General features: G+C 44.9%; 7 protein-coding genes, 2 long non-coding RNA genes and 2 pseudogenes across 28 annotated transcripts; 5 read left to right on the top strand and 6 right to left on the bottom strand.

Moving 5' to 3' along the window:
- Positions 1–22,001: 22,001 nt before the first annotated feature.
- CCDC69 (coiled-coil domain containing 69) lies at positions 22,002–64,812 on the bottom strand. The gene is made up of 9 exons (XM_003266672.2): positions 64,596–64,812; positions 46,203–46,278; positions 41,861–41,967; positions 39,282–39,369; positions 28,408–28,481; positions 26,968–27,069; positions 26,397–26,516; positions 25,313–25,410; positions 22,002–24,580 (listed from the first exon to the last, which is right to left on the bottom strand). The coding sequence occupies exons 1-9, from the start codon at positions 64,641–64,643 to the stop codon at positions 24,403–24,405; spliced, it is 891 nt and encodes a 296-aa protein (XP_003266720.2). The 5' UTR covers positions 64,644–64,812; the 3' UTR covers positions 22,002–24,402.
- On the top strand, positions 52,884–65,025 carry LOC105739359. The gene is made up of 4 exons (XR_001115276.2): positions 52,884–53,009; positions 53,510–53,640; positions 61,028–61,416; positions 64,153–65,025. It is a non-coding gene; the product is annotated as an uncharacterized LOC105739359 (long non-coding RNA).
- A 28,432-nt stretch (positions 65,026–93,457) lies between these two features.
- On the top strand, positions 93,458–110,688 carry GM2A (GM2 ganglioside activator). Its single transcript, XM_003266673.4, has 4 exons — positions 93,458–93,705; positions 100,095–100,256; positions 107,046–107,228; positions 107,612–110,688. Exons 1-4 carry the CDS (start codon positions 93,625–93,627, stop codon positions 107,765–107,767), a joined length of 582 nt encoding a protein of 193 aa, XP_003266721.2. The 5' UTR covers positions 93,458–93,624; the 3' UTR covers positions 107,768–110,688.
- Positions 110,689–117,465: 6,777 nt separating this feature from the next.
- On the bottom strand, positions 117,466–146,616 carry SLC36A3 (solute carrier family 36 member 3). Of its 2 annotated transcripts, XM_003266676.4 has the most exons (11): positions 146,347–146,616; positions 141,742–141,832; positions 139,306–139,394; positions 136,491–136,586; positions 132,102–132,224; positions 131,538–131,622; positions 130,388–130,606; positions 127,746–127,844; positions 127,179–127,345; positions 124,180–124,349; positions 117,466–118,293 (listed from the first exon to the last, which is right to left on the bottom strand). In XM_003266676.4, exons 1-11 carry the CDS (start codon positions 146,472–146,474, stop codon positions 118,025–118,027), a joined length of 1,536 nt encoding a protein of 511 aa, XP_003266724.1. In that variant the 5' UTR covers positions 146,475–146,616; the 3' UTR covers positions 117,466–118,024. The 2 variants fall into 2 exon arrangements, with proteins under 2 accessions (XP_003266724.1, XP_003266723.1); XM_003266675.4 differs by lacking the exon at positions 132,102–132,224.
- SLC36A1 (solute carrier family 36 member 1) lies at positions 140,502–351,466 on the top strand. Of its 16 annotated transcripts, none has more exons than XM_030826327.1 (12): positions 265,732–266,429; positions 266,556–266,629; positions 271,519–271,666; positions 276,289–276,379; positions 277,254–277,342; positions 277,815–277,910; positions 279,942–280,026; positions 280,449–280,667; positions 292,478–292,576; positions 295,725–295,891; positions 298,448–298,617; positions 307,406–311,799. In XM_030826327.1, exons 3-12 carry the CDS (start codon positions 271,524–271,526, stop codon positions 307,675–307,677), a joined length of 1,431 nt encoding a protein of 476 aa, XP_030682187.1. In that variant the 5' UTR covers positions 265,732–266,429; positions 266,556–266,629; positions 271,519–271,523; the 3' UTR covers positions 307,678–311,799. The 16 variants fall into 16 exon arrangements, with proteins under 16 accessions (XP_030682208.1, XP_030682202.1, XP_030682158.1 ...); XM_030826321.1 differs by having other exon boundaries at positions 266,556–266,704; XM_030826348.1 differs by lacking the exons at positions 265,732–266,429; positions 266,556–266,629 and adding an exon at positions 140,502–140,607.
- SLC36A2 (solute carrier family 36 member 2) lies at positions 156,556–189,081 on the bottom strand. Its single transcript, XM_003266677.2, has 10 exons — positions 188,767–189,081; positions 185,605–185,695; positions 184,938–185,026; positions 184,317–184,412; positions 180,481–180,565; positions 176,702–176,920; positions 174,591–174,689; positions 166,641–166,807; positions 163,418–163,587; positions 156,556–158,670 (listed from the first exon to the last, which is right to left on the bottom strand). The coding sequence occupies exons 1-10, from the start codon at positions 188,928–188,930 to the stop codon at positions 158,399–158,401; spliced, it is 1,452 nt and encodes a 483-aa protein (XP_003266725.2). The 5' UTR covers positions 188,931–189,081; the 3' UTR covers positions 156,556–158,398.
- On the top strand, positions 208,397–210,455 carry LOC100592096 (annotated as a pseudogene).
- FAT2 (FAT atypical cadherin 2) lies at positions 329,779–416,035 on the bottom strand. Of its 3 annotated transcripts, XM_030826257.1 has the most exons (24): positions 415,679–415,992; positions 390,060–393,338; positions 387,740–388,054; positions 382,011–382,069; positions 379,994–380,305; positions 378,781–378,991; positions 377,077–377,216; positions 376,200–376,481; positions 374,884–375,094; positions 367,934–371,986; positions 366,215–366,411; positions 363,504–363,657; positions 360,124–360,357; positions 357,297–357,680; positions 354,897–355,111; positions 353,709–353,846; positions 352,947–353,090; positions 351,473–351,670; positions 346,969–347,776; positions 343,313–343,458; positions 337,834–338,275; positions 335,753–335,906; positions 332,829–333,286; positions 329,779–331,788 (listed from the first exon to the last, which is right to left on the bottom strand). In XM_030826257.1, the coding sequence occupies exons 2-24, from the start codon at positions 393,316–393,318 to the stop codon at positions 331,256–331,258; spliced, it is 13,047 nt and encodes a 4,348-aa protein (XP_030682117.1). In that variant the 5' UTR covers positions 393,319–393,338; positions 415,679–415,992; the 3' UTR covers positions 329,779–331,255. The 3 variants fall into 3 exon arrangements, with proteins under 3 accessions (XP_030682117.1, XP_030682121.1, XP_030682126.1); XM_030826261.1 differs by lacking the exons at positions 329,779–331,788; positions 337,834–338,275 and having other exon boundaries at positions 332,990–333,286; positions 415,679–416,031; XM_030826266.1 differs by lacking the exons at positions 329,779–331,788; positions 332,829–333,286; positions 335,753–335,906; positions 343,313–343,458 and having other exon boundaries at positions 337,964–338,275; positions 415,679–416,035.
- Positions 416,036–489,574: 73,539 nt separating this feature from the next.
- Positions 489,575–515,299, bottom strand: SPARC (secreted protein acidic and cysteine rich). Of its 2 annotated transcripts, XM_003276547.4 has the most exons (11): positions 515,271–515,299; positions 514,959–515,015; positions 504,277–504,346; positions 502,760–502,822; positions 501,296–501,383; positions 499,753–499,874; positions 497,842–497,962; positions 495,598–495,731; positions 494,489–494,637; positions 492,231–492,379; positions 489,575–491,742 (listed from the first exon to the last, which is right to left on the bottom strand). In XM_003276547.4, the coding sequence occupies exons 3-11, from the start codon at positions 504,331–504,333 to the stop codon at positions 491,714–491,716; spliced, it is 912 nt and encodes a 303-aa protein (XP_003276595.1). In that variant the 5' UTR covers positions 504,334–504,346; positions 514,959–515,015; positions 515,271–515,299; the 3' UTR covers positions 489,575–491,713. The 2 variants fall into 2 exon arrangements, with proteins under 2 accessions (XP_003276595.1, XP_030682104.1); XM_030826244.1 differs by lacking the exon at positions 515,271–515,299 and having other exon boundaries at positions 502,760–502,819; positions 514,959–515,115.
- On the top strand, positions 505,093–516,004 carry LOC105739337. Its single transcript, XR_001115248.2, has 5 exons — positions 505,093–505,195; positions 507,378–507,494; positions 507,808–507,907; positions 513,922–514,044; positions 514,476–516,004. It is a non-coding gene; the product is annotated as an uncharacterized LOC105739337 (long non-coding RNA).
- Positions 516,005–525,376: 9,372 nt separating this feature from the next.
- Positions 525,377–525,451, bottom strand: LOC115832063 (annotated as a pseudogene).
- Positions 525,452–540,225: the final 14,774 nt, after the last annotated feature.

The following is a 540,225-nucleotide window of genomic DNA, read 5'->3' as shown; positions in this document are numbered from 1 at the left end:
GTAGTTGGGATTACAGGCATGTGCCACCACACCCAGCTAATTCTGTATTTTTAGTAGAGACGGGGTTTTTCCATGTTGGTCAGGCTGGTCTTGAACTCCCGACCTCAGGTGATCCACCTGCCTCAGCCTCCCAAAGTGCTGGGATTACAGGCATGAGCCACTGCACCTGGCCTCATGTGGCATGTTTTTGAAGTTCATTCACACTGTAGCATGTATCAGCACTCCATTACTTTTTTTTTTTTTTTTGGTTTAGTTTATTTTCAGTTGGAGCTTCGATCTTGTTGCCAAGGCTGGAGTGCAATGGTGTGATCTCAGCTCACTGCAACCTCTGCCTCTCAGATTCAAGGAATTCTCCTGCCTCAGCCTCCCGAGTAGCTGGGATTACAGGCATGTGCCACCACATGTGGCTAATTTATTTTTGTATTTGGTAGAGATGGGGTTTCACCATGTTAGTTAGGCTGGTCTCGAACTCCTGACCTCAGGTGATCCACCTGCCTTTGCCTCCCGAAGTGCTGGGATTACAGGCGTGCGCCACTGTGTCCAGCCCAGCACTCCATTCCTTTTAATGGCTGAATAATTTTCCATTGTATAAGTACACCATAGTTTGTTTATCCATCCATCTGTTGAGGGATAGTGCATTGTTTCCCCCTTTTGCTGATTGTGAATAGTGCTGCTAATGAACATTTGTATACAAATACTTATTTGAGTACCTGTTTTCAATTGTCACTGTGTACTTACCTAGGAATGAAATTGCTGGGTCATACAGTAATTCTACATTTAACTTTTTGAGGAACTGCCAAACATTTTTTCAGAGTGGCTGCAACATTTTATTTTCCCATCAGCCATGTCATGTATGAGGCTTCTAATTTCTCCATGTCCTTGCCAACACTTGTATTTTATTTTTTAAAAATTTGTACCCAGCCAGGCACAGTGGCTCACGCCTGTAATGTCAGTACTTTGGAGGGCCGAGGTGGGTGAACTGCTTGAGCCCACCAGTTTGAGACCAGCCTGGACAGCATGACGAAACCTCATCTCTACAAAAAATTAGCCAGGGGTAGTGGCGCATGCCTGCAATCCCAGCTACTGGAGAGGCTGAGGTGGGAGGATCCCTTGAAGCTGGGAGGTCGAGGCTGCAGTGAGCTGTGATCACACCACTGCACTCCAGCCTGGGAGACAGAGTGAGACCCTGTCTCAAAAAAACAAAAGTACAAAAAACTTGTGCTTTAGTCATTATGAAATGGCATCTATAATTGTGTTTTTGATTTGCATTTCCCTTCTGACTAATGATGTGCAGCATCTTTTTTGTGTGCTCATTGGCCGCTATTTGTATATCTTCTTTGGAAAAATATCTATTCATGCCTTTTGCTCATTTTTAAATTGGATTGTTTGTCTTTTTTGTTGTTAAGTTATATGAGTTCTTTATATATTCTGGATAAAACTTTTGTGTTTGTTTGAGACAGAGGCTCGTTCTGTTGCCCAGGCTGGAGTGCAGTGGTGCCATGTTGGCTCACTGCAACCTTCGCCTCATGGGTTCAAGCAATTCTTTCTGCCTCAGCCTCCCAAATAGCTGGGATTACAGGCACCTGCCACCATGCCCAGTTAATTTTTGTATTTTTGTGACGGGGAGTCACCATGTTGGCCAGGTTGGTCTTGAACTCCTGACCTCAGGTGATCCACCTGCCTTGGCCTTCCAAAGTGCTGGGATTACAGGTGTGAGCCACCACGCCCGGCCAAGACATATTTTTTAAAGGGTCACTGAAGCCTCCTGTGTTGAAAATACTGAATACTGTTAGGGGGAAGAGTAGAAGAAGGGGATCTGCTAGGAGATTTTGCAGTAATCCAGGCTAGAGACAGGCTGGTATAAATGCAGGTGGGGGAAGTGGTTGGAGATGGGATGTATTTGAAGGTTGAACATGATTTCCGAAGGATCAGTTGGGAGATGAGAAAGAGTCAAGAATGGCTTCAGGGATCCTGGCCTGAGCCACTGGAAGGATGGAGTTACTATCAACTGAAATGAGCAAGGCTGCAGGGAAAACAATTTTGGGAATTAGAAGTGGGGAAAAGATCAGGAGTTCAGTTTTTGACCAGTTTGTTGAACATTTGTTGACACCCAACAGGAGATGTCAAGTAGGCAGTTGGCTAGTCAAGTCTGGAGTTCAACAGATGAGATCCTTAAGGGAGAAGAGAACTAAATATGGAGTCCTAATTCGGGAAAAGGAGTCAGGCTGGCGGGACCAAGGGAAAGCAAAAAGAGAAAGCAGATAAGCTATAAGTCTGCCTTTCTTCATGGCCCAGGATGCATAGCCCTCCTGTGCGAATAACTCACAATCTTATCTGAGCCCAGCTATCGCCAGACCCTCGTCTGATAGAAAAATGCACGCAAGCTCCCTGCACCCTTGATATTATCGGTACTGCACAAAGCCCTCTTCAGCACACAGCGCAAGCACCATCCTGTAAAATCCTTAGCCAGACTTTGTTTTCTTGCAGTTAGCTTCTGTTTTGCTAACTTGCCTGTTGCACCCTTGCAACGTATTTTCTTTTCTTTTCTGTTTTTTTTTTTTTTAGATGAAGTCTCACTCTGTCGCCCAGACTGTAGTGTAGTGGCGCGATCTCAACTCACCACAACCTCCGCCTCCCAGTTCAAGCAATTCTTCTGCCTTAGCCTCCTGAGTAGCTGGGATTACAGGTGTGTGCCACCACACCTGGCTAATATCTGTATTTTTAGTAGAGATGGGTTTTCACCATGTTGATCAGGCTGGTCTCGAACTCCTGACCTCGTGATCCACCTCGGCTTCCCAAAGTGCTGGGATTATAGGCATGAGCCGCCACGCCTGGCAGCAACGTATTTTCATACTTTCTCTACTAAATCTGCCTTTCTTTACCTACAGCTGCCTTGGTAAATTCTTCTTACTGCCTGTACCACCAGCCCCAAATAGTTGCTGATCACCCATGACACTAAAGACCAAGTCTGAGACACCCTTATGTTACAATTTGGGGAGAGGCCGGGCCCGGTGGCTCATGCCTGTAATTCCAGCACTTTGGGAGGCTGAGGTGGGTGGATCACTTGAGGCCAGGAGTTCAAGACCAGCCTAACCAACATAGTTAAACCACATCTCTACTAAAAATACAAAAAATTAGCTGGGCGTGGTGGTGCATGCTGTAATCCCAGCTACTTGGGAGGTTGAGGCAGGAGAATCACTCCCAGGAGGTGGAGATTGCAGTGAGCTGAGATTGCACTCCAGCCTGAGAGACAGAGTGAGACTCTCAAAAAATGAAATAAAATAAAATAAGTTAAAAAAAAAAAAAGAGTTGGGGAGAAGAAAAGAATTCAGCAAAGGTGACTGGGAAGGAGATTGTAGTAAGATGGGAGGAAACTACCCCAGGAGAATGTGGCAGCAAAGTGAAAAATAAGGGAGTGGATCAGGTGTGTCAAATGCTGCTTTTAGGTAAAGTAGGACAAGGTCTACAAATCTATCACTGGGTTTAGCAATGTGAAAGCCAACTTATCTCTTGCTGTGAATTGCAGAATGTTGGGGGTAAAGGCCTGATGGGAATGGTGTAAGATAAAAAGCCTAAACTAATTATTCCGGGAGTTTTGCTGCGAAGGCCAGCAAGTGAATGAGGCAGTGTCTGGCAAGGGAATTGGAGTCAAGAGAAGGGCTTTTGTTTGATTTTTTTAAAGATTGAAGACATAACAGCATATTTGTATGCTGGTGGGAGTTATCATATAGAAGGTAAAAAAATTGATGGAGGAGAGAGAAGGGAGAATTCCTGCAGCAATGTTTGGAGACAGAATGGGCTGTAGTGTACAAGTGTCAGGGCTATTTGTATTCTTAATTTGCAATAAAAGTAACTGAAATTTTTGGTCTTTGCCCAAATTCAGCCCACGTGACTGAAGCAGGATTGAAAGCCAGATTCCCTTGACTGCAGAGCCCAGGGCCTTAACTCCTGAGCTACAGCAGCAAGTAGGAGTAAACACTAATATACTGCTCATTCTCTTTGAGCTAATCATCACTTACAGGAATCAATCCTAAGAAAATAATCTAAAATACAGAGGAAGCTGTAGGCCCCACACTGTTTTATGGTTGTTGTTGGAGACAGGGTCGCACTCTGTCACTTAGGCTGGACTGCAGTGGTGTGAACATGGCTCAACTGCAGCCTTGACCTCCCCAGGCTCAGGTGATCCCCTCACCTCAGCCTCCCAAGTAGCTGAGACTACAGGTGTATGCCACCTGCTGGGCTAATTTTTGTATTTTTTATAGAGATGGCGTGTCACCATCTTGCCTAGGCTGGTTTCCTGTGCTCAAGCCATCCTCCTGCCTCAGCCTCCCAAAATGCTGGGATTACACCTGCATTGGTATAATGTGAGCCACCATGCCCAACTTTTTTTTTTTTCTTTTTTTTTGAGACAGGGTCTCGTTCTGTCCCCCAGGCTGGAGCAGTAGCACAATCTCAGCTCACTTCAGCCTCAACCTCCTGGGCTCAAGCTATCCTGACGCTTCAGCCTATGGAGTAGCTGGGACTACAGGTGTGCACCACCACGTCCAGCTAATTTTTTTCATTTTTTGGTAGAGACAAGGTTTCGCTGTCCAACACTGTATTTTTAAAATTGTTTTTTATTTCAGTGGTTTTTGGAGAATAAGTAGTTTTTTGTTACATGGATAAGTTCTTTAGTGGTAATTTCAGAGATTTTAGTGCACCTGTCACCCAAGCAGTGTACACTGTACCTAATGTGTAGTCTTTTATCTCTCCCCACTCACCCCAGAGTCCCCCAAAGTCCATTATATATCATTATTATGTATTTATGTCCTCCTAGCTTAGCTCCCACTTATAAGTGAGAACATATGATATTTGGTTTTCCATTCCTGAGTTGCTTCACTTAGAATAATGGTCTCCAACTCCAATGCAGGTTGTTGTGAATGCCATTATTTCATTCCTTTTTATGGCTGAGTAGTATTCCATGGTGTATATATATCGCATTTTCTTTTATTTTTTTTGAGATGGAGTCTTGCTGTGTCGCCCAGGCTGGAGTGCAGTGGCACAATCTTGGCTCACTGCAACCTCTGCCTCCCAGGTTCAAGTGATTCTCCTGCCTCAGCCTCCGAGTAGCCAGGATTACAGGCACCCGCCACCACTCCCAGCTAATTTTTGTATTTTTTTATTAGAGGCAGGGTTTCACCTGTTGGCCAGGCTGGTCTCGAACTCCTGACCTCAGGTGATCCGCCTGCCTTGGCCTCCCAAAGTGCGGGGATTACAGGTGTGAGCCACCGTTCCTGGCCCACATTTTCTTTATTTACTCATTGATCGATGGACATTTAGGCTGGTTCCATATTTTTGCAATTGCGAATTGTGCTGCTAGAAACGTGTGTGCAAGTGTCTTTTACATATAATGACTTGTTTTCCTCTAAGTAGATACCCATAGTGGGATTGCTGGATCAAATGGTAGTTATATTTTTAGTTCTTTAAGGAATCTCCATACTGTTTTCCATAGTGGTTGTACTAGCTTACCTTCCCCCACCAGCAGCAACACTGTATTTTTTAAGTGCAAAAGGGAAACAAACTACACGTCCAGGAGCTGTGGAATTGCAAGCAAGCCGGGGTCACGCAGCCTTGCTTCCAGGTGGAAACAAAACCTGCAAGGAAGCATACGTGGGTTGGAAACACGTGAAGATGACCTCATCTTTTTGGCGCTTCCCAGGCCCCTTCCTCTGTGGAGTGGCCTGTCTAGAGGTGTCTTTAAAGGAGATGGCATGATGCTGTGATTTGGGCTGGAACAATGGACTGAGATTCCAGATTTTCTCACTTCCCTTGTCAGGGCTGTAGTTTCTCTGATTATAGGAGAAGAAAGTTCAAGATCTCCCAGTTGCTCGCTGAGGAAGCTGGAAATGGTCAAATATTGCCACCTGCTGGCAAGTTCCAGCTCTGCCTGGCTTCCGTCAGAAGAGGGTGTACGTTCCCAGAGACAGGTCTTACTTCAAGCTCACTAGACGAAGGGGCCCCAAGGGATACTGTTCAAATGACTACCTGGAACACCCCCTTCCTCCACAAAAAGTCCCTTTAAGACCTCTCTCGGTGTCTTGAATTCCTCCCTAAGGGTTGAGGATTGTTTGTTTTTATACGAGAGAAAATAAGGAGATTCTAACCACTTAGAATGAAACATTATTTTCTACTATGAGGTCTCAGCAATGGGAGGCCAAGTTGTAGGATGGCAGGGGCCCCTGTGAAAAGGATAGGCCTGAAAACAGCTGAATTAGAAAAAGCAGGGTGGTACAGTGCTTTCCAGTACAGCCTTTACATTTAAAAGAAAATGAACGAAAAAGCCCTGGGCTTCTGCTTCCACCACATTCTAGCTCAGTGACTGTGAACAATTTATTTATTTTTTTGTCTGAGTTTCTGTTAGCTTAGTTATAATAATGAGTATTATAAAAGTATCCACCTTGAAGGATTGTTATGGAATGCACTGATATGACAACAAGTCATTTAGTAGCAACTAGCACATAATAATGAGAATAAATATAAGCATTACTACTACTATTAATTTAATGGATGAAGTCCTGGCCTATTCATCATAAGAGGTGAGAGCTAGTTCTAGCTGGGTTCTATTACCTTGCTCTTGAGTTTTGTTTGTTTCTCTATGTACAGAGAGGGGAATGGGAATGAATTATGTCTTAAGATTCTTTTTGTGTTCATACATGATGATTCTGAGTCTCTAACCATCTAAGAGTCCATTTCCCGGTTGAAGAGTCTGTTTCAAGATTCTATGACTCTGAGATCCTCTTTCTGGAATTCCAGAGTTCTATAACTCACTCAGAATTCTACCGAAAGGTTCCATTTGCACAAGTTATTCCCTCTGCATGGAATGAAAGTTCTTCCAAGCCTGGAAGAGCTTGCCTTACTAGCTCTTACGGCATATTTCACCTTAAACAGCACTTCTCGGAAATTCTTTCCTAATTCATCCTCCAATGTCTTTTATTTTTATTTTATTCTGTTTCATTTTTTATGCGACAGGGTCTCATTCTGATGCCCAGTCTGGAGAGCAGTGGCATGATCAACCTCCATCTCCTGGGCTCAAACAATCCTCCTACCTCAGCCTCCTGAGGAGCTGGGACTATAGGCGTATGCCACCACGCCCAACTAACTTTTGTATTTTTTGTAGAGATGAGGTTTTGCCATGTTGCCCAGGATGGTCTTGACCTCAGGGGCTCAAATAATCTGCCTGCCTCAGCCCCGCAAAGCGCTGGGATTATAGGTGTGAGCCACTGTGCCCAGCCCTCCACTGTCCTTTTTATTTATTTATTTAATTTTTGTTCATTTATTTAATTTTTGTTTATTTATTTATTGGTAGAGATGGGGTTTTGCCATGTTGCCCAGGCTGGTCTTGAACTCCTGAGCTCAAGCGACCTGCCCGCCTCGTCCTCCCAAAGTGTTAGGATTACAGGCTTGAGCCACCGCGCTCAACCTCTTGATGGTCCTTTATGCATCCCTTCCCATCGTCTCTCCCAAAATTCTGTTTTTTTCCATGATCATACAGATCTTAATTGGTAATTATATTTTTATTTATATGATTTTGGTTAATGCTTATCTTCTTTATGTTTCCATTGCTTGGTAAAGTAGATAATAACTATTAGATGAATGAAAATTAAATGAATGAATGAATTCTACAATTCAAAGATTCCATGAGTGTTTATTCCCAAGGTCTTCTATTTCAAACACTCCATACCACCTGCCCCACCTCAAGGTTGACACCTGGGAAGGGAGTGACCTTTCTAATTTCATAACGTTGCCTGGACCGTGTATGCCCTACCGGCTCGGTTTCCCACCCCTCCATTATTGGCCTCTTTGGGATGCCTTGGATTAGAAGAGAAGACTGAGCCACGTCTCTGCTATTGAAACCAGCCTGCAGCAGCTATTCATTCACAGCATATATTTGTCTAGTGCCCACAAAGTGCCAGGTGCTGCGCTAAGTACTGGGGACAAAGCATGAGTAAAGCAGACCTGGTCCCAGCTTTTGGAGAGCTCAGAGCCTAGGAGCCCAGAGACAGACATTCATGACTCAATCACACAAATTCCATAAAATTACAAACCATGATAAGTGCTGGGGGACTGAGAGGAACAGGGAGCTCTGGGAGCGTACAACAGTTCACAGTCTAGACCCAGGACCTTGGGCTCAAGGGCACAACGGGGCCTTGGGCGGGTCCTGCATGAGCGTTATCTGGGACACGTGGATACTCTTTTTGTGGAATCTCTGCGCTGGGAAACCATCAGCTAGAACTTGGGTTCAAGGTGGTGGCCTGCCAAGCTCGCAGCACTTTCCTTGAGATTCGTAAGCCTGTGAGGCTGGAAGCTAAGCAATCACCTCTCAAAGCCCTTCCCCTCCTTTTCAGTGGACTTGGTCACTGAACAGAGAATGGTAAAGCCCTGGAAGGCCAGAACTCTAGGCGTCCGACACCCTCCTTGAACAGGCCAGGAAACTGGGGCCTAATGAGAAGAGGCTGTGCAAGGTCACACAGCAAGGGCAAAGCGATAACGAGAACCCAAGCTCCCCAGCATCCCATTCTCTGCTGCTTTCTACCCTACCTCCCTAGTTCCAAGAATGGTCATTGATTTTATAGAGGGAATACTGTTTCAACCAGAACCTGGGAGGGTTTCCACTGGCTACAAGCAATAGTTAGGACATAGACAAAATTCCGCAGGAGAGCAAGAATCTTACAGCTACATTTGGAGAGGTTTGCCCTGTGGTGGTTACTTAGGACACAAACACACATGAGGGAAAATACATCAGGTGACATGTTTGGATTGAATAGCATTCTTTCATTTTCTTGAAGGAAAATGTAGCTATTTGAGCCTTGAAATGCTAGTTCTTGCATTTTGCAGTGTTGTTTCCAGTAGCAAAAAGCTGAAACAATCTAAATTTCCTTTGGCAAAGGAATGGATAAACTGTGGTAAAGCTCAACCTTAGAGTACAATGCAGCATTTAAAAAATAATGAAGGCTGATACCAGGAGCTTGAGACCAGCCTGGGCAACAGCCTGGGCAACATAGTGAGACTCAGTTGCTACAAAAAAAGAAAAAAAAAATCCAGGCCTGGTGGCGTGCACTTATGGTCCCAATACTCAGGAAGCTGAAGTGGGAGGATTGCTTGAACCCAGGAGATTGAGGCTGCAGTGAGCTGGGATTGCACCACTGTACTCCAGCCTGGGTAGCATGGTGAAACCCTGTTCAAAAAGAAAAAAAAAGGCGGGTGGTAGGGGGGAAAAAAGGTAGGTCTGTATAGGGCACTAAAGAATATTGTTGAGTAAAAAAATGCAAATTTTAAAAAAACGTATATATAGTATAAAGCCATTTACAGAAAAAAGAACTCATGAAAATACTGTATTTTTCTATAGATACACATATAAGTACATAAATGCAGAAAAAGGTCTGAAAGGAAACACACCAAGGTGCTAACCTCTGAGGAAAGGTGGGGATGGCCATGTGTATTGGGAGGGGGCTGATGGGTTGGTCAAATGGAACTTAAACTTTATCTGTATCTTTTTGAGAGTGAATTTTATTTCTGTATTATTTAAGTGAGATTGTTTTCTAGAAATACCATACTTTAGCGCAAGTGCCAACAAACATTTTCTGTGACAATGTAGACAATAAATATTTTAGACTTGGTGGGCCACATAGTCTCTGCCCCAACTCTTCCATTCTGCTGTTGTAGTGCGAAAAGAGCCATAGATAGGACGTGCAGGAATGAGTGTGGCTGCGTTCCAATAAAACTTTATTTACACACATTGAAACCTGAATTTCATACAATTTTCACGTTACCAAATTTTAATTTTTTTTCAACTATTTAAAAATGTTAAAACCATTCTTAGCTCACAGGCTATGCGAAAGCAGACAACCAGCCAGATTCGGCCCACAGCTTTAAGGCCAGTTTAAGCCTCACCACCTTCCTAGCCCCACTCACCTATTTTGTCCTCTCATCTTCCTGTCCTTCAGCACCCCCATGACCTTCCTGTGACCTTCAATGGCCCCTCCAGCTGCCGCCCAGCCCTGTCTGTCTGCCCTTGGGGACCCTCTTCTCCTGGCTGCAGGACTGCTTTTTCCTGAGCAGGTCTTTAAATAGCTCCATTCGCCTTGGCAGGGGGAATCCAGAGAAAGGAATTTTGTTTGGAGTCCTGAAAAGCCAGGACTCAGGACTTTGATTTGCTTTTGAAATTAGGTCCCCTCCCCTCCCATGGACAGGGGTCCCTGGCCACTTCCCTGAGCATGCCCCAACCGTCTCTCTCCTGCATTCCCTGCTACCAACATTTGCATCTTGGCTCCTGGTTGCTCCGCCATGGACCCCAGAGTTCTCTGCTTCTTGGCCTGTTGCCTGCTCATCTAGGTCATTTCAGGTACGGGCATCTTCCATCTCAGCAAATCTTTTTACTCCCCTGCAGTGTCCTGAGGCCCCCGTCTCTTCATTTCCCAGGAGCACTCCAGGCTGGAGTGCAGTGGTGCCATCACGTTTCCCTGCAGCAGCAGAAGGAAGGGTGATGAGCACCGGAACCTGATGTCAGGAGGCTGAGTTCCCAGCTCAGCTCCTTTGCTCACTGTGCTGTTTTGGCCAAATCACCTCTCTGAGCTCAGCTTCTTCATCTATGCAATGACAAGGTTGAACTGTGTGCTCTTCCAGGTCTTTTCCAGACCTAATAGTCCCCACTGATCTGAAAGATCATTTTTAGTCTAGCAATCTGGGACTCATGGCATGGTTTGGAGAGCATGTAACTCTGGAATCTGATGGAACTAATTCTGGCTCTGCCACTAACTGGCAAGGTTTAATGAGACTGAGTCTCTAAGACTCAGTTTACTTACGAATATAATGGGAATAACAATAACCTCAAAATTACAGTGTGGTTTTAAAGTTAAATGGTGTATATAAATGCTTAGCCTACAGCCTAGTACATAAACACTCAATAAATAATAGCAACAATATTTTAATTTTAACTACCCTGAGTCTAGCCAGGCATGGTGGTGTGCACCTGTAGTCCTAGCTACTCAGGAGGTTGAGGCAGGAAGATCACTTGAGCCCAGAGGTTCAAGGCTGCAGTGAGCTATGGTTGTGCTACTGCACTCCAGCTTCGGTGACAGAGAGAGACCCTGTCGCTAAAAAAAAAACAAAAACAAAAAAACAAGCAAACAAGGGAAACAAAAAACAGAAAACACCCTGAGTTCCTCATACTAAGATTACATAATCCTACGATCCTAAGTGTTTACTCCTAGCTTCTTTGAATCTAAGCATCTATAATTTTGTTCACAAAGATCAACAGTATTAGGGCTTTATCGAGGGCAGGACCTGAAGAATTTATAGCCCAGAACTTGATAGCAGATAGATCCCCAGGAGAGGCTGAGGCCCCAGAGAGTTATCACCTCTTTCTCTCAGCTTCCAGACATTCTAGGAAGAGGTTGGGGCCATCATAATCTCTGCAAAAGCGTGGCTGTGCTCAGAACAGGATTTAGAGGGATGTTGTCATCCCAGATTTCCTCTTCCAGATACTGCTTGGCTGTCGGGTGCTCCTCAAGGAGCCTCATATGGAAGGAAAGGGGCAGGCACCTTCATGGTAAGAAAGTAGCAGTTTAGCAAAGGGCTGATGGTTGGGGTTGGTGGGTTTGTTGGAAGGAGAAGGAACTGGAGAATGGGGGCGCTGGGAGTGAGGTGAGCTCAGACAGATAGGTCATGAGCAGTGAGAAGGAGCCCTTAGAGCTCATGTAGTCCGAGGATTTAAAACTATGTTCTGAGGAATTCTGCTGCCCTATTGCCTGCCTTAGAGTAAGGGTGGGTGGTGATTGAGAAGCTGATGGGTGGGTCTCCAGCTCCCACCCTCTCCAATCAGAGTAAGCCTATTATTTCTTTTTTTAACATTGACCTTTCAATATTTCAAGGAATTGTTCTGTAATCTATAATCAACCTATCGATTGGTTCGTTTTTAAACTTGTAAACCTCAGGTTTAGTCTTATCTCTTTATTTTAAAGATGAGGGCTGGGTATGGTGGCTCATGCCTGTAATCCTAGTGCTTTGGGAGGCCAAGGCGGGAGGATCATTTGAGGCCAGGAGTTTGAGACCAGCCTAGACGAAAAAGCAAGACCCTGTCTCTATTTAAAAAAAAAAAAAAAAAAGGCCAGGCACAGTAGCTCACACCTGTAATCCCAACACTTTGGGAGGCCAAGGCAGGCAGATTGTCTGAGGCCAGAAGTTTGAGACCAGCCTGGCCAATGTGGTGAAACCCTGTCTCTATTAAAAATAAAAAACTTAGCTGGGCGAGGTGGCAGGTGCCTGTAATCCCAGCTACTCGGGAGGCTGAGGCAGGAGAAACACTTGAACCAGGGATGGGGAAGTTTCAGTGAGCTGAGATCTCACCATTGGCACTCTAGCCTAGGCGACAAGAGTGAAACTCCGTCTCAAAAAAAAAAAAAAAAAGAAGAACATGTATGTGATACTGTGTATAAGGCAGATTAGAGGCCAGGTGACAAATAGGGGGCTAACTTAATAGTCCAGATGTGATCTGACCAGGGCTTGCACAGATGGTGTTAGCAGTAATGATGGAGAGAAAAGGATGCCTCTGTGAACTATTAGGAAGGACAAGAAAGAGCCTCAGGACTTGGCACAAATTGTGCAACCTTCTCTGTATGCAGAGATGATTTGGGGCTGCGTGGCAGAGAGGCACATGGAACAGTATTGCTTCCTCCTCCATGAGGAAGAAAAATGAGATCAGTGGGTAAAATTTAAGGACAATTTTTCTTCCTCTTCCACAAGGAAGAAAAATGAGATCAGTAGGTTGATATCTAAAAGGGCTTCCTAGCAGTTGGACCCATTCTGCACTAAGGCCACAGGTGGGACTGCCACGGGCTCTGGCGTTAGGCTGGCCTGGGTTTGAGTCTGGGTCTCCTTCTTGGCACAGTACAAGAGAATTTGGAAAAGTTAGTCTCTGTAAGCCTCAGGTCCACAGAATACCTTCTTTGCAGTCATTAAGAGAGTGAAATAAGAAAATGTATTTTAAGGGGCTAGTACTGTTCCAGAAATACCGTAGGCTTTGCCAGTGATAGCTATTGGTACAGTTAAGTGCTGAGTTCCCTATCATTAGGCATATTTAACCTCATGTTGAATGACCTCTTTTGTAGCATATTCTAGAAGGTTTTGAAACCTTGGTACAAGCTTGGAAAAAACAATGTGTAAAATCCCTTCCAGGGCCCACCAGTAGTTCTCCTTCTAAGGAATTCATTCTAAGGAAGTGATCTGTTCAAAGGTGCGTACACAAGATGTTTATTCCAGAATTGTTTATTTCGGTTAAGAATATGAAATAACCAAACACTCAACAATGAAGAAATAAATCAAGATACATCCCTACCATAAAATACCATGCAGGTCATTTAAAATGTTGGTGCAGGGCCAGGCATGGTGGCTCATGCTTGTCATCCCAGCACTTTGGGAGGCTGAGGTGGGCGGATCACCTGAGGTCAGGAGTTTGAGACCAGCCTGACCAACATGGCGAAACCCCGTTTCTACTGAAAATACAAAAATTAGCTGGGTGCGGTAGTGCACACCTATAGTCCCAGCTACTTGGGAGATTGAGGCATGAGAATTGTTTGAACCTGAAAGGCAGGGGTTGCAGTGAGCAGAGATGGTGCCACTGCACTCCAGCCTGGGTGACAGAGCAAAACTCTGTCTCAAAAAAAAAAAAAACGTTGGTGTAGGCAGGGTGAGGTGGCTCACACCTGTAATCCCAGCACTTTGGAAGGCTGAGGTGGGCGGACCACTTGAGGTGAGGAGTTTGAGACCAGCCTGGTGAAATCCCATCTCTACAAAAAATACAAAAATTAGCTGGGTGTGGTGGCATGAGCTTGTAATTCCAGCTACTTGGGAGGCTGAGGCATAAGACTCACTTGAACAGGAGGCGGAGGTTGCAGTGAGCCAAGATCGTGCCACTGCACTCCAGCCTAGGCAACAGAGTGAGACTCTGTCTCAAAAATAAAATAAAATAAAATAAAATAAAATAAAATAAAATAAAATGTTGGTGCACATGTATTTCCTGACATAGAATGATAATCATAACATATTCCTAAGTGTAAATGCAGATTAACAATATGTCTTACATTTTTCCATTTTATTTTTTAACAAAATATTTAAAATATTTGCATTTAAAAGGCTTGGAAAAATATGCTTCAAAATATTAACAGTGGTTATCTCTAGATGGTAAGCTTCAGAGCAAATGTAATCCTTTGTCTTGGTTTGGCTGTATAATTTATTTTTTATTTATTTATTTTTTTTCTGAGATGGAGTCTTTCTCTGTCACTCAGGCTAGATCGTGCAGTAGCATGATCTCAGCTCACTGCAACCTCTGCCTCCTGGGTTCAAGTGATTCTCCTGCCTCAGCCTCCCAAGCAGCTGGGATTACAGGCATGAGCCAACATACCCGGCTAATTTTTGTATTTTTAGTAGAAACGGGGTTTAACCATGTTGGCCAGGCTAGTCTCAAACTCCTGACCTCATGATCCGCCCACCTTGGCCTCCCAAAGTGTTGGGATTACAGGTGTGAGCCACTGCGCCCGGCCGGCTGTATAATTTTTTCTCTGAGTAAGAATTATTTGTGGTAGTAATAAATGTAAAAGATGACAGAACTCTGAGGTTCCACTGAGGTGAGTGAAGGCTGGTGATCCCAGACCCATCCTGTCTTCTCTGCAGGTGAAATCCCGGAGCATGGCAGGACTCCAAAGGCTCAGAAAATGAGGGGCTCCGAAGCAGCTGGCCCCAGTGAGGTGAAGCTTTTAGGAGCCCCCCACCAGAGAAAACCCAAAGCAGACGGGAGCCCAAAGCCCATGCAGATGAAGACCCCCATGGAGGCTATAGCCTCTGCAACCCCAAGCCCCCCACGCCCCTCCATCCTGACCCAGGTGTTAGGGAAGGGCCGATTCCCAAAGATGGGGGACTCTGTGAGCCCCTGGAACAGCACTGCAGGGGGAAGGTGGTCCGCTGGAGGGTGCCTGTGTATCTGGAGGAGGAGGGCGAGGGACGCCTGAGGTATGGGGTGGAAGAACCCTGGTAAAATGTTAATGGGTCCAGGAGTGTGTCAGAGGATGTTGGGCAGCAGTTCACAAGCACAGTGATAACAGTTTACAGGGATTAAGATGGCTCAGGACTCACACTGGGTATCCTGTTATGTACAACCATAGGCACCTAAAAGAAACAGTAAGATGGGTCCATGAGCCCCATCAGATACATAGTGATTGAACAGAGTAGGGGACAAGCAACCTTCCCACAATCCTGGGCTGCTTAAATGGGGGTAGGGGGTGGGCCACAAATAGTGCCTCTAGGGAGAGAGGTGGCAGTAGAGAGGCAAGAGGCTGCCTGTCTGTCTGACCTATCTGTGGTGGATGGCAGGCTGGATACCACTCTTCCGCCAAGGACACCATACCATAATAGGGAGACCAAAAATGAAAGCAAAGTTGACCTCACCAGCATTTCCCTCTGCCAGTCCAGAAGGAAATTAGGCAGAGGCTGGGATAGAAAACTGGGTTCCAAAGATTCGCCTATCCTCTCTCACTTCAGCCTCTTAAGATGGGATCTCCTGGGACTCTGCCTCCTTTGTGGGTGGAGGTGCATGGAAAGCATTTGCAGGCTTGCACCAAGAGACATAAGGAAGGTGCCCAGGAGCACAAAGACGCCTGTGGCATTCATTCCTGAAGTGCAAACTAAAAGGGAAGGAGGGTTAGGCGAGCCAATCAGAAACTAGGGGTGGGGCCAATGCAAATCCTAACAGATCCATTGAGAAAGGGGGAAAGATTGGGTGGGTGGGTGATGAAAGTCGGTGATGGGAGGGAGGACTGTCAGTAGACCAATTGCTGCCCACTAGGAGTCTCGGGCCATCCCCATCGCCTGCCCGTCCTGCCCCTACCATCTGTCTTTCAGAATCAAGCACTTCAGCCAGTGCAGCCAGCTGCTGCTGGTGAACTCCTCTGGCGCGGACACCGGGGAATACAGCTGTTGGGCTCCGCACTGTCAGGACGGCACATGAGCTAAATGCCTGGCCTACCAGAGAAAGACTTTCATCTTCTTCACAGGTGCCCTGGAGTCAGGGTCTCCAAGAACCTGAGTCCAAGAAAGTCCTCCAAACATAACCTTCTTCGGGCTTTCTCTTTAGACTCACTTGTAAAATGAGGGGAATGTACTAGTCCTCCAAGATCCTTCATGGACATTCGAAGATTCTATGGCTAGTTCCATGGAGACCTGAGTAGTCACAGAGTCCAGCTTTGTCCAACAGAGGAAACACAGGACTCTTCATAGTCAGCAATGTCTCTTACTCAAATGCAACCCAAACAGTAATAATTATCCAATCTAGAGGTTATTGCTTTTGTTTTGTTTTTTTGAGACCGGGTCTTATGGTCTTGCCTAGGCTGGAGTGCAGTGGCATGATCACAGCTCACTGCAGCCTTGACCTCTCGGGCACAGGTGATTCTCCCACCTCAGCCTCCCAAGTAACTGGGACTACAGGTATATACCACTATACCTAGTTAATTTTTGTATTTTTTGTAGAGATGGGCTTTCACTATGTTGCCCAGGCTGGTCTCGAACTCCTGGACTCAAGCTATCTTCCTGCCTTGGCCTCCCAAAGTGCTAGGATTATAGGCATGAGCCACTGCGCCCAGCCCTATCTAGAGGTTCATGACCCCTATTACCAAGCATCACCTGGGAGCCTATTGAAAACACAGATTCCTGGGCCTCACTCCCATTAAGACTGTGTGGAGTCTGGGCACCTGCCATGTCAACAAACCCTACAGGTGATTCCAATCTTCAGACAGCTGTGGGAACCCATAATCGCACTTCTCAACTCTGGCTGCACATTAGGGTCACCTGTAGAACTTTAAAAGCACAGACACCAATCCCCTTTTCCCCAAGGTAAGTTCTAATTCACTCGGTCTGGGGGTCAGGAATTGGTCATTTTAAAAGCACCTCAAGTGATTCCAACTTCACCTAATACAGAAGCCACTAAACAGATGTGGCTATTTAAGTTAATTAGAGTTAAAGAAAGTTAGTTATTCAGTTCTCCAGCTGCACTAACTGTATTTCAAGGGCCCAGGAGCCACATATACTGAGTGGTTACATATTGGGCAACATAAATACAGAACATTTTCATCAACACATAAAGTTCCATTGGACAGCACCGCTCTGAAAAGCTGGTCCCCAGACCATTCCTGCTCGTTACATCACAGTGCACCCAAGAATCTGACCTGAGATTGTGGTGTTAGAAAGTACTTTGAAGGCCGGGCATGGTGGCTTATGCCTGTAATCTCAGCACTCTGGGAGGCCGAGGCAGGCGGATCACCCGAGGTCAAGATTTCCAGACCAGGCTGGTCAACATGGTGAAACCCCGTCTCTACTAAAAATACAAAATTAGCTAGGCGTGGTGGCGTACGCCTGTAATCCCAGCTGCTCGGGTGGCTGAGGCATAAGAATTGCTTGAACCTGGGAGGCAGAGTTTGCAGTGAGCCGAGATGGCACCACTGCACTCCAGCCTGGGTGACAGAGCAAGACTCTTTCTCAAAAAAATTAATTAAAAAGTCTCTTGATAGTTTGATGAATGTTTTTGTCCCATGGGCCTCATGCTCATAGCCAATATCTTATTTGCTTCTTATCAGTAATACGAAGTAGGCTGGGGTGGGATTATTCCTCCCAATTGACATTTAAGAACCAAGGTCCTACAGCTAGCAGGTGGTAGGATTGGGAATCAACCTTGACTTCAAGAAGTTCAGTATTTCCTGTAATCTTTTTTTCTTTTTCTTTTTTTTTTCTTTAAGACAGAGTCTCACTCTGTTGCCTAGGCTGGAGTGCAGTGGTGTGATCTCAGCTCGTCACAACCTCCACCTCCTGGGTTCAAGTGATTTTCCTGCTTCAGCCTCCCAAGTAGCTGGGACTACAGGCACGCACCACCACGCCTGGCTAATTTTTGTATCTTTAGTAGAGACCGGGTTTCACTATGTTGTCCAGGCTAGTCTCAAACTCCTGACCTCATGATCCGCCTGCTTTGGCCTCTGAAAACGCTAGGATTACAGGCATGAGCCACTGTGCCCGGCCATCCTATAACCTTTTTTGCATTTTTTACATTGAAGCGCCCTTAAAGATCAAGCAGTCTGAATCCTTGCATTGTGCATGATTGCATGTGCAGAGAGGGAAAGATTTCTTTAATACACACAGCAAGCTAATGACAGAGCTGGAACTAGGAGGCTTGTCTTCAGCATCCTCAGTCCAGGACCCCTTCCTTATGAGACAGGAAGGAGCATAGAGAATGGGGATGGGAAGAGCAAGTGAGGTTTCAGGTCCCCAAGAAAGATCTCATGCTCCTGGGTGGTGGTAGAGCCACCGGGAAGCAATAAATCTTTTTCCCCACATTCCCAGACCCTGAGGATCTCTTTGTCCCTACAGATAACTACTATGAGGTGGTACAGCTGCACACTCATCATCCAGCCTTGCTTCCCTTCCAAGTTACAAACCCCCTGGCCCAGATGACACTACACTGGGAGCTCCCCCTGAGGAGGTCCCAGTGGGAGACAGACATCTCCTTTGATGTGAAGAAGGGCTTCACTATCCACCAGGCCCAGGCTTCCTTGGCTGGCTCCCTCTTCTGCATGGCCAGCCTAGGCAGCATGAGACAAATCTCTACCAAGTATATGCTGGTCTATAGCAATTGCACATGGGTCTAGGGCTCTGGGTGGGCAGGGAAGGGGAGGATATGGGGAGATATACCTTTTTCAGGAACCTCTGGTTTCGGCTCTGTGGATTATGGAGCTCTAAACAACATCAGCTTTCGATGACTCTCCATGTAGTCAGCCATTTTGTCCAGCCAGCCGATCAGCCATGGAACCAGCTGGTACAAGGTCAGCCTTTCTATCCATTGACCTATTCACAATCAAGTCAAACTGTTCCATGCATGAATCCTCCATCAGTCAATCATTCCATCACCTACCCATACTCCATTAATTCATTTTACCCATTCATACATCTACACATCCTCTATTAATTCAGCCACCTCAACCATTCACCCTCTACCCATTTAGCCATTCTGCCCATTCATTCTATTCATCCATCTCTCCATCCCTCTACCATCAATTCAACAATTCTAACAATCAAGTCAACATGTTTGTCTCTAACTTCTCTACCCTCTTAACCATGGCAGACCCATCTTCCTCCCCCAAACCCACCAACCAAGCTTCAGCAACATCAGTATAACTAGGAGAAAACTTTAGTGTGACCTGCATGGTTCTGGGCGAGCCAGAGATTGCTGTGGACTTTAGCTAGGGATATTCAGGGCAGAAGGTAAGCAGCGGGTAATGGAGGCTGTGTGTATGTGTGTACATGGTGGTGGAGCGTTGGGGCAGGGAGGTGGGAGTGAAGGATTAGTTAGGACCAAGAGTAATCATGGTGGGATGGAGCTACTGCCTGACTGGGAATCTGATGAACCTGGATTCTGGTCCCAACTCTGATGCTGCTTCTCTGAGTGACCTGGGGCAAATCACTTCCCTTTTCTGGGCCCCAGTTTTCTCATCTGTCAAATAGTAACTTCTCAGATTACTGTGTAAGAATGCATAATTTGTTCCTTTCTTAATTTAACCAGAAATGAGCACTTGCCACATGCCAGACACTGGACTAGGTACTAAGGTTATGAGGATGAGTCTAAAAGAGATGGGTTCTGCTATCTGCAAGTTTATCATCTAAGCAGGGAGGAGAAGTGAAATATGGACAAAAGTGACGATGTAGACAATGCCAAATGATACGATGAGCATAAAACAGGGCAATGTGATAGGGTCTACCTAAGATATAGTGGTTAGGGAGTCATCTCCGAGGTGACATTCAAGCCGAGACCAGACTGGCCTCAGCCACACAAAGATGGGGCTGGAGCAAATGCTCAGGCTCTGTGGCTGGGTGTGTATGTGTAACAGGAGATGAACGTTAGCAACTGTTTCCTTGGCATCTGTTGTGAGATCAGACCTTCCCAAGCGGTGTTGGAAAGGTAGTGTTTTTTCTTCTCAAAGAACTTACTCCCATGAAGTTCAAACATCTGGAGAACAGCTGTGCTAAAAGTTATGTTACCAACATGGAGGACCTGAGGAATTTGTAAAAGGACATCCTGGAAGAGCTGGAATTTGATAGGAGCCTTGTGGAGGGGGAGGGGGGAAACCCAGACCTGTGGTACCAGGAGAAAGAATAAGGGCGAACATGTCACACTCACATGAGACCCAGAGACTCATCTGTCCCACCACTGCCACCTGTGGAGAATGCAGGGGAGCATGTGGGCCCAGGAACTCAAGTATCATTTTTGAGACTCCCAGGAGCCATCAATGACATCTGAGCAGTGAGCTGATCTTGTGTGGGTCCCAGGGAAAGCGTGGCTCAGAAAGACCCATGAGGGGCTATCACCCAGCTGGAGGCCGTTTAAGAAAAGTATAGGATAGGGAAACAAGGTGCTTTGCAAGCTGTGACTTGGTAAGATTACCACTATCAGTAGCCCTGAAAAGGAGGCGAGTGGAACCCAGTGAGGATGCCCTGTTGCCCCTGAACTTAAAATACTCTGGCTTCACCTCGCTCCAGTCATTTGTGTAGCCTGAGCTAGCACATAGCTACTTCTCGAGTTCATCTCTCCATTCCCTGCAGTGGCTGCAAAGATGTGATAAAGGTGAACTCCACAGAGGCCTTAGCAGTTGAAAGGGGTAAGGGATCATTCTCCAAACTTGTCAGAAGAGGAAACTGAGACCCAAGAAGGGGAAAGGAGCATACAGATGGTCGGGAGACACTGGCTTGGCTTTACCAGGATTTTCCCAACATGTTCTTTAGAAGGGTGGAATACCAGAAAGTTCCCTCCCACCCTACCTCACTTCCTCTTATAACCATTACCTGTCTTGGAGATTCAAAATACACAGGTACACGTAACAGACTCAGTGGTCGGAGTCTACCCAATTTCACTTTGCTTTTCTTAATGTTTCCGAAACACTTTTGGTAGTAAAATTATTCCCCTTCCTTTCCTTTGAGGAGGTAGCATCCCTACAGAAGCAGAGGGCCACAAAACCCACATTGGGAAGTACTTCCCTGGACTGAGTTACCTCTGGACACTCTTTGAGTAGGGGAGGGAACCCCAGCTTCTCTCTGCAGACTTGAGTTTAACGTTTTTCACAAAGAACCTGGCCTTTAAGGTGCTCTGACACCAAGCTGAAGTGTGACCTTGGGCAAGTCACTTCTCCTTTCCCCAAAGGGATAAATGGTGCCTCTTACCTGACCCTGGTGCGTGAGTCAGAGATGCACCTGGGGCAGCTGATGGACAGTCTGTTTTTATCCCCTACCATTGGGCTGACCACTCTACATCAGTGAACGGGCCCATGTGGTACACGGGGAGAGCCAGGTACAGCAGCAGGCAGAGGGCACCCTGTATGTGGAGGAGACCTGGGCCAGGGATGCTGGTGTCTACACCTGCTGGGCCACCAACCTTCAGAGCACTGGTTTGGCCACCACCCATGTCCACGTGACTCGAGGTTGTCGTGTCTCCTCTACCCCTTCCTAGCTCCCTCCCTGGCCACAGGCATCTGGATATGGAGCAATAGGCAGAAGCAGGGGTAGGCACCTGTGGGAACCTCAGTGTTTCTGATGCCAAAGAGGGGTCCTGCAGTGCAGAAGGTACCTTCTCATTCATTCCTCGCACTCTCTCACCCCATCCCTCTGTTTTCACCACTTATTTCAACCTCGGCCTCACTCCAAGCCTTGGTCTATTTTGAAGGCCATCCTTTAATCCAGCCTTCAACCTAGCCCCAGGCCCCACATCCACAATTAGGGCAAAGCAAGGGCCAGCGGGGCTCTGGTACTTGAGGAGGGTGCCCAGAACCATGAGTGGGCTACCGAGGCCCCAGATTTATTCTTCAGAGATCCCCACCACTGGCAGAAGTCCTTGTGAAGACCCACCTCCCCCCTCTCCCAGAAAAACACAGAAGCCACATAAATAAGGTGCCGCATGTTCTTTTTAGAGTTTCCATATATTGTCTGTCCCAGAGTGAGGAGAAGTTGATCTCCTTCCCACAACCACCACAGGCTGCATGAGGGAAGCCTCGCTCCCCACAACTTGCTCCTTCTCCAGCCCTGCCCCTCTCAATTAAAACAATGCTTTCTTTTTTCTTTTTTTTTTTTTGAGACGGAGTCTCACTCTGTCACCCCGGCTGGAGTGCAGTGGTGGGATCTTGGCTCACTGCAAGCTCCGCCTCCCGGGTTCATACCATTCTCCAGCCTCAGCCCCCAGAGTTGCTGGGACTACAGGCGCCCACCACCATACCAAGCTAATTTTTTGTATTTTTTTAGTAGAGACAGGGTTTCACCGTGTTAGCCAGGATGGTCTCAATCTCCCGACCTTGTGATCCACCCGCCTCGGCCTCCCAAAGTGCTGGGATTACAGGTGTGAGCCACCGCGCCCGGACTAAAACAATGCTTTCTAAAGCGCATTCTGCAGCCTGATGTGCCTGTGAGGTGAGAGGTGTGGGAGGGACAGAAGCTTTGCTCAAAAAGGTTTGAGAGAGGCTGGATACTTAGCTCCCTTCTTGTAAGTTTGCCACACACATTGGCATATTAAAGGTTCTGAGAAGTCATTCAGGTTGCTGATCTGTTTAGGTGTCCCCAAATAACCTGGCCACCAATCATGTCTACTCCTGGACATTAGTTCAACAAACTAGTGTATCGCAGCTGTGCTTTGCAAAAAGCTTCATGAAAAAGTCCACGTGTGATTCCCTCCAGGGCTTTCCTCGAGGCTCCCGGATGACCTGTCTGACCATGGCTGGAGAATCAGCACACCACTCCCCTAGCCTCACCTCTTCCCCCATTTGGCCGTGGAAATGAAGAAACACAGTCACCTCTGAACTTCTAAACCTAGAAACAGAAGGAGACTGTACACAGGGGAATACAGAAGGCAGTCTGGGATGATGTCACTATAGAATGACTGATGAAAAATGCAGATTGACTGTTCTGATGCTGGCTTAGGGCCTGGGGCTGAAGCTGGGGACCTTGAGCAAGGCCCTTTGACTCCTGTGATCTGTTTGCCGTGTTGCCAATGAGGAATAGGAACCTGCTTCAAGGATCTTATGAGGACCAGGCGAGGGAGGGGTATGGAAAGCCTTTGATGCAAATGCTGTAAGCAGAACAGGAGTTATAATTATAGTCTCCAGTAGACATGAAGCTTCCTGAGAAGGATCTGAAATCCACAGACTATCAGGACTGGACGGCCTGCTGAGGTTAGTTACTCTAGCCACCCCTTGTCACTGACGGGGAAGCTGAGCACCAGGTTGTAAAAGCCTGGGCCTGGGATCACGGGCAGTGGGAGGAGGAGTTAAGGCAGGGAGCAGGAGTGAAAAAGAAACTAAGTGGGTGAGGGCCAGGGAGAGGAAGATTAAGTCAGGGAGATTAAGTCACAGATCTGCTTTTCCAGAGCCTGAAGAGAAAAACAGAGCAAAGGATAAGACCTGGATGACAGATGAGATCTAGATTTGACTCTTGGGAACTGCTCCATGCCTCAGTTTCCTCATCTGTGCAGGGATGAGGTTCCAGCTCTGACAGATGAATGGACTCAGAACCACCAAGCTTGCCCCTGTGCCCAGGTGGCACCAAGACTGAAGGGCCAGGAAGGCTGAGGGGATGCGCCTTGCCTGGTAAAGGAAGAGGAGCTCTGGCTACTGTCCCTTGGTGGACCTGACTCTGGCCCAGGAATGGTGCTCAGCTGGGGAGGCTGCCTGGCCCTGTCAGCCCCAAGGGCCTTCAGAGACCCCCTCCCCGTCACTCACCTTCCTCACTCTGATTTGCAGGGTTTGTCCACACTGCCCCCAACCCCTACTCTGGCCTTCAGACAATCCTAGAATGGGACACTGCAGTGACATAAGAGTCCTTTTAACAGTCCCACCACCATTTTAATGCAGGGGTAAACTGAGGCTCTGAGCAGGCCAGGGTGGAGTGGGAACACCTAGAGGAAGTTGACAAGTCAGCGAGTTGGCAGCAGAGCTGACAAGCTGAGACCAGGGGCTGTCTCCTTTATGTCAAACGGCCAACATGACACAGGCTGCCCCTGGGAAAGCCTCGGAACTTCTCGGATTGGGACAGAGTTCTGGGGGAGGGAGGAAATGTCTCCTCTTGCTTATTCCCTCGGCCAACTCAAGGGAAGACGCTTCTCGGGGTCTCCAAAACCCTGTGAGTGATTCCATGTAACCCAAGGCCCCAGGGCTCACTGGGCACACACCCAGGCTCCCCATCTCGCTCCCACCCTCGTTCCTTCCTGGAAAAGAACTGAGAGGCTCCTGCTGTCTTCTCCAGAAAAACCCTGGAAGGAGCTGTGACTTCAGGCGTTGTGATGGGCCCAGGCCCTGCACCCTATGTGGCGAGGAAGGAGACCTCAGTGGGAGTGACAGGGGCCAGGGGGAAGGCAGGCGAGGCATTGGCCCCAAGGACCCGGTACAACAGCTCCTCCTTCTCCTGCTGGAGCTGTCGCCGCAGCTGCACCTCCTTCTCCAGGGCCTCACGCGTGAGAAGCAGGTCTTCTGAGAGCTGCCTGTGGATGCACACAGAGCCCAGGGTTGCCTACTGGGAGCAGCTGCCACAGAGACCAACCCATTCCCCCAGGAAGCCTTCCTTAGATGGACCAGCAGCCTGCTGCAGGGTCCCCACTGCCCTCCTTGTTGGCCTGTATACAAGAGGCAATTCAATGTGTTGACCAAGGAGCGGGGGCCTCACAGACAGGCAGGCGGTTCTGAGCTGCTCCAAATCTCTGCTCTACCACTTAGCTATATAATCTTGAATAAGTTATTCATTCTTCTTAAATTTCAATCTCCTCATTTGTAAAACGGGAAGAAGAAGAAGAATAGGACCCAGCTCTTACAGTAATTATGAGGATTAGATGAGAAAATATGTACAGTATTCAATAAATTATGTTTGACACATGATACTAGCTCTTATTTACTAAGCCCTAAGAACTGATTCATTCCACTTAGACCTGGTGCACTATAAATTTCCTGTTTCCTCTTCCCTATATTGGGCTTTCCCACGGAGTACACTCAGCCAGGACAGAGACAAACAGATGCTAATCAAGGCATTGGGACTTTGGTTTCCGAGCAGAGCTGCCCCCTTGGGTTTCTTGACTCCCAGGGAAAGAGGAGCCACATTCCCTAAATAGGCCCTGGGCCCACCTGTCAGTCCATTCTTCAGGCCCATCTAAGACTCTCCCAGCTGGAAATTTTGGCAAAAAGGGTGGGGATGGGAGGAAAGGAGGCAGGAAGGCAGCTACCTTGACAGGACCACGTGGTTGTGGCTTCGGACATGGAGGTCCTCATTCTCCTGTTGCAGGCTCGTGATTTTTTCCTCCAATATCAGATTTTTCTCTTTCTATAACAATGAGAATGAGCTCAGAACGCTGCCAAACTCACGCTGCACGATGTGTGCTGTCACCTTCCTCTTATCTGTGGTCACCGAAAGCACTGATTCATTCTAGACTAGATGTTACATTTCATGGAGCAATAAGGTAACTTAGAAAAAAATAAAACTAGAAAGTTAACAAAGGGCTGCTGGCTTTTTGCCACAGGAGAATGGTAAAAAAAAAAATTACAGGCCCTATCATCTCATATCACCATGAGTTCATGGAAGAAAGAATGTGTTTTGTTCTCCAAAAGTCAGAAGGATATGATCTATGTAAATAAAATTAAGTTTGTCTGTTATGTGTTTCCCCAAAAATGAGCGAACCAAATCTACAGGGAATGTTTGAGATGATCTGATTAAAATAAAGCCGTGTGGGTGATTCCATGTCACATGACTCAAGCCCCCAGGGCTCCCTGGGCACACACCCTGGCTCCCCATCTCCGTCCCATCCTCTTTCCTTCCTGAGAAAAGAACGGATGGTGACATGAGGTGGTAGTGCCTGTAAGACTTTTTTTTTTTAAACATTCTCCTGTGGCAAAATTAAAAGTCAGCAGCTTTTTGTTAACTCCTTAGTTTTATTTTTTTAATTATAAATTGTATGGCACACAGGAGGCCAAGGAGACTTCTTCCACAGCAACATAATCTCTGCTTAGATTCAACCCTAGGGTTTCTGAGGCTTCTGTCCTCCCGTGTTCTCAATGCTACCTGCCCTAGTGTCACCCAAGCTACAGCAACGTCAGTGGCCTCGAAAGGCACAGGACTCGATGATAAGGAGCCACTGCTTGACCCAGCCTGGCCACAGACCATGCTCAGTGGTCAGCACAGGTGGCAGGTCAAAGCTGAGTGAACTAGGCTGGGACCTCCTCAAACCGCCTCCCCTCTGCATGCTTTACAATGGAAACACCAAGAAAGCAGGAGCCTAATGCTGCATCCCCTAGCCACTCCCAGCCACAGACCACTGTTTCCATGAGGATCAGCCGCTTGTCCAGCTCATGAATACGTTCATTCTTCATCTCGATGACAAAGTGTAAGCTCTCCAGCTCCTGCTCCCAGAACTGGCTGGGGCTTCCATAATCCTAGACAGGGACAGAGTGACCTCATTAGGCCAGTAGGCTACCTCCCTCCTCTCCATTCTGCCAGAAACTCATAGTTGGACTTTCACAAGTCACCCGCCTTCCTCTCTCAGCCCATGTTAAGTGCTTAATATGCTTTATCTCCCCGTATCCGAATAACATCTTTTGAGACATGTACTAGCACCACAGATGAGGAGACTGTGGCTCAGATAGGTTGAGTCACTTGTGCTAAGTGGCAGGTTTGCTATGTGCACCTAGTTCTCTCTGAATCCAGAATGTGAGCACTTTACTATTCCAGATGCTGCTCTCTGGGCCTTTTATTTCCAGGCCCTTGTGTAGGTAAGAGTGTCAGGTCTGAGTCTTGTCCTTGAAGAAGGACTGGTCTTTCCTGTTTCCTGGCCCTGACCTCCCTGGAGATTCAAGGAGGAAAAGCCCCCAGGGTGCTGCCACCTACCTGGATATGTTTCTTATAGTTTCGGCTCAGAATGGACTCCTCCACCCTCTTCATTTTGGCCTGGAAAGCCTCCAGCTGTGAGGTCAGTCTGTCTATGTTCTCCTGGAGCAGGGAGTGGGGCGGAGACAATCAAAGCCTGCCTCATAAAGGCTATAGGTGAACTTTGCCACATTCCAGAGGGAGAACAGTTTTGGGTTCTTCAATCTGTCTTTGGGCTACCTACATGACAATGCAAGATCAACATACTTCGATCACTGCTTGAGATCTATCAGCCCTTTCAGTGCAAAATTGCATGCCGGAAAGAGAAAGAAAGAAGAGAAAAGAAAAGAAGAGGGGAGGGGAGGGGGAGGCAGGGGGAGAGGGAGAAGGAATGGGAAAGGGCGAAGGAGGGGGAGGGGAGGGGGAGAGAAAGAGGAGGGGGAGGGAGAGGGAGAGGGAGAGGGAGAGGGAGAGGGAGAAGGAGTGGGAGAAGGAGAAGGAGAGGCAGAAGGAGAAAGAGAGGGAGAAGGAGACGAAGGAGAGGGAGAAGGAGAGGAGAGGAAAGGAACATACCAACCCCACCTCTTGCTTTAATGCCTTTAATGGCTCCCCATACTGTAGGGGACAGTGTCCTGCTATAAAAGATCATTGTTAGCCTGGCATTCAAAACCCATCAAAACTAGGCTCAATGAATTTTTCCAAGCTTGCCTCTCACTGCTCCTTCTATACATCCTCTCCTCCAGCCAAACATCACAATACTCCCCCAGCTGCAGGGTAAATTCTTATCTCCAAACTGTTTTACTGCCAAGAACTTCCTCTACTTGAACCGTGATCATTACCGTTAGGATAGGGCACAACCACTTAAGGTGGCTCACTGGCTCCCACTCTGGCCCTTGCTCACTTTCTTAGCCTTAGTCCCCTCTCCCACTGAAACTCATACCCCAGGCATCCTGGACATCTTTCAGTTCCTCAGGTATTCCATATTTTTCCTTCTTCCTCCATGTCTTTGAACACATTGCTTTTTTTCTGCCTGAGGCACCCTTCCTACCCTTCTTTACCAAAGAATTCCAACCCATCCTTCAGACTCCAGCTTAGATCTCACTCCCTCTAGGAAATCTTTCCTGCACAGCCACATTGAGTCAGATGCTTCCCTGCATCCTTCCACAGGTCCCTGTGCATCCACCCATGAATCTAATCACACTGTGGCACTTGGCCCATGCCTCTCCAAGATCTCCCCAGTAGTCCCTGGAAAAATAGGCCCAACTCAATTTCACACTCAGTCCTCTTGAGCTAATAGCCTGGTTACCACATCCAGGGGCCTGGATACACAGAAGACAATCACCTTAGCCCGTCACTCCTAGGCACATGTAATCAGTTTTGGCTGCCTTGGGGCTCCACGCTGCTTTTCCACTGGTCCTCGCCTACCCTCATCCGAGACCGACACGACCCAGCCCCTCTCACCTGCTGGATAGCACTGGCCTCCTGGAAAGACTGGGTAAGCGCTTCTTTCTCCTGTTCATATGAGGCCCGGAGGACTGTAGGGAAAGGAGAACTCCATAAGCTCAGACACTTCTCCCCAAAGCTTTCTGGCAGGCCCCTTGACGGCCAGGAAGGTTCAGATGATTAACTGGGGCCCATAGAGGCCAGGAGTCTAGGAACGGTCTTATTCATCCTTCTGTCTCCTAGGCTTGCTTGGGGGCTGTGCCAGAAATGTACTAGGTATTTAATAAAACCTCATGGAAATTGAAATAAACTATAGCCTGGGAGGAACACTACCAGATTGCGGGTGCCATCCACACCTCACTAAGGCTAAGATCCAAAGATCTTGCAGCAAGCATGTTCACCTAAGACCACTTCGGGCCATGGAAAATGCATAGGACGATGCTTTGTAAACTGGATTAGCCAAATCACAAAATCATTAAATCCTTAGTCGTCAAACTAAAGCACAAAACTGCAGTAAGTACATTGGATTTGTGGCTAGGAAATCCACCTGGTCCTGGCTCTGCCTTTCCAAAATGGAGAGACCTTGAGAAGATCACATCAGACATCTAAAAGTCCTGTTACCTCAACTGTGAAATGGGATCAATAAACTGGGTCTGATTGTCTCAAAGGGGTCATTTGAGGATCACATGAGAAGGACGTGCAAGGGCTTTACAGACAGGGCGGTGCTGTACACAGCTGAAATTATCGTCATTCCCCAAATCAATACAGTTGTATGTATCATCCCATCTCCTTCATAAAGTTCCTTTTGGAAAATTCCAACCTTGTCTCAGTTGAAAAAAGACAATAGGCAACTGACAATCAATGGGCAGAATGGGAAATAGAACAGAGGAGACAGGAAAGTTTAATACAGCCAAAGAGCCAGGTATCTGGCAGTGATGAAAAAAATAATGTTCAAGGCCGGGTGCAGTGGCTCATGCCTGTTATCCCAGCACTTTGGGAGGCTGAGGTGGAAGGCTTACTTGAGGCCAGGAGTTTGAGACCAGCCTGGCCGACATGGCAAAACTCTGTCTCTACTAAAAATACAAAAATTAGCTCGGCATGGTGGCGCAAGCCTGTAGTCCCAGCTACTCAGGACGCTGAGGCAGGAGAATGGTTTCAACCCGGGAGGCAGAAGTTGCAGTGAGCTGAGATCATGCCACTGCACTCCAGCCTGGGCAACAGAGACTCTCTCTCCAAAAAAAAAAAAAAAAAGAAAAAATAATGTTCAGTAATATAACTGTGATAGAGTAGTAAAAAATTGATAAGAATTTATCAATATATAATATTTCTCAATATATAATATCAATTTATCATATAAAAATTACAGCCTTAACTTTTTAAAATTATTGGCCTAATTTGTTAATTTGCCTATCAAGACGGGTTCTGGTTTCAGGTAAGATGAAGGAAGCACACTCCATCCAGTTTTTCCTACTGAACGTAGCTATAAAACCTGGACAGAATGAATTCTGCAGTTTTTTGCAGTCTGAAAAGTAAATGGTAGCAGCAGACTGAGCAAGAAGACCAGAATTTGAAGTACCACTGACCCAACAGATTTAAACAAACCCAGAATCTCATGTATTTAGATATTTAAAATGTCCAGGATACAACCCCAAATTTCTCAGCATATAATACAAAATTACTCAGCCTAAAAAGAAGCAGAAAAAAAAACTCCCTTGAGAAAAGATATTCAACAGATGCCTAAACTGAGATCCTATAGATGTAGGAATTAGTAACAGAGTTTTTATGGTAATCAGTATAAAAAGACTCCAATAAGTATGGGTATTCTGCCACTGACAGCAAGAAGGAAAAAGAGAAAAGGAAAGTAAGAGTGAATATACTTTTAGGAATAATAGAAAAATAGAAAGTCTTAGCAATAAATAGAGTTAATAAGAAGAACCAAAAGGAAATTTTAGAACTAAAAAGTATAATAAGTGAAATAAAAACTTGCTAGGTGAAATCAATAGCAGAATGGAGATGAGATGATAAGAAAGAGCCAGTGAACTTCAAGATAGATCAATAGAAATTATCTGATCTGGACAATAGAGGAGAAAAAAAGATTAGAAAAAAAAATGAACGGAGCTTCAGAGACCTGTAAGATAATGCCCAAATAGATAACATTTCTATCATCACAGTGAAAGAATTAGAGGAAAAAGGGTGCAGTGCAAAAAAAAAAAAATTTGAAGAAAGAATGACTGAATATTCCACAAACTTGCCAAAACATAAACCTACAGATTAAATAAGATCACTGAACTCCAAAGTAAGCCCAAAGAAATCCGCACCCAGACAACATCATTTCCAAAAGCTAATGACACAGAAAAGGTGTGGAATGGAACCAGATAAAAATGGTACACTACGTATAGGCAACAAGAGCTTGAATAACTGTGTGTTTCTCATCAGAAACCTCAGGGACCAGCAGAAAAAAATTTAAAAACTGCTGGAAAATGTTGACGTTCATAATACTGGGTTGAGGTCTACCATTTTAGGATGTGTTTTCTGTTTGTTCTCGCTGATCTTTATGCTCTGTTTTCCCTTTCCTGCTTTCTTTTGGAGTACAAAACCAAAACAAAAAGCCCAGAATCCCATATGTAGTGAAAATATCCTTCAGGAAAGAAGATTAAATTGAGACATTCTCAGATGAAGGACACTTAGAATTCATCACCAGCAAACGTGCTCTAAAAGAATTACTAAAGGAAATTCTTCAAATGAAACCAGAGGGAAACTTGAAACTTGAAACTTCAAGAATGTAGGAAGAATAACAGAACTGGTAAAGACCTAAGTAAATACAATAGACTGTTCTTCCCTTGAGCTCTTTAAAATATGATTGATGATTAAATGCAAAAATTATAACCTTGTCTGATGGGGCATTAGATGTATGTAGATGTAATACATGAGATAAATGTAACAAAAATGGGGGAGAACAGAGGAACCTACATGATGGTAAGCTTTCTGCATTCCATCAGATGTGGTAAAATAGCAATTCTAGGCTGGGCATGGTGGCTCACACTTGTAATGCCCGCACTTTGGGAGGCCAAGGTGGGTGGATCATCTGAGGTCAGGAGTTCCAGACCAGACTGGCCAACATGGTGAAACCCGGTCTGTACTAAAAATACAAAAATTAGCTGGGCCTGGTGGTGGGTGCCTGTAATTTCAGATACTTGGGAGGCTGAGGTAGGAGAATCGCTTGAACCCAGGAGGCAGAGTTTGCAATGAGTCCAGCACATGCCATTGCACTCCAGCCTGGGTGACAGAGCAAGACTCTGTCTCAAAAAAAAAAAAAAAAAAAGCAACTCTAAGTAGATTGTTAAGTATATTGTAATTCTTAGAGTAACCATTAAAAAAAATACAAAGATACAGTAAGAAAGACAATAAATAAGTTAAAATGGAATACTAAAAAATGTTCAAATACTCCAAAAAAAAGCAGGAAAGGGAAAACAGGATAAAGATCAACGAGAACAAACAGAAAACACATCCTAAAATGGTAGACCTCAACCCAACATTATGAACATCAACATTATCGATAAAAACAGTAAATTAAATGGCTTAAACATACCAAATAAAACACAGAGTATGTCAGAATGGGTTTTTAAAAACCCACCTGATGGGATCATTCATACCCCAAACCTCAGCATCATGTACTATACCTGTGTAACAAACCTGCATGTGTGTCCTGAATCTAAAATTAAAGTTGAAATAAAAAAAAAAACCACCCACCAACTAACTATGTGCTATTTACAAGAAACCCACTTTAAATAGATGTTATAGGTAGGTAATAAGTAAAAGGGTGGAAAAAGAAACACTAATCAAAAGAAAGTCATAGTAGCTATGATTTGCAGATAAAGAACTGAAAGGAGACATAGACGAATATACATTATAATTGGAGACTTCAACACTCCTCAGCATTCCACATAAAACAGCGAGAAAATCAGCAAGAATATAGAACTGAATACTACCATCAACCAAACTTTATCTAATTGATTTATTTCTAAAATACTCAACCCAACGATAGCAGAATACACATTCCTTTCAAGTATACATGAAACAAGATAGACCATACCCTGAGTCATAAAACAAACCTTAACAAACTATAAAAGCAGCAAAATACAAACTATGTTCTCTGACTGTAATGCAATCAAACTGGAAATCAAATAACAGAAAGAGAACCAGAAAATCTCCCAACACTTGGAAATACACTTCCACATATTCAATGCCAGAGAGGAAGTCTCAAGGAAAATAAGACTGAAAATATTTTGAACTCAACAAAATGAAAATAAAACCATCAATTTGTAGGACGCAGGTAAAGAAGAGTTTAGGAGAAAATTTATAGCTTTAAATGTTTATATTAGAAAAGGAGAAATGTCTCAAATCAATATTCTAAGCTGAAGAAATCAGGAAAAGGGATCAGGCCCAGTGACTCACACCTGTAATCCCAGCACTTTGAGAGGCTGAGTCAGGAGGATTGCTGAGACCAGAAATTTGAGACCAGCCTGGGTAACAGAGAGAGACCTGCCTCTAATAAAAATTTAAAAATTAGCTGGCTAGGTGTGGTGGGGTACCTATAGTCTCAGCTACTCAGGAGGCTGTGGTGGGAAGACTGCTTGAGTCCAGGAGTTTGAGGCTGCCCTGAGCTATGATCATGACACTGTACTCCAGCCTAGGAGACAGAGCAAAACCCTGTCTCAGGAAAAAAAAAAGAAGAAGAATGAAAATAAATAAAAATAAAAAAAAAAGAAAAGCTAACCAAATATAAAGCAAGCACACAGAAGGAAGGAAATAAAAATAACAGAAACCAGTGAGATGGAAAATGGTAAAATAAGGGGAGTGGGGTGGGGAAATCAATGAAACCAAATGCTGGTTCTTTGAAATAATTAATAAAATTGATAACCTCAAGCAAGACTGACAAAGAAAAAAGAGAACACACACATGACCAATATCGGGAATGAAATATCACTACAGACACAACAGAAATATGAAATGATATTAAGGAAATATGCTGAACAATCCTATGCATCTAGATTCAGCAACTTACATGAATGTACCAATTCTTCAAAAAAAAAGAATGACCAAAACTCACCCAAGGTGAAGTATATAATCTGAAATTCCTTTAAATATTAAAAAGAAATTGAATTTGTTGTTAAACACTTTGAAAGACATGCCCAAGCACAGATTATTTCATTGAAAAATTCTATTAAACATGTAAAAATGATATAACACCAATTCTATATAATCTCTCCCAGAAAGAGATGAGGGGACATTACTACATGGGGCAAGCTTTATCCTGATACTAAAACCAGATAGTGTAAGAAAACTACAGGCCAATATTCCTCATGAACATAGACACAAGTTAATTTAAATGGGAAAAAGACCTGAACACACATTTGACCAAAGAGGATATGTAGACAGCAAATAAGCACATGAGTCATTATTGAAATGTAAATTAAACCTATGGTGAAGATTACTGCACACCTATTAGAACAGCTAAAATAAAAAACCAGTGACAACAAGTATTGGCATGAAGTAGGAACAGTATAACTCATACATCACAGATGGTAATATAAAATAGTGGTCACTCTGGAAGACAGTTTAGCTGTTTCTCATAAAGCTAAACATACATTTATCATATGACCTAGCCCACTCCTGTGTATTCACCCAAGATAAATGAAAACCTATGTCCACACAAAGCCTGCACACGAATGTTAGAACAGCTCTATTCATAATTGCCTCAAATGTCCTGCAACAGTGAATGAATAAACAATGGAATATAACTCCACAATGAAAATGTATGAATTACTGAGATATGCAACAACTGGAATGAACGTCAAAGGCGTCATGATGCATGAAGGAAGCCAATATAAAAAATCATATTGTATTATTTCATTTATGTAATAGCCTAGAAAAGACAAAGCTACAGAGATGGAGAACAGATCAGTAATTGCCAGGGGTTGGGGGGGAGGAGGATGTGAATACAAGGGTAGTTTGAGACAGCTTTTTGGGGGTGATAAAACTGTTGTGTATCCTGACTGTGGTGATGATTACAAGAATCTATAATGTGGCCGGGCACGGTGGCTCACGCCTGTAATCCCAGTACTTTGGGAGGCCGAGGCGGGTGGATCATGAGGTCAAGAGTTGAAGACCAGCCTGACCAAGATGGTGAAACACTGTCTCTACTAAAAATACAAAAATTAGCTGGGCATAGTGGCACGTGCCTGTAATCCCAGCTACTCGGGAGGCTCAGGCAAAGAATTGCTTGAACCTAGGAGGTGGAGGTTGCAGTGAGCCGAGATTGCGCCACTGCACTCCAGTCTGGGTGACAGAGTGAGCCTCCATCTCAAAACAAAACAAACAAACAAAAAAGAATCTATACATGCATTAGAATTTATGAAAAAGCACACCCCCTCAAAAAGAGTCAGTTTCACTATATGATAATTTAAAAAATAAAAAAAAGACAACAAAGGGTCATCGAATGTGGAAAACCACCACTAGTCTCTCCTGGTTATCTGTGTACCTCTCCCCATACATACAAAATCTCATATATTTCCACCATGCTGTGCTTTCATTCATTCATTATAAACTTATGTAGCACTTAATATGTGCCAAGCAATTTAAAAATAACTATAGAAGAATTCTGACTGATGGGAAGAACTCAAGACAGGCAATCTCTTCTCCCCTGGGTTTTACAGTAGGAAATTCTTCTTAGTAATATATTTGTAACACTAAAAATAATATCAAAGCAATGCTTGGAGAATAAAGTTGTTTTCCCATAAAGTCTTGTGAGGTACAGAAGGTAGATTTTAGAGATAGAGAAACTGAACCGAGATTCAAGGAGGGTGAATGATAGCCCCAGTTCAACAGGGTATGGTCTCATTAAAACACAATTCTTCGGCCGGGCGAGGTGGCTCATGCCTGTAATCCCAGCACTTTAGGAGGCCAAGGCAGGCGGATTATGAGGTCAGGAATTCAGGACCAGCCTGGCCAACATGGTGAAACCCTGTCTCTACTAAAAATACAAAAATTAGCCAGGCTTGGTTGCGGATGCCTGTAATCCCAGCTACTTGGGAGGCTGAGGCAGAAGAATCGCTTGGACCCAGGAGGCGGAGGTTGTTGCAGTGAACCGAGATCATGCCACTGCACTCCAGCCTGGGGGACAGAGCGAGACTCTGTCTCAAAACAAAACAAAACAAAAAAAACAAAACCACGCACACCCACACACCCACACACCCACACCCACAAAACCACAATTCTTCAATTTCCAGGCAAGGACTTTAATTCCATTTCACAATGTTTGCAATAATGTGTGCTAATGTTGCAATATGTTTCAAGATTTTTAAAATCATTCAGACCTCTGTTCTAGTTATTGCATCTGGGTAAATCTAAGGACATAATGTGAAATACGGGCAAAATTATGCAAAAGCTGTTTTGAGATCTAGAGGTCTAGACTCACAAGAAATAAGGAAAGCCATGTACTTTATGGTCTTGCCTTTATAAACATTTTAGTAGCAGCATAATTACTTGGAAACATATTTGATACAATGTTAAATGAAAAGAACAGGATATACACTTCTACATATAAAATAATCACAACCATGTGTTTTGTTGTTTTGTTTTGTTTTGTTTTTTAGATGGAGTCTTGCTCTGTCACCGAGGCTGGAGTACAGTGGTGAGATCTTGGCTCACTGCAACCTCTGCCTCCCGGGTTCAAGCAATTCTCCTGCCTCAGCCTCCTCAGTATCCCGAGTAGCTGGGATTACAGGTGCACACCACCACATCAGGCTAATTTTTTTTTTTTTTTTTTTTAGTAGAGATGGGGTTTCATCATGTTGGCCAGGCTGGTCTAGAACTCCTGACCTTGTGATCCACCCACCTCGGCCTCCCAAAGTGCTGGGATTATAGGCGTGAGCCACCGCACCCAGCCACAGCCATGTTTTAAGAAGATAAATAATTCTGGGGAAAGGTCATGCGAATACTGATAATGAAAGGAAAAATCAGTAAAGCATTTTCAAGGTCAATTTCAGTAACATCAGTAACATACATAACCTTCTCCAAAGAAGACACGCAAGTCACCAAGAAGCACATGAAAAGATGCTCAACAGAATTAGGCATTAGGGAAATGCAAATCACAACCACAATGCGAAACCACTTTACATGCACTAGGATAGCAACAGGTGTTGCAGAAAATAACAAGTGTTGAAAAGGACGTGCCACCATTGGAACTCCTGTGGGTTGCTGATGGGAATATAAAGTGGTACAGCCCCTCTGGAAAACAGTTTGGCAGTTGCTCAAAAAGTTAAGCACAGAATGATCATATGACCTAGCAATTCTCCTGGGTGTACACCCAGGGGGAACTGAAAACAGCTGTTCAAGTAGGTGCTTGTACTAGTGGCACTATTTACAGTGGCTAAATGGTGGAGGCAGCCTAGGTGTCCATCAACTTATGATGAATGGGTAGAGTGTGGTGTGTCTGTGCAATGGCAAATTACCCAGCCATAAAAAGAAACAAAGTGTAGATGCATGCTGCAACACAGATGAGCCCTGGAAACATTCCAAGGTGAAAGAAGTCAGATGTGGGTGATCATATGGGTTATACAATCCCATTTATATGCGTGTCCAGAATGGACAAGGCCATAGAGACAGACAGTGGATTGGTGGTTGCCAGGGGCTAGTGGCAAGATAAGAAGTGACTGCTTAGGCTGGGCACGGTGGCTCATGCCTGTAATCCCAGCACTTTGGGAGGCCGAGGTGGGCAGATCACTTGAGCCCAGGAGTTTGAGACCTGCCTGGGAAACATGGCAAAACCTCATCTCTACAAAAAAATATAAAAATTAGCTGGGCATGGTGGCATGCGCCTGTAGCTACTCAGAAGGCTGAGGAGGGAGAATTGCTTGAGCCCAGGAGGCGGAGGTTGAAGTGAGCCGAGATTGCGCCACTGTACTCCAGCCTGGGCAACAGAGCGAGACCCTGTCTCAAACAAACAAACAAAAAAACAAAAAAACAAAACAAAACAAAACAAACAAACAAAGTGACTGCTCGGTGGGTGGGAGTTTCCTTTTGGAGTGATGGCACTGTGAATGTACTAAATGTCACTAATGGTAAATCTTATGTCTATTTTACCAGAATAAAAAATATATATACATAAACTTTACCACACCAATTCTACTAGGATGTTATTCTAACGCTGAAATCACGAATGTGACAAAGATTTTATAAAACCGGGGTTCATTATGTAAGTATCATTGCTGTTATAAACAATGACAAAAATCTTGAAATTACCTAAATGCCTAACAAAGGGACTCAGTTAAATGAACAAGGGTGCATACTGGAATGCTATGTAGTTACTAAAACTCTTGGTATAGAAGTTTAATGACTTCTACACCAAATTTAATGTTTAATGACATTTATCATTTAATGTTTATGACAGGATGCTAATATAACACAAAGTGAAAAAAATAATTTAATGACAGGATGCTAATGCAACACAAAGTGAAAAAAATAATTTACCTCCCCTCCCCAAAGTGTGTATGTATAGATGTATATTCTATGTATATATACAGAAAAAGAAATGGAAGGAATCTATTTCAAAGGGGTAACAGTGGCTAACTCTGGGTGGAATTATGATTTAAATTTTCTCAATAATAAAATCAGTGCTAAGAATTATTGCTAAGTATCTTGCACTGTTCTAAATTCTATCTCTGTCTATCTATCATTAAATTGTTTAATTCTTACAAACAACCTATTAGGGAGGTAAAGTAACTTCTTCAAGGTTACAGAGCTGGTAAGCAGTGGAGATGAAGTTTAGACCCAGGGACTGGAGCTCTAGAGAATGAGATTGATCTATCTATCTATCTATCTATCTATCTATCTATCTATCTATCTATCATCTATCTTACCAAACTGGAAAGTTTGATTATCTATCTATCTATCTATCTATCTATCCATCCATCCATCTCCCTCCCTCCCTCTTATCTATCTATCATCTATTTATTTTTAATAGTGACAGCATCTTGCTATGTTGCCCAGGTTGGTCTTGAACCCCTGGGCTCATGCAATCTATCTATCTATCTATCTATCTATCTATCTATCTATCTATCTATCTATCATCTATTTATTTATTTTTAATAGTGACAGCATCTTGCTATGTTGCCCAGGTTGGTCTTGAACTCCTGGGCTCAAGCTATCTATCTATCTATCTGTCTGTCTGTCTGTCTGTCTGTCTGTCTATCTATCTATCTATCTATCTATCATCTATTTATTTATTTTTAATAGTGACAGAATCTTGCTATGTTGCCCAGGTTGGTCTTGAACTCCTGGGCTCAAGCAATCTATCCACCTTGGACTCTCAAAGTGCTGGGAATACAGGCGTGAGCCACTATGCCAAGCCAAGAATGAGACATTAACCACTGTGCTGTAAGATCTTTTTGTCTAATCTACAGTTTCCAAATTTTCTATGATGATCACATTTGGTGATATAAGAGGAAAGACAGTTATTTTTCAAAATAATAAATCTAACAATAAATAAGAGCTACCATCATCGTGGGGATGGAATATGTGTATTTAAAAATTCTTCTATTTGTCTGGGTTTTCCAAATTTCCCTTAATAAATATGGATTGCTTTTTAAATGGAAAGAAAAAAATACCTCTCGAATAAGGAAAAAGAAAGCTTGATGCCAGCCTCTTAAATCCATGCCCCAAAGGAAAAGTCCATCACCCCTCTAGGGCCAAGGATCCTGTAGGTTTGAGTCAATTGCTTGTGGATCAGACAGACAGGGAGGGACCAGTGGGAGAGCCCAGGTGAACTCGGCAGGTGGGGCCAGAAGGAAGCACCTCCCACACCTTAGCCAGTGGAACATCTCTACCCTTACCTTGCAGGGCCTCTTCATTCTTTCCTTCCAGGACCCTTTGCTGCTCATCCAGTCTGTCCCGAAGCTCTAGCTCCCTTTCCTTCTCCACCTGGGGGCAGAGAGTCCCGGACAGGACTAAGGTTGAGCAGGATCAGCACAGCATCTCTTATCCCCTCACCTGGGCCTGCGTGGAACTTGGTGACCAGAGTCCTAACCCTTCCTCTGAGGGATGGGAATGCCATGCCCAGAGAGGACACAAGACTTCCAAGACACAGCAAGCGTGGCAGAATTTGCCTTTTTTAGGGTTTAGCAGGGGGTTCCCATATAATTATCTACATGGAAAAGGATGTAGGAGTATTCTAATCCTGATGCTTACTCAAGGCAGGAAGCCTCCCATGGTGTTTCTCTGCTTGTGTAAGGCTTGCTGTTGCAAGCGACCTCCAACTTCTACCATCAGGTCCCAGATCTGCCCTCTGGGGTCACACAGAGCCAGACTGTTCCCTCAACCCAGGCAGCCCCTCAGAGATCTGAGCACAGTGGCCCGTGTTCCCAACATTTCTCTTCTCCAGGCTGAATCCTCCCAGCCCTTCTCATTGTCCCACACTTGAGATGTTTTCCAGTCCCTTTGCCACCTGTAAGGTACAGCTGATGGGGCATATCCTGAGGCAAGGCATGACTTAAAGGGGTTCTAGCCCCAGCATACCACTGAGTTCCTGTCTAATGAGCTCCCTCCGCTGTATAATGAAGGGACTCAACATGACAATACCTGAGGCCCTTACAAGTCTCAAGGTTAAGGAATTCCACAGGTAAGAGTCAGGGCCAAATGACATCACCATGGTAACTCTACCAAAACAAACTAAAGACCGGCAGCTGCATACAGTTAACTTACCTTTCATAAAAGGTGTGTTTCTGAAAAATGCATCTAAGCTAAGACCATTTTAATGTGTGTGGGGGCACTCGTTGCAGGCTTCCACCCAGCGAACACCTGAGGGCAGGGTCTGGACCCGATTTCTCCCTGTACCCCTGGCAGTGCCGAGGCCGTACCCTCCCCACACATAGTAATCTCCCCCAACAAGTCGACTGGGTGAATAAAATCTAGCAGAAAATCTTTTAGTAATAAATAACCATGCAATTTAATAGAGTGATTAGTTTGTAACTACAGAGCCTTTTTTTTTTTTTGAGATGGATTCTTGCTCTGCCACCCAGGGTAGAGTGCAGTGGTGTGATCTCAGCTCACTGCAACCTCTGCCTCCCAGGTTCAAGCGATTCTCCTGCCTCAGCTTCCCAAGTAGCTGGGATTACAGGCATGCGCCACCAGGCTGGGCTAATTTTTGTATTTTTGTGGAGACGGTGGTCTCGCCATGTTGCCCAGGCTGGTCTCAAACTCCTGACATCAGGTGATCTGCCTGCCTTGGCCTCCCAAAGTGCTGGGATTACAGGCGTGCCTGGCCCAGATCCATCTTAAAGAAGTGACTTTAAATTTCAGAATTTTGAATATTTACCCTGAACATATTTCATATTTATAATTTAAACTAAAGAAAATTTAGAGAAAATGTGTGTACACCACCAAATCTTTCTTGCTACTCTACCCACTCCCTCTGGTAAAGGAAGAAATGGAGGCAAAGAGAGGCGAAGGATGAGTGACCAAGTTAGAATGAGGAAAAGGAAATCCTGGGCTGCAGGTTACATTCAGTCATCCCATCATTTTAGTGTCCTTCAATCTAGAATTGTTCCCCAGTCTTTCCTCATGTTTCATGGCCTTGACATTTGACTAATATAGGCTGGAAATTCTGTAGAATGTCCTTCAATGTTCATTTCTGGGTAATTTTAAAGCCTCAGTGTCATCCCTTTCGAGAAGCCTTCTCTGAACCCACAGCCTTGGTTGAGGGTTCTCTTATGTCCTTTCACAGCACTATAAACTTTTCATAGCACTTTTAATTGCAATAAGCATTTCTGTGTAACTGCGTTTAGCATCTGATGTCCCATCTCAGTCAGGATAAGCTAAATTATGCTGCCATAACAAACAATGGCAAAGTCTCAGTGGCTTAAAAGGTTTATTTTGCCCTCACAACCTACCCATTTTGTGTGGCAGGGAGCTCTGCTGCCAGGGATTATCCAGGATTATCCAGGGATAATCATCCAGAGATCAGGCTGATGGAGCGGCCATTACAACAGTCCCGTCACTTAGCTGGACAGAAAGACCTTGAGGGTCTTGAACTGGCAACTAAATGCTTGCCCTAGAAGTGACACTGGTTCTTCTTTCTATAACGCATCAGCCAGAACGAGTTCTGTGGTCCCACCCAACCGTGAGGTGGGCCCAGAAAGGCAATTAATCTAGCAGCATCAACAGCTTTTACTCTTTCCAAATAGACTCTCAGCTTCATGAAAGCAGCTGCCAGCTCTGCTTGTTTTAACCAATGTGCCCAGCACACAGTGCCCTGATAAAAATATGTGTTTAACAGATAAAGGACTCCCTTCTTGGCAAAATGAGTAAGGGACTCTTACAACAGCAACAAAAACCTAAGGTAGGCACTCACTCTGGGATTCACCAAAGTTAGCTGAGCAGGAGAAAGACAGGGGGTGGGGACACCTGGACTTACCTGTTGTGCCCATTTCTTCTTTTCCTCCTCATGTTGCTGGAGAATTCTGGTTATATCCTTCTGGTGCCGCTCAGCCTCCTCTGATGCACAGAGCTGGACAGTTATAGCTAGAGATGAAAAAGCAAAAAAAAAAAAAAAAAAATCTCACAGAGTGGAAGTATAGTCAGAGCTGGCAGAGAGAGTATGGGAAAGGGGGCTAAGGGGTGAGAACGCTGGTCTCTGCCTCAAGAATGATTTCAGGTGGGACCAGTCTCCAGAGACAGCCCCTCGAGTCTCTTTGGATTTGGAGATCCTCTTTCAAGGAATAAGCCAATGGTCTCATTTTGTCCTCTGGTCTCCATGTTCTACCCCATTTTTTAAAAAATTAGTTGCTGGCCAGACACGGTGGCTCACACCTGTAGTCCCAGCACTTTGGGAGGCTGAGGTGGGAGGAGCACTTGAGACCAGGAGTTGGAGACCAGACTAGAAAACACAGTGAGACCCTATCTCTAAAAAAAAAAAAAAAAGAAAAAAAAAGAAAAAAGCTGGGCATGATGGCATGCACCTGCAGTCCCAGCTACTAGGGAGACCAAAGCAGGAGGATGGTTTTGAGCACAGGAGTTCAAGGCTGCAGTAAGCTATGACTGAACCACTGCACTCCAGTCTGGGCAACAGATTTAAAAATTAGTTGTTGATACTTAATAACTGGGAAGCTTTTACTTAATAATTCTGATTTTCAATTTTTCTTGAAGAATCCAAAGAAGAACTGGCAATGTATGCCTTCATGTCAACCAGGGGCTGGAGCCGGAAGCAGCTGCCTCCTCTTTGGCCGGCCAGGATGGGGCTCTGCAGTTGGCTACAGTCTTCACCTCCTGCTATTATTAAAAATGTATACAAAGGGCCACATGTCATTTGCTTCACCTGCTGGGTCCCAAGAGCATCTGAGTTTGTGGCCCCTCACCTTTAGTGTCTCCTCAGCTGGTAGTAGAGGGTGCTACTCGAGAGCAGGAAGGAAACACAACCAGGAAGTCTAGCCCCTGCTTAGGGAAACTCCAAAACAGGCCCTGCCAATGCCATGCTGAGTCTATCAGATGCTAGGTATGACCTAAGGCAGTAGCCATCCTCTCTGTGCCTCAGTTACCTAATACATGGGATCAGGATAATTATGGCACCTACCACATGAGTGAGGCTGAGATGATTAAATCAGGAAACAATGGCAATAAAAATAATAAAAGCAGGATAGGAGGACTGAGAGCTTACCATGCCTGCAACATGTCCAGCACAGTTCCAAGTGCCTCAGAGGGATGACTCACCTGCTCCTCACAGCTACCCAATAGTCGTGAGTAATATTATTACACCCATCCTACAGACGAGGAAGTTGAGGCTCAGAGTTGTTCAACTTGTTCAAGGTCACCCAGTTCAAAATTAAGGGAGCAGGGATATGAACCTACACAATCTGTTTCCATGGCAAATACTCCTAACTACCACCTTATCCTGCTTGCTTGTGCACAAAAGGAAATGTAGGCCAGGCGCGGTGGCTCACACCTGTTACCCCAGCACTATGGGAGGCCAAGGTGAGTGGATCACTTGAGCCCAGGAGTTCGAGACCAGCCTGGACAGCATGGTGAAACCCCGTCTCTACTAAAAATACAAAAAATCCTAGCTACTCGGGAGGCTGAGGCAGGAGAATCGCTTGAACCTGGGAGGTGGAGGTTGAGATGGTACCACTGCATTCCAGCCTGGGCCACAGAGACTCCGTCTCAAAAAACAAAAAAACTTGGTGCAGGCCAATTGCAGAGGCTCACGCCTGTAATCCTAGCACTTTGGGAGGCCAAGGAGGCTGGATTGCTTGAGCCTAGGAGCTTGAGACCAGCCTGGGCAACATGGTGAGACCCCATCTCTATCTAAAAAAAAAAAAGAAAGAAAGAAATACAGTGCCAGGCACTTTGGAAGTGCTCAATAAATATTCCTTATTATTCATGAAATGTTCTCTAAATGTTTGTCAGTGCTCATGACAAGCATTAGAGCCTAATACTAGTGTTGTTGGCATTATTAATGTTAGCATTATTATTAGAAAATTCCATAAGCAAGGTCTGGCAATGGAGATGGAAGAAATGTGAGGATGAGGATGATCCCAATGCTGGTCAGTCCCGTCAGGATAGGAGAAGTGAGCTGGTGCCCGAGTCCCAGAGGCCATAAGCAGATAGACAGACGTCAGGTGATGGCAACAGTTAAGATCAGAGAACCTTGAATTCTCACAATTCATTTGGCTCAAATTTTGGTCCACAAGATTAGTACCAGATTGACCACAACTGGAGAGAAGCTTATTAGAAATCTCTCTCTCTCTCTCTCTGCCCGGTGCGGTGGCTCACGTCTGTAATCTCAGCACTTTGGGATGCCGAGGTGAGTGGATCACTTGAGGTCAGGAGTTCAAGACCAGCCTGGCCATGGTGAAGCCCCGTCTCTACCAAAAATCCAAAAAAATTTAGCTGAGCATGGTGGCAGGCGCCTGTAATCCCAGCTACTCGGGAGGCTGAGGCAGGAGAATCACTTGAACCTGGGAGGCGGAGGTTGCAGTGAGCCGAGATCCTGCCACTGCACTCCAGCCGGGCAACGAGAGTGAAACTCCGTCTTGAAAAAATAAAAATATAAAATAAAAATAAACATATATATTTAGTATATATATATTTATATAATATAAATATATTTATATTTTTCTTCAGAAAATATGGCTCTGTAGCCAACTGCCGAGCCCCATCCTGGCTGGCCAAAGAGGAGGCAGCTGCTTCCGGCTCCAGCCCCTGGTTGACATGAAGGCATACATTGCCAGTTCTTCTTTGGATTCTTCAAGAAAAATTGGAAATCAGAATTAGTAAGTAAAAGCTTCAGCCCAGAGAGTGGGCTGCATAATATGCAGCAGCTTCTTCAGCCCATTCTCTGATATTTTTATTTAGTTGGTCTGTGGTAGGTCCCTAGAATCTGCATCTTTGAAATTCTCCAGGTAATTTTTCTTTTTTTGAGACAGGGTCTTGCTCTGTTGCCCAGGTTGGTGGGCAGTGCTGTGATCACAGCTCACTGCAGCCTCAACCCCCCTGGCTCAGGTGATCCTCCCACCTCAGTTTCCCAAGTAGCTGGGACTACAGGCACACCACCACGCCCCGCTAATTTTGTGTGTGTGTATTTTTGGTAGAGACGGGGTTTCACCATGTTGCCCAGTCTGATCTTGAACTCTTGGGCTCAAGCATTCCATCCACCTTGGCCTCCCAAAGTGCTGGGATTATAGACAAGAACCATCGCACCTGGCCTGGATAATTCTTATATACAATCAGATTGGATTTTGTGGTCCAATTACTTATGCAGTACTTGAACTTCACCTACAATATTCCCAACAGCCTCTAGGCTGTAACTAAATACCTTCAGAGATAGGGAGCTCCTCCTATTACCAGGTAGCTCTGATGGTTTTAAATCAACAACCACACAAAAAATTCTTTGAGATTGAGCTGAATTCTGCCTGCATGTTCCTGCTACCCTGAGATCTTAATACTGACCTCTGTATCACACTAAGCAAGGCTCATCTTTCTGCTCCATTAGGGCACCTCAGACACGTGGAGAAAATTGTTGTTTTATGGCAACCTATTTTTTTTTCTGGATGTAGTAATTTTTATTTTCATACAGTGCAAATTTCAAAGAAAAGAAAACAAAATAAAATAAATATTATTGCACTGTATTTAGCTCTACTCATTTGAAAAAGAAAATTAGATATTCAAGTTAGAAGGTTCCCAGATGATCCATTACAAATTAAAATGGATTTTAACTTATTTTATATATAAATATTTTTTCTTTTTCAACTTTTGTTTAGATTTAGGGGTACACATGCAGATTCGTTACCTGGGTATATTGGGTGATGCTGAGTTTTGGGATACAAACGATCCTGTCACCCAGGTACTAAGCATAGTAGCCAACAGTTTTTCAACCCTTGCTCCCATCCCTCCCTCCCTCCCTATGGCGACACCTTCTTTCCAGATGAACATTCTCTGTCCCTTTAACTGTTCCTTATAGGACATGTTTTCCAGATTCTTCACCAGTCTGATCTTGTTCCGTTGTACTCCCTCCAATTTTTTTCTGGATCCCTCTAAAAATGTACTTTCCAGAAACATATATAGCACTCTAGGTGTGGTATCAACAGCCTAGAATAGGGAAGCACAGGTCAGGACTATTACCTCCCTGATTTTAGACACGATATTCCTATTAAGGTAACCTATCTAAGATCTCATGATATATTTCAGTACCTATATCATCTGTTGATTATAAGGTAGGAACCTCATAGATGGCAGTTGGGGCCTTTGTGGGGCTGGCTACTCACCTGTGTCCTCATTGAGGGGACCTAATTCCTGGGGCTCTGGTCTGGGTGGCTGTTCTGGTTCTGGTTCTTGGCGCTTCTGGAAGAAATGAGACAACAGTGAGGCGTGGGTAGAGGGTGGGAGGTCAATGCGAGGACGGGCTGCAACAGTGGGACTCTTCCAAAGGCAAGGCAGGACCTTCAGTCACACCAGACCCTGCCCCACACCTGCGCATTAGGCTGCTTCGCAGCCCCAGGCAGCAGACCCTCTACCAGGGGAGGGGCCCCAGAACAGGACTTCTCATCCCCATCAGGGAAACCCTCAGGGGAGTTTGACACTGCTTGACCTGTCCCTAGATCCTTGCAGTCTGGCTCCTGCTGCCATCCCTGGGGGCCTCTCAGACCACCTCTTTCTTCTCCCAGGATCTGGCCAGACCTGCTATTACCCTCACTCCAGCTATGCACTTGAGGTGCCCTAAAAACCTCCCGACCCACAATTCAGGGATGACTTTTGTTTGGAGAAAACTCAAACCATTTTTCCTCTGTTCTCACACCACAACAGAAGAAGACTTCCGTGTGTGTGGGAGGGGCTCTCCCCATCAGTGCTGCAGTGGACATCAGCTGGGTGTCCTCTAATTCAATTCTGACACTATCTACCTGGAGATAGTGTCACAAGTCTGGGCCTCCAGAACTTTTGACAGATGGGCTTCAAGTTGAGGTTTCCTTGACCTCTTTGGGTTTGATTAATTTGCTGGAGTGGCTCACAGAACTTGGGAAAACACTTACTTACAATGACTGGTTTATTATAAAGGATAGTACAAAGGATGCAGATGATGAGCTGCATAGGACAAGGTATGGGAGAAAGCAAGGGAGCTTCCATGCCCTCCTTGGGGGCCACCATCCAGGAACCTCCATGTGTTCAGCTATGCGGAAGCTCTCCAAACCCAATCCTCTCGGGTTTTTCATGGAGGCTTCATTATGTAGGCGTGCTTGATTAAACTATTGACAATTGGTGATCAATTCGACATTCTAGTCCCTCTCCCCTCCCCAGAGGTTGTCGGGTGGGGCTGAAAGTCCCAAACCTCTAAGAGGAATAACTAATACAAAAGGGCTTTCTGCATCACAAAGCAGTGTCAGTGGCTCCCAGATTTCATAAATGAGTAATTGGTTAAAAATTTAATTAACTAATCAATGTACTTACTTTGAGACCGAGTCTTGCTCTGTCGCCCAGGCTGGAGTGCAGTGGTGTGATCTCAGCTCACTGCAACCTCCGCCTCTCAGCCTGAGGTACAGTGGCACAACCTCGGTTCACTGTAATCTCCGCCTCCTGGGTTCAAGTGATTCTGCTGCCTCAGCCTCCTGAGTAGCTGGGACTACAGGTGCGTGCCACCATGCCCGGCTAATTTCTTGTATTTTTAGTAGAGATGGGGTTTCACTGTGTTAGCCAGGATGGTCTCGATCTCCTGACCTTGTGATCTACCCGCCTCAGCCTCCCAAAGTGCTGGGATTACAGGTGTGAGCCACCACACTCGACCTTTTTTCTTTTTGAGACAGAGTCTTGCTCTGTTGCCCAGGCTGGAGTGCAGTTACGCGATTCCGGCCACTGCAACCTCCGCCTCCTGGGTTCAAGTGATCCTCAGCCTCCAGAGTGGCTGAGACTACAGGCAGGCACCACCACACCTGGCTAATTTTTGTATTTTTAGTAGAGACGGGGTTTCGCCATGTTGGCCAGGCTGGTCTTGAACTCCTGGCCTCAAGCGATCTGCCCACCTTGGCATCCCAAAGTGCTAGGATTAGAGGCCTGAGCCACTGTACCTGGCCAAATGAGTAATATTTTTTAATGGGAGAGTTGATATGGGCTGATAAGCAAGGATGCTGAAAAAAACTATTTGTATATTATTATTATTATTATTATTATTATTATTATTATTATTTTAGATGGAGTCTTGCTCTGTCACCCAGGCTGGAGTGCAGTGGCGCAATCTCAGCTCACTGCAAGCTCCACCTCCCGGGTTCACGCCATTCTCCTGCCTCAGCTTCCCGAGTAGCTGGGACTACAGGTGCCCACCACCACGTCCAGCTAATTTTTTGTATTTTTAGTAGAGACGGGTTTCACCGTGTTAGCCAGGATGGTCTCAATCTCCTGACCTCATGATCCGCCCACCTTGGCCTCCCAAAGTGCTGGGATTACAGGCGTGAGCCACTGTACCCGGCCTAACTATTTGTAGATTATTACTATCATTGTATAAAATAAAGGACATTTTAATCTTCCAAAATATAGTAAGGAAAAGCTTAAGAACAGTCTTCCAGGAAAGGAGAACTGACATGCTTACTGAACATTACACACTCGCTCACACCACCATTTTCTCATTTCATGCTGGAGAGGTGAAAAGTTGGTTGATGTCTGGCGGTGGTCACCGGACCAGGATTTGGGTAAAAAAAAATTTAAGCCCTTTTGTATGCTTTTCAAGATGCTCTTACAAAGAAGAGAAAGAAAGAGAGAAGGAAGGGAAAGGGCAGAAAGGAAGGAAAAAAGGAAGGAAGGAAGAAGATGTTCTAGATTCAATTTTAAGAAACAGTTTAAAAAACAAGTCAGGCCTGGGTGCAGTGGCTCATACTTATAATCTTGGCACTCTGGGAGGCCGACGTGGGCGGATCATTTGCAGTCAGGAGTTTGAGATCAACCTGACCAACATGGCAAAAACTCCTCTCTAATAAAAATACAAAAATTAGGCAGGTGTGGTGGTGCACACCTGTAATCTCAACTACTCAGGAGGCTGAGGCATGAGAATTGCTTGAACCCAGGAGGTGGAGGTTGCAGTGAGCCAAGATCTCGCCACTGCACTCCAGCCTGGGCAATAGAGGGAGACTCTGTCTCAGAAAAAAAACAAACAAAAACACAAGTCAAACTATGAAGAGGCTATGAAAATGTTTGACAAAAATTATTAAAAATGTCCTAAACTGAAGAACCATTGAAATACTTCTAGAAAGCATGCTTCTCACTGGGGAGGGAAGATGTATCAAGGGAAGTCTTCTAGAATAGTCTGCTTCTCCTCCATGGTGCTGGGCACAGAGCCTGGCACGTGTAAGCCCCTGGAGGACTGAGTGAGGCATGGGGCCTCCCCCACATCCTCGTGCCCCAAATCTGCTGAGTGGCTGGGCAGACCTGACAATTTAGCTCCCCCACTACCGTGGTGAAGACTCAATCCACCCTTTCCAGGGAAGAGGAGGAAGCCTGGTCCAGGCACGACTCAGAGAAACTGTCAACACCGGAATCTGGGGAAGTGACAGCAGCCAGCCTCCCCACCCTGGGCTGGAGGAAGGAGGGAGATAAACATAAATGGTTGTCTCTTCCTTGCCACGACTGATTAGCTGAACTCAGACAATGTTTTTACGGGAGCCAGAAGGCCTAGATTCTAGTCCCAGCTCTGTTACAAACTTGGGCAAATCGCTTCCCGCTCTGGCTTCTGCTTCCTCCTCTGTGAGGTAGGGATGAGGAGGTCTGGTGGTTTAACTGGATGATCCCGTAGTGTTCAAACTCTAAGCTCTCATCTCAGCTCCCCTCAACAGTACTGTGAGGCAAAGGTCACTACAGGCGAGGAAACTGAGGCTCAGGGAGGTTTAAGACACCGTCACACTGTGCCTTAGTGTTCAAATCAGCATTAGAACCAGGTGTCAGAATATTAGAGACTGCAGAGCAGAGTGGTTAAGAACTCTAGAATTGTAGAACCACACAGGTCTGGGTTCAAATACTAAATTCAACACCATGTGACTGACCTCTCCATGCCTCGGATTTCTCATGAGGCTCTTTTAGGATGAGATGAAATAATGCAACTGCAGTGTGTCTGGCACATACTAAGAGCTCAAATATTGCATAAGACGATTGCCATGTTTCAGAAGCATGGCAAGAACAAAGATCCACGTCATCTGCTTTGGCAGACCTCTTGGGCTGCCCCTGGGTCTCAGGTTTTGTCGTCTGAAATAAGGTCAAAAGCTCATGAAATGCTGCCTTCTTTCAGATAACCACCACAACAGCTTTCAGACCATAGGCAGCACGTGGCCTTGTACTTGAGTCCCCAGCTCTTGACAAAACAAGATAACTCCTTCAGAATGGCAGTTAAGGCTATCACCATCTGTCCCCCAGTCTACCTCCACTCCAATTTCTTTCTTTTTTTTCTGGCTTTTTTTTTTTTGAGATTGAGTCTTGCTCTGTTGCCCAGGCTGGAGTGCAGTGGTGTGATCAGGGCTCACTGCAACCTCTGCCTCCCAGGCTCAAGCAATTCTCCTGCCTCAGCCTCCCAAGTAGCTGGGACTACAGGCATATGCTACCAAACCTGGCTAATTTTTGTATTTTTGGTAGAGACGGAATTTTGCCATGCTGCTCAGGATGGTCTCGGACTCCTAGGCTCAAGTGATTTGTCTGCCTTGGCCTTCCAAAGTACTGGGATTACAGGCATGAGCCAAGGCACCCAGCCTCAATTTCTTAATACTTAAATATTTATAAATATCTTCTTCCAGTTACAGCACTAGTAGGCATTTGTTGTAGAAAGTACAGAAAATACATGAAAATATAGAAAGAAAATCTCATGACCCAGAGAGAACCCCATAACCTGGTGGCATATATTGTTCATCTACATATACATATTCAATATTATGTATACTTCCTCATATCTTACTTTTTCAAATATATTATGAGCATTTACTACACAGCATTAAGTATTCTGCAAATGTGTTAATTTTAATGATGAGCAGAACATCCCTATGGATGAATTTAGTCATTCACTGTTGAGTGTTTAAATTGTTTCCACTTTTTAATTTGCAGATTATGCTTTAATAAATATATTGATTTAGGCCAGGTGCAGCGGCTCACGCCTATAATCCTAGCACTTTGGGAGGCAGAGGTGGGTGGATCATTTGAGGTCAGGAGTTCAAGACTAGCCTGGCCAACCTGGTGAAACTCCGTCTCTACTAAAAATACAAAACCAGGCGGTAGTGGCATGCACCTCTAATCCCAGCTACTTGGGAATCTGAGGCAGGAGAATCGCTTGAACCCACGAGGTGGAGGTTGCAGTGAGCCAAGATCGCACCACTGCACTCCAGTCCGGGCGACAGAGTGAAACCCTGTCTCAAAAAATAAAAAATTAAAATTAAAATTAAAAAATAAACATTGATTTGTAAAATTTTATACACATCTAATATTACATGTCTAATATTGAAAGGTTCAACCAATTTACTCACCTTCAAATGGCACACAAGACCAGTTTCAGCTAGGTGTGGTAGCTCACACCTGTAATCCTAGCACTTTAGGAGGCCGAGGTGGGAGGATCACTTGAAGCCATGAGTTTGAGACCAGCCTGGCCAACATGACAAAACCCTATCTCTACTAAAAATACAAAAATTAGCCAGGTGTGGTGGCACGTGCCTGTAATCCCAGCTATTTGGGATGCTGAGGCACAAGAATTGTTTGAACCTGGGAGGCGGAGGTTGCAGTGAACTGAGATTGGGCCACTGCACTCCACCCTGGGCGACAGAGAAAGACTGTCTCAAGAAAAAAAAAAAAAAAAAGGCCAGTTTCACTGCAACCTTGCCAACGTGGAATATTATCACTTTTTAAAAAAATGTTGGCAAATTTGCTAGGTTAAAACCAAACCAAAATAACCTAGTGCTACCTATTACACGCCTGCCCCCCAACACAGGCATCTGTATGTTCGAGACATCTTACGTGCTCAAGACCATCCCACCGTGACACATGGTTAGGTCTAACTAGGGCCCCCAGGCTCAGTGCACACACCATTTCTCTGCTTCTCTCCTGACCTGCCCTGGGGCGGAGTTAGTTCCTGTCTTCTCCATGTTCCAGGCACCCCTGAGAGTATCTACATCTGGTTAGCTGTCTGTCTCTCCTGCTAGCCCAACGGGCTCTTTGAGGACAGGATTTTAAAATCTATATTGGACTTGCCCCAGTATGTTATGATGCCCAGAACAGTATTTCTTAGGAATGTGGTCTATGGACCTCCTGTACTAGAGCCACCTGGAAGGCCTGCTCAACACGAATGTCCAGGCTGCATTCTAGACCTACAGTATGTGTGCTTGGAATTTGCTTTTTTTTTTTTTTTTTTGAGATGGAGTCTGGCTCTGTTGCCCAGGCTGGAGTGCAGTGGCACGATCTCGGCTCAACTGCAACCTCTGCCTTCTGGGCTCAAGCAATTCTCCTGCCTCAGCCTCCAGAGTAGCTGGGATTACAGGCACATACCACCACACCAGGTTAATTTTTGTATTTTTAGTAGAGACGGGGTTTCACCATGTTGGCCAGGCAGGTCTCAAACTCCTGACTTCAAGTGATCCACCCACCTCAGCCTCCCAAAGTGCTGAGATTACAGGCATGAGCCACCACGCCTGGTGAAATCTCCATCTTTAGCAGCCTAGCCAGATGATCCTAGTGCACACAAAAGCCTGAGGACACGTGACCCTGAACTAGGTAGGTCTCAACAAGCAACTACTGGGTGGAAAATCCCCAGGTTGGGGCCCTGACAACTTGCTCCTCAGAGGTCATGGAGCAGAGGGCACCTGCAGTGTGTGTGCGTGGGTGGTGGTGGGGGGGAGTTGGGAGGGGGACATAAGAATTTTCCCTTCCCAAAGAGGGGTGGGGAGCATAGGGCTGGGGTGGGGTATCCGGACTACACTCTGGAAGAGGGATGACAGCTTCCTGAGTCAACGGAAACTTGGTAGCAAGAAAACTGCAGAGGAGGCTGCCGGCAGTACAGGATGCAGGGAGAACCCAGGCCGGGGGTTGAGGCCAGGAGACTCAATTCTAGCTTTACTGTGTGACTTTAGGTAAGTCATGTTCCTTCTCAGTTTCCCCATCTGTGAAGGGTCAGGGCTGGAACAGATGCTCTCTTCAGTCCTCCTGAGCTCCAGGGCAGCCCTTCTCCTAAGAAGGCTGGAAATAGAGCCCCTATATCCAGGTGACACTTACAGCTTTGGGGCCCAGATCCTTGCTGTCAAGCAGACCAGAGCCTTGCAGTAGGTTCAACCTGAAGCAAACCTGAGATAGTAGGACACAGCTGTCAAAAGCAGACACAATCAGGGTAGAATGAGAAGACAGTGTCCAGAGCCATGGAGAGCCACATGAGCTCAGATTGGGGCTGGTGAGATGCTCTAGAGTATGCTTTCATTTTAGAGGGTAAACTGACACACTGGAAGACGTCCCAGAGAAACCGACAGGATGTAGGAGGTGGCTCAAAACCATATTATAGGTGGGGCTGTTAACAGAACAAGAGTTGGTCAGCCTTGAGAACAGGCAGGAAGACCTGACTATTGTCTTCAAATCTCAGCAGGACTGTCATGGGTAGAAGCTGCTGGCGTGTCATCTACAGCCTTGGAGGACAGGATTGTGGCCAAGCATGAGGAGGTTCCAGAAGTTTCAGTTCAGTATGAAGAAAAATTTCAGAACCATCACAAACTGGTAGGCTGCCTCATTGGAGGGTGGGGCAGGGTAGTGGAAGTGAGCACTCCATCATTAGTAGCATGAAAGAAGAGACTGGAGAGTCAAACTTCATGCTGTAGATTGGACTGAGTGATCTTTAGAACCCTGAACTCTAACAGTCTATAATTCTAAAAAGCATCGCTAATATTCGGCAAGTGAAAGCCTCTGGTAAGCATGAAGAATTTATCTACTACAGGTGGCATGTAAAGACCACCAGCATTAATGGAACCTCAGGGAGCTCTGTTGAATGCTATTCAGGGAGCAGCATTTTGGGGTGAATGGCTATAGTCACATACTCAAGCCTTTGGGATAGACTCCTAAACTTCTCTCAAATTATTTTTTATTTTTTATTTTTTGAGACGGAGTCTTGCTCAGTCGCCCAGGCTGGAGTGCAGTGGCGCGATCTCGGCTCACTGCAAGCTCTGCCTCCTGGATTCACGCCATTCTCCTGTCTCAGCCTCCCGAGTAGCTGGGACTACAGGTGCCCACCACCACGCCTGGCTATTTTTTTTTTTTTTGTATTTTTAGTGGAGACGGGGTTTCACCATGTTAGCCAGGGTGGTCTCGATCTCCTGACCTCGTGATCCACCCGCCTCGGCCTCCCAAAGTGCTGGGATTACAGGCATGAGCCACCGCGCCCGGCCAACTACCCTCAAATTCTGAGCCTCGCCAGGCAAGAGTGAATTAGGCAGAAGCAACTTGGATAGAAGCTGCCCAGCTATTCCCTATCTTGGGAATCCTAGTAGGATGGAAGGTAAGAGTAGCCCTGAGGGAGGTTTGGCCTGTCCTGCAGACACTTGAGCTAGCCCTCTTTGGGAACCATCACTCCATTCTGTTTGTCAGCCTTCAAGGCTTGTGTATTTCTGATTAAGTGCTTTGTGTCCTCATTGTTCCTGCTTAACTTAGAGACTTTAGTAATTAAAGAAGACCCCTTAAGAGTTCAGCCAGCTCCTCCGTGTCCCATACATCACAGGCCTGGCTTCCTCTGGGCACGTAGTTCTATCACACCTATCCTGGCTGAGGAAGGCTTGGGACCCAGAACAGGGTTGGAAGGGCCCCAGGAGGCAGCTGACTCTAATCCCCACATCCTTTTTCCAGATAGAAAAGCTGAGGCCCAGAGGTGAGTGGGCAGATAACTTGTCAGAAGCTGCAAAGCAGGGAAGCAGAGCCCTGGGGAGAATCCAGACTCACAGCTGAGGCTGGAGTCCTTTCCATCCCCCTGATGCCAGGGTCAGCTTTATCCGAGTAGCTGAGCCTGTAGAGGAGAGGTGATTCTAAGTCTCAAAGGGCTCAGGTCACACCCTCCTCAATATCAGAGCTGCCTTTCCGGTGTCTGGCCCGGCACCACTAGTTTTGGGATCTAAGTAACCACAGTCAGAGCCTATTGGCGGAGGGTAGAGGCAGGAAGGAGGCGGGGAGGTGGAGGCCCAAGGGGCCCCACTCCAGGGCCTTCAGGGAGGAAGGGCAGGGCCTAAATGTTCAGGGCTGTTGAGAAATGTTAGTGTTTACATCCGAATTACAGAAGCTCAGACGGAAGAACACCATAAATACAGGCCTTAGCCTCCCCATCTCTAAGATGGGCAGGGATATTCTGCCAAAGTAATGCCTAAATTTGATGTCATTGAAAATCAAACACTGCCAGGTACATTAAAGATTTAATTCATCCCCTTCATATCACACAGTGTGTGGTCAACATTTCCTCACTGGCTGGAGGACAGTCCAATGTGACTGTACAACCAACTTAAAGTTAGAAGTGCCAGGCTGCACCACTCAGCTGCACCAGTGACACGGCCTACGCTCTGAACACCTGCAGGACCCCCAGAGCACACAAGTCAGGGGCGGATGTGGTCTCCACTGCTCCTATCTGATCGACTGATGAGGTGTCTCAGGGGAGGAAAGGAACGCTTCCTTCTTAAACACCCCTGCACCTGCTGAGCCAGACCACGGCGGACAAGCGTCAGAAGGGCCTTGAGTGCAAGGCCTCACTTCGCAGACGATGACACTGAGGCCTAGAGAAAGCCTTTCTAATACACCTTATTTATTTTCTTCCTCCCTAGAGCTCCCGTTTTCTTGTCCCATATCAGCTTCCCAGGGTGTCTACTAGTTCTGGTTGCCTCAGGGGGCCTGGAGCTGGCAAAAGCACTAGACATTATTTCTAGCATTTGGGTCAGCCTGGCAGGCAGGACCCTGAAGGAGCTGGACAGAAAATGGTGTCAGTAGCTGGATGGGGGTGGGGAAAGAGACAGGCTGAGGGCCCAGATACCTGTCTCCCAGTCCAATGGCAAACTGGGAGTCCAGAGCCAAGGTCCTAGCTTGCCATCTGCTTGCTGTGTGACCTCCGGTGGGCACCCTTCCTTTTCTGTGCTTCTGTACCCTCCTCTGCATGGCATGGAATTGTGCAATGGGATACGTAAGAGCCCTTCTGGTTTTGACATGCTGTGGATGGGGAAGGGGCAGAGTGAGGTCATCTTGCTATCTCATCTTCTGTCGATCCTGTCCGGCTTGTTTGCTCTGGGCAGGGCAGGGGCAGTTTGACACACTCAGCTGTTAACTCTGGTCATGGAGGGGGCTTCTCTGGAGAGCAGGAAAGGAGGGGCCCATGCTCAGGAGGCCTGGGTGAGAACCTGGAGCCCTCCACACCATCCCCTGTTCTTCAGCAGCCAGCGTAAGGGTGGTTGTAAAAGAGAGGGCAGGATTGCCTGAAAGCAGAGAATGACAGAGCTCAGCCACCTCCCAAGTTGCATGCAGCATGCTCCCAATTCTACAGTGGCACTGTGAGCAGAAATAAGTACCTATTAGTGAGGGCGAGGAGGATGCACAGGATGCTCAGGGCAGGACCGTTTGCAGTAGGGAAACGCTGTAAACTGGGGACTGGCTGGATACACTCAGGGACATAATACTATGTCATTTCATTCACATGTTTAAGAGAGTGAAGTAGACCTTTATGTACAAAGATGGAAAGGGATTTGGTAAAATACCAATATCCAAACTAAACTATTTCTTTTCGGTCACCCAGGCTGGAGTGCAGTGGTGTATTCTTGGCTTACTGCAACCTCCGCCTCTCAGGTTCAAGCAATTCTCCTGCCTCAGCCTCCCCAGTAACTGGGACTACAGGCGTATGCCACCATGCCCAGCTAATTTTTGTATTTTTAGTAGAGACAGGGTTTTACCATGTTAACCAAGCTGGTCTTGAACTCCTGACCTCAGGTGATCTGCCCGCCTTAGCCTCCCAAAGTACTGGGATTACAGGCATGAGCCACCGTGCCCGGCCAACTATTACTAATGATTAAAAAATGCACAGGAAAAAGTACCTAGAAAAGCAGAAACTGATAACAGTTGTCATCTCGAGAATGGACTAAAATTACTGTGGTCAAGGAAGGGTAGCTTCCATTTTACCTAAATTCTTAGGATTTTTTTTTTTTTTTTTTTTTTTTTTGAGACGGAGTCTTGCTCTGTCACCTAGAGTGAGTGGTGTGCAGTGGTGCGATCTCGGCTCACTGCAGCCTCTGCCTCCCACGTTCCAGTGGTTCTCCTGCCTCAGCCTCCTGGGTAGCTGAGATTACAGGCATGTGCCACACGCCCAGCTAATTTTTGTATTTTTAGTAGAGACGGGTTTTCACCATGTTGGTCAGGCTGGTCTCAAACTCCTGACCTCAGGTGATCCGCCCACCTCAGCCTCCCAAAGTGCAGGGATTACAGGTGTGAGCCACCACGCCTGGCCAATTCTTAGGATTTTTAAAGCAACAACGCATTAAAGAATTACTTGTATACAAAGAAATTAACAACAACAAGAAAAAGGTACCTCTCTTGGAACCTGAAAGCCTCCACCAGAGTCACGGTACAGACAGAGAAATCAAGGCTGGGGAAGAGAAGAGTTAGCAGAAGAGGCAGAAGTGGACCCATTGTTAGAATGATAAATACCAGAGGTTGGGAAGGACGTGTGTGTGGGGTGCGGGGAATGAAGAAAGGCTGGTCAAAGGATACAAACAGACAGCCAGATGGAAGGACTACCTTCTAATGTTCCATAGCAACCATGAACTGTATACTTCAAAATAGCTAGAAGAGAGGACTTGAAACGTTCCCAACACATAGAAATGATAAATACTCGTGGTGATGAAACTCCAAATACCCTGACTTGATCATTACACAGTCTATGCACCTAACAAAATATCATATGTACCCGAGAAGTATGTAAAATATTATATATCAATAAAAAATATAAAGAAGTAGGCCCCATTCTTGACTCCCAGTCCAGTGCTCTTTCCTCTACAGATGCAGCTGCTGGTGTCCAAAAGCAATGGGCCCTGTCCAGGCATCTCCTTGTTTACAGTGCGCCTCTTCTGCTGCCAAGCTGGGTTCCAAAGGGAGGCACTGGGTTCTTGCTGTCGTTTTTGATTGCTGGCAAGTTGGGGCTGGGGGTGAGAGGGTGGGTAAGGAGCAATTAACCTTGCGATATGAAAGTTTCCTAAAGCTGTAACAAATTACCACGCACTTGGTGGCTGAAAACAACAGAAATGTATTCTCTCACAGTTCTGGAAGTTAGAAGTGCAAATTCAAGGTGTCAGCCGAGCTGGCACTTCTGGAGGCTCTGAGGGAGGATCTGTTCCCTCCCTCTCTCCCAGATCCTGGTGGGTGCTGGCAATCCTTGGTTCTCTGGCTTGGAAGATGAGTCACTTCGTTCCCTGCTCTTCTCCCTGTGTGTCTGTGTCCAAATTTCCCTCTTCTTGTTGGGACACTAGTCACTGGATTAGGGCCCATCCAGTGTGACCTCATTTTAACTCAATTGCCCCTGCAAAGACCCTATTTCAAATAATGTCGCATTTACAGGTTCTGGGTGAACGTAAATGTAGGAGGGGACATTACTGAATCCAGTAAAGGTAACAGCTTTTCTGATGTCCAGGCCATTTCCTTGAGGAAGTCACAGGGGCAGGGTCACATGGGGCAGTGGAAAATGGCGAGGAAGGCCACAAAGGTCATTGTACATTCAGTGAAAAAAAACTCCATTGCGGAGAGAGGAGGAAATCTGGAAGTAGGTCAGACTGCATATCACTTGTCTTGGGGGGGAATGCATGGATGTGGATGGCTGTTTTAGGTATAGTACAGTGTTTGGCCTAGATGTTCTGGAAGGTTCAGATTTGAAAATAAGGTGACACAAGATAAACTATTTTTAGGGATTAAGATTCACCTGGCAAGACAAACAGGATGGCTTGTCTTCAAGTAATGGATGGGTTTAGATCTGCTAAAGATGGATGGATCTTCTCTTGCTCCTTCTCTCTGCCAAGGTGGGGCAGCAGGAGCTTCCTCCCCGCTGCCAGTCCTGCTGCAGTGGGGCTCCCAGTCTGGCCCTCTCCCCTGGTCACTGGGGACAGCTCACAGTGCTGAGGGTGGAAGATGCAGAGGACCGAGTGCCAGCCGTGCGGACGGAAGCCCAAGTACACCCTGAGGTGTCAGAGACAGAACCAGGGTCATCTGAGAGGCTCTTCCTTTCATTGGGAGGGTACTTACACTCTTCAAGTTTATTTTTTGAATATGAACATTCATGAATTTCATACTGACACCCCTTAGAGCTCCTTTTCCAGGCAGGTCTCAGACTCTTGTTCACTGGCTGATCTATGCACCCTGAGATGGCAGGGGGCAGCCCCTCCTACCCAGAGTTTCACTGTCTTGATTTATACAGCAGCCTGCTTCTGTGCAATTAATTTAAAATTTCATCTTTTCTGCCCTTTTTATGACAAAAAAGAAACACAGTGCTGACATGAAGCACAGGTCCCAAGCCTAACAGCCAACTGAAGCAAAATGGGAGCCCTTAGGTGTCTGGGAACTCATCAGGCTCTCAGGGGACCTATATTAGCCATCTGTGAATTCAATAGAGGAAAAGAATTAAAAACATGTACATGTGCAGAAAATATATCACCAAAGGTTGTATCTCAAAGGCAGAGAGTATTGGGAATTATTCTAGTGTGTTTTAGGTTGCCAAACACAAAAATCTGGTATTTAATCTCACAGGTCTTCCAGAGTGCCTCGTGCATGGAAACCTGTACTGGCTTTAGCTAGGAAGATTGGTGGGCATTAGTTTCTAGGTTGGGCAAAATCACCAGCTCGGAGGCCATGTACATGCCAACATCTCCATGATGGTTGGGGCAGGGGGCTGAGTGCTGCAGAGGCAGCTTTCCTTCATACTCCTCAGCTGTCCCGCCCCTACCAACCGAGCTAGAAGATCAGATTTGCCCACTCCTCCTGACCAGGTGTCAAGGGCTGCTCCCATATTCCTTCTGCCTAGGTTGCCCTCCTGCCTAGGTTGCCCTCCTGAGGAACTCACCTGCCCCATAAGTGCCTAACCCCTGCCCCCCTTCAAAACCCAGCCAAGATGCTGTCTCTCTAAGGGGCCTTCCTTGATCCCTCCTGAGTCCAAAGCCACACTGGCCCCAGGTAGGAGGAAAACACAAGGGATGTTCATCGATTTCCAGGGTAGGAGTGCAGACTGCAAAGAACCACGTGTCCAAACTGGTTAAATAAGCCACGGAACAGCCACAGGACATTAGGTAGCCATTAAAAAGTCCATGTTTCCATGGACTACTTAACATGGGAAAATGTCCCCGGAAGAATATTAAGTAACTGGAATATAACCATATAAAACATATTCTTTAGCTTTATACAGATAGTCATACTCACATCTATAATATACATAGGAAAAAATAGTACAAAGAATGACACTGAAATGTACACAGTGGCTATCTCTTAATTGTGAGATTAAAAGATTTTTTAATTTCTTATACTTTCCCACAATTTGAAATTTTGACTCAAAATAATAATCAGAACAATTCCATTTTTTAATGGAATCATAAATATTTGCTAGTCGTAGGTTTGCATCCCCTCTAATATTCTTACCAAAATGCCACCTGACCCCTGCTTGAACCCTCCAGTGACAGGAACTCACTAGCCTTTGAGGCCTTTTTTTGGCCACTTATTCCTCATGAGTAGAAATCTGCTCGATTTAGCCTCCCCTACTGGCCGCTGTGCTGCCTTCTGGAACAACAGAGAAAAAAGCTGCTTTCCATGCCCCTTGACAAGACTTCAGAGATTTAAAGGAAGAGGCCAGACGCTAGGCTGCATCCTCGCACTGTGCCCGCGTCAGCCTTCCAAGGACACTAGTGTCCTTTACCTCCCACGTCCCGGGGTACTTTCCTTGGGTACAATCTAGGCAGTGATGTCCTTAAAGCATAACATTAAGTCTATGCCTCCTTATCTCTTTCAAAGGCATCCTTCTTGCTAGTCAGGGTATCACAGACTCTGTCACATACAGTCTTTCATCTAATCTTTAGAACAACCCTATGGCACAGGAGCTAATGCCACGCCTATCTTACAGATGAGGAAACTGAGGCATGGAGAAGCCAAGCCACTCTTAAGGTCACTTAATGGATCTTCCATGTAGTCAGGACTGAACCAGCATCCAACCCAGAGCCTGGTGTGGTCGACCCACAAATGTTTGCCAAGCTAGCCATGCCCTTGTTGTCTACTGGTTGATTTCAGAATTACCCAAGCCTGCACCAGCCTCTTCCATATCATTCACTTCTGTCACCTGGCTTGCTACATGGACGTACTCATGAAGGGCTGCTGAATGACTGACCCACCAAGTACCTGTCACCTGAGGCCCAGCTTTGGCAGCTGTGCTGAGCCCCTTCTCAGAGGTCCTGCTTGGAACTATGGAGCTGTAGCCACAGCCTTCGGGAATGGAGAGTTCAGACATCATTCCTGGTACTCTGCAGTGTCACACGAAGGGGGTTGGCCACGAGGTGCCTCCTGCACCACTCCCCATCCCCCCTCCACTTCCTACCCTATTGCCCAAGGGAGGCTGATAACCTGTTGGGGATAGGAAGGCCCCTCCTTACCACCGTGGCCGGCAATCCCCCAGAAGGCTTGTTTCCTTCATCCCTACCCACTCTGCCTGGCCTTCTCCTGAGTCCTCCTGGGGGATGTAACCACATTAGCCATGGTCTTTGCCAAGAAGAAGGGTTTAGGCAGGACCACATGATCCAGATGGTTCCTCAGCACCCACCCCCAGCCTGCCAGGAACCCCATTCATTCATTCCCAGGATTTCAACTTGTTCCAATAAGGCAGTGACCTAGTCCCAGGTCAGGCCTCTCAGGGTGGTCTAGAACATCTAGTCGGCCAAGCCCAACAGGCACCATAGACCACAGAACTCAGCAGACCCCCAGATCCTTGAACCTGGAGGGACAATGAGAAGGCCTCATGGTCAAGCTCCTGTCCCTACCCAGGATAATCCTTGCTAAAAGCACCTGCCTCATTCCTTGCTGCCTGCCACCACCATTCTCCACAAAGAACCCCCTCACGCTGTGCATTCAGTGGCTCAGCCTTTGCTTAGGCCTTGGCCATGAGTGGGTAACTCCTGCCATACCTTTCAAACCACCCTCCCTCAAAAACCCTTCCTGCATCTCTCAAGGCTAGATGTGATGCTCCTACTGCTCCCTGGGCCAACCCCTAGCATGGCCCTTATTTGTCCCTCATTCACTCAAATATCTACTTAAGCACCTGCTCCATGATCTGCATAAAGCAATGACCACCAGATGGGGAGTGCAGAAAGCCAGGCTCAGCTGCACAGCTTTGCCACCAACTGGCTGTGTGACTTTGGACTCATCATTCCTCACTAAGCCTCAGTTTCCTCGGTAAAGTGGAAAAGATTCTGCAGCTCAGCCTAGCTTCCAGGGCTTCTGTGAGACTGGGCAGGATGTGAAAGCATTCTGCAAACATGCAGGGTGAGTCATGATTATCAGAACCTAACCCCTCTGTAGCCTGAGCTCATTTTTGTCCATCCCATCCCTGGAGTCCCCCTCTCTCCCAGGGGCTGATAGCCTGTTGGGGACGAACTTGGGAGCTCATGCCTTCCAAGGGGTTGGCACCTGGGTGAGAAATTGGGCAGGAGCACAGCCTACAGGGATGAGAAGTTTAAATAAAAACAGCCCATAAATCTTGCCATATAGGGGCAGGGGCCTGGCATGGCTGGGACCAAGAAGGCATGCCAGGCTGTTCTCTGAGGCAGCAAGAGTAAAAGATTTTATGCTAAAGTCATCAAGAAGCCACTGGAAGCACAGCGGGAGGAGGTGGAGACAAAGAACACAGGGCTAGGGGACTAGATACCTGGGTTCTACTCTGCGTTGCTCTGTGACCTCAGTCATGCCCCTTCCCTTTTCTAGGCCTTAACCTCCTATCTGTACAGTGGGTGGGTCAGCCCAGGTAGACTCAAAGGCCCTTTCCAAGTCAGACAGGCTGTGCCAGCTTTACTTGCCCTTCAGAGCTTTGGCTGTGCCAGGGACAGGCAGGAACAGCTGGTAAGTCTCTCGGAAGGAGCAGGAGCCAAAGAAGCTGTGCTTACTGTGCTCCTCTTCCAGCTTGTGGAAGGGTCAGGTTCTTCCCCGTTTCCTCCACCTCTGGGTAGATGGAATTCACCCTTGGTCCACTTTGCAAGCTACAAGGTTGGCACAGGTGCAGAGAACACAGGCTCTCAGACGCTTAGGGATCATGCTACTCATCACTCCCCATACAGGGAGAAAGTGAGACCCAGGGAGCCACAAGGGCTTGCTTGGGGTCACCCAGTATGTTTGTGGCACCACCAGGACTTACACCCAGGGCTAATGTCTGCCTACCACTTGCTCAGTTACAAGTCTCAGCCAAGGCTCAGGTCTCTCCAACTTGTCATCCCTGTCAGCCTGCCCCTTCCTTCTACTGATAGAGCCAAGCCTCAGTTTCCCTGTTGGAGTGAGTAAAGACATGAGGGTTTCTAGGTCAGAAGTTGGTGAGAATTTCGATCTGGTAATAAAGGGAGAACAAGGAAAGCCAGGAGGTGTCAGAGCAGGGAGTAGAATCCTCCAGGCTGGGACAGTACTGTTAGGCAGAAGAACCTGTACTCGGGGCACAAGCAAAGCAGGAGCAGGGGGAGGACTAAAGTTCATTGCAAAACTATTAAACATTGTCACAGTTTGGGGCCTCTCAGGGTCGCAAGGGAGAATGATCATGAAGTTTATGGGAACATCTAGTCCCACCTGGCTAGGGGGCAGGCAGTGGTAAGAAAAGGGGCCAGAATTTGAGGGTCCTTCTTCCCCTCTGCCTCACAGTGTCCCTGAGGAGGCTATCTTTCTAGCTCCAGGCTCTGACCTTCTGGGCTCGTCAGACCCCAAAGGGCAGCTGGTCTCACTGCAAGAAACCTAAGAATTGTCCCCTGGGCCCTAACCCAGCTCCAAGGCCCCTTGGGGGAAGGACAGGAAGGGAGGAGAGGGCTGCAGAACGCAGTAGATCTCCTCCCTCTTTGGCCCCTCCCAGCTACCCCAAGGGCAGCCCACACTCACCAGCTCTGGGGCCTGCAAGAGCCTTAAGACCAGCGCCTCAAACTTTAACATCAACTGGGCATATTGTTAAAACGCAGCTTCTGTCTTGGCAAGACTGGGCCTGAGCCTGAGATTCTGCATTTCTAACAGGTCCCCAGTGATGCTGATACTGCGAGTCTGTGGAACACTCTTCGAGCAGCCCTCAGATTATCAGCCTCTAACCCCGGGGGAAGGAAGCCGAAGGCCCAGAGAGGTCAAGTCACTTGTCCATGGCCACACAGCGAACAGCCCCAGACCGAAAGCAGAGGGCACCTGCCACAGACACACGACATCTCCCCACCCGAGGCAGCGGGAATCAGCTGCCGTTCCCTGGCCCGGGTGCCGTGTTTGTAAACTCGGCTGCTTGGTGCGGCTCGGGCCGGCGTAAAGGGCGCCTCCCAGCAGAGCCTCTCTCGTCTCTGAGCCGGCCTCTCCAGGTTCTCCGTCCTGTACCCTGGGCCGACCAGAGAGAGCCCAGGGCGCCGAGTCCCCTGCGGCGGAGCGATTCCGCACTCCTCTTTCTGAAAGCAAACTTCTCCGCCGGCGCCCTTTACCTTTTTCGGGGGTTTGCAGCTGCTCAGCCTGCTGTGTCTACAGCCCATCCTCCTCCGGGGGCTCCCGGACGCCGCTTCCCAACTCCGGGGCCCCCAGAGGAGCCTGCGGTCCGGGCCCCACTGCCCGCTCCGCGCCCGCCGGCTGGAGCTGCCGGCGAGACCCTGAAACTGAACCTGGAAGCGCTGTCTTGAGCATAAGCTGGGGCGGCCGCGCGCCGTAAATACCCAAAGAGCGGGGCCTCAGCGTAGCCCTCAGGGCCAGCGGCGCGGCCGCCACCAGAGGCAGGTGACCAGAATATTTCTAAATAATAGGAAGCTCTGGTCAGGGCAGAAAAAAAAAAACCTTAAGGAGCAACAGATGCTTTTCCGAACCCTCAGCTAAGAAAGGGCCAGGGGAAAAAATAATTAAAACAATTATTTGATAAACTAACAGCTATCATTTATTGAGGGCTGTTTTTGTCCCAGTTGTTTTATACATTTTATTTCTATTTCTCGCCATATCCGAGCAACAAAGGTATTACTTCCTCCATTTTACAGGTGAGGAAAATGGTGTTCAGAGATGCAACATGATTTGCCTAAGGTCACATGGCTAGCAAGTTACCACAGCTCAGATAAAATCCGGTTCCTTTTTTTTTTTTTTTTTTTTGCCCCTATCATAGCTCACTGCAGCCTTAAACTCCTGGGCTCAAGGGAGCCTCCCAGCTCAGCCTCCTGAGTAGCTGGGACTACAGAGGCTCACCACCATACCCAACTAATTTCTTTTCTTTTTTCCAGTCTGATTTTGAACGACTGCCCTCAAGCGATCCTCCCACTCTGCCCTCCCAAAGCGTTGGGATTACAGGCATGAGCCACTGCACAGAATACAGTTCTAACTCCAGAACCTGAGCTTTGACTCAATGGCCTACAAATAAATAATAACACTAAGTTTATTTTATTTATTTATTTATTTATTTTTGAGACACAGTCTCGCTGTATTGCCCAGGCTAGAGTGCAGGTAATCCGCCTGCTTCGGCCTCCCAAAGTCCTGGGATACCACGCCTGGCCAATAATACTAAGTTTAATTTTAATGCCTCCTCACTTCTGGGCTGATAGTTTTTTCCACCTCACAAGCATCTGTAATATTTGACTCTATCCATCTTGGATAGATGTTATTCATCACAGCAACCTCTTGAGGCAGGCCAGGTATGGTGAGACTATGGGACATAAAATGTCAGTGTCTAGGAAAAGGAGCTTTTGTTTATCTTCACTTTGTTATTAGCTGAGGTTTCTGAAATGGCAATGCAGGAAAAAGATAACCAATTTTGAAAATCAGTGTGTATGCCTATTTGCATGTATTTTGGAATATTAGAGTCAGGCCCAAAACTCTTGGAAAGGTGTGCGTGAAAAGGGCTTAGAGTCATGAATGGTGAAAGAATATGAGACCTCAAAAAAATTGCTCCCTCCATAGAGTACAAAACCAATTGCAAAAGTGTGTAAGAAAGGAAACTAAGGAAACGTGATATTAGGTTCTCAAAAGCAAGTATAATAGAGAATGGTGGCTCACAAAGCATGATTCCCAAATCAGCAGTGTCAGCACTACCAGCCGCCTTTGTTGGAAATGCAAATTCTCAGGCCCCACCCCTGGCCTAAACTCTGGGGATGGAGCTTAGGAATCTATAGCTTCATAAGCACTCCAGGCATGTCTGGCCTGGGCTAAAGTTTGAGAACCCCTGCCATAGGAAGTGCTCCACAGGTACTGAAGAAACAGGATATACTTAAATTATACTTAAATTAAGAATGTTTATTGGAACAGTGCTCATGATTAAAAACAAAGAAACCAAAACGACCTAAACAGCCAAGAAAAGAAGGTTGGTTAAATACATTATGCTATATCCGTAAAAATAGAATGCCACATAACCAGCAAAAATACTGATAAAGATAAATTTTTTGTGTTACAAAACATAGCAAATTCATTTTCATCAAAAAAAATATTGAGTGACTACCACTGTATTGGTGAGATTTTGAAATTTTAAAACTGTTTTTTTTTTGTTTTTTTTTTGGTTTTTTGGTTTTTTTTTTTTGAGACAGGATCTTGCAATATCACCCAGGCTGGAGGGCAATGGAGTGATCATGGCTCGCTGCAGCCTCAATCTTCCAGGCTTAAGTGATTCTCCCACCTGAGCTTCCCGAGTAGCTGGGACCACAAGTGCCTGCCACCAAGCCTAGCTAATTTTTTTTTTTTTAAATTTTTGTAGGCCAGACACAGTGGCTCATTCCTGTAATCTCAGCACCTTGGGAGGCTGAGGTGGTTGGATCACCTGAGGTCAGGAGTTCGAGACCAGCCTGACCAATATGGTGAAACCCTGTCTCTACTAAAAATACAAAAATTAGCCAGGTGTGGTGGCGTGTGCCTGTAGTTTCAGCTACTCAGGAGGCTGAGACAGGAGAATTGCTTGAACCCGGGAGGCGGAGGTTGCAATGAGCCTAGATTGTGCTATTGTACTCCAGCCTGGGCAACAGAGTGAGACTCCCTCTTAAAGAAAAAAAAAAAAAAAGTTTTTGTAGGCCAGGCACAGTGGCTCATGCCTGTAATCCCAGCACCTTGGGAGGCCGAGGTGGGTGGATCACCTGAGGTCAGGAGTTCAAGACCAGCCTGGCCAACTTGGTGAAATGCCGTCTCTACTAAAAATACAAAAATTAGCTGAGCATGGTGTTGTATGCCTGTGATCCCAGCTACTAGGGAGGCTGAGGCAGGAGAATCACTTGAACCCGGGAGGCAGAGGTTGCAGTAAGCTGAGATCATGCCACTGTACTCCTGCCTGGGCAACAGAGTGAGATTCCGTCTCAAACAAACAAACAAACAAACAAAATTTATAGAGGGTCTCACTATATTGCCCAGGCTGGTCTCGAACTCCTAGCCTCAAGCAATTCTCCCACCTCAGCCTCCCAAAGTGCTGGGATTACAGGCATGAGCCATTGAGCCTGGCTTCATTTCCTTATATTAAAAAATGAGGGCCAGGCACATTGGCTCATGCCTGTAATCCCAGCACTTTGGGAGGCTGAGGCGGGCAGATCATGAGGTCAGAAGATCGAGACCATCCTGGCTAACACGGTGAAACCCCTTCTCTACTAAAAATACAGAAAGTTTGCCTGGGCGTTGTGTCAGGTGCCTGTAGTCCTAGCTACTTGGGAGGCTGAGGCAGGAAAATGGCATGAACCTGGGAGGCAGAGCTTGCAGTGAGCCAAGATCGCGCCACTGCACTCCACCCTGGGCGACAGAGTGTCTCAAAAAAAAAAAAAAAAGAGTATGCACTTATTACTATTATAATAAAAAATATTATTTTAATATGAAAAAGTTTTCTTTTAATACGTTTTTAAACCCATACAGGAAACTATCATTAGTTTTTCATCATCAAGCCATGGGCAGTTCTGTGAAATCCTAAAGAAATGGCCAATGACTGTGATTAACTAGGTAGAAAAGCAACATAAAGGGCAAAGATGGCTAAACTGTGAGCATGAGATCCAAACCCGTAAAGTGATCCTGAACCAGTCATTTATCCTTTCTGAGAGTTTCTCATCTATATGTTGAAGAGTTGAACTCTCCAAAATTGACCCCAAATTTTAATGTCAACAATTGAAATTAATAACTTGGGGCCAGGCATGGTGGCTCACACTTGTAATCCCAGCATTTTGAGAGGCCTAGACAGGGGGAACATTTGAGGCAAGGAGTTTGAGACCAGCCTGGACAACATAATGAGACCTTGTAAAAAAGAAAAAAAAATTTTTTAATTAGCTGGGTGTGGTAGCATGAGCCTGTTGTCCCAGCTACTCAGGAGGCAGAGGCAGAAGAATTGTTTGAGCCCAGGAGTTTGTCATTACAGTGAGCTATGATCATGCCACTGCACCCCAGCCTGGGTGACAGAGGAAGACACTGTCTCTAAAAATAAATAAAGCAGAAGAAAATAAAATGAATAGCTTGGAGTGGTGGGTGGGAACTAGGAGGCAAGTTCTTTCCCTGGAGCCTCAGCTCTCAAGACGTCTTGCCTCCAGCCTCTTTCAGCCTCCTAGGAGAGCAGGTTCAGATTTCACAGTTTCCCACTGCTGGATTTTTGGTCATGTGTTTTGAAGTTCATGCCTGAGAAACTTGAGCAGCATGAGTTTGACAAAGCTGCCAATGAGATTTTTGATGGTTGGTGTACCAGTCAGGTTAGGTTAGGTTTTGCTGCGATAATAAAAAGCATAAAAATCTCAGTGACTTAACACAAGAGAAGCTAAGTTTTTGTTCACACTACATGTCCAGAATGGGCAGGCAGAAGGCTCTGCTTCACAGAGAAGTTCCACATTGTCGTATAATGCAGCCTTCTCAACATGACAGCTTTAGGATTTGCTGCTCAAAGAGAAGGGAGTGTACAGAGAATAGTGCATAGGGCCTTAACTGCTTCCACTTGGAGGGGACACACATTAGGTCCACTCACATTTCATTGGCCAAAGCAAGTCACACAATCATGCCCAACTAGTGCAATGTGTGTGCAGAAGGAGAGGAGAATCAGAAATACTGGCAAAGAGCATAATGTCTACCACAGTTAGCAATCAACAAGCAGCTACTACTTCTTGGGCAATTAGGGTGACTCATCCTGATTTGCCTAGGATTTTCCCACTCTTAGCCCTGGAGTCCCATGTCTTCAGAGACTCTTCAGTCCCAGGCATGTTGGGATGGTTGGTCACTCTATGGCCGAGGCATAGTCAAGGTGCAAGAGAAGACTCAGTTCTTGTACTTGAATTAGTTATAATCTGGGGTGCTTTTGTTTGACATTTGATCTATACGTAAGAAAAAATGGGAAACAATACAAAATAGGTTTTATAAAGCTAATGCCAAGTCGTGTGCTTCATGCAGGAGGTATTAGTATTAAAGGGAGATAAGATACCAAGGTGGGTGGGGATAGTCAAGGAGGACTTTATGGGGGAATACTACAGCCAAAGTATATTCATACCGAAAGGAATTCTAGAATGTCAGGTTGGGTTGGAATTTGATCCTTGTCTTCTACTGCTTGCAATGAAGAACACTGACTAATATAAATCTCCTGTTACCATTTCCTTTCTAGGTGCTTATGCAGCCTGTGTTTAATACTTTCAGTGATGGGGAAATCACTACCCATTTTTTCATATCTTGGGGGAGGGGAGAAGCAAGGAGGAGTGATTATAAGAGGGAAGAACAGCATGAGTCAAGTCAGGTTAGGGCATGGAAGCTGGCGAGTTAGGCAATGAGGGATTCATGTTGGTAGCTAGGTTGTGTGTAAAAGAACAAAAGTTGATGGTGTGGGCTCTTGGAGGGGGAAATACTGGAAACAACAATATGAGGATTATTCTGAGCACCTTCCTTCCTTCCTTCCTTTTTTGAGACGGAGTTTCGCTCTTGTTGCCCAGGCTGGAGTGCAATGCTGTGATCCCGGTTCGCCGTAACCTCCACCTCCTGGGTTCTAGTGATTCTCCTGCCTCAGCCTCCTGAGTAGCTGGGATTACAGGCTAATTTTTTGTATTTTTAGTAGAGACAGGGTTTCTCCATGTTGGTCAGGCTGGTCTCAAACTCCCAACCTCAGGAGATCCGCCCGCATCGGCCTCCCAAAGTGCTGGGATTACACGCTTGAGCCACCACGTCTGGCTTATTCTGAGCATCTTTCATGAGAAAAATTTAATATACCCATATGTAAAAAGTTTTGGCTAGAATTTCAGGCAGTTCAGGGACCCCACGCAGCCCATGCAGTGGGGTTGTGTGTGGATCCCAGATGAAGAACTTCTCAGCTCAGTGGTCCCTATTACCCTGATTTGATCACTACCCATTGTGTACATGTATGAAATATCACATGTATGCCTCAAATATGTACAACTATTAAAAGTTTGTCTAGCCCTAAATTTTCTGTGTAGGTTCTTCTGATTGGGCCCAAGTATTCCCCAAGCACATGTCCTCTGCCCAGAGTGACTTTCTTCACAATCCACCTCTGTGGCTTATAATTCTATCCATACATCGAGGAGCAGCTCCAATGCCCTCTCCTTCCAAGAGCCTGGCAGCACTTGTTCTGTGGCTGTCTGAGCACACATGGCAGTTTTCCTCTGAGCTGCACTTGTTTGTGTGCTCTGGGTGTCCTCCCTAATGGATGAAGGATTATACAGCTCTGTCTCCTCCCTCCTCACCCCATCCCATCCCACTGAGAGATTGCCAGTCGCCTTACTCAACTTCCATTCTTCTCTCTCCCATAATTACAGAATCCTGATCATTCTTTGGGTTGGCAAAGTACTGGGCTAACAGGCTACTTACGAAGCTTTCTTTGCATCTAGGGGTGGCCAGGGATATGTAAGGGGAAATTATGGGTTAAGGCTTCCAGGAAAACTTTTAATGGGAGGATGACTCAGCTGGGAGCAGGGCTCCCCTGTTTTGTGCTCCCCCTTTTCCTGCCTGGAATACAGACAGGATGGCTGAATTCTGGCAGCCATCTTATTACCTGGCGCCAAAATAAGGAAGGAGTCTTGATCTCTGATTAATTTATAGTGTCCCAAGACCAGCCTTGATCAACTACTTCCAAACCTTTACACATAATAAACAAAATAGTTTAAGCCACTAGGGAAATTATAGTTAACAATAATTAATTGTATTTTTCAAAATACCTGGAAGAGAATTACAATGTTCCCAACACAAAGAAGAGATAGATGTTTGAGGGGATGAATATCCCAATTACCCTGATTTGATCATTACACATTGTGTACATGCATGAAATAGCACATGTATCACATGTATGTCCCGAATATGTACAACTATTATATATCAACTTACAAAATTTTTTAAAAATTTGTTTTAGCCAGTGCTGTTGAGATTTTGTTCCTTGCATCAGAGTGCAATTTCTAACCAATACATAGGTCACTAATTAAGGTTGATTATATTGAATTTAATTAGAATAATTTACTCTTAGGGACACTCTGTAAAGCCCCAGCTTCAGTTCTGGAGATGGGAAATGAGGCTGTGTTGATTAAGGTTCCCTGGGCTTTCTGGACTCTGGATAGAAAGGTTGGTTTTGGCCAGGCACGGTGGGTCATGCTTGTAATCCCAGCCCTTTGGGAGGCTGAGGCAAGTGGATCACTAGAGGTCAGGAGTTCGAGACCAGCCTGGCCAACATGGCAAACCCTGTCTCTACCAAAAATACAAAAATTAGCCAGGCATGGTGGCATGCGCCTGTAATCCCAGCTACTCAGGAGGCTGAGGCATAAGAATCTCTTGAACCCAGGAGGCAGAGGTTGCAGTGAACTAAAATTGCACCACTGCACTCCAGCCTAAAAAGAAAGGTTGGTTTTGACAGGCTCCTCTTGAAGAATGAAAACACCTAAAATTGTTGAGTCCTTAGAGTTCAATTGGAGTATTTCTCAAGATATGGGTGGGCTCATTTGCTTCAGAAGCATCAGGGATTGGTTAAAGTGCAGTTTCTCTGGAGTTCTCTTGCTTTTCCCCATCCACTGCATCAGGACTGAGAGGACTGAGAGGACTGAGGCAGAGGAATCTTCATACTCAAGGTTGAGCTTTACTGCCCCAAAGCTTGTGTGGGTCTCCTTGCCAGGGAACTGAATTGCTACATGGATTGGATTGGATTGTGTTGAATTGAATAAAAGGGTAAGTCCTTGGAAAGGAGAATTGAATCTGAGTAACACTAATTAGCAAGAAGCCATCCCTGCCTATTTTCCCAGGAGAGCTGTGGTTTGGGATTTGGGCTGCCTTCGGAGAGGCATCAAAAGATTCACTTTACCACTTTCTTTACCAAGAGTCAATTCATGTAAATCATGGTCGGCCAGTGCTTTCTCTGTTCAGTGAAGTTCAAATAAAGATCCTTAAGGAGCTTGGATGGTAAGAGTAGGAGGAGCAAAGAACGTCACCTAGAAATACTCTCTCTCTCTCTTCTTTTTTTTTTTTTTTTGAGACAAAGTTTCACCTTGTTGCCCAGGCTGAAGTGCAGTAGTGTAATCATGGCTCACTGCAGCCTCGACCTCCAGGGCTCAGGTGATCCTCCCACCTCAGCCTCCTGAGTAGCTGGGACTACGGGCATGTGCCACCACGCTTGGCTAATTTTTGTATTTTTTTGTAGAGACAGGGTTTTGCCATGTTGCCCAGGATTGTCTCGAATTCCTGGGCTCAAGTGATCCTCCTGTCTTGGCCTCCCAAAGTGCTGGGATTACAGGTGTGAGCCACCGTGTCCAGCTGCCTGGGAATATTCTCTAGGGAAAACTGCACGTGCTCTCCTTAAGTAAGCTGCAGGGTCTGGAGGCCACCAGGGATGAACAATAGTGAACATTTCATTGCATCAGTGGCTCTCAAAATGTGGACCAGGGTTTAACAGCATCAGCATCTCTTGGGAAATTGTTAGAAAAGCATCAGACATCCTGAGTTTGGGTCACAGCAATCTGTGTTTTAACATCTCCTCCCCATAATTGTGATGTGTGCTTATGTTTGAGAACCACTCTTTTAGACCTTCATGTCCTCCTCATGTCTGATAGATATCTGATAGACTTAAAAAAAAATGGACACAGAGATGAGGGACAAAGTAGGGTCCAGGGCTCAGTGAGTCGATGGGTAAGCACTGTTTTCTAGGTTTCAGACATCCTTGGCAACACTGGGTGTCTAGTGTCTAGACCACCCCTAACCACATCCTTCGTGTGAAACATGGTGGACTGTTCCATGGGCTAAAAGAGCCAGGCCCTGAACCGCCCCACAACTAGAGACCATAGGAGAATCCTTCCTTGCTTTGGAGATTCTGAGGCTCCCTTTTGGATACAGTCTTCTGTTGAGCAGCGTGTTGATTTATATGTAATCGAGTGAGCAGGACTCCAGCATTAGCTTGGGTCTTTCCAGGCTCGTAGCAGAGCTGGGTATTCACTTCCCTGGCTGCACGCAGTCAGTAAACTCCCTACCCCTCTACCTTGCCTCCCCCGATATACATCTCATCAGGGGACCGTCTGCACCTTCTGCATATTCCCACTGACATCATGCTCTCAATTCTATCCAACTGCAAACACATTAACTGTACAGCCTTGTTCAGTGGATCCTCATTTCCAGCAGCCCACTTCATTCTTTGATTTGAAAAGTGAATATTTTTCAACCTGTATAACCTGCTATATATTAAGCAACCCTTTTCCAACGGAAGACTATGCCTTGACCCCTCCTTCTGGAAAACCTGGCGTTTCCTGGTCCTGGGTCCTGATGCATCTTCCTTGTTCTACCCTAGTGGGAGGGTCTTACCCACATAAAACAATGGGAATGAGAGTTGGAGGATGGTGAGGTCAGCAACTGGGCTTTCCAAACTGAAAATTGGACCACATGAGTTAGCAAATAAATTTTGTGACTTATGTATATTTTTATTGATCTGATTCTATTCATGCATTACTGTTCACCAAAATATTGGAATTTCTGGGACATTTAGAGGGACAAGGAGGTAGAACAATGTTTGTAAATCAGAGTGGCCCAGAATATATGGGAGATATACCTAGGTCTGCAGGTTAAAACCCAAATGTCTATAGGGCTAGGTAGATACCTAAATTAGAAAAAGTCTAGTATAAGCTGGGGACAGGTGCAAACTGGGGGCCATATACCCAACCAAAAGGAGCACAGGTGGGCTGCACTGCAGTGGATTGGTGTTAGAAGGAAATGGAGGCCCTGACTGGCCTGACCTTCTGATTTTCTAAGTGAAACTGAAAATCTTTTTTCTTTCTTTATAAGAGATAGGGTTTTGATGTGTTGCCCAGGCTAGAGTGCAGTGGCTATTCACAGGCACGATCATGGTGCACTGCAGCCTCAAACTCCAGGGCTCAAGTGATCTTCTGCCTCAGCCTCCCAAGTATCTGGGACTATAGGTGCATACCACCATGCCCGGCTCAATCTTTTTAATTTTTATTTTTGGCAAGGTCTCACTTTGTTGTCCAAGCTGGAGTGTAGCAGCACAGTCATGGCTCACTGCAATCGCAACCTGCTAGGCTCAAGCAATCCTCTCGTCTCAGCTTCCTGAGTAGCCGGAACTATAGGTGCATGCTGCCACACCCAGATAATTTTTGTATTTTTTTGTAGAGATATAGTTTTGCCATGTTGGCCGGGCTGGTCTCGAACCCCTGGGCTCAAACAATCCTCCTGCCTCAGCCTCCCAAAGTGCTGGAATTACACGTGTGAGCCACTGTGTCCAGCAATCCCCCACCTCCGCCTTTTTTAATGTAAAATCTCTCTTTCTCTCTGACACAAACACACACACACAAATCACCATGCAAGCTAAACAAAATATTTGCAGGAGTTTACATTGCCTGTATTCCAGGTAGACAAATAATGCAACAAGGGTTATGGAAAAATACCATGGAAGCAAAAGCAGTGATTCACTCTGTCTGGGAGAGTGAAGGTCGGGGCAGCTTCTCCAAGGATGTGATGTCTGAGCTGAGCTGTGTAGATTAAGCAGGGGTTCTGCTTGTCCACAAAGTGGGAACATTTTATGCCCAGTGGCACTTTGAGGGGGGCCTCGGAGGCTCAGTGCAGCTGGAATGCTGGGGGAATGCAGGGAGTGAGGAAGATACAGATAGGCAGAGGCCTTGAAGGCCTGGCCAAGACATTTTTCCTTTATCCTGTAGGAATGGGAGTGGTATGGTCAGACTGGTGGTATCCAAGGTCACTCTGGGGCTCACATGGAGAATGGAGAGGAAGTGCTGTCCTGAAGCGGTCAAGAATCTACTGGAATAGTTCATGAGAGTGTGGGTAAGGATCCCAAAGGCACTTTGGTGCAAAAGGATTGCAGCCTTGAGGGCCAGCTCGGGCCCCGTCCTCACAGAGCTCCTGGACTGATATAATAAGGTAACTACGGTGCGCAGCAGTGTGGGGTGCCTTGGGTAGGCAGAGAGCAGTTTCCTCTACTCTTAGCCTGGGAGGTGGCAGCCAGCGGCTGGCAGTGTTGTGGTTACCAGGGCCTTGGGTTACAACACATGTTTGTTTTTTAAAAACGTTGCGATACCTTTTAAATCAGGGCCCTGGACAGGATCCAAGGACAGTAGCAAGGACCAGCCCCCATGGTGCTTCTTAAAGAAGCAGCTGCAGAGGAGGGAGGGAATCTTGGGAACCTGGATTTCTGGGGGAGCCCAAGTTCAGGCAGGGCTTCGAAGCTGGGCAAGGCTGGACGCAGCCTCCAGTTCACCCCATTCCTCCTCTTCCTTCCTCAAGGCACTTTTGGATCAGGAGCACTTGGAGAAGATGAACTGTCTTCCAAGCTGTCTTGGAAAGCTACGAGTGGTAGGCAGAGGCACCCAGGAATGTAGAGTCCAGCTCCTCGAAAAAAAGGAAGACCAGGCCGGGCATGGTGGCTCACACCTGTAATCCCAGCACTTGGGGAGGCCGAGGCGGGTGGATCACAAGATCAGGAGCTCAAGACCAGCCTGGCCAAGATGGTGAAACCCCGTCTTCACTGAAACTACAAAAATTAGACAGGTGCAGTGGCAGGCACCTGTAATCCCGACTACTCAGGAGGTTGAGGCAGGAGAATTGCTTGAACCTGGGTGGCAGAGGTTGCAGTGAGCTGAGATCATGCCACTGCACTCTAGCCTGGGCGACAGAGCAAGACTCTGTCTGAAAAAGGAAAGAAGGAAGGAAGGAAGGAAGGAAGGAAGGAAGGAAGGAAGGAAGGAAGGAAGGGAGGGAGGGAAGGCAGGCTGGCCTTCCAACTGGTCAAAGATTCAGGGGTGTGGCTTGACAGGGAGTGAGTGCCCCATTGCGGGAGGTATTCAAGCAGAAGCTAACATTGGTCAAGTGTGTTGGAGAAAGCGTACAAGGGTCTGCTGGAGGAGGGATCTGGAGGGAATGGACTCCCAGATTTGATTGGGACTGGAAGAGATCTTCATTGTAGTCCCTTTTCAGAGGCAAAGTTATTCTTTTCTTTTTCTTTTCTTTTGAGATGGAGTCTTGCTCTGTTGCCAGGCTGGAGTGCAGTGGTGCGATCTCGGCTCACTGCAACCTCTGCCCCCTGGGTTCAAGCGATTCTCCTGCCTCAGCCTCCCGAGTAGCTAGGACTACAGGTGGGCACCACCACACCAGGTTAATTTTCATATTTTTAGTAGAAACAGGGTTTCTGAGACAGGATGGTCTCGATCTCCTGACCTCGTGATCCTCCCACCTCGGCCTCCCAAAGTGCTAGGATTACAGGCATGAGCCACCGTGTCCGACCAAAAGTTATTCTTTAAAGCAGTCAAGATTAGGTAGGATTCAAGAAACTTTTACTCTTGTGCGGTGTTGGTGAGAATGCAAATGGTGCAGCCACCGTGGAAAACAGTATGGAGATTTCTGAAGAAATTAAAAATAGAACCATATGATCCAGCTGTCCCATGAAAAGAGATCTACTCTCCTGTGTTCATTACAGCATTATTCATTATAGCCAAGATATGGAAACAACCTAAATGCCCATCAACAGACGAATGGGTAAAGAGAATGTGGTGTACACATACAACGAAACTGTATTCAGACTGGGCACGGTGGCTCACACCTGTAATTCCAGCACTATGCGAGGCCAAGGCAGGTGGATTACCTGAGGTCAGGAGTTTGAGACCAGCCTGGCCAACATGGTGAAACCTCGTCTCTACTAAAAATACAAAATTAGCCGGGTGTGGTGGCATGGGCCTGTAATCCCAGCTACCTGGGAGGCTGAGGCGGGAGAATTGCTGGAAACTGGGAGGTGGAGGCTGCAGTGAGCCAAGATCACACCACTGCACTCCAGCCTGGGTGACAGAGCGAGACTCTGTCTCAAAAAAAAAAAAAAAAAAAAAAAAAAGAAAAAGATAAAAGAAACAGTATTCAGCCTTAAAAAGAAGGAAATCCTGAAATCCTGCCTTTTGTGACAACATGGATGAACCTGGAGGACACTATGCTAAGTGAAATGAGCCAGTCATGATGCCATTTATAAGAAATATCTAAAATCATCAAACTCATAGAAGCAGAGAATTGGATGGTAGTTGTCAGGAGCTGATGGGGGAGGGTACCGGGGAGTTGTTGCTCAGTGGGTATAAAGTTTCTGTTATGCAAGATGAATGTGCTAGACATCTGCTGTACAACAGAGTGCCTATGGTTAATAATACTTTATTACACACTTAAGAATTTAAGAGGGTAGATCTCATGTTAAGTGTTCTTACCATAAAAAACAAAATGAAAACAAACAAACAAACAAATGAAAACCAAAGGGGCACAGGAAACTTTTGGAAGTGATGGATGTATCTATTACCTTCATTGTGGTGATGTTTCATGGGTGTATGCATATGTCCAAACTCATCAAATTGTTCACATTAACTATGTGCAGTTTTTTTGTGTATCAATTATACCTCAATAAAGCTGTTTATTTATTTTTTTTTGAGACAGAGTCTTGCTTTGTCGCCCAGGCTGGAGTGCAGTGGCGCTACCTTGGCTCACTGCAAGCTCCACCTCCCGGGTTCACACCATTCTCCTGCCTCAGCCTCCAGAGTAGTTGGGACTACAGGTGCCCGCCACCACGCCGGGCCATTTTTTTTGTATTTTTAGTAGAGACGGGGTTTCACTGTGTTAGCCAGGATGGTCTCGATCTCTTGACCTCGTGATCCGTCCGCCTCGGCCTCCCAAAGTGCTGGGATTACAGGCGTGAGCCACTGCGCCCCGACAATGAAGCTGTTTTTTAAAAAATAGAGATTTCCATTCTGATGCTTGGTTTGCTATTGACTTGCACCGTGACTGGATAATTCACATACATTCACATTCCTCACCCCACTCTTTGCTCAATTCCTGTAAGCACTGCCAAGATTTGCTGAACACATGGGTGAATTAATGAATTAGTTCGACTGAGTATGAAGTTTACATTCACAATTGTCCATGTATGAGTAATTTCATTTTTTTTTTTCTGGGTAAAGGTCTATATCTTGAATTGTCATCACCATTATTTATTGAGAATTTACTGTGATATGCTAAGGGCTTCGTATACTTATCACATTTAATCATCAGAACCCAGAAGGGAGACCGGACGGGCTACCACTTCCACTTTATTAATGAGGAAGCTCAGGTTTGGGGAGGGCAAGTCTCTTGCCTAGGGTCCTACTCTGGGATTTGGACCTAGGTCTACCAGACTGCACAACCGGAGCTCTAAAGCCCCATGATAAATTACTTCAGCTTCTCAAAGAGATCTGTGACCCCAGAAGGGTGAAGAGAAAACGCCCTACTGCCCTAGATTCTAATTATCCGAGAGTCTTTGGGGGAACGGGTCGGGTGGTTGCTGGGGCGGGAATGGAGGAGAAAGCAAGTAAGCAAGAGCACAGGAGGGCAGAGCCCAAGCCAGCAAGGGCTGCTATTTACAGTAGCCCCAGAGCCCCCAGAGAGGATGATAAGGGGGCGGACTGGGAAGAGCAGTTGTAAGAGGAGCCAGGGAGCGGGAGGGGGCGATCTCCTCCCCGGGGCCCTGCTGCCTCCGGCTCACCCTGTCGCCTGATGTCTAAATAAGGCGCAGAGGCACACTCCCAGCAGCTAAAAATAAACTTCCGCTCCCCCTCCTGCCCTTGGGTTCTGGCGACCTCCCCAGCCCCATCGGGACTCCCCCTTGGCCCGACCGGCTCCCCCTTGGCCCCGAGGCATGCCCTCGCCCGAGCTATAGAATCGTCTCCACTGAACCCCGACTGCGAGAACATCTGGACAAGGAGGCAGGGGGTGTGGGTCTCACACTTGGCTCTGCCTTGACAAACCTGGGCAAATCTCTTTTCTTTTCCGGACCTCAGTCTCCCCAATCGTAAAATGAAGGTATTAGAATAATGACGTAAAGCTCTAGCATTTTTTGAATGAAGCCAAGATCCCACACTCTGGGGTCACATTTCACCAGAGTTTGCCCACTGCAGTTTTGTAGGTTCGGCAGATCCACGCAGAGTTTTGTTGTTGTTGTTGTTTTAGACGGAGTCTGTCTCTGTCGCCCAGGCTGGAGCGCAGTGGCACGATCTCGGCTCACTGCAACGTCTGCCTCCCAGGTTCAAGCAATTCTTCTGCCTCAGCCTCTCGAGTATCTGGGATTACAGGTGCACGCCACCACGCTCAGCTAATTTTTTATGCTTTTTGGTAGAGACAGGGTTTTGCCATTTTGGCCAGGCTAGTCTCAGACTCCTGACCTAAAGTGATACACGCTCCTCGGCCTCCCAAAGTGCTGGAATTACAGGCGTGAACTACCACACCCAGCTCCACGCAGAGTTTTTTTTTTTTTTTTAATAAATATCGGAATTATCTGCCCTCCATTAAATATTTGGAGAGTTCACATGAAAGTGGATTTCCAGCTTCTCTTGAAAAATCTGGCCACATTTGGCCGGCGTGTGTCCAACAACGAGCCTGAGTTGGGTAGCGGCCGCCCCCTCTTGGCGACAAGGATGTACTACAGGTGGTTGGAAGCATTCTTAACGTTTCTTAGGCCTTTAGAACAGTGGTTCTCAATGTCGGCAGCATATTGGAATCCTCTGGGGGACTTTAAAAAATGTAATACATAGGTCCCACCCTGGTGTGCAACCTGAGCATGGGGAGGGTTTCAAGCTCCCTGGTGACTCCAATGTGTAGTCAGCATTGATCATCACAGCTCTAGAAAAAAGCTCTACTGAGATGAAAATCTTTGGGAATCAAAGCCATATCTACCTACACAGAAGCCTCCCATCCTGGGTCCTCAGACTGAGGCTGGTGAGGATGCTGCTCCCAAGCCTGCCTTCCCTAGCCCTGCCCAGCCTGCTTGACAAATCCAATCCCTGCTCCCCATTGTCCAGCCTCTAAGTGCTCTCAAATTCAGACTGGTGAGGTGAGAAGGGGGTGGTTCTCTTATCAGCTCTGCAATCTTGCCCAGAGGTGTGGCTCTAAGCTGGGAGACTGGAAACCTGAGTACTTACGCTAGCTCTGCTGAGTGGTCTTGGGCAAGGTAATTTCTGTCTCTCACTGAGCTTCAGTTTCTTTTCCACTAAAATAACATCTAGTGTTCCTTGCATTTGTATACACATGTATGTACACAGACTCTCAAAGTTGAATGGGACTTTCTAGTTTGAACTTATCTTCTTACAAATGGGGAAACTGAGGCACAATAAGATTAAAGACTGCCTATAGTCAGAAAAATCATCACCATTTACAGAGAAATTTTGACCAATGAAAAATTGTTCATTGTCTAGAGCACACCCTTCTACATACCTGTGAACCCTGAAAATCTGAGACAGGTCTCGGTTACTTTAGAAAGTTTATTTTGCCAAGGTTGTGGACGAGTGCCCATGATACAGCCTCAGGAAGTCCTGACAACATTTGCCCAAGGTGGTCAGGGCACGGCTTGGTTTTATACATTTTAGGGAGACATGAGACATCAATCAATATATTTAAGAAGTACATTAGTTCCATCCAGAAAGGTGGAGACAACCTGAAGCGGGGAGGGAACTTCCAGGTCACAGGTAGGTGACAGACAAATGGTTGCATTCTTCTGAGTTTCTGATTAGCCTCTCCAAAGGAGGCAGTCAGATATGCATTTACCTCAGTGAGCAGAGGATGACTGAATAGATTGGGAGGCAGGTTGGCCTTAAGCAGTTCCCAGCTTGACTTTTCCCTTGAGCTTAGTGATTCAGGGGCCCCAAGATTTATTTTCCTTTCACATATGCATACAACCTGTTTCTGATTGTATGGGGGCACTGTGCCTTTTATTGCTCCTGAAGTTATAGATAGCTCATAACAATGAAAAATTATCTTTGCCTATACACATGTAAATTTTTGTCCCTTGGAGTTTAAATGGACTTCCTTCTCCCACTATGGAAGAGGCCAGTTTTCCCTCCAATTTGCACATTTATTCCACTACTCCTGATCTATAAATGAATATTGTTTGGATTTTCCTTGAACTGGTTATAATGTCTTTACAGGTTCTCTCCCTCAGTGAGTTAAATACAATCTTTAACGCTTGTTCATTTTATATCTGTATGAGAGTTATGATATCTTCCTTTTGAAAATTGTCTTTTAATAACAAGAATAGTCAAGATTTAAAACCAGATGTCCTGACTACATCTGGGGTCGAACGCTCACAGAGACCAGGTGATACCAAAAATGGGAGCTGCATATGCTGTAGGGGCTTTGGAGGCTGCAGGGCCTGGCCCCACCTGGAGGGTGGTGGCAGTGCAGCTTCAATGAACTGTTGCCCTGGGGGAAAAAAAGCTGGTGTTTCCAAATTGTCTGATTTTTTCAGAAAAAGTTGGAAATCTACAGTTTAATGAGAAATCACTTTTTTTTTTTTTTTTTTTTGAGATGGAGTCTCACTCTGTCGCCCAGACTGGAGTGCAATGGTGCAATCTCAGCTCACTGCAACCTCTGCCTCCCCGGTTCAAATGATTCTTCTCCTGCCTCAGCCTCCCGAGTAGCTGAGATTACAGGTTCCCGCAGACTACAGGTTCCCGCCACCATGCCCAACTAATTTTTGTATTTTTTAGTAGAGACGGGATTTCACCATGTTAGCCAGGCTGGTCTCGAATTCCTGACCTCCTGATCCACCTGCCTCGGCCTCCCAAAGTGCTGGGATTATAGGCGTGAACCACCACACCAGCCGAAATCACCTTTTAAAATTGTACATTAGCAATTAAGTAATATTTTCTAAGAAACACTATGCAGACAAACAAATCATGTTTGAGGCTGGCATCACCTGTCTGTGATCTCTACATCTGACCCACATGACTGCCACACACATATTTGAGGTGTAAGTGTTACTGATTGAGGGTGTCCAGGTTTTTGGCGTTTTGAACAAAGAATCGGACAAAATGCACAAACAAAGCACAGAAAGGCTGAAGCAACAAAAGCAGAGATTTATTGAAAATGAAAGCACACTCCACAGGTGGGAGGGGGCCCAAGCAAGTGGCTCAAGGGCCCGGTTACAGAATTTTCTGGGGTTTAAATACCCTCTAGAGGTTTCCATTGGTTATGTGGTGTATGGCTAGAATGAAGAGGCTAAACTGAAGTTACAAAGTTATTTACTTGGTGTACACTCTATGTAAATGAAGATGATGAAGTAAAGTTACAAAGTCATTTAACATGTAAATAAAGAGGATATTTCTTGTCATAGCTAAAGTGTTTCAGTTTGATCGAGTTCTGGGAAGTATTTAGTTTCCCTGCCTCCGGGCCCTATTCTCCTGCCTCATATGCACTTTTAACACTCAGGGCACACACACACACACCCCAGGCTTTAGATACATGGCTGGTCCCCAACAACACCCATACCCACCACACACAAGCAAGACTGGTAGGTTGTACTGGACCATATTATTTCAAGGCCCAGATCCTTGCCGTTAATAGTAAGCAGGTAATAATTTCCAGTTTTTATTTTACATTTTTTTTTGAGACAGGATCTCGCTCTGTCACTCAGGCTGAAGTGCAGTGGCACGATCACAGCTCACTGCAACCTCCACCTCCTGGGCTATGGCAGTCCTCCCATTTCAGCCTCCTGAGTAGCTTGAACTACAGATGTGCGCCGGATAATACTTGGTATTTTTTGTAGAGATGGGATCTCACCATGTTGCCCAGGCTGGTCTCAAACTCCTGGGCTCAAGTAAGTGAGCACCCACCTCTGCCCCCCAAAGTGCTGGGGTTACAGGCATGAGCCACTGCACCCAGCCTAATTTCCAGTATTCTAACCAATCACTCTTAGAAGGTGAGTTCTTCAAAGACAGAGGCCTTGTTTTAATAATTGTCGCTTCTATGTATGTGTGCACTTATATGTATGTCAGATACTTTACATCACTCTATGTCAACCTTGGCTGCACATTTCAGTCACCTGGGTTTTTTTTTTTTTTTTTTTTTTAAAGTACCAATGGTTAGGTCCCATCTCAAGAGATTTAGATATCTAGAGTGTGGCCTGGGGGTTGGGATTTTTAAAAGCTCACAGAGGACTGCAATGTGAGGCCCCGGCTGGGAAGCATGGCCTGATGGTCTTGACCATGTTTAATTTTTCCATCGGCTCTTTCCCCAAGTGTTTCTCATTTCTCCCAGGGAGAGTCAAAGCCCACCTCCTCAGAGAGTTCTTATCAGACCCCAAAAGGCAACCCACCCCAATTTGTGTTACCTTAACCTGATTTTTTTGTCATCTAGTATTATTACTTGATGCTATCATCTTGTTTATTTCTTTCTTTGCTGATCGCCCTTTACTCTAGTCATGGGGGATGGGGTGTGCCTGTGGGGGTAGGGGCAGGGCCTTTATCTTGTTCAATAGTTGAATCGATGAGTCAATGAGTGAACAGTTTATCACTGAGAGGTAGTTTCATTATTATCATCTTGAATCTTCATTTTACAAATGAGAAAACTGAGGCCAGAGAGGTTAAAGCCCTGCCCAGGTTCTCTCAGCAGGAGGTGGCAGGGCCAGGGTGCAAGCCAGGGTCTACCTGACTGGGAACATGTCCCTTCCCTTCTTCAATCTTGTTTATGGTTTGGTTTCCAGTCACTTTGTCTGTGACCTTCCAAAATTCCATCCAAATTCCTTTATGTGGAGATGCCAGGTACTCTCATCTGAAAGGAATATGCCACTGAGGTGGCTGGGAGAGTTAACCTTTCACTGCCTAAGGGCGTTGACCTCTTGTATGACGGTGGAGTGTGTCTGTAGGAGTCAAAAGGAGGTGGGTAATGGGGTTGAGGGGACTTGGCTGCTAGAAAAACAGACAAGGAATGATGCTGGAAGGGTCTGTGCAGCCCCTTCCTATTTCCCAGTGATGCTGCAGGGAATACCATGCTGGCCTTGTGGTTACCCTGAGCAACCACACAAACCTCCACCAAGGAGCAGAGCCACAGGGGTGTCTGTCACCCACATATACCAAGAAGCAGAGCCACAGGGGTGTCTGTCACCCACATATACCAAGGAGCGGAGCCACAGGGGCATCCATCACCTACACACCCACCAAGGACCAGAGCCACGTGGGCATCTCTCATCTACACATGTACCAAGGTGCAGAGCTACATGAGCATCTCTCACCCACATCCACCAAGGAGCAGAGCCACAGCGGCATCTGTTACCCATATCCACCTGGAGCAGAGCCACATGGCCATCTCTCATATAATCTGTAGGTTCAGCCTTAGGAGAAGTGATGTCTAGTTTCACTTCTTCTGTGTACCACTGGGCAAGTCCTCTTCCTCATGGATCTCATGAAGAGGTTGTGTTACTTGTAGAGGGTCTTGACTGCAAGTTGTTCAGATTCTTGGCATTTTGAACAAAGAAATGAACAAAACTCACAGCAAAGCAAGAAAAGAATGAAGCAATGAAAGAATGCAGCTGGGCACAGTGGCTCCAGCCTGTAATCCCAGCACTTTTGGGAGGCTGAGGCGGGTGGATCACCTGAGGTCAGGAGTTCAAGACCAGCCTGGCCAACTTGGCAAAACCCTGTCTCCACTAAAAATTACGAAAACTTAGCTGGGCGTGGTGGTGAGTGCCTGTAATCCCAGTGATTCAGGAGGCTGAGGCAGGAGAATCACTTGAACCCAGGAGGTGGAGGTTGCAGTGAGCGGAGATGGCGCCACTGCACTCCAGCCTGGGCAACAGAGAGAGACTCTGTCTCAAAAAAAAAAAAAAAAAAAAGAATGAAAGTGGGGATTTATTGAAAATGAAAATACACTCCACAGTGTGGGAGCACCCTGAGCAGCAGCTCAAGGGCCCCTGATACAGAATCTTCTGGGGTCCAGATACCTTCTAGAGGTTTCCTATTGGCTACTTGGTGCTCCCTTCATGTAAATGAAGTGTTGGCCCACAATCAGTCTGATTGGTTGCAGAAAGCAACCAATAGGAGGCTGAAATGTCAAAGGTCACACTCCTGTGCAAACATCTGATTGGCCGCATAAAACAACCAGTCGGCTAGGCACAGTGGCTCAAACACTTTGGGAGGCTGGAGACAGGTGGATCACCTGAGGCCAAGAGTTTGAGACCAGCCTGGCCAACATGGCGAAACCTGTCTCTACTGAAAATAATTTAAAAATTAGCCAGGTGTGGTGGCAGTTGCCTGTAATTCCAGCTACTCAGGAGGCTGAGGCAGGAGAATTGCTTGAAACCGAGAGGCAGAGGCTGCAGTAAGCTGAGATTGTGCCATTGCACTCCAGCCTGGGTAACAGAGCAAGACTCCATCTCAAAAAAAAAAAGCAACCAATCAGAGGTACTTTCAATTTCCCATCTGCTGTACAGACAAGGTGAGGGTTTGCAAAGGCAGTAGCCTCTGGTCCTTTTGTTACTTAGGTGTGGAAAGTTAGGGTTTTCATTTCAGTTTAGTTCTAGGAAGTCATTGTGAAACAACCTTAGGTTCCCTGCCTCCAGATCCTGTTCTCCTGCCTCATCTCATCCCTGAGAGACGTGATCCCCATAAATCTTTATGGGAGGCAGAGGGACTGACGGACTTTCTTCTGTAATTGCTTCATGCTGACTTGGGCATAGTCCCTATCTGTTGAAGATCATAGAACTCTCTTCCTACTCTGTCTAGTGAAGACAGGTTGGCTTCTTGATGGCCAGGGGTGGTGTCTTCACTTGGAACTGGCTGGAAATCTTGTTGCATGATCATCTGAAGCTTGATAGTCTCTATGCGAGAGGAAATGAATTCGGTTAAAATACTTAATGCGAACTTTGGGTGTGGATACCTATGCTGTCAGGAATGTTTCTTATAAAAATGTATTAAAACATTCAGCTTAATTACTACAAAGGAAGTGATTCTATCCATTTGGAAGAAGGCAATTAAACTGCAAAAATAAAATAAATGACTACTATTATCCAGCCTACAGTAATTATGCAACAAAGACACCAAGGAAAATTGGTAGGCATTTACTCATCTTTTGGCTGTCTTTTAAACAGGAACTTCAGGGCTTCCACAGGTTCACAGGTGTAGTGGCTGATGGAAACTTCGGGTTCCTGGTCTGGATCTTCTGGTATTGCTGGCTTGATCCTTGAAAGATGTACCCAACTATGTAATCCTTGTACTTTGATGGCAGAAGGCATAGCCAGTATTACTGAACATGGTCCCTTCCATTTGGGTTGTAATTGTTGAACAGTTGATCCCTCATTGCGTGTTTTAACAAGTACCTTATCTGCTGGCCTGATTTGGGGTTGCTAGTTAGTTCCCAGTATGGGGAGCCTTTGAATTCCACACTTTTGTTAAAGCCTGCTGAAATTGTCCTAGGTTGACTAGGTATTTTTCTGGCTGTTTCTGGATCAGTAATTATTAGTTAAGAATGGCCTTCTGTATAACATTTCGTTATATTCACTTATATTAATTTTTGCTCTGGGGTATTATGGATCCTTAAGAGGGCGATGGGCAGTAAGCTGACCCAAGTTTCTGATGTTTCCTGACATAGCTTAGCTAACAACTGTTTTAGAGTTTGGTTACCTGTTTCTACTTTCCTGGAGGATTGAGACCTCCATGACGAATACAAATGGTATTTGATTCCAAGAGCCTTAGCAACCGCTCAAGTTATTTGGAGATAAAGGACAGGACATTATTACTTTGGAGGCTCTGAGGTAACCCAAACCAGGGGATTATTTCTTTTAAGAGAACCTTTATAATCTTATTAGCCTTCTGTGTTCTGGTAGGATAACCTTCAACCCAACCAGTAAAGGTAGCTACTAGTACTAACAAAAACTTGTATCCTCTGCAAGCTGGCATATAGGTGAAGTCTAATTGCCAGTCTTCCCCTAGAAACTTTCCTCTCCTCTGGACTGGTTCTATTAGAAGAGGTATTTTGTTTCCTGGGTTGTTAAGTGCACAGAGTGAGCAGGCTTGGCAGACCTGCTTAGCTACTGAAGTTAGACCCAGTAAAGAGCTTGTTTACTGTAATCAAGAGTTGCATCCCTCCCAACATGGAAAGAGTCATGCAGGGCTTTTTAAACTTTCCACTGGGCTGTCTAAGGGAGATATATTTTTGACCCCATATACCAAGAGGATCCTTCTTTTTGTCCCCCTTGTTCCTTTATTAACTGTTCTTACTAACCAGTATTCTCCTGAAGGCTTTAGAACAGGTAAGATGGGGGTATTGCAGGGAGAATTACAGGGTTTTAAGAGCCCATGGGTAAGTAATACCTCAACTGTGGGTGCTAGGTCATTTCTTACTTCCTGCTTAATTGGGTATTATTTTCGACCGGGAAAATAGCTGGGGTCTTCAAGCTGTATTTTGACTGGCACTGCTGTTTTAGCCTTCCCCGGTTTTCTAGTATACAATGACAGCAGGTTAACCTGTTTATTAATGTGGTCTTGGACATTGTCTGTATTTTTGACTATTAGCAATTTCACTGGGTGATGCTTAAATTGTAGTAGTGCCCTTATTTTAACCATAATCTCTCTTCCCAGCAGAGGGATTGGGTAGCTTGATACTACTAGGCATTCCTGTTGGAAGATTTGTTTCTCAAATTGACAAATCAAAGGAGGAGTAAAAAATCTGGTTTGTGGCTTCCCTTCCATTCCCATAACACTCATGGACCAGGAGGGAAGTTTCCCTGCATAAGCAGTAAGGACAGTGTAATTTGCCCCTGTATCAAAAAGAAACTGAATTTGGGTGCCCATGACATCCAGAGTTACTCGGGGCTCCCCAGTAGTAATTACAATGTTCCTGGACAGGGGCCGTGAGGAAGACCCCAGGCCCCTTCGGTCTTCATCTGATTCCTCCTTTCGCACTGCTAGAGTTTTGCCTAACCCAGCCCCTCAGTGGGAGCAGGGACAATCAATTCTCCAGTGCCAGGGTTCATGACTGGTGCCTTTGCATTGACAGCAGGGGCCTGAGGGGAGCCGGGGGGTGGGGGCTTAGTACATTCCTTTGCCCAATGCCCACTTTTCTTGCATTTGAAGCAAGACTTGCCTTTGCTGGCATTATTTTTATGGTCCTTTGGGTTTCCCTTAGACTCTCTTTGGGCATTCAGGGCATCACCAATGATGGCTGCCATAATTTTGGCTTGCCGTCTTTACTCTGTTCTCTTTTTCCTTCCTCCAGGTCATGATTGTTATACACCATAAAGGCAGTATCAAGAAGCTGATTTTGATTAGTTTGTGGCCCCATCTGTAGCTTTTGGAGTTTACGTCTAATGTCTGGGGCAGATTGGCTAATGAAACACTGTGCCATTAATATTTTGCCTTCAGGAGAGGAAGGGTCCAGATTAGTATATATTTAAAGGCTTCCTCCAGCCTACCATAAAACATGGCTGGATTTTCCTCCTTGCCTTATGTAACCTCCCTTACTTTATCATAATTTACTGCCTTAGTTAATCCCTTTCTCATTCCTCCAAGGACAGCCTCAAGAAGTTTAGCCCGGTGGTTCATTGCCATGGGGGCGTTATAGTCTCAATTAGGATCAGTAGTGGGAACTGTGTCTGGGCCTCGGTAATTGCCCTGAGGGTTTCAGGTGGATAATTCATCCACTTCCCTGCTGGCAGCCTCAAAGATTTGTTCCTAGGCCGGGCGCGGTGGCTCACGCTTGTAATCCCAGCACTTTGGGAGGCCGAGGCGGGCGGATCACGAGGTCAGGAGATCGAGACCACGGTGAAACCCTGTCTCTACTAAAAATACAAAAAATTAGCCGGGTGTGGTGGCGGGCACCTGTAGTCCCAGCTACTCGGAGAGGCTGAGGCAGGAGAATGGCGTGAACCCGGGAGGCGGAGCTTGCAGTGAGCCGAGATTGCGCCACTGCACTCCAGCCTGGGTGACAGAGCGAGACTCCAGTCTCAAAAAAAAAAAAAAAAAAAAAAAAAAGATTTGTTCCTTTCCTGAGGGAGTGCCAACAGGTTGCTAGAATGAATTGACCATCTGTCCATGAGAGATCAAAGGTTAAGGTCAAAGTTTGGAACCCATGTGCAAATTTCCTAGGATTCTCAGAACAGCTTCCTAGCTTTTCCTTACATTGTTGTATATTAGTTATAGAGAAGGGGGCCTGCACTAGGACTGGCCCCTCAACTCCTGCTACTTCCCTAAGGTGTAGCAGGGCTGGAAGGAGAGCTGCATACAGGATTCTCCTCCGAATGTGAGGGGGACTTAGTAGGGTCTCTGGTGTTTGCTCCTGGGCTTTAGCCTCAGGAGCACTTGCAAGGGGCTATATGGGGGTGGTCACTGTTCACTCTGAGAGACAGGTGGCCCTTGTAAGAGGGGGTCATCTATAATATGTAGTTCTCCCCTAGAACTTTCCTTTGTGGGGTGGGTTCTGGGAGTTTCACAGATTGTTAGGTTTTGGTAAAGGGTCATGGAAGTCTGTATGCACAAGATTTCTGACCATGTGCCCTGTCTCTTGCAAAATAGGTCTAATTGCAGGATGATGTCATAATTAAGGCTACCATTGACGACCCATTTTTTCCAGGCCGGGCAGCTCATAATGGAGCCAGACAGTACTGCAGAAAAAAATTATATGTTTTCTCTTTAGATTGTCAGGGTCAAATTGATTCCAATGGTGGAGGACGTAGCCAAGTGGGGAATCAGGTGGAATAGGTAGAGAGTTGCCCATAGTGGTCTGGAAAAGAGAAGAGGACTTTGAAAAGTGGAGGGCTGACCAGGTGACCCAAATTTTACCTGAGGCATCCTCCTGGAAAAATTCTGGCCCAGACTGGGGTCCCTGGGAGCATCTCCCCATTGGGGCCCTGACTTAGCCTGTTAGATGTCTCTGACCTTAGATAGGTGCAGGCACTGCTTTGGAATGGTTTCCTCCACCACTGAAGACCCCACTGTGAACTTTCCTTAAGGTTTTCCCGTGCCACTTAAAGCAACCCCCTTTTTTTTTTTTTTTGAGACAGAGTCTCGCTCTGTTGCCCAGGCTGGAGTGCAGTGGCATGATCTCGGCTCACTGAAAGCTCCGCCTCCTGGGTTCACGCCATTCTCCTGCCTCAGCCTCCGAGTAGCTGGGACTACAGGCGCCCGCCACCACACCTGGCTAATTTTTTGTATTTTTAGTAGAGACGGGGTTTCACCGTGTTAGCCAGGATGGTCTCGATCTCCTGACCTCGTGATCTGCCCGCCTCGGCCTCCCAAAGTGCTGGGATTACAGGCATGAGCCACCGTGACCGGCAAAGCAACCCTTTAACTCTCTCAATTTAGGCAATAATAGATTCCCTTTCATGAATTCCCCCCAGTCCCCATGCCTCACACAGACCACTTACGACATGCCCAGACCCTCTGACTCATATAACCTTTTTGCACAGCTAGGTGGGTTTTCTGTCCTTAGCCAGTCAAGTGGGGGAAGGGAAGGGAAGAATTTAGCATAAGGTGTAAGTCACCTGAAACATGTGTGAGTTTGCCCTGGATGAGCTGCTGCTGCCAACCCCGACACAGGTAGGGATCAGGGACTATAATCAGAAAGGACAGAAAAGAGTCTTTCACCCTTCTGGGCAGGGCAGCCATCCCTGTTCACTCTTTGGCCTTCAGAGAACACTGGAGAGCGGCCCCAGCCAGTTTCCCTCAATTACCAAGGAGCTACTAGGAAACGACCAGTGAAAGACTGAAAAAGCAAAAAAAAAAAAAAGGAAAAGAACTCAGAAAAAAGAAAGAAAGAAAGAAAAGGAACAGGACTCAGAAAAACGAAAACAAGGAAAAAGACTCCTCAGTGACCAGGCAGTGGCGGTCAAGTGCTTCGACATGGAAGCCTTTCAGTTTCACCAGGGAGTGGCCCTGGCCAGAACCTTGCAATTTCCTCTGTGCTTAGGCACTGTCCACCGAGTTGGGTTCCAAGTTAGAAAGGAAAAGAGAGAGGGAGAGAAAGATTCTCCTGCATTAAAAGGGAAAAGGAGAAAAATAAATCCCAAGCTTTGGGCCTACCTTCTCTCCTGACTGGCTTGCCAAAATATGTTACCCGTAGAGGGTTTTCTGACTGAAAGTTGTCTAGGTTCTTGGCATTTTTGAACAAAGAATTGGAGAAAACACACAGAAAAGCAAGGAAAAAATGGAGCAAGGAAAGAACAAAAACAAGGGTTTATTAAAAATGAAAGTACACTCAACAGTGTGGGAGCAGGCCAAGCAGCAGCTCAAGGGCCCAGATACAGAATCTTCTTGGGTCCAAATATCCCCTAGAGGTTTCCCATTGGCCAAATGGTGCTCACCTCATGTAAATGAAGTGGTGGCCCACAGTCAGTCTGATTGGTTAATCAGAGGCCGAAGTGCAGTTACAAAGGTCACACTCCTGTGCAAACATCTGATTGGTTGTGGAAAGCAACCAATCAGGCTGAAGTGAAGTTACAAAGTTGCACTTCTATGCAATTTTAACATATAAACTGAGATGTAGCATAGAAATTGAAAAGTACTTTCAATTTCCCATCTGCTGCACAGAAAACGCGGGGGGTTGGGTTGTAAAGAGAGTAGCCTCTGGTCCTCTTGTTACTTAGATGTGGAAAGTTAGGGTTTTCCTTTCGATTTAGTTCTAGGAAGTCAGCAGGAAATGGCCTTAGGTTCCCTGCCTGCAGACTCTATTCTCCTACCTCAGTTGGGCTAGATGAAAGGGAAGAGTTTATCAGAATGGGAGGATCATTATGTAAAGTATGGAGCTTAGTGAATAATAGTGTACCAATGTCATGCCCTCAGATTTAAAAAAAAATTTTTAATTTTTTATTCTTTTGCCACCTCCTTGTCACTGGCAGTGCCCCCCAGTTATGCACAAGCACAGCTATGGGTCTGCAGCCTGAACCCCCCGGCCAGGCTACGGGTGTCTTATCAACAATAGAGGAAACGAAAAGAACTTTGTACTATTTTTGCAACTTTTCTGTAAACCAAAATAAAAAGTTTACTTTAAAAAAGATGATCAGGTGAGTTTTAAATTCTACACATGCATTCATGTACTCAGTAGATTGTCTGTTATGCATCAGGCACTAGGTATAAATGAGTGCCTGCATCATGATGCCCACCCCTTGTGTAGTTTACAATCCTGTGGTAAATTGGCGGTACCGGTAACAACATCCCTGTTTTTTCTAAAAGCAAATCTCCAACTAGTGTATTAACCTGACAAAATCTTGGCTGATGGGCTGTCTAAAAAGAAGTCTTGCTCTATTCCTTCCTAGCTGTGCGACCTTGGCAGAGCTAACCTTACCGTGTATCAGTTTCCTCAGTGCTAAAATTGGGGAAGAAAAAAAAAAAAAGCATTCCCTCGTGAGTCCTTAGCATGCTTTCAAGCAGTTACTAAATGTTAGTTTTTATAACGGTTATAATTATTAAAAAGACACGGATTCGTGAAGTCAAGAGATCGAGACCATCCTGGACAACATGGTGAAACTCCGTTTCTACTAAAAACACAAAAAGTAGCTTGGGCATGGTGGTGCGTGCTTGTAGTCCCAGCTAGTCCGGAGGCTGAGGCGGAAGAATCGCTTGAATCTGGGAGGCAGAGGTTGCAGTGAGCCGAGATCGCGCCACTGCACTCCAGCTCGGGCGACAGAGCGAGACTCCGTCTCAAAGGAAAAAAAAAAAAAACAAGACACAGATATGGGGAAGCATAACATGGCAGAGAGCCTGACATTTTTGTCAAGAAGGACTTGGGGATGAAAACACTGAATCCGCGGTTTCCCAAAGGTCCTTCCGAAGGTGATGGCCCCGGCACCAGTTCACAAACTACAGCTCCGCCCCTTCCCCTGCCCGGCCCCGCCCTTCCCAGGAGCTCGGCTCCGCCTCGCCCCCGACTCCGCTTGGCCCCTCCTCGCGCCACGGCCCCGCCCCTCCCGCGCGTGCAGCTCCGCCCCGCCCTCGTGATCCCGCCCCAACCTCGTGCTAAGCTCCCTTCCGTTCCAGCCGCATTCAGCCCCGCCGCGCTGAGCTCCGCGGCACTGAGCTCCGCCCCTTTCTCTTCCAACTCCGCCCACGCGCCGCAGAGGGAAGGCCTCGACACCTACGCTAGAGAGACAGGCTCCAATGAAAAGAGCGAGGGGGCGGAGCCGGGAGGAATCGGTCCAACTCTCGGCCGGGAAGTCTCTGGCCGGGGCGGGGCAGGGCGAACCTGCCAGTGACTGGACTCAGCTTCTTTGCGTAACCAATACTGGAAGGCATTTAAAGGCACCTCTGCCGCCACAGACCTTGCAGTTAACTCCGCCCTGACCCACCCTTCCCGATGCAGTCCCTGATGCTGGCTCCCCTCCTGATCGCCCTGGGCTTGCTTCTCGCGGCCCCTGCGCAAGCCCACCTGAAAAAGGTGAGTGCACCCTCCTTTAAGAGTCTGTTTGCAGCCTCCTGGCCCAGCTACGGGTGTGCGGGTCTGGCTGAGATATGGGGGTGGCCACTCCGTTTTCTAGAGTTGGTTCCCTGTACTAGAGCCTTCCAAAGTAACTAATTATGAGATTCTGGTCTGTACAGTGAGGGTGGCCTCTAAAGACCTGTTCTGCTCCAGGCCCTTTTTGGAGAGATTAATCTCACGTCTGCACTCTCTTGCCCTCCAAGCGCCGGAGTGAAAATGCAGAGAGCCTTAACACTAAGGCATTGCCCCCAGAGATTCAGTCCTGTTAACCCTGCATCTTACTCCTGACCCCCACTCCTTATGTCCCCCATGATAAGGCCTGCTGCCTCATCTCTTCCCTTGCTCTAATGCCCTGAGGTCTTCCTGAGAGATGGGAGGGTTTGAGAGATTTGCCCATCTGGTGACAAATACCCAGGCCTGTGGCCCCGCTGCCCTTGGTTGTGAGCCACTGAGACAACAGTCCCCGTACCCTCCAAGCTTCCTCCTTCACTTCTCATTCACACCGTGCTGCAGATCCCTGGGAAAGGGAAGTTCTGTAATCCCTTGACCTGAAAAAGCCTAGTTCCTGGCTTATTGCAGCTAGCCCAATGTCTTTCAGATTCAATCTATGTTGTTGCAAATGACAAGATGTTCCCCCTTTTAAAGGCTGAATAGTATTCTGTTGTGTATATATGCCACATTTTCTTTATGCATTCAATTTGATGGATAATTTCTTCAAGTGTCTGTTGATGGATAATTTCTTTATCCATCAAGTGTCTGTTGATGGACACTTAGGTTATTTCCGTATCTTAGCTATTGTGAGTAATGCTGCAATGAATATGGGAGTGCACATAGCCCTTTGAAATATTGATTTCAGTTCCTTTGGATATATACCCAGAAGTGGGATAATGGCTCATATGGTAGTTCTGTTTTATTATCTCATTTATATGCGGATTCTAACCAAGCTGAACTTACAGAAGTTGAGAGTAGAGGTGGGGTCTCACTCTGTGACCCAGGCTGGAGTGCAGTGGGGCGATTGTAGCTCACTGCAGCCTTGAACTCCTGGGCTCAAGCAGTCCTCCCACCTCAGTCTCCTGAGTAGCTGGGACTACAGGTGTGGGCCACCGAGTTCTGATAAGGAATAGGCTTTGAGATTTATTGCACACCAGGTGACTATCATCAGTAATGTATTATATACAGAAGCTCCTTAACTTTACATGGGGTTGTGTTCTGATAAACGCATCGTAAGTTGAAAATGCATTTAATACAACTAACCTGAGCATCACAGCTTAGCCTAGCCTACCTTAAACATGCTCAGAACATTTGCATTAGCCTACAGTTGGGCAACATCATCTAACACAAAGCCCATTTCATAATAAAGTGTTGAATGTCTCGTGATTTATTGAAGACTATACTGAAAGTGAAAAACAGTATGGATACTAAAACTACAGTTTCTACTGTACTTAGGCACGATTGTAAAGTTGAAAAATGGTATGTCAAACCATTGTAAGTCAGGAACTGTGTGCATTTCAAAACAACTAAGAGAATACATTTCACATTGCATTGTACCCCATAAATGTATACAGCCATGGTTTGTCAATTAAAAAAACCCCAAGACCAGGTGCGGTGGTGCACACCTGTAATCCCAGCACTTTGGGAGGCTGAGGTGGGCAGATTGCTTGAGCTCAGGAGTTCAAGACCAGCCTGGGCAACATGGCGAAGCCCCATCTCTGCAAAAAATACAAAAATTAGCTGGGCGTGGTGGTGTGTGCCAGTAGTCCCAGCTACTTGGGAGGCTAAAGGTGAGAGGCCCAGCTACGCCTGAGCCTGGGAGGTTGTGGCTGCAGCTGAGATTGCACCACTGCATTCCAGCCTGGGTGACAGAGTGAGACCCTATCTCACAAAAAAAAACGCCAAAACAAAAACCTGATTCCGTTGCCTCTTGGCTGCTAGCTGTGGTTAAGACATCAAACATTTCTGGTAGCAAAGGGATAGGTCCAACCCTGATCCCCTCCCTCCTACCATCTTGGAAGTGTTTGAGAGTGAGGAACAGTGCTGTGTAAGGGAAAGCAGGTGGTACTGAAAGCAGGGAGGCTTGGCTTCTGATCATTCCCCTGTCTCAATCCATGGATTTCTTGAGTCTTGGTCTCCTCATCTGTAAGATGGGTATGATGGTGCCAACCTGCATCTTGGAGAGTTGTCAGTGAAGGGAAATGCATTCATTGATGGAAAATTTCTAAAATCAGAAACAAATAAAGCCATATAAATCTGAGGGCTTGGCCTCACTCTGCCCCCGAGGCAGAAAGTCTGTTTTGCTTGTTGAATGAAGGAATGTGGACCTTTTGACTTCATTTGCCTGGAGAATTTATACCTTGTTCCTGAATGTTGGCTGAGAATGTTTCTCTTGGCTCCAGGGCTGGCCGCTATGAGGTGGAGTCTGGCTAGAGGCTGCTAGCTCACCCTACAAACTTGTTCTCATATATGCTGTGGATATGGATGCCATCTCAGACTAGGTCTTAGATTGGCAGTTTTGAAGAGGCCCTGAGACATTACAAAGGTCACTCAAAATCACACAGCATCTACATCTTCTTGGGGCTCATGTGATTCAGAGCCCTGACCTTGAGTCCCTGGGCCAGATAAAGACTCGGGGGGGCGGGGGGTGACAGTGAGTGAACATCAGGAAACCTGAATTTCAGTTCCTCTTCTAGCATAACTGATCTTGTGACTACAGGCTATGATGAGTGTTAGATAACAGGGGAGGATATCTAGGCCCATGCTAGTCATATAGTAGGTGCTTAATGGACTCTATAGTGCTGTATAGTGGCTGTCATTTGTTGTACACATACTATGTGCTATGTACTGGGCTATGTGCTTTTTTCCTAAAAAAAAAATTTGGAATAATTTTTGGTTTATAGAAAAGTTGCACCAGGGTGTGGTGGTTCACCCCTATAATCCAGCGCTGTGGGAGACTGAGGCAGGCAAATCACTTGAGGCCAGGAGTTGGAGACCAACCTCAACCTGGCCAACATGGTGAAACCCTGTCCCTACGAAAAATACAAAAATTAGCCAGTCATGGTGGCGTACTCCTGTAGTCCCAGCTACTTGGGAGGCTGAGGCAGGAGAATCACTTGAACCCAGGAGGCAGAGGTTGCAGTGAGCTGAGATCACGCTGCTGCACTCCAGCCTGGATGACAGAGTGAGACTCTGTCTCAAGAAAAAAAAAAAAAAAAGAAAGAAAAGTTACAGAGATAATAGAGAGTTTCTATAAACACCTGACTCAATTTCCCCTGTTAGCATCTTATATGTACATATCTCCAAAACTAAGAAACCAACATTAGTACATTACTGTTAACTGAATTCTAGACTTTATTTGGATTTCACCAGTTTTCCCATTAATGCCCTCTTTCTGAGCCAGGATACAATCCAGGGTACTGCATTGCCATTGTTGTCATGACACATATCATTGTAGTCCCCACTCTCCTCTAGCCTATGACAGCTTCTTAGTCTTTCCTTGTTTATTCATGAGCTTGACAGTCTTGAGGAGTTGTGCCCTGTGCTTTCTGTATACAAACATCTTGCCCTCACAATAGCCCTGTGAGAAGATGTCATTATGTCCACATAATAAATGAGGAAATGTTGAACCCCTAGGGGGTTAACTTACCCATGGTCTCAGCTAGTGAGCCTGGCTGAGCTGGGTTTTAACTCATAACTGTAGTACCCATATCTCTGCCTCCAGAGCTGTGCCTTTCCCGTCTTGTGCCACCCCTTCCCACTTGTGCCACCCCTTCCCACTTGTTGCCCTAGGCTGGGATGGCAGATATCTGGTGATCAGCCTGGCCTTGGTGGGCATTGCTAATCCATTCACCTCCCTTCCCTGATGAGCCTGGACTCAGCAGCAGAATTTGTCACTACAGAGACAGCTAGCCGGGCACTACCCTCAGGAAGCCATCTTGTTACGTCTCCCCCAGGGCCTGGGGAAGGAAGAGCTTAGGAGAGGGGAAGGGATTCTTCTCCGGTAGGTACTCTGGATACCCTACCCCCACCCCTAGCCTGGAATCAATCCTCTGTGTGGATCAGGCTGCCTTAGAATCTATGAAAGCAGCCCCACCCAGAAAACTAGTCTTGCTCCTGTGTTACCCTCCAGTCTGACTCTTAATTCCAGGCATTCTTTCCCTTGACCACTTGCAGTCTGTTCACAACCACAAATCACAGTGTAGTACTGTCCTTCAGTGGGGTTCCACTGCACCTATAGTAAATGCAACCTCCCGATTATGGCTTGTGGGATCCTGCATTAAATGACCCTGCCACCCCTCCAACCTTATCTGGGTCCCTCATCCACTACATTTAGCCCATGGCCTTCTCCCAGTGCCTGGAGCAGCCAAGCTTCTTTTGTGCCTCGGGGCCTTTGCCTGAGTTCTCTCAGCCTGCACTCCGCATCCTGCAAGAGTCCAGCTTAAGTATCACTTCCCCACCACCCTATGTAAGTGAGTCCTTTGTTGCTGTCAGCATTACCTTCTGCTCTTTTCCTTTGTGACACACAAATCATAGTGGGTGATATTTATTTACATTAGACGGTAAGCTCCTCAAGGCAGAGCAGGAGCCAGATCTGACTGTTTACCACTCTTGCCACAGCACTTAGCCCAGGGCCTATCATCATTGCTCCATAAATATTTGTGGAATGAATGTTGAAGGAAACATTTAGTGGCAACTATCCTGTCCTGCCTTTCTTAGTCATGATATGACCTTTCATTCCAAGGGGTAGGAACCCATTCCTAAAACCTCAGGTAAAGGGGAAGTTGATTACAGAGCTACAAGACATCTCATGGAGCTGCCGGCAGGAAGCGGAGGCTAGGATGCTAATGGCTCCTTTAGTGAGCCGGCTCGTGCGTTGTGCCTGGCATTGGGTTATGAGCTTTACCTACACACTCTCGCCCTTGCAACATCCTGGAGAGGAAGGTAGAAATGCCTCCAGTTAAAAGATGTGGAAATTTAGACTCCAAAGGGGAAACTGGCCTATAAAATCACATGGTAAGCGTGGCAGAGCTATGATTTCCACCCAGGGCTGTTTGGCTAAAGCTGTCATTCACCCATGTCTCTCCAAAGCCATGCCCTTCACTGCTACTCCATACTGCTTTTACAGATAGGGAAGTGGGACTTGATCTGTTCCCTTTTCCACAGACCAACAGAGCCCTTAGCCCTTAGCCCTAACTTCTTCTTGGTCATGGATCACAGATTTAGAAGGTCTGGCCTCAAACCAAAACTTAGGATCCAGTGACAGCACAAAACCCCCATATCCCCAGCCTTTTATGCCTTAATTCCAAAATTGGGCAGAGAGTATCTGTCAGCCTAGCTGGGGTTAGGTGATCTCTCTTGAAAGAGTCAGTGATGGGAGTGTTGAAGGTGGGCATCAGCTTGGGGGTGTGGGACTGGCAGGTTTTCTCTCTGAGACAGGGTGTGAATGGAGGGCATGCCAACAGTCTCTCATAGGTGGCCTCCAGGGGGCTGGGAGAGGTGAGAGTGGGTGGGCAGAGAGTCTTCACAGTGTGGGAGGTGTTCAAGATCATCAGACAGGGTCCTGTTGGAGTGCGGAGTGGTGGTCACATGCAGTCACATGCAGATGTAGTGGTGGTGGAATCAGGAGACCTGGGGGATGTGGAGGAGGAACAGGAGAAGCAGCTCAGCAGACGGATGGCGAGTGACCCAAGTGGGCGTGTGGCATGAGAAGTGGGATGGGAAGAAGACACTGTTTAGGACTGGGGAAGTCCACTGGGGATTATTCATCAGCAAGTGATCCACTGCGGATCTTTTCATGAGTGTCCTATTCCTTTCTGAGTTAATCGCCTGCCCCTTGAGAGTGGGATTTCAGATGCTGCTAGATTTCCCATTGTGTTTTGTGTTTCCCATTGTTCCTGGCTCTGGGTTGGGCATGGGGTGTGACATGAACAAGGTCCTGGGTGTGGGCTGCAGAGGTGAATCCTCTAGGAGCTTGCCCTCTGCCAGGATTCCAAGGCTGGCTGGAGAGGAGCAGGCAGCAGGGAGGTGGGAAGTCAGAGAAGGCGCCCACCAAAGGCCAATTAGGTCAGTCTCCTGTTTTGAAGTTCCAGGTCTATCATATCCTGCCTTATAGTTTACAATACGTTTATGGGAGATTATGTCTTTTGAGTCTTTTAGTTTAGTCCTGCCTATAAAATGAGTAGGATAAGTGTTATCCCAGGTTCATAAGTATGGAGTCTCATAGATGAGGCTCAGGGACGGGGGTGCCTCACCCAAGGTCACACTTCCAGGAGCTCGTTTTTCCTGTGATCTGTGATAGTTTCTTTTGTCAACCTTTTTCTTCTCCTCCTTCCTTGCTGCCTGATTGTCCCCAGCCATCCCAGCTCAGTAGCTTTTCCTGGGATAACTGTGATGAAGGGAAGGACCCTGCGGTGATCAGAAGCCTGACTCTGGAGCCTGACCCCATCATCGTTCCTGGGAATGTGACCCTCAGTGTCGTGGGCAGCACCAGTGTACCCCTGAGTTCTCCTCTGAAGGTGAGCCTGGGGGTGGGTGGGGAAGGGGAGGTGCCAGGGTCTGGCCAGCAGGGGCACTGGGGCGCATGTATGCTTGGGGAACTGTGAAGAATTTCAGAATCCTGGATTCCCAGAGAATAGTACAGGACATGTAGATTCAGATACTCTTTCACAGGTTCATGGAATCTCAGGATCATAAGATTGAAAGGAATCTCTGATGTCAGTGCCAGCAACTTCCTGGTGAGGGCAGGAGTGACGGATACCTTGCACCTGGCAGAAGCGTCCTGGCCTTCTCTGGGCCTGATGGCCAACTGCTCATTATTGTCTGGCAGCTCTGGTTGGCCAATTTGGTTTTGTTGTTAATTATAAAATCGATATACCAATTAGCCAGTAATATATAGTCACTTTAGAAAACACAAGGGGTCAAAAAATAAATAAAATAGACCAGGTGTGATGGCTCATGACTGTAATACCAACACTTTGGGAGGCTGAGGTGGGTGGATCTTTTGAGGTCAGGAGTTTGAGACCAGCCTGGCCAACATGGTGAAACCCCATCTCTACTAAAAGTACAAAAATTAGCTGGGCGTGGTGGCGTGTGCCTGTAATCCCAGCTACTCAGGAGGCTGAGGTAGGAGAATTGCTTGAACCCAAGAGGCAGAGGTTGCAGTAAGCCAAGATCGCACCACTGCACTCCAGCCTGGGTGACAGAGTGAAACTCTGTCTCAAAATAAATAAATAAAATAAATCACTTGAAATCTCACTACCTAGTGATAAGAGATAAGCACTTTTAATATCTTATAGGATATTCTTTGCAACTTTCCCCTGTACAATTACATACATAACACACATATTTCTTTTTAATGGATATGTATGATAATAGGCAGTGCTCATTGTAAATGTCCTCCAGTAATCTAAATCCTAGAGATAGTCAGTGTTTGCTCTTTATATATCCCATCAGAATTTTTGTGTGTTTGTAAATACATACACACTTATACTCATGGGATTATATGATATGTGCTATTATACTTGCTATATTTTTGCATCATACTATATGTTCCATATCTCTTTCCAAGGATTAGGTGGCTCTACTTAGTCAATTTTTTTTTTACCCAATCATTATTTTATTATTTTAATTTATTGTAATTTTAGAGACAGTGTCTCACTCTGTTGCTCAGGCTGGAGTGCGGTAGTGTGATCATGGCTTACTGCAGCCTTGACCTCCTAGGCTTAAGGGATCCTCCCACCTCAGCCTCCTAGATAGCTGGGACCACAGGCACATGTCACCATGCTTACCTAATTTTTTTATTTTTTATGGAGACGGAGCCTCCCTGTGTTGCCCAGGCTGGTCTCAAACTCCTGAGCTCAAGCAATCCTCCTGCCTCAGACTCTCAAAATGTTGGGATTATAGGCGTGAGCCATCTTGCTCAGCCCACCCAATCATTTTTAATGGCAGAAATATTCTGATGTGGATCTTTCATAATTCATATAACAAGTCTATTGTTGAACATTTAGTTTGTTTTCAGGGTAGTTTTTGTTTGTTTGTTTTGAGACAGGGTCTTACTCTGTCGCCTAGGCTGGAGTGCAGTAGTGCGATCTCGGCTCCCTGCAACCTCCACTTCCCGGGTTCAAGCTATTCTCCTGCCACAGCCTCCCGAAGTGCTGGGATTATAGGCACCTTCCATTGCGCCCCACTAATTTTTGTATTTTTAGTAGAGATGGGGTTTTACCATGTTGGCCAGGCTGGTCTTGAACTCCTGACCTCAGGCAATCTGCCTGCCTTGGCCTCCCAAAAAGTGCTGGGATTACAGACACCTGCCACCACGCCCAGCTAATTTTTGTATTTTTAGTAGAGATGGGGTTTCACCATGTTATCCAGGCTGGTCTTGAACTCCTGACCTCAGGCAATCCACCTGCCTCAGCCTTCCAAAGTGCTGGGATTACAGGCTTGAGCCACTGTACCCGGCCAGAGGGTTTTTTTTTGTTTGTTTGTTTTTTGTTTTGCTGTAATAACCACTTTTGTAGAAATTTTTCTTACAGTACATCTTTTTATAATTTTCTGATTATCTAGATACACACTTTTTAGGTCTTTTGATACATATTGCCGAAGTGCCTCCCAATGTTTGAATCAACCTGCATCATTTCTAGTGAGCGCAGATGTCTATTCATAAGTTTATTTGCCTTTTGTATTTACTTTGGGAATAACCTGTTTGTTTCCATCCATTGACTATTTTAGGGATGCATGTTTTTATATTTTCTTAGAAAACAATAAAGACTTTTCATATATCCATTGCAACACCATTTATTATGGTCCTTTCCTCTCTAGCTAAAATTGCTACCTTTATATGGTGTTCCTCTATGTCCTTCAGTCTGTTCCTGATCCAGATCTATTCTGGTACCAGTTTTGTCTTAATTATTTAGAAGATTCATGATTTGGAATCTGTGTTCCTATCATTACTCTTAGACCTGTCTTAATCACAGCTCCTACCTTACGGGCTTTCCTTGAGCAATACCTGAGTTAGAAAATCATGTAGAAAGTGCTTTGCACAGGGCCTGGCACCCAGGACATGCTCAGTACATTTTATATCTTGTGAACATTTCGATTAGTATCTGTCTTATCTTGCAGCCTCTTGACCCAGACACAAGTCCTGGATATGTGGCAGCTTTCAGCTCCCCTGCACCTCCTACCAAGTCTTTTCCTGGTGGAGTCATTGTGTTTCCATTACTGTTCCTCAAGTGATAGGGGGTCAAGCCCTGTACCCTTGGATCTGGGCCAAGGGATGGAATCATTCCCTATGTATGGACACTGGACTGTTTCTCTGCCAGGGTCACACACATTTATTTGTGTGCTGCCTCTGCTGATGTGGAATGTGGGCTCTCCTGGTAGGCCGTCCGCCATGCTCCCTCTGCTGCCATCACCATGCAACCACTGGCATTTCCAGGGAGGGGGCTATGGAGCTGACTTGGAAACAAGAAGCTGGCAAACCCCCTCTTCTGCCCTCAGCTTGCTTTTCCTGGCTTCTTCACAAACCATTAAGATGGGTTTTACTCCCTATTCTCCTTTTCCATTGCTTTATTACCTGTCATAAATTTGGGCCTACATAATCTCCTCTGTCTTTACTGTCACTTGTGCTTAGGAAAAATTAGCCTCAGATCCCCTCTGCTCCTTCTCTTTCCCCATTTTTTTTTTTTTTTTTTGAGATGGATTTTCACTCTGTTGCTTAGACTGGAGTGTAGTGGCACGATCATGGCTCATTGCAACCTCTGCCTCCCAGGTTCAAGGGATTCTCCTGCGTCAGCCTCCAGAGTAGCTGGGATTATAGGCGTGCACTTTTTTAGTAGAGATGGGGTTTCATCACATTGGCCAGGCTGGTCTCAAACTCCTGACCTCAGGTGATCTGCCCACTTTGGCCCCCCAAAGTGCTGGGATTACAGGCGTGAGCCACCATGCCCAGCTCCCAATATTTCTCATATATGTATATTTGGTTCAGTTCTTTTTTCAGGATATGTGCATATCAACTATTAGATGAAAGCTCTTCTGACCACTTGCTAGGGAGAAGAGACGATGAGGGACAAAGGGTCTCAGGAAAGGTTGCAACTTGACCCAGATCACAAAGCTAGTTGTTAGCATGGACAAGGCTGGTATGTTTATCTTGGGGTTTGGTTCCTGAGCTTTTACTGGCAGGGAGGTAGACTTGGTGCTTGGTGTATTTGCAGGGGAGGGGAGAGGAGTGCTGCAGATTCAGTTCCAGAACTCTCCCCTTGCCCAGCAGACCTGCTTATGAGAGCTGCCCAGAACTAAGCTCTGGATGAGCCTGGAGCACTCTTGGGGTCCATAGGGCTTTGACCTTGTTACCCTGAGGCCCACAGGAGAGTGACTGCCCAAACCCAAGAAAGCAACTGCCATCCTCTCTTCCTCTGATCTTGCTGTAGTGAAATTTCTTTAATCAAAAGTCAAATCTGGGACCTGGCTGGATTTGACTCCAGCTGCAATTTTTAAAAGTTAAATGTCCCAGATTTCATGACCATGGGTAAGACTGGGGCATGCTCAGAAGCTCCCTTTTCTCTTTTGACCTGCTCCATGGGATCTGGCATAGTTAATAACTCCCACTGCCCAGCCCTCCCTCAAGTTCTAGCCTGTGGGACCCTGGTTTTCCCATCCTCGAGAATTGTAAATTGTCACCATATTTGTCATATGTACTTATTCCAGCCTTTCAGGCCTGGTAACTTGGCTCCCCCAGCACCCAAAGTCATATACATGCCTGGGCTCATTACTCCGCCCTGCTTCCTTTTCTGAGTCATAGTAGCAAATAGATTGAGAATAAGAAATGAGCCATCATTTGTAATTTCCGAATGGTAGGTGTGGCTGCTGCCTTAGAACCCTCTGTTGACTTCAGTTCAGTACACTTCTTGTGTCGTGCTGGTCCTGTGCTGGGGGTAGGAGTAGAGGTGAGGGAGCCACTGCCCCTTCTGGTAGATGCAGCCCTACAGGTTCCAGCCTGGTGGGAGGAGCGCCGGTAGGACTTGTCCCCCTACTGGCCTCCTCCACTGCGTGTTCTCGCTCAGGGCATAACTGGCTCAAACATTTTCATTAGGGTATTGGCGACACAAGGAGAGAGTATTGGCTAAGGAAAAAGGCAGGGCAGAAGTCATGGAGGAGGAAGCTTTTGATTTCAGGCACTGTGCGAAGCGCTGGTATTTCCTTCTCAACAGGACCTGTGAGAGAGGTAGGCACTCTAAAATATCCCACTTTTGAAGATGAGGTGAGGCCGGGTGCAGTGGTTCATGCCTGTAATCCCAGCACCTTGGGAGGCTGAGGCGGGTGGATCATGTGAAGTCAGGAGTTTGAGACCAGCCTGACCAACATGGTGAAACCCCATCTCTGCTAAAAATACAAAAACATTAGCCAGGCGTGGTAGCTCATGCCTGTAATCTCAGCTACTCAGGAGGCTAAGACAGGAGAATCGCTTGAACCCAGGAAGCAGAGTTTGCAGTGAGCCAAAATCGCACCACTATACTCCAGCCTGGGTGACAGAGTGAGACTCTGTCCAAAAAAAAAAAAAAAAAAAAGAAGAAGGTGAGGGAATGGCCACTGAGAGAGATTAAGTAACTCACCCAAGGGCACAATAAAACTAGGAAGTGGCAGAACTAGCATTCCAACCTAGGCCCTCTGACTTTTCCTAAGCAGCGGGGTAGAAGCAGGTTTGATGAGAGAGAGGAGGGCTGAGAGGGTGTGGCCAGCGGTGTGGCCAGTGGTGGAGATAATGGGTGTGTCTTAGCAGCAGATGAGGCCAGTGAGAGGAGCAATTTGAATTTGTCCACTCAGAACACAGGATGTGCTGACTTCTTTGTTCTTTCTGGGCCTGGAGGAAGGCAGCTAATATCTTGACATCTGGGGCATCTGGAAGACTTGAGTCCATGGCCTGGGAACCAGCCTGAGCCCAGCAGCCTCTTAGGACATAAGTGCCCATCCAGGATTTATCTCTTAGAAACAGAGCCCCAAATAAAGTGAGCCTAGAGGCTGGGATTCCTAGAATGCTAGAATGTCAGAGCTGAAAGGGATCCTAAAAATGTGATTTCCTGCCATAACACGCACAAGGAATCAGATATTTGAGAAAGCTAATTTCCTGGTGCTCTTTCCTTAGAGTTTTCCCTTGATACCTTTGGTGGGTGATGGACATGGTTCTAAAGGACAACTCATTTGGCACTAGAGGCAACTAATACATGGTGACTGTTCAGCACGTGCCCGGCACAACTGAGATGTCTACCATGAAATTCTAGCCACTTCCTCCTGGTCAGCTTCAGCCTCCAAAACAGGAGCAAAGTCATGACAGCATGGAGGTGTGAAGTATGTTCTAGAGCTTCTCACCCAGCTCTACTCCAGGCACGAGAGTCTTTTGTAGCTTTCCCAGCTGAGTCAGAGAGCCCACTACTTCTTGAGGTAGCTCCATCTGTTGTAACCTAGCTATGATTTTATACCAGTCTCAAGGTGATCTTTCTATACATTCCTATTGTTCTTAATTCTGTCTTCTGTGGCTGTACAGAGAAAATGTGACCCAAGAGCATCTAGTGGGGTTCATTTTGGTAACCAGCTCATCAGTTGGTACTAACTACCTGAAGTCCTATGCAGAAAAGGATTTTGGGGCCAAGACTGGGCTCAGAAGGAAAGCCCAGGAAACAATGCCACAGTTAACCAATTAGCAGTTAGATGACCAGTGCATTTCAGTGCAAGTGTTAGAGCCAATCAATGGGTAGTGACTACCTAAAGAATTCTAAGACTATGGACTGGGCATGATGGCTCACGCCTGTAATCCCAGCACTTTGGGAGGCGGAGGTGGAAGGATTGCTTGAGGCCAGGAGTTCCAGACCAGGCTGGGCAACAAAGTGAGACCCCATCTCTACAAAAAATACAAAATTAGCTGCATGTGGTGGCATGTGCCTGCCTGTGTTTCCCAGCTACATGGGAGGCTGAGGCAGGAGGATCGTCTGAGCCCAGGAGGTTGAGGCTGCAGTGAGCCATGATACAAAAAAAAAAAAAAAAAAAAAAAGCTAAGTCTATGTATATAGTTCAGTATAGGGGGAAAATTCACATTTGATTGTTAATGTCTGCCATGGGCACAATAATACACTATACTCACACATGGGCCACAATGTTGCCATTCCTAGAACAGACTATTTCTAAGATCTCATCCAGTTAAAAATTCTATGATTAAAATATATTGCTGCTTTTTTGAAGAGACAGAAGAGCTGGTATGTTTGCCCTGGAATTTACACTTATAACCTTTTTCAAACCTTTGTTTTTTTTTTTACCAGGTGGATTTAGTTTTGGAGAAGGAAGTGGCTGGCCTCTGGATCAAGATCCCATGCACAGACTACATTGGCAGCTGTACCTTTGAACAATTCTGTGATGTGCTTGACATGTTAATTCCTACTGGGGAACCCTGCCCAGAGCCCCTGCGTACCTATGGGCTTCCTTGCCACTGTCCCTTCAAAGAAGTAAGTACTGAGGGAGGAGAGAGCGTTACCCCTGTGGCTAAAGACATAGGGTTTGGAGAGAAGGGTCTTTGCATTCTCCTCCTGCAGATCTGCATGTCTCTGGATTTGTAAGCCAGTGTGACCTATCAGGAATCACTTATCTTCCGGGAGCCTCAGTTATCCATCTACGAAATGGGAGACTTGAACTTAGATGTGATCTTCAGGGCCCTTTATCCATAATAATCCATGCTCTACAGTGCTGTGGCCGTCTCTAATCTTGTGCAGCCGTTTTGAGAATGGGAAGAGGGGTGGTAGTTCATGGCTACAATCCTAGCAGTGGCTCTAGGAGAAAGACCGCCATCAGTAGGCTCCCACTGACTGGCGGTCCACTGGCTTTCCCGCAGGGAACCTACTCACTGCCCAAGAGTGAATTCGTTGTGCCTGACTTGGAGCTGCCCAGTTGGCTCACCACCGGGAACTACCGCATAGAGAGCGTCCTGAGCAGCGGTGGGAAGCGTCTGGGCTGCATCAAGATCGCTGCCTCTCTAAAGGGCACATAACATGGCATCTGCCACAGCAGAATGGAGCAGTGTGAGGAAGGTCCCTTTTCCTCTGTTTTGTGTTTGCCAAGGCCAAACTCCCACTCTCTGCCCGCCTTTAATCCCCTTTCTACAATGAGTCTGCTACCCTCACTGAAAATCATTTTGTGCCACTTACATTTTGGGCTGGGGCAAGCAGCCCTGACCTAAGGGAGGATGAGTTGGACAGTTCTTGGTAGCCCAGGGCATCTGCTGGGCTGACCACGTTACTCATCCCAGCCTCGTTCATTTCCAAAGCAGTTAAGGAATGGGAACCAGAGTGTTTTAGGACCTGAAGAATCTTTATGACTCTCTCTCTCACTCTTTTTTTTTTTTTTTTTTTGTCACTAAGTTAAAAGCAAAGTGAGAGTATTAACGTTTTTGTTCTCCTCCAGCCCCCTGTTACAATGAAGGGGCGAAAGTATTTGCTCTTAGTCTATTCCTCCCTTAACTTCTGTGACTAATTTTGATTTCCTTTCTAGATTTGCCCAGTTAATACTAGGGTGCAGTGTATCCTGGAGAGGTAGGGTGTGTGGGGGAGGAATCCCTTGGGGGAGATATTAGGAGTGCTCTGTGGTTTACAAACTCAGGTACCCGCAGGGCCTAGCAAGAGACTTAAATGAGTGACAAGAACCATGAGAAACATGTTGCTTCCAGTCTTGATTTCGGTTTTTCCTTTTTTTTTTTGAGACAGAATCTCACTCTGTCACCGGGCTGGAGTGCAGTGGCGCAATCTCGGCTCGCTGCAACCTCCGCCTCCCAGGTTCAAGTGATTCTCCTGCCTCAGCCTCCCAAGTAGCTTGGACTACAGGCCCTGCCACCACGCCCGGCTAATTTGTGTATTTTTAGTAGAGATGGGGTTTCACCATGTTGGCCAGGATGGTCTCGATCTCTTGACCTCATGATCCACCCACCTTGGCCTTGCAAAGTGCTGGATTACAGGCGTGAGCCACTACGCCCAGCCGATTTTTCCTTTTTGATTAAAGATATTATTACAATGTAAATATTTCTTACACAGAAAGTCACAGCACATGTGCCCATTGATACAAGGCCGCTGAGGCCTGGTCTCCAGTTGGAAATATAATTAAGGGTGGCAAGGACTGGAGTAAGTTGGAGGGTGCATAGCCAGTCTGTGAAGACAACTGCCAGATACTGGCAATACTCCAGCCTGGTGACAGAGTGAGACTCTGTCTCAAAAAAAAAGTTTCAATGTTTACTCCTAGAGAAGCCAAAAATCCAGATTTGTATACGAAATCTTACCATTTTAAAAGATTGGCAGCTAATTATTTTTTTAAAAAGCTGTGCGGTGTGATGTGTCCCAAACGGACTGGCTCATGGGTGGCCACTTTGCAACCTCTGATCTCAGACCGTGCATGCCTTGTCCTCTTAAGACAACTCCTGCGGCACCGTTTCTCCCTCCACAGGGCCAAAGCCATAGTGTCCAGTCCCAAGGACAAGGCTCTTCCAGTGCTAGGAGAGGTATGGACAGCCTCTCACCTGTGAGCTGTGGGGATCACGAGGCTGCCTGCCTCAGTCTTGGAGTCCTGTCGGGTGAATAAGGCAGATGGGAAAGAGCCTCACCAGCAGCTGCTTTTGGAGCAGGGTTCCAAGGAAGAGAGGGTGGCCTTGACATCAAACTGCCTGGATTTTTCTACCACCCTATTACACCATAATAACTTCTGAAACACACACCAGCCCTGAGTTCTGGGCTCATCTGAAGCCTGGAATAGCAATAAATCTATTTAACTTGCTGACAGTTTCTCCCTTGCCATGGCTGCAGATTTCACTGATCACATCTCAGGATTTCAAAAGCATTTTTGGGGTGGGGCTCTTTTGGTTGGAAGGGTTTGTTGGAACGGTACAGGTGAGCCAAGGCGATTCCAGGAACGGACCCTTCTGCAGGAGCTTGAGCTTGCTTATTGTCTCTGCTTCATCGCCATCCAGCTCCCTTGTTTGCTATTTTGCTTTCCATCACATCATGACTGCGGAGAGCGAAAATCACCTGGTGACCAATGAACAGACCCCAGAGACAAAATCTTTTTATCTGAGGAATTTAAAAGGGAGCAAAGACCACCTGGTGACTATCAGGCCATGCACAGGCAAAACTCCTTATTTGGGGAAAATTAGAAGTAATTAGACTTTCCTATTATCTAAAGCAGGCATCTGGTTCCAGATTTCTTTTCCCTGAAAAAAACCTTATAAGTAACTAAAATTTCTGTACATCTCTGGAATGCCATGCTGAAACTCACTCTGCAACCCCAAGGTCCCGCTTTAAGGTCCATAAATATCCCTAAGGAAAAATCCACCGTGGTACGTTCAGTCCTCTCGCCGAGGTGCCCCACGGCAGTCTTCTGCAGCATTCTTCTAATACCTTTCTTTTTTCAAACCTATACTGTTGTTGGTGAATTCTTTTTACCAACCCACGAGTTGACCACTTCCCAATGCCAGGGCTCTGACACTGCACCTGGCAATGATCTCCGCAGCCATTTCCCTCTGTTGGATCTTCCAGCCTTATTCTCTACAGTTGCTTTTTAGTTCACATTCTTGACCGAATCTCAGTAGCTCAGTTAATCTTTTTATGTCTGCTCTGCTCTTGGGTCATATGTTCCTTGAGGTGTCTTAGGGGTGGGGGATGAGGAGTTAAAGGTGGCATCTTCAATCGCAGGTCAAAGCAGACTTTTTAATAAATGGTGCTGAGCCAACTGGAAAGCCCCTTGGAGAAAGTTGAAGTTAGACCTGTACTTCACACCGTATGCAAGAATGAACTCCATCTGGATCCAGGATCCAAATGTAAGAAAATGAAGCCATATAAATACAGAAGGAAACGTGGTGGAAATATCCAGTGGCAACAAAATATTGACACATTTGACTACATAAAGAGAAAAAAATGCTTTGTAAAAACACAATAAAATCAAATGACTGGGAGAAAAATTTATCCAGCCTATATCATAGACAAATAGTTAGTATTCTTACCATATAAGGAATTAAAAATTAAGGGACAAAGGACCAAAAACTTGGTAGAAAAACTGGGAAAAGACAGGAACGTACACACTCATGTAAAGATATAAAAATGGCTCTTTGAAATATTCAAACTAACTCATTAGAGAAATGTAAATTGAGATAATACTGAGATACCATTTATCATCTCAGACTGGTGAAAGAAAGAACACCACATTTCTCTTAGGCAAGGCTATAGGGAAACACACTGTCATCACTGTTGGTGGGAATGCAAACTAGTATGACTTCTGGAGGGGAATTTGTCAGTACTTAACAGATTGCAGAAGCATTTACCCTTTGACACAACCATTTCCACTGTGGGAATTTCCCTTGAAGATGTACCTCCAACAGTACAAACATACAGATGCACAAGATTACTCATTGCAGCACTGCGACTGCAAATATTGGAAGCAAAGTTATGTTCATATACATGAGAAAGGCTGAGTAAACCATGGCACCAATGGCATACCCACGTGATGGGATATTATTCAGCTGTAAAAAGAAAATGAAGATCTCTATGAGTTATTTTCAAGATATATTAAATGCAAAAACCAAGGTACGAAAAGTAGAAAGTGGTACTTTTTATGTAAGAAAGAAGGAGATGTAAGAAAGTACGTGTATCTGCTTGTTTATGCAAAGTAAATTAGGAAAGATTGGCCAGAAAGTAATGAGCTCTCTATGGATGGTAGGTGGGTGTAGTGTAGAAAGAAGGGAGAAATCATCACGGTATAAAGGAGGAAGGGATGGAACACTGCCGAGTGTATCTGAGTATATTTTGTATAACTGTGACTCTTAGAACCATAGTAATGTTTCTCATGCCCCCCAAAATAATTAAAGTCAACCAGGATATGAGGAGAGTTCAAAATGAAATACAAACAGTTAACAAATGAACATAACTGTATTTCAAATGCTTAATACAATCACGTTGAAGGAGGTGGGCAAGAAAAATAAGAAGCTATAGCATTTTGATGGGATACTAGAAAGAGAAAAGGCACTGTACACAAATACCAGAGTCTAGTTAGCAAATTTTTCACAGAAGCAAAAGTTAGCAATTCGGGAAGTATTTTATGGCTGTATTAGGATTGGGAAAACAAATATATGGTAGGTAACGAGAACATGGGGGACATATTGAAAGGACACAGGAACCAAATTGAATGTCCCTCAGTGGCCAAATCTTGGGCAATTTGAGCAATAAAATAATGACAATAATCGGTTATAGTCCACTGACTAAAAATACACTATAGAATCCCGTACACAACGGAATCACAAATGTAGAAGGAACGATAGAAATAGAAAAAATGGCTGGGCGTGGTGGCTCACGCCTGTAATCCCAGCACTTTGGGAGGCCAAGGCGGGTGGATCATCTGAGGTCAGGAGTTCAAGAGCAGCTTGGCCAACATGACGAAACCCCGTCTCTACTAAAGATACACAAAATTAGTCGGGCATGGTGGCACGCACCTGTAATCCCAGCTACTCTGGAGGCTGAGGTAGGAGAATCGCTTGAACCCGGGAGGTGGAGGTTGCAGTGAGCCGAGACTGTGCCACTGCCCTCTAGCCTGGGTGACAGAGTGAGACTCCATCTCAAAAACAAACAGAAAAACACCATTAGGCAAACACCATAGGAATAGTTGTTGCAGACAAGAAACACCTATGAATGCCGAATTAGTGAATAGAAGTATGATGGGAAACAGGATTTTGCATGGTTTTAAGATCCCTTCACAAGATACTAATTACAAAGGGAAAAACAGTCACTATAGTGAATAAACCTGACAGAAACCACCTTAACCAAGTGATCAAGTTAACATCACTACTAATAAGACATACTGATACCATGTACCTTCCAATATGATGCACTGAGAAGGGCACAATGTCACTTCTGTGGTGTTGTCAGAAATGTGCAATCTCAGTGCAATCATGAGAAAAGATCAGACAAGCCCAAACTGAGAGACACTCTACAGAATAACTGGCCAGTACGTTTTGCAAGTGTCAAGGCCGTGAACAATAAGGAAAGACTGAGGAACAGTCATGGACTGGAAGAGAATAAAGAAATACGATAACTAACTGCATTGTGAGATACCGATTTGGATGCTGGATTAGAAAAAGGACCAGAAATAAGATTTCACCAATGTCAATTATTTGGTTTTGATAATTATACTGTCGTTATGTAAGATGTTAACATTAGTAAGAGCTGGGTGAAGGGTACATGGAAACTTATTTTTGCCACCCTTTGAAAGTCTAACTTTTTTCAAAATAAAAACGTTTTAAAAATATATTGCTGAAGTTTTCATTTTGAGGAAAAAAGATGTGAACCTTATATTACTCAGGGTTCTGTACAGATCTGTGGAACTAATAGAAATGTATCCAAAGGGGAGTTTATTAAGTATTAACTCACTTCATCACAAGGTCCCACAATAGGCCATCTGCAGGCTGAAGAGCAAGGAGAGCCAGCCCGAGTTCTAAAACTGAAGAACTTGGAGTCCAGTGTTCAAGGGCAGGAAGCGTTCAGTGTGGGAGAAAGATGTAGGCTGGGAGGCTAAGCCAGTCTCTCTTTTCACATTTTTCTGCTTGCTTATATTCTAGCCGTGCTGGCAGCTGATTAGATTGTGCCCACCCAGGTTAAGAGTGGGTCTGCCTTTCCCAGCCCACTGACTCAAATGTTAATCTCCTTTGGCAACACCCTCACAGACACACACAACTTGATTGGATACTTTGTATCCAATCAAGTTCACACTCAGTATTAACCAACACAAACCTGCCATCATGTAACTGCAGTACAGGAGAAGGGGGTGAACATTTACGCAGAATCTGGGTTAGTGGCTGAGGTCAGAAAGGGTTTTCCTGAGGAAGAGACAGCTGAGATCTGGAAAATGAGGAGGAATTAAGCAGGTGAAGAGAGGGGAGAAGAGCGTAGATGGAGGCCCAGCATCAACGGGAAGCATGGTGCATTTGAGGAACTGGACAAAGGCTGGCTGGTGTGGCTGGAAGGAAAAGGTGTAATTGGGGCAAGAAGAAGCTGGAGAGGTGGGGAGAAGCCTTTCTTTCTTTCTTTTTTTTTTGAGACAGAGTCTTGCTCTGTCACCCAGGCTGGAGAGCAGTGGAGCGATCTCGGCTCACTGCAAGCTCCGCCTTCCGGGTTCACGCCGTTCTCCTCTCAGCCTCCCGAGTAGCTGGGACTACAGGTGCCCACCACCATGCCTGGCTAACTTTTTGTGTTTTTAGTAGAGATGGGGTTTCACCGTGTTCTCGATCTGACCTCATGATCCGCCCGCCTTGGCCTCCCGGGAGAAGTCTTTTGGTTCACCTACGTCTCCTTGACCAGGAAGCCAACTTCCTAAGTTTGAGTCCACCTGAGATTTTTACCTTGAGAGAGTCTATCTTGCCAAATAAATTTCACTTGCAATTGGGGTTGGCATGCCAGGGAGATTTTCTGCTCCCCTCCCCCTTTTTCTTCCCTTTTGAACTCAGTCTGGGAATTGCTTAAGGAGCTCCTTTGTGGGTTTGAGACAGGCACAACCTGGACTGGCGGATAACAAGTCTTGTAGATCCTTAGAGAGCTGCCTGTCAGTTCCATTCCCAGGGCACTGTGGCTTATAAACCACTGCACTTGTGCACTGACTTTTATCACTTGGTAGCCAACTCTTAATGCTTCAACTTCACGTGGGTGACTTCCCCAGCCCCGCACACGCAGGGCTTATGTGCTTAGCAATCTCAGTTTGTGTTCCTTAGCAATCTCAACTCTCCCATTTCTTTTTTTTCCAATGGCCTTGTTTTTTGTTTTTTTCGAGATAGAGTCTTGCTCTTGTTGCCTAGGCTGGAGTGCAATGGCATGATCTTGGCTCACTGCACCCTCTGCCTCCTGTGTTCAAGTGATTCTCCTGCCTCAGCCTCCCGAGTAGCTGGGACTACAGGTGCCTGCCACCATACCTGGCTAATTTTTGTATTTTTAGTAGAGACGGGGTTTCACCATGTTTGCCAGGCTGGTCTCAAACTCCTGACCTCAGGTGATCCACCCACCTCAGCCTCCCAAAGTGCTGGGATTACAGGTGTGAGCCACTGTGACCGGCCTCCAATGGCTTTGTTGAAGATTTGAATTCAGCTTCTTCTTAAACTGATTGATTTTACGTATCATTCCCCTTTATGCCCCAACCATTGTCCAGCTCAGTCATGTCAAGATAAATCACATTTGTCCAGTAGAGAAGTATAGTGGCAAATGATTCTGAAGGTCCTGGGGGACCTTCCCACATTCTTTGTATCCTTCTAGATCTCTCTGTTTCAACTCTTAGGTCCCAGTTTTTGCCAAAGAAGCATGTGGCAGCACAGAATTCAGCCTATGTTGCACAACTGGAATGACCAATTTAGGTCCTATCAGTGCTGACTGCCATCAGCAAGTGTTTTCTATACCAGTTACACGGTGACCTCTTATCTGATAGCTTACCTCCCTTATCTGATTTTTGTATATTGCTCTATTCTGCATCCAGACCGTTGTTCCAGGGTTGGCTATCTATCATCTGCAGATCATTTCATGTATGAGAAGCAGAAATCCTTGCATTCCTTTTTTTTTCTAGAGGTTCTTTTGCAACCCAGGGTCCATTCACTTCATGAGGTTTGTGATTGTTTCAGAAACTGCATGCAAAACTTATGCATATATGTGAATTTTATAGAAGGAGGAGCCACAGCTTCTATTAGAATGTCAGTGAGCTGCATGAGTCCCCAAAAGTCATAAACCACTGCCTTACCTCCATTTAATTGCTCCATATTCTGTAGTAAGGTTTCCATATGTTCCTCAAAGCCTTTCCTTCTCCAAATTCATGGTCTGGATCCCAAAAGAGCAGAGACTTTTTATCGGCTGATAGCTTTCTATCTAGTGGTAGGATATTCTTCCCTACCTCTCCTTCATGATAACACAGCTACCTCACATCTCCTCTGAGAGGCTGTTGTTTGGCATCTGACCATTGGTAAATGGACAATATATTACAGAGGGGGAATGCTGCTAACTCCAGCTGAAATGCCTGTTGTTCAGGCCATAATATCAATCATCTAATAGAAGGTGAAGTTGAAAATTGATACTCTCTGCAAATATTAATTATACTGTAGAGTTATACTTTCATTGGTGTTATAGTTTACAATAAAAAGCTTTTTAAAGGTGGCATTTCTTCTAGAGTGAAACAAATCATCATTAATACTTTCCCCCTTAAAATGAATTTTCTTTAGTTATGATATCAATACATTATTTTTTTTAAAAATGCAACAACATAGGCAAGCAAAACAAAAAGTATAAAATTTTGGCTGGGCACGGTGGCTCACGCCTGTAATCCCAGCACTTTGGGAATCCGAGGCAGGTGGATCGCTTGAGCCCAGGGGCTTGAGTTCAGCCTGGGCAGCATAGTGAGACCCCGTCTCTATTTTTAAAAATATATAAATACATAAAAGAAAAGGTGTAAGATTTTACTCATAATTCCACCCACTTGGTGAAAAATTCCTATGACAATGTGCTGAGTATTCAAAATTATTTGACTGTATGTATGTAACTGATTTAAAAAATAAAAATGGAATCATGTTTCATTCTATTTTTAACAGCTTTATTAAGGTATAATTGACATATAATAAATGCCACATATTTGAAGTATCCAATTGATAAGTTTTGACATATGTACCCTCTTGTGAAACCATCTTCACAACCAAGACAGTGAACATGTTATCCATCCCTTCCAAAAATTTCCTCATGCTCCTTTGTAATACCTCCCTCTCACCCATCTCATCTTCCACCAACCACTGAGCTGCTGTCTGTTACTACAGATTAGTTTTCATTTTCCAGGCTTTTATATAAATAGAATCATCCAGTTTGTATTTTTTTTTTTTGGTCTGGATTTTGTCATTCAGCATATTTATTTTAAGATTCATACATTTTATTGTGTATTTCAACAGTTTGTTTCTGTTCCTTGCTGAGGAATATTCCATTGTATGGCTACATCACAATTTGTTTATCCATTCTCTTGTTTATAGGCATGTAGAGTATTTCCAACTTCTTTGCTTTTATAAGTAAAGTTACCATGAATATTTTTGTACAAGTCTTTTTATGGATATATATTTCTTTTTTCTGGAGTGGAATAGTTGGATCATATGGTAGGTATATGTTTAAGTTTTAAAGAAACTACAAGATGTTTATCAAACTGATTGTACTACTTTCTATCCACATAGCAGGGTATGGAGTTTCAGTTACTCCACCTCCTAACACTAGCATGGCCAGTTTTTGTGGTTGGTGGATAAGTTAATTTCTTTTATTCACTTTCAGAATATCAGAGTTGACAGAGTCCTTAATAATCAGTTAGTCCAACCCTTCACTTCATAGACTGAAAGATGGGGAGGAACTTGCCCGAGGGCTAGTAGGAAATCAGTGGCGGAGCCAGTGGTTGGACAAAATCACTGCTGAGTTCTGTTTTTGTTCTGTCTGTGACTCTCCTACTTAGAATATCTAAATAGAAAACTCCCTTTGCCAACATACACTTTTCTAAATCTGATGCTTTAAGGGCAGCTACTGCAGTGTAGAGAAAACAATTACTTTTGTATTTATGCTTGGTCTCTGTTTCAAGGGCTATTGGGGTAAGTGGCATCCGTTTTCCATAAAATGAGGCTGATAATATGAATAGTTGAATCTAATTTTGGTTCAGAGGTACAGAAGCCCATCCAAAAAATATAAAACCAAAAAAGATGTAGCCTGAGAGACATCAATGCTAACTTTTCTCATCTGCATTTCTTTTGGAAAGATAAAGAAGCCACTAATTAATGTAGCCACTAATTAATCAATCAATTAATTAGTTGATTAATAATCAACTAATTAATATAGATAGAAAGTAGTACAATCAGTTTGATAAACATCTTGTAGTTTCTTTAAAACTTAAACATATACCTACCATATGATCCAACTATTCCACTCCAGAAAAAAGAAATATATATCCATAAAAAGACTTGTACAAAAATATTCATGGTAACTTTACTTATAAAAGCAAAGAAGTTGGAAATACTCTACATGCCTATAAACAAGAGAATGGATAAACAAATTGTGATGTAGCCATACAATGGAATATTCCTCAGCAAGGAACAGAAACAAACTGTTGAAATACACAATAAAATGTATGAATCTTAAATTAAATATGTTGGGATTTGATGAAGGTATATAACATCCACATGGAAGTCAAATTGGGGATGGGAGGAAGGGAGAGCTATTAGAATAAAAACAGATAATTATGCATAGACACCTGTGGAGTTGGCCATGGAATGGCTGATGGGTTGGGTCAACTCATAGAGGGCTTGGTATATCCCAAATATACACCCTAAGAGGCCCAGGATGCTAATCATGATGTCCTTGGCAACAGTGACACAGCTCATGTCCTCAGAGTAAAAGATGACGATCTCCAGGAGGGCTGGGATGATGAGGGCCAGGGCGCTGCTGCTCACGGAGCCCACCAGGGAGATGACCAGGTCCAGGCGGGGGATGAGGATGGCTGAGACACCTGCAATGAAAGGAGAAATTTAGACTCACTGAATGTGCCTGCAAAAAGGGAGCTCAGAAACAAGCCATTGCTTTGGAGCCCTAGAATTTCACAGACACCTGAGAGACCGCTTTGGAGAGGTGGGAGGGAGCCTACTGTGGGCTTGGGGAGGTCAGACAACTCCCACCCCTGTCTTAACTGCTAATACAGATGCTCTCCTTTTATATTTTATCTATTGGATTTTTTTTTACATATAATCTTTACTGGAAGGGCTCTTCTACCACTTATCTGTTATAACCTCCCCATTGTAGAGATGGGGAAATCTAGAGCTCTAGAAGGAACAGGACTTGTTCAAGGTCACACAGAGCTGAGATGAGAATCCACTGGGATGCCCCATCTAAGGTCCTTTTCACTCTACTGTGCTGCCTCTCATGTGTAAAAAAGAACTTGGTACAAAGTAGGTGCTCAATAAGTGCTTGACTCTTGCCGAGGCTCAGAACCAACGTTTGTAGTATCTATATCATATAGACTTTGTCTAGAAACAAGGATGGATTAAAAAAATGGGAGATGCTACTGCTGTTGTCCGAATATCAACCACTTATTTTTCTATTCTTAATAGGATCTTAGTAATGAAGCAGGCCATAAAACACGAAGACAGCATTAAGCTATCCAACCCCCATCCTTCTCTTCACACTCCTAAAATTCCATCTCTTTTTTTTTTTTTTTCTGTGATCAAGAGATCTTTATTGGAGGTATCGAGCGGAGAAGGAAGAGAAGAGAAGAGAGGGCTGCTGGTGTGCTGGGTTTTATATACCTTGGGCCTATGTGGACTGGGCTAGGGGCGGGCCCAAGGGAAGGCGGGAGATGCTTCTTTCTGATTGGCCCTCCTTTGGCAGGTTCAGACAGTGCCCGGTCAAGGAGGGGAGAAGAACCCAGAACTGGCCCCATCTTAAGGTACGGCGCCATTTTAAGGTACCCCATGTTACCTAACATTCCTCCCTTTTTGTTTTCTTAAATGGGGGAAAATGGGCGTCGTGGTTCATCTGGCTGCTTCCTGCTGAGTGGGGGCGCTGTGGGGAGGGGGCACAGGGAGAACTGTCAGGGTTGTGCATGGGGTACAGTATGAGTATGAGGCCAAGCAATAGGGCACTATACATGAAGACTTCGTTAGACGTGAAGTCCATGAATGTTCCTTGTCCTCCAGTGCTGTGGGCCAGTTGAGGGGCAGGGATGGGTTGGCGATAAGCCAGCTGTCTGAGCGAAGGGTGTTTAAGAATTAGTAGAATCGGCTTGCTGTAGCCATCTGGGCTACTAGGGGTAGAGTTTGGTCTGCCCGAAGAGAAAAGAAGATGGTAGTTAATTTAGGGTGTGAGGCAGGCCTCCCCGCTTCCCCGCCAATCCTGGGTATTTATTGCCGGTCATTGGCCGTTTAAGAGGTCAGCAGGGTGTGAGACTGTCTCTGGAGTCTGCCATGTCTTCACAAGTCGCTAGGAGCTGGTAGTTTCTGAGGAGAAGCTGGTTAAAGATTTGGTTAGAGATGGATACTCAGTTTTGAGGGAACGGGAAATAGTTATGGTTTGAGTTGGATATGCCCAGGCATTGCTGGGATATATGCCTCCTATAACTGACTGGCCCCAGACCGGGTCGGCGGGATTGTCGATATGTATGGCTCGGGAGGAGGCATTGTTTTTAGTGGTATAATATAGGAAGGGGGTGTGTTTGTTGATGTGGGAGCCAGACGGCAAAGTGGAACATGTGGAAGAGAGGGTCCCAGCCGTTTTCTATCATAGTGAGAATAGGGCTGGGAAGAGGGCCCGCCGGCGGAGGAAAGTGTAAAGATGTGAGAGGCAGAAAGCCAGAGAAGAGGACTTAGGAGATGCATGAGAGCAGGGCGTAAGCAGTTTGGTTCTTCATGTGGTCCGCGTTGGTAGCCGGTTTCAACCGGTTGAGCGGCGACCGGAAGATGAGGTGGAGGGTGGTGGTATGGGGGGGATTTGTCGGCCGGATCAAAGTCGGGAGCAGAAGGAGAGGTTGGTAGCTTGAGAGCAGCGATAAGGTGTTGCGGCTTGCAAGGGAGGCAGAGGCTGGGTTTGTTCCGTAGAAGAAAGAAGCCATGAACATAGGGGATCTCTGCCCATTTTCCTGTTCGCTCACAATAGTTGTAGAGATCCCAGCCGGGCGCGGTGGCTGACGCTTGTAATCCCAGCACCTTGGGAGGCCGAGGCGGGCGGATCACGAGGTCAGGAGATCGAGACCACGGTGAAACCCCGTCTCTACTAAAAATACAAAAAATTAGCCGGGCATGGTGGCGGGCGCCTGTAGTCCCAGCTACTCGGAGAGGCTGAGGCAGGAGAATGGCGTGAACCCGGGAGGCGGAGCTTGCAGTGAGCCGAGATTGTGCCACTGCACTCCAGCCTGGGTGACAGAGTGAGACTCCATCTCAAAAAAAAAAAAAAATAGTTGTAGAGATCCCGGAGAAGATTGGGATCAAAGGACCCATAAGTGGGCCATCTGTTTTGGTTGTCTAGGGGGTAGGTGGGCCAGTTTTGAGTGCACAATTTAATGAGGCGTGTAGGTTTGAGATCAGCAGCCAAACCAAGGGCTGATAAGTTATTTAAAAGGCATTGTAAGGGAAAGTCGGCCGGCAGGGATGCAGAGGCTCCCATTATGAGAAGAAGGGGTTTATGGAAATATATGGCAAAGGGCTGGGCAGGGCGTCCCCTACCAGCCGATGACCATGCTGTGAGTCAGACCCTTCGAGTCGGTTGTCACCAAAACGAAAGGACTGAGGGCCTCTAGGAGGCCGAGGGCTGTGGGCCACCTGGTACCAGGATTTTCGGAGCGAGAAAGGGGAAGGGGCCCAGGCCTGGAGAGTGAGGGGGGAAAAGGAGGGAACCTTGCTCCCTGGAGGCCGAGTCTGAAATAGGATTTACGGCAGCCGTGTGGGCGGCCGAGGCGGGAGCCGGTCAACTGGTGTCGGACACCGGAAGGGGAGACTTACCGAGATGAGGCCATGTTGGGCGTAGAGGTCGGCGAACAGGAAAATGAGCGAAGACCGGCCGGGGTCTGGACTGAGCCCGAAAGGGATCGGCGTCCCACCAAAGGGGGTGGGGAGTCCTGATCCGAGTCACGGCACCAATGAAAGGGGCCGGGCGGAGACCAAACTACACCGGTTGCGGTCAAGAGATCTTTATTGGAGGTATCGAGTGGAGAAGGAAGAGAAGAGAAAAATTCCATCTCTTATACACATGATGAACATATAGTATCACAGATTTTCCAAGGGAGTCCAATTTCAGTAATGTTTGAATGAGTAAATATATAATTTATATGATTTAACTTTATGCAAATTTATTATTTTAAAACAATTATTACATTGATGTATACTATATGTACATAGTTTTGGGGTACATGTGATAATTCAATATATTTATATAATTAGTAAAGATCAAACCAGTGTACTTGGGATATCCGTTACTTAAAATATTCCAATCATATGATTTTCCTATGAACAAAATAGAGAAGGCCTGTTCTGGAAAGCATCCATACAAGCTTGCTGGATCTTTAAAAAAATCTCCTCTTTCTGAAATTGCTCTGACACATCCAGTCCGAGCATGAGAGAGACTCATAGACTCTCATGGCTAGGAGTGCATTACTCCTTCGATGGAGGTCCCTGTCCACAGCTTTCCTTCATCGGATGTTTAACAAGCTGCTTACAGAGAAAACTCAGCATCAGTCTTCCAGGAAAGCTCACAACGAGGGGGCAGTGAAGATACATGCAAAAAAAGCTATAATTCAAGGTGGAATGGAGGAAGGCCTTATGCTCCGTCCTGGTCATGCCAATCCTCTGCTCAGTGCCTTTCCATGGCTCCCCATGGCCCAAACTCCTCAGCACAATGACCCTTAGGACTTGGCCCTGACAAAGCTCTGACCTCATCTCTCAGCACTCTCCACTTCTCCAAAGGGGCCATAAGCAATACTTGCCTCAGGTCTGTGCACAGTCTGTTCCCTTCCCGTGGTACATTCTTCACTCCTCCATCTATTTGCTACTTATTTAGGTCTTCACTGAAGTGTCATTCCACTGGAGAGGACTCCCTGGCTCAGCCAGGCTGAGTTATAGGACCCCCTTATGTGTAGAGTGTCTTCTACTTACGATCTTAACCATCATATAGTGCATCATCATGTCCCATCTTAACAATCATTGCAATGCACTGTAATTATTTCCTTGCATATATTTGCCACTCAACTGTAGGTCCTGTGAAGGCAGAAGCTACATCTTCATTGTTTATCATTGTATCCCTTGTGTCTAGCACAATGCCAGGCATGTAGTAGGTGCTCGACAAATGATTGTTGAATGAATAAAGGGTAATAGAATTGATGGATGAATAATGGAGGAAGAATGGGGTATTCAGCATATATCAAAAGCAGGACATGTCATTATAAGATCAACTGTCTCTAGTCATGCATTCCCTGATACTCAGAGGCTCCTCAGTCTTTGTTGTCAACTTGCACCATTCCTGGTAGGAATGATCGCAAACAATACTATTTACAGCTTCCTGATGTCTCGGCACAGACTGGGAACTCTAACGCCTCAAACCAAGTAGGTTTTTGCTGTTTCTGCTCATAGAACGCCAGCCATTTAAAGCTTATTATCTGATAGTATGTTCTGCTGCACAGCTCCAAGCATTGTATAGTTTCTCCTGACCCCATACGGAGACTTGATTCCTTCAATGACTTTAAATTCTGACTCCTGGAGTCTTGAAGACTAAATTTCTTCCTTCACTTTTACAATAATCCCACAGGTGTTTAAGGATAAATATGGAAATTTCCTGAGACTTTGCTTCTCCAGGCAAAACATCCCTTGTTGTTTTGCTCATTCCTCATGGGTCATCGTTTGTGATCCTCTGTCTAGACATGTTCCAAAGAAAGAATTCCCCAGCCCTATTCATGAGGTTTCCCAAACACTACAACAGTGCTCATGAGTGAGTGAATGAATGAATGGAAAGGAACATGAAGAAAGGAAGGGAGGGAGGAGAGAAGAGTACAGCCAAAAAATGATCTCTGGCTGGGTGCGTGGTTCACATCTGTACTCCCAGCACTTTGGGAGGCTGAGGCAGGCAGATCACTTGAGATCAGGATTTCGAGACCCGCCTGGCAAACATGATGAAACCCCATCTCTACTAAAAATACAAAAATTAGCTGGGCATGGCAGTGCCTGTAATCCCAGCTACTCAAGAGGCTGAGGCAGGAGAATCTCTTGAACCCGAGAGGCAGAGGTTGCAGTGAGCTGAGATAGCACCACTGCACTCCAGCCTGGGCAACAGAGCGAGACTCTGTCTCAAATAAATAAATAAATAAATAAATAAATAATCTCCAAGACTCTGACAAATCAGTCCCACTGGGATTTTTCCCTACAGTTAAATCTCACTTTATGATACGGGACTTGTTCATAATGTATGATAAGAAGAAATATGGCACCATGAAAAACAGATGCTACCCAATCTGTGTTCAAATCCCAGCTTTGTCACTTAGTGTGTATGACTCAGGCGTGTTACTTAATTTATCTGGGCCACAGTTCCCTCTAATGGTAATACATTGTTAGGCTATCATCAGTATTAGATAATGTCAGTACGGTGCCTGACATATAGGATTGAATGAATGATACTTCTACAAACCAGCCAGCATCTATTTTCTATGTGTAGGCAGTAGAGATGACTGTAACATTTATTGTGTGGTAATTCTGTTAAGCCCTTTTTTTTTTTCAGGTGGAAAAATTGAGGTCCAGGGAGGTGAAATATCTCACCCTAGGTCACAAAGAAGGCAAGTGGCAGATCCAATGATGGTGGGGTGGGCGCCAGCGTGGCTCCCTGTCATAGCTTTGGGTAAAGAGTGCCCTTTTATGCTACTCACAGGTTAGACAGACCAAGGCTGAGCGGACAGACAGGTCTACAAATGGTGCCCAGCTCTCTGACACTTGGGAGATGGCAAATGGGATGATGATCTCAGCTGGGACATGGAACTGGAGGGCATAGGTGAAGAAGATGCCGATAGAGTACATCAGCTTGACCGACTGGTACAACCTGCAGACACATGAATAGGATGTGAAATGTGATGTGCCTCCCCGGAAGGGCCATTGAGGACTCACTTACAGCTCAGAAGTTGGTATGGGTTGAGTATCCCTAATCCAAAAATCCAAAATCTGAAATGCTTCAAAATCCAAAACACTTCTGGTCCCAAGCATTTTGGATAAGGGTTACTCAATCTGTACTTGTCACTGAATTATAGAACTGGCTAATGTTAGATGACTCAGGCCAGATTGGACATCAGGGCCATCCAGGAAGCTTATTGAAAGTGCATATTGCTGAAGATTCTGAGTCATTAGGCCTGCAGCTTAGGAATCTATGCCTCTTCTTTTTTAATTTTTTAAAAGACAATAGCCGGGGGTGGTGGCTCACGCCTATAATCCCAGCACTTTGAGAGGCCGAGGCGAGTGGATCACCTGAGGTCAGGAGTTTGAGACCAGCCTGACCAATATGGTGAAACCTCGTCTCTACTAAAAATACAAAAATTAGCTGGGCATGGTGGTGTCCACCTGTAGTCCCAGCTACTCGGGAGGCTGAGACAGGAGAATTGCTTGAACCCAGGAGGTGGAGGTTGCAGTGAGCCGAAATCGCACCACTGCACTCACTCTAGCCTGGGCAACAGAGTGAGACACCATCTCAAACAAACAAACAAAAAAGACAATATATGCATAGAGTAACGTTCATGGTACAAAAGTCATACAGTGAAAAGCATTCCTCCCACCCTTGATTCCTAGCTTCTGGTTTCCCTTTCCATAGGCAACCATTCAGAGTTTTCTTGTGGCCCTTCTAGAAATGATTGGTGTTTGTACATGCTCATACAGAATGTAGGAACATCCATGCACATCCATGCACATGCATGCATACACATATGCATATACACATGTAGACTCCTCTTTTATTTACCCAATATTTCTTTTCTTTTTGTTTTTCTTTTTTTTTTTTGAGACGGAGTTTCGCTTTTATTGCTCAGGCTGGAGTGCAATGGTACGATCTCACTTGATCTTAGCCAAAAGGCCAAGAAGCGATGCAATGGTACGATCTCAGCTCACCACAACCTCCGCCTCCCAGATTCAAGCAATTCTCTTGCCTCAGCCTCCTGAGTAGCTGGGATTACAGGCATGCGCCACCATGCCCAGCTAATTTTATATTTTTAGTAGAGACGGGGTTTCTCTATGTTGGTCTGGCTGGTCGTGAACTCTCAACCTCAGGTGATCCGCCCTCCTCGGCCTCCCAAAGTGCTGGGATTATAGGCGTGAGCCACCACGCCTGGCCGTCTCACCCAGTATGTCTTAAAGATTGTTCCTTGCCAGTACACATAGATCTGGCTCTTCCATTTAATAGCTGGTTGATATGCCAATTGCATGGATATGCAATAATTTTAAAAATCAGTCACCAATTAATGAATATTTAGATTGTGCTTAGACTTTTCCCAAGTAAACAATGCTGCACAGACTATCCTTGTACATATATTAATGCACATATAATATGCAAACTTAGAAGTTAAAATGCTGGGTAAAAGTCTACGTGATTTAAAATTTTGATAGCTGTTGACATATTGCCCATTTGCTGTCCTAGTGTATAAAAAGACCTGCTTTCCCACGTCCTTGCCTAAACAGTGTGTCGATGCATGCCCTTGTATTTATTTTTTTAACTCACATTTCTATTATCTTTCTTTCTTTTTTTTTTTTTTTTGAGACTGAGTCTCGCTTTTGTCACCCAGGCTGGAATGCAATGGCGCCATCTTGGCTCACTGCAACCTCCGCCTCACAAGCTCAAGCAATTCTCCTGCCTCAGCCTCCTGAGTAGCTGGGATTACAGGCTCATGCCACCATGCCCAGCTAATGTTGATATTTTTTAGCAGAGATGGGGTTTTACCATGTTGGCCAGGCTGGTCTTGAACTCCTGACCTCAGGTGATCCACCTGCCTCAGCCTCCCAAAGTGCTGGGATTACAGGCTTGAGCCACTGCCCCTGGCCTTCTATTATCTTTTTGAGCATCTCTTTATCTGGCCATCTGGCCATTTTTTTTTTATTTGCCTGTGAAATACCTGTTCTGCCCTTTGCCCATTTCTCATTGGGTTGTTGGTCTTTTTCTTATTGGGAAGTGATACTTGTTTAAGGCTTTCCTGGAGAACCTGATGACTAGTGAGGTTCACACCAGCAGATGTGAAGTCCTGATGGAGCTCAACGCCCATGTTTTCCAGCTGAGGTCCCAGGAAGGAAAATGCCCTGTCCAAGGTAGCTAGTGACAGCCCAAATTGCCCAGAGCAAGAACAGCATATTAGGATGATATCTTGAGTAGAATAAGGCACAACTTCAAAGAAACTCCACATTTATTATCTCATCTAGTCATTATCATAACACAGTAAGGTGGGTGGGGATGGTTACATTTTTCTCATTCTACAGCTCTGGGTTTGTGGGAAATAAATGCACCATCATCCTACTCACCTTGGAAAAATGAAGGCTGTGGGGATGCATAACAATGATAATAGCTAACACTCATGAATGCTTACCACATGCTAAGCACTTTTCTAAGCATTATCTGTGTATTAATCCCCACCGTCACTGCATCAGGTAGCACAGCAATTATTTGTGCTGTTCACCAAATACTTCCAGGCACATGGCAGAATTGCACTTCCCTGCCCCCTTGGAGTGAGGTGCGGCCATGTGGCTTGCTTTGACTGCTGCAGTGTGAGCAGGAGAGACATATGTCACTTCCAGTGATGCATTACCAGCTTCTTGGCTCAGCTTTGCTGTGCTCTCTGCTATGACAAACAGAACAGATCCCGTGCCTCTCCCTATCTCACCTGAGGTGGGCAGGACATACCAGCAATTGGGCAAGTTGAGGATGATGCTGGCCTGGGTGTCTGACCCAAACTTCATGTAGCCCAGTGTCCCCAGTAAGATATAGAGGATGATGACAATGGACATCCCCAAGTACAGAACAAAAGAAAACTGCTGTGGATGCTTCATCTGGTTTTTGAGAGGCAGAACCTGGAGGAAAAAAAAAAGTTGGGAAAGAAAAGGTAGAAAGAGATGTGGCCCATTGTGAAGGAGAGGGTTCCCGTACAAGCACAGATGTCCTTCCCCAGGTAGGCCCAGAATCAGAAAGGGGCCTCTCCACATGGCCACACTCCTTTCATTTTCTCTCATGCTTTCTGTTGTCAGGAATGCCCTACTTAGTCTTGGTTGATTAGTAAATTCTCAGTCTTCAATGCTTAGCATGGTGTATTAGAGCAGTAGGGACCCTGCATGTGGGTACAGACTTTCCCTTCACCAGGAGAAGATCAGAGTCTGCACTTTTCATAAATACTATTTATTTAGACATCCGCAACTACAGTTGGCCGCTGTAGAGAGCACTAGGGATCATTTGCGTGAACCCCATCAATCTTACCATACCGACGCCTTCAAATGTGAAGACGGCTGTACCAAAGAACAGCAAGAAGGTCTTCCAGTTTGCCATCAGGGGTAGGTTGCTGGGATATGGAATCCCCTAAAAGAAAGTGGGAGAAGGTCATTGGTGTTGTTATGGTGTCGAAGTCATCCCAAATCTTTGCCTGGTAGAAAGCTGGGTCACACCTGACCTCAACAGAGAAAATCAGAAGATACCTAGACCTCAGTCAGCCTTCTAATCTTTTAAATAATATTTATTCATTTTGTGAATGATTATTCATTTATATTGTGCTAAAATACACATAACATTTTACCATTTTGACTATTTTAAGTACACAGTTCAGTAACATGAAGAACATTCACGTTGTTGTGTATCCATCACCCCTACCCATCTCCAGAACATTTTCATCACCCCAAATGGAAACTCTTTATCTATCAAATAATAACGCCCCAATACCCAGCCTCCTGGAAACCCCTGCTCTACTATCTGTCTCTATGAATTGGACTATTCTAGGTACCTCATGTAACTGGAATCCTATCATATGTATTGTTTCTGTGCTTGGCTTATTTCACTTCGCTTTAGTGTCTTCAAGGTTCATCCACATTGTGGTATGTGTCAGTGTCTCCTCACTTTTTAAGGCTGAATAATATTCCACTGTATGTATAGACACCAAATTGTGTTCCTCCTTTCATCACTTACTTGGACACTTGGGTTATCCCACCCTTTGGCTACTGGGAGCCCGCTCATATCTACATGTGGAGAAAGAGGAACTCAGAGGAGAGGGGAATTGCCCAAGGCCACTATGCAAGTTAGTGGCACAGCCCAGATAAGAATTCAGGTCTCCTGTTTCCCAGCCCTCTAATATGTCTCTCCCACACTTCTTTCAGGGCTGTGCAGTCCACTAGTTAGTATAGCAGCTCTCATGAATCTAGGGGGAATGATTATGTTAATAGATTTCTATGGTGGGTAGAATAATGGTTCTCCAAAGATGTTCACATCCTAATCCCCAAAACATGTATATTATGTTACATGGCAAGGGAGAATTAAGTTTTTAGATTGGATTAAGGTTTCCAATCAGCTGACCCTAAAACAAGGAGATGATCCTGGATTATTCGGGTGGGACAAGCGTCCTTAAAAGTGGAAGAGGGAGTCAGAAGAGGAAGACCAGAGGAAAGGCAGCATGAGAAAGACTTGGCTTGAGGCTGCTAGCTTTGAAGATGGAAGGGGGCCCGAGCCAAGGCACACAGGCAGCCTCTACAAAGCTGGAGAAGACAAGAGAACAGATTCTCCCCTGGAATCCAGAAAGGAATGCTGCTCTGCTGCACCTTAAGTTCAACCCAGTGAGACTCAAGCACTGGAAAATAAAATTGTGTTTTTTCAAGCCACTAGATTTGTGGTAATTTGTCACAGCAGCAATATGAAATGAATACAACCCCAGAGACTTTCACTCAAGAAAATGAACGTATAATGGTGGGATTTCATGGTCTGTGATAATGGACCATGGACGTGGGAGGCAGTCTGAAATTCATGAAAAAATTACTTTATCAATTTCCTTGTCTATAAACTGTGGATAAAGATATTATAGTTGTTCCTTGGTCTCCATGGGGCATTAGTTCCAGGACCTCCCGTGGATACCAAAATCTGCAAATGCTCAAGTCCCTGATATAAAATGGTATAGTATTTGCATATAACCCATTCTTTTCTTTTTTGAGACGGTCTTGCTCTGTCACCCAGGCTGGAATGCAGTGGTGTGATCATAGCTTACTGTAGTCTTGACCTCATGGGCTCAGGTGATCCATCCACCTCAGCTTCCCAAGTAGCTAGGACTACAGGTACAAGCCATCATACCCCACTAATTTTTTAATTTTTTGTAGAGACAGGATTTTGCCACGTTGTCCAGCTGGTCTTGAACTCCTGGGCTTAAGCGATCCTCCCACCTTAGCCTCCTAAAGTGCTGGGATTACAGGTGTGAGCCACTGTGCCTGGCCAATAGTTGTTAGACCTAGTTGTTTCTTAATTTGTATGATTTTTTATTGCTGTATATTTTTAGTGTTTTTTTCTCCCAATAGTTTCCATTTGTGATTGTTCAGATCCATGGATGTGGAAATCATGGATACAGAGCGCTGGCTTTACTTCCAAAATAGTATTGTGAAGGTTCAATAAGTTAACGTATGTAAATAATTTGGCACCAAGTAAATAAAATTCCTTTATTGTCTGTATTTCTTTTGTCCATCTACCACTTTTACAATTTTTTTGGTTATTTGATTGATGTTTATCTCTCCAAGTAAATGCAGCTTCCATGAGAGCAGGCACCCTATTTATTTTTGCTTACCACTGAGTCCCTGGCCCCTTGCACAATGCCTGGATTGCAGAAGGTATTCAGTAATTATTTGTTGAATGGCTCATTATTATCCAATGTGACGACGATGATGATGATGAGGATGTTGATGACAATGATGAGGATAATAATTAGCTTTTACAACTTGTGGGACAGAAGTGTTCCTAGATGTCATGTTGGCAGGGGCTGCTCAGAGCAGAGGATCACCTTCCTCAGCTTCACCTGCCCATCATGATAACAAACCCTCCTCCCCAGGTGTTTCAGAGACCCAGGACCCTGATCCTTTCTTCCCTGTGGCACAGACCTGCATGATATACTCAAAGATCAGAGCCATGCTCCCCAGGGTGCTGATGTTGGCCAATGTCGAGAAGACGGACAGCGCCCTGAGGTTCTGGATAAACACCAACGAGATCAGGAAGGGCAGGATTATCAGCATGTAGAAACGAATGTCCAGGATGGGGGTCAGCGTCAGAGTCTCCCTGGGCTGGCAGATGTTGGAGGTCACGTGGGCTTCTTCCATCATCTGACATAAAGCACAATGACAGGCAGTGTGGTTGCTACATAAAACATAGGACACCAATCACATTTGAATTTCAGGTAATTAACATAACTTTTTAGTATAAATATGCCCCCAATATTGCATAAGACATGCTCATAGTAAAAAAAATCACTACTTATCTGAAATTCTATTGTAACTGGGTGTCATATATTATTATTTGCCAAATTGGGCAACCCTAACTGTCGGGCCCATGATTGTGACAACCAGAAACTCTTAGAATCATAAAATCTCAAGGCTTTGAGGTTGTTATCTACTCAAACCTTTTCTTCTCCACAAAATGAGTTTCTTTCATACATCCAGAGAAAGGGAATTCATTACACAAGAATATCCTCTTCAAATTTAGATAGCCCTAAAACCTGAGAAGCTCTGAATATTGGTCAGTATCCATCTGCTTGAATATTCCATCTACAATACTTGTCTCAGTTCTTTCTGAGAAAGAACTGTTTGGGTGCACAAAAACAAGGATGCTCCCTCTAATCCACAAAGCCAAGAAAGAAGGCTGTGGTTGATTTGTAATGTCTAATAGGAATGCAATGAGGGGAAGGTGGCAGCTTGTTGGCCTTGTATAGTTAGACATCTTCTACATGACAACCTTGAGATACTCAAAGTAAACATCACCAGTGTTTTTCAGGCTAACAATTATCATTGATTTCTGATTGGACATGATTGCAGGCCTCTCTTTCTACCCTGGTTACACTCTTCAGAAGTTACTTTAGCTCATCTATCCTTTCAAAATGTGATTCCCAGGACTGAGAGAGCTCCCAAGCGTGGTCTGATCTAGGAGTAGAAATGAAGCTCTCTCCTCCCATGACCCTAACACAATACTTTTGCTAATGTAGCCTCAGCAGCAGGAGGTCTGCTTTTCTCCCACTCTGCCCAGAAGAGGCCTCTTTACCTGTTGTAAATTGTCTGCCATAAACATAAAATAAACACTGCAGAAGCCCAGCTGGGTGATGACTAATAAGAAGCTGACAGTGTACCTGGGAAGGAAAGGAAGAGGCAGACAGAGGGAGGAAACAAAAACTAAAATTATGTCTTAAGAATGTTTATTATTTGAAACAATTATTTTTATTATTATTTTTAAAGTGTTCCCGACTTTCTTTTATTTTGAAAATTTTTTAAGCCAAAAAGTTGAAAGAATAGTATAATTAACATCCATGTACCCTTTAACTAAATATACCAGTTGTTAATTTTTGGCCCCAAATTAGATTACATATATATATATATACACATATGTATATGTATATATGTATTTATTCATCTATACACACACACACCACATGCACACACATACACACGCAATTTTTTTCAGAATCATTTGAAAGTCAATTGCAGGTCACTTTGGAAGGCCAAGGCAGGTGGATCATTGAGGTCAGGAGTTCGAGACCAACCTGACCAACATGGTGAAACCCCGTGTCTACTAAAAATACAAAAATTAGCCAGGTGTGGTGGTAGGCACCTGTAAATCCCAGCTACTCGGGAGGCTTGGGCAGGAGAATTGCTTGAACCCTGAAGGTGGGGGTTGCAGTGAGCTGAAATCTTGCCACTGCACTCCAGCCTGGGCGACAGAGCCGAACTCCATCTCAAAAAAAAAAAAAAAAAAAAAAAAAAAAAGTCTATTGCAGGTATCCTAACACTTAACCCCTAAATTCTTAAGACTGTAATAGCTAGAAAATCAACTTCAATATCTTCATATATATACATATATACAGTTTCCATTTAATACATATATACAGTTTCTATTTTAAATACACTCATTCATTGGTATTCAAGACCCCCTACAAATTCAAAATCTGCAGATGCTCAAGTCTCTTATATAAAAATGACTTAGTATTACCCCAGTTCTCTCTAAAGTATCTTTTGTAGCTATTTTATTTTTTAATTCAGGATCTAATGAAGGTTTGTATATTGCATTTGGCTACATCTCTAGCCAAGTGGGAGGATCACTTGAGCCCAGGAGGTTGAGGCTGCAGCGAGCCATGATCACACCACTACACTCTAGCCTGGGAAACAGAGTGAGAATCTGTCTCAAAAAAAAAAAAAAAAAAAGAAATTGTTGTTAATTTTGTAAGAGATGATGATGGTATGATGATTATACTTTTTAAAGTTATTATCTGTTAGAGCTACTAAAATAAAATACTGAATTATTTTATTTTATTTTTTTTGAGACAGAGTCTCAGTGTGTTTTCATCACATTGGCTTTGTTTGAAGAGTATAGGCCAATTGTCTTATAGAATGCCCCACGTTGCGGGCTTGTATGATTGCTTCCTCGTGATTAAATTCAGGGGGCACTTTTAGCAAGAATACTATAGAGGTGATAGTTTTGCACCTCTATTTTATCATATTGGGAGACACATGATATCCTGTTGTTCTGCTTTGTTGGTGACTGCCAGATCTCCTACTGGAAATGTACATTTTCCCTTTGTAATCTGTGGGGTAAAACTTTGAGATGGCACAATTATCCCGTTCCTCAAACCAATGGTTTTACCATTCACTAATGTTCCTCGCTTGAATCAATTATTTCATTGGTGGTTGCAAGGTGGTGGTTTTCTAAGTCTATCTATCATTTCTTCTAAATTTATTAGCTGGTTTTTAAGAGAGATATATTGTTTTCTCCTCTTTTTTTGGCATCACAACAGACACATGTTAATTATTTCTAAATTTAATATCTTATACTCTGTTATTGTCATTATTCTTTTGTGTTCTTAAATTACTCCAAATTTGGAGATGCATTTTTTTAAAAGAACAAAAATATGTTCCTTTACTTAGATTATAATGTTTAGATAAGGGCTTTTCAAAATTGGCTTGTAGTATCAACCAATTTGTTGGTTGAGGCATATGTTAAAAATACAGACTCCTGGTTCTCATATCATCCTATTGAGTCAGAATCTTGGCAGTGTCAATGCGACTTCAGAATAATATCTTTTTCTGTCTATCGTAGGAAGATTTCTCAAACTTATACAAAAGCAATGAATAATTTAATGAATATAACGAGAATTTAACGAGAATAATTTAATGAATTCACATGTGTTCATCCCCGCTTCAACGATGAACTTTTTGCCACTTGTTCTCTATCTCTTCAGCTGCATCACACACATACTGAATTTGTCGGTGTATTTGTAGCAAACCAGAGATCCCAAGTTATTTCACCTGTAAATAATTCAGTATGGGCCAGGCACAGTAGCTCATGCCTGTAATCCCAGCACTTTGGGAGGCCGAGGCAGGCGGATCACGAGGTCAGGAGATCGAGACCATCCTGGCTAACACGGTGAAACCCCATCTCTACTAAAAATACAAAAAATTAGCTGGGCGTGGTGGCGGGCACCTGTAGTTCCAGCTACTCAGGAGGCTGAGGCAGGAGAATGGCGTGAACCCGGGAGGTGGAGCTTGCAGTGAGCCGAGATCACGCCACTGCACTCCAGACTCTGTCTCAAAAAAAAAAAAAAAGTAATAATTCAGTATGTAGCTCTAATAGATAATAACTTTAAAAAGTATAATCATCATACCATCATCATCTCTTACAAAATTAACAATAATTTCTTTTTTTTTTTTGAGACAGATTCTCTGTTTCCCACGCTAGAGTGTAGTGGTGCGATCATGGCTCACTGCAGCCTCAACCTCCTGGGCTCAAGTGATCCTCCCACCTCAGCCTCCTGAGTAACTGGATCCACAGGCGTGTGCTACCAGGCCTGGCTATTTAAAAAATTTTTTTGTAGAGATGGGGTCCCACCGTGTTGCCTAGGCTGTCTTGACACCTGGTCTCAAGAGATCTTCCCACCTTGACCTCTTAAAGTGTTGGGATTACAGGCATGAGCCATTGTGCTTGGCCAATAATTTCTTTATACCATCTAATATTCAGTCCATATTCAGATTTTTCCAGTTCTCTCAAAGATATCTGTCTTACAGTTGGTTTCCAAACAAGTCTACACATTGTATTTTGTTAAGTCTCTTAAGTTTTTTAAACTGCTATATTCCCCTTGCCTTGTTTATTTTTTCCTTGCAACTTTTAATTTTTTGTTTGCTGCTGAAGATACCAGATCATTTGTCCTGTAGTATATCTTATTTTTTCTGTTTGGTCGGTGACTTCCTCATGATGTTATTTATCTTGTTCCTCTATCCCCTGTGCTTCCTATAAATGGATATTAGATCTAGTGCCTTGAATAAATGGAGGTTTCAAATTTATTTTTGAAATATCTCACAGGTGGTACTACTCCGTACTCCCCTACTGTGGGCTATTATGAGACACACATAGCTAGCTATCATGTATATAAATATGAGAAGCTAAGATGAGTACATGGGGTCAGGTAGCATCAGTGCATTCTCCCTTTATAAAGCTTCCCAGTGACCATTCCTCTAGCAGCTTGAGCATCCATTAATGACCATTGCCTCCATGGAATGGGCAGTGTTTGTTTGTTTGTTTGTTTGTTTGTTTGTTTTGAGATGGAGTCTCACTCTGTCACCCAGGCTGGAGTGCAATGGTGCAATCTCGGCTCACTGCAACCTCTGCCTCCTGGGTTCAAGCGATTCTCCTGCCTCAGTCTCCTGAGTAGCTGAGATTACAGGCACCCACCACCATGCCTGGCTAATTTTCATATTTTTAGTAGAGACAGGGTTTCGCCATGTTGGTCAGGCTGGTCTCGAACTCCTGACCTCAGGTGATCCACCCGCCTTGGCCTCCCAAAGTGCTGGGATTACAGGCGTGAGCCACCACACCAGGCCAAGGAATGTGCAGTTTTTAATCAAGCTCCTCAGGTATCTCTTAGTAAATTAAAGATGACAAATTATTACTTTAAATATTTTTTAAATGTTTCTAACTCTGTCTCATGACCTCATCTAATCATTAGAGTGGCTTCTGATCAGGAGATCAATGACCTACTGAGAATCCCAAGAGAGGAGCTGCAAAGGAATCTTAGCAGCCACAATTTGACTCACTACCTCCTGAGGGACTTTGCTGGGGAAGGCTCCAATGTTAGGTTCTTGGTCAAATCTCTGCTCCACCTATATCAATGTCCATGCCTTTGGATATTTTATTTTATCTTTATAAGCCTCATAGAAAACCATTTTGTACACCATTAACTTTTTATCAAGGCAGGGAACAACCTGAATGTTCACCTTAGGGGAATAAGCAAATGAAACGGATATACATCCACACTAGGGAAAACTGTGAGCCTTAAAAAATAATGAGGTCGGCTGGGTGAGGTGGTTCACACCTATAATCCCAGCACTTTGGGAGGCTGAGGTGGGCGGGTCATCTGAGGTCAGGAGTTCGGGACCAGCCTGGCCAACATGGTGAAACCCTGTCTCTACTAAAAACACAAAAATTAGCCGGGCGTGGTGGTCGGCGCCTGTAATCCCAGCTATTCAGGAGGCTGAGGAAAGAGAATCCCTTGAACCCAGGAGGCAGAGGTTGCAGTGAGCTGAGGTCGCACCATTGCACTCTAGCCTGAGCAACAAGAGTGAAACTCTGTCCCTCCCCCCCAAAAAATGAGGTTCATTTATATGTTCCGACATGAAAAAATAGGGATATATTGTTAGATGAAAAATCAAATTTTCAAAAATTATCCTAAGTAATGTATAAGAAAATAGAAAGCAAAGTGTACTTCCATTCACACACATATATTGATGTACATGTAGAGAAAAAAGTCTAAAGGAATATTTACTAACTAGATTTCAATGATTACCTTATGGGTACAGAGTGAGATGGCAGATGGGGTTATTGAGGTGATTCTCTACATTGTTTGATTGTTTACAATAAAAGCATATTCATTTAAAACCTGTGTAAGTAGAAGTAAAGAAAAGTGATGATGATGATTATTGTTGTTACTACTACGACATCTGTGACTACTACCTTCCCCACACTGCATGGGTCCTCAGCCAGGTGTTTGGGCAGGTTTCAAGGCTGTACATCGTGGCCTCTTCATAGTTCACGAAAGTCTTTTGCAGTCTAGGGGGAAAGAACAAACAATGCATAATTTAAAACATTTTTGTTAAAGGTACAGTTTTCTCCCAAAGTGAGTGATTTTTATATATTTGTGTGTGAGCATGAAGCGTTCTGTCAATTTTCTCACAGTGATCTACTTTATACTTTAACAACTTTCAGGAGTTTGCCTTTTTTTCTTTTTTTGCAATTATCCCTTTAAGCACAAATATTTAACTGACTATCATTGGATTTATTCTTCTTGAGTAAACGGTAGCTGTGCATTGACGTAGATCTGCAAAGCAGGAAAGGGGATATGGAGGGGGAGAGGAGGAGGGAGGGGAAGAGTTGGTGTGGGTGTGGCCAGGCCAGTGATTCCCTCCTTCCCATTGCTGATGGTGTCAGAACATTTGAGATCCTGGCCTGGGCCAGACCCCTCACAAAGGTGATACTCGGGATCCTGCCCAGCCCCCTGTAGGATGTGATGCCCAAGTTCCAGCCTATTCCTCTTCCCATGTCCCTCTTCCTCAACTCTTTTAGGGGTGGAGCAGGCCCTGCTGCAGAAACACCTTTGGCTGGAGCAAGTGGAAACAGCAGCAGGTTGCCCAGCTCCTGGAAGCACGGCGTAAATTGCAGGACTGAGGGGAACGGGTGGGAGAGAGGAAGGGCTTTAGCCTTCTTCAGAAACCAGAGTTTAAATCCCAACATGACCCTCAGGTAGCCAGACATGTAGAGCCAGTCTCTTGAGATCTCTGGGCCTCAGTTTTCTTCACATGCAGTCTGGATTTTGGGGGAAGAGACAGTGAGAGATGGATATGGAGAAGTGCTGGAACATGGCATTTTTATTACTGCCCACTGTGATAGGCATTTTCAATACAAATGAGGTCACTCTGCATAGAACTGGCAAGGATATGAATCTAAGGGTTGCAAATTCAAAAGCTATGGGATCAGAGAGGTACTGGTGATCTGGTGAGTGACAGGGGCTGAGTATAAGAGACAGTAGGGAGCATTGGAGACTGTGGCAAACCAGAATAACGCGTCCCATCATAAAAGGGATTGCTTAGGACTTGCCTCTAGAAGCACATCTAAAAAATGAAGGCTCAGAAGCAGTCAGTTGTCTAACTGATTAAGAAGGCAGAGATTTTTTTTGTTTTGTGAATGTGAAATCTCCAGGGTTTTGTTTTTTTGTTTGTTTGTTTGTTTGTTTTTTTGAGACAGTTTTCACTCTTGTTGCCCAGGCTGGAGGGCAATGGCGAGATCTTGGCTCACCAAAACCTCCGCCTCCCGAATTCAAGCGATTCTCCTGCCTCAGCCTCCCAAGTAGCTGGGATTACAGGCACGCACCACCACGCCTGGCTAATTTTGTATTTTTAGTAGATATGGGGTTTCTGTATGTTGGTCAGGCTGGTCTCGAACTCCTGACCTCAGGTGGTCTGCCTGCCTTGGCCTCCCGAAGTGCTGGGATTATAGGTATGAGCCACTCACTGCACCCGGCCGAAATCTCCAGGGTTTAAACATTGACTAAAAAATAAAACTGTGAAGTCCCCCAAAACATAACTGAAGGCCATAGCCAACTCTTAGGCCATCACTCTGCAACCTCTATATTAGGAAAAATAAAAGACAAGTCATCAGAGAAAAAAAAAAGTCAGAGAAAGGCTTTCAGAAATGGTCTGATGTCAGAAGCTTATCTGGTGATATAATGATCCCAGAAGGCTTGAGGGAAGACAAGATTTGCAAAATGGTTAACAGTGGAGTCACAGTAGGTCTTTGAATACTGGCTCTGCCACTTCCCAGCTATATGACCCTGTGCAAGGCATTTAAACCTCAGTTTACTCATCTGTAAAATGGGAATAAAAATAGTGCCTATCATAGACTTACTGTGAGGAGTAAACAAGGCTTGCAAGGCTCTTGGCATGGTAACCACAGTGTAATTGCACGATACATTTAACTACGGAATGAGTAAATGCTCTTAAAAGCATTTTGTGAGCAGGAAAGTGCTCTGAGAGTTAGGTGTGACTGATATGTACTCCAGGTACACCTATTTGGGTTATAATAATTAGGCTTTATGGAGAGTTTTATTTACTGTCCCTAGTTTGACTTTTGAGGCCTTTCTTCACATTTACCAGGACCTATTTGGTTTTGCATGCCTTGGGAGTAGCCGAGCGCTGTGGATCTCTGCATTCTTTGTTTTTACTGCATTTGTCTTTTCTTTCTGAAATTGTTTTTGCATTAAAGTTTCAAATGCATAAACATTGATCATTATGTGTATGCCTTGATAATGACTGAAATCATTGTGAATGCTTCTTTTCAGTAAGTATGCTTTTTACTTTTACTAACATTGCATGGAACAAATTACCCTGATAAGGTGTCAGTACTGAAGTGGGAGAAGGTTGGGGGTGGAGAGGCTAAAAGGAAGAGAAGAAAGTCTCTGTCTCAAATAAATAGAGTAATTTATATAGTGCTTTTGGATCTTTTATCACTTTCGATGCTTTCAGTTAAGGAGATTTGGGCTCAGGGGGATGCAGGAATTTGACAGTCACCCAGCTTGTTAGCAGCAGCGTTGGATCTGTGCCTAGAGTCTCTAATTGGGACTCTCTGTCACTCTCTCCTTGCCTTCATAGAATCTAGAGTGGTAGGAAGGTGGCCTGGAGCAGTGGCCGAATTAATTGGGTCAGTGGTCAAAAGAAGCACAACACACCCTCAGAGGGGCCCCAGTGCTGGGATGAGAGAGAAGCAGGCCTCTGACCTTTGGCTGAGGTGTTGAGCACAGTTCAACAGGATGACCATGCAGTGCACGGTGAGGACCCCGATGGCCAGAAGGCTGACAGGACCGACCTGGAGGGGAGAGGAGAGAGGGGGAAGTGAGCCAGAAATGATCACTCCCATTCCCTGGCCCTCTCACCGTCTGCGTGCTGGGGCCTGTTGCATAATAAAACTGTCTTTGGGGTGACAGACCCAGCCTGAATGTCCTCATGCTCCCAGATGCTAGAATTTGAATGCTCTTCTTAGCATCCCTGTAGAGTGGCTGCCCAACTTCTGCTAGGATACTTCCAGTGACAGAGAGCTCATTACCTTCCCACGTAGCCCATGCATTTTCTTTTTCCTTGAGTTCTACCAGTTTAGAGTTCCTTGTGGTAAATTTATTTCATTTGACACACCATGGCCCTCATTTCCTCCAAGATAATTGAGGACCAAGGTGTTCTTATGACTCAGTTCTCTTCCTCTGGTACAGAGATTATCAACAGGTGCCCTATTGACATTTCGGGGCAGATAATTATTTATTATCAGGAGCTGTCTTGTGCATTATAGGATGTTTAGCAGCTTTCCTGAGCCTCTACCCACTAGGTGTCAGAGACTCTTCCCCTAGATTGTGGCAACCAAAAATGTCTGTAGAGATTGTAAAGGTCTTTGGCTGGGGTGGCAGGGGCTGGTGCAAAATGATCCCAAGTTGGGAATCACTGCTGTAGTGTGTCTAATTTGTCGAGTTCCTTTTAAAAAGTGGGGCTGATTACTAATCATATCTTCCAGAGGTGATCAGAAGGGCATAAAGAGGGACCCTCTCACATCCTTTATTCTGAACACTTGTGTCTTTATAGATGTGACCTATCACAAAGATACAAATGAGGTATCAAGAGCACCACTAGACTCCACTGGAATGCAGGCTTCATGCAGCAGAGACTCTCGTGTCTTGTTTGCTTCTATATTCCCAGGGGCTACAAATGCACAGGGTAGATAGGTACTCAATAAATATTTCTCAAATGAGTCATGGCCAGAGGTTCTGGTGGGAGATGAAAGGTAAAGAAATCATCTAATGACTCTGAGGAAGCAAACATCAAAGAATAAAATCGTCGTCTTAAAAAGCAAATACCACCCTGGCAAAGATAGTTTGGCTGAGGACCGTGTTTTTTTGCAGAAGCTCTAGAACCCAGAGGATTCCAAAGGGGAGTGTCCCATCTCTGGGTTGGAACCACTAAAGATCAGAAGTCATGACAGAGGAAGCAAGGGTCTCGCCTTCTTTAGACATGGGAGCCACTTACCAGGCCTGGAGGTAAGAAAAGATTCACTGCAACGAAATGGAATTATATATTTGGTATCAATTCCATTCAATAGATGTTAATGGAAACTTGCTGTGTGCCAGTCCCTACAGAGGCTACCGTGGGGAGGTGCAAAGGGAAATCAGACAGTTTTTGCCCACAGAGATTTCAATTAAATGAGGAAGGTGGGTCTATTAAAAAACAAATATGTCGGCTGGGTGAGGTGGCTCACGCCTGTCATCCCAGCACCTTGCGAGGCCGAGATGGGCTGATCACCTGAGGTCAGGAGTTTGAGACCTGCCTGGCCAACATGATGAAAACCTGTCTCTACAAAGAATACAAAAATTAGCTGGGCGTGGTGGCCCACACCTGTAATGGCAGCTACTCGGGAGGCTGAGGCAGGAGAATCGCTTGAACCCAGGAGGCAGAGATTGCAGTGAGCCAAGATTGTGCCACTGCACTCCAGCCTGGGGGACAGAGCAAAACTCTGTCTCAATAAATAAATAAATAAATAAATAAATAAATAATAAATAAATAAATGTCTTATCTTCGTAAGTGCTTTAAGAATCCCAGGTAAGGTAGATATAAATGGTAGAAAAATACAAAGTGAGGATGGCATTAATGATCATAGGAAAGAGTAAAGTTTTAGAGAGGAGGCAATTTAAAAAGACAGGAACAAGGGGGCAGGAACAGCACAGGAAAAGAGAAAGAGGTAGGCTGGCGTGGGGAGAGTGGATTGGTGGGATTGATGGAGGCGTCTATCCTCATGTCCAAGACATTTTCTCATGTGCAATCATGTAGTTTGGAACAGGAGTCACACACTCAAATGCCTGCAGGGATTGGGCTGTTAATGCAAATGATGAAATGAGCTGCATGTGATCCTAGGGAGTGGGGAGGACTGTGGGGAGAACTGTGGCAAAGTAGAGTGAGATGAGCATGGTGAGTCTTTAAGAGTAATGGTGTGCCCCCTCCACGGATGCTCAGGTTGGACCCAGGTTGGCTCCAGAGGATTGATGCCAACAGGCACATTTTCAATTGCAGAGGTTACCCCCAAATTGCCCATTGATAACAGTATGAAAGCCTTCAAGACCTATCACCCCCTTCCGCAAATGAGCAAACCTAGTTCCCATCCCACAGATGCCTCTTACCAATAAGCCGGCATTCTTTATGGCCAGGGGAAGCCCCAGGAGCCCTGTGCCAATGTTGCATTTCAACAAGTGGATCAAAGTTTGCATCATCCTGTGGTGGGAAGAGTAGGGAGACAGAAGGTACTGTTAGTGGAAGGGAAGCATGGCCAGAAGCCCAGCCTCCTTCTGGCATCTCCAGAGCGCCTGATAGGAAGAGGGACAAAACCTGATGAGGTAGACTTGGAGACAACTCTCAGTTCTAGTGGTCTGTCCTGGAACATCTGATCTGGGGATGGTGCTAGTTCAAGTGACTCAACAAATATTTGATACACATTAGGCTCTAAGGGCAATAAAAATTGCTACCATTCTGGATAACACTCTACTACTGGTTGGTTCATTAATTCATCCAGTGATTTCTTTCATGAATTATTCTCTCAAATAACATTTATTGCGACCTAATACATGTCTATCAGTTAGATAGACAATAGAAAAAATTAGTAATAGTTGCCTCAATCTACAGTGAGGCATCAGGTTATTTATTAACTGACTCACTAGAAACAAAAATCTACCATATATAGAATATTTACTGGTTTTAGTTTGCTCCTTCATCCATTTGTTCAACCAATATTTACTGTGAATATGAATTGCTTGTGCTCTCTCTCTCTATATATATATATATGAAATGAGCTGCATGTGATATATATCTATCTATCTCTATATATATGTATCTATGAATTGCTATGTAATATATCCACATTATGCACTGGGTAAAATTTAATAATTTAATAACAATTGTTACTATGCATATAGAGTACTTATGGTGGTCCCAGCAGGGGGCTAGGGCCTAGGGTTCTAAATATTCTTCACACCTGTGCTGGCAGCTCCTGCCCAGGCATCTCCAATCTTGATGTGGATTGGCTAGGAAAGGTGGGAGCAGGATCATGAGAACAGAATCAAAAAGGAACTTAAATAAAAAGTACATGTGTAAGCATTGAACGCAGAGGTAGGAGCACTTAATTCTGAGTTCTAGCTCTGCTGCTAACCTACTGTGTTTGGTTACTACTTTGGGAAGCCCTTAGCTGCTTAGATCCTGTTTCACTGCCAAAAAAGGGAGAACAATTTTAGTCTTGCCTATGTCCCAGGGAAGCTGTAAGACTCAAAAGAGGTAACAACATGATGAATCATGGAATCATGAAGTGCTTCACAGATGTGAGCATCATCATCATCATATCATTGTCTCATCATCATCATGATCATCATCATGATCATCATCATCACTGCCACCTTTGGTTTGGCCTTCATGGTGCTCACTTGTTAGAAAGCGCATCCTTCAAGAGGAAGAAGAATTGGGATGATAGGAAAAAGGCAAGCATGGGCTGGTTTAAGCAAGTAGAAGAAGAATTGGGATGATAGGAAAAAGGCAAGCATGGGCTGGTTTAAGCAAGTAGAAGTGCCCCCTCCACCCAAGAACAAACGGGTACCTTGAAGATGCCATTGGGAGATACAGATGAAGTCTCAGGCTAAGACAGAGAATGCCCTTGTACCACACTTAAGTTGTCTGCAGGTGGCCAGGAGAGCCAAAACCAACTGCCCAAATAAGTCCAGCAGAGACAGTGCTCACATCTCTTTGTCTTATCCATTAGGGAGTCATGGCAAGGGGCTTGGAAGAAGCTGTACCAGGTCTTTGCATTTCAATGCTGACCTGAGAGAGGGTTGGGTTGCGAGAACAGGTGGACTGTTGGGGACTTCTGTGACTTCAGTCTATTGAGTGAAGTCTATTGACCTAACTTCTGTTAGGGCAGTCTATTCACCTAAGGATGGGGGGTGGGGCACCCATTGTCCCTTTACTTCCAAGAGATAACTTTTATTTCTTGATAACTGTAATTTGTCAATTCTTTAGTAGTAATTTCTCCAAAAGATGTGGTCCCATTTCCCACCCCCTGCTCTTTTTTCTTTTGTCTCTCACTTCTTTCCCATGACAGCATCAATGTCTTACCCCTATTTGAATCAGATATTGTGGGAAAGGTGAGACAAGGTTTCGGAGGAACCACTGTGCCTTAGCTGACAGCATTACCCATCTGGACCTTGAAGCATAAATAGATGTTGCAAGCTCCCCTGAGACTTAAAAAATTGGGTTTATATTTTTTCTTGAAAACTATACAATTGCTATTATAAAAGGAAATTCCAAAATCCCACCAATTGAAAATAACCACTCATTATAATTAGCACTCCTCTGGGCATCTTTTTTTGCTCTAAATGCACCAAATTTTACATAAAGAGAACCACTATACATTCTGGATCCTCAACTAATTTTCTGTGTGAATAAATGTGCTACACACTTTCCATGTCCATAGATTTCCTCCATCACTTGTAATGACTGTATCATATTCTACTGTATGTTTGTTCCATGTGTTAACCTTTCTCTTAATGTTTCCAAGTTTTCAATATTATTGAAACTGCCTTTGCAAAATTATAACAGGAAATTATGACAGTGAAAGAAATCAGACCTAACCAACTCCATCTTGGTTCTAGCCTTTAAGATGTCCTTGTTTATTCCTGGACATAGGCTGAACTAACTTTGGGAAGGAATTCACTTCATGGTTTGACTATTGGTATCAACCCTTTCCCAAAAAAGACCCCCTTCTTGCCTGGGGACCATTCTGCCTTTGCAGGACTAACAAATTGGCTATAACATTGGGTATTACAGTTTAGGGGTCATGCGGCCTCTGGCTCCAGGAGTCTAAACCTCCCCAAATTGTTCCTGGGGATAACATCACATTATAAAGCCTAAAATCAGTGTTTGAGTTATTTTGCAGACCCTGCACTCTGATGGACCATCTGAAACCACCCAGACCAGTCATCTGGCTAAACCAGTTCTGCCATCCCACCCAAGAATAGAAAACAGCAAGAAAAACTCACTTTGAGCCCCTGTGATTCCATCTCCAACCTGATCAATCAGCACTCCCCACTTCCCAAGCTCGTACCCACCAAATTATCTTTAAAAACTCTAATTCCAGAATGTTCAGGGAGACCGATTTGAATGATAATAAAACTCTGGTCTTGAGCTTGCAGTGAGCTGAGATCGCGCCACTGCACTCCAGCCTGGGCGACAGAGCGAGACTCCGTCTAAAAAAAAAAAAAAAAAACCTGTGGTCTCTTGCACAGCAGGTTCTGCATGAATTACTCTTTCTCCATTGCAGTTCGCCTGTCTTGATAAATCGTCTCTGTCTAGGCAGTGGGCAAGGTGAACCCACTGAGTGGTTACATTATAACAAATGCTTTGATAAAAATTATGCACTCTTGTGCTATTATTTCATTAGAAAAAATTCCTAGAAGGGGTATTATTAATCAAAGGGTATATTTATTTATATTTCATTATACTTTAAAAAACTAGATTGTAATATTTACAGTACAAAATTCAAAAGATAAAACACAATAATCCAAATCCTTATGAAACAAATATAAATCTCTTTTCTCTCAGCCTCCGAATTCTCTTCCCCAGAGGCAACCACTGCTGTCAGTTTTGTGTGTGTGTGCACGAGCTGTATACTTTCAGACAGGATTTGCCAAATAAATATTTGTATGTTTTATACAAATGACATTTTAGGATTTGACATGCAACATTGCCATCTAGAAAGATACCAATTTAATTCTTCCCAAAAAGATGAGAGAGGGCATTTCCTGATATCCTTATCAACACTGGGGATTGTCATTGATAATCTCTTCGTGCCCACAGTTATTACTGATCTGATGATTACCAGATAGCAGTCTGATTGACAGTAAGTCCTAGAAGAAGAGTTCTGTCGAGATCATGTCCTTTGCAGGGACATTGATGGAGCTGGAAGCCAGTATACTCCGCAAACTAACAAAGGAACAGAAAACCCAACACTGCATGTTCTCACTTGTAAGTGGGAGCTGAACAACGAGAACACATGGACACAGGGAGGAGAACAAGACACACACTGGGGCTGGTTGGGGATGGGGGGCAGGGGAAGGGAGAGCATCAGGATAAATAGCTAAGGTATGTGGGCTTAATACCTAGGTGATGGGTTGATAGGTGCAGCAAACCACTATGACACACGTTTACCTATGTAACAAACCTGCATGTCCTGTACATGTATCCTGGAGCTTAAAATTAAATTAAATTTAATTTAATTTAAAAAAAAGAGAGAAGAGTTCCATGTGTCTGAGTTTGGGGCAGTAAAGGTGGAGACATGGAGTTAGCACCTTTTGTTTTCTGGATGGATGGCATGGGGGGTTGGGGAGAAGAGGCAGAGAGAATAATGGCAGATGTGTGAGGAGAAGAAGGCAGCCAGAGACTGTGGAAGAAAGAAAGGGAGGAAGGAAAGGGCAGACAGCCTGAGATAGGAAACTGTCTCTGGAGACAAGCTGCTCATGTTGAGGGTGGCTGCTCTAGCTGGGTTCTTCGTAAAAACTGGGAAACAGGGCTAGTAGCCAGAGCCACAGGGATTGACCTCCTTAGATTCTGAGGTTTCATCTTTTATCCATGCATATCCTGTTAATGGAATAAGCATGTTAAGGAGATAGATGAAGGAAGACATAGTCCAGAGCTGCAAAAACAGCAGTGCTTGACCTCAGGCCTGGAAGGGCAGTGCGGCCACTTACGATAGTCCAGCTTCTCCAGCAGGATGGACATTCTCTGAAGTAATGCTACTGCTGCTCTCCAAGGGTGACTGAGATCCGTTGTCCAAGGAGTTCAGCTCACTGTTGTAGTCCCTTCCAAGCAATGACATCTTCAACACGGTGGGTAGGTGGCAGAGGCTCAGGGTTAAGGCTCTGAATGAGCCTCTGATGGGTCTTTCTCCAGAGAAACCATGGCTGCTGACCTGAGATGCTGGCTCCTAACCCCAAGGATGCGTGCTGCTGGCTGAAGCCTGAAGTGCATGAATCAAGGAAGCGGTGGTGGCAGGAGAGGCTAATGTTGATGATGCCTCACCTGGTTCTTGGGGGACTTATGAAAGACCCATCTCAGTCAGGATGGTCCTCAGTTTCCCTCACAATTGCTTGCCCAACCAGGACTTGCCTGGGCTTTTGGCCTCTCCTAGTTTAGCCTTGCTGCTGTAGGGCAAAGTGAACAGTGTGACTGGGAGGAAGAAGGCACCATTGGATTGGAGGTCCTGGTGCCTGGATGTGGGGCCAGGCTCAGTGCTTGTCTGTCTTTAGCAAGGAAGAAACCAGAGCTACCTCACAATGGAGGCTGCCCAGCCAATGAGCTGCTGCAGAATCCTGGGATGCAGATGTGGCCCAACAGAGCATAATCCAGCTACCATGTTCCCTGGGTGGGGTGAAAAGTGGCTTGTAAGGCCCAGTTCAAATGCCACCTGCTCAGAATTTCTATACAGGAGGCATGTATGGCCTGCCAGTGATTTGGAAGGGAGTGCAGGTCATGTTTAAAAAAAATCATTTGTTCAGAAAATATTTATTGAGCATCTAATATATGCTAGAAACTGTTCTCCATGCTGGGAATATATTAGGGTAGAAAACTTACTACAATCTCTGTTCTCATGGAATTTACAATCTGGAGGGGCTGGGGGAGACAGACAATAAACAAAACAAATATATCAAGTATCTGTTAGTAAAAAGTGGTATAGAGAAAATCCAGGCAAGGGTAATGGGGAGTGTCAGCTAGGGGGAGGGTCACAATTTTAGATTGGGTGATCAGAGAGGGCCTCACCTAGAAAGTGACGTTTGGGCAAAGGGCTGAACAAAGTGAGGGAGCACAGCTCACATAGGTCTTGGGTAAGAAAATCCCAGCAGAGGGGCAAGAAGGGCAAAGGTCCTGAGGCAGGAGAGTGCCTGGGGTGTTTTAAGAATGGCAGTGAGGTCATATGGCTATCTGGGAGCGCACAAAGGAGAATGGATTCTCCTGGCTTGTGCCTATTGCCCTGGCATAATTACTAATGGTGCCTCCCTTCATTATTAAAAGTATCCTGCAGCTGAGCGAGGTGGTGCACACTTGTAGATCCAACTACTCGGGAGGCTGAAATGGTAAGATTGATTGAGGCCTGGGAAAAGACCCTAAAAATAAAATAAAATAGGCCAGGCTCAGTGGCTCACACCTATAATCCCAGCACTTTGGGAGGCCGAGGTGGGCAGATCACCTGAGGTCAGGAGTTAGAGACCAGCCTGGCCAACATGGTGAAACCCCATCTCTACTAAAAATATAAATATTAGCCAAGCTTGGTGGCATGTACCTATAGTCCCAGCTACTTGGGAGGCTGAGGCAGGAGAATCTCTTGAACCCGGGAGGCAGAGATCGCACCATTGGACTCCAGCCTGGGTGACGAGAACAAAATTCCATCTCAAAAAAAAAAAAAGAAAATAAACAGAGATATCCTGGTTTTGATGACAAATTACATGGTCACACCGGAGATGTGGTTAAAGAGGTAATGAAAGTGGGATGGAGTGGGTGGGCAGGATCTTGTAGGCTATTGTAACAACTTTAGATTTTACTTTAAGAGATGAGAAATCATGGAGGGTTCTGAGCAGAGAAGTGACATGACTTAAATATTTTGACAGGATGTCTCTGGCCATTTTTTTTTTTTTTTTTTGGCCAGCAGATTGAGGGGTGCAAGGGATATCAATTAGGAGGCTATTACAATAATCCAGGAGGGTGTTGCAATGACCCAGGTGTCAGTCTGTAGTGGCTTAAACCAGAGTGGTAGTGAAAGAGATGGTGAAAAGTGATTGAATTCTGGATACTTTTAAAGATAAAGCCAAGAGGATGTGCTGATGAACTTGAGGTGGGGTATAAAAGAGAGAGGAATCAAGGAAGACTCCAGTATTTTTGACATGAGTAACAGAAAGAATGGGACTGGCATTAACAAAATCGCGTCCTGAAGCTGCTTTTGCAGAGCAAGCACCAGCACTGAACTTTGATTGCATGTTTGTTTGGGATGACTGCACAGATTGCTTATGAAGCTCATGGGGGCCAAGGTACTCCCCACACCACCTCTTAGTGCTACTGTAAAATCAGCACTGGGAGCTTCTCTCTTCCTCTGAATATCAAATGAAATTTCTCTCTCCTCTGATGCCCAAAAGACTTTTTCTCAAGTTGAAAATAATTTCCCCTCCCCTGTTGCACTTATTCATTTATTATTTTATTTTATGTTTATTTTTTTGAGACAGAGTTTCACTGTCACCCAGGCTGAAGTGCAGTGGCATAATCACAGTTCACTGCAACCTCCTCCTCCCGGGCTCAAGCGATCCTCCAACCTCAGCCTCCCGAGTAGCTGGGACTATAGGCATACACCACCATGCCCAGCTAATTTTTGTATTTTTTGTAGATATGGGGTTTTGTGGCCGGGTGCAGTGGCTCATGCCTGTAATCCCAGCACTTTGGGAGGCCGAGGTGGGCAGATCACCTGAGGTGAGGAGTTAGAGACCAGCCTGACCAACATGGTGAAACCCCATCTCCACTAAAAATACAAAAAATTAGCCAGGCATTGTGGCATGCACCTGTAATCCCAGCAAATCGGGAGGCTGAGGCAGGAGAATCACTTGAACCCAGGAGGCGGAGGTTGCAGTGAGCCGAGGTCACGCCATTGCACTCCAGCCTGGACGACCGAGTAAGACTCTGTCTCGAGAAAAAATTAAAAAAAAAAAAAAGAGAGATGGGGTTTTGCCAGGTCATTTATTCATTGTTTTAATACTTACCTAACCCATGCCTATTCTATATAAGGTGCTGCAGATTTAACAATGAATAGGATGGACCGTGGTTCCATTTTCAAGGAGTCTGTCTTTCCTTTAGTAGGAAGACAGACAGTAAACAAGTAAACAAGACAGTGATCGATTATAATAAATGTTATGCTTGTTTTAAAACAAGGCAAAGCCAAACTCACAACTACAAAACAGAGACGGTGGAAATCACCATCACCCAGAGCAAGCACACAAAAGGATGTTGGCTTGTAATTTCCTTTTCTTTTTTCTTTTTTTTAATGTATCTTTGTCTGGTTTTGGTATCGGGGTAATACTGAACTTCTATAATAGTCAATGAGTTTGGAAGTAGTCCCTCCTCTTCTGTTTTTTGGAATAGTTTGAGTAGGATTGGTATTAGTTCTTCTTTAAATGTTTAGTAGAACTCAGCAGTTAAGCCATAGGGTCCAAGGCTTTCCTTTACCTGGAGACTTTTTATTATTGCTTTGATCTCATTACTTGTTATTGGTCTCTTCAGGTTTTGGATTTCTTCCTGATTCAATCTTGGTAGATTGTATGTGTCTAGGAATTTGTCCATTTCTTGTAGATTTTCCAATTTATTGGCATATAGTTGCTCATAGCAGCCATTAATGATCCTTTGTATTTCTGCAGTATCAGTTGTAATGTCTCTTTTTTCATTTCTGATTTTATTTACTTGGATCTTCTCTCTATTTTTCTTAGTCTGGCTATTGGTTTGTCAATTTTGTTTAACTTTTCAAAAAAACCAACATTTTGTTTTATCGATCTTTTATATTGTTTTCTTCATTTCAATTTCATTTATTTCTGCTCTGATCTTTATTATTTCTTTTCTTCTACTAATTTTGGGTTTGGTTTACTCTTGCTTTTCTAGTTCTTTAAGATGCATTTTGTTTGTTTTTTGAAATGGAGTCTCGCTCTGTTGCCCTGGCTGGAGTGCAGTGGCACAATCTTGGCTCACTGCAACCTCCACCTCCTGGGTTCAAGTGATCTCGTGCCTCAGCTTCCCAAGTAGCTGGGATTACAGGCACCCACCACCATACCCGACTAATTTTTTTTGTATTTTTAGTAGAGACGGGGTTTCACCATGTTGGCCAGGCTGGTTTTGAACTCCTGACCTCAAGTGATCCACCCACCTTGGCCTCCCAAAGTGCTAGGATTACAGGTGTGAGCCACCGTTCCCAGCTAGATGCATCGTTAGATTGTTTATTTGAAGTTTTCTCTATTTTTGATGTAGGCACTTACAGCTATAAACTTCCCTTTTAGTACTGCTGTTGCTGTATCCCATAGATTGTGGTATGTTATATTACCATATCATTTGTCTCAAGGATTTTTAAATTTTCTTCTTAATTTCTTCACTGACCCACTGATCATTAAGGAGTACACTATTTAATTTCCATGTGTTTGTATAGTTTCCAAACTTCCTCTTGTTGTTGATTTCAAGTTTTATTCCATTGTGGTCAGAGAAGCTGCTTGGTATTATTTCAGTTTTTTGGAATGTTTTAAGACTTGTTTTGTGACCTAACATATGGTCTATCCTTGAAAATGATCCATGTGCTGAGGAAAAGGATGTGTATTCTTAAGCCATTGGATGAAATATTCCATAAATATCTGTTAGATCTACTTGGTCTATAGCACAGATTAAGTCCTGTGTTTCTTTGTTAATTTTCTGTCGGGAAGATCTGTCCAATGCAGAAAGTTGGATGTTGAAGTCTCTAACTATTGGTATCTATTTCTGTCTTTAGCTCTAATAATATTGGCTTTATATATCTGGGTGCTCCAGTGTTTGCTGCACATATAATTACAGTTGTTATATCCTCTTGTTGAATTGACTTTTTGATCATTATATAGTGAACTCCTTTGCCTCTTCTTACAGCTTTTGTCTTAAAATCTATTTTGCCTGATATAAGTATAGCTACTCCTGCTTTTTTTTAATTTCCATTGGCATGGAATATATTTTTTCATCCCTTTATTTTCAGCCTATGTATGCTTTTATAGGTGAAGTCATTTTCTTATAGGCAACAGATCAGTGGGTCTTGTTTTTTTATTCATTCAGCCAGTTTATGTCTTTTGATTGGAGAGTTTTGTCCATTTACATTCAATGTTATTATTGATAAATAAGGATTTACTCTTGCCATTTTGTTACTTGTTTTCTGGTTGTGGTTTTCTCTTCCTTCTTTTTTTTTCTTGTCTTCCTTTAGTGAAAGTGATTTTTATCTTTTGATATGCTTTAGTTTCTTGCTTTTGTGTGTGTGTGTATCCATTGTATGTTTTTTGGTTTGAGGTTACCATGAGGCTTGCAAATACTATCTTATAACCCATTATTTTAACCTGATAACAGATGAACACTGCATAAACAAGCAAACAAACAAAAACAAGGAAAACTAATAAAAACTCTATGCCTTGACTTCATCCCCCTGCTTTTTAATTTTTCATTGTTTCTGTTTATATTTTATTGTAGTAAGTCTTGAAAAGTTGTTATTATTTTTGATTGGTTCATTGTTTAGTTTTTCTATTTAGGATAAAAGTAGGTCACACACCACAGTCACAGAGTTATAATAGTCTGTGTTTTTCTGTGTATTTACTATTACCAGTGAGTTCTGAACCTTCAGATGATTACTTATTGCTCATGAACGTCCTTTTCTTTCTGATTGAAGTACTCCCTTTAGCATTTCTGGTAGGACAGGTCTGGAGTTGATAAAATCCTTCAATTTTTGTTTGTCTGGGAAAGTCTTTATTTCTCGTTCACGTTTGAAGTATATTTTCCCCAGATATACTATTCTAGGGTAAAAGTGTTTTCCTTCAGCACTTAAAATATGTCATGCCACTCTCTCCTTGCCTATAAGGTTTCCACTGAAAAGTCTTGCTGCCAGACATATTGGAGCTCTATGGTGTTTTTTGTTTGTTTGCTCGTTTTTGTTTTTTTCTCTCTTGCTGCTTTTAGGATACTTTATACTTGATCTTCAGGAGTTTGATTATTAAATGCCTTAAGGTAGTCTTGTTTAGGTTAAATCTGCTTGGTGTTCTATAAACTTCTTGTACTTGGATATTGATAACTTTCTCTAGGTTTAGGAAGCTCTCTATTATCCTTTGGAATAAACTTTCTACCCCTCTTTCTCTACTTCCTCTTTAAGGCCAATAACTTAGATTTACCTTTTTGAGGCTGTTTTCTAGATCCTGTAGGTGTGCTTCATTATTTTTTATCCCTTTTTTTGGTCTCCTCTGACTGTATATTTTCAAACAGCCTATCTTTAAGCTAACTAATTCTTTCTTCTGGTGGATCGATTCTATTATTAAAAGACTCTGATGCATTCTTCAGTATGGCAATGGAATTTTTCAGCTCCAGAATTTCTGATTGATTCTTTTTCATGATTTCAATATCTGTGTTAAATTTATCTGATGAATTCCTTCTCTATGTTATCTTGAATTTCTATGAGTTTCCTCAAAACAACTATTTTCAATCCTCTGACTGAAAGTTGACATATCTCTGTATCTCCAGGATTGGTCCCTGGTGCCTTATTTAGTTCATTTGGTGAGGTCATGTTTTCACGGATGGTGTTGATGCTAGTAAATGCTGTTCAGCTTCTGGGCATTGAAGAGTTAGGTATTTTTTGCAGTCTTCACTGTCTGGACTTGTTTGTATCCATCATTCTTGGGAAGGCTTTCCAGATATTTGAAAGGGCTTGGGTGTTGTGATCTAAGTTGTATCTGCTTCAGGGCACAACCCAAGCCCAGCAACACTGTGGTTGTTGCAGACTGACAGAGGTACCATCTTGATCGTCTTGGACAAGATCTGGGAGAATTCTCTCTGGATTACCAGATAGAGACTCTTGTTCTCTTCCCTTACTTTCTCCCAAACAGAGTCTCTCTCTTTGTCTATTCTGAGCCACATGAAGCTGGGGGTGGAGTGATACAAGCACCCTTGTGACCACCATCACTATGACTGCACTGGGTCAGACCTGAAGCCAGCATAGCACTGGGTCTTGCTCGAGGCCTCCTGTAACCACTCCCTGGCTACTGCCTGTGTTCGCTCAAGGTCCTGGGGATCTATAATCAGCAGGTGGCAAGCCATTCAGGTCTGTATTTTTCCTTTTAATGTGGAGAGTTCCCCCAGGCCCTATGCGGGTCCAGAGGTGCCATCTGTCTGACAGCCAGGGACTAGAATCAAAAACCTAAGAAGTTTACCTGGTGTTCTATTGTACTGTGGCTGAGCTGGCACTCGAACCACAAGACACAGTCCTTTTCACTCTTCCCTCCCCTTTCCAAAGGTAGGGGAGCCTCACCCTATGGCCACTGACACCTCAGGCCCACAGGGAGTAATGCCAGACTACTGCCAATGTTCCCTTAAGTCCTGAGGGTTCTTCAGTCAGCTTTTGGTGCATGCTGCCTGGCCTGGGACTCACCCTTCAAGGCAATGGGCTACCCTCTGGCCCAGGACAGGTCCAGAAATGCCATCCAAGAGCCAAGTCCTGGAACTGGGGACCCCAAGAGCCTACTTGGTGCTCCACCCCTGTGGCTGAGCTGGTAACTAAAGTCAGCAGGTCTCAGAGTCTCACCCAAGCCCTTGATGTAGTATTTGGGTATCACTGGTGTTTAATCAGGGCCCAAGGGCTCTTCAGTGAGCAGGTGATGAATGCTGCCAGGACTGGGTCCTTTCCTTCAAGGCAGTGGGCCTTCAAGGCCCAGGGTATGTCTAGAAATGCCCAGGAGCTAAGGCCTGGAAAGGCAGCATCATGACTCTGATCCATGCCCTATTCTTCTGTGGCTGAGTTGGTATCTTAAGATGTAAGACAAAGTCCTCCCCACTATTCCCTCTCCTCACCTCAAGCAAAAGGAAGGGGTCTCTTCTGGAGCCACAAGCTGTGCATCTTGGGGTTAGGAGAGGGGTGATGCCAAGCACTCCCTTAGTCACTCCAACTGGTGTCACAGTATGTCTCCTGCTCCCCCAGTCCACTGTCTCTGGGACCAATTCAGTACTAGGAGTCTCCTAGGAGTTGTAGTCCTTGTGGCCTAGACTGCCTTTCAAGTTTATTTAAAGCCCCAGAGCACTTTAGCCCATGGTGGTAAGGCTTGTGGGAACTAGAGTTCTGACCTCTGGGATCAGTGATTCCCCTCTGGCTCGGGCTGGTTTAAATGCTCCCTCTGTGGTCGGGTGTCAGCTGAGTTTGGTCTGGTTTTCCTTTCTGCTGTAACAAGGGCAGCACCTAGTCAATGCCTCACAATTACTGGGTTCTCCCTTCCCCAGAGCCCAGAGATACTCTGGGCACCATAGGCCCCTGCTGGGGGTGGGGGAGGGGTGGCGTGGTTGATTCAAGACTGTTTTTTCTTTTACCTCTTTAGTGCCTCTTTCAGCCATACGAAGTTAAAACCAGGTACTGTGAGTGCCCACGTTTTTTGGTTCTTATGAAGGTGCTTTTTTGTGTACATAATTGTTAAATTGGTGTCCTTGCAGCGGGGGTTGGGGGACAGGACAGATCAGTGGAGCTTTCTACCATCTTGCTCTACCTCCTCCCTATTTTACTTTTTGATAACCACTATTCAATGGCCTCCCTTGGGCCCTACAATGCAGTGAGGAGCTTTGATGCACAAACGTTTGCATCCTGGATCCATCCTTCACTATACGTTTGATCTTTAACAAGTTATTTAATGTCTCTGAGCCTGTTTCCTTATCTGAAAATGGAGACAATGACAGTGTAAACATCACAGGGTCATTGTAAGGATTAAATGAGATAATCTCATGTAAAATCCTTAGTAAGCACTCAGTGAAGGAAAGGAGGAAGGATTTTCTATGTTCCTTGACTCACTAGCAAGCTCCAGAAGTTAAATAAATAGTAAGTTAAATGGGGGGAAGAAAGTCGTGTGTGTGTGCATATGTGTGTATTAAAAAATCAGTTCCAAACCACTTAAGAAATTTTAATATCACCACCACTCAGACATAAAGCTAACATGTAGTAGTCTTTAATGTTGCCAATAATTACTAACGAGTCTCCCTAGCTTGATTTTGTTGGTTATATCAATGTTGCTAAATTTAGTTTTTCTTTCCAAGATTTAACTTTAGCCAGCTTGGTCTGAGTAATAAAATTAACCCTATCATATTACACAGTAGGGGCTTATCTTTAGAGAATGAGTGTAAACTTTTCTTAATAACAGAGAAGATAACTTTAAACTTCAAGGATGGGTGGGGTGATTGATAGTGGAGCAGAGTGGGAGAGAAATATTTCCAGAGAGGATGATCACATTGCCAACACTCAGAATGGATCATTGGAAGTCCTTTGGGTTTGCTGATGAAACAGAGAGCTCAGGGTGGAAATGACAACCCATCCTCTGGCAAAGTGCACTGTGGACCCCTGCACAGGCTATGAGTGTCCTATTGCCCAACAGGGACTCTGTAGGCTATGGGATCTGGGTGTGGACCACCAGCCTTTCCTCCATCTGAGTGGACTTGTGCTCATGAAGTATCTTCTGGAAATCCAGCAGATAGAAAGTAACATACAGAAAGAGCAGACCAGGACGTGGGAATTGGGGGGCACAGGGAAGATGAAGAATGAAAATAAGCAGGACAGGGCTTTTTCATATGTTCTCTTAACACCGAGGCTGAAACAGGCATAGATCATTCCCATAAACCACAGAGAGTTGGATGAGAAACTCTCCTCTCCCCACCTTTTGGGACTATAGATCTTAAACATCTATTTAGTTATCTACGTGCATCTTCTCAATTTTAACAATTCTGTGGGGAGGGGAGAGAGCAGTCACCACCAGAAAGATGGAGGCGATGTCTTAGGTTGGCTTGCCTCTGGCTGCCAGCCAAGATCAGACACAAGCATAGGTGCTGTAATGTCCAGGCAGCAGGAGAGAGTGGAAGGAGGTTCAGGCTCAGTCGTAGAAGATTCAAGTTCTACTCAAAGTCCAGCTCAAATGATACCACCTGTGGAAAGTCTTCCTTGGCGCTCCAGAGCAGGTAGTGTCCTTTGCCCTTAGATGGACATTTGATGGTATTTTCTTAGTTGATTACCTGTTACTCTTCCCCAATGGACAGTAGACTGGCTGCTTGAGAGCAGGGATTCTTTTCTCATTAATCAGTGTATCCTCTTTAGAATGATTTATCAGTTATCTTTTGCTGCATAAAACTTCCCACTCTTTATGTATTAAAATTACAAACATCTTTATTATTTATCACAGTTCTGTGGATTATCTGTACAATTCTTATGGTCTGTGTCAGCCTGACTGGGGTTGGATATAGTCTAGGATGGCTTTACTCATGTGTCTGGAAGTTGGCAGCTGGTTGATCTGCGGACAGGGCTCAACTGGGATGATTCATTTATGTTCCACATGGTCTCTGATCCTCCGGTAGGCTAGCCCAGGATGCTTTACTTGGTGGTCTCAACTCCATAGAGCAGCAAGTGATGTAAGTCCTGATGCATAGGTTATTACCAAACCTCTGACTGCGTCACATTTACTAATGTCCCATTGGCCAAAGCAAGTTACAAGGCCAAGATCAAGTTTAAAGGGGAGAGGCCGGGAGTGGTGGCTCACACTTGTAATCTCAGCACTTTGGGAGGCCGAGGCAGGCGGATCACCTGAGGTCAGGAGTTTGAGACCAGCCTGGCCAGCATGGTAAAACCCCATCTTTACGAAAAATACAAAAATTAGCAGGGCATAGTGGCAGGCGCCTGTAATCCTAGCTACTTGGGAGGCTAAGGCAGAAGAATCGCTTGAACCTGGGAGGTGGAGGTTGCAGTGAGCTGAGATCGTGCCATTGCAGCCTGGGCAACAGAGCGAGACTCCATCTCAAACAAACAAACAAAAACAAAACAAAACAAAAAAACCCACAAACAAACAAAAAAATTTAAGGGATACAGATATAGACTTCATCTTTTCATAGGAGCAGGTGCAAAGTCACATTATCAAGAGGAATTTATGGTCATTTTTGCAATATTCTACAAAATCTTCTTTGGCACACAGTAGGTAATCAAGAATGCATGTTGCAAGCATTAAGAGGTAAAGTCTATTCAAATAATATTCATGTTCACCCCTCATCCCTCCCCACTGGCATATCTACTTCCATGCCTCCTATTCATTGTTGGGATCTTTGAGTTGGGAGAAAATGTTATCTAATGGTTTGAAATGTTTGTTACCCCTCATTTAATATGCATGGCTCCTTTCTATCCGAGAGTTTCACACTGGTCATCTTGGCCCTACCCATCTCAACACTGGAGCCGTGCACAACTTTCTGGCTTGTGGATTATGTACCCACCCTTAACGTTTGCTTTTTGAACAGACCCAGAAACGGGAAAACCGGTTGTCTGCCAAAACGTGGACAGTCTTAGCTGGCTGCACCTCCTTCAGCCAGTTGCTGCCCCTTGGGGCCCTCTGGTGGCTTCTTCTTGCATAGCTCCACGCTAGGTGTGAAATTCACTGTGCGAATTACCATAAGCTTGGATAGAGTCCAGAGCCTTCCAAGGGAAAGCTCACAATGTAGTGGAATGCCAGAGGTATGAAAAGAAGAAGTAATAAACAAAACAAAATTTAAAAAAATTACCATTTAGAACTTGTAGCTTTCTTGTTTCACCATGACTTGGCCCAGAGAAAAGGCAAAGCAGTGACATAAAGATAATGCATATAAAAGAGATCCGGTCAGGCGAGGTGGCTCACGCCTGTAATCCCAGCATTTTGGGAGGCCGAGGTGGGTGGATCACCTGAGGTCGGGAGTTTGAGACCAGCCTGACCAACATGGAGAAACCCCGTCTCTACTAAAAATACAAAATTGGCAAGGCGTGCTGGCCCATGCCTGTAATCCCAGCTACTCAGGAGGCTGAGGCAGGAGAATTGCTTGAACCCAGGAGGCAGAAGTTGTGGTGAGCTGAGATCGTGTCATTGCACTCCAGCCTGGGCAACAAGACAGAAACTCCGTCTCAAAAAAAAAAAAAAAAAAAGAGATCCATGTCATTAAATGTTGGGTGCTGGTGGGCAAGGAGCAGTGCCAGGCTCACCGAACAAAAGTGGTGGAGTTGGAAAAGGGGTGAGAGTCTCCTGACTTGAGCAGCTCATCCAGGGCCTGGTAGGTCCCCACCACAAAGCCCACGAAGCCCAGGATGCTGATCAGGGCGTCCTTGAAGATGGTGAGGGGGTTCATGCCCTCTGAGTAGAAGGTGGTGACCTCCAGGAGCGGTGGGATGATGAGGGCCAGGGCGGAGCCACTCACAGAGCCCACCAGGGAGATGACCAGGTCCAGGCGGGGGATGAGGATGGCCAGGAGGCCTGCAGGGAGAGGATAGGAGAGAGATGGAGTATTCCAGGCTTAGCCAAGCTTTGAAAGTTTGTTCTTAAAGTCCTCTTCTTGGCCAGGCACAGTGGCTCACACCTGTAATCCCAGCACTTTGGGAGGCCGAGATGGGTGGATCACTGAAGGTTGGGAGTTCAAGACTAGCCTGTCCAACACAGTGAAATCTCATCTGTACTAAAAATACAAAAATTAGCCGGGTGTGGTAGTGGGAGCCTATAATCTCAGCTACTCGGGAGGCTGAGGCAGGAGAATCGCTTGAACCTGGGAGGTGGAGGTTGCAGTGAGCCAAGATCGTGTCACTGCACTCCAGCCTGGGTGACAAAGTGAGGTCCTGTCTCATTAAAAAAAAAAGAAAAAAAAATCCTCTTCTTAAAAAATAAACTAGTTGTTTCTCAGAAATTCAATTACAGAAAGAAAAGTTGAAAGTCCTCCAATATCCCTAATCATATTCCCTAGAAGTTACACATTAAAAATTCAGCCAGGCATAGTGGTACATTCCTATAGCCCCAGCTATTCGGGAGGCTGAGGTGGGAGGATCCGAGAGTTCAAGGACAGCCTGGGTAACACAGTGAGACCCCATCTCAAAACAACACAATAACAAAATTTGGTGAGTCTCTGTCTAATTGTATTCATTCATATTGTTCATTCATATTGTTGGGAGGAAATGTATTCATTCAAAAACTTTTCCCCTGTCAACTTAGGGTCAGTGGTTGGGGGCCTGTGAATTTAACTGACAATAGGTAAGATTAACAAGAGAAAAGACAAAGTGTATGTATAAGCTGCAGAGCCTTGAGATGAATTGGCTTCCAGAACAGCCAAAGATACCCACTTAATAAGGGGAAAAGGAGGGAGGAGAAAGGGCTTTTATGGAAGAACAAATGGAAGATATGACAGTTTCAGATAAAATTTGTTAAACAGTTAGTAATTCCCATGATAATGCTAAGTCTCTTTTCTGGCTCTAAGCTTCCCAGAGAAGGGATTTATGGCAGCTGTATTTTTCAGGAGGTCCTGCTTACATCAGCAAAAGGAGATTAGATAAAGTTTCTTTCTGCAGCTTCTTTTTGTTGAGACGTTTTTAGCTTAAAATAATCTTTATGCTACCGAGGTGCATTTTGGATCCTTACATATCTAACAAAACTTAAGCTCTTACTTAATAAATAACACTAAATAACATTGCTGGGAACCATTCAAGCTGTTTGGAATATATCAATGTACAAACTGTCAATGTTTGTACTATCAAAATTTGTATCAATGTACAAATTTTTTAGAAGTCTTCTCTTTTTTTAAATGCCTAGCATTTTAATAAATAAAAATAATATAAATAAATAAAATAATTGTTAAAATGCCTAGCATTTTAATAAATAATTAACATGAGTATAAGAACCTCTTACTTGCAAACAATTAGAATATGTAATCATTTATAGTACAAAGAGATCTTCAGTTGGAAGAAAATCCACAAGGTGTCTTTAAAGAAGTGTCTTCTCCAGGTTTTATACGCATGTCAGAAAACACCTAACAAAGAAACACGAAAAGCTAAAAATTTTGAAATTATATTTTTTTTAGCAGGTCGTTTTACAGACCTGGGCTTTTACATTTTTTATTATATTTGATGAAAAATGTTCCTGGTCACCAGTAAATCCCAGGAGCCTTGAGCAGGCCTCCTTTGGAGGAGTGTGGTAGAACAGAACAGGTCTGGAAGGCAGAAGTCTGGTTCATTCTTGTATGGCCTTGCCCAAGTCCCACCCCTTCCTCAGCTTGTTTCCTCAGCTGCAAAATGGAGATGAAGGCTACTATCCTTTTAGGTGTTGTGATTCATTCTGCATACAACATAAAAGTCTTCAATGAGATTTTTCATGTAAAGCATTCAGAAAAGTTATCTTGCTATTACTCCAAGTTATTTACTCATACATGCTAATTGACAATGCATGAAGAAGTGTAGTGTAGGCTTAAGGGATTGTTATCTTTATACTGTGGGGCAAATTCCTTGATCTGTCTGGAATATCTAAGATACTGGATGGTTCCTGCCTTTAAGGTCAAATTGAGAACGAATCACTTCAAAAGAAGAAAATCAGTGTCAAATAAATGCTGTGGGCTGGCCTAGAAAAGTGAAAATCAGCAGCCACCTCAGCCAGTCTCAGGGGATCCAGCAGCTGCTGCAGGCCAAGATGCAGCCACTGAGAAGTGTGAGCAAAAACATAGAGGCTGAAGCAGGCCAAGGAAGCAGCTGAGGCTGAAACTGAACAGCACCGCCTGCAGAGGGAGAAAGAGTTCAAGACCAAGGAAGCTGCAGCCCTGGAATCTCACAGTAGCCGTGGCACTGAAGTGGCGCAGGAGGGTCAGAAGAGGACCAGCCTCCAGAACTACTTCCAGCAGAACGGGGGTGAAGGCTTGGCTAGCCTCTTGGCTTTTGTCTGTGACACCTGGACAGAAATCCATGAAAACTGCTGCATAAATGAAGAAGAGTGGGAGAAAGAAGCGCCTGTACCACGGATTGGCATTTTAGATGCCCTCGAGGAATATGAAGCTCGAGTTACATTCTTATGAAAAGGCATTAAATGATTTCTGTATATTATATAGCAGGTCCCTTCACTTCTTAGAGAATATAAAATCTAGCTTCTTTGTATAGACTTAGAACTTATATATAGATTTTCTTTTTACATCTTATTTTGTAGAAATGTAATGGGTATATGTCATGTTTTCCCATGCCTTTTAGCTGAAGTAACATATATATCAATGTATGAATGTTGACTTTTTCTTTCTTTTATCTAGTAAAAAAAAAGTTCTTTGAAGAAAGAAAGAGATTAATATATTTTTTTTCCCTGTAGTGCTTTCTTGAATGTCAGGATTCTAACTATGAAAAAGTAGTAAATAGTTATTTGTAATCTGTGTGAAGCAGCAGCCACCCTTAAATTAGTCCATTCCTGCTAATGGTTAGAATGAATACTAGCATAACTGTTTGGGCTGCTTTTAGTTTCTCTTAATCAAAATTACTAGATGGTAGAATTCAAGAACTTGTTACATGTTATTACTCGGTGTACTGATAATTATCTAAAAGTAACACTTTGTTATGCAAAAAAAAAAGAATTTCCTAAATGTCCATGGACAGATGAATGGATACAGAAAATGTGGTTTGTACATACAGTGGAATACAATTTGGCCTTAAAAAGAAGACACTTTTGCAATTACAATCAAAAGGCATCTTAGGGATAGCTGGGCCACCTCTACTCTATACAGGAATCTCTAGCCATCTCCTTCGGCTTCTGGTGGAATACCTGCAGAAAGAGGTACTCCGGGTCATGGGGGCTGCTGTGAGCCAGGGAGTGGGAATGACCTCAGCCAATAGGCAAGCACAGGACCGTCCAGGGGCCAAGGAGCCCCAGCTGATTGTTGCCGATGGGGAATGTGATCCCAGGCTTGCCCAATCATTTTATAGTAGCCCCACCAAAAAATTTTAAAAATCTGCATTTGTATGGAAGATTGCCCACATTTTAAATGTTGGCCCACTTTATACAACATTGTGAGGTTCAAACAACACCTGTTGCCAAATTAGAGTCCCATTTTTCAATGTCTGCCCTGGAGGTGAAGGGCACTGGCTCTAGACTTACATGACTTGAATTCAAATCCTACCTCTGATACTTTCTGGCCAATTATTAATCACTCACTGCCACAGTTTTCTCTTTCATAAAGTAGGGTTTATCATAGTTCTACCTCATGAGAATTGTTGTGAGGACTGAATAAAATATTATGAAATCTAGACTAGAAAGAGCTGAACACAGTGCCTGGCACGCAGTAAGTGTTCAATGCATGTCAGTTCTTATGATTTATTTATTCATTTATTTATTAATATATTTATTTGAGACAGGGGCTGACTCTGTTGCCCAGGCTGGAGTGCAGTAGTTCAATCTCAGCTCACTGCAGCCTCAGCCTCCTGGGCTCAAGCAATCCTCCCACCCTAGCCTCCCAAGTAGCTGGGACTACAGACATGGGGCACCCATGCCTGGCTATTTTCTTTTCTTTTTTTGTTTGTTTTTATAGAGATGGGGTTTCACCATATTGTCCAGGCTGGTCTCAAAACTCCTGAACTCAAGCAATCTGCCTGCTTTGGCCTCTCAAAGTGCTGGGATCACAGGCATGTGCCAGAGTGCCCAGCAAGTTCTTACAATTATTGTTTGATAAGCTGTGTCAATCCCTTAGGCTGAACACCAACAAATCTGTCTAATTAGGTATATGTAAGAATGGGGTTGTCCCTGAGGCTTAGATGAGCGAATACTTGTAAGCTTTAGAATGGTCCCTGGAATATAGTAAGTGCTCAGTAAATGCTGATTGTCACGACTGCCCTCTACCATCTGGCTGATTCTTTTTTTTTTTTTTTTTGAGATGAATCTTGCTCTGTTGCCCAGGCTGGAGTGCAGTGGCACGATCTCGGCTCACTGCAACCTCTGCCCTACATGTTCAAGTGCTTCTCTTGCCTTGGTCTCTCGAGTAGCTGGGATTACAGGCACGTGCCACCATGCCTGGCTAATTGTTGTATTTTTAGTAGAGACAGGGTTTCACCATTTTGGCCAGGCTTGTCTGGAATTCCCGACCTCAGGTGATCCACCCACCTCGGCCTCCCAAAGTGCCAGAATTACAGGTGTGAGCCAACGCATCCGGCCCATCTGGCTGATTCTTGATAGCCCTCAAAAAGATCAGCAGGAACACTGCACTCTCCTTTCTACTCACATGTCAGGCAGACCATGACGAGGCGAATAGACAGATCCAGAGGCAGCGCCCAGCGTGTTGACACCCGGGAGATGGCAAAGGGGGTGATGATTTCTGCAGGGACGTAGAACTGCAGGGCATAGGTGCACAGGATGCCGGCAATGTAGAGAAGCTTGACAGACTGGTACAGCCTGCAAGACAAACCACAGAGCTGCTCTCCACGGCCGCTGTGTTCTGACACTGGCCTCCTTGGAACATTAACCTCTGACTTTGGGACAATGACTTGGGCTTTTGTTTCCCTTTCTGAGAATGACTGAGAGGGACCTTCTAAGAATCAAGAGGGAGTCACAGCAGAGCATGCAGTGAAAATAGTGGGGTTCTGGATTCAGTGGAGACAATGGAAAGGATCATTTCTAAATGAAATAAAAACCACCTTGAGCTTGGGTATGTATTGCACCTTCGCAAATCGCTACCATCTGATGCTCAATCTTATGTTTTAGAAAAGAGAGGCTCAGGCCAGATACTTTGCCCAGGGAGACACAGATGATAAGTGGCTAAGACCCAAAGCCCTGGATCTAAAAGACTCTAGTCCTTTGTGATCAGTCCTTAGGGATTATCTGGATTCCCCAAAGCTCTAGGCACATAACTGTTGCCTCTAGTTGAGGGAAGTGCAGAATCTCAAATCCTTGGAGGAAGAGATAGTTTATAAATAGGGCTGTGTGGAAGTTAGGGGGAGTCAGGGTGGACTATAAGGAGAAACAGGGTGACTTGCCAGCCTCAAGCTAGGGGCAGAGAGTGTGTGAGGCTTCAAGGGATATTGAGTTCTATCTAAGTTTTTTTCTATTTGATCTATTGAGATGTGACTATTTTCCTTCAGTCCACTAATGTGGTAGATGCATTTCCATGTTTAATAAATGTGTGTGTGACACTGGGTACAGTGGCTCACGCCTGTCAATCCCAGCACTTTGGGAGGCCGAGTGGAGTGGATCACCTGAGGTCAGGAGTTCGAGACCAGTCTGGCCAACATGGTAAAACCCTACCACTACCAAAAATACAAAAATTACCCAGGTGTGGTGGTGTACACCTGTAATCCCAGCTACTCGGGAGGCTGAGGCAGGAGAATCGCTTGAACCCGGGAGGTAGAGGTTGCAGTGAGCCAAGATCGCGCCACTGCATTCTAGCCTGGGCAACAGAGTGAGACCCTGTCTCAAAAATAAATAGATAAATAAATAAATAAATAAATAAGTGTGTGTGTGTTTAGCCCATTAGCCCATTCCTTAAAAAGGCTAACTTCCACATTTCTGTGTTTCTTGCTCACACTAGTCCTGCTGCCTGGGCACCCTCTTTACTCCATTTCCATCTGTTCAAACCCCTCCAAGTTTTTGAAATTCCCCTCTTCTGAGCAGGTACCACAGACAGATGCTTGTAGACCCAGCTCAACTTAATCTTCATGACAACTCCAGTTTATAAATGAGGCAACTGAGGTTCAGAGAGGTGAAGTAAATCATCCACCACCACAAGCTTGTAGACAGTGCAACTGGGACTTGGACTCAGGTGTACCAGAATGGTCCATATTTGGATTGAGTTGACCTGCCAGACAATGAGTTTCCCTGTTGTTTCCTTCTGATGTGCTTTCTTTCCTTGGAGATCCCCAAGGCCTGTTGGCTACTCTGAAGAGCTTCTTTTTCTATGTTATAGTTCGTGTACATACACTATCTGTTCCTCCCCCATTCCCACCGAATCAGGAGTCGGCGAAGATAGTGAACCTCCAAGGTCATAATCTACTCACATCTGTGCTGCTTGGCATCTGCTTATAATTGGCATGCAGTAAATGATTGACGAGTGGCATTATCATGTTGGGAAAGGAGCCACATGTATGCAAATTAGGGCTCCAAGTGAGTGTGACTGTCTGCTTGAGAAGACCGAAATGTCCTGTAATTAATGACATGACCTGGTGTGGGAGAAAATCTTGCACAATGGGATGTGGGTTCATGTGTCTGTTCAATATGGCACTGTTGATGTCTGTGGGGCTGCTAACTATTGCATGAATTGGGTATGCTAGAACATAAGACTTTTACAGATTCCAACGGTCTTCCCAAATTGTTTTGCTTGTTTGTTTGTATTTTTGAGACAGAGTCTCTGCCGCCCAGGCTGGAGTGCTGTGGTGCTATCTTGGCTCACTGCAACCTCCACCTCCCAGGTTCAAGTGATTCTCCTGCCTTAGCCTCCTGAGTAGCTGAGACTATAGGTGTGTGCCACCATGCCTGGCTTATTTATTTATTTATTTGTTTGTTTATTTATTTATTTTGAGATGGAGTTTCTCTCTTGTTGCCCAGGCTGGAGTTCAATGGCACCATCTCGGCTCACTGAAACCTCCGCCTCCCAGGTTTAAGCAATTCTCCTGCCTCAGCCTCCCGAGTAGCTGGGATTACAGGCACCTGCCACCATGCCCGGCTAATTTTGTATTATTAGTAGAGACGAGATTTTGCCATGTTGGCCAGGCTGGTCTTGAACTCCTGACCTCAGGTGATCCACCCACCCTGGCCTCCCAAAGTGCTGGGATTACAGGCATGAGCCATCACGCCTCGCCTGTTTGTTTGTTTTTAAGAGATAGGGTCTCACTGTGTCACTCAGGCTGGAGTGGAGTGCAGTGGTGCGATGACAGCCTTCTGTAACCTCAAACTCCTGGGCTCAAGTGGTCTTCCTACCTCAGCATCCCAAGTAGCTGGGACTACAGGTATGAGACATCATACTCACCTAAGCTATGGAAATTTTTTTGTAGAAGTGGGGTCTTACCATGTTGCCCAGGTCGGCCCAATTGGTTTTTGTTTTCCACTTTTTTATCTGGTTACTCTGACTTGGGGAATGTGAACCATTGGCTGTGGCAAACAAGACTATGGGAAGTGTGGCCACCTCCTGACTCCTCTGTCTGTCTCTTGCCATCTCCCAGTGCCCTTCTCTTCTCTCCTTAGGAGACCAAGGGCTCTCACTTTTGTCCTCTCTTCTTAAGTCATGTCCTCCTTCCCACTAAGATGTCAAGGCTTAACTCCATTTGGGAGGCTTGTTGTTGAAGGAGGAACTCCCAGGACAGAGAATCTGGAGACCATGGTTCCAATGACAACTCTGCTTCTTCTGTGGGAGGCTCTCTAGACCTCAGTTTCCCAGCTGTGGAAGGGAGGAGGAAGTGACCTACACATTTCCACCCATTCCTGAGTCCCCACCACCTGACAGCCCATGAAGATACCAGCAGTTAGGCAGGTTAAGGCTTATGCTGGCCTTGATGTCATCTCCAAACCGCAGGTAGCCCAGAGCCGCCATGCCGATGTACAGGGAAGTGACAATGGACATTCCCAAAGACAGGATGGCTGGGAAGTGGCGGGCATTCTTCATCTTGTTTTCCAGAGGCAGAACCTACAGAAACATCACAATGTAAGAAGGAGAAAGAGTAACATGAACATAAAGAAAAATGGCATCCCACTTCTGGATGTCTACCCCAAAAAACTGAAAGCAGGGCCTCAAAGAGATATTTGTACACTTATGTTCACAGTAGTGTTATTCACATAGCCAAAAGGTGGAAGCTACCCAAAGGTCTAGCAACAGAAAATGGATACACAAAATGTGGGTGTATCCATGCAATGGAATGTTATTTAGTCCTTAAAAAGAAGGAAGTTTTGTCTCATGCTACCCCAAGGATGGATCTTGAGGATATTATGCTGAGTGAAATAAGCCAGTCACAAAAAAACAAGGACTGCTTGATTCTACTTATATGAGGTACCTGGAGTAGGTAGGTCCAAAGAGGTAGAATGCTAGTTGGGAAGGACTGGCATGAGGAGGGTATGAGGAGTTATTGTTTAATGGGTATAGAGTTTCAGTTTTGCAAGCTGAAGAGTTCTGCAGATGAAAGGCAGTGATGGTTGTGCAATATTCTGAATTTACTTAATATATATGTATACTTGAAAATGGTTAAGATGAGTAAATTTTATGTTAGGTGTGTTTCAATTAAAGAAAAAAGGAAATAAAAGAGGAGGAAAAAAGGTAGGAAGATGAGGGTAAGGAGGAGAAAGCAGATAAAAAGAAAGGCCTGGAGTCACCTGATGAGGCCTGGACCCTTAAGAGCTGGAAGGGCCACTGAGGTTTTATCCAGACCAAAGATCTCAACACTCTGGGGCAGCAGATGCGTTTTGTTTTGACAGCACAGTCTTTCGACAATTGAATATGAATGCCTTTAGGCAAAATATTCTTTTCCCATTCACCAGGCCCACCTCCCCTCACCCCCACCTGCCAGTGAATTATACCTGCCTTCCAAAGGCATTTGCATTTGAAACTCCTAATTCCAGTGCAGACTCCCCCTCGCCCAACCCCATCACTGTACAGTGGGGAGGCTGAGACTCCAGTAACACAGGACGCTGGTGGCAGCTGGGACCAGAGAGAGCTTCCTGGTTCTGCCAGCAGTGCATTTCCCCACACCCCAGGTTCTCACTCTTCTGTTCTCAGAATCCTTCTTCCCCTAAATGCATACCTGGTTCTAAGAGAATCCAAGTTGAGGCCAGTCTGCCTCTTGCCGGTTGGACATTTGAAGGTCTCTTCTGTCTTTGAAAGCAATCTTCCTGTCTCTCATCCCATAATTTCCTCCTCAGTCTCTTATTGTCCCAGAGACCACCCCCACCTTCTCCTACTCCTTGTTCAGGCTGTGTGCTAAGCATTCTCTACATGCACTATTTAGCTGACCTGTTTTCTTATCTGAAAACGGGCTCAAATGAATTTTTCTTTTTTTTTTTCTTCTTTTTTTGGAGAGTCTCACTCTGTCATCCAGGCTGGAGTGCAGTAGCACAATCACAGTTCACTGCAACCTCTGCCTCCCGAGCTCAAGAGATCCCTCCCATCTCAGCCTCCTGAGTAGCTGGGACTACAGGCATGTGCTCCCATGCTCGGCTAATTTTTGTATTTTTTTGGAGAAATGGAGTTTTGCCATGTTGCTCACACTGGTCTTGAACTCTTGGGTTCAAGCAATCCTCCCACATCGGCCTCCCAAAGTGCTGGGATTACAGGCGAGAGACATCACATGTGGCCGAATTTTGCAAATTTTGTGGAGAATTACACAAGCACCATAATGGCACAGTCAAGGGCTTAGTAAATGTTGGCAGTTGTTATTTTTTAATACTGTGAAGACCATAACTCTATGAAGTTGGTACCTCCATAATTCTTGTTTTACAGTTGAGGAAAACAAGGCTCTGAAAATGAGATAATTTATCCCAAGTTGCAGAACCAGAAATTGTCAGATTCAGGTTGTAGACCAGGGCTGTTATCCAAAGTCCAAGTACCTGCTTCTACTCCTATAGCAATGGGTATATTTGTTACTAAGGAATTTAGCATCTTTTCCCTTATACTGTTGAATTCTTTTCTGTCATACTTGCAAACTTCCAGCCCTGAAACTCCCTAATCCTCTCTCTATTCCAGGCATTTGGAAGATGCTTGAGGGCAGTGTCATGTTGGGTCATCCCCATGCCTTTCCACTTTCTTCTGGATTAGGTCTAGTTGCAGCAGGTGTTCAGGAGGATGTTTGACGCTTATACAACAATTGTATGGAGAGCAGGCAATCCAACCTGAGCTCTTGCACCCTGTAACACAATTTTGCTGCATATATTCTCAAGGCCAAAAATGATCTTTTCACAAGGCCTGCTCAGACTGGGTAGCTGGCTTCCTTTCTCTCTCTCTCTCTCTCTCTCCACAATCAATCAGTCAAAGAGATAAATGGTTGTTGACATACAGTGGGAAGGTCCCTGGACTGAGAGTCAGACGTACTAGGTTTTATTCACATCCGCACGGTTCCCAGCTGGTGATCTAACTGAGAGAGGAGTCCCCTTCTCTCTCTGGGGCTCTCCCTCTTCTGTAAAATTGGAGACTGGGCTAGCAGAATTCTTCTTAAGATAATTTCAACTAATACTAAGAATCACCAGCACATAGTAGGCATTCAAGAAATACTTACTGAACAAATATTGTCATCATTTTAGAGTTGGAGAATTAGAGTTCAGAGAGTAGCCCCGGCCAAAGCAAGATTCCAGCACATTCTGCCCCCAAAGTCACCTGCTCAACTGCTGCACTCTGCTTTTGTCCATGACTATTCCAAATTCTAAAAACAAAGTGCTTCCAATTCCATCTAGATGAAGCAAGCACACTTCACAATATCTCTTTCACTGATTACAACTAAAAATCGTGGACAAAATACACAAAGCAATTGTGCACAGGTTCTGAAGAGTAAATAGTAGCAGGCAGAATGGGGAAGGAAATCAAAATGAAAAAACGACTGTCATGGTGGTGAGTTTCCTGATTTTTTTCTTCCCATACATCCCAGTTTAACCTCAAGGGACACCCAAATCTTAGAACTATGAGGTGCATACAGACAGAAAATAACACCAAGAGAAACTTCTTTTTGGACAGATGACTTAGAATAGGGTCCCCTGTGGGATGAAGAGCATGGAGAGAATCTCTATTTTTCTGTTTCTTTGTTTTATCTCCAGGCCACGACCTCAAGGCAAGTCCTACTCACTAAGCAGCATTCTGGTGTATCAGTGGCTGTAGTGGTCACACAGGCACCTAAAAATCTGAGATAGAAATCCTTCTTTCCACACAGAAGTACTAGGAAAATGGGCTTTAGGAGTCTGAAGAGTGTGGGAAATCAGGACTGGCTACCTAATTTATGGGCCCCAGTACAAAATGAAAATGCAGGGTTCCTTGGTGAAAGATGGTTCCAGCAGAGTGTTAAACTAAATGTGAGATCCTTCTGAAGGTTGGACCCTATGTGGCTGCATGATTCGCCTGCTCATGAAACTGGCCCAGGAAAGAGTCACTATTATGCTTTTTCTTTCTCTTTTCACTCATTGCTCAACCCCAGAGGCAGACCTGGTCACAGGAAGTACATGACAGTGTAGGAGGCTAAAAGCCTGGCTTTCTAGCCAGAGGATGGGAAAAAGAAGACACTGAGAGCTGGCGAGTGTGGGGGAAAACACAGAGAAGAGGAAACTGGAAAAAGCAATCTCCTAAAATCTGTGAATAATATCCTGGGCCCAGCCCTGAGCTGTACATATGTGGAACTGATGGGAAGCATCAAAGCAAAGGCTTTGAGAACTGAACTACTGTGTAGAGTCCTGTCTGCTGAATGGCACTGTGTAGCACATGAGCAGGGTAGAGCCAAATATCACTTCATGAGCTTTGAAAACTAATTGGATATTGGAACCATGGCCCACAGAAGGTGAGCAAGGACTTATGAGCTGAATCTAACTAGGCAGATGGTTTGCTAAAATCAAAAATCAACATTCTGAAGAGTCTCCTAAAATAATATTCCAAATGCATAGGATACAGTTTAAAATTATTCAACCTACAAAGAGCCAGAAAAATCTAATCAACTTTCAAGGGAAAAGACAACAGATGCCAACCTTAAGATGACTCAAATGTTGGCAATATTAGGCAAAGACTTTAAAGCAGGTAATATAACCGTACTTCAAAAAGTAAGGGAGAACGCTATTAAAATAAATGGACAGATACAAGTTCTTAGCAAAGTAGACACAATGTAAAAGAAACAAATGGAAATATTATAACTGGAAAATAAAACAAGAAAAATTTAAATACCTGACTGTAGGGGCCTGATAGCGGAATGTAGATAACAGAAAACAAAGTCAGTAAATTTGAGGATAAACAGGAATGACAAAATCTGAACAACAAAGAGCAAAAAGATTTTTTAAAAAAATGAATAGAGCCTCAGAAACCTGTGGGATATACAGTTGACTCTTGAACAACATGGGTTTGAACCGTGCAGACCCTCAAATAGGTGGATATTTTCAACCAAATGCACATCAAAACTGCAGTATTCGTGGGCTACAAAACCTGTATGTATGGAGGGCTGACTTTTCATATACTCAGGTTCTGCAGGGCCACCTGCAGGACTTGAGTAGGTGCAGATTGGTTATACACTGGGTGTGTGTGTTTGTGGGGGTGGGGGAGTGGGGTCCTGGAACCAATCTCCTATATATGCTAAGGGATGACTATATATCAAAAAGTCTAACATTCAGGTTGTTGGGATCTCTGATGGAGAAGAAAAAGAGATTGGTGAAGAAAAAAACTTTGAAAAAAATAATGGCTGAAATTAGGTAAATTAGGTAAAAGACAAACTTTTACAGATTCAAGAAATTCTGTACAGGGCAAACTCAAAGAAACTATATTAAATATAATACAGTATAACTGCTGATTAAAAAAGATTTTAAAAAATTATGAAAGCAACCAGAGAAAAACACATAGGAGAACAATGATTCAAACAATTGCAGATTTCTCATCAGAAACCACTGAGGTCAAAAAGAAAGGAAATCATATTTTCAAAATGATGGAAAAAAATTGTCCACCTAGAATTCCATATTGTGCAAAAATATCCTCTAGGAATAAAGGCAAAATAAAGACAATCTCAGATCAAGAAAATGAAGATAATTTGTCACTAGCAGACCTGCTTTAAAAGAAATGTTAATGAAAGTTCTTCATGCTGAAGGGAAATGATGCCAGAAGGAAATGGGATTTCAAGAATAAAGAAAGAGCGACAGAAATGGTAAATATCTGAGTAGATATAATAGCCTATTTTTTTCCCTAGTAAGTTTATTACAAGGACTATGTATGACTATTGAAAGCAAAAATGATAACACTGTTGGTGTTTCAGTGTGTTTAGATACATATGGCAATACAACATAAAGGCGGAAGGGCCCTATATAATTGTAAAATTTTGACAGTTTACTATCAATGATAAAATATTATCTCAAAGTAAATTGTGAAAATGTATATTATAGTACCCAGATAAACTATTAAAAGTACTATAGAAAAAGATATAGTCAAAATGTCAACAGGCCAATTAAAGTGGAATACTATAGAAATATAGTAATCAAAACTGTGTGGTTCTGGCATGATAGTAGACTTATGATCTTATAGACCAATGGAATAGAATTGAGAGTACAGAAATAAACCTGTACATCGATGGTCAATTGATTTTTGACAAGGGTGTCAAAACTATACAATATGGAAAGAATAGCCTTTTCAACAAATTATGCTGGGACAACTGGATAACCACATATGAAAACATGAAGTTTGACCCTTACCTCATACCACATACAAAAATTAACTGAAAATGGATAAAAGACCTACATGTAAGAGCTAAAACCATAAAACTCTTAGAAGAAAACTCTGAGGTAAATCTCTATGACCTATGATTTCTTTCTTTCTTTTTTTTTTCTGTTTTTTGTTTGTTTGTTTGTTTTGTTTTGTTTTAAGACAGGGTCTTGCTCTGTCACCCAGGCTGGAGTGCTGTGGTACAATCAAAGCTTACTGCAGCCTTGAACTCCTGGGCTCAAGTCATTCTCCCGCTTGGTTTCCTGAGTAGCTGGGACTACAAATGTGTGCCACTACACCCAGCTAATTTTTAAATTTTTTTTTTTGCAGAGACAGGGTCTCTGTATGTTGCCCAGGCTGGTCTCAAACTCCTGCCCTCAAGTGATGCTTCTGCATCAGCCTCCTAAAGTGCTGGATTAAAGGTGTGAGCCACCACATCTAGCCATGACCCTAGATTTTGCAATAGATTCTTAGACATAACACAAAAAGCACAACCAGAAAGATAGAGGATAAATTGGAATTTATCAAAATTAAAAACTTTTGTGCATCACAGTTCACTATCAAGAAAGTGACAAGCCAGGTGTGATGGACTATGGTCATGCAACTATAATCCCTACTACCTGGGAGGCTGAGGCAGGTGGATCACTTGAGCCCAGGGATTAAAACCCACCTTGGGCAACATAGCAATATCTCATCTCTCTTTTTTTTTTTATGGGACAGAGTCTTGCTCTGCCACCCAGGCTGGAGTGCAGTGGCACCATCTTAGCTCACTGCAACTTCTGCTTCCTGGGTTCAAGTGATTCTCCTGCCTCAACCTTCTGAGCAGCTGGGATTACAGGTACATGCTGCCACTCCCAGTTAATTTTTGCATTTTTAGTAGAGATGGGGTTTCACTATGTTAGCCAGACTGGTCTTGAACTCCTGACCTCAAGTGATATGCCCGCCTCGGCCTCCCAAAGTGCTGAGATTACAGACGTGAACCACCGTGCCTGGCTCCTTCTCGTTTTTAAGAGGAAAAAATTTAAAAGGAAAAAAGAAGGGGAGAAGACAAGAATAAGAAAAAATATTTGCAAATCATTTTTCTGATAAGGATTTAGTATCTGGAATATATAAAGAACTCTTAAACTCAACAACAAAAAGACAAACAACCTAATTAAAAATAAGCAAAGGACTTGAGGTTTCTCCAAAGAAGATGTACAAATTGCCAACAAGCAAATGAAAAGATGTTCAATGTCAAAAACCTGTACACAAATGCTTACGGCAGTATCATTCATGATTGTCAAAAACTAGAAACAACCCAAATGTTCTTTGACAGGTGCGTTGATAAGCTGTGGTACTGCCCAGACAGTGGACGCTCTGCAATAGAAAGCAAGGTGTTATTGATGTGTGCAACAGCATGGATGAATTTAAAATGCATTAGGCTAAGTGAAAGAAGCCAGTCTCAATCTCATAAATACTGTATGATCCCATATATGTGACATTTTGGAAAAGAGAAGACAGTGCAGGCAGAGAACAGAAGGAGAATTGTTCTGCATCCTGACTTTGGTGCATTTATTCCTCTACATGCTTCTCGAAACTTACAGGAATGTACATCAAAAAAGTGAATGTTACTGTATGTACACTAAAAGTAACTTTTAAAAATATATAAACAACACTACCCTTCCACAATTGTGGAAGTAGAGACTATAGACTGTAAATACAGAACTTTCCAGGTTAAAACTCCTTTATGTTTAATCAAATCCTTTAAATTGGACACCATGGTTTGTCTTGATTTTAAAAGATTGGAAACTCATGTCGATAGGAGGATAGATGTTTAATAGGCATGTGGGGACAAAAATAAAACTGTCTCCTGACTGCCTCTCTGTTGTAATAAACTTTTCTCATGCGGGTGACAACTGTCCCAAGTGAGGCCAGAGGTTACTTTCTCCCATGGGCATTTTCTAGTAGGCCCGAAACAACGGCCAGCGGGACACAGAAACCCAGAGCTCACAGGTCCTTTCCAGAAGGTCACTCACAAGCACTAGGGATAAAGCCACCTCAATTCAAACCTTACCACACCAATGCTTTCAAAAGAAAAAATGGCTGTTCCGAAGAAGAGAGGGTAGGTCTTCCAGCTTGCTACCAGTGGCAACCGGCTGGGGTCTGGGATTTCCTAAAGAAGAAAGAAATGCTATGAGACAGTCACTCTTAAAGCACATTTGAGCTCCTTTAAGAGAAGGGTACTCTGAAATGAGACCTGAATTTTTTTAAATTGAATATCAAGAAGTTTAGAAAACTTCAAAGGGATGTAGGCCACGATCAAAGTTGATTTCAACACTGCACAATACCAAAGAGCCAGAAGATGGTATTGTCAAAGTACTGAAGGAATAGTATCTCATGGAGGGAGTTTGGTTTATGAAAAACCTCCAAAAGGGCCCGGTGCAGTGGCTCACGCCTGTAATCCCAGCACTTTGGGAGGCCAAGGTAGGCAGATCACGAGGTCAGGAGTTCAAGACCAGCCTGGCCAACATGATGAAACCCCGTCTCTACTAAAAATACAAAAATTAGCCGGGTGTGGTGGCGGGTGCCTACAGTCCCAGCTACTCTGGAGGCTGAGGCAGGAGAATGGTGTGAACCGGAGATTGCACCACTGCACTCCAGCTTGGGTGAAAGAGCGAAACTCCATCTCAAAAACAAAACAAAACAATCCTCCAAAAGAAAACCTTATACACCACAGATTAGCACCAACCCAACAAGCCCACGAAACCTTTGAATGGACAGTGGTCATCGGTGTTGGAAATTCCTGTGACTGCAGTCATAGTAATAATCTAAGGAGCCCAAAGTGTGAGTTAAATATGAAAGATCCATTTTCTTCTTTAATGAGCTGTAAACTGAAGGGGAGAAGACTGTGTAGAATAAATATTCTATACACCTTGTGACCCAGAATGTGAAAATGATGACAGAGCCATTTTTCTAACTGGGCAACCTTTGGAATTGTCCAAAAATGTATTAAAGGTAGCTATCTCTTTAGGAAATTCAATTTTATAGAATTCATCAGTATCTTCTAAGGAACATAAGGCTGATCTGCAGTTATTCTGAAATGTTTCACTATTATTTTTACTAAATTTCACGGACAATATAACTTTTTTTCTCTTGTGGCTTCTTAAAGGGAAGAACATCTGGAATTTATTAAATATGCCAAGGGGCTTCTGAGACTTAACTTTCTGTGTAGTGTTGTCTATTATAAAAGAAGAATTAGGCTGGGTGTGGTGGCTCATGCCTGTAATCTCAGCACTTTGTGGGGCCAAGGCAGGGAGATCACTTGAGGTCAGGAGTTTGAGACGAGCCTGGCCAACATCGTGAAACTCCGTCTCTACTAAAAATACAAAAATTAGCAGGGTGTGGTGGCTGGTGCCTGTAATCCCAGCTACTCGGGAGGCTGAGGCAGGAGAATCGCTTGAACCCGGGAAGCAGAGGCTGCAGTGAGCTGAGATTGTACCACTGCACTCCTGGGTGAAAGATCGAGATTCCATCTCAAATAAATAAATAAGTAAGTAAATAAATAAATAAAAGAAAAATTAGAAAGGATAGCAAATTAGGAAACTGAGAGAAAACCAATGTCCATAATTCAACATCAAAGACATTATAACTAACATTATAATAGATTTGCTTATAGTTGTTTTAATTAGTAACAAGACACTTACTGAAAGCTTATGGTTTTTGAGACTGTCTATGTATACCTCTGTGACTAAATATTAGATTTTTTTTCTCTTGCCTTCCTTAGGGGTAATATTGGGTACCTGAAATTGTACCCTATGGGTAACTCAATAACTTTTAGCTGTAGTACAAGAATCTGTTTTCACCTACCTTTTGCTGCCAGCCAACCATTATAGGAATGGTCTACAGTTCACCAACCAAGATGTTTTCCTTGCAAGAACATTTTTTTAAAAAAGCCAGAATTTGACAAAAAAATAGATATTTGGAGAAAGAACGTGAATAAGGAGACAATCAGAAGAATGGGATTGCATGGAGACATCCTTGTAGAAGAAATGCTACAGTGAGGTGCATGTCTCTCATAACACTCTTACCCACCTACAGGGTTGGCTCCAGGTATCTAAAGCTCAGTCTATTCTTGATACAAAAACCCTGCCCAGTGGAGTGGGCAGGTGCATGGTGTGCACTCACCTGGGTAATGTACTGTATGATGATGACCAAGCTGACCAGCATGCTGATGTTGGCCAGCATGGAGAAGATGGTCAAGATCCTGAGGTTCCGGATGAGGACCAGCAGCACCAGGAAGGGCAGGAAGGAGAGCATGTAGAGTCGCGAGTCCATGGTGGGGGTCAGAATCACCGTCTCATTGGAATAGCAGTTGTTAGTTGTGCTATTAACAGCTTCCACTACCTGAGGAAGGAATGGGAGAAGCAAAAGGGGGAGATGATGACTCTTCTAATCTCATGGTTGACTCAGTGCCTTGCTCCTAATCAAATTCCCTCACAATGAATGGGAGTGTCCCACAGTGCCAAATCTCACGGTGAGTTAGGTTGAAAGTAGAACTTATTCTAAACCCTCTACACCATACTACCTCAGAAGAGGCTGTACAGGCTGGTTGCAGTGGCTCATGCCTGTAATCCCAGCACTTTGGGAGGCCGAGGCAGGTAGATCTTTTGAGGTCAGAAGTTCAAGACAGGCCTGGCCAACATGGTGAAACCCCATCTCTACTGAAATACAAAAATTAGCCAGGTGTGGTGGCACATGCCTGTAATCCCAGCTACTCGGGAGGCTGAGGCACAAGAATCGCTTGAACCTGGGAGGCAGAGGTTGCAGTGAGCCAACATCTTGCCACCACACTCCAGCCTGGGCAACAGAGTAAGGCCCTGTATCCACAAAAAAAAAAAAAAAAAAAAAAAAAAGGTTGTAAAAATACCTAAAAAATAAGTGTAATACAAAATAAATAACTGGATTCGCAGTGGCTATTTCTTAGCTTTTAGCAACTAGTATCCATTTCTCCTGATACCAATTTGATTTTGGTGAGTTCTCTCTTGTCATTGAATGCAGCCTTGGAGGACTGTAAATCACAGTCATGTGGCAGAGCTAGGGGATTAGCCTTTGACTCAAGCTGGGGCATTCAGACCCTCTTCCAGGAATCTGAATGTAAACCTAAAGCATAGGGACCTAAGGACGGACTAGAAAAGGGTAAAGATTAATTCTGATACTGGAGGCTGCTCACTAGTTCTTCCATCTACATCCTCCTTGCTACCCTGGCTCCTGTTCTTCCCTCAGATCTGCTTTTTAATTTAGTGGAAGGTAATATTCTTCCATGGAACTTATTTTCTGCTTAAATTCCCTCAGAATCTTTTTTTTTTTTTTTTTTTGCGTATAATAAAAAAACTCCATCACTTACTGTTTCCTAATTAACACATATGCTTACTGATTCCTAATTGACACAATACTGGCATTTTAAATAAGAAAACTCTTCCTTGTGTGGATTGGACCATTCATTGCAGAACATTTAGTAGCCCTGGACCCCACCCAATGAAAGCCATCAGCATGCCCAATCATTGTGATAAACAAGAAACCATCCCCCACTCTCTCACACATTATAAACACCCCCTTGTAAAGTCAGGGGTAGGTGGATGCTACCACCCTCCACTTAAAGTCAGCATGACCTAACTGATACAGTCTTATTGGACAAGCAATACAAATCACTGCAGAACAATTAGGAACTAGAGTTTAGCAGGAGGAAAACGCAAATGCATTGATAATCTCAGTATCAAGATGCTAACATCTTGGAAGATACTCATCTATATATTTTCTATACAATATCACAAATTACATATATTATACACATTCTTTTTATTTTACAAGACTTCAATCATAGCATTCACTCTTTTCTTTTGAAATGTCCCTTGCACTTAACAATACACTGTGGATACATAAATGAATCATTTAAGTATTGATTTTTTTCTGATTCCTCACTACAATTGGAAAAATAACTGGAACATTAGCTAGGTACTCAAGGCCCTCCATAAGTGGACCCTATCAAACCTTCAAGGTTTCTTCCTCTCCCATGACCTACTCTTCCTCCTTGAACCAATTGTATTGCTTCTCCTGGGCAATCCCATACGTTCCTGCCTCCCGGTTTTCACTGCGTCCTTCTCCCACCTTGGCTGCCACCACTTTTTTTCTCCAACCTGTCAATACCCAGCTCAGATGCACCACCCCCATGGAGGAAGCTTTCCCTGCTCCAGTGATCTCTGCAATGTAGTTTGCACCCTGACCTCACGTTGTTGTTAGTGGCGTCCTAGCCTGGCACCAAAATATCATATTGATATTTAACTTATTAGGTTTTAGAACACACTCTACTTGGCCTGTGAACTCCTTGATACAGTGTTTGCCTTGATAATAAATGCAGATGATAAATAAATGCAGATAATAATAAATGCAGATGATAAGTATAGGTCTGTACATGTCAGATTGCTTTCTAAAGAGCAATCTGGCAATGTTTTAAGAGCCTTCAAAACAATCAAACTCTTTGACTCAGTAATTTTACTTTAAGAAACATTAAGGAAATAAAGAAGCGCACAAAGACCTTTGTGCCAACGGATTATAGTAGAGAAACAAAGGGAAATAAGGGAAATGTACAGCAATAGAAGATCGATTAGGTTATGATCATCTGTGTGATGGAATATTATGAAACTATAAAAATTACATGACTAAATATAAGGATATTGCAAAATGCTGACCAATTAAGGTTACATTAAATTATAACCATGAATAGTTGGATTAAGAATTATTTTATTTTATTTTGTTTTCTTTGCAGAAATACAGCATAGGTTTAAGAACTTGAGCACTGGTGTCAGAAGGCCTGGGTTTTTAACTCTGGCTCTGTGACCTTACATACATTATAGAGTTTATAATCTCAGTTTTCTCATCTGCAAAATGGGAATAACCACAGTACGTGCTCTAATAAGGTCATGGAGATAATTCCATGAAGGAAAGCATGTAAAATGCTCAGCACTGTACCTGATATAATAGAAGCTAACTCTGAAAGCTTACTATATTTTTCTTCTAGCTAGTTTACATTTTTGAATTTCTGCTATAAGCAGAAAAAGAGCCCTAAAGAATAGTTTTCTTTTTAAACTTACTGATTAAGGATGGCCTCTGCTATTACCCATATTATTTTGCTCAAATTGCTGTAAGATAATTTATAGGTTAGATCAGAAAGAATTCCTAGGGACAATAACTATTAAGCCATAGATTAAGTAGCTAAAGGTAGATATAGATGGCCCAAGGCTGGATGTGGTGGCTCACGCCTATAATCCCAGCACTTTGGGAGACGGTGAGAGGCTCACTTGAGCCCTGGAGTTTGAGGCCAGCCTGGGCAACATTGCAAGGCCTTGGCTCTACAAATAATAAAAAAAAATTAGCCAGACATGGTAGCACACACTTGTGGTCCCATCTACTTGGGAGGCTGAGGTGGGAGAATCAGTTGAGCCTGGGAGTTTGAGGCTGCAGTGAGCTGTGATCTCACCACTGCACACCAGCCTGGGTGACAGAGCAATATCCTGTCTCAAAAAAAAAAAAAAGAAAGAAAGAAAGAAAGAAAGATGACCTAAAGAAGATTAGGAATCATCAAAAGAAGACCCATATCAGTTTTAGAAGCGTTAAGTATAATTAAGCTTCAAGGCAGGAGGATTAACAAAATCCAAGGGTCTTTCCAGTTCAGTAGAGATCAACTTTGAGGACAGGTCTAAGATACTGGACAAAGGGTATTGTGGCAAAAGTAACCACACAGAAATCTGCAGATATGTGAACTAGGGGAGGCAAGTTTGACAACATCTAGTTTAACTTCCTTTGTTATATTGATGAGGACCCAGAGAGAAGAAGCAGTTTGTCAAACAACTAGCAGTGGCGTGTCCTTGTCCATCTTTTCCCCTCCCGTTTTCTCTAGAAGCCTCTACCTGTTTTAAATTATCAGCCAAAAACACAATGTACACACAGCAGAAGCCAAGTTGGGTGACAATAAGGAAGAAGCTCACGATATGCCTAGAAGGGAGAAGAGAGGGAAAAAGAAAACTTGTTATAAAATAAGTCAACTTGTCAGTTCCATTTTTTGCCATTCTGCCCTCTGTTCTTAGGGGTTGGTGGCCCTGTACCAGCACACTTGGTCCTTCCACCACAATCAACAATGGGTCAAAGAAGTGAGGCAACAATTTTTTTTTTTTTTTTTTTTAGACAGAGTTTTTCTCTTGTTGCCCAGGCTGGAGTGCAATGGTGCGATCTCGGCTCACCGCAACCTCCGCCTCCCAGGTTCAAACGATTGGCCTCAGCCTCCCTAGTAGCTGGGATTACAGGCATGTGCCACCACGCCTGGCTAATTTTATATTTTTTGTAGAGACAAGGTTTCTCCATATTGGTCAGGCTGGTCTCGAACTCCTGACCTCAGGTGATCTGCCTGCCTTGGCCTCCCAAAGTGCTGGGATTACAGGCATGAGGCACCGTGCCCGGCCAACAATAGTTCTTTTTAAAAGATGATTTTTAACCACCCTCACACTCTCAGCTCAGCAAGTGGTAAAATTCTTCCTGGTCATGAGCCTCTCCTGATACCTGGCTTGGTGGCATTCCACAACATTGATACTAATTAATGTGGGACAGCAGGCACAATGTTTTTATTAGCTACCATTCACATTTGAAATTTTTTCTGCCATGTGCCAGAACTATGTTGGGCACTGAGAATACACAGACAAAGAACATACAGTCCCTTCCTCTTGTGGTTTATAGACTAATGGGTTAGGTGGAAAAAAATTCTTATGATATAGCATTAAGGGCCATGGTGAAAAGGGCATTTTATCCAAATTATGGGCAGACAGAAAGCCTTGTTAGAAAACCCAATACCTAAGAGACAGCCCCTTGGGAAAGGGAAGAAAGAGAGTTGGGGGGAGGAAGAGAGAGGGACAAAGAGAGAGAGAGAAAAAGAAGAAAGAGGAGAAGGAGAGAAAGAAGAGGAGGAGAAGGAGAAGGAAGAAGAGGAGGAGGAGGAAGAAGAAGATGGAGGAGGAGGAGAGGAAGAAGAGGGGGAGGAGGAGGAGGAGAGGAGGAGGAAGGGGAGGAGGAGAAGAGGAAGAGGGGAGGAAGAAGAAGAGGAGGAGGAAGAAGAACTAAGAAAAGAGGGAGAGGAAGAGGAGGAGGAGGAAGAAGAAGACAACAAGGAGGAGGAGGAGGAGGAGGACAGTTTTAGGAGAAGGGGAAGAAATGACACATTCAGAATCTGAATCTTTGAGCTTGAGGTTTCTATAGGAGACATTCGGGACACAACTGGGTATTAGGGTCTGGAACTGTTGAGTTGTAGTAGTGGATAAAGCCTTGCAAAGGCAGAGCAATGTTAGAAAGCGTGCAGAATGAGGAGAGTAGAAGGCAGTGTTCAACCCTGGAGAATATCAACATTTAATAGAAACAAAAAAGCTTACAACAAATGCAAAGGAGTGGCTAGAAAGGTAGGAGGGAAACTAGGGGGAAAGAGGTTTAATAGTAGCCAAGTGAGGAGAGAATGTTGAAAGAAGAGAATGGTCAATTATACACATTACTGCTGAAAGGTTCTCTAGGGCAAGGAAGATGCAACAAGAAGGTCTTTTAGGACATTGCTTGAAAGAATTTCAGAAGAATTATAAGAACAGCAAAGCCAGGTGGCCTGTGAAAGAGGTGTGGATGGGATGTAAGGCTATAAAGTCAGAGGGTGGTCCAGTGTTGATGGCACCCATTTGCTCATTACTGTAGACCCATTGTCTAAAGCACTTTATGACACATTGTAGGTATTCAGTAGACATTTGTTGAATAATATATATTGAATGTAAGATAAGATGTTGGCTACAATGGTAAGGTCTGGGAAGTTTTATTTACTTGCTTTATTATTATTATTATAATATCTTAAGTTCTGGGGTACATATGCAGAAAGTGCACTTTTGTTACGTAGGTATACATGTGCCATGGTGGTTTGCTGGAGATATAGGAACACATTAAATGCTGAGAGGAAGGACTCATACTAAAGGAATTCCAGTTATAGGAGAGGCAGTAATTAATGAAAGAAGATCCCTAAATGGAGCAGGGAAATCTTCTTTATATGCCCAACAACAAGTAGAAGGATTTGACGGTCTGTGACAGGCAAGTCTCCTCCTGGGTCACACAACTGGGAAAATTCTGGTTATTATCCAGTAGTCTTCCTTGTCTGTTCACAGACTGAATTTGTGGATTACTCTTGTAAGTATGGGCTTTGAGCAAAGGGTGGTGCCAGGCCCATGATACCATACAGACTACCTGCCATGGGCAGGAGCACACTGTGAGTACTGCAGCAGTTTAGGGAAGCACAGTTCAAAAGAGACTTTGACAGTCTAGATGGTGCTCAACAAGAGGAGACAGACAGGTGGGGACAGGTCTGAAACAAGGAGAAAGGAGTAGATTTAGTCCCAAGTACCAGAGGACAAAGGGTGTTAACCTGTTCTGTGTCACCCCTGAGAGCTAAAAGGTGGGATTTTTCAGGGAGGGAGACTTCATTCAGCTCAACAAAGGGTTTTGAAAGTCTTGGTCTTTTCCTCTCTTTTCTTCTCACTATATAACCTCTCCTTAAGAGACCTCTCTGTCCCTGGCTTCATGGCTGATGACTTCAGTTCTGGATTGGTGCGTGAAGATAGGCTTAAATCCATATATCCCCACTAGACATCTCCACTTAAATGTTTCTCAGGCACCCCAAACTCAACTTGTCCAAAATAGAAGTCATCATAAATCTGAGTCAACCTCGACTCTTCTTTGTCTCCCAATCCCAGGATCCAGTTCATGATCAAGTCATCTTTTCTTCATCCCACTGCCACCAGCTTGGTCCCGGCCACCATTGTGACCTGGCTGGATACTGTCAATAGTCCCCTCATGGATCTGACTAAATCTGCTCTTGCTCCCTTACAATCTATTCTCTTCAGAGAAGCCAGACAGATCTTTAAACAATACAAATATGATGACTTCCCTGATTAAAACCCTCCAATGGCTTCCTGGTTGGTTTTAAGAAAAGAACAAATAGAGTCTTTGTTTCAGAGGGTCTAAAATGTACCACTTGATTGTGCACCTGGCTCCTTCTTCAGTTCCACCTCCCTGACTCTCTGCCCTCAAGCTACCTGGTCTTGTTGTACCTTGAATCTGTCACCTATACCTTCTTGCTTCAGGGGCCTTCACACCCTCTCTTCCTTCTTCCAGCCCCACCCTCCAGGCCCCCTGTCCACCTTCTTTGAGGTGATTCCTCATTCTTCAGGACTCCTTCCTGCAGAACTCGTCTCACCTGTTCCATCCTAGAAAGCCCTCCTCTCCCCCAAGCCAAGACACATCTCCTAACCTGCCTGGCAGCAACCAGCCCTTCTTTCCTTCATCATACATATCCAAGCGGCTATTAAATAACTCTATTCTAGGCTGTTTAATGTCTGCCTTTCTCACTGGACTATGGGTTCTGTGAGGGCAAAGTCTTGTTCTTCTTGGTCTCCATGACATTTCCAGGGCCATAGGAGTAACTGGATAAATGTGGTTTAATAAAAGAGTAAATAACATTAAAGCTGCATAGCAAAGGAATGAGCACCCTGTCACTGGAGATATACAAGAAGTGGGGGTTGATCAGGGATGTTGCCAATGAACCCCTTCCATGTACAACATCTAACACAGAAGTGCCAAACAAACCACCTTTCCAGGGAAGAAGTCATCCCTGATAGCAGCATTTTCTCCTCCTGTGTCCTACCCCGCTGCAGGCAAAGCAAGAACAGGTTACCTTCCCCAGTGAGCATGATTCTGGAGCCAGACGTTGGGGTTGGCTTCTAGTCCATGCATCACCGTGTCCCCATAGTCCATAAAGGGCTTGTTAAGCCTGCAGGAGAGAGTGCATAAACAGTTTTCAAGAGATAGTTTAGCCTAAAGTCACATGGTCAAAAGTCAGGAGACACAGAACAAGGTAGGACACAGCTAAAGAGCAGAAAGAACACGGGGCAGAGACCTCAGGCTTTGACACTCAGCAGTAATTCCTCAGTGGCTTGTTTTCCTTACCTGTTAAATGAGGCGGAGACTACACAGCAAGAGTCTAATGCACACCTTGCATGGGGACGGTAGTTTTCATATCCATGATCCCATTGGATCCTCATGACCATTCTCTGCATAGTTTATGCCCAATTTCCAGAGGAGCCAACCAGATAAGCACAATAGCCTGACTGAGATCTCCTAAGGAGCCATACAGAAGAGCCTCACCTGAGCTCCCTGCCCTTGAATGCTCTTCACTCTTTCTTGGCCTTATTGGAGAAAACTAGGACGTAAACTTCTATTATGCATATGATGTTTCTGGGCTGTCCCTGAGAACCATGTACCAAAGGAATTGACACAAGGAGGCTGTTTTCCTCACCTCTTACAGAAGCGCTGGGCACACTTGACCAGGATGTGCATACAGTGGCAGGCGATGAAGCCCATCACCAGCAGACTGAGTGGGCCCATCTGGAGGAAGGGGAGGCAAGGGGTGGGGGAGGAGAGAAGAAAATGCATTTATGAAGAATACTGCAAGGTGGGCTTGGTAGTGCTGATATCATGCAGAACTCAAAGAACTCTCTAGCAAACTGGGTTTAAAACCCTTTTGTAGCAGCAACAGCTATTCTTTCAAATATGACCTCAAGTAATATTCCAATAAATCGCATAAAGCAATTACAATGGGGTATACTGATGGGAGTAGGGGAACACAGAATCCTGACCATGTGTGCCCTTTGTGGCCCCTGAAACATCCCCAAGGGGACCTGGTGCTCTATAGAGCATACTTGGAAAACTGGGCATAGTCCAATCCTTGCATTCTACAGGGGAGGAAACTAAGGCCCATAGAGCAGGCAAATGACTTACCAAGGGTACTAAAGTCTGTGGCAGAGCCACAGCTCAAACCCAGGCTAGATGTCTAGACCCTAACCCCGCACCAAGCTGCCTCCCAGAAAGACTGCTCACCACAGGTTGCTAAACCACTAGAGCCTCTCCCCTTACTTCCCTTCCGCAACTGACCATAAAGCCCCCACATGTGGCACCTCTCTTACCAGGATGCCAGCGTTCTTCACAGCGAGAGGTAGTCCCAGGATCCCTGTGCCCATGTTGCCTTTCACCAGGTGAATCAAGGTCTGGAACACTCTAAAGGAGAGGAAGGAGATGTGAAGTATGGGTGTGTGGAGGTGAGAAGATCCAGCAGTCATTCCCTTGCAGCATGTCAGCACCTGATAGGCAGGCTCCTAGCCATCTCTCAGTCCGTAAGTCCTTGCCTGGCACATCTGGGTCTCCTGTAGGGTTACCAACCATCCCAGTTTGCCCAGAACTGTCCTGGTTTTAGCAGGTAACACTCAATGTATGCTGCAACACTTACTATATGAGACACTGTGCTAGGTGCTTTAAATGAGTATTATATGAGACTATATGAGACACTGTGCTAGGTGCTTTAAATGAGTATTATCTCATTTAATTTTCTTGTCAAGGCTCTGACAAAGATACGATTATCATCTTGCAGATGAAGAAACTGAGGCACAGAGATTTGTTAATGACTTATCCAGGATATATTGGGGAGCCAAGATTTAACACAGGGCTGCTTCAGAGTCCCTGTTCTTCACCCCTACTTCTGCTGAGCTGCCTCCCAGAGACACTCAGACAGCATAAGTAAAGAAACAACCCCATTTCATAACTGAGGAAATGGAGGCTCAGAAGGGGGCAGAAACTAGCTCAGTGTCATAAAACTAGTAGTAGAGACAGGCTTGAACTCAGAGAAAAGGGGAAAGGGCAGGCAGAAACAAGAAATCATTGTGACTTCTGAATAAACAGGTCGGATGACTGGGTCCCCAGATGAGGTCTGGTGGGGCATAATCATTCTGGGATTGGGCTCCAGAGGGATTCTTTTCTCAGCTCAGGGCATCAGGGCTGGAGAATGCACTCCTCCCCTCCCCTAAACAAAAACTCAGACCCTTCCTTTAAGACAGGTGTGAAGGTTTGCCCGGAGGACAAGGTCTAAACCATCAGGAGAAAAAATGTTCCAGGGAGGTACTCTCTCTATTAGTGGAATTACAAAGCAACCTATTTCTACACGTTTTTGTACCTGGACCAGGTTAAGTCAAGGTGAGCATGGGGTTTACACGTGCAACTTTAGAAACCTTGGAAATTCCCCATGAGAGCCTTCTGGTTCGGAGACTTTTTCTTTGTAAAACAGCAGAGGTACTCTGGAAGGAGCCCGGTCTCTGGGATTTGACAAACCAGGGATTAAACCTCAAGGCCACGACTTAACTAGCTGTGTCATCTTAGGCAACGTGTTCAACTTTGTTGACCCTCTGTAAATGTCAGGAGTGATGCTATTTTTAAAAGATGCTATTTTAAAAGAATCTATGGGCAGAGGCTCAGGAAGCTTCATATTGAAGCTCCAAACCCTCTAGCTTCCTGAGCCTCTGTACATAGATTCATCAAGGGTTAAAGAGAACAATCGAGGGAGAAAAGGGGGTGGAGAGTCCCTGCATGCCTTTCTCCGTGTGGGTGTCCACATCGCTGACTGAGCACTACACCCTACTCGCCAGGCCAGCAATGGGCTTGTTTTGAAACTAGGAAAGGGTCAGCGGGTTACTTTGGAAATTTCTAACTAAAGTACTTAGGAAATCAGAATTTAACTTTGGGCCACTCAACCAACTTGAAAACATAGTGTGGTAAGTCATGCAAAGCGCCAAACTGGGAGTTGGGAGACATGGGTTCCAACTCTAACTCCTTTCTTTTTGGTCACCTTGGATTGTCATCTTATTCACAGCAGCCAACACTTATGGACACTGTGTCTGGGGTATTTATGCTCAAATCTCCCAGGAGGAGAGAACTGTCATTGACAGAGGAGAAACTGGACACAAAGAAGTTCCAGCATTTGCTCTAGTTGGGAAGCAGCTAAGTGGGAATTCGAGCCTGGGTGAGCCAACCCCATCGTTGCCACGCTTACTTAGCCCGTTATCTCATGTCTCCCTTTAGCTCTCACTTGCTTTATTCCTTTGATCCTTAAGTTGCTGAAGTTGCCATCAGACCTTGTATCAGTTCAGGACACAAGAGATAGGTGGTTCCCTGAAGGCCTCTGACTGAGAAATGCCTCTACTTAGCAGTGGCTGGCCCCAACTTATAGACAGCTCACTCTCAGGGTCACTAATACTTAGCAACTTCCAGGACTAGCCCTGGGGTGACAGCAGCAGGACCAGTCGTTGTGTCCATCCCTAAATTGTCCTGCTGGATGGCTGTGGGGAAGGGCTTTGCCTGCCCCTTACAGTCCCTCCCTGCAGTGCACCCCCAAAAAACACATCCTCCGATTTTGTTTCCATGCACCCTCCTTTAGTTCACACCACCACCTGTTTTGCATATCAGAAAACTGGGACTTAGAGAAGGAGTAGAGCCACCACTTGAACTCAGGTCTTCTGATTCTCTGTCCAGTGCTCTTTCTACTATGCTAGTGGTGCAAAAACTTTCTTCTTAAAGCAGCAGAACCTCTTCACTACCACACCCCACATCTTTTTTTCCTAAGTAAACTAGCAAGTCTGGTTGGGTGGTGGGGTCAGGTGTGGGGAAGGGAGCTGCAGCCCTGTAGCTTGGCTTCCCTCTTTTTTTATGTTTTGGAAGCCTTGTGAATAACCCCTACTCCCCACTCCCTGGAAAGTGGAAAAAACTAGAACTTTCCACAAAGTGTGTTTTTTAGTGTCATCTATGCTTCTCAGTTGAAATAGAGGCCAGGCTTACTGCAGGAAGGAGGCAGGGAGGAGGAAATACTTAGTGGTCAGTGAGGCCACTGTGGTTTTAAGCTCAGGACTCACCTTCTCCTCCAAGAAGTTAGGGGTTCTACCTCTATCCCCAACATTAACATCGCTGGCCAGGAACAAAAATGTGGTTTTAGGGCCAGCACTGAATTCTAGCCCCTATCCTGCCAATGACTCAGTATGTGGTCCAGGGTAATTGGGCCTCAGTTTCCCCACCTGTTCCTGTTGGGGGCTGGATCACTATGTCCCTAAGGGCTTTTCTGACAGCCTTTACTTCTGCCCCTTTAATCTCTCAGCTTGACTCAGCCCATGACTGCACCTTTTTGCAACCTTGGTTTCTCATCTGCACAATAGGTTGAGGGTCAGACACACCCACCTCAGGGTTTTTGCCAATGCAAGCAAGCTTCAGGCTAGAAAGCAGAAATAGGGATGGCAGAAAACAGCACTCACGTTATGCCCTTGGTCTTCCTCAAGCCTGCTGACTCTGAAGGACTTTCATCCAAGAATGTAGAGTCCTTGTTCTCCAACTTCTTGGCACTTTCAGGAGGCGACATAAGGTCCAATTTGATGGCAACAGCTCCCTGGGGACCCTCGGTACTTTTTGTCTCAGACATGACTGCTTAAGAAACGAGGAGCTCAGGGTGACAAAGAGGTCTGCTCTGGAAGGAGGGAAGCAAGAAGATGTCTAGTGTAGATGTACACCCCAGCACAGTGGTGTGTGCCCGGGCTGGCTCCTGCCAAGCTGGAACGAGGCCCCGCCTACCTCCCTGGAGGGCACCTCTTCCTGCCTGGAGAAGCCAGTGGAAGAGGACTCCTGGGAGGAGGAGGAGAGGAAGGACGGATTTGGAAAGTGCATCACCCATTCTTACTGATATTACTTAATAATAATCATAACGATAACAACTATTATACTGATAACTTTAATAACGAATATCTATTAAGCCCTTTACTAAGGGATAGGCAATCCTCTAAGTGTTTTATCTACATTTTCTCATTTAACCCTATCAATTAAATAAGGAGAAAACTGAGGTTTCTTGAAGTAAAGGAATCTGCCCGAGGTCAGATAGCTAGAAAGTGACAGAGTTGGAACCTAGCCCAATTTGTCAAGGTTTTCAACCAGTAACCTATTTCTGCCTCCGAGAAAATACCTACAAATCCCTCTCCTTTTATTCATCTCAGGGTAGAGGTTTCCATATCTCACTGGCTCCACAATTCGCTCTAAGACATCCCTTCTGGGAGCACCCCATTCTTAAACTGGAACAAAAAAGGGACAGTCATTCACTCATCTCTAATTAATTCTTAGCTTTTGTGAGGCTCCATGGAGTGAGTAAAGAGTGTTCTTCTGGAAACGGGGAAGAGGCTGAGATTGTATGACTCCCAGCCACATTTTGCTGGGCAAGATACTGGCGCCAGGAGGTGGTGAGATTTGTCTAAGGTCACACATGAAATCCAGGATAGAATTCTGCAGCTAAAGACAGTCTTGGGCGTTTCTCTAGTATTCCACTCTGTCATTATCTCTGTTTCAGTGCAGATGAACAGGCCAAAATTTCCTCCTCCCTCAAAATTACAGCCTTTGACTCAAGCCATACCACTCTCTCCTCCATCATCTCATCCCCAAAACTAACATTTCTTAAGGGCTTATTACATGCCACAAGCTTTGCTTAGCTAATGTCACTGCTAACTGGTAGCATCCAAGACAGATTTGTCAGGCCCCTCCCTTACATGGGGCTCTTTCCAAGGTCCTGTGTGCAATTTTGAATGGACAATTTTGTGTTGCTTTTTTCCCAAAGAGGTCCTCCTTACCACTACTTTCCCCTTCTCCATGGGATAAGCTTCAAGCTCCACAAAGCCTGGCTACTTTTGTGGGGTAGCTTTGTTAGTTTGTTTTTACAGATGTGGAAATTGAGGCTCAGAGAGGTAAAGCTGGAGGTCACAGCTGGAACTTGTTAAATCCGAACTCCCCGCTAGCCAGGTTTTTTTTTGTTGTTGTTGTTGTTTGTTTTTTGTTTTGTTTTGTTTGTTTGTTTTTTTGTCTGAAGCCTGCAGCTTTGACCACAGCACTGTCTCCTTTGTTTTAATGCTGGCCCCACCCTGCAAGTTTCTTGTCCTGAATCAACTGAAACACTTGCTGTGATTTGAGAAGTGTTATTCCCTTGTCTGGCACCATTACATGGCAGTATTGCTGGTCTGTGAAGTAGCAGGCTGCATCCTGTGACCTGCTCGTTTACAGCCTGAGATTCCACAATTTAAATTTGTAATCTCAGATTTGATGTCGCAGGTGGAGCTCTGTGTTCCTGCTCGAGCAAGGTCAGTAAATAAGATTGTTGAGGAGCTTGCTATGTTTAGATATGAGCTAGTTCTTGCCTTCCTCTCCAGATTGTGAGAAGAACTCTGAATTATCTTCAGGCCTTTTGGAAAGGGGTGGCTGGAGTATCAGTGTTTGGCCAGAGCTCTTCCCAGGCATCGTCAGTGAAAAAAAAAGCTTGTAGGGTAGGGCTCCAGACCCCAACTCATTGCACCACATGTTAGCAGGCAGGAGGTCTTCTCCCAGGGTGGGGATGTCCAAAATAAGCCCTTCTAACACGAGTGGCCCAGGCATCCGAAGCCCTGGGTTCCACTATGGCTCTAACTATGAAGCTGTGGCAACCCTTGGAAAGATATTATTCCCCTTCAAACTCCAGTTTCCCCTTTGCAAGATGGATACTAGATTGTAGATGACTTCCAAAGGCACGAGAACCCCAAGGGCTTGGATGGGGTGTTCGGTAACGCTGAGATGCAGGCCAGCTTTTCTTGGGTGGGGCAGGCAACTGGTGAAAAGACAGCCTGCCCACTAGACATCTCCAAAAAGGGTGGCGCAAATGGGATGTAAATAATGATAATAATCTCCTATGATCCTTTAAACACAGAGCCTTGTTCCTTTCATGGCTTATGGCACTTTTGAAACATGGTGTGTATCAAAGCATCTGAAGAGATAATAAAGAACAGAGACTCAGACTTGTTGAAGTAGGATAGAATCTGTGCCATGATATTTTTGCCAAGTTCATCAGGTGATTCTGATACTAGCTGAAGTTTGAGTCCACTGTTCTATGGAATGGGAATAATTGCTTCCTTTTAAATAGATTAGAGAACCAAGGCAGAGAGCTGGGAAATATTTGCCTGAGGTCGTATAATCTGGTAGAAATGATCACTAGTACTCCTTTGGGCTAGAAGTCAGAGACTTTGGAGACAAAATGAAACCCCTACCCGGATGAAAATTCATCACCCTATCCTCGCCCCCGCCGGGTACCTCCTCATAGTCTGTGGCTGATGACTGTGACTCCTCCTACCCCCATCTAAATAATAATGATAATAGTGACTCACATTTATTGAGTCTATTCTATGTACCAAGCTCTAGATGAGGTGTGTTACATGAGGTAGGCACTATAATTACCCCCATTTTACAGATGAGGAAACTGAGGCTCAGAGGGGCTACCTCCCTTGCCTAAGGTGACCCAGTTAGTACTAGAGGCAGAGCCTTGATTGGATTCCAGGCCTCTTGGCATGTGCCTCTGAAGCTGCAGTTGAGTTATCTCTGTGTTCCTCTGCTATGACTAGGGTGTAGTAGGAATTCTGAAATAGTTGAAAACCCTTTCCTGCGCATACTTTATGCCATTCAAGACTGGGACTTCATGCATCAATCAAATTTCTAAATAAATGTTAAGGACTGATATAGATAGGCAAATTCTCATTTCCATTAAAAACCTTTAAAATATCACCATTAAAAAAAAGAGAATATTTCAACCCCCTAAAGCTGGAAAAACATAATATCAGGATAAAAGATAATGGGTTGTTTTTTTTTGTGGTTTTTTTGAAACAGAGTCTCACTCCATTGCCCAGGCTGGAGTGCAATGGTGTGATCTTGGCTCACTGCAACCTCCACCTCCCAAGCTCAAGTGATCCTCCCACCTCAGCCTCCCAAGTAGCCAGGACTACAGGTGCATGACAACATGCCTAATTTTTTGTTTTTTGTAGTGATGGGGTTTTGCCATGTTGCCCAGGCTGGTCTTGAATTCCTGAGCCCGCCTTGGCCTCCCAAAGTGCTAGGATTAAATGACAAGTTTTTAATGCTAACAATACTGCTCCCTTTCTGATGGCCAGCACTCTGTGCTTTGGTGTTTCTCAACTGTAAAATATTAATGAGGGTGTCTTTAGGCAGGCGTGAGGATTACATGAGAAAATAAACAAGTACAGTGCCTGAGTCACAGTCAGTGCCCAGAGAAGAGAGCCATTTTTATTATATCATTTTATTGTTGGAGGGAACTTGAAAGGTCATTTTGTTGACTCATACCGTCTCACCGATTGGGAAACTGAGGCCCAGATAGGAGAAGGAATACAGTGAGTGAACAGGGATTCAGTGGTGAGATAGGGACTTTAACCCAGCCCAGGTCTTTTGATTTCCAAGCTCTGTTGCAGTGAGCCGAGATCGCACCACTGTGCTCTAGCCTGGGCAAAAAGAGTGAAACTCCATCTCAAGAAAAAAAAAAAAAGCTATTCCTCAGAACCTCTAAGTGGCCTAATCACATATTCATGTGTGTAGGTATAGGCTCTGACACATTTCTAGGTTTCTGAACTTGCTGGGGAGAGTGAATTGGGGATGAGGAGCGGTCAGTGGCATCAGCAAGTGGCTTCTTCTGGTGAACGGGAATGGGGTCTCTCACTTGTTGCAGGTGTCAACTCTGCTCTTATGACCCAACTGAGTTTCATTTATGTTTCTTTTTTCAGCAAAAGCTAATAATGATAATGACAGTTATCATCATCATCATACCATAATGACAGCTACCATTTATTAAGCATTTTGTGTTATACAATATTCACAGCAATCCTTCATCCTCACCACCTCCATTCTCATCCAAGCCAGCATCATCCCTCACTTGGAAAACTAGCTTCCTAACTAGTTTCCTGGCCTCTCCACTTCCCTGTTTAAAATCTATTTCCTCACAATAGCAAATGATGATGCAACTCCCATTCCTAAAACCTCCTCCTGCTCCAAATTGACCTGAGAACATATCAGGATTCCTCACCACAACCCACAAGGTCCTGCATGATCGAGCTGCTGCCTCTCTTCCAACTCACCTTGTTCATGTCTCTCCCTAGAACACTATGCTCCAGTCACAAGGACCTTTTTTCCTGCAATAAACTTTGTCCTTTCCCTCCTTGGATACTGCATTTGCTGCTCTCCATGCCTGCACTTTTTATCCTCTGCTTTTTGTTATGCTGGTCTTAGGTCAAGATTTTTCTGCTCCAATGACCTCCCTTGACCACCCTATCTAAAAGAGGCCCCTCTGCTTGACTAGTTACTCCCAGTCATACCCCTGCTTTTTTTCATGTTGCTTCTCACAATTTGCAATTATCTTGATTATGTGTGTGTATCCCCATTGTTGTTTATCTCCTCCCCGTAGAATTTAAGCTCCATGAAAGTGGGAAGTACTTGGTCACCTTCGCAGTTCTTAGGCCTGGCTCATGGTAGGCTCTCAAAAAAATATTCAGTGAATGAATGTGTTATTGCTCCCATTTGACAGATGTGGAGTAAGCCTGAGAGGTCCTTTCCTTTGCCTGTATTGGTTTCCTATGGCTGCTCTAACAAATTGCCACAATCTTAGTGCCATAAAACAACACACAAATTTGTTCTCATAGTTCTGAAGGCCAGAATCCCTAAATCAGTTTCAATGAGCCAAAGTAAACATGCCAGCAGGGCTATGCTTCCTCCAAAGGCTATGAAGGAGAATCTGTTTTCTTTGTTGTTGTTGTCCTTCTTCCTAGCTTCTAGAGCATTCTGTATATCCCTTGGTTCGTGGCTCCTTCCCTGATATTCCCATAGTGTCTTCTCTCTCTGACTCTGCTTCTATCCCATGGTCTTCTTATCTCTTGTCTGTAGTCAAATCTCCCTTTGTTTTCCTCCTATAAAGATACTCGAGATTAAACATAAGGATAATCCAGGATAAACCTCCCATCTCAAGATCCCTAACTCAATCACATCTGCAAAGTTCCATATAAGGTAATATTTTCAGTTTCTGGGGATTAAGATGTGGATGTATTTGGGAATCATTATTCATCTTTCACAGTCTTCTCTCTGACCCCCGGTGATTCACATCCATCCTACATGTGAAATACATTGACCTCATGCTATAATAACATTTCCAAAAGTCTCAATCCATTACATCATCAATTCAAGTCCCAAATCTTATCTAAATACTATCAGCTAAAAAGTTCCAGATCACATCATCTAAATTACCTAAATTAGGTATGGATGAAACCAGAAATACAATTCATTTGAGAAAAAATTCTACTTCATCTGTTGATCTGTAAACTAGAAAACAAGTTACCTGTCTCTAAAATACAACAGCGGCACAGGGATAGGATAATAGTTACAAATGTTCTCATTCCAAAAGGGAGAAAATAGAAGAAAGGATTCATCAGCCTCAAGCAATTTAAAAACCCAACCAGGCAACCTCATTAGGTTTCCAGGCCTGGGAATAATCCTCTGTGTCTTGGGGCTTCCTCTGGGCTCAAGGTTCTATTTTTGGATTCATCTTCCTTTTTCCTTGAAGGATAGCATATATTTGAGCTGAGTAGCTTTATCCACCTGTTTGTGTTTGTAGAATTTTGGGGAATCCAATAACCTTCATTCATTTTGTCCTCTCTCCGTCATTTTCAGTCCAAACTGAAAGTGTTTCTGCTGGTAAAACATTTCTCAAAACCTTGTGGGCCTCTCATGTATAGCACATGGATTCACTTCATTAGATAAGAGGGTCCCACACAGATGCTTCCTGGAAAATTCCATCTCTGTTTCTGGAATCTGCTGAGATGGTTGAGGGGATCCATGACTCACATACTGGATCTCTTCAAAGAGCCCTCTGTTTGAGTGAATAGTTTGGTCTTTTGCTCCTTCCAAAACACTAGCAAAAGATAATTAAGCTACAACCTTGGCTTTCTCTCCAGAGCACACTTTCCTGACAATGAATATGATTTTAGTGTATTTGGCAATATGGATAGGCTGAGAATTTCCCAAATCATCAAGCCCTGGTTTCTTTTTAAGAGGTCTCTCAGTTTATCTCCTTCCTCTCACATTTTATTATAGGCAACAAGAAGAAACCAGGCTCCAACTTTAACATTTTGCTTAGAAACATCTCATCTAAATATCCAAGCTCATCACTTACAAGTTCTGCTTTCTACAGAACTATAGGACGCAATTTAGCTAAGCTTTTTGTCATTATGTAAGAATCCCTGTCTTAGTCAGCTTGGACTGGTCATAAGAAAGTACCATAGACTGGGTGGCTTAAACAACATATATTTACTAACTCACAGTTATAGAGGCTGGGAAATCCAAGATTTGAACGTTGGCTGATTTGGTTCCTGGTCAGAGCTCTCTTCCTGGCTTGCAGACAGCTGCCTCCTTGCTGTGTCTTCACATGGTCTTTTCCCTGTTGTGTGCATGTGGAAAAAGAAAGAGAGCTCTCTCTCTTCCCCTTCTCTCATAAGGCCACCAATCCTGCCAGATGAGGATCCCACCCTTATGACCTCCTTTAACCTTAATTACCTCCCTAAAACCCTATCTTCAAATGTAGTCTCATTGGGATTTAAAGTAAACATATGAATTTTGGGAATACACACTTCGGTCCATAGTGATCCCCTTTCCACCTGTTCCTAAAAACATATTCATTATTTCTTTCTTAGCTGTCACTAGCAGCACCTTTAGTGTTCATATGTCTACCAACAGTCTGTTATGACAATATAGAATTCTCTAAGCTAATATAGGCTTTTTCTATCATTCTCTTCACTTCTCCTGAGTCCTCACTGCCTGAGTTTTTAACACCCATAATTCTACCAACCATCTATTCAAAAAACTCTAGGCTTTTCATATCATATGCCTCAAAGTTCTTGCAGTCTCTGCCCATCAGCCAATTCCAAAGCCACTTCCACATTTTTAGATATTTCTTACAGCAACACTACACTTCCAGTGCAAAAATCTGTATTAGTTTCCTATGGTTGCTGTAACAGATTGCTACAAACTCAGTGCCTTAAAACAACACAAATTTATTCTGTTATGGTTCTTGAGTCCAGAAATCTGAAATTAGTTTTAATGGGTTAAAGTCAAGGTTTTGGCAGGGCCGTGCTCCTTCTAGAGACTCTAAGGAAGGACCTATTTTCTTCTCTTTTCCAGCTTCTCGAACTACATTAATTGCACTCCTTGGCTCTTGAACCCTTCCTTGATCTTCACATAGCATCTTCTCTCTTTGACCCTGTTTCTATCACATGGTCTTCTTCTCTTTTGTTGGCAGTCAAATCTCCTTCCACCTCTCTCTTATAAGGATACTTGGGATTACATTTAGGGTCCACTTGGATAATCCTCTCATTTCAAGATCCTTAATTTGCCCATATCTGCAAAATCCCATATGAGGTAATATTTGTAGCTTCTGAGCATTAAAACATGGATATCTTTGGGGGCTGTTACTCAGCCTATCACAGTTATACAGCCAATATTCAAACCCAGACCTGTTTGACTTCAGAAGCAAACCATTGACCATTAGGCTGTAGTATTTGCATGCATGTATTTTCCTGGTTGGGTTAGAGCACCTTCCATAAGTCTGTACACACAATAAGTGCCCACTTAGTACTCATCACATAAATGTAACATTCTCTTTTGGGGCATTGAGCTTTTCTCATTCAATCTGAACTGAAGACCAAGATGTGGCTCCTGGGCCAACCCATTTCCTTCTCCCAAAGAGCATACTGTTCTGTCCCAAACAGGACACCATTGATGGCTTTGGCTCAATCTGACTTCTTCTCTAATTCCCTTAGCTACCACTTAATGGTTTTGTGATTTTCTTTTCCTTCCTTCCTTCCTTCCTTCCTTCCTTCCTTCCTTCCTTCCTGGAAAAAACACAAACCTAAACTAGGTTTTTTTCTCTTCTCTCACTCAACAACAACAATCAACACTTCTGTGACAAAATGTGTGGGCTTCTCCCCACACATCAAGAAACAATGAATTCTGCAGTGGACACCAGCTGGCTGTCCTCCAATTCAACTTAATTCTGACTCTGTCTACCTGGAGATGGCCTTAGAAACCACAAGTTGAGGGTTCAGTCCCACAAGACCACCCCCTCCTTTCCACCAGTTGCAAGTTCAGGCCTCCACGAGCTTCAAGTTGGAGTTCCCACAACACCCTCTTCGGGTTTGATTAATTTGCTAGAGTAGCGCACAGAGCTCAGGAAAACACTTATGCTTACTGGTTTATTACAAAGACTATTTTAAAGGATACAAATAATCAGCCAGATGAAGGGATACATAGGGTGAGGTCTGGAAAGGTCCTGAGCACAAGAGCTTCTGTTCCTGGGGAGCTGGGATGTGCCATCCTCTTGGTACATAGATCAATTTTTGTTCACCTTCCTGTCAGCCTCCATGTGTTCAGTTATCCAGTAGCCCCTCAAACCTCATCCCTTTAGGTTTTTTATGGAGACTTCATTTGATAGGCATGATTGAAGCATGGACAGTCATGTTGGAATATGATTGGACAAAAAGGGTATGATTTAAACCCAGCAAGGGCTGTCCAGATTCTTCTTGGCCTCTCTATGCAGCATTCCTTACTCCAGGGTATGGGGCTAGACCCCCTCTGGAATAAGGGTCTTATGACCCACAATCAAATTAGAGTCCTGCCTTGGGCAGGTGAAAGGAGGGCAGGAGAAAGCTAGAGATAGAGATTCTCTTTACTCTTACAAGGGCTATGGGAATTATGAGCCAAGAACCATGGATGAAAACATATGTGTTGAAAACCATGAATGAAAACATATATATATGTACATGTGTGTGTGCATATGTGTATATATATATATATATAATAGATATAGATATAGATATCATAGACTCATAGTACTTAGTTAGAGGCATAATAGTCCCTTCGTTCTACAAATTGTGAAACTGAGGCCCAGAGAGGAGAAGTGAGCACACACAAAGACACTATGTTTAGGACAGAACCAGGCATAGCATCTAAAATATGGTTCCCAGTTTAGAGATTGTCTACAAAAACCTAATGTTATCTTTAAAAATAAATGATAGACTATTCTTTTAGAGCAGTCTTAGGTTCACAGCAAAATTGAGCCGAAGGAGCAGGGAGTTCCCATATACCCCTGGCCCCATGCATTCCCAGCATCCCCTACTATTGACATCCAGCAACGGAGTGAGACATTTGTTACATCAGTGAACCTACACTGATATACCATTATCACCCAGAGTTTACTTTGGGGTTCATTCTTGGTGGGGTGCATTCTGTGGGTTTGGACAGATGTCTAATGGTGTGTATCTACCATGAGTATCATGGAGTCATTTCACTGCCCTAACCTAAAAATCTTCTGTGCTCCACCTGTTCATCTCTCCCTCTTTTCCAACTCCTGGCAACTACTGATATTTTCACTGTCTCCATAGTTTTGCCTTTTCCAGAATGTCATACAGCTAGAAACATACAGACCGTAGCCTTACAGATTGTCTTCTTTCACTTAGTAATATGCATTTAAGTTTTCTCCGTGTTTTTTTATGTCTTGGTAGCTCATTTCCTTTTAATGCTGAATAATATTCCATTCTCTGAATGTACCACAGTTTATTTATCCATTCACCTACTGAAAGACATCTTGGTTGCTCCTAAGTTTTTGCAATTATAAATAAGGCTACTATCTGCTGGGTGCAGTGGCTCAGGCCTATAATCCCAGCACTTTGGAAGGCTGAGGAGGGTGGATTGCTTGAGGTCAGGAGTTTGAGACCAGCCTGGCCAACATGGTGAAACCCCATCTCTACTAAAAATAAAAAATTAGCCGGGTGTGATGGCAGGTGCCTGTAATCCCAGCTACTCGGGAGGCTGAGGCAGGAGAGTCACTTGAACCCGGGAGACGGTGGTTGCAGTGAGCCAAGATCGCAGTACTACACTCCAGATTGGGCATCAGAGGCTCTGTCTCAAAATAATAATAATAATAAAATAAATTGCTTCTAAGTGGAGTTATCATTCTGTACATTGTAGAACGTTTAGCAGCATCCCTGGCCTGTACTTACTAGATGTCAGTAGCACACCTCCCTTATGTAACAATCAAAAAGTGTCTCCAGACATTGAAAAATGTCCTCCAGGGGTGGAAGAGGGACATTGAGAACCACTGGTATAAATACAAGGGGAAGATAAATAAATAAATTCAGTTAGAGACGTTGCCTGGACCACTGACAATCATTTCTTGTATTTGTATAGAACTTTGGAGTTCTTATGTACTTTAATTTTCTATAAACTATATTCATTGTAAAAAATGAGAAACTGTACATAAGCAAATGGAAAACAAACATATACATAATTCTACCAGCCAGAGATTAACTATTATCCCCCAGCCCTAGACACACACATATTCACTTTTACAAACAACCTTGCACTATAATATTGTCCTACTACCTACCTTCTCACTTAATGATATATCATTAGCTTTTTTTGATGTCACATTATAATATGTTAAAGCTTAATAGGGAAACAGAACAGAAATTTATTCTACTTTAGAGATGAGGTCATTGAGGCTTAGTGAAGTTAAAAGAATTTCTAATATTCTGTCTTGTTATCAACTCCCACTATCAACAGAAATTTGGAAAAGCAAATTTTAGAAAAAGGATGTGCAACAAGTCTAGTGAATAGGATTTTTTTTTAAAAAATCTCTTCTTATAGTTTTTAGTTTTTTAAAAAAATATTTTCCTTTTTAGTTTTGGAAGAAACTAAAATTTTCTACCTAATAGCATTACAAACATGTTAAAGAGGATAAATGTGTACTGATCTTGCTTGGTTTTCTTCTTCAGGTTTGGGGCTATCTCACTCTGGTGTATATGGGAGCCGGAGACAGGGAAAGGGGAGGGAGATTCTGCTTTTGTTGTGACTGTTACACTCTGGATGGGAACTGGCCGCCTTTTAATAGCACATTATTCTACCCGAAGGAAGACAGCTTCCCTTTGGCCTTAGCTGCCTTGTGAGTTTGGTGAACTCCCATCTCTGGCAATGTTCAACCTCTAAAATTCAACTCTAAAATCTTATGAAATATTTTTTGGAACCCTAGTTTCCGTGATTCCAAAACTACAAGCTTCTAGAATTCTGAGATTCTGGGACTCTAGCAGAGTCTCTCAGTTGTCCTGGTCTTTCTCTACAAAAGGCTATACTCTCAAGACACAATCAACCCCAGTAAGGCTTCCCACCTTCCCACCTTCCCAGCATGCTGGGAATTGAGGGACACGACTATTTTTGATACTTCATGGCATTTCTAAAATTAATTTGGACAACATGTGTGAACAAATGGAAAATTCATCACAGAGATGGAAATCATACAAAAGAGTGAAATGGAAATGTGAGTAATAAAAAAATAGTAACAGAGATAAATAATTCATTAAAAATTCTTTTTTTTTTAGAATCAGGGTCTCACTTTGTTCCCTAGGCTAGAGTACAGTGGCACAATTATAACGCACTGCATCCTGGAACTCCTGGGCTCAACTGATCCTCCTGCCTTAGCCTCCTAAGTAGCTAGGACTTCAGGTACATGTCACCACGCCCATCTATTTTCATATATATATATTTTTAGAGACGGGTTCCTGCTGTGTTGCCCAGGCTTATCTTGAACTCCTGGCCCCAAGCAATCCTTCTACCTTTGCCTCCCAAAGTGCTGGGATTACAGGCATGAGCCACCACTAAGAATTCTTTTGATAAAGTTATCAGTGGACTCAGTAAAGACAAGGAAATAATCTGTGAACTTGATGATAGGTCAATAAAAATTATCCAAACCAAAATATAAACGGAAAAAAAAAATGACAAAACTAGAACATCCAAGAGCTGTGGGACAATGTCAAACTGTTTAACATATGAGTAACTGGAATCCCAGATGAAGAAGACAGAATGTGGCAAAAGAAATATTTGACTTTGAGAAGATGAGGTAAGAGGATCACTTGAGTTCAGAAGTTCAAGACCAGCCTGGGTGACATAGTGAGACCCCGCCCATCTCTATTAAGAAATATAAAATAAATATTTGTAGAAATAAAGAAATAATGGCCAAAAATTTTCCAAAAATAATAAAAGACATAAAACTATAGATCAAAAAGTTCAGAGCCGAGTGCAGTGGTGTATGCCTGTAGTCCCAGCTACTTTGGAGGCTAAGGCAAGAGGATGGTTTGAGTTCAGGAGTTTCAGGCCAGCACAGGCAACATCATGAGACCTCATCTAAAAAAAAAAGTGCAGAGAAAAATACCAAAATAAAAAGGATAAAGACCAACACAACACACACACACACCTGCCTAGACACATCATATTCAAACTGATGTAAATAAAAAATAAAGAGAAAACCTTGAAGGCAGCTAAGGGAAAAAGACATTTAGATACAGAGAAACAGATATAAGAATTAAAGTTATCAGAAATTATGCAAATCAGAAGATATTGATGTGATAGCTTGTCAGTGTTTACACAAAAGCATTGTCAACCCAGAGAAAATATCTTGCAAAAATGAAGGAGAAATAAAGCCTTTTTTTAAAAACAAATGAAAACTAAGATAATTAATTACCGGCAGATCTGTTCTATGAAAGTTAAATTCTTCAGGAAGAAGAAATATTATTCCAGACAGAAACTTAGATCTATAAAAAGAAATGACAATCTTTGGAGACGATTAAAGTATAAAAGATAGCTTTTCCTTATTTTTAATTTTTTAAAAAATTGTTTTAGAGACAGGGTCTTGCTCTGTTGCTCAGGCTGGAGTGTAGTGGCACAGTCATAGCTCACTGCAACCTCAAACTCCTGGGTTTAAGCAATCCTCCTCCCTGGGCCTCTCAAAGCACTGGGATTACAGGTGTGAGCCACTGTGCTCAGCCTGTTCTTCTTTATTTTAAATTGCTCTAAAAGAGATTTGATTAAAGCAGTTACAAGCAAACTATGGCCTATGGGGTGGTGTGTATGTATGCGTGAAAGGTTCTCCCCAGGGCCTGAAAGCTTGAAGGGATGAGTAACTCCTTCTTTCTCAGGTCTAGTTCAAGGTGCAAGGCCACTTGCGCCAGCAGCATGCGTCAGCAAGATAGCAGAAGCAGGAAGAGAGCCGGCTGGAGGACACCTACCCTGGCCAGAAGACACCTACCCTGGCTAGAAGACACGTACCCCTGAAGATCGAGAAAGAGGCCGTCCGGGTACTATGTACCAGTCACGTCAGACTGGGACACTTCGTGTTTACAGAGGACTATGAAACCCCTGTCCTGTCCTCACTTGGGGCTGACGCCATTTTAGGCCTCAGCCCGCCTGCACCCAGGAGCTCATTAAAACAGCATGTTGCTCCACACCACCTCGTGTTGTCTGTTGGTGCGCTCTTGGGGTTCGAACAGATACAAGAACCTTTCAATGTGTATGTGTATGTGTGTGTGTGTGTATATATATATATACCACATTTTGTTTATCCATTAATCCATTGACAGACACTTAGGTTGATTCCGTATATTTGCTATTGTGAATGGCACTGCAGTAAACATACTAGTGCAGGTATATTTTTCATAAAATAATTTCTTTTCTTCTGGGTAGATAGCCAGTAGTGGATGGATCAAATGATTGTTCTATTTTCAGGTTTTTTGAGAAATCTCCATACTTTTTCATAGAGGCTGTACTAATTTACATTCTCTAATGCAAATACAGCAATGTATTGGCATTCCTTTTATTCTGCTCCTTGCCAACATCTGTTATATTTTGATTTCTTAATAATAGCCATTCTGACTGGTGTAACATGATATTTCATTGTGGTTTTAATTTGCATTTCTCTGATGATTAGTGATGTTGAACATTTTTTCATATTAAAAAATGTCTACATATGTCATTTGGCAACTTTCTAATGGAGTTATTAATGTTGGGTTTTTTTTTTTTGAGTTGTTTGAATTCCTTGTAAATTCTGGATATCAGTCCCCTGTTGGATGCACAGTTTGCAAATATTTTCTCCTATTTTGCAGATTGTCTGTTCACTTTGTTAATTATTATTTTGCTGTGCAGCAGCTTTTTAGCTTAATTAAGTCCCATTTGTCTATTTTTGTTTTTGTTGCCTGTACTTTTGAGGTCTTAGTCATGAATTCTTCGCCTAGTCTAATGTCCAGGAGTGTTTTCTCTGGGTTTTCTTCTAGCATTTTGATAGTTTCAGGTCTTATGTTTAAGTCTCTAATCCAACTTGAGTTGATTTTTGTATATGGTGAGAGATAGGGGGTCCAGTTTTATTCTTCTGAATATGGTAATCCAATTTTATCAGCATCATTTATTGAAAAGGGTATCCTTTTTCCAGTGTATGTTTTTGTCAACTTTGTCAAAAATCATTTGGCTTAGACATGTGGCTTTATTTCTGGGTTCTTTATTCTGTTCCATTGGTCTTTCTGTTTATTTCTATACCAGTGTCATGCTGTTTTGGTTACTATAGCTTTGTGGTATAATTTGAGGTCAGGTAACGTGGTGCCTTCAGCTCTATTCTTTTTGCTTTGGATTGCTTTGGCTATTTGGGCTTTTGGGGGAGGGGTTCCATATAAATTTTAAGGTTTTTTTTCTGATTCTGTGAAGAATGAGCATGGAATTTTAATAGGGATTGCATTGAATCTGTAGATCACTTTGGGCAGTGTAGTCATTTTAACGATATTAATTCTTTTGATCCATGAACATGGAGTGTTTTTCCATTCGTTCGTGTCATTCCTTTCATCAGTGTTTTCTAGTTTTCCTCGTAGAGATCTTTCACCTCCTTGGTTAAATATATTCCTAGGTATTTTATTTTTTGTAGCTACTGTAAATGGGATTGCCTTCTTGATTTGGTTCTCAGCTTGATTGTTATTGGTGTATAGAAATGCTACTGATTTTTGTATATTGATTTTGTATCCTAAAACTTTGCTGAATTCATTAATCAAACCTAAGAGTTTTTTGTTTTTGGAGGAATTTTTAGGTTTTTCTAGACGTAAGATCATATTATCATCAAACAGAGGTACTTTAACTTCCCTTTTCTTTTTCTTGCCTGATTGCTCCGGCAAGGACTTCCAGTACCATGTTGAATATGAATGGTGAGAGTGGGCATTCTTGTCTTACTCCAGTTCTTAGGGAGATTGCTTTAAACTTTTCCCTGTTCAGTATGGTATTGGCCATGGGTTTGTTGTATATGGCCCTTGTTGTTTTGAGGTATGTTCCTTCTTTGCCTATTCTGTTGAGGGTTTTTATCATGACGGAATGCTGGATTTTATAAAATTATTTTTCTTCATCTATTAAGATAATCATATTGTTTTTGTCCTTAATTCTGTTTATGTGATAAATCACAGTTATTGATTAGATAAACCAATAAATAGTCTAGCTAGAAATTTGTCAATTTTGCTTATCTTTTCAAAGAATCAACTTTTAGTTTTGTTGATCCTTTTTATCATTTTTTTTGTCTTCAATTTCATTTAGTTCCACTCTAATCTTTATTATTTATTTTCATTTGCTAGCTTTGGGTTGGGTTTGTTCTTGTTTTTCTAGTTCCTGGAGGTGTGATAGTAAGTTGTTAATTGGTGATCTTTCTATTTTGTTTTGTCGTAGGCATTTAACTCTATAAACATCCCTCTTAGCAGTACTTTTTTTATATATCCCAGGATTATGTTGTATATCCATTTTCATTCATTTCAAAAAATTTTTTTTGAGATGGAGTTTTGCTCTTGTTGCCCAGGCTGGAGTGCAATGGCTTGATCTTGGCTCACTGCAACCTCTGCCTCCTAGGTTCATGTGATTCTCCTGTCTCAGCCTCCTGAGTAGCTGGGATTACAGGCACATGCCACCACACCCGGCTAATTTTTGTATTTTTAGTAAAGATGGGGTTTCTTCATATTGGTCAGGCTGGTCTTGAACTCCTGACCTCAGGTAATCCACCCGCCTCGGCTTCCCAAAGTTCTGGGATTACAGGCATAAGCCACCGCACCCAGCCAAAAAATTTTAAATTTCCATCTTAATTTCATCATGGATCCAAAGATCGTTAAGCGACATATTGTTTAATTTTCATGTATTTGGATAGTTTTGAAAGTTCCTCATGGTATTGATTTCTAGTTTTGTTTCCCTGTGGTCTGAGAAGACACTTGATAGGGTTTCAGTTTTTAAAAATTTATTGAGACTGATTTGTGGACTAACATACAATATGTCTTGGAGAATATTCCATGTGCTGATAAGAAGAATGTATACTCTGCAATTGTTGGGTAGAATGTTCTGTAAATATTATTTGGTCCATTTGGCCTAGAGTCCAATTTGAGTCTAGTGTTTGTTTGTTGATTTTCTGTCTCAGTGATCTGTCTAATGCTATGAGTGGAGTATTGAAGACCCCCACTATTATTGTATTGCTGTCTCTTTCTTTAGGTCTAGTAATACTTGTTTTATAAATCTGGGTGCTCCAGTGTTGGATGCATATATATTTAGAATTGCGATATACTCTTCTTGAATTGATCTCTTTACCATTATATAATTATTTTCTTCTTTTTAAACTATTTTTGATTTAGTATCTATTTTATCTGATACAAGTATAGCTACTCCTGCTCACTTTCAGTTTCTGTTCATGTAGAATATCTTTTTCCATCTTTTAATCTTCAGTCTCTAAGTGTCTTTACCAATAAAGTGAGTTTTTTATAAGTGGCATATAGTTGGTTCATTTTAAAGCTCAATCCCATAATCTCTATCTTTGAAGTGGGGTTTTTATTTAGTCCAAATTGGCTTAAGATAGCTTGAAATGGGCTATTAAGCTATTGAGCAAGGGTGATGTGATCTTCACTAAGAAAGTATACAGGTTGATGTTGGCAAATTTCCACATTGGTACAAACATTGATGTCTCCATGCAAGAAAAAGGTGAAAGAGCAGGACAATCATTCACTTTTATTTATAGGTTTTTAATCTTTTTCATGAGACTATACAAACCACTTGCCAATATGTACAAAGTTCTGGTTCATTAAACACCATCCCAACAGACTGTGAACTGCTTTGAAAAGCAGAGTATGGCATTCAGAGTAAAGTCTTTTCTCCCACACTCCATCTTCCTCGTCTGTTAAATCCTGGTAAATAAGGTCAGCAAAATTGGGGTCTTTGCCCCACCAAAATATTGACAATTCTCTTCTTCTAGGTGTTTGGTCTTGCTGCCAAACACCAACTATATCTGTCTTGAGGCAGCGATTAAAGCTCTTCAAATTAGGGTCACCTTGAGTCGTGGGAAACACAATAGGGGCAGAAGTTGGGCCTTGCCATACATATCTTTTCCATTTAATCCTTGTCAAGTCAGCCAGGCAGAAGAGGTCATGGTGACCATCTTCCAGGCTGGCCTGGTTCATCATGAAGGAGGAATTCATCATCTCTCATAGTAGCTGCCACCAGCACCATAGCCACCATCTGCCATTACTGCCGCCGCCAACCACAGATAGAAACACTTGACACCGGGGATGGTGAGAGGTGGGTGGTGGCTGGAGAAGTTGAGGAAAAGGAGGTTGCTGGGCCACCTGCCACCTCTACCCACCCCCTGCCAGTGCCATGAGCAGCCACTGCCACTTGGCTGGCACACAGCCACCTGGGCCTGAGGGCCGGAGTGGGAGGGCCATGCTGCACTCACCCAGCAGGCTGGACTGTGGAGCCAATGGACGGACACCCGTATCTCTCGGAAGGAGAGAGGAGATGTGTGGCCTTTTCACAGGAACAATAATAAATTACACAATAAATAATCAAAATTGGGTCAGAGTTGGCAAAGCCCAAGCCCTGGAGGGTTCACCCAGGTGGGGAGGTGCTTGCACAGGGGCAGGAAAGCTGAGAATGGGGAGAGAAGCCCAGGCCCCCAGCCTGGCAGTGGTAATGTCCTTAAGCCTATAGTCTCCTCAATGGTGGCAGAATTTGCAGACTCAGACCATTCTCTGGCTCCATCTTTGTGTTGTCTCTTGCTGAGCCAGCCTAACGTTGGCCCTTCTGCTGCCTCACTGCCTGGATACCATTTTATGAGCCCAGCAGGCAATGTTTTTTTCCTACTTTAATTGAAATTTATAGGTTTTCTTATTTATTGATTTATTTATTTGAGACAGAGTTTTGCTCTTGTTGCCCAGGCTGGAGGGCAATGGCACGATCTTGGCTCACTGCAACCTCCGCCTCCCGGGTTCAAGCGATTCTCCTACCTGAGCCTCCCGAGTAGCTGGGATTACAGGCATGCGCCACCACACTCAGCTAATTTTGTATTTTTAGTAGAGATGGTATTTTGCCATGTTGGTCAGTCTGGTCTCGAACTCCTGACCTTGGTGATCTGCCTGCCTCGGCCTCCCTAAGTGCTGGGATTACAGGCATGAGCCACCGTGCCCAGCTCTCTTCACTTTAATTGTGGCCACAGGGACCAGCTTGCCCTCTCTGGGGTAAATTTTAACATTATATTTAACTTAACACAATATACGCCAAATATTACTCTTTCAATGTGTAACAATGTAAAAACTATTAAAAAATTTTACATTTTTTTGTATTACAGTTTTAAAATCTAGTATTTATTTTATACTTATGGCACATCTCAATTCAGATTGGCCACATTTCAAGCGCTCAATGTGGCTAGCAACTACTATATTAATGCAGGCATACAAGAAATATTACAGCATTAAGTGCTTATATTAGAAAAGAAAATAGGTCTCTAATCGATAATCTAAACTCTGATGTCAAGCAACTAGAAAAAAAATTAGCTCAAAGCAAGGTGAAGGGGAGAAAAAGAAGAAAAAATGCACAAAATTGAAAGCAGTATAAAAGCAATAGAGGAAAATTAATAAACCAGAAAATTATTTGTTTGAAAACATCAATAAAATCTACCAGACTCTTCAAGAAAGAAAAGACAGAAGACACAGATTACCAATATCAGAAATGAAAAATAGGACATCACTCTGGATCCTATTGGCATTAAAAGGATAATGAGGAAAGGTTAAAAAGAACCCTAGGTGGGAGGCTGAGGCGGGCGGATCGCCTGAGGTCCGGAGTTCGAGACCAGCTTGGCCAACGTGGTGAAACCCTCTCTACCAAAAATAAACAAATTAGCTGCCAGGAGACTGGCCACAGTTATGGGGCGAGGACCAGAGTGAGCAGGAAAAACAAGAGCGTCTGGAAACCCAAAGGAAGAAGCAGAAAGAACGGATGCTGCAGCTCAAGACCCAGCTAGATGACTTGGAAACATTTGCCTATCCAAGAGCAGTTACGATGCCCTGCCGCAGTTAGTGTGTTGGAAAGGCAGTGGGTGATCCTAGATGAGTTAATAAAGAAAATGAACATGCATCTGAATGAGGACATCAGTTCCCTGTCCACTGAAGAGCTTCGTCAGTGTGTAGATGCAGTAGTGGCTCACATCGTCAACTCAGCCCTAGTCAAAGATCAGTTGGTTGAGCAACTGAAAACTCAGATTGGAGACCTCTAGATGTTCATTGACTTCATCCAAGATGAAGTGGGAAGCCCCTTGCAGAGAGGTGGTGGACACTGTGAGCACAAGGCCTCTGGGAAGACAGGAAATGGCTCCACCAGAACTGGCAGCAGCAGACCCACTGCCTCCAGGACACAGCAAAACAAAGGCAGGGGACGGGAAGAAAGTCCAAGGGACAGGGCTGCACCTGATGCCGCAAGTGCTGGCAATGCTCCAGATTTCACTGTTAGCTAATTTGGTTGTGCCACAGGCCAGATCCCTCCAACCCTGTAACAGAGGGTCCAGGTGACAGACTACGCTCCCTTGTTGAAGAGGCTGGAGGTGTCAGAGGACAGAGTGAAGCAGCTAGCCTTGAGGCACCAGCCACACAACCGTGTCACCACCCCTGCCATCCTCCAGGACCTCTCTCTGGCAGGCAAGGATGAGCTGGCCATGGCTGTGTGGAAGGAGCTGATGGTGGCTGTGAGGGACCTGCTAGCCCATGGACTATATGCCTCCTCCTCAGGAATGAGCCTCATCATGGCTCTTATTGCTCGTTTGCTGCCAGCCTTCTCCTCAGCCCCTGAGCCCATGCACCCCTGGGAGTTCTTTGTAAAGTACTGAAACCGCCTTTGCAAAATTATGACTGAGACAGTGAAAGAGATCTAACTTAACCGACTCCATCTTGCTTCTAACCCCCAAACTGTCTTTGTTCATTCCTGGGCACAAGCTGAACTAACTATGGGAGAAACTTAGTTTGTAGTTTATAGTTTAAACAAAGATGGTAACAGCCCTTTCCCAAAGCAGATCTCCTTCTTACCTGGGGACTAGACTAGCCACAGGATTAGAAATTATGGTTTAGGAGTCATGTACCTGGAGGCTACAAGATTGTGACCCTACGTAAACTGCTCTTAAGATCAGTGCTTGCGATATTTTGCAGGCCCCGCACTTGATGGATCAGCTGGCACCACCCAGATTGATAAACTGGCTCGTTTGATCTTGTGGCCCCCACCCAGGAACTGACTCAGTGCAAGAAGACAGCTTTGACTCCCTGTGATTTCAACCCTGACCAATCAGCACTCCTGGCTCACTGGCCCTGCCCCCCCACCCACCGTGTTATCCTTAAAAACTCTGCCCCCAAATGCCTGGGGAGACTGATTTGAGTAATAATAAAACTCTGGTCTCCCGCAAAGCCAGCTTTGTGTGAATTACTCTTTCCCTGTTGCAATTCCCCTGTCTTGATGAATCTGCTCTGTCTAGGCAGCCAGCAAGGTGGACCCCTTGGGGGGTTACAGTACTACCATGCTAAAAATGGCGGTGCTTATGCCCAGCCCAGGAGCTCTCCCAGTCTTCGCCCTTCCTGTTACAGGAGGCACTGATGTGACCCCCAAAGAGAGCCTACTGACAGTCATCCACATGGTGCTGACAGAGCACGACCCTTTTAAACACAGTGCAGACTCTGAATTGAAGGCTTTGGTGTGCATGGCACTGAATGAGCAGCGTCTGATGTCATGAGTGAACCTCATCTGCAAGTCCGGGTCACTTATCAAGCCTCACTACCAGCCTGGGAGCTACGTAGCACACACAGGCTTTGAGAGTGCCCTCAACCTGCACAGTCGCCTCAGCAGCCTCAAGTTCAGCCTCCCTGTAGATCTGGCCATGCCTTTTGATGAGAATGCCCTGACCCCAGGCAAGCTCCTTGCGCAGTAGGGATAGATGTGTTAGTCTTCTAGCATAGAAGCAAGGAATCAAAGATGGGGTTAAAGGCATTTTTCCCAGACCCTGCTTAGGTCATCAGCTAAATGAGTGCAAAGTGTGTTTTCCCCACCAACTTAGCATCTTGGAAAGATGTGCTGGAGACTCTCTTGTTAAGAAGGTTCTGCCCTGGTGTGTAACCATAGTGTACATACATGTGGGCACATGTGCTTGAGCCTGTGTTAAAGAAATTAATTGTGGCACATAGTACCCCAACTCATTGGGCCAAATCTGATTCTCAGAAAACCTGGGTTGCTTTAACCATTCTCTTTATGGCCATGAGTGCCAACATGAGTGAGTCATTGGTCACAGAATAATTTTGCCTGGAGGAACCTGCCAGTTGAGCCATCTTCTTTCACTTGAAGCATGTTTGAGAGGCCAAGGCCAGAATTTAAATTCCTTTTATGAATAGATTTCCCTTTCTTCCTGACCCCAAAGCCAGAGGAGACGATATATTCCATGGCTACTTCTAAAACTAGGAATGGGGATATCTGAAAACAGCATTTAAGCCAGGATGGTCTCAATCTCCTGACCTCGTGATCTGCCCATCTCGGCCTCCCAAAGTGCTGGGATTACAGGTGTGAGCCACTGCACCCGGCCCACAGTCTTTTTAGAAGTAAATATATTCAAGTTAAATGAGAAAATCCTTGCCACCCAAGTCAAGTAGGTATAGGAATACAAATCGGTTAACCTGCAGCTGTTCCTCTTTGGGTTGTGACTCACTGGGCACCACTTGTCCTGGAGGCTGGCTGGCTGGAGGACACCTGATCTGGTAATAAGTACTGCAGCAGGGATAGGTGCCATAGCAGGATAGCAACTGCAGCAGATCACTGTTTCCAGGCCAGGGGGTGGAGTATTTCATTGTGAAACTGACTCTAGAATAGTTCTATTTGGTCTTCAGTATTTTAGCCTCATTAGTTCACATTTGTCATACAGCTTATGATGTTCACATTTGTCATACAGCTTGTGATGAGTACTCCTCTAGGAATGGCCAAAGATGGGCAAAATACATCACTCCAAACACTACTGATTCAGCATTGTTATCATGTCTTAAATTGCCAGCTGCACTTTTTTTCTGCACTACATAACGTAGTGCATTTTAACTTAATTTTTTTTTTTGAGACAGAGTCTCGCTCTGTTGCCCAGACTGCAGTGCAGCGGCACCATCTCAGCTCACTGCAACCTCCGCCTCCCAGGTTCAAGCAATTCTCCTGCCTCAGCCTTCCAAGTAGCTGGAATTACAGGCGCCTGGCATCACGCCCAGCTAATTTTTGTATTATTAGTAGAGACAGGGTTTCACCATGTTGGCTAGGCTGGTCTCAAACTCCTGACCACAGGTGATATGCCTGCCTCGGCCTCCCAAGGTGCTGAGATTACAGGCGTGAGCCACCGCACCCGGCCTTTAACTTAAATTTTTTTCAGCAACATGTTACTTGTTTAAGGTACGTTATTGGTATTTCATTAGAATTAGTTCACCTTCCTTGTGAAACAAGTCCATTGTAAAAGGTAGTGGAAAATGATACATATGTGGTTGCTAATAAAATCACAGTGTTTTGTGACAAAAAAAAAGAACCCTATCCCATGAAGGTAAATGTCTTCATTTCTGAAATTCTTCAAATTTTTCTCTCTAAAATGTTTTTATCTTCCAAAAAAAGTCTCCTAGTGTGAGCTGCATAACATGTTGCACCCTAGATTGGGAATCAGGAGACCTGTGTTCTAGTCCTTGCTCTGAAACTAACTCTCTGGGAGACCCAACACGTATCCTCTCCTTTCAGGGTGTTGGCTCTAGAGGCACTTTCAGTTCCCTTATCTGTGCTCCATGAATTATTAGCTACTTGCCCGAGAGGTCTGACTCAGGGTGCCTCCAAAACAGTTCTTACATATTAGGTGTGAGCCAGGAAGAAACAATGCAGGAAGAGAAATCTATGGGTTGTATATTTAAAACAAATGAGAGCTAGCAGTTTACACGTCTAGAGTGAATATTTTCAAGGCAAACATATATGTTTCATGCCTTCTATAATCTGCAGTTTACAATGCATCAGACAATAGCTCAAAAGCATCATCCTTCAGATTCAGTAATTTAATCACTCATTTTTGATTTTCACTTATAAGGAAAACCAAGGAAGAGAATCTCAGACTTGGAAGGAGCTTCTCATAGGTTATATAGCAAAACTATTCCTCTCTTGAAAAGTGGTTGTCCTGCCTCTGCTTAAATACCTTCAGAGATCGGGCACTCACTATCCTCTGCTCACCCAGTATAAGAAAGCTCTTTGTTATGTTGAGCTTAAAATATGCAACCCTCAAACCTCTCACTCATCAGTGCTTATTCCAACCTCACAGTATAAGCCATTCCACGCTCACCATTTACAGACATGAAGCCATTTTGCTGAACAGCCAGTAGGGGACCCTAAAGATCTTCCAGTAACAAAATATAAAGTCAAAAAGATACAGAAAGAAACTTGTTTTATTAGGCAATCTTATTTTCTTTAAGTGAGGTGTGTATGTGTGTGTGTGTGTGTGAGAGAGAGAGAGACTGTGTGTGTGTGTGTGTGTGTGTGTGTGTGTGTGTGTGTGTGTGTGTGTGTGTGAAAGACAGAGAGAAAGAGGGGCGGGAGGCTGCTTAAAGGCCTTCATAAATACCTTGGGAATAAAATCTAGGTCCTTGTTGCAAATTGGCCACCTGAGTACCACACTTTTTGAATTAGCTGCCACCATTTAAAAACTGGAAAAGTTGCACAGACATACACAAAACCAGAATTCCTGGCTTCTTTGAGACTTGGAAATGACCCAGCATGGACCCTCTCCAGCTGGAGATGGGTAACTTTAGACTAAGCCATGTGCTGTTTCCTGGGCATGGCCCCTGCTCAGTCACTCACTTACTCTTTCCACCTGGCCATGGCAGGCAGGGAGAGAAAGTCGCATTTTTAAACCTGGTTCTCTGAGCAGACTGTGGAGATCCTGGGAATTTCCAAGGGGAAAAAACCCAGAATCTCCATCCAAACTGGAAATGCCTTAGAGGGCTTCCTACAAATTCTCATTTTCCAAATTGAGAAATGATTTACATTTTCATCCTTGTCTCTGGTAGTAATAGTGGCCAGGATGGGGCCAGGTAGCTCTGAGGAAGCAGATTCTGACTGAGACCATCTGAGAGGGCAGCCTCTTTGTTGGCAGAGGTTCAAAACCTTTCACAGCCCCTTTTGCCAAATTGGGGAGAACTAGGGAATCTTAGGGCAAAACCCCAACAAAACAATAAAAAAAAAAGAGACAAAAACGAAACCAAACAAACAGCAACAACTACCTTTACATATCATTTTTGCACACAATTCTAGGAAGTTTATGGGTCATTGTTCAGGTTCTAAGATGAAACCTCTTAAGAATAGAGGTTTCCTTCTGTATCTTTTTTTTTTTTTTTTTTTTTTTTTTCTGAGACAGAGTCTTACACTGTCTCCCAGGCTGGAGTGCAATGGCGCGATCTCAGCCCTCTGCAACCTCCGCCTTCCAGGTTCAAGTGATTCTCTTGCCTCACCCTCCCGAGTAGCTGTGATTATAGGCGCCTGCCACCATGCCTCGCTAATTTTTTTTTTTTTGGTATTTTTAGTAGAGACAGGGTTTCACTATGTTGGCCAGGCTGGTCTCAAACTCCTGACCTCATGATCCACCCGCCTCAGCCTCCCAAAGTGCTGGTATTACAGGCATGAGCCACCACACCCGGCCGCTTCTGTATATTTTTGGCTTTATATTTTGTTGTCAGATCTTCAGGGTCCCCTACTGGCTGTTCACCAAGCTGGCTTCATGTCTATAAATAGCAAGTGTGGAATGGCTTATACTCTGAGGTTGGAATAAGCACTACTGAGTGAGAGGTTTGAGAGATGCATACTTTAATTTGAACTTAGTTTCCTCCTGATTCAGAGCTTTAACTACTTTTAGTATTTGAAGATAATAACTCTGACCATTTCTCTAACTTGGTTAATGTCATATCTGTCCTGTTTTTCACAGTTACCCTTACCTGGTGACTTCTGTCATGTGATGTCCACTTGTGTGGACATCTGTTGCTTTTAACACTCCTCAATTCCCCGTTCTTGGTGTAGAACCCATTTTTGCTTTGAGGTACCATCCCTCTCACTGCATGGGTGTCTTGGTGGCACTGTCAATCAAAAAGCCCTGACTTTCCTTGCCCAACAGATGGGCTTGTGCAATTGGTCACTCTCTTCATAGAATTTGCATCTTGAGCATTGCACTCAAGAACAGAAAACAATTGGTGGAAATTTATCCCAGAGGCAAAGTCCCACTGACTTCAGTCTCAGGCTCTGCCCGGTCCCTGTCTTTCTCAATGTCTGCTTCTTTAGCTTTCCCTTGACTCTGTGAGGCATCTTCAAATCCATTTGTTTTAATTTAAGTTGTCCAAGTTATATTCTGTTGTTTGCCTCCAAAGAACCTAACCGAGGTGCTTCTCTTAGGTTCAGGCTAATTCCACAAACATTTACTAAGCCTGGAATTTTGCACTTGCTCTAGGGAGTTCCTGGCGGCCCAACTCCTGTAAACTCCTGGGGCCTGGTGGAGGGACAGAAAAGAAGCAAGTCTTTCTGCCTTTTACTCACATGTCTTACAGAGCATGGCAGAGCCAATGCCCAGGTCTACCATGAGGGTTCAGCACTTGCACTCCCAGGAAACAGTGACAGGCACAATGATCTTGGCAGAGACCTAGAACTGCAGGGGGTAGGTAAGGCAGATGCCACCCAAGTAGAGGAGCTCAACAGACTGGTAAAACCTTTACAAGGCAGAGGGGTGCACCAACACGGCTGGTTAATTTTTGTATTTTTAATAGAGATGAGGTCTCACCATGTTGCCCAGGCTGGTCTCAAACTCCTGACCTCAAGGGACCTGCCTACTGTGGCCTCCCAAAGTGCTGGGATTACAGGTGTGAGCCACTGCACCTAGACTTAATCTTCCTCCTTCTTCTTCTTACTATTATTATTATTATCATACATATATATATTTTTTGGCACAATCTTGGCTCACTGCAACCTTTACCTCCTGGGTTCAAGTGATTCTTCTGCCTCAGCCTCCTGAGTAGCTGGGACTGCATGTGTGCACCACCACGCCCAACTAATTTAGTAGAGATGGGGTTTCACCATATTGGCGGTTATAAACCACTCAGAAAGTGAAATCCAAGTTACCCCATTATATTTTTCTAAGACTTTATTCTTTATAAATTAGATCAAGAATATAGATTTCCGTTCTTTAGGGCCATTGTCTTACAGTAGCCAAAAATTAATTAGGGGTCACACACAAGAAAAAAGAAGTATGTTGGTTTAGATTTTTTATTTAAAGAAAGAGGAATGACATGAATGGGATTGCATTTCCAAGGGGAAGTTAGTAACTTAGTGAGTCACTTCTATGTGACAGGCACTGTGCTAAGCTCTTTACTTGGATTTATATTGTTTGACTACAACCCTATGAAATAGGCACTGTTATCCCATTTTACAGGTAAGGAAGCTGAGCCTTTGATAGGTTAAGCAATATTCCCAAGTTCTTGAAGCTAGCAAGTGAGGAACATGAACTTGGACCCAAGTCTCACTGACTTCAGAAGTCACACTCTTAAGCATTCTGTAAGGGCTCAGCTAGGCCACCTCTCCTTTCATCTGAGTTCCCTGTGACCCATCATCCCTGTTAGTGATGCGAATTGTGTGCCATAAGCACTCTGGACAGAGCAGCGTCAGTCCACATGGACCTCTCTGTGGGCCTGGTAAAATTAATAGCAATTAACACCCAATCTCATTTGTGGAGTTTATAAAACATTTTAATTCCCAATACTGCACATGATCGTTATACCAGCTCCTGGCTCCATGTAGACAGCTCTCAGCTGAAGCTCACACTTAAAACTTCCCATCTCTGCCTTTAAGGTCCAAACACTCTCTGTTGTATTCACCCCATGCATACACACGGAGCCCATTCCCAGTGAGGATGTTAACATAAGAGCACAAAGTGGGGAGCAGAACAAAAAGGGTTTATGTGCCTGAGAACCTGAGTGCTTTTGGAAAGTCAAGATGGTGAGCAAAAGGCAGAAGAAACTGCTAGTCACTCTGTAGTGATATCCCACTCACCACCATTTTCAAATATTCCCACATCTTGCCTGACTTACTGAGAAGTGGTAAGAATGTCAAGTGGGCAGGGCACAGTGGCTCATGCCTGTAATCCCAGCACTTTGGGAGGCCAAGGTGGGTGTTCGAAACCAGGGCCAACGTGGTGAAACCCTGTCTCTACTAAAAATACAAAATTAGCCACCCATGGTGGTGCATGCCTGTAGTCCCAGCTACCGGGGAGGCTGAGGCAGGAGAATCACCTGAACCCGGGAGGCAGAAGTTGCAGTGAGCCGAGATCATGCCATTGCACTCCAGCCTGGGCAACAAGAGCAAAACTCCAACTCAAAAAAAAAAAAAAAAGTCAAATGATCTGTGGCCTCCAGATTTAACTAAAATTATTAAACGTGGCCGGGCACAGTGGCTCATGTCTATAATCTCAGTGCTTTGGGAGGCCGAGGCGGGAGGATTGCTTGAGTCCAGGAGTTTGAGAACAGCCTGGGCAACGTAGTGAAACCCCATCCCTACAAAATATTACAGGAATTAGCCAGGCATGGTGGCATGTGCCTGTAGTCCCAGCTACTCAGGAGGCTGAGGTGGGAGGATCGCCTGAGCCCAGGAGGTTGAGGCTATAGTAAGCCAAAGTCACACCACTGCACTTCAGCCTGGGAGACAGAGTGAGACCCTGTCTCAAAAGAAAAAATTATATATGGACAGTCATTGGATTAACTGACCCAGCAACCATTGCCCCCTGAGTTAACAGGAATCACCCTCTACCTCTGCTTCCGAGTAGCTTTGTGTCCCATTGGTAAGGACTATCATCATTATTGTAATTTTTGTCATGGAAAACAGCAATTAGAATGTACAAGCTGGTGTCTTTGCAGAGTTCTGTTTCTATGCTTAGCCCACCAGGAAGAGCACCATCCCAATTTTGGGTGTAAGGTCACCCGCAGTAATGCAGGTGTATGGGCTGAAATATAATTTTGGATTCCTTTTGCTTGGGGTGCTAAGAAGAAAGTATCATATATATCAGAATATATAGCAGCTCCTGACCAAAGGATGGAAAAGGAGTAGATATTGTACAGGAACCAGGACTAAAGAAACCTGTTTCCTTATTTGTGGTTTGAGATGGTTATCTAGAAAAAGCTCCAATTGCTCATCCTTTATTCCAGCCCCAGCTGTTCATGATCTGTGATTCTGTGTTCCAACGTGGTAATGTGGGAACATCAGCGACCAATAACTCAGTCTTGTCAAAAGAGAACTAAAAGGAAAACTGTTTAAAAAGAGCAACAGGGGAAAACCAGAGAAGAATTTGAGTGGGAAATGAATTAGTCTGGGAGCTGGTGGGTGCGGGTGTAAGCCCTGGCTTTGGAATTTAACATATGCTCTTGGACAATCATGTCACTTCTAGCCCTTGGCTTCGTTATCTGTGCACGGATGTGGGCACCACTTCAAATTGAGGATAAAATTATGATCACTTTATTTTGAAATATTTCAGACTTACAGAAATGTTGGAAGAATAGTATGAAGAATTTCCATATACTTTTTGCCAGTTCCCCAAAGATTAGCACATTTGCTTTATCATATTCTCCTTCTCGCTCTGCATGTGTGTATTTTAATGTGTGTGTGTATATATATGAATGTGTGTGTGTGTAAATATGTGTATATATATATATATATATTTTTTTTTTTTTTTGAGACAGAGTCTTACTCTGTCACCCGAGCTGAAGTGCAGTGGTGCGATTTCGGCTCACTGCAACCTCCGTCTCCCAGGTTCAAGCGATTCTCCTGCCTCAGCCTCCTAAGTAGATGGGATTACAGATGTGTACCACCACACCCGGCTAATTTTTGTATTTTTGGTAGAGACGGGGTTTCACCATGTTGTCCGGGCTGGTCTTGAACTCCTGACCTCAGGTGATCTGCCCACCTCCGCCTCTCGAAGTGCTGGGATTACAGGCGTGAGGCACCGTAATGTACATATATATTTATATCCCCATACATTTATGTTTGAGGGATGTGTGTATTTTTTCTGAGCTATGTAAGAATAACCCTGATTTATTTTAAATACTTTGTTGTTTTTGTGATTTCATTCGAAAGGATCAGAGGATAAGAAATATTTGTAAACCACTGCTAAACTCCTTTTAGTGCTGACTTTTAGTAATTTTTCTCATGCTGGATTAAAATAGCTGTAGCTCCCAAATATGCTGATGAGGCCATACCCAATTAAATAGTAATTTAAAATATGAGCATCATAGTGTGTAAATAGGGTGACTTGTTGGCAGGGATTATCATACAGAGATTTTCAGTTCTCTCATTTTACAGATGAATAAAATGAGACCCACTGAAAAGAGAAGATTTGCCTAACATTCCACAGCTTTCTATCCGATATTTTCTCTAGCACATTAGTGTATTTTGCATACACATAGTAAGGGATCATGAAGCAAAACAATAATAATCATTGTTTACTTCGTGCCTGGCAATGTGCTAATCATTTTGCCTTCCTTGTTTCTTTGAGTTGTTACAACATCCATGCTTCGTAGGTATTATAATCCCCATTTTACAGATGAGAATGAGTCTAAAAGAGGTTTTTATTTATTTATTTAATTTCCAACTTTTAAATTTAGGGGGTACACGTGCAGGTTTGTTACATGGGTATATTATTATGATGCTGAGGTTTAGGGTATGAACGATCCTATAACCCAGGTAACGATCTTAGTACCCAATAGGTGGTTTTTCAACCCTTGCTCCCCTTCCTCCCCCGTCTAGTAGTTCCCAGTGTCTACTGTTCCCATCTTTATGTCCACGAGTACCCAATGTTTAGCTCCCACTTATCAATGAGAATATGTGGTATTTGGTTTTCAGTTTTTGAGTTAATTTGCTTAGGATAATAGCATCCAGCTGCATCCATGTTGCTGCAAAGGATATGATTTCATTCTTTTTATGGCTGCATAGTATTCCATGGGGTATATGTACCACTTTTTAAAAATCCATTTCACAACTGATGGACATCTAGTTTGATTTCATGTCTTTGCTATTGTGAACAGTGCTGTGTTGAACATATGCATGCATGTGTCTTTTTGGTAGAATGATTTATTTTCCTCTGGTATATACCCAGTAGTGGGATACCTGACTTGAATGGTAGTTCTATTTTTAATTTTTTGAGAAATCTGCAAACCGCTTTCCACAGTGACTGAACTAATTTACATTTCCACCAACAGTGTATAAGTATCCCCTTTTCTCTACAGCCTTGCCAATATCTGTTTTTTGTTTTGTTTTTTTACTTTTTTATAAAAAAGTAAACGGCTACCAGTCAGTAGCCATTCTGACTGGTGTGAGATGGTAGCTCTTTGTGGTATTGATTCGCATTTCTCTGATTAGTGATGTTGAGCATTTTTTCATGTTTGGTGGCCACTTGTATGTCTTCTTTTGAGAAGTGTCTGTTCATGTCTTTTGCCTACTTTTTAATAGGGTTATTTAGTTCTTTTGCTTGTTGAATTATTCAAGTTCCTTATACATTCTGGATATTAGATCTTTGTTGGATGCATCGTTTGTCAATATTTTCTCCCATTCTGTAGGTTGTTTGTTTATCCTGTTGACAGTTAATTTTGCTGTGCAGAAGGTCTTTAGTTTAATTAGGTCTCACTTGTCAGTTTTTGTTTTTGTTGTAATTGCTTTTGAGGGCTTAGTCATAAATTCTTTGTCAAGGCCAATGCCTAGAATGGTATTTCCTAGGGTTTCTTCTATGATTTTTATAGTTTCAGGTCCTACATTTAAAGCTTTAATCTATCTGGAGTTAATTTTTGTATATAGTGATAGGTATGGAGTCCAGTTTTATTCTTCTGCATATGGCTAGCCAGTTATCCCAGCACCATTTATTTATTGAATAGGGAGTCCTTTGCCCATTCCTTAATTTTGTCAACTTTGTCAAAGATCTGTTGGTTGTAGGTGTGTGGCTTTATTTCTGTGTTCTCTGTTCTGTTCCATTGGTCTGTGTGTCTGTTTTTATACCAATACCATGCTGTTTTTGTTACTGTAACCTTGTAGTGTAGTTCAAAGTCAGGTAATGTGATACCTCCACCTTTTTTCTTTTTGCTCGGGATTGCTTTGGCTACTTGGGCTCTTTTTTGGTTCCAGATGAATTTTAGAATAGTTTTATCTAATTCTGTGAAAAATAACATTTGTAGTTTATGGGAATAGCATTGAATCTGTATATTGCTTTTGGCAGGATAGCCATCTTGATTCTTTAAATCTGTGAGCATGGAATGTTTTTCCATTTGTTTGTGTCATTTATGATTTCTTTCAGCAGTTTTGTAGTTCTCCTTGTAGAAACCATTCACCTCCTTGGTTAGATCTATTCCTAGGTATTTTATTCTTTTTGTGGCTATTGTAAATGAAATTGTGTTCTTGATTTGGGTGTCAGCTTAAACATTATCAATGTATAGAAATGCAACTGATTTTTGTACATTGATTTTGCATTTTAAAATCTTCTAAGAGCCTTTTGGCAGTCTTTAGGGTTTTCTATGTGTGGAATCATATCGTTGGCAAAGAGAGATAATTTGACTTATTTTCCTATTTGGATGCCTTTTATTTCTTTCTCTTGTCTGATTGCTTTGGCTAGGACTTCAATACTATGTTAAATAGGAGTGGTGAGAATGGGCATACTAGTCTCGTTCCAGTTCTTAAGGAGAATGCTTTCAGCTTTTGCCCATTCAGGACGATGTTGGCTGTGGGTTTATCATAGATGGCTTTATTATTTTGAGACATATTCCTTCGATGCCTAGTTCATTGAAGGTTTTAAATTATGAAACAATGTTGGATTTTATCAAAAGCTTTTTCTGCATCAATCGAGATGATCCTATGGTTTTTATGTTTAATTCTATTCTATTTATTTGGTGAATGACATTTATTGGTTGGTGTGTGTTGAACCAACCTTGCATCCCAGGAATAAAGTCTACTTGATCCTGGTGAGTTAATCTTTCATGTGTGCTGTATTTGATTTGCTAGTATTTTGTTGAGGATTTTTTTGTCTATGTTCATTAGGGATATTGGCCTGTAATTTTATTTTATCATTGTGTCTTTGCCAGGTTTTAGTATCAGGATGATACTGGCTATATAGAATGAGTTAGGGAGGAGTCTCTCATCAATTTTTTGGAATAGTTTCAGTAGGATTGGTACCAACTATTCTTTGTACATCTAATAGAATTTGGCTGTAAATCTATCTGGTCTAGGGTAAAACAAAACCAACCATTTCATTGGTTGGTAGGTTTTTCTAAATGTTGATTCATTTTTGAAACTCATTACTGGTTTGTTCAGAGTCTCGATTTCCTTCTGAATAAATCTTGGATGGTGTTTCGTTTCTAGGAATTTATCAGTTTCCTCTAGATTTTCTAGTTTGTGTTTATAGAGGTGTTCATAATAGTCTCGAGGATCATATGTATTTCTGTGGGATTGGTTGTAATTTCACCTTTATCATTTCTGATTGTGCTTATTTGGGTTTTCTCTCTTTTTCATTATTAATCTTGCTAGTGGTCTATCAATCTTGTTTATCCTTTCAAAAAATCAACTTTTGGCTTCATTGATCCTTTGGGTTCTCAATATCATTTAGTTCTGCTCTGATTTTAGTTACTTCTTTTCTTCTGCTAGCTTTGGGGTTAGTTTGTTTCTGTTTCTCTAGTTCCTCTAGGTGCAATGTTAGAGTGTTAATTTGAGATCTTTCTAGCTTCTTGGTGTAGGCATTTAGTGCTAAAAACCTTCCTCTTAACACTGCTTTTGCTGCACCCCAGAGATGTTGCTATGTTGTGTCACTGTTTTCATCTATTTCAAAGATCTTTCGATTTGTGCCTTAATTTCGTTGTTTACCTGATATGGTTTGGATTTGTGTCCCCACTTAAATCTCATGTTCAATTGTCATCCCCCAGTGTTGAATGTGGGGCCAGGTGGGGGTGATTAAATCATGAGAGTGAATTTCTCATGAATGGTTTAGTGCCATCCCCTTGGTACTATTCTTGCAATTGTAAGTTCTCACAAGATCTGGTCATTTAAAAGTGTGTGGCACCTCCCCCTGCTCCCAGCACCAAGCTCGTGCTCTTTCCATGTCTCCTGCCTGCTTCAGCTTTGTCTTCTGCCATGAGTAAAAGTTCCCTGAGGCCTCCCCAGAAGCAACGTACAGCCTGAAGAACCATAAGCCAATAAAACCTTTTTTCTTAAAAATTACCCAGTCTCAGGAGTTTCTTTATAGCAATGCAAGAATGGGCTAACACATTACCCAAAAGTCATTTAGGAGCAAATTGCTTAGTTTCCATGTAATTGTGTGATTTTGAGATATCTTCTTGGTATTGATTTCTATTTTTATTCCACTGTGGCCCAAGAGTATGCTTGGTATAATTTCTGTCTTTTAAAATGTACTGAGACTTGCTTTATGGTCAAGCATGTGGTTGATCTCACAGTATGTGCCATGTGCAGATGAGAAGACTGTATATTCTGTGGTGGTTTGGTGGATTATTCTATAGATGTCTATAAGGTCCAATTGGTCAGGGGTCAAATTTAAGTCCAGAATTTGTTAGTCTTCTCCCTTGATGATCTGTCTTACACTGTGAGTGGGGTATTAAAGTCTCCCACTATTACTGTGTGGCTAAGTGTTTTCATAGGTCTGGAAGTACTTGTTTTGTGGATCTACGTGCTCCAATATTGGGTGTGAATGTATTTAGGGTAGTAAGCCTTCTTTCTGAATTGAACCCATTATCTTCTTTGTCCTTTTTTTAATGCTGTTGGTTTTTTTTTTTTTTTTTTTTTTTGAGATGGAGTCTCGCTCTATCACCCAGGCTGGAGTGCAGTGGCACAATCTCGGCTCACTGCAAGCTCCGCCTCCCAGGTTCATGCCATTGTCCTGCCTCAGCCTCTCCGAATAGCTGGGACTACAGGCGCCCACCACCACGCCCGGCTAATTTTTTTTTGTATTTTTAGTAGAGACGGGGTTTCACTGTGGTCTCGATCTCCTGACCTCGTGATCCGCCCGCTTTGGCCTCCCAAAGTGCTGGGATTACAAGTGTGAGCCACCATACCCGGCCTAATGCTGTTGGTTTTAAGTCTGTTGTATCTGATATTAGAATAGTGATCCTTGCTCTTTTATGTTTTCTGTTTGTGTGATAGACCTTTCTCCATCTCTTTATTTGAGCCTATGGGTGTCCTTACATGTGAAATGGGTCTCTTGAAAACAGTAGATGTTTAAGTCTTAATTTTTTATACAACTTCCCACTTTGTGCCTTTTAAGTGAGGTGTTTAGACTATTCACATTCAAGGTTAATATTGATAGGTGAGATTTTTGATCCTGTCATGATGTTGTGAGCTGGTTACTTTGTAGCCTTGATTGTGTAGTTGCTTTATAGGGTCTGTGGGTGATGTAATTAAGTGTGTTTTTGTGGTAGCTAGTATCATTTTCTCATTTCCATTTTAGAACTCCCTTAAGGATTTCTTGCGAGGCTGGTCTAGTGGTAACAAATTCCCTTAGTGCTTGCTTTTCTGGAAAATATTTTATTTCTCCTTTGCTTATGAAACTTAGTTTGGCAGAATATGAAATTCTTGGTTGGAATTTCATTTCTTTAAAAAGGCTGAAAATAGGCCCCCAATCACGTCTGGCTTGTAAGGTTTCTGCTGAGAAGACTACTGTTTAGCCTAATGGGGTTTCCCCTTTGTAAGTGATCTGATTCTTCTCTAGCTGCCTTTAAGATTTTTTCTTTCTCATTGACCTTGGAAAGTCTGATGACTGTGTGTCTTGTATAGTATCTTGCAGGGGTTCTCTGAATTTCTTGCATTTGCACATAGGCTTCTCTAGTGAGATTGAGGAAATTTTCATCGACTATGTCCTCAAATACGTTTTCCAAGTTGTATACTCTCTCTCCTTCTCTCTCAAGAATGCCAACGAATTGTAGGTTTTGTCTCTTTACATAAGCCCATATTTCCAGAAGGCTTTGTCGGTTTTTAAATTCTTTTATTTTTGTGGGATTGAGTTGATTTGAAGGACTGGTCTTTAAGCTCTGAAATTATTTTTTCAGCTTGGTCTAGTTTGTTATTAAGGCTTCCAACTGTATTTTGAAATTCCTGTAGTAAATTTTTCAATTCCAGAATAATTTAGTTCCTTCTTAAAATGGCTATGTTGTCTTTCAACTCTTGAATTGCTTTACTGACTTCCTTGGGTTGAATTGCTACTTTCTCTTAAGTCTCTCTCTCTCTCTTTTTTTTTTTTTTTTGAGATAGGGTGTTGCTCTGTCACCCAGGCTGGAATACAATGGCATGATCATGGTTCAACCTCCCTGGCTGAACAATCTGCCTGCCTTGGCCTCCCAAAGTTCTGGGATTACAGATGTGAGACACTGCACCCAACACCTCTTGAATCTCATTCAGCTTTCTTGCCATTCTATATCCATCATCTCAGACATTTTAATCTAGTTAGCATCCTTTGCTGGGGAGCTAGTGTGAACCTTTAGAGATAAGAAAACCTTTAGAGATAAGAAAATGCTCTGGCTTTTCTCATGCTGATTCCTTCTCATCTTAGGGGGCTGGTGTTTCTTTATCTTTTTGAATTTCCTGTTATTTGGATGGGGCTTTTTCCTTCTGTGTTCTTTTTTACTCCTGGGGGTTTGACTGTAGTATACATTGTGTATAGTTAATTGGCTTCATTTATGGGTGCTTTTAGAGGGCCAAGGCTCTGTTTGGCTTCCTTAGTTTTGGTTATTTACCTGCATTGGGTTTTAAAGGTGTTGCTTGGTGACAAAATTTATCTTTGGTAGTACAATTCAGGCTGCAATCCAGTAGATAGTGCTTAACAATGAGGGCTGACTGATAGGCTGTTACTCAACTGCATGCCTCTTTTGTGTTTAGTGCCTTTGCAGCAGCACTCTAGGAAAGGGGGATGAGAGGGTAAAAGATGATCCCTTCAACAAGTCTCCTCCTGGGCATTAGGAGTGCCCCCTCCAATCACTGGTGCTGCACATGCATTTCCTTAGCCCCAGGAAGGGCCCTGGCAGTTTGCACACCTTCCTCTCTTGGGGTGGCTTGAACTGAAGGTTAGGTCACCAGGAAACCTGCAGGTCCCTAGAAACCTGCAGGTCCTCTGAGCTTGGCAGAGTCAGAGCAAGCTGTGAAGTATGTCTGTGGATTCAGAGAGATTTTAAAACAGCTGTCCAAGATCCAATAGCTTGAAAGGATGAAAAAAACCGTATTCAAATCCATGCCTATCAGGCTCCAGAGCCAGTGCTCTTTATCTACCCCATGCAACTTCTTCAGTCTGCATAGGGGATGGGGGCACTCATTTTATCTCAAACCTTACCACTTCAATACTTTCAAAGGCAAAGACAGTTATCCCAAAGAACAGGGACTAGTTCTTCCAGTTTGCCACTAGGGGCAGACTGCTGGAGTCTGGGATTTCTTAAAAGAGAAACACAGGAAAAATGGTAACGGTTACCATAAAACTGGACTTGAGAAAACCCAGTGGAAATAAAGCAAAAAGTCAAACAGCCAGCTAGCAGAGCTCCACAATGGGCTCAACTTTCTGCTGACCTTCGTCCTTTGGTGGGCGGACTTCGTCTCTTTAAGAAGACAGCAGCAGCAGGAAACCCTCAGGCTCAGAGGGTAATCGAGAGTGAGAGAGGCCCAGTTCTAGTGTGTCCGGAATTGATTCCTTCCGGTGGATTCTTGGTCTCGCTGACTTCAAGAATGAAGCTGCGGACCCTCGCCGTGTTACAGTTCTTAAAGATGGTGTGTCAGGAGTTTGTTCCTTCAGATGTTCAGATGTGTCCGGAGTTTCTTCCTTCTGGTGGGTTGGTGGTCTTGCTGACTTCAGGAGTGAAGCTGCAGACCTTCGCAGTGAGTATTACAGCTCTTAAAGGTGGCACGACCGGAATTGTTTTTTCCTCCCAGTGGGTTCATGGTCTCGCTGACTTCAGGAGTGAAGCTTCAGACCTTTGCAGTGAATATTACAGCTCATAAAGGTAGTGAGGCCCCAAAGAGTGAGCAGCAGCAAGATTTATTGTGAAGAGCAAAAGAACAAAGCTTCCACGGTGTGGAAGGGGACCGGAACAGGTTGCTGCTGCTGGCGCTGGTGGCCAGCTTTTATTCCCTATTTGGCCCCACCCACATCCTGCCGATTGGTCCATTTTACAGAATGCTGATTGGTCCATTTTTACTGAGTGCTGATTGGTGTGTTTACAAACATTTAGCTAAACACAGAGTGCTGATTGGTGCATTTTTACAGAGTGCTGATTAGTGCATTTACAAACCTTTAGCTAGACACAGAGCACTGATTGGTGCATTTACAATCATTTAGCTAGACAGAAAAGTTCTCCAAGTTCCCACCCAACCCGGAAGCCCAGCTGGCTTCACTTCTCACTAGGGCTGAAATAACCACACAAGCATCTAAACCTCAGTTTCTCCATGTATATAATACAGTGGGGTGTTGGATCTGGGGATGGAAGTTGGCCTTCTGCCCTCTGCCATTCTCTGGAGCCAATTTTTGGGGTCAATGAGAGAATGAGAATGCTGGATGACCAGAGATGCTTAGGAAAGGAGAAGGAAAGTCCTTAGAAATCCTCTGGTCTGATGCTTCATTTTACACCTGGGACCCTGAAGCCTAGGAAGGCTAACAGTGATTATCATAATAAAGTTCCTCCTCTAATAAGATAAGCAGTGAATATTTCTTAGGTTCTTGTGATGGGCCAGGCACTGTGTTAGTGCTTTAAATGCACTGTTTAATTCTCACCACAACCCTACAAAGCAGAGATTATTATCTTCATTTTAAGGATAAGGAAATCGAGGCTCACGGTCACTCTAGCTTTAGGTTCTCCTTCCATAAAGTAAGAAAGTTGAACTAAAACAGCATATCTTCAGTCATTTATTGTATTTTTCTCATCAAGTCAGTGTTTTTTTTGTTTTTGTTTGCTGTTGTTGTTTTTGGAGATGGAGTCTCACTCTGTCACCTAGGCTGGAGTGCAGTGGTGCAATCTCAGCTCATTGCAACTTCTGCCTCCCAGGTTCAAGTGATTCTCCTGCCTCAGCCTCCCAAGTAGCTGGGACTACAGGCACACACCACCATGCCTGGCTAATTTTTGTATTTTTAATAGTGACAGGGTTTCACCGTATTAGCCAGGCTGGTCTTGAACTCCCGACCTTGTGATCTGCCTGCCTCGGCCTCCTAAAATGCTGGGATTACAGGCATGAACCACCGTGCCCGGCCAAGTCAGTGTTTTAACATTAGATTAATTTTACAAAGAAGTATTATAATGCAATTCTCTCATTTCCATTAATAGAAGAGAACATACATACATACATAATACAAATACGTAATTAAGAAAACAAACATTGTATGTCCCCTCCCCAAATTTATTACACATACCACCAGAAGCATGGAAATGCACCTTGAAAAACCACTGAATTAAATGATTTGTAAGTCCAGCCCTATCTCTGCTTCTGTAAGAATGCAGAATTCTGGAGTCTGATAAGACCTGACAGCTGGAGAACAATGCTTTTAAAGAGATATCAGCCATGAAAAGAAGCACCAATAAAAATCCACTTGCAAACAGGATGACCTCCAGGATATTTATAGCAACTGGTTTCCAGGAAGGATTTGTTTGTTTGTTTGTTTATTCTGAGAACTGTTAGAAAGTTTTCCAACCAGGGGAGTAGTAAGTGAATGACTTCTTGGAGTGAAACGTGGTGAGGGTGGATTTTTTTTCTTTTCTTTTGTTTTCTTTCCTTTTTTTTTTTTTTTTTTTTTTTGAGACAATGTCTCACTGTGTTGCTCAGGCTGGAGTGCAGTGGTGTGATCATGGCTCATTGCAGCGTCAACCTCCCAGGCTCAGGGTGATCCTCCCACCTCAGCCTCTGAAGTAGCTGGGACTACAGGTGCATGCCACTATGCCTAGCCAATTTTTTGTGTTTTTGGTAGAGACAGGGTTTTGCCATGTTTTCCACTCTGGTCTTGAACTCCTGGGCTCAAATGATCCACCAGCCTCAGCCTCCCAAAGTGCTAGGATTACAGGCATGCATGAGCTGCTGCATCTGGTTGGGGTGGGAGGGGGATAAATTTTCACTGTTGCTCAGGCAGGAGGGCCTTCAGGAGGCAAAGACTATCTGAGGAGTTTGCATCAAGCCTCCTTTTACTTACATTGCTTTTGACTATCAAAAAGAAGAAACAGTGGCAGCTATTTGATCTCATTTCTTGATCTCCAAAACACTGATAACCAAGTGTTCAACAGGCATTTTGGTCCCCTCACATTATTGAGGGCATGGAAACCACAACATACACGTACAAAGTGCTTTGAAGATTTTGACTCAAAATGTGGGCTATGAACCAGCAGCATCAGCATCACCTAGAGGCTTGTCAGGAATGCAGAATCTCAGGCCCCACCCTGGACCTCCTGACCCAGAAACTGCATTGTAACAAGGCCCCCAGGAAATTTGTGTGCACATCAGACTTTGAGTAGTTCGATTGTGTTGGTCCAAAGGCCACACTCTGCAAAGCAAGGTTTCAGAGCAGCCATCTCTATACTTGGCTGATCATCCAAATCAGCTGGGGAAATGTATTTCTACAGGAAGTTTCCTGGGTTCTGAATTCCAAAGATTCAGATCCAAGACAACCAGAGCAGAGCCTGGGAATCTGTTATTAAGCAAAATCTCAAGGTGATTCTGATGCTTATCCAGGTTTTGGGGAAATAACAGCTTGCATTTGTTTAGGGAGCACTCACTATATACTAGGAAGAATCACTAAGCTCTTTACGTGGATAAATCCATTTGATCTTAACAATAGGTTTCAGAGATAGGTATTAGCATTGTCTTCTTTTCCACTTGGGAAAACTGAGGCAAAGAGATAACTTGCCAAAGTTTGAATGGTGGAGCTGTAATCAGAATTCAGGTAACCTGGCCAGATACTTCTTGGTTGGGAGGGGCTGTCCTGTGCATTGCAGGCTGTTTTACAGCATCTCTTGCTTCTATCCACTCCACCCAATTATGACAACCAAAAATGTCTCCAGCAATTGCCAAATGTCCACTGGAGAGCAAAGTCATTTCCAATTAAGAACCACTGGTCTAAAGTCTATACTTGTACCCACTCTGCTGACTCTAACTATTGTGTTCTCACTTGTAGTTTTACACCAAAACAGCCTATCAAGAGAGAAGTTATTAGCCTTATTTTAAAAATGTGACTTATCCAGGGTCACAGAGCTCATAAGTAGCAAAGCTAGGACTCATATCCACATTTCAAACCTATCCGTTGATTCTCACCAATGGTGGGTGTCAGGAGGAAGATTTGTGCCTCATAAATGAGCAAAGCCGAAGGAGAAGTATTTACTCCTGATTCATCTTATTTCTTCAAGACTTTGTCATGGATACCTATAGGATGATCTGCTCAGCAGCTGTCCCCCACATTCTTTATGTGACCTGAACTCCCTCTGTATCAGGTATAGTTTCTATTGGTGTTGCCCCCAGCTATAGGAGATTGATCCAGGGGTTGCACCTGACCTGAGCTGAACCAATGAATTCCTTTCCTGAAATTTTGAGACCTGAGAGAACATCAGATTAGTTTCCTTCTAGTGGCTAAATTGTAAAATGTAAAACTCAGAAGCTGTGAACACAGCCAGCTCACATCAAGAGAGAGGAATAAAGCCAATACACAGAGCCAAACTGAGCAAAGGCGTTGGGAGCCCTAATGTGGGTCCACCCCTGGGTTGACATGACCTGCAAAGCCTGACTGCCTCAGGATCCTTTCAGGGCTTGACTGTTCCTTGACACCTCCCAGAATCTTTCTAATAGTCTCTTTTTCCCCCAGTTACTTCAACTTGAGTTGAACAAGGGTCCTTAGTACAGTTTTTCCCATGGATAAGAAAATACCTGCTTGTTGAAACAAAACAAAACCAAACCTCCTTCATAGCATTAATCTGCTCTAAAAATCTGATGATCTGGGCAAAAACATTGATAACCAAGTTCCTACTATTTTAAATAGGAGAAATTGTGAGATGAACATCCACCCCAAATACTCAACCAATTCTTAAGACGTAACTAAAACAAGTAAAATGCCTGTATGTAAGCAACAAACTATGACATTAGTCTATGAATGCTTAAAACTTGATACTAAACACAAATGAATATGGTTGTCAGAAGAAATTGCTTTGTCTCTGGTCACATCCTCCACATCCTCTTTGTGGATGCTTGTTCTCTTTCCAAACTCTCTGTGTGGGTCCTAACATTTAACTAAATCTGGAAGGTAAGACAATGTAAGGAATGTCTCAAGACATTTCCCACAGGTTGTTTTGTTAAATATGTTATATTGCATTTGGGGACAGAAATGTAAATATTTCCTACATAAACATGGGGAAAAATTGTAGTGAGAGAGATATATTTATTCCCTGGAGTTTGGGCATTACACAGAAATTTTCTGTGTGATAATTCCATATATATGTCAAACAATACAGACACATATAAGAAAATATACAACACCTGAACTTTCCCTCTCTAGAGGAAACCATTGACAGTCTGGAGGATGTGTTTCCAGGCTTTGTTCTACACACACACACACACACACACACACCCTTATCAAGGTGATGGCATGGGGTGGGGAATCTACCTGGAGGAGATGCTGGAGGATGAGGACGAGGCTTCCCAGCATGAAGGCTGTTCAGCACCGAGAAAGTAGGCAGGGCACAGAGGCTCTGGAGGAACACCAGCAGCAACAGCAAGGGAAATGTGAACACTGTGTAGATGTGGCATCCACGGTGGGTGTGGGAATCGCCACCCCTCTGCCCTGGCAGTCAGCTATGATCTCATCAGTTGTTTTGATAACCTATGGATAAAAAAGGATGATGTGAACCTTAGCTGCAACCTGCCTGTTCCAACCCCTGTGTCCTCCAGCCATTCCTGTCAATCTTCAGCCCTTAAAAGCACCAGTCTCTGGAGATTTTCTCACTGCCGAAAACCTTCTCTCCCAAAATTCCCTTCTTAGTGACTGCTAGCCTTCAGAGACAATGTTCCCTCCAAACTCCATCAGGCCCCTACTCTTATAGTACCAGTCCATTGCCTCAATAGGGCTTATCATGCTTTGTAATTTTACACTAGCATGATTATTGCTAAATGTTTATCTTTCCCACTAGAATGTAAGTGTCTGAGGGCAGGAACTTTATCTGGTTTGTTCACGGCTGTATTACCAGCACAGTGGCCAGCTCAAGGATAGATAATTCAACCAATATGTATTGGTTGAATGAATTAATTCATTCATTGAAAGAGAGTAGTGAAATTCTGAACAGGGACAGAGAGATGACCTAGGCATCTTTTTTTTTTTCCAAATATGGATTTTGTTTTATGATGGTGAAAATATAAAGAAGCAAATATAAAATATAAAGAGAGAAAAATTATCTTTGGAGACTCTTTACAGAGTTTTTTGTATTGTTTATGATATCAATAACATAAAATAAAATGGAAATAACCAAAATGTCTGTCCTTAAGGATTTGGTGAATAAATTATATACAGTGAGTCCATGATATATCATTAAGCATGGAAAAAAGCAAATAGCATATCAATATCATAGTCTGAAAAATTATTATATATGCATGTTTGAATATTTATGAAAAAAACTGAAAAACTATTCACATAACTTTTGCTTTTTTATTTTTTATTCCCTCATTTTACAGATGGTCACATAACTTTTAATGTGTGTTTTTGCAGGAGGAGAAATTTATGGGGACCTTTTATATTTTATGGTCTCATGCTATTGTTTGCTTTTGTTTAAGAAAGAGGTGTGTTGATTTTATGTTCTGAGGGGAAAAAACCAACCATGAAGATTTTATATCACTCAAGAGACATCATAAAAAATAAACAAGAGTTTAAAATGAAGATAAAAGATGCACCTGTAGATTCATTTCAGAAAGGTATATTATATATTGGCAGTAGATATTATATTTATTTATACACATGTATATATATGTATATATATATACATATGCAAACATAATATATTTATAAACATAAGATCTAAGTGAACACAGTGCTTTGTGGCCTGCCCTAAGTGGCTATACCACTTGAAATTCTTCAAGCACTAGAATGTATAGACCTGTTTGCTCAAAATACACATATAACAAATACTTGCTGAGTACTTACTTTGTTTTAAGAGCTCCAAGGGAACTTGTCTACCCTCTATGAGCTCACAGGCTAGCTATAAAGAAGACATAACTGTATTCAAGGAAAACTATAAATATATTTAAACAGTAGGATTAAATTAAGAAGAGAAAAATAAGGTAGTGATTCTGCTGTGTGACTCAGGGAATGATACCCAGAGGAGGTGAGCATTTAGGATGGGTGTGATTTGGATACGTGGAGATGAGAGAGGAGAAGGGAGCATGTTACCTATAGGAAAAACAGCATAAGTAAGGGCTCAGTGTTGGGAAAACACACAATCTATTTGAGAATGGTAGATAGCCCAGATGTATTGAAGCATATAGAGAGAAGTAAAAGATCAGGCTGGAGGGCAGGTAGGGACCAGAGCACCTAGGATCTTGTGAGCCAGATTAAGGTATTTAGAATATATCTTGTCCAATAAGGAGATATTGACAATTTTCAAGTTGAAAAAATATCCTATGTCATCTGTTTTTGCTCAGAGACAAGGACCTGGAGTGTCCTAAGCAAAGGCTGAATTTCACAGGCTTTCACAAACTTGGTTGATTTGGATGGAGTTGCTTAAAACTCAAGCTGGGCTATCTCGTGTCATCTTGTATTTCTGATTGAGTTCTCTGCCCTACTTATTTGAGGTTATCTGCCAGAAACATCAGGAACACACAGCAGAAGCCCAGCTGGTCCACAGTCAGGAAGAACACAATGTCCCCGGGCATTGGGAGAAGATTGTTATAAAAAGACGGAAGGGAAAGTGAATATGTGGCCATCTGATGTGCTGGTGTTTTCAGCTCCAGCCTTACCTCTCTTATCTGATGCCCTCACTTCTCACAGCCACAGGTAGAAGCCTCGCTTGTAGCCTCAGACCTCCTCCAGCTCCAGAAGGGGCAGGAATACCCTGGCAGGCTCATTACATTTATGTCCAGGTATGTTTCCAGGCAGAGCCTTTGCGTCCAGGTATGGAGTCAAGAGGGCCTGCCTTGATCTCCCTTCCTATCATCCACCACCCAACCTTATCTTCTTGGAGAGGGAGGGGCTCTGTTCTAAATTCTGACTGATTTGACTTTGACACCGAATCTCTGCTTGGTCTTGGCTGTCCCTTCCCCCATGCAAAAATCAGCTTCCACTCTTGCCCCTCAATCTATGTCCCACAGCAGCTAGACTGCTAGACGGATCTTTTGAAGACTATTGATTATATTATGTCCTTCCTATGCTTGGAAGCCTTCTGGGGCTTCTGTCTACTCTAAGAACAGCATTCTGATATATTAACTTGCCTACAAGTCACTGAGTGGTTCGACTCCTGCTGACATTTCCATTCTTCCCTTCTACTTCTCCTCCTTGCTCTGCCAGTTCCTGCAGTCCTCTGAGCTCTTTCCACCTCACAGTCTTTTGCCGATAGGAAGTTCTTCCTACCCCTCTTCAAAGGGCTGGCTCTCACTTACCCTTCAACGCTTAGCTTAAACTTTACCTCCTCAGAGAAGTTTTCCCCACCTCTTTGCACCTTTTATCCTAATTCATAATTATACATTTGTATCTTTTCTTATTTATTTTCTGTCCTTACTACAAGGTCATAAAACTCCATTGAGGTAGAGATTGTGTCTATTTTGTTTGTCTCTATTTTCCTAGCACCCAGCATGATGCTCAGCCCATACTGGCTACCCGGTTGATGTTTGTCCAATCAGTAGATGAATGAATTAAGGAGTGAATGAGTTCCTGTTTCTCTATGAATAGACTGATCTTCTAGAAAGTACACAGAGTCAGGCTGGGCACAGTGGCTCACGCCTGTAATCCCAGCACTTTGGGAGGCTGAGGTGGGTGGATCACCTGAGGTCAGGAGTTCGAGACCAGCCTGGCCAACATGGTGAAACCCTGTCTCTACTAAAAATACAAAAATTAGCCAGATATGGTGGTGGGTGCCTGTAATCCCAGCTACTGGGGAGGCTGAGGCAGGAGAATCACTTGAGCCCAGGAGGCAGAGGTTGCAGTGAGCTGAGATCGTGCCACTGCACTCCAGCCTGGGTGACAGAGTGAAATTCCATCTCAAAAAACAACAACAAAAAAGAAAGTACACAGAGTCTATCTGACTTTGAGTCCCAACATGCTGCCTGGCATCCCCTAATGCCCAGGTTCAGGAACCATCTCAGGCATCCCAGGAGCCTCCTTATCCTGTCCTCTTCATGCTTACATGCACCTCTTAGCTTCTCTGCCCTGCTTACTGCAGCCACTAGAGCTGGATGATCTCCACTGCCCAAGTCCTGGGGCCTAGCTTGCCTTGGACTTGGACTCTTTCTGCTTTGATCACAAGTAACAGAGCCAATAGAAGTGAGGAAGGACAGTTACAACACAATGTGGTGTCAAAATGTATTTCTTGTGCACGATTGCTGGTAAATGCTTTATCAAAACTGGACCTTTGCTAAATTGACAATGATTTATTTTGCACTATGAGAGCAGTATCAAAGAAATAACCTCATTGTTCAATCTGTTACCACCTAATAACTAAAGACTAAAGAAAAAGAAGAGCTGTTGAAGAAAACAAAACAGCTCTGTTGTCAGGGTGTCAGGGTGTCCCCTGGCTGCTGAGATAGGTGACTACAAACTTCAGCTACCAGAATCTCTCCATCCACACTCAGGATAATCCAGGATCATCAGGTGATATGGTTAGATTTTGTGTCTCCACCCAAATCTCATCTTGAATTGTAAACGCCAAAATCTCCATAATCCCCACATGTCAAAAGAGAGACCAGGTGGAGGTAATTGAATCATGGGGGACATTTCCCCCATGCTGTCCTCATGATAGTGAGTGAGTTCTCATGAGATCCTATGGTTTTATAAGGGGCTCTTCCCCCCTTCACTTAGCACTTCTCCTGCCTGGTGCCTTGTGGAGAAGGTGCCTTGCTTCCTCTTTGCCTTCTGCCATGATTGTATGCTTCCTGAGGCCTCCCCAACTATGCTGAACTGTGAATCAATTAAACCTCTTTCCTTTATAAATTATCCAGTCTTGGGCAGTTCTTCATAGCAGTATGAAAACAAACTAATACAGTAAATTGGTACTGAGGTAGTGGGGCACTGCTATAAAGATACTTGAAAATGTGGAAATGACTTTGGAACTGGATAATGGGCAGAAGTTGGAACAGTTTGGAGGGCTCAGAAGAAGACAGGAAGATGTAGGAAAGTTTGGAACTTCCTAGAGGCTTGTTGAATCGCTTTGACCAAAATACTGACAGTGATGTGGACGATGAAGTCCAGGCTGAGGTGGTCTCAGATGGTGATGAGAAACTTGTTGGGAATTGGGACACACGGCATTAAGTCCTGAGACTGCACAAAGCACCAAGGCCTTAGGCCCTACCCACCAAATCATTTTTTCCTCCTAGGCCTAGGTTACTCTTGCTATGCTTTAGCAAAGAGACTGGCAGCATTTTGCCCCTGCCCTAGAGATCTGTGGAACTTTAAACTTGAGAGAGATGATTTAGGGTATCTGGTAGAAGAAATTTCTAACAGCAAAGCACTTAAGAGGTAACTAGAGTGCTCTTAAAAGCATTCAGTTTTATGCATTCATAAAGAGATGGCTTGGAATTGAAACTTATGTTTAAAAGGGAAGCAGAGCATAAAAGTTCAGAAAATTTGCAACATGACGATGCAATAGAAAAGAATAACCAATTTTGGTGGGGGGAATTCAAGCTGGCTGCAGAAATTTGCATAAGCAATAAGGAGCCAATTGTTAGTCACCAAATCATTGGGGAAAACATCTCCAGGGCATGTCAGACGTGTTCACGGCAGCCCCTCTCATCACAGGCCTGGAGACCTAGGAGGGTAAAATGGTTTTGTGGGCCACACCCAGGGACTTACTGCTTTGTGAAGTCTCAAGACTTGGTGGCCTGCACCCTAGCTATGGCTAAAAGTGCCAACATAGACCTCAGGTCATTGCTTAGGAGGGTGCAAGCCCCAAGCATGGACAGCTTAAATGTGGTGTTTGGCCTACAGGTGCACAGAAATCAAGAATTCAGGTTTGGGAACCTCTGCTTAGATTTCAGAGGATGTATGGAAATGCCTGGATGTCCAGGAAGAAGTTTGCTGCAGAGGAGGGGCCCTCATGGAGAATCTCCGCTAGGGCAGTGAGGAAGGGAAATGTGGGGTTGGAGCCCCCACACAGAGTTCCCACTGGGGCACTATCTAGTGGAGCTGTGAGAAGAGGGCCACCATTCTCCAGACCCCAGAATGGTAGATTAATTGACAGCTTGCACTGTGCACCTGGAAAAGCCACAGACACTCAACGCTAGCCCATGAAAGCAGCCAGGAGGGGGGCTGTACCCTGTGAAGCCACAAGGGTGGAGCTGCCCAAGACCATAGGAACCTACCACTTGCATCAATGTGACCTGGATATGAGAAATGGAGTCAAAGACGATCATTTCAGAGCTTTAAGGTTTGACTGCCCAGATGGATTTTGGGCTAGCATGGGGCCTGTAGCCCTTTTGTTTGGACAATTTCTCCCATTTGGAATCAGTGTATTTACCCAATGTCTGTACCACCATTGTGTCTAGGAAGTAACTAACTTGCTTTTGATTTTACAGGCTCTCATAGATGGAAAGGACTTGCTTTGTCTTAGATGAGACTTTGGACTTATGCTTTTGGGTTACTGATGGAATAAATTAAGACTTTGGGGGACTATAGGGTAGGGAAGGCATGATTGGTTTTGAAATGTGAAAGGGACATGAAATTTGGGAAGGGCCAGGGTAGAATGATATGGTTAGGTTTTGTGTCCCCACCCAAATCTCATCATGAGTTGTAAACCCTATAATCCCCACAATCACCACATGTCAAGGGAGAGACCAGGTAGAGGTAATTGAATAATGGGGACCATTTCCCCCATGCTGTTCTTGTGATAGTGAGTGGGTTCTCATGAGATCTGATGGTTTTATAAGGGGCTCTTTACTCCTTCACTTGGCACTTCTCCTGCCTGCCTCTACATGAAGAAAGTGCCTTGTTTCTTCTTCACCTTCTGCTATGATTGTACATTTCCTGAGGCTTCCCAAACCATGCTGAACTGTGAGTCAATTAAATCTCTTTCCTTTATAAATTATCCAGTCTTGGGCAGTTCTTTATAGCAGTGTGAAAATGGACTAATACACCAGGAGTTGACCACATTTTGATAACACCTTTGCTCGGATCGTGATTTTCAGCCCTGTCATGATTTGCTGTGTACCCCTGGGAAGGTTGTTTTCTGTCTTTAGGGCCTGATTTCTCCATCTGTACTTTTAGTAGGTTGGATTCCAGCAGCATCTTGCTGTGTCCCTGTAGGAATCCATCTGGACCCGTGTACACATCTTGAGTCTTGGTTATTGTCCCATGGCTGTCTTGATTTTAGGACTAAAGAAAATTCTCAAGCTAAGCACAGGAAATAGCAATTTCTGATATATTAGTTTGCCCCCAGAAGCTTCTTTTTTTGTCAACAATGTAAAGTAGTTTCTTTAGGGCAGTGGTTCTCAAACTTTTGGGTGAATTAGAATCATCTGGATATCTTGTTAAAATACAGATTTCTGGGTCCCATCCTCAGAGTTTCTGATCAGTATGTCTGGGTGGGGCTGAAGTATTTGCATTTCTAATAAGTTCCCAGGTGGTACTGATGCAGCTGGACTGGGGACCAACTTTGAGAACAACTCTTTAGGATATCTGAAAGTATTAAAATTAATTATAACTGTATTTCCAGAGGGACAGATATCAACATTTGACTACAGGATTTGTGGGACTTTGACGGGATCCGCCATCCTTCCCCATCCCAGGCAAGGAAGGACAAGGTACCTCCCCCAGTGGGCATGGTCAGGGAGCCGGGCATGGTCAGGGAGCCAGGCATGGGGGCTGGCCTCTAGCACTGCATTACAGTATCTCCATAGTCCATCAAGGGCTTATTGAGTGTGGGAGAGAGCAGGATACTTTGTTAGGTTCAGAAGTATAACACAGGGAGAGAGAAAGGTAGATCTTTTCCTAGTACAAGGCTGAATGGAAAGATGTATAGTAGGAAATTTCGCAGAAGTGGTAGGTGCCAATACCCACTGGTGCCCACTGAGCCTCGCTCATTTCCCTGAAGGGCTCCAAAAATCATGTACCAACTCGTTGAACAAGTATTGAATGGCTACTGAGTGCTGGAGTTGTACAAGGCCCTAGGGTCCATGTCAGTGAATAAAATAGGCAGGGCTCCATCCTTCTGGAGCTTTCAGTCAAATGAATTAATGAGTCCCATGCATTCACTGAATGCCTTGGGTCACTTTGGCCTATGGCAGGCGGGGCACTTTTCCAAAGCCACATAGTGAGCTGAGGATGGAGTCGGGACCTGACCCTAGGCCTCCTGCCTCCCATAACAGTGATTTTCCTATGACACGCTGCTGCTTCCCAGAGACCATGCACACTGCTGGTCCTCCTGCTAATGATGGGGATGATCGTGCATGCCGCCACTTGGAGTAATGATTTTTACCAGGAGCGCAGGAGCTCGTAATCCTAAGAGTGCATCAGAATTTCAGGAAATGAGAGGGAATGTGCTTATTTTCCCAACTTCATTTAAAAATATAGCAGTAATAGTACCTATTATAAAAAGTCAAATGGTACAGAAGTCTATAAAGTAAGAAAGGAATGTCCCTATACATATCCTCCCCTGCCTCATCCCAATGTAGTTCTCCTCACCACTTCTTTTTATTGTGTTTAGTGATTAAGTCCAGACCTTTTAAAATATATTTATAAATAATAAATGTAAAAGGGATTATTTTTTAAGAAATCTTGTAGTTCGTTCTTTCTTTCTTTCTCTCTCTCTCTCTCTCTCTCTCTCTCTTCCTCCTTCCTTCCTTCCTTCCTTCCTTCCTTCCTTCCTTCCTTTCTTCTTTCTTTTTTTTGACAGAGTCTCACTCTGTCACCCCAGGCTGGAGTGCAGTGGCGCAATCTCCGTGCATTGCAAGCTCCACCTCCCAGGTTCACGCCATTTTCCTGCCTCAGCCTCCTGAGTAGCTGGGACTACAGGCACCCGCCACCACACTCAGCTAATTTTTTTTTTGTATTTTTAGTAGAGACGGGGTTTCACCATGTTACCCAGGATGGTCTCGATCTCCTGACCTCGTGATCCGCCCACCTCGGCCTCCCAAAGTGCTGGGATTATAGGCGTGAGCAACCACGCCCTTTCTTTCCTTCCTTCCTTCCTTTCTTCCTTCCTCCCTTTCTTTCCTTCTTTTTCTTTCGCTTTCTTCTTTTTTTTTTTTTTTCAAGGTCTGGCTCTGTTGCCCAGGCTGGAGTGTGGTGGCATGATCTTGGCTCACTGCAACCTCTACCTCCTGAGCTTAAGAAATCCCCTCACCTCAGCCTCCCAAGTAGCTGGAAATACAGGCATGAGCCACCACACTCAGCTAGTTTTTGTTTTTTTTTGTAGAGATGGGGTTTCAGCATGGTGCCTAGGTTAGTCTCCAACTCCTGTGCTCAAGTGATCCACCCACCTCAGCCTCCCAAATTGCTGGGAATACAGATATGAGCCACCATGCCAGGCAAATCTTGTAGAGTGTTTTCTTTTTCTTTCTTTTTCTTTTCTTTTCTTTCTTTTTTTTTTTTTTTGTTGTTGTTTTAGATAGAGTCTCACTCTGTCACCCAGGCTCTGGAGTGCAGTGGTGTGACCTTGGCTCACTGCAACCTCTGCCTCCTGGGTTCAAGGGATTCTCCTGCCTCAGCTTGCCGAGTAGCTGGGACTACAGGCATGTGCCACCATGCCTGGCTAATTTTTTGTATTTTTAGTAGAGACAGGGTTTCACCGTGTTAGCCAGGATGGTCTCAATCTCTTGACCTTGTGATCCACCCGCCTCAGCCTCCCAAAGTGCTGAGATTACAGGCGTGAGCCACCACGCCCAGCCGTCTTGTAGAGTTTTTAAAAGCATGTTTAATGTTATTTTTTAAACTGCGTGGAAAGTGGAAAAAAGGACACCACTTTTGTGATGGAAACTGCAGAATAAAAAACTAAGCCAGCTCGTGGCTGGTGAGGTGTGATCAAGAGGCCTTATTCTGGCAGGTGCATGAACACAGATAGCAGGAGAGTGGGAAAAACATGCTGGGGGAGGTAAAGCAAAGAAAGTTGTGTTTGCAAAGAGACTTAGAGGCTCTTACCTGTGGTGAAAGTGCAGGCACATTTCACCAGGACACCCACACAGTGCGTGGCCAGGAGGCATGTTACCAACAGGCTGACAGGAACCAGCTGGAGACGGGATGTGGGCAGAAGGAAGAGAGTTGAAGAGGTATGTTAGAATGAAAAACATGGGACAAAAATAGATTTGTTAAGAGAATAAGAAGACAAGCCATAAGCTGGGAAAAAGTATTTGTAAAAGACATGTGGGATGAAGGGCTGTTATTCCTCTTCAAACTCAATGATAAGAAAAGAAACAATCAGATTAAAAAATGGACAAAAGAGCTGGGAGCAGTGGCTCATGCCTGCAATCACAGCACTTTGGGAAGTGGAGGCAGGAACCTCTGAAATGGCAGAGTATTTAGTCTTCCTTCAAGACCAGCCTGGGCAACATAGAAAGACCCTGTCTCTTAAAAATATTTTAAAAATTACCTGGGCATGGTGGTGTGTGCCTGTAGTCCCAGCTACTTGGGAGGCTGAGGCGGGAGGATTGCTTGAGTCCAGGAGTTTGAGGCTGCAATGAGTTATGATCATGCCACTACACTTGAGTCTGGGTGACAGAAAGAGGCTCCATCTAAAAATAATAATAATAATAATAATAATAATAATAGCCTGGCCAACATAGTGAAGCCCCATCTCTACTAAAAATACAAAAAGTAGCTGGGCAGTAGTGGCACGTGTCTGTAATCCCAGCTACTTGGAAGGTTAAGGCAGGAGAATTGCTTGAACAAGGGAGGCAGAGGTTGCAGTGAGTTGAGATGGCACCACTGCACTACAGTCTGGGCAACAGAGTGAGACCCTGTCCCCCACTCCACTCCCCCAACACACAAAAAATAGACAAAAGACCTGAACAGACACCTCACCAAAGAAGATGGCAAATAAGCATATGAAAAGATGCTCCACATCATATGTCATCAGATAACTGCATATCCATACTACAATGAGCCACCACTACAAACCTATTAGAACAATCAAAATCAAAAATACTGATAATACCAAATGCTGGTGAGAATGTAAAGCAACAGGAACTTTCATTTGTTGCTGGTTCGGGGATGCAAAATGGTACAGCCACTTTGGAAGATAGTTTGGCAGTTTCTTACAAAATGAAACATACTCTTACCATATGATCTAGCAATTGCATTCCTTGGTGTTTACCCAAATGAGCTGAAAACTTACATCCACAAAAAACCTTGCATGTGAATGTTAATAGCAGCTTTATTCATAATTGCCAAAACTTGGAAGCAACCAAAATGTCCTTTAGTAGGTGAATGGATAGATAAACAATGACACACAGGAACAATGGAGTATTATTTAGCACTAAGAAGAAATGAGCTATCAAGTCATAAAAAGACATGGAGGAGCCTTAAATGCATATTGCTAAGTGAAAGAAACCGATCTGAAAGGTTGCATATTATATATTTCAACTGTATGACACTCTGGAAAAGTCAAAGCTATGGAGACAGTAAACAAAATCAGTGGTGGCCAGGGGTTGTGGGAGAGAGAGAGATGAACAGATGAAGCACAGAGGATTTTTAGGGCAGTGAAACTACTTTGTATGATACTATACAAATAATGGTGGACACATGCTATTGTATATTTATCCAAAAAACATAGAATGTACAACACCAAAAGTGAGCCCTAATGTAAACTAAGGACTTTGGGTGATAATGATGTGTCCAGGTAGCTTCCCTGATGCAACAAATGTACTACTCTGGTAGTGGATGTTGATAATGGGAGAGGCAGTGAGTGTGTGTGGGGAGAGGGTATATGGGAAATCTCTGTACCTTCCTCTTAATTTTGCTGTGAACCTAAAACTACTAGAAAAAATACAGTCTATTAAAAAACAAACAAACAAAACAAAAATCCTTGAATATTTAAGAAACGTACACGGGAAGACTAAAAATTCTGCCATTTGATAATATTGGTACAAATTTTTTTGAGACACAGTTTCGCTCTTGTTGCCCGGGCTGGAGTGCAATGGCGCCATCTCTGCTCACTGCAACCTCTGTCTCCCGGGTTCGAGCAAGTCTCCTGCCTCAGCCTCCTGAGTAGCTGGGATGACAGGCATGCACCATCACACCCAGCTAATTTTTGTATTTTTAGTAGAGACGGGGTTTCACCATGTTGGCCAGGCTGGTCTCGAACTCCTGACCTCAGGTGATCCGCCCACCTCAGCCTCCCAAAGTCCTGGGATTATAGGCGTGAGCTGCTGCGCCTGGCCGTCCCTCAGCTGCATTTTGAGGTCTTGAGGAGAAAGCTCCTTGCGAAATGGGTAAAGCTGTCACATCTCTGGAATAGGCAGAAAATCCACAGGATGCCTGAACCAGTTTGAGATACTGCTTTGCACAGGATTGTAGGGAGAAATCCCAGGTATAAGTGCTACTTGCACGATGCTTATCCCCATGGCCTCATTTCACTCTCTCAACAACTCTAAGCAATGGATATTCTTCTCAGCATTTTACCTATGATTTTATTTTTTTATTTTTATTTTTTAAATTTTATTATTATTATACTTTAAGTTTTAGGGTACATGTGCAAAACGTGCAGGTTTGTTACATATGTATACATGTGCCATGTTGGTGTGCTGCATCCATTAACTCGTCATTTAGCATTAGGTATATCTCCTAATGCTATCCCTCCCGCCTCCCTCTCCCCTACAACAGTCCCCAGTGTGTGATGTTCCCCTTCCCGTGTCCATGTGTTCTCATCGTTCAGTTCCCACCTATGGGTGAGAACATGCGGTGTTTGGTTTTTTGTCCTTGGGATAGTTTGCTGAGAATAATGGTTTCCAGTTTCATCCATGTCCCTACAAAGGACATGAACTTATCATTTTTTATGGCTGCATAGTATTCCATGGTGTATATGTGCCACATTTTCTTAATCCAGTCTATTGTTGTTACCTATGATTTTAAAAGGTTTGGGCTCAGGAATGGGGAGAGCCTGCTCAAGGTCACACAGCTAATATAGGAATAGCAAAGCTGGGACTGGAATCTGAGTGTTTCTCTGTGACTTAGCCACATGTTATTCTGCATCCTTAGAAGCCATTTAGCTCAACATTCTCTTCCTCTCATAAAATGCTTGACTTTTTCCTACTACAGCCAGTGCTTGAACACATGTAGAAACAGACCTCAAGCAGGCTGGCCTCTTAGACCTTCAAGGATAGATGACCATTTTATCTTCTTAAAAGACCTTTGGCAATAACATAGACTTCTTCAGAAACCCATTCCAAGATTCAACGATACTCATTCTCAAAAAAGATCTTCCCTCCTGTGTAATTTAAGAGGTTGATATAGAAGATCCCTTTTTTGTTCATGCATTCATTTTACAAATCTTTACTGAGCTCCTTGTGCTCAGGCTCTGTGTTAGGAGAATATAGAGATAAATAAGGCCTGGTCATTGCCTTTGGGTTTCTCACCATCTGGGCAGCTAGTCTGAGTCAGGCTAGAATTAGCTAAACTTTTTTTTTTTTTTTTCTGAGACGGAGTCTTGCTCTGTCACCCAGGCTAGAGTCAGTGACACGATCTTGGCTTAGTGCAACCTCCATCTCCTGGGTTCAAACAATTCTCCTGCCTCAGCCTCCCGAGTGGCTGGGATTACAGGTGCGTGCCACCACACCTGGCTAATTTTTTTTTTTTTTGAGACTGAGCCTCACTCAGTCACCCAGGCTGCAGTAGCATGACCTCGGCTGACTGCAAACTCCACCTCCTGGGTTCAAGCAATTCTCTGCCTCAGCCTCCTGAGTAGCTACGATTACAGGTGCCCACCACCATGCCTGGCTAAATTTTTTTGTATTTTTAGTAGAGACAGGGTTTCACCATGTTGGTCAGGCTGGTCTTGAACTCCTGACCTCATGATCCACCTGCCTTGGCCTCCCAAAGTGCTGGGATTACAGGCATGAGCCACCGTGCCCATCCGTAGAATTAGCTAACGCTTCACTGAACAGTTACTGTGTGCCAGGTACTGTGTTGTTTGTTGCATGGATTTTTTCAGTTGATGCTTATTGTCTGAAATCAATACCATTGTTATTATTCGGCTGCATAAAGCTTGATCTATCTTCTTCAGTGGAGGTAGATAATGCTTTTTGGGTATCCTCACTGGCAACATCATTTCCCCAAGGACTAGATCAGTCTTGGCTCCTCTAACACAAAGCCTTGCCCATTTTCACTATCTGGAAATAACACCTTCCTTTTCTGAATCCTTGTAGAACACTGAGTTCACTCCCTGGAATTTCACTTCTATGTGTACATATCTTCCTCCCTAGGCTGTGAGATCCTTAGCTGCAGGGACCCAAATGGTATGTTGTGTTCATTGCTTTAGTTCAACAGTTCCCAGGTGTTGCATGTTGAATGAATGGACCTCTAAAGAGTTATGCTTAGGATTCAAAGCATCACTTCATGGAGCATTATTTTTGCTACTAACACAACTTCTCTACACCTCTTTGCTTGTCTGTCAAGAACTACAGGAGAGCACAGATTTAGCTCTTTGGATTACTAGAAAGAAGAAAAAAAAATTCCACAAAAGTTTTCAGGTGCAAGGTCTTAGGCCCAGAAGATTCTGTGGAGCAAAGGACACTTACGAGGTCCTGCTGGCCCTGTCCTGGCAGCAGGAGCCCCGGGTGGAGGAGTTGCTGAGCCCTCCCTTGGGGCTGGCAGGGTATTCCTTGGGCTGCATCACCCAGGGACTGGCAGCTGGTGGAGGCACCCTCAGGCCCAGGCAAGTGGATACCTCGCTGTTTAGCTCCACATATTGGGCAGGTGAGGGGTGTGGAGCAGCTATGGTGATATGGTTTTGTTGTGCCCCCACCCAAATCTCATCTTGAATTATAACTCCCACAATTCTCATGTGTTGTGGGAGGGACCCGGTGAGAGGTAATTGAATCATGGGGGTGGGTCTTTCCTGTGCTATTCATGTATTAGTGAATAAGTCTCATGAGATTGGATGGTTTTAAAAAAGGGAGTCTCCCTGCAACAAGCCCTCTGCTCTGCCACCATGTGCAACTGCCTTTCACCTTCCGCCATGACTGTGGGGCCTTCCCAGCCACGTGGAACTGTAAGTCCATTAAGCCCTTTTTCCTGTATAAATTACCCAGTCTCAAGTATATCTTTATCAGCAGCATGAAAAATGAACTAATACACGTGGCTTTGGCAGAGGCTTGTGAGCAAGAATAGCTTTGGCATGTAGGAGCTGCAAAATATGATCTCAGCTCTTGGGCCTTAGTAAGTTCAGGAGCTTAAATACAGCTTCACCTTCCTTGCCCAGAGTGACACAGACTCTGCAGCTTAGGAAGAATGAATGGCCAAAAGCATGAATGGATGGATAAATGGGTTTCTTCACTGCTCACACAGAGGCTCACAGTTGCTCGGACAATCTGTTCTTTTCTTTCTTTTTTTCCTGCCAAATGACTGAGTATCACAGGCCAGGCACTTTGATGGGTGCCGGGAACGAAACAGTTCAAGGTACTGCAGTCCCTGGAGGTGATGAACTTGGAAATTATAAATATTAATCATAGTTTCTCATAAATAAGTTTTTAAAAATTCAACAGTGATAAAGCACTTTGAAGGAAAATGAAAAGAGGCATGAGTGTATAACAAAAGCAGTTGCTCTTGCAAAGGCGGTCAGCAAAGCTTTCCCCAAGAACGAGGAAAATCCCTTGCATTGCAGTGTCTTCCCCACCTTCTTGCTCCCACTCAAAGGTGGCTCCCCGTAAGGTCACTGCTGCCTTTGCAGGCCCCTGAGAGAAGTGTCTTTTTTCCTCACCCCCCTCATATTCATATCACAGGGCCAGGAGGGGGTAGGCATCCTTGCTCCCCCTTGCTTTCAGATCCCCAAAACTCTTATCCCCTGGTTATTCAGTTAAACGCTAATCTAGGTACTGCTGTGAAGGGGATTTGCAGATGTCATTAAAGTCTGAAGTCAGTTGACCTTAAGATGTGGAAGCTAGGAAGCTATCCAGGTGGGCTTGACCCAATCAGATGAACTCTTTAAATGCAGAATTTTCTCTGGCTGGGCAGAAAGGGAGGCCAGAGAGACCGGAAGCATGAGAAGCGTTTGATGTATCATTGTTGGCTTGAAGATGGAGGTGGCCACATTTCAAGGAATACAAGGAATAGAAGCAAAAAGCAGCCAGACAGCAAGAAGCCTGAGCCCTTAGTTCTATTACTGCCAAGAACTTGAATGAGCTTCGAAGAAAATGCTTCCCCAGTCACTTCTACAGATAGAATACAGCCTGGAAACACTGTAATTGCAGGCTTATGAAATCCTAAGCAGAGGACCCAGTGAAAGCCATACCTGGACTTCTGACCTAAGGAAATGGTGAGATAATAAATGTGTGTTGTGTTAAGCTACTGAGTTTGTGGCAGTTTGTTACATGGAGGTAGAAAATGAATACACTCAATAAAGCATTGTGATTTTGGGATTCCAGTTTATAATTTTTGAAATAAAATACTCATTATAATTATTACCATGGTAATATGACAGTCTAGGTAACCAGGTTGGCCTTGCTGCTGAAAATAACTAAAACTTCCGAATAATATATATATATATATATATATATATATATATATATTTTTTTTTTTTTTTTTTTTTTTTTTTTTTTTTTGAGGTGGAGTTTCACTCTTTTTGCCCAGGCTGGAATGCAATGGCAGGCCATTGGCTCACTGCAACCTTTGCCTCCCTGGTTCAAGAGATCCTCCTGCCTCAGCCTCCCGAGTAGCTAGGATTACAGGCACCCACCACCACATCCAGCTGTTTCTTTGTGTGTGTTTTTGGTAGAGACGGGGTTTCACCATGTTGTCCAGGCTGGTCTCGAACTCCTGACCTCAGGTGATCCGCCCGCCTTGGCCTCACAAAGTGCTGGGATTACAGGCCTGAGCCACTGCACCCAGCCTGAATAACATGTTTTTAAAAAATTCTTAATAGTATTGAGGGGAGATCAAGAGAGCAAGGAATTTCTAGGTGAGTACTCACTCAGCCAGGTGAAGACAGGAACTCCAAGACCTGAGTGGAATGCAGCTACAGCTTCACTCCCACGGGTATTTGCTCAACCCAGTGAAGTTGAGCTTTAATATCATGGCCTTATGGGGCATGAGACAAATTCCGGAGCTGAGGACCTCTTCCTCAGAGTAAGAGTGAACTAGAAATAAACCAATATCCCACCCCCACCCTATTCCTTTCCTACCTCCCAATCAAGGGACTTGGAAAAAAAGTGACTGTCCTGAACCTAGTGCCCAGAGGATGGAGTAAAATTGTGGCTAAAATGTGGAATGAGAATTCAAGCTTCACTCAGTTCCACAGTCCACTTCATCTACCATGGTGGTCCAAAATACCTCCAGTCGAGAAGGTAGTTCACAAGAACCTAGACTGATAGTTGCCAGCTGCTGGCAGAAGCAAATACAAAGTCTTTCAGGAGGAACTCACCTTCATTTCAGATCTCAAAGAATTTCTGTAAGTAAAATTCCAAGGAACAGCAAAACAAGAGAAAATTTAAATACAGCACAAGAACTTTGCAAAAGAGAAATGTATGATACAAACGAAAAGCGGCTCTTTTTAACATATTTAGTAACAGAAAAAAATGTACTGGAAAATATGTACAAGGAGAAAGATACTCTGAAGAGTAATCAGGTGAAATGGAAAGTTAATTAAATAAAACTTCTAGAAAATAGAATTATAATGGTTGAAATGTTAAACTGAATATTAATTGAATTTTAAAAATTTAGTTGAGCTAATTTTGGTTGAAATGAATGGGCTTGATAGGAGATTATACACAGTGAAGACAGAATTAGTGAATCAGAACTAGATCTGGGAAAGGTATTCATAATATAGTCCACAGAGACCAAGGGATGAAAAATCTGAAAGAAAAGTGAGGGAAAATAGAGAATAGAATGAAAGACCTAAATATATCCTACATCTGTTATGGACTGTGTATTGAAATCCTAACCCTCAGTGTGATGGTATTAAGAAGGGGGATCTCTGGGAGGTAATTAGGTCATGAGGTAGAGCCCTCATGATTAGAATTAGTGCTCTGAAATAAGAGACATGAGAGAGTTTGTGTCCTCTCTGCCTTTTGCCATGTGAGCATACAATGAGAAGACAGCCACATGGAAGCCAGGAAGTGAGCTCTCACCAGACACAGGATCGGCTGGCAACTTGATCTTGGACTTTTCAGTCTCCAGAACTGTGAGAAATAAACGTTTGTTGTTTAAGCCACCCAGCCTATGGTAATATGTTATAGCAGCCCAAACTGACTAAGACAACATCAAATCAGACTCGCAGAAGAAAAGTTTAGAGGGAATGTGGTAGAATAAATATTTGAAAAGATAATGGCTGAGAATTGTCCAGAAATGATGAAAGACACCAACCCACAGATTCAAGAGACCCAGTGAATTCCAAGCAGGATAAATAAAGGACACACATATCTGGACACTTTATAGTGAAACTTCAGAACATTAAAGGGATCTAAAGTCAGCCAGATTGGTGAAAACTATTACATTCAAAAGGGTTGCAGTGTAAAAGAAATTTCAAAAGGAAAAGAAAAGATTTGCAGTCAGGCTGTCAGCTGTTTTCTTAACAACAGCAGCGGAAGCCACAAGATACTGGAATGATCACCTCAATATGCTGAGAGGATATAAACTATCTGTTAAGTGCAAAATAAAGACATTTTCAAACAAAAGAAATTGGAGAGAACTTCACTAAAGGAAAATTTAAAGTCCATATTCAGAAGAAGATCTGAGATGCAAAAGGAAATAAAGAACCCAAGAGAGGTGAATGTATGTATGGGTAAATCTTGATTCTAATAATAAAGTATTATGGAGCATAAGAAAAAGCAACTTAAAATATGTGACATTATTATTATAAAAAATGGAATGCAGTGAATAGAGATTTTTTTAAGTGCCTATATTTTCTGCAGTGACTAAAGATATTGCTTAACTTTTTGTTAATACTTTATTAATTTATACATGTTAAAATTACTAGGGTATGGCTAGAGAATACAAATAAAGTCTTTAAGTTCCAAATTGTTAGAGAATAAAACAAAATAAAATAAGGGAAAACTAATCCAAAAGAAACTCAATAAAGGAGAAAAAAACATAATAGGTGGAAGCTATAGAATAACAAGGTAAATATGACTGTAAATATATCTGTAATTATTAATACAATAAATAGAAATAGAATAATTTTAAAAATATCAAAATAATATTTATAAAAACATATCTAAAATATAAGAATGCAGAAAGTTTAAAAGTAAAAGGGATAGGAAAGATTTAGCAGGCAAATTTTACCAAAAGAAAGCCAATATATTAATATTAATATCAATAATTATTACTACTGCCCCTGCTACTACTGTTTATTGAGCACCTACTATGTAATAGGCAATATATGACTTAATCTTAACAACATCCCTCTAAGGTAGTTACTTGAAATTTTTAAAGTATAGTTTATATACAATAAAATGCACAGATCTTAAGTGTACAGTTGAATGAGTTTTAACAAATGAATACACTGGTGCAACTTACCCAGAAAGTTTCTTTTTGCTTGTTTGCAGTCAAACATCACCTCCCTCACATACCCAATAACGACTGTCTAGATTTTTATCACCATAAATTAGTTTTGCTGCTCTCGAACTTTATATTAATGAGATAATACAGTATGTATTCTACTCTTTCCAGCCTCTACAGTACTGAAAGGCAGATTGAAGGGAGGTTGGAATGGATGTTGAGGGCCACCCCACCATATCCACCATTCTGCACCTTCCTACGGCAAATTATGATCAAGGACTCCAAGGGTCTAAGTGAGGGGTCACAGGTTCTCACACAACCATATGGCAAATTGTGACCAAGGAATCTTAGGGTCTATGTGAGCGGTGACAGGAGAACCCACAGATTCTCATGCTCCTTATAAAGTGTGACCTTGAACAAATGCCTCTGTCTCTCTGAGGCTCGGTTTCCAATGAGTAAAATGAATGAATTGCCATAGACCATCTCAAAGAAATTCTAAACTCTAAAGCCACAGTATCATATGTAATGATACATTATATATGTCCTAGGACCTATCCAGTCACGTTTGGTAGGAGAAATGTAGCTGAAGCTGGGAAAAGGAGGACTCTCAGAGTTGCAAGATCTGAGAGCTGAACTTCTCCTATTCATTTCATTGGTGAGAAACAGAAACCCAAACTGAAGGGGACCTGATAGTAAGTGGCAGGGCTGGTCTCAGACTTTTTTTTTTTTTTTTGGCTCCTACGTCATCACTTTTTCAGTGGCAATGGGTGGTGCTCCTCTCATCTGAGCACTCCCAGGCCCTTTGTTCCCATTGTGAGGTAACCCTGAGGTCTGCCCACCCTACAGATGGGGCTTTGGGGGTTTGCTCCAGAGCTCTTCATCCGCCTGGGTCCAACCCTGGAACTATTCCTCATTCAATGGTGTCTTTTCCTGCCTTGTTTCAGAAGGATCTACTAGTTGGCCCTATCTTGTGCCAAGACTGACAGCAAGGAAGCTTTTGGCTGAGTAAGAGTTTAGGGGAGGCTCTGAGTTGGGTGGAAGCTGTGAACACATTTTAGGTAGAAAGGGGCTACAGCTTTGGAGAACCTGAGCCCAATAAGCCCTTGAAGTTGTCCCCTAACACAATCTTATTTTAACAATTAATATTCACATTTTTAAAAATGCTCATGATTAAACTATGATTTATTTTAACCAAAGGATTTATAATGAAAAGCTATAGTCTCCTTATCTGACTTATTCTATCTAAAGCTGTTCTTTTTAGGACTATCTTTCTGTTTTTTAATCAGTGGTTTGATCGCTTCTTAGTCTTTTGGCTAAGATCAAGTGTAGTAAAACCAGTGGTTTGTTTTAGTTCTTTAGTTCTTCATTTCTCTATACAATATATCTATAATGATATTTCTCAATTGATCAACATTATATTAGAAGAAAATCTGTACCTCTTAAAGTCCCCTACTTTACTTCTCAATGTAATTATTTTACTGTTTTCGTTCTTTATTGCTTACCTTTGTAACTTTAATAATGATATAAACATAAAGCTAAATTTCTTTTAGATTATAAATAATACTCATTTCGTGTTGCTGCTATAACAAATTACCACAAATTTAGTAGATTAGAACAATGCAAATGTATTCTCTCATAGTTCTAGAAGTCAGAGGTCCTAAAATCAAGGTGCAACAGGGCTGTGTTCTTCTGGAGGCTCTAGGGGAGAATCTGTTTCCTTGTTTTTTCCGGCTTCTAGAGGCCTCCTGCATTTCCTTGGCTCACGGCGTCTTCCTCCATCTTTAAAGCCAGTAGAATAGAAACTTCTCTTCTCTCTGACCCTCTTGCCTCCCTCCTATTAAAAAACCTTGTGATTAGGACCACCTAGATAATCCAGGATAATCATCTCACCTCGAGATCCTTAACTTCATCACATCAGCAAAGTCCCTTTTGCCATCTAAGGTAACAAGTTCCCAAGATTAATTAATGTCTTTGGGAGCCGTTATTCTGCCTACCACACCATACATTCCACTTTACCTGGGACAATTTCACTGTGTGCCCGTTGTTCTGGTGAAATGTTAACACAGCCCCTTTTATTCTTAAAAGAGTCTCCACTTGAACAAATAAGTTATATGAACACCCTACTTATCCAGTGCTTCCCAATCTTTTTCACATCGTAACATGAAAGAAATAACATTTTGTAGGTCCTTGAGATCAAAGAACAGGCTGTTCTTAACTACAGATTTAAAAAAAAAAAAACACCTCAGGTGCTCTAGCTACCTTAGGACCCACCTGGCACCCAGCACCCCCTATAATTCATTTATGGTACCCCATTGGCCACTGCACATGAGTGGGAAAGTATTCCTTATGTTAAAGCAATATAATGTGTTTAAAGCCTGTTCTTTTGATGAGCTCCTGTGTGAGCAGCATTTTGTTCCAAGAAGAGTGTACCTGGGTCTCATACATGTGCTCTGACACTCCTGTCATTGTGATCCTGCCTGCAGGTTGTCAGGCAGAGGTGCTCTCTGGCATCCTTTGACATATGCTCTGCAGGTCTCTGTCCCTGCAAAATTCACCATCTCTCATGCACTCTCCCAGGCACCAGAGTCCTGGCATTGGTGGCAAAGCAGTCCTGTTTAATCACAGGACAGGATCTTGAATTACTTGCAACATTTTTTTTCTGAGTCCTCAGAGTGCATGCATCTATTACCTTTGTCACATTTTTTTTCTTTAAACATATTTCATTTACCACAAAAATACTATTGATACAATGTTTTATTGGGTATTAGTTCTCACACTGTATTAGTTTGTTCTCACACTGCTGTACTACCTGAGGCTGGGTTATTTATAAAGAAAGGAGGTTTAATTGATTCACAGTTTCACATGGCTGGGAGGCCTCAGGAGACTTACAGTCATGGCAGAAGGTGAAGGGGAAGCAGGCATGTCTCACATGGCAGCAGGAGAGCAAGAGAGAGAGTGCAGGGGAAACTGCCACTTTTAAACCATCAGATCTGAGAACTCCCTCAGTATCACTAGAACAGCATGGGGGAAACTACTAATGATCCAATCACTTGCCACCCAGGCCCCTCCCTTGACACATGGGGATTACAATTTGAGATGAGATTTGGGTGGGGACACAAAGCCAAAGCATATTATATCATAATTACCTCCTTTCAAATCATCAAAAAATCGCAATAAGAAATGTGTAAAACAGGCTGGACACAGTGGCTCACTCCTGTAATCCCAGCGCTTTGGGAAGCCGAGGTAGGCAGATCATGAGGTCAGGAGATCAAGACCATCCTGGCCAACATGGTGAAATCCCATCTCTACTAAAAATACAAAAATTAGCCAGGCGTGGTGGTGTGTGCCTGTAGGTCCAGCTACTGGGGAGGCTGAGGCAGGAGAATTGCTTGAACTTGGAAGGTGGAGGTGGCAGTGAGCTGAGATCATGCCACTGCACTCCGGCCTGGGCAACAGAGTGAGACTCCATCTCAAAAAAAAAAAAAAAAGAAAAGAAAAGAAAGGAAAAAGAAATGTTAAAAACAATAGCATGGTCTGAGACACATTCCGGTTGTGTTGATATGGCCCCAGCACTTTTCCTATGTACTTGAGCTGATGTTTTCTTGCTTCAGTGGCTGTTTTTCATCTGTTCCACTCCAGTGCTAATTTACTTTATAGGAGACACCCTCCTAAGGCACCAGCATGTCATATCTGATGGTGTTTGGTGTTCTTTATAGCAATTTTATTTTTTCTAATTTCCATTCCAAAGTTAAGGAATTTTCAAATTCATTTTTCAGCATTTGTGCCACTTAATAAGTTCTTGAATTTTGTTGTGATTGGGTTGCCAAATATTGAAATCATAATGCTGATGAATGCTTATATTACAGCGAAGAATTACCCAGACCACCCAAAGGAGTTTCATGAGTGTGAATAACGGCATTGCTCTCTGTATAGTGACAAAAGTAGGTGGGCCTTTTGTATCCCAGCTGAAGTGTCCACTGTGTGGCAATAAGAGTGTAGCATGCTTTACAGTGTAGCAGGCAACACTCACCGCAGCCAGGGATGGGGCTGCAGCTCTGGTAAAGGAGATACAGGAAGGGCACCTACAGCATCTCCTATATGCCTCATAGGGCTGCCATGAAGATTGACTCAATTAATCAACAAGAAACTAGTTCCCGGCACATTGTAAGCATTTATTTATTTATTTATTTTTAAGATACAAAACCTGAGAATTTTAGAGCTAGAAGCAACTGTAGGGAGCAGTGGTCTTAACAGAGAGAGGCTTGACAGTAGGGCGATCAGTGACAGAATGTTCAGGAGGATGGATCAGGGACCCAAGGAGTCTCAAAAAGAGAGAAGGAGAGGGAAAGGGGAAACTGGGTAGGGTTGCTATGACATCTCTGGGGCTGGTACCCTTGATGGCTTGGGATAGGTAGAGTGGTAAAAAAAAAAAAAAAAAAAAAAAAAGGAAGTTACATTCCTCAAGATTATTGAATGCAAAAGGATTAATTTCCCTAATATCTCTCAGCAGCATAACCCCTCATGTTATACATAGAACCTTTAAGCGCCTGATCTCATCTGCTTTTCCAGCAATCCAGGGAGGGAGGCAGAACCAACGAGGGTTTTCAATCTCACTTTCCTGATGATGAAACCAAATGGAGATCAAAAGTCTTGCCCAGGTCACCCAGCTGGGAAGTAAGGGGAAAAAAACCTTCAAATTACTTTCTACCACTGAGCAGAAATAAGTCACTACCAGGGGCTGGCCACACAACATGTTAGCACATGGCTGAGGCAAGTCCCTCCAGAAGCTTGTCCTTTAGGGCAGTGATTCTACAGCATGAGAGAGCATCAGACTCTCCTAGAGGGCTTGTCAAAATGCAGATTGCTGTCCCCCCCACAACCCAGGGTTTCTGATGCAGTAGGTGTAGAGTAGGACACAGAATTTGCATTTCTGCAAGTTCCCAAGTGATGCTGGCACTGCTGGTCTAGGGACCACACTTTGAGAAGCACTGGCACAATGGTTAAAACAGAATGCATGCTAGCGATGTACAGTGGCATGCACCTGTAGTCCCAACTACTCAGGAGGCTGAGATGGGAGATCACTTGAGCCCAGGAGTTTGAGGCTGTAGTGTGCTATGATCACTCCAATCTGGGCAACATAGCAAGACCTCATTTCTAAAAAAATGAAACAAAAGACAAAGAAATGGAGTGCCTACTCTAAGGCAAAGTTTTTAATAGTATGTGCTATAAACAAGAGGTTGTATTTAATGTATGTTAATATACATCAGAGCTTCTAAGAAGACCTATGAAAAAACAGTTCTGCACATATTGAAAGTGGAGGAGACAAGTGGGGTTAGAAGGGGGAGAAATGAGAAAATTGTGAAGAGTAAAAGTCTTAAGCAAAACAATAAGTACCGGTATTTATGATTTTAAATTTAAACACCATAAACCTGTACATTTCTATACATAGATATATATTTCTGTAATTGTATAATATAGGGTTTGGAGAACAATACACACATGCTGGCACCTGTAAACCTTTGGAGAGGGGAGTGAATTTGGGGAAAGGGGATTTTCAATTTATATATTTCCATATTGTCTAACTTTTAAGAATATATTAACCTATTACTTATATAATTTTTTACTGAATATCTTAATGGCTTTATTGAAGTATAATTTACATACAATAAACTGCACGTATTTAAAGCATGTAACTTGATAAGTTTCAACATATATATTCACCTGTGAAATCATCACAATCAAGATGGTGAACAAATTTGTCCCCTCAAAAATTTCCTCATGCCCCTTTATAATCACCCTCTCTCCTGTCTCTCCTCCTCATTCCCAGGCAATGGCTGATGTGTGTTTTCTGTTACTTTATATTATTTTGTATTTTCTAGAATATTATATAAATGAAATATTTTCCTAATGTCTTTTGCTTAGCATAATTATTTTATGATTATCCATGTATAATTATTTTGACATTTATCCATTTTGTAGCTGTATTAATAGTTTTTTGGTTCAGAACATAATTTTTGTTTTAAAATTATTTTTCAAATAAATGTTTTTGTGTATATTTAGCATTTACAACATGATGTTATGCAATACATATAGATAGTAAAATCGTAACTATAGTGAAGTGAATTGTCATCTCCATCATTTCACATAGCTACCCATTATTTGGGGTTTCTTTTTTTGTGGCAAGAGCAGCTAAAATTTACTCATTTCACAGGAATTTTAAATACACTGTGATTTTTTTATTTTTAAAAATTTATTTTTAATTGACATAACTATACATATTTATGAGGCACACAGTGGTGTATACAATGTACAGCGATTACATCAGGGTAATTAACATATCCATCGTCTCACTTATTTATTTGTGTTCAGAACATTCAAAACCCCTCTTCTAGCTATGTGAAAATACATCCTATATTATTGTTACCTATGCTAATCTTACAGAGCTATAGAACTGATTCCTATCTAGCTGTAATTTTGTATCCTTTAACAAATCTCTCCCTATCCTTTCCTTCCACCCTGCTCAGCTACTAGTAACCTCTGTTTTACTGTTTGTACAGTACAATCGTATAACCTATAGTCCTTATGTTGTCCCTTTGATCTCTAGACTTATGGATCCTAAATATCTGCTACTCTGTATCCTCTCACCTGCATTCCTCCACACTCCTGGGCCTCCAACACTCCTGGGCCCTGGTCACCACTGTTTGATTCTCTATCTCTGTGTATTTGACTTGAAAAAAAAGATTCCACATATAAATGAGAGCATGCAATATTTTTTCTTTCTGTGTCTGGCTTATTTTACTTAGCATGATGTCCTCCAGTTTCATCCATGTTGTGGCAAATGGCAGGACTCCCTTCTTTTTTTAGAAAAATGTTTGTATATATACCACAGTTTCTTTATTCATTCTGCTGTCAATAGACACTTGGATTGTTTCTATATCTTGGCTATTGTGACTAGAGCTACAATGAATATGGGCATGCAGATATCTTTATGGGGTGGTGATTTCATTTCCTTCGAGTGTATGTCCAGAAAGGGGATTGCTGGGTCATATGGTAGTTCTATTTTTAATTTCTTTAGAAACCTTTATACTGTTTTCAAAAAAAAAAAAAAAAAAGAAAGAAACCTTTACACTGTTTTCTATAATGGCCGCACCAATCTACAGTCCTACCAACAGTGTACTAGAATTCCCTTTTCTCAACATCGTCACCAATATTTGTTGTCTTTTGACTTTTTGATAATAGTCAACCTAACATGTATGAAGTGATATCTAATAATGGTTTTGATTTGCATCTCCCTGATGATTAATGATGTTGAACACTTTTTCATATGCTCGCTGAGCATTTTTATTTCTTCTTTAGAGAAATGTTTATTCAGGTCCTTTGCCCATTTTTAAATTGGGTTGTTTTTCTATTGCTGAGTTATATGAGTTTTGATAAATTTTGGATATTAAGCCCTTATTAGACATAGGGTTTGCATATGTTTTCCAATTCATAAGCTGCCGTTACACTTTGTTGATTGCTTCCTTTGCTGTGCAGAAGCTTCTTAGTTTGATGCAGTCCTATTTATTTATTTTTGCTTTTGTAATCTGAGCTTTTGGTCTGATATCCAAAAAAATCATTGCCAAGGCCAATGTCCAGGAACATTTCCCCTATGTTCTCTTCTAGGAGTTTTGTAGTTTCAGATCTTACATTTAGCTGTTTTACCCACTTTGAGTTGATTTTTATGTACAGTGTAAGATAAACATCCAATTTCATTCTTTCTCACATAAAAACTAGTTTTCTCAGCACCATTTATTGAGGACACTGTATTTTCCCCATTGTGTTCTCTTGATAACCTTCTTTAAAATTAGTTGACCATATATGTTTGAATTTATTTCTGGGCTGTCTATTGTGTTTCATTGGTCTATCGTATCTGTTTTTGTGCCAGTACTATACTGTTTGGATTACTATATCTTTGTAATATAATTTTGAATCGGGAAGTGTGATGCATCCAGTTTGTTTTTCTTTTTCAGAATTGTCTTGACTCTTCAGGGTCTTTTGTGGTCTCATGCAAATTTTAGGATTGTTTCTTATATCTCAGTAAAGAATGCCACTGGGATTTTGATAGGGATTGCATTGAATCTGTGTATTGCTTTGGATAGTATGGACATTTCCACAATGTTAATTATTCTGGTCCATGTGCATGGGATATCTTTTCATTTATTTGTGTCTTCTTCAATTTATTTAATCATTGTTTTATAGTTTTCAGTGTACACCCTATTCATGTCCTGGGTTAAATTGATTATTGAGTATTTTTTAATGCTATCACAAATAAAATCATTCTCTTTATTTCTTTTTTAGGTAGGTAATTATTTGTGTATAAAAATATTATTGATTTTATAATTTTTTTTGAGATGGAGTCTCACTCTGTCACCCAGGCTGAAGTGGTGCCATCTCAGCTCACTGCAACCTCTGCCTCCCAGGTTCAAACAATTCTCCTGCCTCACCCTCTCAAATAGCTTGGACTACAGGCATGCACCACCATGCTGGGCTAACTTTTGTATTTTTAGTAGAGACAGGGTTTCACCATGTTGGCCAGGCTAGTCTTGAACTCCTGACCTCAGGTGACCCACTGCCCTGGCCTCCCAAAGTGCTGGGATCACAGGCATGAGCCACTGTGCCCAGTCATGTATGTTGATTTTTATGTCCTGAAAATTTACTAAATTCATTAATTATAACAATATTTTTTTTTTTTTTTTTTTTTTTTTTTTTTTTTGAGACAGAGTCTCGCTCTCTCGCCCAGGCTGGAGTGCAGTGGCGCAATCTCGGCTCACTGCAAGCTCCGCCTCCCGGGTTCACGCCATTCTCCTGCCTCAGCCTCCCGAGTAACTGGGACTACAGGCGCCCGCCACCACGCCCGGCTAATTTTTTGTATTTTTAGTAGAGACGGGGTTTCACCGTGGTCTCGATCTCCTGACCTCGAGGCCCGCCTCGGCCTCCCAAAGTGCTGGGATTACAAGCGTGAGCCACCGCGCCTGGCCATAACAATATTTTTTTAATCTTTGGGGTTTTCTACATATAGGATCATGTCATCTGCAGATAAAGATAATTTTACTTCTTTCTTTCTGATTTGGATGCCTTTCTTTCTTTTGCTTTTTTGGCTGATTGCTTTTGCTAGTACTTCCAGTACTGTGTTGAATAGAAGTGGCGAGGGTGGGTATCCTTGACTGCTACTGGATCTTGGTGGAAAAGCTTTCAGTTTTTCCACATTAATTAAAATGTTAACTGTGTGTTTTTCATAAACGACCTTATTATGTTGAGGAATGTTCTTTCTATACCTAAACTATTGAGAGTTATTTTTATCAAGAAGATATGTTGGGTTGGGGGTTAGGGAAGGAAAGGATGTTGGACTTTGTCAAATGCTTTTTCCAGGTCAATTGAGATAACCATGTGTTTTTCATTTTTCATCCTGTTAATATGATGTATTATATTGCTTGATTAGTGTATGTTAAACCAGCCTTGCATGCCAGGGATAAATCCCACTTGGTCATGATATATAATTTTTTTGATTGTTGTTGAATTCTGTTTGCAAATATTTTATTGAGGATTTTTGTATCAATGTGCGTTAGTGAAACAGCCTGTAATTTTCTTTTCTTGTGGTGTCTTTCTCTGGCTTAGGTATCAAGGTGATGCTGGCCTCATAAAATGTGTTTGGAAGTATTCCCTCTAGCTCCATTTTTTGGAACAGTTTAGTAACAAACCTTCTACTTTGAATGTTTGGTAGAAGTCAGCTGTGAAGCCATCTGGTCTTTTTGGGAAGTTTAAACAGAAAACCAGAAAGTCAAATAGTCCCTGTCTCATCTTCAATCTCTTTATTTGTTATTAGTCTATTCAGGCTTTCCATTTCTTCCTGATTTCAATCTTGGTAGGTTGTATTTTTCTAGGGATTTCTCCATTTCATCTGGGTTATCCAATTTGTTGGCAAATAATTGTTCACAATAGCCCCATATGATTCTTTTTATTTCTGAAGCATCTGTTGTAGTGTCTTCACGTTCATTTTTTTATTTTATTAGTCTTCTTTTTTTTTCTTAGACTAGCTAAGGGTACGTCAATTTTATTTTTTCCAAAAAATCAACTCTAGTTTTATTGATTTTGTCTGGTTTTTTTTCTGTTGTTTATTTGATTTACTTCTGTCCTGCTCTTTCTTTTCTTCTTTTAACTTTGGGTTTTGTGAGCTCTTCTTTTTCCAGTTCCTGAGGTATAATGTTAAACTATTTAATTGGTCTCTTCTTTTTAATGTAGGCATTTATTGCTATAAACTTCTCTCTTAGAACTACTTTTTACTGCATTCCATAAGCTTTGGTATGTTATGTTTCCATTGTCAATTGTCTGAAAATATTTTTAAAATTTCCCGTTTGATTTCATCTTTGACCCATTGGTTGTTTTGAAGCATGGGACTGGGTACGGTGGCTCACGCCTATAATCCCAGCACTTTGGGAGGCTGAGGTGGGCAGATCACCTGAGGTCTGAGACCAGCCTGACCAACATGGTGAACCTCGTCTCTACTAAAAATACAAAATTAGTCGGGCGTGGTGGCACATGCCTGTAATCCCAGCTACTTGGGAGGCTAAGACAGGAGAATCTCTTGAATCCAGGAGGCAGAGGTTGCAGTGAGCCAAGATTGCACGACTGCACTCCAGATGGGGCAATAAGAGTGCAACTTTGTCTCAAAGAAAAAAAAAAAAGCGTGTTGTTTAATTTCCACATATTTGTGAATTTTCCAAGATTCCTCCTGTCATTGATTTCTAGCTTCATATTATTATGGTCTGAAAGAATATTAATATGATTTCAATCTTCTTAAATTTAAGGCTTGTTTTTTGGACTAGCATATGGTCTATTCTAGAGAATGTTTCAAGTGTGTTCGAGAAAAAATGTGTATTCTGTTTCTGTTGAATGGAAAGTTCTGTATATATCTGTTAGGTTCATTTGGTTTAAAGTGCAATTCAAGTTCATTATTTCCTTATTTTCTCTCTAGTTGTTCTATCCATTGTTGAAAGTGGGATATTGACCCTCCTACTATTGCGTTGCTATCTATTTCTCCCTTCATGGCCATTAATACTAGTTGTATGTATTTAGGTGCTCCAATTTTGCAGGCATATATATTTACAGTTGTGTCTTCTTGATGAATTGACCCCTTTATCATTAAACAATGATCTTCTCTGTCTCTTGTGACAGTTTTTGGCTTGAAGCCTATTTGTTACATAATTGTTAAAGGAAAAATCTGTAACAAGGAGGTGAAAGGAGAAGCCTAGATAATACAATACTGAAATGTTGCCATCCATTTAAAAATGTTACTTTAAAAATTTAAATGTATTAAAAGATAATGTTGACCTACCCCACAGTTCCATTTCCAGTAGCAACCACAGATGATAGTTTGTGTATGCTTCTGAAAAATTGACTAGAAGTTTTTAAAATATGCATATTTCTTATTATAAAAGCAACACGAACTCATCGAGATGTGTAAAACAAAATACAGCCAGTGTAAAAATTAGCAATATTTCACAAACTCACAACTCAAGGGACAGTGCTCTTCTACTGGACTCTGCCCCATGCCCAAGATCAATGCCCCGTTCAGTTCCTATAGCAGTCCCCAGCGCCCAGAAACATAGTCCTCCCAGCAGTGGCAGTAATAGGTCGCCAGGTGGTGCTGTGGAGCAGAGCTCCGGAGCTCAATGAGAAAAAAGGCGCGGCAGCTCAAGGGAGCACGTGACCTCGGCTTCTGGCGTGGGCGGTGGGATCACGTGACGAGGCCCGGAAGCGGCTGCCGGGCAGCAAAGGAGGATGGCGAGGGGCTGATACTGAAGCCGGGAAGGGTGGGCTGTGCTGAAGCCAGAGCCGGAGCCTGAGCTGGGGCCAGGACCTGAGCAGTGAGTTTCTCCACTGACGAGTTCCGGCTGGCGGCCCTCGCCGCCTTGGGCAGGACCCACCTTGCCTTCCTCCCGGCGTGGCAGATGCTCCAGGTCAGGCACTGGACCCGCCCGGGCTGTGGGTCCGCGACTCCTCGGCGTCCCCGGGCCGCAGCTGCGGTACGACGCTGGCACCCCTCTGTGAATTGGGCGAAGCGTGGAGATCCCTTGTCCCTCGCACTATCTCCCTTGACCTCGTGGGGTTGGGATCTCACCGTCCTATTTGACTGACAGGTGGGGGAAACTGGGGTAGATGGTGAAGATAACCCAAAGAACCATCTAGGGCGTCTTTCACGCTTCGCACAGGGCTCCAGCTGTTTCCAGCAAATGTCTTGCCCGCTGCGGGAGCGCTGCTTGAGACAGGCTAATAATGGGTCTTTGGGTCAGAACTGCAAGGACGCTGGGAAGTCGTCTGGTGCAGCTCCCTCCTAGGAGAGTTGGAGAAGCTGAGCCCTTACTCCAGGAAGGGGTAAGGGCTTGCCTAAGGTCATCCAGTGAGTTAATCAGAGACCCGCGACTAGAATGCAAATGTTCCTAAGCTTCAGCAGCTGTTTGCTTTTCACCACACTGCCTCCTGCGGGAAACTTGACATGTGAAAAGGCACTCCTTTCTGTCCGCTTCTCTTTTAGTCCTCTCTCTTTTTAGCTGTCTGCATTTTCCACCGCTGGGGTTGGATTGGCTCTGGGTGTGGTTCCGTGTTTGTTCATTATTTTTCTGCAAACTCATCCTTCTGTAGGTTTGGTTTCTAACCGTCCTGCATTCTATGTAAGTCACACCAAAATATGAAATACGAATCGGAATGTGCTCCTGGGAAGATAGGTGGCTGAGCCGAGGTTGTGGAGAGCCCTGGCATTAACTTGAAGAATGTGAAGACCTTTGCTTTATTTTTTCTGTAACTTGTCAGATTTGGGATTGCTTATTTGGATGGACGTTTTGCAGTTATTTGAATTTTGCTGAAGATAGCATCATGGTGCAATGGACAGAACAGAGATTGGGGAATCAGGACATTTTGTCCTAGCTCTGCCGCTTACCTGGCAGCCTTAAGTGACTCGTGTTTGGGTTTCTCACTCTAGACAGTGATGGAATTGAATTCTTAAGGGCCCCTTCTGCTGTGATCTGGATGTTGTGCATCTTTCTAGTTTTGTTTTTTTTTGTTGTTTGTTTTTTAATAGAGATGAGGTCTCACTATGCTGCCCAGGATGATCTCAAACTCCTGGGCTCAAGTGATCCTCCCACCTTGGCCTCCCAAAGTATTGGGATTACAGGGGTGTGAGCCAGTGCCCCTGACCAGGGTCTGTTTGTTTTTTTATTCAGAGAGATTTTACCCCCTGTGTACACTGAGTATCAGCCTTGCAACAAGACTTAATCTAATTGTCTAGGAAGCAGTTTCCTCTGCTTATTCCTCTGTTGCCATAAAATCCTCCTCCTCTGTCTTCCTATCTCTGTGTTATGGCTAAGCTAAATACTAACAGCTGAAAATGATTTTTAACTGTCTGTTGTTATTTTAAACATGATCAGGGCCCTCTTCTGACTCTTGTCTAGAGCCTCGTTTACAGTAATTAACTTACTTGTACATTTAGAACATGTTTTCTTTAAAGATGTTCTTGAAGTCAAGTGGAAAGGGACAAACTTTGTGTTTGTCTGGGGATGGAGGCTACGTGCAGCAGAGGCTGTGCTGATAACAGCATTAAGCCTCTCCCTTTGTTTTCTGATTGTATCATTTATATTCGCCTGCTCTGGAGTCCTTGTTTTTTTTTTTTTCTTTTTTTCTATTAATTTTTTTCTTTTTTTGCACACAAAACAATAAACATTTTCTAAAAATACATACAAACAAAAGGATGCATGTCAAACATAGTCCTTGTTTTCCCTTTAAGGCGTGTAGCTGTTTATTCAGCCTCCTCTTGTGGCAATTCGAAGTGCTCAAGAGTTGTCTCTGTTCCAAAGGCGGTGTAAGAAAAAAGGGATTCCATTTATTTTGTAATATTCTGGAGACTACAACTGGGACCAATAGATGAAAGTGCCGTAAGGGAAGGGTGTTTGGTAAGTGTTAAAAACTTTCAAAGAATTAGTGGTCTTCTGTATTAGAACACTGAGCACGGAGCTCCCTGTCACTGGAGGTAATCGTCTCTGGGCAATTACTTCGGGGATGTTGTAGATGAAATTAGGTTGTTGGGTAGAGGGTTGGACTAGACAGTTTTAAGTTTTCTTTCAACTCAAGAGTCTGTGACATTCTAGGGCTGGACTTACTAGCATGTAGAGTGGATGGAGCAGATGACCACTTACTAGCAAGTGGGATGGATGGAACAGATGTCCACTTACTAGCATGTGGGATGGAGGGAGCTGATGTCCACTTACTAGCACGTAGAGTGGATGGAGCAGATGTCCACTTACTAGCATGTGGGATGGATGGAGCAGATGTCCACTTACTAGCATGTGGGATGGACGAGCAGATGTCCACTTACTGGCATGTAGAGTGGATGGAGTAGATGTCCACTTACTAGCATGTAGAGTGGATGGAGCAGATGTCCACTTACTGGCATGCAGAGTGGACGGAGCAGATGTCCACTTACTAGTATGTGGGATGAATGGAGCTGATGTCCACTTACTAGCATGTGGGATGGATAGAGTAGATGTCCACTTACTGGCATGTAGAGTGGATGGAGCTGATGTCCAGTTTTGTGATTACTTTGTTTCTATTTATAACCTTGTCTCAGGTAACTATTCTCATGTTAAGTACTCCTGCTTTTTCTTTCTTTTTATCACCACCACCTCCCCTCCAGTGAGTATCTCAGTTCTTTAAATGCTTGATATCTCTTCAAAGGTCAGAAGAGTGAATAGTCTTCTGTTTCTGCTTTTCCTGGCCTGGTGCTGATAACCCCTTCCAAAGTGCATGACTGATTAACATTACTCACACCTAGGCCAGCTTTTCTCTTTTTCCCATAGAGGAACTCACATGGAATCTGTTTATTTCCATCCAGGACTTCTCTTGTTTCCCATAGAAGAAGCTCTCACTGAGTCTGTTTACTTCCACCAGGGCTTGGAAGAATCCTGTACCTCTCTCCTTTGGCCAGGCCTTACTGTGATGAGCACATAAAGGTAGCCTCTACTTAATGGGCATGGGGGCCAATGGATGGGGCGTTGTAAATAGGCTGAAATAGGAACCACACAATGCTGCATTTGGGGTTGTCTCTTCTTTTATCCCCCAAAACATTTCTCTTGGAAGCCTTGACACCCAGGGCCAGTTCTTTTTGTACTTATTATTATTATTTATTTTATTTTATTATTATTATTTTTTTGGAGATGAGGTCTCACTATTTTGTCCAGGCTGGTCTTGAACTCCTGAGCTCAAGCAGTCCTCCCACCTTGGCCTCCCAAAGTGCTGGGATTACAAGCGTGAGCCACCGCGCCCGGCCAATCCAGAGTTTTAAATGGAGCCCATACTGCAGACTTTGTTTAGTGAACTTTCTCACTTCCTGTCCTTGAACTTCTCTGTAGTAATAATCACAATTGCTATCATTAATGAGGGTTTATTATGTTGCAGACAACATATCTAACATTTATTTATTTTTTCCTCCTATCTTCATAACAATATTGTGATGTAGATGTTATTAATGACATCTTTCAGATGAGGAGACTGCGGCAAAGGGAGATGAATTAACTTGCTCAGAGTCACACTACCGGACTACAAACTCAGGTGCTTTTTATTATGCAGAATACCCCTGCAGACCTAATCCTGCCCCAGGCTCTGAGGCCAGCTTTGTCCTCAGGGAGATTTTAAGGAGGGTATATAATTTAAGGTGTGGTAGAAAAAACACTGGACTGGGATGCTGGTTTGCTAGATTCTCATCTCAAATCTTTGATTACCTGGGGCCTGGATGAGTCAGCCTTTGTGTGTGGACCCTGGTTTTCTGACCCCTAAGAAGGAACCTGGAGCTTGATCTTCTCTAAAGCTATATACCTGGTGCTAACATTTAGTGATCTTCATGGTTGTGAGTAAAAGTGTGCATGTTTGCCTGTTCAGCAGCTGCTTTGTGCAGAACCTGCTGAGGTCAGCAGCTGCCCTGTACCTGTTTTAGCGTCAGACTCCTACAGGAAAAAGTCTCAATTTATGGAATGTTCTGCTCTGGTAAGTTGGCTGGAATTCTATCCAATGCTGTTTTAAAAACAAATTATATAGAAGTCAAACCATTTTACTTCCCTCCCTGTAGACCACACATAGCAACACAGTCTGTGTCCTTGTTCATGTTTTTAGAATTCCATTGACAGACAGGAGAAAATACATCTGGGGAATTTGCTGCTGCTCTGAGTTCCAAAGTCCAAACCAGTGTAATTGTTTCAGAATAATGGATGACACTTTTAGCTTGCAAACAAGTGGCACCAATGGATGAATTCTGGTAGGAGGTGAGGCCTAGGGTGTACCTATCATAATAAGATCATATATTTTTTGTAGTGCTTTCTATAAATATACCCATAATCAAGATTACCTAGGAAGCTAGTTAAAAATAAAATGCCTGGTGCCTGTAATCCCATCACTTTGAGAGGCTGAGACGGGTGGATCCCTTGACGTGAAGAGTTTGAGACCAGCCTGGCCAACATGGAGAAACTCCATCTCTACTAAAAACACAAAAAATTATCTGGGCATGGTGGTAAGCACCTGTAATCCCAGCTACTCGGGAGGCTGAGGCAGGAGAATCGCTTGAACCCAGGAGGCAGAGGTTGCAGTGAGCCGAGATCACACCATTGCACTCCAGCCTGGACAACAGAGGGAGACACCATCTCAAAAAAAAAAAAAAAAAAAGACAAAAAGACAAAAACAACAACAAGAAACATAGGCTGGGCATGGTGACTCATGCCTGTAATCCCAGCACTTTGGGAGGCCAAGGTGGGTGGACCACCTGAGGTCAGGAGCTTGACACCAGCCTGGCCAACATGATGCAACCCCATCTCTACTAAAAATACAAAAAAATTAGTCAGGTGTGGTGGCACACGCCCGTAATCCCAGCTACTCGGGAGGCTAAGGCAGGAGAATTGCTTGAACCTGGGAGGCAGAGTTTGCAGCGAGCTGAGATTGCACCACTGCACTCCAGCCTGGGCAACAAGAGTGAAACTCCGTCTCAAATAAATAAATAAAAATAAAATAAAATAAAATGCTAAGGTGGAATCAGGTTGGGCCCAGAAATCTATTTGTTTTTTTTTTTCATTGAAGTATGTTTCATTTAACCCAATACATCCCAGATATTATCATTGCAATATATAATCCGTATAAAGATTATTAATTCATGGGATATTTCACAATTTTTTTGGTACCAGTTCATTGAAATCTAGTGTGTGCACATTTCAGTTTTACCCAAGTGTATTTCAAGTGTAAGATAGCTATTTATGGCTAGTGGTTACTGTACTAGATGGTACAACTTTAGAATATGTTACCATCTATTGATCTTAATCTTCCTTTATTTTGAACAAACCCAGTCACTAAAAAGTTGAAATTGGAATCCTGAAACTTTAGAAGTGAAAGTGTACTTAGAAATCATCTAATGCAGTCTTCTCAATTCTGTATCAAAATAAGAAAACAACTCTGGGACTAGAATGACAGCCAGGTTACGTTCTCCTGAGTCCTGAATCCCATGCTGTTAAAATGGGAACATTAGCATTTGAATTTATTAGAAAAATTTCTGGCCTTGCCTTAAAAAAAAAATGGCTATAGAATTCCCCTTAAAATTGCCCACTTCTGGAAAATTTAACACATACAAATTTTTATTTTTAAAAACAGAATAAATTTTATTCTGTTTTTAAAAATAAAAATTCAATTTGCACATACATTTTCCATATTGCATCCGTTGCACAAAGTGATTCCACCTGCTCATTTTTAGTGCCAAGCTAAAAATGGCATATTTTGTAGATTGAAGAGCAATGCTTGTCTATTTATACAGCTAAAACAATAGTTACATAAGGAAAAAGAAGGAAATGTTTTAAGGTTTGTACACTTAAATTTTTTTTTTTTTTTTTTTTTTTTGGCCATCAAACTTGCAGACTTTTCTTACTCAGTTGCTCACTCTTCTGAGTTTAAATATCTAATGGAGATTTTGGCTTTGTGTTCTGTTCACTGTCCTCAATAATCTGAAGGACAAGCTTCCCTTCAACTCTCACATAGTACAACCCTCATTTGGACAGTTAACAGGTACTATTAAAATCTCCCATAAGGCGGGAACTGGCAATTGCAGCAATAGACTTGGCTATCAGATTTCATCAAAGGGAGCCCAAGGGCAGCGTGGCCATGGATGCCAGCACTCAAGGGGGCAGACAGCAGACTCAAGAGCCATAGAAAGAACTCCAGGGAGTGGCTCTTCCCACTGTCTGATGCTTGAATCCTTACATAACTGCTCTGAGAAAGGGCTTTTGCTTTGGATTTTTTCAGGGATAAGGGAACAGGCTTTCTCTCAGAGTGATCTGTTCTATTTGGAACAGATTTGTCTTTGACAGAAAGTTCTTCCTTATGCCTAGCAAAAAATCAGCCCTCTTGACTCTCCACTTACTGATCCTAGCTCTGCCTGACCTTTGAGGCCCCAAATAACAAGTCTAATCCATGTGACAGCTTTTAAAGACAGTTTTTGTACCCCTCAAGTTGCTAGGTGGAACCTTGTCAGTGCTTTCAACCATTCCTCATTTAGTTGGTTTCCTACCCCTCTTGATCCTAGTTCTGACCCCTGGATATACCACAGTTTGTCATTATCCCCTTTATAGCATGTTGCCTGGAAGAGAACACATTATCTGGCAATTCTGAGTTGTGTAACATGTACCCACCCATGTGTAACATCTAGCATGCAGAGTGGATGGAGCAGATGTCCACTTACTAGCATGTGGGATGGATGGAGCTGATGTCTACCCATGATTCTCTCATGTCCTAATGCAACCTAGAATTGTGTTGTTTTATTTGGCATCTTGGATTGTATTATTGCCTTCTGTTGAGCTTATCATCAACCAGAACTCCCAAGCAGAATTTTTTTTTCTGTTTTCAGTATGCATGCAGTTGCTTAGCCACATCTTCCATATCCCACAGGCTTCTCGGACCTTAGATCTATAGATTTCAGCTTCTTGTTGAGAAGTTTTCTTAGCAATATTCTGCTGTGGGTAACTTCGGTTTTTATACACAACATAAAGAAGCCTCTTTACAGTGTTTGAGATAAATTGAACATCTGTACCAAGTAGACAACAGAGTGGTTTCTTGGTTGCTAGGGAAGGATTGGGCAATTAATGAGTCCCTGTATTCCATCCTTTCACCTTCAGTAATATATAGGTGTCAACCTAAAGGAAGAAGCTGAGACACGAAATGCAATTTTTAACAGTGTACTTGAACTGTTTACTTGAACAAAGTGAGGACAGCTGCCCGGGACACACTTCCAAGTTGCCTCGGGGAGTGCTTCCTTCGGCCTTTGTTACCACAGGTTCTTAAAGGCAAAAGCGAACAAGGAGAGGACTGATACAAAGTGATTTGACAGGAATTCTCATCAGTTTACAGAAATAGCATGGATTAGTGATGCGCTGTACATTGTTGGACTATAGGGTATGAGTTATGATGTCCAGTGTTAGCATTTTATGACTTAGTGGTGTCAGTTAGTCTAGAACCCACATAGCAAGTGGCTTCAAGAGGTAATTATTTAACTCAAGGGGGGAGTGACACGTGACTGCTGTCACATTTTAGTGCCTCTCTGGACCCGTAATTTAAAGGGATTCCTCAGATAAAAGGTTTCTTTTCTTTCTCACAAGATTCACTTGGAAGGTTCTGTCTTCAGATGTTTTTGGTATGTTGGAAGGGACTAGAAATTAGCAGCTTTTTCTTTTTTTCGGTATGGTGCCCAGGCTGGTCTTGAACTCCTGGGCCCAAGTGATCCTCCCACCTCGGCCTCTCCAAATGCTGGGATTACAGGTGTGAGACACTGCACTCAGCTGCTGTTTGCATAAATAATTATGTTCATTGATGCCTAGAATATTAGTGCTAGAGGGAGCTGAGAGATAGTTTATGCCCCATGCTTTTTGCACATTTGAAAATGGTTCAGAGGTACTAAGCAAAGTGTTGACAGAGGCAGGCTTGGCTCCTGGGCCTCCTGACATACCTATAAACTGATTTACAAGCTTATGCCTGTATAGCAAGAGGTTTCAATGCTGGTATTAAGATACTTCAGAGATTTTTTTTTTTTCTCCCGGCCCTCTAGTGAGTTTAATTGCCCCAGAGCTGGCTGGTGTCCTTGAATTCCTCTAGCTCATGAGTAAATGAAGCTCTCATAGATTTTTAGCCAAGTGGCTCTGGCAGTGAAGCTAGGCAGGATCCTCTCTGGGATTTCCAGGTCCTTTGCTGGCATTTTGCCAGGTACTTCCCTTGTGAGACAGTTTGGAGGTCCTTCTTGCATTGCAGTTGGTGAGAGAAAATGCGATCTCCGGCCGCATTTTCTTGAAACCTCCGCTTCCCGGTTTCAAGCGATTCTCCTGCCTCAGCCTCCCGAGTAGCTGGGATTACAGGCATGCACCACCACGCCCGGCTAATTTTGTGTTTTTAGTAGAGACGGGGTTTCTCCATGTTAGTCAGGCTGGTCTCGAACTCCAGACATCAGGTGATCCGCCCGCCTCGGCCTCCCAAAGTGCTGGGGTTACAGGCATGAGCCACCGCGCCTGGCCCAGAGAGGATTTCTTGAGTGAAACGTGTTCTCTATTGAAGGCAGAGGAAAAAGAGTATACAATGAGAAATACCCAGATTTCCATCCCCCCAAGAGCTTGTGCATATATATATATATATACAATTGAACTATTGTACAAGGTCCAAGACATTAGCTCAGAGAAAGGAGTAGACAATCCTGACCTAAGGAATGGGGAATGTGGAATTCCAGGAAGCACTTCTCTTTCATTTTCCCCCACTCCTCCCAAGCAGTGCCTCACTTCTGCCTTGTCTAGCTGTACTCTGGAAAATTAAGAAATTTATGAGTGTAGCACCAAGTATACCAGTGGGAAGGATGGGAGTCAGAAGTCAAGTGAACTCAGCCCGCCTCTGTGTACTTTGCACTTTTCCATTTCCCTTGGTACCAGACACTTTCATACTTAATCCATAGTGCAGCTGTCACAGTGAGCAACTCTGACAATGACAGCTTCTACCCTAGAGGCCACCCCAAACATGGAGCTAAAGGCTCCAGCTGCGGGAGGTCTTAATGCTGGCCCTGTCCCCCCAGCTGCCATGTCCACGCAGAGACTTCGGAATGAAGACTACCACGACTACAGCTCCACGGACGTGAGCCCCGAGGAGAGCCCATCGGAAGGCCTCAACAACCTCTCCTCCCCGGGCTCCTACCAGCGCTTTGGTCAAAGCAACAGCACAACGTGAGTAGCTCTTACCTTCTCCTCTCCTGGGTGGGATTCGTGTTCCTAAGTCTCCCTTGGACTTATTTTTCCTCCCCGGTTTCATCAGTCCTCCACTTTACAGAGGCAGGTCAGCAGTGAAGAGATTGGGCAAGTGACTGCTCTGAGATTTGCCTTCCTGGGCCGCCACTCTCTAGGCAGTTTCTTATTCTTTGTTCCTTTCAGCTGTGTTGGCCCCACAAGGCTGGTGCCAAGTGAGAGCTTGGACTTCAGAAAAGCTTCTACAGAGGACATTCTTTTAATTTAAAACTGTGTCTTCTGTGCTAGAACCCCAAATAATCTCCAAGCATAATCGGAAGCTTCCTTTGCAAAGTCTCCCCCCGACTTCTGCCCCATCACCAAATCAGTATTCATTTGACTGAAGAAGTGGGAAGAGAGAAGAATTAACTTCTGCACTTAAAAAATTCAGGGTTGGTAGGAAAGGAAGATAGACTTTGCATTCTCCAAAGAGGGCTTATGTCTTGTCTTCAGAAACTGGAACCCCAGACTCATTTGGGCTGAGTTTGACCCTCTTCAGGTCTCACTTTCCCCAAATGTAAGGAAAAATTGAGGACTCCACCGTGAAGCTATCCTGGCTGTGTGGGCTCACCACTTGAATTAGAAAATTCAGAGGAAGTTTTGCTACTCCATTGAGTTTCCCAGCTACTCCTGATCTCAGCAGACCTCTGACTTTTCTCTGTGTTCCAGCATCTCAGCTTTTGCAGACCTTCTGTTTATTCCTCAAGCTTAGCTATTACCTTTTCTGTGTTTCCTTGTGGACTGAGTGTGACTTACTGAGAGATCCTTCATGTTCTAGACTTATGCCATTCCTGATGACTGCCCACGCGGACCATGGAAGCTTCTCCTGGGGCTCATCTGGAGAAGCTCCCTCTGCCTGTACTGTCTGCTGGTACAGGGCATTTTCTCTTGTGAACTGGGGTGGAACTAGAAGATGTGGTCTGTCCACATTCCCGGCCCATCACCACCACTAACTGATTTCTATGCCTCAGGCTGGAAGTTCTCAACCAGTCCTCTAAGATTCTGTTTCTGTAGCTTATTTCTCAGGGGTATGCTTTTGTAGATTCCCCATTAGCCTGCAGTGGGAGTTAGCTGGTGGTAGATTGCTTAGAGCACAGCTGGCAGCAGTGTGGATCACCCTGCCCCTCTTTCCTCCAACCTTATCAGCATTGACAGCCCCCATGCAGAAGCATCTCCACACACAGCCAATGGCATGTGATGGCTTCCCTTCAGAGGTCATGCTCGTTATCGTAAGATACTTCTAATCTTCCCTCTCTGTAGTTTCCTTTGCAGTTTTTGCTCCTTTTTGATCTCAGATATCGACTTGTCTAAGCAATATTTAGCAGATGAGGTCTGGATTTTTATGTCTATAGAGACATCTCTGAAGCTGAAAACCTACCAACTAGCAACTGTAGGATAGTAGCTCATAGGTTTTGGACAAAATTATGTCCTTGTTTCTTGGAAATCGAACAAATCAGAAGATACCTTCCTCGGGCTTGTATTGTGACATTTTCCAGGGTATACTTTGTTCCGAGGTTCCCTTCCTGCCTTGATGTTGTGATACAGTGTAGGTGACCAGGAAAGCCCATCTGTAGTTGATGGCAGGTATTACAGTCCCATCATAGGTGGTACAAGATAAAGTAATTTGCTGGGGCTTAGAGGACTGGTTGAGTACTTCCAACCTGGGGCATAGGATCCACGCAAGGATTTATGTAGAAAACATGCCAGGTATGATTAAGGTAGAGGTTGATTTTGAGGACCTTCTTAACCTAAATTAATCTTTTAATATGTCGGAAGTGTTAGGGACAGGTTTTTGAGCTGGGTTCCTTTTATATTTCTGCTTTGCCCTACCCTTTTATCTAGTTTGCCAAGGAACAAAATACGTGGAAGTACTTCTGCACCTACTGCACATATGCATGCACACACCTGGCTCTTCTAGAAGTCAAGGGCTCAGCAAAAACCCCTAGTTAGGGGGTGCAAATAGGAATGCCAAACACTTCCATGAGTTTCATGAGTTATTTCCTTTTATTTTTTTGAGACAGGGTCTTGCTCTGTTGTCCAGGCTGGAGTGCAGTGGCACAATCATGGCTCACTGCAACCTCCATCTCCTGGGCTCAAGTGATCCTCCCACCTTAGTTTCCTAAGTAGCTGGGACTACAGGCATGCACCTGGCTACTTTTTTTTTTTTTTGTGGAGATAGGGTTTTGCTATGTTGCCCACTTAGTCTTAAACGCCTGGGCTCAAGTGATTCGCCTGCCTCGGCCTCCCAAAGTGCTTGGATTATAGGCGTGAGCACCATGCCCGACCTGTGAGTTATTTCTTAGTGTGTTCAGTGAGGTTATTTACTAACACTTGATGTTATCAAGCTATTGACTGCTTCGAAGACAGCCTCATTTTATGCTGTTGGGCAAATTTTTCTTCTTGTTGCCCCTCTGAGTTCCATTATATATATCAAGCCTCCGTGCTTCTTCCCCATGCAAACTGAAACCAGCAGACTGAAACTGGCTCTCTAAAGGTGAGCTGGAGTAGTCATTTTCAAAATGTGGTCTGCACACTTTGTGGGCTTCCCAAGACCATTTCAAGAAGTCTATGAGGCTAAAACTCTCTTCATAATAATACTAAGATGTTATCTGCTTTTTCACTTGTGGATATTTGCACTTATAATGTAGAAGCAATGGTGGGTAAAATTGCACTGTAGAATGAATCAAGGCAGTGGCACCAAATTACACTAGTAGTCATTGTATTTTTCACTGCCACACATGCACAAAGAAAAAAGCCCTTTGCACTTAAGAATGTCTTCGATGAAACAGTAGGATTACTAATATTTTAAAAATTGAGACCCTTCAGTATAGGTCTTTAATATTCTGTGTGGCAAAATGGGAAGTATGCATGAAGTACTTCTATGAGTACCAAAATATGTTACTTGTCTTAAGGCAAAGACCTCGAGTGATTATATGAGTTGTCAACCAAACTTGCTGCTTTTTTTTTTTTTCATAGAACTGGAAAGAACAACTAACAAACTGTAGGTCATTCAGACCCAAGTATTTGTAAGACATTTTCTTGAAAATGAAAGAAATCAGCCCATCACCTCAAGGAAAACAATAGATAATACATATCTGTTGCCCAGAATAAAATTCAAGCTTTCAAGCAAAATTAGGAAAAAAACCCAACTTGTATCCAGTGCCATGAGCTTGATAGCCCCTCTACTTGAAGACTTTTCTGATGAGATTAGTGGTGATATTAACAAATGTGACTTTTTGATATTATTAATATACAATGAAGATGTTAGCATTTGGAAGATCTGTATAAACTCAACCAAAGTATGATGTTAGGAATTCTGCATGGGTAAAAGATCCATTGAAAGAGCAAGATCACCAATGGATTTTTTTTTTTTTTTTTTTTTGAGACAGGCTTGCTCTGTTATTCAGGCTGGAGTGCAGTGGCACAATCTTGGCTCACTGCAACCTCTGCCTCCCGGGTTCAAGCAATTCTTCTGCCTCAGCCTCCCAAGTAGCTGGGATTACAGGTGCCTGCCACCACGCCCAGCTAATTTTTGTATTTTTAGTAGAGATGGGGTTTCACCATGTTGGCCAGGATGGTCTCAATCTCTTGACCTTGTGATCAAGACCTCCCAAAGTGCTGGGATTACAGGCATGAGCCACCGCACCTGGCTTGAGTTTTTTTTGTTTTTTTTTTTTTTTTTTTTTTTTAAATACTAAGTGTATCAGGGACTTCTGGCCTCTTATGGTATGGTGTGACTTTTATGCTGTTCACTTTGTCTCTTTCTGTTACTGGGTTTGGGGCTTCTGTGTTTTTTTTTTTTTTTTTTTTGAATTTCCTCTGTTCTCTTACCAGTGTTTGTCCGTCATTGTTTGGTTTGTCATCCTCTGTTGCAGTTTTGGAATCTGAGTCTTTTGTTTTTTTTGAGATGGAGTCTCCCTCTATTGCCTAGGCTGGAGTACAGTGGCGCGATCTTAACTCACTGCAACCTCTGCCTCCCGGGTCCAAGCGATTCTCCTACCTTAACCTCCTGAGAAGCTGAGATTACAGGTGCATGCCGCTATGCCTGGCTAATTTCTGTATTTTTAGTAGAGACGGGGTTTCGCCTTGTTGGCCAGGCTGGTCTCGAACTCCTGACCTCAGGTGATCCACTGCTTCGGCCTCCCAAAGTAGTGGGATTATAGGCATGAGCCACTGTGCCCGGCCAGGTCTGAGCCTTTATAGTGGTCAGTTCAGTGGTTAGAACCAGACCCAAATACACTTGGAAAGGATAGAGTGTCTGAAGACAGTTGGAGCACCCCTCTGGTCTAATCTCTGAGAGAAGGGATTCTCAGAAATGTCACAGAGAGTGGAGACTTACAGCACAGTGGATAAGAGGGGGAGCTCTGGAGTCAGACTGCCCAGATTTGAATCCTGCCCCAGCCCTTTACTAGGTATGTGACCTTGAGCAAACTGCTTCATCATCTATAAGATAAAATCTTACAGGGTTGTTGTGGAAATAAAATAAGATAATGCATATAAGCACTGAGATCCTAATAAAAGTTAACTGTCATGGTTATCATTTCCTTGGCTGTCTTCCACTTCAGATGGTTCCAGACCTTGATCCACCTGTTAAAAGGCAACATTGGCACAGGACTCCTGGGACTCCCTCTGGCGGTGAAAAATGCAGGCATCGTGGTAAGGGTCTCCATCAGTGGAGGGGAGTGGTGACAAATTTTAGGAGGTAGCTTTTTGTTGTTGTCAAAATGTACTTGCTTTAAAACATTTTAAATAGAGAAGCAATTTTTAAAAATCAGTTGGCAAAAAGCGGAATTCAGACATTCATTCACTTAAAAAGATATTTATTGAGAGTGTTCTGTGTGTTAGGCACTGTTCTAAGCTCTTAGAATACATCAGTGAATTAAATATTCCTGCCCTCATGGAGCTTACTTCATGGTGGAAAGGATGTACTGAGATGGCTCAAGCAGTTTCTGTCAATAATATGAACTAATGAGTTAGTTACAGATGTCTGCCCATTTTCTACACGGTCCCCCATGCCCTGTTCCTAAATGGCCAACTGCAAGAATCTTATGTCTTCTTTTTGTGATTTACCTCCAGTTGACTGCCTGCCCAAAGCCATTCCGGTTTCTTTTGGAGTCGAAGAGAGGCTCAGAGATGTGGGTTGCCCTTAGCTAAGTGCAGTCTTTTCTTGATCTGGCATTGCTGTAAAGATAACTTACCTGTCTCACCTCCCATCCCTTAGCCCAGCTCTTCCCATAGTCACAGGAGCCTTCTATTCTGCTGACATGCACCGTTCTCGGAACAGACTTATCTCATGTCCTTCTTCTCCACATGACTAAATCTCTCGAAAATGTGCTAAAGTTCAGTAGCGCCCATCTCACAGAGCTAATCTCCATGATCACATTTCTCTCTCTAATGCTGGGCCCAAAGTTTTGTTACTGAAAAGTGCCTTAGTAGCTTTTTAATCCTTTGCAAACTGAGTATCCATTGGGTTCACTCCTAATTCTACCTACTTTTCTGTCTCTCTTTTGCCTGCAATATCTGTCCCCAGATGGGTCCCATCAGCCTGCTGATCATAGGCATCGTGGCCGTGCACTGCATGGGTATCCTGGTGAAATGTGCTCACCACTTCTGCCGCAGGTGAGAGCCCTCTGAGCCACCTCTCAAGTGACACATTATCCTTTTGGGTTCTGTTATCAACCCTGAAAATGAGCACTGATGCAGACCACTCTCAATTCTTTACACTGGCTGGAGGTAGCGGCTTATGATTGCGGCTGTTTTCTTTTCCCTGGTTAGTTTTGTGTTCTTTTCTGGCTCATTATCATCTGTTAAATTTACTTATGCCCAGTGGATACTACGTTCTAATTTCATGGGCGTCGTAATGTTTACCCCATCGAAATGATTCTACCAGATGGTTGTTAATTATAATAAAAGTAACCACCCTGTCGACTGAATACTTCTGGTCTTTGGAAGCATGAGATACAGGACTCAGAGTGGTACCTCCAGGGTGAGAGATGGGAACCGGCCCAGGTCTCAGTGGCTCCATTTGTTCTGTCATTGTCATTGTCTAATCCACGTGCTCTGCCCTTCCTCTTCCCTCCTCCTCTTCCAGGCTGAATAAATCCTTTGTGGATTATGGTGATACTGTGATGTATGGACTAGAATCCAGCCCCTGTTCCTGGCTCCGGAACCACGCACACTGGGGAAGGTAACTGATTTCCTCCTTCCTTTCAACTGTGGCCTCCCGGTGTGAGGCCTTCAGATGGGGAGGTGCAACGTGGGAGACAGTGTAAAGCGTGGAAAGAGTGCTGTTTGGGTCAGTTGCCTAGGGCTGTGGCTCAGCTCCGCTGGTAGTAAGCTCTGTGACCTGGGGCTGGGTAACCCCTTTTTCCCTTGGGTTTCAGTTTTCTCATCAGGAAAGCATGGGGCCTGGCCTAAATGGTCTCTAGAGCCATTCCAGCTTTGGTGGTCTATGACCAGTGATTGTTTTTTGATTCACTCATTTGTTCAACAAATGTATTTAAGCACTATCTTATAAATGGAACCAAACAGTTCTAGGTAAGAAGGGAAGATTTCCTGAAGTAAATTATGTGGTTCCTACCCTCCAGAGGCTTGTAGTCTGTGTAAGGAAAAAGATAATGTGGGAAGAGAAGCCGGGGAACCAGATAAGAGACCAGTAGTGGGAGACACCTGTAAGAAGAAAGTGTCGTGAGCTAGGAGTACATCCTCAGTGCTCAGAGAGGGAGGAACTTTAAAGATTCCCTTGTTGGCTGTGCCAGGTGAGAAATGCACATGAGAGCTGGGAGAGAAGGCTTCAGGAGAAGGTGAGGTAAACTAGAGCAGGGTGTGGAGATGAGTTGGAGGTGGGAAGTATTTGCAAATTTCTCCTTATGGTAACTCTTAGATGTTTGGAGGGAAATATTATGTTTGTTTTCTATATTTAAATGTAGGAAATTGATACTATCAAGGGCTAAAAATTCTTTAAAAAAAAACGAACCACATTAAAACTATGTTCTCTAGAAAAGTTCCTTTTTGTGGTCATAGAGGAAACTTACTTTCATTCATAGTCACCTTTATCCTGTGATGCAGATTATATAGTTCTTTTGGCCAAATTATTTTCTGTAACTGGGAGAAGCTAGATTGCCAAGTGACCACCATGAGTTGGGTGGTTGTTAATTCTTCCTTTCATTCTTTCTTACAACTTCCTTTCTTCCTCCCTCCTTCCCTCCTTTCCTTCCTTCCTTTTAATAAAATGTGTGTTATTTTAATGTGTGCTCATAGTAAAAACTTTGTTTTGATCAAGATAGGAGATAAAGTAAAAAGCGAAAGAAAATTTTGTCAGTTGCATGGGTAGCCTTTTGGAATTCGTTGTATAAGTAGAAACATACGTGTGTTCTTAAAGTTTTTTGCACAGATTGACCATACTGTGTATACTGTTTGGAAACTTGCTTTTTCCCCTTAAACGTCTGAGACGTTTTTCTCTATCAGCACATAGAGATTTAACACATTCTTTTTAACTGCAATGTAATGTTCCATTTAAGAATGGTCTATAATTTAATCACTCTCCTTTTGATGATCCTTTAGGTTGTTACCAGCTACTATTGTTCAACCAGCAGTCTGTTTTTGGTACATCAGTTTCTGTTTCTGTGTCCTTAATGTGGGACTTGGTTGGTTCTTGTATCCAAGTTAGAGACAGTGAAGGGGACTACTTCCTGGTGTTTTATGTCAAGGGCTCCCTGTAACTTTAACAAAAAAAGTGTGAGATGGGATAGGTGGGCAGATGTGTAGAGAGGAGGCTAAGAGGCTGGGCAGTGGTCATGGTGTCTGTGTATGTTTCTGACCTCATGCATCATTCCAGACGAGAAGCCAGGAAGGGGATGTCGGAAACCACGCAGATAGCACCTCCCTCACCTTCTTCCCAAAGCCCCAGACCAGTGGCACCTAGCATGGTTTCTTCTCCTGCCAGGGCATGCTCATTCTTGTCACTGCCAGGAAGGGTCTGTGATGGCTTGGGGAAAAGCACTGTTAAAAAAAACACTTAATGGGTACAACGTACACTGTTTGGGTGATGGTTACACTAAACGCCCAGACGCTACCACTATGCACTATATCCATTTAACAAAACAGCACTTGTACTCCCTAAATCTATTGAAAAACAAAAGCGAAAAACACCTCCCCTTCTGGGAGCATTGCATTTGTATTGTAACAGTCTTTGTATTCCTTCCTTCCCCATCTCCAGACGTGTTGTGGACTTCTTCTTGATTGTCACCCAGCTGGGATTCTGCTGTGTTTATTTTGTGTTTCTGGCTGACAACTTTAAACAGGTAAGCACCTGGTTAAAAAAGAAAAAAAAAAAAAAAAAACGGAGAGAGAATGGCAAAAGATTATTGAAATTTTTGTTTAGGATTTTTTCCAAACCAGCTTTTGTCAACAAAAGAGTTACAGTTTTCATATTTTACATAGAACTACGTCTTCTATTTGATTCCCATGGAAAGAGCTCGGGCATAGAGAAACCACCACGTCTTTATCCATCCTCCTGTCCTAGGTACATATGATCAAACCTAGCTCAGACAATTGGGTTGCTGATGATAGTCGTGAAGATCTCTAAAGGTGGCTCACTGGCCACAGATTCTAAAAAGCCTTGTTCACACACCTGAGCCTTTCCTCAGGAACCTCTTCAGCAGAGGATCCACCGGCCTCTGTTGTTTGAGAGGTGTTTCCGTTTTCTTCCTTCCCCTCATTCTAGGTGATAGAAGCAGCCAATGGGACCACCAATAACTGCCACAACAATGAGACGGTGATTCTGACACCTACCATGGACTCACGACTCTACATGCTCTCCTTCCTGCCCTTCCTGGTGCTGCTGGTTTTCATCAGGAACCTCCGAGCTCTGTCCGTCTTCTCCCTGTTGGCCAACATCACCATGTTTGTCAGCTTGGTCATGATCTACCAGTTCATTGTTCAGGTACATGCCTAGGCCCTCCCCTATCATCTTGATTCAATATTTTAAAAAAGCCAGGCGTGGTGGCTCACACCTGTAATCCCAGCACTTTGGGAGGTCGGGGTGGGTCAGGAGTTTGAGACCAGCCTGGCCAACATGGAGAAACCTGTCTCTACTACTAAAAATACAAAAATTAGGTGTGGTGGTGTGGGCCTAATCTCAGCTACTTAGGAGGCTGAGGCAGGAGAATCGCTTGAACCTGGGAGGCGGAGGTTGCAGTGAGCTGAGATCATGCTACTGCACTCTGGCCTGGGCAACAGAGCAAGACTCTGTCTCAAAAAAAAAAAAAAAAGTATATATATATATATATTTACATATATATGTGTATATATTATTATATTTTACATATATATTTACATGTATATTTTACATATATATGTAATATATTAATATTATATGTAAGTAGAATGTAAATAGTTATATGTTACTACTGGTATATCTAGATTAGAGGTTCTGTTCTTGGGCCCTGTTGACATTTTGGGATGGATAATTCTTTGCTATGGGGCTGTCCTGTGCATTGTGGGGTGTTTAGCAGCATCTCTGGTCACTACTCATTAGGTACCGGTAGCAATCCCTCCATGAGTTACGACAACCAAAAATGTCTCCAGACATTGCCAAACCTTCCTGGGGGGCAAAATCGCCCCCCGACCCAGGGAGTACTGGTTTAGACTTTTTTCAATTAGATGGTTAATTCATGATCATTGTATACAATTGGAAAATAGAGGAACATATTAAGATTAAAATAAAAAATAATTTTTCTAACCTGTATTTAGATAAGTAATTCCTAATCAACTCCAGTTAATTTTTATTTGTCAAAATTATAAATTCACTTGTTCCCTGCCCTCACTTAGCCCATGCAGGCAAGTCTGTGAGGTGGCATGAGAGAGAACATCTGTATATAGATGGGTAGAAAATCAGGCGGAAAAAAATGTGCCCTTAAACACTGTGGCTGTTTGTGAAAATGACAGTGCATTTTCTAAGGCTTGAGAAAGAGAAAAAAAAGTAAAAGTGGGTAAATAAAAGCATAACTTAAAAAAAATACTTAAATTCAATTCTCCAAATAATTCACCAGTACGTATTCATTAAAATGCAGACAATACAAATACCTCTTGAATACCACGTCCCCACCCCGAGTCTCCTCTCAGGGACCCGCTGTATGTGATTGGTCTGTCTCATTCTAGATCCTGTGAATGGATTTACAGCCCATGTAAGTATATTGAGAAATACATTGAAATATATTTTGTTTTCGTTTTTGAAACATAGTTTTTTAAAGTTACATGTTCATCTACCTTGCTTTTTTCTGCCTTAAGAATGCCTTGGCGAGCCTGGCAGGTTAGTATTCCTGGCTCTACCTTGTTGTTGTTAGTTGCCACATTGTATCACAGCAAAGAGATTTGCTGCCACTTATTTAACCAGTCCCCACTCAGTGGCTATCAGGTCATGGATAATTTTTAGTATTATTTCAGTATTAAGACAGTGAGATGTTCTTATACATTCCTTTTTGTGGACTTGTATAAATACTTCTTTAAGATATTTGTCTAGATGTGTAATTGCTGAAGAGTGTGCACTTTTGATTTTTTTATGTTACCAAGTTGTTTTTTCCAAAAGCTATTTCCTAATTTCATAGAGACTCCCTTCCACAGTATTTAAGTGCCCATTTTTCCACCCTTACTAATACTGGATGTATTAATATTATTTATATTAGTATTCTTTATCTATATATATGGTATATTAGTATTTATATATAGTATAATTATATTAGTATTATTTTGGTCAATCTGACAGGTGAATATTATCTCATTTTCTTTTTTTTTTTTTTTTTATTATACTTTAGGTTTTAGGGTACATGTGCACAATGTGCAGGTTTGTTACATATGTATCCATGTGTCATGTTGATTTCCTGCACCCATTAACTCATCATTTAGCATTAGGTATATCTCCTAATGCTGTCCCTCCCCCCTCCCCCCACCCCACAACAGTCCCCGGAGTGTGATGTTCCCCTTCCTGTGTCCATGAGTTCTCATTGTTCAATTCCCACCTATGAGTGAGAACATGCAGTGTTTGATTTTTTGTCCTTGCGATAGTTTACTGAGAATGATGTTTTCCAGTTTCATCCATGTCCCTACAAAGGACACGAACTCATCATTTTTTATGGCTGCATAGTATTCCATGGTGTATATGTGCCACATTTTCTTAATCCAGTCTATCGTTGTTGGACATTTGGGTTGGTTCCAACTCTTTGCTATTGTGAATAGTGCTGCAATAAACATACGTGTGCATGTGTCTTTATAGCAGCATGATTTATAGTCCTTTGGGTATATACCCAGTAATGGGATGGCTGGGTCAAATGGTATTTCTAGTTCGAGATCCCTGAGGAATCGCCACACTGACTTCCACAATGGTTGAACTAGTTTACAGTCCCACCAACAGTGTAAAAGTGTTCCTATTTCTCCACATCCTCTCCAGCACCTGTTTTCCTGATTTTTTAATGATGGCCATTCTAACTGGTGTGAGATGGTATCTCACTGTGGTTTTGATTTGCATTTCTCTGATGGCCAGTGATGATGAGCATTTCTTCATGTGTTTTTTGGCTGCATATCTGTCTTCTTTTGAGAAGTGTCTGTTCATGTCCTTTGCCCACTTTTTGATGGGGTTGTTTGTTTTTTTCTTGTAAATTTGTTTGAGTTCATTGTAGATTCTGGATATTAGCCCTTTGTCAGATGAGTAGGTTGCAAAAATTTTCTCCCATTCTGTAGGTTGCCTGTTCACTCTGATGGTAGTTTCTTTTGCTGTGCAGAAGCTCTTTAGTTTAATTAGATCCCATTTGTCAATTTTGGCTTTTGTTGCCATTACTTTTGGTGTTTTAGACATGAAGTCCTTGCCCACGCCTATGTCCTGAATGGTATTGCCTAGGTTTTCTTGTAGGATTTTAATGGTTTTAGGTCTAACATTTAAGTCTTTAATCCATCTTGAATTAATTTTTGTATAAGGTGTAAGGAAGGGGTCCAGTTTCAGCTTTCTCCATATGGCTAGCCAGTTTTCCCAGCACCATTTATTAAATAGGGAATCCTTTCCCCATTTCTTGTTTTTGTCGGGTTTGTCAAAGATCAGATAGTTGCAGATATGCGGCATCATTTCTGAGGGCTCTGTTCTGTTCCATTGATCTATATCTCTGTTGTGGTACCAGTACCATGCTGTTTTGGTTACTGTAGCCTTGTAGTATAGTTTGAAGTCAGGTAGCGTGATGCCTCCAGCTTTGTTCTTTTGGCTTAGGATTGACTTGGCGATGCGGGCTCTTTTTTGGTTCCATATGAACTTTAAAGTAGTTTTTTCCAATTCTGTGAAGAAAGTCATTGGTAGCTTGATGGGGATGGCATTGAATCTATAAATTACTTTGGGCAGTATGGCCATTTTCACGATATTGATTCTTCCAACCCATGAGCATGGAATGTTCTTCCATTTGTTTGTATCCTCTTTTATTTCATTGAGCAGTGGTTTGTAGTTCTCCTTGAAGAGGTCCTTCACATCCCTTGTAAGATGGATTCCTAGGTATTTTATTCTCTTTGAAGCAATTGTGAATGGGAGTTCACTCATGATTTGGCTCTCTGTTTGTCTGTGATTGGTGTACAAGAATGCTTGTGATTTTTGTACATTGATTTTGTATCCTGAGACTTTGCTGAAGTTGCTAATCAGCTTAAGGAGATTTTGGGCTGAGACAGTGGGATTTTCTAGATATACAATCATGTCATCTGCAAACAGGGACAGTTTGACTTCCTCTTTTCCTAATTGAATACCTTTTATTTCCTTCTCCTGCCTGATTGCTCTGGCCAGAACTTCCAGCACTATGTTGAATAGGAGTGGTGAGAGAGGGCATCCCTGTCTTGTGCCAGTTTTCAGAGGGAATGCTTCCAGTTTTTGCCCATTCAGTATGATATTGGCTGTGGGTTTGTCGTATATAGCTCTTATTATTTTGAAATACGTCCCATCAATGCCTAATTTATTGAGAGTTTTTAGCATGAAGGGTTGTTGAATTTTGTCAAAGGCCTTTTCTGCATCTATTGAGATAATCATGTGGTTTTTGTCTTTGGTTCTGTTTATATGCTGGATTACATTTATTGATTTGCGTATGTTGAACCAGCCTTGCATCCCAGGGATGAAGCCCACTTGATCATGGTGTATAAGCTTTTTGATGTGCTGCTGGATTAGGTTTGCTAGTATTTTATTGAGGATTTTTGCATCAATGTTCATCAAGGATATTGGTCTGAAATTCTCTTTTTTGGTTGTGTCTCTGCCTGGCTTTGGTGTCAGCACGATGCTGGCTTCATAAAATGTGTTAGGGAGGATTCCCTCTTTTTCTATCGATTGGAATAGTTTCAGAAGGAATGGTAGCAGTTCTTCCTTGTACCTCTGGTAGAATTCAGCTGTGAATCCATCAGGTCCTGGACTCTTTTTGGTTGGTAAGCTATTGATTATTGCTACAATTTCAGAACCTGTTATTGGTCTATTCAGAGATTCGACTTCTTCCTGATTTAGTCTTGGGAGGTTGTATTTGTCGAGGAATTTATCCATTTCTTCTAGATTTTCTAGTTTATTTGCATAGAGGTGTTTGTAGTATTCTCTGATGATAGATTGTATTTCCGTGAGATCAGTGGTAATATCCCCTTTTTCATTTTTTATTGCATCTATTTGATTCTTCTCTCTTTTCTTCTTTATTAGTCTTGCTAGCGGTCTATCAATTTTGTTGATCTTCTCAAAAAACCAGCTCCTGGATTCATTAAGTTTTTGAAGGGTTTTTTGTGTCTCTATTTCCTTCAGTTCTGCTCTGATTTTAGTTATTTCTAGCCTTCTGCTAGCTTTTGAATGTGTTTGCTCTTGCTTTTCTAGTTCTTTTAATTGTGATGTTAGGGTGTCAATTTTGGATCTTTCCTGCTTTCTCTTGTGGGCATTTAGTGCTATAAATTTCCCTCTACACACTGCTTTGAATGTGTCCCAGAGATTCTGGTATGTTGTGTCTTTGTTCTCGTTGGTTTCAAAGAACATCTTTATTTCTGCCTTCATTTCATTATGTACCCAATAGTCATTCAGGAGCAGGTTGTTCAGTTTCCATGTAGTTGAGCGGTTTTGAGTGAGTTTCTTAATCCTGAGTTCTAGTTTGATTGCACTGTGGTCTGAGAGACAGTTTGTTATAATTTCTGTTCTTTTACATTTGCTGAGGAGAGCTTTACTTCCAACTATGTGGTCAGTTTTGGAATAGGTGTGGTGTGGTGCTGAAAAAAATGTATATTCTGTTGATTTGGGGTGGAGAGTTCTGTAGATGTCTATTAGGTCCACTTTGTTTAGAGCTGAATTCAATTCCTGGATATCCTTGTTAACTTTCTGTCTCGATGATCTGTCTAATGTTGACAGTGGGGTGTTAAAATCTCCCATTATTATTGTGTGGGAGTTTAAGTCCCTTTGTAGGTCACTGAGGACTTGCTTTATGAATCTGGGTGCTCCTGTGTTGGGTGCATATATATTTAGGATAGTTAGCTCTTCTTGTTGAATTGATCCCTTTACCATTATGTAATGGCCTTCTTTGTCTGTTTTGATCTTTGTTGGTTTAAAGTCTATTTTATCAGAGACTAGGATTGCAACCCCTGCCTTTTTTTGTTTTCCATTTGCTTGATAGATCTTCCTCCATCCCTTTATTTTGAGTCTATGTGTGTCTCTGCATGTGAGATGGGTTTCCTGAATACAGCACACTGATGGGTCCTGACTCCTTATCCAGTTTGCCAGTCTGTGTCTTTTAATTGGAGCATTTAGCCCATTTACATTTAACGTTAATATTGTTATGTGTGAATCTGATCCTGTCATTATGATGTTAGTTGGTTATTTTGCTCATTAGTTGATGCAGTTTCTTCCTAGCCTCGATGGTCTTTACACTTTGGCATGTTTTTGCGGTGGCTGGTACCGGTTGTTCCTTTCCATGTTTAGAGCTTCCTTCAGGAGCTCTTTTAGGGCAGGCCTGGTGGTGACAAAATCACTCAGCGTTTGCTTGTCTGTAAAGTATTTTATTTCTCCTTCACTTATGAAGCTTAGTTTGGCTGGATAGGAAATTCTGGGTTGAAAATTCTTTCTTTAAGAATGTTGAATATTGGCCCCCACTCTCTTCTGGCTTGTAGAGTTTCTGCCGAGAGATTGGCTGTTAGTCTGATGGGCTTCCCTTTGTGGGTAACCCGACCTTTCTCTCTGGCTGCCCTTAACATTTTTTCCTTCATTTCAACTTTGGTGAATCTGACAATTATGTGTCTTGGAGTTGCTCTTCTCGAGGAGTATCTTTGTGGCGTTCTCTGTATTTCCTGAATCTGAATGTTGGCCTGCCTTGCTAGATTGGGGAAGTTCTCCTGGATAATATCTTGCAGAGTGTTTTCCAACTTGGTTCCATTCTCCCCGTCATTTTCAGGTACACCAATCAGACGTAGGTTTGGTCGTTTCACGTAGTCCCAAATTTCTTGGAGGCTTTGTTCATTTCTTTTTATTCTTTTTTCTCTAGACTTCCCTTCTCGCTTCATTTCATTCTTTTCATCTTCCATCAGTGATACCCTTTCTTCCAGTTGATCGCATCTGCTACTGAGGCTTCTGCAATCTTCACATAGTTCTCGGAACTTGGCTTTCAGCCCCATCATCTCCTTTAAGCCCTTCTCTCCATTGGTTATTCTAGTTATCCATTCTTCTAATTTTTTTTCAAAGTTTTTAACTTCTTTGCTATTGTTTTGAATTTCCTCCCGTAGCTCAGAGTAGTTTGATTGTCTGAAGCCTTCTTCTCTCAACTCGTCAAAGTCATCCTCCATCCAGCTTTGTTCCGTTGCTGGTGAGGAACTGCGTTCCTTTGGAGGAGGAGAGGTGCTCTGCTTTTTAGAGTTTCCAGTTTTTCTGCTCTGTTTTTTCCCCATCTTTGTGGTTTTATCTACTTTTGGTCTTTGATGATGGTGATGTACAGATGGGTTTTTGGTGTGGATGTCCTTTCTGTTTGTTAGTTTTCCTTCTACCAGACAGGACCCTCAGCTGCAGGTCTGTTGGAGTTTACTAGAGGTCCACTCCAGACCCTGTTTGGCTGGGTGACAGCAGCGGTGGCTGCAGAACAGTGGATTTTCGTGAGACCACAAATTTAGCTGTCTGATAGTTCCTCTGGAAGTTTTGTCTCAGAGGAGTACCCGGCGGAGTGAGGTGTCAGTCTGTCCCTACTGGGGGGGGTGCCTCCCAGTTAGGCTGCTCAGGGGTGAGGGACCCACTTTAGGGGGCAGTCTGTCTGTTCTCAGATCTCCAGCTGTGTGCTGGGAGAACCACTACTCTCTTCAAAGCTGTCAGTCAGACAGGGACAGCCTCTGGAGGTTCTTGCTGACCTTTTGTTTGTCTGTGCCCTGCCCCCAGAGGTGGAGCCTACAGAGGCAGACAGGCCTCCTTGAGCTGTGGTGGGCTCCACCCAGTTCGAGCTTCCTGGCTGCTTTGTTTACCTAAGCAAGCCTGGGCAATGGCGGGCGCCCCTCCCCCAGCCTCGCTGCCGCCTTGCAGCTTGATCTCAGACTGCTGTGCTAGCAATCAGGAGACTCCGTGGGCTTAGGACCCTCCGAGCCAGGTGCGGGACACAATCTCCTAGTGTGCCGTTTTCCAGGCCCGTTGGGAAAGCGCAGTATGAGGGTGGGACTGACCCGATTTTCCAGGTGCCGTCTGTTACCCCTTTCTTTGTCAAGGAAAGGGAACTCCCTGACCCCTTGCGCTTCCCGAGTGAGGCAGTGCCTCGCCCTGCTTTGGCTTGCGCACAGTGCGCTTCACCGACTGTCCTGCACCCACTGTTTGGCACTCCCTAGTGAGATGAAACCGGTACCTCAAGCAGAAATGCAGAAATCGCCAGTCTTCTGTGTCGCTCGGGCTGGGAGCTGGAGACCGGAGCTGTTCCTATTCGGCCATCTTCTTATTATCTCATTTTCATACAGTCTGCTTAACAGTGACCCAGTCACCCACTGATACAGTTTCCAGGAAGACAGTGGCTCATAAAAAGCAGGACTTCTTGTGCTAAGCAAATGACATTAATAATTTAGATTAACATTGTGCTCTGTGAGTATTGACTGTTTTTTCATCATGGTAAGTCAGATGAGTGGCAGATATTGACTATTTTTCTGCAGAACTATTTTTTTAAACATAAACAGTTCTTCACGTCCCTTTTTTATGAGACTGGAAGGAGGGCCTGTGAATGCACTATAGACCATTTCCATTACCAAACAAGGAAGGGTAAATATTTACCCATGATTTCATGTTGTAATTAGAACTCTCAAGAGCACCTAGGATATACTCCAGTGTACACTAAAGATGAATTGAGTGAGGCCACCCACCATAGACAGACACACCTGCTGCATTTACTTTTAAATCGTTGCAGGTAGTCGGGCTGTGGTGGTTGCTATGATCAGAGGGCTGGGATAAGAATTTGTGTTCTTGTAGCATCTCAGCCCCAACCAACTGGTAGTATCCATTCAGAGTGATGTCTATGCATAGTACAACCAGGACACAGAGCAATGTCTGCATAAGGGCAGCCCTGCTGATTTCTTGAGAGCAATTCCGAGTCTTCCTCTGAGCTTAGCCAGAAGTTGTGCTGTGATCAAATAGTGCCGTCTGCCCGGAGTACAGCATGGGGGAAGAGGTTTGGCTGTGTTTTGATGTAGTCACTGCCCATAGTGTTGTAATTGCTTCATTTTGATGTGTCATACAGCTAAAGATGCTCCCTCTAGGTCATTTTTGTTGCTGTTGCCTCTGCAGCTTGTTACTACTATTCTGTTTTGGCATGTTGCTCCACTTACCATGAGGATTCCCCTACTGTTCAATGTTTCTGAATTTTTTCCCTAATCCTAAGCATGTACATGACCGTTCCTCTTGCCTCTCATGCATGTGCCACTGTAGGTAGCAGACCAAGGTCTTCCACAGAGAGCAGGTTCCTCTCTGTCTTGAACATTGGAGTCTCAAATGGAACACTTCTGGGCAGAGTGCTTTGCACAGAGGGGGCTCCCAATAAATGTTTTATCACTGCATATCGTTGCTTCTGAGATGTATTTTTTCATAGTTATAACAGTTTCAGGATTGCAAGAGTACATCTCACAATCCATGTGTACCTTTAACAGCATTTTCTGAAAATACTGTTATTATTATAATTGATAATATGGGAAGACCTCACTTAATATCATTGATACGTTCTTAGAAACTGCAATACATTAAATGTATGTATAGCGAAATCAGTTTTTTTCTCATCAATGTTACAACAAAACAGCGTTGAAGGAAGTGACCGTACGTCATTTCACTTAAAGTCTCAGTTTCCAAGAACCTGTTGACGACAAGGGAGGACTTACTGTGTTGTAGAATTGAGGAGATATGTTGATAATGAGCTGATTTTAACATGTATGTTTCTTTATAAATTAAACTTTTCTCATTTAGTTGGTTGGGTCAGTAGCAATCAGTAAGTATGTAGAATAATACACTTCTGCTGGCCTCACTCCCACAATATCCCCACATATGGATTGTGAAATTCCCAGTCTGATACTTGAATCTGATCTGATGTATGAATAAGAGCAGGAGTCATTCGCTAACCAACAGATAGCACCTGTTTCCAATAACTTAGGTTACATTTGTGACTCAGGAATAATTACAGGGCTCTCTTGCTCTCAAATCCCATTGTAGAGGAAAAATACCTATTACCCTGTCTTCATTCCAGGTATTGAAATGCTTCTTACAAAGAGATCTAACAGATTTCTTAGCAGGGGCCCAGGGAAACGTATTTATTTAATTGTTTTTATTTTTTCAAAAGCAATATCACTGCTTTGAAATCTTTCAAAGAGAAGACTGTTATAGAGATTAATAATGGATCTCCTTTTACTAGCCTGAAATTATTCCGAAGCCTGTTGAGAGCATGCCCCGTATTATCCAAATATCCATACAGTTAAATCAATTTTAAAACATTGTAAAAGGCTGTTTTAACATCAATTTTTATTTTAATCGAAGCAACGTATACATGTGGTTTAGAAAACCAAATTGTAAAAAGACAGCAGCTTTGAATCCCTCCTCCCCACCCTGCCCCTTCCACACAGTCTGTTACTGGAGACTGTTGTTCGGTGGAGGATTTTGTGACTATACCTCTGTCTTAGGGTTCTCTAGAGGGACAGAACTAATAGGATTGATGTACATATATAGGTGAGTTTATTAAGGAATATTAACTCACGTGATCACAAGTTTCCACAATAGGCCGTCTGCAGGCTGAGGAGCAAGGAAGCCAGTCCAAATCCCAAAGCTGAAGAACTCGGGGTCTGATGTTCAAGAGCAGGAAGTATCCAGCACAGGAGAAAGATGTAGCCTGGGAGGCTAAGCCAGTCTAGCCTTTTCACGTTCTTCTGCCTGCTTTTTAATCTGGCCACTGGCCGAGCTGGCAGCTGATTAGATTGTGCCCATCCAGATTAAGGGTAGGTCTGCCTTTCCCAGTCCACTGACTCAAATGTGGCAACACCCTCACAAACACACCCAGGAACAATACTTTGCCTGCTTCAGTGCAATCAAGTTGACACTCAGTATTAACCATCACAACCTCCTTCCTTATACAACCTTAACATTGTACCTGCAGTTAACAGTTGCCCTTTTTTTGGCCTATTTTTTTAAACATTCTTTTTGCTCCTTCTCCCCACATGTTCCAACACTCCTGTTGTGTGCTTCTTGGTAATACTTTCAAACGGCTCAAGTTCATTGATGAGAATTTTAAAAAGGAGAAGAAAAGAAGAGGAAAAAGGAAGAGAACCAGTCTAAAAATGTACCACTTTGTGTTCCCTTCCAGCTTTATCTTTGGTGTTTATGTAGTTGTATCAGAGTGAATATATAAATTAAAATTTTCTTCTCACTAATATTTCATAAGTAGTTTTTCATGTTCTACTCAGTTACGTCAATTTTTACTTTTTAATAGTGCATACTGGCCAGACGCAGTGGCCAACGCCTGTAATCCCAGCACCTTGGGAGGCCGAGGCAGGCAGATCACCTGAGATCAAGAGTTCACAAACAGCTTGGCCAACATGGTGAAATCCTGTCCCTACCAAAAATATACAAAAAATAGCCGAGTGTGGTGGCATGCACCTGTAGTCCTAGCCACTCAGGAGGCTGAGGCACGAAGAATTGTTTGAACCCAGGAGGCAGAGGGAGGTTGCAGTGAGCCGAGATCTCGCCACTGCACTCCAGCCTGGGTGACAGAAGGAGACTGTCTCTAAATAAATAAATAAGGCGACTCTGTCTCTAGATAGATAGATAGATAGATAGATAGATAGATAGATAGATAGAGTATATATTCTGTGGTTTAGCTGGTATGTTGTTAATTACTTAACGGATCCCTTGTTTGGGAGCGTTTACGTTATTTTCAGTTACTTTATTAAATAGCTTTGCTCAGTGTTTTTCATCTTTTGATTTTTTTTTCTACTTGAATTCAGTTTCTGGGGATGGGATTACCTAGTGAAAGCATGTGACTCTTTTCATGCAAGCCCCAACATTTGAGTTTTTAATAGTATCTTGGGCTTGTCTTTCCCCCAAACAAGTGGGTTTTTCTTAGCCTGAAGAGAAAAACATACAAAGGTTAAATGTCCCTAAATCATCTGTCAGGTATTAGACTTTCTTCCTTTAGAGAATCTTGGATTTGTTAAAAGGTATGACCTCTCTGATTCAGAGTTCAAATCTTGAATTTCTGTATAGCCTTTTGCTTTGTTTTGCTTTCTCTCTTTCAGAGGATCCCAGACCCCAGCCACCTCCCCTTGGTGGCCCCCTGGAAGACCTACCCTCTCTTCTTTGGCACAGCGATTTTTTCATTTGAAGGCATTGGAATGGTAAGAGCTGCACTGTGATTTGGGCTAGTGTTCTCTAGTGCCCTTGATGTCCTCCAGGTCTGTTTCAAGGAATGCTGAGGAAACATTGTTAGAAATTATCTTCTGGCTGGGTGCGGTGGCTCACGCCTGTAATCCCAGCACTTTGGGAGGCCGAGGCGGGTGGATCACCTGAGGTCAGGAGTTCGAGACCAGCCTGACCAACATGGTGAAACCCCATCTCTACTAAAAATACGAAAAAATTAGCTGGGCGTTGTGGCGCGTGCCTGTAATCCCAGCTACTTGGGAGGCCGAGGCAGGAGAATCGCTTGAATCTGGGAGACAGAGGTTGCAGTGAGCCAAGATCATGCCACTGCACTCCAGCCTGGGCAACAAGACCGAAACTCTGTCTCAAAAAAAAAAAAAAAGAAAAAAAGAAATTATCTTCTGAGGCCAGGCACGGTGGCTCACGCCTGTAATCTCAGCACTTTGGGAGGCTGAGGCCAGTGGATCACTTGAGGTCAGGAGTTTGAAACCAGCCTGGGCAACATGGTGAAACCCCATCTCTACTAAATATACAAAAATCAGCTAGGCATGGTGGCACACGCCTATAATCCCAGCCACTCGAGAGGCTGAGGTAGGAGAATTGCTTGAACCGGGGAGGCGGAGGTTGCAGTGAGCCAAGATCACGCCACTGCACTCCAGCCTGGGTGACAGAGTGAGACTCTGTCTCAAAAAAAAAAAAAAAAAAAAAAAGAAATTATCTTCTGTAACTCACTGGTCAGTTAGTGAATAGTGTTTCGGGGATTCCATTGAGATTTCCCAGCTTCAACTTTTCAAGACAAATTATATGTAATTTTAAAATGTTTACATTCAAGGCCCCTTCACTGCACACTCATCTCCTATGTGTGCAGTAAGGAATAGCATATGGCAATCAGGAAGGCAGGGTCCAGAGTCAGACTGACATGGTGGTAAGTCCTGGCTCTGCCATAGAGTAGCTGTGTCACCTTGAGCAAGGGCTTCATCTCTTTGAGCCTTCATTATTTGTTCCTGTAAAGTGAGCTTAATGATTCGTAGTTATTAGGATTAAATGAGATATGTGCAAAGTGCTTTGCACAGACCCTGACACATGGTAAATGTTTAATAGGTTTTTATTTTATTAATAATATTATTTTATTATTGAATCAATAAATGTATGAATATATTATTTCTCTGCCCTACAACATTGGTTTGGTGTATTTTCTGCATTCAAAAGAGCAGCCTTCACTCCTGGCTCAGCATTCTGTGATTTCACCAAACACTTTTCCTAAAAAGGAATCTACCCCTCACTTTTACCTAATTTGAATTTTATTTGTATTTTTCATAATAATGGTACAAAACTCTTCTCTGAAGAAAGTTATTCCTGGCCAAGGGCACCACAAATGGGAAGAGCCTCCTCCCTGCATGGCACTTCTTTCTCTTTTTTGATTTCCGAGACACCTTATTTGCTTTTAAGAAAACCTAGAAGCTGTACACATTTTTTGTCAAAATCGTGAGAAATCACCCAGGTGGTGTTGATGGAACACGTTGAAGCTCTGACATCATGGGGGAGGCTTTGGGAGTGATCACGTGTAAATCACTGGTCTCCTTGAGGTTTTATACCTTGCCCTGTGCTCTATCTTAGGGCTTTTCATTGCCCATGAAGAGTGTCTCACTGTAATTCAGAAACACAAATGGTTTCCTGCTGCTGGGGCAGAGGCCCGAGTGGGCCCATATTTCAGCAGTGAGAAAGAGATCCCAACAACTCAGGACTGGAAAGAAGAGGCTGAGAAAGTGTGGAAAGATGCCCAGAGACCTCAGGTTCCTGGGCATCGTAAGGGACTTTGTGCTAAATTTTTAGTAGCTTTCCCTAACAGCACAGTGCAGAAATTGTTTGCTTGGTTTCATTACTCAAGACTTGTACACAAAGTTATTCTGCAAACATTATTTGTTTTCAAGATTTCTTTGTATTTCTATTTTTTTACAATAGAGAGAGAACACTGCTAGACTGACTCTTAGTTTTGGATCTAGGGCTTGTTCATTGCATCAGGGTAAAGTGCCAGGCTGCACACTGTGTATTCACCATGTGCTGTGTGTTCATGCAGCTGTCACAGGCCAGATATGGGCTCCCTGCCCTCTGGCTCTTTGTATTCTTGGTATGAAGGGAACTGACAGATACATTTAGAAGCTGTTTCTAATGGATGTGGATTAACTGAAGCTGGAGCAGGTGGTGGGGGACACTGGGGGCCCCTGGGAGCACCAGGCCTGCAGCAGGATTGTGTTGGTGTGTGCAGCACAGACCTATTGTGCCTCATGGCTGCAGGCGCTGCAGGAAAATAAGTGTAATAACAAGATCAAAGTTTGTGGCACAGCTAGACATTGCCCAGTGTTGCTCTTCCTTATTAGCCGTGCCAGACCCAGTTGATGGCAGACTGTGAAGATCCTCACAGTCACACCTGCCGTTTTCCCAATTCCTAAATGAACTCATTTTCATAGGGGCCTTTCCTTTGCTTTTACCAAAGTTAAAGAATGTCCTCTGTTATGAAAGGAGGCAGCAAAGGTCAGTGGTTTGTAACAGGAGTCTGGAAACTGGGCGTTGTTAAGCACCCATGTCTCGAGATCCTATGTGAAGCCATGCTGCCATTTGCACTGCGGTTTCTCTCACTTGGAGGTTTAACTTGTCACTGCTCATGCTTGCCCCTGTTGAGCTAGAGTGGCAGTTTTCCCTGACCTATATTTTGCATTCTTTAGACAGGTTAGCAGGAAGCTGTGATCTCAGGTTAGATGCCAGGTGGGCATGACGTGAGAGGGCCTTCTGGTTGCCATGTGGCCTCACTCACAGGGCAAGGGACATTCCCAGCCTGCAGGGATCCTGCAGCAGGAGGACAGAGCACTGGCCTGAGCCAGGAGTCCTGGGCTCGTGTCCTGCCCACCCTTACTTGTAGGACTTCCTAGCTAGGCAGTGGGCTGCAGAGTCCCTTCTAGTCCCAAGAGCATAACATCTGATGAAATAACTTTATTTAAAGAGCAGATGTGCTTCTGGAGAATTCTGGGGCTAAAAGAGTTACTTTTTTTCTGAGGATTTTTTTTTTTTCTTGGCCATTAACTTTGCTTTTTTCTGCACTTTCTCTCCTCTCTCACTACTCTCTCACAGGTTCTGCCCCTGGAAAACAAAATGAAGGATCCTCGGAAGTTCCCACTCATCCTATACCTGGGCATGGTCATCGTCACCATCCTCTACATCAGCCTGGGGTGTCTAGGGTACCTGCAATTTGGAGCTAATATCCAAGGCAGCATAACCCTCAACCTGCCCAACTGCTGGTACGTGGAGGGAGGATGGAAACCTAGGAACACTGGATATTTTTAAAAACTAATGGGTCACAGTGTGGATTCTTCCTCTTACTTATCTCTTAAACCAGCCCACTTCACTCTAGCCCACCATCCCCTGCCACTGCCAGCCCTCACTGGCTGCCCTGGACTGCATTCTGTTTGGGGAATTCATGTAGAGCCTTCTGCTGAAGCCATTGGTGCTGATCAGCCAATGGATAAGCCATTTCTCCTTGGAATTCCTAAGCTCAGAAGGACCGAGTATCTAGTCCATTCATGGTAAACCATTCCAAATAGACAGGGAGGTGGGAGGGCAAACCTGCATTTGATTCCCAGCATCGATCGTTCCTCTCCCTTGGTAGTAACAGGCTTGATGTGCAGGTGGGAGCATCTCACTGTGAGCTGGGGATTGTTGGGAGTCCTTTCATACCTCTCTTGCATTGGTGAATGTATTATAGGGAAATAGTGAGCCATATTGAAATGCTTCCTGAAAAGGTAGATGTCCCAGGGCATGTGCAGAGCAACCATCCTGTTTTGAAGATGAATCATCTCATGGTGGAGAGCACCTGTTAGCAGACACTGAGAAGCTTGTTGAGTGCTCTGCGGATCAGAATCAGCTTTCAGTCTAGGCTGGCTGATCTGCCTGGGTGTGCTTTTTATTTTGTTTTGTATTGTTTTATTTTATTACGTTTTTTAAGCCAACACCACTCAGTATTTCCGGTGGCTTTCCCATTCAAGTACGAACCAGGCTTGACCCTGCTTAGCTTCCAAGATCAGATGAGATTGAGCACATTCAGAATGGTATGGCTATAGACCTGGATTCGCTTTTTATTTTTTTAAGTTCTTTTTCAGTTGATTTTAACTCGTCAGGCATACTAATTATATATATGGATGCAGTATGTGTGACATTTGGATACATATGTACAATGTGCAATTATCAAATCAGGGTAATTGGCATATCTGTCTGGTGCCTACTTTTAAATTTCCAAATGTTTCTGCCCTTCCAAGAAGGAAGAGGCAGGTGGTAGTTTGGTGTAACTGTGTCACCTTTCCCTGGAAGATAAATGGATTGGGAGCAACAGAAGCAGCCCACATGATCTGAAGCCATAGAGGAGCATCTGTCTTCTTTCCTAACACCCCAAACCCAGCTGCTGTAACTCTTCTGCCTCCATTTGGGTGTAATTTATTTGGCTATCCCTGCAGGTGTCACTCTCCTGAGTCCAGACTTCACAGCTCTCCAGAGGCTTTGGGGCTGCTTTGAGTTTAATGATAGAGCCACTGGATGATTTTTCCAAAGAGTTTTTATTGTCTATTCGTGGAGCAAGTATTACCTTTTGCCATACTCAGTCTTTACAAGGTTGTTCTCCTGCTTATAGCATAAGAACATCTTCTAGATTTTAAATTCAACCAGAGAAACTCAAGGCACATATACGCAGTCTGTATTAGCACATTTAAATAGATTTCCAACAAGGGAGGACAAATGTTTCTTGCTGCTTAACATATGAGGGTCTAGTTTAAAGTGGAGCTTTGCTTAGGGACAGAGACCTTTCCTTTTAATGACCAAGTCAGATCTGTAAGTTGATCACAGGCTTTTTTCCTACTCTGTGCAGTCAAGGCACTGGAGTGATAAAATATGGACATCCTGTGGTGAGTTACCTCTTTTTTGGAAGCTACACTTGAAGCAGTAGTAGGAAGAGAGCCATAGTGGTATGGAAAGATGGAATTCTGCTCTGGCCTCTTGGTCCTGCAGTGTCTTCATCTAATTCTAGGGACACTGACTTGGACGGGACAGGTATAAATAGGCTTGAGACATTTTAATTGCATTTTTGTTTTTATTTTTGAAGGCATATACACCGATATGCCCATGGTAAAGATTCATATTTTCAAAAGTTATATAGACAGCATTAAGCTTCCACCCCTCGCCCTCCACTCTAGTTCCCAATTTTACAATTTCTCATTTCAGAGGCAACCATATTCCCAGTTTCTTTTTTTGTCTGTTTGTTTTTTTTGAGATGTTTAGTGTATGTAAGATTGTCATGTGGGGCGAGGGTGTGTTTTTTCCTCCTTTTTCTTTTTTAGGACAGATTGTAGCATTCTGTAGATACTGTATTGCTTCATGCTTTTTTCACTTAAAAAAGTGATATAAAACTGTCCCCATGATAGTGATATACTATGTCATGTGATAGAGTGATATATCATGGGGATAGTTTCATATCACACTATCACACCTAGAGTTCTGCCTCATACTTTGTTGAAAGCTATACGGGGGCACCACGATTTATCTAACCAGTTCCCACTGGTTAACATTTAAATTGTTTTCAGTCTTTCCTTCTTAAATAATGCTGCAGTGAGTTATTTTGAATATAAGCTTTTGTGTACCTGTGCGAGGATATCTGTGGGATAAATTTCTAGGCATGAAATTGCTGGGTCCGAAGGACATGTGGGTTTGTATCCTTCATAAGTGTCAACAAATCGCAATGGGACCATTTTCCACTCTTGCTGATGATGTGTGCTGAGCAGGCTTGGAATGTCTCCTGTCTGTCTCGGCAGGTTGTACCAGTCAGTTAAGCTGCTGTACTCCATCGGGATCTTTTTCACCTACGCGCTCCAGTTCTACGTCCCGGCTGAGATCATCATCCCCTTCTTTGTGTCCCGAGCGCCCGAGCACTGTGAGTTAGTGGTGGACCTGTTTGTGCGCACAGTGCTGGTCTGCCTGACATGTGAGTAGAAGATGATAATTGCCTTGTTTGTTTTTCCCTAAAGGGCACCCAGTCTGCAGGCTTTCATGAGAAAAGACGGTATGTGTTGTAGTGAAGCTGGCTATGTTTGTGACAGAGAACCTGACCCATGGCCTCACTTTCAGAGTTGAGGCACCTCCAGATGGGGAAGTGAATTAATTACATATGTACTGTGAAGAACATGGGAATGAGGACAGTGGTTTATGTATAGATAGGGTATGAAATGCTGTGGAGACGGTTATCATTCAGAGTAAAGACATGCAATTACTATCCCATATTAAATAAGGTAAAGGTCTGAAAGCCATTTAACCCATGTCTGTAATGAGTATAAGTTACTTTGATGAAGGGTACTTATTTGCTTTTTCAAATAGTTGTTTTTCCACTGTGACAAGTTGCTCCTTAGATTTCCTTTAGATGCTATATGATAATATTCTAGACATTTTTTAATGTCAATCTTACTAAATATGTTTCAGAAAATTTCTATTGATTAACCTAGGTATTTGATTGCTCACTTGTGTTTTCTTCTTCTTCTCTCAACCCCATTCCCAGGAGTGTAAGTTAAAAGACAGGATATCCTTCTGTTTACTGTGGTTGAAAACTAGTGACATTTAGAAAATAAAAGTAAATTTTTTTTTGTAGCTTCTGTGAGTTGGTAGAGAACCCCTGAGCAAATTGGTCTATAACAGCTACTTTAAGTTTCTAAGAGATTTGCAATTGTTTTCCAAATTCAAATGCTTAAAAGCATAGATTCCTCTTTTTGGCTCTATTTGGCTTTTTTTTTTTTTCTTTTTAGGTTTTATTCTTTCGGAACAAGAACCTCTTTGCTTATTATACTGAGACTTCCCTGAGAATTTTCTTAAATTATTCAGTCTGAGCCTCTGTCTTTGGGATAAAGATAGATCCATATGACTTTTTAAATTCTAATTAGGGTTGAATGTTTTAAGGATGAAAGATGGGAATGTTGTCTAGCATTTGCTCTTAGTCACTCCTTCAGGCCCTCTCCTAGACCAGCCTATAGAAACAGCCCACGCAGCAGCTAATCCAGGGCCCAGGGCCGTTGAAAGCCAGCTGCTGTTCCCACAGCGACTGAAAAAGAAGGAACATGATGTATCCTGCTTTTCTAGTAGATTGCCTTAATGTGTGCTGCTAAGATGGGATGCTTGGACTGTAAATTTTAATCCTATCTTGTGCAAGTAACTCTCCATGCTTTGATTCCAAAGTGTGTGTTTCCACCATGGATGAAGTAGCTCTAAGTGCTGAGGAGACAGCTTTCACATGTACGGTATTTATAATGTAAACTCTGAGGGCCCAGTTCTTAAATCTAAAGGGCACTGGAAGAAAGAGTATGGTTAGTTCAAATAATTTGCTTTTCTCCAAAGTGTTCCCTCCAGAAAAAGTAGGTCTTTGTAGGTAAAATGTGCCTTCCTGACTAAACAGCTCCTCCTCCCTGCCTATTGAGCTGGGGCAGTGACAGGAGCCTGACTCCTCTCCCTGCCCAATTTTCCCCTCCAGCCTGGCTCAGCCTCCCTGTAGCATATGTCACACTTCCTGCCAGGTTTATTTCTGCAGCACCCCACAGGAGACAGCAGTCTCTGATTCACAGACCTCATGTTATCCTTAGATGCCTCTTGGATTTTGCTTCACTTTTCCTGGCCCTGTCTGTGAGTCTTGTCCCCCTTCAACAGGACGATGCTCAGAAGACACGGCTGCTTTTGGTCTTCAAGTGTGCGCCGTTGTTTTTCCCTTCTGTGATCTGTTGTGACTTAGCATTGCATTGTCATCCTGTTCAAAAAGGCAGCCCCCTTTATCTCTGAGAGCACTCGCCTCTCTCACCCTCCTTGGAGACTTTGAAGTAATTGTGGGACTCAGTAGAGGCCTTTCATGGCAGCAGCAACTTAAATGTATTTATGCAAGTTCATTTTGGTCTTGCTTCTCTGTTCTTTCGGATCTTTCAGCACCGTTGATTAGTATGTGATTTTAGATCTTTAATTGATTTTTTTCATTTATATTGATAAATTTTAACAGCAGCTTCTTTTATTGCTATTTCTGGTGTTTTCCTATTTTTTCCCCAACGTTTCCTCCTCCTCTTCACCCTCCAAGGGGAACAGGAGGAATTTGGTGTAGTTTCCTTTTTTTTTCCCTCTTGGAATTCAACTTTCTCCCCACTCTCCCCCATCCTCCAAAGATTACTATGGCTGATATGGACTTTGTGATGCTTAATTTCAAACTGTTGGAGAAGAGGGGGAGGGAAAACAAGTATTTCATAGGATAGTGCTCGTTTTGTTATGATTTCATATCGGACAGTATCTACTTCCAGCCCATATTTTTGGAAATGCAGACTTAGCAGGTCACCTTATGTCCAGACCTTGTATGGAAGAGGCTGGCCCTACCTGTGGAGTCTGGAGTTGTAGGATCAACGGTTTTTTAGATTTCTTTGAAGCAATAACCCATCCATCCTTCAGTGATTCATACCGATTCTCTGTGGCATTTGCCATGTGAAACATTTTACTTCAGTTTCCTATGAAAATTTCAGAAACCTATTTCTGAAGATACAATTACATAAAATCGCATCATCCAAGAAGCCTGTTCAGACGGGAATGCAGAGCTGCAAAACATTCGAAGCAGTCAGATTTTTAGAGGATGAAGCTTCCAGGTCCAAACAGAGTAGCTTCTTAGTACCTTTAGTCCTTTCACACTTTTTAGTCTTGCAGCTACAGTGAAGAAGAGCAGCATCATTAATTAGCTGTGTAACCCTGCCATCCCCCCCCCCTGCATTCCCCGCCCAGGAACCCTCACAAGGCCCCAGGGTCCTCAACTGTAAGATAGGAAGGGTGTCTGACCTCTAAGCTTTCTCTCAACTCCAAAATTCTGTGGTTCTGTATAGGTGCTTTGCGCTTGATTTTCAGTTTTTACACAAATATTACTCTAAAAAAAAGAAAGTCAATGTAAAAACATTTGGGAATAAAAGAAGAAATTCCAATATTCCACCAATTTAACAAAGTAATTTTTTTTTTTGCATTGTATCTTCTGTGTCTTAATCCTCATGGGTGCATTGTAAAAATAGTTGCAATTGTAGTTTACACATTACTGTCTTTCACATTTTATTTAATTTTATATCACGAATATTCATATCTTTCACTAATCTTTTCATGACCTCATGGTATTCCACTGTATTGGTAGATCATATTAACTAAGGCACTCCTTTAATGTTGGACATGGAGGTTGTTTCCCTTGTTTTCGTTTTTTTTTTTGAGACGGAGTCTCACTCTGTCGCCCAGGCTGGAGTGCAGTGGCTCAATCTCGGCTCACTGCAAGCTCCGCCTCCCAGGTTCACGCCATTCTCCTGCCTCAGCCTCCCGAGTAGCTGGGACTACAGGCACCTGCCACCACGCCCGGCTAATTTTGTTTTTGTATTTTTAGTAGAGACGGGGTTTCACCATGTTACTTTTAAATATCTATAAATATGCCTTTAAAATTCACAATAGTCTTGGACAGAATACAAAATTTGACTTAGTGGGGGTATAAATTTAAAAAATACGAGAACAGGCCAGGCGCGGTGGCTCACGCTTGTAATCCCAGCACTTTGGGAGGCCGAGGCGGGCGGATCACGAGGTCAGGAGATCGAGACCACGGTGAAACCCCGTCTCTACTAAAAAAATACAAAAAATTAGCCGGGCGTGGTGGCGGGCGCCTGTAGTCCCAGCTACTCGGGAGGCTGAGGCAGGAGAATGGCGTGAACCTGGGAGGCGGAGCTTGCAGTGAGCCGAGATCGTGCCACTGCACTCCAGCCTGGGTGACAGAGCGAGACTCCGTCTCAAAAAAAAATTAAATAAATAAATAAGTAAAATTAAAAGTAATATGGTAAGTTTTAACAGCTTTGATCATAATAAAATAGCAGCAAGAGCTCCCAGCACAGGAGCTGTAAATGGCCAGCGTATTTCGTGTGTGTTTGTTCTTTTCAGTGCTTGGCCCTTGTCTTGTGCATAAGTCAGCTCTTTCTGATGCTGGTTCAAAACCACAGGCTCCAGAATCCAGTTCCTTCTGTGAACATGACTGTTGGCCTTATGTTGTTTCATCAGTTTAAAAGGTCATATTCTTCGTGTCTCTTCACCCGAAGGGAAGATGTTTTGTAATACTGTTGGAGCCCTCTTGACGAATCATGTGGTTGAGCTGAGGTTGTCCTCTGTCCCCCCCTTTGTATGCCACAGCTGAGCTGCTGCTGAGAAGTGTATAATTGCATTTGTTATATGAATGTCGTCCTTTTTGTCTGGGCTGGGGTCTTTTTGTGTGTGGGGGGCAGGGGCGGGGATTAGGGGAGAGTGGGGAGAGGGGTATTCCTGGCTGGCTGCTTCCGCAGATCTCTCTACCTTGTTGAGTTTCTCTCTGTAGGCACTTTAACTCACAGAAGAGGGTTAGTGCCAGAAGGGGTTTTATTTGCTCCACATGTCTGCATAGTCGATTGCTGCTTCTGCAGTTAGTTAAAGTCATTTTCCATGGTGGCAAAATAGATACCCGTGCTGTTGAACCCTGGGGGCTGCTGATGCTGATTTGATTTGGACATCCTTCTCTTCTTCCCACTTCGTGTTAGTGGGAGGCTCGCTCTTCTTGCCCTCTGTGGTGTCACACTTCATGTAGGGTTCAGTGGTGGTATGTGGTTCAGCTAGGACAGGAAGAAGGACTTCCCTTTGCAGCCCTGTGGTCCTGGCTTTAAGATGAGAGAAATGTTCTTAAAATCTCTATTAAGGATATTTTTATTAGGCATGTTTATCTTATATAGTGGTGAAAACAAGAACAAGTTTTTAGATTAATTATAAAATATCATGATGAAGCGGAAGATCTTTGTCCAATCAGAAGAAAAATTCTGATCCCAATCTCCTGTTTCTGTTTCCACTTAACTCTCACCACAGAGTGGAACATCTCTCTGACTCCACTTAACTGTCATGAAGTGCCCATATGTCCTGCTAGGTCAGTATGGGAGAGGGTGGGGAGATGACAGACTCTCAGGGCTGGGAGAGGCTCTGATTTGTCTCCTGCCAGGGACTCATTTTCTCTGATAATAAAGGCCTCCTGTCTCTTGAGCAGACTTCAGCATTTGTGGAGATGCTCTTGTGGCTGGGACTGAAGGAATAACTCACACTTCCTTTATCCATACAAAACCGAGTGAGTTAGAAGCTCCCTTTTGGGTAAGCCATGTGTTCCAGGAAAGGAGCCCCATCGCTTTGCTGTGCCACCCTCAGGCAGGACATGGTGCTTCCCAGCTGTCAGTGAGGTGAGGAACATATCCCAGAACACAGTCTTAAGTGACTAACACTGAAGTGTATAGTTCCTTAGAATTTCAGAGTTGGGCAAGACTTCAGACATCACCTAGTTACCACATTTCACAGGTAAACGAATGAACTGAGGCTCAGAATAGTAAGCTGATTTGCCCTGCACCACTCAGCTTGTTATGGAGCAGGGACTGGTGATAATATTGAAGCATTTATTGTTGGTTTTTAGAACGCTGAGTTCTTTACATGAGTGATATCGTTTGACCATCCTGTTTAGTAGTTGGGGAAATGAGTCTCAAAGAGTTTAGGTAACTAGCCACTGAGTGGTAGAGCTGAGGTTAGAGCCTGGGCATTCCAAATCCAGAGCCTACACCCATTCCTATACCACTCTCTCCCTGGGGCTCAGTTCTCCCGATTGTTGCCTCAGTGCAGTTTCCACCCCACAGTAACACCTGGCGCCATCACTGCGAGGATGACATTAGCAGGGAGACCCAGACCCCAGAGAGGGCAAGTGTCTTGGTGTCGGTACCACAGCAGACCAGCTCTTTTGTTGAGCGTTAGATGACCTATGATGAGAATGGTGTTTTGTCATCAGCCTACAATTTTACCTCCAATTTTCTCCATATTCAACCCTCAAGGTTTGGGGGATGTCACCAACTCTATTTAGAAGCAGCTAAGGGCTGAAAACAGTATTTTTGAGTTGCAGGGAAATTAAAAGCCTAAACTTTTTGCACACTTCTCAAAGCCTTGAGATCAGTGAAGATGTTAATGAGAATTGCCATTATGGTTGATTAATAGAAGGAGAGATGAAGAACTGCCCCATAGTATATAACGCTGTGGCAGAGATGGATCTGAGACTCGATATCCTTGTACCCCTTTGCTGTCAGGCTTTGGATCCCTTGTCCAATTCCACTTGACAAAGCAGAAAGAGGTCAGGGCTGATCGTGTGCTGGGTTCTCCACCACACACCATGGTGCGTCCCTGGGAAAGCTAGCCTGGGTATCTACCTCCCATTTCCTCACAGGCAGGATCCTTCCACTGATCTGCCAGACTCCCTGTCTCCCCTCCCTCTGCATTTCCTTGCCCATCAGGTCTGTGAAGTTATGGGCCAGGGGCTTGAGGTCCTGGATCCTGGTCCCAGCTCTGTTGCTTCCTGTCGTTTACACCCTCTGGGCCTCTCTTTCCATAGGACCGTAGTAATATTGTGGAGTTACATACCTGTGAAACAGAGGCAGATTCACCTCCACTAGTGAGTGCTTAGCAGTGCTCTCTGCTGGGTACCACTAGACGTTCTGCAGTAATGGAAATGAATGGAAATGTCCCATGTGTGTGCTGTCTATTGCAGCAGCCACTAGGCACCAGTGGTTGTTGAGCCTTTGAAATGTGGCTAGTGCGAATGAAGAACAGGATTTAATTTCATTTTAATTCATTTCAATGTAAATAGCCATCCGTGGCTATGTTGGACAGCACAGCTGCAGGGTAAGTGTGAGGCAGGAGGCATGAATCCACTCTTTCCCTGATGTGTGAGTCCATTTGCGCTGTTGTAAAGAAGCACCTGAGACTGGGTAATTTATAAAGAAAAGAGGTTTATTTTGGCTCATGGCTCTGCAGGCTGTACAGGAAGTGTGATGCCAGCATCTGCTTCTGGTGAGGGCCTCAGGAAGCTTCTAATCATGGCAGAAGGCAAAGGGGGAGCAGGCCTCACATGGCAAGACAGGGAGCAAGGAGAAGGGAGGTACCAGGCTCTTTTAAACAACAGCTCTCTCGGGGAGGGCACCAAGTCATTCATGAGGGATTTGCCCCCATGACTCAAACACTTCCCACCAGGCCCCACCTCCAACATTGGGGATCACATTTCAACATGAAATTTGGAGGGGACAAATATCCAAACCATATTACCTGGTAAGTCCTTGTTTCCACATGTCTCTCGTCTTACTGCAGGGAGTGCTATTCTCTTTTGTTTGTTTTTATGGCTCCTCAAAAATCAACTTTAGACATTTCAGTTTAAAGTGTTTCTTACAAAATCTGGTCTCTAAATGCAATCCAGTCCTTTCTTCTGGTGCTCAGCCAAAGAAGCAGTGATCGATATAGACACTGGCTGCCTTGGACTGAGATGTTCTGGCAGTCTCACCAGTGTGGTGCCTTCCTTAGAGTGACTCGACTACATTTTTGCTTTACAAAATGAACTTAGAAGCAAACCTCTCGTATAAAATGTAACCCTCTCGTAGGAATCAATGAGGTAGTAGATAAGCTCTGGATGTCTGCATCAAGGCTGGGAGCATCCAGCTGTAGCCCAGCAGTAGGAAAGACAATCTGTCAAACTACATTTGATTGCTAACAGGTTAGTAACTAACAGGAAGTCATGCACTGTAGCAGGATGTACTTTTCATGGCCAAAAAGATGAATACTAATAATGATAACATTAACATGTAAGACATCCCTACTGTACACCAGGCCTTTTGTGAAGCACCTGCATAACCTCATTTGACCATCATCACATCTCTATGATACAGGAGCAGTTAATATCCCCATTTTGCCAACAAGAAAACTGGGGAATAGAAAGGTACCATACCTTCCCCAATGTCACTCAGCTAATTAGCAGCAGAGCCAGGATCTGAACACAAGAACCTAGTTCCAGAGCCCACAGTCCTCAATAAACCTGTGAAACACTGGCCTTTGCCCACCTGGTGGAAAGATCGGTGAGATGGGAAGCATGGGGTCAGTGGGCACTAGGATGGGTGTATTCAGTGAAGCCTCCTCCTGCTTACAGCACTGTCTGGCAGTGTTGACAATGGCTGGTATGGCACGGAAGCCGATGGCACCTCCTGCAGCAGTGCAGCATTGGTCTTTGTCAGTTCCTCCTTCCTCGCTCACCCGTGGCTGAGTTTCAGATGTGAGAGCCAGTGGGTGTCCTGACACAGAGATACGGTCATTGTGTGGGGCTTCTCCAGGGGTCAGCCTGCAGATAGAACTGCTTTTTTTCACCTGTATCAAAATGCTGTGTGAAATGCGGTTTTATCACGGTGTCTTTCCAGAAGGCGGGGTTTCTTTTCCTATTTGGTTTCTTGTCAGTCAAGTAGAGATGTTTGTGTTGGAGGCTCCCTGAGTGGTAAGAAAATGAGCAGCTGCTCAGAAATGTCCACCTCCTTTTCTTCTCCCTACTCTCCCTCCTTGGGTAGAAACCAGATTGACCTGAAATGTAATTTGGTTCCTTTTGCGCAGAAAGATGGAAGTCATGTGCTGTAGCAGGAAAAGCTGAAAGCCTGGGGACCGGAGCCAGAAGATCCGGGTTCCATTCCCAGTTCTGCTGACCTTGCAGTGGGACACCGGTTATTCCACGTTTCTGGGCATCTATTTCACAGAGATTGAACTGGACAATCTCTAAGTTTTCTTAGAGCTCTCAATCCTCTAAGATGGACAGATGCTGAATTCACTCAACAGTAGGGAAACAGACCTCTCCCAGCTCTGGGCATCTTAAACAGGCGTGTCCTCTCTCCCTGCAGGCATCTTGGCCATCCTCATCCCCCGCCTGGACCTGGTCATCTCCCTGGTGGGCTCCGTGAGCAGCAGCGCCCTGGCCCTCATCATCCCACCGCTCCTGGAGGTCACCACCTTCTACTCAGAGGGCATGAGCCCCCTCACCATCTTCAAGGATGCCCTGATCAGCATCCTGGGCTTCGTGGGCTTTGTGGTGGGGACCTATGAGGCTCTCTGTGAGCTGATCCAGCCAAGCAATGCTCCCATCTTCATCAATTCCACCCGTGCCTTCATATAGGGATCTGGGTTTGTCTCTGCAGCTGCCTACCCCTGCCCCGTGTGTCCCCCGTTACGTGTCCTCAGAGCCTCAGGTATGGTCCAGGCTCTGAGGAAAGTCAGGGTTGCTGTGTGGGAACCCCTCTGCCTGGCACCTGGATACCCTGGGCCAGGTACCCTGAGGGCAGGGGAGAGGTAGGGTGGCAGACACACAGAAGTGCCACTAGTGACAGGGCTGCCATCGCTCACTTGTACCTATTTACACCCAGAACTTTCCAGCTCCCCCTCATCATGCCTCCTCCTTCCTACCTGCCTGCCTCCTGCTAGTGCACCTCGCCCAACTCATTCTTACTGCACAGTTCACTTTATTTAACATTTTTAGTGTCCCCCACCTCATGTTTTCACCTTTTCTGGGCCAGGCATAGATTAACTGGGAACGCCCCCTCTTTATAAAGCTGGGCTTCTTTCTCATCTCTCTCCCAAATGTTGTATCTTGGTATTCTTCCTATTCGAGTGTCCAGGGGGTGGCTGGACCTACCTGGTCATTTGAAACAGGCCCCCCAAGCTGGAGTTTTTAATCTCGACTCTCTGGCTTGCTGTGACCCCTAAGGCAATGCTTCTCTTCCCTGGATTCCTTAATGTGGGTCACAGTACTGTATTCTTAGTTGCTTCAGCTCTTAAAACATATGAAGTGTTGCCTAAACTGAAAATATTTATCTTTTATTTAAAATCAGATTTTTGTTTTTAGACTGTCTTAGATCTGGGGCTATTACGAATCACTTCTTCTTCAGTAAATTTTGACTCAACTTCTGCTGAAAAGAAGCTCGCTCCAGGAGATGTCTGCATGGGTCCTCTGCACTCTTGGCTGAGGACTCAAAGGTTTTAATCAGGATCATCTAAAAATGTACCTCGGTGAGGAGGCACAGATTTTGCCTCCTGTTGACCAGCCTGGTTTCATACCGAAAAGACATTGAAGGACTGCAGAAATGTATGGGTGCACTGGGCCGAGGGAAGGGTGGCTGAGTGAGAGGCGTATAAAATGGGGCTGTGTGTGTGCAGGCCCATGTTTCAGCCTCAGCCCATGCCAGGTGAAAGGATCAGCAGTGCTCAGTTGCCATCGTGCTGGGACGACACCCGCTCTATTGCCACCGATGAGTAGCTGAGGTCAGTGTGCACAGAGTTTGAAATTAAGTTAATAGACTTTACAGCAGCTGGTCTGACACTACGTGCAGTGCTTGGTTGTTTACAATCAGTGGGGAATAGGGCAGAACCAAGTGCCCGGACCCACACTGCCTCTGTGGCCTGGACTTTGAAAGGAACCACTGAACACTAATTATGAGCCCTGTCTTTCCCCCAGAATGCCTCCCTGGGTTTGGCAAACAGCCTTGAGGTTGGCCCTCCTCAAGGTCAGCCTTCAGATTTGGGAACAAACTTCAGAGAAGGCAGAGGAAGCTATATTGCCTTGCTGTGGGCTGCCTCTTCTTTCCTCTTGGTGTGCGAAGTATTTCAGAAGGCCATTGGTGAATTCCCCCTCCTTAGCTGTGTATGTGTGCACATGTGTGTGTGTACGTGCGTGTGTGTGTGTGTTCCTGTGTAAGTAACAGACCAGACTCCTTTTCTCTTCTGTCCTGTCACCAGGCTCTTGTTTCACTGCAGATACAGTTCGCTCTGAAAGTTGGTTGAAGGAGAGCAGCAAAAATGTATCAGGGGTTTTGCTTCTGTATTTCACCAAAGCTCATAAGGGCTGTGACCCACCCACATGGCCCCAGTTTTTTCTGTCTCTTCTGTTCCAAAGCCAGGAGAGCTGACTTCCAGGTGCAGGGATGGGAAAGGTGGACTCTCATTGTAGTGACTCCCAACCTACCTAATAATTTGTTAACTTAGGAACATGCCATCATTGTTGACCTGTTCTTCTGTAGAAGGACGCTTTTCACCCACCCTTTCTGTTCTATGGTGGACTCTTAACAGGTGCTATGTGACCAAGAATCTAGCTGGGAGTAGCAGAGGCCCTGTCTTCTGAAGTCTCAGGCTTAGAAGTTACCAAAGTGGGCTCAGAAACTGTCATCTCCTGGTTCCAAGTTCAGGCTCTGGCAGCCCAGCCACTATCTTAGCTGTCTTCCCCAGCGGTGCTAAGAGTGGTCTCAGTGAGAAGGTAGATGCCAACTGGAAGGCCAGACCTGTGTCCTGCCCATGTCCTCCTTGGTGGACGTTTCTGTTTACTCAGAGCTGCTAGAGGCCATCCTGCCCAGCCGAGTTCTGAGATTAGGACTGTGATGTTGGGACCTGAGGACTGGATGGTAGAATACTGGGGTCCCCCAGCTCTTAGCAAGATGCAGGCTATTGCTTCCACACCTCTGGCCGTGAGAACATGGTATGTAGGAGAGTTGGCTGTAGCTTTAGGATTTCTGGAAGCCAATTTGGCATGGCCTGTTTGATCTCTGGCTTGTGCTCCTGCTACACTGACAGACTGATTGCATGGCTCTTTCAGAAGACCCAGGAAGGGCAGCTCCAGCCAGAGGACCTTCCTGGCTATGCAGGTGCACGGCTTTTAGGCATCAAGCAAAGGGTCAGCCAGTCAGTAGTAGTGGGAGGAAGCCCTTCCTCCTCTTATGCAAGCAGCTCGCAGCCAGCCCAGAATCTCTTATGCAGCCCAAAGGGCTTCTTGAGGCAGAGAACCCTCCCCGGTGTCTTCCCAGGATAAGTAGAAATATGATCACAGAGCAACGGAGCAAAGGCTTTCACGAGTGTGAGGCTGCATCTGCTGGAGCAAAGGGAAACCATGGGCTTTTCCGGCCAGGTACTCTTGAGCTCCGTGACCCTGCTCCTGTCACCCCAATTTCCCCAAGCCAGAGGTAGCTTTCTCAGAACCCCTTGGTGGTTCTCTCCTCCAAATGCTGCTGTTGGGAGCAGGCTTCCAGCTCTCAGTGGGCAGTGCACCTCCTCCTAAATGCAGACACTTGCTAGGAAGAGTGTGAGCTGGCATCTTCTGTTCACTCTGCCTAGCAGTTGTCACCATTCACAAGTGGCATTATTTATGTTGTGCTGCTGTCCAGCTGCTAAGATCCCTTCATCTGCACAAGCCCTGGCTAGATATGTGTGAATGTGTGGCATCATTTCACTTCAGCCGCCCTCTTCCATCTCTCCTCTGCAGCCAGATTCACTGGCTGATGCTCACCGTTCACTGTCTATCCCCACGAAATTTAGTTTTTTCAGTAGTCTTAAAGTGTTGATCCCAAACAAGTACATTAGAAAAATCGTGTTTCTTCTCTCTCATCTTACTTTTCACTTCTCAGATTTCTCCCTTCCTAGAACATTATCTCTGTTTAGCACTAATGTTCACCTCATATTTTTTGGAAGTGCAAAAATCTCAATTTATGTCTGTTTACAGCTCTCTGTCCTCACTGCTCACAGCAAGGGGTTCTGTATCAGTGGATTTTATTTTGTAGCTGCTGAGATGTTAAGGCAAGCCTCAGCATCTGCCCACGTTGGGTCCACAATGCTGCTTCCTCGAAGAGAAGACCCAGAGTCCAAGTGGCAGGACTTGAGGTTGGCTTCCACTCTGCCTTAGAAGTTAATTTTCCAAAGTACATTACAAATCTCTGAGGCCATTAGGGGAAAAGGAAGGGGTGTGGTTTGTATTTGAAATTACGGTGAATACTTGTAGACAGTAAGTCCAGCTGGTTGCAGGGCTATTTGCCCCGACAGCATCAGCCTGTAACATTTCTTCTCTTTCCTTTGTGCCACTGAGTCGTTCCCTGGCCAGAGGACATAAATGGTGCTGATAGGAGGTTATCAGAGTAAGGAAGGTAGGAGATATAGGTGCAGGGTGCCTGTCATTCACTGTGTTATTTGGTTTAAATCAAAGTGATTCTGGGGAAGCTATGTTCTTTCAGTGGATAACAAAATTGGTAACTCTATTGTAAAGCATGTCAATGGTATGTGAAGAAAAATCACCCAATCAGTAGGTGTTAATAACTAGACAGTACTGTGTATGTTATGTGCCTGTGTGGATGTGCACGTCCAGCATGGTATGTGTAGCGATGTGGATCATGCCGGAGTTCATAGATCCTGTTTTGGGGTTTGCACATGGATCATATGTTAAGCTTTTTCTTTTCAATAAATGAATTTTATTTTTTATTTTTGAGAGGTTGCTGTCTGTATCTTTGTTTTTTTTTTCTTTTTATACCACTCAGATCCCTTTACTAGATACTGGGTTAAATGTTTCCGGCTTATGCCACAGAGTTCATTTGGGAAAGTGGCACAAGCAGTAGACCCATCCATGGAATTAAGAGTTGCCCAAGAAGAAACGGACCAGGAATGGTTTTTTATTTTTTTTCTGTTAGACAATCCTCCCCTCCCTAAACCTCCTCCTGCTTCTCTGGAAAACTTGAGTAAGAATTTTCAGTCCTCTCCTTGCATAGCAGATGGGCCCACATGACAGCCAGTTTTATATGTGTCAACTTATAATTCAGTCAAACACTAATCCAGGTGTTGCTGTGAAGGTATTTTGTAAATGTGGTTAACATCTCTAATCAGTTGCCTTTAAGTAAAATAGGTTTTCTCAATATTGTGGGTGGGCCACATCCAATCAGTATAGAGCAAAGCTGAGGTTTCCTTGGAGAAGAAATTCTGCCTCAAGACTGCAGCATCAGCCCCTACCTACAGGCCTGCCCTATGACTCGCAGACTTGCCGGCTCACATGGTCATGGGAGCCAGTTCTTGATCTCGCTCCCTCTCAGTCTCTCTATGTGTATCTATATTCACATATGTGTGTGTGTGTGTGTGTGTGTGTATATATATGTGTGTATATATATATATATATATATATCCTACTGGCTTTGTTTCTCTGAAGAAACCTGACACAACAGGTAACAATTTTCTTGAAATGTGGAGATTAATTTCAGGACAGGACAATGGAAGAGATGACACCCCTTCCCTTCCCTTTTTGTCACTGAGTGGGAAAACACATTTAAGGCTTAAAATGTTTATTCTGTCACTCAATACATTTACCCACCCCCCAAAATACTTGAGAATTTGTTCCCACAGCAAGCATACAATCAGTTCTGTGGCAAACACTAGCCAGGTGTGCTCCAATTCAATTCTGACACCACCTGCCCGAAGATGGCATCAGATCCCACAGGATGAGGGCTCAGTCCCCAAGAGTGACACCCCCCACCACCACCACTTCCAGTGCCAATTGCAAGTACCAGGTTGTTTACCTGTGCTTCTGACTGGCTAAAAATTTTAAATCAGGGTTCCCATGACTCTGTTTTGGGGTTCGATTAATTTGCTAGAGTAGCTCATAGAACTCAGGAAAATACATTTACCAGTATCAGTTTAAAAACAGAGCCTTCAAAGAACACTCTTAAAGTATAACATTTTACCAAGAGAGGAAGGTGGGCATGCAGTCTGACTATTTTCATTGTCATTATCATTTCTGGAACAGGAAGGTCAAAGAGATTTAGCAGCTATGCCAAGCCGCCAACTAGTAGGTAGCAGCATTGGGATACACACAAAGTCTTCTGGTTCTGGAACCTGAGTGCTTCCCAAGGCGCTGGCTGCCTGTCTGTTGCAGCCTCAAGAGGGAGGTTTGCCTTGGGAATTGTCGCGAGGGTTAGAGAGAATGTTGTAAAGTGCCATATGTCATAATCACAAAGGGCTTATTAAACATTTTCTGAAATATTAGCTGACTTGTAGAAAACCGGGACTCCAAAGTACTTCTGCTTGTTGTTCTGGCTGTCCATCCATGCACTGATGTCTTGCTCACTTCCTCTGTGGAGGGCACTCCCCTCTTTTAGGTTGTCTACCTCGTGAATTTTTTATTTCTGCTCACATTTATACCTAATGGCTGTAACCCCTTCTTCCAGAAAGCCAGGGCCCTCAGGTAAGCCCATTGCATTACTACTGGAGGCATAAACCTGAGTGACAATGGACTGAATTTGGACCCTAAGCCTGGGGCTCTTTGCTGTGTAGGTTGCCTTCCTCATACTTAGCCCATTGCAGTTGTGCTGAGGAACTATGTGTGTCTTTAATGGGTATGCTTTACTAGACCCTTGGCCATTGGTCTCCTTTTTAAAAAAATGGAGTATAATTTACATGTAATTAAATTTAAATTCACCTTTTTCAAATGTGCAGTTCAATGTGTTTTGCATACAGTCATGTGACCACCATCTCAATCAAGATATAAAATGTTTCCTTTGCCCCCAGAAGGTCCCTTGTGCCCCTTTGCAATCAATCCCATCCTCACACCACTCAGCCCTTGGCAACTGCTAATCTGTTTTATCTGTCTCCAGTTTTGTCTTTTCTAGAATGTCATATAAAACCATTACATATGTAGCCCTTTGTGTCTGGTTTCTTTCACTTAACATAATCATCCTTTTTATATTCCTCCGTGTTGTTACATGTATCCGTAATTGGTTCTTTTTATTGCTGAGTAGTATCTATTGCGTGGATGAACCACAATTTGTTTATCCATTCATTAGTTGATAGTCTTTGAGGTTGTTTCAAATATTTAGCTATTATGGCTTATGTTATTTTAATGTAAATTTCTGGTAAACAGTTTAGAAACTGCCTCTTCCTTCTTCCTTTAAAACTCACTTCTAACTGCTGCTTATCAGAGTATGTTATGAGGGCAGCTTGAATCTGTGCTCCCCAGTAGCCATTCTCAAGTTTTGGACTCAAATATACTCTATATTTAATTATTAAAAAATTACTATTATGAATAAAGCTGCTATAAATACTCATGTACAGGTCTTTGTGTAGACCTATGTTTTTATTTCCCTTGGGTAAATACCTAGAGGTGAAATGATGGGGTTGTATGGGAAATGTGTGCTAACTTTTGGCAAATTATTTTCCAAAGTGGCCATTCCCTGTTGGATTCCTAATATATAACAGTTACAGTTGCTCCATATCTTCACCAATACTTAATATTGTGGTCTTTTAAATTTTAGCCCTTCTAATAGGTGTGAAGTGGCATCTCATTGCAGTTTTAATTTGCATTTCCCCAATGACTAGTGATGTTTTGCACCTCTTTACGTGCTTATTGGCCTATCTTCTTTAAGGAAGTATTTGTTCAAATATTTTGCCTCTTAAAATTCAGTCATCCACTTCTTTTGATATAGGTTTTTTATTGGGAAATAATTGTAGATTACAGGAAGATTCAAAGGCATGGGAGGGAGGTCCAGGTCCAGAGCACTCTTCAGCTGGGCTTCCCAGTGTTAACATCTTGCATAACTGTAGTACATTATTAAAACCAGGAAATTGACATTAGCACAATCCATAGAGCTGATTCAGATTTCGTTAGTTATACTCATTTGTGTGTGTGTGTTTGTGTATAGCTGTATGCAATTTTATTGTGAGTAGCTTTGTATACACCACCACCACAATCTAGATGCCTAACTGTACCGTCACCTCAAGACTCCTTTATGCTACCCCTTTATAGATACCCACTCCCTTCAGTCCCCCAAGATCCCTAACCTTCCCCAGAAGCCATGAATCTGTTCTTCATCTCTATAAGTTTATTCATGAAATTAATAATAATAATTCGATAAATTGAATTATGCCATATGTATCTTTTTGGGATTGGCTTCTTTCACTCAGTATAGTTTCCTTGATGTTCATCTAAGTTGTTGCATTTATCAATAGTTTGTTTCTTTTTATTGCTGAGTAGGGTTCCATGGTACTGATGTTTAACCATTCACTCACTGAAAGAAATGTGCAGTTTCCAGATTTGGTTATTACAAATAAAGTACTATAAATATTTGTGCAATTGTTCCTGCATGAAAATAAGTTTTAATTTCTCTGGGATATATGCCCAGAAGCACAACTGCTGAATTGTATGGTGATATGGTTTGGCTCAAATCTCATCTTGAATTTCCACATGTTGTGGGAGGAACCCGGTGGGAGGTGACTGATTTGTGGGGGCAGGTCTTTCCTGCGCTGTTCTTGTGATAGTGAATAAGTTCACGAGATCTGATGGTTTTAAAAAGGGGAGTCTCCCTGCACAAACTCTTTCTCTGTTTGCCTGCCACCATCCGCTTAAGATGTGACCTGCTCCTCCTTGCCTTCTGCCATGATTGTGAGGCCTCCTCAGCTATGTGGAACTGTAAATCCAATTAAACCTCTTTCTTTTGTAAATTGCCCAGTCTCTGGTATGTCTGGTATGTCTTTATCAGCAGCGTGAAAACGGACTAATACATATGGTAAGCCCATTATTCGTTTTAAAAGGGACTTCTAAACCATTTCCAGAGTGACTACCATTTTACTACTCCAGCAACAATGTATAAGTGATCTATTTCCTCTGCAACTTTGCCAGCCTTTGGTGTTATCGCTATTTGTGGTGTGTGTTTGTTTTTTGAGACAGAGTCTCACTCTGTCACCCAGGCTGGAGTGCAGTGGCACCATCTCAGCTCACTGCAACCCCTGCCTCCTGGGTTCAAGTGATTCTCCTGTCTCAGCCTCTCGAGTAGCTGGGACTACAGATGCGTGCCACCATGCCCAGCTGATTTTTGTACGTTTAGTAGAGAGGGGGCTTTGCCATGTTGTTCAGGCTGGTCTTGAACTCCTGACCTCAGGTGATCCTTCCCAACACTATTTGTTACTTTAACCATTTATCAGATCCTGTGTTTTGTTAGATTTATACTGAAGTATTTAATTTTCTTTGGAGCAATTATAAATGGTATTTTTTTATTCCAGTTTCTGTGTGTCCATTGGTAGTATATAGAAATATAACTGATTTGTGTATTTTAATCTTGTATCCTGTGACCTTTCTGTACTCAATAATTCTGTGAGTTTTTGGTTAGATTTCTTGAGATTTTCTATTTAGACAACCATGTTGTCTGCAAATAGAGATAGATGTATTTCTTCTTTTCCAGTGTGTGTATCTCTTTTCTTTCTTTCTTTTTTTTTTTTGTCATATTGCAATGGTTCAAATTTCCAGTTTAAAACAAGTGGTGAGAGTGAACATCCTAGTCCTGTCCCTGATCTTGTAGGGAAAGCATTCAGTCTTTCACTTTAAGTATGATGTAAGTAGTATAATTTTTATAGAAGTTCCCCTCTATTCCTATACCGAGATATTTAAAAATCATGAATGAGTACTGAATTTTGTCAAATGCTTTTTCTGTATCTGATATGATCATGTAGTTTTTCTTTTTTCACCTTTTGATATGGTGGATTCCATTGATTGATTTTTGAATATTGAACTGGCCTTGCTTACTTGGAATAAATCCTACTTGATCATTGTATACTATTCTTTATATTGTTAGATTGCCTTTCATTTTTCACTCACCCTGATATTTACTCTGACAGATGTAGAATCCAGAATAGTGCCTTTTTAGAAATGAGCAAAGCCATATGCATAACTTCTATTTTTGGAATAAGTGTACTTTTGCCCCAGGCTGGATTTCCAGCTGCTCTGGTGCTACAGAAAGGCTGCATGGGTTTCTTTAGGACAGAGTTTCTTAACCTCACTATTATTGCCATTTGGGGCTGCAGAATTCTTTGTTGAGGGGCTTTTCTGTGCATTGTAGGATGTTTAGCAGCATCCTGGGCCTCTGCCCACTAGATGTAAGTTGTACCCTGCAAGTTGTGAAAACTAAAAATGTCTCCAGAATTGCCAAATATCCCTTTGGCTGGAGTGGGGGATGGGGTGGAAATTTCCCACCTCAGCTGCCAGGAACCAATGCCTGAGAACATTTAGCTCCCACCTACCTTTAGCTGGAGGGATGTCCTTTTTTTTTTTTTTTTTTTTTTCTTTTTTTGAGACGCAGTCTTGCTGTAATCCCCCAGGCTGGAGTACAATGGCGCAATCTCGGCTCACTGCAACCTCCACCTCCCGGGTTCAAGTGATTCTCTGCCTCAGCCTCCCAAGTAGCTGGGATTACAGGCGCCTGCCACCACGCCTGGCTAATTTTTTTTTTTTTTTTTTTTTTTTGAGACGGAGTCTCGCTCTGTCGCCCAGGCTGGAGTGCAGTGGCGCAATCTCGGCTCACTGCAAGCTCTGCCTCCCGGGTTCACGCCATTCTCCTGTCTCAGCCTCTCCGAGTAGCTGGGACTACAGGCGCCCACCACCACGCCCGGCTAATTTTTTGTATTTTTAGTAGAGACGGGGTTTCACCGTGGTTTCGATCTGACCTCGTGATCCGCCCGCCTCAGCCTCCCAAAGTGCTGGGATTACAAGCGTGAGCCACCGCGCCCGGCCACCTGGCTAATTTTTGTATTTTTAGTAGAGACGGGGTTTCACCATGTTGGCCAGGCTGGTCTCGAACTCCTGACCTCAGGTGGTCCACCCACCTCGGCCTCCCAAAGTGCTGGGATTACAGGCATGAGCCACTGCGCCCAGCCGGGGGGTGGGAATGTCCTTTTATTATGGCCATGGAACAAAGGAAAGTGTGTCAATATGGATACTACACAAAGAGCTGCTTTTTCAGTAGTAATGGTAAAATATCTCTAACATCTCCTGAATATTCACTGTACCAACTACGCTAAGCGCTTTATGTATATTGTCTCCTTTAATACTCAAATCCAGTGAAGGAAAGTGCTGGTAATATCCCCACTTTGCAAACTAGGCATAAAAGCTTAAATGACTTGCCCAAGATCACGTTTCCAAAGTGGTGAAGCTAGGTCTGTCTGACATCAAACCTCATGTCCTTGCTGCTGGAATCTTCTCCCCTGCCAATTGATTCCTTCATTCCTTACCTCACCTCCTTCAGTGAGCACAGCACATTTCCAAGCCTGTCTTTTGACTCCAGCCTGCTTTGCACCCTGCCCTCCATAAGTCACTCCCGGCCGTCAGAACTACCCACCATTGCCCAAATATTTAAAACCTCTAGGCCTTCCCTTTGGGATTTTCCCTTAGCCTAGCTGACCCTCCTTTCTGTGCTAAATTGGAAGCTCTGCTTTAAGACCCAGCTCAGATGGCTGGGCCCCTGTGGACCTTCCCTGGCCAGTTCAGTTAGAACTTAAAACTCCCTCAGCAATGCTGTCACCTCCCTCCTCTGGTTATCCTCATACCTGCCTGTGCTGGAGACATGTGACTGCTCGGCCACTTTCACCAGATTGTGAGCTGCCTGAGGGCACTGATCAATCAGATGAAATCTACTCCCACTCTGCCCTTGGGGGCTAATTATGTATCTGAAATCTTTGATTACTAAATTCAGTGTAGTCTCCTTCTGTAGCGAATAGTGCCCTGGCCTGGTAAGGAGGTGGCATCACTATATTGTCAGCTTTGTGTCAATCTAACCAGGTACTTTTCTTGGTTGGACCCTTTGGATTCATTGAGGAATTTTCAGAAAAGTTTTAAAATTGTCTTTTTGCAGCTGGATGCCTGAGAAAGTTCCTGCTTTACATTCAGTGAAACAGCCAGTGCCCCTCTTCTAGAAGCAGTCAGAGGCTGCCCGAGGGTTTCCAAAGCCTGTCCTTAGACACCGCACCACAGGTGATGGATCAGCACCTGGGTCTGGCGCCCTAGCAGGCTGGCATTGCACCAGTGTTTCAAGTCGTGCAAAGAGGTTGAGTTGACTGTTCTATACTGGACCAGCTGCGGGCCCTGGGCACGTCACTCCATGCCTTAAAACTCTGCCTGCTGGGTCTTTTTTGCCCTCTAGCTCTTTTAGAATCTTCGTACATAATCTTCAGTCCAATAGAGGTCGTTTTCCCCACAAGGCCTTTGGCTCTGCCCTTCCTTATCCCCAGATACTCACTTTTTGAGGGTTCTAGCCCAGACCTCATGCCTGCCTCGGAGATCCCATTTGCCTCCCTCTAGAGCACTGCCCTGATGCCTGGAAAATATATGTGCCCTTCCTGTAAAGGCTTGAAAACCACCCCTGTGACAACAACTGTGCAAGCCCTCCCTCATCCGCCAGCCCCTGAAGGAAGTTTCCCAATTCTCCTGTTTCCCAATTCTTACACCGTTTCTCCTGGCCAGTCCCAGCTGTGTTTCCTTCTCCAATAGCAAGGCCTCGTCTGGCTCCTGAAACCACGCCTCACAGCAGGGCAGCAAGTCCCCACCCTGCCCCTCCCTTCTGGCCTGCTCCTCTAGTGATGCTCAAGGTTGCTGCGCCACTCTTAAGGTCCAGCCCCAAAAGTGGATGTAGGGCTTCGGGAGAGGCCTGGGGTTGAGCCCTAAGGTGAGCAGACCCCCACCTCCCCAAATCTGGGCACGGTTGCTCTGTGCCACCTAGAAATTAGCATGGCCTTCTCTTGGCTTGTTCTGAACTCAGCCTGCTCTGTTGCACTTGCTGCTGCTCATTAGTCCCCTGTATTTGTAATTTATTTCGCGAACCCAAATGTAAGGTGCGCCTCCCAAGTCAGGCTGACCTGGATTGGAATCCTGGCCCTGTCACTCATGAACTCTGTGACTTACCTTATTTAAGTTACTAACATAAATTACGGGTCCCTCAGTTTATCTGTGCCTCGGTTTCTCCATTTTTAAAGGATGGTAGTACCTATCTCATTAGGGTGTTTTTGTTGTTGTTGTTGTTGTTTTTGTTGTTTTGAGACAAAGTCTTGCTCTGTCACCCGGGCTGGACTGCAGTGGCATGATCTCAGCTCACTGCAACCTCCATCTCCTGGGTTCAAGTGATTCTCTTGCCTCAGCCTCCTGAGTAGCTGGGATTACAGGCACACGCCACCATGCCCAGCTAGTTTTTGTATTTTTAGTAGAGACGGGGTTTCACCATGTTGGCCAGGCTGGTCTCAAACTCCTGACCTCAGGTGATCCAACCACCTCGGCCTCCCAAAGTGCTGGGATTACAGGTGGGAGCCACTGCGCCTGGCCCCTCATTAGGTTTTTGTGAGAATTAAGTGAGATAAGACGCTGAGTGCTTGCACAGCACCTGGCATAGCAAATGCTCAGTAAAAGGAGGCAGTAGAGGTGGTGGCTGATTGTAGTGATGGTCATGATGGTGAACTGCAAATCTGCCTGAGCCCCAGTGGTTTAGGATGCCGGGATTTACCTGAAAACCTTTAGGCCTCCCCGCAGGCCCAGTAAACTGGTCCTTTATCCCAGAGAGCCCTCTGGTGGCTAATCTGTGAAGGCGCAGGCTGCGGAAGAAAAGGAGAAGGCGGGGCCTGGTGGGGAGAGGATGGAGGTGGGCTGGTTAAGAAGGCGTTCCCCATCCAGGAGAATGGGAGGCAGGGAGGTGCTGTGTGGACATCCCCAGACCGGGTGTCGGACCTGCGTTGGGGTCTTGCCCCTGGAATTCCGGCTGTGAGACCTCAGACAAACCCTTTCTCTATGGGCCTTAGCATGTGAAACATCAGGAATGAGAAGGACCAGGTCATTGTTTCCCAAAGATGAACGGGGGGCCCCTGACAGTCGTTTTTTAATCTGAATAGTTACATGTTTTCATGGTATCAGGAAGAAATACTCTCAAATCCTTTAATGTAGAGATATTATTGTTTAGAGATGAATAGAGAATATTTTGTAAACATTGAGATATATATTTTAAGTATTAAATAATAGTACAAGTTGTATTCTATCAGGGCAAAAATTGTGAAAGTGATAAGCAAAACAACAGAAATTTGGGCAACACTGGACAATTTGTGATCTCCTGCAGAGTCCTGATAAATCAATCCTATCTGTATCCTATCTGTCCTTTTTTGTTTTTTGAGACAGCGTCTTGCTCTGTCGCCCAGGCTGGAGTGCAGTGGCACAATCCTGGCTTACTGCAGCCTCCGCCTCCTGGGTTCAAGGGATTCTCCTGCCTCAGCCTCCTGAGTAGCTGGGACTACAGCCGCCCACCACCACACCCGGCTCATTTGTGTACTTTTAGTAGAGATGTGGTTTCCCCATGTTGGCCAGGCTGGTTTTGAACTCCTGACCTCAGGTGATCTGCCCACCTTGGCCTCCCAAAGTGCTGGGATTACAGGTGTGAGCCACACACCCGGCCTAGTATTATTTCCTATCATACTGGCCACCATTTATTGTTTATGCTTTAATAAACTTTCTATTTACATGTATTTCTCATGACAATATGAGATAGCTATTATTCCCATATTATTTACTATCTTCATTTTACTGAGGAATGAGAGGCCTAACTGAACTTTGACAAAAGAGCAAAGGCACCACGATGGAGCAAACAGCCTTTTCAGCAAATGGTGCTGGACAGCTGGACAGCCACATGCAAACAAAATGAATCTAGACACAGTTCTTACATCCTTCACAAAAAGTAACTTAAAGTGGACCATAGACCTAAATGTAAAATGCAAAACTATAAAACTCCTAGATGATAACATAGGAGAAAACCTAGAGACCTTCAGTTTAGCAATGACTTTTTAAATAAAACACCGAAGGCATTCTGTATAAAAGAAATAATTGATAAACTGGACTTCCTTAAAATTAAAAACCAGTAGGGTGGGTGCGGTGGCTCATGCCTGTAATCTCAGCACTTTGGGAGGCAGAGGCAGGTGGATCACCTGAGGTCAGGAGTTCAAGACCAGCCTGGCCAACATGGTGAAACCCTGCCTCTACCAAAAATATAAGAATTAGCTGGGTGTGGTGGTGGGCACCTGTAATCCCAGCTACTCAGGAGGCTGAGGCGGGAGAATTGCTTGAACCCAGGAGGCAGAGGTTGCAGTAAGTCGAGATTGCGCCACTGCATTTCAGCCTGGGCAACAGAATGTGACTCTGTCTCAAAAAAAAAAAAAAAAAAATTAAAAACCTATGCTTTGTAAAAGACAGTGTCAAGAAGACAAGGCACAGACTGAGAAAATATTTTCAAAGGCATATCTGATAAAATACTGTTTTCTAAAATATATAAAGAACTCTTAATACTCAACATTGAGAAAACAAACCAATTTAAAAATGAGCCAAACATCTTAACAGCCACGTCACTAAAGCAGATCTATAGATTTAAAAAAAAAAAGCATATGAAAAGATGCTCCACATCATGTCATCAGGGGAATGCAAAATTAAGACAACAGTGAGATACCGCACCACACACCGATTAGAAAGGTTGAAATCCAGAACACAGACACCACCAAATGCTGGTGAGAATGTGGAGCAAAAGGAGCTCTCATTCACTGCTGGTGGGGCCGTGGAATGGTTCAGCCACTCTGGAAGACTGTTTGCCAGTATTTACCCAGAGGTGTCGGAAACCTATATCCACATAAAACCTGCACACAGATGTTTAGAGCAGTTGTATTCATAGTTGCCAAAACTTGGAAGCAACCAAGATGTCCTTGAGAAGGTGAATGGGTAAATAAACTGTAGTACATCCAGACAGTGGAGTAGTATTTGGCACTAAAAAGAAATGAACTATCAAGTCCTGAAAAGATATGGAGGAATCTTAAATGCACATTACTAAGTAAAAGAAGCAAGTTTGAAAAAGCTATATATCATATGATTCCAACCATATGACATGCTGGAAAACTATGGAGACAGCAATAAGTTTCGTGGTTGCCAGGGGTTGGGGGCAGGAGGGAAGAGTAGGCAGAGCACAGAGGATTTTTAGGGCAGTGAAACTATCTTCAAGAGCCTGTAATACTGGATACATGTTATACATTTGTCCAAACCCACAGAATGTGCAACAACAAGAGGGAACCCTCATGTAAACTGTGGACTGTAGGTGATAATGACCCATCAATGGAGAGTTGTCAGTTGCAACAACTATACCATTCTGGTGGGGGATGTTAATAACGAGGGAGGCTGTGCATGGGAGAGAAGGCCTATCGCTGTGCCTTCCATTCAATTTTGCTATGAGCTGTAAAACTGCTCTAAAAATTATCTTTGAAAAATGAGAGGCCAAGTCATATCTGCTTAAGGCCACATAATTAGTGTGTGACAGAGCTGGGCTTGGAACCAAGCCTGTCCAACCTCAGAGCCACCGCCTGCGTGGTGTCTCCCATGGGTGTGCCTTCTTTGCCCAGCTGGATTGGGAACTTGAAGGCAGGGACTGGGCTTTCCTGACTCAGCGTCGTCATGGTTGCCTGGTGAAGTCACATTTAGCTGGCGACTAAGGGTGCGCTGTAGAGTGAAAGGGGCCGGGCGGAGACCAAACTACACCGGTCGTGGTCAAGAGATCTTTATTGGAGGTATCGAGCGGCACCACGCAAGGAGAAGGAAGAGAAGAGAGAAAGGGCTGCTGGTGTGCTGGGTTTTATATCCCTTGGGCCTATGTGGATTGGGCTAGGGGCGGGCCCAAGGGAAGGCGGGAGATGCTTCTTTCTGATTGGCCCTCCTTTGGCAGTTTCAGACAGTGCCCGGTCAAGGAGGGGAGAAGAACCCGGAACCGGCCCCATCTTAAGGTACGGCGCCATTTTAAGGTACCCCATGTTACCTAACATTCCTCCCTTTTTGTTTTCTTAAATGGGGGAAATGGGCGTCGTGGTTCATCTGGCTGCGTCCTGCTGAGTGGGGGCGCTGTGGGGAGGGGGCACAGGGAGAACTGTCAGGGTTGTGCATGGGGTAATGTTCCTCGTAGGTATAGATCCTCCAGTGCCGTGAGCCAGTTGAGGGGCAGGGATGGGTTGGCGATGAGCCAGCTGTCGGCACGGAGATCATTGAGAAATTTGTGGAATCGGTTGGCGGTTGTCATGACTGGCTTGGGTTAGCAGGTTGTGAGCCCGTCTGTGGAATCTGTCCCGTCCTCTCTGGTGGCTAAAAGTTGGTAGTTTCTGAGGAGAAGCTGGTTAAGTGTTTGGTTAGATATGGAAGAGAAACTTAATGAGGCAGGGGAGTAGTGCGCAGAAAGCTAGGATACCCATTGGGGGCCTAAAAAGGGAAGGAGCCAAGCTAAGAGGGGGGTTTTGAGGGTTTCCCAAAGGGAGGGAGTAGTGCTAGCATTCATTAGTTTACGTTTTATCTGATGTAGGTTTTAATGCTAGGTTCGATCACTTGAGACTCATTAATGTAATAACAACAGTTCTCCTGTAAGAAGATGCAAATACTGCCTTTTTCGGCTGTGAGTAGGTCGATGGCGCAGCGGTTTTGAAGGGTGACACCAGCTAGATATGTGATTTGTTGTTGGAGGGCGGCTAGAGACTGAGCCGTTTCCTTAATGGCTGTCTGCATCTCGGTTTGGAAATCTGAAAATTGGGATACACTGTATCCTAAAGAGGTGGCTCCTAGTCCTGTACCTATGAGAGAGATTGTTAGAGAGATTCCAAGCATGATAGGTAGGAAGATTGCTCTTTTTTTCCGACGGTCCTCAGGAGAGTTGGGTTTAGGGTGATTAAACTGATAGGCTTGAAGGCCTTCAGAGAAGGAAAGCAATGCGAGTTGAGGGACTAGTGTGGTGGGTATGCAGGGGCCAGGGATAGAGGAATTAATGGCCGTTACACCAAAAAAAAAAAAAGGCTGTCTGGAGCTGGAAAGTTGGGGGGGGGGGGGTGACAGTTTGTTTGCATGTTACATTGTGGGGCAATGGGGGGTGGTAGCTGGTGTTGTAACAGGTAGGAATAGGGACGCTGAGGTTGGCAAGGAGGGGGACATGGGAGATTACAAAGCCGGTGGTCGGTGGGGAGGAGTTGCTTGTGTTTATGGAGCTAGATAGTGGAACCGCAGCAAGAGGGGGTTTGTTGATGTTTGCGTGTAAGAAACAATCAGAAATAGGGACCTGAGAGGTGTTGTGTTAATTTTGGCTAGAACCTGTTGGGAGTCAGTTTTTAGGGTACGGGTGATGGTTATAGTTTGTGCTGGATAAGACCAGGCGTTGCTTGGGTATATTCCCCCTGTGGCTGCCTGGCCCCAGATTGCGTTGGCTGGGTCGGTGATGTGAATTGCTCGAGATGAGGCATTGTTTTGATGACATAATATATGAATGGGGTCTGTCTGTCTGGTTTTTTTTGGTGATTTAATTCATAACACAGCTGGTCCAGGGACACCCATAGTTTTGGGGCCATTCAGTTTTACAGGCGCTGCAGGATTGTTGGTGTGGGACTGTTGGCGGAGGAGGGTCCGTAGAAGAAGATGTAAGAGGCGGAGAGCCAGAAGAGCAGGCTCGGAGCAGGCATGAGGGCGGCAGCTTACGCCTTAGGAATAGTAGGAAGGGAGGGTGTTTTAGAAATGTGAACTTTGAGAGGGTTGTGGGGTACGGGCATGCCTGGCTTTAGAGGGGTTTGTGGGTTCGTGTTTAAGGAGAGACAGGCAGGAGGGTGGCGGGATTGAGGGGTGCACATGTTTGGAAAGTTACAGCGGAATCGTGCAGGAAGGAAACTAGGAGAGACAGTACGTGGCAAGGGGGAAGGGTTTGTAGACTTTTGTAGGTCAGGAGTTCCTTGAGTTGATGGGGGGAGGTAATGACAACAGCTGCCCTAAACATTAATTTCTTTGACTCTTGAAGTAGTAGGTAGGCTGCAGCCAGGGCCCGAAGGCAGGGGGCCCACCCTCACACGGTGGGGTCTAGTCGCCGGCAGGGGTGCAGAGCCTCCCATGGTGAGAGAGGAAGGGGTATATGTATATGGCGGCTGGCTGAACAGGGCGTCCCCTATTAGCCGATGGCCGAGTTGTGAGTCAGAACCTTTGGGCCGGTCGTCACCGAAACGAAAGAACTGATGGGCCTCTGTAAGGCCGAGGGCCGTGGGTTACCTGGTACCAGGATTTTTTGAGCGAGAGAAGGGAGGAAACCCAGGCCGGATGAGTGAGGAGGGAAAGGAGAAAACTCAGTTCCCTGCAGGCCGAGTTCGCTCTCAGAATTGTTTGGATAGGTGTGCAACTGCCACAAAGGTGGGTCTGTGCATCTGACCCAGGACTCCAAGAGCCAAGCCATTGTGCTCATGTACATATAGAATGAAAGGTTGTTGTAAGTCTGGAAGATGTAGGGCTGGGGCTTTGAGTAGTGCCTGTTGGAGTGGCAGGAAGGGCTGCTTGACTGTGGCCTCTACAGGCTCGGATGGGGTACCTTGGGAGAGATCATATAGGGGCTTTGCTAATAAAGAGTAGTTGGGGATCCAAGTTCTAAAGTAGCCTGCTAGTCCTAAGAAGGAAAGTATCTCTTGTTTGGTTTTTGGGATGGGAAGACTTCTAATGAAGCACTTTCGGTCTAGGGTGATGGCCTTTGAGTCATGGGCAAGGAGGACTCCTAGATAGGTTACTTGAGTGAGGGAGAGCTGGACCTTTTGGGGGGATACTCGGTAGCCTCAGTCAGCAAGGAAGTTGAGAAGAGAGGTGGTGTCAGTTTGTGAGACAGTTAGAGAGGGACTGCATAGGAGGAGGTCATTAACGTATTGTAGGAGGGTGGACTGGGGAAAGTGTAATTTTTGTAGGTCTGAGGCAAGAGTTTGACCAAAGATGTGGGGGCTATCTCTGAACCCTTGGGGAAGCACTATCCACGTGAGCTGTTGTGCCAAGTGAAGGCGAACAGGTCTTGTGACTGAGGGGAGAGGGGAATGGTGAAAAAGGCATCTTTAAGATCTATGACTGAGAAATGTGTGGCACTAGGAGGAATAGAGGATAAGAGCTGAGGTCTTGGATGAGGCAGAACGTACCATTGGGTTTTTTTAGGGGTGTTAAATGGAGAATGGGTTGGCCTGAGGAACCCTTTTCTTAAGAGGTCTAAAATAATTGGTTGTAATCCTTTCAGGCTGGAGACGGGGAGAGGATATTGGGGTTGGCTGGGGAAGTGATGTGGGTTTTTAAGGATGCTGGCTGGGAGCGAATCTGTGGAACTCGCCACCAAGGCAATGAGTGAGGTGGATTGCGGGAGGGTGATTGGGTTGAAGGTGATGGAGGTAAAGGTGATGGGACATCCATCCACTGTTAAAGAGACCCTGGGCTCCTGTGTGGTGATGATTAGTGTCGGGAAGGAAGTCCTAAGGCCCCGTCAGTCTTGAATGGCCAATCCTAGAAGATCGGGAGTTGGGATGGTGGTCGGCCTGGCCCCCCTTCGGGAGCCGGGGCAGTCTACGCCCCAATGGCCAGATTGGTGGCATTTAGGACATGGCCAGTTGGGGGGCCTGGGATTTGGGCACTCTCAGATCCAGTGCCCTTCCTTTCTGCATTTGAAACAGGGCCCTGGGGGCTGACGTTGGGATGGATGGGCAGACGACAACTTATGGCTGTTTGATCGAGGGGAGGCTTGAAGGGCTTGTGCCAGTAACTGGTACTTTTGCCTCTTTGCCTTCTCATCTCGATTGTGATACACCTTAAATGCCGTCGCTAAGATCTTGGTTTGAGGGGTGAGGGGGTCTTTGTCCAGTTTTTTTTAGTTTACCTTTGATATCAGGAAAACTCTGAGCAAAAAAATGGGACATGAGGAGTTGCCTACTGTCTGGGGTTTCAGGATCTATGTTGGTGTATTGTTGGAGTGCCTGTGTAAGGCCGTCTAGAAAAGCGGACGGGTTTTCATTTTTATCTTGTATGACTTCATGAAGTTTTTCAAAGTTAACTGCCTTTTGAGCTGCCCTCCGTAGACCGGCTATGATTCAAGTAGCGAAATGGTCTTGGGCTGCCCAGTTGGGCTCATGCTCAGGTACTGCCTGCGCTCCTAGCGGTAGGGCTGGGGTTGTTTGATGAACCTCATCTGCATAAATTTGAGCTTGTTCCTAGACTCGCCTACGCTTCTCGGGGAGGAGGGTGTTAGAGAGAATCATATAGATGTCATGGAAGGTAAGGCTATAGGCTTGGATGAGGTATTGGAATTCTTTGATATATAAAGCAGAATTGGAAGTGTAGGAGCCTAGGCGTTTTTCTATTTGTGATAAGTGAGCCATAGAAAAGGGGACATGGACTCGGACAATACCTTCAGCTCCTGCCACCTCTCTAAGGGGGCAAGGCGGGGGGTGTGACTTTGAGCGACTGGTGGGGGGGCTGAAGGCCGGGGCTGACAGGATAGGCAGTTGAGGGCGTGGGGGGGGGGGCAGCGGGAGGCTGGGCAACTTCCGGTTGGGTGGCGGCCAGAGGGTGCGGCGGAGGGTGGTGGTATGGGGGCGGTTCGTCGGCTGGGTCGAAGTCAGGGGCAGAGGGAGAGGTTGGCGGTTTAAGAGCGGCAAGGAGCTGCTGCGGTTTGCAAGGGAGACAAAGGTTAGGTCTATCCCGTAGGAGAAAGAAGCCGTGGATATATGGGATCTCTACTCATCTTCCTGTTCGCTCACAGTAATTGTAGAGATCCTGGAGAAAGTTAGGATCGAGAGACCCATAAGTGGGCCATTTGCTTTGGTTGTCTAGGGGATATGTGGGCCAGTTTTGCTATTTGGGGTCTACCGTGGCCTTAGGGGCTTGAGGCAAGGCGCTTTGTGGGGTCTCTTGCCTGCCTAGAGAGGTAGACCCCGGAGGGGAAGACTTACCGAGACGAGGCCGGTGTTGGGCGAACAGCTTGGCGAACAGGAGAATGAGCAAAGACCGGCCGGGGTCTAGACTGAGCCCGAAAGGGATCGGGGTCCCACCGAGGGGGGTAGGGAGTCCCGATCCGAGTCACGGCACCAATGAAAGGGGCCAGGCGGAGACCAAACTACACCGGTCGCGGTCAAGAGATCTTTATTGGAGGTATCAAGCGGCACCACGCAAGGAGAAGGAAGAGAAGAGAGAGAGGGCTGCTGGTGTGCTGGGTTTTATATCCCTTGGGCCTACGTGGATTGGGCTGGGGGCGGGCCCAAGGGAAGGTGGGAGATGCTTCTTTCTGATTGGCCCTCCTTTGGCGGGTTCAGACAGTGCCCGGTCAAGGAGGGGAGAAGAACCCGGAACCGGCCCCATCTTAAGGTACGGCGCCATTTTAAGGTACCCCATGTTACCTAACATTGAATAGCAGCCACAGGCTGACTCTGGGTCCCAGGAGGGCTAGCTTCCCAAGACTTGTGATAGTTAAGTCCCTTCTCCGTAAGTAATGCCATGCAGTGCAAAGGGTGCTGGCAAGGGCAGGAGGCCCCAGGTCTTGTCCCGGGCTTTAGCTAGCCTGCTGGTTAGTGGACTCATCACTCAGAGCCTCAGAGCCCCATCTAAATGGAGGAGCTTGAACCACTGCAGACAGTTGTATCAGAGGCAGAGGGTTTTTTCCAAATAGTTTCCTGGGCGCCATCCCCAGAAGTTCTGGTTTTGTGTCTGGGGTAGGTAATGTTGCCAGGCTGGGAATCTCTGTTGCTTAACAATCTCTAGGATCCCTTCCAACTCCCAAAATCCATGAATATTGGAAGGGCCTGTGGACCCTTGCATCGTTCCCCTGACCCCAAACAGGCTAAATGACACAGAAAATAACAGTAAAAAAGATACTTTATTGTTAAAAAAAAAAATGACCAATGAAACTATGTATCTGTCATTCACACTCACAGTCACACACACAGCTGCAAACCACCCACACAAATTGGCTCTCGCCCACACAGCTCCCTCTCGCGTGAAGCAGCAGCCCTGTGGGCAAGGCTCCATTGCTCTTCCTTTTGACTTCTGTCTCCAGAAACAACACATATGAAAAGGCAGTGGACCAGAGGGAGGGACTGGGTGGGAGGGAGTGGTGAGGTCACCAAAGGCCACAGAGGCTTCTGGTCCCCACCACTCCTGGCTACATACACTCTACACATGTGTACACACGTACTATCCATGGGCACCCACATGTGTAGATATGTGCCCACATTGACCCTCCATGCATAGGGTTGAGTCACTGCAGGTAACACTTGATGGGCAGGCGTTTGCAATGGAGAGGAGGCAAAGGCCAGTGTCCAGCCTGGACACTGCGGTCCAGCTCCCTGCTTCCAACCTGCCCTAAATAGGAGTTCAGAGTTCCTTGTGTCTAGGGAAGAAAAATCCCATTGAGGAAACTCATCCAGACAGCAAGGTCAAAAAGTGCCTAAGAATTTTTAAAATGAAGAATTAGTTCCTTCCTTCCTTTGGCCAAAAGTGCCTGGGAAACTTGGGATGAAGAACCCAGAGTTCCATGAGGTCTGAATTCTTTAACAAAGAAGGTTCAAAGCTGCGTAGACTCCTGGCAGGCCCTGACTGGTGGATAGTGGTGTGACTCTGAGGTGGGCCCGTTCCTCTGTGTGTAGGCTGAGGAGCGGGACCTCTGGGGCCCAAGGCCTGGTGATGCTCCTCAGAGTCCTTGTCGCCCTCCATCACCATTTTCTCCTTGGTGCAAAGCAGTGCCTGACGCGGAGCAGACACTTCACAAAGACACAGTGAGTGCTCGACTGAGGCAGGGGCACAGGGGACTGTGCCTGCTCCCCTGCTGCTCACCTCTCAGCCCCTAGGAGGACGCCACGCAGTCCTCTAGAGCTCCTCTGTATGGCCCACGTAGTGGTTGCCTGTCAGGCATCAACCTGCCTGCCTCCAAAATGGAGCTGTGGGCAGGTATGAGAATGCATCTTGGTGAAGCTGAGCCAGCACAGTCAATCAGGCTCTGCCCCGGGGACTGAGAGATAGCAGATCAGGGAGACTGCCTATCTCTCGCCCACCCTGGGAGTCAATTGTTCCTGGTCTTCCAGGGTCAGTGCTCTAGGCATGCCCCTCTCCTGGGACCCTAGTGCTGTTTCTGGAGCTCTATCCTCAGCTTCCCTCCACACTCAGGGACTAACTGGGGGATTGGAAGAGCACATTTCAAGGGACAGCAGCCTGGGCTGGGGGTGGGGGCTTCCCTCCCACTCTCCCAGCCACACTCAACTCACCCCCTACGAGACAGGAAGAAATAAGCCAAGTCCAGTCTTTGTCTTCCTGCCTCCCTTGCTCTGGGAATGGGAAGCTAGAACATGACCTCCTCACAGCTGCCGTAATCACTCTCCACCATGTCAGAGCCCTCATAGTTGGGGGGCGCCCGGGGCTGGCCCTGGCCTGCAAGAGGTGCCCCCTCTGCCTCACAGATAGCATAAGAGGGCCCAGCTCGGCTGAGGCGCATACTCACCCCCTTGTAGCCCCCCTCTGCCAGGCAGGGCCCTCCCCCTCCCTGCCGGAACTGCGAGTGGTAGTAGCTGATGGCCGTGTACTCATTGAGACAGGGGGCAACCAGGCGCTCCCGGGGACTAGGGGGCCGAGAGGGCATCAGATCTTCCAGGTTCTGGTTGCTGTAACGGGGTGGGAGAGGTGCCCGCTTGTTTTCCATCTCCAGGGGGAAGGGGAAGCCCCCATAGAGGCCACTGGGCTCTGGCATCACGACTGGGGTTGAGTGGCGGTGAGCCGAGGGCGGCAGAGGGCCCTGAGTCATTTCAGAGTGGGGGTATTCCCAGCGTTCGTTCCTGGAGTAAGTAGGGGGCCAGACCATAGCTCCGCCAGGGTACACTGAAAGGGAACAGCGAGATAGGGTGAGCTCATTTTCCCTAGGGAAGGTTTCAGCTGGCTCTATAGCAACTATATATAACCTAGCGTGGTGGAGATGGGAATGGGTGGGTATAGTGCAGGTTGTCTCTGGTGGCTTAGGTTGATATATAGAATCCAATGGGACAAGCTCAAGGCTAGAGGTTTGACCCAAGGCCAGCCCATCTTGCAAATCCCTGCCACTAATCTGAGGGTCAGTGAACAAGGGAAGGATTTGGATGTCTCCATGCAACCCACCCCCACAGCTGGATACAGTAACTCCATCCCAAGTCCTACTGGTAAGTTTCATCCCCTTAACTGAAGGAAACACACACACAGTTTGGACTCACAGGTGTGATGGAGTCTATCATGGAGAGTGATGAAATGAGATGTGGCTCAGAAATCAGGAGACCAGGAGCCGTTGGTCCTAGCCCTGCCTCTGCTACTGACTAGTTGGGTTAGTTAGAACAAGTCACTGCATTTTGATGGGCCTCGGTTTCCCTATTTGACACATAGTGAAAATACCTATTGTAACTGCTGATGATTATGCCAAAACATGAAGTGCTTTACTAATACACCTCCTTTTGAGCCAAAGACGAGCGGAAGGTGATATTCCCCCTCTAGGTCAGCCAGGTCTGGCCCAAGGCTGCTGCACTTTCACACTGGGCAACCAGAAGCTTAGACCACTTCTCCTTTCCCTTCCCAGAAAAGCACAAATGTGCAGAAGCCCCCTTCTTACTCCAAGGGTTCTACCCAACCCTATCCAGGGTCTACACATTTCTGTGATGAACCTCAATCCCATGGAGTGACTTGGAATTTAGAGGAGTGCAATAGAATGAGCCCCAGAAACCTGGTATCTGCTCCAGCATCTGTGCCCTGTAACCTTGAACACATCTCATCATGTCCCATCCCAAAGGGTTGGATGCGTGGTAGCTAAAAATGCCTGTGCCTCAGATAACGGAGTGTTTAGGACCACCACCCACTTCCATCAATCCCGGAGGCTAAGCATCTCTGGCTATACTGACCCATCTCCTCGCCAGACCAGGTTCTCTTAATGACAGGCTCATCGTCAGAGTGGGAAGGGACCGCAGCTGGCGGGAGTCTGGGGGGCACACTGCAGACCACTGGCCGTTGCTTAGAATTGGGTCCAAATGTGACGAGTTCATTTGGAACTGAGGCCTTGCTGGGTTCCAGTTGGTTGAGGTTATTGCAGGAGCTGGCACTCAATGGGTTGAGCTCGATGGCAGGCATGGCTTGGGTGTCAACACCAACACTCCTGGCCAGGAGGTCTGGGTCCTCCATGGCCACAGGCTTGTGAGACTTGCAACGGCGGCAGTAGAAGAGAAGCCCGACAGTGCTTATGATAATGAACGCTACGGCCACTGTGATGATCAGTAACTCCTGCTGCCCCCAGTCCCCCCTTTTGATCTCGGGAGTGACTAGGCAGTGTCCTTCTGAACAACCCCTCGCCTCCATTTCACACCTGCAGAGACAGAGAAGTAGTCAGGGGGCCGAGTCATGAAATTGCCCTTTCCATGTCCCCTCTTACAGAGATCTATGGGATAGAGACTGCTCCCCCCAGAACCTACCGTCTCCTGTTTTTCACCCCCCAAAAAAGTAATTATCAAGCATATCAACATCAAAACTTTCCACCTTCCACCAGTAAAGTATGGGTCTCAGCTACATCCTCATTTGTGACCATTAGGATCTGGGAATGTCTATTATTTTTCCAGCAATGAGATCTAGGCAGTGGATACACTCTCTATCATGAGGTCGGATTTCCTCCCATATCACTGCAGTAGAGACATCGACATACCAGCTGCCCTCTAGCAATGATGTCAGGGTTCCAGATACAAGTCAGCATTGCCCAGTTATAGCAGCCAGGCACCCATGTTCCCTGCTGTGCTTCACCAGGAGGTCACAGGAGCCAACGTGGTACTGCACAGATCAGCCACCTTACAATGGGCAGCTTGCTCAGAGAAAGCATGCGATCTCTCAGGGTACCTCTAGCTTGGCATTCCATGGTGTGAAGCTCCAGGGAAACTTCCGTGGCCAGCTTTATCCACTTTTGAGGGCTATTGGGAAAGTTTGCCCCATCCCATTTGAGTCCAAAACATTTCTCAGTGCCTGAAATTTCACTACCAGTTGTTATTCTGGGTTAAATGTTGTCTTCCCCAAGGTCCTCTTTTAAAATGCAGACAACACTTTCAGCTGTGAAATGTCCTCCCAACACATCTCATGAACGAATAGCATTCCCTACTGCAAAGCAGGGCAGGAAGCAGGGCAGGAAGCAGGGCAGGACACACCAGTTGCTGAGAAAAAGGACTGAGGTCGACCGGGCGCAGTGGCTCATGCCTGTAATCCCAGCACTTTGGGCAGCCGAGTCAGCTGGATCACTTGAGGTCAGGAATTCAAGACCAGCCTGGCCAGTATGGTGAAACCCCATATCTACTAAAAATACAAAAATCAGCCAGGTGTGATGGTGCGTGCCTGTAATCCCAGCTACGTGGCAGGCTGAGGCAGGGGGATGGCTTGAACCTAGGAGTCGAGGTTGCAATGAGCCGAGATTGTGCCATTGCACTCCAGCCTGGGAGACAGAGTGAAACTCTTTCTCAAACAAAACAAAACAAAAAAAAAAAAAAAAAAAAAAAGGACTGGGGTCATCAACATACCCAGAGTAATCATGGGAAAGCCCTTTCCGTGCCTGGGCATCAGTTTCTGCAGCTGTAAAATGAGTGGGTGAACTACATCACTCCATCACTGACTCTTATACACAGGCTAATAGCAAAGGAATCCACTGGGAGCTTGTTAAAAATAGAAGCTAGGCCCATTCTTGGAGATTCTGATTCAGTTGGTCTAGGCTGGATCTTGGAATCTATATTTTTCATGTCTCTTTCATGATTCCTTAAAGGCTCCCAAGTTTGGGAGCCCTAAAACCAGGTAATTGTCAAAGTCTCTTTCCCTCTAGGATTCTAGGAATGATAGTTTCCCTTGCAACTGCCGCAGCCCCACACAGTATGAGGCACAGACAGCTGGCAGTGGGGTTCCAGGCACAGCAGCACCTGCCCAAGTGGAACCGTTTTCCCCAGGTCACTGGGAAATTCGGGTCCAGAGTGAGAGCCATTTTCAGACTGCAGCAAGGACCAGAACTACCTGAGGAGCTGGTTAAATGTACAGATTCCTAAGCCCCAGCTTGTGAATACTGAGGCAGTAGGTTCAGAACAGGGCTGGGGAAATCTCTGATAAGCAGCTTCCTCCTCCAGAAGTGTTGTAATGCAGGTGATTAGAGAGAGACGCCCTAACACAGTGGTCCCCAACCCCTGGGTCAGGGACCCATACTGGTCAGTGGCCTGTTAAGAACCGAGCTGCACAGCAGGAAATAGGCAATGGGTGAGCAAGCATTACCACCTGAGCCCCGCCTTCTGTCAGATCACTGGGGGCATTAGATTCTCACTGGAGCACAAATCCTGTTGTGAACTGTGCATGTGAGGGATCTAGCTTGCATGCTTGTTATAAGGAGCATATATCTAATGCCTGATGATCTGTCACTGTCTCCCATCACCTCCAGATGGGACTGTCTAGTTGCAGGAAAACAAGCTCAGGGCTCCCAACTGATTCTACATTATGGTGAGTTGTATAATTACTTCATTATATATTACAATGTAATAATAAGAGAAATAAAGTGTGCAATAAATGTCATGTGCTTGAATCATCCTGAAACCATCTCCCGTTTCTCCTGCCTGGTCCGTGGAAAAAGTGTCTTCCATGAAACCGGTCCCTGGTGCCAAAAAGGTTGGGGACCACTGCCCTAACCTAGAAGCCAGGTCCCTGCAGCACTCTCCCCTGGCCTCCCATTGGACTTTCTAGAGGTCAGAGTACAGAGCGCTTTCCCTAACGGTGCAAAACCCAAGGTAAGGAGCCCATGGCAGGTGGCCTCTCCTGGGATTACCTGTCTCCTGTGTAAGGATGAGGGCAGTTACAGGAAGCTCCTTTGGGGGAGAGGATGCAAGTTCCACCTTCCAGGCAGGATGCGAAAGTACAGTTCTCCCTTCCTTGTTCACAGTGCTTCCCAGAGAACTGTGGGGGACATTTGCAGACATAGCCTGGGAGAAAAAGAAGAGAGGTGAGAGACCGCACTGGCCTAGCAGTTAAAGGAGACCTGGCATTGGCAGACTCATGTGTTCGTGCAGCCATTCAGTTACCATTTATTTATTTGGTTGCTCCCCTCTGTGCCCAATACCATGCTGGGCATTGGTGCCCTGCTGAACAAGAGCACTTTGGTCCCTGCCCTCAAACAACTTACAGCCCACCAGAGACAACAGTCACCTAAAGAACAGTAATCAACAGGATAATAACCATAGATACTAACTTAGTGCTAGTCACTGTTCCAAGGATCTTCCTGTGTTTGCTCATTTGATCCTCACGACCACCCTGAGGTTTGTGACTGTCACCATCCTCATCAGGGGACAGGCACAAAGGGATGGCGGATGAGGAAAGGAGGCACAGAGAATGGACAGAATTTGCTCAAGGTCACACAGCCAGTAAATGGCAAAGCTGGGGTTCAAACCTAGACAGCTAGCTATAATATCAGTATCTCAGTAATTATAATAAAATTAGTTTTATCAAAGGGAAATGCTGGGAGGGGTGGGGGATGAGGCTAGCTTACTCTAGGGACCTGAGAGCTATTTCATTTGAGATCTGAAGGATGAGTAGAAATTAGCTAGGCAAGAAGATAGAAGGCAAAGAGAAAGGTGTGTCAGGAGGAAGAGAAGAGTGTGTGCAAAGGCTAGGGAAGGGTGTGGCATGGTCAAGGAACTCAAACCACACCAGGGTGGGCCAGTCTGGTGAGGGACAGGGAGAGTTTGAACTATGGCCTGGGAGGTACAGGAGCCACATGCAGGGATTGGGACTCTATCCTAACAGCACGGTGGCCACTGAGCAGTTCTCAGCAGAAGGGTGCCATGCACAGGTCTGCGCTGGATAAAGATCACCCCGGCTCCTGCTGGAAGGTGGAAGGCAGGGATAGAAGCCGGAGAACAGGGAGGAGGCTGGTGCCAGGGTGAGAGGTGATGGGGGCTTGGGACAGAGGGACAGCAGTGGGGAAGGAGAGAAGTGATGGATTCCTTGGATATTTTGCAGGTAGAAATGACACGATTGGCCAGACAAAAATCAGAAAATGGGGTAATGCGAAGTGTTGACAGGCATATGGGTACATAGGAACCTCTCATGTTGCGTGTGATATATAGATAGATGGCTGCAGCCATGCTGAGAGCAACGTAGCCCTATTTAGTCAAAATAATTATTTGCATACTGTGAGCCTGTGACTTCCACCCCTGGGTGTCGGGTGTGTGTGTGTGAAGGAAACTCTCACACAGCTTCACAAGGAGACATATAGGAGAATGCTCCCTGCAGCATTGATGATGGAAATGGGTGTTTGGAGTGCAAGGATGGAGAGGGAAAATGTGAGTGCGTGTACATCATGGAGTACTGAGCCACAATTAGAAGCAATTAATGAGAATTGCTCATGGCAGCATTGACGGATCTTAAAAATATGGTGCTGAGCGAAAGTGTAAACAACATATACCACTTATATAAATTGGAAATTCAAGCATATGAAAAACAACATGTATTTTGCAAGAACTCATTCAAAAACTGTAAATGTTTGCCTCTAGTGTTAGGGAAGGGGAAGGGAGTGGAATATAAGTTAAAGGGGAATGAGAAGGAGACTGTGCATAGACCAATTATGACACTAAGGTATGTGATTAATTCAACCCTCTGTCCCTGAGGTCCCCATTCATATCCTCCCTCATCCCCCCAGAAGTAGAAAGATAGTTTTTGTTGAGAGGGAAGGAAGACTCCTGGCTTCCCCTAGTCTAGATATTGCAGATTCCAACCTGTTACTCACAAGATGGGGGAAGAGAGAGAAATTTGGAACCAGGAGGCTCTGAGATCCCCACCCTGACATGCCTTTCCCACCTGAAGAGCCTTCTGGGATAAACCTTGGGTTCAGCCTGGCACCCCAGCCCTCACCTGCCCCGTGGGTCCATGAGCACTTCCCACCATTGAGGCATGGGTTCTGGCTGCAGTAGTCACTGTGGAGGCAGCACTGGGTGAGGGCTTGTGTCTCCAGCAAGCCTGCCACCGTCTTGCCAGGGGCCAGCAGATCTAGAGCCTCTTCGTTGACCACGACAGCATCCAGGCAGCCTTCAAAGCCCTGGGAGACATTCGAGGAAGAATGCAACAGGACGAGGCCGCCCAGCAAGAGGTGTCTTTCGGGCCTCAGACCACGGCAGTTCTCCGGGACCACAAGGGAGGTGTTGCCCATGCTGTCAACCATCAGGCGAATGGAAGCGTCCATCTCCTCCACCAGGATGGAATGCCACTCGTGGTCATTCACATGGCGCTGGGAGGAAAGGTTTCCGTAGAAACCACCCAGACAGTGGTATTCCAGCTGGGGCACTCCACTGGCCAGCTGCAAAGGAAACCCAAACAGCCATCAGCAAAGCCAAGGAGTCCTTGTAAACCTGCTAACAGGCTGCCAGTTCAAAGAATGTTGTTTGTATTTTTATGGGTAGGAGGGGGGTGTCTGGTGATTTTCAAGGCTGTTTTAGACATGGCATTTGCAGAGCATAAAAGCCCTCAAAGTGCTTTTGTATTGATGGTCTCCTTGCTCTCACCACACCCTATGGGATGGTCTGGGTAGGGGGTGACATCTCCATTCACAGATGAGGAAACTGAGGCCCAGAGATGCTTTGCTGATCAAGACTCTGTATTTTGGATGCTTCTTCACAGGCCTGTCCAGAGTTCCACACTTGTGAATATTGGCCTTCAGGGATTTGAAAAACCTCTCTCCCACTCCCACTTCCTTATTCAACAGCTTAGCAGTTCTCAAAGTAGGTCCCCAAGACCTTTTCAGGGAAGCCACAAGGGCAAAGTATTTTTATAGTAATCCTAAGAGTTGATTTGCCTTTGTTTTCTCACAAGTATACAACAGAGTTTTGCAGAAACATGTTGTCACAACTGATGGATACAGAAGTAAATATGAGAAGCCAGCTATCTTCTATTAAGCCAGACAAAAGAGAGGCTTGCAAAAATGTAAAACAATGCCACTCTTTTTCTTTTGGAAAGTAATTATATTTCATAAAAATGTATAATTAAAGACATACACTCATATGTTGATTGCAGCACTTTTCACAATAGCAAAGACATGGAATCAACCTAGATGCTCAACAACAGTGGGCTGGATAAAGAAAATATGGTACAGATACACCATGGACAACTATACGGCCATAAAAAAGAATGAGATTATGTCCTTTGCAGCAACAGGGATGGAGTTGGCGGCCATTATCCTAAGCAAACTAACACAGGAAGAGGAAATCAAATACCACATGTTCTCACTTGTAAGTGGGAACTAAACACTGAGTACACAGGGACACAAAGAAGGGAACAATAGACACCAGGGCCTACTTGAGGGCAGAGGGTGGGAGAAGGGTAAGGACTAAAAAACTACCTATCAGGTACTGTGCTTATTCCTTGGGTGATGAAATAATATGTACACCAATCCCCCATGACACATCGGTTACCCATATAACAAACCTGCATATGTAACCCCGAACCTAAACTAAAAATTGGAAGAAAAAAAAATTAAGGTATTTATGTTGACATATAGTTTCTTATTATTTCTAAATAAATTAATACATATTTTTAAATAGCTCAGTTTTAATTTCTGATACTGAAAATGTTAATAGTTATAATCCACATAACCAAAACTTCCCTGGAATCCTCAATAATTTTCAAGGGTGTAAAAAGTCCTGAAGTCAAAAAGTCTGAGAACCACTGGGTTAAAACATTTTAATTCACTTCGTTCCCAAGAGGTAGGACTGCCTGTGACCAGATACTTTTCTGGTCACTTTGGGCTAGGTAGAGTTTTCTCTGTAGAAATTTAAAGATCTAACCCAGTGTTTCTTATACATTGGCCATCTGTAGACCACCTCTCAGATTTTTGCCCTGGTTGAGTACTACCTATACCTTTATTTACTTAAAAAGGAGACACTATTATTAGGGTAAATAGAAAACCAACACACTTGCCATTAAGAAAGGGGGATAACAAAAATGAATGCAACTCAAGTAAAACATTGCAATGAAATCATTTATTTTTATCTGTCTGGGACCACAAATCTGTTGATCCCACCGTCTTTTCATTGTCTCCCACCTCTGTAATGTCCTCGTTCCTCTCCTTATCTAGTTTAAGTTCCATAGTCAATCATCCTAACTACTCCCTTCACATACTCTTGACCTATCTCTTTCTTACTTTGTAGAACTCTCTTGGTAAACCCACAACTATGGAAGAAGCTAACTCTCCACCTGCTCTATACAGACATGGAGCAGAACATGGCTGGAGAAAAACATGCAGCTTTGCTCACCAGCCTCTCTTTAATTTCACGACCATGGCTCTCAAATGAGCCTTTAATGCTGCCCAGCAATCACACTCCTTTCCTGAGTCCATCCATTCTTCCAGATGACTGTTTTCACTACGTCTCTCTCCTGAGATCCCTAATGCCTCCCTCCTCATTCCCACTGTCAGCTGATCATCTCACATCCTACTGAAGTCATCAGATGGGGGAACCTGCAGGCACTTTCACCACCACATCTATCCACCTTAGCTAAAGCCAATCTCTCCATTTATGCACTAGATTCTACCTCCTCACCTCCTCAAGGCTCTACTGATTCTCCTTCCTCTTTCCTACATCTTTGTTCATTCATCACTGAATCATTGCACAGCATACAAACATGCTGTTATTGCTGTAATCTTTATTTTCAAAAATATACTTTCTTTACAGATGATAATCTTTATTTTTTAAAAAAGGATTGTCTTCACCTCAGTTTTCCAGCCAGATATTTTCCTTCTTTCCTGTCCCTTTTCAGCAAAATTTCACCCCAACCCACCATACACAGAAACCACTGGTGTCAGGGGATTCAATGATCTCTGTGTTGCCAAATCACTTTCCATCTTACTGGCCTCTCAGCAGCAGATCACCCAACAGATCACTCCTTCCTTCTTGATACATGTTCTTCACTTGGCTTCCTGCATACAATACTCCCTGGGTTTTCCTCCAGCATCACCGGTTACTCATGTTCAGTCTCCTTTGTTGAATCCCCTCTTCCCCCAGACCTGCTAATATTGGAGGGTCTCAAGGAGTAATCCTTGGCCTACTCTCTTTTCAATCTACATTGCTTGGTGATCTCCTCCCATCTCATGGCTTTCAGTACCATGTATGTGCTGAAGACTCCCAGATCTCCATCTCCAGGATACACCCCTCACAACATTAGGCTTGTCTTTCCAGATCCACTTGGAGGTCTAATGGGCATCTGAAACTTACACATCCAAAACTGCACCCTGATCTCCCCTCCCCAAACTTTGTATCCACCCATACACTTCCCCAGGCCTGCTGGCACAAACTCCATTCTTCAGTTGCCCAGGCCAAAATCTCACTACTTGCCTTCTCTCCCACCCTTCATTCAATTCACTGGGAAATCCTGTTGGCTTTGCCTTCAAAATCTTTGTAGAATCTATCTTCTTTCCAGTTCCTTTGTCATCACCCTGGTCTAAACCACCATTCTCTCTTATCCAAATTATTGCAGTGGCCTCCTGACTGGGTCTCTCTGCTCCTATCTTTGTTTCTCTAAAGTTGATTCTCAACAAAGAAGCCATGATGACCCTTTTAAAATAGATCATTGCAATTATCTGCTCAAAACCTTCTAATGCCTCCATTTTGCTCAGAATAAAAGCCAAAGTCTTTACAATGTCCTACAAGACCTTTATAGATATGCCCCATCCCATTACGTCTCTGACCAACTCCTCCTCCTGCTGTTCCCTTTACTCACTTCACTGGAGCCAGGTAGAACTCCAACCCATTGCTTAAAGATGCTAAGCATTCTCCTGCCAAAAGGCTTTTGCATTGCTATTCCCTCTACCTAGAATGTTGTTCCTTCCAGATGTCCATAGACCTAACTTTCTCACCCTCTCCAAATTATTGCTCAATTATTATCTCAATGAAAGCTTCCCTGGCCACCTTATTTAAAATTATAAAATTGTGACTTTGGCTGGGCGTGGTGTTTCATGCCTGTAATCCCAGCACTTTGGGAGGCCAGGGTGGGTGGATCACTTGAGGCCAGGAGTTTGAGACCAGCCTGGCCAACGTGGTGAAACCTCGTCTCTGCTAAAGATGCAAAAGAAAAAAATTAGTGAGCGTGGTTGTGCACACTTGTAATCCCAGCTACTCTGGAGACTGAGACACAAGAATCACCTGAACCCGGGAGGCAGAGGTTGCAGTGAGCCGAGATCATGCCACTGCCTTCCAGCCTGGGTGACAGAGTGAGACTCTGTCTCAATAAATAAATAAATCAATAAATAAAAATTGCACCTCTCCTCACCCCTGATGCCCCTCCATTTTTTCCTTTTTGCTCATAATACTTATCAAATTTGAAAAAATTCTATAATTTTCTGAGCTATTATGTTTATGTTTATTGTCAGTCTCTCCCCCATAGAACAAAAGCTTTAAAAGGGATTTCTGTCTTTTTCACTGATAAGACCCAAGCACCTAGAACAGTGCCTGTCACATAGTAGATGCTCAATAAATCTGTGTTGAATGAATTAAAATCTAGTGGCCAAAGTTGGCTTTCTCTTTGTTGAAATGGTAGGTTGGGGCTGAGGGCAGTGGTTCATGCCTGTAATCCTAGCACTTTGGGATGCCAAGGCAGGCGGATCACCTGAGGTCAGGAGTTCGAGACCAGCCTGGCCAACATGGCGAAACCCCATCTCTACTAAAAAAATACAAAAAATAGCCAGGCATGGTGGCGTGTGCCTGTAATCCCAACTACTCGGGAAGCTGAGGCAGGAGAATCACTTGAACCTGGGAGGCGGAGGTTGCAGTGATCTGAAATCACACCACTGCACTCCAGCCTGGGCGACAGAGAGAGACTCCATCTCAAAAAAAAAAAAAAAAAAAAGGAAAGAAATGGTAGATTGGCATATGTGATAGAGGTGTTAAAATCAGACAGGCAGACTGTGACCTTCCACATGACATAATCCAAATAACTGAATGATTATTACAAAGGAAATTTATTTTTCTTCCATGTGATTCCATGGGGTTTGAGCACCCCCAGTGGTAAGCAATGCCCCCGCTCCCTGGGAAACCCTGGCCTATTACTCAGCAAAAATGATAACGGCACCAGGGCTAGTTGACCTCATCCATCTCCATTTCTATCTTACCCCACAGAGTAAGCAGCCTCACTTGTGACTGTCCTTGGACGTATATCTCCAGGTTGGGTGGCTGTGGCCATCCAGGACAGGATAATCATGTGGCCCAACAGTCACACCCAGAATCCCTGAAAACTGTGCAGGGATTTCTTTGGCAGAAATGGGCTTCCTGACATTCCTCATGCCTCACCCCCTACCTCCCTAGCCTGGGACACCCACGTGAAATCTCTCAGGCTGGCAGTGCCTTACCTTCAGGGAGATGGACGCTGTTTCATTGGTGAATAGGAGAATGGCCTGTGGCTGGAGTGTTTTCAGATAGAAATGGATGTGCCAGTTCCGAGCCGCTGGGGCCCTGTACCGCACATAGCTCTGACCACTGAACCTTGTAGCAGTACCTGAGAAAGCAACCAAAGCTGTCACCTCTACTTGAAGTGGTCCCCACTGAGCCCTTGGACTGACTTTGTCTTATTTAATCCTTGGGTGGCAGACAGAATCATTGCTCATATTTTATACATGAAGAAACTAGGCTGGGTGTGGGGTGTGCCATACCTTTCTAGTCTCACACATAGAGCCAGAAAGGAGCCTTCACCCTACCTTTTGTTGGCTGCAGGGACCCCTGCCTTAGGTCCCAGCCTGGGTCAAGAAATATGAATTTAAACCATTAAGAAAGCAAAAGTTGTCCAGGTGTGGTGGCTAATGCCTATAATCCCAGCACTTTGGGAGGCTGCGGTGGGAGGATCACCTGAACCCAGAAGTTCGAGACCAGCCTGGGCAACAGAGCAAGACCTCATCTCTAAAACATAAAATAAAAATAAAAATAGCCAGGCATGGTGCCTCATGCCTCTAACTCCAGTTACTTGGAATTACATCCTCTTGACTGAGGCTGCAGTCAAGGCTGCAGTGAGCCATGATCTTGCCATTGTATTCCAGCCTGGGTGACAGAGAGAGACCATGTCTCTAATAATAATAATAATAATAATAATAATAATAATAATAATTTTTAAAAGAAAGTAAAAATCAGGCCAGAAATGTAATGAATCAAGTGTGTGAAAATCAAAATTTTTATTCTACATACTTTCCATGTTATTTCTGGCATTGGGAATCTACACTGGGAATGTAGATTTTGCGTGTGTGTGTGATTTTAGACCCACAAGGGTTTTTGCCTCAGGATAGTTCCTTGTATCAGCAGGAGTTAATCATTTAGGTAAACAATAAAATGCGGCTGAGAGGTCAAGAGCCACTCTATGATAAAGAGAGAAGGGCAGTGATAGACTGTATGGCCAAAACTTTTGTAAAGTCTGGCATCCTCCATCCCGCCTTAGCAATGGCTAATGCACAGTTGCGTAGTATGGAGTAAACTTGAGTTTCTTAAGCTTCTTTGACTGTGGGACACTCTTATGTGGACCACTCTTGGGAATAGCATTCTGTTGAACCCCCTTTGGGAAGCACTGCCCTCCCCAGATTTAAAAAAAATCCACCCTCCCCAGAAGTGAGTCCAGCTATGAAATCCCCAAAACCCCAGTGTAAATAAGCTTGTCAGTTGTCAGGGGAGAGGATGAGCGGTCCAGCCTCTAGATACCTAGCAAAGAGGAATTGTTGAAGGGAGAGAACAAAAGCCAAAAGGAGGAGAAGAAAGAACCAGAAAAGATGAGGCACAAGGGATTATAACATCCACAGATTCCAGCTGGACGCAGTGGCTCACACCTGTAATCCCAGAGCTTTGGAAGGCCGAGACGGGCAGATCACCTGAGGTCAGGAGTTCGAGACCAGCCTGGTCAACATGGTGAAACCCCGTCTCTACTAAAAATACAAAAATTACCTGGGCATGGTGGCACTCGCCTGTAATTCCAGCTACTCACGAGGCTGAGGCAGGAGACTTGCTTGAACCTGGGAGGTGGAAGTTGCAGTGACCCGAGATCGCACCACTGCACTCCAGCCTGAGTGACAGAGCGAGACTTTATCTCAAAAACAAAAACAAAAATCCAAAGAAATCCAAAATTCCCTGACACTGGCAATTCCATTGTAGTAGGTACTTATTGGATGGGATATTGAAGACGATCTAGATCAGAAATTCCCACCCCTGGCTGGATATCAGGATCAGCTGGAGAATCTTTATGACACAGAATCCTAAGTTCTCTCAGAGAGTCTGATTCGGTAGTTCTGGGTGGCACGTGGAAATATGTATTTTAAAAATCTTATCATCATGGGTGTAACAACTGGAAGGGGGGCCCAAGGGAGGCTTCTGAGATGGTGGTCATATTCTTTCCTTGATCTGGGTGTTGGCTACACAGATATATTTGCTTTATAAAAATTATTTGAGGTGTGTACTTATGATACATGAATTGGTTTCCTGTATGTTTTATATTTCACTAAAATGTTAAAAAATAAAAAACCTCTTTTCAACTGATTCTGGTGATCCATGAATTTATCTAGTATTTCTTCAATGCAAGCCCTTGCACCTGCTGCTTCAGAATTAAATGCCAATTCTAGGACTCACTCAGAACCTTCTAAATAAAAACCTCTGGAGGTGACAACCAGAAGCATGTCTCTTTAAAATCACGCTCTCCAGAAGACTTTGCAAAATCTTGAATTTTAGAACCTCTGCTGTCTGATGCCAGGTGGCTGAGAGAGACTCTTCAGCTTTCTTGGCTTTCCCTGCAGCAGGCCCTGGGGCAAGAAACACAGAGAAGGAAATCCTGTCCCCGACAGAGAGAAGCCCACCCAGCCTAAATCGAGTGGTCCCTGGACAAAGTCCACAAATCTTCTGAGAAATGATACCCCAAATGCCAGGCAGCTGGACCCATAAAGGGCAGGTCAGGCCAGGCCAGTCCAGGCAGGAGCGCTGGTGAGCTGAAGGTCATGTCACTTTCCTTTAGCCAAGGCTCCTGAGCTGCTCCCTTGGTCTTAATGCCAGGGGTGCTAGGTGAGTCTTGGAGTGCCTGAAGAGCTTAGTGAAGAGTTCAGGCTTTAGAGTGGGACACACAGATATTTGAATAATGAGGTCTTCATTGGAAGCTGTACAGTTTCAGGCAAACTAAATCTCATATCTCAGTTTCAACTGCAGAGGGGGCTAACGACCCTGCTTGGTAGGGCTGGGGTGCCGATTAGTGTAGGTGACATCTACAAGGAGCGTGGCATACAGCAGGCTCCTTATAGCAACAACTGCTACCACGGGAATGACAGTCACCGTTGATCTGGGGCTTATTGTGGGCCAGCCATGGGCTAAATGCTTTTATAACTCTTATGTAATTTCCCCCCTGAACCCAACTCCAGGAGGCAGATGTATTTATTTTCACTATTTTATAGATGGGAAACTAAAAAGCTCAGAGGGTTTTAACAACACACCCAAGATCACACAGCTAGTGACTGATGGAGCTAGGGTTTGAACCTGAGCTGTCTGAGTCTAAGCCTTGAGCTTATAACCACCAGACTACGGTAATAATAGTAGCAGTATTAGTAACTCACATGTATTGAGCACTTTCTATATGTCAGGCACTGTTCTAAGCAAGCACTTGATACATAGTACTGATGTAATTCCTATAGCAGCCCAGCTCCAAGGCACAGAGAGGTTAATTTTGCTAAAGTCACCTGGTTAGTAAGCGGTAGAGCTGGGATTTTAACCCATGAGGACTGAAGCCACAGCTTATGTTCTTAGCCATGATGTTAAACCGCATATTGTAGTCTTACTGTTATTTTCTAAATCTCGAAAGGGAGCTGAGAATTGGGTATTATTCCATAACTAGATTTCGTGAGGCCACTAGCTGTCTTATGGTGATCGGTGGCCTTTGGGCTTATTAAAACTTCCCTGAACTCTGCCACAGAGCCTCAGTGGCCTCTCCATGCTTAGAGTCAGGCGGGCTGAGCCCAGCAGTGCTGCTCGTCTCTAGGGAAGATGTGGTACTTACCATTGCAGGAGCAGCTCCTCTGCAGGTGGTGCCGCGGGGTTAGGATGCTGAGCCTGGCGGTGCTGTATGTGGGCCCAACCTTGGGGTCCAGATGCACTGTGTTACGGCAGATTTGACCCTGGCAGGTTGGCCCCTGGCAGGGCACCATGGGCATAGCTGACCGCATCTGAACCCCCACTGAATGCTCCATCTCCTTGGCTGAGTGAGTGATGATGGATGCTAGCTCCTGGAACTCATAGAAGGTTCCAGAATGCCCCTCAAAGACCAGGAGCACGTCCACACCAGCCACGGCCTCTGCAGGCTGGAGGCTGGCCAAGTGAATGTTAGCCCGTTTGATGTCCAGCTTATGGCTGAGGAACCTCTGCAGGTTCCGCCAGTGGTCACTCACCAGCTCCTCGGGGGTGAGCTGGTAGAAGCCCATCCACATGGCCTGCTGCAGAGCCTCCTGCCCCACATGCCACACGTACACATGGACCCCAGCAGTCGTGGTGAAGGTCCCATCACTGACCGTGACGTTGAACGAGTAGTGGCCACGAGGCAGGCCCTGGGCGGCGATAATCTTGCCATCAGGCGCACCCACTGAGAAGTGCCTGCCCAGGGTCTCTTCTGCCAGGCTATAGGTCAGCGTGTCCTGGGGGTCTCGGTCTGTGGCATGGATCTTACCCACCATGCCACCCTGGAACTCCTCCTCCCCAACAGTGATGAAGATCTCCAGTGGAAGAGCAGAAGGTGCATAGTGGCTCTGCTCTGTGACATGGACACGTACAGACGTCGAAGACGAGAGGGGAGGGATGCCACTGTCTGACGCCTGTGGGCAAAACAAACACTGTTGTCACCCAACAGAACTGCAGTGCTCTTGGGCCCGACTGAGGCAGGGCCTCCTTGTGGAGCTATGTTTCTCTGTCCCACACCCAATTTGAGGGCTGGCTCAGTGCATTGTCACATTTAGAAAAAAAAATCTAACTCCAAAAGCACTGACATATAAGAAAGATTTTCTGAAGGTTTTGTAGAGATTGAAGGAGGGAGTTACATCCTATACCATGCAGTAAAACAATGCAGTTTCCTCATGTGACAGCTCTCTGAGCCTCTTCCTAAATCTCTCCAGCCATAGACTTGGGCTAACTTCCTCATGAACTTTCTCATTCTGTCCCTGTTCTCAAGTGCGCCCCCAGATGTCTCAGCGATTCTGATGCACCATGCACCCTGCTCAGCCTAAGAAAATTCTCCTTGGATTCCCTTTTGCTATGCGATTGGAGTGGGAGTCGGGATTTGTCCTTCTAGTCAGTCAACGAAGTCTTCTGTTGTGGCCAGGAGAAAAGAGACAATAAATAAGTTACCAAATAACTTGGATAAAATGCTGGGAAGGAAATAAACAGAGACCTAACTTTGATCAGGTAGAAGGGAAGGCGTCTCTGTGGAGTGACATTTGAGTCCTGAGGGATGAGAAGAAGAGGTGACAGAGGGAACAGCAAGTGTAAGGTCCTGGGGTAGGAATGAAGGCGGTGTGTTCAACAGCACAGACGGGGCCACTGGTGCTGGAGCAAGTGGGCAGGGAAGCAGGCCTGACCTCACTGCTGGGCTGGCACGCGCAGGGTTGCAGTTTATGTCAGAACTGTGAAAAGCCGTGAGGATGACAGGACCTCACTTAAGTAGGGAAAAGAATGTAAATCATAAACACATTTTCCTTTCATGTTTCACCACACATCCCTGCAACTTCCTGCCTGACTTAGAAAGGACAAGCTTGCCTTCCTCTCCTCAGTGATATTATCACTCCCTCAGCTGTCAACAAGGGTCTCCACAATATTCCCTGTAGTAATATCTTGTTCACCTGCACTCCAACACTTTTAATGTACAAGAAAGTTGTTAAGATTACACCTACTGCTGGAAGTCATGCATAACACTGAAGAGATATTAATAGCAACAACAATAATTAACACTACTATTAATTATAATGTATAGCTAACATTAGTTACAACAATACTACTACTACTGATTATATATAATACATAGCTAACATTGAGTACAAACCATGTGCTGGTCATTAACATAGATAAACTATGATAATGCTGTAAATGCATTATCCTAGTTTATCCTTCTTATGAGATAGGTACTATCAAGTCACCCATCCTACAAAAAATATAACTGAGGCTCAAAGAGGTGAAGTAACTTGCCCAAGGTCATACAGCAGGTAAGGCCTGAGCAGAATCTGAATGCCTATCTGTGTCTATAGCCTGTGTTTTTCTTTGCTGGCTTATGGTGCCTCCCAGTGCATGGAAGTGGAAATACGGGACAAATGCAATTGATGGTGATGATGCCAGTCATTACTAAGCTTCTGTTTAGGCAGGGCGTGTGCCTGGGTCTGAGAATACAGAGGTCAGGAAGCCGTTCTCTCTCATCTTTCCCTAGGCAATCACATCCATGCTCTTGGCTTTGAGGGCCATCTACCAATCCTCTGAGCTGCCAACTCCAATTCCCAGCTACCCATTGGACACCTCCGCTTGGATGTCTCACAAACAAGTGGGAAATAATGTGCAAAACAGAGCTTCGGTTTAGCCCATAAACCTGTCCTGCCTTCCTGTCTGGGCCTTTCCAGTCTCATAAATGCACTACCACCCAAGTCTTCACGGGAGCCAACAATTTAGAAATCATCCCTGAATCGTCTCTGTTCTTTCTGACTGCACATCCACTCCACCAACTCCTATCAATTTACATACAAAATATGTCCCAAATCTGTCCACTTCCTGCATCTTCTCCATCACTCCATGGTCTCAGCCCCACTATCTCCAGCTTGGATGACTTCTCACTGGTCTCCCTCACCCACTCTATAGAGCTTGAAAAATGAGCTTCCTGAGACACAAAGAGGATCCCTTTTCCATCTGAAAACCCTCCAACCACCTCTCATTGTACTTAGATTAGAATCTAAAAGTGTTACCAAGGTTTATACTTAGAAGATTGGATGCCCTGGTTTGTCAAGGACAGTTTTGATTTTTACCTGTTGTAAATCAGCTACTACCAAGTATTATTTTTAGTGCCTGTTTTGGACTCTATGTTTGTGTCCCCTCAAAATTCATATGTTAAAGTCTAATCCCCAGTGTAACAGTATTTGGAGGTGGAGCCCTTGTGAATGGGATTAGGGCCCTTATGAGAAGGGCCATATGAGCATACAATGAGAAGCTGACAGTCTGCCATTCAGAAGAGGGCGCTCACCAGAACCTGGTCATGCTGGCACCCCGATCTGGGACTTCCAGCCTCCAGAACTGTGGGAAATACATTTCTGTCCTTTAAGCCATCCAGCCTATGGTATTCTGTTGCAGCAGCCCAAATGGACTAAGTCAGTGCTTCTCTCACTCTCAAAAGATCCCAGTTTGGACCTCAGATAATACAGTCATCCAAGCCACGAGGCCCACACGATCTACCCAGCCTATCTCCTCAGTCTCATTCCCACCCCTGCTCATGATGTTCTGAGTATCTCAGCCATACCTCAAGGCACTTCAGGCTCTTTCCCAACTCATGTTGCTCTTCCTGCCCACTTTTCACATGGTTGGCAGGAGAAGACTCTCCTGCCCACTTTTCACATGGTTGGCAGCTCGGCTCTCTGCTCAAATGTCACCTCCTGGGGGCAGCCTCCCTCTGAATGTGTGTCCCCCTGTCTTATGAGTCTCTCATCACTTTACTTCCTTATCATCATTTGTAAGGATGTTATTTCTTTATCTGTTTATTGTTTATCTCCGTGATTACAATGGAAAGCCCCTGGAGACAGGAATCATTCCCTCCTTACCCTCTGCTATGTTCCTAGCAGCTTGCAAAGAGCCTCGCATGTAGTAGATGCTCAATAAATACTTGTTGAGAGATGCACTGACTGACTGAAAGAATGAATACATCATTCCCAGCCCATAAATTTACAGAATAGTAGGGTCCACTGGACTTGAGATTCAGGAAAGGGATTTGGGGAAATAAAGTGAGGGCGAGATATCGGACCACCATCTTGGCCACTGTTCTTTAGCAATTCCTATGCAACCCATAACATCACCACCAGAATCCCCTACACACATGTGCATACAATATCTCACTTGAGCCCCAAGCCAGTTCTCTGAGGTAGGTTGTTTTAGCTCCTGAGGTTCAGAGAGCTGTTCTGGCTCAGCTCTAGGAGCTACAGCCAGAGGATGTTTTGCCCAGGCACAGAGCAGGGATTAAGTATTTGGACTCTGGGGTCAGAGTGCTCGGGTTAGAAGCAACCCACCTTTGCCACTTATTACCAGTATTACTTTAAGCCAGTCACTTAAATCCCCTGTGTTCCTCAGTTTCCTCATCTGTAAAGTGGGGTGGTAATTATACCTGCCCTGAGTGTTATGAGGCTTTAGTCCTGAGAAGCACCTAGCCCAGTGCCTGATGCATCCTAAGTGCTTTGTACATTTTTTCCCTAATGATAGAAGCACTGGTGGGGCTTTTGCCAGCATCTTTACTGTCCCCATGGTCACCACCAGAAGCCTAGCACAGCTCTCACCTGGATCTGAAGCTGATACCATTCCTGGGCCCTCCTGTTTAGGCCCTCAGCAGTCACCAGCCATCCATCCGGGGTCACTCGGAAGGCAGAGCCATTGTTCCCCTTGGTGATTCGAAATGAGTAGGGGGGGCCATTTTCTGGAGAGTCTGGGTCACTCAGGATCAGCTGCAGGACTTTGCTGCCAATGGGGGAATTCTCCTGAGACCGAGAGTGACAGGAAGGCAAAGAGCAGAATGAGTCCTGGTCCTTCCTTTCGTACCTGTCTGGGTATGTCATCTGGAATGAGTCCTCAGCACTCTGCTTGTAGATGGTGCCTGGACATCAAGCTGCTGCTCATTCATTCTGCCTGCCTTTGAGGTAGTTGTTGACTTTCCTGTCTAGACCAGGAGCTCCCCAAGGGCAGTGTTGGGTCTTAGAAACACAGCCCACTGGGGCAGGAAGGATCCTTAGAGAACAAAGGTTAAACCCTTTATTCTGTAGAGAGATGACTTGCTCAGGATCACACACTGCTGAATCATGTATTTAAATTAATTATTACCTGGGTTACATAAGGGAATGTTGTGATTTGCAAAGCCAATTGAACACTTATAAATGATTTCTTCCTTAGAGGACCTGCATGGAATATGCATCTGATAAGCACACTTAAAGATGACTAGGAATTTAATTAAGAAAAACCAGATTCCCTGAGTATCATTTTAGCCTTTATTGTATAACATGAGCATTTGGTATACTATAACACAATGGTTGCTAACATTTTAGCATCACAATATTATCTACAAACAGAATCTAATGGGCAGAAACTGATTGTTGCCTATCCAACAGACATTCTCTGTTCCGTTCTTATAAAATCCTGCTTTTATTCAGATGTGGACTGGCGATATTCTCAGAAAAGATCTTTTTAGTCGGGTAACTTATTATTTGCAACCAAAGCATCCTAACCCATGCCCATAATATATAAAACAGGTAAAAGTGGAACAGCCCTAGGTAATGCATAGTGGGACCCAGAACTCTGCCTTTTTATTCACTCCCTCACCTCCCTTCACCACTTACAGCCCTGAAAATTACTCATAGAATCCCAAGGCCCTCTCCAAATCCTATTGGCAAACCATTAGTAGGGAATAGCTTGGGTTCTGGAAACAAACAAAAAAATCCCTAGGGTTAAATCCCAAGTTTGCCACATTCTAGGTACAGCATGTTTTCATACCTCAATCTTCTAAATCTGTAAAATGGGTACTACCTACTTCATATGGCTGTTATGAGTCTCAAATGAGGTAATGGATATGAAAGTGCCTAACACAGTGCCTGATTCCTTTCAATTCTATAATGCCCTCCAGCAGTCTGTGTTGCCTTTGGGGACATCAGTGGCAAGGTCACAGTCATTGTTCATGTGGACTAATACCCCTGAGGGGCATCTTCTGCTAGGAGGGAAATGAAGGGAGGAAGGGCTCAGGGTGCCTTAGAGGCTCAAGCTTACCTGGACAGTGGTGCTGTAGTTGAGTTGGAAAAATCTCGGTGGGTTATCATTGACATCAGCCACTTGGATAGCGATGTCTGTGTCCTCATGCAGTGGAGGCTGCCCGCTGTCTGTGGCTCGGAGCTTCAGGGAATAACTAGAGGCCTATTGCAAAATGTCCAGTGGAGGTTAGCAATGAGGTAGTTGTCCCTCACTTCTGCCCCCTGAGTCATCACTAATATTTTCAAAAAAATAAGATGGAGACACTTTCCTATGCCCACCCCCACTGCCCACCCATAGCATTTTAGGGCTTAGGTTCTGGAGTCAGACAGAAATAGGTAGTGATTCCCTACTCAATCATTTGCTAGCAATGAGACCTCGGGAAAGTGAATGAATTTATGTGAGGATAATTTCAGGATGCACTTCCTTAAATTATTTTGAGGATCAAATGGCATAAATCCTTATAAAACATTTAGGAAATTGTCTGGCACACAGTAGGTTCTCAAAAAATATGGCTATTTTATAATGATCTAATGATCCCTGCTCAATTGTGAGAAGCCACCTGAGGTCCTCTAGGGAAGGTTACGGGGTCACTCAGTCCCTCTCCTGCCTCTGGCCTCACAGTCCACAGAGGCCCCACAGAGAAAACAAGTGAGAGACATTCTGGGCAGGTCTGAGGAAGTTTCAGGATGGGGTCTTGAATGCGATTCATCTTCTGGACCTGCAGTGGGACTGTGTCTGTGCTCTAATGAGCTCAGGGTGCGCCCCTCCCACATGACTCACCTGTTCCCGGTCCAGGGCCTTGGCCACCTGTAGCTCCCCCTTTTTGGGGTGAATGGTGAAGTGCCCAAGCTGGTTCCCTCCTACGAGGCTATAGGTAATGTCACTATTTAGGGGTCCATCTTCATCAGTCGCTGATACCTGCAGTGGGGTAGGGGGATTGTAAATGGAGGGACAGGAATCTTGACCCCTGGGAGTGTAGGGAGAAACAGATATGTCCCTGCCCCAGTGACTGCCTTTGGGCTAGCAGTGCCTGAATCACATTTATCCCTGCCAAAGTAATCTCTTCACTTACATCCTTGTGTGGACTTCAGCATGCCATGGTTTATTCATTCACTCACCATTCACTCTTGCTAATAGCATGCTAGGCCCTGTCCTAGAATGTGAGGAATGTGCTAAAATGAATATGCCTGCAGGAAGTTTAATGTCTAATTTTATGGGTAATTCTAATTTGGGGTAAAGTATGATCAGCCTTATAAGAGCACAGAGCACACAGTGATACATTACACTGGGGAGATTAGAAAAAGATTCATGAAGCCCTGAAGGATCAGGAGGGCTTTGGGGGCTGGAACAGGCATTCCAGGCAGAGGAAATACTGTGAGCCCAGAGTGTGGAAGTGCACACGATGTTTTGGGGAAAGGTAGATATTCCTGTGTGCTTGGAGCGTAGGGTGCACCATAGCAGGGAGTGGAGGGAGAGACTGGAAGGTGGGATGAAGAGTGTGGGAGTATGGGTGGACAGAATTGGGTTTCACTCCATTGAATGAGGGAGCTATTGCATATTTAAATGCAAAGAGGTATTATTTGATGTCCCCTCAGTCCCTGCCCCACAACTGTCATTCCATGTCATCCGCTATGACCAGGCCCTTCCCAGGCTTGGGAGCCTCTGACAGTCCTCCGGGGTCTGTCTCTTTTCTCTCTTCTCCTAATAAACCTCACCTATCCCATGCCCCATTCCATCGTCTCTGATCTTATCATATGGCTCTGAGACATTCTCTCAGGAGAGATAGTTTGGCCGAGCATAGTTTGGCTATACTCAAATCTCACATAAACCTCTGACAAGCCAGAGTCAAGTCCACAGTGTATTAACTTAATAAACTAATCCATGCTCATAGATGGCTGGGTGTGGGGGTGAGATAAGAACCCACCCCAGAGTTCTTGCCCCACAAAGAGCAAGGTGGCAGATCCTTACCGTGAGGATGACGTCACCCACAAGGGCATTCTCTAAGACCCTTGTGCTATATGGATCTTGGGGAAATTGGGGCCGGTGTTCATTGACATCAGTGATGTTGACCATGACTGTGGTCACGTCACTGAGGGAAGAGGAGCTCTTCCGGCTGCATTCAATGGACAGGAAGTACTTGGGGCTTGTCTCAAAGTCCAGGCTTGCGTTGACATACAGGATCCCTGAAGAAGCAAGAGGTGACAGCAGCAATGAGGCAGTTGGGCCCTCAAAGGCGCAGGACTGAGGGTCTGAGCCCAGCCCTAGGAGAGGCAGCTCAACAGGGCCAGGCAAGGTGAGTGTCCTCTGTCATCTCCCCGTCCATCTCCCTTTGCTATCCCCTTGACCCCCTTCCCCGTCATCTCCCTTATTTTCCTTATTATTATTCACAACAGCTATATTTCCCTCACTTACTTCTGTAATATTTGATTTAAATCTCATTTAAATGTGTGATACTAAATTTATCTCATTGAGATCTGTGAAAACCCTGTGGAGCAGGAACAATGATGATTCCCATTTTCTAGGTCAGTCCATTGACCTGGACGCTCTAATAGGCAAATGACTTGTCCAACCTCACCCAGCTAGTAAATGACAGACCTTAGGTCATAAAATGAGATTCATTAATACTCAAAGTTGCCAACAAATTGCTAGGGCATAGGTTATTATTCTGAAAACTGGAAAAAAGAAATAAAAGAACAAGGATTTATCCTGCCTTTCCTGGCTAACCAAATGGTTAATGGTGGACACTCTGCTTTTTATTTTATTTTTCTTTCAACAGCATCACATGCCAATGAACATCTTTTTGTAATTCAGTCAGAAAATAATGAGGAATAATAGGATTAGAAAATCACCATTTTACAGCCCTTACTGAAAAGGTGTATCTATCTAGGAAATGGTCAGCAAAGCCTGCTAAAACCATTAGAAGAAAGGCTGATGAAGAAGTCTATAATGGCCTTATATACCCAAATTATAACTATATATTTATATATAATGGATCAGGTTGACAACACCTGAACTTACCATCTATCTTAACACCAGAAAAAGAAAAAAGCCAGTTAGCTCTTATGTGCCTCCAGACATGATGCAAACAGCATAGCATCATCTATGAAGCACTGTGTTGACCAAGCACTGTCAACTAAACCTGATCAAGGCCTTTGATCCAAATGTCATTCCTAGGAAATACAAGGACCCGAGGGATATGCTATATGACACTATAAAGAGCCAACAAATCCAAACGATGGAAAATTCTATCAGACACATGACTCAACTGTTTCATTAAATAAATGGCAGGGGGAAATAAAGAGGAAGAAGAAAATGTTAGAGATTTAAGGACACTTAAAATCTTGCATATCAACCAAATTCAATATGTAGACGTTTTGGGGATACTAACAAACCAACTTCGAAAAGACATTTATGAGAATCTGAAAAATGGCCTGGTGATATTAAGAAATTGTTATCTTTTAGGTGTGATAAGGTATTGTGGTTTTGTTTAGAAAAAGAGTTCTTATTATACAGAGATACACACTGAAGTCCTTACAAATGAAATGACACAGTGTCTGCGATTGGATGGATGTGGGGGCCAAAGGGTAAAGAGGAAACCAGGCTGGCCTCTGCTGATGATTACTGAAGCTGGGTGGTGGGAACATGGGGCCCATTGTACTATTCTATTTTTTAATGTGTTCAAAATCTCCATGGTAAATTTTAAAAAATATTGCTCAATGATAAGGCAGCTGTTTGGGGAGGTAGAGAGCACCATTCTAGGGGAGCTACGGGGAGGAATCTGCGTGAGTGAGACACAGGCTGACCTGGGTGGCCTCTGAGGACCTTCGGTGAGTTTCCGTGAGCCTGACTTTGACTCTTCTGTGGCTAGTAGGAAAGAAGAGAGACGGTTTCCTAGTTCTTTCTCTCTTCACGAGAATAAGGGAAAATTAAGGGGTGCCAGGATGTTTGGAGCAGATGTGGGGACTCCAGGAGGGAAGCAGGCAGCCTTGTCCAGGGTTGCTTAAGCCCCAGATTCCAGCAAGGGCTCCCTGCCTCTGCAGCCAAGCCGTTTCTGCTTCCTGCGCTGGGCCTGAGCTGAGACCATGAAGTCGCTCACTGTGTGGGAGAAGAGTGGATCACTGAGGATCCTGGACACAGAGACCTGGCTGGGGACGTGGGAGGGTTCCCTTTAAGGGAGGCTCCCACATAAGCTGGCCCCAGGGCGGAAGGAGGGACCTGGTACTCAGAGAGAAGCAGAAGAGAATGGAGAAACGACCAGAGGTCTGCTCTGGGAGGCGCTGCACAGGGTAGATACCCACACGGGAGGAACGCAGCGCTCCCAGAAACCCTGTACGCGATGCTTCGGGGCTTGGTGGATCAGGCTCTCACCTGTGCGAGCATCCAGGCGGAACCTGCCTTGCTCGTTCCCGCTGACCACGCGGTAGCCGGTCTTTTCTGCGCCCGGGCGAGTGAGAGTGGCCAGCTGCAGCACCTCCGTGCCAGGCGGGGCGTCCTCGGGCACCTGCACGCTGTGCTCGGTGTTCAGGAACACGGGCAGGTAGTCTTCTAGGCCCACCACCGAGACCGTGACGGTGCCCAGCGTGGACAGCGGTATTGGGGTGCCCAGGTCGGAGGCACGGACCGTGAGCTCCAGTGGTGCTTGGGGCCTGACCTGCAGCGGCTTTTCCAGGCGGATCACCCCCGTGGTGGCGTCGATGGAAAAGTGGCCTTCGGCTGAATCCGGCAGAGAGTAAACCACCTGGGCATTGGCGCCTGGCGGGGAGACCAACGGTGTGATCCACACTGAGGGCGCCTCCTCTGGACCTGCCTGCAGCAAACCCTGCAGCCACAGGAGGGGCTGGGGAGGGGGCTCCCATGAAGGCCGACAAGCTGGCTTGGGTATATGAAGAGTGAGGGTCTCTCCAGCAGGGGGTCTTGACTGGGGCAGGGAGACCCAAGGCCTCACTAAGAGGTTTTTGGGGGAACCTAATCTGCAAATCTATCAAACTATCCGAAAATATTATGTGGGGATTAAGGTCTAATATCAGTTTATTAATGAAAAACATGCAGATAAAACCACCCATAGAGAGTTCCTTGACTGAGATGGAACAGCTCTGTATCGTGATTGTGGTGTTGGTTACAAGAATCTAAACATGGAATAATATTGCATAGAACTAAGTGTGCATGTACAAACACACACACACACACACACACAAATGAGTACATATAGAAACTGGTGAAATCTGAGTAGCAAGGCTGTAGTCTAGTTACCAACAATGGACCAATGTCAGTTTTCCAGTTTTGATATTATCCTACTGCTATGTAAGATGCTCCCATTAGGGAAGCTGCATGAAGAGGGCACACAGTCCCCACCAGTCCTATTTTTGCAGCTTCCTATGGAGTCTATAATTACGTCAACATAAAAAGTTAAGAAAACACCCATGGAAGTTCTTAGTAAATCAAAACACACAGTGTTTCTCCAGCTTTGTCTCCAATTCTGTTATTTTCTTTGGTTAAGTACCAGATGAAGCAGTTGGCCATAGTGTATGAAAAACACCAACATTTAAGGCTCAGCTGTGAGGTCCTCCCCTAGTGAGATGAACACAGGCCCTGAGCCTAAGGGTCTCACATCTCGCACACACGTGGAACACACACTCCTCTGGTGGAACGGTGACAGGAGTAGCCTCTGAGAAGAGTTGAATTTATATCTGTTAAATGCACATGCCATGCAACTTCCCCCTATAGGCACTTATATGAAGAAACCATAATTTTTCTAGAGACAGAGAGATGCTGGTCAAACCACACCTGGATTATTTAGTTGAAATATTTGGGTTGGAATAACCATTTTGGAAAGATTAATGGTAAATTGATATAAGGCCACTCTAGGAGCTGTCTAGGAGATCTGTGTGATTGTAGAGGGCAGGACCAGGACTGGCAGATGTCCCACTTGATAATGGCCTGAGGAACCATAGAAGGAAGGGGCTGCTTAGGAAATAGGGAGTATCCTGTCCCTGGAGGTGTGTAAGCAGTGGCTAATGGAGCACTTACGGAGCCTTGCAGCCATGAGATGGGAAGGTAAATAAGGTGGCTTATGGGTCACTCCAGCTCTGATGTATTCCAGATCTCTCCTATCAAACCCATTTCTGTATCTCAAGCAATTCTATTCCACTTGCACTTGTTACCTCCAACACACACACACACACACACACACACACACACACACACACACGCGCTTTCCAGGTCCAGCTACCCTGCCTTTGTGTTGACTGTTTGCCCTCCCTAGAACCCCTACATCCCTCGAATATCTCACCTCCTTCAATGCCAAGCTAAAACTCACTTTCTCTAGGAAATCTTAATTTTACCCTGCTGGTGTCAAACAGAGCACGGCATTTTGATCCCACTTTTATCATCATCATTTTCCTGTGTTGACCTGGCTATTCTGATGCTGAGAGCATTTTTTTTTACCCTATCTGAATTATAAAATTTGACTCAGGAAAATTGGACAGGTTTTATATATATGTGTGTGTGTGTGTGTGTGTGTATGTGTGTGTGAGATATATATGTGATATATATATATATCACCTTAATGAGTTATATATATATGTATGTATACACGCACGTATATATATACAATCAGAATAGAACACTTTGTTGTAGCAGAAGCTATAATTGGTACAATATGGAACAAATATGTTTGAATGAATGCAATTTACCTTATAAATTTTAAAAGAAAAAGAATTAACTCCAATGAAAATATGGAGTTAAAATGTAAAATATTGAAAATGGTTCAGCTTCACTCTTCAGAAAATTGATCAAGGAATTTAATGGGCTTACTGGGGTTGGTGCCCAAAATTCCTTTCTTGAGGCAAATCAATCAGAATTGAAGAAGTCTGATTGGTATATTTCTGATTAAATGTTTGTACTTAAAAATGCCTTTGTGGTTAAATGGCAGTATTGAAAAGTCCCAGGTCTAAGTGGAAGGGGAGAAACAAGGCTGAAATACCTTTTTCCTGCTTCAAAACATTGCTAAAATCATTTGTCATATAGCACTTAGGTGTGCAGTTTGAGGATAAATACTTTTTACTTTTAAGTGTCCACAGACTCAACAAGGAGGCACCGCCCTTACCAGTCCTAGAGAGACACAAAGGGGACCAAACCCTTGCCCAAGGTGACCCAGGAGATCATTGGAAATGGCCTCAATCTTTCTCAGACTCACCTTGGTCGGGATCCCGGGCAAATACTACAGCCACAGGGGTCTTCACTGTGGTGTTGTCGAAGACAGCCACAGCACAGTGGCTGGGGAAGAACCGTGGGGCATTGTCATTCACGTCCTCCACATAGAGAGTGACGTCTGCCTGGCACGATCGGCCACCTCCATCCGTCGCCTTGGCAACAAGGTTGAACACATCCTTCCTTTCTCGGTCTAGGGCTGTGAGTGTGGTCAGCTCTCCTGGCCAGAGAAATGACAAAAGTTGAGCTTTCTCTGGGGAAATATTACCCAAGCATGTGCCCTCTAGATATCTACAGGAGACAAACCCAGCCACACAGAGTTTTGTTCACAGCAAGGAGGGATCAATACAGTCAGGAAAGCAGCTAAGCCTGTATCCCCCCCACACCCATTCACCTCCCTGATTCTCCAAAACACACTTCATCACATTGCTAGTTTAAGATCATCATCAACAAGCTAAAAATAGGTATATTCTTAATGGCCAATTAGGGAATTTCTAACAATATATAAAATGCATTTATCCTTTGGTTCATAATTCCACTTCTTGGAATATATATATATATTCTGTAGAATAATCAACCCAAAGATAAAAATCTACATATAAGGATATTCTCTGCAGCACTGTTTATAACAGCAGCTATTGAAATCATCCTACATGACTTTCAAAAGGGGACTGGTTAAGTATATTATGATTCAGCCACACAGTAAAATACCATGTGTGGTGTTACATGTATCTTGGTTTTCGTGCATGGCTCCTGCCCGTAACTCTCACAGCCCTTGTTACACAGTCTTTTGTTATAATGTTGGGTGTGTTATGTTAGGCCTCAGGAAGCACAATCTCTGTGACCTTCTCCTGCTCTCCTTTCACCTGCCCCAAGGCAAGATTCCCATCTTTCCCCCCTTTTCTGATTGTGGGTTTTAAGACCCTCCCCAGAAAGGCTCCTGCCTTTTATACCCCGGGGAAGATAATGCTGACATCACAAGGTTCCCATAACAACCCAAGACGACTGGGTTCCGAGAGCTTCCACATAGCTGAACACATGGCGGTTCCTGGAGGGTGGCGCGCCCAGGGAGGACATGGGAGCCCCTTTCCTCATGCCTCGCCCTCCACCTCTCTTCGCCTGTATCCTTTGCAGTATCCCTTGTAATAAACCAGTAAACACACGTGTTTTTCTGAGTTCTGTGAGCTGTCCCAACAAATTAATCGAACCCAAAGAAGGAGTCGTGGGAGCCCCAACTTGAAGCTGGTTGGTCAGACATTCTGAAGGCCTGGACTTGCAACTGGTGTCTGGGTAAGGGGGTACAGTCTTGTGGACAGGGCCCTAAACCCGTGGGATCTGACACTATCTCCAGGTAGATAGTGTTGGAATTGAATTAGAGGACACCTGAGGGGTCTCCACTGCTTGTTGTATGGGGAAAACCCACACACATTTGGTCACAGAAGTCTTCTTTGCTGATGATTGGTGTGGTGTGAGGGCAGAGGAAAAACCTCATTTGACAGAGGTTTTTCCGAAACACCATATAACCAAAAATGAATTATGATAGAGCTTTGAGATACTGCTGAGTGAAGAAAAGCAAGTTACAAATAGTATTCTACTTTCATGAAGTAATTATATAGAGATTTTGGAGATGCGTGGAAAACCAGTCAGATAGAATATATACCAAGAGTCCTTATCTGTGGAGGAAGGAGTTATCATGCAGATGTTCCAGTTTCTGCATAATACTTGCCTACATTGCTTGAATTTTATACCATGAACATGTATTATTTCCATATTCAGAAAAAAACGCCATTTTTTTTAAGTCCTTACTGCTCATCCTGAAGCTGAACAAAGAGCAGCAGAGAGAGGTTAAATAACCTGCCTGGGTCACTCTGCCTGTCCCTGCTGGGGTTAGGAAGGACAACATTGTCCCCTATCTACCCAGACAGCTTCCTGCGACACCCCTCTCCCCTGCCACCCCCTGCTCAGGTATCTCCAAGTCATCCTGTGAGCTATTGGACCCAAGCCAAATGTCAGCAGCTGGCTCTTGTGACCTGGGCCTTCTGTGCTGCCCATCCCCACACCCTCCCTTGCAGCAGCAGGGCAGCAATCCCTCCTAGGTCGGCTGCTCTTTCAAAGGAAGTCCACTCCACCAGACTCTCACAGCCCAGCCTCTCCTGGCTACTCCTGGCCTACCCTGCAGGAATCTCTGCTTCCCACTCTGCTCTGTCTCTTGGCTAGTAACAATGATAATGGCAACCCATCCACTGAGCCAGACCTGGGCTAGGCTTCCATATGCTTTCTCACTTGTGTTATAACAATTCTATCCCTGGTTTGCGGCATAGATACCTGGAGATCATGTTCTTGGCCATGACACTCACCTGCCTAAATCCTCCAGTGGCTCTAAAGGTGGGATTTGGCTCTGCCCACCCTGGGGCTGCATTCTTTGTCCTCTCTCCTCCCTCTCTGGGCACCAGTTTCTGGCCTTCTGTCAGGTCCTCCGTGTGTGTACTATTTCCCCAAAGAAGGTCTTTGTATAAATTCTCCTGCCTTGAGTGCCCTTTCCCCCACTCTCTTACCCCTGGCTAACACTTCTGTGTCCGCAAGTCTCACATAAAGTGGCATTTCCTCAGTGACTTTTACTTAACCCCCTCCGTAGCCCAAGTCAAGTTCTGCTGTCAAATATTCCGACAGCTAGCAAAAAGACAGAAAGAAAGAAAAAGAGGGAGAGAAATAAAGAAAGAAGAGGGAGAGAGAAAGAAGAAGAAGAAGAGGAAGAAGAAGAGGAGGAGGAGGAGGAGAAAGAAGAAGAAAAAGAATAATAAGAAGACGGCAGTGGTGGTGGAGGAGGAGGAGGAGGGAGGGAGAGAGGGAAAGAGAAAGAGAGAAAGAGAAAGAAAAAGAAAGAAGAAAGAAAAGAAAGAAAGAAAAAAAAAGAAAAAGAAAAAAGAAGGAAGGAAGGAAGGAAAGAAAGAACGCAAAAACAAGGAAAGGAAAGGGAGAAAGGAAAAGGAAAAAAGGAAAGGAAAGGAGAGGAAAGGAGAGGGGAGGGGAGGGAAGGAAAGGAGAAACCAAGGTGTCAGCTGTGCTAAAATAAATTTTAAAAGAATAAAATAAATCCCCTTAGCATTCTGCACTTTTTCTTAATTTAGCACATTTAAAATCACTGATTCAATGACCCCCTTTCCCACTAGATTATAAAGACCCAAATCTTGTCTTATCAGTCTATTTATTATGTCCCCAGTACAATGCTTGGCACACAGGGCCAATATATGTTTGCTGATGGATGAGTGAATTCCTGTTTCTTCTCCAAGGAGAATACCATGGCACTGGGCACTTGGTATTCAGTAAAGAAGTCCTTATTTTGATCCTGCAGCTCAGGAAACCCACCTGTATGAGGATCCAGCTTGAATTCATGCGCCCCAGGGCCATGCAGAGAATATGTGATCTGAGCATTGGTATCAGTGTCCAAGTCTGTGGCGGAAACCTTCAAAATGAAGTGTCCTGGAAATACATCTTCATGAACCTTGCCAGTATAGAGAAGCTAGAGATGGAAAGACAAAGAAGAGGGAGATTGTGGGAACTGCATTCAGATCCAGAGAGAAGCAGAGTGACTGACTGAGGGAGACAGAAGCAGAAAGAGAGACACTGAGATGGCAGAGATGAACAGAGACAGAAAAAAGGACAGAGACAGAGAGAGAGAAAGAGAAGCAGAGAGAGGGAGGGAGGGGAACAGAAGGGGGCAGAATAAGATGAAACATGCAAGGAAAATTGAGGTTTAAAACAGGAAGAGGATGACAAGAGAACGAGTCAGAAAAGAGAGAATGGAGAAGTTCCGTCATCCAAAAGCCCCAGGCAGGGCTAGAAGGGACTGCTACAACTTCTTCCACCCAGTCCTTTGAGGCTTTTGGAGAAGGAAGGCAAGATGGGCCTGATATAGGCATTCTGGAAGGTGTCAGGTCAACCTCCCCTGCCTCTGTGGTGAGGCCATGCTATTAAGCTCATCTCCCTGACCGTATCCCCAGGACAGACCCTTGACTTTTGAGTTGGGTCTGGACTCCAGTGACCCCATCGCTTGGCCCACCCTCCCTTTGCTGCAGGTACCATCATGGCATCTGAGGGAGTGGCAGAGGGGAAAGGCTGGAGCTCCCTGAGAATTCAATTTTTCTTCAGTGGCTGGCTGTGAGCCAGCCTCCAAGCATTATGGTTTCCATCACTGTGGAGTGTGGGCAAGCATGGACCCCTACATGCCCTGGATGGAAGCCTTATTCATTTTCTTGTTTTCTCTTTTTTGAGACAGAGTCTCACTATGTTGCCCAGGCTTGAGTGCAGTGGCACGATCTTGGCTCACTGCAACCTTCTCCTCCCAAGTTCAAGCAATCTCCTGCCTCAGCCTCCTAGGTAGCTGGGAGTACAGGTGCGTGCCACCACACCTGGCTAATTTTTTTTTTTTTTTTGTATTTTTAGTAGAGACGGGGTTTCACCATGTTGGCCAGGCTGGTCTCGAACCCCTGACATCAGGTGATCCACCTGCCTCGGCCACCCAAAGTGCTCGTATTACAGATGTGGATGGAAGTTTTATGTGTGGAGATGGTTCCCCAGGCCTCTTTTTTCTGGTTCTAGTGATGCTGTGAACCATCTCTGGGAGGGCCAGGGTGAGCCTGATCTCAGCCTCTCCAAGAATGGGGGAGGACAGAGGTTGGTTGTAATGATGGCTGAGGGAAAAGAGAAGGAAGGTGACCACCATTCTCCCCAAAAAAGCCTCCCTTCTGAGACCACCCCAAATATGGTCATCTTGGATCCCGAAAAGACATTTTGCATGCATACCAATAACCAGACTCTCTTTTTCTACTGTGCTTTTATGTGACTGGCATGTAGAAGAGTGGAGGAAGAAAAGGTGAGGAGATATATGTATTTATGTGTGTTGCAAGGTATGTGTCTATACATTTATATGTGTGTGCAAGCAAGTCGAAGTTTGTATATATGCAAATGCATATGTAAGTATGTTCATGTGAATTTGTTATGTATAGTTGCATGTGTGGGTGAGCATATGGTTGATTGTGCTAGGTATATAGGTATATGCTTATATGTTTATGTGTATATATGTATAGGTATTTGCCTGTGTGTATAGGGTTGTAGATGATCCTTTGTGTATATGTGTGGGTATGTATAACTGTGCATTTTTATATATATACTGAATGGCTGGATTATGATAATTTGAGATGTTATAAAATTAAAATGTTAGTAGTTTAACTTTATCGGTAAACTTTGAAAGAATGTAAATCCTCCCAAAGTTAAAAACTACTTACTGCGTTTTAAAAAATATGTTTAAAAGCAAAGCTCCATGACAGCAATTGTTGGTTTATGCCTCTAGGAACACAGCTCCTCTCCTGACAAACACACACACACACCCCACTCAACATTTGTTCCTGCTGGAAATTTAGAGTTGAATTACATGAGATCCTTAGGAAAGTATCCCTCACCAAATGAAATTGCCCTGTCTCGTGTTTGTGTCTCTGTATAAGTGAAGGAGGGCATCTCAGTGGTCTAAATTACCCCAGGAGATGTGGGGAGGTGCATATATGGGCATGGGGTGAGGGGTTTGTCTGGGGTCAGGTCTCTGTTAGTGTATTTGATAATAGTGAGCCATGTCAACAAGTTGAGCAGTGCCAGGGTTTTGCCCATTGGGCATGGCTGGCTGTGTTTGGAGAATGCATATGTTACTTTCCTTCTGGATATGTTCTGCAGAGAAATAGACCTTTGTTGGCAATGTAGGGGGAGAGATGTGGGCCATGAGTCTTGAACAGCTTGGTATATCCCTGTGGGGGCCAAGGAATTACCTAGAATGGTCTCTGCCCCTGGGAACTAGTCTGAGGCTTGCTGGGGAGAAGCAAGGGAGGTGAGGTCAGTAATGGCCAGCCTCAGAGATGGGTCCCTCGGTCCTCCTTTCTCCTGCCCCTCACTCTCTGTTCTCCTGCCCCTCAATCTCCCTTCTCCTGCCCCTCAATCTCCCTTCTCCTGCTCCTCACTCTCTGTTCTCCCGCCCCTCACTCTATCTTCCTTGCCTTCACTACCCACTCCGCCCCTCGCCAGGCTCTCACCTGTGAGCACTGTGGGCTGTTATCATTGACGTCCAGGACAAAGATCTCCACAGTGACCGAAGCCTGGAACTTGCCATCAGATGCTGTGACTCTGAGCAAGTACTTGGCTGTGTGCTCGCGGTCCAGGGTCTTCCTTGAGGAAATCCTCCACTCATCTCCAACTTGGCTGATGCCAAACTGGCCCAGGGGGTCTCCCTCTAAACAGATGGGGCAGAGCTTTCAGAAGCCAAGCAATAGGAATGAACTAGGCTTTGTGTCACAGGTGGTTGCCCATTGGACACATTTTTTAGAATTGCTGGGAAAGCAAACATTTCCTTCCTTAACCAGGAACCCACGATTCTACACTGAGTCCACTTTTTGGAGTTATGAAGCTACTTCTACTTCACATGCCTCCTGTTAAATGAAATTGTCAATGCAAGAAGCATCACTTCAAAATATGTGGCTGAAGGCAGGGTTTTTTGTTTTTGTGGCCCAGAAGGCATGGGAGGAAGTTGAAGGGAAACAAATTTCAATTCTATATAAATGTCTAAGATGCATAGCTGTACAACAGTGGAGAGATAGGGAGCAATCAAAAACACTAAACACTCCAAGGTTTTATTTTATAACTAAGGACCCACCCTAAGTGGAGGTTCTGTAGGAGCACTAGGGTTTGCTTGTAAGTCATCTTTCTTTCCTTGACACTAATCACTGACAAGAATGTGGGAATATGGATTTCTCACTCTGAGATCCTAAGATTCCAGAGTTCTAAGATCCAACTACTCCAAGAATTGATAACATGTTGACATTTATTACTCTATTATCCTGAGATTTTAAGACTTCTGTGTTTTTAGGAGTCTGATATTTTAAGATGATAAGATTCTGTTTTTCTACAACTCTGTATTTCAAACAGCTTTGATCCTATGTCTTCAGGAGTCTGTGGTTCTTGGTTGGAATTTCAGGCTCGTGGGCTTTTCACTGGACAGCTGTGATAGCAGAAGGAGCCATGTTCATGGGAATGGGGGGACATGGCACCTGGGGATGAGAAAAAAAGGACACAGGAGTGAAGAAACTCTCTTATGGCCACTGGTAAGTTGGCTTAGCCACTGGATTGGGGATAGGGTAATTTAGTTTTACAGTAGGTATCCACTAATGAAAGCAGCTTATAGGGTAGGGTTTTAATCCCAGCCCTGGAGCAAGCACAAGAGTGTGACCTTGGTTGAACTTCTCCATCTGGGCCTTGGTTTCCATATATGTGAAATGAGGGAATTATATCTAAGGAATTGCTGTCATTCCTACACTTAGGACCTGTGATTGACTAAGAAGTGTTTTCTATCATTCACAACTTTACCTGGCTAGGACACTCTCCATAAAGACAGTCACTAGACAGAATTTTCATGGATCATGCAACTTTCTTGGTGCCTCCTCCATCTTTCAAAAGACAACTGACAGCAGTTAGAGTATGACTCACATAAAATAATGAGACATACTTTTTGCAAAGCACTTTCTAATATATAGGTGCTTTCTATAAATTACAGATCTTACCAGCATGCCTGTGAGGTGAATGAGAACATGCATGCCAAGTCTATAGGTGGAGAAACTGAGGTCCTAGGGGGTTAAGTCTGCCCAAGGTCACACTGCTAATAAGTGGCAAATCCAGGACATGAACCTATTTTAGAGCACTTCTTCCTAGATGTTTTTCAATACATTTCAGAACCTGCAGTCTATGACAGGTGTTCTTACCTGTGATGTAGCAGGTGACCTGCCTGTTCTGCTCAGAAATGTCAGCATCCAGGGTCTTTAGAGTCGCCACCAGTTCGCCAGGCTCACTGTTCTCAACCACAGATCCTCTGTACTCTTCAGAAGCAAATCGGGGAGCATTGTCATTCTCATCTGTAATGGAGACCTGAACCAGGGCCTGAGAGGATAGCTGGATGGTCTGTCCGTGGTCATAGGCCACCACATGAAAATGATAAGTCTGGCAGGTCTCACAGTCAAGTTCCTGGAGTGTGGTGATCCAACCACTCTCACTGTCAATGGCAAAGAGCTCATGGACATTGCTACCAGGGTCTGCAGACAGCCTGTAGCTCACCTGGCCATCTCTCCCAGTGTCCTTGTCAATGGCAGTCACTTGAATGACTGAGGTCCCCACTGGCATATTCTCAGTGAGGACAGCCTTATATGGATCAGCCTCAAATACAGGCCTATTGTCATTGACGTCTCCCACTTGGATGTTGACAGAGACCAAGGACACCACGTCAGTGTTCTGAAGGCAATGTGCCATCACATCAATCTGGTACAATTTGGTGGATTCATGGTCCATGGGCTTCCTCACCTTTATGACCCCTGTGTCTGGGTCTAGGGAGAAGACACCATCCTTGTTGCTCTCAGGTGTGGTGCCCCGCACTAGACTGTAGATGACTGGATCTTGAGCTGCCACTGCTTTAACAATCCCAATGTCAGACCCCTCTGGAAGGTCTTCAGGTACAGAGAAAGTATACAAAGGTTCAGAAAATTTCGGTAAGGATACTTTTTTAGGAACCACCTGAAGTCGTACTGGCACCAGAGAGTTCCAGTGAGGAGGGCCTCCATCTTGGGCTTTGATGAAGAAGTCAAGGGTCTGATTTTCCAATGCCACCAGGCTGTCTTTCACCTTGACCACACCAGTGACTGGGTTAATTTCAATGACATCTTTAACTAGGTCCTCTGGGTTCACTGAGTAGGTGACATCTGCATTCTGACCTTCATCTGCATCATAGGCCAACACCTGGATAACTGGAGAGTCTTTACTGACATTGGATTGAATGGATACTGTGTACTCAGATGCTTTGAACTGTGGGGGGTTGTCATTTTCATCTGTGAGGATGATCTTCACCGTGCAGAAGGCTACTCTTCCTCCTCCATCCCGAGCCATGACCTTAATAGCAATGACTCTCTCTGTTGAATTTTCCCGATCCAGTTTCTGCAGAGTGGCAATCTGGCCATTAGGGTTTATGGAGAACTTCTCACTTGCTAGTTTATTGATGATAGTATAATCTACAGTGCCATAGGGACCACTATCTTTGTCTATGGCTAGCAAATCAATCACCTTGGTTCCAACCATTGCATTCTCTGCTAATTCTGCCTCATAAAGGTGCTGCTGGAACTCTGGGCTGTATTTGTTGGCATTTGTAGTGTTGATGTACACAGGCACAGTTGCTCGGAAGACTCCATCAGAAGCACCTACCCTCAAACTGTAAGAAGAGTCCAGGTGCTTTTTGCAAAGGTTGAACATAGAAATTATTCCCGATGAGCTGTTAATGGAGAAGTGCCTGTCCTGATTGCCAGAAAGAATCAGGTACTCCAGGCGGGAGGTGTCTCTGCTGTCAGGGTCAATAGCCTGGACTTTAAGAACCAGGTGTCCACAGGTTGCCAGTTCACTGACATTGGCTTCATATTGAGGTTGTCTGAACTCTGGGGGGTTGTCATTGATATCAGACACATTGACAACCACAAGGGTTTCACCAGTGAGTGGAGGATCTCCTTTATCCATGGCCCTGACTTTCACATGAAAGTGTTGTTGGGCTTCATAATCCAGTTCTTGAACTGTGGACATCTCCCCTGTGCTCCCATCGATCTGGAAGAACTTAGAAACATCTGAGCCATCCTCCACAATCTGATAAGAGACGTCACGGTTCCGCCCTGAGTCCTGGTCAGAAGCCAACAGTTGGATCACAGGGGTCTGAGCAGGCAAGCCTTCTGAGATGGAAGTGGTATAGACCAATTGGGAAAAAGTGGGAGGGTTATCATTGACATCCTCCACTAGGACTTCCACTGTGGCTTCAGAAAATGACCCCAGAGCTGTATCCGTGGCTCTGACTGTGAACACATGTTTGGTCTTGGACTCATAGTCCAAAGGCCCTGTTACTGTTAGGACACCAGTCTTGAAGTCAGTGGTGAACAGCATCAAGGGTTCTTCCTCCACAATGTTGTAGATGAGCCGGAGTCCCTCTGGACTCCGGGCCTGGGTGTGGAGAATTGGGGTATAGAGGGTGATATTTTCAGGTACTCTGACTTTGTAGTAAGGACTCTGAAACAGTGGGTTGGATTTATTTCTCACAGTGACAAGTACCTCTTCCTCACTCTGGAGGGATGGCATTCCTCCATCCCGAGCAATGACTTTGAGGTGATACTTATTTAAAGCTTGATAATCAAAGGGTTTCTTGAGTGATATGTCCCCAAGATAGGGGTCAATTCGGAAATATGTGTAATCTTCTGCAAATTCATATGTAACAGCCCCATTTGTCCCCAAGTCCTCATCAGTGGCAGATACCTGAAAGAGGACATCCCCTGGCTCTGTGCCATCTTGGATGATTGTGTAATAGGGCAGATGCTTAAATTTGGGGGGATTGTCATTGACATCCTCAATAGAGACTCTGACCAAAGCCTGAGCCACCCGCTGAGGTGTCCGATTGTCCCTCACTTCCACTGCCAGCTCGTGAGTGTCCTGCTGCTCCCGGTCAAACGCCACACCTCTTGTCTGCAACACGCCTGCTGACTGGACCATATGAAACATATCTGTGCCATTCAAGAGGAAGTAGGAAAGGGTGTCATTCAAATGATTGCCCTGGGCACCAAGAATCACCAGTGCCTTTCTGTCCTGCAAGTTCTCCTTCACAGCTGCCCTATAGACATCCTGATCAAACTGCAAGCTTTTGTCAAGCACTTGGGTCACAGAAATTTTTACCAGCGCAGTGTCTTGATACAAGCCATCAGAAGCCCTGATGGTGAGCTTCCGAGAGAGTCCCAGGAAAGCAGGATTCAGTACAGATATGCTACCAGTGACAGGATGGATGGTAACAGCTTCATCAGCATTGCCAGTTTTGATGCTATAATTGACTTCTGAGTCTTCATCGCTGGCCCGCACCATGAGAAGCTCCATGCCCGGATGGATAGGCCCCACTATTGCTACCTCATATATCTGTTCTGAGAACCTGGGAGGAGAATCATTCACATCTCTGACATGAATGATGACTTGGGCAGGTCTGGGTGAAAATAATATGGGGCTTCCTTGGTCATGGACATAAACACAGAATTGGAAAGAGGGCATGCTCTCATAATCCATCTCTGATACAATGGTTAGGGTTCCCATGCTGGGATCAATTTTGAAAAACTTCAAGGCCTCCGGCTCCAAAATTTTATAGACCAACAAGGAATTAGCTTCTTTGTCACTGTCAGAGGCATGAATCACAAAGGGGTTGTTGTTTTTATCCATGATCATGCTATACAGTGGAGCTGCTTCACTAATTTGGCCCACAAAAGTTGACTTTAAGAACATAGGAGCATTGTCATTTTCATCAATTATGTCAACCACCACCATGACATCAGTAAATGCACCTGCCATATTGCTGCCTCGGATTTTCAGCTGGTAAGACGAGATTTTCTCATGGTCCAAGTTCTTCTGGGTGGAAATAAGGCCAGAATATGAGTTCATAGAGAAGACTCCATCCTTATTCCCCTCTCTTAACTCATAGGTAACTTCAGAGGAGCTCATAGCAGAGACAAGGAGGATTGGGGAACCAACAGGGATTGATTCAGGGATCTCTACAAAGTACTCAGATTTTGAAAAGAGGGGGGCACTCCTATCTGAGGGATAGACGTGAATGATCACTGTAGCCAGGTCATGCCATTGTGGGGAGCCTTGATCTTCTGCCTTCACTGTCAGAGTATGTGGGGCATGATTTGCCCGATCAAACTTTTGAGCTAGAGTAATGATGCCTAGCAGGGCATTGATGTTGAAGAAACCTTCGCTGTTCCCTGAAACAGAAGACAAGACAAACAAGTTTGCCACACCCTCGACAGGTATCACCTAGGCTTTCTAGATCAGTAAAGGGGCTATCACACAAAACCTGGACAGAGCAAAATCTGCATATAGTGTATATCCACCCTGGATATAGTGTATAGAGTAGATACTTTATAAAATCTCTAATATGGTGCGCATAGTAGGTGCTTCATGTCACTATCAATTATTGCTAAGTTTCTGGGACACAACTTAAGCTACAAACCAAAGCTATAGTAGGTCTTTGAAACCAAAAAAGGAGACTCCATAGGAAAAGCACACTCCACCCTGAATTTCTGTGATGCCTTTGGTAGGAAAAGCTTCAGTTTGCATTATACAGAATTTTTAACCATCTTTTGTATAACTTTTTTTTTTTTAGTCAGGGTCTTTCCTGTCACCCAGGCTGGAGTGTAGTGATGTGAGCATGGCTCACTGCAGCCTCAAACTCCTGGGCTCAAGTGGTCCTCCAGCCTCAGCCTCTGGTGGGATTGCAGGTGTGAGCCACCGTGCCTGGCTACATTTTTTGTATAATTTTTAATAGCTTTGGTTATATAGAACACCCATATCTCGAGGCTCCTGAGCAAATATCTTTGCCCCATGCCTGTATTTCCTAAACTCTAGGCATTCTCACATCATCTTTATAATTTTTTCAATATCCATGCATTGCCTATGTTATGTTACACTATTATTTAATTGATGTTTTCGTTTAAATTAATTCACTCAAAATTTGATAAAGATTTTTAAAGGTAACATTATGTTGCTTCTCTAAATAAAAGCACCATATTGCTTACCATAAATCAGAAGTTACCATAAAAAGAAGTCAAAGAGAAAATACTGCATTAAAACTGAGATAAAATCTACTGCTTGCCAAAATGTCTGAGCCTGTGAGCTATCCTCTTTCTTTGGTAAACAAAGAGTGGCAGGTGTTAGAGAAGACTAAAAGACATTTTAGAACCCAACGGAGGCTTTGTTCTTCATTCTATCAGGGAGCTTGAATAATTTAAAGAGGAGTGCTTTCTCCATGCCCAATAATCTTTTAATGCCATTAAATGAGTAATACTTGAATTGTTTTGCTCACCACCACAGGTACAGGCCTTACACTTGAGAAAATATTGCACTTTACATGACTTATTCCCTCTATCACATAAGTGCATATTTTATTATTTCAATGGCAAAGCAAATGGCTAAGTTTTGTCATAAAACTTTCAATATGATTCTTCCACCTTTGAAGCCTTTCTCCAGCTGACTGGTTAGGTGATTTGTCATATAACTGCTAAATTCAGTCAAAGAACATGGTTTTAATGAGTAAGCAGCCGTTTTAAAGTGATTCCATTAAAAGCAGCTAAGTCAACAACCTAGATGTAATTCCCATTATAATTTATTATATAATATCACACTGCTGAAATAAATAAATCAGGGCAGAAAATTGTATATTCATTATGATCTCAATATTACAAAAATATGCATAGGGGAAGATGAGAGGGAAAGACAGAAAGTCATTCTTTTGGGGTGATAAAAATGATGGTTATGTGTTGTGTTCTTTATATATTCCTGCATTTTTCATGTTTTCAAAAATGAGCATGTGTTACTTCTATAATCAGAAGAATATTTTAAAACTAATCTTTTCTGGAAAATAAAGTCATTATCTTCATCAGTGAGGTTGTCAATGAGATAAAAGGTATGATTTCATTTCATAAATCACAAAAAGCAAGCAATGCATTATAATCCATATTCTTCTTCAGGGGTGAATAGACTTCTGTTATATGGCAACTATTTCTTCCAAAAAGAAAAGGTAAAGCTACTGGCTTTATACAGTACCAGTAGCTACTGTATAAGCTACTGGCATGCAATAAATGAACATTAGGTCTTGCGAGGGCAGACAGCAAATTATGTTCTTCTTGGTTTCTCGTAGCAACTAGCTCTATGAAGTATTATTATTAAATATAATTATTACTATTAAATATTAATTATGTATTACAATTATTACAAATTATTAATAATTAGTTGGATACTGGATATTATCGCTTTTGTTATAGTAATTGCTTATAATTAACACTTATCAATGATAGTAATAGCCCTGGCATTTGTATAATATTTCAATTTACAACATGTATTAACATACATTGTCTTTTTTGAGGAGTCTTGCTCTGTCGCCCAGGCTGGAGTGCAATGGTGCAATCTCAGCTCACTGGAACCTCTGCCTCCCAGGTTCAAGCGATTCTCCTGCCTCAGCCTCCCGAGTAGCTGGGATTACAGGTGCATGCCTCCATGCCCGGCTAATTTTTGTATTTTTAGTAGAGACGGAGTTTCACCATGTTGGCCAGGCGGGTCTCAAACTCCCGACCTCAGGCGATCCGCCCACCTTGGCCTCCCAAAGTGCTGGGATTACAGGCGTGAGCCACTGTGCCTGGCCAACATACATTTTCTCTTTTAATCTTTGCAGTGACTTTCTGGCACAGGTAAGATTATTCCCGTTTTTGAGATGAAGAAACCCATATAATAGATACTAAATCACTGTAGAGCCTTATCAGAAAATAAAAATTACTTCTAAAACTATGCCATACACTTCATAAAATGTTCTAACATACATGCATGAAGTTATTACATTTTTAAATGTTGCATGGTGGGTTTATATAATATATATGCAAATTCTCCCACAGCATGAATGGTCCTTACTCATATTGTAGTAATCATGTTATTACTACCTTTGGAAGTGCATTAATTTAGGTAGTCCCAGGGAGTGCTCTAGAATTATTGTTTGCCAAGGCTTAATGAGCTTGGTACTTGATTAATTTGCGAATTCATGCCTCTAGAGCTTTCTTTTATTTCTAAGGCATCTTGACCCATCCTCTGAGCTCATGGCCAGGCCTCTCACCTTTCAGGAGGGAGTAGTGGACCTCAGCATTGACTCCCCGGTCGGCATCCATGGCTCGGACCTGCAGCAGCTCTGTGCCGGGGGCTATGGTGTCAGGAACACTTGCCTCATAATGGAGCTGGGTGAAGCGGGGTGGGTGGAGGTTTCCATCCTCCACACGAATGGTCACCCACACGAAGTTCCTCTTGATAGGTATTTCCTGGTCTCGGACCTATGGGCCCAAAGGGGTAATTGGGTGAGCAGCAAATGGAATAGGAGGAGGCAGGGTTTAGGGTAAGGTCAATGAACTAGAATGCCAATTTAAAATATGCCCAGTTGAAACTAACTCTCCGTATTCTTTTAAATGTTGTTCTAATCTATATGCTCTTTTTCTTCATCTATGTAAATGGATCAGTCAATGATTCCTAGGCTCAGCTGTTTTAATGGATAATTCTATTTTAGGAGAAAGGCAGAAATAGGCAGAGAAGCAGTGTTTTCCAAATTACATCTCAGAGAATACTCATTCTTCAAGATGTTAACATGTTATGCAGGAAAAAAATTATATGGTCACATAAATTTGGGGAGCACTGAATTAAATGCAGTCAAACAGTTTTCTTTGTTGCAGGACTTCTCAGAGCCTTGAATACATATTATATGCACAGAGGATGATAAATTAGCACATAAGAACCCTGATCTTTAAGATAGGAGGCCAGGCTCCGATTCTGGTTCCATCATAAATAACTGTATGACAGTGAGGAAGTCTGTCTTTCTCTGTGGGCCTCAGGTGTAAGATGAAACAAATGGGCAGGGTCAGGGATAGAACTAGGGGGAAACAAGTGAGGCAAGCAGGGTGCAAAATTTAAAGAGGCCCTGACTCTTGGGGTGATAAAAATGCAGGCACATGGCCCAGAGAGTGAGCCCTCCTTACATTTTGTGTCCTGCATGCCTTGCTGGCCTGACCCTAGTCCTTGCTCTCAGTGGGAGAGGCTCCGTGTCCCTTCCATCTCTGACACTATATGAATCCACATTGTGTCATGAAGTCACTGAGCAGGGAGAGAGCTCTTGGGGAATATCTGGGGTGAGTCCAGAGAAAGCTGAGGTTGACAGGAGTTTCCCTGGCAGCCGTCCCATCTCTACCTTCACTTCCAGGCATCCCTTATGGAAGGTGCCCTTAGCCAGCTGTGAAATGTCACAACTCTGTCTCGTGCATGGTTCTTATGAGCATTGGTACGCCTGGCTCACCAGGGGAAGGGGGACCTTCAGCATGTCTCCAAGCATGTCCACCCCTACACATCTACATGCAAACGTATTCTCACCAGATTTTTCCATTTACTCACCATGACTGTCAGTGTGTGCTGGGAGGGCCCCGAGCCGAGGTCCAATTTTCCCACCGTTACCAGGACACCACTGCTTGGGTCCAACTGGAAGAGGCTGGCACTTCCTGGGTCTTGGCTGCCATGTATGGTATAGATGAGGCTTTTGCCCTTGTCTTGATCTATGGCCTGGACTCGCAAGAGCTCCACCCCTGGCACAGTGTCCTGGGGAACTCTGACCTCATAGTGAGTTTCCAGAAACTGGGGCCGATGGTGGTTAATGTTGGCAATCATGAAGATGTGGACCTAGGGAGGGAGGTGAGGGAGAAGGTGCACTGCGAGCCTCAGGGGAAGAGGGACTGGGTCTGTCTGGACCTCCCTGTACCACCCAGGCCTAGCACAGTGCCTGGCACTCAGCCATCACTTGATAAATATTTGTTGAATGAAGGACAGTATTTCAAAATCAAAAGACCTTCAGATGCTGCACAGTCTAGTGTTTTTCAAAAACAAAAATTTTCCTGAAGGGCCTTTCCATCAAGTGAAATGTTGTGCGAAATCCAAATGTAAGAAACAGATAAAACTCTGGCTGAAGCCAGAATAGAAATTCAGAGCCCCACTTACCCAACCATCATCCCCCTATACCCATGGTAGCCCCATTGTACTCTATCTTTAATTAAAACTGCTCATTTAAACAAGCTCCCAATTATAGACAGATCCAGAGTGGGAGCAAGAATTCTCCCAGGATCACAGCAGTAGAGAGTGTATTAGACAAGAACTTTGATTCTAAATTCAGTGTTCCTTGAGGAACACCACATCCACAGAAAACCTCTGTAGCCTCATCCCAACCGAGAAGGCCTTCCATCTCCTCTCAATACAGGGGTCCCCAGCTGAGGCCTCTAACCTGGGTGGCAATGGTGTGGGACCCATCTGTCACCTCGACAGTCAAGTTATAGCTCAACCTCCTCCTGGTATCAAGAGGCCTGGCAATGACGATGCTGCCTGTGGTCTTCTCAATGTCAAAGTCCATGTCCTTATCCCCACCTAGAGTGGGAGTGGGGAGAAAGCACACACAACCTCAGTGATTTAGGCAGCATAGCATAAGATAGGCTTTGGTTGTCAGGCTCAGAGGACATGGTGGTAAATTCCACAGTACAAGATCTGAGTGACAGGTTGTAGTTTATTCCACCAAGGAGTCCTAAAACTGTAATTTATTCTGTCAAGTTGTCAAGTTATTATTTGAATTTTATTAATAAATCAAATTGATTAATAAACTATAAGAATCTAAATATAAAATAACATGTTTTTAAAATGTCTAGTATATAGAAATATGTTTAGTGACATGGAAATATGTTCATGATATATTACATTTAAAAATATTATAAAACAATATTTTAATATAACCCTAAGGGTGTGTGTGTGTGTGTGTGTGTGTGTGTGTGTGTGTAAAGGAAAAATGACAAGAAGGAAACACATCAACATTATAACAGTGGATTATCTTCTGATTGGTGGAACTTTAGGTGATTTTTATTTTCTTCTCTGCATTCATTTGTGTGTGCTTATTTACTTATTTATAGACAGGCTCTCACTCTGTCACCCAGGCTGGAGTGTATGGTGCAATCATAGTTCACTGTAACCTTGGACTCGGCCTCAAGTGATCCTCCTACTTCAGCCTCTTAAGTAGCTGGGATTACAGGTGCGAGCCACTGTGCCCAGCCCATTTGTGTTTTTGAAATGTTTTAGACGGTACATGCATTAATTTGGTATTAAAGAAAAAAGTTAAACAAAAGAGCAGTAAACTAGAACTGGAAGTAAGTCCAGGAGGTTCAAAGAGCTTGGGTCAAGGGCATATATCCTATCCTACTCTTAGCCAGGACGGAAAACTGTACCAGGACTCCATGTTCATGTGGGTGCTGAAACTCTTAGAGATTTTTAACCTGGAATCCCTGGATGGGTTTCAAAGGACCTATAAATCCTCTAAATTGTATGCAGATTTACATTTGTGTGTGTTTGTGCACACAACTTTCCGGGAAGAGGACCTAAGCATTCGTCAGATTCCTGAAGGGTTCTGTGACCCCCAGATGTTGAAGCAAAACCTTGATTTAGAGACAGAGAGGAATTTCAGGGAAGGCCATCAGAGCCCGGATCCAAGTGCCTCCTAGAATGAGAATGGGCACTTTCCCCTGATCTCAAGGGCGAAACCTGGAGCCAAAACACTGAGCATGGCTCCAGGGTATAGCTTATGGCAGGCTCACAGTCAACTATGATTTTCACATTGAGGCAGGAAAGGAAACACAAAGCATTTCTGCTCTGGGTCTTCCTGAACCATCTTAGGTCTCCTAGGCTCTTGGGGCAACTGAGGCACTGCCAACTCTGGCTGGGATTAGAGATCATGCCTGGAGTGAAAGGAAAGCTTGGCAGACATGGCGTTCTTACTGCCTGTGCTCCCAGAGAACCAGGGAAGAGGCAGTCCCCACTCAGGGCTGAAAGAGGGGCTGCCAAGGAGCCTGACCTTGAGAAGAGTCAGAAGGACTGTAGCAGGAAAACTAGAGCTGGTGTATAAGGATGAGAGGGATTGGTCCTTGTTGGGCCCTAGGCCTTGCCTCACCTGAGATGTTGAACCAGAAGAGTCCAGGTCTGCCCTCTACGCTGATGACCCCCACCATGTGGTTCACAGGGTCCGTCTCCATGACCGTAAAGCTGTAGTAGGTCTCATCAAAGGCCAGAGGGATGGAGGATGGCCGAGGCCGAGGGATCCACTCAATGTGTAGCCGGACACTGGCTGAGAGTGGTGGCTGCCCACTGTCTGTTGCCTTGATCTGAAAGGAGGCCAACACCAAAACTGAGGATTGGGGCCAAGAGACAAGAAGACCCAAGCAGCCAGGACAAGAACACCCAAGCAGCCAGGACAAGAACCAGAGCGTCCTGTGATTCTGACCAAGCAGGCCTCTCATCCAGTCATTCATTCATCTGATGCACACTTGAGGGCTTGCTGTAAACAGGCACCCTACCAGTTGCTGCAGGCACGGTGGTGAACAAAACATATAACCTGTGCTCAAGAACCTCGTGGCTAGTATAAAAATAATAAATGCCACTGTTAACTGAAGACTTACTGTGTGCTACTTCCTAAATTGAACTTTACATACATATGCCCTTTGCTTTTCCCAACTACCATAAACCTAACAAGCTAGAATTTATTGAGCACTCACTATTATCAGGCGTTGTTCTAAGAGCTTTGTGAGCAATATCTGATTTAATCCTCACAATAACCTTGGAAGAGGTCCTGTTATCATCTGTCTTTTACAAGGAGAAACTAGGGCTCAGTGTGGTCGATTCACCTGCCAGATGAAATGCTTGGCTAGCAATGAGACTGGGGTTGAATTCAGGCTGACTGATGTAAGCACCCATGCACTAGCTACCTGACCTATTGGCTTCTCACAAGAAAGACGTTCTTATCTCCATTTTACAAATGATAAAACAAAGGTTAAATGACTTGTCCAAGGTCACACAGGTGTAAAATGGCAGTACTAGGGTTGGAACCCAGGCTTATTGATTCCAAAGCCCCTGTTACTCTCACTAAATCCTTCTCTCTAAGAATAGAGGGGATTTCCCAGGCAAAGACCTTATTGTCCTCAAAGAGAAGGACCCAGAATTTGATTCTTTGGCTGAAGCTGGGACTCCCAGTTTCTCTGGGAGAAGGCCAGGAAGGAGAGTACCATTTCCCTTATGCTGGCGGGCTGTGTCCCTCCTCCTGAATTCTCAAAGAAGGCCACTAACCAGCATGCCACTCCTGCCTCCGTGGCTTCCTTCTGTCTGCTCACCGTTAGGATGTTGTACTCTCCAGCTGTAAAAGTGCTGCTGGATGACACCACACCTGTGACCGGGTCGATACTGAAGGCCTCCTCATCGCTGTCCTCGATACTGTAGGTGACTCTGCCATTAAGACCCTCATCCAGGTCTGAAGCCACCAGCCTGTACACAGGCCCAGGGGACACAGGGCTCAGCCTCTCTGGAAGGCGGACATTGAAGAGCTTGTGGGAGAATACAGGTGGATTGTCATTGACGTCCAAGATGCCTACCACCACCCTGGAGGTGGACTTCAGTGAGGGTTCCCCATTGTCCAGCACAGTCACCTGGGAGCAGAATTGAGCATAAGCACCTGAGCTGACAATTGCAAATTAGTGACTATGCTTTGCCACCCACCACAGCCCTACCGCCACTTTTAACAACCTGGAAATAGTAGTCAGTTTATTCTTTGGTATAAGCTTGTACTTTTTATTATCATAACTTCACCTACTTGGAACTCAGCTCTCTGGCAACTTTGCCCCTGGGAAAGCCAGTGAGAACAGAGAAAGGAAGCAGAAAGAACTGGAAGAAGACAGAGTCAGAGTCTCTACACAAAAGCTGGTGCTGTTTATGTGGGACAACCCCTGGGCCATTTCTCAGAGGCTACCTACTTTTCACTTGCTTGTGTTCCTCATAATCTTAGCTGTCTGGTTTCCTTAAGCTGCTCAAGATCAGAGAAAACAAATGAGAAAATGTTTATGAGGGAATGAGTGGTACTTTCTGAGTCAGACACGTGGCCTGATGCATGCAATGAAATCCAGAGTGAGAAAACGCCCCCAAACCATTTCAGAACCGGTAGCTATTTAACGCAGGGGCAAATAATCACATGCATCAATAGCCCCAAGGGCATCACATCAGACAGAACACTTCCACCTGGAATGGTTTCGAATTTTAAAAAACACTTTGGTGTTTAAAGGTAAATATCTGTTACTGAACTGTGGAGAATGCTTTCAGTCCCTAGGAATTCTAGAAGGCCATTTAGCTACTTCTTACTAATAATATGTTTCTTTTTTTTTTTTTTGAAACTGAGTCTCGCTCTGTTGCCCAGGCTGGAGTGCAGTGGCACGATCTCAGCTCACTACAACCTCCACCTCCCAGGTTCAAGTGCTTCTCCTGCCTCAGCCTCCCCAGTAGCTGGGATTACAAGCACCTGCCACCACACCTGGCTAATTTTTGTATTTTTAGTAGAGATGGGGTTTCATCATGTTGGCCAGGCTGGTCTTGAATTCCTAACCCCAAGTGATCTGCCCGCCTCAGCCTCCCAAAGTGCTGGGATTACAGGCATGAGCCACGGCACCTGGCCAATAATACCTGTTTCTTACCAAAGGAAAAAGAATATGCAGAGCCTGGAAGTATCAAAGGCAAAATTTGTTTCCTGCTGAGGAATATGTATTCCCCCCTCCTGATACTTTTAAAGTATCATCAGTGAAAGACAGCTCAGTAGGGGAAATAGTTAATTTCCACCTGATCTCCTTCTCTTCTGATTTCATTCCCTCTAGGTCACTAACCAAAGCCTATCATTGGAATAGGCACCAGGAATGCCTATGTGATTTTAGAGGCATCCTAGAAAGAGCACAGATCTAGAAGGCAAATGTCTGGTTTTCATCCTGGCTCTGCTACTGACCTAGTGTTTGACCGAGAATGATTCTGTCTCCCTGAGCCAGGAGGGATGGACTGGACTCGATAAGTACATACCACACATGTAGTGCTCCCCTCTCCTTCACTCCCTGCAGCCATCACTAATCAATCAATGGTGCCTACCCAGCCTGGGCACAGTTTCAGACTCCTTCCCTTCTCTGTGCTGAGGAGCTAGCAAAGATCCAAGGATCATCCAGCAAGGTTCAGCTCACATATATCTTCCTCCCTGAACCCAGACCGTCCTCAGCCACAGTGCTAGACATGCACGTGGCTCCAAGGCCTCATGTGGCTCCATAAATCACCTTCTGTAGGAGGCATTCAAACCCAGTGGATGGATTCACCACCATTACTTACCTCCAGGATGTGTTCATCCTTGTTCTCTCTGTCCAGCTGCTGGGCTGTAGACAGGAGACCTGGGAGAGAGATGATAGGGGAGAGACATGAGCAAAAGGCTTTCAGGGCCACTTTACTGAGGCAACTTCAAGAATTACATTCAAATCTCAGATAAGAATTCTTCTGATCTTTGAAGAACACATAAAGATCATCCCAGACTTAGGATAGTTCAACTTAAATTTCCTACTTTATCATGGTGTGGAAGTGATACACATTCAGTACAAACCATACTTCAAGTACCCATACATTCTGTTTTTTACTTTCACTTCAGTATTCAAATACTGAAGCATTGAGTACAAATACTGAAATGTCGAAATATTTAATACTTTATTATAAAATAGGCTTTATGTGAGATGATTTTGCCCCCTGTAGGCTAATGCAAGTGTTCTGAGCGCATACGAGGTAGGCAAGGCTAAGCTACGATGTTCTGTAGGTTCGGTGTTTAAACACAGTTTAGTCTTACAGCATTTTCAACTTATGATGGGTCTATTGGAATATGACCTCACTGTAGGCTGAGGAGCATCAGAACAGTAAGGGGAAATGAAACTCGGGGGAAAGGAAGGGGGAAGTGAGGAGCTGGGAGAGAACAGCAGAGATAATGTGTCAGGTGAAGTTCCCAGCTACTTCCTGCTTTCTCTATTAGGCAGGGGTGATACATCAAAACTTTAGCAATCGGCCCACCACGAGCAGCCTCCCCAGTCAGGATGGTTGCCAGCTGGAAGCAACCAGTAGGGTTACTGGTGCACAAGGGTCAATGTCAGCACTGCTGTGATGCAGTTTTGGTTCCTTGTCACTAAAATCTATGGAACATGTCTGCATCTGGATGTCTTCTGCTCATCATTCATTCCCTCTTCTTTTAATAAACAAACCCCAGTTCTCCTGAGGGGAAACCAGGAGAATTAGGTTCTAATTAGGAATTAGAACCGTTCCTAGTTTTAGTCCTTCATTATCTGGGGTGAGGCTGACCCACCTGGGGAGAAGTTTATAGCCCAAGGATAGCCAGTCAGCACAGACTATCCCCCTGGCCCTTGCAACTGGCTCTGCAACAGACAAGGGACCAGTCTGTCTGATGAGAATCCATTCTGGGACTTTTGCAAGAGCTCTAGAAAGAGACTTTTTCTGCTGCTGTGCTGAGAGAACAGGAGGAAGCCTGACAGCAACAAGACGAGGGACTCCTGAGGCTAGACCCACTCAGAGAAAATGAGGCCAAGAGATAAGCAGAGGCAGCACCTTCATTACATTATTCCAATGCTGGCTACAGCTGTGCCTGCAGCCATATTATGTCTGGAATTTTCTGTAAAGTAAGAAAACAAATGTCTTTTATTGCCTCAGCCAATCTGCATTGGGTTTCTATCTTTACATCTGAAAAAGTCCTGACAACCAATTCAATTCTGAGAATTCATATGTTGGGATAGGAATGGCTTAGGGGTCATGGTGAGGCTGGGAAAGCATTCAGGGTCTTTGGGATTGGGAGGCCTCCAGGAAGGACGCTACCTCCTGCCTCAGCCTATCCTTTCCCCTCCTATGGCCCTGCCAACCCCCAACTCCAGCCTCAGGTTCCTTACAGGGGACCCACTAATCCCCTCTGTGCCTCGCCTTGACTCCAGGAAGCTCCTGCTTATTTCTCCCAACCTTATTTCAACCCCAGCCTCCTCTGCAAAAGGAGTTGAATTGGCTGACCTTTAACATCTTTCTGGCTTAAGTTCTGAACTTCTCATCCCACTTTAAGGAATGTATTCTAAGGAAATCAGTGCATACATCTGGGAAGATGAGTTCACACGGTGTTCACCTGAGTCACATTTTAAAAAGCCAATAATTGGACACAATCCATATAAGGGAAGAGTTGTATACAGTTTACATAAAAAGAAATCTTAAGCAACTATTCAAAATACATTCTGTAGATGGGGAAATGCTGCACACAATATATTGTTGAGTAAAAAAGGCAGCTTGTCGCCTGGGCATGGTGGCTCACACCTGTAATCCCAGCACTTTGGGAGGCCAAAGCAGGTGGATCACCTGAGGTAAGGAGTTCAAGACCAGCCTGACCAATGTGGTGAAACTTTGTCTCTACGAAAAATACAAAAAAATTAGCTGGATGTTGTGGCGTGTGCCTGTAGTCCCAGCTACTAGGGAGGCTAAGACAGGAGAATTGCTTGAACCCAGGAGGCAGAGGTTGCAGTGAGCCAAGATAGAAGGCTTACCTGCCCCTATTCTCATCCTCATCCTCCTCTCTGAAGTCAGTATCAGGGTTCCCAGGAAGTGCCTGAATAGAATGGGGACATAGCAGAACCACCTCCATAGGGCTGTGTGCATGTTCACTAAGGTGCATAGAAAACCCCTCTCACCCTTCCTGGATAAGGTGGCGCTCAGTGGACTTCACTCTTACCATTTTTCTCCTCCAAACAAATGTTTCCCCAACACCCTATCTCAGACCCCTATATGACCCTTCATCTTCCCACATCCAACAGTTTTCTGACTGTTGTTGATTCCACCTCTGATAGATTCCTGATCTTTAACTCCTCTTATCCTGAGTCACCACAATCTAAGTCTTGCCCCAGCTGCCTTTCCATCTTCATCTTCCTCTTCTTCCCTCCTGCAGCATCAAAGAACCAATCCTTTTGGAACTCTCACATGCACAGGCATTCAGCTAAGCTCTTTCTATAGCTCTGTATATTAACTCATTTAAGCCTCACAACAGCCCAGGTGGTCTCTGTTATAATCTCCATTTCACTGGTGAGAAAACTCAAGCATAGAGCAGGTAACTCACTTTCCCAAGATCTCATTATTTATAAGTGGTGGAACTGAGATAAACCTTGAGAAAGTCCATCTACTTGCATGTCTTCAACAAGATCAGGGTCTTCCTCCCTCTCAGATAGCACCTGTGTCATCATCCTCGCCCATTTGCTCTCCCAGACTGCTGCCTCTCAAAATCCTCCCACCCTCCAGCTCAGCATAACCACCCCTGTTCCGTGAAGCCCTTGCAGATCCACCACCCAGAGCAGCTTCCTCCTTCTTCTGAGTGGGCAGGGCACTGTATCTACACATATTTTACAATGTTATGCCCTTTCAAACTGGTTCTATCGTGTTTATATCCAAATCTTCATGCTCCTAATGGACTGAATTTCTCAAGACCTGAAACTGTGTTTTATTTATCTTCATATAACTCCACGGCACATTGTTTAGAAGCCTAGTAAGGTCAGACACCTTTAAACATTTGCTGAGTATGTGAATGAATCTTGGGCTTAACAAAACATTGTGGATGCTGGCAGAGACTCATTCATCCATTTAGCAATTATTTGGTGAGCTCCTACTGTGTGACAGGTACTGAAGAAATTATGGTGGCACCAACAGTTCGGGTCCCTTTTCTCAGGGAACTTTGAAGTCTACTGAGGGACACAGATGATTAATGGGATAATCACACAAGTGAATATAACGTCCTGTAGGATAAACGTCGCAAAAAGGAGTAGGTGGTGCTGGAAAGTGTGTTAGGGTATCAGGAAAAACTTCTCTAAGGAAAGAACAGCTAGGTTGGAATCTGAAAGAAGAGCGGGAATTAACCAGACAAAAGGATTGAAGAGTCGCCTGTTAGAGAGAATGGTACATGCGAAGTCCTGCGTGGAGGGGCCCGGACTGAGGCAGGCCATGTGACTGGAACATGGGGAGGGGCAGCAGGAGAGGGGCAAGATGAGGCCAGAGAGGTCAGAAAGGACAGACCAGGCATGACTTTGTAGGACACAGCAGAATCTTTTTTTTTTTTTTTTTTTTTTCTGAGACAGGCTCTTGTTCTGTCACCCAGTCTGGAGACCAGTGATGTGATCATGGCTCACTGCAGCCTCAACCTCCCAGGCTCTGCAGCCTCAACCTCCCAGGCTCAAGCCATCTTGCTACCTCAGCCTCCTGAGTAGCTGGGACTTCAGGTGCACACCATCACACCAGGCTAATTTTTGTATGTTTTGTACAGATGGGATTTCGCCATGTTGCCCAGGCAGCTCTTAAACTCCTGGGCTCAAGCGATCCTCCTGCCTCGGCCTCCCCAAGTGCTGGGATCACAGGTGTGAGCCACTGTGTCTGGCTTACTGACTTTATCTTAAGGGCACAGGGAAGCCATACAAGGCATCCAAGTAGGGAAGTGGGACAGAGTAATGGTGGTGATGAGAAAGGTGGGCTGGGGGCACATTGGTGATTTGTTCTACTTTTGAAAATGTTCATGCTTATAAAGATTTCTTCCTTTCAACTGCAGGAAGGCTAAGAACATCTCTGCCCTCTAGGGCATTTTGCCAGACCTGCTGTCAGGGAACTGTTGATAGTAAACAGAACAATGATTTGGAAGAAGCTGAGAAGTTAATGCCTTAGGTGAGAGATCTCTTCCCACTCCTGAAGAGGGCGGGACAGGGTAGGCCCAGGTAGAGAGCCAGCTTCAGCCTGTTTTCCAGGAAAAAAGCATCCTCCTCCTAGAACTACTCCACACCCTGAGGTCAAAGGTTAACAGGAAAGGTTGGCAATAAATGTTACCAGGCAAATAGGCACTTATATCTCACCCACCCCTCTGTCTGCTCCAGGACTCCCAGTGTCATCCTCCTCCTGGTTACCTTTTGTCTTAAGAATAAAGGGACTGCATTCTTCCTTTCCTCCAATCTCACCAGGTTCCATCCTTCTCCGACAAGAGTAAATTGTTGGAGACGGAAAACAGGATGTTGGGTTCAGTGGGGAATATGTCAGCCTTCTTTACAATCGGATTGTTGTTCATCCCCCAAGAGGAAGATGAGGCTTTAAGAAGTGTCTGCAGCAACCGGACCCAGCTCTCACACTGCAGCACCAAGGAAAGCCAGGCAGGTGGTGTCAATGAGGGACGCAGGCTGGGAATAACACAACAGGGGATGGCAGGACCTGCAGGGACCAGAGCATCTGTGCCAGGTCTACAAATGGAGCGGCTGTTGGCTCTGGGCCACTGTGGCCCAGAGGGACTGTGAAGACAGGGTGCCCCGACCCTTCCATTTTTAAAGAACAACCAGAAATCTGGCACGTTTTGTGGAATTTTCTAATTTTATGTGTTGGCTGCAACTTAAAAATAATTGTTTAAAGCTTAAGCAAATCAAACAAAACACCTCTATGGGCAATGTCTGACTCACTGTTGCCAGCTTCCAACGTCTGGATTTCTCCCAGCCATCCACCATCCTTGTCCCAGAAGGCTTTGGGCAGGTGCTCCTGAGATGGTTGACAACATAAGTGGATTCACATTGCCAACACTCTGGGCGGGGTTGAGATCAGTCTGGAACTAGGGTTAAGGGATTCAACCTGTGGCTCATGACTCAGGAGAGAGTCAGATTGGGACCACTTGGAGGTCTGAACTAGTCTCAGGTTGACCAATGGGCAACCTGCTTGGTTTCCTTGGGCCCCGAGGAAAGAAACGTGAAGACAGATCCTTTTCATTTTCACACAGAGATGGACTTTGTAGAACAGCATTGTCAAATGTTAGTACACATTTGAAACACATCAGAATCCCCTGCATATCTTGTGAAAACACGGATTGCTGGGCCTCACCCTCGAAATTTTGATTCAGTGGGTTTAGGGTGGGGCTGGAGAATTTGAATTTCCAAGTTCACAGTAATGCTGATGGTGCTGATTTGGGCCCACAATTTGAGAACCACCATTGTAGAGATCCCTGTTCACCCAGCTTTTTGGATCCTTACCTGTAACAGGGTGAATCATAAAGAATCCCATGTGGTTCCCACTGGTGATGTTGAAGGTCAGCTTCCCTTTGGAGCTGGAGTCTGGGTCCCAGGCATCCAGTTGAAGCACAGAGGTGCCCACGGGAGCATCCTCCTGGATGGAGGGGTAGAACACAGCTTGGGACATCTGGGGTGGGTTGTCATTGGCATCCGTAACCTCAATGTAGACTTCAGTTACAGAAGAGAGGGGCACAGAACCTCTGTCCACTGCTAATACCGTCAACCAGTAGTAAGATGCAAATTCTCGGTCCAGGGGTGCCAGAGTCTGAATCATTCCTGGGGACAGTAAGTCAGCAAACCCAAAATGCTTTAGAGCTCAAAGTGGCTTTAGAAATCACCCTTACCCACCATTCCCCAAACCGCACTGTGGAAAGGATATTAATAAGTAGATTTTCTATGAAAAGAAGGAACTGCTTCTACCAATATAATGTGGGAGGTGCTGAGTTGAACACAGGGGAATTAATATCCTTATTCTAGAACCTCTCAGAGCCTTCCTCTGCTAAAATGGACCCATGCCTTTAGCAGGTGAGCATATTTAGGGTTTTCAGAAGACAGTGGTAGTTTATCTACTTTCTCTTGACTACTTAAACCCAAGTTCCATTGATCTATTTCACATTCTGTAAGTGAGGTTTTCTTATATTTGTCCTTAAACTGTTTCCTTCACACTTTATGTCCTGGTAGATAATCAATTTCAGGGTTAGGAATTTGATGAATAAATTGCCATTCCCTTCTCCATCATTTTCATGATTTTAAGGGGCTGAGCTTCATTTTTTAGTTCATTCCCTCCACAAATTGCTTACGATGGGCTAGCACTGTTCTAGAAGTTGAGGGTCCAAGAACGAGTAAAAGAAGCTTACACCTCAAGCTCTCTTGGATCGTGCTGTACTGACAGGGCCTGTGTGAGAGGGCGTGGCCCATGCTCACAGCCATAGCATGACAGAGACGACTGCTGGGGAAACTGAGGCTCAGAGAGGGAGCACGACTTGACCAAGATCATGTAGCAAGTATGTGGAGGAACTGGGTCTGGGATTGACTCTCAATCTAATGCTCTTTCTAATTAAACAGCTTAATTAGATTAAGCTGTTTTCTTTCAGTGGCTGGCGTTAAGAGACAAAAGTTGCTGAAAGCCAACATTGACAACAAGTTATTACAACTTGGTTTTGGTGGAAATAAATCCCCTACCAAATTGCAAACTCCTTGAAGGCAGTGATCTGCCTTTATTCACCTTGGATCTCTCCCAGGTACCTATCTTAGGGCCTTACCAGTAGTGGGCACTCAAACAGTGCTGACTTACACTTACTTTCCTTGAAACTTAAAAAAAGGAATGTGGTTATGTCACCTTTTTGGAGAGCAATTTGGAAATACTTATTAGCACAGAAAATGCACATTATCCTATGACCTAGAAACTTCATTTTTAAGAATTTTTTGGCCGGGCATGGTGGCTCATGCCTGCAGTCCTAGCACTTTGGGAGGCCAAGACGGGTGGATCACCTGAGGTCAGGAGGTTGAGACCAGCCTGGCTGGCCAACATGGCGAAAATCGTCTCTACTAAAAATACAAAAGTTAGCCGGGCATGGTGGTGGGTGCCTGTAATTCCAGCTACTTTCGGGAGCCTAAGGCAGGAGAAATCGCTTGAACTCGGGGGACGGAGGTTGCAATGAGCCGAGATCGAACCACTTCACTCCAGCCTGGGTGACAGAGCAAGACTCCATCTCAAAAAAAGAAAAGAATTTTTTTCTGTAGAGACTCAGGCATGTAAGTAAAAGTATATAAATAAGAATATTACACCTATATGGTAGAATAATATGTGGCAAATTAAAACAAATGAACTGACAAAATGTCTTGATGTTATATGACATGAAAAAAGTAAATTTTAGAATAGTGTCTATTATACTGTATTTTCATAATAATAAAATGAACAATATATGATATATAAGATACAAAGAAAGAAACTTTAGAAGATTATAGACCAAATTGTTAATAAAGATTATATCTGGGGTGATGGAACATGGAGGAGCATTCATTTTTAAATTTTATATAAAAAATTTATAATCAGATGTATTACTTTTATAAACAGAATATGTAATATATGTGCATATATGTGTATGTGTATATGCACATATATAGACATATATTCCCAGTAAAAACAAATTAAAAATAAAATACACAGGAAAAAGAATCCCTATTTATTGCCTTTCATTTCAGCCTGCAGGCTGACTTCTTTTTCCTTCAGCCCATCTACCCCAGGCCCTGGCACCCCATCCTACCCCACCCCCAGTACCTGTGTCTTGGTTGATGCTGAAGGCTGCGAGTCCAGTGCCAGCACGCAGGAAGTACTGGAGCTCCCCATCCAAGCCACTGTCATCGTCCCGGGCAGCCACTACCATCACCTGAGTTCCCGAAGGGCTGTTCTCCTGCACCTGGCCCTGGTGCACGAAGGAGGCAAAGTGGGGAGGGTGGAGATTCTCATTCACATCCAGGACAATCACTTCCACATGGCAGAGAGTCCTGCGGGCTAGGGGCCTCCCACTATCACTGGCCCACAGGCTCAGATTGTACCCAGCTCGCCTCTCAAAGTCCAGCTCTCTCTCCAGAATGAGCGCCCCTGTCATCAGGTCCACCCGGAAGGTCCCATGGGCGCCATCCGTCAGAACAAAGCGCACTTCACCTGCAGGGCCCAGGTCGGGATCAGAGGCATCCAGAAACGTCAAGACAGTCCCAGGGGGCAGGTCCTCTGGGACCTTCAGCCTGTTGCGTTCTGTGATGCACTGGGGAGAGTTGTCGTTGACATCCTCCAATGTGATTATCAGGTCAGTGACAGAGAAGAGCTGGTGGCCCTTGCTGGGCTGATCCCTGGCCTCCACCTTGAGTATGTACCGAGGCTCTGATTCGCGGTCCAGGTGTCCTGTAACAACCAGTTCCCCAGTGAGAGGGTGGAGGGAGAACTTCTCTGTGGGGCTTAGCAGGGTGTAGCGAACCCTGCCATTGTCTTCTGAGTCAGCATCTTTGGTTGTCAGCTCTGCAACTGTGGTTCCAACTTCTGTGTCCTCCGAGATGGTTAACTGGTACCCACCAGGAGGAAATCTGGGTGCGTTGTCATTCCAGTCTTTCACATTCACTGTCAGCAGCTTCCAGGAGGACTTCTGGGGTGTGCCCAGGTCATATACTGTTACGTTGAGGATGTAGAAATTGGTGGCTTCATAGTCCAAGGGAGCAGCTACAGTGAGCAGCCCTGTCTCCAGCTCTATGTCAAAGCAGCCCTCCTCATTGCCATCTGCAATCACATAGACCAGTTTGCCATTAAAACCAGCATCAGGGTCGGTGGCTGCTAGGCGGGCCAAGGGGGTGTTGATAGGGACACTCTCAAGGACATCAATGGATTGGGGGAAGTGGTCCTCAAACTGCGGGGTGTAATGATTAATCTGATATGTGCTTAAAGAAGTGAATTCCTCATCACTGGACTCCTGGTTCTGAAGCCCAATAGAGTGGAGGATAGTCTTTGTGAATTGTGTCAATACCCCTGTTTTATCACATGTTACAGGAACTTCAAAATGAGGGTACTTCACCACAGTAATATTCAAAGTTGTGGGTGAGGCATAGTTTTTGCCATCTGAGGCTGTAATTTTCAGGGAATAACTGGTGGGTTGACCAGCAGTAAGATTGATAAAAGGGCGTTTGAGGGATATCACTCCGGAGAAATGATTTAGATCAAAATACCCTAGTTCATTGCCTGATACGATCTCGTATTTTAGGTTCTGAAGCTCATCCACATCTATGGCTGACATAGTCATTATCGATTTCCCTACTGGCCAGTCTTGGTGGATAGACCCTGTACAGTTGACTTCTTCAAACATAGGCTGGTTGTCATTCAAGTTCCTGAGCTGAAGAAAAATGGACACTTCCTTCTCCCGGCGAAAAGGGGATCCCCAGTCTGATGCTCTTACCCGGAAGGTATAAATTCTTTTCATGAGTTCATAGTCCATGGGTTTGGAGGTGGAGATAATCCCCAGGTAAGGGTCAATAGAAAATGGCAAAGCTTTTGGTCCAGCAATGGAATAGGTGACATATCCATTTTCCCCATGATCCCGGTCAGTGGCAGTCACAGCCAAAACACTGGTGCCTGGAGGGATGTTCTCATCCAAGGTGCCATCATAGGAAGACCTGTTGAAGAGGGGGGCATGGTTGTTGCAGTCCACAATATCAATGACCACCGTGGTGGAGGCCTGGCCCGGTGAGGTTCTGATGTGTAGCTGATAGTGGGCTCTGTCGTGGAAGTCCATGAGCTTTGTGGTGGTGATCAACCCAGTTCGAGCATTAAGTTTAAATCCTACATTCTCTGAAGATGGCTTTAGAACATACTGCAGGTTGGGGAAGGCTGGGGTGACTCTCACCATCACCACGCGGCTGCCAGGAGGGGAAAACTCACTAAGATGCACTCTGTAAACAGCCTTCTCAAACTTGAGGGAAGACAATTTGGAAGGTGGTAGGTGAAACCCCCTGATCTGGGAATAAAAATAAGGGCCGCTCCCACTCCTGGCCTGGAGGCTGAGGTTGAACCCATGAAGGTACTCCATCCAGTTGATGTCTTTGACAGACACCAAACTGAACTCATTGCTCCGGGCGTAAGACTTGATGGCTTTGAAGTGCTTTCCAGGGTCACCACCAACAACTTCCACTGACTCCACTTCAGCTCCTGAGCTATTTGCATCGACCAGTACAGTGGCATAGGTGGTACCATCATTGCCGTCTGGTGGAGTCACCACCACCGAAGCAATGGCTGGGGGCTTCCTGAGGGCAGGCTCCACATGAACCACAAGTGCAGCCAGGCTGCCAAACCCATTGCCCTCAGAGATTTTCCGCATGCGGTCCACAGCTAGCACCTGGAGCTCATGCTTCCCTCGCCAGGTGACGTTAAGCTTCCCAGCCACAGTGACCACGCCGCTGGTGGGATGGATGGCAAACATCTCTGACCTTGTGTTAAAGGCATAATAGAACTCAGCATTCTGGCCTAGATCAGCATCTGTGGCAGTCACCTTGCAGATGGGGCTCTTCAGGGGCATGTCCTCAGAGATGGTGACTCTGTACGAAGGTGGAGAGAAGAGAGGCTTCAGGTCATTCTGGTCCAGGATGTAGACCACCACGCGGGTCAAAGCTTCCAACTCCAAGGTCTTCTCTGTGGCTTGGATGATGAGGGTGTAGCTGTCTCGCACCTCTCTGTTCAGAAGAGCTGTGTTGCTGCTCTTTGTCCTTATTCTTAGGAAGCAGAAGTTGCCCACCACATACTCCTCAGTTTTAAATACATTGGCCACATCCCCAGAGATGATCCGGTACCTCACTGCCCACTGTGGCTCCATGAGGTAGATGCCCATTTTCTCGAAGCTCTCCACATAGGTCTTGGGAGAAGAATTTTCATAGATGGTGGCATTGTAATGGGAGTGTGTGAAGTGCCAAGCAGAGGAGGAGAGAATCCCTTCTAGAGGCTTCTCACAGGTCGCACAATGGAGCAAGAATATGGCAAAACCCAGCAGGGCAATAGTCATGGTGGAAAACTCCCGAAACCCTGGGCAGAAAATAAAAGACAGGGCACAAGTTAGGAAAAAAAAAATGGTTTCTACTGCTGTGGTTCTTAACTGGAGGTGATTTTGACCCTCAAGGGACACTTGGCAATGTCTGAAGATACTTTTGGCTGTCTCAGCTTGGGGGTGGTGGTGCTAATGGCATCTGGCAGGTAGAGGCTGGGGATACTGCTAAACAACCTACAATGCATAGGACAGTGCCTTTGTATGAGTCAGTTCTCACACTGAGAATAAAGACATACCTGAGACTGGGTAATTTATAAAGGAATGAGGTTTAATGGACTCACCGTTCCACATGACTGGGGAGGCCCCACAATCATGGCAGAAGGCAAAGGAAAAGCAAAGGCATATCTTACTTAGCAGCAGGCAAGAGAGCGTGGGCAGGGGAACCCCCCTTTATAAAACCATCAGATCTCATAAGACTTATTCACTATCACGAGAACAGCACAGGAAAAACACACCCCCATAATTCAATTACCTCCCACTGGATACCTCCCATGATACTGGGGAATTATGGGAGCTACAATTCAAGATGAGATTTGGGTGGGAACACAGCCAAACCGTATCAGCCCTGCAACAGAATTATCCAGCCCCAATGTCAATAGTGCCATGGTTGAGAAACCCCGTGGCTGAAGAATAGCAGACTAGTTCAAAATGCTCTCTCGAAGGCACTTGGCAGCTAGAACACAGTCCTCAACTCTTACTCTTTTTTCCCAAAAACTTTCTGTGACTCCTTGGGTGATGGTGAGATAGTACCAACTCTTAGCCAGGAACCAAGTTTAGCAATCTGGTTCTAAACTACTATTCTCTCTCTCCTTCCTACAAGGCCTTTCCACTAGGGCTGAGCTCTAGCCAAACTGAGCTGTTTCCACACATGCAGAGGCTGCAGGAAAGCAAAGTGACCAAGATCCCAGGCCTGGCATCAGGCTGCCTGGCTCTCAGCCCTGCCTCCGTCATTTGCTAGATAGGTGACTTTTAGAGCAAGTTATTTAACCTCGATGAGCCTTCATTTGACCTTCTGTAGAATAAGGATAAGAAAATCATCAATCTCATAGGATTGTTGTGAAAATTCAGTGAAATAATAAAGGTAAATGACTTATCAGAGTGCCTAGTTTATTGTCAGTTCTAATTTAATATCAGCCATTATTGATAATAGGAAACTAAGGTTCATAAAAGGAAGGGAGCTGCCCAGGGCCTTATAGCTAGTGGGAGCTCCTTGCACAGACCAGGGTTGCCTCCCTGCCCCAGTCCTATTTATACCTGTTTCACCACATGTCCCTTATAGACAGGGCATGACTGACTCATCTTGTAACCTGGAACATGAAAACTCCCAGGCTTCTGGAATGTCTGAGTTGAAATGGACATTAGAGATGATGGGGTTCTGTCCCTGCTTTTCATCATAGGTGAGTATAGATGGGGAAATAGAGCCCCAAAGTCGAGATCAGTCAAGCTCCAAGTCACACAGTGTGTGGCCGGGTAAGAACTAGTCCCTGGGAGTTAGTTCTTGTTGAACTAATAATAAATAAATGCTTTGCCTCTCTTAGACCCTTGCTGTTTCCCACAGAGCCCATCCCTGAACTCCAGCCTGGGTGAAAATGGGAGACTCACTAGGGCCAAGGATGGGGCAAGGGGCAGGAGAAGCGGGGCAGGGTTTGGAAGGGCCATGTGTAGGGCTGGTGCACCAGGCTGATGCCTGGCTTGCCCCTGGGAGCCTTGATTCCTAGGAGCTTCGTGGCTGCCAGCCAGATGTGCTGGAGCATTCTTGGATGAAACTGGCCAGACCTGATTTTCCAGTTGCCTTGCTCTTCAAAGCCAAGGAAGAGTTAAACTTCCAAGGCAAAGGGGGAAGGAGAGGCTTGGAGCCGTGTCTTGCCAGAGTCCTGTGTGAACTGGGCACAGGGTTCCCCAAGATCGTGCTGACAGCATCCTGAGATAAGAGGCAAGAATAGAAAAGTCTGCCTAAATTGGGGTCTGAAGGCCTGTGACAGAAAATAATTTCAATATGTCCCACCCTTCAAGCTTCCCTACCACCTGCCTCCCGACTTGAGGTTCTGTTGGTGGTGCCCTAAGCTCAGGCACCTCAGAAAAGAGAGGGCAGGAAGGAGGCAGATTCTTCATTCGAGGTCTGAAAGCTAGTGGCACAAAGAGCTGCTGTACATTTCCCACCCTGCCTGCCCCCTGCTGTATCTCCATGCTTAGGGCTAAAGCCCATAGTGGGGCCAGCCCCAGGCAAAAGCCACACTCACCCTACCCCTGACCCAGCCCCCATAAACAGAAGGGGACCCTGAGTCATTAGGCCCCCAACCCCTGCAGGATGGCATTGCTTTTGAAGTTGAAACCCCAAGGGAAAATGAGTCCTCACCCCAGTCCCAGGTCCACTGGCTCCACAGCTCTATGAGCCCAGGGTGCAGGCAGCCTCCCAGCCCTGCCTGCCCTGCTGTGTGGAGAGCTTCCTGTTCACCAGGTCAGCACCCGTATTGGGCAGGCCCCAGCAAGATACTCTGCTCCATGGCTGCACCGGCACCTTGCAGCGCAGGCGCCGTTAAGATGAGCTGTAGGGAAGGGGAAGGGGAGGGGTCTCCCTGGAGGAGGATAAAATGCAGAAAGAATGCACCCTTGGATGGTGGCTTGGTGCCCATGGCCTGCCCAGGCTGTAGGACCTGCACACCTGGGGAGTAGTTTGCTGAGGGAGGAAACAGTGTCTGCACAGCTGTTTCCTGGCCCCAGGTTTAGATGAGTGAACAAGCTTGCAGGGCGCAGAGGCACATTGGGCTCCTTGTACTACCTTCCTAGTTCACGACACCCAGGGACCACCATTTTAAAACATCTTGTGTAAACATACATCAATTCATATGACTTACCTGCTTAACATTTTCCAGTGGCTTCCCATAGCACTTAGATTAAAATAGAAACTCCTTGCCCTGGCCTAGAAGGCTCCGTACCACCTGGGCCCATGCTACTTCTCCAGTTCACAAGCTGCAGCCATGCAAAACCCGGACCTGCCTCGGGGCCTTTGCACTTACTGCCTCCCTTAAGATTCTCACATGAATAGTTCCTTCTTGTCATTCAGTTTTCAGCTTAAATGTCACCTCCTGAGCCCCTGTTTGGAGTAGGCTTCCTGTCAATTCCCCTCTTTATCACTTTGCCCTATTTTCTTCATGACATATATCACTACCCAATATTTTCTTGTTTATTTGTTTAATGACTGTCTTCATGGACTCCACGAAGAGAGGAGCATCTTATTCACAGATGAATTCCCTAGTGCCTAGAACAGTGCCTGGTATAGAACCAGGCTCAATCAATACTAGTTGAAAAATGGAAGAATCTAGACTTAGGAAACACAGTGACAGAATGAACGCTGGAAGAGCCTTTCATGATCATTCCTTCCTTTTGGAAGCTGGAAAATAAAGTCCCAAAGAAAGAAAGAGACTTGCCCAAAGTCACAGGGTGAGAATTAGAGCCAGGTTCTTTCCTCCTGACTGTGCTTCTGGAAAGAGCTGTGGTCATTTATGAATCTGACTGTTTGATTTGAAATCACAGCTCTACCACTTGCTACCTGTTCAACCTTAGAAAGTTACTCAATATCCCTGAACCTCAGCTTTTTCATCTGTGAGAGAGGGCTATTAAGAGTACTGCATTCATATTCATAGGGTTTTATGGAGACTACATAAGATCATGCACATTAATGTACTCAGCACAGTGCCTGGTATGTAGACAAAACTCAAGACATATTCGTTATTAGATTTTAATGCCAAGGCAGAATCAAAGCCTGGGCTGGGTTGAGGGTGGGGTCCGCTGAAGCCTCTGGAGAAGGTCCAGCCTGTGCCCCAACACAGCAGGAAGCCACTGGTCTCTGGTCGAGTCTAAGCTTGCTGGCCTAGCCACAGACTGTTCCGGGAAGCTGCGAGCAGGCGCTTGTCTGGGGTGGGGCCTCATGCTCCTTGGCTCCTCAGGCCCAGAAAGAGACCTGCATCTGAGTGAATGTGCACATTTACAAGAGGGCACACATGCATACTCAGTAGTCCATTTTTTGAATAATTGTGTGGGTACATTAGTTCTGTGTCTACCTGGCCATGAATGGACCCTTTTAGGATATATGTGTGAACCAACTCTGCCTCCATGTAACTCCTAGCCCCATTTCAAAGATGTGGAAGGCAGGAGAAGGTGGCTAACAACACACAGGCTCTGGCCGTGTGACCTTGGGCAAATGGCTTGCCTTCTCTGATCCTTAGTTTACCTACTTCCTCAGATCATTTCAAGAATGAAAGTTAGTTAATGCACATAAGTGCTGAGCACAATACGTGATACAGTTTTCAACAAATATTACCCAGTAATACTACTTTTTAGCACCTGGCTTATACTATTAACTGTTGAGTTTGTGGATAATAAAAACTTTCAGGCCAGGTGCAGTGGCTCATGCCTGTGATGTCAGGACTTTGGGAGGCCAAGCAGGGTGGATCACAAGGTCGGGAGATGAAGACCATCCTGGCCAACATGGTGAAACTCTGTCTCTACTAAAATTACAAAAATTAGCCAGGCGCAGTGGCATGTGCCTATAATCCTAGCTACTTGGGAGGCTGAGGCAGGAGAATCGCTTGAACCAGGGAGTTGGAGGTTGCAGTGAGCCGAGATCGCGCCACTGCACTCCAGCCTGGCAACAGAGCAGGACTCCATCACAAAACAAAACAAAACAAAACACACTTTCAGACAAATTATTCCATCATCCCTGATCTCTGCTTGTGCAGGCTGATTTTCTGCAGCTTAGTGCTGTAGGGCTTTAAAGAGGCTGTGATTCAGTTCACCCTGTGTTTCAGCTCTCTACTCCAGCTTCTCAGGATCTTGATTCTGACATTCAGAAACCCGATAGTTGTAATACTCATGTCTTTATCCAACTCACTGATAAAAGTTTGAACGTGGAGGGCTCCTCATCACTGGGGGAATCCAAGCAGAATCGGGGTGGCCACCTGAGGAGCATATTCTACTGTAGGAGGATATTTGTCCTTGGGGGAGATAAGAAGCATTCTGAAGTCCCTTCCAACTCATACGGGCATAGTTCTTTGGCCTGTGCATGCCTATGGTCTCTATCAGACCCTAAACGAGCCCCCCAAAGGCAGCGAAGGGATTTCCTCTCTGTGGATCAGGGTTATACACCTGCCAATGCTTGTTTGAGAGTCAGTGTAATAAGCTGATCCCTGACCTGGGTTCTGGGAGGCTGAGACCTAAAGTCACTCATTCTCTGTCTGTTCTTGGTCAAGTAAGTCACCTAAGCCCCGTGGACCCTTTTTCTCGTCTGTAAATAATGTGTATGCATATAGAGGGAAGGGCTGTAATGGATGGGTGATTCCAAACCCCTCTAATTGTCCTACCCCTCTGCCCCAGGTGTTCAGTGCTAAGACTGGCTCTTGTGGCTCTCAAGAAAGAATCCTTAACATATTCTGTTTATGAAAAACCTTAAAAAGGTGAGATAAATAAATTAAGAGGGACTGTGCTTTGAACCTGAATAAAAACTGTAAATGAAAGAATGGTGACATTCTAGGTACCTGCTAGTCAAGTCTTAGCCACTGAAATAATTTCTCTTCTTAGTAGTAGGGAGTCATTGATGGTTTTTTGAGAAGCAGAACCAGGACAGGGCTACACCACTGGGATGAGTAATCTGACATTAGACCAAGAAAGGGATTTTCGCATTCAAGTCTCCCACTCTGGTGTGGATAGGGCTTGAACACCAGCTCTATTGGTTTAAGACAACTGGAATTCACTGAGGGGAGAGAGACTTAATTTACTTCCAAGAAACTTGGATGAACATGTGAGTCATTTGTTATTTTGTAGGCAGCCACTGTCAGACTCTCATATAACAAAACAAATAACTGGATGTGGCCAGGAGAGGAGCCAGTGGCTTGAGCCATTGATGGGTCCTGTGACTTGAGAATGCCACAGAATCTCTCCTGGGCCTCAATTTGCCTGTCTGTAAAATGGAGATAATAATAGCTACTCCTACCTACTTCCCAGGACTGCAGGGAAAACCAATAATTTGACAGTGAAAGCACAGGGAGGAAAGATGCAGAGTAACACCTCATTAGAACCAATAATGGCGCAGTAAACGGCAGTCTGAAGTATCAGCTGGCAGAGAGACCATCTTAGGGGGGTTGACTGTAAAAGTCAGGCCTGTCCTAGTCTGGAATTAGAAATGACTACAAAGGAAATCCTTATCTAGGACGTGGATGAAAGAGAGCTGGGACATGAGGTCCCATCATTTATTAGTATTTTTTTATTATTGATGACAAAAATTATTCTGTCTTACATCTGTATGATAATCTATACATTTTCAAGTAAGCATTTGCATGTGTTATCTCACTTGGTCTTCAGGTAGAGTATGCAGGACTCGACAGAATTAAAAGTTAAGAAAGCGGGCTCTGGAATCAGACAGACCTGGTTTCAAATCCCAGCTCTCAGTTTGTCAACTGTGTGGCCCTGGGTAGTTATTTAACCTTGCTGATTTCAGCCAAAGGGAGAAGATAATGGTGCTTACCTCATGGAGTTGTTGAGAAGGCTGAATGAGTTAAAGTACGGCAAATATACTAGCACTGGAGCACACTCAGTACCAGTTAGTGATGTACCATCATCATCTGTACTATGACATTCATTACTCTGAATCTGTAACTGTGAAACTGAGGCTTGGATAATTTGAAGACTGTGCCCAGGTTCACTCATCTAGTAGGTGATGGATGCAAGCACCAGCACAGAATAAGAATCCACATTCTAAGAGGAGAGACATCCCAGAGGCCTGGAGTCGCTGGAGCTCACTCTAGAGCTGCACTTCCCAGCAGAACTTTCTGCAGTGATGAAGTGTTCTGTCTCTGTGCTGTCCAGGGTGGCAGCCACAAGCCATGCATGGCTGGCTACTGAGCACTTGAAATGCAGCTAGTACAATTGAGGAGTTGAGTTTTTCATTTTATCCTATTTTAATTAACTTAAATTTTAAAAGACACATGTGACCTGTGTCTACCACATTGGACAGCCCAGCTCTAAAGAGCACGGCATAGGAACCACAGGATTCATGAGATTCAGAGAAGAATGCTGGGTCCACTCATCTATAAGGCAGAGCGGGCATACCCAGGACCCAGGACTACACATACTATTAAAGCAGAATGAAAAGGGAGAATCTCTTAAGAAAAATTGAGATCTTAATATGTGGGCTAGAAAGATATGGAAGGGAAAAAGCTAAAATTCATGTATATTTAGCAGTATGGTGTAGGAACAAGGGGGTATTTTTAAAATGGTTGGCTTTTGGAATGAATATGTCCTCAAATTATGTCTTAGAGGAGTATGAGAATGATCTGAGGGAGCAAACTGGGATATATTATCCGGAACAGTGGCCTCAACTATTAATGCATATTAGAATTACCAGGAGAACATTTAAAAACAGCTTTTCACTCACCCCTAGTTTAAATCAATTAAGTTATACTATAGGTTTTTGGGTTTTTAAACATCTTTTCAGCAATGAGGACTACTGTAGAAAGTTACTATAGTCAATAAATTATTGAGAATTGCCTTTTAAATTTGAAAATTGAATCAATAATAAATGTTTTAGTTTATTTTAAATACAAAAGAAAGAAAAACTTTTAGGTTGAAGAGTTTGGATATATAATAACACAGATATGTCTCACTTAACGATGGTAATACATTCTGAGAAATATGTCATTATTTGAACCAGAATAAAACCTGTAAGTGAAAGAATGGTGACATTCTAGGTACCTGCTAGTCAAGTCTTAGCCACTGAAATAATTTCTCTCCTTAGTAGTAGGGAGAGAAATGGAACACACTCAGTACCAGTTAGTGATGTACCATCATCATCTGTACTATGACATTCACTACTCTGAATCTGGAACTGTGAAATTGAGGCTTGGATAATTTGAAGACCGTGACCATTCATGGTTTTTGAGAAGTTTGCGCAAGTTTGTTATGGTGCAAACATGGAGTGCACTTACACAAACCTAGATGGTGAAGCTTACTACACACCTAGGCTATGTGGTACAGCCTATTGCTCCTAGGATACAAACCTGTACAGTATCCTACTCTACTGAATACTGTAGGTGATTGTAACACAATGGTAACTATTTGTGTATCTAAACATAGAAAAGGTACAGTAAAAGTATTGTATTATAATTTTATGAGCCCACTCTCATATATGCAGTCCCACACTGACCAAAATGTCATGATGTGGTACATGACTATATATGCATCTTTATACCAATGCTGTCATAGAACATAATTTTTAATGTATGACTTCATAATTATCATTTATAATTGTTTCACGGAAGAAGGGGCCCACAAAGACTAAGATGTTTAGAGCTCTCAAAATCATAGTATGACCCTGGAGAAATGAATATTTGAAGGGAGAAAAGGGCTTCCAGTGGCCTGGGCTTTGGGGAAGAAAAGGAACAAAGTGGGGGATGTGAAGAAAGTGTTTTATTATTGAGCTTCCTCTACCAAAGCCATTCATTCATTCATTCATTTAATACTGACTGAGGGCCTGCCCTGTGCCAGGCATCTAGAGCAGAGAACAAGAGAGATGAGGTTTCTGCTCTTGTGGGTATTGTATTCTAGTAGCAGAGAGAGACAATAAACAAGAAAATATTGACTGTGTCAGGTGATGAAAAGCGATATAAAGAAATGTCATGTGGGGCAAGGGGTAGAGCACGGAGGGGAGATGCTATTTTTTAAAGGGGAGTCAGGAAGTCCTATATGACAAGGTGACATTTGGGCAGGGAGTGAACAGAGTGAGGAAGAGAGCCGGAGAGCTATCTTCAGGAAGAGAGTTCCAGACAGAACAGGCAACGCAAAGACCCTGAGATGTCAGCAAGGAAACGCTGCTGTGGGTCTTCGAGTTTGCAGATCCTGATACTCAATGAGGCCCAGAGAGAGGAAGAGGCGTGTCTGGGGTCTCTTCCTCTTAGGGCTGTCTATATGGATCTATGAGTTTTGCATTTGCAGCTGAAAAATCCCTAAGCCAGAGGGGACCTTAGAACTGGAGGGCCTGGGGTGGCAGGGAGGGAAGGGAGGAATCCTGAGGGGTCAACGACTCTAGCCCCACTTCTTCTGGGGCTCTCCGGCAGGAGGAGTTTGTTAGATGAAAAACATTAAAATCCATGAAAAGGGAAAGGTGAAAAAAAAAAAAAGATCAAAGCCAACTCCAGCTTAGCAGAACACTGCCTGGTATTTATTCATTAGAAGCTCTAAACACAGAACAGGGGAACGGGGGATCCTCCCCTAGGTTCTAGGTGAGGAAGGTTGTGCCCTGATAGACTCTCCAGGAGGACTAAAAAGCTTCTTTCAGATGCAGAAGAGAACAAAATGCAAAGGCCAGAATGTCCCTGCTGAATGGGCCTCGTTTTGTGGGGTGCTTACTCTCCTGTGGTTCTTGCCACTTCAATCCAACGGAATCCTTTGCAAAAGGATGAGTTTTCAAACACAGACCTCAAGTCCCAACTGGGGTAACCTTGAATAACTTGATCTCTGAGCCTATGTTTTTCTTCACCTTTGAAAGAGAGATGCTTAAAGCCACAATTAGATTATGTTGGGATGACTATTATCAAAAAGACAAGAGATAACAGCTGTTGAAGAGGATGTGGAGAAAAGGGAACCATCAGACACTGTCGGTGGAAATGCAAATTAGTACAGCCATTACGGAAAACAGTATGGAGGTTCCCCAAAAAATCAAAAATAGAACTACCACATGCTCCAGCAATCCCACCACTGGGTATATTATCCAAAGGAAATGAAATCAGTATGTCAAAGAGATACCTGCACGCCCGTGTTTACTGCATTATTCACAATAGCCAAGATATGGAATTACCCTAAATGTCCATCAGCAGATGAATGAATAAGGAAAATATGGACTATATACACAAGAGAATGTCATTCAGCCTTAAAAGGTGGGTAAATTTTGTCAATTGTGACAGCACGTATGAACCTGGAGGACATTATGTTAAGGGAAATAAGCCAAGTACATAAGGGCAAATACTGCAAATACTTTTTTAGAAACCTCATATACTCACTTCTGTGTGAACTCTAAAAAGGTTAAACTCATAGAAACAGTGAATAGAATGATGGTTACCAGTGGCTGGGGTGAGGGTGGGGATTGGGGAGATGGTCAAAGAATACAAAACTTCCATTTGGAGTTGAAAAATTCCTAAGCCAGAGGGAAGACCAGGAACACAGGGCTTGGGGTAGGAGGGAGGGAAAGTAGGAATTCTGAGGGACCAACAAATCCAGCCCCACTTCTGGGGCTCTCTGGTTGGAAGGGAAGTAAGTTCAAGAGATCTATTGTACAACATGGTAACTATAATTAATAAATACATTGTATATTGTACTTGAAAATTGCTAAGAGAATACATTTGAAATGTTGTCATCACAAAAAAATAAGCATGTAGGGGCCAGGCATGGTGGCTCATGCCTGTAATACCAGAGCTTTGGGAGGCCAAGGCAGGAGGATTGCTTGAAGCCAGAAGTTTGAGACCAGCTTAGCCAACATATCAAGATCCCGTCTCTACAAAACATTTAAAAATTAGCCAGGTGTGGTGGTTTGCATCTGTAATCCCAGCTACTCAGGAGGCTGAGGTGGGAGGATGGCTTGAGCCCAGGAGTTTGAGGCTGCAGTGAACAATGATCACACCACTACACTCCAGCCTGGGTGACAGAGCAAGACCCTCTCTCTAAAAATAAATAAATAAATAAATAATTTAAAAAAGGCATCTGAGTTAATGGATGTGTTCAATGGCTTGATTTAGCCATTCGGCTATGCATACATTATCAATATATCATGTTGCACACCATAAATATATACAAATTTTGTCAATTTAAAATATAAATAAGCAAATACATTTTTAAAAAAAGAGAGAAAGATACTAACTGAACCCACCTCAGATAGTGTTCTGAAGGTAGAACTAGATGGTGCTTGTTAAACATTCAGCACATGCATGGCACCTAGTAGTTGCTAAATAAATGCTAGCTGTTGTTATTTTATAACTATCACTCTTATGTTAAGTAGACTGAAATAGACCTGCTATGATAGATGCGAGAGGAGCCCCAGAGCCCCATCCCCTATGCATTGTCCCTTTGTCAGTGAAATCCCCGGCCTCCCTAGGCCACAGTTTGAAGACTACTGTGAGCCCAAGCTCTGTTTAATAAAGATGAGAAAACTATTCCCAGAGAAGGGAAGGGGTCACTTTAATTTGCATAGCATGTTGGTGGCAGAATTGGAACCAGAACCCTGGCTCCCCATCCTGGCATTTTGGCGCTGGCCATGCTGTTCCCCCAACCCCAGCAGCTCCACTGTCAACCTAGGGGCTCCTCAGGAACCCACAAGGCCAAGGTCTTCTGCATTAGTCAAGAGGAGAGTGCAGGGAGAAAGAACTGGTTTCAGAGTGAGACCTGCCCTCAGTACTGCCTCCGCTTGCATTGAGGGGCAAAGCTGAGCTTATCTAAGCCTCAGTTTCCCCATTTGTGAAATGGGGCTAGTAACACTTAACCTTCCTGGAGGATTTAATGAACACATGCATGGATGGCATTTGGCACAGCGCCAGTCATGCAGAAGGTCGCTAATGGGTGGTTGTTATTACCATTACAGTAGGTGCTCAAAAAATACGTGTAGAATGTAGGAATTATTTTCTGTAAGTGTGCGGACCCTGACTCGGACCCTTGTGGGAGGGTCCCTTAACACACATGCGTGCGCACACACACACATGTGGTTCTTTGTGACATTCCTTCTCTCTTTGCAGTGATTTGCAGCAAAGCTCAAGCAGCAAGTTGAGCAGAATTAAAATAATAACAGATGTGACCTCCTTCAGAGTTGAAGATGGGGCAGAGGGTGGGTGTGAAGTGGTCAGAAGAGTATTGACAGTGAAAACACCAGGTAGAAAATGTCCTGCACATTCTATAAAAACATACATCTCCTGATCTTTTGTGTTCTGCCACTGACATGTTGGGGTGACCACTCTGGGCCCCCTTCCTGTCTCTATCCAAGACACAATAAATGGCCTTCCCATGATCCAGCAGGCCCTGTGGCCAACAGCAAAAGGAATACTGTTCCTCTTAACTGCTGAAACAGAAGCTTCTCCTTGTTCCCTTCCGTGAGCCCATCAGTCTCACGTGGCCACTCCCAACCAGGTTCTGCCTCTAACTCAGGCACCTGCAGGAGGTGGGGTGCCTACAGTCAGGCCACACACTCAGGCTCTGGAGAGGGGCTGCCTGTGTTGGAGTCCTGCCCCGGCCCACTGCTGGTTGTGCATGATTTTGAGCAAATCATGGGACCTGACAGAGGCTTGGTCTCTTCAGACATAAACGAGGGAACATAATCATCAGGGTGTTATGAGGATCAGAACTAAGATGAAGGGCACAAAGCAGGGGGCACAGTGCCTTGCATGTGAGCCCCCCGAGGTAGCTGCTATGATGAAGATGACAATCCAGGGACCTCAGCCCCTACTCCTTTGGTATTATATCGGAGGGCCAAGCAGGGGGCCCAGTGAGAGAGCCCCGAGCAAATCCCCTCATTTCATGGAGACTCCACCCATCCATCTGGGAATGGAGACTAGTCCCTGCTTTCCTACCTCCCTGGGCTAACCCTCTATCACCAGATGCCCTGAAGATGGTGAGGTTTGGAACTATGGAGTGCTTGCAGAGGCGCATGCAGCTGCTCACAGCTGACATTTATTGAACATTTATTGGGTGCCAGGCCCTGTGGTGAGCACTTGGCAGGCATTATCTCTTTTAAGCTAGCTTACAGCAACCTTATAATTATCCTCATTTTGTAGATGAGATAACTGAGACTCAGAGAGGTTATTTAACTCCTGAGATCACACAGCTAGCATGGACCAAGCCAGGATAAAACTCAGATCACCTGTGTGTCCAACAGTCCCCCTGGCCCGCTCCCCATGCCCATGGGTTAGAAAGAGCATTTGTGAAGGGGGAGGATGATATGATCCCTCCCCCATATCAGGGATCACATAACCTCGGATGCACTCCTGCCAGCAAACACAGATTCTCGGCATAGGTTTCATTTCCAATCTTCTCTCTCATTCCCATTTCCTCCAGCCTGGCCCAGCCCAGCCCAGCCCAGCCATCTGTCTGTCCTCTCCCCTCTGAGTAGAACAGCTTAGGACAAAGCCAGGCAGGCAGGCGGGTTGCTGCAGGTGGAAGCTGCGCTCTGGCAGTGGGGCAAGACAGGCTTTCTGCTGTCTGAGGCACCCAGTCCTGCTGCTGAGCTGGCTGAACCTGACTGCAGAGCCAAGGCACGAGAGAGGTCAGAGATGATTTGGGAGCACCCTGAGTAACCCAAGGTGCATACTAATGAGATGCAAATGAGCCTCTGCTGGTGGGCTGCAGGCCAAGTCCCTGTGTTCAACATTCAAGCCTCCCTGGGTTCTGTCCACACACACCGATTTTTCTTAGCTGAGGTAACGACTCCACCCAGCCATCAGCAGACACAAAACTCAACAGAACAGCTGGGCCCGTCTGTGTTCTCATCTACAAAGCTGGCCGGTGAATTGAACTGGTGATTCCCACCATTAGGAATTCCCTGAGGGGATGGGGGTGAAGGTTAAAAATATATATATTCCCAGCCCCACCCCAGATCTACTGAATCAAAATCCTTAGGGGTGGGGCTCAGAAATAGATGTTTAACAAGTTCCCTGGGTGATTTTGGTGTGACTGGTGTTTGAGATCTGCTGAACAAGGGAACCATCTCTTTCTTTAGGATCTTACGCTCTACCATGCCTACTTTCAAACTTGATATCCCAAATGTGGCCTGATCCTATGCCCTGGCGGAGAGGGGATGGAGGACATCAGGAAAAGACTGCAGTCTTTAGAAAGTGCTCAGGCTAGAGAAGTGATTCCCAAACATCACTGTGTTAAAAATCACAATCTCTTCCTCAAAAAGCCTGTTTCAGGAGGGCTGCTGTGGGACTCAAAGTGGGACTCATATTTCCTCTGTAGGTGGTCTGCTGACTGTTGGTGGGGGGAACACTGGCCCTCAAGCAAAGTGGACATAACATTACTGCTAAAGTCAAACAGAAGAGCAGACGGGAGAGAGAAAGCAACAGATCTGAGTTTCATGCCTAACTTTATCACCTGGAAGTCTCTGAGCCTACACGTATCACTGTCTGCACACGCCTCTGTTCATCAGCATCTCCAACCCTAGAGGCAGCTGTTCATCTTCCTGAGGTCTTTCTATCTCCTAGATAGAGACTGAACTCTGGGGAGCCATGTTCTACTTGTAATAAATAGAACTTAACCTGAAAATAAGAGAGTTCCATTCATATATGCACACCTCATGACCCAGCAGTTCCACTCCTAGATCAACAGAAGTGTGAACACATGTTCACCAAAAGATTCATCACAAGACTATTCAAAGCAGCACTAGTTATAGCAGCCCCAAATTGGAAACAAACCAAATGGCTATCAAGAGCAGAATGGACAAGTATATTTCAGTATGGTCATATAATGGAATACCATACAGCAAAGCAAATGAACTGTTGTCCTAGGTGACAATAGAGATGAATCCCATTCACATAATATGGGGCAAAAGAAGTCATGTATTAAAAAGTACATACTGTGGTAGTCCATGTTTATAAAGTTTAAAAACAGGCAAAACAAATCTATAGATTAGATTAAGATAATGTCACTCTTACATGGGACGGAAGTGGTGAGTGACTGAAAAGGGTACAAAGAGGGCTTCTGGAATAGTAGTAATATTCTATTTATTAATCTGGGAGCTGGTTAGTTTCTGGAAAATTCATTGAGCTGTACACTTATGATTTGTGCACTTTTCTGTATGCATATTATACTTCATTAAAAAGTTTTTTTTTTAGGGACCAGGTATGGTGGCTTGCACCACTAATCCCAGCACTTTGGGAAGCCAAGGTGGGTGGATCATTTGAGGTCAGGAGTTCAAGACCAGCCTGGCCAACATGGTGAAACCCCATCTCTAGTAAAAATAAAAAAATTAGCTGGGTGTGATGACACACACATGTAATCCCAGCTACTTGGGAGACTGAGGCACAAGAATCACTTGAGCCTGGGAGGCAGAGGTTGCAGTGAGCTGAGATTGCACCACTGCACTCCAGCCTGGGTGACAGAGCGAGGCTCTGTCTCAAAAAAAAAGTGTTTTTAAACACTAGTAAAGGACTTCAAAGAAGACTTTAATTAAAAAAGAAGAAGACATTAAAATAATAAAAGCATTTGGACTACCTGCAAATTGCATAGGATTTCACAGCTATGGGATCTTGGACCCTTTCTGCCCTACGAACCAGGAAGGAGACAGTTCTCAGAAACCAAGAAGCTCAGGAACCATGCCAGGGCATACCAGGGCTGTGGAAAACCGACACCTCAATGATTCCCTTTACCCTCCCCTGCCCGGCCTGCCCACACAGAACCGCGAGGACAATGGCAAGCCCACTTTCCACAGGGTTCCCAGGCTTAGCTGGGTTCCAGCTCATTGGGGCTTACTTCCTGCAGCATTTTTCTGCTCTTGGAGCAATATTCTGGTCCGTTTTCTTATTTAATTCCTTCAAAGACCCCATGAAGGAAGCAAGGAGTATTTCCATTTTATAGATGGAGAAGTCAAGGCCAGGAGATGGGGGCTCAAAAGACTTGTCCAAGGTCATACCGCTAGCAAGCGGCCCGGTCAAGACTCAAACACAAAACTTCAGATGCCAGATTCAGTACTCCCTTGGCTGCACCACATACGGTCTCTGCCCAGTATAATAGTAACGTTGATTATAGCACCTAGAACTTAGTGAGCACTTGTGCTGTGGATGTCTCAGTGCCTTTCAGCAACCGACAAAGGCAGGTACTATCCTTTCATCTATCTCTATTTTACAAATGAAAAAACTGAGGGTCAGAAAGGCCATGTGCCTTGTCCAAGGTCAATGGCCAGTCAGTGTGGAGCACGGATTGGAACAAATGATCTATCTGACTTGAGTCCACACTCTGAACAGCTAGTCCAATGGCTACCAAGCGCAGTTAGACCTCACCTTGAGCCCCCTTGGAGCTTAAAAAATATATAGATTCCTGTCCTTCACCCTCACACTCCTCCATCTCATTTTGTAGACTTAGGATGGGGCTAAGTAATTTGTATTTTTTAAAAAACAGCCCCAGACATTTGGGAAACTTGCCTCTAAATTAGGCTGCCCCTGAAATATGACAGTAAAAATGAAATAATTTAAGGTAAAGTTTAATTTAGCAATTTCCAAATTAACTCACTGGACCTCTCTAATAATTGGAGTTCTCCTAACAAGAGTAAATAGCCCCTAAAGAAGGAGTGACGTGGCCATCCTCAGAGGCATTGAGAATAGCCGGGCCATCTGAATAAGAGTCACTCAACAGGGGCCAGTGACTGGCAAGGGGCACCAGGGGGGTCTCAGGGGGCTAGGAATGTCTGCTTTTTGTGCCAGTTACTGGTTAGCCACCATTCGAGTTCACTTTATAAAAATTTATCAGCTGTGGCCAGGCTCATGCCTGTAATCTCAGCACTTTGGGAGGCCAAGGCAGGTTGGATCACTTGAGGTCAGGAGTTCGAGACCAGCCTGACCAACATGGTGAAACCCCATCTCTGCTAAAAATACAAAATTAGCTGGGCATGGTGGCACATGCCTGTAATCCCAGCTACTCAGGAGGCTGAGTCAGGAGAATCACTTGAATCCGAGAAGTGGAGGTTGCAATGAGCTGAGATTGCATCATTGCACTCCAGCCTGGGCAACAGAGCAAGACTCAGTCTCAAGGAAAAAAAAAAATTATCAGCTGTAACTTACAATTTATGCACTCTGTTTTTGAATTTGTCAGACACTACCAGGACAGAGTAGAGAGTGTACCAGGGATCCAACAGGGTTCTCTAATATACGCTTCCAAGAGTTTGAGCTTCTAGGAATTTTTCAAGATGCTATAATTCTCTGAGTCAATTCCCAAGACTTCAGGAGCCCCCAAATCTATAATAGTAACTAACATTTAGAGAGCTCTTAGCTTGTGCCGACTATGCTAAACACTCTACACACATCAACTCTCAGCAGCTCTGTGCGATAGGTAGCATTATACAACTCTCAGAAAGGTGGAATCATGTGTTAAGGTAACAGAGATGGAAAGTGTTAAGGCCAGGACTGGAACTCAAGCACCCCGACTCCAGAGCTCACGTGCCATACTGATAGCGATCACTACCGCTTCCTCAGGCTAAGCTTCCAAGGGTCCAAAATGATACGTTTGGCACCATTGAGCCTTGCATTTGATGGGAAGACCCTGAGGGGAGAGGATGCTGCAGGGACAGGCAGCAGCTCTGACACTGGACACGTGAGCACATGCAGGCCAACACGTGCACACATGCTGACGTTACCGTACCACTGGCGTGTTTCATCCTGCTTGGCTTGTGCCCAGGCCAACTGCTGCGGGCACTGGAGCCAAATGGGAACCAGAGAATTCTCCTCTGTGAGCTCCCTGCCCCCAGCCAGCGGAAGGATAGATGGCATTTTCCTGTTGCCTCAGGTGGTCTTGCAGGGGCCGCCCAGGAACGGAAAAAGGGGCAAGGCAGGATTTCTGTCTTTTGCAGACCCACACTGGAAAATGCTTATGACATTGCCCCTTTCAGGAAGAGATGGATTTCAGAAGATAATTTGTTAATCAATGGGTAGTGGTGGAGTGTCAGGCACTGTGATCAGCCAAGGGGGACAAAACAGGATATCTTAGCCTTCTAATCTGACTCCTTTCCTTAAATTGGTGTTCTACCTCACGGGCAGGTAGGTCTACCTAGCCAAAGCACTCTAACTTATACTCCTAACAGTTAGAGTGCTCCAATGTTTATAAAATAAAAGCCATGCTCCTGAAAATACTTTCTGAATTCTTTCTGTTTTAAAGAGATATATGGAAATATTTTCAGGTGCAATCATATATCTGGGATTTTTGCTTCAAGATAATCTGATAGGGGAAGAGTTGGTGGAGGTATAGAGGAAACAAAATTGTTGACCAGGCACAGTGGCTCAGGCTGGGTGCAGTGGCCCACGCTTGTAATCCCAGCACTTTGGGAGGTCGAGGCAGGCAGATCACTTGAGGTCAGGAGTTCAAGACCAGCCTGGGGCAACATGGTGAAACCCTGTCTCTACTAAAATACAAAAATTAGCTGGGTATGATGTCACACGCCTGTAGTCCCAGCTACATAGGAGGCTGAGGCATGAGAATCACTTGAGCCCAGGAGGTGGAGGTTGCAGTAAGCCAAGATCAATCATGTCACTGCTCTCCAACCTGGGCAACAGAATGAGGCTCCATCTCAAAAAAAAAAAACAACAAAAACCATAATTGTTGAAGCTGAGTGATAGGGCTTCTTTGCACCATTCTGTTTACTTCTGTGTATGTCTATAATTTTCCTTCAATAGTACATTATATATATGTGACATTTTTTTGAAAATGCCATGCTCCTTGGCCTGACACATACAAAAAAGAGGTAGGTTGGGGCCTTCAATGATCTGGCCCCAACCTATCTCTCAGACCATGTCTCCAGATGTTCCCCACCCAGTTTATAGGTTCCTGCACACATCTGCTGTTTTCTTTAACTGCTGCGCCTTTGCATATGTTATTTTCCCTCTGTTAAATGCCTTTCCCACTTTTCTTTCCTTATTTAACTCTCATTCAGCCTTTAAAACTGATGTTCAGTGCCAACTCCTCCAAGAGCTTCATTGAATCTATAACCCAGCTACTGTCTGTCACTCCTCTGGGTCCCCATGCCAGCCTGAGTTTGCCTGTGTTTTACCACTTACCTCGAGATATTAAACCACCCATTATGGGCCTGCCTCTATCAACTGTGAGTCTTTGGGGGTCTGACACATTGTAACTGCTCATTAAGTGTCTATTAAGATAACAGAACCGTGTGACTTACAGGGATTAGCTTAACCTTTCTGAGTCTCTATTCATGGTCTCCACACTGAAAACAATGACAACAACAAGAAGCAGTAGAGGGTGATGTGGGCAGTTGTGCAGAGTAGAAGAGAAGAAGTTTGTAAAAGGGCCTAACCTGGTGACCTGCACATAGAGGGTCTAAGTCATTGAGAATTCTCACAAATAGCTCACTGTGGAGTGCATGCCGACCCAGGCAAACTGGCTATGTGACTCTAGGCAACTAGTTTAAAAGCTATGGTTCCATCTGTAAAATGGGAGCAATGATTCTTCAAGGGAGACTTCAGAGAATTCCCAAGGGTTCTTCAAGTTGTACAGTTACAGCTATCTGTTAACTCACTGGCAATAGTGATGGAGTTGTGTGTGTGTATGTGTGTGCGTGTGTATGTGTGTGTTGGTGCATGTTGAGAGAGAGGAGTTTGATTGATGATGTTTTTGTTCCCTGGAGGGCAGCTTACAATCTAGAGATCGACCTCGTTGCTGATCCCACATTGCCTCTGGAGGATGTGGGAGCCAGCTGGCCTTCAAGACTGATCTGCCACTTACATGAAAAACAGGAACATCTCCTGAACTGGGCTAGGCAAGTGAAACAGAGGCAAGTCCAAGTTCTGCGTAGTGGTCTGGTTTTCCCCACTGCTGTGTGACCTTAGTCAAGTTACCAGACTTCCCTGGTGAGGCCTCACCGTTACCAACTGTCTGACTCAGTGATCTCTAAGGGCCCTTCCACTGGACTCTATCTATGAATGGGTTGGGGCTAATACTTAGTCCTCCAGTAAGCAGCAGTTCTCATCTATGAATTCAAAATGAAGATTCATTCATTCATTCAGCAGGTAGGCAATGAGCTTTTTTTCTGTGCCAGGCACTGTGCTGGACCCAGGCCCTAGGGCAGTGAGCAAGATAGACCCGATGGCTTATCTTAGTAGGAGAGCCAATATAAAATAAGTTACACAAATAATTAATAATTATAATTGTGACCAGTCTTAGGTCACACTTACCCACTCCAGGAGGAAGAGAGAAGAATCAATTATTTGATGACTGTGAACATAATAAATAAGGCCTTACACATTTCTTGCATTACCTTCCATGCACCCCCTCATTTCTCACATCAATCCTCTGAAGAAAGAACTATGATGATCCCCATCTTTCAAATGAGGAGCCTGAGGTTTTTAGAGAAGTTGAGGCCCAGGTCACATGGCTAATAATATCCGGGAGTTGGACCCACACTTTACTTTGTAAACCTGTCTATAAACCTCCATCATAAATGTGAGTGTTAGTACTATTAGTCCTAGAAATACTAGTATTGAGGCTCTGAGCTAGCTCAGTTTGCATTCTAGGGGCCCAGGGATCATAGGAGGCTTTTAGAGGTCACGTTCTTCCCCACTCAACATGAATCCAAAAGACAGGGTTTATCCAGGGGGTGCAGGCATGTCCCCAACCGTACCAACTCCATCTCCCCCCAGACATACACAGGCTGTCTCTAAAACTTAATGCCTGCCTGACAGCCTCTCCCACCTGGCCTTAACTGGCCAGCACCAGGCCAATGCCACAGCCTGTCATAAAGCATCTGGAAGGAGAACTTACAGGCCAAGGTGAGTTCAGTTAGCGTATGCAGGAAGCTGAGCATCAGGCTAGCTGACATCATGGATTCAGCATCTTCCTGCCAGAAGTCTAACATGTACTCTATGGAGAGCCCTGGGGGAAGACCCTAGTTTGCCTCTTACAGGGACATGGAACATTGAGCCTCTCAAGGTTCTTCATCAGCAAGATGGAGACAATCACTCCTGCTCTGTCTACCCAACAGAATGGATTCAGAAGGGATCTTGGCCGGGTGTGGTGGCTCACGCCTGTAACCCCAGCACTTTAGGGGGCCAAGGTGGAAGAATTGCTTGAGCCCAAGAGTTCAAGACCAACCTTGGCAACATAGTGAGACCCCCATCTCTACAAAAAAAATTTGTTTTTAAATTAGCCAGGTGTGGTGGTGTTTGTCTGTGGTCCTAGCTACCCAGGAGGCTGATGTGGGAGGATTGCTTGGGCCCAGGAGGTGGAAGCTGCAGTAAGCCATGAAAATGCCACTGCACTCCAGCCTGGGTGACAGAAACCCTGTCTCAAAATAAATAAATATTTAATAAATAAATAAAGGGAGGAGAGGATCTTAACAAACATCCAACTGCCTTTATTTTATACGTTCAGACATAGGCCCAGAGAGGTAAGAAACTGTCCTAGGCCACACAGCCTGTGAGTCACAGAGACATGATTAATGAAATTCCCTTCCCACTCTGCCACGCTGCCTGGATTTGAAAACTCAAAAATTTCAAAAGACCTTGCATGCTCAGCATATTCCCCAGAGCACAGGAAGCATTCAACGAGCATAAGCTGTGATAACTCTTAGTAGGGTCCTGCAAGCAAGGCATCTTCACCTGTCCAGTCTCTGCTCCCACCTGTAAAGCAGGGCTGAAGGACTAGAAGCACCTACTTCCCAGCCTGCTTTTCCACCTCCTCCTCTCCCCAGAGTCCAGGCACCAGCTCCAGATTGAGGCTGGGCACAGAGGCAGCATTTCTGAGCCCTTGGCAAACTTCTGCTCTGCCTCACTGCTCCCCATGCTGGGGCAAATGGCACTGCACCCGCTCTGAGAACTGAACTCTAGCCCAGTGGCTCTGCTCGGCGTTCCACTCTGGCTCTCCTGCCTCCAGAGATATGCATCAGATTTCTGCTTTCCCCAAGACAGGGGAACAGGGCTGTTCCCACCCCAACAACTCCAGAGCTGTCTTGGTGCCACTCAGACTCACGGTCTTTCACAGCCCTTAGAGACTATGCATGCCCCCATTCTACAGTCAGGGAAGCTGAGGTCCTAGTCTCAGCAGCCACAGGAGAACCAGGGCTGACCAGACTATCTGACTCTCCCTTAGCTGCCAGGTAGCTTTGTCTGTGATAAGGTTCCTGTGCCCACCTGGACACACACAAGAAGCCAGCAACTCTCAATTCCTGGCCCTGGCACTTCCCCCTAAAACTACAGAGGAAATCTCCTCCATGTCCTCTTAAAGGCTCATCTCCAGAAAGCTCAAGTGGGGGATTTGATTCTTGCAGGAAAAGAATCCAACTTTCCACGTGTGCAAATGTGACCTTCCTCCTCCACAAGATCACAGTCTCAGCCTTGCCCATTGCTGGGCCCCGATCCCCAGCCGCGGACTGGCTACCTCACTGGCTTCTTTCAGTGTACCTAGATGATCCAGGCCCAGATGTCCCTGTCTTCCCTCTCTGTGCCTGTTCCAGCCATCTCCTGGTTCCTTCTCTACCTTCCAGGAGCCCCCAACTCCAGCCTGCTTTGGAACCAGACTCAAGAATGGATTAACTTTGCTGCCCCCCTCCCGCATCTTCCCCTCCTCCAGCAATTCTTACCTGTGCCCTTCAGGTAGGGGAGGGTGCCCCAGAGCGGGCTGCTGGGCTGGCGCCCCTCTCACGAGGGCCAGGCTGACAGGCTCCGGAGGGAGGTGCAGAGACTCGAGCAGGAAGGCGCGCAGCCCGCAGCCGCAGCAGCCAGAGAGGCTGCTGAGAAAGTTGGAGTAGGTGTGTCCCAGCCCAGGAGAAGGAGGAGGAAAAAGGAGGTGGGAGAATTGAGGCGGATCATCCCCTCCTGCCAGCTCTCTGTCTCACGGAGAGGGAGAGAGGAAGCCAACTGGTTTGTGGCCCAGAACTCACGGTGGGGAATCGAGTCATGGAAAATGAAAGGAGCTGAGAAATCAGGCCCATCTCCACCTCCCTTCTTGGTTTCACTGAGGGATAAACTGAGGCCCTGGACAGGTAGTGTTGCCCCAGGTCACACATTCACACAGAGACCACGAGGGAACTAGAAAAGGTCACTTGGCTCTCAGAACAGTGTTCTCTCCACTCCTCCATGCTTCGGATCTGAGATTGACAACCACAGCACCCCCTTCCCCAAGGCTTTGGAGCCGGACAGATCTGGTTCGAAACCCTGGCACTGCCACCTACTAGTTCAGTAAGCTTGGGTGAGTTACTTAGTCTGAGCCTCAGTTTCCTTTTTTGAAAAGATGGGGATAATAATAGCTCCTACCTCATAAGGTTGTTATGAGAATTAAATGAGATAAAGGTTGCTAAGAAACCAGTAAGGACTTAGCTGAGAAAGTCCCCCATAAAAGGTAATTCTTATTCTTATTGTTTTCAGCTGTGACTTCCCCATACCTGACTTAACCTCTCTAAGTTTGGGCTCCCCCATCTATAAAATGGGGGTAACAAGAATACCTGCTTCATAAGGTTGTACAGATTCATGAGACCGATTATGTGTGCATCACAAAGCACGGTGAGTAATGGCTCACTGGGGTGCAGGACGCCTCGGCTTTGATGCATTTTATGAGGTGCCTCTCTGTTCCGGCTCCCCATATGATTCCACTATGCGCCCTGTGTTGAGAACCAGTGTTTTAAGGGAAAGGGAGAAGAGTTAGACAAGAATTAGCACTCCTCTCCCCTGCTACCACGTTTTTAGTTATAGAACACATTTGTTTGCTTGTTTTGCGTGTTGACGCACAGGTGAGGCCCATGTCTACCTTTTCCCAGACACCATACTAGGCCCTGGGGCCACAGAGGTAAACGAAGTAGCTCCTGCCCCACAAAGCTGAAAGCAACTCTGCAATCATTCTGTCCAATCCCCTCCCTCCCCCCAGGTCTTGAAGCCCCTCTGCAACATTCCTGGCAAATAAGTGAGTCTTTGCTTGCATACCTCTAATTACAAGGAGCTTATCACCTCTCCCAGCAATCAGTTTGAACTCTTAGCAATTCTAGTTGATGTTCAGCTGAGCAGCAACTCTTCCACCTGGTTAATAAATAAGAATTATTCATATCATTGTTAATGCTTTTATTATTATTAGCTATGTGTCCCAGGGCGAATGACTTAAATTTGCTAAGTTGTCTGTCTCCGCATTTGTTAAATGGGGTCACAGCTGTGCTGGGACCACTCAGAACAGATCTGTTTCCCCTGCCATGTGACAAAACTGAGGCCTGGTTCTGTGGCTAGGACTTAAGTGTCTAGAAGTTTAGGCTGGACCCTATGGATTAGTGAAAGCATGAAGGTTCTGGTCTTGTTGCTTATACAGGAGCAATGAGGCTTTTTGCTGTTTCCTGGCTCTCAGTGAGATGTTTATGCAGCTGCTGCCACTGTGAGTTGTGCCTTCAGGGACCTGTCACCAGCATCCAGGATGACCACAGGCATCAAGCAGGCTGCTATGGTGTGTTGCTCAAGATGTCCAGAGGGATTCCCCACCAGTAGGATTCTCTGAGGCTTCCCTCCTACAAGCTGCCTCCACCCCAGATGAGAGGCCCAGGGAGTTGCAGTGTGAGGGGAGCTACTATGATCGACTCCCAGGGAGCCTGTGATCAAGGCTAACCTGAGCAATTATCCACTTGGCTGATTGCCACCCAAGCCTCCAAGTTTGGTCCAATTAGGCATTAACCAGAGGAATTGTGGTGGGGCAGCCCCACGGGCCCTTTGATTAGTCATGTGCAGAGTGGCAGGCGACTGTCTTCCCTCGGGGGCCCTCACTGGGGCCAAGGCTGGGCTCCAGTGAGACTGGTGGGTCTTCAAGCCTCCAGTCTCCTGTACAACAGGGAAATTGACTCCTAGTGCCCTCCAAGCATGCTCAGAAACTTCTCATTCCCTGATATCTAAAATTCTCTCTCTTCCTGCTGAAATTGTACCTCTCTGTCTTGGTATAGCTCATATTCGACTCCCCTTTGTGAGCACATCCTGACCAAGCCGCTGACCTGACCAAGAAGTAATAATAATAATAATCATAGGCTGGGCGCAGTGGCTCACACCTGTAATCCCAGCACTTTGAGAGGCTGAGGCGGGTGGATCATGAGGTCAGGAGATCGAGACCATCTTGGCCAACATGGTGAACTCCTGTCTCTACTAAAAATACAGAAAATTAGCTGGGTGTGGTGCCGTGTGCCTGTAATCCCAGCTACTCAGGAGGCTAAGCAGGAGAATCCCTTGAACCCAGAGTGTGGAGGTTACAGTGAGCCAAGATCACGCCACTGCACTCTAGCCTGGTGACAGAGCAAGACTCCGTCTCAAATAATAATAATAATAATAATAACAACAACAACAACAGCTCATCGTTTTGTCAGCACTCTGCAGGAATTATCTAATTTCTCTGAATACCACCACAATGGATTAGGTGCTATTATCATTCTGTGTTTCAGATGAAGAAACTGAAGCTCAGAAAAGCTTTAATTACTTGGCCAAGGTCATTGGTCTAGACTAAGCTAAGATCCAAGCCCCGGTCTGTCTGAATCCCTTAACCCAGCATTTTGTGCACTGCCTGGGTCTCCCCTCTCCTCACAACCCCTGTGTGACCCTGGCGTTGCATGTGCCTCTCTTCACTTTAACTCCCTCCCTACTCTATTGGAAGTTCCTCAGGGATGGGTCTATGTCTAACTCAGTGGTTAATCAAGGCTGCACATTGGCATCACCTGGGAAGCCCAGGCCCCAGACCCAAACCAATTACATCAGACTCCCTGTGGGTGGGACCCAGGTATCAGTATTCATAACTGATTCTGAAGCCCCTTCCTGGACCTCAGCGTCCCTCTTTCAATAAAGGAGGTATTGAACTCTGATCTTTAACATCCACCTCTAACATTCTAGAGTTCTAAAGTTTTTACAGGGGTGTTGTAGGCTTCTAAAGAAAGAACTAGACGAGTCATGTCCATTTCCCCTATTTGCCTGGGGAAAGCTGTCTTCTTCCCTATGAACTGGGTGAGCTCTTTCTCCCTCCCTCCTGGGCTTTTCTTTCTAGAGCAATACGGCCACACTCACCTAATGAGCAATGATGTAAATGAGGGGACAGAGCAGAGGGCACTCTGACCAGGTAGCAGATTTCAGGGTGCCCATAAAGTCTGGAAGCATAGACCGTATTATTTTAATTTTTAAGACTGAACCCCCTTGACTCCTTCTGGGGCAGGCTAAATGCTCAGATTTGTTCAGTGCAAACCAAACACAAATCATCAGAGGAGGCATGTCACGGATGCATGTACAGGGTTGGCTGACCAACTGTCCCAGTTGGCCTGGGACTGAGGGGTTTCCCAGGATGCAGAACTTTCAATAACTGTGACAGTCCCAAGAAAACCAGAATGGCTGGTCACCCTAGTTGAGGGAACTGCTGCATGACTGCACCGCATGAGTAGCATACACAAGGCAGGTGCCAAGTGAGTGTCGTCCACCTTAGAAGACCAGTCTCGAGAGAGGATTCAGCCCACTGGGGACAGTTGGCTGATGGACTGGTTACATTGCGACACGTTCAGTGACTATGAAGTGCAAACTGTTCTTCCAGGTTGAGGCCCCTTCCTTTACACTGCATTCTCCTTGGGGAAGGTCATAGAGCAGGATGAGAATGGAGCTGGGAGACAGGAACAAAGCAGAGACCCTGAAGCCTGGTCTTTGGGCAGAAAAGCCTCTAGAGGCCTGACTGTCAAAGGGACATGATGCCTTTAAGGAGGATGAAATCATCGGGGGATGAGGCCACCTGGCTCTGCAGCCAGGGCTGCTGCCGAAAAGGAGAAGCAGAAGGTGGAAGGTAGGTGGGCCGTGGGGGCCGGGCTTGGGATGGCAGCTCTGTGGCTGACAGACGGAACTCAGCAGGATTGGGAACGGCCAGCCCTGGCATTGCCTGGGGTGCCCGGGAATGTAATCAAACACTCAGCAGACCTGCTGGCCATAGGCATCTGGGCACCACCGGGCTCTCCAGCTCATCCTGACCCCCAGCCGGCAGTTCTGACAGGCTCCTACCAGTAGAAGCGTCCGGCCTTGTTGGCCAGGTCTGTGGGCATGAGCTCATCTGCTGCCAGCCCAGTCCTCAGTCGGCCTGGCCCAGGCTGCTGCTGGTGGGTGGGGCTCCAGGGTGAGTGCACTGGAGCTGGGCTGGCTGGTTCAATGGCCTTGGTTAGGTCTCCCCAGTGGGACGCCACTCTGAAGACTTGAAACAGAACCTCTGATGTTATCCCCACCCTTACCTGCCCTGAGACTTGCAGCTCTGATGTGGCCATGGCCCAGGGAACCAGTACCCCCTCCTTGTCCCTTTCTTCATAACCATGAACTGTATTTCCAGCATCATCTCCCATTTTTCACGATTGCATAGTAATAATAACAATAACAATATTTGCAGTAATAATGACAATATTTGTTCTAATTTATTATGTACTAAGCTGAGCATCATCTCATTTAATCCTGAAATTGATCTTCCCTATGAGGCCTTAGATTGGTGCAAAAGTAATTGCGGTTTTTGCCATTGAAAATAATAATACTATTATTATCATTCTCATTTTGCAGAGGATGGAACTCAGAGTCCGAGAGATTTAAGTGACTTGTCTAAGTTTATCATACCTTTAAATGGTAGAGCTAGGATTTGAACTAAGTCTATCTGGCTTCAAGATATATGTTCTTAGCCACCACTGTTAGGCTACAGTCCAACCAAATCACAGGATTTGGATTCATGGACATGCCACTTGCACTTGTAGATAGACCCACACTTGATTCCTACTCTGCTGTCTCTGTCTTGCAAATCTCAATCACTTTTGAATAAGGTTCCCCATATTTTCATTCTGCATTGAGCCCTTCAAATTATGTAGCTAGTTCTGCAAATCAGCTAGCCTGTGGGTCCCCAGCTACAGCCTATCACCCTCTAATGCCTATGCTGTCTCTCTGCCTAGACTGTCTTTCACTCACACCTACCAGGTTCATCATAAGATCGTCTGCTCAGGACCATCTCTATGAATTACTAGAGGTTTCCTGCCATCGTGGAGCACAGATTGCTCTGTTCAGGCCTCACAGTGAAATCAGGACAAGATGTTCCTGTGTAGTCCTCATTCCCTTGCTGCGCTTGTCAGGGAAGCGGAGCAAAGGGTAAAGTTTGAACTTGAAGTTGGGCAGATCTGGATTCAAACCCAGCTCTGCAGCTGTGTGGCCTTGGATAAGCAATTAAAACTCTCTGAGGAGTTTCCTCATCTGCCAAATAGAGATGATAACAGTTCTTATCTTGCATAGGTTATCATGAGGATTACATAAGGTGATGAATTGGTGGTACTACACTAAGCACCATGCCTAGGGCCAAAAAGTGGAAGCTTCCTGGATCCATTTGGTGTCTAATTTATCTGTAGATTTCCCATAGCTCTTTGCACAGTGCTGATGATATGTGATGGGGCAGAGGATTTATAGATGCAAAATTGCTTTGGAGGTGCCAAAATACCACCTGTGTAGAGGAGTAGGACATGATTTTATGTGAAGAAACTGAGGCCTAACAAGACATCCCAGCCTGTTCAGAGCCCTACAGCCCTCCCTTGGTGGGGGCTTGGCTTCCGCAGGTCACCTCAAGGCCAGTAGAGCAGGGGCCCTCATGGGCAAGAGTCTGCTCTCTGCTGCCTGAATTCCTGAGGCAGCTCTGACAGCTGGACTGGCCGTGTCTCCCTGGGCAGCCACATTCCAGACATTCTGCCCAGGCTAGGAAGAGGCTGGCCCTGAGGGGAGAGACCGTGGGGAGCCCCAACCTAGACAGAGACAGCCAGAAGAGAGGCAGGGGTCTCCTGGGGAGTGGGGATTACTGGGCCACTCCAAACTCTCCTCACAGGCCAGGCCTCAGTCCCACCCAAGGCCCACAGTGCAGGGAGGATTGCTCAGGGAAAAGAGACTCAGTAGCCCAGTGGTTCTCTAACTTCAGAGTTTGTAGGAATCATCCGTGGAGGTGGGAGACTTGGAGATGTTGAAAAATGCACATTCCAGGCCCCATGCGCATTATGAAGGGGCCCAGGATTCTGAGTTTTATTACTTTTTTGATTGACAAAAAGTATACATTTATGGTGTACAACATGTCATTTTGAAATATGTTGTATTTTTAATTGAGCCTCCAAGAGGATGCTGAACCAGGTTTGGGAGACTGATTCAATCCACTGTATGGATGAGGAAGCTGAGGTTAGGAGAGGGAAGGAGATTGCCCCAGGTCACCCAGCAACGAGGCTGTCAGGGTAGAGTCTGTGTGGTTCTCTCTGAGCCACTGCCCCTGCTGGAAACAGGAAGGAGCCTCAGGAGGAGGTCTGGGAACAGAGCAGCTCAAAGAAAAGTTGAGAAGATGAGCAGTGTTTGCCTTCCCCTTCTTCTCCCTTCCTGCCCCATCATTATCCCTGTTCCCCCAGCCAGAAACTGCTAACTGGACTAACTCAGCAGTGCACAGAGCCCTAGACCCCTCACACTCTGGTTGTGGACATCCACCACCCACCTCTCCTAGTGAGCTTCCTTTCTTGTCATTGCATGCAAGAGAATACACCATCTTGGAGTAAAATATCCTAGGATCAAACTCCGTCTTATTCACCACACTATGCTGTGTGGTCTTGGGCAAGTTCCTTACCCTCTCTGACCCTCAAATTGCTCTTTTTTACGATAAGAGGTTGGACTAGACCAGCTTTTCTTAAAGTGATCATCTCCACAGAAGCACTCCAAAGAAGCACCCAGAAACTTTGCTATGATGCAGATTCTTGGACCTCCAGCCAGACAAAATAGATGAAAATTTTTGAAGAAATCTGAACTTTAAAAAAATGTATTTACACAAATAATACATGATACCTTTTCCTAATCAAAATAATGAAACATTACATTTAAGGCTAAAGCCCTCTCTGCCATCACTACCAATACCCTTTCTAAAGACAGCCAATATAATCATTTTGGTATGTAATCTTTCTAAATATTTACATTCATATATAAATATACCAGGGGGAAATATACGGAAATGGGTTGGTTGTGGCAAGGGGGGGTTGCTGAATAACATCTTATGCGTCATTTTGCAACTTTTTATTGTACTCTACAGTGTGTCTTAAGGTCTCTATCATGGAGTACACAGAGATCTACCCATGCTTTGAGCTTCCCAGGTTATTCTGGGGCTCATTCAAGTTTAAGAACCGCTGTGCTTGATAAACTGACATCTTTGGAGTCTCTGCTTTTAACAAACAGAGGGCAAAATCAGCAAGCTATTTCCCAAGAGCGAGGGAAAGCCTGGCTTGATTGGAGTATCCTCGGCACTTGCACATGGACTTCATGGCTCAGATATCCCCTGTCAAAGGTATGGTTCCCCAAGATCCAGCTGGGGCACCTCCACTTACCTTCTTTTAGCACTCTCAGGGCCACTCCTTCCATCCCTTGCCAGCCCCTGGTCATCCTGATGTGATCCATGCAGGTGAGAGCTGACTCAGGCTCTCTCTGCCACCCGGAAACTGGCTTTCTGTGGCTCTTGATGGGGCCTGACTGGTTTGACTTGGTGCGGCAGCTGTGGTTTCCCAATACCTCCTCTCTGGGGATCTTCAGGCACACACCATCTGGCTCTGTGAGGGCTTAGGAACTATCTGGGTGCAGAGAGGTGGTATTCTCCTCACTGTCATCAGGCTGTCCTTTTCTGGGTTTCCCACCCTCCTCTGTAAAATGTTGTTTTCACTAATCTCTGTGCCTAGCAAGAGCATCTAGCAAACATATGTATGCAAGATTTGTTGAAAGAATAAAAGTTGTAAAGTTCCTTCCACCTCCTAAGGACTGTGAATTTAAGCCCTCTATTGTGAGCAAAATGCTTGCCATTGTGTGTAGCCCTAGACTGGAAACTGAGGAAGGAATGAAACTCTTGAAAACATATTGTCCTTGCCCTTGAGTTGCAAACAGTCTAGTTGGGGGTCCAGTCATCCACCCAGTGAGTATTTCCCTGGAGTCTGACATAGGGCAGGAATGGAGCCAGATCATGGCAGTCAAGGAAGGACAAAAGGTCCACTCACAATCAATCAAAGAAAAACGCGGCCCAGGAGACAGCAGAGACCTTAGTCACATAGACTAAGGGTCCTGCAAAAAGGCCAGAGGAGAAAGCATTCAGTGGGGGCTGGAGTAGTCAGGAAAGATGAGCTAGATGGAGCGTGGGGCCAGGAGGTACAAGTAGAGAGAGTGCATGGCACATGGCAGGCTCTGGGTAAATGTTTGCCAAATTGAATAGGCAGATTTTTATAGAGACCAAGTCATAATAAATGAATACACAGAAATAGATGAATGTATTAAATAGATGACAGATATAAGCAGATGTGCAGATTAATGGACACAAGGATGGATGGACTGATGGATGGATGGATGGATGGATGGATGGATGGATGATGAACAAATTGCTGGGCAAACAAAGAGACAGATAATCTTGGTCCAGGTTTATCTGGTTTTGGCCCAGACATCCACGTCTGAATTTGGCCCTTCTGCTTACTGACTCTTACTGGCCATGTGATAATATGGATTTTGTGCTGAAAAACAGAGATAACCAGTCCAGCCTGCCACCCCAGGAAATTATGAGAATCACCTGAAATAGCAGATGGTAGGGAGTTCTGCACAGAGCTGTATGCCATTGTCAGAGGACAGTGGTTATAAACACATTTAAACAACATCTCAGTCCTAGATACACACCAACAGGACAATGCAAGGGATTCAGAGCTGGTAATATGAAGTGTGACTTTTAGAGGAATAGGATGTAGGAGCTGGAATTTATATTATACAACAGTAGGTCCTACTCCATCAAATAACAGTTGAGAAAGCTGAGGGCCTAATATTTTGGGGCTGCTTGAAGTCAGCATCTGGCTTACTCACTTTATCTTGCCATTCAAACCATGCCGTTCCTCCCTGATACCACACCTTCTGCTATGATGCTCAACGCTGGCTTCCTTCTTTAGAATCACCTTGATAAACCAGCTTCAGGGTTCAGATCTAGAGCCCACCTATATTGGAATCACTTGGATGCTGCTATCATTTAAATGTTTGTGTCCTCTCCGAAATTCTTGTTGAAACTTAATCCTCCATGCAACTATACTAAGAGATGGGCCCTTTAGGAGTTGATTAGGCCAAGAAGATTCCACCCTCATGAATGGGATTAGTGCCCTTGTGAAAGGGCTGTAGGGAAATAGCTAGGCCCTTTTTCCCTTCCATCTCTTCTGCTATGTGGGGACACAGCATTCATCCTCTCCAGAGGATGCAACAACAAGTTGTCATCTCAGAAGCAGACACCTTGCCAGACCCTGAACTTGCCTGGCACCTTCATCTTAGACTTCCCAGTCTCCAGAACTGTGAGAAATAATTTCTGTTCTTTATAAATTACCCAGTCTCAGGTATTTTGTCATAGGAGCAGGAAAAGACTAAGACAGATGCCTACTGACAAAGGCAAATTCTGGGGTTCTACCTCAGTCCCCTAAATCAGAGTACTTTGATGTGCCCAGATTGAGGCTGTCTGGCTTGGTGCTTTGCACACAGTGATTGTTCCATAAACATCTGTTTGTTTTGCAGCTGATGTTGCTTGCCCACATTTACTGGTTGGCATCTGACAAGGTTGAGATTTGAACCCAGCTCTCCATCTCACTATTGCAAGGCCCCTGTCAGTGCCTCTTGGCCAGGGGCAAGAAAATAACTTCAATGACCTCTCCATAGCCCTTGGCCCTAAGATTTCAGACTCCTCAGCAGCTCCCAGACACAAGCCACTCAAATTGCCTGAGAATTTTGAGCTAAGCCCTCCAGCTTTCACCAGGCTTCTGTGGGGATCCTCGCAGAACCTGGGGATAAAGGAGGCCTAATGGAGATAAGTGGTTCCTGTTCTCCTCCCATCTGGCTGCTGCCCAGATGGGGCCACTTAATGCCTATGCTGAAGTCCCAGGCACGAAGGTGTGGGCTATGTCGGTGAAGTCGAGCTGCTAATTACCCACAGAAATCCCCCGGTAGTTCAGAGCAGTTGTTCTCATCCCTTGGTGCTCATTGGAATCATCTGTGGAGCTTTAGAAATTACTGATACCTGGGCCCACCCCCAGAGATTCTGAATTAATTGGGATAAGATACAAGCCTGGGCATCAGATTGTTAAAACTCCCCAGTTGATGCCATTGTGGAGCGGAGGATCCTTGCCTAGGGGCTTGCTGTGTTTTCCAGCTGAAGTCCCAAGCATAGAATCCCCATTTCCCAGATGGAAACAATGCACCCAGCCCCCAGGCACCCAAGCCCACTTCATACATATGTAAAGCCATAAGCCATACAGCTAACAAGTCCACTCTTGAGGATATACCCAAGGGAAGAGTGCTTAGCAACATGACAACATGCTCCAAAGCACATATTCTGTTAGGTTCTCTAAAAGCCACCGAAACCAACCCCACCTAACTTAAGCAAAAGGGAGATTTAATGAACAGCCATGGGTGACATGGAGAATAAAAGACAGCATAGGGCTCATAGTTAGGAAAGAACCAGGAACAACACATGTGCAATCTGCTCAGGTGATCACCCATTACCACCAGAAAGATGCACCGGAGTTGGTCCTCTCAAGATCCAGATTTGTGAAAGAGGGGTTAGGCTGCCTAAGCTTGGGTCCCATGCAGGGCTGTGAGGAGAGTGAGGCTGACCAGGCATTTGCTGACCCTGAAAATGAGTGCCCTCTTATATTTTGCTCCACAGGTGCTTTGGACACCATACTTGCCCCACCGTAGTGCTGGTCCTGATCCAACTTAGAAGGCACCTGAAGTGACAGCCCACTGAGACTGCATCAGGTGGCAGCTGGTGCCTCCCCAAAGGATGACTGGCGACTGTTAGCAGAAGGAGCAGAATGGATGCCAGACAGGTGAAAATACAGGTGCCCAATCCCTGAGGCTTTAGTGTAGAGTAGTTAATAACATGACTCTGGAGTTGGATGAATCTGGACTAAATCCAGGGTCTCTTCTCAATAGCTACTTGATTGGGACAAAGCAGCTTCCTTCTCTGAACCTCAGTGTGTTTATCTACAAAACAGTACTAACAACGGTAGCATATGTTGAGCTCTGTCTTCTGGATCTTCATTCCTTACCCTTGTCCTTACATCAGTGTGCCCCAAACTTCCCACCAAGGGCACTTAATTGCAAAAGAGAGTGGACTTGGTTTTCTGGGGGGCTGGGAGCAGAGCCTGAAACCACAGACAGCAGCCACAGCATTTCCTTTGACATGCACATAAGCCATACAGCCAGCAAGTCCACTCTTGAGGAGATACCCAAGGGAAAAGTGCCTATGTCCACAAAAAGACATGCATAGGAATGTTTATAGCATTGCTATTCATAAAATCCAACAACTGGACACAACCCAAATGTCCTTTAATGGTAGAGTAGGTAAATTTAGCAATACTACAGAACCATGAAAAATAGCAAGCTACTGCTATACATGATGATATGGAGGAATCTCAGATAAAATCTTGAGAAAAGGAAGCCAGACTCAAAATGGCATATGCTGTATAATTCCATGAATGTGAAGTTCAAGAACAGATAAAACTGATTCAGGTGACAGCAGAAAGAATAGTGTTTACCTTGAAAGGTAGAGATGTATATCAATTGGAAGGGGACATGAATGCAAATGTATGTCAAAATTCATTCAACTGTGCTATTAAGATTAGGGAGCTTGGCCGGGTGCAGTGTCATGCCTGTAATCCCAGCAATTTGGGAGGTCGAGGTGGGCAGATCACTTGAGCTCAGGAGTTTGAGACCAGCCTGGGCAACATAGTAAGACCCTGTCTCTACTAAAAATACAAAAAATTAGCTGGGCATGGTGGTGTATGCCTGTGGTCCCAGATATTCAAGAGGCCGAGGAGGGAGCATCGCTTGAGCCTGGAGGATGGAGGTTTGCAGTGAGCCAAGATCGCGCCACTGCACTCCATCCTGGGTGACAGAGTGAGACCCTATCTCAAAAAAAAAAAAAAATAGTGTGCTCTACTGTATATCATACCAAAATTTTTTAAAAAGAGGAAATTATTGTTAAGACAAGCACAACCGTGTTTGAATGAATTTTACAGTTCATTCAAACACGATTGTGCTTGTCTTAACAATAATTTCCTCTTAAATGTTCAAGTAAAATGGATTCTCCTGGACTACAAGTCTTGCTTCTCCAGTGAATTTCAGTCCCCATATCCCTTCTCCTCAATCCTCACCTCCCTGGGCAGGCACACTTCCTAGTTTGAGAAGCTTTCCTGTCACTTAAATTTGAACCATCTCCACAAACACCTAAAGCTGAGAGTCACAAACTAATGCTCCATGAACCATAATTGACCTCCTCCTATTCTATTTGACTCACTCTATTTTTTTAATTGAAAAAAAAATTATTCATTGCCAACATTTTAAATTTGAGAGTTTTCACACAAAAATCTGGGCTTCTTTTGAAATGTTGGATAATCCATAAAATGGGCATCTTAGCAGCAAAGGGCTGGACTCAGATGCTGCTGACTTTAGATGGAACCCAAGCATTCAGCTCCCCACCCAGCCTGCCTCACTCACCCCCTTGACCTGCCTGGCCCCTGTTGGTGATTGAGTGTGTGAGCCCACTAGCTCACATCTGACTCAAACCTTCCCTGCTCCCCTAGCCAGATTCCTCCCTGATCTCTGTCCCTCCTCCAGAAAGCCTCCCAGGTAGGCCCCCCTCAACACTATTCTTTCCCTTCCACCTCAGAGGTCAGCAAACTGTGCCCCTATGGCCAAATCCAGCCAGCCACCCGTTTTGTACAGAACCATGAGCTAAGAAAAAATTTACATTTCTCCATGGTTGAAAAAAAGTCAAAACAAGTATAATATTTTGGGATACATGAAAATGATATGAAATTTACATTTCGGTGTCCATAAATGAGGCTCTATTGGCACACATTTGGATATGGATTTATTTATTGTCTATGGCCACAGAGGAGTCCCAACTGAGACAGTCAGGCCTGAAATATTTGCCATCTGGCTTATTAAAGAAAAGGTGTGCTGACCTCTGCTCTAGTTCCCCCCATCCCTTATTCCACAGGATTGTTGTTATGTTACCTTTCTGCACTTTACTGTTTGGATAATACAATAATTTGCCCTATCTTTTGCTCTTTAATGACATTGTGTCACAGGCCACCTGTGCACCACTGCCTCCATGGTGTCACCTGTGGTGTGGCAGAGTGTTCTCTGCCTTGGAGATTGGGAGTGGGAGGCAGGGGTGGCAAGAACAGCCTGAACTCTGGAAATGGGTATGGAAGTCAGATGAAAGATTCTGATTTAGTGTCCACGTGTAAATGCCAAAGGAGGCAAACACTTGAACACCTGCTTCCTCTTTTAATGTCCCTGCTTTCAGGAACCTTAGGACCCTAAATCACCAGACTTGGAAGAAACTCCAGAGAGTCTTTGATTCATCCATTCACTCAGTCGTCCAATATACCCTTAGCTTCCCTGTGTGTCCAGCACTGTGCTAGGCTAGGCTGGGGTTTAGGACATAGTCTCTACCCCCAAGGAACATATAGCTTAATGGGTAAGACAAATATCTAAAAGAGAGAATTATATTTCAATGTGAAAATCATCTTAAGGAGCTCTGAGCGCATAGCTGAAAGAGATAACTAATTCTAACGAGATCTGAGCACACAGCTGAAAGAGATGCTAACTCTAATGAGATCTGTGCACACAGCTGAAAGAGATGCTAACTCTAAGCCTTTAATCTTGTAATTGAAGAAAAGAAAATGAGGTTAACCAGAGAGGGTGAGAATCTTGCCCAAGGTCATACTGCAAGTTAGTGACAGATCTGGAACTAGATTCCTTTCCCAATTCCCATTTCTTTGCAGTTTACCTTCCCATTCCTTCCATCACTCACTCATTCAACAGATATTACCTAGCCCCTACCCGATGCCAAGCACTGCTCTGGTGCTGGCCATTGAGTCATGAGCAAGACAGACATGCTTCTCACTACCAGAACTTCTGCGGGGGAGGGGGCCAAGGGGAAGATGAAAAACAAACACATCAGCAAATACGTCAATCAGATGATTTTAGAGAGCTATATGCTCTAAAGAAATTAATGCAGAGAAAGGGCTAGAGAGGCTTGGAGACTGCTCTAGTGTGGTGGTCAGGGAAGGCCACTCCAAACAGGTGACCCTGGAGGGGGCCTGGAGGGATAAGGAGCCAGCCTTGAAGATCAGCAAGGTAACATTCCAGACAGGAGAACCTTGTTCTGTGCTACCTCCAAGACCCAACCTCTTACTCCAACCTGGGCAAAGAGATTTGCAAACTGGTAGATAGCTTGACAATATTTATCTTTTTGGGTTTTGCCTTGGTTTTTGCTTGTTTTGTGTCCATCTGCTATACTAATGGATGCTCTGGAGAGGAGGCAAAAAGAGAAAGTTCATGTTCACACTTTATCCCCTTTGCCTGGTAGGGACTGCTAACTTGAAGGGCAGAGTGGTGGGAGGAAATTCTGGTGAAGATTTGGAAAGTAAGAGGCTTTATCCCTAAGTACACAACTGACAGTAAATGAGACTCTGCAAGATACCAGTTGGTTACCACAAAGTACCAAAGCCTCCCCATAACCCCCCATAATTGCTCCACTTAATTCATTAAAGGATTATCCCTGAGACTGGGAGAAGGGAGGGAGCAGAATCTGGGAGTTCTGGCAGCAGCACAATCTCCTGCGAGGCAGCAGGGAGACCTGGAGACCCCAACTGTGGCAGAAACAACCGAGTCAGGACTCAGGGAGCCAGAGTTCTAGTCCTGTCTCTGCCTCTGACTTACTGTGTGACCTTAAGCAGTATATTTCCCTCTCTTCAATCAATGAGGGAGAATGGGCTAAGAACAGTGAATTCAAACTATGTTTCAAGAAGCCATAGGGTCCCAAAGAAGGGTGTTCATTTGTTTGTTTGTTTGTTTGTTTGTTTTTGATGGTGCCTTGAAGGAAGGGGCAGCACAAGATAGACAGGACAGGTAGAACTGGGGCCCCAACTCTTTTCAACCAGAAGGACACTACTTGAATCTGTTTCATGCTCTGGGCTTCCTCACAAGGAGGTAATACATAGAGTGATAATGAAAATAAACACTGAGCCCTCACACGTTGTTGGGTGAATTACATGCAATAACACAGCTTAGTGCAATAATTCTACATAGTATTTGTATCTCCACTTTATTTTTCATTTTTTGAGATGGGATCTTGCTAAGTTTCCCAGGCTGGTCTTGAACTCCTGGGCTCAAGCAATCCTCCCACCTCGGCCTCCCACAGCGCTGGGATTACAGGTGTGAGCAACTGCACCCAGCCTGTATCTCCACTTTTAAAATGAGGAAACCAAGGCTCTAAGAGGTTAAATAACTTGTCTAGAGTCAGAACTAGGGCGCAAACGCTTGCAGTCAAGCTCCAAATCTTCACTTTTAACCATTCTTTGATTAAGAGTACTGATGTTTTATATGACACTGACAGTCTCTTGAGGGCCTGCTGCTTACTAACACTGTGGCCTTGAGTGCCTTGAGAGTTACTGAAGGACACAATGCACATGAGATGCTGAGCATAGTACTTGGCTCACGGTAAAGGCTCAACAATCATAAGCTATTATTATGATATGATTATTACTATTTTAATTTCATGTGAAGACCGATTCTACATAGTCCTAAAATGTGTTGGTGAAAGACTGGAGTAGATGATCCCTAAAGATCTTCCAGCCCCAGCTGAACATGGCCAGCTGGACATGGTGGCTGAGGCAGGAGGATTTCTTGAGCCCAGGAGTTTGAGGCCAGACAGGGCAACATAGCGAGACCCTTTCTCAAGAACAAAACAAACAAAAAAAAACGGAGCATATATTCGGTGCAACTTGAATCTGTCTCTCAGGCAAAGAAGAAGAGAAAAAAAGTGGCAGGGCTGGGACTTATTGAAGACCTTGGGACACCAGAGCCCTGCATTCTTAACCAATCTACTGGGTTAGTTGGTTAGGGCCTAGGTTAGTCCTAGGGCCCACTTTTATGTTTAACAGATTTATTGAGATATAATTCACACACCATAAAATCTATCCATTTAAAGTATGCTAGTCAATGGTTTTTACTTTACCTACAGAGTCATGCAACCATCTCTGTAATCTAATTTTAGGACATTTTCCCACCCCAGAAAGAAACCTCATACCCATTATCAGCCACTCCCCAGTCCCCATTCCTCACTTCCAGCCCTAGGCAACTACTAATCTACTTTCTATCTCTATAGATTTGCCTATTCTGGACACTTCATATAAATGGAATCATATTACATCTGTTCTTTTGTGACTGGCTTCTTTCACTGAGCTCAATGTTTGTGAGATTCATCTCTGTTGTCATATGTATCAGTACTTCATTCCTTTTTTTTTTTTTCAGTTTCGCTCTTGTTGCCCAGGCTGGAGCACAATGGCACAATCTTGGCTCACTACAACCTTTGCCTCCTGGGTTCAAGCAATTCTCCTGCCTCAGCCTCCCAAGTACTGGGACTACAGGCGTATGCCACCATGCCTGGATAATTTTGTATTTTTAGTAGAGACGAGGTTTTACCATGTTGCCCAAGCAGGTCTTGAACTCCTGACCTCAGGTGATCCACCAACCTCAGCCTCCCAAAGTGCTGGGATTACAGGCCTGAGGCACCATGCCCAGCCTCTTCATTCCTTTTTTAATGGCTAAATAAAATGTCATGGTGCGGGTATATCCCATTTTGTTTATGCATTCATCAGATGATGGACATTTGGGTTTTTGCTACTTTTTAGCTATTAGGAATAACGTGGTTAATAATATTTGTGTGTCAGTTTTTCTTTTTTTGTGGATCTATGTTTTTATTTGTCTTGGGTAGATATGCAGGAGTAGAATGGCTGGGTCATATCGTAACTCTATCTTTAAACTTTTGAAGAACTGACAAACTGTTTCCCAAAGTGGCTGTACCGTTTTATGTTCCCACCAGCAGTGTATGAGAGTTCCAGTTTCTCTCTGTCCTTGTCAACACTTGTTATTATCTGTCCTTTTTATCATAGCCATTCTTGTGGGTGTGAGGTGTTGTCTCCCTTTGTATTCCTCTAATGACTAAGGATGTTGAGTATTTTTTCATGTATTTATTAGTCATTTGTAATATTTGCAGAAATACATGTTTAAATCATTTGCCTATTTTCTTAAGTGTGTTGTCTGTATATTGTTGAGTTTTAAGAGTCCTTTATATACTCTGGATACAAGTCCCTTATCAGTTATACAATTTGCAGATATTTTCTCCCATTCTGCAGGTTGTTCCTTTCACTTGCTTGATGGTGTCATTTGAAACACAAAAGCTTTTCATTTTGGTGATGCCCAATTTGTCCATTTCTTTTAGTCCTTATGCTTTAGATATCATATGTTAAGAAATCACTGACCAGGCACAGTGGCTCACGCCTGTAATCCCAGCACTTTGGGAGGCCGAGGTGGGCGGATCGCTTAAGGTCAGCAGTTTGAGAGGAGCCTGGCCAACATGGTGAAACCCCATCTCTACCAAAAATACAAAATTAGCCAGGGGTTGTAGCACACTCCTGTTATCTCAGCTACTCTGGAGGCTGAGGTGGGAGAATCCCTTGAACCTGGGAGGCAGAGGTTGCAGTGAACCAAGATTGCACCAGTGCAGTCCAGCCTAGGCGAGATAGCAAGAGTATTGCCTAGCTCAAGGTTGCAAAGATTTACCCCTATATTTTCTTATAAAAGTTTATAACTAATTTAGGTCTATGACCTATTTTTTAGCTAATTTTTGTGAATGGAGTGATATAGGGGTCCAAATTCATTCCTTCAGAGCTGCATATACAATTGTCCCAGCTCTGTTTATTAAGAAGACTATTTTCCCCCATTGAATTGTCTTGGCATCCTTGTCAAAATCAATTGACCATAAATATAAGGGTTTATTTCTGAACTCTCAATTGTATCCCAGTGACCCATATGCCTATCCTTATGTCAGTATCACACTGTCAAGATTACTGTAGCTTTGCAGTAAGTTTTAAAGTGGGGAAGTACATGTTCTCCAACTTTGTCCTGCTCTTTCAAGATTGTTTTGGCTTTTCTGAGTCCTTTGTATTTTCATATAAATTTTTAATTAGTTTGTCAAATTCTGCAAAAAAAAAAGTGTCCATTTTTAAAAGTGTTTCTTCTCATAAAATAAAGTGATAGAAGATGATAATGAGATTTTTTTTTAAAAGACCTTGCTTGGCAAAGAAAAAAGAAGCAAAAGCAATGCTGTATTGCCTCCTCCCCATCGTGGGGAATAGTATGAATCTGTGAAATCCAAAAGTGAATTAGAACATCCTGGTGAATGGGTCAGATTTTGAGGTGGGGCAGAAAGGTGCACTGCTGAGGAGGAGGAAGGTGGAAGGCAGAGATGGTTTCAAGTGGGGCTTTGAGGGGCCCACCTGGGCCCACACTGTAATAGACACACGTCAGAGTGTCTAAAGGACGGTGTGATGGGGTGAGAAAGACCCAGGAGACTCCTAGGAAAGAAGTCACCCTCGGCAATGGGAACTAGAGCTCAGCTCCGAGACAGGGAAAGGAGTAATTTGGGGTACAGTCCAGTGTCTGATGCTTAGCTGTATCTAATATTGACAAAGTACTTGCCCTGAACTAAGCATTTTACTGGCAGTATCTCATTTAATGCTCACCATAATTTTATGAGTTTACATTGTAATTGCTTGTTTAATTGCCTAACACAGCACTGTCCAATAGAAAAAGCATGTGAGCTGCATACATGAGTTTACATTTCCAGGAGCCACATTTAAAAAGCAAAAAGAAAGAGGTGAAATTTCATTTTGGTAATATATTTCTATTTAACCACTATGTTCACCATGTTATCATTTCAACATGTAATCAATATTTAAACATTTTTGTAAGATACTTTTCATTCATTTTTTTCTTACAATGTCTTTAAGGTCCACTATGTTTTCAGATACTTCTAGCACACCTTGCCTCAAATGCTAAATTTTTGTTGGTGATATTTGACTTGTATTTAGATTTCATGCAATTTATAGTTGAAAAAGTAGCTTCACCTTCCCAAGTTATGTCAAGCAAACTTAAAAGTGAACCGAGTTTTAAAATTTAAATTTAGATTAGTTAAAATTAAGTGAAATTCAAAATTCAGTTCCTTAGTCATACTAGCCAGATTTCAAATGCTCAATGGCCACGGGTGGTCAGTGGCTATGGTGTTGGACATGCAAGCCAACAATCCCATTACACTGTGTCACGAGAGCTGTGGCCATGTCAGCTTGACCACTGAATCCTTCGCATTGTGTGTGCACATAGTAGGTATTCTATAAACACTTCTTTAAGAATGTATATGTGGATGAATGGATGGCCAAATTCAGCTAATAAACAAATGCATAGTTAACATCATCCCAATTTGTAGAGAAGCTGAGATTCAGAAAAGTAAAATAACTAGGCCAAATGCCCACAGCTTGTAAATGGTAAGGAGGGAATTCCAAGCCAGGTCTGACTCATTCCAAAATCTACTGGCCGCAAGAAACATATGTGGGCATAGGAAAGGAAGGCTGAAGCCGGACCATTGAGCCAAGTGTCATCAGGGTGTCCACAGTGCCCTGCCAGGTCCCCACAGCCCCCTTCACTCACCTCCACACCTTGACCTTCTGTGACAGCTTCCCCCTGACCAAGCTCCGGGGATGCTCCAGTAGCCCAGAAGATGAAAGGCTAGTAGGAGCAGGTGACACCATAGACACGGTGACAGCCGGATGCGCCAACCACATAAGCAAAGCCCTGGGCATGGGAACCGGCACCGGCGGCAAAGACAGAGCCCTCTTTTGTCTTGAAATCAGCAAGACTGACCTTATATCTGGTCACAAGTCCTGGATATGACCCAAAACCAGAGTGAGAAGCTAAGGGGAAACTAGTTTTAGTCACAGGACTTCAGAGCTGGAAAGATTAGTGGGATCGCCTCATTCAGAACATTTATTTTGTAGATGAGGAGGTCCAGGAAAGGCAAGATCCTGCATAAGGTTAACAGTGAGTTTCTTTAATAGGAAAGGCCACATCTCAGTTTTGCTATTGCTGATGATACCATGACTTCCGTTCTCTAAAATGAGGCCAGGTCAAGAATCCCTTCCAGTCCCCACCAATCCTTCTGCTACCTCCATAACACTGGATCCTATAGCGTTCTTAGGGGAAGTAGCCACAGTACTCAGAATTTCCACTGGTTACCCTTGGAGCTGTTGCCAACGTTCCTGTCTGCCTGAAATGCCTTTCTTCCTTGCTCCTTTCTGTGCCACCCCTGCAGTCTCAGTCTGGCTAAACTGTAACCCAATTTACAAGGCCAAGCTCAAATGCCGCTGTCTCGACGAAGCTTCCTCCTATCCTACTGAACCTCTGGCCCTTATTTCTTTATTCCAAGGGTTCTCCAGAGTGGCTGTTGGACAATGGAGAAAAAGGGGTGGCTTCAGGAATCCATGGGAGTTATGATATCCACGGTTGAGGGGAAGTTGTGGAAATTAAGTTTGGAAAGAAAGGTGGAGGCCAGATGGGAGAATGGGGCAGGTGGTAAAGAGCTGAAGAGTGAGGAGACAGAGGCCCTGCTCTACTGCCCGAGTGGAAGCCAGGAGATCTGCTCCTATAACAGGGACATTTCTCCCAGGGCCTCACTTTACCCCATTTTTGCGAGGAGATGGAAAACAACATTGCTTAAGACATGAGCCCTGGCGTCCCAGGGCTTCACCTCTAATAAAGGAGAGTCACTTATTCACACATTCATTTCACAATGCTAATTGAGAATTTTACCTCTTGCCAGACACCATTCTAGGCACTGAGGACAAACATAGGTTTGTGAGAGTCTATGTGTGTATGTGGTGTGTGTGTGTGTATGTGTGTGTTTGGTGCATGTGTGGTGTATGTCTGTGGTGTGTGTGTGTGTGTGTGGTGTGTGTGTGAGTAGTGTGTGTGGTGTGTATGGTGTATGTGTGGTATGTGTGGTGTGTGTGTGGGTAGTGTGTGTGTTGTGTGTGTGGTGTGTGGTGTGGTGTGTGTGTGGTATATGTGTGTGGTGTGGTGTGTGTGGTGAGGTGTGTGTGTGGTATGGTATGTGTGTGGTATGGTATGTGTCTGTGTAGTGTGTGTATGGTGTGTGTTGTATATGTGTGGTGAGGGGTGTGTGTGTGTGTGGTGTATGTGTGGTATGTGTGGTTGTGTGTGAGTAGTGTGTGTGTTGTGTGTGTGGTGTGGTGTGTGTGGTGTATGTGTGGTATGTGCGGTGTGTGTGGGTAGTGTGTGTGTTGTGTGTGTGTGGTGTGTGGTGTTGTGGTGTGTGTGTGGTGTATGTGTGTGGTGTGTGTGGTGAGGTGTGTGTGTTGTGTGTGTGTGGTGTGTGGTGTTGTGGTGTGTGTGTGGTGTATGTGTGTGGTGTGGTGTGTGTGATGAGGTGTGTGGTGTGTGTGTGTGGTGTGTGTGTGTGGTGTATGTGGTGAGGTGTGTGTGTGGTATGGTATGTGTCTGTGTAGTGTGTGTATGGTGTGTGTTGTATATGTGTGGTGAGGGGTGTGTGTGTGGTGTGTGTGTGGTGTGTGTGGTGTGTGTGGTGTGCTGTGTGTCTGGTGTGTGTGTGGTATGGTGTGTGTGGTGTGGTGTGTGTGGTGTGGTGTGTGTGGTATGGTATGTGTCTGTGTGGTGTCTGTGTGGTGTGTGTGGTGCGTGTGTGTGGTGAGTGTGTGTGGTGTGTGTAGTGGGTGGTGCGTGTGTGTGGTATGGTGTGTGTGTGGGGTGTAGTGTGTGTGTGGTATGGTGTGTGTGTGGGGTGTAGTGTGTGTGTGGTATGGTGTGTGGGGTGTGGTGTATGTGTGTGGCGTGTGTGTTGTGTGGTGTGTGTGGTATGGTATGTGTCTGTGTGGTGTATATGTGTGGTGTGTGTGTGTGGTGTGTGTGTTGTGTGTGTGTGGTGTAGGGGGTGGTGTGTGTGGTGTGTGTGTGGTGTGTGGTGTGTGGTGTGTGAGTGGTGTGGGGGTGTGTGGTGTATGGGGGTGGTGTGTGTGTTGTGTGTGTTGTGTGTGTTGTGTGTGGTGTGTTTTCATAGGGGAAATCGTGTGTGTGTTTGGTGTGTGTGTGGTGTGGTGTGTGGTGTGTGTGTGGTGTGGTGTGTGTGGTGTGTTGTGTGTGCTGTATGTGTTGTGTTGTGTGTGATGTGTTGTGTGTTGTGTGTGGTGTGGTATGCGTGTATGTTGTGTGTGTGGTGTGCTGTGTGTGTGTGGTGTGTGTGTTTGGTGTGTGTATGGTGTGTTGTGTTTGTGATGTGCGTGGTGTGGTGTGTGTGGTGTGTGTAGTGTGTGTGGTGTATGGGGGGATGTGTGTGGTGTGTTGTGTGTGGTGTGTGTAGTGTGTGTGTGTGGTGTGTGTGGTGTGTGTGTATGGTGCGTGTGTTGTGGTGTGTGTGTGGTGTGTGTGGTGCGTGTGTTGTGGTGTGTGTGTGGTGTGTGTGGTGCGTGTGGTGTGGTGTGTGTGTGGTGTGTGTGGTGCGTGTGGTGTGGTGTGTGTGCTGTGTGTGTGGTGCGTGTGTTGTGGTGTGTGTGTGGTGTGTGTGGTGCGTGTGGTGTGTGTGTGGTGTGTGTGGTGCGTGTGGTGTGGTGTGTGTGTGGTGCGTGTGGTGTGTGTGTGGTGCGTGTGGTGTGTGTGTGGTGCGTGTGGTGCGTGTGGTGTGTGTGTGGTGTGTGTGGTGCGTGTGGTGTGGTGTGTGTGTGGTGCGTGTGGTGTGTGTGTGGTGCGTGTGGTGTGGTGTGTGTGTGGTGCGTGTGGTGTGTGTGTGGTGCGTGTGGTGCGTGTGGTGTGGTGTGTGGTGTGTGTGGTGTGTGTGGTGCGTGTGGTGCGTGTGGTGTGGTGTGGTGGTGTGGTGCGTGTGGTGGTGTGGTGTGTGTGGTGTGTGTGGTGTGGTGTGTGTGGTGTGTGTGGTGGTGTGTGTGGTGGTGTGGTGGTGTGGTGCGTGTGGTGCGTGTGGTGTGGTGTGGTGTGTGTGGTGTGTGTGGTGTGTGTGTGGTGTGTGTGGTGCGTGTGGTGTGGTGGTGTGTGTGGTGGTGTGGTGTGGTGTGTGGTGTGGTGTGTGTGGTGGTGTGGTGTGTGTGTGGTGGTGTGGTGCGTGTGGTGCGTGTGGTGTGTGTGTGGTGTGTGTGGTGTGTGTGTGGTGTGTGTGGTGCGTGTGGTGTGTGTGTGGTGTGTGTGGTGCGTGTGGTGTGGTGTGTGTGTGGTGTGTGTGGTGCGTGTGGTGTGTGTGTGGTGTGTGTGGTGCGTGTGGTGTGGTGTGTGTGTGGTGTGTGTGGTGCGTGTGGTGTGGTGTGTGTGGTGCGTGTGGTGTGGTGTGTGTGTGGTGTATGGGGGGATGTGTGTGGTGTCTGTGTGTGGTGTGTGTGGTGTGTGTGTGTGGTGCGTGTGGTGTGGTGTGTGTGTGATGTGTGTGGTGTGGCGTGTGTGGTGTGTGTGGTGTGTGTGTGGTGCGTGTGTTGTGGTGTGTGTGGTGTGTGTGGTGCGTGTGGTGTGGTGTGTGTGTGGTGTGTGTGGTGCGTGTGGTGTGGTGTGTGTGGTGTGTGTGGTGTGGTGTGGTGTGTGTGTGTGGTGTGTGGGGGAGTGTGTGGTGTGGTGTATGTGTGTGTGGTGGGAGGGGTGTGGTTTGTTTTCATAGCGGAAAGGGTAGACGAGTAGTTAATAATTCTTTCAATCCTAGAGACAGAACTGTGGTTAAGGCAAGTAAGTTCCTGCCTTAGAAGTTTCTTTTCTGGTGAGAGACTCGTACTGAGCACACCCTGACCCGGGTGACAGGTGCAGTGCACTTCATGACAGGCGAGTAGGGAGCACTCTGGGAACATGCAACGGAGGAAGCTATTTGATCTGGGGCCTCCAGGATGCGTGACATCTCGGCTGCTTTTGCTGATGATTCTTTGCCTGAGCTTTTGCTGATGATTTTCTCTGCCTGAAATGCCTCTCCTGCCTTCACCCGCTCTTCTCTAATCCACTCACACAGTCTCAGCCTGGCTAAATCACACCCAGACAGGCTTCAAGGCCAGACTCAGATGCTACTGCGTCAAGGAAGCCTCCCTCTATTCCCCTGAACTGCCACATTTCCTCTTGCACTTGCTCCATGGGGTTCTCCGCGGAGGCTGCTGGACAATGGAGAAAAAGGCGGTGGCTATTGGAACCATGGGAGTTGGTTGAAGGTATCACTCTCATTGACACTGTCAGCTGTCAATTATTCCAGGGGCCCTTCTCTCTCTGTCTTCTTTAAAACAGTGAATCTGTTAGATAACTACCTGTCTGCATTAGGTACAAAATGAATGTATCTGTAATCCCAGCTACTCGGGAAGCTGAGGCAGGCGAATTGCTTGAACCCGGGAGGCGGAAGTTTCAGCAAGCCGAGATCGCACCACTGTACTGCAGCTTGGGCATCAAGCAAGACTCCGTCTCCAAAAAAAAAGGAATATATCATCTCTGGGCAACACATGCTCCTTATGAGTAAAATACATGGTAGAACCCATTGCAGCTACTCAGAAGCCTTTTTGTGTTCAGTATGCGTTGGCTGTATGACCCTGAGCGAAGTTGAGTTGGAGCTGACCAGAGTTTTAAAGCATGTGAAATGCACAATGCAGGGTTCGTTGGGAGCACCTCAGAAGGGCACTAAACCTGGATGGAGCTGAAAGAAAGACCTCTTGGAGGAGTGTCATCAAATACTCCCCCACCTTGATGTGTGGTGTAGATGGGAATGGATACAGAGAAAAAGAACCTGTAACAGAAACTCTGAGCTTTCCTGAGGAAGTGAGGTTTCAGATCTGAAACATAAGTGGCAGCTCACTGCTAAGAAGTGGGAGACAACGGGTGTTCCCCGCAAAGGGACCAGCATATGCAAAGGCCCTGGAGCCTTATAACCCCCAGGCATTATTACAATACTCTGAGAACTGTTTTCCTCTCCAAACCCTTTGATGAGGATTTCCAGGTCCAGACTCTCTGCAAAGCCAGAGTCCCGATGCTGGGAGAATGCTCAGCTCGTGTGCTGCGCTCTGCCCAGGGGGCTTTCTGGGCACCGTGATGCTTCTCCCTCAGACCTAATCCCAGACGGAGAGTGTCTGAAGAAATGTTAAAAACCACTGAATTTACCCGGAAGGCGGAGCTTGCAGTGAGCCAAGATTGCGCCACTGCACTACAGCCTGGGCGACAGAGAGAGACTCCGTCTCAAAAAAAAAAAAAAAAAACCACTGAATGTAGTATCATCCCCTCCTTTTCTGAAGGGGGGTTGAGACTCAAGAGACAGCAGCTGGTGTCACATAGAATCACTCTAATTAAGCACTTACTAGGTACCAACCACTGTGCTAAGCATTTTTCCATCCAACGTGAGGGAGAGACAATTATTGATCTCATGTTTCACATGAAAAAAGTGAGGCTCACCGAGGTGATCGTGCCTGAGGTCACACAGCTAGGACGTCCCAGAGCTTTGAAACCCGGGTAGTTGACCCCAGGGCCGACGTTCCTATCCAGTGGGACTATCTGTCAGAACTTGGCCAGAATCCAGTTTCTCTTGCATGCAGTCTCATGCGTTTATCATTGCAATAAAAATTCAGCTTGGCCAACAAACACCTTTCGGGAGGCCTCTACATCTCTGCACTTGGACTGACTGACTTCAGGCAGGTCTATCCTTAATACTACAGGGCACGAAGCAAGAGTACAAATGAAGGGCCCTGTGGCTCCAGCCCACCTGCCTTCTCTTGACTCCTCTTCCTACAAGGGAAATGGTTATACACAGGTGCTTAGACATCTCACCCCATGTGACCACGCTCCATCCTCACCACCCTAATGCCTTCCCAGCAAACAACAACTTGGCCATCCCTCAGGCCACCCTTAGAGATGTACAGCCTGCCCTTGAAGGAAAGACCCCTGGCAGAGGCCTAGAAAGTAAGCTGGGGGCTACTGAGGTGGAAACCGACAGCTTGGGTGCTCAGAAGGTGATCTGGAAGTGGTGAGGGAGTGGGTCACAGGCTTAGGGTAAGCCTTCCCCTTGGCTCCACAGACTCCTCACCCCATAGCGACAATGTAACTGCAGGAAGAGCAGGGCAGGACCTAGTAGCTCCAGTGTGAGGGAGTTCTAAATGCAGACAGTGCCAGGGTTCCAGCTGGGTCCCCTCTCTGCCTCATGAGCCGGCTTTCCAGCGGGGCTGACTAGTACACATTCCTTGTGCCCCTGCACAGCCACACAGCCACACAGCCACACCCTAACCTTTTCCAGAGCCCTTGCCTGATTACCTGATAGTGACCTCCCTGCTCCCACCACCACCATCACCCCATCCCCACCTTGGGTCATGCCCTGACTTGTGCAAACCACAGGTCTAAGTGCTGTGCTGAAGCAGAATGAGTCAGGGGCAGAACTCAAGGTGTTGAGCCTGGGAGGCTGCTCCAAGCAGGGAAGAGGAAACTCTGTGGCCCCAGAGAGGAATGAATCAGGCAGGAGTGGCTCAGATCCTGGGTTCTGGCTTCTCCTCACCAAATGCGTAGAGCAGCGGGGGATGTAGAGGGAGAGACTCAGGCACCCCTGGTCATGAATCAGGCAGCATTTAGGAAGTCTGTTTTTCCAGAATATGTAGATGTCATTTCTAGCATTGCTGAGACTGCAATTTGCTTATGGGGGGAGAATATATGAAGGTTCCGTGTGTGTGCACATATGCATGTGTATATACACACGTTGTGTACATATATATGCCTGTGTCTGTGTGTGATATGTATATGTGTATCTGATGTGGACACATTTATACATGTGTCTATGTGCTTGTGCCTGTGTGTACAGTACCTGCGTCACTGTGTGTGAACATGCACATCGTTCTGCCTGTGGGTCTCTATGGATGTCCTTGCCTGTGTAGCTCAGGGTGTCGCCATGCTTGGCCCCGGGCCAAATGATTCCAGCACCTATAATCTTTTGTTGTTGTTGTTGTTGAGACGGAGTCTTGCTCTGTTGCCCAGGCTGGAGTGCAGTGTTGTAATATTGGCTCACTGCAACTTCCCCCTCCTGGTTTCAAGTGATTCTCCTACCTCAGCCTCGTAAGTAGCTGGGATTACAGGTGCCTGCCACTACCCCTGGTTTACTGTCACTGCAACTTCTGCCTCCCAGGTTCAAGTGATTCTCCTGTCTCAGCCTCCCGAGTAGCTGGGAATACAGGCATGCACCACCATGCTCAGCTAATTTTTTTTGTATTTTTAGTAGAGACGGGATTTCGCCACATTGGCCAGGCTGGTCTCGAACTCCTGACGTCAAGTGATCCGCTTGCCTCAGCCTCCCAAAGTGCTGGGATTACAGGTGTGAGTCACCACACCCGGCCCAGTGCCTATAATCTTAACCACTACATTTGACTGTTGACCCTGTGGGGAACAGTCACCACTTCTTACTTTCTCACTATGGTGATAACATAGCAGACATTCAATATATATTTATGGAATGAATATATCAGAAAGGCCCCCACCTGAACCAGCTCCCTGGAAGCTCCAGGAGTCCCAAAGGAAAGGCCCAGCAGAGAGAAGAGCTTCATTCAAGTTGATTCCTTCCTAGCTCCAGGACACAAGTCTGAATTGATCTTCCTGACCCTCAGGGGCTTTTGCTCAATGTCCCCCTCTGCCCTGGTCAGAAGTCAAGACACAAAAGCTCTGGGCTCTGCCATAACCTGGCTCTATGATCTTGGGTAAGTCCTTTCCCTCTCTGGGCCTCAGTTTCCCTATCTGACAAAAGAGCAGATTGGACTTCTGGATATCAAAGGCACACTCAGACTCAGCATGGTGTGGTTTTTACCTTCGAGTTCTTTATTCAGTGGCCCCTGCCCATCTAGACATTGGATCAATGTAATCGTCCCTCTCAGCTCCTTCTCCACCTACTTATGATCCCAGCCAGGCAGCAAGCGGAGGTCTCAACCAGGCCTTGTTCATTAGGGCTTCATGCTATTGCTGTGAGTGCCTGTTGGTAACCCCCAGGCATCATAATTCAGATCACCTTTGCTAAAAACAGGCTGGAGGACATTTACAGTCTTGGGAAGGGAACATCTTGGGGAAATGGTGATGAAAAATGCAGTCTTCTAACACCCTGGCCTTCTGGGCCTGTGGAGGAAGGAAGGATTCTGTAAGCTTCTTTTTCCAGAGAGCTGGGTTGCGGAGGGGGTCAGAGAAGAGGCAGTGTTGGTCAATGCATTAAACTTTTCTTTCGTTGTAACCATTTCAGGTGGGAACCTTCTCTAGCTCTACTAGGTGCTTCCCTGCCTTTTCAAACAAGAAGCGAAGCATAATTTCATCTTTCCTTGATGACTCAGGACCATCACAAAAACATTAACGTTTGAATTAAGTTTTAAAGCAGAGGTGTCCTCAAGAGCTGCAAAGATATTTTAGGCTATTTGCCTCTCACTGAAAGGCAAGGCTTTTCTTTTTTGTGTTTAGTCTTCTCTCATTGACACTGTCAGCTGTCAATTATTCCAGGGGCCCTTCTCTCTCTTTCTTCTTTATGACAGTGAATCTTTTAGATAACTACATGTCTGCATTGGGTATAAAATGGATGTGTAATATCTGAGCAAGGGACTCTCCTATGAGTCAAGTACATAGTAGAAACCATTGCGGCTAGTCAGAAGCCTTTCTCTCTTCAGCACTTATTAGCTGTATGACCCTGAGCAAGATATTTCTATGACTGAGTTTTCCAATCTATAAAATGGGACTAATAGTAATATCTGCCTCATAAGGTCATTGCAGCTCAATGTAAAGTTACATGCAACTAAAGCACTTAGCACACTGGATTGTAATCTTAGCTACTCAGTAAATATTTGTTTTATTCTTAGCTATTTTTTTTGTCTGAGTTTTGGATCAATGACATTGCAAGATAAGTACTTGACTCATTTTCAAAGAATGTTTTGAGCTGCCTGCAAGTAATAGAAAATCCACTAACAGTGGCTTAAACAAATAAGTTTTTGTTTCTATTATATTGCAAGAAACACACAGGCAGACAGCTGTTGGCATTTGTTCAGTGGCTCAGTGATATTAGGGCTGGTGTCACTGCAGTTCTTTTGGCTTCTGCCTCATAAACACAATATTGCTGCTGAAGCTCCAGACATTACACTCACTTTCAAGGCAAGGAAAAGGAGATGGGGTGATGCTGGCTATGTCTACATTCCCAGAAGCCCCTTATGTTTTCTTTCCCAGCTGATTGCCCCTATGTTTCACAGTCTAGAACTGTGGCCATACTTGTCCACACCACCAGCTGCAAAGAATCATGAAGAACAAGAAACAGGGATGTCATGATTAACTTACACCAGCATTCCATCTCTCCTGGGACTTAACACATTGTCTCTCCCTGCTCTCATTTCCCATCCGGGGTTTTTTTAGTGAGAAGGAGAAATGGATATTGGGTCAGTCACTAACATTGTTTGCCCAGTAATTATTATTTTTCTTTTTTTTTGTCTTAATAAGGAATTTGATTGCAAATGACAGAAACCCAAATCAGACTTGCTTAAGCAAAAATAAAGAAATGGATAGAAAGAAAAAGGGACCAAAGAAGAAAAGGAGACAATAAAAGAAATGAATTGACTCATATCCAGGGAGGGTTTGTCGTTTAGGTCTAAGTATGAGGCCAAATGAGCAAACAGCGTTGTCAAGAGATTGCCTTTCTCTGCTTTTTGGCTATTTTCCTTTGCATTTACTTAATTATCAGGTAGTTTCTCCTCACCTGGTGGTCCCTGGGAACTCTAAGTTCACATTCTCAGAGGCTATTGTTCAGCTGAGAAAAGAGTGAGTCATTTCTCTCTGTCACTACAAGCAAAAGTCCCAGGATGAATATTGATTGTCTGTGATTGGGACACAAGCCCAACCCTGAGCCAATCACAGTGACCACAGGGAACTCATGCTCTGATTGGCAAAGCCAAGTCTCATACCCAACTCTGGAGCATAGGTTGGGTCCGTTGCCCCCAACCACTGGTTAAGCTTGAAGACTGGAGTAGACTGAACTCCTCCTGAAAATCAGGGGCAGAACCAGAGGGAGGGGGAATGGATGCAGAGCACATGTAGAGCTTTGCAGTCTTCAAAGTACATTATTCCACACAGACACCTGTGAATTAGGGAAAGCAGGGATTCTGGCCCCATTTTGCAGTGGCAAAACTGTCTCAGAGAGGTGAAATGATGTGCCCAGAGTCATTCAGCTCACAGGTAGTCAGAAAGAGTCCCCACGCCTCCAGGATCCTGGTGTTTCCCCGACACCACATCCTGAGATGACTGACAACTGGTCAACCCATGTATTGTCCAGGAGCCATGGAGCCATGTGACAAAGTAGCCTGAGGGACCCCCAAGAGACCACTGGTTCCACACTTTACCTCCATTGTCGTGTTAGAGCTTTATACCCTGTGAGGAGAGCAGGCCCAGAAATTGAGAAAACCTGCATTTGAGTCCATCTAACTAGCTGTGACCCCAACAAATGTTTCTTTTCTGGGCCTCAGTTTCCCCATCTGCAAAAGGAGTTAGTTGGGCTCAGTGATACCTAAAGACACTTCTAGCTCCAGCTTGGCCACTGTCTCAGGTTCCAAGATTTCCCCACCCCTTGTGGTAGCTTCAGATTTCTTGCCTGGGGGAAGAGCCAGGGCAAGTTGCTGCAGTTCTGTTCTCTCCACACAGCAGAGTGGCGGCTCCCAGCCCAGAGTGGAGGCTTACCTAACCCCAGCAAGCTGAGCAAATCCCTGAGAACAAAAGGGGGGAGAGGAACTGACAAGGGAGGGGAAGGAGTGAGTCTATTCCTTCCTTGCTCAGCAACTTTAACCCCTTCCATGCCTCCCCAGCAGCAGGAGGGCAGGCAGGGTTTCCAGACAGGGGGTAACGAATGCATCTCAGGCATGCACGGGCTTCCAGGAACTGCTGTGCCACCAAAGCCATCTTTCCATAGGGGAGCCCTCCCTGGGAGCAGCCACAGCTGGAGATGCCATTTGTCCTTCATAGACCCAGACTCATGGCATCAAAGCCCCCTCACCCCACCCCCAACAAAAGCCAGAAGGGAGCTACATTCCATCCTTCTGCCAGTCAGGAAGCTGAAGCCTAGAGATGGGGAGGAACTTGCCCAAGGTAACATAGCTTTTGACTCACAGGAAGTGGCCTCGACTAGGACAGTGCCAGACACAGAGATGAATAAAGTGTGTTCAATGACCGGAATCAAGGCCTCCCCACCTTGCGCTCCTTCCTCTGTGCATACTATATTGCCTTTTGGGATTCTTAAATCAAAGTTTCCATCCCCGAATTAGAAGCAGATTGTTGAGGCCTGTCCATAAATTCCTCACTTGAACCTGTAGTGACTAATTCTCTCGGGAGTGTGGGATCAAACCCACCATGGCTATTAAAAATTTAATATGAAGTCCCAGTGCCTGGGGCCGTGCTTTCTCATCAGCCCTGAAACAGGGTGAAGCCTGCATGTCAGGCAGGGCCAAGAATGCAAAGGCTGGAGTCCCTTCCCTGAGAAGCTTCCTGGGACAGCAACCTTCCCTCTGGGGAAATTCTAGGGAGACCTTCTGAACAAGAAGTGTCTTTTTTCCTGCACCAGTCCTAATCATAGACAAAGTGGGAAGCCCCTTGGCAGAGAGAAGTCTGGATAAACACCACCTCCTGGCAATGCACCCTTGCCCCTAACATTTCCCACATACAACTGACACTCCACCCTTCACGTGCAACAGGCTTCCGGTCTCCAAAGGTCTTTGTGAACGCAGCGTGACCCACAGAGAAAGAAGCAGAGGTGGGGGGCGGTGGAGGAGGTTGGGGGAACAGATCCAGTCTATAGGTGAATTTTAAGCAATGAACATATTTTTGACCTGAGAAAGTGGTCAGAGTGCATCAAATTGGGAGCCCGGGCTCCTGCAGCCAGTGAGGGGGCAGAGGCCCAGGAAGAGGGCTCTGGGTGACCCGGGACAGCAGTGGGTGATGGGGCAAAGCTGTCTCACCTACTGGGCTTGGTTACTCATGGGACTGATGGGACTATCAGAGAGCATGTGGCTTGTGAACCCAGGGATGCCTTCTTGAAACAGCCTCCCATCCTTCCTGTGAGGTCCCTGAGAGAGACGCAAGCTTCAGGGACAATTTAGTGACTGAGTGCCACTCTGCCTGGGATTGTGTTAGGCACTTAAAGTGACAAAATCCACACGGTTCCTCCCCTCAAGGGCAGTGACAGGTGATAAATACAGAGATCATCCTATTATTTCAGATGTGCTTGAATCCCAAAGTTGAGCTCTTTGGCAAACCAGAGCCCCACAGGATCCCCGGGCCATGTTTATAATTTACTAGACATGTACCAACTGCATCCCATATGTCTCTCCGTCCCTCACAAGTGCATCTCACCCATCAGTGAGTGCTCACAGCTCTACCTCTGAAACACATGCCCTGAATTTCACCACTTCTTTCAGCCCGTCGCTCTACACCCAGTCACCACTTTTTCTTTCCTGGATGACTGTTCTTATAGTCTCTTCTCCAAGGAGCAGCCAGAGTGATTTGCTCTAAGATAGTAAGTCACTCTCCTGCTAAAACTCTCCATGGACTTCCCATGGCCCTTAGTGGGAAACGCACACTCCCTACCATGGCCCCTGGACAAGACTTTCACCATCTGTCTGCTGCCCACAGGACGTCCTTCCTCTCCACATTGCCCCTTATGCACATGCCTTCTTTCCACTCCAAGAAGATGGTGCACTTGTTCGTTTCCCTGGGCCTCTGCAATTGTTGCTCCTCCTTGGAATGTTTGCCCCCAGCTTCCCATCCTTCAGATCTCAGCTCAAAGTCACTTCCTCGAAGAGGTCCTCCTTGACCACACTAACCAAACCCCTGCATCACTCATTGCCCATCATATTCCCTTATTTTTATGTTCAGAGCACTTATCAATAACAGAAATCATCTTATTTCTTTGTGTGTATGTTTACTGCCTGTCAGTCTCCTCCTGCCATGCCCCTTAAGGGTCGTGTTTCTCTTTTATTTCCTTACCACTTTCTACTTTAGCACCCAGAGCTCAGTGCATAGTAGAGTCTCCAAACATCTTTGTGGCCTCATTCATTGACTAGCACAATGCTCAGACATAAAATACCCATGTGAAAAGAGCATGGAGATTGAATCCATCTACTCACTTGTCAGAGGGGTAAATGGAGATTTCAAGAGGGACTGGGACTTGCCCACAGCCATACAATTCCTTCGTGTATTCATATAAGCTGATACATGCAGGATAAGAAGGAGGTATCCGTGTGAAGATATGGGGGGAAGAGCTAGTGCAAAGGGCCTGAGGCACGACCTTTACGGGAAAGCAGGCAGGAGGTGAGTGTACCAGAGCAATCCGAGGAGGAGGGGTGTGAGGGGAGGTGGCCAGGCAGGCAGAAGCCAGGCCATGTATTCGCAACTTGGATTTAGTTCCCTCTAAACCAGGGGTGTGAGTTTCTCTGCCCACTTGTGTAAGATGTTCAGACAGCATGGGACCTGGGAGACTAGTTGGGAACCCATAAGAAGCCAAGAGTGAAGATCCTGGGGTTGAGCAGGTCCCATGGGTGTGTTTGCCAGGACATCAAAGGTGCTGCAGGCAGCGGCAGCCACCTGTCTGAGCTCCATTACCGTGTGAGAACTGCACAGGACCTGCCCAGTTAGTATGAGTGCAGTACTTGCTGTGCAATTACGGCTGCCGCTGCTGGCTGACCACGTGCCAAATCGCTGCACAGTTAGTTACTCATGCCACAGGCTTTGGACCAATTAAGTGAGCAAAGAGGGTGGTTAACGAGGAGTAAACAATCCAAATGCCCATAATTACACTGAGGCTTTGCTCTAATGCATCTAAGCCAGGAGATGAGGATGGGCAGCAGGGAACATGGGGTCTCCTGTCCTTTGTTTTGTATGGTTGGCCCACTGAAATCTCTTTCACCCAGCCCACCCTGTCCCATACTCTGCTATCGCTGTCTGCTGATTATTTTTTTCTTGTCTCCTCCCTTTTTTTTGGTGGAGGGGCGTGTGTGTGCCAAGTTCTAAGCACTGAGATTACAGCAAAACAAAGCAGCTCTTATGGAACTGACATTTTAAAGTCAAACAATCAGGTAAATCAATATGATGCATCAGGTGGTAATACATGCTATCAAGAACACTGATGCTGGGTAAGAGGGATAGAGAGCTCCCAGGGCATGGGTGCTAATTCATATAGTGAGTCTAGAGAAGGCCTTTTTGGGTGAGTGCAGTGGCTCCTGCCTGTAATCTCAGCATTTGGGGAAGCTGAAGCAAGAGGGTCACTTGAGCCCAGGAGTTTGAGACCTCCTGGGCAATACAGCACAACCTCATCTGTACAAAAAATATATGCTTTTTAAGGCTGGGTACGGTGGCTCCCACCTGTAATCCTAGCACTTTGGGAGCCCGAGGCGGGCAGGTTACTTGAGGTCAGAAGCTCAAGACCAGCCTGGCCAACATGGTGAAACCACATCTCTACTAAAAATACAAAAAAAAAAAAAAAAAATTAGCCATGCGTGGTGGCAGATACCTATAGTCCCAGCTACTCAGGGGGCTGAGGCAGGAGAATCACTTGAACCTGGGACACAGAGGCTGCAGTGAGCTGAGATCTTGCCACTGCACTCCAGCATAGGTAACAGAGTGAGACTCCGTCTAAAATATGTATATATATTATATATATATGTTAGCTGGGCATGGTGGTGCATACCTATCTCCTAGCTATGTGGGAGGCTGAGGCAGGAGGATTGCTTGAGCCCAGGAGGGTCAAGGCTGCAGTGAGCTATGATCACACCATTGCACTCCAGCCTGGGCAACAGAGTGAGGCCCTGTCTAAAAATAAAACCTTTTTTTAAAATAAAGGTTTTTTGATAAAGTGACACTTGAACAGAGACCTCTCTGAAGGAAGTCAGGGAGCCAGCCATGCAGTCGCTGGGGAAGGGCATCTCATGCAAAGGGAATGGCTAGTACAAAGGCCCTGAGATTTCTGTTTGCAGGGGTAGACCAGTGTGACTGGAGCAGAGTTAGCAGTATCATAGGATGATTTGGGATTATACAGCTATAGGGAAGGATGAGGGCAGGTTCCAAGTAGGGAGAACAGCATGCTCTAAAGCCTCCAGCGATGACAAGTGCTTTCTGTTTTTCAAAGTATTTTACCTCATTTGATCCTCAGAACAATACTGTAAGGGTAAGAAGGATAGATTTCTTTTTCTATTGACTGCTGAGGACCGAAGCTCTAGAATGTCTAACAGTTCAGCCAGGATCACATAGGAATATTCCGATTCAGAGGCAGAAATCTGTGGCCTGCACTATCCTTTCAGGTCAGATCAGAGGCTCATTCCTTTTGACATCATGCCATTGTGAGCTTCCAAAACAAGATCCGCTCTCAGGCAAGCCTCTGAATGGGTTACAAAGTTCAAAATGGAGCCAAGCACAAGAAGAGTTGCCAAGCGTGATACAGAACGCTCTGTGGGGAGCTGGTGTGGAAAATCAGCACACCCAGCACCTGTAGTAATTTAACCAATACAGCAGAAAAACGTAGCTTGTGTGTCTTTCGAAGAAACCTTTACAGAAACACTGAAAAGCTAGAATCCTCCCTGTGTCTGATCATAATTTAATATTTCTGGAATAAAATCCTTCTAGAATATATGTCCTTTAGAATTCCTCCAAGAAGCTTCCTGTGGAGCTCCAGATAAAGAGGACAATCTAAAAGTTAATATGAAAGATTAAATTTAAAATGCCATCCGGAAAACAAGATTCCCCTGCAAGGGACACATATAACAGATTTTGCAAATGTGTGGTATATCTGACTCCTGCCATCAGCACCTACTGAATTCCCGATGCTATTGTTATCATCATTTTCACTACTTAGTTTCTAGTGGCCACAACATCAACTGAGAGTGACTTGATGGGCTGTCACCAAATTTGGAAGGAATGTTTGCAAACATTTTGTATAAAGTATACACTATGTAGGAAACAAAATCTACTTTGCAGGGCTCAGGTGGGAGTGCATCTCAAATTGCGAGGGAATCATCTTAGACACTGGAGGGGCTGCTGACCAAGAGAGGCCTGCCATAGCTCTCAGGAAGCTGTAGAAAGGGAAGCACAGAGATGGATTCAAAATTTAAGTCCCATATTGCAAGTCACAAAGACAGATGCTCTGAATCACCAGCACTGATTTTCGAGGGAGCTGGTTCTGACACGGGCAGCTCTGTGCAGCACAATCCAGAAATCTATGACTTCATCATGTTAATGAGACTGGCAGGCAATGCTGGGACCACACCTCAAGTGGGCCTCCCCTGGAGCATTAGCTCCCATGTGCCAAAGAGTGGGGAGTGTTTCCCTTTAGGCTTATGTGGCAGTTCTCAAGCCACTCGATCTCAGGACCCCTTTACACTCTGTCTTTATCAGGAATTGAAACTGAGAAGATGGCCGGGTGCGGTGGTTCACACCTGTAATCCCAGCACTTTGGGAGGCGGGGGCGGGGGGGCAGATCACCTGAGGTCAGGAGTTCGAGACCAACCTGGCCAACATGGCGAAACCCCATCTTTACTAAAAATACAAAATTGGCTGAGCATGGTGGTGCATGCCTGTAGTCCCAGCTACTTGGGAGGCTGAGGCAGGAGAATCGCCTGAACCTGGGAGGTAGAGGGTGCAGTGAGCCGAGATCGCGCCATTGCACTCCAGCCTGGGCAACAAGGGCGAAAATCCATCTCGAAAGAAAAAAAAAAAAACTGAGAAGACTGTTTTAAATATTTACATGGTAGTTTACATACTGGGTACAATTGTACACTGCTTGGGTGACGGTGCACTAAAGTCTCACACACCATCACTATACAGTTCATCCATGTAACCAAAAACCCTTGTTACCCCAAAGTTATTGAAATAAAAATAAATAATAAACAATAAATAATAAATATTTATGTGGTGATTTATTTAAAAATAACAATAAGCCCACTACATGTTTCACATAATCATAATATTTTCTTTTTCTTTTTGGAGACAGAGTCTGACTCTGTCACCCAGGCTGGAGTGTGGTGGCACAATCATAGCTCACTGCAGCCTTGACCTCCTGGGCCTGAGCCATCCTCCCACCTCAGCCTCTCGAGTGGATGGGGCTACAGGTGCACACCACCATGTCCTGAACAATACTTTTGAAGTAAAAAAAATCGTAAGTGTGGCGTTGTTTTACATGTTTGCAAATGTCTTAAACAGACACCTGGATTCTCCTAGCTGCTTGTTATGATATCATAAGGATGCAGCCTCTGGAAAATGCCACTGAGCACTCGGGAGAGCATGAGAGCAATAAGGTAAATGTGTTCTTGGTAACTATCATGAAAAATATTTTGACCTCATGGACCACGTACAAGGGTTATGAGACCATCCCGACAGGGGTCCCCAGACCACTCCGTGAAAACCTTAGTATAATGGTGGAAGCCAAATTGTTGGGGACTTTGGGCATATTGTTAAACCTCTTCATGCCTCAATTTTCTTGCCTATAAAATATAGATAGTAATAACTGTTCTCATAAGGCTCTTGTGACAATAAAATGACTTAATATGGGTAAAGTGCCTGACACATAGTAACAGCTCGATACATGCTGGCTGGTATTATGAACCGCTCAAGAGCCAAGTCCATGGGTTCATTGTTCCCCCAAAGCAGAGAACGGGGAAGGCATGCAGGAATCTTTCAGGAATAAGTGCAGGCACATGTGAACAACTCTCTCAGCGAGAGGGCTTTCCAGCCTTTCCTAGGACAGGGAAAAGGCGTTTTTTTTTTTTTGCCCCTATTAAATAAGCTAAACAGATCGGAGAGGCCATGTGACTCATCAAAGTCACTCAACAGGGCCTGTGTGTAGCTGCTGTAGCTGAGAATGGCCCTCTGCACCTCCCCACCCCACCCTACCTTCTGCATCCAAACTCATCTGAGCACACTAGGGATAGAGGTCCTGGAGCATTTATTTTGTCCTGTTGTGAAACGTACCTCATGTGCAGTCTCAGGGGCCAAATGAGGTCTACAGAAGACTGTAGCTTAAGACATCCAAGCTCTCTCCTCCCTCTGTCATGCCATCTAGAACACACTTCTAAGTTGTAATTACATACTAACTTATGGGATCACTCACTGCCTTCCCCTCCTTAGTCCTGGGACCCTCTCAGTCTTTTTGGTTTCAATGGCTGTCATGTCAGGGATGTGGTAGAAACTCTATCAATATTTAGATGTCTGTTTTAGGAAAGAAGGAAGAAATAAAACCATGTGTTTTCACTGATGAAAAGAAAGCAAACAACAGACAGCTGAATGTTTTCTGTAGATAATTAGGTGTTTGAGATAGTGCAGAAAGGAGGAGAGAATGGTAAAATGTTAAAACAGAAAATCAACCAAGAGTTAGGGTGTTTGTCTACCCAGAGTGCTGGTTCTGCTTAGTTTTAGAAATAATAACAACAATGATAAGGACAAGAATGGCTCATGGTTACTGACAGCTTACCGTGGGCCTGGCGTGGTGCTAAGCATTCTGCATATGTCGTCTCACTGAACGCTCATTATCTGCTGTCATGTCATTTCCATTTTACACAGTGCTTGAATGACTCCTGAAGTCCCACAGCCAGCGAGTAACACAGTGCAGCATGGAGGCGGGTCATCCTTGGAAGGCCTGGGGCGTGGAAGACGAGCTGGAGAAAGTGGAAGGAGGCTGGGATGAAATGGTGGCAGGTTCAGGTGCCAGGCAGAAGAGTAGGCCTGAGTGCAGGTGCTAGAAGTTCAGCATCTCTGGGGCTGGGCACAGGTGAGCAAGAGAAAATGCCTGCAGTCCCAGCTACGTGGGAGGCTGAGGCAGGAGAATGGCGTGAACCCCGGGGGGCGGAGCCTGCAGTAAGCTGGGATCGCGCCACTGTACTCCAGCCTGGGCGACAGCGAGACTCCGTCTCAAAAAAAAAAAAAAAGAAAAGAAAATGCTGCTGATTTCTTAATTGTGGCACCAGACACCGACTGGGGCACCAGGCACAGAGCTGGAGCACACCGTATTTTACAAAAAGAAATGCTGAAGCTCAGAGGGAGAAAAGGCCTTGCCCAAGGTCACCCAACAAGTTCGAGCCCAGCCCAGTCTTGCTTCCAGCCCAGGGATTTTGGCACTGCAGCAAGTGTCCCTCTTCTAACAGACTCACAGATGGACAAACTGCCCCTCTTCTAACAGACTCACACGCTTCCGCCATGGCAGGCTCCCCTGGTCCCTGGCTCCCTGCAGAGAGGATGGCGTGGGAAGGGAGCAAAGCAGCAGGCTTCACTCCAGGATTCCCCTCCCAGGGCAGGAAGGAGAGGGCTGTGGGGGCATGATCAGGCCTGCTGTGGCTGACTAGGGGTTCTCCACCAGCCCCTCAACCCCAGAACAAAGCAAGGTTAATGAGAGCAAATTACAAAGGCTGCGAAAATGGAAGGGACCCTTTGAAGGCCGCAGGGGTGAGAGCTGGGGTGGGACCAGCCTGCTGTCTCTGTCCTCTTGTGCAATGTGCTTCCCCCAGGAACAAGCTGGCACAGGACGGTGCTCACAGAAGCATCCATCCCTGTGGTCATTGCTGGAACTCTGGTTGGGCTTCTACTCTGAATTTTTCTACATTCCAATTGCCAGAAAAATGAAGATTTCTGATTGCAGACAGCTCGGCAGAGTTCCCCAGCCATTCCAAGACTTGGGGCTTAAAGGAGATTTGTGGGGAGGAGCTCCACCACACCCAGAACCTCTGGAGAACAGATTAAGGCTCTGAGCATCGCTGTTCATCATCTCTGCATTGGTTCACTTTTCTCTTTGTGGTGAGGGGTGGATATAGTAATATGCACTGACATGTGTGATTAAGTTCTTAGTCTGATACTAGCACAGTGCTAAGGGGCTATACACCTTAACCCCGACAATAAGCCTATGAGATGGGAATCATCAAATTACCCCTTTGGGTGGCTTAGAGCAGTGGTTATCAAAGTGCATTCTTGGACTAGCAACATGAGCATCACTTGGAAATGTGTTAGAAATGCAAATTCCCAGGTGCTATTGCCTTAGAGAGCATAAGAATCTCCCCCAAGTTGCATAGCAGCAGGTGGCAGCCCAGGACTGCCCCAGGACCCACACTTCTGCCCACTAGTCACTGCTGCCTGTGTCTGTGGGCCCTGTCTCCCTTCCACAGGGGTCAGCGAGTGAGCATGGGCTGAGAGAGGCTGAAAGGAATGCAAAAGAACAGCACGTTCACTACCATACTCTTTGTAATTAGAAAAGATTGGGGCCCAGCGCAATGGTTCATGTCTATAATCCCAGCACTTTGGGAGGCCAAGGCAGGAGGATCACTTGAGCCCAGGAGTTCAAGACCAACCCAGGCAACACAGCCAGACCCTATCTCAATAAAAATTAGAAAAGAAAAGATTGGAAACAGCCTAAACCAGCCCTAGGCTGGTTAAATAAACCATGGGGTGTTCATGTAATGCAACAACTTTTTATAGAAAAAGAGTAGGAAAGCTTTTTATATATACTATGAAATGGTCTCTACAATGGAGTATTAAGTAGCAGAAAGCAAAGTGTAAAACACTAAATATAGGAAACTACCATTTGTATAAAAAAAGAGAAAATATGTAAACAAATTTGTTTATATGCAAACACACACACACTGAAAGACAATTCAAAGAATTGGCAACACAGAGACTTCCTAGAGTTGACTGTGCAAACGGATGTGAGGAGGGCCTCTCGTATGTGCTTTGGTACCTTTTGCATGAATTACCTACTCAAATGATAAATAGAGTACAATTCAAAAGAAGAAGAAAGAAGAAGGGAGAGGAGGACCAGCCTGAGGGCTTATAAAATGCTAGACATTGGGCTGAATTCTTACATGCATCATCTCCTTTAATCTCCTCAACAACCCCTAGAGTTGATTACTATTATTAGTCCCATTTTGTTGACATGGAAACAGAGGCACAGAGAGGCTAAGTGACTTTCCTTGAGTACAGAGCTAGTGAGTGGAAGAGCTGGGATTTGAACCAACATATGTGTGACTCCAGAGCCCAAGCTGTAAATCACTATATTACTTTATATGTGTGAGTTCATTTCATCCTACCAACTCTCTTTGAAAGAAGTGATGGTTTTCCCCTTTATAAATAAGAAAATAGAGGCCCAAAGGGGTTATGTGGCTTGGCCAAGGTCGCATTGCTGAAGCATGACCAACCAGGAAGAGAATCCCTAGAAAGGATTTACAATTGCTGGGGTCTGTAGCTGCAAGTTCTCACTAGAAGAGAACCCTTCTCAATAGGATAGAGGGGAAAGGCTGTTGTCCTGTGTGTGTGTAAAGGCAGGGACCATCATGTCAGCTGATAGCCCAGTTTCTGGCATAGCATCTGGTACATGCTGAGCACCTGAAAACTTAGGAAGGAAGAGAGGGAAGGAGGAAGGGCAATGCTGACCAGTGGCCACCCCTGGAAGGAACTCTGTAAGTCAGCTAGGCCAGATGGACAAATTGCAGCCTAGGGATGGGGAGGGGCTAACTTAAACTGCTTGAGTAAGGAAGTTTGTTTGTTTTTTTGTTTGTTTTGTTTTGTTTTTGGTTTTTGTTTTTTGTTTTTTTGAGATGGACTCTCACTCTGTCACCCAGGGTGGAATGCAGTGGCATGATCTTGGCTCACTGCAACCTCCACCTCCCGGATCCAAGTGATTCTCATGCCTCAGCCTCCTGAGTAGCTGGGACTACAGGCACGCACCACCACACAGGGCTCCTTTTTTTGTATTTTAAGTAGAGATGGCATTTCAGCATGTTGGCCAGGCTGGTCTCGAATTCCTGACCTCAGGGGATCTGCCCATCTTGGCCTCCCAAAGTACTGGGATTACAGGCGTGAGCCACTGCACCAGGCCCCATAAGGAATTCTGAAGAGAATGGACACAAGGGCAGATAATATTTTTTAATGACCTACTTACAGGCTGGGAGCAGTGGCACATGCCTGTAATCCTAGCTACTCAGGAGGCTGAGGCAGAAGAATTGTTTGAACCCAGAAAGCAGAGGTTGTGGTGAACAGAGATTGCACCATTGCACTGCAGCCTGGGCAACAAGAGCGAAACTTCGTCTCAAAAAAAAAAAAAAGACCTACTTACCTTGGGAAATTTTTGTGATTTCCTTCTGTCTCCCTAGCAGGGATGGAATGGGACAGGAACTGGCCAATTTTGATTGGAATGAGAAGAAATATCCATCCCAAAGTTAAATTCAGTGGGGAGGAGGTTCTTTCAGCAGCTGTTGAGGTAACAGGGAAGCAGTGGATATAAGAAGGCAACTGAGATATAAAGGAGAGGCCAGTGGATTCGAAATCAGGGGATCTGGGTTCTAGTCTCAGCTCTGCTTTGTACTAGCTGGGTTATGTGAGCAAGTCACTTCCCCTCCCTGACCCTTAGTGTCTTCATCTATAAATAGCAGAGTTATCATGGGACACAAATGAGAACACAGAAAGCATGCATAAAGTATGCCGGGCCCTGTGGCTCATGCCTGTAATCTCAGCACTTTGGGAGGCCGAAGCTGGCGGATCACATATGGTCAGAAGTTCGAGACCAGCCTGACCAATATGGCAAAACCCCATCTCTACTAAAAATACAAAAATTAGCTGGGCATGGTGGTGCGCACCTGTAATCCCAGCTACTTAGGAGGCTGAGGCAGGAGAATCACTTGAACCCGGGAGGTGAAGGTTGCCGTGAGCCGGGATCATACCACTGCACTCCAGCCTGGGCGACAAAGCGAGACTGTCTCAAAAACCAAACCAAAACAAACAAAAAAAGAAAGCATGCATAAAGTAAATGTTAATATGGGGAGTTATTAAGGACACACAACAACAGTACTGGTGACAAACTGCGCTGGACCACTTGCCTGTCAGCACCAGCTATTCTCTTGATTCCAAATGTAGTGCGGAGCTGAGTCCGTGCAGGTCTCCTTCACTTGTTGAAGGGGAATTAACTGTCTGGGCTCCCTATGAGGCTTTTGCTGACCTCCCTTCCCTCAGGGCAGCACTTACCGTGTTCCTTGCTTAGGTGTCTGCCTCTCTCACTGACAGCCAATTGAGGACAGAGACCATGCAGTGTTCCTCACTTAATTCTTAAACCAAGGACACAGTGGGAGAGATGGAGGGAAGGAAGGAGACATGGATGCATGGACGGATGATGGACAGTTGAATATTTTCAGCATCCAGAGGAAAGATAATTCTGATTCTGGTAAGTTAACACTTCTTAGAGAAAATCTATTTGGACCGAGACTTAAAGAGTGGGTAAGGTTTCAGTAGGGTGAGATCAAGAGGTTAGAGAGGAGGAAGGTGGTTGGGTAAGTGAGAACGGCCTGAGCTCAGGCACAGGGCAGGAAAGCTCAAGGCATCAGGCAGTCACGGGCAATGGTCTGGGGTCGACGGAGCGGTAAGAGAGCTGTGGCCCGCTGCCGCTGGAAAGGCAGGTTTGAGCCAGGTTGTGGCAGGCCTTGAAAATTGAGCAAAGTGTCTGGACTCCTCCATCCTGCAGGCAACGGGGCACCACAGAAGGTTTTGTAAGAAAGGAGTGACCTGTTCTGCCCTGTGCTCGCTGGCGGGGTGTGGAAGGGCGGGCACCGGGCCAGGGCCGGCTCGGGGAGGAGGTCTCACCACTTGCTCTCTGCCGGGCTCTCCTGAAGAGCTGCTCAGGATCAGGGTGAGATGTGGGAGGCTGTGGATTCTCCTGCAGGGAAGGCTTCCCCCTCAGAAATGGCTGGATTGGACAGCAAGCCTTCCAGACCCGCCTGCTGGGCATAGACCCATGAGGCCAGACTTACCACCACCCCCCCGCGTTCCCCAGAGCACCCTCAGCAGCACTGCCCCAGTTGCCAGGAAGTGCCTTAGCTTTGGGTTAAAGTCCCGGCTCTTCCACGGACCCTGGGATTTGGACTAGTCCCTGCGCGTCTCTCTCAGCCCCTGAGTTTCACAACTTCAGGAAGTCCCATTCACACGGGAGACAAACAATGTGCCCAGGCTTGTGCAACCCAGCGACCCTGCTTCTAATCGCAATTTCCTTGGCTGTGCCGAAAGGAGGACGAAGGTTGGTGTGGATCACCTCTGCAGGCCACTCCAAGTGTCAATTTATAGCAGTCTGAGCAAAACGAGGGGCTTTGGTAGGAGGTAGGGGGCCAGGGCCTTTGTCCAGTGCCAAAGACGGTGGTAGAGAAGGTCTAGGGGCTGGAGGATGGCCAAACCCCTAAAGCAACCGTGATTCCGTCCTCCCAGGGTGAGACCTGGATTTGTGTCTCTGACCCATCCCTACTCCGTTTTGCAGCCATGTAGAATCTCACCCCTCTAGCCAGGCTTTCCATGAATGAACCAGGGAAAATAAAAAATATCCCTCCTAGGGCAATAGTGAGCATTAAAAGAGCTTATGCATGTCAGGCAGTTAGCAGGGTGCCTACGCCAAAACTGCAGCTCAGGAAACTTTAGATCCACGAGGATTTTTGTTTTGTTTTGTAAAACAACTTAAATGTATCTGCTTCTGGGCATTCTTACCTTGACCTACCTCAAGATCACAATAAACCCATCCAGGGATGGCCCCAGAGCAGAATTCACTATTTGCCAAAAGCTCTAAAGGGGTTCTGGGGTGTGCGAAAAAGGAGAGCAGGACACCTCTCTTCCCACAAACAGAATGACCCCAAACTTCTGATGAACCCATTCTTCTAGAGGTGGACATGGCAACCCGAGGAATCTGGCCAAAGTTTCAGTTATTGGAATGAAGCTGTGATTATTAAATTTCAGGTAGGATAATACATGTATGGTTTATCTTCCTGGCCCCTGGAGTCAGGCTCTGTGGGTGGCATATACGGCACCTGGTTGTTGCACTAGCCCCAGCCCAATTTTCCACGGAAGGATGAGAAGAAGCCAGCAGGGAAGACTACTCAGGGCCCGAGTGTTTCCAGCTGTCACCCGGAAGCATCTTGCAGAGGAATGGAGTTAACCTCTGCCCCGCCCTGCCCTGCCCAGGCTGCTGGGGTGGAAGGAAGGGCCAGGTGTGTACCCCAGAGAGAGAGGAGAGCCCCATCTGAACTCCGGAGATTGTTAGAGTGTGGAAACCAGCAAGCAAAATCCACTAGATATGGCTCCTCAGAGTTTTATGTATTTTCAAATTTTATGTGTTTTTTACATAACAAGAAAAAATAACATAATATATTAAAAAACAGCTGGGCGAGGTGGCTCATGCCTGTAATCCCAGCACTTTGGGAGGCCAAGGTGGGCAGATCACAAGGTCAGGAGTTCAAGACCAGCCTGGCCAACATGGTGAAACCCCATCTCTACTAAAAATACAAAAATTAGCCAGGTGTGGTGGCGCACGCCTGTAGACCCTGCTACTCGGGAGGCTGAGGCAGGAGAATTGCTTGAACCTGGGAGGCAGAGGTTGCAGTGAGCCAAAACTGTGTCACTGCACTCCAGCCTGGGCAACACAGTGAGACTCCATCTCAAAATAAAGTAAAATAAAATAAAATAAAAACCAATATTAGGTTAGTCTGAAACTCAAAACACATAATCTCTAGTCCTGACTCTGCCACCAACTTTCTGTGTGGTGTTGAACAAGTTACTCACTCTCTCTGGGCCTCAATTTCCCCAGCTGTACAGTAAGTATGGATTCGTTCTTGTTCTAACAAACTGTACCTGTCAAATGGATGCCATCATTAGGGTGGTGAGATTATAGATGCCTTTGCCATTTGCTTTTTATTTTCTATTTTCCACACTTCTTAAAAATGTCCTAGTTCTTTTTAAAGTACAGTGTAATGGTAATTTGGCCACAACTTTTATTGTTATGAAGGAAAGAAGGAAGAGAAGGAAGGAGGGAAGAAAGAAGAATTTTTTTTATTTGTTAGAAAGGCAGCCACTGAAAAATCGTCTCTCCTCCCCAGCAAGAAGCAAACCCCATACTCCAGGTAATTTGATAAATATGGGAACATAGAGGGACCCTACACTTCAGTCACCCAATGGGTCACTTGTGTAATTCTGTCATTCCAAAAGCCCAGAGCCTTAGAATTCCAGAAAGTCAGAGCTGATCAGTCTTATAAAGATCACGTGGTGTCCACTTGCCTGCCCTACATAGTAAAGTCTTAGTGAGAGGTGAAGCCAGCTGGACTTCCTGGGTCCAGTGGGGACTTGGAGAACTTTTCTGTCTTACAAGAGTTTTGTAAAATGCACCAATCTGTGCTCTGTAAAAACATACCAATCGGTGCTCTGAAGCTAACTAGAGGTTTGTAAAATGCACCAATCAGTGCTCTATAGGAACGCACCAATCAGTGCTCTGTAGCTAGCTTGAGGTTTGTAAAATGGACCAATCAGCACTCTGTAAAATGGACCAATCAGCAGGACATGGGCAGGGACAAATAAGGGAATAAAAGCTGGCCACCGCCTCAGCCAGCAGTGGCAACCCGCTAGGGGTCCCCTTCCACGCTGTAGAAGCTTTGTTCTTTTACTCTTTACAATAAATCTTGCTGCTGCTCACTTTTTGGGTCCATGCCACCTTTAAGAGCTGTAACACTCACCCCAAAGGTCCGTGGCTTCATTCTTGAAGTCAGTGAGACCACGAACCCACCAGAAGGAACCAACTCTAGACGCATTAGGACCAAAGAGAAAAGCAGCTGCCTAAGATCATGCAGCTCACCAGAAATAGAGTGGACACATCCAAAACCCAGGAGGGTCTCACATGCCATTGTAGTCTGTGACTTTATATCTTACCATAACTTCAAATTTATTTTTAAAAATAAAAAAGTACAGAAAACTCCCACAAATCCTTGACCCGGATTCACCATTTGTTTATATTTTGCCCTATTTTATTTACCATTCTCTTTCCTACAGACAAACACACACAAACACACACACACGCACACATGCACAGGCATGAACTATTTGGAAGTAAGTAAAAGATAGCATCTCTCAAAGCTTCAGGGTGTGTTTCCCAAAGCAAGAACATTCCCTTACACAATCACAGTACAACGATCAAAATCAGGAAATTTAACTTTGATACAATCTACCATTTAATCCACAGTCCATATTCAAATTTCCTCCATTGTCCCAATAATTGACTATCTCCCACCCCACCTCAGAACTGGCGATTTTTTGCACTCATGACTCCTGTGCCCAGGAACCTGCTTGCCTCTGGGGGAAACATGAACAAGGCCTTTAATCCTTCTTCTACCCTCCCATCCTCTGAGTGCTCCTGTCCACTGCCCTCCCCACTCCAGCGTACCTAGGCAAGACAGAATGGGGGGTGCCGCTGTGAGGAGCACTTGAGCCTGACCTGAGAGCGCAGGAGTACCCCTGAGACTATGCCAGGTGGATAGGTGAATGAAAAGTACAGAGGGCACACTCACCAGCCCTCAGTAACGCCCACCAGCCTTCCCTGGCCTCTAGGATCAAGAGGGGTGCAGGACACTGACTAGGTCAAGGATCTCACATTCTGTCTAGTTCCAGAGACAAAACCCACTCCCATGAAAAATCCACACACCCCCAAATATGTTTCAACTGTGAGGGATTCATGTCTGGGGAGGGGCAAGAAGGTACTTTCTGGAGTGCTAGAAATATGCTGTATCCGAGAGGTGGTACATGGAGGCATACACATGCAAACATTTAACCTCTGTGCCTGAAAAATGTCTTCCCTTCAATCTCTATATATCTCAGTAAACAATGAAAGCTATATGTGTGTGTAGTCAACAATCCCAAGGTGGAACATGGTGCAGTGGAGAAAGGCTGTGAGCTCCAGAGGAAGGGACGGGACAGCTTCTAGTTTTTTCCACCTGTCTGCAGTAGTTCCTGCCTGCCACTTGGTAGACACCAAATAAATACTGTTGAATAATTAAATAAATTAATTTGATGCTGTGACTATATTTCTTAACATGGAAACATGTCAATGATGTCTTGCTAAGTGCAATAAACAGGCTGTAGAAGAGCGTGTGAGAATTATCTCATTTTTGTAAATATTTATGTTCATAGTTTTTGTATATCTAGTCTGGATGAACACACCAAAATCCTAATGAAAGTTATCTTGGGTGAAAAGATAAAGACAATATATTTTTATTCTTTTTTTCTTCTTTGTACTTAAATTCTTTTCTAGCAAGTTAAACTGGGTGAAAAAGCAAATATATATATATATATATATAATCTCAGTAAATATCACTATATATCTCAGTAAATCACTCCAGGGCAACAAAGTAGGGTCCAGAGCACATCAGAGCCGATTTGTGAATCTCTAAAAGGGGGTTATAGTGTGTAATGTGTCTCAAGCTTACCTGACCAGAGACCCTTTGGGGAACTGCTGCTCTAAAGAGAACTGCATAAAAGGAGTTGGGTCTCCGATAATTGCATGAAATCATCACAGCAAATCACAACTACTTACATCCAAACTTCTCTTATACACGAGAAAAGCAAACCTTCTGTGTAAGTTAGGGTGATTTGGCTCTTCTGCCATGCAGTTGAACTGAATTCTAGCTGGTACCAGAGCTTCGCACAATGCCGCACATTTAGAAAGTGGTCAAGAAATGCTAACTGCTGTTGTTTGCAGCAATCTAACGGGATGCCAGGACCTGGCGAGGCTGTTTTCCCAAGCCTTTCTCTGAGATGGGATTCCTGAGGTGGTTACTGAGCACAAGCCAACTCCTCCTCTGCTCTCTAAGCTCTGGTAGAACAAGTTAGGGACAGAGTCATGCTCTGGGGCTGGCAGCTTAAAACCTGGAAGATATCCCAGGCAGGGCATGTCAGAACCCAAATGCATGTGGACTTGATAGAGCCTGGAGAGTGACTGAAATCACAGCTGCTCAACTTACATGCGGAAGTCTCCTACCGAGGGAAGAAAACCACAGATTCTCAGAGCCAGAAGGAAACTGCAAAGGTAATCACTCCAATCTCCAATTTAATGTCTGTTCTTTCCATGGCTTCCCCTCTAAGTGGCCCTCCACCTCTACTGAGAACCTCCAGGGTTGGGTGCTCACCACTCCCCCAGGCAGCCTGTTCTGTCTTCAAATAGCTCTAGAGAAAGCTTTTTCTTTATGTTGAACTATGACTTCCACCCTTTGACCTTGGCTCTGCCTTCCGGGAGCACACAAAGCAAATCACACCCTCAAAAATCTTTTATGAGATTTTTCTCCTTAATCAAAATAATCATAATGATAGCTACCATTAATGTGGTCTTTACTGTGTGTTCTAGACACCATGCTAGACACTTTACATGCCTGATCTCATTTAATTTTCACAACGGTCCCATGACATAGTGTTTTCAATTGGCCCCATTTTACAGATGAGTCTGAGTCTTAGGTGAGATGAAGTACCTTACCCAAGATTGCTCAGCTAGGAAGTGGCAGAACTGAAATACAGAAGCCAGATTTTTCATGTTCTAAACTCCTGATGAGCCAGGCATGACGGTGTGCACCTGTAGTCCCAGTTACTCAGAATGCTAAGGCGAGAGGATCCCTTGACCCCAGGAGTTCAAGACTATAGTGAGCTATGACTACCTGTGAAAAGCCACTGCATTCCAGCTTGGGCAACAGAGCAAGACTCTGTCTCTAAAAATAAAAATATAATTCCTGAGCTTCACCACTGCACTCTGCTACCTCCTGTGCACACCCACCCACACATGGACACACACGCACACCCCATCAAGTGTTCTCCAGCAGTATGCACACTGACAGCTTTGCAATGTCGCAATAGAAATTCTTACATGGTTCTGAAGGACCTAAAACTTTCCGGCGATTCTGCCAACTTCTCCTCTGGTTTGCACACCTCTCTCCTGCCATCAGCACCTCCTAATGCAGCCCTTAGTTTCAACTCCTTACATTGCTCTTGGAATATTGCTGCTGCCGGGCATATGGGCTGTTTCCATTTGTCCAGCAGGCCTTCTCCTCCTAATTTCAAGTGATTCTGAGGGGCCCATCAATCGCATTGTCTCCACCCAAACCGCCACTGCAGGCATGTAACCTGGGCTGGACTGGCTCTCTTCCTCCCATTTTGGCACCAGTGATCTGTACCACAAGAGACAGTTCCTTGAGCCGGCTGTGGCCAAAGAGAATCTTTCTTTGGAAATCCTGTGGGGACTTAGAGAGAAAGAAACATCCTCTACCCCCATGGACTACTAGATTAGTAAATGAGAAGATGTAAACCTGGAGTGGTAAGGTCCTTAAATTAGTTTCCTATTGCTGCAGTATTGAGTTACCACAAATTCAGTGGATTTAAACAACATAAATATATTGCCTTATCGTTCTGGAGATAGAAGTCCAAAAAAAAAAAAAGGTGTTGGCAGGGTTATGTTCCTTCTGGAAGCTCTAGGGGAGAATCTATTTTCTTGATTTTTTTTTTCAGCTTCTAGGCTCTCTACAATCTTCAGTTCATGGCTTCTGTCTCCACTCCATCTCTCTCCCTCTCTCTTTCTCACCTCTGCTTCTTTTTTTTTTTTTTTTTTTTTTGAGATGGCATTTTGCTCTTGTTGCCCAGACTGGAGTGTGCAGTGGCACAATCTTGGCTCACTGCAACCTCCACCTCCTGGGTTCAAGTGATTCTTCTGCCTCAGCCTCCCTAGTAACTAGGATTTCAGGCACCTGCCACCATGCCTGGCTAATTTTTCATATTTTTAGTAGAGAAAGGGCTTTGCCATGTTGGCCAGGCTGGTCTCAAACTCCTGATCTCAGGTGATCCGCCCGCCTCGGCCTCCCAAAGTGCTGGGATTACAAGTGTGAGCCACTGTGCCCAGCCCTCACATCTGCTTCTATCATCACATCTCCTTCTACTCTGACCCTCTGCCCCCATCTTATAAGGACCCTGGTGATTACATTGGGCCCACCCATAGATAATTTTATCATCTCATTTCATACTTAACTTGGTCACATATGCAGAATCACTTTTGCCTCATAAGGTAACATATTCACAGGTTGGGGATTAGGACATGGACATCTTTGGGGGCCATTATTCAGCTCGTCACACTCATCCATGTGGAGGAGCTCAGAAGCAGCAGGAGACAAGCAAACATGTAGAGAGAACACAGCTAAGAGATGGAAATGATAGGACCCTTGATCCAGCCATGCCTGGAGCTGCAAGTTGTTGATTACATGAGCCAATGAATTCCCTTTGTGCTTAAGTTAATTTGATTTCAGTTTCTGTCACTTGCAACCCAGAAAATTCTGACTACTGCACATGCTTACTAGTCGTGATTGTCTTAGCCAGACTTAGCTCCTCAAGGGCAGATTCTCTAAGTTATTGCCACAATGAGCCCATTTCAAAAACTCCAAATTGACACCTATAGCACAACAAACACATGGCTATGTTTGAGGAACAACAGGTGTAAGTAGAAAACTTGGGATTAACCTGGAACTCAAGTAGTCTAGGGGAGGATGGTACAAAGAGCACAGCACTGGGGGAAAGGACACTTGGGTTTAATCTGAGCTCTTGTGGGAGAGGTCCCAGGAAATTCCATAGCTGCCTTGGTTTTCTCCATCTTCATCCACACAAAGGATTGCTTGGTTGAACACTAAGGTCGCATCCCCCTCTAACCTTCTGAGAATGCACTTGTTGCTCTGTGTTTCTATCACACACAAAGGCACCACACTGAAAGTTAACAAGAAGGCTGGGCTCTTGTGGTACCTAACCAGGGGCAATCACCCTACCCCTTTCCTGTTTCCTTTTTCTGCAGCCTTTGGCAGCAAAACAGTGACTATGAGAGAAAGCCAAGGATGAGAATAGGAAATGAAGCAGCTCTGTCTTCCAGCTGTTTCAAAAAAAAAAAATACACACACACTCCTACACACATACACACAGGTAAAGCCCATCTACCATGTAGCCACTTGTGCCCTTATCTAAGTCAAATCCAGGCAAAGGAATACTCTACATTTACTTACTATGTTTCCCTATTTTTAGCATTTTTTTTTGCAATAACAAACTACTAATTTAGGGAATTTTAAGAATAATGTTTTATGGGGTTTTTTCTTTTTCTATTTTTTTTTTTAAACCGTAAGATGATCAGATCTTTAAGGGCCCTTCTAGCACAATCATGTGAGGCTTCTCAGGAGTGTGTGCTCAAGAGCAAGGTCCATACAGAACCTTGGGAATGGCCAGGATGTAGGAACCGTCCCAGCAAGTGGCAGGGCTAGCTCATACCTTGACTTCAAGTGCCTTTCAGAAGGATATGTTCTGTGGGGGAGTCATTGCACTTCCAGGTCTGCTTCTAAAGTAGCAGTAGGGCCTTGAACTTTGTCCTCTTGGGACAGTTATTTTCCCCATTGGGCCTTAGTTTTCTCCATTGCAAAATGAAAATATTGGACCAGAAATTAATTAGTAAGAGCCCTTCCAGGAGACCTGAGAGGAGTTCTGGAAAGCTGGTTATGTTGTATTTCTTAAACTGGGTGTGTGTTACACTGATGTGCTCAGTTTGTGAAAATTCATTGAGTTGTACACTTATGATTTGTGCATTTTTCTGTATGTATATTTTTCTTCAATTAAAAAGTTTACATTAACTATTTTTTAAAAAAAAAGATAGGAGGTCTACTTGTGTTTCTGAATTAGAAGAATAAAAAAGATTGGAGGGGGATGAGCAGAGGTGAAACAAAATTTGATGTGAATTGATCATTGCTGAAGCTAGGAGCTGGGCATGTGGACTCCTTATGCCATCTTGTCTACCTTCGCATATGTTTGAAATTTCCCAGAGTGAAAGTTTGAAAAAAGAGCTCTTCTAGCTCTAAAATACTGTCATTTGAGGAGCTCCCACTATTATGCAAGAATGCAGAATAAAGGACAAAGGAAAATCACAGCACCCCTCACCCCAGATTTGAGTGTCTTGTAAAAGAGAAGGAAATGGACCCAATGTAGTCAAAACCGAGTTATTATAACAGAAATAAGAAGTATTGTGACTGGGTGTAGTGGCTTATGCCTGTAATCCCAGCACTTTGGGCGGGCAGATCACTTGAGGTCAGGAGTTCAAGACCAGTCTGGCCAACACGGTGAAACCCCATCTCTATTAAAAATACAAAAAATTAGCCGGATGTGGTGGTACACACCTGTAATCCCAGCTACTCAGGAGGCTGAGACAGGAGAATTGCTTGAACCTGGGAGGCGGAGTTTGCAGTAAGCAGAGATCAGGCCACTGCACTCTAGCCTGGCCAACAGAGTGAGACTCTGTCTCAGAAAAAAAAAAAAAAAATTGTGCCTCTTGAACATAGTTTTTTGTTTGTTTGTTTGTTTGTTAGTTTTTGTCTTAATTTCAGATCTCATTTGATGTATTTGTGTCTGACAGAGCAAATTAACTGTATTAGTCCATTTTCACACTGCTATAAAGACATACCTGAGACTGGGTAATTTATAAAGAAAAAAAATTTAATTGGCTCACAGTTCTGTGAGTTGTACAGGCTTCTGCTTCTGGGGAGGCCTCAGGAAACTTACAATCATGGCAGAAGGCAAAAGAGAAGCAGACACATATTCACATGGCCAGCAGGAGAGAGAGGGGGTAAAGGGGTAGGTGCTGCATACTTTCAAACAACCAGATCTCTATCACAAGAACAGCAAGGGGGAAGGCTGCCCCCATGATTCAATCACTTCCCACCAGGCCCCTCTTTCAACACTGGGGATTAAAATTTGACATGAGATTTGGGTGGGGACACAGAGCCAAATTATATCATTAACTAAGAGTGTTTTACGACATGGCTATTTGTTTGTTATCTGTAAGAATGCCGGTGAGGTCTGGTGTTGATTGGTTCTCAGTTGTCACAGCCTATGCACTGTTGGCTCCTCTGCCCTGGCATGAGCTGGGGCACTTCAGCTGGTGGCAGGAAGTAGGGGAACAGGCAAATCCCATAAGGTCCCTCTGGGGTTTGGCTTGACCTTCAAACAGTGGGTACGATGTCACCCTCACACAAGAGTTGTGAAACATCATTGCAAAGTGGCCAGGATTCACTTACTACTTAAATGTAATGAGCACCTACTCCATTGCCAGGCACCAGTCTAGGGGCTGGAAATACAGCAGTGCACAAACAGACAAAACTCCTTGACCTCATGGAGGTTCCGTAATTTGATAATTCACATAATAGCTTTAAAGGCTTTTCCAAGCCAGACAAAAGGGTGCATGCCTGTAGTTCCAGCTACTTGGGAGGCTGAGGCAGGAGGATTGCTTGAGCCCAGGAGTTCAAGAATGTAGTATGTTATGATCATGCCTGCGAATAGCCACTGGACTCTAGCCTGGGCAACATAGCAAGACTTCATCTCTTAAAAAAAAGACTTAAACATTTTTTTAAATTGTGGTAAAATATACATAGCAGTTTTTGTATATTTTACCACAATTAAAAGTTTTTTCAGTTCAATAGTTGTTGCAAAACAGAAGTCTAGAACTTTGTCACTTTGTGGAACTGAAACTCTATACCCATTAAGCAACTCTCTTTTGCCCCCTCTTCCTAGCCCCTGGTAACCACCATTCTTCTTTCTATATCCATGAATTCAACTTCTCTAGGCACCTCATAGAAGTGGAGTCACACAGTATTTGTCTTTTTGTGACTGACTTCTTCACTTAGCCTAATGTCTTCAAGGTCCATCCATATAGTAGCATGTGTCAGAATTTTCTTCCTTTTTAAGGCAGAATAATATTACATTGTATATGTGTAACACATTTCATTTATCCATTCACCTGCCAGTAGAGACAGCTGCTTCCACATTCCACATTTTGGCTATTGTAAATAGTGATCCTATGAACATGAGTGTACAAATATCTCTTTCAGATGTGTATGTATCCAGAAGTGGAATTGCAGGATCATATGGTAATTCCATGTTAAATTTTTTGAGGAACTGCCATGCTGTTTTTCATAGTGGCTGCATCATTTTACATTCCTATTAACAATGCACAAAGGGTCCAATGTTTTCACATCCTTGTTAATACTTGTTACTTTCTTTCCTGACACCCAATAATAGCTATCCTAATGGGTATAAAGACTATTTTATAAAAAACTACTTGTACTAGCTTAATTATAGAACAACTGGGCTAAATTAAGTTAGCTGGAAAGCTGGGAAGAATGCACAGCTCACACTCACCATTTTACAAATGAGTAAATAAAATCTTCTGAATAAAGACCCCATCTAGGCATGCATGGATGTGAATAAAATTAAAATTAAAAAATGAATAGACTTATTCAAGATCAGTCCACGAGGGACTAATGGAGGTGGCACAGCATTCTAAACCAGGGGTCAGCAAACTTTTCCCTAAAATATTAGATATTTACTCTCTGTTCCTACAGGATTTGCCCACCATAGTCTCTGTCGTAGCTTCTCAACTCTGCCATTGTAGTGTGAAAGCAACCAAATGGGTGTAGCAGTATTCCAATAAAACTTTTGCAAAAATTTGTAAAAATAGGTAATAGGCTGCAATTTTCTAATCCCTGTTCTAAACCAATAAAGTGTGGGACCAGCAGGTGTGTATTGTTCCCCACCTTCCCCCCACTCTGGTAATAGCACCTTGATTTCCCTTTGATGAACTGCCTGTCTTCCCAGTGCCTGTGATCTTGGTAGAATTGTCAGTCAAGGTACGTTGCCAGTTCTGGTCAAGAGGTGGGTCCATGACGCAAGCTGGGCCTTTCTATCTAAGGGCTTTGAACCTTACAAAGGTACAAAGGGAGAAGATGACTGAAGTTGATCCCACCTGTGTCTTTGTTGACCCTATTGAGGGCTTTCTCTACCTGGATCTCCAGAGTTGCCCAGCTCCTAGCCATTTCCAAGCCTGGTGTCTCAATTCTTCCTTCCGTTTTGCAAGCAACCCCACATCCTTTCAGTAATTATTTTTTTCTGCTAAATGACTTGAAGTCAATTTCTGATGCTCACAACCAGAGAATCCTGACAGATCATTCACTTTTAAGAAAAGATGTGCTATATAATTACTTTAACCACAATACCCCCAACAGCTAAAACAAGATTTTATTTATTTATTTATTTATTTTTTGAGATGGAGTTTCACTCTTGTCACCCAGGCTGGAGTGCAATGGTGCCATTCGGCTCACTGCAACCTCTGCCTCCCGGGTTCAAGCGATTCTCCTGCCTCAGCCTTCTGAGTAGCTGGGATTACAGGCATGTGCCACCAAGCCTGGCTAATTTTGTATTTTTAGTAGAGAAGGGGTTTCTCCATGTTGGTCAGGCTGGTCTCGAACTCCCGAACTCAGGTGATCCACTCGCCTCAACCTCCCCAAAGTGTTGGGATTACAGGCATGAGCCACCGCACCTAGCCAGCTGATTTCTTAAAAAGCAACTTATCTGAAAGTTTAAGGACATATCAGACTCATCAATTGAAATTCCTGTGTCCATGCCTGCCAGTGTGGACATACCACGCTGGAATGCCATTATCCTTCAACCTTTGTTCAGCAAGTACCTCCAGCCCTGCTGAGCTCTCCCTTGTGCAAGCCCCTGGTGCTCTCTGGGTCTTGGATTCTTCATCTATAACAAGAAGGGAGTGAACAATTACAGTGACTTAGTTTCCATCCAGCTCCAGACTTGGATCAGGGCCTCCTACTGTGTGCTCTGCACTGTGCCAGGCCATAAAAGAAGGCACCATGATCCCCTCGACTTCAAGGAGCTTGAGGATGAGTTGGGGAGACATGTCATAATCAGTGGTGACATAGGGTGGCCTATGTAACACGCAGGTGAAGAAAACAACCACCGGAGCTCAGAGGGGAGAAATTTGCTGTGGACCGGAAAGGACTTTAGCTGAGCCTTTACAAGCAGACAGGCTTTGAATAAGGAGAGAGGAAGGCAAAATTACATGCACTTTGGAGGCCTATTCAGCACCCTTCAAACTAAGCTCCGGCAACAGTTCTTGGGCTTCATTTCCATCCCTGAAGCAGCAGAGGATGAATGGAACAAACCTTGCCAACAGAACCAGGGACTATCTGGTCCCGTTCTACTGGTGCCATTATTTGTTGCATTGGGTTTCTTGTAGGTATTTTCAGTTGTTGACCGCAGGGAGCAGGGTGTGGACAGCTCTGAGTGTGTTAGCTAGAATATCAGAGTCTTGCTGAACTTGCTCATTTTCTGCCCATCCCAGCTGTCCAAGCACCAGAGGCAGCCCCCTGGGTCCACCCCACCCCCACTTCAGGCAGGCAAGATGAAAGGATGGTGGCTCACATTGTGTGGTCTAACCCTCAGGAGGTGCCTCTGATGCCAAGTATTCCTGTGGCTAATGAGCCCTGGATGCAGGAGTGGTGGGCAGGGTGGCACAGGGAGGTAGGGGGTGGCCCTGTCTCTCCTCCTCAGCTTCCTAAAAGCTATCTGTTCCAAAACCCAAGCATTGCTTCCTTCTACACCCAAACCACCGCTACACCCAAACCCGTGGGACTGGTTATCCCCAGCACACACAGCTCTCTGTTGCTGCTTGTGTTTGTTAGTTGGCATTTGAACAGTTCTCTGTGGTTCAAGTTTGAGGGCAGCCTGGAGCAAAATGAGATTGGCAGAGGTTGGCATGGATGCTGCACCTCCCTCCCACTCTCCTACCCACGAGCCCAGACCCCTAAACTTCCCCCTTTATAACAAACACCACCATCGCCGGGAACTCCCTTCCCCTTCAGGACCCCATTCTTTACTTTTTCAGAAGGCTTCTTGGAGAAACAACCTCTTCTAAGGGATGAGATATTGCTAAAGTTCTTCTTCATAGGGGTCCTCTGTGGACAGCACACCCAGGACTCATGAAAGGATAATGGCTGGAAATTACAGGCATGTGGCAGCTTCTGAGGGACAGATGGAAGTAGGTTATCTCCTCTGCTCTTACGGTAAATCTTATGTTTTTCTGTACATTGTCACCCAAGGTATGTAAGATTTTCTTTTCTTTTTCTTTCTTTTTTTTTGAGTCAGGATTTCCCTCTGTCACTTAGGCTGGAGTGCAGTGGCACCATCACAGCTCACTGCAACCTCTGTCTCCCTGGCTCAAGCAATCCTCCCACCTCTGCCTCCAGAGTAGCTGGGACAATAGGTGTGTGCCACCAAGCTTGGCTATTTTTTTTTTTTTTTGGAGACAGGGTCTCACTAGTTGCCCAGGCAGTCTCAAACTCCTAGGCTCAAGCAATCTGCCCGCCCTGGATTCTTAAAGTGCTGGGATTACAGGCGTTAAGTGCCTGGCCCTCTATTCATTTTCTATTCAGCAGACACTGGGGTGCACTGGCCTAGCAGGGGTGAGAACTGACTTCTTAATCAACTCCACGACTCATGTGCTGTGTCATCTTCCCTTTTGGGAGAACCTCAGTTTTCTTGTGTGACCGGGTTTCATTGAGTTATTGCCACCGGGCTCACAATTTATGAGGCAGTTCTCTATTCTTTAAGAACTACCCATGAAGCTAGGAGGCATGAGGTTCCTCCTGACTCACACTCTGTTTCTCTGCTATTTGGGGTGGCTTTCATGGAGGTAGGGCACTTTACAGTTTGCAGGGTGTCCAGACTGCCCTGACTTGATTCAGTGTTCAACAAATATTTTTGAGCATCTCTGAAGTGCTAGGCATGGTGCTGGTTCTGTGGATACAAGCATGAGGGAAGTAAGTGGTTTGGAAATAATGTGCTAGGGAAACGAACAATGTATTCAAAAGATGCACAATGGCCTGGGGCGGTGACTCAGGCCTGTAATCCCAGCACTTTGGGAGGCCAAGGCGGGCGGATCCCTTGAGGTCAGGAGTTTGAGACCAGCTTGGCCAACATGTTGAAATCCCGTCTCTACTAAAATTATCTAAAAATTAGCTGGGGGTGGTGGGGGTGGGGGGTCGCCTGTAATCCCAGCTACTCGAAAAGCTGAGGTAGGAGAATGAGTTAAACCTGGGAGGCAGTGGTTGCCGTGAGCCAAGATGGCGCCACTGCACTCCAGCCTGGACCACAACATGAAGGAGACTCCGTCTCAAAAAAAAAAAAAAAAAAGGAGAGAAAAGGGGGTTGCACAAGTTCCTTGCAGATAGAACTTAAACTGTAAGGTGGGAATGAATAGAAAGAGCCCAGGGAGAAAGGTAAGATGAGGATTACCACTTCCATTTTACAGAGAAACCTTGGAGACACCGACCGACCATTCTAGACTGACTGGTTAGAGGCTCCCTCCCTGAGAAAGTGGTGTTTTAGGAGAACACTTCCTAACAAGAAGAAGCCAGCCTTGGGAAGAGCTAAAGGCAGCTTGCGCAAAGGCCCTGAGGCGGGAACCAGCTAGGCCACTGGGTACATTTGAAGACCAGAAATAAGGTCAATGTGTCTGGAACTTAGCTACTGCAGGATATGAGATTTGAGAGAAAAACAGGGTTGAATCATGAAGAGCTTTAGGGATTTTGTTTTGAGTGTAACAAAAAGTCATTGGTGGTTTTTGTTTTGTTTTTGTTAATTGAACATTTTTAAATGATCATGCTAGCTGCTGTAATATTGTCACCAGCACCACTTTGTACCTCTTTTTTTTTTTTTTTGAGACGGAGTTTTTGTCTTTCACCCAGGCTGGTGGGAAGTGGTGCGATCTCAGCTCACTGCAACCTCCACCCCCCAGGTTCAAGCAATTCTCCTGCCTCAGGCTCCCTAGTAGCTGGGATTACAAGCCTGCGCCACCACACCCAGCTAATTTTTGTATTTTTAGTAGAGACAGGGTTTCCCCATGTTGGCTGGTCTCAAACTCCTGACGTCAGGTGATCCGCCCGCCTCAGCCTCCCAAAGTGCTGAGATTACAGGCGTGAGCCACCAGACCTGGCCCACTTTGTGCCTCATCCCACTTTGTGCCTCTTTGGTGCACCATTCACTTTGTAATCAATGTAAATGAAGCCCTCCAGAGCTGTGCAAGGTGGAGCAGTCCCTATAGTTCTTCCCAAGCCCTATGTGCTTTCAGGATCTGAGAATCCGGTGTTAAGAGACTTTGGGGTGGAAAGAGTCTTCCCTAGGGGCTTTGATAATGTCAATCCTAAATCTTCTTGGAGAAGCCCAGTGGGAGTGCTGGCCCCTCCAGGGTGTCTCTACTGATCTCTGTAAACACTCCCTTCTCCCAAGCTCTTTCATCCGAGAGGCCAAGCCAAGCGGAGGCAGACGCTCACCCACTCTCTCCTCCCTTCAAGCTGACACTCTGTAAGCCTTTAAGCAGCTTGTAACTCCATCATCTCAGCGCCCCTTGGAAGCGAGCAGCGTCAGATTAAGCGAATCTGGGATCCAGGCGCTGAGGAATTTGGGGCCTCTCAGGTTTCTTGGCAGGAGTAACAAGTACCTGCAGAGACTCTTCTTCAGAACAAGTGAAATTAATTCCTTCCAGGGGCAGAAAAAGGCATGCTTTTGGCAAAAGACTTCATAAGATGTTATCTCAACATCTTATGAAGTTGGAGCCCTAGGAGGGAAGGCAGTTGCTAAACCAGGTGGGAAAACAGGGTGGGAGGGAAGGACTTAGGTAGGTTCCCACATTGGTTCGGATCCAGGGCTGCCTCTAGAACCAGGTTTCCTGGCCTGAGGAGGGTGGCCGCATGCCTTTTCCACTCTCCTAGGACTAGACAGGGAGAAAGAAGAATGTGGAAGGGAAGGAAGGGGAGAAGAGAAGAAATGAACTACTTAAGTTCATGGCCCCATTCTACTCCTCAAGCTGGACAACTTAGTGGAAAGAGTTGCAGATGTAAAGTTACAGATGTAAGGAAGCTTCAGTATCATCCAATCTAACCCTCTTATTTCTTATTTATTTATTTATTTGAGACAGGGTCTCACTCTGTTGCCCAAGCTGGACTGCGGTGGCACAATCTTGGCTCACTGCAGCCTCCTCCTGCGAGGCACAAGCAATCCTCCCAGCTCAGCCTCCCACGCATGTGGGACTTCAGGTGCACGCCACCATGCTCAGTTAATTTTTTTTAATTTTTTGTAGAGACAGTGTCTCAGTATATTGCCCAGGTTGGTCTCAAACTCCTGGGCTCAAGCAATCCTCCCACCTCAGCCTCCCAAATTTCTGGAATAACAGACCTGAGCCACTGCGCCCAGCGAAGCCTCTTATTTCATGGATGAAAAGACCAAGGTCCCCAAGATGAGTACTTCCCAATGCCGACCAGGAGACGAGATGGCCTTCTTCTGTGCCAGAAGAAGTTTAAAGTGATGCATTTTGAAGGAAATTTTGGCAATATTTGTCAATGTTTTAGACACACATACATTCTTTGGCCCAGCAATTCCGCTTCTGGAACTTCATCCCACAGAAATCCTTGTACATATGTACAGAGATGTATGTACCAGGTTGTCCTCTGTAGTGTGCTTTGTCAGTGCAAGACACCTCAAGAGACAGTACAGGGTGTGCTTATCAGTAAGTGCAGCATTAAACTGCTACATTGGTATTACAAAATACCATGCAGCCACCAGAAGGAAGGAGGCAAATATATCTCATTATTATGGAAAAATTATGAGTGATATTGATTGATTGATTGATTGAGATGGAATCTCGCTCTATCGCCCAGGCTGGAGTGCAGTGGCGTGATCTTGGCTCACTGCAACCTCCGCCTCCCAGGTTCAAGCGATTCTCCTGCCTCAGCCTCCCAAGTGGTTGGGATTACAGGTGCCTGCCACCATGCCCATCTAATTTTTGTATATTTTTTTTTTGAGATGGAGTTTTGCTCTTGTTGCCCAGGCTGGAGTGCAATGGCACGATCTCAGCTCACTGCAACCTCCCCTTCCCTGGTTCAAGTGATACTTCTGCCTCAGCCTCCCGAGTAGCTGAGATTATAGGCACCTGCCATCACGCTCAGCTAATTTTTTGTATTTTTAATAGAGACGGGGTTTCACCATGTTGGCCAAGCTGATCTCCAACTCCTGAACTCAGGTGATCCACCCCCACTTGGCCTCCCAAAGTGCTAGGATTACAGGTGTGAGCCGCCATGCCCAGCCTAATTTTTGTATTTTTAGTGGAGACAGGGGTTTCACCATATTGGCCAGGCTAGTCTTCAACTCCTGACCTCAAGTGATCCACCCACCTTGGCCTCCCAACATGCTGGGATTACATGCGTGAGCCACCGTTCCTGGCCTATGAGTGATATTTAAAATTAAAAACAAAGTGTGGCTGGGCAAGGTAGCTCACTCCTGTAATCCCAGCGTTTTGTGGGGCCAAGGAGGGTGGATTCCTTGAGCCTAGGAGTTCAAGACCAGAGTAGGCAACATAGTGAGATCCCATCTCTACAAAAAAAAATTAGTTGAGTGTGGTGGCACACACCTGTAGTCTCAGCTACTCAGGAGGCTGAGCCAGGAGGATCACTTGAGCCCAGGAGGTCAAGGATTCAGTGAGCCCGGGTTTGCACCACTGCACTCCAGCCTGCGTGAAAGAGTGAGACCATCTCTCAAAAAAAAACAGAAAAATAAATAAATACATATAAAATGTATTGTGTTATCCCACTGATGCAACAAAAAGTATGTGCATATGCTTATATATTATTTTTACAGTTTAATACATATATTTCCAGAAAGATATGCAAGAAATATTCATAGTTAATTTACTTCATTTTACACCCTTATGCACAATTTGAAGTTTTTGTTTGGTAGATTTTTATCACATGTATATTACTTTCATTGCAAAAAGAAAATTGAGATGGAAGTTGCTTGGCTGGGATCATGTAGTCATCCAGTTATTTTTGGGACTGGAACCAGACCAGCTCTCCTGACTTGTCTCTTTTGACTTTTGCACACTGCCTTCTCTTCTAAGCTCAACAGCTACACTTAGGGCAGAGAGGGCTCTGCCACCTGTCCATCTGTCCAATGGCTGAGAGCTGGGGGTATGAAACTGTCAGTGCTCAGGGATGATGACATTCTAGGTTTTTGGGCTTCTGCCGATTGGATTCCTTTTCTGGCTGTGCCACTAAAAGTAGATATTGAGCAAATGACAAATTCCTCCTCTTTTTTGAGACTCAGTTTCCCCACCTGCATAGTGGTGGCGTGGGCGTGGGTGGTGAAGTGAAGCTCACTCCTTCTATGCTTTTAGCTGAGGCTGCTGCTCCTCCAGGCTGGAGAGCACGCTGCTTAGGAGTTTTCATTCCTTGAGCCAGGGTTCCCCCTGCTGGTCTCTGCCGGTAGCGCTCGGTAAACTTCCAATAAAGTGTTCTAACTGGCCGTTGTTGGGGCAGGGGCTGGAGAAGCTCGACATCCTGCAGTGGATGAGACAGTTGTGCACAGTGAAGAATTGTCTCACCTCCTGCACGGCTTTCCAATAAACAGATGATGTGAGCTTGGAACTAACTCCCCTTTACAAACATCAACAAAGTGGTTTGCGTTTGTGCTGTTTTGTGTTGTTTTGCTGTGTTTAGAGATGGTCTCTGTTGCCCAGGCTGGAGTGCAGTGGCATGATAATAGCTCACAACAGCCTCCAACTCCAAGAGATCCACACACCTCAGCCTCCCATGCACCTGGGACTACAGGCCGGCGCCACCACACTTGGCTTGTTTTTGTTGTTGTTGTTGTTTTGCATTTAAGATATGTTGAATTGCAAAGACCCTGTAAATCAAGGGATGCTTGAACTTAGCTTGGTCCAGAGCAAGAGTTGTTCACCATCTCACAAAATCATGTCACCTGTGCCACTTGTGTGGGAATCACCTTTTCAATCCACTTGTGTCCATCTGCATTTGTAGCCATAACTCTGCAAATATGTAATGAAGGAGATCTGAGACTTCTTTTAACAGATGGAGAACTAAATATTAATAAATTAGCACAAAGATATATGAAATACAGACATTTTATTTCATTTATAAAGGCTGTTTAAAATATATATTATTGCCATGTTTTATGTTTTAAAATTTTTGGTAGCACAATAATAAGAAAGCTATATTGTAAAAAAATAATGTTCTTATTTATGTATCTTTTGGTTGCCTGGTTTTTTTTCAGCCTGACTGATACTGTCCCCAGATATCCACCACATAAATTCTTTATGCCCCTTATAGCGTAATTTTTCTTTTTTTTTTTTCCTCAATCATCTCGTGGTCCCCATCACCTCCTAAAGGATATGGTCTCCAAGTCTTTTGAAGAATCAGAGGCCAAATATATTTTGGACATGTGGGGAGTTGCTACGGGCCTCCACCATAGTATGAGTAGCTGCACGTCCTCAAGTGTCACTAAAGCTCAAGATTTTGACCCTACACTTATACACAAGGCCCAACTCATTTGCAAGACTCACATCTCTCATCTTCCCTTCTTCCACACTTTGTAATTTCTTTTGGTATGCCATTCCCTTCTCAGTTAACCTTGTTATCCTTCCTCTGTTAGTATACATGAATAAGTCATGTCTGTTCTTTACCTTAATCCATACCTCTGTTCTTTTTTTGTCTGTACTTCCTAGATGGGTATGACTTCTGCTCCATCTATAATCTTAAATCTAAGCTTTATTCTTCTAAGTAGGCATACACATCTGACAATTTCATTATATCTTCTAAAGAAGTCATGCCTCAGCATTTACGTACTGAAAAGTTTTGTTTTATTTTTATTTTTATTTTTAGATGAAGTCTTGCTCTGTCGCCCAGGCTGGAGTGCAGTGGCACGATCTTGGCTCACTGCAACCTCTGCCTCCTGGTTTCAAGCGATTCTCCTGCCTTAGCGTCCCGAGTAGCTGGGATTACAGGCCCCTGCCATTACACCCAGTTAATTTTTTGTATTTTTAGTAGAGATGGGGTTTCACCGTGTTGGCCAGGATTGTCTCAAACCCCTGACCTCGGGTGATCCACCCGCTTCAGCCTCCCAAAGTGGTGGGATCACAACTGTGAGCCACCACGCCTGGCCAAAGTTATGTTTTATGATAACTACTTGCATTTCTCCTTTCATTTTACAGTTAAGGTATCATACTGATGTGTTAAATTTAATTTATCTTGTCTATGAATTTTATTGCAGAGTAGTATGAAATATTTGTATTCACTTAAAGTGGAAAGACAATCTGCATACCTGGAGGAGATATTTGCAACATTTACAACTGGCAAAGGTTTATTACTAAGAATATATAAAGAAGTCTTACAAATCAACAAGAAAGAAGAAAAAAAAAAACAGAAAGTAATAGACAAAAGAAAAGGCATTCTATAAAAGAAGAAATGTTCATGGCCAGCAAACATATGGAGATGTTCAACCTCATGTGAAATGTAAATCAAGACCCAATAAGGTAAGTTTTTATGTCCACTAAAATGGCAAAATTTTAATAGCTAGACAATCCAAGTATTGGAGAACATACGGATCCATGGGATCTCTTACATATCGCTTATGAGGGTATGCATTAGGACATAGGACACTCACTTAGAAAAAGTGTGGCATTATCTTGTAAAATCAAACACTCACATAGGCTGCTGTGCAGGTCCTGGGTCTGTTTGCCCTCAGATCCACTCTTTGCTATACCCTTATGTGCTCAGTTTTCCAGCAGGCTCTCGGCAGCCATGTCATCATGTCTCCAACTGGGCTCAGTCCATAAAAGGGAGAGAATGGAAGGTGGAAAGAAGGGAGAAGCCAAGGTGTTTCTCAACCAGCACCCTCCCCTACTCCTCTCAGGTAGCATCCCCTGTGGTGGCCACAGCTCTCCCATGGGTCCAGTTCCCACAAGAAAGCCAGCCATGATTCTAACTTCTACCAGGTGACCCTGGCCCTGGGCTCTGGTGACACTAACCCTTTGTTTCTCTAGTCCTAGGGAGGGGTAGTAACAGCATCCTGCTATTATTAATTTATGGGTTGCCTCATTGCCTCCTGTGAGGCTTCTCAGCTATTGATTACCATACTACTCAGCAATAAAAAGGAAAAAAACTATTGATACGTGCAACAACTTTCTTGGACCACAAGAGAATTTTACCAACTAAAAAAGCCAGTCTCACATTGTTACATACTATATGATTCCACTTACATAACCTTCTAGAAATGACAAAACTATTGAGGTGAAGAGCAGATTAGTGGTTGCCAAGGGTTAAAGACAGGGTTGGTGTTGGAGAAAGAAATCAGTGTACCTAAAAAGGGGCAGCCAGAGGGATCTTTGTGGTGATGGGACAGTTCTGTATCTTGATTGTGGTGGTGGTTATACAAATCTACATGTAATAAAGTCTTATGTGTGCATAGAACTATGTACGTACTCAAACAAATGCATGTAACCCTGGTGAAATCTGAATAAGGTCTGTGGATTGTGCCAGTACCAATGACCTGGTTTCGATACTGTATTATAGCTATCTAACATGTTATTATCGGGAGAAATTGGGGGAAATGTACATATACTTTTCTGTACTATTTTTACAACTTCTTGTGAATCTGTTACTATTTCAAAATTAAAAGTATCTGAAAATCCAGAGTGGTTTCTCTTTCTTCTGATTAGACCCTGACTGACACTCCTACAACCCCACAATTCCTTCCACTCTTAGGTATATATTTACTTAGGAGATAGGCCCCAGAGAAACTCGTAATGCATGTGTAGCAGTTATTCATGATAGAAGAAAACCCAACCACTCATAAATAGGAGAATAAATAAATTGTGGTACAAACACAGAACAAAATCTTATACAGCAGTGCAGATGAATGCAATGTGCTATATACAGCAATATGGCTAAGCCTGAACTCATAATGCAACGTTAAGTGAAAAGGGCAGGGCTCAGGACATTATTTATAATTGTTTTATCAATGTAAAAAGAAAGCATTTGTTATAAATTTTAAAATTATCTAAAATGATACATCATATTGCTTAGATATATATGGGTGTATGTGTGGGTGTGTTTTTGCTTATGTTGCTGTGATATTTATTATTTTTTCCTAATCACCAGACAATGTAGGAATGATATTAATTTTTAAACATAAGGGAAGGATAGGCTGGGCGCAGTGGTTCATGCCTGTAATCCCAGCACTTTGGGAGGCCGAGGCAGGTGGATCACCTGAGGTCAGGAGTTCGAGACCAGCCTGACCAACACGAAGAAACCCCATCTCTACTAAAAATACTAAATTAGCTGGGCATGGTGGCACGTGCCTGTAATCCCAGCTACTTGAGAGGCTGAGGCGAGAGAATCGCTTGAACCCAGGAGGTGGAGGTTGTGGTGAGCCAAGATTGTGCCATTGCACTCCAGCCTGGGCAACAAGAGCAAAACTCCATCAAAAAAACAAACAAACCGCAAGGGAAGGATAAACACAAAATTCAGGAGAGTGATCAGTTCACGTGGTAGACACAGAGAGGACAGGATAGAGAACGAACATAGGTGTCGCCACAGTTCCAGTTCTCAGGTGGGGAGGCAGGCTCATGGGCGTTCAATATATTATTTGAAAGATGATAGATAGATAGATAGATAGATAGATAGATAGATAGATAGACAGACAGATAGATGATAGATGGATAATGGCTAGATGATAGATATATAGATGATAAATATAGATAATTGATAGATGATAGATATAGATGATTGATAGGTAAATAGACGATTGATAGATAAATAGTAGGTAGACTGATTGATCGACTGATAGATAAAAGCAAAAGAGAGTCATGCAGAGACCAACCAATGACAGTGAGTCATGAATCAAGGATCACAACGAATGGCTCTACGACTTGAGGTCTATTGCATTATCTATGTCTCCATTTATTATTAAAAGGAGATATGGAGTCTAATAACTCTGGGACCTCTGATCTAATGAGAACAGAAATTCATGTGCTCTCGGATTCAGAAAACTGATGCCCATTCTTGTGCCCCATCAGGGTTCTTCTGAAAGCTTTTCGGTTTCTCAGACTCCAGTGTCCATCTGTCCTGTCCCTAGGTTCCAGGGCTCTTTCTACTCTGGCCTTGCCAACCTGTCATTAGTTAATTCATTTTCTTAACACATCTTGCTGAGTATTTAGTATGTATCAAGTGCTCAGACCTAGAGACACAGCACTGAGCAGAAGACACCAGGTCTCTGTCCTCATGGAACTTACATTTTGTAGTTTGGTGGGGCAGACTGGGAGGGGGTGAAAGGTGGTCGGGAACGAAAGCAAATAAACAAGATAATAATTACAGCTTGTGGTCACTGATATGAAGGAGAGATGGGAGTGAGAGGGGGCAGGCAGCAAAGCCTTTCTGAGAAGGAGGCATCTGAACTGAGAAGCTGAGGGTGCAGAAAAGGCAAGACTAAAGCTGGGGAAACAGTGCAGTTCCAGAGGGGACAGCGAGTGCAAAGGCCTGGAGGCAGGACAGACTTTGGCCTGTTTCAGGAACAGAAGGGAGGCCAGTATGCCTGCAGTGTACTGACTGAGGGTGTAGTGATAGCAGACTCCAAAGGTCATTTACAGGGAGGGCACCAGCTGTGACCAAGATACAACCTGAGTCTCCTGGCACTTATTTTCCTGTTTGCACAGATTGCTTGCTTCCTGGTGGTCATAATTTCCTCTACTTCTCTGAATCTCACCCACTCTTCAAGACTAGGTCCTGCCCATCTCCTCCCAGAAACTTCCTCAACTCTCCCAGCTCTTGGGTATGGGGGGCACCTAATATGCGTTTGGCAGTGGGTGACTCTCTTCACTCTCTTACCTCCAAGCCAGTATTTCTTAAGTTATGGCTTTCTGACCATCTGAATTACAATCCCCTAAACTCTACCTAAGTTTTAAAAGTGTTTTTAGTGAAATATTTGAATTATAGTGAATAGAATACTGATCATTCATGTACTTAATTTCTGCTTCTAAGACCCTTACCGTTTGTCCATATTTGCTTCTGTTTTATTTTCATTTTTTAAGAAACAAAACACATTACAAATACATATGTGTGCTTATCAAAAGGTCCCAATCTGGACCTACTCAATCAGAATTCCTGGAAGTAGAACTGGGAATATGCATTTTTGCAGATTTTACATTCCTTCCTCACTCCCCTTCCCTTACCCACAAAGTTTTTTTTGTTTTTTTTTTTGAGACAGAGTTTTGTTCTTATTGCCCAGGCTGGAGTTAGTGGCGTGATCTCGGCTCACTACAACCTCCACCTCCTGGGTTCAAAAGATTCTCCTGCCTCAGCCTCCTGAGTAGCTGGGATTACAGACACGTGCCACCACACTCAGCTAATGTTTTGTATTTTTAGTAGAGATGGGGTTACACCATGTTGGCCAGGTTGGTCTCAAACTCCTGACCTCAGGTGATCCACCTGCCTCAGCCTCCCAAAGTTCAGGGATTACAGGCATAAGCCACTGCACCTGGCCAGTGGTTTTTATACATAGTGAATATTGACAATTACTGATAGTGCCATTTTCAATCTTCTCATCCAAATAGTTCTTCCTTATAGCTAATTCAGGGGGTCTTTGCTATGCATGAGAATCCCCTGGGGAATTTTTTTTAAATACAGATGTCCAGGACCCTCCCTAACCTAGTAAACCAGACTGGGCAGGGATGTTAGGAATCTCTATCATTAAAACCTTGCTGGTGGATTTTTAATGGTAGCAGAGTTTGGGGCAGAGGAAGACCCACCTCCTGTATGAAACACTCCTGGTGATCATCAAAGTGAGGATTCAGATGTCCTTCCACTTGCTGTCTCCCAGTAGGATGTCAACAAGCCTTTCCTATGCCCCTGCTGAGTACTGGGCAGGGCTGCAACCGAAAGATACTGGTCAGGCATGATGGAGAAGCCCTGACCTATGTCCAGGATGCAGTCTGACCTCAGACGTTAACTCAGTGAGTGGACTTGGAGGTACGGTTGGCAGATCTAGCAAAGAAATAGGATGCCTGCTTAAATTCAAATTTCAGATTTCCAACAAGTATTTTTTTAGTAGAAGTATGTCCTAAGTGTTGCATGGGACATATGTGTACTAAAAAATGATTTGCTGTTTATTTGAAATTCAAATTTAACTAGGAGTCTTTTATTTTATCTGACAATCCTTCTTGAGGGAGTATCTTCCGCGTCTCCGAACCTCTGAACCTGTTTCCCCATCTGGGAAATGGGAGGGCGGGACTAGATGGCCTCTGTGGGTCATGATAGTTTGGATATTAAGATGCATTGCACAGGTCTAGGAGCTTTTCTTCTCAGCCCCAGCAGGGGGAGCCCTAACCCTCCTCAGCCGCCTCACCTGCTAATGGCTCAGCCAGGAGGCAGCCGGGTCCCGCTGGCTCTGGGGGGCCATCTGGAAACCAGGTTGTAAAAACTGGGAGAGTCCAGGTTTGCCCATCCCTAGTGTGTGCGGAATCAGTGGGTTCTTGGTCTCACTGACTTCAAGAATGAAGCCGCGAACCCTTGCAGTGAGTGTTACAGCTCTTAAGGTGGCCCGTCCGGAGTTGTTCGTTCCTTCTGACGTTCGGATGTGTTCGGAGTTTCTTCCTCCTGGTGGGTTCGTGGTCTCGCTGGCTCAGGAGTGAAGCTGCAGACCTTTGCAGTGAGTGTTATAGCTCTTAAGGCATCACGTCTGGAGTTGTTCTTTCCTGCCGGTGGGCTCGTGGTCTCGTTGGCTTCAGGAGTGAAGCTGCAGACCTTTGCGGTGAGTGTTACAGCTCATAAAAGCAGCATGAGTCCAAACAGTGAACAGTAGCAAGATGTATTGCAAAGAGCGAAAGAATAAAGCTTCCACAGTGTGGAAAGGGACCCGAGCAGGTTGCCACTGCTGGCTCGGGCAGCCTGCTTTTATTCTCTTATCTGGCCCCACCCACGTCCTGCTGATTGGTAGAGCCGAGTGGTCTGTTTTGACAGGGCGCTGATTGGTGCATTTACAATCCTTGAGCTAGACATAAAGGTTCTCCAAGGCCCCACCAGAGCAGCTAGATACAGAGTGTCGATTGGTGCATTCACAGAACCTGAGCTAGACACAGGGTGCTGATTGGTGTATTTACAATCCCTGAGCTAGACGTAAAGGTTCTCCACATCTCCACCAGACTCAGGAGCCCAGCTGGCTTCACCCAGTAGATCCTGCACCGGGGCTGCAGGTGGAGCTGCCTGCCGGTTGCGCTCGCACTCCTCAGCCCTTGGGTGGTCGATGGGACTGGGCGCCGTGGAGCAGGGGGTGGCGCTCGTCGGAGAGGCTCGGGCCGCACAGGAGCCCATGGAGGGGGTGGGAGGCTCAGGCATGGCGGGCTGCAGGTCCGAGGCCTGCCCCGTGGGAAGGCAGCTAAGGCCTGGCGAGAAATCGAGCGCAGCGCCGGTGGGCTGGTACTGCTGGGGGACCCAGTACCCCCTCCGCAGCCGCTGGCCCGGATGCTAAATCCCTCATTGCCCGGAGGCCGGCAGGGCCGGCCGGCTGCTCTGAGTGCGGTCCCCCAAGGCCACGCCCACCCGGAACTCCAGCTGGCCCGCAAGCGCCGAGCGCAGCCCGGGTTCCCGCTCGCGCCTCTCCCTCCACACCTCCCTGCAAGCTGAGGGAGCCGGCTCCCGCCTTGGCCAGCCCAGAAAGGGGCTCCCACAGTGCAGCAGTGGGCCGATGGGCTCCTCAAGTGCCGCCAAAGTGGGAGCCCAGGCAGAGGAGGCACCGAGAGCAAGCGAGGGCTGTGAGGACTGCCAGCATGCTGTCACCTCTCACTAGGACAGCCTATTCAGGAGAGAAGGGGAGATCAGAGTCTCTGAAGATAGGACCCTCTCAGCCAGCACCCCGTCTGCCAATATTTAGAAGAGAAGACTGAACCCCTAGAGGGATAGGCACTTTTCCAGGTTCACACATCTGTCCTGGAAATTAGATTCCTATCACCCTGTCCAGGACTCCTTTGCATCTTTAGAGTAACTTTATTTTTCTGTTTCCAGCTGGAAGTGCTTAACCATTGCAGTCCTGTAGCCAAAACCAATGCAGACCCCAGCCAGCCCAGCAGAGCCTAACAGGAGTGAGACAGCCCTGTGTCACTTCACCGAGGGAGTGTGGTCTGGAAGAAGGAAACATTATGACTCATGGATAAAGGACCAGTCTAGGCAGTGAGGAAAGAGCAGACCCCTCACATTTAAGTTGGGAGTGGTAGTTGATGATGATGATGATCATTATTACGGTGACTATAATGATTATTTATTGGCTTTCTCTATGCTAGGACACAACAACCTATGAGGCAAGGATCATTATCATCAGGATTTTTACTGATGAGGAAACAAGTTCAGAGTGTTGGGTCATTGGACTAATGAGACTCCATCCAGTTCTGCAGCAGGAGTGGGAGGGAGGACTGCTTCCATTCTCTGGCCCGTTTGACCTGGGTGCTTCCAATTTCATCAAGAGCCTGGCCAACTCCTCCTCAGTGAATGGTACAGGGGGCCAGGATTATCTCCAAAGGACCCACACCTTCCCATGAAGAGTCAGTGCCTAAAGGAAGGGATGCTCACCACTTCAGTTTAGGAGATGATTTTAGGAGAGTTACGAATTTGGCATTAACATTGAGTTAACTACAGTTCAATTATCCTTTGGTCTTTCTGTCAAGGAGAACATCTCTAAGATTTCTTCTTGAAACAAGAAACAGAGCATTCTTTAAGAAGCATGAGGCAAGGCCAGGCGCAGTGGCTCACGCCTCTAATCCCAGCATTTTGAGAGGCCGAGGCGGGTAGATCATGAGGTTAAGAGATCAAGACAATCCTGGCCAACAATGTGAAACCCCGTCTCTACTAAAAATACAAAACTTAGCTGGGCCTGGTGGTGTACACCTGAGGCAGGAGAATCGCTTGAACCCAGGAGGCGGAGGTTGCAGTGAGCCAAGATCACGCCACTGCACTCCAGCCTGGTGACAGAGTGAGACTCCGTCTAAGAAAAAAGAAGCATAAGGCACATTTATAACTGCATAACATTGTTTTTTCATTGTATGTGTATTTTTACCATATTTATCTTTAAGGTTTATCTCTATGGTAGATGATACTAATTTTTCATCTAAGGTAATGATACAATTTATTTTAAATGTTAACATTTTTGTTTTTTAAAAAAATTTGATTTGAAGTGGGGAGAAGGACAGATAGGAGGATATAGAAGCTCTGCCCTTAAGGGTTCTGGATTCTGAGGGTCCTTGTTAACTCAGCTGATTAATTTTGCTGAAGCCAGTAGGGCATGCAGCCCTACCCTGTCCTCCCGGGGCCCTGAGCTGATTCATACATCATGGCTCTTTGATGCTGACTTGTTTTTGAAAACTGTGGAGCTCCCTATAGGGAAACATCCAGATATGAGGGAGGAAGGTCCAGGTTCCAGTTTTCCCCTTTTTTCAGTGCCTCATCACATGACCAAATCACCCAAGCTCCCTGAACGTCAGTAAGTTGGTGGCAGAGCTACTGTGATAGTAACATGTATTCCATGTATGATCTGCCCTAAGATGACCAAGGGACAGACTGCATCATTCAGTCCACAGGGCAAATGTTACATCTCCCACCTACCTGAAGGAGCACCCAGTCCAAGTCATTTTCCATGATAGTTCTCTGCTTTATTTCCTTTGCAGCACATGTTTTTATCAGAAACACTATCGCAAATTTATGTATGGTCTGCCTGCTAGAATGTTAGAAAGCTCCAGGGGAGCAAAGATCACGCACGCTACCTACTCCTAAGATTCCCTAACACATTGCAGGTACCTGATGAATGTCGCCGAATGACTGAATGAGCCAATGCTGAAATTTACTTCAATTCCTCTCTCTACAGATTCCTAGAGATTATGAGACTAGTGCTGGGCTTGCATTCCTCAAATGGCCAGCACCAAATGGGCCAATCTCTCCTACTGCTCTCCCTCCCATTGTGTAGAAGAGAACACCAGAATACAGTTTGATTTTTTTAGGAGCTTTTATTATTTTAGTAATCTTAACATAACTTAAAATAAGAGAGGGGAAATGACATCTGGAGATCTAGGTATGTGGCCCATTGCAATTGAGCACATTTCTTGGGTCTGTTTCTCTATCTCTAAGGGGAGTCTCAAAACACCAGCTCATAATATGACACTAACATGATGAACATGCATGAGCTTTGAAAAGTGCTCTGTAGTCTTATGATGATCTAGAAGAGCACTGTCCAATAGAACTTTCTGTGATGATGAAAATATTCTACTTCTGACCTATTCAATAGGGTAACCACTAATCACGCATGGCTCTCAAGCACTTGAAATGTTGCTAGTGTGATTGGGGAGCTACATTTTGAATGTTAATTAATTTAAATTTAAATCTTAAAAAGTTACATGTGGGTAGTGGCTGCCGTACGGAACAGTACAGCACTAGAATAATGCTGTGTCCTCCTGTTACACATACTCATGGTCTCTCCTACTCTCCCTTCATTGCACCTGTGACATCTTGCAATTTATATTTGGTTGTGTCATTATTTAATGTATTCCTCCTGGACTCTAAGCTCCAAATGAACAAATGCTTTGTCTACTTTGCCATAATTGTGTTCCCAGTGCTTGGCATGGGACCTGCTACACAGTAAATACATCATAAATATTTTGTGAATGAATGAACGAACGACCATGATTAATAAAAGGACATAGCTGCTCAGGCTGGTGCTGATAATGGTGGTAGTGATCAAAAGGGTTAAACCACAGGTCATTAAATGAAAACAGCTAACTTAGTGCTTATAGGAACCATACACTCCCTGTGTATAAACATGCCGGTGTGTGTGTACAGGTGTGTGTGTGCAAAAGCATAATAATGTGTTTGCAAAGGTTTGCATTTTTGTAGTCATGTGTAGACATGTATGCTCATGTGTTTGTGTGTCAGGATAATAAGGTGACTAAGACTAAGACACATGCAAATCACCCAGGAAGGCAGTTTCTAAGTCATTACTTTTTATTTTGAAAGATTTGTGAAACTCTTCACATCATGGTGAGAGTCTGTATGATTAATAAGAAGCAGCTTTTTCATGAAATGCTTGGAGGTGAACGAGTTCTCAGCCTGTGAGATCCGACCATCCCATTAACTTTGAAGTTTCTCTTGATTAATAGAAGAAAAAAAGGGAGGGTGAAGAAAAAAAGGGAGGGTGAAGAAAAGGAGGAACATGCTAAAAACCTTATGACAGTCATCCAAATGTGAGGAAAGAACAACCGATTCACCAACTCCACTTTTTCTATTTTACAACTTTCTACATCTCACTCTTGATTTTGGCCTTCCTGGCTGAAACAGCCTGGCAGTCCCCAGAACCCCTGAGAAGAGCCCTGATGCTCCAAAAGACAGAGGGGGAGAAGCCCTGCAGGATGTGCTGACCACTTCCCAGAGAACTGACAGTCCGTGATCCCAAAAGTTTGAACCAACAGCCTAATGTGAAAAGAAACTGCACTGAAAGGTAAAGGAGGAAATGGTGATGAACTGGGCTTATGTGAGAATGTCTATATTTTCATAACACAGCCCCAGAATCTTTCTCTCAGTTACAGCCTCAGGCAAACCACATTCTGGTTGGTGGGTTCTGCAGGGATCTCTCCCACCCCTGAGCCTCTAGTCCCAAGACCATCCTTGACAACATCGTGTATCTGTTACTTCCCTTTGCCCACCTCCAGGCCACCTGGGGAAGCCCACAGGCAGCCAAGACCCTGAAATGAAATGAACACAAAGTCTGACTCGGTGAGTATTAGTTTCAAACAGAACACTAAAGAGAAAAGTTGAAGCTGCAATGTGTGTTTAAGGCAGAGCCCAGCAGATCTGTGTCCACCCATGTGCCAATAAGACAATGGGCAAAGCTACAAATGGCAAGAGAAAAATGGGACTATTAACGCATGTGGAAAAGGCCTTAATAGTTAAGTTACAGCTAAGAATGTCATGTCTTAGGTTAGAATTTTCATTTTTAGCACCGTTAATGTATTCACTTAAATCTATGTTAGCACCTTGTCCCCAGGCAGAACAACAAACCATCCAAACATTTTAAACATTGGGGGAAACACGAAGGGGAGGGTTAAAGAGAGAGAATCCGGTACTGCGGAAGGAGTGGATTTAGATCACAAGATCCTTGTCGATATCCTCTGCAAAGCAAGAAAACAGCAGGGTTAAAAATAAGGCTGTGTCGATGACGATGCACTTCCCAAGGAGTCAGTGGACTCCCACCCATCCCCAGGGGCAGGGGTCTAGGTGGCCGTCCAAGGTCACCCAGGAAGTCAGTGCCGGAGGAACCTCGCTCTCCCTGTCTCTGGCCTGTCCCTGTCTCTTACACACACTGCCAAGTTACACTTCCTGTTTCCTCTCTTTGTGCCTGCCAGTTCCCAAAATAGTGTTTAGCACAGGGTGAGTGCTAACGCTTGAGGAAGGGAAAGACAGAGGGACAGTCGGATGGACAGAGAAGGATCAGGAAGACGCCCAAGAGACAGGAGTCAAATAGGCAGAGAGAGCAGAGACAGGCAGAGAGGACAGACAACAGACAGACCAAGAGGGTGGAGAGTGGGGGGATGACAACCCAGCACCCTGGGAGCAGTGCTTCTGCCCATGCCCCTTGATTCTTTGTTCAGACACTCACTCTGCTTGATGCCGAAGCAGCCGGCCCACTCATCCAGGGCGATGTACTTGTCATTGTCCAGGTCACAGGTCTCGAAAAAGCGTGTGGTGCAATGCTCCATGGGGATGAGGGGAGCACGCAGTGGGGCCAGCTCGGTGTGGGAGAGGTACCTGCAGGGAAGGAGGCAGGGAGGGCCTGAGGCGTGGAAAAGCTCCACACCCAGCCTTGGGAGGCAACCGGGGAGTTAGCCTGACCCAGAGCATGGAGGAAAGGATATTCAAAGCAGGACAAAAAGCCAGAATCCCAGGTCTACCCCTAGCTCTGCCACGGACTGCTCTGAGACTCAGAGAACAGCAGTGCCTCATTTGGAACCTCAGTTCACCTTCCGGCAAAGAGGAGGAGTTGGCCATAATTACTAATGGCCCTTCCAGCTCTAAGGTTTCAGGGGCTCAAAAACAAAGGTCTGTTTGATGTATTTGATTGTTTCCTAATTGGCTGAGAACTGGGACACAGAAACTTAAAATCAAACTTCAGCACTTCTGCTATGGGTAGATAAAAATCTAGCATGACACAACACTGTATATTGTCTATGGACACACATTTATACATCTATAAATGCCTAGTAAAGGGTCTAAAAATGACACACCAATCTGGTGACAGTGCTGCCTTCTGGGGAAGAATGTAGAAAGGGACTGGGATTGGCAGTGAGGGTCAACAGGAGCTCTAACTATTTTCATAGAGCTTTGCTTGTGTATTCGGTAATGTCTGAGAGGGAGGCCCTTTGGATGTCTCTCCGACTGTCCTCCCTCCCTATTCTCCCTGCTGGCCTTAGACTCCAGAGCATGTGTATAATTTTTTTCTTTGTTCCCCAGAGCCCCCAACTACTTGTCCCTAAAACACTCTCCCCACCAAGGATCTCCAGGGAACAATGTGACTCCAGTTGTCTTCTTAACCTCTAGACCTCCCAGCCCCACCCAGCTCTCCAAAGAAATCACACAATGTTTGAACTGATAGGAACATTCTCCTCCCCTTCATTGTACTGGTGGAAAACAGGTCCAGGGAGGGGCAGGGATGCAGGCAAGGTCACCTACAGCCCTGGGATGGGAGAAGGAGGAAGCGGATCCCCTTGCCCAGGCTGGACCCCTTTCCCAGATGTGCCGTCCTTGCACCCCATCTGGAAGCCTCCCTCCAGGCCCTCTGTTGCAGTGGGATCCAGTTGCTTTGCCTGAGCTCCAGATGTTCCCGTTTGACTTTTCCCCTCCCTGCCATAATGAGTGACTCAGCTGGATCCCAGCCATGGCAAGAGCCTGGGAGAGAAGTGGCTGGGAGATTCCCAGAACTCAGGAGACCCCAGCCCTCAGGATCACTGGCAGGGTTGGCAGACTCCAGGCACACAGGCTGGACAAAGAGCGAGGGGTGAACATCCTAGAGAGGAGGTTCCCTGGCAGCCCTTCCTTTCCCCTCTGTGTGATGCTCTGCTTCCACAACCCAAGGACAAAGAAGAAACCACTCTGGGAAGGTGCAGGTGTGGCTTGCTCCATCTGAGGCTGAGCAGGGGCTCTCACTTCGTCACCACAAGAGAAGGTCAGAAGGTAGTGACAGGGTTATGAACAATGTGAGTCCATGAGGGCAAGGACCATGCCAGCTCTGACTGCTGTTCAATCCCCTGCCTAGAATAGTGCAGGGCACAAAATACACACGCAATAAGCATTTGCTAACTGGCCAGCTGCCTGCCTGTTCGGCAGTGCAGTTGCACAGGGCCTCATAACTCATTTGGACAAGGGACAAGAGCCCTCAAACTGGGGGCTTGCAAAATAGACAGGCTTTTTTGGATAACTTCCAGGATCAGTTGGGCCCTGTTGGGGCTGGGCCTTAGGAGGGGGCATAGACAGTGCCAGGTGGCTGCTCTGCCCCTGGATGTTCTGCTGAAGGACAGGGAGCGTGTGGCTGACCCCACCTTGTCCCCTGCCACCCCTTGGAGCCTGGTACTCCTTCTTAACTCACACTACTTCATTATGCAGATATCCATGCCTAGTACTTGCAGGATTATGGAGCTATTTTGAGCTCCTACTGACTTTCATCTCAGCATGAGAGTGTCTTATTGGTTTCTTTCTCCCAGATCCACATCTTTTCTCCAGATGCCTCATCCTTCTGCTCCAATCCCCAGGCAAACTGTGAATGCTGCTGAGAGGCTGTGTAGGCTGCTGAGAGGCTTTGTGGCCATAGCTAGTGCACCTGCCAGCCTCGAGCTCTGTTCACTCTAGGGTCTGGGGTCTTACCCATCAATGGGGTGCTGGTCCAGCTGGCCGAACTGCCAGTGCACAGGAAAGATGTACATGTTGTAGTTCTTCTCGAAGTCCCGGGCCAGCAGCTCCACGGGGTGGTCTCCTGCCTCCAGGCGCTTCTCATTCTCATGGATCTTCTTCACCTGAGGGAGTAGAGACTGTGTGTGACAAGAGGTCCATGGAGATTGTCTGGACCAGTCGGGCCCTCCCACCCCTGCCAGAAGGCCAGAGCAGGCAGAGACTAGCCAGACCAAAGCTCACAGCGAGGGGAAGGAGGTGTCGTAGATGGGTATCAGCATCTCATTCACAAAAACAGAAGCCTGGGATGACCTCAAAGAATTCTCCATACAGCTACTCACATCAAAATCACCTGCAGAAGGCCGGGCACACTCTCATGCCTGTAATCCCAGCACTTTGGGAGGCTAAGGCAGGCAGATCACCTGAGGCCAGGAGTTTTGAGACCAGCCTGGCCAACATAGTGAAACTCCGTCTCTACTAAAAATACAAAAATTAGCCAGGCGTGGTGGCATGCCTGTAGTCCCAGCTACTCAGGAGGCTGAGGCAGGGGAATCACTTGAACCCGGGAGGTGGAGGTTGCAGTGAACTGAGATCGTACCACTGCACTCCAGTCTGGCAACAGAGTGAGACTTTGCCTCAAAAAAAATAAAATAAACATAAATCACCTGGGGAGTATTTAGAATGCAGCTTCCTGGGCCTTGCTTTCTAGAGACACTGTTTCAGTGGCCTGAGGTGGGGCCAAGGAATCTGCATTTTATCAGCTTCTTGGGGTAGGTAATATGCTCATTAAAGTTTAAGATCCACAGACTCCAAAGGAAAAAGGAAAAAGAGCTGTTTGTGTCTCTTTTGTTTAACATTAGGTTAAACAAAGGGAGCAGGTCTCTGCTGCAGGACTTCTCAGAGCCTCTAAGATGTTAATGTGCACCACCAGCCTCCAAAGGCGGGAAGAGGAGTATGTGCCCTGGCGCTCAGGGCTAAATGCACGCTCCAGAGCAGGATGCCGCCCTGCAGCTGGGGGCCCAGTTCTAGGAATGGGACTGGATCTTCGCCAGCACGGGGCCAGCAGGGCCAGAGAGACCACTTACCCGCAGCTTCTGCTTCTCAGTCAGAAGATTGTTGTCCTCATCCCTCTCATACAGGGTGACCAGGACGTTCTTGAGCCAGTCCCGCATGCGCAGGGGGAATTCGGTTAGCTCAGAGTCCAGGCAAGGGGGGATGTCTAGGTTCCAAACACAAGGGTGGTCAGCACAGACCCTGAATCTCCCTGCCGAGAGCCAACGAACTGCCTGGGCCGTGCTGCCCACCCCAGGGCCCCCCAACACACACTCTCTGCATTGGTGGCCTTGGCACAGTGGCTCAACCTCTCTAGGCCACAGTTTCTTCACAGGACAATGAGCAGAGGAGATTATGTGTGGGAAGAATGCTCTAGAAATGCATTGTGCAAAGGCATAGCTGCTGCTTTCCTCAGCCTGATCTGCTCTGCTCAGGGAAATGGATGGCTCCTGATGGCTCCTGCACCTTACTGGGTGCTGGGCTTTGGGTGTGATCCTAGCTGAGACTGAGCCCATGTTGTTCACGTCAACCATTGGCAGGTGTTTGAAGCTGGGAGGCTGAGGGATCACATCTATCCACAGGCCCAGCTTGGCAGGGAGTGCGGAGTAGAGGACTCAGGAATGTGTAACCACCAGAACCTTGATGGAAATGATTCCAACCTGGTCTTTGGAACTTAGAATCCCAAATGTCGGACCTGCAGATTTCATCCAAGTCCACACTTTTCTTTTTGTTTTATTTTCTTTTTTCTTTCTTTTTTTCTTCTTCTTTTTTTTTTTTTTTTTTTTAAACAGGGTCTCACTCTGTTGCCTAGGCTGGAGTGCAGTGGCACAATCACGGCTAACTGCAGCCTCAGCCTCCTGGGCTCAACCAATCCTCCCTCCTCAGCCTCCTGAGTAGCTGGGACTACAGGCACGTGCCACCATACCCAGCTAATTTTTGTATGTTTTCCAGAGACAAGGTTTTGCCGCATTGCCCAGACTGGTCTCGAACTCCTGAGCTCAAGTGATCCTCCCTACTTGGCCTCCCAAAGTGCTGGGATTACAGGCGTGAGCCACCGCGCCTGACCCAAGTTCACACTTTGTACTGGACTTATTAGAGGTCAGCATGGAGAGAAGGGACTTGCTCAAGGCCACATTGTCAGAGCCTCATCCAGCATCCAGGACAGTGTGGTCACCTGGGGGCTCAGGGGTCTGTTCTTCCCTCATCATTGAACCAGGGAAAGTCCCCCCTGTGAGCCTACCTTCATCATCAGCTGGGGACTGGGAGAGAACATCTGGTGATAAAAACCTTAGGAGTTGGAGTGAGTGGACAACATGCCCCAGGGAAAGCAAAGCCACTTCGTAAAGGCTCCTTAAGACAGGCACTCTAGTCTCGCTGCCCAGGGACTTCCTACCCACGCTTCTTCCCCCAACCCTCCTTTTGTACTCTGTACCTTCTCAATTTCATACCTGGGGTCCCACGAGGAGAACTTTGTTTCCCGCCCCTACATACTTTTCTGCACCCTGTACACCTGAGGCAGGTGAGTGGCTCTCCTCATTGCCATCGGGTGCCAGAATACACAAGACCCACAGTGTGGATGTTGCCTTGGAGGGGGAGCAGGTATGGTCTTGGGGGTCTCCCATGAGAGGGAGGATACTGAACAAGGCACTTGGCCCCACTGAGTTTGCAGCTGGGGTCACTAACCAAAGATCAGGCCACACCCTGGCATCTCTCCCCAGACAACTGACCCCCAGGTTTCCGGAAGAGGGTGCTTATCCCCTCTTTTCGGAGGGCAGATAGGAATGTAATAGAGTAAAAGGGTGAAGATATGACAGTACCAAGTAACAGGGCCCAAAGCAAACCAACAGGCATGCCCTTATTTTAAAGCATTCAAATTCAGATATTTTCAAAATATTTTGTAGGCCCAGGTCAAACATCATTTTTGCTTTACAGTGTTGAAGCAAGAAAGATTCAACTTAGCCTGAGAGAAGAACTTCTTCCTCATTAGAGAAATGAAATGCGGTTGTCTCAGATGCTAGTGAGAGACTCCAGAAATCTTCCCTGATGTTGACCTTCCATAGTCGCTCAGTCCTTCCCCAGAAAGTGCCCTGAACTCAGAGTTGAGAGGAGCCAACTCATAGACAATTACCTCATTTTATAAATGGGGATGCTGAGACTCAGAAAGGGAAAGAGATTTGCCCAAGATCACCCAGCATGGGGGTGGCAGAGCCAGCTTCAGTGCCAGCTCAGAGCTCTCTCCCCAAGACGGGAGTCTGGAAGGGCCTAAGGACACTCACATTTGCAAGGCCCGATGTAGTCCAGGTGGAGCTTGTGGCCCTTCTTGGTGCCCTCCAGGGTGCACTTTGTGGCAAAGAAGTGGCAAGAAGAGTCGAAGGTCTTGTTGTCATTGCTGCACACCTGTTGGCAAAGCACAGAGTAACCCCTCCTTCATTCCCAAAGCCCTTGGCTGATACCGCTATCCTTGTCCATTTCAGAGATGGGGACACTGAGAGTTAAGCAATGAATGTCATTAGCCCAAGGTCATACAGTGAGTTAGTGGTAGGGCTGGGACACAAATCCACTCTTTGGGTCCCCAGGTCAATGCTCAGCCCAGGCTGAGAGCCAACCATGGTCTCTGAGCAGAGGCATGACTGAGTCAGATCTGAGATACAGGAAAAAAAAATCCTGGAAGATATTTGAAGAGAAAGTTAAAGACGGGAATGGGAGAGAAACAAGAGTGTTCAAAGAAGAGTTAACATAGCAGGCCTGGAATTGTTATCCTTAGAAAGGCCTGCTTGTAAGGTCAGCGTGTGGCTGGTGTCTGGGAACTTAGCTGGGAAACAGTTCCCTGCACTGTTGTAAATCTTTCCCTAACTGATAAGAGTGGATCACTATGCCTGGACTGTTTGTACAAACCATCTGGTTTATGCTGAACATCTGCTTTCCTTCTGGAAGTGTGAAATTCTGGTGCATGCTAGGCAAAGGGTACCTATGTGACCAGCCTCCAATTAAAACTTTGGGTGCTGAGTCTCTAATGAGCTTCCCTGGACAGAAACATCAGTCACATGTGGCTGCATCTTTGTAGCTGGGGTAAGAATGCACTCTGATGACCCCTCATGGGAGTAAGTCAGTCTCCACCCAGATTCCTCCAGACTCTGCTAGTGTCTTTTTCCCTTACGATCCAGCTGTATATCCTGAATATGTCGCTGTACTAAACCTTAGCTGTGAGTACAACTGTATGCTGAGCCAATGGAGTCCTAGTCAATCTCTGAACATAGGGGTGGCCAAGCAGAGATGTTGAGGGCTGGACAAGGGCAGTGGCCTAAGTAGCTGTGTTAGGAGGAGGGGAGCCTGTGTTGAATATCCTGTCTGTACTTACTTAGTATAGCTTATATGTCACTGCAGAGGGAGAACTGATGGGCACTGGTGACTGGGCATTGGGAGTGGGGAGGGGTGAGGAGGAGGAAAATGTTAACAATGATATTAAAATACGGAGCCCAGAGGCTGTGTAGTCTCTGGAGAAACTGAAGATGGAGAAGCCAGATGGGAGGCTGTAGGAACAATGCTGGCCCCAGATTTGCTGCCATGAGCTAGACTGCCACTAGCATGACGGTGGGCAGGAGCAGGCACTCAAAAAATATTTACTTGGACGGATGGATGGATCCTATTAGAGAGAAGGGACATATTTGAGAGATAATTCAAAATTAAGTAGCATTTATTGGATACTTGTTATGTACCAAACATTTTCTGACACATCTCCACAATAGTTCTATGAGTTAAGGACTATTTTTATCCTCTCTTTTGACGTGAGAAAACTGAGACCTGAAAAGGTTCGGCAACTTAGCTGAAATCTCACAGCTAACAAGTGATGGAGATGAGGTTTGAAGTCAACCTTCAGTTTGGTCCCAGAACCCATATTTTTGGACCTGATTCTTTGCTGATGCTCTTATACTCTTAGCTCTAAGAGTCTGGCACAGGGCTTGGAACCTGATGGTGCTGTTTAAAGTCTTGGTGGTTGCTGAAAAGATCCAGTGCCAGGCAGAGCACTCTAACTCATCCCCTCTTTCCTGCTGGGACTAGGTCTAGCAAGGGGACTTCTGAGACTGGCACTGCCCCATAGAACCACCAAGCCAACAGTTTCCTGAGCAGACATCCTGTATTCTGAAGTGCCCGATCCCTACCCCTTGCCCCTGTCTCTCAGCCCTCACCTTCTCAAACTCGCCAATGGGGGCCGGGCAGCTGGTGGGGTCCTGGCACACGCACATGGGGGTGTTGTTCTCATCCAGCTCGCACACCTTGCCGTGTTTGCAGTGGTGATTCTGGCAGGGGTCTGTAGGGCGGAAAGACAAGGGAGTTCGCATCACCTGGACTAGCACATCCACCCCCATCCTACCTGGACAGATCTCAGGGCTGACAGGCCTTGGCTGTGGCCCCCACTCTGGGCTTTGGACAGCCCTGAGTCCTGCCTGCTCTTGCACTGAGCCTCGCAGTCAACATTTAGGGCAGCAGCTGGTTCAGCCTGGGGATTAGAGGTTTAGCTCGAGATAGAGGTCAGGCACTTTTGGGGGGCTGGAGGCTCAGTCTGGGACCCAGAAACACTAGATACCATATGGCTTTCCCAAAGATTGAAGCAACCACTGTGTTCCTGGGTCTCCGTTGAACAAGCACAGTGAGGCATTTCTGGATTCCAGGATAAGCTTTCTAGAATGGCTTAGAAAGTCAGCTGTTGACACTGAGCCAGGGAGCTATGAGGCCCAACAAAACAGACTTAAGTGGCTGTAAAGGAAAAGAGAGAAGAGCCTCAAGGTCCATGCTGGACAATAGAGCCTGGTAAACACCGGATGAGGTGGGCGTGGAGGCGGGAAGGAACATGACTCAGTAGACGTCCCTCTGTTCAACAAAAACCCTGTGCCCAGCTAGATCAAATACCATTAGCTGTCCCCTCAGGATGAGAGCTTAATGTGGCCTTTTCCTCGCAATGCTTTATTTTTGGTGTTTTAATAATCCTTTAGCGGATGCCTACTCAGCTTGTCTGAAAACTTCCCGGCAGCCCTGGGACGAGGGTCTGCCATCTTCATCAGCCCCATAGGAAAGATGAAAAGCTGAGGCTCCGAGATGCTAAGCAAGCTGGCGTGGAGAAGCCTAGGTTCAAAGCTTGGTTGGACTGCTTCCAAAGTCCTTGCTCTTAACCCCTTGGGTACAAATGCCTTGCACCTAGGGCTGGAGCCAGAGCCCCTAGGTCATTTCTCTCCCACGGCACTAATGCATGGATAGCATGGTACGGATTATGTCAGGTTGCATTTCCTCAGGGCTGTGTGAAATACAATGAGCTTATGAGCGTACAAGTTCCTGATCTCTTCTCTCAGATCTACTCCTCTGTGGGGCACGGGCTGATACAGAAGCAATGGGGGATTTCGGCGACCAGATGTGATCAGCAACCTCTGTGGGACTGGGAAACTCAGCTTTGGACTCAGGGCAAAGAGCTATGAGGGGAGAAGCCCATTTCCAGCTGGAGAACTCTCCTTCCTACCACACACATGGATGGCCGGGAAACCGATCTTGCCCGGATCCCAGGGGACTGAGTGCCACAGTTTCCCAGTTGTTAAGTCAAAGCCGTGTTTCCTCCATAGCCCACTGAGGACCCCACCCTGCATTTCTGCTGGAAGGAGCCTCATGTAGGCTGTCCTCATGCCCCAGGCCCAGGCAGCCAAGGGCAGCTTGGATGTGCCAAGTCACAGGGAAGGGACGTACTTTCCGCCACCACCTCCTCTTCGGTTTCCTCTGCACCGTCATCAAATTCTCCTACTTCCACCTGGACAGGATTAGCTCCCACAGATACCTGGAATTGAGGGAGAAGAATGGGTGAAATGGTCCCCACTCCCATCCCAGACCCATAAGGGTAGCTGAAGAGTTCCAGGTCACAGAAAGCACAAATGCAGGGTTGGGAATCCAGATTTAATCTATAGGCCTGCTGTGTTTTGCAGTATGCCTGGGATTCTGTTGAGCTGCCTTAGAGGTCACCAGGGGTGTTAGGGAAAGAGAGTGTGAAAGGAAAATATATCTTGGACCCCAAAATCACTAAGCTAAGGGGAAAAGTCAAGCTGGGAACTCCATAGGACAAACTCGCCTCCTATTCTATGCAGTCATCCCTCTGAGGCTCACCTGAGACAAATGCTTATCTGATTGCTTCCTCTCCCCTATTGTTTATGTAAAAATGCAGATTCACTGAGCCAGATTAAATTGTGTATTCAGGGGAAGGCTGATCAAAGACTCAAAGGAATGCAACCATTTGTCTCTTATCTACTTCTAACCTGGAAGCCCCCACTTCTCAATTTGTCTTGCCTTAGCGAACTCAACCAATGTACAATTTAGACATGTTGATTGATGTCTCATGTCTCCCTAAAATGTCTAAAAGCAAACTGTACTCCCGCCCACCTTGGATACATGTCTCAGAACTTCCTGAGGCTGTGTCACAGGCACATCCTTAACCTTGGCAAAATAAACTTTCTAAATTGACTGAGATCTATGTTCACAAGAGGATGTCAAGCCTCCACCTCTGCCAGCCACACCCAAGCATCTCCCCTTTCCTCTGTGTGTGTGTGTGTGTTTTGTTTGTTTGTTTGTTTGTTTTTTGAGATGGAGTCTCATGCTGTCGCCCAGGGTAGAGTACAGTGGTGAGATCTTGGCTAACTGCAACCTCCGCCTCCCGGGTTCAAGCGATTCTCCTACCTCAGCCTCCCGAGTAGCTGGGATTACAGGCGCCTGCCACCACGCCCAGCTAATTTTTTGTATTTTTAGTAGAGACAGTGTTTCACCATGTTGGCCACACTGGTCTCGAACTCCTGACCTCGTGATTCACCTGCCTCGGCCTCCCAAAGTGCTGGGATTACAGGTGTGAGCCACCGCACCCGGCCTCCTCTATTTTATGTTTGCAAAAACTGTGGGTAATCATGGAAGAACAATTGTTGCACAGCTTTAAAAACAAAAATTTTAAGGTCCTGGGTCCCCAAACATAGGGTTCCGTTGAAGGTTTGGGAAGCATTCAGGAGTGTGTCAGGATGTGGGAGATACTCAGGGTTTGCATCTATGCTGTGTGTGTACACGGAGACGAATGCCCCACTCTAGCATTGAGACCCACAGCATCCGCCCTAATTTCTCAGGGCACAGATATGGGTAGAGAGGGGGGCTAAGGGGCTGTGGTCACTGCCCACATACCTCAGTCACCTCTGCCACAGTTTCTTCCACCACCTCTGTCTCATCAGGCAGGGCTTCTTGCTGCTGTTGGAAAGAGAAAGTAGCACTCAGAGGGGTCAGGAATAAGGCCAGCTTCACCTCCAAAGTGCCTGTGGCCTGGGATACAGGCTAGGGGAGCTTGGAGAGCAGCTTACTGGAGATCTCCAAAGTTGTGCTTCACAGACTGCCATGGTGAGGGACAGAACAAAGAAGAAGCCAGTCATCTGAGCACCGTGGAACACTCAAGCAGCTCCCATTTTATATATTTTATATCCTAGGTGTCTACCTAAGATTTAGTTTGGAAAAGTATTTCTGCTGCTTTGAATTCTTATAAAGTCTGAAAATCACTGATCCAGACCAATTCCCTCACTTTACAGATAGGAAAATTGACATCCAGAGGGGATGACACTGTGAATTTTAACAGATGTCATCATCTTCCTCACAGTCATAATAATGTGATATTATTATTATTATTATTATTATTAGGCAATTTTTCTTGCCATTTCAACTTGGAGTAAGAGGAAGCAAGAAAGCACACAACTTTGAGGCCCTTAGCTGGCTGGGGCTGCTTCAAAACTTAATGCCAACTTTGAGAAACTTTTACCTCCATCTACCAGCCTGAACAAGATTGCCAGGGTCTGCCATCACTCCCACTTCTTAGTGAAAAGAGGATGAAGGGATCACAGGTTGAAAGAAATTGCACTTTTTGCCTGCCCTGTTTCTTCCTCCTCTCCTGGTGAAGGCTTCCAGATGAGCTGTGGATAACTACTCCTGTCCTCTGCATGCAGTGCTTGGAGGAACTGTCTGTCAATCAAGGAGCCCCATTCTCCCCTGGCCAAGAAGCTGGCTCAGGACCCAGGCTCAGCTTGGCACATTCTCTCAAGATGTGAAAATTGCTGGAGTTGATTCATTCAGACAGCAACATCTCAGAGACTGTCCATTAGTTCTTAACTCCCAAAGCCTAGAGCTGCCCTTTTCCAGTCCTCCCCAAGGCCTTTAACATTATAATCTACCTCTGTGTCTTCCCCTCCTCCCCCAATTTAGTCAGATTGAACTGTTGCTTACAACCAAACAACCCCCACTGTTTCAGAAGCCAACACATTCCTCTCTCTATAGCTTGAATCTCTTCTAATACCACCCCTACCAGCAATCCCCCACATCCTGTCTCCTGCCTGCTTGAATTCCTCATATGACAAAGAGGTCATTTCCTTCTAAAGCAATCCTAGTTCATTGCTGGGAGGCTATGACTACTAAGAAGTTTATCTAACATTACATGGAACTCTCTTTTCTCTGAAACCTCCACCCAGTGGTCCTCATCCCAGTTTTTCTCCCGAGCTTATTAACCTAAGAAAAAAAAAATCTTTAAAAAAAAAAAAAAGACATCTAACTTGAAATAGGGAAGTCCCTGTTCCCTTTCAGCATCCAGGGCTGGCAGGCTCAGAACCCCTGGAGTTAGTGATAGGAATGAAAACAAGAGGATATGATATTTAGATACTTACAGGGGCTGCCAAGGCCCTCCCGGCCAGGCAAAGGAGAAAGAAGATCCAGGCCCTCATGGTGCTGGGAACCCTATGGGGAGGAGAGATTGAGAGTTCAGTGAGGGTAAGACTTCCTTATGGAGATTTCCTTCTGAATTCCTGATACGTGCAAGATAATGTTAGATGGTACAAGTTAAATGATAGTGAAAAACATGAGAGGAGGTTGGTTCCATTTAATATTCTTTCAATTCTGCTTATATGAGAAGAAAGTCTGAGTTTGGTGCTAAGATGTCTTGAACACCTCCTTTATACTCATCTATCTCCTTTTTTAACAAAGAGAGAACAAGCCTCCAGCTCAGAGCTCCCACAGGAAATTATATCCAGCTGGAACTGAATAAAGTTGTTTTGTTTTTTTTGTGTGTTTGTTTTTACAATTTCCTTCTATTTATGACAAAGGTACACAGAGTTTTCCATTTATGGTAATGATATAAATCTGCTTTTGTAATATATTTATTAAAGTTTTTGCAAAGTGATTCAACTAAGGTGATGGGCTAATTAGTTAAGTTTAGGCAATGCCAAACCAGATCATCTTCAAGGTCCCTTCAATCCCTGATATTCTAAAATTATTTTTTTCCCTAAACCCAATCTCTGTCGCCTCCTCCTCCTCTGTCGTCTCCTCCCCCTCCTTCCTACTCCCTCTGCAATGGGAGAAGTTAATAGGCAACAATTTCTTGCCAATTTGAGACAATGAGATCCACATTATAAAACAAAGAACAATAGTCTTGGAATGTAACCCATGGAAACTTGAGGGTGGCCACATTTTTCTCCATTCTACCCAGAAGGGACGGCACTTCTTTAGGTCCTGTAAGGAAACCATCCAGACACTGCCATGTGTTGCAGAGGGGATATTAGCTGAGATCTAGAAAATACCTCCATTCTGGTAACTGTTAAGGCCTCATTCTCTAAATGCCAAGCTCTGGACTCTAATACTCTCATGACTATAAGGGATGTTGGAGCAATATCTCCTCTGAGGGTTCAAAACCAAAATGTTATTCCTAACAGAGGCTCTGTGGTGGAGACATTTCATTTCTTGCACTAACTAAATGGCTTTTCATTCTCAAGTGACTTTAGAAAGTTCTTTCTTTTACTGATCTTAATGTGCCTCCCTCAAACTTTCTGATCTGTCTACCCCATCTCCCCTGCAGCCACAAAGAACAAACCTGCTCTCTCTACCCACAAATAACCTTCCATCAGGAGCAACAGTGGCCATGTCTTCCCTCTTTTTTCTCCCAAAATGTCTCTGTCAGGCTCATCATCCCTTATTTCTTCCAAGACTTCTCAACTGACCAAATGGTGGTGGGAGGTAACCTGGCATCATGGAGAAAAACACTCAGCTTGAAATTAAATGCCGGGGGGGTCTTGTTCTACCACAGTAGTATCAAGTCTTTTGGTCTCTCTAGACCTTGGCTCCCCCATCTATCAATTGAAAGGGGTAGACTAGGTGAACTTTGAGATGGCAGCCTCGGTCCTTAAAATGCTCTTAAGACACCCCAAGCACATTCTGGTCTTGACACATATAGTCTCCTCTGGGATCATTTGTCTTCACTTGTACTATAGCATTTGGGAAGCAGAAACAGGCAGAGGAAGAGCCGACTTCATAATGGTCCTTTCTTGGGCTTAAAGAGACACAAAACCTCACCCCCCATTGCATAGAGTGAATGAAATAAAACTAACAGAAATGTAAAGGACCTGGGGGTTTGGTATTGCTTCACAATGACCCCAACTTCCACAGGAGTCTAGTCTTCCCTTTTGAGGCAGCTTGAGGAATGTTCCTCCCCTCACACAGTTGTTCACTTGTTCCCCAGGCTTAAGTGGAAAAATCTCCCTTCCTGCTTCCCCTTTTGGAAGACGCAAGATAAATAACTCCTGCGTGTGGCTTGGGACAAATGGAACAGAAAAGAAAACATCAAGGAAGGACTTGTCTAAGATAGTTTGAGGTTGAAGGATCAAAGTGAAATGGCAGCTGAAACAAAACAAAACAAAACAAAAAGTCACCCTGTCTGAGCTACAATGACAGGGAAGTCATGTTATTGAAGAAATAGCCCAGCTAGGACTGGAAATGTAGTAAGCTTCAGATTAGAAAGACAAGAAGACAGACATTTCCCTGAGTCTGTGTCCTTCATATGAGCAGAGTAACCACGCTTCCCTCTGTGACCAGGGGAAGGTTTCGCTGGGCGGCTCTTCCGTCTGTCGTGCCTCCCCATCTTCCTGAATTCCTTTTCCAGCTGCACACTCACCCTCCCTGCCACCCCTATCCCTGCTGTTGCAGCCAGAAGAGAAAAATAACTCTAAGTCTTATAGTGCTGCTTCATAGTTTCTAAAGCACTGTCACATAACACTGTCTCCTAGAGCCTTCTGACAATGCTGGGAAGTAGGCAGAGAGGCGTGGAAGGGTTCTTAGTCCCACTGTCCTAATGGGGAGTCTGAGGTTGAGAGGGAGAAAGCACTTGTCCAAAGTCATGCAACAATTCAGGCCCTCTCCAAATAGGCAAGCGTTCTCACTCATGGAGTTGGGGTGAGCCTAATAGGAATTATGCTCAGACAGGTGGGAGTGGGGGAGAAACGCAGAGAGACTGTTAAGAACAGAATGCAAAATCTTGGAATACACCTTCAAAGTTTTGGAAGAAAACTGTAAAAACAAACACAAAATCTGGGTCCTGCCCAGTACCTGGTGCTAACCACCAGTCCAAGAGCGCTTTTCCCCCAGATGATGAGATGGGAGGGAAGGGAAGCAGCTGAACTATTCCAGATGCACAGCCATACTCCCTGCTTCCCCACGAGATGCCTCTCTGAGGCTCTCTAAACTACCACTGACCAAACAGCCCTGCGTCCATCCTGCAAAGCTAATGGAGTAAAACAGTCACCCCAGCAAGGTCAGAACACAGTGTCAAACCCCAGCATTCAGAACTCACAGCTGTGATCCTTCGCCAATCAAACCTAGGTGTAGCATGCTTGGTGAAAATTTAAATTCCCTTCATATAAATGACCAATATTAAATGAAAACTCCCTCCTTTGTATTTCTTTAGTCTGTGATGATGCATACATACATTTATCATTTTCAGGGTGTTTTCATAATCCAGCACCCCACTGGGGGCTCAAGTCACATCTTTCTGCCCAATAGTACGGATGAGAAGACCAAGGCCTAGAGGAAAGGAGAAACCTGCCAACAGCTAATAGCAGTGAGTGAGTGAGTGGCAGGGCTGGGGTGAGAACCTGTGCAACCCTACCCCACTACTGGTACGTCTACCTCTGCACACTATTTCCCTTGGCAGCTACCCGCTCCCGGGTGGTCACCTGAATGGGGCTCAGTTGGGCCTTGAGCTGGCCTGAGTTCCTGGGAAAGAAAATGCCCAGGGCCAGGGGAGGAAGAAAAGGCATATTTCCCTTGGCATGGTGGCCATCGAATGCAGACAGTCTTAGCCCCCTCCCAGCCACCACTGCCTCCTGTTCCGTACATCAAGTCCCTTCCTTTTGCCTTTATTTGCTCTGGAGACTGCTGAAAACCCGTCCTTGGCGCCAGCAGGACCTGAAGCTGAGGTCACTTCTCTCTCTGGAAAGACTCCGAGGATGGAAAAGTACAGCCAGCCCCCAGGTTTGTCCCTCAAAACATAAAGGGCCTCCTTTGGGCTCTCCTTGGACGTGAAAAAGCCACTGAACGTTAGAACAGGGGGGATACCTCAGAATCATAGAATCATGGACTGTGGGTCTCAGAATGATAGACTTTGGATGTAAAGCAAAGAAACTGAGTTGCCATCATTAAATCTTATTTGGGTGGAAAGAACCTATAGAGTAATGCAACCCAACAACTTCCCAAGATGATGAACACATTCTATATCTACGTGGTCCACTACGATAGCTACTGGTTACAAGTGGTTACTGAATGCTCGAAATGTTGCCAGTGCAAATGAAGAACTGAGTTTTAAATTGTATTTCATTTTAACCAATTTTTTTATTTAAAAATTTTATTCAAAAGGACCGAGGCCAATCCAAAAAATCTTACTTAACCCATACCTCGTTGAAATACTGCAATAGAGAATAGTGGAAAACATCTTTTTTTTTTTTTTTGAGACAGGGTCTCCCTTTGTCACCCAGACTGGAGTGCAGTTGGCGCAATCTCAGCTCACTGCAACCTCTGCCTCTTGGGCTCAAGTGATTCTCCCACCTCAGCCTCCCAAGTAGCTGAGATCACAGGCACATGTGACTACACCCAGCGAATTTTTCTATTTTTTTTTTTTTTTTTTTTTGTAGAGATGGGGTTTCACTATGTTGCCCAGGCTGGTCTTGAACTCCTGACTTCAAGCGATCCGCCCGCCTCAGCCTCCCAAAGAGGTGGGAGTATAGGCGTCAGCCACCATGCCCGTCTATTTTAATCAACTTAAATCTAAATAGCCACATGTGTCTAGTGGCTACCATGGTAGACAGAGTGGTAATCAACTATGAGGCAGTATAGCATAAAGGTAAGCTCATAGGCTCTGGAGCCAGAATATACAGGTTCAAATCCTGGCTCACCACTTAGCAATTGCATGACCTTTAGAAATCAACTTTACCTCTTGGGGCCTCAATTTGTTCCCCAATGTGTAAAATGGAAACAATAACATACCAATCTTGAAAGGCTCATGGGTGATTTACACAAGAGAATCCAAATAAAGAGGTAAGCAATGTCGTTGTTGGGAAGAGCATCTTAAAGTGCGAGGTTCCCAGAATCTCCAGCCCCCGAAAGAATTCAGTGCAAAATTCCAGTGCTTTATAAGCCCAGGGAGAAAGGGGTGTTTGGGTGGAACAAAGGACATATTGCCCCTGTTGGTCTGGGTAAGTCCAGCCTCCAGAGGATACAGTGATGAAGACCAGGCCCAGGACTGGCCTCTTACTTGGGCAGCTGATACCAGCCAAGCATCTCACTCTCACTATTTGGCTTGGAACAAGGGCTCCAAAAACACATGTTGCTGGTAAACAAGCCCAAAGAGAGGAAAATAAGTCTAGAGGCTAATAAAGGAAGCCGGGAGCCAGGCCCTCCAAGGAGCTGGGACTCGGAAGGAGCCTGGGGTCTGCTGACGTGGGGACTGAGCCAGGCAGGCCAGAGAGGTGGCCACATGCAGCTACAATGGCACTCCTGCTCACACCCCTGGGAGTAGACACAGCAGCTCAGAGGTGGCCTCATGACGTGGAAGCCAGGAGAGCTGAGAGCAAGTCAGCATGTCTCCCAGATGACTATGCGAACTTAGGGGAGTCTCCTCTGCTCTCCAGAACTAACACCCCCAGCTTGTCTGTATAAGGTCAGTGCTCAAACTTATGTAAGCCAGAAAATCCTTTATTTCAATGAAGTCTTCTGCAGAGTCCGATACTTCAAACAGCTGAAATCTTTTAGCATGTATTGAAACATGTGAATGGGTATTATCTAGTTAATCAATAAGTGTGAAATTAAAAAACAAGAGCAGGCTGGGCGCGATGGCTCACACCTGCAATCCCAGCACTTTGGGAGGCCGACGCGGGTGGATCACCTGAAGTCAGGAGTTAGAGACCAGCCTGGCCAAAATGATGAAACCCCATCTCTACTAAAAATACAAAAAATTAGCCGGGCGTGGTGGCAGGCACCTATAATCCCAGCTACTCGGGAGGCTGAGGCAGGAGAGTCACTTGAACCCGGGAGGCGGAGGTTGCAGTGAGCCAAGATTGTGCCATTGCACTCTGGCCTGGGCAACAAGAGTGAAACTCCCTCTCAAAAAAATCCACAAAAAAGAAAAGCAGATAAAAATGGAGTGGAGCTGAGGACTGGGAGTCCTACACACGGGGACATTCCCTAAGATACCTTGGAACATCTATAGTTTCTCCTAGGGACACAATATGGAACTCTTGGGCAAGGTGGTCCCTTAGGTTCTTTTCAGCTCTGATTTTCTGGAACAACTTGGGCAGAAGCTTTTTAGAGCATTACCTCTCTCCACTTGCCCCTTGACTCTGCTTCCACTTCTATTTCCTGCTGGAAGGGAAGATGCTAAAGGAAACTTTTAAGGTGTGGTAGCTAAAACTTAGGACTGGAGAGCTTCTAGGGCAACTCAGAGGTGGCTCCAGAGTTTGGGGCCGGAATCAGCCTGAGATTCCATAAAGACATCTGAGATGCCACGTTGCACTGTGGCAAGCAGAGGCTGGGGTGGAGCTTCAGGCTTCCTTCTTGGCTCCCTCTAGGGGACCGCTGCTGCATCGTGGTGACCACAAATGAAAGGATGAGAAATAACATCAAAGTGTCCAGGCTGTTGCATCTGGAAAGGCCTCCGAGATCCCAAAGATAGCAAATATGTGGCATATGTGACAAATACGTGGCCTCCACCTACCCCTCCTGCACATGTGGCAGACATTACTAATCAATCGCTTGACCTCTTCTCCTAAAGCCTACAGTCATCAGAATCCTGAACACAGTTCTTCTGACAGCCACTACCGATGAATTAGTGATGTTGTCAGGCCACATGAAACCTCTGTGTGATGCCTCTTATTGTAGAGGTAGAGAAATTGAGACTTAGAGAAGGAAAATACCTCACTGGAGGTCACACGGCAAGCTGGCGTCTGAGCCAAACTTCCAGATGTTCAAAAACATCCAGATGTTTACTTTGCTTTGCTTTTTTATCTGATAGGTCTGAAATCCTAATGCCATGACTAACACAAGATGACCCAGAGGGATCCCCAGATGAGAGAAGTTAATACCAAGTTTCTGAAAGAAACCAGCTCTGAAAACAATTGTTGTCTATGTTCGTGTTTTCCTTGCAGATGTAAAGCTCTATAGCTCGATGGGTGAGAGCAGAGATGATTTCCTGTCTAAGCTGCCAGCTGAGGAGAGGCTGTTTTTCTAAATAATTCTGTCAAGTCACTACTTGCTGGCCCTGGCCCTGCACAGCCCAGCTGTCCCTGGGTTCAGGATTGAGGTTGGAAGGGAGGGAGGGAGGGAGGCATCAGGTTCTGTGCTGTATAAACAAGGTCCTCAGGGTTGCTGAAAGCTCAAGGCCGGTTTTCCCTTCTCTCCTTTGAGACTGACGTTTGGGAGGGAGCCAGCTAGAAGCAAGGGAGCAGCCGCCTACAGGCACATCATGCAGGGCCTTTGGGCCTAATGACAAAGCCATGTGGGCTGGAATAGGCATTGCAGGCCAGCCAACAGGAGAGACAAAGTGCTGCTCACCACTTAGTATCCATGGGGCTTGTGTGCATGAGTGTGTTTCCAAACTGAACAAATGGGGATTGGCGGGGGAAGGCAAAGTGAACATCTAAATGGCTCCAAACACCTGGAAGTTTGGCTCAGACGCCAGCTTGCTATGTGACCTCCAGTGAGTTATTTTCTCTTCCTGAGCCTCAGTTTCTCTCTCTCTGAGACATAGAGGTGGTTGGTGATATATGTAGGTTACACGTCTGTCTCATTGTCGTGATCCATATTATGTTTGACTGTGCACATCCATCCACGTGTGGCTGCAAGTTGCGGTGTGTGTTTGTACACCTGATGGCATGTCTGTGTAAGTTACATACAGCCTGACTTAGCATCTGTCTGTTTCAGCCTGTAATAGGCGAGGGTCAGAATTTTCACATTCATTAAGATATATTCCTGGAACTTGTCTGTAAATCAGTGTCATCCAGGAAGAGGTGAGTGAATGACTTTCTGTGTCTGCTCCTGTAATGAGGCACTTAATTTTAGCTGAGCCAGTGGGTGCCTGTTGATGGAAATCGATGTTTATACTCTTCATCCCTATGGGTTTGTACCTGTCCCTGTTTATCTCTGCATATTTATCTACCTACATAAATGACTTCAAAAGCCAAATATTCTACTGTTTACCTCACACCCTCAGCTCTTTCCTTTCCTTCACCATTCTTTCTTATTTATAGCTTGTTTTCACCAAGGAAAGCTGCTCTCATGAATAGCAAACCCCAGCCACACTACTGGTTGACAAATCTCTACAGATGGATAAGGATTACAGCATGATGGTTATACAACTCAAGATCCCCTAGCCCATCCTTTCTTGCTTTCTTTTCAACTGGGGGTACAGTAAGGGGGTGTTAAAAATGCAGGCCAGCTATTCCTTTGAATAAAAGCAGTATCTGGGATTTAGGTTTACAGGACTTCAGAGTTAGAAGGATGCCTGGGAGATCATCTAGCTTAGAACCTGTATTTAACAGTTTGGGAAACTGCAGCCTCAAGAGAGGAAGTGTCTTTCCCAATGTCAGGCACTGTGAGTTGGAACATACTTTTTTTTTTTTCACCCTTAGCCAATGCTTTTCCTACATAGAGGGCACAACAGTCTTGGGAAATACACAAGAAGTTCCCCAAATCAAAATGAAGATAAACAATATTATGATTTTAAAATTTTTCCTGTCAGTACTTCTAGTAAAGGGAAGTTCTATACAAACCCCAAGATGATGGAGCTGCCAGGACAAAAAAAAAAAAAGCTGAGAATGATTTCACCAGGTCTTTGGATGCCATTAATCCATCAGTTCTAAAAACCCTTTGCATTATGAGGGAACGCCACAATTCACAAAGTGCTTCCCTGCGCATTATCCCATTTCTTCTACACACTATCTACTCCCTAGAAGTGGCTGCTGTTACTGTTCTTTAACTGTAGAGGGAAGGGGGCCCAGAAAGAAGTATTAGTTCAAGGTCAAATGGTACCTTCAGGGCACAGTCAGAGCTAAAACCCAGGTCTTCAAACACCCTTGCAAGGAGATTATCACGGCCCAAGGCTTCCCCGGAATCCTGAGAGATCACAAGGGCAGGGCCTAGAATTTGCTGCAGTCCTTGAATTTGGGGGTGGGGTACGTTCAGACTGATGTTCTTAGAGGGTTTCGAGCGTCCCCTCCCAGCCAGCAGGCAGAGACCCTGAAAAAAATGTTACCGTGGCAACTCGCATTCCTCGGAGAGTGAGTCAGGCAGAGAAGAGCCTTCTGGTGGGTGGGACTTGGAGAAAGTTTCAAAAGTTGATTCCTTCTCCAGGCAACCCCCTTCCTCCCTTCCCTCCCCCTCTTTGCTCTAGGCTTTGTCGATGTGGCAGCTGATAGCTGCGAGTTAACTCTTTCCTCAACCACTCCCTTTTCAAAAGGCTTCATCCTCCAGCAAATACACACATTTGTTACCACTCCTCACTCCATCCCCACGTCATGCCCTCTAATCCATTTGAGAATATCTTAAAGCTGAAAGCTGTGATCACCCATATTCATTCTCTCTCTCTCTCTCTCTCTCTCACACACACACACACACACACACACACACAGTACATACAATTTTTAGGGGCTTACAGATGGCTTGAGGCCCATTCGAAGACCACTCCATAGGCCCTGGTTAAGAAATCTTCCTTTGAATATTTTAGAGGACACAAAGCACCCCGAAGAGCCTTCAGTTTCAGCCTTCTTTCATTACAGATGGGGCACTTAATCCAAGGGAGACACTTACCTAAGATCACACATAAAATGCATGCCCGAAACCTGTGTCCTACTTCTGCTTTGCGTCTCACTAAACCACCAGCACTTGGGGCGTATAGAAATTTAACTCTAAAACATTACTAGAGAAAACATTTTCTCTAATGAAAAAAATGCTGTCCTTTCCTGAGGAAAATGCATGCCTTTCTGTTCCCTTTTGGGCAGACTGGGATTCCTGGAAGACATAACTCATCCCAGTGCCCCCTTCCCCTTGGAGTCCTTGGAGTCCCTTTCCCTAAGGAAGTCCACTTGACAGCCAGTTCGTGGAGCCAGTGGCGGTGAAGAAAGGTAGTGGGTTTGTCTGAAGAAGACCTGACACCCTGACAGGCTGGACACCAGTCTTGGGTGGAGTACGGAAGGGAACCCTGGAATTCTCTCCCTCTTCCCTTCCCCCCTTCCCCCTTCTGAGAACATCTCCCCCAGCACACTCCACCTCCCATTACACCGATGTCTTGGTTGACGATATCTGATGTCTGGGTTCTTCAGATCTAGATAAACTAAGGGCTACTGCCTGTGTTTACCATCCCAAGGAACTCAGGACAGGAACAACATCTAGCCCAAGACTGAGGTTGTGATGGTGCCATTTCAGGCAGGATGGCACTGAAATTTGTGTATTGGGGGGATGGAACGTGGTGTTTGGGAGTGGGGAGAATTAGATGAAAACAGAAGGCTTCCCAGAGGTGTGGATTAATGGTGAAGCCTCCCCCTTTGCCTTTCAGAGATCAACTGATTGTTCGTGCAAAGTCCCTTTTGGAAAACAGAGCCCCTGACCGAGATCTGGAGGACAGACTCCAGTTGCTGGCCAGGTCCCTGTGGCAGCTGTGATGGGATCAGATTCCCAGGAAAGGAGGAGGCTGCCACATTTGCAAAGGGAGCAAAAAGGACAGGCAGGCAGCCTCTGAAACCAGAGACAGACACAGAGAGAAACAGAGAGTGAGAAAATGCTCCCCCGAAGACATAGTGAGATTATTTTCTGTAAACCTATAAGGGAAGACAAAGTTACACAGTGAGTCCACCTTCTGAAAAGCAACAGGCAGACAGGACCGAGGACCATGCTCTCAAGGGAAGCCGTGATGAAGCCGGGAGGAGAGGCGCATCCTCAGCAGAGCTTCCCTCCCTTTCACACGAGCTGACGGCGTGAACGAGGGTGTTGGGGTTGGTGCAACTATAGAAGGGAAAGGCTGGGCGGGGGTCACACATACCTCAGTGGCAGACAGGCAGGCGGCAGGCAGAGCGCGCTCTCTGGGCAGTCTGAATGTCTGCGGGAATGTGGAGGGGTTTAGAGACAGGCAACAGGAAACCACTCAGAGCTCTGGGCTGGGTCTATCTCCCCTCCACCCCGTGGTCCCTCCTCCTCCTGTCTCCTCCTTCCCCCGGCCTCCTCCTTCTCCCGTAGCCAAAGCTGTCTCTGTCTTTCATTTCTTTCCTCCTCTTTTTGCGGTGGGCTGTCCTGACCAAACGTCCCAACCCTGCCTGCCTCATCTGTTCCGGGGCTGCTGCCTAAACCGACTCACAGAGTGCCAGGGCTGGACAGGCCTGGAGGGATGACCCAGAACAGCCTCTTTCTTGTTCAGAGGGCAAGTGAGGCCTGGAGACTGCAAGGAATTACCCAATAGCCCCCAGGGGCAGAACCAGGCCCAAGTGTCTTGATCTTCTAACCAGTGAGCTTTACAGGAGTCCTCCCTAATATTAGGCAATGCTGAGAAGGGCCAAGCAATTCAAGGGGGTTGTATTTGCCACAAAGGCAAGGCCAGGACTTACCACTGTACAGACAAGACAGGCTGCTACTAGTGGTATCATCCTTGATGATTTGGAACTGGTCTTAAAAAAAAAAATCCCATTCAAACTCCACTTGTACCACCGATAGACACATAAGGGATTAGACATCTAGCTTGTGGACCTGTGCCACCATTATTGAACAGATAAGGTAATTGATGATATTGATGATAATCATAGGAGTAACAATAGCCACAGTTTACTGAGGATTTAATAATCTTCACAGCAACCCCTTATCTTAGACATTGTAATTATGACCATTTTAATAATAAGGAAACATAGAAGCTAAGTAACTTGCCTATGATCACCTGGCAAAAAGTGGTATGAGTGGGCTGATTCTACATTTCAACTTGGGTCACTCCTGTTGTATATGAACTGCTCAGTGCAACAGGTCTTGGTTGAATATTTATTTCGTGCCTAAAACTCTGGGAGGTATGAGAATTAATAAATACCTGGTCCTCGTCCTCAAAAAGTTTTGTGGTTTCTGGTTTTTTTTTGAGACAGAGTCTCACTCACTCTGTTGCCCAGGCTGGAGTGCAGTGGTATGATTTCGGCTCACTGCAACCTCTGCCTCCCGGGTTCAAGCAATTATCATGCCTCAGCCTCCAGAGTAGCTGGGATTACAGGCGCACATGCCACAACACCCAGCTAATTTATTGTATTTTTAGTAGAAATGGGGTTTCAACATGTTGCCCAGGCTGGTCTCGAACTCCTGAGCTCAGGCAATCCAAATGCCTTGGCTTCCCAAAGTGCTAGGATTACAGGCGTGAGCCACCGCACCCAGCTTAGCTTTGTGGTTTCTTAAATTGTTTTTTAATTTTTTGACTAGTTAAGTGCAGAACTGAGAAGGGAAAAAAAATACAACAAGGAATTCAATCTGTAACTGACTGTGAACAATCAATCAATAGAGATAACTCACTATTCAAGGAGCTTTGGATCTTGCTGAAAGGTTGTGCCTTACACATACACCCACTTACATGAGTGGTACAGACTCTAAGGCTTATCCCAGGGCTTCAGATTGGTGGATTCCTGAAAGAGGTGGACCTTGAAGCATAGGTTGGGTTTGAATACCATGGAAAGGGAGAAGGCAAAGAACACCCTCATGATACACTTCCATCTGCTGTGGCCCCTGTCTCTCTTGCCATTCTCTCCTCCTACCACTGTCCTCTGTGCCCACGCTGCTCCAGCCATGCCAACTTCCTTCCATTCCTTCAACTACCCCAAAGCTTCTCCCACCCCAGGATTTTTTTTTTTTTTTTTTTTTTTGAGACAGACTCTCACTTTGTTGCCCAGGCTGGAGGGCAGTGGCTCAATCTCAACTCACTGCAACCTCCACCTCCTGGGTTCAAATGATTCTGCTGCCTCAGCCTCTCAAGAAGCTGAGATTACAGGCACGCACCGCCACACCAGGCTAATTTTTGTATTTTTAGTAGAAACAGGGTTTCACCATGTTGGCCAGACTGGTCTCGAACTCCTGACCACAAGTGATCCGCCCGCCTTGGCCTCTCAAAGTGTTGGGATTACAAATGTGAGCCACCATGCCCAGAATCTTTGCACTTGCTCTTATCTCTGCCAGAGACACCCTTCCACCTGATTTTCCTGTGCCTATTCTAATGTCACCTCCTTAGAGAGGCCCTCTCTGGCCACTCAATCTACTTGCCTCTCTCACAGGCACAGTTCATCGCCTTACACTGTTTTATTTCCTCCCCATCACCTGTCATTCTCAGAAACCATTTGTTTCCCCCACTAGACAGAAGCTTGTTGAGAGCAGGGACTTCACATGTCCGTTTACTGCTTTGTGCCCAACATGTTGACCAGTGCCCCACACAAAGCTGGCTCGCAAAATTTTATTCAATAAATAAATGAACTTCCACTTGCCCATCTGAAAAAAGAGAGGGTTGTCTTTTACTAGGGTTGCAGCCTGGAACAGTGCCCCACACCCAAGAGACCCTCAGACCACTGAAGTGGAATATAAAAGTTAGGGTGTTTGGTCCTTTTGAGAACCTGAAGGAAGCCATGAACTTTCTCTGCAGAAAAATCCACAAACAACAAAGAAGGCATCTGCTCCAGATGACCCCCAAGGGCCGGGTGCAGTAGTATATTCCTGGAGTCCCAGCTACTCTGAGGCTGAAGCAGGAGGATTGCTTAAGGCCAGAAGCCTGAGACTAGCCTCGGTGACGGAGCAAGATGCTGTCTGTAATAATAATAATAATAATAATAATAAGGCCAGGCATGGTGGCTCATGCCTGTAATTCCAGCACTTTGGGAGGCTGAGGCAGGTAGATCACCTGAGGTCAGGAGTTTGACACCAGCCTGGCCAACATTGCAAAACCCCGTCTCTACTAGAAATACAAAACAAATTAGTTGGGCATCATGGCACGTGCCTGTAATCCCAGCTACATGGGAGGCTGAGGCAGGAGAATCGCTTGAACCCAAGAGGCGGAGGTTGCAGTGAGCCAAGATGGCACCACTGCACTCTAGCCTTGGAGACAGAGCAAGACTCCATCTCTAAATAAATAAATAAAGACCCCCAAGGCCTCTCACCCTGGTTCAAAAGCCAAGAGCTTTTGGCTGCTGAATACATGGTGCTGGTGGACTCTCCAGGTACCTGTTTTGCCATCTGGACAGATGTATATTTTATAGGATTGGTTGCTATAGCTCCCAGGCATTATGGGGACTAAAATTAGCAGAAGCTTTGTATTTTTATTCATAAACTAAAATGATGATTCTGATGAGGATGAACCAGTGGAACTCTTCCCCGTTTTTGGCTGGTGTCCCCATGTGGCTTTCAGTTCAGGAGGTGGAAGTCTGGTTGGGGCTGGGCTGAAGCTCTGGAACAGAGATCCCTCCTGAGGGCCACTTCCAGGTCTCTGTGGGGACACCCTGAGCCAGAATCACTCCCAGAAGGAAAACTTGGTAGGTTTTATATCTAAGGATAAGAGCATATGGCTGGGTGCGGTCGCTCACACCTGTAATCCCAACATTTGGGAGGCGGAGGTGAGTGGATCACCTGAGGTCAGGAGTTCGGCGACCAGCCTGACCAACATAGTGAAACCCCATCTCTACTAAAAATACAAAATTAGCCAGGCGTGGTGGCTCATGCCTGTAATCCCAGCTACTTGGGAAGCTGAGGCAGAACTGCTTGAACTCAGGAGGTGGAGGTTGCAGTGAGCTGAGATCACACCATTGCACTCCAGCCTGGGCAACAAGAGTGAAACTCTGCCTCAAAAAGCAAAAAAAAATAAGCATCCTGGGGCAGCAGGAGCCTCTGAAGCAAGGATGACTCTGACCTAGAAAGGAAGACCACTAAGACTAAGGCTGGTCTTCCTGCCACCTGCCAAGGGCTTTATAGGAAGGGAGAGAAGCACGATCCAGCCAGATATGATAGACCTGGGTGTGAGTCCTGCTCTGCTATTGAGTCACTGAGAGACTTTGGGCTCATCCCTGCCCCTCTCTGAACTACACCTTTTGTTTCTTTCTTTTTAATTGTGTTAATAGAGGCAAGGTCTTGCTAGGTTACCCAGGCTGGTCTTGAACTCCTGGCCTCAAGCAATCCTCCTGCCTTGGCCTCCCAATGTGCTAGTATTACAAGCATGAGCCACTGTACCTGACCCTACACCTTTTCATTTATAAAATAGGTTGGACAGCAGAATAGTAGTAATAAGAGCCAGCATTTATTAAACACCTACTATGTGCCAAGCACCAGCTAAGCTCTTTGCATATATTGTCTGATTTAACTCTTATAAATCTGGAACTGCTATTATTCCCATTTTATAAACGTGGAAAATGAAGTTCATATCAATAATTTGCTCAAGCTTATGCACCAAGTATATGGTAAATCAGAGATTCAAATCCAGGTTTAAGGGACACCAGAGCCCAAGTGCTTGACTACTGCACACTACTTCCCCCTCAATTCCTCTCCAGCTCTGACATATGTGGACTTCAGACCATACAGCCCTCTCCTGAGTCAAGAATGTTGCTGATCCAACATTAGGCTGAATCAGCTTTTCATCTTGTAAAGCAATCAGTCAGTATATTGGGGTCCCTGCTGCCTGCCCACTGCCCTCTCCAACCACTCTCCAGCTGTGCTCTTCTAGGCACTTCTCACTTCACCCTGATCCTGCCCTCCTGACCTAGCACCCCAGCCACAACCTTAGAACTCAAGGGACTGCCTGGGAAATGTCCACATGTGCCTGCCATCCAGGCTCCCTACACCCCCAGTACATCAGCTACCTCGTTCATTCATTCAATCTTTATTGTGCTTTGCATCAGGCACTGGGGATATAGCAATAAATAGGACAGACAAGGCTCTGCCCCCTTGCACTTTACATTCCAATAGGTGAAGGCAGGCCGTAAGCTCATTTCAGGTTGTGATCAGTTCTATGGAAGAAATAAGGAAGATGAAATGAAAAAGCAATGGAGGATGACTTTAGATAGGGTCATTAGCATAGGCATCTTGGAGGAGGCAAGATGAGAAAGATGTTGAAGGATGAGTCAATGAGAAGGGCTGAGAGAAGAGTATTCCAGGAGAGGGGAAAACAAGCACCAAAACCCTGATGTGAGGAGAGCTTGGCTTTTTCAAGTAACTGAAAGTGTGGCTAGAATTACCTACTGGGGGAGATTTCCCTTCTCCTCCTGTTCTTCCTCATCCTTTTCTCCTCCATTTTCCTGTTGTTCATTCCTACCCTTTTTACACCCTTTTAGCCATTTCAACATACTTTCTTGTCCACTATCTCAGTGAATGCCACAGCAGTCCTGTGAAAGAGTTAGGGTAGGGATTAGAACCTACAGTGCAGATATGGAGAAACTGAGGTCTCTATCACTCAGGGAAACTGGAGCTCAAAACCAGGTCTCCTGACCCCTAGCTAAAAACCAGATTCTTAACCACACCAAGAACCTGTTTGTCTTTCTGCTCACTGACTCCAGAGACTCTGTCACTAGCTCTGAGACCAGCCTATGGACCACCTGATGAACCATCTCTGGGAGCTGGACTGGCGCCAGGTAAACTATTCCTACACAGGGACAGGAATACTTGTACAGGGAGCAAGAGGTCTGAACTCTGGAAATAGATCAGTAAGGCTCTGTGGATTTGGCTTCTGGCAAGGAGGAAAGCAACCAAGCATAAAGTTAAACAAATAAAAGCAGGACAAAGAAACATCTCCTAAGGCCATGCATTAAAAACAGCATCAGGATCTCAGCAGTTCAGATCTCCAGGTCGTAACTCCTGAGTGAGCCTTTCAGGTTAAAAAAACTCAACAAAACTTACATAGGAGAACTTGAGGGCCCATGAGGGACCAGGTTTCATTGGAGCAATTGTTACTAAACTGAGAAGACAGACAATCATATTCAATATTACAAAGCAGACGGTGGGCTAAACACTTTATGTCCGTTATCTCATTTAACACAACAACACTTACACAGAATATTTGTTTTCTATCATTACTATAGTAAATTACCACAAATTTGGTGACTTAAAAACAACACACATTTATTATCTTATAGTTTTGGAGGTCAGAACTCCTAAAATCAAGGTGTCATTGGGTTCCTTCCTGAGGAAGGATGAATCTGTTGAGGAAAGAATCTGTTTTCTTACCTTTTTGTTGTTGTTGTTTTGTTTTGTTTTTTTGAGACAGTTTCACTCTTGTTGCCCAGGCTGGAGTGCAATGTTGCAATCTCGCCTCACCGCCACCTCCATCTCCCGGGTTCAAGCGATTCTCCTGCCTCAGCCTCGCGAGCAGCTGGGATTACAGGCATGTGCCACCATATCTGGCTAATTTTGTATTTTTAATAGAGACGGGGTTTCTCCATGTTGGTCAGGCTGGTCTCGAACTCCTGACCTCAGGTGATCCGCCTGCCTGGGCTTCCCAAAGTGCTGGGATTACAGGCGTGAGCCACTGTGCCCTGCCTATTTTCTTACCTTTTTCAGCTTCTAGAGGCCACCCTCATTCCTTGGCTTGTGAACCCTCACTCTGTCTTCTAAGCACATCACTCCAACTCTGCTTCTGCCTTAACATCTTTTCCTGACTTTGACCCTCTGGCCTTCAACTTTTAAGAACACTTGTCATTACACTGGGCCCACCTAAATAATGTAAGATAATCTTCCCACCTTTAAATCCTTAAATTAATCTGCAAAGCCCCCTTTCCCATGTAAGACAGCCTATTTATAGGTTCTGAAGATTAGGGCACGTCCATCTTTAGAGGGGCCATTATTTTGTCTACCATAGGTGGGTACAATTACCATTCCCATTTTAAAGATGAGTAAAGAAAAGTTCTGAGAACTAAATCACTTGGTCAAGGTCCCACAGTGGAGAAGCCAGGAATACACACAGGTAACTCCACTCCAGAGCCCTCTCTCCATGACTTCCCCATGCACTCAACTGCCCATTCTGCCCTTCTGGCCATGGCTGCCTCCCTTCCTCCACTGGCCCCAAACCCAAAGCCATTCATCCTTCAAGCTCAGATTGGATCTCTCCTATTTTTTCAAAGCTTAGAACTGATAGGGCCCTTTAGCCCTATTCAATCCTAGATTTTCCGTGTGTGGCTGGGAATATTGAGGTTTAAAGAGCCCAAGGTTACAGTGTGGACAGCTAGGCCTGGGGCCTCTGTCTCCCAGGCTGAAGCCAGCTCTGGCCTGATCCAAATCTCTGGAGGGAGGGACTGGGCAGGCTGACCTCTTTGGGATGGGGATTATGTATCAGAACTCTCAAATATACCCTTTGTGTGGCTGGCTGAATGTCAAGGCTGCCAAGCTAAGAAGGTTCAAGCACACTGGAGGCTGACTCAGCCTGTTGCCTTGTTACTGTATCTTTCCCCAGGCAGGCCTTCCCATTGTCTGAAGGGCACAAAGAACCCATTGTCATCTGGTCCTGGGTCCCCGAAGCAGAGCATCCACCAACCAGGCCAAGGCCAAACAGAGGAAGATGAAATTAAACCTCAGCACCCTCCCTACTTGCAATACACCCACTGAGCAGTTGAAGGTTTCTCCTTTAGCTCTTTGTAGCTCACAAAGGACTTTTTTTTTTCTGAGACAGAGTCTCGTTCTGTCACCCAGGCTGGAGTATAGTTGCACAATCCTGGCTTACTGCATCCTCTGCCTCTTGGGTTCAAGCAATTCTCCTGCCTCAGCCTCCTGAGTAGCTAGGATTACAGGCATGTGCCACCACGCCTGGCTAATTTTTTGTATTTTTTAGTAGAGGCAGGGTTTCACCAAGTTAGCCAGGATGGTCTTGAACTCCTGACCTAGTGATCTGCCCACCTCAGCCTCCCAAAGTGCTGGAATTACAAGCGTGAGCTACCGCGTCTGGCCCAGAAAGGACTTTTATCACCCTAATCTTATTGAGTGGCACATTTAGTCTACAAAGTAGAAAGGTCAGGATTCACTAAGCCCATTTTGGGCTTGGGCAGACAGACTTGCCCAAAGTCACACAGTTGGCCCATGGTGGGGTTAAATTGAAAGCTCCCAAACTCTTAACAGTCAAGACTCTTTCCACTGCACCCACTGCCTCCACCCAGGGTCCCGGTAAGAGTTTGCCAAGGCACCTCCTTCTCACAGAGGCTCCCTCTCCACTGAGGTGACAAACGTTAACAATGCGTTGGCTGCACCTTTTCATGTTGACATGTTGACACAAACCCACTGGTCTTAGTCTGTTTTTGTGTTGTTATAACAAAATACCTGGAACTGGGTGATTTATAATAAACAGAAATTTAATGGCTCATGATTCTGGAGCTGGGAAGTCCAAGATTGAGGACTAGCATCTGGCAAAGGTCTTCATGCTGTGTCATGCCATGGTGGAAGGGCAAAGAGAGGGCGAGAAAGAGAGCAAGAGATAGAACTTGCAACCTCAAACCCTAATTGATGTTAATCAACTTGTAATGGCAGAGCCCTCATGACCTAAGCATCTCCCAAGAGGCCCCACCTCCCAACACTGCTGCATTGAGGATTAAGTTTTCAACACATGCTTTTAGGGGTACATGTTCCAACCATAGCATCACCCAAGGAGAAAGAAGCACTCATTTGAGTTCTGATTTGGGTTCTTCCCTTAGTAGGACCTGTGCCCTGAGGCCCTGCTTATACTCTGACCTTAAGCAGCTCACTTTTCCTTTCCAAACCTGAGTGTTCTTATCTGTAAAATGAGCATGATTAAAATATTTCACTCTCCTGGGTACAAAGTCAGTGTAAGATTCAAGTGAACATAGATTTTAGGGAGTCAGTAAATATAAGAGGATGCTAGGAGGCCTAGTTTTTGAGTCAGATCTCTGGGCTTGGGTCCTGGGTCAAAGTTACTTAACTCTAGAAGACTTGAGGCATGTTATCAACCTCCAGCCTCAGCTTCCTCAAGTGTAAAGTTCTTGTGAGGTGCTTGTGAGGATTAAATGAGATCATATATGTGACGCATTTGGCCCACTGCTGCATGAACGAAGCACTTCATAAATGTCAGCTATCTTATAAGTAGATTATCTAATTCAACATTTTCCAAAGTGTGTTTCACAAAATATTAGTCCTATAACATATTCCAGAAAGATAGGGGGACCCTGGGTTCAAGTACGTTTGCGAAATGCAGCACTCACTACCTTCCTTGTGGATATTCCTGGGGCACCTTTAAACCTTAAAAGCGCTGAAAATGTCTGCTGAAAAGAAACCTGTTGAACTCGGTTAAAGCTATCACAGAGTACTCTTTTTCATGAATTTTTAATGCATTCCACAGAACTTCGTTTCCTAACAAACTCTTTGGGGGAATGTGTATTATCTCCAACACCCTCGTTTGAAGAAGAAACTGAGGTTCAGAAAGGTAAAGTGAGCTGGCCTGGGTCTCCCGGCCAATAAATAGCAGAGCTGGGGCTTGACTCAAGCTAACTAACTCTTCGACCTATTGCTCTTTTTATTAAACCACACTGAGAAAACATCTTCGGCTGTTGATGTGGCCAATCACTCTCCAAAGGTTAAAGATTTGTATTATTGGTTTCATAGCCCTTCAGCCTTTTTCCTGGGCTCTGTATCCATGACTTTGACGGTGCAGGGCTCCCTGCTGCTCTGGGGAGGGTCGGAGGAGCTCGGCAGCAGATTGGCTCAGTCTGCCCCAACCCCCGGGTCTGTAATATTGCCGCTGCTGGTCCAGGTCCAGGGAACACTCACACACAGGCATCAGTTTTCTTCTGAAAGCCCACACGCCTGGAAATCTTCTCTGAAGGAGGGGAAAAGCCCAATAACCCAGCCCTGACAACGTGGCAGCTCTTAAACGTTCCTTGACGTGGCCCACAAACCAAACCTTTCTTCAGTTTAGCTGCAGTGAGGCCAGGAATAATGACGGCCCCGCCAGCCCAGAGACGTGGCAGCCTATGCTGCATGACTCAGCCAGCCTGAGAGGCAGCCTGAACACTCCGTCCTCTGGGGTCTCTGGGCTGGGGCAGATGGCTGACGAGGAAGGGCGATCTAGACTAAGCAGCTCAGCCCCATCCCCTTCCCCCACCCCTGTCTCTTCTTCTCCACTGCCTGAGACAAGGCGACCCTCACTGTCATCTGAGGCTGATCCAGCACTGCGGCTTCATGTCGTCTCACCCCACTCCAGGCTCTTGTACCTTTCCTCAGACAGGAGCTTCTTGTCATGATTCTTCGAGATTTCCCATGTCAGTTTCCGACTGCATTCTGTGGAGCTCTGGGAGTTCCATGCAGCAGTCTTAAGAGGACAGAAAGAAGGCCAAGGAGGCGGATCTTCAGATCCCTCGTCCGTCCTTGCCTCAACCACAGCAGAACTGCTTTTGTCTGTTTGAAGTATTGGGCTTTTGTCTAAAATTTCATTTCTTTTTTATTTTTATTTGTACTTTGTTTTTATTTTTTAATTTTTAATAAAATTTTAATTTACGTTTCAGAGAAACTTCTCTAGTAACGAACTATAGAAATAATCCCTGAAAGTAGACTCTTGTGAGATTTAATTTCCAAAAGTGGTTTCAGTAATTAAAAAAAAAAACTTTGGAATGCACCGATTTATTTTTCAGCCCACTGGCTTTCCAGGTGAAGAAAAATGAACGCTGGACAGAAGGGGTGATATATCCAAAGACCCAGAGCATGGCAAGCTCTCCAGGGCTCTGTGGGAAGAGGGGGAGTTCCAAGATCCAAGCAGAAGCCACCAAAGACTCAAGCCTGCTGCTAGAAGCTTTTGGTTTGGTCACTCTGGGCAGGCAGGCAGCTGGTAGTCCCTATGTCCACCCCGAAGCTAGAGGAAGAGACTCCATCTATTAGCCCGGCATCTTCCCGAAAGGAGAAACCAGAGGCCAGGTGCTGTGGCTCATACCTGTAATCCGAGCACTTTGCGAGGCCAAGGCAGGCAGATCACTTGAGCCCAGGAGTTCAAGACCAGCCTGGGCAACACAGGGAGGCCTGGCTCTACAAAAAAATACAAAAATTAGCCTGGTGTGGCGTGGGCCTGAGATCCCAGCTAGTCAGGAGGGTGAGGTGGCAGGATCACTTGAGCCCAAGGAGGTCAAGGCTGCAGTGAGGTGTGATCCTGCCACTGCACTCTAGCCTGGGCAACAAAGTGAAACCCTATTTGAAAGAAAAAAAAAATGCCAGGCACGGTGGCTCATGCCTGTAATCCCAGCACTTTGGGAGGCCAAGGCAGAGGGATCACCTGAGGTCAGGAGTTCAAGACCAGCCTGGCCAACATGGTGAAACCCCTTCTCTACTAAAAATACAAAATTGGCCAGATGTGGTGGTGCATGCCTGTAATCCCAGCTACTTGAGAGGCTGAGGAATGAGAATCACTTGAACCCAGGAGGTGGAGGTTGCAGTGAGCTGAGATCATGCCACTGCACTCCAGCCTGGGCAACAGAGTGAGACCCTGTCTCAAAAATAAATAAATAAATAAACAGATAAATAAATAAATAGATAAATAAATAAACAAAATGACGCCGGACAAGGATTCGAGAGACCTGGGCTCCTCACCCAATCATTAAGTGATATGGGCAAATCCTTTTCTCGTTCTGGGCCTTACTTTGCTCGTTTTTTCTTTTTTCTTTTTTTTTTTTTGAGATGGAGTCTCACTCGGTTGCCCAGGCTGGAGTGCAATGGTATGATCTCGGCTCACTGCAACCTCTGCCTCCCAGGTTCAAGCGATTCTCCTGTCTCAGCTTCCCAGGTAGCTGGGATTACAGGCACCCGCCACCATGCCCAGTTAATTTTTGTATTTGTAGTAGAGACGGGGTTTCACCATGTTGGCCAGACTGGTCTCGAACTCCTGATCTCAAGTGATCCACCTGCCCCAGCCTCCCAAAGTGCTGGGATTACAGACGTGAGCCACCGTGCCCAGCCATTTTGCTCATTTGTAAAATGAGGCTATTGGGTTAAGTCATAGTTTCCCGGCAGTGGGTGATGAGAACCAAGATGATGGGGTTCAGATCCTCCTGAGAACCCCTTAGAGGCAGCTGTTGTTTTGCTATGTTAATTGTAAACAAGGATTCTGCAGCTAATAAAATGCTTGAAACTCACTAGGCCATGTAACTTAAAGACCTTTTGACCATTAAATTCAGTGTTTTCCTCCTCTTTCTGTCTCCTGCTTCTCTTCCTCCCCTGAATTCCTTACTCAAATCCCTGAGTTTGCTGGCAGAGACTTCATGATTCTTCAGAGTTGCAGCCCTAAGTCTATCTTGCTATCTCTCTAGAGGCTGGACTCTGCCCTTTCACTTGCAGCATGGAAGAAGAATTGTTTCTTTCCTAAGATCGCAGAACAATGAGGCAGACCCAAGGGTCAGGACAAATCATAGCCAGCCACCCCATCTGGCCCAACGCTGAGCTCTCCAGCTCCCCCGTCTCCCACTGAAAGGCTCGCTTCCCAGCCCCATCCCAAGTTAGGTTATTCTCCTGATTCAGACATTTTTGTGGTGTGAAATCATCTCCGCCCAGCCAGCCGAAGCTGGGAGCTCACTCCAGCCCACTGCAGCTTGCTGGCCCTCCCTTTCCCTGCCACGTCCCCACACCCTCAGCTCCTCTCCTCCCAGCACTTAGAACTTCCATTTGATTTCCTTTCAATTCTGCAAAGAAACAAAGAGTGTCAACGGCATGTTGGATTCAGCTCTGTCCTCTCCCTGTAGCTCCTGGTGCATGTCCTGGCTCATGATCAACCCCTAAGGGAAAGTGATTAAAATAAGTTTGTTAAATCAAGACAGAGAAAGGAGACAAAGGAAGACAGACAGAGTCAGACAGTGGAAGGGAGAGTCAGACACGGGGAGTCTGTCTGCCATGATTAAGAGAGAGACAGAGGCCAGGCATGGTGGTTCATGCCTGTAATCCTAGCACTTGGGGAGGCCAAGGCGGGTGGATCACCTGAGGTCAGGAGTTTCAGACAAGCCAGGCCAACATGTCGAAACCCCGTCTCTACTAAAAATATAAAAATTAGCTGGGTGTGGTGGCACGCGCCTGTAATCCCAGCAACTCGAGAGGCTAAGGCATGAGAATCGCTTTAACCTGAGGGCCGGAGGTTTCAGTGAGCCGAGACCACGCCACTGTACTCCAGTCTGGGTGAAAGAGCCAGACTCCATCTCAAAAAAAAAAAAAAAAAAAAAAGGAATGGCCGGGCGCAGTGGCTCACGCACTTTGGGAGGCCAAGGTGGGCAGATCACGAGGTCAAGAGACCGAGACTATCCTGGCCAACATGGTGAAATCCCATCTCTACTAAAAATACAAAGAAAAAAAAATCTAGCTGGGCGTGGTGGTGCGTGCCTGTAGCCCCAGCTACTCGGGAGGCTGAGGCAGGAGAATCACTTGAACCCGGGAGGTGGAGGTCGCAGTGAATGGAGATCCCGCCACTGCACTCCAGTCTGGCGACAGAGTGAGACTCCGTCTCAAAGAAAAAAGAGACAGAGACAGAGGTGAGAGACAGAGAGACAGAGAGATGAGACAGACACAGAAGCAAATGCAAAGAAAACTTACCTGAAACTTAGCAACAAAGCAAAAGGGTGACTGCATGTCCTCTCAGTGTTAGACTGGAACATGGTCTGACAAGTCCATCCAGGAATCATCTTCTCTAGGGGATATGCTACTTACTATTGATGAGGGCTCTGACTTTGAAGTTACGTGTTAACTTGCAAGTTTCTGTCCATTAGAAAAAAAAAAAAAAAAAAGAACCCCAGAGGTGATAGTGCAATTGCCTTGCAGGGCATTAACCAGTTTTGTATATTACCCAGCAGTCTTTTTCCAGCATTCTTTCAATGCAGTAGCTGTATAATCTCTTTTTGAATTCTCTCTGAACCAACTTTACCATGCTGCTTATTCCCTCATTAATGGGTTAAAAAAAATCATTAACATGTGCTCATTTTTTATTCATTTTTATTCATTTTTTATGAGTCATGTTTTTAACTATTAAAAACTGTATTCTGATAAGAGAGGCAGAAATAGAATGAGACAGAGATGAAGAAAGAGAGAGAGTGAGAGGCAGAGGCAGAGATAGAAAGGGAAAGAGACATAGGGACACTGAGAGAGGCCAGAGAAAGAGACACACAGAGAAACAGAAGAAACAAAGGTTAGAGGGACTGAGACCCAGTGAACCCATGCACAGAGTCAGAGAGAGAGAGAGAGAGAGAAAGGATAGCAGCAGAGATCAAGAGCAGCCATGCATGCACAAAACACCAGAAGTAATGTTAGCCTCTGGGGAAGGGATACATTGGAGTGAAAATGGAGGTGAAGGGGAGGGACTTTTATATTTATTTATTTATTTATTTATACTTCTATCTTGAATTTCTTTCTTTTCTTTTCATTTTTATTTAGAGACAGAGTTTCTCCCTGTTGCCCAGGTTGGTCTTGAACTCCTGGGCTGAAGTGATGCTCTTGCTGCGACCTCCCAAAGTGCTGGGATTATAGGCGTGAGCCACTGTGCAGGCACTTCAGTTTCTTATGAGAATATAATCATGTGTTATTTTATACTTTTATTTTTTATTTTAATTTTTATCTTTTTGAGACAGAGTCTCACTCTGTCGCCCAGGCTAGAGAGCAGTGGTGCGATCATGGCTCACTGCAGCCTTGACTTCTCAGGCTCAAAAGATCCTCCTTCCTCAGCCTCCAGAGTAGCTGGGACTACAGATGCACGCCACTAGGCCCAGCTATTTTTTTACTTTTATAGAGATGCGGGGGAGGGGGTCTCACTATGTTGTGTAGGCTGCTCTTTAACTCCTGGGCTCAAGCAATCCTCCCATCTCCGTCCCCCAAAGTGCTGGGATTACAGGTGTGAGCCACCATGCCCATTTTACATTTTTAAAATAGGCATAGAGGGAAAGGCAAAGAGAGCCTGTGAAAGAAGCAAAACCACTAGACAGAGAAAATATCAAGAAAGCAAGGACAGGTACACTGGCTGGTACCTGTAATCCAAGAGCTGTGGGAGTCAGTAAAATTCTTAAAAATTAACTGTAACATTATTTCTTAAACTTTCTAATTTTTGTAACTATTAAGGCTGATTTTTAAAATTATGGTAAAAGAAATATAAAATTCATATGGTGAGTTATTGATAATGGAAACATCATCACTGTGAAACAAATGCAGGCATTGTGTGAGGCACAAGGGCTACAGTGGTGACAAAGACAGACTAGGTCCCTGCTTTCATGGCACTTACATTCTGGGGAGAAGGCAATAGAGAACAGGCCCATAAATACACACACAAGACAATTTTATTTTTTCTCAGATGGAGTCTCGCTCTGTCGCCCAGGCTGGAGTCCAGTGGCACGATCTTGGCTCACCGCAACCTCCACCTCCCGGGTTCAAGCTATTCTCCTGCCTCAGCCTCCCGAGTAGCCAGGACTACAGGGGAGTGCCACCACGCTCAGCTAATTTTTTTTTGTATTTTTAGTAGAGACAGGGTTTCACCATGTTGGCCAGGCTGGGCTCGAACTCCTTACCTCGTGATCTGCCTGCCTGAGCCTCCCAAAGTGCTGGGATTACAGGCGTGAGCCACTGCACTTGACTCTCTGAGATCATTCTTAGCCCCTCAGGCTATGACTGGCTTGTGAGGGCCAAGTGCAGCTTGGACTGAATCCAGGCCTGGGATTTTTTACCCCTTAAGGTCCTTTTCAGTTTCCAGCCCAGAGTTTTGGCCCCAAAGGCAGGCAGCATCCAGCTTCCCTCAGCTGCTCAGCTGGCCAAAAAATAAGAAAGCCACCTTGTGCTCATGGGAGGGCAGCCACGGGAGTGGGTCTGGGTGGGGCCTAGTGCCGTGGGATGCCCAGGAGTATATAGATCCATTTCAGAGGCTCGCCAACCCCTTCAACCAAGGACTCTTCTGGGCCTCTCCTGTACTTTCCAATTAAAAATATCATTTCCGTAATGTTTCTCAGAGGCTCTCAAAGGGCCACGAGAAAGGCAGCCAGGGAGGGGGTAGGAGGGAGGGGAGGCCAATATCTAAAATAGAAGGAGTAGTGGTCCAGAGCAGGACTTCTGAGACTTCAGTCATCTGGTACCATCTTCACCTTTGTTGCCATATCCTCATAACACCTACAGAATTATTTACTTTATTTCAACTTATTTTTTTAATCTAAATAAATTTAACTTAAAGAAAACCTTATATCATAACACTGAAAAAAGAGTATAATTTGCCAGGTGTGTCCACCTATACCCTCGGATCCACTCTCTGCCCCTCTCCATCTGCCCTCTAGGCCAGAGGGGCTGACCTTATGGCCCACACCCATGAGCTCCCGTGGCCTCTGTTTCCATCTGGGATTGGCCAGTGGGGAGCATCCGTAGGCGACTGGGAAGAGGGAGAAACAAGAGTGAGGTTAGAATCTTTCTTTCCCCATCCCCTTCCCTAGGGGATCACAGCAGACTGGCTGTGTTCTTCAACCCAAGGGCTGAGCTCCTGTTCCTTGGCCCTCTCTCTGGTTCTAGTACCCATTCTCCCTTACCCCTCAGGCACCTTGCTGCAGCTGTCCCTAGAGGACTGCACTGTCCTTGTGATTTACATACACAGGGCCCACATCTTTATAAATAGTCCCTTGATGAAATTCTCAGATTACCCATTTTGAAAGTGCCATCTGTTTTCTGCCAGTAACTTGGCTGATACACTTGTCATAAAGAGAAAGTAATTGACAGTGATAATACAATTATGCTATTACATTCTAACCAAATGTAAAAAGGGATGAATAATTTTTATATAATGCTATAGAATGAGCTTCAGGGAATATTAGTAAAAAGTGAACAAACCATAAAAAACAAAGTGCAGAGCAATGTTTAGACTGCAAGGGAGAGAAAGATAAAAACATGTACATGTGCATTTGCTCACATACCCAAAAAGAAGCAACTGAAAGGTAAAACTAAAAATTAATAGAGATGGTTACCTTAGGGAGAGAGAAACTATTGTTGATAAAAAGCTAGAGTTCTCTGATTACTTTGTTATATAGTTTTAACTTTGGAACTATTAAGTGTTTTATATAATTAAATTTACATTAAAATAACATAAGCTATTGATTGGCTATACAACGTTCTTTTGCACCACAAATTCCAGGAACAGAAAGATAATGGGTAAAGGTCACATAGTGCAACTTATGGTAACAGTTTAGGTTATTTATCAACTAGTCTGGAAGCTTTGGTGAAGGAAAGAAAGAAAAAAAATGCCTTTAAACAATTGTCCCTGGAAAATGGGAGTGGAAGGGGGTGGGTGTCAAGACTGTCTCATACTCATGTCTCTTGGGGCCTGATAAATTTTTCATACTTCACATTCTTTGGAGAGCTCTGAGCTACTTTTCTTTCTCAAGGGGAAGTTCTTCCTGAAAACATTGAGGAAGCATTGTTAGAAATTGAAGATCAACATTTTGCAGCCCCTAATAGTAATTGGGTCAAAGTAACGATTAAGGAATGAGAGGTCAATAAGGAACCATGTAATGGATGGGCCAGGACAACAGTACTTGAACCAATTCAATAATCTTGATAGCTTGTTTGGAGGTTCTAGCAGGGGAGTGCAGCTGTTTGTACACCCTTGATTGAAGACCAGTCCTGCTCTGTCTGGGATGGTCATCCTCTCAGACCTAGCACTCAGCTTCAGGGGGATGTGCATGGAGCGGTGAGGAAGGACAGGGACACCTGCCTAGCCAGCCAGAGCAGCCAAATCAACCCTGGTGGTCAATGAGGTGACACATATCGTAGCCAGATCATCCTCACATCCGAATTCAATAATCTTAACATCACTAAGAGTGGGACAAAGAGACATCTTGTTCTTCACGGTGTGATGTAATAAAATGTGCACACCATGACATAGGAAGTACTTATGGCAAAAGAAATTAACCTGAGTGTAAATACAAAGGAATAGAGAAATGTGTCTGAAAACACAAGAATTAAACCAGCCAAACCAGAATATGGTGAATTTTGCAAGGCAAATAATATGATTTCTTCAATAAATGAATGGCATGACAAAAGGTGGGGAGTGGAGGGAGGAACTCTAATAGATTAAATGAGCCATAAGAATAAAGTGTAGGCCGGGCGCAGTGGCTCAAGCCTGTAATCCCAGCACTTTGGGAGCACTTCAGCTGGATCACCTGAGGTCAGGAGTTCAAGACCAGCCATACCAACATGGTGAAACCCCGTCTCTACTAAAAAATACAAAAATTAGCTGTGTGTGGTGGCTGGCACCTATAATCCCAGCTACTCGGGAGGCTGAGGCAGGAGAATCCCTTGAACTCGGGAGGCAGAGGTTGCAGTGAGCCGAGATTGCACCATTGCACTCCAGCCCTGGGAACAAGAGTGAAACTCTGTCTCAAAAAAAAAAAAAAAAAAAAAGAATAAAGTGTAAAGCACAAGCTTCTTTGTAGCCTGATTCAAAGCAGTTAAATTTAAATAGGCATTTTTCAGAAAACCGAAAATTTGAACACAGACTGAGTATTGAATGATATTAGGGGATTACTTTTTTCCTCTATTTTTTTTAGAGACCTTGCATGCAATGTCGCCCAGGCTGACCTCAAACTCTTGGGCTCAAGCAATCCTCCCGTCTCAGCCTTCCATAGCTAGGACTACAGGCACGCAGCACCACAGATGGCTAATTAAGGAATTACTTTAATTTTGTTAGATGAGATGAGGGCGATGTGGCTATGTTGAAAAGGAAGACCTTATCTGTTAGCTATAGATACTGAAATATTTATGGGTATCATGATATAATATATGAGATTTGTTTTGAATTACTCCTGGGAAAAAGTATGTGATGGGGGTGGGTATGTAAAATAAACTGATAGAAGGTTGATAGTAATTCAAGCTAGGTGATGGTACATGGAAGCTTAATTATGTTATTCTCTTTGGGGTGTGCTTGAAAATATTCATAAAACAATATAACAATATCAAATTAAATTAATGCTATTAGGGCCAGTCATGGTGGCTTATGCCTATAATCCTAGCACTTTGGGAGGCTGAGGCGGGCAGATCACTTGAAGTCAGGAGTTCGAGACTAGCCTGGCCAACATGGCAAAACCCCATCTCTACTAAAAATACAAAAAATTAGCTGGGCGTGGTGACGGGTGACTGTAATCCCAGCTACTCGGGAGGCTGAGACAGGAGAATTCCTGGAATCTGGGAGGTGGAGGTTGCGGTGAGCTGAGATCACACCCACTGCACTCCAGCCTGGGCAAAAGAACAAGATTCCATCTAAAAAATAAATAAATAAATAAAATAAAATTAATTAATGCTATTAGTTGTGACGGCTCTAGGAAAGATTAGCAAGTGCTAGAAAGGTGTTAGCAACTTATTAGCTCCAAACTAAGACTTCCTCCTCATTATGATCAGAGGCTTTGGAAAAGACTATTCTTTATTCTTTTTTTTTTTTTTTTAAGACTAGTCAAGTGCAAGTGCAGGCCAGGCATGGTGGCTCACCCGTCTAATCCTAGCACTTTGGGAGGCCAAGGCAGGAGGATTGCTTGATCTCAGGAGTTCAAGACCAGCCTGAGCAACACAGTGAGACCCTGTCTCTGCAAAAAAATAAGAAAATTAGCGAAGTCTGGTGGTGCGCACCTGTAGTCCCAGCTACTGTAGAGGATTTGGTAGGCGAATCCCTTAAGCTCAGGAGTTGGAGGCTGCAATGAGCCATTCACTGCACTCCAGCCTGGGTGACAGAGCAAGACCTTGTCTAAAAAAAAAAAAAAAGACTTGGCCAGGCGCAGTGGCTCATGCCTGTAATCCTAACACTTTGGGAGGCCGAGAGACATGGATCACAAGGTCAGGAGTTCAAGACCAGCCTGGCCAACATGGTGAAACCCCGTCTCTACTAAAAATACAAAAATTAGCTGGGCATGGTGGTGGGCACCTGTAATCCCAGCTACTTGGGAGGCTGTGGCAGAGAATTGCTTGAACCTGGGAGGCGGAGGTTGCAGTGAGCAGAGATCGTGCCACTGCACTCCAGCCTGGGCGACAGAGTGAGACTCTGTCTCAAAAAAACAAAAAAAAAAAAAGAAAGAAAAAGACTTTAAAAGGAAACAATTTGCTCACTATGTGGATTCAGTGTTATTTAATGCTGAAATAATCTTCACAACAAAAATATGCCAGGCATTCTACCTTGGGAAGCCTAGTATTGTAAAGTAAACCCAGGGATTGGGGAGGGGAGACATGGAATTTAATTCTCACTCAGTTATGATCTCACTAGGAGTCACCTTGCCCTGGTTCCTTCTTCTGTAAAGTGGGAGAAGTTAGACTAAAAGACCTCTAGGTCCCCCTCTCTGAAGCTGGGATTCAGTAAATAATGAATAAGTGTCCGACTCATTCAATTATCCAACAATCATTTATGAAACACCCACCATTTACTGTACTGGGTGCTGGGATGCAGCTGGACAACCTCCCTGCCTACACAGAGCTTATGGTCTAGCTATAAATGTACCATTTCTTTTTCTTTTTTTTTTTTTTTTGAGATGGAGTCTCACTCTGTTGCCAGGCTAGAGTGCACTGGCACTATCTCGGCTCACTGCAATCTTCGCCTCCCAGGTTCAAGCGATTCTCCTGCCTCAGCCTCCCAAGTAGCTGGGACTACAGTCATGCACCACCATACCCAGCTAATTTTTGTATTTTTAGTAGAGACAGGGTTTCACCATGTTGGCCAGGATAGTCTTGAACCCCTGACCTCAAGTGATCCACTCACCTCAGCTTCCCAAAGTGCTGGGATTACAATAAATGTACCATTTCTAAGAGAATGTTAGCTATTCAGAAAAATAGATACTGACCTAGTAGCACATTTTGGAAAAAATATGGAGCTGTTTTCTCCCAGATCTTGTGCCTATTTAGTTGTCCTGACTCTTCCTCCACAGGCCATCTATGTTTTAGAACAGCTGGGAGGAACAGCTGTTGCCTCCCTGGGACAGAGAATGCAATGCACGAACTGTCCAAGCTGCAGGACATTCTTATCCCTGAAGCTGGGGGTAGAGTCATTTGAGACAAACACAGGCCCTGAGCGTGGGAGGAGTGGTCCCGCAGAGGGAAACCCAGGTGCTGTTACTGGAGGAAGGATCAATGGATACCAAGGGACAAAAGGCACCAGCCTACTACCTTTCTTATCTCACTATCTCACTGCAAGTGTGTACTAGAATAAAGATACCAAACTTTTTCATTTCCTCTGAGGAGAGAGAACATTAAAAATCCAAGTATACTTTTCAATTCATCCCATCAACAGGAATCAGTTCAAAGAACAAATGGTTTTAACTTCTCTATCCCAGTTTTCTCCTTCTTAGAATGGGCACAATGGTGCCTATACTTGTACAGTAGTGAGAAGATTCAGGAAGAGAAATTCCTATAAAAGGTTTAGCACAATGCCTGGCACATAAAAAAGCCTCAATAAATACCAGTGATTTTATTACCTCTTGTTCACTCAACCCAATTAAGCAACTTCCTGGCTTGCCCAGGCATCCTGGCGTGTGACCTTCCTGTTGATTCTCTGTGGCTCCTGCTTTTATCCTCCCCATAGAACCCAGCAAACCCAACCTTGTCCCTGGTCATTTAGCTTATGGCCTATGAGTCATTCTCTGGGTTGAATGGCCCATGCTTGGGGCTTGCTTGGGGCTCCCAAGAAACCAATTAACTTCTTGTTTATGAATGTTCTTTGGAATACTAATGACCACTAAAAAAACAAACAACAACAAAAAACACAGCCAACGTGCTAGAATGGATCTAACCCATAGTTTTTCTTGAAGACTTTCCCAAATTCCCTTGGCAGACACACCCAGTGCTTCTCTCCATTAATACTAACCATAGGGCATACTTACCTGCCTTGTTTTAACCTGCCCTAGTTCTCCTAATCTCATCTAGAACAAATTATTTTACCTTTGGTTTTAAAGAGGCACTTCCTAGAACCTCCCTAACAATTCTAAATCCTTTACAATTCAACATTCAGTGGTTTCCCATTCCCCATGGGGTCAAAGACAGAATTCTCAGCTCACCTCCAAGACCCTCTAACATCTGACCTCAACTTCCGCCATGATCAGCCTGTACTTGATTCTCACTTTAGAGATTATTCCCTACAAGAGCACGTAGCCACCTTGGTTTTTTTCAAGTTAACAAATACTTGCTGGGCTTTAAACAAGTTTTCTTCCTCTCTGTATAATTTGATAGAAATTTCAGCTATCTCCAGGGATCAGGCAGATGTTAATGACATAGGAGTTAAGAATAAATTATTTTAAGCAGATAGCGAGGGTATGGAAATCCTCCTCATCCTTTTAATGAAAAGCAGCCCCCAAATCATTTTCTTTTCTAACAAACAGCAGCCTATAAAATCGAGCTGCAGACATTCAAAGGCAAGCTAGTAGCTTGCACGAGTGAATGCCAGCAGTTGTGCCAGCAGTTGTGCCAGCAGGAAAGGGCTACCTGGGGACTAGGCATGTTCAAAATGACAGCTCCACCTTTCCTTTTACTTGCCAACCACGTGTGCGGTAAGGAGCAGGCAACATGGCGCCACCAAGTGGCAAGCTCATTTGCATAATAAGCAAGATTAGGGTCGGGTGGACAGCTTCCTGGAGCTATGTAAACGTCACACCGAATCCAACCAATCTGTGGGCAATACGTAAATCAGGCATTGCCTCCTGAAGCCAGTCTATAAAATCTGGTGCACTCCACGCAGCTAAAGTCCCACTGGGGCACCTCTCTCCTTCACAGGATAGAGAGCTATTCTCCTTTCTCTTACTTTTGCCCATTACATCTCAGCTCCTAAACCTACTTCTTGTGTGTCCATGTACTCAATTTCCTTGGCGTGAGACGATGAACCTCAGGTGTTTACCCCAGACAAACAACGCCACTTCATTAAGATTTGGTAATGTAACCCAGTTTAACACAAGAGGATGGGGAAGACAGATACCAGAGACTGGGAAGAGTTGGGGTGGTGGGGGGTGGGGGGTGGGGAATAAATCGAGATTGGTTCTGGGTGCAAACAGAGTTAGATGGAAGAGACAAGTTATAATGTTTGACAGCAGACTAGGGTGACTATACTTCTATACTTGGCAACAATAGTATGTATATTTCAAAGGAACTAGAAGAAAGGACTTGAAATAATACCAACACATAAAAATGATAAACACACAAGGTGATGAGACCCCAATTACCCTGAGTTGATCATTACACATTCTTTGCATGTAAGAAACACTCACATGTACCTCACAAATATGGAAATTATTATGTATCAATAAAAGGGAAAGAACAAAAAGGGTAAGGTAGAGCCTGTGGTAAACTGAAGAGTAGCAGCCCTGTCTACAGACATTCAAATTCAGAATGTTTAACAATAAAGTGATATCTAAACAAAACACATCTATTAGTCTGGGACCTGAAGAAGATCACAGCTATCAAACTCTTTAATAATAGTTTCCCAATTCCAAATGAAATTATACACAGAATCCCATTTTTAAAACTAGTCATATTTTATCAATTTAAATTTATTTTGTTATGTTTATATGCTTTCTAAAATATTATTTTATGTGTTTTAAAATTTACTTAAAATGTATGTGAGTGTATATATGTTTATATTGCCATCCAAAAGACCACCAGGACAGCAAAATAGTAGAAAGGAGAGGTTTTTTTAATTGTCAATTTTTTGGGTACATAGTAGGTGTATATACTTACGGGTTACATGAAATATTTTGATACAGGTACACAATACATAATAATCACATCAGGGTACCTGGGGTATCTGTCACCTTAAACATTTATCCTTTGTGTTACAACAATCCAATTATACTCTTTTAGCCATTTTCAAATGTACGATTACATTATTTTTTACTATAGTCACCTTGTTGTACTAGCAGATATGCCTTACTCATTCATTCTGACTTTTTTTTTTTAAACCCATTAACCATCTCCACTTCCCCCTAATTCCCTCACTACCCTTCCCAGCTTCTGGTAACCATCCTTCTCTATCTTAGTGAGTTCAGTTGTTTTAATTTTTAGCTCCCACAAATAAGTAACAACATGCAAAGTTTGTCTTTCTGTGCTTTGCTTATTTCACATAACATAATGACCTTCAGTTCCATCTGTGTTGCTGCAAATGACAGGATCTCATTCTTTGTTATAGATGAATAGTACTCCATTGTGTATATGTACCACACTTTTAAATATCCACGTCTGTTGATGGGCACTTAGGTTGCTTCCAAATCTTGACTATTGTGAATAGTGTTGCAGTAAACATGGGAGTGCAGATATCTCCTCCATATACTAATGTCCTTTCTTTTGGGTATATACCTAGGAGTAGGATTGCCGAATCTTATGGTAGTTCTAGTTTTAATTTTTTGAGGAGCCTCCAAACTGTTCTCCATAGTGGTTGTATTAATTTACATTTCCTTCAACACTATATGAGGGTTCCCTTTTCTCCATATCCTCACCAGCATTTATTATCGTCTGTCTTTTGGATGAAAGTCATTTTAACTGGGGTGAGATGATATCTCATTGTGGTTTTGATTTGAATTTCTCTGATGCGCAGTGATGCTGAGCACTTTTTCATGTACCTGTTTGCCATTTGTATGTCATCTTTTGAGAAATGTCTATTCAGATCTTTTATTTTTTTATTTTTTATTTTTTGTCTTTTTGAGACAGAGTCTCGCCCTGTCGCCCAGGCTGGAGTGCAGTGGAACGATCTTGGCTCACCACAACCTCTGCCTCCCATGTTCAAGCGATTCTCCTGCCTCAGCCTCCCGAGTAGCTGTGATTACAGGCACCTGCCACCACGCCCAACTAATTTTTTTGTATTTTTAGTAGAGATGGGGTTTCACCATGTTGGTCAGGCTGGTCTCAAACTCCTGACCTCATGATCCGCCCGCCTTGGCCTCTCAATATTTTCTTGTAGTAGTTTCATAGTTTGAGGTTTTAAATTTAAATGTTTAATCTTTTTAGATTTGACTTTTGTATAATGTGTGAGATAGGGGTCTAGTTTCATTTTTCTGCATATGGATATCCAGTTTTCCCAGCACCATTTATTGAAGAGACTGTCTTTTCTGCAATGTATGTTTTTGGTACATTTGTTGAAAATGAATTTGCTGTAGATGTATGGATTTATTTCTGGATTCTTCGTTTTATTCCATTGGTCTGTATGTCTATTTTGATGCCATTACTATGCCATTTTGGTAACTATAGCTCTATAGTATAATTTAAAGTCAGTTTGAAGTATACTATAGAGTTATAGTTATACTATAATTATACTGTAGAGCTCCAGTTTTGTTATTTTTCTTAGGATAGCTTTGGCTATTCTGGGTCTTTTGTAGTTGCATATAAATTTTAGGACTTTT

The sequence above is a fragment of the Nomascus leucogenys genome, chromosome 2, assembly GCF_006542625.1.
Source record: "Nomascus leucogenys isolate Asia chromosome 2, Asia_NLE_v1, whole genome shotgun sequence".
NCBI lineage: Eukaryota > Metazoa > Chordata > Mammalia > Primates > Hylobatidae > Nomascus > Nomascus leucogenys.
This window is presented reverse-complemented; position numbering and strand designations above follow the sequence as displayed.

Coding starts and splice junctions, on each gene's coding strand:
- CCDC69 (XM_003266672.2), bottom strand. CDS start 64,643: ATGGGCTGTAGACACAGCAGGCTGAGCAGCTGCAAACCCCCGAAAAAG. Junction 28,482..39,281: donor GAATGAAGAGGCCCTGCAAG/GTAAGGGTAGAG, acceptor CTTTCCCTACAG/TCCTCCGGGCCTCATATGAA. Junction 25,411..26,396: donor TGATCCTCATGGAAACAGTG/GTCTGTGGCTGG, acceptor TCATTGTTATAG/AAAGAGAAAAATCTGATATT.
- GM2A (XM_003266673.4), top strand. CDS start 93,625: ATGCAGTCCCTGATGCTGGCTCCCCTCCTGATCGCCCTGGGCTTGCTT. Junction 100,257..107,045: donor CCCTGAGTTCTCCTCTGAAG/GTGAGCCTGGGG, acceptor TTTTTTTACCAG/GTGGATTTAGTTTTGGAGAA. Junction 107,229..107,611: donor GCCACTGTCCCTTCAAAGAA/GTAAGTACTGAG, acceptor GCTTTCCCGCAG/GGAACCTACTCACTGCCCAA.
- SLC36A3 (XM_003266676.4), bottom strand. CDS start 146,474: ATGTCATTGCTTGGAAGGGACTACAACAGTGAGCTGAACTCCTTGGAC. Junction 131,623..132,101: donor CGAGTAGCTGGGATTTACAG/GTGCCTACCACC, acceptor TTTCCTTCCCAG/GTACACTGTCAGCTTCTTAT. Junction 127,346..127,745: donor CATTTGAAGGCGTCGGTATG/GTAAGATTGATG, acceptor TTTTTCCTCCAG/GTTCTGCCTCTCAAAAACCA.
- SLC36A2 (XM_003266677.2), bottom strand. CDS start 188,930: ATGTCTGAGACAAAAAGTACCGAGGGTCCCCAGGGAGCTGTTGCCATC. Junction 185,027..185,604: donor TGAAGAACGCTGGCATCCTG/GTAAGAGAGGTG, acceptor CCCTTCCTCCAG/ATGGGCCCACTCAGTCTGCT. Junction 163,588..166,640: donor CTTAACCTGCCTAACTGCTG/GTATCTTCATGG, acceptor TTTGTCTTGCAG/GCTGTACCAGTCTGTCAAGC.
- SLC36A1 (XM_030826288.1), top strand. CDS start 271,431: ATGACAGCTTCTACCCTAGAGGCCACCCCAAACATGGAGCTAAAGGCT. Junction 276,380..277,253: donor TGAAAAATGCAGGCATCGTG/GTAAGGGTCTCC, acceptor ATCTGTCCCCAG/ATGGGTCCCATCAGCCTGCT. Junction 277,911..279,941: donor AACCACGCACACTGGGGAAG/GTAACTGATTTC, acceptor CCCCATCTCCAG/ACGTGTTGTGGACTTCTTCT.
- FAT2 (XM_030826257.1), bottom strand. CDS start 393,318: ATGACTATTGCCCTGCTGGGTTTTGCCATATTCTTGCTCCATTGTGCG. Junction 366,412..367,933: donor GGTCACCTGCTACATCACAG/GTAAGAACACCT, acceptor CCATCTGTTTAG/AGGGAGACCCCCTGGGCCAG. Junction 331,789..332,828: donor CTGGTCTGGCGAGGAGATGG/GTCAGTATAGCC, acceptor GTTCCCTTTCAG/TGTACCCTGGCGGAGCTATG.
- SPARC (XM_003276547.4), bottom strand. CDS start 504,333: ATGAGGGCCTGGATCTTCTTTCTCCTTTGCCTGGCCGGGAGGGCCTTG. Junction 495,732..497,841: donor CTACATCGGGCCTTGCAAAT/GTGAGTGTCCTT, acceptor TTTGGAACCTAG/ACATCCCCCCTTGCCTGGAC. Junction 491,743..492,230: donor CTGCTTCGGCATCAAGCAGA/GTGAGTGTCTGA, acceptor CTTGCTTTGCAG/AGGATATCGACAAGGATCTT.